Here is a 542,067-nt window from a genome sequence, read left to right as displayed (position 1 = left end):
TAGCAATCCAGGCCTTCCTAAAGAAGGAAGAAAGGTCTCAGATACACAACCTAACCTTACACCTTAAAGAGCTGGAAAAAGAACAGCAACTAAAACCCAAAACCAGCAGAAGACAGGAAATAATAAAGATTAGAGCAGAAATTAATGCTATTGAAACAACAACAAAAAAAAAAACCACAAACCAACAAACAAACAAACAAACAAAAAACCCAGAACAGATCAGTGAAACCAGAAGCTGGTTCTTTGAAAGAATTAACAAAATTGATAAACCAATAGCCAGTTTGATCAAAAAGAAAATGGAAAGTCTTTGTGCAGGCATATTTCCACACTTGTTCTTGGGTAAATACCTAAGAGTAGGATTGCTAGGTTATAAGATAAGTATATATTTAGCTTTATAAGACACTGCCAAGCTTTCCCAAGTGTTCATACCATGTCACAATCTCACCTACAATGTATTAAAGTTCTAGTTTGCTTTACTCTTTTTATAATTTTTTAAGGCTTATTTATTTATTTATTTATTTATTTTTTAATTTTTTTCAACGTTTATTTATTTTTGGGACAGAAAGAGACAGAGCATGAACGGGGGAGGGTCAGAGAGAGAGAGGGAGACACAGAATCGGAAACAGGCTCCAGGCTCTGAGCCATCATGAGCCATCAGCCCAGAGCCTGACGCGGGGCTCGAACTCACGGACCGTGAGATCGTGACCTGGCTGAAGTCGGACGCTTAACCGACTGCGCCACCCAGGTGCCCCAAAAGCTTATTTATTTTGAGAGAGAGAGAGCACAGGCAGAGGAGGGGCAGAGAGAGAAGAGGGCTTTATTCTTTTTAACAGCCAAAATGTAATTGCTGGAGAAAAAGCAATAAAGCAACTGTAGAAAAATGTTAACAATTGGCAAACTTGGATAAAGAGTATATAGATGTTCATTTTACTATTCTTTCCATTTTTCTTTATTTTTTACTTTTCATTTTTAGAGAGAGAGTGCATGAGCAGGAGAGAGGGGCAGAGGGAGAGAGAATCTCAAACAGGCTCCACGCTCAGTGCAGAGCCTGACGTGGGGCTCAATCCCACAGCCCAGAGATTATGACCTGAGCTGAAAGCAAGAGTCAGATGCTCAAACTAGTCAGTCAGAGAAAGACAAATATCATATGACTTCACTCATATGAGGACTTTAAGATACAAAACAGATGAATGTAAGGGAAGGGAAGCAAAAATAATATAAAAACAGGGAGGGGGACAAAAACATAAAAGACTCTTAAATGTAGAGAACAAACAGAGGGTTACTGGAGGGGTTGTGGGAGGGGGGATGGGCTAAATGGGTAAGGGGCATTAAGGAATCTACTCCTGAAATCATTGTTGCACTACATGCTAACTAACTTGGATGTAAATTTACAAAATACATTAAATAAAAATTGTTTAAAAATGTAAAAGCGTACCTTCTTCATTAAGGCTGGCAGAGCTGGAGTCCCAGCTTTCCCATGAATTAGCTGTGTTATTTTGTGTCAGTGACACAATAATCTCTGGGCTTCAGTTTCCCCATTGATAAAACCAAGTTAGTAATGTACTTAATCCATAGGATTATAATGAGGATTAAATAAAATAATCCTTTAAAACAGAAAAAAAAGTCAGATGGTCAATCAACTGACCCACCCAGGAACTCCCCCATTTTTCTTTAAATAAAGATTTTTTTTTTTTTTTCAAAATAAAAAGCTGGGAGAAAGACTAAATTGGATATTATATGGAGCTGGATTGATTCTTAAATTTATCTGTCAGGGTAAATTTGTAAGGAGAGCAAGACAATTTTGAAAAAGAATACTAAAGGGGAATAGGTCCTACCAAATATCAAAACTACCTCTAAAGCTATGGTAATTTGAACATATTTTATTGTCATGCACAAAAACTTTTCAGATAAACTATACAGACAGTCTAGAAAAAGGTTCATGTGTCTGTGGATATCTAGTTTACAATAAAAGTGGCATTTTAAAATCAGAATGGGTTTGGGGCACCTGGGTGGCTCAGTCAGTTAAGTGACTGACCTCGGCTCAGGTCATGATCTCATATCTTTTGGGTTAGAGCCCTGCATTGGGCTCTGTGCTGACAGCTCAGAGCCTGGAGCATGCTTCAGATTCTGTCTCCCTCTCTCTGCCCCTTCCCCACTTGCACTCTCTCTCTCTCTCTCAAAAATAAATAGACATTAAAAAAATGTTTTAAATCAAAATGGGTTAATATATGATGATGGGACTTGACTTTTTATTTAAAAAGTTGAGTCCTATTCCATCCCATTTACAAGTGTGAATTCAGGAAATACTAGAAGTAAATATATTAGAAAAATTGTATGTGATTTTATTTATTTTTTTGAAGTTTATTTATTTTCAGAGAGAGAGACAGAGACAGAGAGGGAGAGAGAATCCCAAGCAGGCTCCACTCCGTCAGCACAGAGCCCAACTCGGGGCTTGATCCCACCAACCATGAGATCATGACCTGAGCTGAAGCCAAGAGTGGGTCATTTAACTGACTGAGTCACCCAGGCACTCCTGAGTCATATGTGATTTTATAAATAAATCCAGGGGTGGGGGACACCTGGGTGGCTCAGTCGGTTAAGTGTCCAACTTCAGCTCAGGTCATGATCTCACAGTTCATGGGTTCGAGCCCCTTGATGGGCTCTGTGCTGACAGCTCAGAGCCTGGAGCCTGCTTCGGATTCTGTGTCTCTCCTTCTCTCTGCCCTTCCCCCAGTTGTTCTCTGTCTCTCTCTCTCAAAAATAAACATTTTCAAAAAATTGACTAGTATATTAAAATCATAATCAGTTAATCAAATCAATCAATCTGGGGTAGGCATGACATTCCTAAGCAAGAAGTAAATCCAAAAGCAATAAAGAAAAGTATTGATGTATTTTGCTACATAAAAATTTTTTTAAATTATTTTTTTAAATTTTTTATTTTAGAAAGAGACAGAGAGGGAGAGCAGGTACACTACTGGGAGAGAGGGGTAGAGGGACAGAGAGAGAAAACCTTAAGAAAGCTCCATGCTCAGTGCAGAGCCAGATGTGAGGCTCGATCCCACCACTCTGGGACCTTGACCTGAGCTGAAATTAAGAGTTGGACATTCAACTGACTGAGCCACCCAGGTGTCCCCCCAAATTTAAAAATTCTTTAGAGTTAAAAATAACATAAGGGCAACGGGGTGGCTCAGTTGGTTGAGGCTTTGACTCTTGATTTCAGCTCAGGTCATGACCTCATGGTGGGTGGGATAGAGCCCCACATCAGCATCTCAGCATCTGACCACATGGAACCTGCTTGGGATTCTCTCTCCCTCTCTCTGCTCCTCCGCCACCTGCACCCTCTCTCTCACTCTCTCTCCCAAAATAAAAAAAAATAATAAACACACACACAAATTTTTAAGTTTAAAAACAACATAAACAGTATATCTGTCCATGTGGGTACTCAGTAATTTGTCTTGCATAGTTTCCCATAGTATAGATTTTACAGATTGCATCCCCATAGTATCATTTAATATGATTTTCTTTACCTTGCATATGCTTTATTATTTTTTAGAAGTTTATTTATTTATTTATTTTTGAGAGAGGGAGCAAGCACAAGTAGGGGAGGGGCAGAGAGAGAGGGAGACACAGAATCTGAAGCAGGCTCCAGGCTCCGAGCTGTCAGCACAGAGCCCGACGCCAGGCTCAAACCCATGAACTGTGGGATCATGACCTGAACTGAAGTTGGATGCTCAACTGACTGAGCCACCCAGGCGCCCCTATCTTGCATTTGCTTTACATTGATAGTTACATCTAAAGCCTTGACCAGATTGAGATTTGATTTTTTTTTTAAAGCCAGACTACTTTACCAATGATGTTGCATACTTCTATCACAAGGAACATTATCTTCTTGTCTCTTTTTTTTTTTTAAGTTTATATATTTATTTTGAGAGAGAGAGAATGAGTAGGGGTGGGGTAGAGAGAGAGAGAGGGGGACAGAGGATCCGAAGTGGGCTCTGTGCTGAGAGCACGATGTGGGGCTCTAACTCACAAACCGTGAGACCATGACCTGAGCTGAAGTCGGCCGCTCAACCGACTGAGCCACCAGATGCCTCTTGTCTCTCCCCCCCTCTCTCTCTGTTTTTGCAGTGTTATCAGTTCTTTTTTTTTTTTTTTTTTAATTAAAAAAATTTTTTTCAGGGATGCCCGGGTGACTCAGTCAGTTAAGTGTCCAAATTCGGCTCAGGTCATGATCTCACAGTTTGTGAGTTTGAGCCCCACATGGGGCTCTGTGCTGACACCTCAGAACCTGGAGACAACTTCAGATTCTGTGTCTCCCTCTCTCTCTGCCCCTCCCCTGCTTACGCTCTCTTTCTCTCTCAAAAATAAATAAACATTAAAAAATATTTATTTGGGGGGCGCCTGGGTGGCTCAGTCGGTTAAGCAGCCGACTTCGGCTCAGGTCATGATCTCTCAGTCCGTGGGTTCGAGCCCTGTGTCGGGCTCTGTGCTGACAGCTCAGAGCCTGGAGCCTGTTTCGGATTCTGTGTCTCCCTCTCTCTGCCCCTCCCCTGTTCATGCTCTGTCTCTCCCTGTCTCAAAAATAAATAAAACATTAAAAAAAATTTATTTTTGATGGGGCACCTGGGTGGCTCAGTTGGTTAAGTGTCTGACTTCGGCTCAGGTCATGATCTCACAGTTTGTGAGTTCGAGCCCCATATCAGGCTCTGTGCTGACAGCTCAGAGCCTGGAGTCCGCTTCAGATTCTGTGTCTCCCTTTCTCTCTAACCCTCCCCCGCTGGCGTTCTCTCTCTCCCCAAAATAAATAAACATGAAAAAAAATTTTTTAAGTATTATTTTTGAGAAAGGGAGAAAGAGAGTAAGTGGGGGAGGGGCAGAAAGAGAAGGAGACACAGAATCAAGAGCAGGCTCCAGGCTGACAGCACAGAGCCCACACAGGGCTTGAACCCACAAACTCTGAGATCATGACCCGAGCCTAAGTCAGACACTTAACCACTGAGCCACCCAGGTGCCCCTGCAATGTTATCAGTTCTTGATGGTCTTTTCCTAGATCCATTAATTCATTAGGGGTTACCAGCTGGTGATGTTTAATTTCTATTGTTTTACTTTCTAGAAATTATTTCTACTCTGTTTATTACTTATATTAGGAGAAACTTCCTTTTATCACCTATTCAGTTCACTGAGATATTCAATTTATATAGGAAAAGCATAGCAAATTTTTTTTTTTTTACCAGTTTTCAAAATAATGAGCTGATTTCCTACCAGCCTTCAAAGGTCACCAATAGAATGGGTTTTTTAGTATCACTATGAATAATGTATCTAATCCTATTTGATATTTAAATTCATTGTAGCTATTACTCTTAATGACGTTCAAATGGCATAACTTTTGGCCAGTCTGAGTTTATGTTGGCTTCTGAGTCCTATTGACACACAGTTGTCTTTGTTGACTTCTTTGCTCCCTGATATGACAAGATATTTTAAGCTCATCTTCTACAATTCCTGCCCCAAACTGGAATCAGCCGTCACCAAAGAGTCCAGTATATTTTTAACAAGAAATAATAATTAAAAACAATAATCTAGGTGCTTGTTGGTCCTGGATTTTTTCATGGGACTTAGGTCTTTTCAGGTGACAGAGCTAGAAAATATTTTAAAAAAAGATAAGAGACGCCTGGGTGGGTCATTTGTTAAGCGTCTGACTTGATCTCTTGACATCATCAATCTTACATAAGTATCTCCTTATTTTTATTTTAGAGAGAGAGACAGCATGGACTTGGGATAGAGGCAGAGGGAGACAGAATCTCCCCTTTTTTCAGTAAAAGTTTTAAAAAAAGAAAACTTGGGGCGCCTGGGTGGCTCAGTCGGTTAAGCGGCCGACTTTGGCTCAGGTCACGATCTCGCGGTCCGTGAGTTCGAGCCCCGCGTCGGGCTCTGTGCTGACAGCTCAGAGCCTGGAGCCTGTTTCAGATTCTGTGTCTCCCTCTCTCTCTGCCCCTCCCCTGTTCATGCTCTGTCTCTCTCTGTCTCAAAAATAAATAAACGTTAAAAAAAATTTTTTTTAAAAGAAAACTTGGTCTTTTTACTTAATGCCTCATGAGACAGAGTTTTTAATTTTTTTATTTTTATTTTATTTATTTATTTCCACATTTATTTATTTATAATTTAATTCCAAGTTAGTTAACATACAGTGTAATAATGTTTTCAGGACTGGAATTTAGTGATTAATCACTTACATATAACACCCAGTGCTCATCCCAGCAAGTGTCCTCGTTAATGCCAATCACCTATTTAGCCCATCCCCCCACCAAACACCCCTCCAGCAACACTCACTTTGTTCTCTGTATTTAAGAACCTCTTATGGTTTATCTTCCTCTTTGTTTTTATATTATTTTTGCTCCCCTTCCCTTATGTTCATCTGTTTTGGATCTTAAAAAAATTTTTTTTAACATTTATTTATTTTTGAGAGACAGAGAGAGACAGAGCATGAGCAGGGGAGGGGCAGAGAAAGAAGGAGACACAGAAACTGAAGCAGGCTCCAGGCCCTGAGTAAGCTGTCAGCACAGAGCCCAATGGGGGGCTCGAACCCCTGAACCGTGAGATCATGACCTGAGCCGAAGTCAGATGCTCAACCGACTGAGCCACCCAGGTGCCCTGTTTTGTATCTTAAAATCCACATGAGTGAAGTTATATGACATTTGTCTTTCTCTGACTGATTTATTTCACTAAGCATAATACACTCTAGTTCCATCCATGTTGTTGCAAATGGCAAGATTTCATTCTTTTTGAGCACTGAGTAATGTTCCAGTGTGTGTGTGTGTGTGTGTGTGTGTGTGTGTGTGTGTGTACACACATCTTCTTATCCATTCATCAGTCAGTGGACATTTGGGCTTTTTCCATAATTTGGCTATTGTCGATAGTACTGCTATAAACATTGGGGTGCATGTGCCCCTTTGAGTCAGCAATCCTGTATCCTTTGATCCAAAGTAGTGAAATTGCTGAATTGTAGGGTAATTCTGTTTTTTTTTTTTTTTAATTTTTAAACATTTACTCATTTTTGAGAGACAGACTGTGAGTGGGGGAGGGGCAGAGAGAGAGGGAGACACAGAATCTGAAGCAGGCTCCAGGCTCTGAGCTGTCAGCACAGAACCTGATTCAGGGCTTGAACCCATGAACCATGAGATCATGACCTGAGCTGAAGTCAGATGCTTAACTGACTGAGCCACCCAGGCGCCCCTCTATTTTTAATTTTTTGAGGAACCTCCATACTGTTTTCCAGAGTGGTTGGACTCTGATATGTGCTACAATATGAATAAACCTTGAAGACAGTGTTCTAAGTGAAATAAGCCAGTCACAAAAAGACAAATATTGTATGATTCCACCTATATGAGGTACCTAGAGTAGTGAAAATAATAGAGACAGAAGTTAGAATGGAGGTTGCCAGAGACTGGGGGCGAGGGTAGGGATGAGAAGTTACTGTTTAATGGGTATAAAGTTTCAGTTTTATGAGATAAAGAGTTCTGGAGAACTCTTTATGAATGGAATTATGAATGGTAGTGATGGTTGCACAATATGAATGTCCTTAATACCGCTGAACTGTACACTTAAAAATGGTTAACATGGGGGCGCCTGGGTGGCTCGGTCGGTTAAGCATCTGACTTCAGCTCAGGTCATGATCTCACGGTTCATGGGTTCAAGCCCCGCGTTGGGCTCTGTGCTGACAGCTCGGAGCCTGGAGCCTGTTTCAGATTCTGTGTCTCCCTCTCTCTGATCCTCCCCCGTTCATGCTCTGTCTCTCTCTGTCTCAAAAATAAATAAACGTTAAAAAAAAAAAAATTTAAAAATGGTTAAGGTGGTAAATCTCATCATGTGTATTTTACAAGAAAAATTGGAAAAAAATATAGAGCAATACATAGAATAGTTATTACCATTTTATTAACATTTTGAAACACAAACACATTAGATCTTTTATAATAGGAAAAAATGAAAATTATTAATGAAAAAAATGGAGAAATTAAGGCATTCCCAGATAAACAAAAGCTGAAGTTCTACAAGTAGAACTTCTTGTCTACAAGTAGACAAAGAAATGCCTTATAAGAAATTTCAAACTGAAGGCCACCTGGGTGGCTCATATGGTTAAGTGACCGGCTCTTGATTTTGGCTCAGGTCATGATCTCGTGGTTTGTGAGTTCAAGCCCCACATTGGCCTCTGTGCTGACAGTGCAGAGCCTGCTTGGAATTCTCTCTCCCCCACCCCTCTCTGCCCCTCCTGTGTGTGCCCCCTCTCTCTCTCAAAATAAGTAAAACAAACTTAAAAAAAAAAAAAAGAAATTTCAGACTGAAATAAAAGTACACTAGAAATACAGAGAAATAAAGAACAATAGTAATTGTAACTACATATAGGTAAATATAAAATTCAGTATTGTCTTTTTGATTTGTAACTTTTTTTTCCTAGACAATTTAAAAGACAAATGCATAAGACAATAATTATAAATCTATGTTAATGGACACACAATGCATACCAATGTCAGCACAAAGCCTGCTTTGGATCCTCTCTCTCTCCCTCCCTCTGCCCATTCCCCTCTCGCTCTCTCTCTCTCTCTCTCTCTCAAAAAATAAATAAAAACAGTAAAATAATAACAATAATAATAAAGGCTTTAAAAAAAGAAAAACATTATGCTAAGTGAAAGAAGCAAAAAACAAAAGACTACATTAAATTTATATGAAATTCTATTTATTTGAGTCCTTTCTCTTTTTTCTTGATAAGTCTGGCTAGACGTTTATCTATTTTATTTTATTTTATTTTTTCAGAGAACCAGCTCCTGGCTTTACTGACCTGTTCTATTATGTTTTTAGCTTCTGTATCATTTCTTTCTGCCCTAATTTTATATGAAATTCTAAAACACACACACACACAAAATCAGTGGAGAAAGTAGGTCAGTGATTGCACAGAGCTAGCTAAGTGTTAGGTAAGGGGATTGATTACAGTAGGGTAAAGGTAACTTTTCATGGTGATGGAGCTATTTTATATCTTAGTTGTGGTGATAGTCAAATGACTATATACAATTGCCAAAACTTATTAAATTGCACAGTTAAAATGGATGAATCTTATTTTACAAAAATTATGCCAAATTTACAAATAAATGTGGGGAGAATCTAAAGACAAACCAAAAACCAGAAAAACAAACAAAAAAAACACACACACACACAAAAAAAAGGTAAGAGTTAGGCAATTTAGTAAGAACTGAATAGCTCTCCAAGATCCAATACTAGTATTTGGTATGCTAGTATTTGTACAAGGGGGGAATGTCTGTCTGTGTCTGTAATTGCATTGAATACCTCTTGAAGTCTAAGGAAAGAATTATCAAGAGGGCTGTCTATGGGAAGGTGAACTGAGTGGTTAGCAGAAGTGGTGGGCCTTTTTACTTTTTTGGAATTTTTTCTGGGTGTATATATTACCTGGTGGAGAAATAAATAGCTAAAATAGAGGCACCTGGCTGGCTTACTAGGTAGAGCCTGTGACTCTTGATCTCAGAGTCATGAGCCCTGTGTTGAGTGTAGAGCTTACTTAAAATACAAACAAACAGGGGCACTTGGGCGGCTCAGTCAGTTAAGTGGCCGACTTCCAATCAGGTCATGATCTCACGGTTTGTGGGTTCGAGCCCCCTCTTGGGCTCTGTGCTGACAGCTCAGAGCCTGGAGCCTGTTTGGGATTCTGTGTCTCCCTCTCTCTCTGACCCTCCCCCACTCACACTCTGTCTCTGTCTCTCAAAAATAATAAATAAACGTTAAAAAAATTAAACAAACAAAAACAGGTATAGAAATAAACTGAATTTAGACTCAGAATTTTTTAGAGAGAAATATGACTATTTTTTTTAATGTTTATTTTGAGAGACACAGAGATAGAAAGCGGGAAACACAGAATCTGAAGCAGGCTCTAGGCTCTAAGCTGTCAGCACAGAGCCGGACGCGGGGCTCAAACTCATGAGCTGTGAGATCATGACCTGAGCTGAAGTCGGATGCTCATCCGACTGAGCCACCTAGGCGCCCCAAAATATGACTATGTTTTAAAAACATAATTTATTGTCAAGTTAGCTCACATACAGTGTATACAGTGTGCTCTTGGTTTTTGGAGTAGATTCCTGTGATTCATCACTTACATACAACACCCAGTACTCATCCCAACAAGTGCGCTCCCCAAAGCCCATCACCCATTTCCCCTCCCCTGCCATCAACCCTCATCTGAAGTGGGTCATACCAGTTAAATGAGCATATTGATATTTTTAAAATAGAATTGTAACAACAACAACAACTAACATTTACTGAGTCTTGCTTTGTGCCAGGCATTGGCTGAGAATTTAATGACAACTTGGAGCGCTTGGGTGGCTCCGTTGGTTAAGTGTCTGACTTCGGCTCAGGTCACAGTCTCGAGGTTTGTGAGTTCAAGCCCAGTGTTGAGCTCTGTGCTGACTGCTCAGAGCCTGGAGCCTGCTTTGGATTCTGTGTCTCCCTCTCCCTCTGCCCCTTCCCCCGCTCATGCCCAGTCTCTCTCTCTCTTAAAAATACATAAGCATTAAAAAATTTAAAAAAAAAAAGAACTTAATGACAACTTGAGGCATACAGAGCTAAGTAATGTGTCTGAGATAATACAGCCAATAAGAAGCTTTGAATGTCTGAAGGATACCTGGATCCTTACACCATGGAAGAGAATAAGATGGAGTAAGTACGTGCTTCTTGTGGGAGCAAAGCAGGTGTGACAAGAAAGAAAGTTTACTATACTGGTCCACAAAGGGCCTTGGTCTGAAAGGCTGAGCTGAAACAACTAGCATCCCTCAGAGGATGGGTCCAGTGGCTCAAGATCTAAGGGTCATGTTGTGGAAGTTACATCTCAATCATAATTCTCCATGTTGAATCAAAGATAAATAAGCCAGGCAGGCAGGACATTAAGGGTTTTCAGTATGAGCCAGGAAAATCTGAAGTGTGGGGGCAACACCTTGATCTCATATGCTTGGCCACCTACCAGGGATATAGATCTAATGTGTGCCTTTCAGCATCTGGAAGAGCCAGGATGGATGAGAGGCATTCAGGGAAAAGAGGAAAAGTGGGGAAATAGTTGGGGGGGGGTATAAGTAGTGTAGGTTCTGTGACAGAGAAATCTCCCCCATGTCGTCCTATACATGGCTTCAGGGACAAAATGGACACAAGAGGACAACTACTGAAAGTAACAGGGTGTTGCTTGATTAACCCTGAGGTCTGGCTATCTCCAGATTGTTTGATTGGGAGCTTAAGCCATTGCAAGCCAGGGTTTGCCTCCTGACACTTCACCTAATTGATTGGACCTTTTCCTGGGATCATTTCCAAACCTGTATTTCCACTGCTTCTTTGAGACCTCACTTTTTTGATTCCTCTGTGGAAATCAACCAACACTCTCCAATTTCTCCCCTGCATATCTGAGAGCCTGGAAAAATGTCAGTTCTGTCCCCAAGACAGGGATATAGTACATTAGTACTATCTGGATTAGTGCATTGAGTAGCTACTTCCAAACACCTTAGAACTTGAGTCGACAGCTGGACTATCAGTTGGTATGAGCCTGAGTCTTGGGTGTTTTTTTCTAGACTGTGTCATCCTGCCTCCCCCAACTTATTAGAACTTTTCTGAGAGCCAGCACCATGTCTGTCCCACCATCCAAACTATCAAAACCTCAAGGTTCTACCTCCAAATATATTCATTTCTCTGTCTATTACATCCAACCTTATCTAAGGCAGGAAACTGATAACACACTCAAATCGGGCAATTCTAGGAAAGTTTAATAAAGGAACTATTAAACTAATAAACTGGTGTACAGAAATACAAGTAGTAGCCACTTTTTCCCTAAAATAAATGGGAGAAGAAAGCCATTACTAGAATACAGAGACACACAGAGCTGTGTGGAGAGGGCTGACAGGAGCTGTGACCTGTCATCAATGGCTACTGGTACCCACAGCAACATGCAGATGGGAATGCTCCCACCCTCTGATCTCTCGACAAGTTCAACCAGAAGCCAGAGAGCCTAGTGACCAGTTAATCAGTCAACATAGGTCCACTTCCTGGATTACAGAGTAGGATAGAGAAGAATAGAGTGAACCTGGAAGGGTAAACAGAACACCATCTTTTAACCTGGACTCCTGCAGTAATCCTAACCTGTAGCCTGATTTCTTCACAGGTGTCAAAGCAGTCTTTTTTTTTTTTTTTTTTTAACGTGACGAAATATATGTAAGATTAAAACTGCCATTTTAACTTTTAAAGTTTAGTTCAGTGGCATTAGTTACATTAACAATGTTCTGTAACCATCACCATTATCTGTTTCCAAAACTTTTTTATAACTGCAAACAGAAACTACACCCATTAAGCAATAATTTCCCATTCCTCTCACCCCTAAGCCCCTCATAACTTCTAATGTAATTTCCATCTCTGGGAATTTGCCGATGTCAGATATTTCATGTAAGTGGAATCATACAATATTTATCCTTTTATGTCTGGCTTCTTTCAATTAGCATAATGTTTATAGGTTTATCCATAGTATATCATGCATCCGAGCTTCGTTCTTTTCTATGGTTGATTAATATTATATTCCATTGTATGCATATACCACATTTTGTTTCTCCATTCATCTGTTGATGGGCACTTTAGCTGTTTCAACCTTTTGACTATTGTGGATAATGCTACAATGAACATTAGCATACATGTATTTGCTTAAGTCCCTATTTCCAATTATTCTGGGTATATATGTAAGAGTGAAATTTCTGAGTCATATAGTAATTCTATGTTTAACTTTTTGAGGAACCCCAATGCAGACTTAAAAATATAGATTGATACCATTTCCCTCCTTAAAACCCTGTAATGCTTCTCAGTTTAAACTTATTATAAAGTGACAATAGGGGTACCTGTATGGCTCAGTCGGTTGAGCGTCCCACTTTGGCTCAGGTCATGATTTCCTGGTTTGTGGGTTCGAGCCCCAATCAAGTTTACTGCATCAGCACAGAGCCTGCTTCAAATCCTCTGACTCTCCCTTTCTCTGCCCCTCCCCTGCTCATGCTCTTTATCTCTCCCTCTCTCAAATATAAATAAACATTAAAAACATTATTAAAAAAATAAAGTTACAATAATCAAGGCAGTGTGGTACTGGCCTAAGGACAGACATAGAATAAATTGAGAGCCAGACATAAACCCATACATTCATGGGCAAGAGGAGGCATACTTCTGTCTGCCAGCTCTTTTCGCTGACCTTTACTCCCCTAAGATTACCATTGATGAGGCCAGAGATGTCCTCTTCTGAATCTGAGAGTGTGGAAGAGGGCACAGCAGCTGGCAGGGAGAAGAGAGAGGAGCTACTGATAAATAAAACCTGAACAATTTTGCTTAAAAAAATAGAAAAATATGAATCAATAAAAACAGATCCAAAAGTAATAATGGTGACGGAACCAAAGAAGGACATAAAAGCAGTGATTATAAAAATGCTAAGTTCAAAAAGGTAGGGGAAAACATGGCCACAATGATTTTAAAAAAGAAAGATATATCTGAAAGGGAAAATACACTGGATGGAATAAATGCAGATGCTGAAGAAAAGATTAGTAATCTGAAGAAACATAATAGAAATTAACCAAAATAGGGGTGCCTGGGTGGCGCAGTCGGTTAAGCGTCCGACTTCAGCCAGGTCACGATCTCGCGGTCCGTGAGTTCGAGCCCCGCGTCGGGCTCTGGGCTGATGGCTCAGAGCCTGGAGCCTGCTTCCAATTCTGTGTCTCTCTCTCTCTCTCTGTGCCCCTCCCCCGTTCATGCTGTGTCTCTCTGTGTCCCAAAAATAAATAAACGTTGAAAAAAAAAATTAAAAAAAAAAAAAAAGAAATTAACCAAGATAAAGTACAAAGACAAAAAAGAATGAAAAGGTGAACAGAGCACCACTTTTGTATGGAATATTACACAGACTGGTATAGGTATAATATCCCATAAGGATCCCATAAGGAAAGAAGATGGGCGAGGAGAAGTTTAGAAAAAATATTTGAAGACAAAATGGCCAGAGAATCCAAATTTGCTGAAAGTTACAAACCTACAGATTCAAGAAACTCAATGAATACTAAGTTTAATAAACCTAAGGAAAACCACACCAAGTCACTTTGTAATGAAAATGCTAAAACCAGTGATAAAGAGAAAATATTAAAAGCAGCCAGAGAAAAAAGACATATTACTTACAGAAAAAAAAAACAAAAAAAACAGAATAACAATAAACTTCTTATCAGAAACTATGAAAACCAAAAGACAGAAGAAAAATATCTCTAGAGTACTGAAAGACAAAAATCTGTTACCTACAATCTTCACCCAGCAAAATTATTATTTGAAGGTGAAGGCACAATTCCTTAAAATGTTAAATATAGAATAACCATATGACTCAGCAATTCCCTCTTTGGTATAAACTCCAAAGAACTGAAAACAGATTCAAATAGGTACTTCTAGGCAAATAGCCTTTTGGCAATAGCCAAAAGGCCAAAACAACCCCAATATCCATCAACAGATGAATAGTAAACAAAATGTGCTATAAACATATAATGAGATATTATTCAGCCATACAAAGGAATAAAGTTCTTTCTCTCTTTTTTTTTTTTTTGTAGTTTTTAAATTTTTTTTTTCTTTTTTAAGGAATGAGGTTCTGATACCTGCTACAACAGGGATGAACCTCGTAAACATTATGCTAAGTGGAAGAAGCCAGACACAAAAGGATAAATATTGTATGATTCCACTTAGATGAAATACCTAAAATTGGCAAATTCATTGAGATACAAAGTTGATTAGAGGTTACTAAGGACCAAGAGCAGAGGGTAATGGAGAGTTATTGCTTAATAGGTAGAATTTGTTTGGGGTCATGAACAAGCTTTGGAGATAGTGGTGATGGTTGTAAAACCACTGTGAATATGATTCATGCCACTGAATTGTACACTTAAAACTGTTAAAATGGAATACTTTGTGTTATGTATATTTTACCACAGTAACAAAATGAAGGCAAAAGGAACTATTTTTTTAGATAAACAAAAGATGAGAAAAGTCATCACTCAATCTTGATGAAAGAGAAAATTCATGCTCTACAAGAAATGTTAAAGGAAATTCTCCAGGGAGAAGGAAACAATACCATGTGGAAATTTGGACCTACACAACAGAATGTAGAGTGCCAGAAGTAGTAGATATACTGGTAAATGTAAAAGACATTTCTTTAATCTTTAATCTTTTCAAAAGACAATTGGCTCTAGAAAGCAAAACTGACAACAATGGGGTTTAGAGCACATGCAAAAGCAAAATGATGACCACGATAGGACAAAGGATGAGAGGGAAAAAATGAATATACATGTCTGTACTGTTCTTCTACTACATATGTAGTGATGTCTATTAGTTGAAGGTAGAAGATAATTCCAGAGCAATAACTAAAGAAATAATGGTATAACTAATACACCAATAATGGAGACAAAATGGAATTATGAAAAATAGTCAATCCAAAGGAAAGCAGGGAGACAAGAACAAAGCAACAGAGGATATGGGACAATATGAATTTTTTTTTTTTTTTTTTTTAGAAAGAGAGAGAGTGCAAACAGGGAGAGGGGCAGAGGTCGGGGAGAGAGAGAGAGAGAGAGAGAGGAAGGGAGGGAGAGAATCTTAAGCAGGCCCCACGCTCAGGACGGATCACAATTTGGGGCTTGATCCCATGACCCTGGGATCATGACCTGAGCCGAAATCAAGAGTTCAACGCTCAACCTACTGAGCCACCTAGGCACTCCGTTTGGCTTTTTAGTTGTGCTTTCTTTTATTACACTTCTAGTGATTACTGCAGAGATTATAATATGCATCACTCACTACACAAGCTTATCTCTATTTCCCCTACTTTGATATTCAATCCTAGCAGTTTGATGTATATCCTGCTACATCTTTTTTCCTTACTGTATTCATTTTAACAGCTGGGTCATATTCCATTGTATGTATAATATATTATCTTAAGATTATATTTTTAAGTAATCTCTGCACTCAACAAGAGGTTTGAACTTGAAACTCTGAAATCAAGAGTCACATGTTCAGGGTGCCTGGGAGGCTCAGTCAGTTAAGCATCTGACTCTTGATTTTTGGATCAGATCATGATCTCACAGTTCATGAATTCGAGCCTTGCATCAGGCTCTGTGCTGGCAGGGCAGAGCCTGCTTGGGATTCTTTCTCTCTCTCCCTCTCTGTCTCTCCCTCCCCTGCTTGCGCTCTCTTTCTCTCTCTCAAAATAAATAAATAAACATCTAGAAAATTTTTAAAGAAAAAAAAAAGTCACATGTTCTACCGAGTGAGCCAGCCAGGAGCCCCTGCAATATTGCTGAAACAAACCACAATTCAAAAATTTTTGAAACATGACTTTTGGCATTTACTAAGACATCTGCATACAGAAAGAAGTGAGAGGAGCTTCTACCAGTTAGAATCCGGGTAGTATTTCACCTCAGTTCTTAACACATTGGTTTTATGGGTTCTCTTATACAGGAGTCAACTCAAGACCTGCTGCCTTCCCAATTTTTGCAGAAACCATTTTGGAATCTACAGGCAAAGAAGGCCCTTGTCCACACAATAAACAAATTTCAAAATATTGAAAAGGTTGTATCTACTTTGAAAATGGCAGGGGGTACTAATACTAATTAAGATAAAATATATGTTTGAAAAATGCTCCAAATATACATTTTGAAAACAAGTGGAGTCACAGTAAGCAAGGCAAAGTATACATCTGAAAGGAGATTCAAATATTTATTTGAAAACAAAGGGAGTAGTAGTCGTACTGTACTCAGAGTGTTTAACCTTTTGGATATGTGACTTAGAGTTCCTTTGATTAAGGAACTGGTAGATTTCCCTCACCAGAGACTGATATAGCCATAGGTTCCCCACCATCCACTTATGAGTCACATTTAGAACAACACCCAAATCTCCAAGCTTTGATTCCAGGATCTCCCTCTATTGTTATTTCTCTAAGGGTCCTTAGAGGTGGGGGTGGAGATATTTATTATTGAGACCATCAGAACAGCTGCCAACAGCTCTGCAAGCCATCAGCTTTCATTTCTACTGCTATTGAGGTCTGCTGGCTATTGCTCTGCTGGCTGCTGTCACCCTGTTGCCCACATTGCTGCCAATTAATCATGACAGAGCTTAGGCTGCTGCTGACCTTTTCTTTTCTTCAGTGTCATGGCTGCCTGCCTGGCCACTACCTCAGCAGCTGCAGTTGCAGCCAACCATTAGTGTTCAAAGTTCTCTGGACAAAGGGATCGTTCCTCTTTCACAACCAGAGGGGATTCTCACTGCAGAGATGTCGAGCTCCTAAGACTCAGGTCATTCCTTGACACTATAGATCCCTCCTTCACTGAACAGACTTTCTGAGAGACTATCAGCAAGTGGTCAGGATCCCTGACCATCAGAGGCCCATAAAGTTTAGAAACACCAGTAAAGAGACATATCATCAAGGACATCTTGAATCATAAAATAAAAATACTATTATCTAGGGGCACCTGGGTGGCTCAGTCAGTTGCATGTCCAACTCTTTTTTTTTTTTTTTTTTTTTTAGCTTATTTATTTATTTTAGAGAGACACAGAAATCAGGGGAGGGGCAGAGAGAGAAGGAACCCCAAACAGGCTCCACACTGCCAACACAGAATCTGACACAAGGCTCAAACTCACGAATCATGGGATCATGACCTGAGCCAAAATCAAGAGCTGGATGTTTAACCGACGGAATCACCAGGCACCCGTGAGTGTCCGACTCTCGATCTTGGCTCAGGTCATGATCCCAGGGTCATGGGATCAAGCCCCATGTCAGGCTTCACACTGAGCATGGAACCTGCTTGATTCTCTCTCTCCTTTTGCCCCTCTCCCCCACCTGCACTCTCTCTCTCTCTGTTTCTCTCTCTCAAAAAAACAAAACTATTATCTATGTTTCCAGACTTTGTGGATATTCTGTATACAGACTAGAACAACTGCTCTCAACAAAATCCAAGTATGCTGTTTGGTCCAACCCACTCCAGCAGATTCTAGCTAATGGTCTGATCTTTCAAGGTTTCCAATGATTCTGACATTTTCAGAAACCCTTAGGCCATATGGTAGCACACATTTTTAATTCTATTTTTTTTAACGTTTATTTATTTTTGAGACAGAGAGAGACAGAGCATGAATGGGGGAGGGTCAGAGAGAGGGAGACACAATCTGAAACAGGCTCCAGGCTCTGAGCTGTCAGCACAGAGCCCGACACGGGGCTCGAATTCATGGACTGCGAGATCATGACCCGAGCCGAAGTCAGCCGCTCAACCTACAGAGCCACCCAGGCGTCCCACACATTTTGAATTCTAAATATGGGCCAAGTTCCAGTTTTTGCCTCACATGGACTCCTAGGCCTCCTCCATACCTGTTTCAGTGTGTCAATACATGACCCTTTAAAGTGCTATAGTATTGGGGTGCCTGGGTGGCTCAGTCGGTTAAGCGTCCAACTTCGGCTCAGGTCATGATCTTACAGTTGCTGAGTTCAGCCCCGCATAGGACTCTGCGCTGACAGCTAGGAGCCTGGAGCCTGCTTCGGATTCTGTGTCTGCGTCTCTCTCTAACCCTCTCCCACTCGTGCTCTGTCTCTCTCTCTCTCAAAACTAAATAATAAACATTAAAAATTTTTAAAAAATTAAAAAAATGAAGCGCTATAGTAATGTTGAGAGCTGGTCTGCAGTAAGCACACTCTAGGGGGCAGTGTTGTATCGCTACACTCCAGCCTCATAGTGTCTCGTCTTTAACCCAGCCAAAATATTATTGTATTATTATTATACACATAAGTAAACTAATACTAATTAACAATAAACATTGTTTTAAAGATTGGCTTGAAAACCCTTCAGAAGCATTAAACACTGGAAATATTACAATGTTCCTTCCTATCCCTGTATAAAAAATAAAAATAAAAATAATACCAATGCTAAATTAAGTGTAAGAAATTCCAGCAAAGTTGATTTTTCTCGATGATTTACTCAATGCCATTTTAGAATACCAACTCTCAAGGGGTGTCCAACTGGCTCAGTCAGCAAAGCATGCGACTCTCGATCTCAGGGTTGTGGGTTCAAGCCCCATATTGGGTGTAGAGATTATTTAAAATAAAATCTTTTAAAAATGGAATACCAAATATCAAATTATTTCAAGAAAGATTTTATTTTTCTACTCTTACTCTGTTGGTATGCTAAGTAAGTACTTAGTGTCCCCTCTGTCAGTGTTGACTCTTGTAAATGTATAATTTTCCACTTGTGTAATTCTCTAGAATACCTCTCCCTAAAAATAGAATTATTCAAAGGGCATAAAATTTAAAATTTCAAAAAATATTGCCAAATTGTCCTCCTTGAGAAGTGCACCAATTTGGGGGCGCCTGGGTGGCTCAGTCAGTTAAGTGTCCGACTTTGGCTCAGGTCATAATCTCAAGGTCTGTGGGTTTGAGCCCCACATCAGGCTCTATGCTGACAGCTCAGAGCTTGGAGCCTCCTTCAGACTCTGTGTCTCCCTCTCTCTCTGCCCCTCCCCTGCTTGCGCTGTCTCTCTCTCAAAACTAAATATTAAAAAAAAAAAAAAAAGTGCACCAATTTGTACATTTACCAACGATACGTAAAAATGCCTATTTCCTCACTCCCTTACTGGATTTCATTAATCTTCTATGTCTTTGCCAAATATTAGATAAACATGACCTCTGTCATAGGTGTCAATTTATATTATTTAAGCATTAGTGTAGTTGACCTTCTTTCTATATTGGCTACTTTAATCTCATTTTCTGCAATCTATTCATGTCTTTCACCCAATTTTTTATAGGGTTATTTTCTTTTTAAGATGTCTTTGTGTAATAGGGAAATTGCTCTTTGTCATATTTTGCACATAATCTTCTCATATGTCTTCTTCTCTCTTTTGAGTTTTTCCCCCTAGAAAGATGTGCTACATTTTTCTGTAGTAAAATCTTTTTCCTTCTCATGGCTTATGGGTTTGCTTAGAAAGGTTTTTTGCCATTCTAATATTATGAAAAGTATTTCAGGTTTTATATCTAAACCTTAGCTCCATCTGAGGTGGTTTTGAGGGGTGTTTTGGGGGGTAATCCTTTTTTTTTTTCTTTTTTGGGTGAAAAAAAAGTGAGGTGGTCCTTCGTACTTCACTGGTAGTTCTGTAAGATGGTGCAGCCACTTTGAAAAACAGTCTGGCAGTTCCTCAGTATGTTAAACAGAGAGTTACAATATGACCCAGCAATCTCACTCCTAAGTATATTACCACGATAAATGAAAACTTAACAATCTGATATGATCCAGCTACAGCACATCACTGCATAAATTATGAGGAATTACAAGAAAAAGAAAATATTCGCTATCTTAATTGTGGTAATGGTTTCACAGGTGTAAACATTTGTCAAACCTCATAAAATTTACACCTAAAATACATGCAGTTCAAGGTGCCTGGGTGGTTCAGTCAGTTGGGCATCCAACTTCGGCTCAGGTCATGATCTCATGGTTCATGAGTTTGAGCCCCACATCAGGCTCTATGCTGACAGCCAGGAGCCTGGAGCTTGCTTCTGACTCTTTTTCTCCCTCTCCTTCTCTGCCCCTCCCCCACTTGTGCTCTGTCTCTGTCTCTCAAAAACAAATAAGCATTAAAAAATTTTTTTAAATATGCGCAGTTCATTTTACGTCAATTATACCTTAATAAAACTGTGGGGAAAAGATAACTATTTAAAGCAAAGTGATAAGAATGTATTTTTGGTTTTATAATGTGTTGAAGTAAAATGTATGACAACAATAACAAAGAATGGAGTGTGAAAAATGGAAGGCTTTTATGTTACACATAAAGTGTTATACTGTTTAAAGGTAGACAGTGATCAGTTAAAGATGCATACTATATTGCTAGAACAAACATAAAAGTACAATGCAGAGCCATAACAAATAAGCCAATAGTGGAAGATAAAATGGAATAACAAAAAGAAGAAAAACAGATGCAGAAAACAGAAAATACAGTCAAATAATAGTTTTAACCTAATAATTCCATTAAATATAAATGGTCTAAACACTTCAGTTAAAAGGCAGATATTATCAGACTAGATTTTAAAAAACAAGGCTATGCTGCTTTTGAGAAATCGACTTTAAATATAAAGACAGAAGTGAAAAGTAAAAGGATGGAAAGAGGTAATACTATTCAAATGCTAGTAAGAAAAAAGTTAGAATGGCTATACTGATATCAGAAAAGGCAGACTTCAGAACAAGCAATATTATCAAAGATAATGAGGCCTATTTCACAAACCATCTTAAATGTGTAGGTACCCAAGAAGTGAGCTTCAAAATACATGAAGAAAAAGCTAAGAGAACAGAAAGAAAAAAAAAAATAGACAAACCCATCATCACAGTTATTTTTTTTAAGTTTATTTATTTATTTTGAGAGAGACAGAGTACAAGCAGGGGAAGGGCAGAGAGAGAAGGACAGAGGATCTGAAGCAGGCTCTGTGCTAACAGCAGAGATCCCGATGTGGGGCTCAAATCATGAACTGCGAGATCATGACTTGTGCCAAAGTCAGATGATTAACTGATTGAGCCACCCAGGTGCCCCTCAATAGTTATTTCAATATGCCTCTCTTGGTAATTTAACAAGTAGACAGTAAATCAGCAAAGATGTAGAAGACTTAAACAATCCTATCAACCAACTCTTTTCAAATGCACATGCAACAGTCGCCAAGACAGACCATATGCTGGGCCATAACACAATCTCTATAAATATAGAAGGACTGAAAAATCAAAATCAGGTAAACTATACACCTAAACAAGGAAAACAAATAATAAAGCTCTTAGAAGATAATATAGAATATCTTTATTACCTCAGAATAAAGAAATTTTCTTGAAAAAACAAAAAGCACTAATTTTAAAAGAAAATATTAATAAATATATCAGTTAGAAGTCCAACAAGAACTGATGACACACTCATATTAAAATGGTCTGAGGGGCACCTGGGTGGCTCAGTTGGTTGAGTGACCAACTCTTGATTTTGACTGGGGTCATGATCTCACAATTCATGAGACAAAGCCATGTGTTGGGCTCTGTACTGGCATCGTGGAGCCTGCTTGGGATTCTCTCTCCCCTAGTTCTCTGCTCTCCCCCCACCTCAAAATAAATAAACACTTAAAAATAAAAAATAAAATAAAATAAAATAAAAATAAAATGGTATCAGAAAAGGTCCTTTATATTTAAAAAGATTACTTAAAGTAGTGTGGGTATAGGAGAATTTAAGACAGTGCTTTGACTGGGAGCTACAGGCAGCAGGATGTTACCACACTTGGGCAAAAGCAGTGAGCGTAAGGAGCAGATTCATGTTCCCTGAGGAAAAAGTATGCAGAAGAGACTGCCTGAAGGAAAGCAGTGATTTTTCATTTAGGACAAAGGAAGTTGGGGGTAGGAGAAATAAATACCTATTCTCATTTTCCACCTTCTTATGATATCCTGCTGGAACACTCCATTGGACCAAACTGAAACAGAAGCCAAAGGGCACAGAGCCCAATGATGTCGTTCCTAAAGGTCAACCTCCCCAGGCAGAGAGCCAGTGGAGAAAGGTGGAAAGTGTATATGGAGGGGCAAATGGAAGATTTTGACTAGTAAGAAAAAAAGTAAGCTTTCTGTTAGACAAAAAATACAATAAAGAAAGTACAGCAAGACACAGAACTGGACAGGATAGTTACGCAGTATAAAAACAACAAAGGAATTGTATCCAAAATACATAAAGAACCTCTACAAATCAGTAAGAGACAGACAATGCAATTTTTAAAAATGGGCAAAAGATTAAGCAGACACCTTCAGAAGAGGAAATCCAAACACTCAGGTGAATTTGAAAAGGTGTTCAACTTCATTAGTGGTCAGGAAAATCCAAATTAAAATTACAATAAGATAACATTCTATCCAGAAGCTGGGGCTGGGGCTTGATTTAATAACTTACCTAGAGGGGAGAATGTGGAACAAGAACACTCCTGAGCTGCTGGCAGTAGTGTAAATTAGTAAATATCTTTGGAAAACTGGCATTATCTAGAAGATTGAAGATGCACTTTACGACCAGCACTTTCCCTTCTGGTTTTAAACTCAAGAGAACTCTCACACATGTACACCAGTAGACATTTATAAGACTGTTCAGAGCAGCACTGCATTGGATTGACAGGCAGCCTGAATGCCTGTCAATAAGTGACTAAACAAGTGAATTAATAAAGAAATGTAAGTATCCAGGGGACTATTATATACACATCAGTGAAATAAGCAAGTCACAGGAGAATAGAGTATGGTACATTTACATGAAAGTTTTAAGTGTGTAAAAAAGACTATATATTCTTTAGAGATTGATATATATCAATATATACCTCTGTGTCAGGCGTTAACCCTTTATTTGCTGGATTATGGGACAGTCTGGGAGAGGTGGTGTGTGTGTGTGTGTGTGTGTGTGTCCCTAGATAAGGATATATCGAGAGCTCTAGAGAGGTAGTGAGTTGCCCAAAGTTACCTGTGAGTCCAAGACAGGGAGGAGCTAGAATCTAGGACTCCATGGTCCTGCTCCAATGCCCTTCTTACCACATTGCTGTCTCAAAACTATTCATTGATGAGCTTCAATTTTGTATCCTCAGCCCTGACCCCTCCACCAAGCTCTAGTAGCATAAATTTTCACTGACTTCTCAACTTTTTCACTTAGATGTGTCAAAAAAAAAAAAAAAAAAAAAAACTTCAAATTAACATATCCCCAAAAAAACTTTTCCATTTTTTCCTATCCCAATGAATAGTGCCACCATTCATCCAGTTCTTGGGAAAAAAATGTCTAAAGAGCCACTCATTCCGCATAGACCTTTCAGATTGGGGTCTCCATCATGCTCCCTCTCACCAAAAGGCCTTTACATATGCTATTCCCTTTAACTGGAAAACATATCCAGCCTTACTCATGCTACACTTCCACCTTCACCTAATTAACTCTCACCATCAAACCTTGACTGAAACATCACTTCCTCAGTAAAGATTTCTATTACTGTGTTGATACAGTTTATACCTCCTTATGTCAATCTAATTAATTGTTCTCCCTTTTACTCTCAAAAGCATCCCAGTTTAAATGATAAATTACACGGTCACCCTACCTGTGAGGAAGTCCCACCACCGCATGGGTCAGCTGTCCGTTGCATGGTCTCATAGCTCTTTGCACACTGCCTTCATTAGGTTTATATTTATACATTTACTTGTGATGATTAATATCTTTGCCCCTCATGAGCCTGGGTAACCTTTGGTCACTGGGACTGTGTCTTGTTTTTTTGTTCATTCGTCATCGTGTCCTCATCATCTCTCACACAGGATAATACATTATGTGCTTGGCACGTAGTAAGCACTCATAATTGCTGAATGGATGAATTTCTATGTCTGCAAGGTTAATTTATTGAAATATTCTGTACTCTACCCACCTTTCAACCCACTCACAAGGTGAAAGCCTGGCATTTGTTCTCCTCAATTCTGAGCTCCATAAGAGGATTATGCTAGGAGAGAAGGAGAGACAGGGGAGACAGAGGAAGAGTGCCAGGGCATCTGAGTTCTCAGGCCTAGGAAGGACATAGGTCTGCAGTTTCCATAAGCAGTGGGGACCTGTAGCTAGCATCCCTTTTGAAAACCTGAGGGGAAGGTTGAGGGCTTCACAGTGAACATCAGGGTTCCTTTATAAGCCATGTTGCCTGCTGCTAGCTTTAAGGTTAACAGGTAATCTCTCATAGATAACCAGAATGGACTAGAGACCAGAGAGCCTCCCCTCCCCACTCTCCAGAACCAAAGGTCTTCAAATGAGGGCCTGTCTCATTAATTTCTGTATCCAAAGGTTGACAGCAGGTCCTGAGTCTGTTGAATATAACTGGAATAAGGATACCAAGCTTCAGCTAATCTAGTCCAGCAGCCAACAGTAGGCAAGAGCCCCATCTACTGGCCTCTTTAGTAGCTGCAGACAGTTTAAGCAGACTCTGCAGGGAGCAGGGGATGAGAGCTCAGGGATCTGTCGGAACTTGGCTTTCCTGGCAGTTGTGCTAGCGCCAGGAGCATTGCACTGAACTGTACCCATCCCCTAACATACACGGGTGGGCCAAATAAAGTACTAACTCCTGATCTGGGTACAAAAAACCATTGCTGTTGAACCCTCCATCAGACTTAGCATTATCTACCCCCTACCTCCCACATACCCTACACTTGCTCCATCCTAAAGTCCCTCTTCTCCCACTAGAAAAATTTCTTCTTAGGACGCCTGGGTGGCTCAGTCAGCTAAGCGTCCAACTCTTGATTTCAACTCAGGTCATGATCTTGAGGTTCGTGGGATCAAGCCCCACATCGGGCTCCGTGCGGACAGTGCAGAGTCTGCTTGGGGCTCTCTCTCTCTCTCCCCCTCTCCCCTGCTCACACTCTTTCTCTTTCAAGAACAAACCATAAAAAAATTTTCTTCTTTCTTACATGGCATGTGCCTTCCTTGCATCTGGCAAACTGCTACTCTCCTCAGAATCCTGGGCCAACGCCAGCAAAATCTTTCCTTGCTTGTCCCCTTTGGGGTGCTACTCTGGCCCTTGGTGACAGGACTCAGCATGGTGTGCAGAACTGTTCCTATATCCAACTTCCCCCTTTAGACACTGAGCTCTAGAAGTATTCTATGGCTAGTAAAACATAGATACTCAAACAATGCTGAATACAGGTAGATATTCAGAAACACAGAGATCTGGATTCTTAATGTGCCACAAGTTGCAGTTTTATCAACCCTAAGCAAATCACCTGATACTCAGCTGTTTCCTAGTGGTTCTCAACTAGGGGAAATTTTGTTTCCCAGGGGACATCTGGCACTATCAGGACCATTTTTGGTTGTCCAAAGTGGGAGATGCTACTGACATTTAGTGGGTAGAAGCCAGGGATGTTGCTACACATATTACAAAGCACAGGATGTTCCTTCACAACGAAGAATTATCTGGTCCAAAACGGTAAAGGTGCTGAAGCTGAAAAACCTTGATCTAACAAGGTTGGGTTGCAGTAAGGGTATAACCTGTAAAGCACAAACCTCAAGTTGTTGGAAAGTCTCCTACCTTTTGGCTATATGAAGTAAGTACACTGTAGAGGGGTGTAAACCATCACGTGTGTGATTCACTGAATTTATGGATTTCAGCAACAGCGAAAGAACACATTAGCACTGGGTGGGAATTCTAGATCCTTCACAAAACTAAGGTTTCTAAGAAATAGGACCAATTCTGCATATCAGTATTTGGCATCATGAATGAAGATACTAAACAGACAAACATCAAAGAACAACAAAAAAACATTGCCTGGATATAACCAATAACCTAAGAAATGATCCAAGACTTTGTTCAAATGGTATGTTGCACATCACAAAGACACCAAAGAATATCATTCCCCAAATACCCTTTTATTGTGCAAGTGGCAGTCACAGAGTCCTTACAATGTGCCAGGGACTGTGCTAGGGTGCTTCAGTTAAATCCTCAGTCCTTACAACAGTCCTCTAGGGTCATCAGATGTTATAGATGAGATAAGAAAATACTCTCATTTTAAATATGAGAAAGTAGGGGTGCCTGGGTGGCTCAGTCAGTTGAGCGTCCGACTTCGGCCCAGGTCACGATCTCACAGTTTGTGGGTTCAAGCCCCACGTCGGGCTCTGTGCTGACAGCTTAGAGCCTGCAGCCTGCTTCGGATTCTGTGTCTCCCTCTCTCTCTGCCCCTCCCCAGCTCATGCTCGCACTCTGTCTCTGTCAAAAATAAACTTAAAAAAAAAAATTAAACATGAGAAAGTAGACTCAGAGAGGTTAAGCAGTCTTTCTTGTAAATGCTGTGTTAGACAATTTGCTAAACTGCCTCATTTGTGTTACACGTTAGCTGTACACACATACACACACACATCAGGTTGAGATTTGCACGGCCCTAAGGGGAAAGGGCCCTAAGTTAAAAGAGCAAACAAGGCTAGGAAGGGCTGTATTTACAAAACGCAAAATAAATAAACCACAAATTTAAACAGTAAACAATAAGCTGGGGCACATGGCTGGCTCAGTCAGAAGAACATGCAACTCCTGATCTCAGGGTCATGAGTTCAAGCCCCATGCTAGTATAGAAAATACTTAAATCAATAAAAACTTTAAAAAAAACCAATATACTTATAAATTATTCATCTATTTTAAGGAGAAAAATTAATGGATATATATTATATTATATTTTAAGATGAAAATACTTGAAAAAAATGTTTAATCTGTGATTAAGGGCCACTAACTTTAATATATCAAGGGCACTTACAAATCATTAAGAAAAAGATAAATAATCCAATTAAAACAGGAAATAGGGTTGGTCACACTTCATAGAAAAAAAATACAAATGACTAAATGTGTAAGACGAATGCAAACTAAGTAATGGAACAAATAAATAAAATGTGGCATATACATGTAATGAAGTATCATGCAGCTTTGAAAAAAATCCTGTCATATGCTACAACATGGATAAACCTTGAGCACATTATACTAAGTGAAATAAGCCAGTCACAAAAAGAAAAATACTGAGGCACCTGGGTGGCTCAGTCGGTTGAATATCTAACTTCAGCTCAGGTCATGATCTCATGGTTCGTGAGTTCGAGCCCCAGTTCAGGCTCTGTGCTGACAGCTTAGAGCCTAGAACCTGCTTTAGATTCTGTGTTTTTGTCTCTCTCTGCCCGTCCCCTGCTCATGATCTGTTTCTCTCTCTCTCAAAGGTAAACACTTTTAAAAATTTTTTTAAAAAAAGAAAAAAAATACTGTATGATCCCACCCCTATGAATTATCTAAAGTAGTCAAAATCATAGAAGGTAGAAAAATGGTTACCAAAGGTTGCAAGAAATTAGTGTTTAATAGCTATAATTTCGGTTTTGCAAGATGAGTAAGTTCTAGACATCTGTTGCACAACAATATCAATATATTGAACACTACTAACTATTCACTTAAAAATGGTTAAGAGTGGGGGCACCTGGGTGGCTCAGTCAATGCGCATCCAACTTCAGCTCAGGTCACAGTCTCACAGCTTATGAGTTCGAGCCCCATGTCGGACTCTGTGCTGATAGCTCAGAGCCTGGAGCCTGCTTCAGATTCTGTGTCTCCCTCTCCCTCTGCCCTTTCCCCACGTGTGCCTTCTCTCTCCCTCCCTCTCTCTCAAGAATGAATAAACACTTAAAAAAGGTTAAGACTGGAGGCTAGCATTACCCTGATATCAAAACCAGACAAACACTACCAAAAAAAGGAAATTACAGGCTAATACCCCTGATGAACATAGATGTAAAAATCTTCAACAACATATCAGCAAACTGAATTCAGGAATACATTAAAAGGATCATATATCACGATCAATTGGGATTATTCCAGGATTGCAAAAATCATTCAATATCTGCAAAGCAATGAACATGATACAAATTAAAGACATGAAGAATAAAAATCATACGATCATCTCCATAGATTCACAAAAATCATTTGAAAAAATTCAACATCAATTTATGATAAAAATTCTCCCCAAAGTGGGTAAAATGGGAATATACCTAAAATAATAAAGGTCATATACGACAAATCAACAGCTAACATACTCAACGGTGAAAGGCTGAAAGTTTTTTCTCTAAGATCAGGAACTAGACAGTAATGTCCAGTCTTGCCACTTTTATTCAACATAGTACTGGAAGTCCAAGCTACAGCAATCAGAAAAGAAAACGATATAAAAGGCAACTATCATTAAGAAAAAGTAAAACTGTCACTATTTGCAGATGATATGATATTATATATAGAAAATCCTGAAGCCATCCAAGAAACTATTGGAACTAATAACTGAATTCAGTAAGTTGTAGAATACAAAATTAATACACAGAAATCTGTTGTATGTCTATACACTAATAACCAACACCCAGACAGAGAATTAGAAAACAATCCCATTTACTACCAAAAAGAATAAACTACCCAGGAATAAATTTAATTGAGGAGGTGAAAGATATGTACTCTGAAAACTGTTAAGACATTGATGAAAGAAACTGAAGATGACACAAATAAATGGAAAGATATACCATCTCATGGACTGGAAGAATACTTAAAATGTCCACACTACACAAAGCAATCTACAGATTCCAAAGCAATCCCAAAACACCAACAACAGGTTGTAGAGATTATTTCTTAAAAAGTCTTTTAAAAAAACACATTGGCAGTTGGGTGGATCAGTCAGTTAAGCGTCATACTTCACCTCAGGTCATGCTCTCATGGTTCATGAGTTCAAGCTTGACATTCGAGCTCTGAGCTGACAGTGTGGAGCTTGCATGGGATTCTCTATCCCTCTCTCTCTGGCCCTTCACTCACTCGCACCCATCCTCTCAAAAACGACACACACACACACACACACACACACACACACACACACACACCAATATTTTTCACAGAAATAGAACAAATAATAAATAATCCTGGCTCAGTCGGTTAAGCATCTGACTTCGTCATGATTCAGGTCATGCTCTCATGGTTCGTGAGTTCAAGTCCCATGTCAGGTTCTGTGCTGACAGCTCAGAGCCTGGAGCCTACTTCAGATTCTTTGTCTTCCCTCTCTCTGCCCCTCCCCTGCTCATGCTCTTTCTCTGTCTCTCAAAAATGAATAAACGTTAGAAAAAAAAAATTTTTTTTAAAGAACAATCTTAAAATTTGTATGAAACCACAAAAGACCCTGAGCAGCCAAAGCAATCTTGAAAAAGAAAAACAAAGTTTGGAAGTAACACACTCCCAGATTCCAAAGCTACAATAATCAAAATAGTACAGCACTGGCACGAAAACAAATACATAGATCAATGGAAGAGAACAGAGATCCCAGAAATAAACCCACATTTCTATGGCCAATTAGCCTATGACAAAGGAGATGAGAATAGAAAATGAGGAAGAGACAGTCTCTTCAATAAATGGTGCTGGGAAAACTGAACAGCTACATGCAAAAGAATGAAACTGGGCCACTTTCTTATGCTATATACAAAAATAAACTCTTAGTGGATTAAAAACCTAAATGTAGGGGCACATGGGTGGTCAGTCGGTTAAGCATCTGACTTTGGCTCAGGTCATAATCTCATGGTTGGTGGGTTTGAGCCCCACATTGGGCTCTGTGCTGACAGCTCAGAGCCTGGAGCCTGCTTCAGATTCTGTGTCTCCCTCTCTCTCTGCCCCTCCCTTGCTTGCGCTCTCTCTCTCTCTCTCCAAAAAAAACATAAAAAACATTAAAAAAAAAAAAAAAACCACAAAACTAAATGTAAAACCTGAGACTATATAACTCCTGAAAGAAAACACAGGCAATAAATTCTTGGACTTTGGTCTTAACAATATAGATTCTTAAAAATTTTTTACATTTATTTATTTATTTTTGAGAGACAGAGCACAAGTGGGGAGGGGCAGAGAGAGAGAGAGAGAGACAGACAGACAGACAGACAGACAGAATCCGAAGCAGGCTCCAGGCTCTGAGCTCTGAGCACAGAGCCCAACGCAGGGCTTGAACTCACAAACCGTGAGATCATGACCTGAGCCGAAGTTGGACGCTTAACCGATGGAGCCACCCAGGCGACCCTGGTCTTAACAATATTCTTATGGGGGCTTGGTCTCCTCAGGCAAGAGCAACAAAAGGAAGGAAGGAAGGAAGGAAGGAAGGAAGGAAGGAAGGAAGGAAGGAAGGAAAGAGGAGGGAGGGAAGGAAGGGAGAAAGAAAGAAAAGAAAGAGGGAAAGAAAGAGAGAAGGAGTGAGAGAGGGAGAAAGAAAGAGAGAGAGGGAGAAAGGAAGGAAGGGAGGGAGTGAGAGAGGGAGAAAGAAAGAAAGAAAGAAAGAAAGAAAGAAAGAAAGAAAGAAAGAAAGAAAGAAAGAAAGAAAAAGAAAGAAGACCTAAAAAGCTTTTGCACAGCAAAGAAAACCATCAACAAAACAAAAAGGCAACCTACTGAATGGGAGAAGATATTTGCAAATGATAAGCTCAGTAAGGCGTTAATATCTAAAACATATAAAGAACTCATACAGCTCAACACCAAAAAAATCAAACAAATGGGCAGAGGACCTGAACAGATATTCTTTCAAAAAAGACATACAAAGGGCCAACAGACACATGAAGATGCTCAACATCACTCATCAGGGAAATGCAAATCAAAACCACAATGAGGGATCACTCCACACTTGTCCAAATGGCTAGTATCAAAAATAACAACTGTTGAGGCGCCTGGGTGGCTCAGTCAGTTAAGTGTGACTCTTGATTTAGGCTCAGATCATGATTTCATGGTTTGTGGGTTCCAGCCCCATGTTGAAGCAGTATGGAGCCTGCTTGAAATTCTGTCTCCCTCTCTCTCCCCTTCCCCTGTTCTATTACTCTCTCTCAAAAATAAATAAACATTAAAAAAAAAAAAAAAAAAAACTGTTGGCGAGGATATGGAGAAGAGGGCACCCTCATGTACTGTTGATGGGAAGGTAATTAATTGGTGTAGCCACTATGGAAAACAGCATGGAGGTTCCTCAAAATATTCAAAACAGAAATTCCAGGGGCACCTGGCTGGCTGTCAGAAGAGCATGCGGCTCTTGATCTCAGGGTCAGGAGTTTGAGTCCCACATTGGGTGGAAAGAAAGATCACTCAGAAATAAAAAAAAAATTTTAAGTGGCACCTGAGTGTCTCAGTCAGTTAAATACCCAACTCTTGATCACAATCTCACGGTTTGTGAGTTTGAGCCCTGCATCAAGCTCTGAGCCAACGCTCAGGTCACAATCTCACGGTTTGTGAGTTTGAGCCCTGCATCAAGCTCTGAGCCAACAGCACGGAGCCTGCTTGGAATTTTCTCCCCTCTCTGCTCTTACCCCACTTGTGCATGCTCTCTCTCTCTCTCTCAAGGCAAATAGATAAATTTCAAAAAAAAAAATTTTTTTTTTTTCATAAATCTGGGGTGCCTGGGTGGCTCAGTCAGTTAAGTGTCTGACTCTTGGTTTTGGCTCAGGTCATGATCTCACAGGTCTCATGGGTTCAAGCCCTGCATCGGGTTCTGTGCTAGCAGCACAGAGCCTGCTTGGGATTCTCTGTCTCCCTCTCTCTCTATCCCTTCTCCACTTGCTCTGTCTCTCTCAAAATAAAATAAACTTAAAAAAAATAAATCCTAAAAAATAAAATCTAATATAGAAATTCCATTATGATCCAGCAATTCCACTTCTGGTATTTATGAAAACAAGAACACTAATTCAAAAGGATACATGCACCCCATGTTTACTGCAAAAGTTACAATAGCCAAGATAGGAAACAACCTATGTGTTCACTGACTAATGGATAAAGATGTAGCGTGTGTGTATATACACAATATGTGTATATACACTCAGTTGTAAGAAAAGAATATGATCTTGCTATTTGCAACAACATGGATTGACCTAGAGGATATTATGCTAAGTGAAATAAGTCACAGAGAGAAAGACAAACACTGTATGATTTCACTCACATGTAGAATCTAAAAAACAAGCAAGAAAACAGGAAGACTCAAAAATACAGGGAACACTGGTGGCTGCCAGAATGAAGAGGAGTGGGGAGATGGGTGAAATAGGAAGGGGATTAAGTGGTACAAGCTTCCAGTTACAAGAATGTAAAGTATAGCATAAGGAATATAGCCAATAATACTATAATAAATGTATGGTGACAAATGGTAACTAGAGTTGTGATCATTTCATAATGTATACAAATATAATGCATATAAACATCGAATCTCTATGTTGTACACCTGAAACTAATATTGTATGTTAACTATACTTCAATTAAAAAAAACAATTAAGGGGCGCCCAAATGGCTCAGTTGGTTAAGCGTCTGGCTCTTGATTTCAGCTTAAGTCACGGTCTTGCAGTTTGTGGCATTGAGCCCTGCGCCCAGCTCAGCTCTGGAGTGAGCAGCCTGCTTGGGATTCTCTCTTCTGCCCCTCCTGTGTGTGCACATGCTCTCTCATAATAAATAAAAGCTTAAAATATATGTGTGTGTATACACACACACACACATTATTCGTGTAGAGCAGCAGGTGCCATGGCTGGCCACAAATGTGGCAAGAAATCCCTGAAGCAGAAGAAGGTGCAGGAGATGGGAGGAAGATAAGGTTTGGAAGCAAAAACACAAAGAGAAGAAAACTTGAGCTAAAAGTGCAAGCTGTGGGGAAAGGCCTCCTGGCCATAGGTGGAATTAAGAAATGTGGCAAGAAGTAAGCTCTTCCTTGTGCCTGAGGCAATGGTGATCCTTAATTCCATTTCTGTCTTTCCTGTCATAGCATCTGTTGCTATCTATAGTTAGAATGAAGAGTTGTCTTAGATCCTGTTATACATTTAAGAATAAACTCTTGTAGGGGTGCCTGGGTGGCTCAGTCAATTGAGCCTTTGACTCTTGATTTCAACTCAGGTCATGATCCCAGGGTTGTGGGATCAAGCCCTGCAACCCTGTATCCAGCTCCACAATTAGCGTGGAGCTTGCTTAAGATTCTCTCTCCCACCCTCTCCCCTCTCCCTGGCTTGTGCACACTCTCTAAAATAGAATAAAACAGGGGCGCCTGGGTGGCTCAGTCGGTTAAATGTCCAAATTTGGCTCAGGTCATTATCTCATAGCTCGTGGGTTCAAGCCCCACATTGGGCTCTGTGCTGACAACTGAAGAGCCTGGAGTATGCTTTGGGTTGTGTCTCCCTCTCTTTCTGCCCTCACTCTGCTCGGGCTCTTTCTCTTAAAAATAAAATAAACATTAAAAAAAAATTTCTTTTTAATAGAATAAAATAAACTCTTGTAATATCCACTGTGTAGGGTCTCTGACTGGCTCAGTCCATTGAGCATGTGGCTGTTGATCTTGGGGTCATGAATTCAAGTCCCACTTTGTGGGTAGAGTTTACTTTAAAAAAAAAAAAAAAAAAAGGCACCTGGTGGCTCAGATGGTTAAGCATCTAACATTGGCTCAGAACATGATCTCCTCATGGTTCATGAGTTCAAGTCCCGCATTGGGTGAGCATGAACCCTCACTTCAGGTGAACACAGCCTGCTGTGGGTAAACAAGAGCCCTACTTCAGTTGAGCCCAGCTTCTCTCTCCCTCAAACAAACAAACAAAAACTACTGCGGGTCTATCTGTAATAGCAAAATACTGAAAAAATCTAAACATCTACCAGTAAGTTACCGGTTTGAATAGCATTCTATTTCCATACAATGGAGTACCATGCAGTCATTAAAAATGAGCTGTTATGAAATGAACTCCAAAGTTATGAAACACTGCATATAGCAAGCTACCCCATTTGTGTAAGGGAACAAATGAGTGGATACACGTAACAGTACATTCAGAGAAACTATGGAGAAGACACAGAATCAAGTCCCAAGAACTAGGGCTAAGAGGGAAATTTAAACTTCACTTTATGCTATTAGATATAACAAGCATATTTGAAAATGGATGCATGAGAGGAATGAAAAAATACCAATTCTTTTAAACAGCTTAGAGTAGTGGTTTTCAATCTCAGCCGCTCATTAGCATCACCTATGAGTTTTAAAGAATATTCTAACACCCAGGCCCCACCAGAAAGCACCAGGATCTCACTCAGCTAGTCTGGGATAAGCCCTTGAGTATCACTGTTAAAAGTCCCCAGATGATTCCAATTTTTAGCCACTGTTATGAAATCACAGATTTAGACCAGGAGTTAGCAAACTTTGTCCAGAGGACCAAATAGTAAATATCATAGGTTTTGTGGGCCATATAGAGTCAGCCTCATATTCTTTCAAGCACTTATAAAATATAAAAATCATTCTTAGCACCTAAACATTACCAAAAAAGGCCATGGGCTGAACTCACCCATAGACCATTTTGCCAACCCCCTATTAGACTATGCATAGCCTGGGCTATCTTGCCTGGAAAAGGCACCATGACACAAGGTATGGACAAAAGTGAACAATAAAAGTCACTGCCAAGAAGGTTCTACAATGAAGTCACAAGTCTTCATTCCAGCCCTCTAACTGGCCCCCAAATTCTGGTTTGAGTAGGTGGGAGGGCTCTGGACTCAATAAAAAACTCCCAAGACACATTATAAACCAGCCAGTTTATTATTTTGTAGTAAGATGTGTAACTTTTACCATGCAGACTGATGTACCTATGTCAGCATGAACAGTGTATGTTCTTCCTAGAGGCAGTTACAGGGAAAACCAAGTAATTATCAAGTTACTTGGCAAGTGTGGAATCCAAACAAGGGGAGGCTAAACTTAAAACCTACACCTCCCTCATCCACGAAGCTAGAGCACACTTTCCCACCAAAGGAACAGCTCAGACTCGTTTGCTGTTGTCTCTTTCCTCCCCATCCTGCTCTGGCTAATAAGCACGGTCATCTCCAACAGCTTTACAATAAGCTAGCTTGGCCTCAGGAGTCTTCTTTCTGCTCACTGGTTTTTATCATTCTCTCCACTGTTACTGACAGTTAAGGTTCTGCAAGGGGCACATCAATTGCTCCCATGTTCCAACTACAAGACACCATAATCTTGTTAGGATGCGTACCAACCAACCCCACCCCACGTAAGTCTTACCACCTAATATGCTTTTTAAAGGTTCATCCTAGTTCCATTAGCACATACACAGGTTACCTATAAATTCACCTGACTAATGTAACCTAATTCCTACTGAAGACTGAGAATTTTAATTATAGCTTTTATTCTTTCATTTTGATCAGATTTCCAACCATGTAGGAGTTAATGAAATCAATTTTGTGTCACCACTGTTACCAAGACAGAAATACCAAGTGATGTGTACTTTTCAGATTAAATTAATGTCATTTTGTTCTGTAAAATGTAAAAACCAAGACGCACTCCTCAACTTAGTACCATTAAGGGTCATCAAAAAAAGCCTTTGAACAATAGAAAAGTTTTATGTTTTCAAATTGAAAAACTAAACATGTATTGCAAACATTAGGTAATGTTAAAATTACAGAAAACAAAATATTCAGACTAACCCCACAGCATTCACACTACAACAGAACTGTGTCTGCCAACAAAAGTGAATTTTACCCCAAAAAGTAGTTAAGTCCATGCTCGCTGAAAACATCAGTCCTAGACCCCATGAATGGAGATGAACTACACACTGCATGCTTACCAAACATATACACATTAATCATTCTTAACTGCCTCTTCCCAGAGCACTGAGGGGTAGGACGGATGAAATGTGGACCCGTGTACTCACACTGGCAGAATTCTTCAATTATAAAAACTCGTACATGTGGCCCTCACTATGTTTTAGGCAATAGCTAAGATTTTATCTGTGGGAACCCACCTCTGAAAATCACAACAAAAATCTATAGGAAATGATTTAATATAAAATATACAAATTTCTCAGTATGAGGACTTCCACAGAACAGGGAGAAGGGAATGACAACCAAAAAAAAATTTTTTTTTTCTTAAAAAAAAAAAAAAAAAAAAAAAAAAAAAAAACACTCCTCTTATGTTGTCCTTACTACTCAACACTCAAAAACAAATCTGTACAAAACTACGGACACAGAAAAGGACCAGAGAAGTTGTGACAATGCAGTCTTCGGACCTATTCTAAACTGCTGTCCTCACCAAGACCCTTCCTTAAGAGAGCTGATGGTTCCCAGGTCCACTGGGGAAAGCAAGTGGTCTCCAATCATCATCCTACTTCGCCACAAATGGCCCCAGGTCATTCGCTGTCAAACTTAATGGAATTGACCTGGACAGAGATGGAGCCTCCCCGGTAGCTGCCACGTTTCTTCTTGGTTTTTTCATGCCGAAACGATTTGCCTTTGGTGAACTTCAGAACTTGATTGGCTCGCTCCCCCCAGTCTCCAGCTGCACCCCGCTGGTAAGCAGAGAGAAGTGGTTAATACACAGAAGGACAATAACAAGGCCCTGTTACTTTCTTCTCTTTGCTCAAGGCAACCTGAACCCAGAGAGCTTCCCACCAACCTAAACCAAAATGCTGTCCTCTCTTCCACCCATTCCCCTCAAGAATAGCCAACACCTGCACCCCCCTCACCTTGGCATCAAAAGAGTTGTCTGCCACTCGAGCATCTACCTCGATTTCCTCCTCCCTGATCCTTCGGAATGGTGATGATGCCCTTTTTTCTCCCTGGAGAAGAATGAAGTAAGAAACTAAACATGTTCTGTCATGTAACAGAAAAGCCCTCCTCAGCTACACATAGGAGCATTTAGGGCAGGCCAGGCCTACCCTAAATGATGTTGAGTTGTCAAGATGATCCCAGATTTTTCTTTCTACTTTTTAAAAGCGGACTCCTGAGAAAGAAAATAAGATAACTTACTTTCTTCCTTTTTGGAAACGTGTTGGGGGTCTGGGGCTTTATCTTCTTGGCTTGAGGAGTCTCTGCCTCCTTGGCAGCCTCATTCTGCTTCCGCTTCTTTCCTGAACCTACAAAACAGCCAGACTCAGGAGACCAGTTTCCTATTCCTCCTCCCAAGTTCCCACGCACTTAATGCATACAACTGGAAGCATGATCGTAGGCCTCCTCTCCCTGTCCCATCCCCCAAAAGTATATCCCACCCAATTCTTTGGATATGGACCTGGCTTAGAAACTGTGGTTGTCTTTTTCTTTTCTTCTTCCTCATTGCTGTCCTTGTCTGCTTTTCCATTCTGGGTAGTCAGTGCAGAGGTCCCATTGGTCTTCAGCGCTTGTGGTCTTATATTGCCTTTGCCCTTAGGCTTCTCCTCCTCCTCCTCCTCCTCCTCACTGGAATCATCAGAGGAAGAGCTGCTACTCGCAGCCTTTGCTTTCTTTGCGGCGACTGGCTTGGAAAAGACTACCACTCCCGCTGTCTTCTGTGGCTTCTTTTTAACTGGGGATTTTGATATCTTCTCTTCCTTCTCTTCCTCACTGCTAGAGCTGTCTGAATCAGAGCTGCTGTCCCTACCACCCTGAGAGGACTGTTTGGCAGCCGGAGATGGAGCTGTTTTGGCCATTGCCTTTGACTTGGGGGTGGCCACAGTCTTCTTCATCTTCTCCTCTTCACTAGAACTGCTCTCCTCCTCACTGGAGCTGCTATCAGCCTTTCTGGTCAGAGGCTTCTGGACATTGCCTGCAGCTTGCTTGGGAGCTGTGGCTGATTTAGCTGCAGGTTGCTTGGGAGTGGCAGCTGGCTTACTTGGGAGATTCTTGGTGGTACCAGTTGACTTGGCAGGAGCTTCATTCTCAGAACTGTCAGAGTCTAGACAGAGAAGACAGAATAAACAAGTCAAATGGAAGGGAGCCCCTGGAGTCCCCACTGCCCTGATGGCCTCCATATGCTTCACCTGAGCTGTCTGAAGAGCTCTCTGATGCCTTCTTTGCTGGAGCTGGTTTAATGGTTGCTTTAGAGATGACTGTCTTAGCTGGGGGTTTCTTTTCTTCTTCAGAACTCGAATCTGGAGAGAACCTATGGCATTAGGCTGGGACCGGAGTCCCGACCCAATCAAAAGCAATAAAAAGAAGGATGCAAAGACCCACACAGCCCTGTTTGTCCTGCTTCAGCAAAAAGCAAAAGAGACAGAGGTATTTTTGTCTTCCATATTCCTCATGTAGCTTCCCAGACCCAGTCTCCACAGGTGGGGACTCACCAGACTCATCACTGCTGTCCTCACTGCTCTCTACAGGCTCTTTCTTCTCTGCAGCTTTCTTGGGAGCCTGGGTTCCCAGGGACTTCTTGGATAGGGCAGCAGAAGGTGGGGGGACTGAACTATAGGGACCTGTTTAAGAAAGACAGTGTCATGGTTTTAATGTACATATAATAATTCTTTGATTCTGCTCCCTTCTAGAAATGGAGCTTAATTCCTCTTCCTTTGAGTGTGGGCTAAAATTAGTGAGTCATTTCTAACCAAAAGAATATGGCAGAGATGATGGCATATCGTTTCTGCATCTGGGTTGTAAAAAGCAATGCAGATTTCTCTGGGAGAAGCGAGCTGTCATGTCAAACAGTTCTAAGGAGAGGTCCATGTGGTGACTGCAGAAATCCTCCTGCAGTTGGATCTGGTCACAGTCATGCAGCTTGAATCCCCATGTCCAGTTACCTGGTTTTTTCTTTATGGGTTTTTTCTGCTCCTCCTCCTCTTCACTTGAGGAGTCCTCGCTACTGGAACTCTTTTGGGTAGGGGTGGCTGCTGCTTTCACTGGAGCCTTGACCACAACTTGCTTTTTAGGTACAGTCTGCATTATACAGAGAAAGTCAGTTACCACAGGAAAATGCTGGTCCAACCAATCCTGCCAGGAAATGGAGAAACCCCCACCCCCGTGCCCAGTCCTCTGGTAGAAGTTATGGCCCAAACCTTCTTAGGTATGGCTGCTGCCTCCTCCTCCTCTGAGTCATCACTACTGCTGCTGCTGCTGCTGCTGCTGCTGCTGCTCTTACTGCTGGCTGCTTTGCCATTGGCTATTTTAGGTGCCACCCGAGCTGGTGTACCTAAGAAGGAAAAGAAAAGCGTTAAGAAGTATCAAGCCTGGGGGTGCCTGGGTGGCTCAGTCGGTTGGGTGTCAGACTTCAGCTCAGGTCATGATCTCACGGTGCGTGAGTTCGAGCCCCACATCAGGCTCTGTGCTGACAGCTCAGAGCCTGGAACCTGCTTCGGATTCTGTGTCTCCCTCTCTCTCTGCCCCTTCCCTCCTCATGCTATCTCAAAAATAAATAAAACCATTAAAAAAAAAGAAGAAGTATCAAGCCTGTAAGGGACCATAGAAACCTGTAGCTCAGAACTTAGGAGTCTACCAGTCCTCCTGCCTTTAGAGCAGGCATGAGGGGGACTGCTGTGGCTAACTATCAAAGGATGACTTTCCTGACTAATTTCAAGAATAAAACTATCTTTAAGATAATGATATAATGTAAATAATTCAAATATGCTCTATGAGATCTTTCATTCCAACTTCCATTCAGAGAAGCTCCTATAAATCATAACCTGTCACCATGAGAGAACTACAGAAGTTTAAACTCTCACATGCCCTATGGAGTGAATGCACAGGAGAAATAACGGTAGTGAAAAGGACAAAGGATAGAGATAGAAATGGTCATTACAGAATGGGATCTATGAGAATATAAATTGTCTATGAAATCGACAAGAATGGCAAATGGATACCATTCTTAAAAAGTTTTCCTTACTGTAAGCTATCTCTAATACCTAACTCCTAATTATGTAATCTTCACTTATTAATAAAAAGCTTCTTAAAAAAAGGACACTAATTTTATACGTAACTGTAAACTTTATCAGAAATCTTGTTTTGTACATGTTAAGCTGAACATAATTTTTGGATAATGTTTAAACATTACTTTTCATACTTGAAATAAACATTTATTAAAAAAAAAAAAAGACACTAATCAATACCTCTAGTTCAACAACCACTACCATTTCACTCCTGTGCTGAATGAACAATTTTGAAAACATGCTTATTTTTTAATTTTTTTTTTATGCTTATTTATTTTTGAGAATGACAGGGAGCGCAAGTGGGGAAGGGGAAGAGAGAGAGGAGGAACAGAAGATCTGAGGCTCATGCTGACAGCAGTGAGCCCAATGTGGGGCTCGAACTCATGAACCATGAGGTCATGACCTGAGCTGAAGTCGGACACTTAACCAACTGAGCCACTCGGGTGCCCCCTGAATAAGCAATTTTAATACCAGTCCCCACAGCAACCCCAGACTGGGCTTTTGGGAACAGTAATAGTACCTGATTTGGCTGAGGCTTTAGCTTGAGCCTTAGCTGCCACAGGTGTTGTCTTTGGCTTCTGGTTCTTTGGTGCCTCATCTTCTGAGCTTGAGTCTGAATCAGAATCAGAGCTCTTGGCCTTCTTAGAAGGAGCTTTGACTGCCTTGGGTTGGGGCTTAACTCCCTTCTGTGAGAAAACACACAATAAGGGGGAGAATCAGCAAACTTCTGGTACCCAAAGTACATCCTAAGGTAGAAACCATCCTAGACTATTTTTTAGGGGCTAACTAACAGAACAATAAAAGCAAGGGGGGGGCGCCTGGGTGGCTCAGTCGGCTAAGCGTCCGACTTCAGCTCAGGTCACGATCTCACAGTTCGTGGGTTCAAGCCCCGCGTCGGGCTCTGTGCTGACAGCTCAGAGCCTGGAGCCTGTTTCAGATTCTGTGTCTCCCTCTCTCTCTGACCCTCCCCCGTTCATGCTCTATCTCTCTCTGTCTCAAAAATAAATAAACGTTAAAAAAAAAAAAATTAAAAGCAAGGGGAAGTTAAACAAGAAAGCATCTGGGAGTGGCTGGCTGGTTTAGTTGGTAGAGCATGCAACTCTTGATCTCAGGATCATGGGTTCGAGCACCATGTGTGGTACAGAGTTTACTTAGAGAAAGACAGAAACAGAAAAAAAAGAAAGCAAGCAAGCAAGCATCTGAAAAGAGCACCAAACTCTTCATAAGAAACAAAAATATCAGCCCTGTCCCTGCCATTCCCTGCTTAGAGCTCCCAACACCTACCTACAAAACAGATTCTTACTCTTGGGAGTCTTAGTATCCCAGAGAAACCTAATATCACCTGGGAAAACAAAACGGGTTCCTCTAGATTAAGAGTACAATTTCAACCTCACATATCCTTTCCAAACTTCATACTTCTATCATCTCTCTCAAAGTCCTCAGGTTTTCTTCTCCATGGTCATTTGTTACATACCACTGCCATCCCTTGGTTCCAAGCAAAAGCCAGGATTTCAGGTTTTTTCTAATTCCTTAAGCAACCTCTTTCCTCCCCCAAGTTGCAAACCTGAACAGGCTTTTTCTTCTTGTCCTCCTCCTCCTCATCACTGGATTCTTCACTGCTGCTGCTCTCTGTTGCTTCAGCTGAAGCCTTTCCACCATGCTGAGGCAGACTGGCCCGCTTGGCAGGTACAACTGAACAAAAGCACAGACCCCAGTGAAAATCAGCCATGGGTACTGGCAGGCTACAAATCCCTTTCTGGGAACCACTAACCCCAACTACCTGCCCACCCTTACCAGCTTTCTTAGCTGGAGGCCCTTGGGTTTCTTCCTCCTCACTGCTGTCCTCACTGCTGTCACTGGATGAAGTCTTCTTCTTAGCCTTCTTAGTCACTGGTCCGTTTACCTGTAACTTCCGCTTTGGGGCCTTGGTGGACCTGCTGAAGTAGAAGAGGCTAACCTTTGAGGGCTCAGGACCTTCTCACACCAAGGAACACAGCCCAACCCCTTGGGGGGAAAAATAGCCACAGTGGTACAGGGAAGACTTACTTGAGCCAGAAGCTGTAGATGTCCAAGAGGGAAGAGGCGTTGGCGTCCTGTTGGGTCTAGAGAAGAAAAAAAGAAAGCTCAATAAGAAAATTTTATCCTGGTTGTTCTAGGGGAAATTAGATCTTATTTTATTCTCTCATTAAAAGTAGCCAGTTTTATATCTGCTACATTTGCTGTAAATGTTACACCTTTGGAAGACTTCTCCGACTTGCTTAAATTAAGAGAACAATAGCCTGTTTATGTACTCCCCCAATTTTTGACATCAAAAGCTTGGGTTACTCCTGTATATAGTTTTTGGCACCATCTATTCCCAGTCAGTCCTATTTATCACAGTTCTTAAGAAAATGTGCATTCCCTTTATTTTAGCAATGCATTGCCTAGAAATGTATCCCTACCCATGAAACAAGAACACAAACATTAATACGAGAGAGTTTTTGCTGCAATGTGGTTTATAATACCAAATCACTGGAACCCAGCTTCCAAAACTGGTTAAAAAGCTAAGCTATATACTCAATACAAAATTCCATTCGCTATTAATTACACTGATATAGATTATTAGTTGATGCAATAAAAAAAACATAATGGCAAGACATTACAGTATCAATAAGAGTATAGGCTCAGAATCAGACGAGTACAGGTATGAAACTCACCTCTATCTGTTACTACTGTGTGACTCTGAGCAGATTATTTAATCTTTCTGAGACTGTTTTCTTCACTATAACATGAAGATAATACTATACATCTTATTAACTGGTTTAGACAATTAGAGATAGCATACGTAAAGGACTTAGTATCTGGAAACACCATGTAGCACTTAGTAAGCCATCCAACAAGGATTAGTTTTTGTCACATAAAAGAATCCTGATTCTCAAAGGCCCAATTCCACCCAGCCCCTTGTGGAAACATTTTCTGCAGCCTCCCTACCTAACAGTCAATCCAAAAACTGTTCCAATATGAGGGGTGCCTGGGTGGCTCAGTCAGTTAAGCATCGGACTTCAGCTCAGGTCATGATCTCACAGTCTGTGAGTCCAAGCCCTGCATCAGGCTCTGTGCTGACAGCTCAAAGCCTGGAGTCTGCTTCAGATTCTTTGTCTTCCTCTCTCTCTGCCCCTCCCCCACGCTCTCACACTCTCCCAAAAATAAACACTAAAAAAATAAAATAAAATAAATTTTTTAAAAGTTCCAATATGAAAGCAGTTGTAGGAGATCACATGGCAGGCTGTCCCAGCTTAAAGAAGTCATTTCTAAAGCTGATTTGGTTCTGTTCTTGTGCAGCCTGATTCTGCCACAAAGAAACCTATCTTATTAGTCAAAGGCTAAGAACACTATCAAAGACTACTACACTCTACTCTCATGTTTGCTCTTCTTGAAAGGGAGATTCCAGGGGCGCCTGGGTGGCGCAGTCGGTTAAGCGTCCGACTTCAGCCAGGTCACGATCTCGCAGTCCGTGAGTTTGAGCCCCGCGTCGGGCTCTGGGCTGATGGCTCAGAGCCTGGAGCCTGTTTCCGATTCTGTGTCTCCCTCTCTCTCTGACCCTCCCCCGTTCATGCTCTGTCTCTCTCTGTCCCAAAAATAAATAAAAAAAAAAAAAAAAAAAAAAAAAAAAAGGGAGATTCCAAACCTTTCACCTCCCTAGCCACCTTCTCTTTACATGTGTTTAAAACATCCTTAATTAATATAACCATCATAACAGCTTTCGCTCATTGATGCTTCCTGAGCATCAGGCACCTAGATTGTCACTTCATATTTATCATGTTACTAAAATTCACAAAAATCCTATAAAGTGGATGATGACATTCCCCATAGGAATAGAAACAGAATCAGAGAGATTGGGCAAGCTGCTCAGGTTATACATCCTAAAAAGTGACAGAGCCTGGTCCCAAATCTAAATGTGCCTGATTCCACAAGTCGAAGATCCAAGACCACTGCTTGCTAGGGCTTTGATGCTCAGTTCTGCTTCAATATACCTTAAAGCAGAACCATGCCTCTACTCTCATTTTTTTCTTTACTAACGAAAAATCCCATCCTTCATTTATATATAAAAGCAATTTTATCGAGTCCCGGGTAAATTCTACTGAGAGTTATGGTCAAGTCACGCTTTGCATCAGCCAGCGTAAAACCCAAAGGAGAAACCAAGAGCCTCCAATGCCTCCGGTAGGACACCACGCTCCCTCCTCGCCGCACTCCGCCAGCCACGTGACCTGGGCCACGAGGATCCCACGCTGCTGTCGTTGCACCGCTCACCAGAAAAAAGCAACAAGACTCTGCGCTATCTACTGAGACCTCGTGGGAGACCAGGTGCGGAGACTCTAGGCTCTAGGCTCACCGCCAGGAGCTCAGCACAAAGGGTCCGCAGATACTGCACTGGCAGACCCCAGAGATCTCCGTACCCGGAAACCTGAACCTGTCAGGGCCCGAAGCCCTGTGGTCATCCCACCCCAGCCTTTGCCCCAAGCCCGCACTCACAGCGCCTGTTGCCTTGGCGAATTTATTGGCCACCTCCGACAGCTGGTTATCGCGCAAAAAGCCGAGCACGAGCGGATACAGGTCGCTGGGAACCACGCGGCGCAAGCCGGCGTCCGCCATCCTCCGGGCAATACGCGTCACTACCGTTGCTGACGCGCACAACTCAGGAACTCGGGAACCCGGCGGAACGACGGCGGATCCGTTGTGACGTCATCGCGCGGCGCGGGGGCACAGCGGAAGGGGCGGGCACCCCCCACAGGCAGTTCCGCCTCCACTTTGGAGGCAGGATCGAGGCGAAATCTGTAAGGTCTTCCGGTGCCACAAGCGTCGCCATCTTGGTAAGGGCGGAGCCCTTCGTCCGCCACCTTGTGAAGGCGGAGCCCTGACGTCACGTGTCCCGCCCTCGGTAGTGGCGGGAAATCTCCAGCCTTCCCGCGCTCTGCTAGAGCCACTTTTTTTCAGAGCTGCGGTTTCCGGAGCCGCAGCTGGGATTCGCATTCCAGAGTGAGCAGGGAGGCTTGAGCGGTCCTTGGACTCTCTAGACTAGGGTCACAGGATCTCCCAATCACTACCGTTCGCACGGCCAGAGAATTCCCACCCTTCATCTTCCCTGTCTCCACTAAGCAGAAGAGGCCGTTAGATACCACCCCAGCCCCTGTACTCCCACCTCAAATACAGAGGATCCTTCATTTTATCCATGGTAATAGAGGGACGACTCCCCAAAAATGCCCCTACCTCATGATTTGCCCATGAGACAACCCCTTCCTCTCTTACATATTCATTCAGCATTAGGTCAGCTCCATGAAATGGTAAAGCCATTGCACCAACCCTGAGCAATACAGCAGCAGCAATCTCTTCAAATCTATAATCCTGGAAATAATCCTCCTACCTCCAGAGTCACAGTTCACACCTGAACTCTCCCTGTGGGAGAACTAGAAAATCCTCCCAAGTGTCTGTCATGATATTCAAAAATCAATGCCCAGGCCTGCCAAGTTAATTCCAAGTTTTATCACATTTCAGTTCACATTAGCAGACATCAATCCCTTTACCCACTACCCTTTGACTACTTCCCATTAATAAACCTTCTGAAGGGTAAGGACCCACTTTCTCAGGAGACCCACGTCTCCTTTGCTTTTCTCAAAATAGGCACTCTGCTAATAGATATAACTCCTACAACTCCCTCTTTCCCAGAGGTCTGTCCACATGCATGTGTTCTTCTGAGTACCTCTTGTGTACCAAGCGTTGTGCTCAAGCTAAAATGGTACATGTACACAGAAGTTTCTGTTTAGAGATCCTTCATTTGGAACAACTGCAAACTTCCTCCAGGTTCTTGATGGTGAAATTCCTTCCTTGAGACTGCAGCATCAGCATCCCTTTGTTTGAAATGCAGAATCTCAGGCTTCACCCCAGAAGTCAGAATCTGCATTCTGAAGAGATCCCTTTTAAAGTTTGAGAAACACTGCCCTAGAAGACTGATTTCACAGACAACACAACCTGAGGAGACAAGTATCAAGTCCAATAGGATTTTGCATCAAACCAAAGAGGGGTCCTAGGAACTAAATGGAGGTAAGCATGTCCCTGATTGTATTCAGATTGGAAAAGTGAGTATGTCTGGCACTAGCACCATTGAAAGAAGCACAACAGCACTTGGAAATTGTTTGTAGTTCGTGTTTATTGGTCTGCATAGTGCCTTAGAACTTCCAAACACAGGGGAACCCCTCAGCCCCATCTTAACATAGGAATGAGTTAACTTGTTTCAATGCCTGTTATAAAAAAACAAATAACCCTTCAAAAATCTGATTTAACACATTTTTTATTTCACTTTTTTCCATTTCTTTATAAAACAGTCATCTCACTAGCAGCTCTCTCCCCTAAATTGGGGGAGGGGAGGGTGGTCGAGGTTGGACACCTCCAAAGAAAGAGGGAAGGGGGAGAAGGGCCCAGGGTTACCTCCTGAGGTTCTTCTGGGCCTGTTTCAACAATGTGTCAAAGTCAAGAGAATCAAATTTGCTCTTTACAGGAGCAGGGTCAAAGTCTTCCCGGTTGGAGTCTATAAAAATAGAGACAGACATCAAGGTCTCTGACAATACTTCCCAATCACAGGGTCCTCAAATGGCCAGCCTCCTCCCACCCCAATAATGGATGGAATAACATCAATCACCCTGGTTTTAAGTAAATAAGACTAAAGAGCCCCCATTTCTCCTCTCATCCCACCCCCTTTGTGTTCTTTGTGTGTCACATAGAGACAAGTCTACCTAGCTCCACTCTCAAAAGGTTGGAAACCCTTCTGGGGACAATATGAAGTATACCAAAGCCTCGGGGTCTCCTCCACTCACCAAGATCAGAATAGCTTCTCTTGCAGAACTGCCTGCGGCCCCCAAAGCAGAGATCAAAGGGCTGCTCATCTGCCTGCCTTAGCTTGTGGCCACTCTCGATGGCTGCAAATGCCTCTTCAGCATAGCGGTAAGTGACGAAGCCGTAGTTGTCACTGGTAAGGAAGGTGAGGCAGAGGCTGGGATGGCTATTTAGGCACTTGCCAAGGAGAAGAGATACTTCCCAGGGTAGAGAGAGACTCGGGTAGTTCTTCTTCCCCAAATGGCCAACCCTCTGACTAGGAGTGAAGGTGTCATCCTACATTGCCTAACACACCAGAGGAAGGAAGGGGGAAAGACAAAGCAGCATCAAGGCAGACAAATGGGGTGGAAAGGACATTCTGACCTATAGGTCCAACCTTACCCTTGGACACGGAAGTGGATAGTGCACTCCTCAATCTCTCCAAAAACAGAGAACCTCTGTTTCAATTCTGACCGAGTCATGCGGCCAGGTATCTTCCCAATGAAGACCACTCTTCTCTCCTCCTATGTTGAGACAAGGAAAATTGACACACCATGAGCCAAGGCCACTGCTGCAGAAGGCTCTCCAAGCTCATGGCTCAGGGGCAACCCCCATCCTCCCAGGACCTATTCCTCTACTCACTATTGCACGCTCCTTCTGCAGCACTCTCTGCCTTTGGTAATGGTCATGTGAACGATAAGAGCTGTACCTGACATGAAAAGAAGGTGCCATCAGCCCTCCAGACATTAGACAAGTCTCAGAACTCTCAAATTTGGGATTTGCATCCCAGATACACAGACTCCCTGATCACACACTCACCTCCGCCTCCTGTCACTTCTCCGGCGGGGGGATGGGGAGCGGGACCGGCTTCGGGAACTGGATGACGAAGATGAGGAAGATGAAGAAGATGAGGAGGAGGACGAGGAAGAGCATCTTCGGGAACGTCCAGAAGAACTGCAACTGGACCTAGAGAATAAAGAGGCACGCAGGAATGCTGGGAGTGGTGTAGATATATTCTGCTTACCTCACCTTGGCCCCAACCTTGCCTCCCTGTCCGGAAGCTCAGGACCAAAGGCAAAGCAGAGGAAAAGAGATCTAGAAGAACTCCACAGATGACCAAACTGAGCCCTCATGAATTTTAGGCGTATTTGGAATGTTTTAGAGTGTTCTCACATAGATCATAGTTATTTTCAACTATGCAATTAACAACAAAAACATTTAACAAGTCAAAGAAAAATAAATGGAGACTTGGGAATAAAGGGCTGGGCCCTAGGTCTAGCTGGGGATGCCAGGCCTGGGTCTCTGGGTTCCTGCTCCCCTAACATGTCTCATAGCAGTACTGTGACCAGTATGTAAAAAGGAGGTGACTTGCTAGACATGGAGTAGAGGTCATTTCTTAAGAGGTCATTCTGGCTCAGGGGCACCTGGGTGGCTCAGACGGTTAAGCGTCCCACTTCAGCCAGGTCATGATCTCACGGTTAGTGAGGATGAGCGCCACATTGGGCTCTGTGCTGACAGCTCAGAGCCTGGAACCTGCTTTGGATTCTGTGTCTCCCTCTCTGCCCCTCCCCCACTCGTGCTCTGTCTTGCTATCAGAAAATGAATAAACATTAAAAAAATTTTTTTAAAAAAGAGATTATTCTGGTTTAAAAACAAAAAATTATGGGGCGCCTGGGTGGCGCAGTCGGTTAAGCGTCCGACTTCAGCCAGGTCACGATCTCGCGGTCCGTGAGTTCGAGCCCCGCGTCGGGCTCTGGGCTGATGGCTCAGAGCCTGGAGCCTGCTTCTGATTCTGTGTCTCCCTCTCTCTCTGCCCCTCCCCCGTTCATGCTCTGTCTCTCTCTGTCCCAAAAATAAATAAACGTTGGAAAAAACAAAAAAAAAACAACAAAAAAAAAACCAAAAAATTATTCATGGATTAAGTAGGAAAATCTTGGTCTTTAACTGAGAAAAAGGTATTGCCAGAAAACGTATGAGACCACAGTGACAACCAAAGGAACTGCCCAGACTCTTTCCTGGACAGATGATTAGAAGAACTGCCATTAACAAGCTACTTATCCCACCTTCCAACATCCCACAAGAAAAGAGCAGAAGTGAGAACTAGTAAAGTATGTAAAGGATCAAACACGGGCGAGACGCAAGCCTAATGGTCTCCCCAAGGCAGGGGTCAAGGAAGCAGCAGACCTCGGTGATCCCCAAACTCAAACAGGGTATAGAAGCTAAATTCTCACAGCTTGCCTCCTTCAATAATCCAGGAAAGGGGGAGAAGACAAAAGCCAAGGACAGAAGTAGAAGCCTTAATGCCTGAAAGCATCAAGCTCAATGTGCAAAAGCTTTCTAAGTAAACCAGAGGAGAGCCCATGGACTTCCTAAATGAAGAGGACCTAACAGGCCATCAGAGCTCACCTTCGCCACCTCTTGTGTGGGGGGGAGAGGGACCGGGACCGGGACCGGGATGAGGAAGACGACGATGAGGATGAGGAGGAAGATGCTTCGCTGGTCCGGTTGGACCCAGAGCTGATAGAACGGCTGCTGCGGCCACGGCAGCCCTGCCAGCCCCGGCTTGGGGGGCTGGCCGACCTGCAGGCTTTTCGGTAACAGCGCACCGACCGCTGCTTGGCTGAGGGCTCAGGGGGAGTCCTAGTGTTCATGTCATTCCGGCAAGGTGAGGCCTCAGGGGAGAGCAAGGCGGATGGGGCAAGGCAAGTTGCTGGGGCATCTGCCTGCTCACTGCTAGTCCTGTGATCAAGTGGCTCCTGGGAGGCAGCTGTGCGTGGGGGCAGGGGGGCGGCCAGGCCCAGGGACAAGACGGGTTTGATGGTGATGTCCTGATGGCGTTTGACGTTCCATCGGGAGCCCACCTCTGGAATGACTAAGGCAGGCGTCTTTTTGGGGGGAGTCCTGCTCCGGACACAATAGTCATGGTCCCCAGAGCCCACATGGACTGGACTAGGGCCATGGACCCCTTCTTGGAGGCAGGCTGCAGCTGGATGTTTGGCCTCTGTAACTCCTTCAGGCTTCAGGGTTCCCTCCTGGGCGGTGGACTTAGGAGATTTGGCTTTGGCCAGCAGTGAAACAGCAGCCAGGGGCTTCCATAATTGGTGGGGAGGGGTGGCTGGTGGGGTGAGCCCTGTGAGGGGAGGGAGGATGGAGATAGCAGGATGAGATCGGATTCTACACTTCCAGGGGCTCCAGAGACCCCCACCTCATGTCACAAAGTACACCAAAGGTCAACAGCCCAACTTCTCCCACTATTGCAACTATTCCTTCCCCCAAGTTCCCCATCTTGGGGACCAAGCAATATAAACCCAGACAGCTAGCGTCCTCCTGAACCCCTCAGCCTCTCACTGCCCAAACCTAGTTAGTGACCAGCTCCTTTATGGTCTACCTCTCCATTCTTAGACCCAGCCCTCCCCCTACACTGCCTGGGCTGCATCTGCCCGGACTCCTGTAATCACCTTCCAATGATCTCCTGCCTGGGGCTTCATGCCCATCCACCTGTTTTCTACATTCCTGCTACAGGGAACACCCCATAACCAATTGCTTCTTCAATGCAAAGATAAAGTCCAAACAGCTTAACACGGCATTCAAAGTTCCCTTCATCTGACTTCCTACTTAACACTTCAGCTTTATCTCTTGCTTTAGTTCTGCCCACCACCCTCATCAGCCACTACACTCCAGTCAAACCAAACAACTCGTAATTCCCCAAAACATACCAGGCTGGTTTCATTTCTTCAGTTCTCCAGCAGCTCCATCTCCCTAGAATGCCCCATCCCCTAAATCTAATTGGTATTAGTGATCTTCTCAAACCTCTGCCTCAGGGATAACACCAACTGTACATGACCCTCCCCTGACTGACCCATTTCAGATCCCACTATAAACCACAAAGGCTCCTTTAACATACGATCTCTGATACTCAACATGCTCGTTTATACATCTGCTCCCTGGACTGTGAGAATCTCAAGGATGAGGATCAGATCTCTGTATTCCCAACAACTACACACACCCAGTGCAGGGCAGACTCTACAAACATTCGCTGCATAAACTAATCAAAGGCAGAATTCCCCACCCTGAACCCACCTGCCACGTTGGCCAGTTCTGGGGCTTGTAACCGGTCTAGGGGCCTCTTCTCCTGGGGAGTGTCAACGTTGCTGGCGGGGGAAAAGGGAAAGCCTGGTTCATTGCCTCCTCAACATCTTGTATATGTTTTCCTCATAAAGCAACGGGAGAGGGGTGTGTGCAGAGAAGAATAGGATACACAAACTGCCCCTATCGTTCTCCTCCAGCACAAATGCGATCTTACTGACTGAATGTAGTTTGGGTCTCAGCTCAGCTCTGTCCAATTCTAGGAGGCAGGCTGGCTATGACCTTAAATACCCCCCACCTCCTTTAAGCCAGGAGACTTGCCTGCCTAGCTCAAACCAACCCAAAATCAACATGGATGGGAATATGCTTGGCAGAACAGGATAGGGTACTATGAACATGAAAAATGAAAAAAGGCCTCTCAGTGCTGGAAGACTGAGGAACAACGAGGTCCAGGGTACTTCGTCCAAGGAGTCAGGAGAGCCCTAGCCACCAACATCTTACCCCACTTGATCTTTTATCATCACTAGTGTTGAGCAAGCTTAACACTTGATAAAAGGAAGGAAAGAAATCCCCAAAGGCACAATTTGCCAGAAGACAAAAGGCAACTCCAGGACATTTGGAATCCTAGACTGGAATCAGCCAGAGGATGGTACACACCCTCCTCCCTACCACCCAAGACAGTGCCCAGTAGTGATGAGCTGAGGAGGGAAGGGGGAAACAGGGAAAGACTCTAAAGCTGACTAAAAGCCCTGTAACAGAGGCATCCAGTTGACGGTCCTGAAGCACCGGCCGGCTGCTGACCAACAGCTGTAGGGTAACTCACTCATATGTCTCCATACTCACCCTGAGTTTCCTACAGCCAAGCTGTCAGCAGGAGCCGGGGGAGGGCACTCCTTTTTGGCTGCAAAGAAACCAAATTAGTTAAAAGGCCAACCAGATGTTCCAGATTGAGGAGGCACAGAAGGGCTGGCTTTGAGACCCAAAAAAGAAAAATCCACTTTGTGTACATATGTCACTGGACTCTCCCCAGAGAGATCCATTCTCTTCTAGTAGGTACCCAGGTACTATTTTTAATCATGTTGCTGCTCAGAAATATCTGTTAACTTCCCAGTGAATCTGAGATAGAGTCCAAACTTCTAAGACTAGCGTTCAAGGTTCTATATGACCTAACTTCCAGTCTTGGTCTATTCTGGTTCTACACTTATACCATATTACATTTTTCCTTGTATTGTAAATAACTTGTTACTAACTCAGGGGACATTTATGTAATTTTCCTCCCCTGTTAGACCATAAGCTCCTTGGGGCGCCTGGGTGACGCAGTCGGTTAGGCGTCCGACTTCAGCCAGGTCACGATCTTGCGTTCCGTGAGTTCGAGCCCCGCGTCGGGCTCTGGGCTGATGGCTCAGAGCCTGGAGCCTGTTTCCGATTCTGTGTCTCCCTCTCTCTCTGCCCCTCCCCCGTTCATGCTCTGTCTCTCCCTGTCCCAAAAATGAATAAACGTTGAAAAAAAAAAAAAATTTAAAAAAGACCATAAGCTCCTTACAAACAGGACATAGTATCCTCCAGAGCACCTAGATCCTTGCTTTGTACTGAGTAAGCTCAGCTATCCACTGTCTTCCAAACATACAATCCTTATACTTCTGCCTTTATTCACTACACGCGCATCCTGTATTTCAGAGCCCAGCCTAAGAGCCAGTTTTCTAGAAAAATGTCCCCAACCAACCAACCCACGGGGACCTCCACATCCAACTACTCTTTATAATTCTTGCCATGCTTACTGCCACCTGTCCCTGGCTTAGACTGTATTGTCCATGAACCTGGTCTTCCCCTTGCAATCAGGTTGAAACTACTTCTCTGGGACTGAGACCGCCCCTCCACCGTTCCCTTCCTTCCACCTAAGCAACTACAGGGCTGGGCCCAAATAAAGCATCAATAAAAAGGGGTTACAGCATAGCTACCTAGGTGCCCTCACCTTCAGATTTCTCAAACTGCTCCAGCAGACTGGACAGGTCCGATGCCTCAATTCCTGTGGAAGTACACAACACAGGATTGGAATCCAGCCCCTATCGACTGAGTGCCCAGGTGCTGGAATTCCCAAGTCATCTCCCAAATCAATTCCCTTGATGCTGTCCCTAACCACTGTACTAAGCAAACCAAGGCAGCAACACAAAGCAGAAATCAAACAAACCCAGAGCTGTGTCTCTCAAGAACCCTCCAAAAAAACAAAGAACCCTCCAAACAAATCTGACAAAGACCAGTCCCTATGAGAGTGGTTTATCGTGTTCTATGGAGGACACTCCCCATCCAACCCCCATGCCTTTCACATCAACTAAACCATGTGGCACTTACCAATCTCACTGATGAAAGCCTGTACCACGTCCTCAGGGCCTTGAGTCCGTGGGGTAGGCAGGAAGGAGAGTTTCCTTAGACGGGCTGGGTGGACAGCAGGCACCTTAGTTACAGTGCTCTGCTTTGGTGTGGGTGTAGGAACAACCTTGGTAACAGGAGAGGGGGGCTTCTCCCTGGGCCTTGTCTCCTGGATCTCAGGCTTTAACCTCTCTGATGCAGGCTCCTCAACATCCACACTCTCAGCAGACAAACACAGTGGAGCCTTAATCTGGGGGCTTTGCATTGGGGAGGACACCTTATGTTTCAGATGAGGAGACACAGGCACTGACTTGACTTCCACCTTGGTGGGCTCCACCTTGGTGGGCTCTATCTGCAAAGGTCCCTGGCCAGTTGACCCAAGACTGAGAGGAGGAGCCATTGGCACAGAAAGTACACTTTCAGGAGGGCCAGCTGGGATGCCACTGGGCTCCACCTTGGGTGGGGGAGCAGCTCTCCCAACAGATGCCAGAGGCAAAGGAGGTGGTGGCATAGAAGGCCAGAATGGAGGGTGTTGCAGCCCTGGGCCCCATCCCAAGGGCCCATAGGCACAGCTGGAGCTGTAAGGTGGGACTGGGGCTGGAGGGGGTACCCAAGGCACATTGCAAGTGGGGGGCACAGCATAGGTGCCAGGAGTACCAGATACTAGGGGCACTGTTGGTGGCGGGGGGAGGCATGGATAGCCAGAAGGGGACACAGGGGGATAACAAGGCCAGGGTGGCACAGGAGCATAATGAGTATAGGGATCAGGTGGCACTGGTCCCATAGACATTGGAAGACTGGGAGGCTGCAAGGGAGGTGGGGGCAGACTAGGGATCCCTTGCCCACCTGTAGGAAGGGGCATCATGGGAGTCATGCCTAGCCCACCTGGGGGAAAAGGCAAAGCAGTGGGCATTGTGGAGGGCATGGACTGCACAGTAGGAGGTGGAGGTCTTGCTGGTAGTGGCATCTCTTGGGATGGCACCTGTTCAGTGGGAGTTGAGGCCACAGGTTTGCTTGCAGGTGGCTCAGGACTAGGAGAAGCAGGGCTGGGACCCATAGGCACAAAGCAAGCCTCAGGAGGAACCTCAGGGCTTCTCTGCAAAGTTGTCTTCTTGGCTGGGGCTGGTGGGATGACAAGACAAGGGATGTCTGCCAGCCCTGTGGGGGTCTCTGGGAGACTAGGCCACTTCCCAGCTGGGGGCTGGGGACTCCTCTCTTCTGCATCTGCTTGGCGCTGCTGCCTTCGTCGCCGGTACTCTGATAGGCTAAGAGGCCGAGGTCTGGCTTCCTGGGTTGTGGCACTGGTACTACTTTCTACCTTCAAAGGACCCACAACCTCCCGGACTTCAGGGATGATGGCCTTTAGGGGGTCCAAGGACTCTGACTCCAGAAGTAACTGGGGAGCTGGACTCCCCTGGACTGAAGACACTGCACCACGTCTGGGATCAGATGGCCTAGATTTAACTAGCACAGGATCAACTGGAGCCAGGTCACTGGGAACAGAGTCAACTGGTGCTGAGTCGGCTGGGACAGGGTCACCTGGTGGCAAGTCATCTGAGATGGGAACAACCACTGTAGGGTCAATTTCTGCTGAGTCAGCCAGGACTGGGTCAGCTGGGAGAGGGTCAACCAGCTCTGAGTTGGCTGAAGCAAAGTCAACCAATGCAGGATCAACAGGTACAGGGTCAGCTTGAACAGGGTTGACTGCAGTGGGATCAGTTTCAACAGAGTCAAGTGGCATGGGGTCAGCTGGAGCAGAATCAACCAGTGAGAGAGCAGTTGGAACAGGGTTAGCGTGGATGCTGTCTACCAGGTTGGAATAAAGGTCTAGAGGATCTTCTTTAGCAGCACTAGCTTGTCCAGCACTACTCTCCAAGTTCCCAGAGCTAGGTTTCTCCAAGGCAGCTGCCCAGGCCCGAGCCCAAGCCCGGGGCTTCCCTCTACTACGGGGAGGTGCGACCTCTCTTTTAAGTTCCTCCTGAGGCAAATTTCCTGCCTGTGAGGTTATCTCTGTGGCCACAGTAGATTGCCCACGAGAAGATGACCTCAGCCTCCTGGCATAGCCTTCTGTACCGGCTGCTGGCTGCTCTTTGCTCTTCTTCCTCCTGCCCTTTCGAGCTCTCTGGGAACTCAGCATTGTGTTGGCTGGTGGGTTCTGAGACTCCTTGGGCATCATTGGTTCCATGACCTCCTTGGGCTCTAACAAGCAGACTGACTCCAGCTTTTCCTCTGACAACCCCTCTTTCTGAGGGCAGAGGTTTTCCTTGGGCACAGCAGCCTCTGTCTCTGACTCTAGTGTAGGCATGAGTAGCTTCAAAGCTGGACTGGCCTCTAGTGAGTCATCCAGAAGCACAGGCTGGGGTCCGGTAGGAATCTTCCGTACCACAACTGGGATCTCCAGGTCATTGCCAGCTGTGGCTGCCTGGCCCACAATCTCTAGCACCACACAATCCTCAGGCAGTGTCAAATCATCCGGCTGCTCCTGAAGCTCATCCTCGAGTGATGTCAGGTGGGTGAGGTTGGGCAAGCAGTATGGATGCATGGCCCGCACCAGCTCACTCAAGGAGGAGATGCTCTCGTCGCCAGCTGCCTGCACTGCCATCTCTGCTGCTGCTGTTTTATCTTCCTCCTCCGGGCAGGCCAGGTGCATAGGGAAGTCTGGAATACTGCTCACGGAGTTGTCGAGCTCCCCAGCAAGCATCTGGCCACTAAAGCTGGCCACCTCCTCCTCTTCTTCCCCATCGCTACGCTGCTGGGGAGGAGGGGATTGGCCCCAGCGGGCTCTTGATCTTGAGGGTCTCCAGCTAGGAAGCTTAGGGAAGGAAGTCTCTAAGAAGGAGGGTGGGGAGAAGTCCCAAGGGGGATCTGAGAGGGACATCTCAACCTGCAGAGAGAAAAGAAGCTACAGATGTTTTCGCCAAGGATATATTTTTCCAGGCCTGTCCCCACATACTTCTCCCTTCTGGGAGTCTCCGAGGCTCCCTAGGTCAGGCTTACCCCACTAACTCTATTACTGCCTGTGCTGGGCCCCAGTGGGTCAACTGGGGTGATGAGGTCACGTTCTGGAGGTGTCCGGGAGAGGGTGAGCAGCTTGTGCAGCTGACAGGGAGAAAAAGACCTGAGATGAGTTTGTGCTTCACAACTATATAAGTAGGCCCACAGTCATGGTTCTAACATTTGCACCAACCACATACCCTCTTCCCCTGGTCCCACACTCACAGAGGAGCCCTCCCGAGGTGACACAAGCAGTTCTGAGTCAGGAATGCTGTCAAACGGAGACAGGTTCTCGGAATCTGCATTGTCCAAGATCTCTGTCAGAGCTGTGAGCAGTGACACTTCATTCTGGTCCTCCAAAGATAACCTGCTCTGCTCCAGAAAGACAAAAGGAAGGTCCTACCATTATTCCTAATGGTCTACTGGCCACGCAGAATGACTGCAAGCCAAGAGAATCAGCCTCTCAGGCTCAGTTCAGCTCAATTTGCTAGAGTGCCAGGAGGCATGGGCTCTAATCTCATTCATTACCATCTCCCACCCCTCTAATGCCAACAGAGGCCTGTCAGAATTGATACTTAGGCTTATGTTTCACATACTCCCTCCACCCCTAGATGTGGGATGCTTAGCAGACAACCCTCGGCTAGGCTGGAATTGAACTCAAAACACAGATGGGAACCCCCCTGGACATGTAAGTTGGGGGCCCATGCAGGACTACAGTCCAAGCCTGCCAGGGCATGTTCACATGGGATTTAATCTGGCAGCTTGTAGCCCAATTCTCCTGGAGAAATGAGAAACACACTTCAAGGACTCAGTTTGGGTATCCAGGAGCCAAGATCCTGGGAAAGCAGAGCCACCGGGCCATAGCCTCCAATGCAAAGCTCCCACCTGAAGACCTCCAAACGCAGTCCCAGCTCACCTCCCCAAGGCTCCCAAAATCTTCAATAAGGGAGATGAGGGAGGCATCCATGTAGCTCTGCATGGTCCCCAGCAGTGTCTCATCCTGCAGTATTAGCTCCTCCATCTCCAGGTCCTTGTCCCTCAGACAGGGGCCAAGCCGAGACAGACTGACAAAACCAGAATCGTCCCCTTCCTCATGCAGCAGCACCTGAGGCAAACAGGACAGTCAGAAGGGTGTAAAGTCTGCAGAGCACGGGGCACCTAGGGCAGCTGAATGATATGCTCTGTAAACCAGGTGCCCAAGCTTCCACCAATGGCCCCAGACTCAGCAGGAGCCCCAACAAAGCCAAACCTCTGGACTTGCTGGGCAGAGAGAAGTACAACCCACGAAACAAAGCCCCAGTCAGGATGGCAGTGTTCATGGATCTTCTGGGCAAAAAAAAAAAAAAAAAGTCTGGACTCCATCCAGAAACAGTTGGAGCCACTGAAGATCACTAAACCAGGGAGTAAAAACATCAGAAAGAACAAGATTTTTCAGAAGAGTCAAACAGTCTGAGGGGTACACTAAAAGAGTGGTGGTCAGCAAACAGGCAATTTCAGCTCCAACCACCTTCCCTCTCCCAAATCCTGCCTAGGCCTCTCTTCTCTGCTTAGCTCAAACCCTACCTTCTTCAAGATAACTCAGGCTTCCCCAATCCATGCTGATCTCTCCTCACACCCCTGAATTCATTCAGGTTTCTGTACCAGTGGCAATCATATCTTGTCCCCTCTCTACCCCATGATAGTCCTAGCATCATTACTAAAACTAAGTTCTAAGTTCCTTTGGGGCAAAATAACCCTTTGTACGATACTAGCCTATATCCTTCTTTGATCTTGGAAGGGTTTAAACTGTTCTTATACTTCCTAATTATTCGTGATGCCTAGCACCATGTCTTATACACAGCTGTGATTCACACTTAATTCACACTTTTATTTTGAAGGCCCTACAGTGTGCCACTGAACCTCTCAATGGTAGTCCCAAAGGAAAAGTCTCCTCCCTACTCCTACCATGTGAGAGCAGAAGAAGAGAAAGCTTGATTCCTTGAGTCAGTACATGGAAAAGCCGCACCCCACTACTTGCCTGGGAACCAGCAACATCTTCAGCCTTGTCAGGCAGGGAGCCACCCGCCCAGGCCTGTCAAGAGTGTGGGTGTGGGCAGAGCCAGAAGTAGCTGGAATGGGACTGGCAAGGCCAGAGGCCAAAGCCAGGGGTATCTCCACTATAGGAAACAGATGATGGAAAGACTGAATAGAAACAAATACAAGCCTCCCTCTCCCACTCAGCAAAGGGAAACTCTGCACCTCTTTCAAGAGAAAACAAAAAACAAAAACACAGGTGTGACTATACCCTCTAAACCCACCCCCCTAACCAAGCTGAGGAGTTCAAATGCCCAGAGAGGAAAGGCTAGATACACTTTAGGAGACCAAGTCCAGAGAGGAAGTGAAAGGTGGCAGGTTTTAGGTACTAACTCCTCCCAGACCTTCACAATCCTATAATTACAACCAGCAGCTGAATAGCACCTGGCTCAGCAAACACTCCTCCTGGGTGAGCAAGGAGACTGCATCTCAACTTGCCCTGCCACCTACCTGACCCAGCCACCAGGCCAGAATCTTTAAGACAATGCCCAGCTCTGGGAACCACTCACCACCTCCATCAGGCAGGTACTGGAGCCCTAGTCAGAGACACCCCTCTCTTCACCTGACAGCACCTATCCCTCAATCCTCACACAGCACAGCTCCCAGATACCAAGATCATCTAGCAGAGAAACCCATCTGGCTTTCTCACATCCAGTCTTGTCCCTACAGGGTTCAAAAACAACTACAAGTTATTAAGAATACACATCTGAGGGGCGCCTGGGTGGCGCAGTCGGTTGAGCGTCCAACTTCAGCCGGGTCACGATCTCGCGGTCCGTGAGTTCGAGCCCCGCGTCAGGCTCTGGGCTGATGGCTCGGAGCCTGGAGCCTGTTTCCGATTCTGTGTCTCCCTCTCTCTCTGCCCCTCCCCCGTTCATGCTCTCTCTCTGTCCCAAAAATAAATAAACGTTGAAAAAAAAAATTAAAAAAAAAAAAAAAGAATACACATCTGATTACTTTGAGACTCTTCCTAAACCCTTCCAATAGCAACTTACTGCTCTTAGCATTAGGTTTAAACTCCTTAATATGTCTTACAGGGGTCCTGATCTTCCCTACTAGGCTCTTCTCCAGTATGTCCTCTCTTACTACTGTGCCTCTCTCTCTATGCATCAGCCATACAGGTTTCTGTTTCTTTAATAAGCCATATTGAAGCCTCCCACTTCAAGGCCTTTCCATACTATTTCCTCTGATGAAAACTTCCCTCCCTCACCTCAACTTAAAATATCCCTTCCCAGACTTCACAATATAGATTACTACTGCTGGTTATATAATCTCAAATATGCTGCACTTTTCCTTTTGTGCCACTTATCATTTATTTATTGCCTGTCTATCACGATAAAACTGGACGATACTGGAGAACACGGACCATGTGTGGTTTTACCACAGCATCCCTTGTGTCTGAATACAGTATCTCAATAAATAGTTGGTTGACTAACTAGCTTTCACATGCCCATCTTTTGGGAGGAGGACGTAAGGGAAGAGATATACATAATCTCTCCATGAGACCATCTCCAACCACCAATAACCATCTAATTTGGACTACAGCTGGATCGTGGATCCTTCCTGCCTCTCCTCCAAAAGGTGGGCAGCTCCCAAGCTACGTCCCCAGAATCATGGGCCCGAACTGGTCGGCTGGAACTGACATTACCTGGTAGCCTGCGGCCCAATTCCCACCTAAAACCAAAACAAAAAAACCCAAAAGCTTTCAAGGACTCAGCTTAATTGCTTAAGAGAGATAATCTTTCAGACTGAGTCCAGCCCACTGGCAACTTTTAAGAAGCCCTCTGCAGAGGAGTGTGATAACACTTTCTCAGTATGGAGAACTGAAGGCCAAGCCAATAGAATCTGACAGAAAGAAACCACCTTTGTCCAATAAATGTTCAACTAGTGGTGAATAGCTCTCAAACGGCCTCTAACTTTTCCTCATCCCCAGCAAAATTCCAAAGAGCCTTAAATACAGACCACCTCAATTTTTTGTGTGTCAATAAAAGAAGCAGGCCTTAGCCGCCGCCTCAAAAGAGACGCTGGAGGAAAAAGTGGGGGAAGGAGAAAGGATTCTCTTTACCTTACTTAGGCTTATCCCATGTATATGTTGACACTCCCCATGCCCCTTGTATCAGGAATGAAGCAGGTCCGAAAGCAACCAAAACGCCAGTGTCCATGACTCACAACCCACCACAAGCCGGTCAGACAGAAGCCGCCACAAGCTTACTTCACAGCCCTTCAACCTCAGCCTTCTACACTGCCCAACACACTCTAACATCCACAGGGAACTGACTCCCCGTACATCTGGAGAGTCCTTCACCATGCCCTGTCGAGAGGCGCCGTGGACCAATGCACGAGAAAAAAAACTCCTCCAAGGCTCTGCGCAAAGTTTACTCTAGCAGCCCCTACCTTCCTTCCCAGCCAGGGGCCCCCCCAGCCCCGCCGGAGATGGCGGGACGGGCTGAGACACACCCAGTTCCCAGCAGTGCGGCTCCAACGCCGATACGAGATGCCGGGCAGCCTGGAGCGGGAGCCACGTGGACATCCCCTCCCCGCCCCCACGTGGACCCGAGGGCCACCCCCCCACCAGAAGCCCAACCCACGTGGGTGCCAGGGCCGCCTAGAGGGGGAGGGGAAGCCGACAAGTTCTCCCGGGAAAATTGCTCCCCCCCCAACCCCACGTGGCTCCGAAAAGGCATTGCGGCGCGGTGCTAGGGGCACCCCCACTCGGCATCCTTAGAGGAAGGTCTTAGTCCACGATTCCAAGTCCGAATCCCTGACCCCCCCACCACGGGCCGTTTCCAACACCCGACTATGCCCCTCCAGCATTCCGGAGGAATGGCCATGGGGACCCCGCCTCTGCCTGCATCCCTCCAGCAAACAGCCCAGGTCCATTCAGCCCAACCTGTCTTCCGCAGCCACCCGCATAGCCTCCCGAGCGCTTCCTCCCTTTCCTGTGGCGTCCACGTGTCATCGCCCGGCACACGCTGCTTTGCTGCCAGCCGCGGGCCGCCAGCCAGCCTCTCACCTGCTCCCCACCACTCACAGCGCCCACAGTCCCATACGGCGCTTGGCTTCGACTCCCCCAACTGCTGCCGCGCACTCCACCCCCGGGGTCGGGTCCGGGGCCCCCACTTGGTGACGGCGCGACTCCGTCTCTCCGTCCCCGGCGCGCCGCCATCTTGGCCCCTGAACACTCAGCGCAGCTCTGGTCGCCGGCACCGCCTCGCCCAGCAGATTGTGGGAAAGGAACTACAATTCCCGGAAGACCCTGCAAGACTGCGGATCCCAAAAGGCCTTGCGGCAAGACCCACTCGCACCTGGGAAGAGGGCCCTGGCCTCGCAAGGGAGCCTGGGAGTAGTAGTTGCTTTAAGGGGAGCCCAGCGGCACGTGCTACAGACATACTGTCATGCTTAATTTTGTGTTCCGCTGGGGGGAACCTAGTTGGGGAGCGCGAGGTAATAAGAGGAGAGTTACCATTTGCGCATCTCTTTATTGTCCTAATTTGTCCAACTGTCGGAACGCCCTCTTTATCTGACGTTCTATAATGCGGTACTTTCCTTTCCCCTTAGACCAAGTGGGCCTGTGTTTTGAAACAGCACCCTCTAGTGGGCACCCGCACTCCCGGAACTAACCTTCACCTAATCTGCGCCACTCCTGCTAGTTTAATCTTTTTTTTTTTTTTCTGGTTTCATTAGGAAATGAAATAATTAACACACATCACTGTATAACTTTAAGGCATATGTTATATGATTGTTTGATTTACATGTACTGTGATTACCACCATACGTTCAGCTAACCCATCTTCGTATATAGATAAAATAAAAAAATTTTCCCCTTGTGATGAGATTTCCCTTTTAACAGCTTTCCTATATACCATACAGCAGTGTTGGTTATGTAATGTTGCATATTACATACCTACTACTAATAACTGGAAGTTTGTAGAGTTTAATCTTAAAACACCGCGTTCGAGGGATCTCCTTAGGGCTTCTCAGAAACCCACACTGGCACCTCATTGCCAAATGTATTTCCCGCTGCTGCACTTTATCTTGCTGTCCTCCAAAGACAACTGGTGTTCTCCTACCTTTGTTTTTCTGTTTGGAATATTCGAACTTGGAAATATCTTTCATGCCCTCTTTTATCTAGGAAAGCTTTTTTGATCATTGCAATCAACCATGGTCCCTCTGTATATTTTCTACAGTCCATCACTATCCCTGCTATTCATTCGTCATTTCAAAAATTTTTCTTATTGTTTTCTTTTTAAAAAAAAGTTTTCTACTCAAGTTTAAAAATAATTTCAAATAGTGCAAAACTATATATAAAATTATATTAAAAATGACACTTGGCAAATTCCAGTTCTGCTCCCCAGATTTGACCCTTGTTGCTTTTGGTGTGTATTCATCCACACTTTTTCTATGCATGTAAAAATATATATGGACGCACACTGATCTTTTTTTGTTGTTGTTCAAAAATGTGACCCTTATGGGGCACTAGGGTGGATCAGTCGGTTGTGTCTGACTTTGGCTCAGGTCATGATCTCAGGATTCCTGAGTTTGAGCCCCATGTCAGGCTCTGTGCTGACAGACTGGAGCCTGAAGCCTGCTTCGGATTCTGTGTCTCCCTTTCTCTCTGCCCCTCTGCCGCTTGCACTCTTCTCTCTCTCTCCCTCTCAAAAATAAATAAACATTAAAAAAAAAAAAAGTGACATTTCTGGGAGCACCTGGGTAGCTTAGTCATTAAGCATCTGACTTCGACTCAGGTCATGATCTCACGGTTCCTGAGTTCAAGCCCCATATGGGCCTCCCTGGGGACAGTGCAGAGCCTGCTGGAGATTCCCTCTCTTTCCCTCTCCCTCCTTGCCCTGCCCCTGCTCATTCTCTCTCTCTCTCTCAAAAATAAATAAAAATAAACATTAAAATGGGAATGCAAGCTGGTGCAACCACTCTGGAAAACAGTATGGAGTTTCCTCAAAAAACTAAAAATAGAACTACCCTAGGACCCAGCAATTGCACTACTGGGCATTTATCCACGGGATACAGGTGTGCTGTTTTGAAGGGACACATGCACCCCCATGTTTATAGCAGCACTATCAACAATAGCCAAAGTATGGAAAGAGCCCAAATGTCCATTGATGGATAAATGGATAAAGAAGATGTGGTATATATATGCAATGGAGTATTCGGCAATCAAAAAGAATGAAATCTTGCCATTTGCAACTACATGGATGGAACTGGAAGGTATTATACTAAGTGAAATTAGTCAGAGAAAGACAAAAATCATATTACTTCACTCATGTGAGGACTTTAAGAGACAAAACAGATGAACATAAGGGAAGGGAAACAAAAATAATACAAAAACAGGGAGGAGGACAAAACAGAAGAGACTCATAAATATGGGGAACAAACGGGGTTACTGGAGGGGTTGTGGGAGGGGGGATGGGCTAAATGGGTAAGGGGCACTAAGGAATCTACTCCTGAAATCATTGTTGCACTATATGCTAACTAATTTGGATGTAAATTTTTAAAAATAAAAAATAAAATTAAAAAAATAATAATAAACATTAAAAAAAAAAAATGTGACCATTCCAGGGGCACCTGACTGGCTCAGTCAGTAGAGCATATGACCCTTGGTCTCAGGGTTGAAAGTTTGAGCCCCACACTGGGTGTAGAGATTACTTAAAAATTAGGGGCGCCTGGGTGGCGCAGTCGGTTAAGCGTCTGACTTCAGCCAGGTCACGATCTCGCGGTCCGTGAGTTCGAGCCCCGCGTCGGGCTCTGGGCTGATGGCTCAGAGCCTGGAGCCTGTTTCCGATTCTGTGTCTCCCTCTCTCTCTGCCCCTCCCCTGTTCATGCTCTGTCTCTCTCTGTCCCAAAAATAAATAAACGTTGAAAAATTAAAGAAAAAATCTCGGGGCACCTGGGTGGCCCAGTTGGTTAAACCTCTAACTTCGACACAGGTCATGATCTCAGGGTTCGTGGGTTCAAGCTCTGTGTAAGGCTCTGTGCTGACAGCTCAAAGCCTGGAGCCTGCTTTAGATTCTGTGTCTCCCTCTCTCTCTCCCCCTCCCCTGTTCACACTCTCTCTCTCACTCTCTCTCTCTGTCTCTCAAAAGTAAATAAACATTAAAAACAATTTTCTTAATTAAAGAATAAATCTTTACAAAAAATGTGACCATTACATACATATGGTTCTACAACTTGCTTTTTTTCATATAACACTATAATAGTCTTTACTGAGATCTTACTTACTGATACTTTAGTAAGTATCCATTCTATTATATGACTATACTAATATTTAAGTTACTTCCAATTGTTTACTATTAAAAATTAATTTTTTTAAATTTAAATCTTAGTTAATGTACAGTGCAATATTGGTTTCAGGAGTAGAATTCAGTGATTCATCACTTATATACAACACCCAGAGCTCGTTACAAGTGTCCTCCTTTGTACCCATCACCCATGTAGCACATCTCCCACCCACCTCCCTCCATCAACCCATAGTTTGTTCTCTATCATTAAGAGTCTCTTGGGGCGCCTGGGTGGCTCAGTCGGTTGAGCGTCCGACTTCGGCTCAGGTCGCGATCTCACTGTCAGTGAGTTCGAGCCCCGCGTCGGGCTCTGGGCTGATGGCTCAGAGCCTGGAGCCTGCTTCCATTCTGTGTCTCCCCCTCTCTCTGCCCCTCCCCCATTCATGCTCTGTCTCTCTCTGTCTCAAAAATAAATAAAACGTTAAAAAAAAATTAAAAAAAAAAAAAAGAGTCTCTTGTGGTTTAGGGCACTGGGGTGGTTCAGTTGGTTAAGCATCCAACTCTTGGTTTGGGCTCAGGTCATGATCTCACAGTTCATGGGATCGAACCCTGAGATGGGCTCTGCACTGACAAGGGTGGAACCTGCTTGGGATTCTCTCTCTCTCTCTCTCTCTCTCTCCCTCTCTCTCTCTCTCTCTCTCTCTCTCTCTCTGCCTCTCCCCACTCGCACTCTCTCTTTCCCTCTCAAAATAAATAAACATTAAAAAAAATCATTAAAAAAAAGAGTCTCTTGTGGTTTATTTCCCTCTCTTCCCTCACTTCCCAATGTTCATCTGTTTTGTTTCTTAAATGCCACATACGAGTGAAGTCATATGGTATTTGCCTTTCTCTGACTGACTTATTTCGCTTAGTATAATACATTCTAGCTTCATCCATGTCATTGCAAATGGCAACATTTAATTATTTTTAATGACTAATAATTATATATATGTGTGTGTGTATATATACATGTGTGTGTGTGTGTGTGTGTGACATCTTCTTTATCCATTCATCAGTCAATGGACTTTTGGAAAAAAGTGAACAGGTGTACCTGGGTGGCTCAGTCAGTTAAGCATCCAACTTCAGCTCAGGTCATGATCTCAAAGTTCGTGAGTTCGAGCCCCGCATTGGGCTCTCCACTGTCAGTGTGGAGCCCACTTCAGATCCTCTGTCCCACTCTCTCTCTGCCCCTCCCCTGCTTGCATGTGCTCTCTCTCTCTCTCACACACAAATAAATAATAAAACATTTTTTAAAAAGTTATAGTGAACATTCTGGTACATGTTTACATGTATCTTTGCACTTTTTTACACTCTTCCTATGGGATAGTTTCCTTGAAATAAGATTGCTGAATTAAAGGAGGTATACATTTGCAATTTCAGTGGATAGTGCCAAACTGCCTTTTAGGAAGGCTGCATCAATATACATTCTCACACACACACACACACACACACACACACACACACACACAAAATTCATGAGAGGGGAGGCCTCTGTTATAGGCTTTATTTTTTTTTAAGTTTATTTATTTATTTTGAGAGAGACAGAGAGAGAGGGAGAGAGAGAGAGAGAGATTGAGCATGAGTGGGGAGGGGCAGAGAGAGAGAGAGGGAGAGAAAGAGAATCCTAAGCAGGTTCTGAGCCGTCAACACAGAGCCCATTGTGGGGCTTGAACTCATGAACCGTGAGATCATGGCCTGGGCCCAAACCAAGAGTCGGACACTTAACCCACTGAGCCACCCGAGTGCCCTTCCCATATAGGCTTTAAAAGCCATAAATTCATGGGGTGCTGATTTTGGCTTAGGTCATGATCTCATGGTTTGTGAGTTTGAACCCTACATGGGCTGTCTGCTGTAGGCACAGAGCTTACTTTGGATCCTCTGTCCCTCTTTTGCTCTGCCCCTTCCCCACAATCTCTCCCTCTCTCTCTCTCTCTCCCCCTTCCCTCCCTCAAAAATAAACATTTTTAAAAGCCATAAACTCAGAAACTGAATCTTTTCACATTTTTTTTCATAAAATAGTCAAATGAGGGCAACAATAAATTTTATTTGCAATAAATCTGGGAATAATTTGCCTATAAGAAATTATTAACAACCAATACAGGATGGTACAATTCTTCCCCTATGGAAGAAACATATTCTAAGAGATGCCCTGCACATACTGGCCATTTGGGCTCTAATTATGGTTATTACTTCGGTGATTGGGCTTTGGGAAGAAGATTAATGTTAAAGCAGAAAGTTGTGCCATTTTTGCTTTTTTTACCATCTAATGAAACAATCTATTCACATAAGTATGATGTCTGCGTGGAATCTACTAAAAAAATAAGTATGTCTTTGGATCTCCAATGACACCTAGACAGGCGTGTCATGGTTGATTCCTTGGCAGGTACATTTCTAAGAGCCATAAAAAACCTCAGGGGCACCTGGCTGGCTCAGTTGATAGGGCATACATAGGACCCTTGATCTTGGGGTTGTGTGCTCAACGAGCCCCATGCTGGAGGTATAGACAGTACTTCAAAAAATTTTGTTTATAAATTAAAAAAAAAAAAAAGGAAAACCTCAGAAACATAAGCCATCAAACTCTGGGCACCTCCAATCATGTATCCTTGCCTGACTCCATGCTCACCAAAGACTCACCTGGTAATAGTAACTGACTTCCCATATCATTTTCTATGTTGAGAAAGCGTGTTGATCAAGTGAGACAAAATGTCCAGTTTGCATGACGTATTTTTCAGTGAGAATTAACAAATCAGCACTCTGGTTTATTTATTATTGAGTGCCTACTATGTGCCAAGCACTGTTTTAGGCACTGGAGATACAGCAAGACAAAACAGACCAAATAAACAAAAACAAAAACCCTCCCTAGTGGTGCTCAAGTTCTACTGGGGAGATAATCTGCAAGTAAATAAAGAATCAAAATAATATCGGCCATAAATGCTATTAGAAAATAAACAAGTTGGAGAGTGTAAACGGTAGTTGGAAACAATTTCATATGGTGTGAACAGGTAAGGCCTCCGAGGAGACGTTTGAAGTAAGACCAGAAGCACAGGGAGGACCTAGCAATTCAAAGAGTATATGTTGGGGCAGCTGGGTGGCTCAGTTAAGTGTCTAACTCTTAATTTTGGCTCAGATCATGATCTCACAGTTCTTGAGATCTAGCCCCACAATGGGCTCTGCATTGAGCAAGGAGCCTACATGGGATTCTTTCCCCCGCCCCACCGCCCCTCCCCTGCTTGCACTCTCTCTGTCTCTCTCAAAATAAATAAATAAACTTATAAAAATAAATAAAAGCAAAGAGCAGCAAAAAGAACAGTCAGTGCATAGGTTCTGAAGTGGAAATCCATTTGTTGTGTTCAAAAGGAAGACCAGTTTAACTAAAGTATTCCAGAGAAGAATGAGAGTAGTACCTAGAAAGTGTTTCATGTGTATTTAATTTGTATGATTCAGTCTCCTGAAACTGATGTATCCTGATTCAGTGCCTAAATTGGATCTCTAGGTCTGCAACATTGAAGACCAGACCTCGTATGATCAGAAACCCTCACATGGCTCCCAATAATCTCTACCTCTTATTATTCGCACTCTTATTAGCCCCACCCCCAAATCATAGTAGGCAGGGTTTATCTATGTGACCAATAACACAAAGCAGACATGATGATGTATCACCTCTGAGATTAGGTTACAAAAAGACTGAGGCTTTCAAGCCAGGGGCTCTTGTCTGTCTCCCTCTCTTTCTCTTTCTCTCATCTCTTACTCTAGTAAAACTAATGTGCCATGTTGTGCCTATGGAGAGCCCACATGGCAAAAAATTAAAGCTTCTGTCCAACAGCCGTCGAAGAACTGAGGCCTGCCAACAACCATCGCAGTGAACTTGGAAGCAGATTCTCCAGCCCCAGTCAAACCTTGCAGACCTGGACAACAGCTTAACTTATCTTGTGAGAACCCCTAAGTCGAAACACCAACTAAGCCACTTCTGTGTTCCTGACCCTCAGACACTGAGTGAAATAATAAAAGTCTATTGCCTTAAAATGTTAAACGTGAGGGTAACTTGTTACACAGCATTAGATAATTAATATACCTGGCTTGCAGATATTCTGCTAGGGAGCCACAACCCTTCAGGCACTATCTCTTTTAGCACTTAAGTTTTAGTCCCCCAAACCCAGTTTTGAGGAATGGTTTACACTCTTTAGCTTGCTGTCACATATCACCTATCATTGAATCCTTGCAATATCCCCAGAAGAATTAGAAAAGCAAAGATTAGGGGCACTGAGGTGGCTCAGTTGGTCAAGCGTTGGACTTCAGCTCAGGTCACGATCTCACAGTTTGTGAGTTTGAGCCCCGCATCAGGCTCTGTGCTGACAGCTCAGAGCCTGGAGTCTGCATCAGATTCTGTGTGTATGTGTGTCTCTCTCTGCCCTTTTCCTGCTTGTGCTCTGTCTTTCTCTCTCTCAAAAATAAATAAACATCGGGGCACCTGGGTGGCTCAGTCGGTTAGGCAGCCGAAGTTGGCTCAGGTCATGATCTCGCGGTCCGTGAGTTCGAGCCCCGCGTCAGGCTCTGTGTTGACAGCTCTGAGCCTGGAGCCTGTTTCGGATTCTGTGTCTCCCTCTCTCTCTGACCCTCCCCCATTCATGCTCTGTCACTCTCTGTCTCAAAAATAAATAAACGTTAAAAATAAATAAATAAATAAACATTAAACAAAAAAATTAAAAAAAAATTTTTTTTTTCAACGTTTATTTATTTTTGGGACAGAGAGAGACAGAGCATGAACGGGGAAGGGGCAGAGAGAGAGGGAGACACAGAATCGGAAACAGGCTCCAGGCTCTGAGCCATCAGCCCAGAGCCTGACGTGGGGCTCGAACTCACGGACCGCGAGATCGTGACCTGGCTGAAGTCGGACGCTTAACCGACTGTGCCACCCAGGCGCCCCAAAACATTAAACAAAAAATTTAAGAAAAGCAAAGATTACTATCCCCCTTCTACTGAGGAAGAAATGGAGGCTAAGGAAGGGTTGATTCATTTTCATAGAGACACACAGTGAGCCAATTATTGTTTTCTTTGACTCATTGGTTCCATCACTGTACTAAGCAGTTGCTTATGGAAAGAGAAATGAATGAATAAGTTTCATCCACTTGGTGGGAATGCTCTAAAGGCCAGGGGCCCTTTTAGGAAAAAAAAAAAAAAATTCCCAAATACTGGCATGCATAAGAATCACCAGAGAAACTTCTTTAAAATGCAGACTCTCGTAGGGGCACCTGGGTGGTTAAGCACAGAGCCTGATGTAGGGCCCCAACTCAAGAACCTCAAAATCATGACCTGAGCCAAAATCGAGAGTTGGGTGCTTAACTGACTGAACCACCCAAGTGCCCTAAGAGTTTACTTTTAAGTAGTCTCTACACCCAAATTGACCTTATAATCCCCAAATCAAGAGTTGTATACTCTAATGACTGAGGCAGCTAGGCGCCCCTTCCTGAGAGTTTTTTGCACCCTTTAAGAAACTCCTTTGGCAGAGAAAGAAGTGGTGGTTGTACACGGTGATGGTGATAATGATGGTAAATGGAGAATAGGGAAAGGAGTCATGTGTTGGGGCAGGGGAAGATAAATCCTGTCAAAATTCTTACAATCATTCAACAAAGTTATAGGACACATAGTAGGTTCTAGGCACTGTGTTAGATGCTAGGGCTATAGTCATCAATAAGATATATATCATCTACCATCTCAGTGGAAAAAGAAAATTCATCCTTGAAATAGAGTGATGCCAATAATATTTGTGGATGTTTCAGGAGTAAAGAAATGTGGGAGAAAATAGAGTAGGCCGAGGTCTGTTAGAAATAAGCCCGTCGACCCAATCAAAGAAGGGACACAGAGACTCAGAACACAGTGAAGAGGGGCTTTAATCAACATTCTTGCACGAGTGGGTGTCTGATGGACAGGCACATTCAGGGCAGTTACAGCAGACAATTTATCTCCTAGCATGCAAGTCCTTTCCCTGGTTCCTCATTGGCTGAGTACTACAGAGGTTACAGCCTAACCCAGACGTCACCTATGCCGATGTAAGGCAAAAAGTAGTCTGGAACAAATGTGCATTCCCTGAGGTCACACAGAGACTTTCAGTCCCTCCTCCTTTTGGCGCATGCTCATTGCAAAGCCCATGAAAATAAGCCAGGGAAATGGAGAGGGGAAGAAAAACCAAGCAGTGAAGTGTTTAAGGGTTTGGGACTCCATCGTGGGGGGGAGGAGGGGGGTTTCATATGTATTTCCAACAGGTGGCAAACCTATTAATTAGACAGCACAGTTTTTATTTGGTATTTCTGAAAATGAATCATCTCCTTTACTTCTCACAGGTCAAGGTCAGGAGAGGGAGTTGCGTGGAACAGGTTCTAGGAGCCAGAAGAAGCAGAAGCCCACCTCTCTCTGGGAACAAGCTTACCCAGTTGCTTCTGCTGCTTGTCTCTCTGTGGGGCTCCTCTCCCCCTTTCCTCACCTCACCTCTCTCCTCAGTACCTTCTACTTCACTTCATCCCCTGTGTCTATAGTTCATCTTGCACTAATGACTGGTATTAAAAAACACTGGAATGCTACTGAATTGTTCACTTTAAAATGATTAATTTGTATCATGTAATTTCACCTCAAAAAAAAAAAAAAAAAAAAAAAGCTAGGTGCTCATATTCATCCATCCAAATCAGCTAAGCCTGCCATCCTCCAGGATATGTCATTAAATTAAAGACCTTCCACAGCTATAACTTCTCTTCCTATTTTTGCCTTCACCACAGTTCCCAAAGCTGCTCCAAAGATGTTCTCTCCTTCCCCAGGTCTGGTCCATACTAGAAGACAGGAGGAAGAGCACTAGGTCGAGTACTTGTTGACTGTGTGACCTTGCACAAGATACTTAACCTACCTAAGCTTGGTTCCTCAAGGACTTAAACCATTTACTTTAATCACTCATTCAAAAGCACGGAGATGATATTTCCTTAAAGAAAACAGGGCCACTAGATCAGCTGGGATGGGAGTGGGAGGGGTTCCTTCCCAGGGGAGGTGAAGCTAGAAACTGAGGTTTAAAGGAGGCATTAATTAATTAGTAGGCAAAGAAGAGGGAGACGAGTGTTTTACAGACAAGTTCAAATTTATAAATCTGAATTTCAGTTTTCTTGCTCGTTCAATGGAGGTAATAACATCTTCCTCCAAAGGTCGTTATGAAAAGTAAATGAGATCTCAGGTTTGTGAAAAACTTAGCATGGTGCCTGTTACACTGTATGCTCAACAAATGCTATTTTTGCTTCTTCCTTGACTTCCAACTTGCATTGTGTAATCTAGAAGGGAACCTCAGATTCAGAGGAGGCAAAGTCCCCTATAGGGTGGGTTGCAAGCCCCTTTGTCCACCCAAGTGATTGGTGATCACCTTGGAATCTGGTTAAGCTAGTTGTTTGGAATGAGTGGCCTCAGGGGTAAGTGGTCACAGGATTGGGGGAAGGCAACTTCATGGACAGTAGAGAATGAAAGGGGTCAAAGCAGACAGCCCCTCTTCTCCACACTAGCTCTAATCCTTCAGCCAATCCAGACCACTATTGACACTCTTGAAATAACAGAAAACCTCATAGAAAGTAGGAAGGGGCTAACATACACTGAGAACTGACTACACGGCTGGCATGAGGCTAGGTGACTGGGCATACATGTCTAGTGATTCTCACCAAGCTGCAGGTACCAATTACAGAGGTTAAAGCCAGAGCTCAGAGTAGGGAAGTCAGTTGTCTCAGGTCATTTGCTCTGTAATTCAAATCTAGGTATCCCAAATTCCAGGCATGGGTTCTGTTGCTTTTGGTTCTCCTTAATCCTTCTAGTGCTGACCTCTGCCTGGGGCAATGTGAGGAGGAAGTGGACAGAGGCAGGGGATGCTGCCAAACAAAATACCTGTATAAGTATGGATGGCTTCAGTCAGGTCCCCCTGCAGCCCCTGAGGTAAGGGAATACACAGCGTGGATGAGAATGCTGGAGTTAAGAGTGTGGCTGTGCTCCCAGCTCCCTTGCCCCATCTTCTCCTAAGCATATGGAGGGGGTCCAAGCATCTCTGGGTAGGCTGTCTTTTCAATCCCCAGACTATGCATCTGTCTGTCCATCATTTCGTGCTCCCTCAGCAAAAGCAAAGATAGAGAGAAGGGGTCTCACACTTAAACCTTCACATCTTGACAGCTGGTCAAGCCAGCTGTGCAAACTTTGGGCAGGAGTGGGGGCCATCAAGCCCCCCCCCGCCCCCGCCAAGTAATGAAGAGGAGGGGGACCCCCTACCCAGTCTGGGCCACATGCCCTAGAGAGGGGACACCAGCCCAGGTCCAGAGTGTCTACTCCTTGGAGCCAACCTTGAAACTTAAGCTGGCAGCTGGGGACCCCCCAGAAGGGATAGGGGCCAGCTCTTTCTTCCAGACAGCTCCCTTCCCCTCCCTCTTCCCTGCTAATAGGTATTTCCTGTTTATGAGGCAGCTAAGGCTGCGCTTTTGGGAAGGGATGGTGATGGAGGCTCTCCCCGCCCCCCTCTCCTTCCTAGGGCTGGGCTGGGGAGTCCTTGAGGAGTGCCTGAAGGTTGGGAGGCTCCTCCCTGGGGAAGGAGTGTTCCTCACATTGACCATCCAGATCATCTTTCCTCCTACCCCCTACCAACCCCGCAGCCCCTACGGGTAGGGGGCACTAGAGGGGTCTGCTTCCTGTTGTCTCCAGTCTCGAGGCCCTCAAAGGAGAGAAGCTTGCATGCGAGGGGGAGTTGGGGAAGGCCGAGACTGGATGGAAAAAGGGGGAAGGGAGGAGAGCGTTTTGACTGATGAGTCAGAGCCCGCAAGGGGGAAGGATGGCCTGCAGATTACCCCCTCCCCAGACCAACCTGACGGTCATTCCACTGCCCTCCTCCCCCCAGCAAAACGCAGATCTCAGCCCTAGGGCAGGGGAGGGCGGGGATCATACTTAATTAACCCTTTTGGTTCTAGTTCTAACTGGTTTAGCAGGCAAGGGAGGGGTGGTTAATTTAGGGAGGAGGTGAGTTGGGTTGCTACAGGAATTAGGATAGTGCTTTCCCCGCCCAGGTTGGGGTGGGGGGGCACATGATAAAGGCCCTCCGGAATAAGACGGTAATCTCAGTAGAGAGCTTGGGCGGGGGTCGGCAGTCCCTTTTCCCTCCCAGAGCGTGGCCGGGGTGGAGGGAGAGCTACACCTCAGGCCCACCCTGGCTCCGCCTCCCCCAGTCCCAGCTCCCGCTCCCGCTCCGGCTCAGCTACGCTCCCAACTCGGAGGCACCCGGAGGACGGACACCGAGTGTGAGGCTTTGCCTCTCATTCCTCCCACCGCCCTCCCCCTCTGGGGTCTCTGCCTCCGTCTCCTTTTTTAAAAGCTGCGTCACATGCATGCCGTTCCCCGAACGCTCCCGGCCCCTTGCCGCCCGCCCGCCGCGCGGCGCACGCACGTCGTCGCTCGCTGCGCGCTCGCCCGGGTCACTTTGACACGGCTCTCCCCTCCCACTAGCAGGCAATTAGCATATTAATAAAGCCCAGCCCAGCCAGGCTGGGGCTGGAGAGCGGGCGCCTACGAGAGCTAGTGCGCGAGCGAACGCGGGAGGGAGAGGGGGGCGAGCGGCGGCGGCGTTGGCGGCGGGGAGGGCGGCGGGAGCGCACAGACACGCACACGCACACGCGCACACACGGACACACACTCCGGGGACGCACACCCGCGCGCGCACACGCAGAGGCAGCTCGCCTTCCTGCCTGGCTTCCTTCCTGTCTGCTCCGCGCCTGACAGGCCCCTCGCTGCAGCCAGGGGCCGCCCGCACCGGGCCGAGGCCGGGCCGGGCCGGCGGCGAGGGCAGCGGGGCCGCGGGCGGCGGCGGCGGCTCATGCCCGGCCTGTCCCCGAGCGGGGCGGGCACCGTGACTCGGCTGGGCCCCCAGCGGCGGGCGATGTGAAGATGTCAGTGGGCTGTGCCTGTCCTGGTGAGTGGGGCGCGCGATCGCCCGGCCCCTCCCTCCTTAGCCCTCTCGGCAGATCCCTCACCCCTTGTTTGGCATGAACTTGTGTGGGGGGCGTCGATGGCACGGCGGAGGTCGGGGGCTCTGAGGGGTATAGCGGGCCTTAGTCCGGGGGAGGGTTCTCCCCAACTGCAAATGCGCAGCAGCATAGAGGCAGGGGAGGGGGTGCTAGTGGAGGGGGGGAGAGAAAGAGAGCGAGAGAGTGTGAGTGTGTGTGTGTGTGTGTGTGTGTGTGTGTGTGTGTGTTTTGGTGGGGGAGGCTAATTGAGGAGGGGTTTGGGGGGCTGAAATTCCCAGAATTCCAGGGTGTTAGCCAATCAGAAGTGAGTTTGGACTTTTGACCCCCCCCCCTCAGGTCACCATAGAGTTTTGATTGGCTGGTTTGGGTTGCCCCCCCCTTCTTGCTGCCTATTCGCTTTTACATATCCTGTGATACCCCCCTCAGGGCTCTTTCTGAGGACTGTTTTTGGGAGGAGGGATTGGTTGGGGCCCATCTTGCTCCCCTCCAAATTTTCCTGCCTGTTGCCAGGGAAGGTTAGCCCTCCTGAGGGACGTGAGGTACTCTGGGGAGGGGGGGGGGGGGCTCAGATAATTGGGCCCTCAGGTCTGGCGTCTCCACCGTAGTGGGAGGGGGAAATGTGGCAGCTTCAGCAAGTTAGGAAATAAAGTGGTTTGTGGGAATTGAGGGGAGCAGTACTTGACCTCAAAGTGAGAACTTGGGACAGGACTTAGGCCCAGATCCCCATCTCCCCAAAACGTTTACCAGCTCTTGCTCGTGACGGCCTGGGTCTGAGTTCTTTCCTGGGGAAGGAGAAGGTTGTACCTCACTGCCAGGAGAAAAGAGGGAGGCTATGTGACTGGAGAGGTGGTCTTCAGAGGGCCCCCAAACACTGTCTATCCCCATTCTCAGGACTCTGGGTTCTTGCTTTATGTTCAGGACCCCCTCTTGTCCCAGGCTGGAGTTAGCTTTATTCTGAAAGTCAGGTGTCCCAGGATCTAGCCTGGTTTGGATCCTTTGCTTCTCCACATGCCTTTTCTCTGGGAGCCCCATACTCCACAACTGAACCCTTGCCACACACACGCACACACATGCGCGCGCGCGCGCGCGCACACACACACACACACACACACACACACACACACACACACCCGTCCCCAAGGGAAGCTGCCAGTGCGGAAGCTTCCTTGAAAATCATGTGACACAGGCCAAGCTGGGCTGGGCACACATTTAAAGTGCCTGCTGAGGCTGATGTTTAAGGGGCATGGGGCCCAGAGGTAGGGCTAGTAGAGTCTGAGGATCCTGGAGTATCTGGGTGTGGGAACCCCAGACTCCTGCTTGTAGAGGGTGGGGAGGGGAGGAAAGGGAAGAGCTTGCCAAGCTGGAATCCTGCCTGGCACCATCATTCCTTCTCATACCAGCTTGGTGTGGATGTTTGTATGTGTATTTTCTTTATAATTGCCCTATGCTGGGTACCCCTTCAGATCCTTCCATGCTCGGAGTCCTCCTCATGGCCTTCATCCTCCATCACCACACATAAACATAGCAGAAACTAAGGCTGTGAACAAGCTAGAGGCCTGAATCTTAAATTTTGATTCTTAGTTCCTACAAATGGTGGGTAGGAGATGGGTATGGAAGGGTTGTCAGGTTGGAGGTAGATAAGAGGTTGTTCCTGAAGTTGGGGCAGGGTGCCTGGGTCCAGTAGGAGAAAGGATAAAGTTTCTCCCTCATTTTCTTTGGGAGCAGCATGGGGACAGGAAGAGGACCCATGCACAGAGATGTGTGTGAGGAGGGACAGCTTCAATCAGTGCCTCAAAACACATGTTCCTTTTGTGTGTCTGGGTGGCGTGGCTAGAGGAGAGGGGGCAAAAGATGGTTAAGAGTGGGGTCTTTTTTCCTTAATATGAAGAAGTCTTATGGGTTAATGCCACTGAGAATGGATGGAGGTTAGACTTCAAGGAGAACCAAATGGGGAGGGGACTGAGAGTGGCCTGGGGGTGGGGAATGTTAGGAGTTAGAGTGAGGGAGGGGACCAGACTGGATGGATGGGTGGGAGCACATGGTTGAATACAAGGGCATCCTGGCAGCATGTACAGTACAGGCCCAAAGATCCACCCCCCAACTTGAGCAGGCCTGGGGTGGGGGCCGAGGCGCCCTGGCAGGCCGCCTGCCTGCTGCCTGCCTGCCTGTCTGAGTCTCTCCTTTGTGCTCTGCTGTCTCCCGGCTCCTCCTCCTCCCCCAGCCCAGCAGAGACAGCACATGCCCCACACATGTGACTGAAGGAAGCCAGAGCATACGCAGACCCACACACATGCACACACGGAAGGAAACACCACAAGATACACACACAGACACACACACACACACACACACACACACACACACACACACACACACATATATATATACCCCCAGCTCCCATAGTGCTCCTGGGGTAGGTAATAGCTCCTGAAGCTTTGGTCAGGAGCAGGGAGAACCTCTGCTAAGGGGCATCACCCAGGCACGGCAGGTTGCTGAGGGGACCAGGGCCTGTCTGGGGCAGCGTGTGGCTCAGAAGGGTTAAGGCAGGGAGGAGTAGGGGGAGGGGAGGAGGCAGCAGTGGTGGCGGCTGGGAGCCAGGAGAGGAGGATGGCAGAGCGCCAGGCCAACGGGAGGCCGGGCACAGACAAAGGAAGGGGGGCAGGCACACTGGAGGCCTGGGTCAGGGAGCCCCAGGGGCCCGGGCAGGGGGCAGTGCTGGTACCTTATCCTGTGGGTTAGGGCAGGCTGCTGCCCTTCAGAGTTCCCACCTCCAGGAGAGGTACTCTTCCTCTTCGCTCTTTCATCACCTTTGTTATTCTTTGCTGCTCTGCTTTCTCCCCACTGCCCCCCAACCCCTCCCCTCCCTGCTCCACCAATTTTAGGGCCATCTAACTCAGACTTGCTTTCTTTAGTTGCACCTCTTCTGCTCCTGTGCAAATGGGGGAATTAAGTCAGAAATGAGAGAGGAGCAGCCTTGCTAGAAAAGGGGAACCAGAAGAAGGGCCCCGTTTTGAATGATGTGCCAGAGTCTTGATACATCTTGGTATTTAGGGGCCCTTCCTTCTGAAATTTGAGGAGACAAACTGGGGGTTCTGAGCTCTAGACTGGGGGCAGAAGCCCGAGCACACGCCCATCCCTCTTTCCCGGGTAGACAGTCATTTGGGGCCTGGAGTGGCCATTCCTTGGAGGGGGAAGGGAGTAGGAATGGTTGCAGTGCCCCAGGGCTGGGCTTGTATGAGTGGGGTTAGAAGTCCAGGGTTCCAGCTCAGGCTCTCCTGTCTCACTATAATCTGTTCGAGTGAGCATAATATTTGGCCCTGTATTCAGTAAGAATCTCTTGAGGTATGGCCTACGAATGAACTTTGGAAAGTTTAAAGGCATGAAACAAACAACAGGAATTGTCCCGTAAGTGGAGGATAAGTGTAGTCATCCTAGAGTTGTGCTGTTAATTTGGGACTCAGTGGAATATTTCAGTTCCCGGTGGTTTCAATTCTGGGCAGAATGTTGCAGGGTCTGGCTGAATGTTATAGATTTCAGTATGTTTGTGAAAGCTGGAGCGTATCATATGGCTAGACTGTGATGGAGAATGGTGTGCAGGTTTCAGGGAGGGTGGTTTATGGGGTTAGTCTCTGGGTAACAAATGGCCAGGGTGTGCACATAATAGTCTGTCACAGGTTCTGGAGGTATAATGCAGTTTGGGTGTGTGTATTGGGGTCCAAGGGCATGTGTCACAGGTCCCAGTGGGTAAAGAAGTCAAAGTATGTCATAGGCTATGTGTGTGTCCTGGGTTTGGGTTTATCTTGCATTTGAGGTATGTCGCAGGTTGAAGTGTGTATTAGGGACTGATTTATGTAAAAGTAAAATGAGTTTTTTACGTGAGGAGAATGTTCACAGAGCCAGATGCAATATTATTGCACAACCAGTGTGTCTATCATGAGAAACCTTGTCATGGGGCTGTGTGAATGTGGTTGGCGCCGCAAGGTGGGGCATAGGGAACAGAGACTCAAATTGCAAAGAAGTAGGAAGGCTGTATGGCTGCACCCCGTCGTGTGTTGTGTGCTGTGGTGTGTGTGTGTGTTTCCTTTTTCCTATGTGTCCGGGTAGTAGACCTGGACCACTACCCAAGTTTTAGAAACACCTCCTCTCTTGGGAATTCCCCCCCCTTGCATTGGAGAACATGCTTTACTTCAGTAACCACATACCTTTTTTTTCCCCTGGGATGGTGGGAGGATTCAGCAGCAGACTAGGCCCTTTCTGGGGACCCTTGGATGGGCAAATTTGCCTTCCCCAGTTCTGACAGTGCCTCTTTCCCCTGCACCCACCCGACTCTTATGGTGGGGGTTAGGGAAGGGGGCTAGGAACTTAGCTGGGTTGAGGGCAGGGAGCCTGGAGTGCCCCCCTCCCTGCAATCACTGTTTACAGGTTGAAGCAGAGTGTGGCTCTGTCAAAAATAACCCCTTGGAGGTTTCCCCCAGCTGCTCTGGGATTTCACCAGGGGCTGAAGCCCAGGGTGGCAGCTCAGGCCAACCTTCAACCCCAGAGATCACAGGGGAGAGGAAGAGAGATTTGGGGGACATTGGGGAAGCAGTTTGAAGATACTGGGAGTCTCCAGGGAGGAGAGCACTCTTCTCCATCCCTGTCAGTGGCTCCAGCTCTCCTGCTCATCCCTGAGCACCAAGCTTGGGGCTGGGATGGGGGCATTTCAATTCCTGGCCCCACACACCTCCCCTCCATCCAGGTCTCTCCCCAGGCCCAATCTGTTCTGTCTCCATCTCTCCCTCCCATCTCTCTCGGTCTCTGTCTCTCTTTTGTTTTTCTCAGCAGTCCTCCCTGCCTGCCTCCGTCTCTCCCTCCCTCCCTCTCTCTCCCTCTTCCTCTTTCCTCGCAGGGAGGGGGCGGGGCCAGTGGGGGCAGCTCCACCCTCCGCCCGCCCTGGGGCCTCATTCTGAGAGAGGCTCGGAGAGCGGAGAGCGAGCGGGGAGGGAGGGCTAGAAAGGGAGAAAAGGCAGGGAGCCGGCGGGCGCTGCGTGTGTCTGTGCGTGTGCAAGTGTGAGTGAGTGTGAGTGCTGGGCCCTGTCTCTCCTGGTGCCCTGGCGGAGGGGCCTGGTGGCCTGGGGAGGGCGGGCGGGCTGCTTGGAGGCAGAGGCAGCGAGAGGCGGCGGCGGGGAGAGCCGAAGAGGAGGAGGAGGAGAGAGGAAAGAGCGGAGCAGCCATTGTTGAGGGAAACCTTGCAAACAAAGAAGGCTCCGGACTCCCCGCGGCCCCCCGCCCCCCAGGCCGGCCCCCTGGCCCCTAGCCCCCGGCCCAGTGGCCATTGTAACTTTCCCCCGGGGCTGTGGCCGCCGCGGGGCGGGCCGAGGCTGTGTGTGCGAGTCTTTGTGCGGCCCGCGGAGTGGAGCTCTCAGCCAGGCCTGCCTGTCCCACTTGGGACATGAGCGGCTGAAGTTGGCCCCCTCAGCCCTCACCCCTGCCAGGGCTCCGCTGGGCTTCCAGCTGCTCCCCGCACCTCTCTTGGCCCCCTCAGTTCTCCCAGGTAAGTCTGGGCACCATGCAAGCCTGTTGGGGGTGGGCAGAAGATCCTGGGTCTGGCCCAGGCCTGGTATGCTTGCTGGGGCAGAGGTGCCCCAGCTCAGAGAGGCCAGGACTCTCAGGCTTGCTGACCTGTGGTCAGCCCCCAAAGGAAGGGGGCCTGCCCTCAGGTCAGGCTGGTTACCATGGAAATGCTCAGCTGGAGGTGCCCCCCTCAGCCCCAGGATGCAGCTTCCATCCTGAGAAACTTTACTAGTTCTGGGCTCTTCCTCTCTTCTCCCTCCTTCTAAGGGCTCCCAGATTGCTTGGGGATGGGGGGGGGGTGTATGTGTGACTCCGAGGCTGATGACACATCCCCTTCACCCCCACCCCCACCTTGCTCTCTCTACCCCTGTTGCTGGGGACAGGCAGTAACAGGGACAGATGGTCTGGGTGATGTTCCCTCCCCTTCTCTTCTCACTCCCAAGCCCTTGTGCTGGGGCTACTGGGAGTTGCTATGGCTCTGGAGAGATGCTGAGTTTGTGTCCATTCACTGGAGGTATAAATAGAGGCCTCAGAGCTTCAGGCTTTAGCTCTTCAGAGCTGTTCCCCAGCCCCAGGCAATGTTTGTCAGGTCTCTGGTGAGAGAAATTGAAGCTCTGAAACTTTTTTCAGAATCAGAGAGGAACCCAGGTGTGCTTCCTCCCTTCTGAGGGTCCTGAGCTGACACATTTCTTCAGATAGCCCTGAGACTGTGGGGCAGGGCCAGTGATGCCTTTAGGGAAAGGATGGCTTCCTTAGGGGGCAAGGGCAAGGTCTGGTAATCTAGACTCTTGGGTTCATTGACTAGACCCAGCCTCTGGTAGACTTTGGGAGTTTGGGCTTCCTATGTGGCCTTAGTATACCTGTCTGTGGAGTGGGGAGACTTGGAGCTGGGTGGCACTGTCTCTTTCCTAAGGATACAGGCTCCTCATTCAGTCCAAACTGGCATGTGAAGGTTGTGTGTGCTGTGCTGGGAGCATGTGGATGTGGCCTGCGAGAGAGCATGAACGGGGCAAGGGCCTGTTGCAGTCACCCTGATCCTGCCTGGGGCTGCTGGGTTCCAGCTCTTGGTAGGCATGTTGGAACGAGCTGAGGGTGGAAGCCTGCTAGGCAGGATGAGGCACACGCGTGTGCAGGCACACACAAGCTTTGAGTCTTGGCACCTTCAGGAACTGTGTAGCGTAAGCCCCTCTGGGACCCTCCGTTTGCCCATATTGTGAGGAGGGGGCCCTGGAGAGATAATTAAATGATGTGTGTTGGCACAGGGTCTTCCTTTGTCTCTTTCCCCTAAGGAACAAAATAGATTTTGTATTTAATTTGGGGAGGGGGCTTAGATACGGCCAATATGGCTGCCCTTCCAAATGCAAACAAGTTTTGGGGTGGCTAGGAAGCACCTATGACTGGGTTTAGAACCTTTGGTGCTGTGTCTCAGTTTCCCTTCCTATCTGGTTGGGAGGGGGAAAATAGAATTGTAGGGGTGCCTGGCTCGTACCCAACTATGAATGTAATACTTCTTCTAGTCAGGAAATAGTATACCAGGAACAGTGTGCTGCTCATTGAGGTGGAGAGGTGACACATGTGCACATACACAGAGACACGTGAGCAGAGACCCCTGTCTAGTTACCACTTGCCTCCTAGACTAAGCCCCCTGGAGCCTAGATTTCCTCCTTCCGAGACCTAGGTTTGTAAGTAGAGTGGAATCCATTGGAGGTCTGTCTATCTCCCTCCCCCACTGCAAGTCTCAGAAGTGAGAGGAGGTTGAGGCTTTGGGTTTCTGGTTTGGAGACAATACTAGACCCATGGTAGCTGTGGGGGAGGGGGCTGGGCTGATAAGGGAGTGGCCGTTGGTGGGGGAGGCAGAAGGCCCAACTGGTTATCTGGTGGGAGGCACCCAGCAGGCACCCACTCCCCTTTATCTTTCTATTCCCTGCCCTCCTGAGACCCTGGGGGTGGAGGAGGGGCAGGGAGTTGGCAAAATCCCGGTTCCGGTTCCGTTCCCCAAGCTTGGTCTCCAGAGGGCATTAGAGGGGTGGAAATACTATAGGATATGGGAATCAGATCTGGGCTCAAGTCCTAGCTCTGCCAATTGCTACCTCTGTGATCTTGGCAAGTCCCCTCGAGCTTACCGTTGCCTCATCTGTAAAATGGGGATTTTATAGTTGACCCTGCTACCTCACAAGGTTGTTGTGATGAGTGAACAATACTAGGTGGATGTAAAGGGAATTTATCAAAATTAAATTGTAATGTTTGGATATTCATTTATTCTATGGAGTTGACATTTCTTTGCTGCTTCAATTCTATCATCCAGGGCTCAGCACATGAAGAAATGGGGTCTTGGGTATTAGGGCTGAGTACATCTAGTTTCATAATAAAATAAAATTGGAGGCAGATTTAGAAGCAGAGGTAGGTGTTCCATAGGGTAGTCCCCCTCCCCTAGTCCACCCACTCTGGGTGCTCTGGAAGACCAGTCCCTTTCCACACAATCTAGTAGACTTCCAGGAAAGCTCCCTGGGACTCAGGGCACCACTTCTCTTTTTCCCTTCTAGGTTGTTCCTCAAAGTCATTCAAGCTGTACTCGCCGAAGGAGCCCCCGAACGGCAACGCCTTCCCTCCTTTCCATCCCGGCACCATGCTAGATCGGGATGTGGGGTGAGTCTTATCTACTTCCCATCCCTTCTCCAGATGGGATCCTGCCTGAAAGGGGGAGGGAGTGACACCCCCAATAATTCCTGTCTTCCACTCCCATTCTCATAGCCTCTTCCCTTACACAGCCCAACTCCCATGTACCCGCCTACATATCTGGAGCCTGGGATTGGGTAAGTGGAGTCCAGTGAGGAGGGAGGTGCTTTCCATTACATGGGGGAAGGCAGAAGTGGGGGTGGGGTGGAGTGGGGAGACCCTCTTTCTACTGACCTCCTTTCTTCACTTTTCCCAGGAGGCACACACCATATGGCAACCAAACTGATTACAGAATATTCGAGCTTAACAAACGGCTTCAAAACTGGACAGAGGTATGGCTAGGGGAAAGCGGCTGGGAAGGGGGAGGGCCATCTGGGAACCCCTGGGATGTCTTCTGACATACACACACAAACACCTCTCCCTGTGCTCCTTAGGAGTGTGACAATCTCTGGTGGGATGCTTTCACAACTGAGTTCTTTGAGGATGATGCCATGTTAACCATCACTTTCTGCCTGGAGGATGGACCAAAGAGATATAGTGAGTGGCCTTTGGGGGTCCTGCTGGTTCTGCTATGAGAGCATATACTTCCTATGTCCTTCTAAGGACTGGGAGTAGGTATTTGTCTCCGGGGATCTGTCTTGGCAGTTATGGCATCTGCCTGACCCTCTTACAAGTCCTTCTGTTCTAATGAGTTTGTCCCATCTCTACAGCCATTGGCCGGACCTTGATCCCACGCTATTTCCGCAGCATCTTTGAAGGGGGTGCTACGGAACTGTACTATGTGCTTAAGCACCCCAAGGAGGCATTCCACAGCAACTTTGTGTCCCTTGACTGTGACCAAGGCAGCATGGTGACGCAGCATGGCAAACCCATGTTCACCCAGGTCAGCAACCCAGCTGGATGTGGAATACTGAAGCACCTGGGTTTGATTCCCCTCCTTGCTCCCAAAATGTACTCAACTGTTCCCTAGGGAGGCAAAAGGGGAAGTGGCAAGACCAGAAGGGAGGGGCAGGCATGGTGCAACATCCATCAGATGCTTACTAAGTTTGTACATGACAGTTTTCTGGGCTGCAGGGGCACACCAGTGAATGAGAGCCTGCCCTCATAGAGTTTATAGCAGATGAGTGTATCACTAGCTACTTGGGAAGAGGACAAGGGTCTGTTAAGCATTTCTACTTTGTGTGTGTATGTGTGTAAGAGCCAGGGGTGTGACAGGTAGATGAGGGAATGGTCTTTGTCAGTTATGCACCCAGATTTATGTGCAAGTGGCAGAAGTGTGTTCAGTGGGAGAGTTGTGAGCAAACGGGAGAGCAGGTATATTTTCAGGCACGTGGGGAGAGGGCAGAGATGTGACAAGCTTGTCTCCAGGTGTGTGTGGAGGGCCGGTTGTACCTAGAGTTCATGTTTGACGACATGATGCGGATAAAGACGTGGCACTTCAGCATCCGGCAGCACCGAGAGCTCATCCCCCGCAGCATCCTTGCCATGCATGTGAGTTGTGGGCAGGACCCAAAATGCGAGGGTGAGGGCAGGCAGTGGGAAGAATGGATGGAATAAGGTCTGCCATTTCCTGACAGTGACCTCAGACAGAGGGTTAGAGTATCTCCATCTGAAAAATGGGTTTCATAACAGCCCCTCTTCTCTCTCTGGAGTGTCATGAGGCTCAGTGATAGGGCAGGTGAGCAGATGCAGCCCAGGTTCTAGTCTTTTTCTCCCCATCTAGGCCCAGGACCCCCAGATGTTGGATCAGCTCTCCAAAAATATCACCCGGTGTGGGTTGTCCAATTCCACTCTCAACTACCTCCGAGTGAGTCCTTGATCACCCAGTTTCTGCCCCATCCCATTTGGAGTCCGCTCCATGTCTCTCTCCTGACAAGCCACCTCCTCATCTCCCCCCAGCTCTGTGTGATACTCGAGCCCATGCAGGAGCTCATGTCCCGCCACAAGACCTACAGCCTCAGCCCCCGTGACTGCCTCAAGACCTGCCTTTTCCAGAAGTGGCAGCGCATGGTAGCGCCCCCCGGTGAGTGCCTTGCACCTGCACCTGCTCTAACCAGGATCTGATGAAGCACCCCAACGCTCTCTCTCTGTCTCCTCATGAAGCCCCTTTCTCACTCCTGGGTCTGCAAGATTGGGATCAGGGTAGGCTCAGGCTCCTTAGGAGCCAGAATGGGGAACAAGGGACCCAGGGCCTTGCCCTTCCTGAGTCTCCTTTTCCTTGGCACAGCGGAGCCCGCGCGGCAGCAGCCCAGCAAACGGCGGAAACGAAAGATGTCAGGGGGCAGCACCATGAGCTCGGGGGGTGGCAACACCAACAACAGCAACAGCAAGAAGAAAAGCCCAGCCAGCACCTTCGCCCTCTCCAGCCAGGTACCTGTAAGCATCTCGGCTTTCTTCTCTCTTCTGGGCTGCCCTACTGCTGACCCCTGACCCTTGACCCTGTCCCAGCCTGAGCTCACTAGCAGGCATAGAAGCAAAAACAGTTTTTCCTGGTGTAATGTGCCAGCATGAGCTGGCTCCTGTCACTGATGAGAGTCCTTGTCAGTCAAATGCCATGGTTGTGATCACAGACTCAGACAGAACATAGGACATAAAGGGACAGAGACAGCCATGAGAACATTTGGGTGTTCAGGATAGACAGCTTAGGGGCACACATACCATCAGAGACCCACACACTCACACTGACAGAGGGACACATAAATTTGAACGTGTGCGAATCTAGAATACACATATGTACATGCACACGCTTTCCCCATTGGTGTTTTTCTTTTTTTTTTCTTTTGATCTGCTCCCTCCCTATTATATGTGGACAGAAGTTTAGGAGCCCCCTGAAGTTTGGGGGAGATGAACTAGGGAGCTAGGGGAGTAGATTGACTTCTAGAATCTAGTACGTGTGGGTCAAAGCCTGTGATGCTCTGCAGTCCTTCAGTGGGAAGGATTCCAGGGGCTGAGGGTGTCAGAGGATTTGGGGTTTTAAACTTGGGTATGAGAAGGGGTTGGGGGTGTTGAGTTTCCTGGGTGGGTATTGGGGCTCTGGGGGTATCTGCTGCCCTGGGCCGGGCGAGCCCCTGCCCCGATTATGTTTGGGGACCTCCGCCACTCTCAGGATGTGATGGTGGTGGGGGAGCCCACCCTGATGGGCGGGGAGTTCGGGGACGAGGACGAGAGGCTCATCACCCGGCTGGAGAACACCCAGTTTGACGCGGCCAACGGCATTGACGACGAGGACAGCTTTAACAACTCCCCCGCCCTGGGCGCCAACAGCCCCTGGAACAGCAAGCCTCCATCCAGCCAAGAAAGCAAATCGGAGAACCCCACGTCACAGGCCTCCCAGTAAAGGTCTTTCCATGGCCACCCAGCGCTCTGCCTGCCTGCCCCACCCCTCGCAGCCCCAGGGAGCAGAAGACAGAATGAAGAGACTGAGCATCTAAAATGGGCAGCCTCCATCCACCCACTTCAGGGAGGAACTGGACTCGCTGGGGGCAGGTGCCAAGATTTGCCCCCCAGTGGCCCTGGGCTGGGCCTGGCCTCTGCAGAGCCTTTTTGGGGGAAGGGGGTACTCATGTGGATGCCTACATGGACCCTGGGCCTCTGAGAAATGTCCTGATCACCCCCCAGGGCATTTACATCCATCCTCACCCCAGGTTCTGGGTTCCCAATCCTCCTGACTTCACCCCCTTCAAGCCAGGGTTGTCTATTCCACAGCCCTTAGGGACTTAAAATTATGGGGCTTGGTTGAGTGCCCCTTTCCTAAACCTTCCCCTAGGTGGCTGGTAGTAGAGGGGTAAACCTCTGGCTCCTCCCTGCAGCCACCCATCCCAGCTCCCAAGTTTTTTAAAAAATAATATTATTAAAAATGTAAGTTTAAAAAAAAAAGTCACACATGTACCCCCTCTTCCCCTTATTAAAAGTCCAGCTACCTCCCTACTCCAGGCAAATCCGGGGCTTAGGGCCCACGTGGAGGTGAGTGTGGGGTGTGGGGGGGTATGCATTAACATTTTATACAGTTTGAGAGCTTCAGACCAAGGAGATACTTTGCCATCTCTCTTCCCTTTTCCTCTGGGTGACTGGAGTTGGGGAAGGCATGCCTTGGGGTAGGGGGCCTTTGATGGCCTCACCTTTGTGACAACCCCCTGCTGTTGTCTCTGTCTTCCCATCCTCCAGGACTCTGGCCTGCCCTCCTAGTGCTTGTGACTCCCTCCCAGCCCCAACCCCCTCCCCCATGGTGTGTATATTCTTTACAAGTCCTCCACTAGAGCAGCTGTCTTGGATGGGGGGAAGGGAGGCTCCCTCCCTTAGGAAGTGTGGAGGGAAGGGAGCAACCTTGTTTGTTGCTGTTTTTTTGTTTTGTCTCAGTTGGGCAGGCATGGGATGGAGGGGGAGGGGCTCGTCCACTCTCTCCAGCACTCTCTTTCCCCAACTCCTCAAACTGTGTATCTGGTCCTCCCCTGTCCTCCACAGAGGGGAAGGAGCCACTGAGGATGGCCCAGCTCTAAGCCCACCTGGGAGCAATAGACCTGTGTCCCCCAGCTGAAGTAAAGGTCTTCATCTCCAATATCCCTTCCATCCTTTTCCTCATAGAAGGGAGTGGGGAAGCAGCCAGGATCCTCAGCTCTATTTCACAGTTGGACACACGGATGCTCTGGGCCCAGGGTGAGGCCAGGAGCAGGGTCCCGTGGGTCTGGGCCCAGCTCTGTGGCTTCGCTGCCTTTTCCTGTGGCCAGTTCCAGAAGTGTTAGCACCACCTCTCTCCCCACTCTTCCTTCTGGATTCTCGGGTCCCCCACACCCAGTTTCCTTAACTCCAGCTGCCACTGTTGGAAGGGTATTGTGTCAGGAGCTGAGGGGTGGGGTGGGGAAGATGGATGTCCCACCCCAACACCCCAAATGTAATGCCTTTTTTTTTTTTTTTTTTTTTTTTTTTTTTTTTTTTTTTTGGGCCATTTGAGTCATGTATGGTACCGATCAATAAAGAGACTTTTTGGTTTGAGAGTGTCTTGGTTGGTCATTGCTGCCTAATAACCACTAAGTTCCAGGCAGTCTTTTCTCCCTCCTTCATGCAGTCCCTTAGGGACCATGACTGGTCCCTAAGACCAGTCATTGGAAAGGAGGTAGGAATTAAGCTTGTGGATCCCCCTTCAGTCTCATCTCACAATGCCCCTCACTCTTCCACCGTTGCTCCTCCTGTCCCAGGCTGGCCCTGTCTCCCTCAAAAGTTGACTTTTCCGCCCTCTGGGGCTGTTGTTCCTTGCCCCTAACTGTCCTGGCTGCCAGACAGGTGGCCCTGAGGCAGGGTATCTGGGATAGAAGGCCTTGGATCAGGCTTTTGGAGGGGGAGGGATCCTTGCGGAGGAGGGTGCTTGGGTTTGAGGAGCTTTGGGTGGTTAGAATGACTGGGAGACTTGGTCCTATTTTTGATAGATTCTTGCCCCTATCCAGCCTCCAGCCTCCTGCTCCTATCGGGCCCAGCCCAGCTGAGCTGTCTGAACTAGGATTCCCTGATGTTAGGTCTTGGGTGGGGAAGTAAGAGTAGCTTGATTGATTGTACCCTTGCTGACTTTGGGTGGGGACACAGGAGGATGCCTGAAAACGGTTGCTAGGAGGCAGCCTGAAGTTCCTTAGGTGGAAGGAAGAATAGGGTGCTTTCCAGATTCCTTTCCAGGTGTTTACTCCCCCCGCCCCAAGTCCCCTCCTCTCCCACCATTTAAGAAGATTGGCAAGATAGGGAAACCCTGCTGTGGATTGGGGACAGGATCTTAGCACCTACCAAATCCCCCTATCCAGACTCCCATTTTCATCCCAGGGAGGGGAATCGGGCCTTTCAGACTATTCCCCCACTAAATTCTCTGGATTTGAAGCAAGTCCTCATAGATGTGTACCTCTACCCTCACCTCCCCAGCTGGCAGGAAGAAACCAGAGGAAAGGACTATATGGCCCATTCCACCCCTTTCCAATCCATATGGTTACCTTGGCCCTGCCCTGCTGCCAGCCCAGCTCCTCATTGCCCATTGCCTTAGGACCCCAAAGGCTTGCATTTGTGCACATGCCCACTTCACTCCTCTGCAGGCCTGACCTGATGGAAGGACATTGACCAGCCAGCTGCTACCACCAACTTACCCTGGGAGTGCTAGGTAACACCGACCTGTGGTGTGTCTGCTTTTGTAACTAGGTGTACATCTGGCTTTCTTGCCTGAGTGTGTGCCAGGGTATGTATGTGACTGGGCTGGGAGAGGGCTTGGATATGGGTGTGTAAGGAAGCATTGCATGTGTGAATATGTATGTCGGCTTGTCTATGCATTTGTTTGTGGGATGTGTCTTGGTGGATTCATTAATTCAGCTAATATTCATTGAGCCCTCTCTAGGTGCAAGGCCAAACTTTAGGTACTAGAGAGATGGTGCTGAACAAAGCAGAAAGGCGTGACTACTGGGTGTGAATGAGAGGCTACAAGTACATAAATAAGAATATGTTGTTAAATGTGTGGCTTGGCGGTATTGTGTTGGGTTATGGGGTTGCTGGGCCAGGAATTGTGTGACAAGGTTCATATCCTGTATGTGTGGCGTGTGTGGGTGTGTGGGTGTTTGTGTTTTGGAAGAGGCAGTGTTCTAGCGAAAAGGTAGATTGTCAGGCCTGGACTCTGCCCTGCTTGGGGGAAGGGAGTGAGTCAGAGAGACAGGGGAACCCACTTTTTAAACTCAGGAAGCATAGCGGCCAGCGACTTCCTCTAGAGCCCCAGATCTGGCTCCTCCCTGTTTGCCTCAGCAGCCCCTCTGGGGAAGACCTTGGTCTGGAGGAATTGCTAGGGTTGGGGAAGGAAAAGGCCCTTTAAGGCCCAGCCTCAGGTCCCAGCATGATCCTGAAAAATTTGTTTCAGCCCAGCTGTGTACTCCAGCCAGCCCCAATGCAGACACAGGCCCTCAACCCTGAGACCCCCTAGCTCAGCCTGAGCCCAGCTTCCTCCCCATGTTTCCTATTCTAACTCAATCCAACCTGACCTCCAGCCCCTTTGTTAGGAGTTCCAGCACAATCTCCAGTACCTCTTTTATACTCTTAGCCCAGTCCAGCCTGACCTCTAACCCCTTCCCCAAAGGTAAGATTCCAGCCCAGCCAGCCCTGTCTGGTTCCATCTAACCCCAGATCCCTTCCCATAAAGTGAAAAGCTCTTAAACTGTTCCCCTAGGGCCTTCCCTAACCTTTATTTCACAAAATAGGGCCTTATCTTAGGGACTGTAGAAGTTCAGGTGAGGGTACAGGATTGGAACTACAGCCTGGATGAAGAAGGGATGAGCAGGGAAAGTAGGCAAAGGAATTACAAAAAGTGCTGAGAATGGCCCAGGAGTGTTCTGGGCCAGGCTGAAAGGAAAGGGATATGTAAGAAGTTTTGATTCAGCAGCCTCCTAGTTCCAAGCTGAACTTCAAAGATGCTGGGTTTGACCACTGATGGTCCCAGCTCCCCAGTATCCAGAATATTTACAACTCTCTACCATGTGGCCACAGTCTCATCTCTCAGGACTCAATTCTGAGGCTCCTCCCCACCTCCCAACCCCACCCTGAGGTCTTTGACAAAGCAGAACAGGAAATGAGTGGAAGCCTACTCACCTGCAGTTCTTAGACTGGGGAGTGGGGGAAGCTGGATAGGAATGGAAGCTGCCCCACATCTCTAGGTTCCTACTCCAGCCTTGGGAATGGTCCATTTTCCCACCAATTCCGGGACCCTTTTCCTGAAGTAGCCAAACCCTGGATTACTCCCCTCCCTGCTGCCCCACCGGCTCACTTCTGCAGGAGGAGAACCTAGAGACTGTCTCTGGAGAAAAGACCCCACAGAGAGGATTGAGGTAGAAGAATCTTTTCCCCATTGCTCCCAAACAAGTAAGTCTGTCTGGAGAAGGTAAGCATAATTTCTCCCCTTTTCCTTTAAAGATGTCAGATGCACAGAGTTAGATTAATCATGACTTTGGTTCATGACACATTCTTTTCATTTCTTCATGCACAAGACACATTTATTTATTTAGAACACTGTCCTCAAAACTCATCACACGAAAGTGAAGACCTTGGCAATAACTGAAATCTGTGGTCCATCCCCATCCCACTCCTCTCCCCTCCCATCATTCTGTCATTCTTTTATCCTTTTTATATATTTATCTTCACTATACGTACAGATTTCCCCCACTATCTGAAAGTAGAGCATTCCTATGAAACCTGTAACATGAAATGGTGTAAAGCAAAGAAGAAATTACCATTAATTTATATGGAAAAAATTTTGAGCATTCCCAGACTCAGAAAATAAGACTCACACTCAGGCTTTTCTGATACCCCAGGACACATCTTGCTAAGGCACGCACAAAATAGAGATAAAGCACAAATGCTCAGACACAGTTCAAACCTGTGGAGGTTTGGTGCAGAGAAGCTGAGTGTCCTGAGTTCCCAGGAACTGAGCTTCTTGGTGGGGCCACTCTTGTTGCTCTGGGTGTGTGTTGCCTCTGTAATGGCTTACTGCAAAACAAACGCTGAACTCTCTTTTTTCCTTTTTTCATAAAAGTGAAAATCTTCTTCAGATTTTTTTCTGTTATTGAAAATAGGTCCTAATGTAGGTCTTTCATAAAAGCGAAGTGGTATAACATGAACTTTTTTTTTTTAACATGAACTTTTGAAAATCGGGCAATACTTGTATTCCTAAAACTTTTTTTTTTTAATGTTAGGTTTTTTTTTTTAACTTATTATAAAGAAATACTGCTATATATAATTTTTGGCAGCTTATTATTTTTACATAGTATTATATTGTAAGGTTCCTATTATGTATTGCTGCGGTTCGTCTTGAGGTCTGTGTAATATTCTATGGTAGGACTATACCACAGGTCTTCATTCTTCTGTCACTGGACATTTGGGTTGTTTCTAGGATTTTACTATCATGAAGAGCACTTCTATGAATGTTTTTGTTCCTATTTTCTTTTTTTTTTTTTAATTTTTTCTAATATTTATTCATTTTTGAGAGAGAGAGAGAGAGAGAGCACAAGCAGGGGAGGGGCAGAGAGAGAGGGAGACACAGAGTCTGAAACAGACTCCAGGCTCTGGGCTGTCAGCACAGAGCCCGACATGGGGCCTGAACCCACGAACCATGAGATTATGACCTGAGCTGAAGTCCAGATGCCCAACCAACTGAGCCACCCAGGTGCCCCTATTTTCTATTGTACATGTGAAGAATTTTTCCTGGTTATATATTTAGATATGATCTCTGCAAACTCCTGTTTGCAACTCTGAAGCCCATGTCTGAGTGCTTTCACTATGGCAGAGGGTCTAAGGTTAACTTGGATTAAAGTTCAAGTATGTGTTGAGTACCTGCTATATAAACCACTTTGTCTATTTCTTCATTCAGCAGCCAAGATGCTGTTGAGCATCTACAACATGCCGGGAACTAGAGATAGAACAGTGAACAAGACAACTTAGCACATACAGTTGAGCGAGGAAACATTTTTAAAAAATTTTTAAATATTTATTTATTTATTTTTTAATGTTTATTTATTTTTGAGACAGAGAGAGACAGAGCATGAATGGGGGAGGGGCAGAGAGAGAGGGAGACACAGAATCGGAAGCAGGCTCCAGGCTCTGAGCCATCAGCCCAGAGCCTGACGCGGGGCTCGAACTCATGAACAGTGAGATCGTGACCTGAGCTGAAGTCGGACGCTCAACCGACTGAGCCACCCAGGTGCCCCATTATTTATTTATTTTTGAGAGAGAGATTGACAGAGCATGAGCAGGGGAGAGGCAAAGAGAGAGAGGGAGACATAGAATCCGAAGCAGGCTCCAGGCTCTGAGCTGCCAGCGCAGAGGCTGACACGGGCCTCGAACTCACAAATCGCGAGATCGTGACCTGAGCGAAGTCGGATGCTTAACCAACTGAACCACCCAAGCACCCTGAGTGAGGAAACATATTAAACAAAAGTTCACATATATATGCAGTTACAATTTATGATATAACTGAACAGAGCAGGATAAATACATAATAGGGAGGCCTGATTTAAACTGGTGTGTTAGGGAAGTCTCCAAATTCTATCAGCTAATACATGAAGGAGGAGGAAGACTTCACCAGGTGAAGAGCGTAGGGAAGAGGATTTCAGAGGAAACAGGTTCTGATGCTGAAAGTGCTTGGCAGGTTGGAAGAATAGAACACCAGTGGGTTCTGAGTCTAGTTAGCAAGGGGAAATGGTCACAAGAGAGAGGCTAAGGCCATATGGGACAATACCGTGGTGTCCACGACAATGATGACGACGACAGCGACGACGACAATGATAGCAGTTAACGTCCATTCTGTACCAGGTATCGTGAGAAATCCCTTCTATCAGTGATCTCATTAAAAGCTAACCACAATTTTGTGTTTAGGCACTGTTGTTATCTCCCATTAACAGGAGAACTCTAAGAGCCAGAAACTAAGGGGGCAAACTAAGGGCCAGGAGAAGCCAATGAACTTGCCCAAGATCATAGAGTCAGCAAGGATTTTGAATTTCATCTAAATGTAATGGGAAGTGAATGTAAATGTCAGTGAAGGTCAGTAAAGCAGGTCATAATTAAGACCTGGTCCCTGCCCTCCAGAAACTCCCAGAGCAGGGGAAAGTTAGACCTTGCCATAATATGAGTAAAAAGCCCACATCAGGGAGCAGCATTACTAACCTACAAAGTGCTATAAAGACCTATAAGGAGAGAAATTTGTTTTGACCTAAGAGATCTGGAAAGACTTCTTGCTAAAGGCGAAATTGGTTGTGATTGTTGAAGGGAGGTGGACCTGTGGCAGGTGATTTTGGTGAGGACCTACAGACATTCTAAATTGAGGGAAGATACTGAAGCAGGAGGGTCTAGGGAGAAGACAACTAAGCAAGTTAAGTAGGTCTGTAGCAGCAAAGGAGGCACTCTGGCTGTTTGCAGTGTCGAGAAAAGGAATAGTGTGTACTTTGAGGGATGGCAGAGAAGGCATCAGCAAGACTGCCCTCCAAGTCTTCTTAAATTGTAGAGAGTTTTGAATGACAGGCTGAGAAGTTTGACTTAATTTTATTGGAGTGGGAAGCCACCAACAGTTTTTGAGCAGAGAAGTGACCTAGTTAGATCTATTTTTTAAAAAGATTAGTTTTGGCATGGTGTATAGGACTAGAGAAGGGGAACCACTTAGGAGGCAATGAAGTCCATACAACTTAGAAACTTAGCTAGCAACTTAGAAAACCAAAACGAAAAGATCCCAACTTATCATAAAATTAAAGATTAAATAATTAAATGCAAGCAAATAAAATTAGAAGAAAATAGATGAAATGGTATTCATTAGCCTTCTAAGAGTATGTGTGGGGAGGATAAACTTGCAAGTTTAAATACCACAGAAATCAGAAAGGAAAAGAGTGAATTTCACCTCAGTATAAAAAAGAAAAAACAAATGGACTCAAGAGCAATCAATTACAAATTTTTTAATTTATTAAAAAAATTTTTTTAATGTTTATTTTTGAGAGAGAGAGACAGACAGACAGACAGAGCACAAGAGGGGGAGGGGCAGAGAGAGAAGGAGATGCAAAATCCCAAGCAGGCTCCAGGCTCTGAGCTGTCAGCACAGAGCCTGACGTGGAGCTCAAACTCAAGCTGTGAGATCATGACCTGAGCCAAAGTCGTACACTTAACTGACTGAGCCACCCAGGCGCCCCTGATTTATTTTTTTAAATAAACTCTACCACCAATATGGGGCCTGAACTCATGACCCCGAGACCAAGAGTCCAATGCTCCACTGACTGAGCCAGTCTGGCATCCTAAGAGTGATCAATTTGACTACATACAGACTAAATTTACAACTTTGGTATGTGTGTGTATAAATAAAAAAAGCAAACTAGATTCCTTTCTCCCCCTCCTCCATGCAAAAAAAGCAGATACTCTGGAAAATCTATATTTATGCACTATTATACAAATTATACATATTTATGCATATTATGCAAACATGATGAGTTATAACTTTTTGTATAACTAATTAATGCAAAATAAGTTAAAGAAAAAGAGACTTCTCAATAGATAAGTAGGTAAAGGACAATTTCAGAGGAGGAAGTATGAAGACTAAACCTCGTAGAAATATAGTAGAGACAGGATGCCTGCCTGAGTGGCTCGGTTGGTTGAGCATCCATTCTTGATTTTGGCTCAGGTCATGATCTCAGGGTCTTGGGATCCAGCCCTGTGTCAGTCTCCACACTGAGTGTGGAGCCCGCTTAAGATTCTCTCTCTCTCTCTCTCTCTCTCTCTCTCTCTCTCTCTCTCTCTTTGGGACGCCTGGGTGGTTCAGTTAAGTGTCTAACTCTGGATTTCGGCTCAGGTCACAATCTCATGGTTTATAAGTTCGGGCTCTGCTCTGACAGTATGGAGTCTGCTTGGGATGCTCTCTCCCCCTCTCTCTCTGCCCTTCCCTCCCTCTCTCTCTCTCAAAACAAATAAATAAGCTTAAAAATAAATATAGTACGGGCACCTGGCTGGCCTAGTCAGAAGAGCATGTGACTCTTGATCTCTGGGTCATGAATTCAAGCGCCACATAGAGTGTAGAGATTACTTAAATAAGTAAAATTAAAAAAAAGAAGAAGAAATATAGCAATCAAATAAATGTGTATTAAAATAATATGGCTCTTTTTTGTCTATTAAACTAATGAAGGTGTTTTTCCTGGTACATTAAAACAAAGTATATCTGTGTCTATATAGATATATATGTATATAACAGCTTTATTGAGACATAATTTAAAAAATTTTTTTCAATTTTTTTTTTACATTTATTTATTTTTGAGAGACAGAGAGACAGAGCACAAGTGAGGGAGGGGCAGAGAAAGAGAAGGAGACACAGAATCCGAAGCAGGCTCCAGGCTCTGAGCTGTCAGCACAGAGCCCAATGTGGGGCTGGAACTCACAAATCATGAGATCATGACTTGAGCTGAAGTCGGACTCCTAACCGACTGAGCTGTCCAGGTGCCCCTAAAAATATTTTTAATGTTTATTTATTTTTGAGACAGAGAGCATGAGCGAGGGAGAAGCAGAGAGAGAGGGAGACACAGAATCTGAAGCAGGTTCCAGGCTCTGAGCTGTCAGCACAGAGCCAGACGCAGGGCTTGAACTCATCAACTGCAAGATCATGACCTGAGCTGAAGTCAGACACTTAACCAACTGAGTCACCCAGGCACCCTATTTTCTGTTTTTTAATTTTTTTTTTCAATGTTTATTTATTTTTGGGACAGAGAGAGACAGAGCATGAACGGGGGAGGGGCAGAGAGAGAGGGAGACACAGAATCGGAAACAGGCTCCAGGCTCTGAGCCATCAGCCCAGAGCCTGACACGGGGCTCGAACACACGGACCGCGAGATCGTGACCTGGCTGAAGTCGGACGCTTAACCGACTGCGCCACCCAGGCGCCCCTATTTTCTGTTTTTTAAATGTTTATTTATTTTTGAGAGAGAGAGAATATGCACAAGTGGGGGAGGTGCAGAGAGGGGGGGCAGAGGATTTGAAGTAGGCTCCTCACTGACAGCAGAGAGCCCAACATGGGGTTCGAATTCACGAACTGTGAGATCATGACCTGAGCTGAAGTTGGACACTCAGCCAACTGAGCCACCCAGGCACCCCACAATTCACCGATTTAAAGTGTGTAATTCAGGGGCGCCTGGGTGGCTCAGTTGATTAAGTGTCCAACTCTTGATTTTGACTCAGGTCGTGATCTCATGGGTTCATGAGGTTGAGCCCCGCATTGGGCTCTGTGCTAACAGCCTGGAGCCTGCTTGCCATTCTCTCTCTCTCCCTCTCTCTCTGCCCCTCTCCTGCTCATGCTCTCTCGCTTTCAAAATAAATAAATAAACTTTAAAGTGTATAATTCAGTGGATTTTAGTATATTCATAGTGTTGTACAACCAGCACCACAGCGATATTTTAAAACATCTTCATCACTCCAAAAAGAAAACCATACCCATTAGTAGTCACTCAACATATCCTGCCCACTGTTCCAGCTGCAGGCAACTACTGATCTACTTTATGTCTTTATAAATTTGCCTATTCTGGATGTGTCGTATAAATGAAATTATACAATATATAGTCTTTTGTGACTAGCCTCCATCACTTAGCATGTTTTCAAGATTCACCCATATTGTAGCATGTACCAGAATTCCATTTCTTATTATTGCTGAGTAATATTCCATTGTATGGATATACTACATTTTATTTATCCATTTATCAGCTGATGGACATTTGGGTTGTTTTCACTTTTTGGCTACTATGAATAATGTTGCTGTGAACATCCATGTACATATATTTGTGTAGACACATATTTTGATTTCTCTTGAGCGTATACCTAGGAGTGGAATTGCTGGGTCGTATGGTAAGTCTATGTTTAACCTTTGAGTACCTGCCAGATTGCTTTCCGAAGTGGCTGTGCCATTTTACATTCCCATCAGCAATGTATGAAAGCTCAAATTTCTCTATCTTCTCCTCAACACTTGTTAATTTTGTCTTTTTTTTTTTTTTTTTTCAACGTTTATTTATTTTTGGGACAGAGAGAGACAGAGCATGAACGGGGGAGGGGCAGAGAGAGAGGGAGACACAGAATCGGAAACAGGCTCCAGGCTCTGAGCCATCAGCCCAGAGCCCGATGCGGGGCTCGAACTCACGGACCGCGAGATCGTGACCTGGCTGAAGTTGGACGCCTAACCGACTGCGCCACCCAGGCGCCCCAATTTTGTCTTTTTAATTATAGCCATCCTGGAGTGTGCTCAGTGGTATCTTACTGTACTTTTGATTTGCATTTCCCTGGGTGACTGATGATGCATCTATCTTGTCATTGTTGCTAGCCATAGGTACATCTTCTTTGGAGAAATATCTATTCATACCTTTTGCCCATTTTTAATTGAGTTGTTTTTCTATTGTTGAGTTTTAAGAGTTCTTTATATAGTCTGGTCACAAATCTTTTTCAAGATATATGATTTACAAATATTTTCTCCCATTCTGGGGGTTGTCTTTTCACTTTTTTTTTCTCAATATTTTTCTTTATTTTTGGGAGAGCACAAGCGTGGGGGACGGCAGACAGAGGGGGACAGAGGATCAGAAGCAGGCTCTGCGCTGACAGGCTGACAGCAGACAGCCAGACACGGGGCTCAAACTCATGAACTGCAAGATCATGATCTGAGCTGAAGTCAGATGCTCAACAGGCTGAGCCACCCAGGTGCCCCTCGCTTTTTTGAGGGTGTCTTTTGAAGCACAAGTTGTATACCTTGATGAAATCCAAATGATCATTTTTTGTTTACTGTTTTTGGTGTGCTTGGTAAACTTTGTATTGAAGTATAACATACAGAAAAGTACACATATCATACATGTACAATTTGACAATCTTCTCAAACTGCACACACTCTGTAACCAGCGCTGAGAGCGAGAAGTAGAACATTACCAACACCCCAGAAGTCTTCCTCATGACCCTTCTCTTCCAAGGGTAACCACTATACTGATTGTTAACCTCATGACTGGTTTTGCCTGTTTTTAAAGTACATAAATGGGATCATACGAAAGAAGCAAAGATGTTCAACAGTCTTAATGCTGGGAAAGATGTGAAGAGACTAGAATATCATACACTTTGAGTGAGCTAATCTCCCAGAAAAGCAACTTGTGTTAATGTGCACATCATTTGACCCATTAATTCCATTTCTGGGAACCACAGCATCACTTGTAATACAGAAAATTGGGAAACTTCAGACAGTGATGGGTAGGAGAATGGCTTGGTTAACTCAGACATCCTAATAGTGGAATGCGACACAGCCATCAGAATTATGTTTACCAAGAGGTTAAAAGAATGTGAAAAAAAAAACCCACTTATGATAAATGTTAACTGAAAAAGTAGGATAAAAACTAGTGGCTATAATTATGTAAAAAGGCCTATGCCTTGGAAAAACACATGGGAAGAATGTACAATGGTCGTAATAAGATGATTGGATTCTTTATTTAAAAAAATATTTTTTAATGTTTATTTATTTTGAGAGAGAGAGAGCACAAGCAGTAGAGGGGGAGAGAGAGAATCCCAAGCAGGTTCCGTGTTGTCAGCCACCCAGGCACCCCACATGAACCAGGAGATCATGACCTAAGCCAAAATCAAGAGTTAGACACTTAACTGACTGAGATACCCAGGCACCCCAAGATGATTGGATTCTAACTGAATTTTTCTTCTCTTTGCTATTTTCAAATTTCCTTTAATGTACTCATGCTACCTTTCTAACAACACTAACCACAAAAGAGACAGACTCCTGGTGGGAAGTAACAAAGACCTGATTAGAGCTGAATTAGGGCACCTGTGGTAGGACTGGGGCAAGAAGGAGGAGAATAGATACAGTGTGGCTGCTCACTAAATATGGGGAGTGATGAGTGGGAAGGATGGAAGGCAACTGTTGAGGTTTGGAGAAACTGAGAGGACACAGGTGTCAGGAAGTAAAACAGGGATCCTTGGAGTAAACACACCACAGTGGTTCAGAGCATGGGCTTTTGCTATAGATGCCTCTGTTTTGGATCCTTGCCCATCCACTTATAGGTAACCGAACTGAACAGGTTATTTAACCTCTTGGAGCCTGTTTCCTCATGTCTAAAATGGGCATCATAACAGCACCTCTTAGAGGATTGTTAGGGGGATGAATTGACAAGAGAGTTTAGAAAATACCTGGTACACAGTAAGCTTTCAATAAAGATGAGCCATTTGATATGCCCAGAAGTCTGGGAGATTGGGGGTGAGGATGGGTGGGTAGTGGCTAGGACTTCTCTGTCCCCATCACCCGTCAGATCAGACATAGTCCCTCCACTTTCCCTCTCCCAGCTAGCTCATTGCCTGGAGGTTGCCCTAGAGGATGCTTCGAGGCCCACAGAAGTGGGAATGGATGGGACCCTGAAATGGGACACGTGGGAGGACTGGAGTAGAGGATAGTAGAGTTGGGAACTAGGAAATTGTGAATTACATTGGATAGTCTAGCAACAAAGCAGCAGGGTTCTGGAGCACCCCACTATCCCATGTCAGGGCATTAGGATGCTTTCTGGATGGTGTAAGGAAGGAGCACTGGGCAGACTGTCCCCTCTTTCCTCAACAGGTGCTGGCTAATTGGGTCCATTCTGCCTCATCACTCTGCCTCCTCCCCCACCTAGACCTAAACTTGCTGACAGCATAAAAAACAAGGACAGCCAGTGGGACATCTACAGGAAGATAAAGGGAGCTCTGGCCTCCAGAGGCCTCCCCTGCCACCGCCCTTCCCTGCCCTGCACACACAGGACGTAGGACTATGAGGAGCTACCCAGATGTCTGGCTGAAGGCTCAGACCACATTCCCTCCTATCTTTCTCCCAGGTCTTGAAATCTGAGGCTGGCTACATAACTGGGCCTGGCATTTGCCTTCATCTCCAGTCTGGTGCTCTTCCTATCTGATTTCAGCTTGTCTGGCTGCTCTGTGAGTTCTGCAGGCCTGTTTGTTCTATCAGTCCAGTTCCCAGCACCACCTGTCTGCCTGCTTCCTGGTGGCCATGACCATACTCCTTTTGTTTGTTGCCCTTCCCTTACCCAATGTCCACCTCTCCTATCCAAAAGCTGGTCCCTGAGGCCAGAAGCCACCTCTGGTCTCCTCAGATCCCATCCTAACCCGTGACTCTGCCATACCTTGTGCAGTTTGCTCCTCACTTTGACTATCTGGGCCTCATTCCTCCAAGAACCACCCACTTTCATTACCCAGAGCTCCCCAAACTCAACTCCTGCCCATACCCTGGTTCTTCTCATTTGCCCGTGACCCTTTTCCATTTTCCTTCATCCCTGACTCCCCATCTCCACCCTTCCCCTCCTAACTCCCTCACCTCCACCTATCTTCTACCCCATTCTCCTCTCCTGATTCTCTGAACCTGTCTGCATTATGACCTGGCCTTGAGTTCTCTTCCCCTTGTCCTCCTGCCTTATCTCCCCAGGGGCTAGAACATCTGCAGCTTCATAAGCAATAGGCAGCTGCATGAGGTCATTTCCTACGGTGGCTACTCCCTCAGAAATAACATGTAAAACCTTCCCTCCTCCCCAAGTCCATCCTCCAGACTCAACTCTCCCTCTCCCTCCATCCCTGAGAGTTTCCCTTGGTGTCCCAGACTCAGATCCCATCCCCATTCCAGAATCCCAGCCTCCTGGAGAGCCTCATCACACTCAGATTCCAGGCATCACAGTCACAGATGTAAGACCCCAGCCCATCCAATCTCATTTCTCTGTCCCTTTCCCTAGGGATCATTTTTGGTCAGGGAAACGCTTTCCCTCAAACTTCTCCTTATTCTTGGTATCCTGATCTTACTCCTTTTACCTCCTAGGACATGGGTATAAACACTTTCTATGGATGGGATCTCATCAGAAAAGTCCAATACAACCTACTAGGCAAAGTGGAGGCAGCCTGCAGTGGAACTAGGAGGGTTGAGGAGTTCTAGTGGTGTGCTATCATCCTGTCGCCCCGAGACTTCAGGTCCTTGCTGGGGGATCAACATTAGATTGCCCTCCATGGTCATCTTCATTAAGTGTTTTTTTGTTTTATTTTGTTTTGTTTTGTTTTGTTTGTTTTTCAACCCCACCAAGCAATTCTATGACACCAGCTGGGTGTCCTACAGTTCAACTCAATTCTGATGCCATCTCGCTGAAGATAGTATCAGATCCCACAGGTTAAGGGTTTGGTCCCACAAGACTGCCCCCCACTTCAGACACCAGGCAAAAGTCTAGGTTGTTAACCTGTGCTCCTGATGGACTGGCTATACTTAATGTATTTTATTTTATCTTAAAATAAGCTCTTCACCCAGCATGGGACTTGAACTCATAACCCTGAGATCAAGAGTTGTATGCTCTGTGGACTGAGCCAGCCAGGCCCTCCCATCCTTTTTTTTTTTTTTTTAATACCTAGAAGACTAAATATAAATTGGATATTCCCATGATCCTCTCTCCAGTTTGACTAATTTGCTAGAGTGGCACACAGGAAACCAGTTTACTTACTAGATTACCAGTTTATTGCAAAGGATATTAAAGGATATGAATGAACAGCCAGATAAAGAGACACATAGGACAAAGTCCAGAATAGTCTGGAACACAAGAACTCTGTCCCTGTGGAGTTTGGAGTACATCACCTTCCTGGCACAAAGATGCATTCCAGTTCACCAAACTAAAAGTAATGGAGGCTTCATTACTGAGGTGTGATTGATTCAATCATTGTCCATTGGTGACTGATTCAACCTCCAGTTCCTCATACTCCCCTAATGGTGGTGGTGGTGGTGGGGGAGGGGGGGGGGGAGACCGAAAGTGCCAACCTCCAGTCACTTGGCTGGTTCCCCTGGCAACCAGCCCTCAGCCTTAGGTACTTTCCAGAAGTCACCGCATTAACATAAACTCAGGTGTAGTTGAAAGAGGTTTGTTATGAATCTCAAGACACATTTACTGCTCTTTATCACTTAGGAAATTCCAAGAGTTTTAGGAGCTCTGTGCCAGAAATGGGGACAAAGACCAACTATATATTTCTTTTTATATATTAGATTATCAGAGCATCAAAAGCTGGTGCTGGAATCCTTGTTTGAGCTGATTGAAAATGAGAGGGATGGGTTTGGGGAGTGGCTGTGAGTGGGTGAGCGACCCAAAGCAGACTCAGGAAAAAGAAGGCCCACACTGGTGACAGTCAGGACACCCTAGCTGGAAGAACAAATGCTTGGGAGGGAGGCATAGCTATTAGGTTTGAATCTTGCTTTAACTACAATGGAGCTGCACCATGGGCTTTAACTGAGGGCCAGTACAGCTATGTGCACTGAGCAGAGAGCCATTCCATTTTATTTTAAATGAATTAATTAAAAATGTTTTCATTTATTTTTGAAAGAACGCTTGAGTGGGGGAGGGGCAGAGAGACAGGGGGACAGAGGATCCAAAGTGGGTGCTGCCCTCACAGCAGTGAGCCCAATGAGGGGCTCACACTCACGAACTCATGAACTGTGAGATCATGACCTGAACTGAAGTTGGATGCTCAACCAACTGAGCCACCCAGGCACCCCATGAGCCATTCCATTTTAAATAACTGGCAGGGCGAGAAGGAAGATGGCATCATACTAAGTGTGAGTTCATCGATTCAAGCATTTTCCACACAATATGGACCCTAAAAGCAAGCCAAATTCCAAATCTGGTGCTTAAGCTTTGAAGCAGCAATTGGTTCCAAACTAGCTGAGGGGGACTTATTGAGAGGTTGGCTTTGTTTTATGGATGATTTAAGGAATTTTCATGTTTTAACCATACTCAGTTTTTGACCAATACATTGACTTTAGAACGTAACCCCTTTGTATGATACAATTCTGCTGTACTTTGTGAACTTTTCTCAGTCACTTAACCTCCAAGCCTCAGTTTCCTTCTGTGTAAAACAGAGTTAGAGAAACTGACCTTAGAGATCCCTGAGTTTCCTAACTATGAGTACCCTCCAAGTGCTATGTATAGAATTTACAATTTACAGTAGTTTTTGCCACATTCATTCTCTCTTTTAATCCTCAAAACTATCCTATAAGGCAGATACCATTACTTTTCCTATTTTGTGACTGAGGAAGTTGAGGCTCAGAGAGGTTATAAAAGTTATTTAGGGTTACACACACAGGCAATAGGTGGTGAAGACAGGATTAAATCCCTGTGAGTCTCCACAAGGAGACTCCAGGGAATCTCCAGGTACACTTCAAACAGTTCAGAGTGCATGAAAGGGTAGAGGAATGCCACAAATCTGAGTGGGCAGGCAGGCTCTCTTGAAGGTCAGGTCTAATTAAAATGGAGGGATGTAATTTTACATGTACCTGTTTTGGTTTACATATCTCAATGCTCTTAGTCTTTTGTTCATACACCTTAGGGACTTCTTCCCCAAGTCCAAAGTTAAAATTCTGCTGCTAGGGCATTCCACTCATGGCTGGGGGATCCTATCCTGGAGCTGAAAGGGGTTACCCACATCCCTGGGGGAAGAGGAAGGGCACTGGCCTAAAGCCTGCAGACCTGTCTCCTTTATAGTCCTGGCTCTTGCTTATTATCCAGGGATCCAGCTTGCCAGTTTGCAGCTTAGTTTTCTCATCTGTAATGTGGGCACCATAACCCCTGTCCTGTGGGCTTTAGATGTTAGGGACATGAGATGAAGTGACTGATAGGGAGGTCCTTTGACGTGTGAAATGCTCTCCCATTGTGTGTGTGTGTGTGTGTGTGTGTGTGTGTGTGTGTGTGTGTGTGTGTTTGCGCACTGGGAAGGGTGGAAGTTATCCAAGGAGTCCCCAGGATTGTGGCCTCAGCTTGGCCTGGCAGAGCAGTGCCTTCCTGGGCGGAGGTCAAAGCCAGGTCCTTTTCCCACGGTCAACACCAAAGCCTGGGTCCTCTTTGTTGTTCCTGGCTCCTCTCCTAGCAACCAAAGTTTCAAAGAAGGTTCTGCAGAGCAATGGGGACCTTGTCTCTTAGCTTCCTAAGAAGAGGGACCAGTTGGACTAAGAGTTCAGATCCTGGGCAGCAGCATTAGACCACCTTGGGCAAGTGCAGGGAGCAGCTCTGCCAGCAAGTCAAGTTCATGGCCTAAGGCTTGACCTCAGCCTTAGCCTGGTGAGGAGTCTCCTGCAATTATCTCCCTTTCTTGCTGTCATGACTCTGACACAAAAAGGATAGCCTCCACCCAAATTATACACCTCATCCTTAGGGAGACCTGATCTCATCCTTTGGATGTATATTAACTTTCTAGAGTTGCTGTAACAAATTAACTGTAAACTTTGTTGCTTAAAACAACAGGAATTTATTCTCTCACAGTTCTAGAGGCCAGAAGTTCAAAATCAAGGTGTCCACAGGGTTGGTTTGTTCTGGAGGCTCTAAGGGAGAATCTGTCCCATGCCTCTTTCCTAGCTTCTGGTGGCTGGGAACAATCCTTGGTGTCCTTTGGCTTGTAGACCTATTACTCTGATCTCCGCATTTGTCTTCACATAGGCTTCTCCTTCTCTATCTCTGTGGTTTCTCCTTTTTGTCTTAGGAGCCTACTTCCTCTTGGATTTAGGGCCTATCCTGGCCTAGGATGATCTCTTTTTGAGATCCTTACCTTAATTACATCTGCAAGGACACTTATTCCAAATAAGATCACATTCCGAGGTTCTCAATAGATGTATCTTTTGGGGACCAGGGTTCGACACAATGCAAGTGCCTCCAATTTAATTTCTCTGAAAGGAGAAATCTGTCTCTACTTTAAGAAGCTCCTTTATGATGGTAAAGACCTTTAATTCCCAGCCTGGTCCCCACAGAGCCTTTAAATTGAAACAGGTGCACAAATGCTGGTGGGCAGGGAAGGGTCAGCATCAGCGGAATCCAGACTGCTGTTCTCTATAGAACAGAATGAAGGCATTGTGTCCAGTTCATGTCAGGATTTGGAGCGGGGAGGGCAGAGGAGTTTCGGCCTCAAAGGCTAGTGAGGCAAGCAGGGTGCCTGGTTCCAGTTTTGCCCACTCCCGTTTGTCTTCTGCTAGCTCCCAGATGTTAATGAACTAATATCATTGTTAAACACTTTTTTGAAAATGAACCCCCATATGATCATAAAGTGGGACTGAGAGGTGTTTCACTATGCTAGGGAAGCCATCAGGGTGAAGCCCCCAGAAGGGTCCCTTTTTTGAATCCTAAGCTAGCTCTCTAAGCTCTGTATTCTCTTTTCTTGCAAGGGCCTAACAATTCAGATTCTCTCTCTCTCTCTCTCTCTCTCTCTCTCTCTCTCTCTCTCTCTCTCTCAGGATTCTCTTCCTGAACCAGGAGCCATGCAAGGCTTGTTCATCCTTCATGCCCACTTTCTTCCCTCCTACATGCTGGAAGAGCCTCAGCCTGCCGACTGTCTACCCATTCTCCAGGCTTCTCAAGCCTCTAGAGCGGACGCTGAGTGGGGCACCACACTCATTGCTTCCCCTGTTAACATCTCTCTAAAGACAATTGCATGGCATCTTCCTTCTAAATGTTGTATGGTTGATCCTGTGGGGAAAAAGACCCAATGCTACCAAGTTACCAGTCTGGGGAAGGTTTGAAACTTTCAGAAACCTGGAGAACTTCTCTAGCCCTGGTCCACAGAATGAAAGGGCAGCCAGCAGCCTGGCTCTGTCTCCTCTCCTCTTAGGTCGGCTTGAAGATATCGACCAGGGCAACCACTCAGTTTTCTCCTTACCTCTGAGATGGCTGAAACTGAGCATCTCCCAATTGTTATTCTCACCTCTGTTTCCTCAGTCTCATGCAGGAACAGCCCCCTTAGGGAAAGATTTTTAAAAGAGCCACTAAGCACAAGGGATCTCATTCTGAGGAGGTCCTAGTAGGGTCAACTCCTAATTCCCCCTTTCCTAGAATTAGTCATGTGGATTTGGAATCGGAGAAACTTGGAATACCGTTAGGGGACCCACAGTTTCTCTGTAGCATCCCAGAAATAGTGGACAAGGAGGCACAGACTTCGTGGCAGATGTGGAATGGGCTACCCCCCCTCCGGCTCCAGATCCTACTGTTGTACCACCACCCCATTTGTGAATACCCAGCTGGGGGATATTGGGACATCAACAGAGTTTATTATACAGAGGATTTACTGCATTCAATTTTGAAGAATTTCAGGGCGCTGGTGGAATCAGTGGGTTTGACCATCAGTATACACAAGCTTAAAATCCATGACTTTGAGAGACTGAGGAATGATGTGAGTGAGATATGTAAGGAACGGAAAGGGGTGGCCAGGGCTTGACAGGGTGGTGATGGGGAATAGAAGCTGGGGGACAGAGCTGGGAAGGACAGAGCAGACTTAGGACTGAGAGTTGCTCTCCTTTTGCTATCTTGATGGCTCCTTGGCTGTCCCCACCCACATGACCCCTTGAGCTCTGCTTCCAAAATACTGTTCACAGGAGAAGAAATGGATTGACCACAGATTCTCTTCCTGGCTTTCGCTCATGCCGAGCACAGGAACCCTGTTTGAGTTAAGGGTCTGACTGCTGATAATTAAGCGGATGATGGACAAGACTAACAGGAACAACACATATGGAATCAAGAGCCTACTCCTACCTTCAGTTAAACTTATCATTAAAACAAAACATACAACCCCTCAAGGTCTCAGAAATATCTAGGGTCACCTGAGAAGGTGCTGCATTCTGCAAGGAAAAACTTTTATTGGAGAAGCCACAAAATTCTAGGAAATCCAACCCATGTTTGCCACGCTGTCTGAGTGTCCTCTAGTTTGATCCCTTTTGGCCATACACTTCCAAACTTTCTACTTTGGAGCCATTCCATCTCCTCTTCTGAAGCAGCCCTTCCCTTATACCCTGTAAAGGCCACCTTATGTCCTTCCCTTTCCCAACATTTACATGGGAGACCTACTTGCTGGGGAACTCTCTAGGGCCTGATCAGTATAATAGATGGGGAAAGTGGGTCACTGATGTATCCTTTCTCCCTCTGCTAAGCTCCTCACAAATTTTGTATCCCACACTAACCCTCCACTATCCCTAAAGGGGTCATGAGAACAGTGAGCCAATCTAGGTAGTGATGAGTAGTCACTTGATTTGGACAATGGTCCCCTTTGGACAATGATTTCAGTTACATCCAGGTCAGTGTCCTGGGCCAAGGCCAGCACACTGACCTGGCTCTGGATCCTGTCTGCCCCTCTAACTCCTCTCAGCCTTTCATTCCTTTCCCCCACTGTAGCCTTCCAATCCCAGCATCAAGGCTCTGTCCACCTCTGCTCGGGAAACCCTGTCCTTTCATTTCAAGGCTCCAGGCTGCTCCTGGAGCCAGCATAGGGCTGTTTCTGGAGGCAATGTCCACTTCTCCCCATTTTTCCTCACTACAAACCAAAGATAATAGAGACTTTGGGATCACTTCATGTCACTTTGGAATCAGGTTGCTGAAGTCTGAAGACCTGAGACTTATGAAAGACCTGGGCAGTCTGCTCCTCCAGAACCTTCAGCTGAGTTGGGGGGTGGGGGGCAGGATGAGGTGGGCCATCCTCATTGGAGAAGGTCACCCTCTCATTCCCCTTCCCTGGCTCATCCCAGCTCCTCCCTTTTTCCTTTATTTACTAGATAATGGAAAACTCAGAGATCAGACCTAGACCAGCTGTCTTGCTGGCTCTACACTTTGGTAATAATTCTGGCAAGAGGCTCCAAGAGACGCCCCTAACTGCCCCTTCCTCAATCCTCACACCATTCACACTGAGAGCTTCCTCTGCTCCCCAGAGTAAGTGCATTTCCCTGCCTCTCCCAGGCCTCTCTCCCCATTCACATCTGTCTGTTTCCTGGTCCAATCCCATCCTCCAGTCCCATCCTCTTGCTCATCTCTCTGACTGTCTCTCCTTATCTTTGTTCTTGCTCCAAAGCAGAGACTTCAGAGCCAGACCCAGGCCTTCCCTCTGGCAATTAGAGGAAAAGCTGTTCCTGTTCCAAGACTTCTACCTACAACTGGTGAGTGACTCTGGCCACTTAGCCATGATCTCACGGCCTGATTCAGCCACCTTCCCCACCTGAATTTTTGTTACTGACAGAGATGGGGACCCATGGGGGTAACAATGTAAGTAAGCACAGTATGCAATTCACACCATCTATTAGCTATGAAATTGTGATTCTTGAAAAAGTTTTTATTTGGGGAGATTCACCTCCATTTCACATTTTGTGCATAAAGTAAAACTATTGATTTTGAATAAGGCCTGACATCTTATTCCTATATTTCAAATTCATATAAAATATAACCTTACTGTGCTTTCCCAGGAAACTCTGCTGTGTCTTCAACTTCCTCCCCAGTTGGACTAAATTATCCAGGTCAGGCTGGCAGTGGTCCAATCCTAGAGAGGAAGCATTCTGGCAACTCAGGACCTCTTCTGAATGATACTATCCTATTACAAGTCCAAGGTAGTCCTTTCTCCTTCCATGATTTTGCTCCCTGAATTCTACCCTGATCTTCTCGTCCTTCTCCTTCTTAATTTACCACCTCCAGAGGCTTCCTTAGTCCTTAGTCAATAAATGGGCAAGCGTGTGCATGTTTGAAGGTAATGAGGAGGAGATGGCGATGATAAGAGTAACCACCAGGGGGAGCCTGTGCCTAAGAAGACACTTGACTAGAGGCATAAGGGGGCCACTCAGGACTTTTCTTCCCTTTTTTCCAGAGCAGTAAAGCTGCCAGGCATTCCAGCTTGAGGGGCCGGGGGTGGGGGGTGAAGGGGCTCCCTATGGACCTGGGGGTCCAGAGCTGCCCCCTTCTCATTCTCTGACTCCCTCTCTTTCCCTGACCACGCAGAGAATTGTGAACCAAATTCTGGTACATCTGCACATTTCCTAAGGACAAGTTCCCTGATGGCCATGTTCAATGTGGGAATTAATCCTCAGTTGTTGTTGTTGTTGTTTTTTTTACCTCACCCTACAACCCCCACTAGTCCCTGCCACCCATCCCTCCCTGAAAACCTCACTGACCCAGGCTTTCCCACTACCTTCCTTTCTTGGTTTAGGGATCAGGGGGCCCTGGGTAGTACAGTGACGTCCATTCCTTCCACCTTCACCCCAATTCCCAAGATAGGCCTGGTTCAGTGACTCCCCCCACCCCCACCCCACACGGCCCTAAGTAGTCTTATTCTTCCTTCAGATCCAGCTGACCTATTTCCATCAATTTCATGTCTGGGTCAACCAAACAGTGAGTCTGGCCTATGGGAAGAAGGGAAGAAAGTCAGAGAATCCCTAAAGCCTATAAACTAATCCCTTCTCACCCTAGGCCATAGGGACCAGTCAGTTCCTGCATCTATAATCAAAGTTACTATGCCCCTGGTACTGTGATGCATGCTGAGGATACAAAAATACAAATAACCATGGTCTTGGCCTTCTAGGAACTTATATACTAATCAGGGAGACAAACAAATAACTAGGAAATCACAAGATAGTTTGATAAATGCTGTTTTAGAAGTATGTACCAAGAACTGTGGGGGAACAGGAGAAGGTGCAACTAAACCTATCAGGGGTAAGTAGAGAAGTCTTAGGAGATGGGGTGACATTCGAAGCATATGTTAAAGGGTTTAGGCGAGGCAGAGAAGAGAGTGAAAAACTTGGTAAGCACGAGACAGAGTGAAGGGGAATTTGGTGAGTTCAAGGAACTACAAATAGTTCAAAGCATAATATATTCTTCAGAGAGTGGGAGGAGGAAATGACTGGAGAGAAGGCTGGAAGGAGAGGCAGGGCCAGTTGTGAAGAAAGAGATGTGTTTGGCCTTTACATCGAATATTGAGCTTGATTAGATTTGCTTGTTATAGTACTCTGGACAAGCAAGGTTAGATTTGAGGAGACAGGGACACCACCTTGAAACCCACTGTTTTTTTTTGTTTTTTTTTATTTTAAGTTTATTTATTTATTTTGAGAGAGAGAGAGGCGGAGAGAGAGGGAAAGGTAGAATCCCAAGCAAGCTCCACGCTGTCAGTGCAGAGCCCAACAACTCAGGGCTCGAACTCACCAATAGTAAGATTGTGACCTAAGCTGAAACCAAGAGTTGGACGCCTAACCAAGTGAGCCACCCAAGTGCCCCTGGAACCCACTGTTAACAGTCTCAGTGACAGGTGGCCAGGACCAGGCCTAGGGCTAGACTAGTATATGGAAGGAAAGCTGGAGTGGTTTGGACACTGGCTCACCCTAGACATGAGGTCCAATTTCCTACAGGTCACATGGAGAAGGAGGGGTGGGGCTCTGGTCTCTGGCTTTTGTTGGCTGGAGAAGACGACGGTCGCTCTAGTCCTGTGGTCCGTCATTGGTGGCATAGAACCTGTAGTCTGTGTTCAAACAGTGGATCCCCTGGTGAGGGAGGGGAGGTATGGGGCTGGGGCTGGGAATATGGGTAGACAGTAGGGAGATGAACAAGGGATTGGTCCCCATACATAAACAGATAGAGGAGCCTGAGGCTTTGCTTTCTTTCCTTTGCCCAGACTGCATTCTGGTCTTGCCTACCTTTACCTTCACCTTCAATCTTTCTAGGGGCTACTGCCAAGTGAATGTCAGAGACCTCCAAAGGTGAGGCATCCCTGTGGAAATGCTCCTACCCTTGGTTTAGGGTCCTCTCCCTCACCTACCCAGGGACCTCAGGCCCTCCTGCCTCCTCCTGTCTAGGGGCTATGGACCTGGGACCTTGTCCACTGCTCAAAACCTTTAGCCCTAGAACTACCCTCTTTACCTAGATGCCCAAGATCAAAGACTTCACTCTTAGATCTCCCATTTCCCCATGTCCCAACATCCTGTTCAGGGATCTTCTCTATCTCTGGCCCTAGAACACTCCCTACCCACCAAAGACCTCAGACTTGGGATCTCCGTGTACCTATTCAGAGTCCTCTTACTCAGGAAGACCACACTGGGTCGTCTCTCTGATGACCTTCTCACACACTCCACCAGAACCCACACGATGATATCTACATCCCTAAGCTATTCTCCAAAGTCCTGACACATGGTTTGGGATCACTTGCCCCTCCTACACTGGAGGTAGGACATAAACAAAGACAACAGCAAATAAGTGCCCAGTCTATAAGAGCAGGTGAAATTTTCCATCTAAGCCTACTTTTCCCCTAGGAGTTTCCAGGCCGGGTAGTTCCCTACCTGAAGGCTCTTCTTGTGGGTGGCCCTGAGGAACTTCCTTGAGTCATACAACTCCAATGAAAAATCTGGTCCCCTTTTTCTGTCCATACCCCCAGGGGCCTACTAAGTATAATTCCTTCTCCGCTGAGCATGGATACCCAAGCCAAATCTTAAGCTGAGAAGAAACAACCATGAGTCAGCAGGATTGTGAATACAAAACAGATTCCCGCTTTTGTCCATTTCCAGCTTCTCTCTGGGGATCCAGAATGGGTCCAGCCTCAAAACGTAGAAGAGGAGGAGGAGCCCCTCCCAAGCAGGAAGGGGCTGAAGTAGAGGCCAAGGATGACCAGTCCCCAGTTCTGGGCCTTTGGGAAGAGCAGTGGCTTAAGGGCCAGTAGCTTGAGTCCTGATGTTGGTAGACAACCTTGCTTGAGGGTTAGGACAAAGGCCATCCAAGTCCTTGGATGAGGCAAAGGTATTATTCCTAGGCTTTAATGAGGCTGAGGAGCCATCTCAGGACTTGGCCATGCAGATGCGTCACCTCAGGACCTCCATGAAGCTGAAGAGTATCAGTAGCCCTGGATAAGCCTGAGGGGCTGACCCCTTCCCAGAGAGACTGGGGAATTGCCCTTAATCCCATATGAGCCTAAGAGCAGAATCTAAGCTGTAGGTCTCAGTTGAGGACAAAGCTGATGGCAGTCCTTACCTTGGTCCCAAGCCTTGGACAAGGGATGGCTGGGGGCCCAGGAATGATGGTGAGTAAGCACCCAGCACCCAGGGGCCTACCCTAAGCCCAGAACCAGGCTGAGGGGTCACTTGGGTTCAAGTGGGGTTGGGGCAAAGACCTCTAGGGAGGTGGTCTTACTGACTAAATACAGATAACAGATATCTGTGCTGGAGATGCTCTTGTTTCTCTGCTTAGGGAGTCAGCAGCAATGTGGGGCCCTCCAAGCAACCCCACTTCAATGCCTCTTGTTACTAGGCCAAAGGGCTCTGCAGGTAACTCTGTTGTCTGTGGCAAATCTTCCCCTCAACCAGGGGCTGCTCCAGGAATCCTGGGGGAGACAGGCATGGGCCCAGAGCCCATCACAGTTCCTACTTGGTTTCAGAAATCTTGGGGAAAGAAAGGGCACAGTTCTGCAGATCCCCGTCCTCACAACAGGTGAGAGAGCTAGCATTGAGCCAAAAATGAGAAGTGCATTCAAGCCCAAGCAGGTAGCAGCTACTGGATTGTATGGTGAGGTGATTCAAGTCTTAGAGTTGTTACTTTCTAGTTGACTGACCTTGGTCAAGTAATCTTTCTAAACCTTTATTTTTTCACTTGTAAAATGGGGTTACTATTAGTACTTTTCTGATGAGGTTATTAGAAGCATTAAATGAGGGACTTTTAAAATGTTTATTTATGTTGAGAGAGTGAAAGAGGGAGAAAGAAAGTGAGCAGGGGAGGGGCAGAGAGAGGGAGAGAGAGAATCCCAAGCAGGCTTCATGCTGTCAGTGCAGAGCCTGACCTGGGGCTCGATATCAGGAATTGTGAGACTATGACCTGGACTAAAATCAAGAGTCAGATGCTAAACTGACTGAGCCACCCAGATGCCCCAAATGAGGGACATTTTAAAGACCAATAGAGTGCCTGGCATATATTAAGTACTCATAAATGTTAATTACTTCCATTAATGGAAGTGACCAGTTTAGCCAACAAATTCAAATTCAACCACTCCATTACCCACAGCCCTCAGCTATTCAAAAACACACAAATTGTGTGTATATTTCTAGAGTGTTTTCCAACACCAACAACAAATTCTCTGTGGACTCCAATTGGGTGTCCTACATGTCAATTCAATTCTGACACTAACTACCTGGAGTTAGCACAGAACCCACAGATTAAGGGCTTAGTCTCATAAGACTGCCCCCCCCTTCAAATGCCAGTTACAAGTCACTGGTACTTTCCATGCTATAAATTGGTTTGACAATTTGCTAGAATGGCTCACAGAATTCAGGGCAATACTTTAATTACGTTTACTAGTTTATTACAAAGGATACAACTCAGGGGTGCCTGGATGGCTGAGTTGGTTAAGCATCTGACTTTGGCTCAGGTCACGATCTCATGTTTTGTGGGTTCAAGCCCCATGTCCGGCTCTGTGCTAACAGCTCAGAGCCTGGAGCCTGCTTTGGATTCTGTGTCTCCCTTTGTCTCTGCCCCTCCCCCACTCATGCTCTGTCTCTGCCTCTCAAAAATAAATAAACATGAAAAAAAAAAAGAATAAAACCCCCCAAAACGCAAAGGATATAACTTAGGAATAGCCAGATGGAAGAGATGCATAGGGCAAAGTACAGGGTGGGAGTATGTGTGTGCAGCTCCCAAGCCCTCTCTGAGTAAGTCACCCTCCCAGCACCTTAATGTGCTTTACCAAATTTCCTCATTCAGGATTTTTATGGATTTCAATCTCTAGCCCCACTCCTCTCCCAGGATGTTGGAGATGGGGCTGAAAGTGCCAACCCTCTCATCACTTGGGTCTTTCAGGTGACCAGTCCCATCCTTAGGCTGGGTATCCCCACCCTTAATTACCTCATTAGCATATGTGCAGGTGTGATCTAAAAAGGCTCCTTGTGAATAACAAAAGACTCCTATCACTTAGGAAATTCCAAGGGTCTTAGACGCTTAGACAATATTTAATACATATATATATTACGTATATATTTTTTAATTGTTCCAGAAGAGAAGAGTATTATTGCACACAGAACTCCCACCCTGGTCCCTGCCAACTCCTAGGCACCTTCCCGACTGCTGTGTCCTAGAAATAATTTTTAGCCTGTGTCAGTCACACAGAGGCCCTGTCCAGATGGTGCCCAGGCCTCCAAGACTGGGTGGTCTGATGTCTGGAGGGTAGTCATGGGTCCCCGAGGTGGGGTGGGGGGTGGAGTGCCCGGGTCGCATAGGATGTCCTCATACAGGCTTAGAACCGGGCCCAAGGGCCGTCCTTGAGCCCCAGTCTGCTCCAGCAGGGCTCTGAGCAACCCCACAGTGAGAGGGGGCTCTGTCCCAGGCTTAGGGAATGGGGTGGGGGGCTCCAACTCATCTGGGAGGTGTGTCCGTATTAGAAGCAGGAGCTCTGCTGGAGTTAGGTCTGGTGGGCATAGGCGGCGAAGGTGGGGGAGATAAGCATCAAGTCGGCGGTGCCGGGCAAATTCGGCCAACAGCAGTTTGAAGATCTCGCTTCGAAGCAGGGGGCTGGAGGGGCCAAGGGCCAGGCCTGCCTCCAGGGCCCGCTGCCACTGCTCCTTTTGCACCAGCTGGCCCACAGCTTGGAGCACAGCTTTGGGCCGCCCACTGCCCAAGAGCAGCTCCAGCTCCAGGGCCTCAGACCTGGTCTCCTCCTCACCCAGTACTGCCAGGGCTCGGCGATACAGGGGCAACCCTGGACCCCCTGCTCCCCAGCCCGGCCCACCCTGCTGCTGTGCCAACTCCACAAAGGGTGGCAGCCATCGAGGCTCCAGCCGGCAGAGGCACTGGCACAGGAGTTCAAAGAGGGGCAGTATCCCATTGGGGGGTTCCTTTCCAGCTGAAGTACCCCCCAGTACCTTCTTCCACACATCAGGGGGAGCATGGGACCTCAGCCTGCCATTCCCATCTGGCTGGAGCTGCAGGGCTCTGAGGACTGCACCCCAGGCTGCTGTAGGAAGGGCTTGGAAAACAGTGTTGAGCTGGACCAGCTGGTCTCCCATCAACTCGGTCCTCAGCAAACGTGCCACTTCGTGCTCTGCCAGCTCAGTCCAGCCAGCCTCCTCATCATCCCCAGCCACCAGGTGGGCTTTGAGCTGATCTAAGGCCCGGTAATCTCGAAGCTCAGCCCTCAGTGTGGTCACTAGTGTAGATGGGGACACATGTCCCTGGAGAATGGAGGCCAGGGCCTGAGGCGCCCGGAATGTGCTGTTGTGTTTCAGTTCCTCTGGGGTAAGCTGGGCACCCCGTAGGCTCCGCCGCTGGTAGTACTCGCAGGCCTCCTCAAACACCAGGTCTTCAGCTGAAGGCACTTCAAGGCCCTGTGGGGCTTCCCAGCCTACTCGAAACAAACCCAAGGCTGAAAGCAAACGAAGACCCCCTCGGGTCTCCAACTCTTCCTCATCCTCCATGCCAGGGGCTGGGGGTGCCAGTAAATGTACTCGGTCTGTACTTAGGACCTTTCTCTCCAGCAGCTGCCCGCTGCCCATGTCCAGCAGTTCCAACGTGGAGCCCAGCACACAGGCCAGAGTACCATGAAATGTTCCCAGTGCTGCAGACCCTGCCAGGCCTACAGGTGCCTCCTGCAGCGTGCCTACAGTCCGGGTACCACCATGGGTCTGCACCAGGCTCACAGTGCCCCTGAAGTCAAGCAATAGCAGGCCCTGGGGAGTTGGGGCCCAGGTATGTACAGTCAATGGCTTCATGGGGGACAGCAGCCCAGGAAGGCCTCGGAGCAGTGTCCGGAAGTCCCATGTGTCCCCTCGTACGGGATTCAGGCTCTTACAGTGGGAGAGGCCAAGACATGGGGCAACCACCATCACCTTGCCCTTGCCTGGGCTCCAAGTGAGCAGAATATGACCCACACCAGGCCAGGTGGTGGCAGTGGGCACCAGGAAGAGGTCCTTGCGGGAGGCCAGCAGCCCAAAAGAGGGGCAGTGGTGCAGCAAGACATGTGTGCGGCCCAGGTTGGTGCCGCCCTCTCCGTTGGGCTCCAGGGTTCGGAAGCACACGCAATGGCTGAAAGCAGCAGGCGGTCCCAGCTGGCCCTCCGCGCCAGCCTGACGCTCCTCGCACCACACCAGGCGGCCTCGGAGCACCGCCACGGCCACCACACAGGCTCCACCGGCTGGACACAGCTCGGTACTCCTCAGCAGCCGCCAGCCAGGCCCCACCCCGGCGCCCCACACCTCGGCTAGGCCACTCTCCCACACCAGGACCAGCGCCGGTCGCGCCGGCCACGGCAGGAAGAAGGCGTCTAGCGGTGAGGGGTGGCCAGCGGGCCAGGCACGCTCCAGCTCCGCGTCGGAGCCACGCACCGCCACCAGCAGCTGTGGGCACGGAGCCCCCGGGGATCGGAGGAGCAGCAGGTGGCGGCCGTCTGGGCTGCAGCGGACTTTTACGGCTGGGTCCGCGGCCAGCAACTCCCGGAGCCGGGCCGCGCCGCTAAAGTGGCTGAGATCCGAAAGCTGGCGCAGAGTCCCCATACGCTTCATGGTGCCGCCGGTGCCGGAGCACGCCCGGGCCTGGCCGCCCCGTGGGGCGAGGCTCGGCGCTCGCTCGGTCCGGGTTCCCGGGGGAGACAGAGCCGGGCTGAGACTTCCGTCCCCCGTCGATGAGGTGGGCAGACGCCAGGCCTGAGAGGCGGCTCCACACCGCCCCACCAGGCTAACTCATGGCTCCGCCCCGTTCACGCCCCGGCGGCGCGACCCCGCCCGCCAGGGGAGGAGCCACGGGAATCTCGCGGGAGGGGGCGGGGGGGTGGGGAATGAGGCTACAGAGCACCCAAGGGTCTCAGTGCGTCCGTCCGTCCTTGTCAGCCCTACGCAAGCTCGTTGAGTCGGGATGTAGGCCCAATGCCCCAGGCCCCAAGAAGCCAAGAGCTTTACTCAGGAATCTCCCAGTCTGAGCCCTGAAGTGAACATGTCATACTCCCAAGGCTTTTCTTCCCCCCCAAGCCTCTCTCTCACCCCCAACTCCTTAATTCAGTTAGTCATGAAATTTTTATTGAGCACCTACTAAGTGCCCAGCTGACTAGATAGCCTTGAACCAAACAAAACTCCAACCTCACGGAATTGACAATCTAGTGGAAAATAATAACAGTTTAATACTTCTATGGCACTTGCTGTGTAACTCCCCCACCAACTCCCACCCAGCAACAAGCCCCTAGCACAGATACGGAAAATGAAGCACAGAGAGATTAAGGAAACTGACCAAGCTCTCACAGCTATTCACTGGGTAGAGGTAAAGGTGGGATTTCAACCACAAGCAATCTGAATCCTGAGTCCTTGCACCATACCTCTTTACTGTATCAACAATTTATCACCCAAACTAAGAATTTGCTAAAAATCAAAATTAAAATATACTTAAAAAAATTTTTTTAATGTTTAATTTTGAGAGAGAGACCGAGCATGAGTGGGGGAGGGGCAGAGCTAGAGGGAGACACAGAACCCCAAGCAGGTTCCAGGCTCTGAGCTGTCAGCACAGAGTCGTAGGCGGGGCTCCACCTCACAAACCAGGTCATGAGATCATGACCTGAACTGAAGTTGGACGCTTAATTGACCGAGCCACCCAGACGCCCCAAAACATACTTTAGAGGCACCGAGTGTATGTAATTTCTCTAGCAACACCTACACATTGATATGCAGGGGTCCTTTCCACCCCTGACTGCCTTCTCAGATGATGTGGTATTCCCCCTGCCTCCAAGTCCAGTCCCTCCTCATGAGTCTGCTTCTCCCTCCTTCCCCCAACAACTTCAGTGAGAATTTGCATCAGCTTCATTCTGTCCTCTTGCTCTCAGCATAGAAACACTCTCCAGTCTGCCCTTAGAACTCACTCTTTCATCCTCGTCTCCCCACTACCACTACCACAGTGGCTTCCTCTCCTTTTCCCTTCAATCAAGTTTCTTGCAAAGATCCTCTAGCATTTGCTGCCTCCACTCTCTCTCCTTCTATTCATTCCTCAAACCACTACTTATCTGAAGTAGATTTTCCTGATGTCTTCAAGGATATTTTTATTTCCTTTTCTAAGAAGCTTGACAACCTCTTTGATAGTCCCTCCTGTGATTTCCATGGCATCTTTCTCCTGTTATTTTCCTCTTTTTTAGATAGTACTTGGTTCATCAATAATTGTTGGTATTTAAATTCTATTATGGGCCTGATCTCTCTCTCTCTCTTTTTTCTCTCTCATTCTTTCTTTTTGTTGTCCTCTTCTTAGCCCATTCCTTTCTCATGGTTTGAACAATTACTACTAAGTTAATGGCTCAAAAATATTTATCTACAGTAGATATGTCTGCTAAGCTGCAGTAAAGGGTACCCACATGTCTACTAAATATCTCTGGTTGAATGTCTCACGGCATTTCAATCTCAACATGTCCTAAACATCACCTTCCTCCCCAATTTGTCCTCCTCCATTTGTTTCTAGTTGTTACAGGATTTATTTCATCTTTGTATCCTCACTTTTAGACATGAGCCTGGCACCGAGAAAGACTTCAATAGATGTTTGGTGAAGGAATGAATAAGCTTGAGTGGCCACATGTCTGTGTGTGTGATATCACTGAGGAAACTTTTGGCTAAGAGTTACAGAATAGTTACAGAAATAGGCCCTCTTAAGAAAAGAAATTTATTCGAACATAAAGGAGGAGAAGGCTTGGAAAATGAGCAGGAAGCAAGATACTCTTTGAAGGCCGAGAAATAGGAAGCACGACTGTTTTTCAGCAGGAATCATCTGGCCAGGGTATACTTGTTATGAATAAATTTTGACCATCCCTTCATTTTTGCATCTTTTGGCCAAGAGTCAAAACCTTGGAGGCTGCACCTAGTGGTCAAAGTCAGGTCATATGAACTCACTTACTTTGGCTGCTCAAGGTCTGGTTTTCTACCAAGAATATACCCAAAGGAAGAGGCCCTCAGAATATGAGAGGAAGGGTTCAAGGCTGGATAATCAAAACAATATGACATAGGCCTTTTACTATCCCTGTTTTTCAGATAGGAAACAAAGGTTTATTTATTTATTTAAGTATATTTATTTTTAGTAATTGCTACACTCAATGTAGGGTTTGAACTCACCACCCAAGATCAAGAGTCTCATGCTCTTCCGACTGAGCCAGCCAGGCACCCTGTAACTAAGGTTTAAAGAGCTCAAGTAATTGTCCAAAGACATACAGCAAATAGGTAGCAGTTTTAGGATTCATTCTCACAGTATTCCAGAGGTTGTGCTCTTACCTACTCAGTGTATGGCCTTCTAAACTTAACCCTTGTCTGAATCTGTATTTAATTAACTTCTTTGACATAGGCATGGACAGTGTATTATGTTGCTTCACCTTTATACCCTCTCCTCTAAGACTTGGCCCCATCTTCACCTTCCCCCAGGAAGCCTCCAGAGATTGACATGGAATTTTCCCTTCTCTGAATTTTCAGGGCATTTACAACTTGAGCCTTCCTAAGGCTGCCCTTGATAACTCACTGTCTGATTATTTATTTATTTATTTATTTATTTATTTATTTATTTATTTATTTAAAATGCTTATTTTTGAGAGAGCACAAGCAGGAGAAGGGCAGAGAAAGAGGGAGAGAGAGAGAATCCCAAGCAGGTTCTGTGTTATCAGCAGGCAGCCCAAAGCAAGGCTTGATCCTGGGAACCTTGAGATCATGACCTGAGCTGAAAGGAAGAGTCAGATGCTTAACCCACTGAGCCACCCAGGTGCCCCAGCAGCCTATCTTTTTTTAAATTTTCCATTTTGTACAGAGAAAATTGAGACTCAGAGGAGTTACTTGCCCAGTTAACCCATGTTACTTTGAACACACTAGGCACAAAATACTGTTTGTTGAATGGATTTGTTTCCAATTTTTCATTTACAAACTTGCCATAAACATCTTGGAACATATATCTTTATTCCTATAAATGGAATCGCCGAGTTCAGAGTCCGCTGTATTTAAAAAGTATGTATGTATATTTCTCCCATATTTGAAAATCTGCTATTGCAGCTTGTATCCAGTAGACTCTCAATAGATGTTTCTTTGGCTAATTTATTTCTCGCGGTGCATTTCGGGAGTTGTAGTCTTTGCGATGATTGCTGGGAACCATGGTCTGAGCCAGGCTCAGGAAACGGGCGTGGACGTACCTATCACACAGCGGGCTTTAGGACCCGGCGGGGCACCGTGGGCCGGGGGAAGGGTCGGGGGAGGTCGGGAGCGCGTCCGTGAGCCGAGAGTAACAGCGGCGTCGGTGGCGTCGGGAGCTAGCGGGTCCGGTGGCGGCGCGGGTGGTGGAGGAGGAGCCCGGGGCTCGGTAAGCGGCGCCGGCCCGGGCCGGTCCCCGAACCTGACCAACCCCTGCAGCTCCTGTCGGACTAGGCCTTGGCCCCGAGGCGGCTCTGGGGGCGGGGCCTGCGCTCGCCTTGGGGACGAAGGTGGTGGCGGGGGGCGGGTGGGAGGGGGAGGGCAGCTGCTGAGGCGGGCCGAGTTTGCGTGCGGCTAGGAGGCTGGGCCCGGGCGGCGGAGGGGGCTGGAAGCGGCTCGCTCCTCCAGCGGCTGGTCCCTCGGACCTTCCGGTGCCGGTCACGGCCCTCCCACTCCCTGCTGGGTCCTCCTAGCTGCCGAGATGCTGACCTTTGACCCGAGCGTGGGGCTGATCCTGTCGCCTCAAGCTGCCTCCAGAGCCTCTCCCACTCAGCTTGTCCCCACTCGAGGGAGGCCTTCTGCCCAGCCCAGCCTGGCCCTGGGATGAGGGCCCTTGGACAGGACCTCTGAGAAGGGTTAGAGGCAGGCCCGGTTGTCCTGGAAGGCCCCTCATCCTGCCCCTTTTTTCAGTCTCTGACGGGCTGCAGACCACCTTACACCCAGAATCAATGAAGCGACCGTGTTTTCTCAGGGTTACTTGGTGCAAGCCTGGGAGATGAACCTGTTCCCAGGCAGGCGTGGGGAAGAAATAAATAGAGGAAAAGAAGCAGGTTCTCTGAGGAAGGAGAGCTATCAGAAGCCAGGGAATGCTGCCTTTGGAGACTGGGGAAGTGCGAACTTGGGCCAGACTGAAAAATGTTTCTGGATCATCAGACCTTCCCCTTTTCTTTCTCTCCAGAAAAAGTTTTGAGCTTAGTGAGGACGGGTTCTTTGCTATTCTGAGTTCCCAGTGACTTTGTAAACCAGGACAAGTATGGTTTGTGTTTCTGTCTTAAGCACAAGTTAATGGAATTATTTTGGGTGTGTCTTCAGCTGGATTTGTGTGCACAGTACTTTCCTAGGGGAAAGTTTTTGGGATATCAAGTCTATCAGTCTAGGGAAAGGTGGAACCTTCTTGTTAGGATTGTAAAGGGGGGATTCCCACTCTTCTTAGTCAATTGGGAAGCGTTTATGACTTTTTTTTTTTTTTTTTAAATAGGCTCCAGGCCCAGCTCAGAGCCAAAGCTGGGGCTTGAACTCAGGACCCTGAGATTGAGACCTGAGCTGAAACCAAGAGTCTGACCCTTAACTATCTGAGCCACCCAGGTGCCCCAAAACTATTTCATTGGATGTTTAGGCATTATAATTCACTCATTCGTTCAACATTTGTGTAATAGAATTTTTAAAAACCTTTGAAAACTCAAAGCAGTTGTGACAGTTGGAATCTCACATAGAGTCAAGTTCAGAAATCATAAAACTTGGGGAAAACAGCCAATCACAAATTGGTCCAGGATATATGAAGGTGAACTGTTTATTCAACACACATTTATTGAGTAGATACTATGTAACTGGCACTGTGGTTAGAAATAGGAGTATCTTTTCTCAAGGACATCAGAGAAACATTCATATGAAAATTATAGTGCACTGTTACATATCCATATAAAGAAATTTATACAGTGTGAAGGGAATATTGCCATTGTGTGGGAGAGTCAAGGATATTTTTGCAAGGAGGAGTTACTTTAGTTGGGTTTTGAAGGATGAGTAGGAGCTTGTACAAATAAGGTGTTCCAGTTCAAGAGCACAGCATGCACAAAGGCATGGTGAAAGTGTGACGACAAGAAATAACATGATGTTTAAGTATTAGAAATTTGCCCTAAGCAGGATGTTTGGTGGGGAACTTGCCATGAGGTAAGACTGAAAGGAAAGTAGAGAGCCATTGGAGTTATTTATGTTAGGGAGTGACAGATGTATGAATTAAAGTAATGAGAAATGTGTCAGTGAACTAGTTACCTAGAGTCTGAATAATGTGTGGCGTTGGGAACGAAGAGGAGAGGTATGGATTTTACAAATATTTCTGAGATATGCAACATAACTTAGTGACTAGGGAGAGAGTAGGCTAAGGTTTATAATTTGAGAGATTGGGTGAATGGGAATTTCACTGACCAGGATGTGGATTAGAAAAAGTAGAGCAAATTTTTAAGGGTTGGGGTGACTATGGAAACAGGTATAGGGGGGATATCTGGTTTGTTGAGATCAAGTTGTTTGTGGGGTGTGCACATGGAAGTGTTAGGAGACAGCTGGAAGTAAGGAGGCCTGGCGAGCTTAATATCTTGGCCATAGCTCTCTGTAGGTGAGGCCATATATGAAAAAATCCTGGGGAAAATGATGTCTATTTTGTTTGTTGATAAGGAAGAATTGGAATCTGCACCTCTTCCATTCAGCAGTGAGCTTCTCAAGGCAGGTACCATAACTTAGTAATTTTGGGTCCCCTTTTTGTCTCATACTTTACCTGTGCCATTATAAGGTCTTGATAAATGTTAGTTATTAAGCCAGCAAGAAATCCATTTACTTAGTAAGGTTGCAGTTACCTGTGAGTTTTAAGAAGATTATGAGAGTCTGTCTTAGAATTTTCGTTTTATACTTAGGTGGTATTCATGAGGCTTGTATGGTTGAACAGGAAAGGAAATGAAGAAGATATGAGTGACATGCTGCTTGAGGAGGTTCAGGGCTTGAACAGGAGATGGACAGTATTAATTTACAGGAGGCTCCAGCTCATTGAGAAGAGGTTCTTACAATGAATTCTCATTCTGGGAGATGTCAGAAAAATGTGATTTTCAGTCAAAGTTTCCCGAAAGCCTGTCAGTTTGGAGTTGGGTCCTCCTTATGAAGGTGCAAGCGTGTTCCTTCTTGTATAAAATAATTTGAAAGGGAACCTGAGGTAGTCATGTTTATTTAAACCTCTTCATCTGTATTATTAGTTTGTGCAAGTAGGCAGACTCAGTAAATTCATTTGGGACCAGACTGAATTCTCTTCTGTGAAGCTACTTCACCTCTAGTGGATGCAGACAGTGGCTGATACCTAGAGTAAGGATTGGGAAATTCCTGTTTTTGCCATTTGCTGCTTAGTCTTAGGAAAGTCCCTGAATTACTTCTACTTTCCTTTTCTTTTCTTTTAAACATTTTTTTAAATGTTCACTTCACTTATTTTTGAGGGAGAGACAGGGCGCAAGTGGGTGAGGGGCAGAGAAAGAGGGAAACACAGAATCTGAAGCAGGCTCCAGGCTCTGAGCTGTCAGCACAGAGCCCGATGTGGGGTTTGAACTCCCAAACTGCAAGATCATGACCTGAGCCGAAGTCAGATGCTCAACTGACTGAGCCACCCAGGCGCCCCCACCCCTTTATTTATGTATGTATGTATGTATGTATTTTTGTGAGAGAGAGAGAGAGCACGCGCTTGAGAGAGCACGCGTGAGCAGGGGAGGGGCAGGAGAGAGGGAGACACAATCTGAAGTAGGCTTCAGGCTCTGAACGGTCAGCATCGAGCTCAGTGCGGGGCTTGAACTCACCAACGGTGAGATCGTGACCTGAGCCGAAGTTGGTCGCTTAACTGACTGAGCCACCCGGGCACCCCTATTTTCTGCTTTCAAGTGTAAGCTAAACACTCATTCTGAGGTGAGCCCTGTAGAGCACATGCAAGATGTGAATGCTGCCCCATAGTGGCTCATGTACCTACTGAATCAGGCTGGTTCTTTCCTAGTAGAAAATAGGGATGATGCTTGTCAGACAATGTCCTGACTTGACTGACTTTTCTTGGATAAGGTGGGAACGTTGATGTTATGGATATCCGTTTGGAGTTTCCGCAGAACTTTAACTGAATCTGGATTTTGAGTATTCCGTTAGTCAACACCTGATTTTTTGCACTACTGGGATATTCTGCTAGGACAAAGCACTACCAGAGAAGGATTTAGTGTCTTTACCACTTTCTATAGCTGTTTTACTTTGGCAAGTGAAATCTTCATTGTAAAATTATGGTAATTAAGTACCTGCTACAATAGTACCTATCTACTTTAAAGGATTAAATAAAGTATATTTAAAGCACTTAGAACAGTGCCAACTATATAGTCAGTATTCAGTAGTGTTATTTATCATATATCACCTTGATTGGAAGGCTGTGCTCTGAAAGATTGGAGGAATGAGTGATGAGTTCCCTCCCCAGGACTTCATAAAAGAAAAGTGATAGCCTGAAGGGATGGTGGCCTATCCCTTAGCTCTCCATGAAGAGAATTCAAAGAGGTGGCTTCATGAGTGCAGACCTCACTCTGTTTTTATTTTGGAGATAAGAGAGACTTGGAGTGACTAGCACTAAAAATCCATTAAAATGGAAAGGCATTATATGCTTCAGAGACAGTCTGTGGGGTGGAATTGGGGGAACCAGTGTCCCATGCTATGAGAGAAGCTGTGGTGAGGAACCACGTGGAACAGTAGGATGTGAATCCAGCAAGTGAACTAAATCCTCGGTCCTTCAGAAAGAGGCATGTTAGGAACTGGTTTGAGAAGGTAAGGGTTGGAGTTTGGAAGTAGAAATCCTCTACATTTTCTTAAATGTTTATAGGGCTAGTATTTACCTTCAAGGAGTGTGGTATGCCTGTCGGAAGAATTTAGGGAGCAGATAACTTCTGCCTAAGGATTAGACACACACACATATACATACGCATACACACACATGTATACCCATGCTTCTGGAGAAATTGTGGACTTTTAGGAGAGCCAGGGCAGGAGACTATATTTCTGGTTTTATAAACATACTGCTTCTTGTGTATTGAGTGAATGGCCAGTGATCAGACAATGATAATATTTGAGTCAGCTAGCCACAGCTTCTGGGGAGACAGGATTTTTATCTCCTTCACTTGAAGCATTTTAGATTACTGTAGTCAGTGTGTCTTGTAGTGATCTATCATAGATGGACAAACTGGGGCTGAGGTCCTAAGGGAGGGGATGCCATTGGTGAGTTAGTGTGGGGAGAATGAGCTGGGAGTAGGTGAGGGCTGCTCCAGTGCCTTTTCTAGAGGTGACAAGTTTTATTCATCCTCTCAGAATGGTCCTATGTTTAGGTGTTTCTTTCAAAGCATTTGATGAGTTTCAACGCTTTGATGAGTACTTCTCAAACTTTAGTGAGTATCAGAATTACTTGGGATAAAGTTTTTCAACCTTGTTAACTTTCACATATTGAGCCAGATAATCCTTTGTTGTGGGGACTGTCCAGTGCGTTGTAGAATGTTAGCTTTCCCCTACCTAGTAGATGATAGTAGTATCTCCTTTCCCATTTGTGACAGACAAAAAATGTTTCCAGTCACTAATTTCCCCTGGAAGGCAAAATTGCCACAGTTGAGAACCACTGACCTGGGGTGATTATTAAAAATGTAGACCCCTAGTGTCAACTGTACAAAAAAAAAAAAAAAAAAAAAAAAACTAGACCCCTAGTCCATATCTTGAAAAGTCTGTTTCAGTAGTGGGAAAAGGGAGCTTAGGGATCTACATTTTTAGGAGGCACCTCAGGAGGTTCTGAAACAAGTGGTCACAGCTCAGTGGTAGCAAAGTATAATCGTTCCTAAGCTGAGAGCTGTATAGATTTATACTTGACTTGCTCTGCATTTCATCTTTCTGTCTTACCTTACTGTATCTTTCCGTTCATTATCAAATTTTGGTGGAGAATTATCCTTAGAGCACTGACTAAGCTCAATTAAAATTTTATCGGGGCGCCTGGGTGGCTCATTCAGTTACGTGTCCCAACTTCAGCTCAGGTCATGATCTTGCAGCTTGTGAGTTTGAGCCCCGAATTGAGCTCTGTGCTGACAGCCCAGAGCCTGGAGCCTGCTACCAATTCTGTGCCTCCCTCTTTCTCTCTCTGACCCTTTCCCGCTTGTGCTCGCTCTCTCTCTCTCTCTCTCTCTCTCTCTCAAAAATAAACATTAAAAAAGTTATTATCAATTAAATCTTTTTGTGGATATTACTGAGTTTCAGCTGTTTTTTTTTTTTTTGTTTTCTATTACCATATTGGATACATCTATCAACTTTACTAGACAGATTCCTTTCCAGTGTTTTCTTCCAAGTTTTTCTACCATTCCATTCATTTGTATGTCTTTTTCACTTTACCATTATCAATATTTATATACAATATTTATATATATATATATGCATGTGTCAGACACATGCATATGTATCTTTTACTACTTACGGTGGCACTTCTACCCATTGGCAAACTAGAGTGTTGAAACTCAAGATATCTGGACATCCTAAAGTTTGTTCATTGAGAACTGGCCTGGAACCTCATCTCAGTTTCTCTGCAGATCCTCAGCTTTGTTTATATATAGGTTACACCACTTCTGCCCACTCTTCTGTCTTTTGAGAGACAGGGTAGCATAGTGTTTAAGAGCAGGGATTCTAACATGTGGCTGAGTTTGAGTCCCTACTCTCACACTGGCAAGGTTTTTTTTGTTATTTTGTTTGTTTGTTTGTTTTTGTAACCATTTTATGCTTTAGTTTTCTTATGGTAAAGTTCCAGGATCATAGGTCTGTGAGGATAAAACCAATTAATGTATACAAAGTGCTTATAACAGTGCCTGGTGCATAGTAAATGTTAAGCAAATGTTAATGTTTTGGTTGTTATTTTTGATTAGTGTCCTGAGTGTGCAAGTTGGGGTCCCTGCTAGTTCTAGTGTTTTGCATGGGTGCTGTTAATTTTCATATATGTATGATCGCAGACTTTTTAAAAAATTATTATATGTTTATTTTTAAAAAATATTTTTTAAAGTTTTTTAAAAATTTATTTTGAGAGAGAGAGAGAGAGAGAGAGTGCAAGTGCGTGGGGGAGGAGCAGAGAGAGAGAGAGAGAGAGAGAGAGAGAATTCCAAGCAGGCTCTGTGCTGTCAGTGCAGAGCCTAATGTGGGGCTCCATCCCACAATTGTGAGATCATGACCTGAACTAAAGTCAAGAGTTGGGGGCATTTAACTGACTGAGCCAGCCAGGGGCCCCCAGACTTTTTTTTTTTTTTTTTTTTTTAAGCTCAAGGAATAGCTTACGTAATGGAAAGTGTACGACTTGATGATTTTCTTTCTTTTCTTTGTGTGACCTCCACTCTGATCAAGATAGAGCACATTTTCAGCACCTGAGTAGGCTTCCTTGTGCCACTTCCTCCCACTCATCTCCCCACCAGAGGTAACCACTATTCTGACCTCTGTCACCATGGATTAATTTTGCTGTCTTTGAACTTCATATAAATAGAATCATTTGTTTGTACTCTTTTCTTTCAGAGGTTTTTATTCAACATCTGTGAAAGTGATCAATATTTTTTCAGTAATTTGTTCTTTTAAATTTCTGGGTAGTACCCTGTTCTACAAATAAATTATAATCTTCCCATTCTGCTCATGGACATTTGAATTCTTTTTTATGTATGGAAAAAACTCACAAAAACACAAAATACCCACTTCAGAAACCTTTCAACATTTCAAAAAAGAAATGTTTATTATAATCTAGGCATTTTGGCTCTTCTGTTCCTCGAACACGCCAAGTATGTTCAAATCTTGGAGACTTTGCATTTGCCATTCCCTCTATGCCTTTCCCTCTAACACTTTTGCCAAGACTTTCATGTGGCTGTTTCCTTCCTGTTATTTTAGTTCCAGCCCACATATTATTTGTCATAGAGGCCTTTAATCTCTCAGTCTAATGTAGTCCCCCTATATAGTTTGTCTTCAAGGTACTTATCACTTGTTTGTTATCTTTTCCCCACTCTAGAATGAAAACTCTGAAAGCAGAAATCTTGTCTGTCATGTTCACTTCTGTATCCCTAGTGCTTGGTACCAAAAAGATGCTCAATAGATATTTGTAGAATGAATGAATGCCTGATCTGTGCATATGTTTTCTCTTTCTAGAAGATGGGCACATTGGTTTTTATTCATTTTTTTTTTTTCTCCTTTCCTTTTTCCTTTTCTCTCTCCTTTTTCTTTTCTTATGTACTGGTTGAAATGTTTTAGGATGTTTACCTCAGCATCTACCTATAGGTGGTGTTTTGGAGCTTCACTCACCAGTGAAGAGAGGGTGATACTTGCTAGCAGTCCATTACCAGTATGAACCTAGAACCCCAGTCCAGTAAATTTGGAAGCCTATAGAGAACTGTTCCATGGCCTCCCCCCGGCCCCCGGGTTTATTGAATTGAGATATAATTGATATATTATTGAGATTATAATTAATATATAACATCGATATATAATTTTAAAGTGCACAATGTGGTGATTGGATACACATATACATTGTGAAATGATTGCCATGATGAGGTTAATTAAAACATTCATGCATGAGGCACCTGGGTGGCCCAGTCAGTTGAGCGTCTGACTTCAGCTCAGGTTATGATTTCATGGCTCGTGAGTTCTAGCTCTGCGTTGGGCTCTGTGCTGCGAGCACAGAGCCTGGAGCCTGCTTCAGTTTCTGTGTCTCCATCTCTCTCTGCCCCTCTGCTGCTGCTGCTGCTGCTGCTGCTCTCTCTCTCTCTCTCTCAAAAGTAAATAAACATTAAAATTAAAAAAAAAACACCATTCATCTATCATCTCACATAGGCATATTCATGTTGTTGCAAATGGCAGGATTTCCTTCTTTTTTTGTAGCTGAATGATATTCCATTTTATGTGTATACCACATTTTCTTTATCCATTCATTTATTGATAAGACTCTTAGGTTGTTTCCGTAGCTTGACTATTGTGAATAATGCTGCAGTGAACATGGGGATGCCGGTATCTCTTTAATGAGACAGTGATTTCATTTCCTTTGGATATATACACAGAAGTGCGATTGCTGGATCATATCATAGTTTTATTTTTAATATTTTGAGGAACCTCTATACTGTTTTCTGTAGTGGCTGCACTGATTTACATTCCCAACACTGTACAGAGGTTCCCTTTTCTGAACACACTTGCCAGTGCTGCTTTTTACAGATTGGCAAATTGAAGCCCAGGGAAGGAAAGGAAATTAAAGTTTATAGAATGAGTGTATAAGAATTGGGGCTAAAACTCAAGACGTTTTGCTGCTTTTTAGTATTTTTTTTAACTTTTTTTTAATGTTTATTTTTGAGAGAGAGAGAGTGTGACAGAATGGGAGTGGGGTAGAGTGCCTTTCTCTCAGGCAGAGAAAGAGGGAGACACAGAATCTGAAGCAGGCTCCAGGCTCCGAGCTGTCAGCACAGAGCCCGACGTGGGGCTCGAACTCACCAACTGCAAGATTATGACCAAGCCGAAGTCGGATGCCCATGCCCCAACCGACTGAGCCACCCAGGCATCCCAAGATGTTTTGCTTTTAGATTTTTTCCAGTTTTATTGAAAAATAACTGACATACATCAGTATAAAAGGTGTAACAGCATGATGGTTTAAAAAAATTTTTTTTTTAATCTTTATTTATTTTTGAAAGACGGAATGTGAGCAGGGGAGGAGCAGAGAGAGAGAGGGAGACACAGAATCCAAAGCAGGCTCCAGGCTCTGAGCTGTCAGTATAGAGCCCAACACGGGGCTCGAACTCATGAACTGTGAGATCATGACCTGAGCTGAAGTTAGACACTCAACCCTCAACCGACTGAGCCACCCAGGCACCCCTGTGGTTTTATTTACATATATTGTGAATTGATTACCTCGGGTTTCATTAGCCTGTGTCATCTCATGTAGATACAATACCAAGACTTTTGATAGATTAACTCTGGAAACTCTCTGGAAATTAGAGTGAATTTCTTTTAAATTAATTTTCTGCTACTAGAGTTGGCATGTATTGTGCTCAAGAAGACAGTAAAGTCAATGAATAACTAACTTGCTTAGTGTAACTAGCATTTCTTGTTTATTAGGCATTGGCAGAGTTTGGCTTTAGGTTTTAAAATCTTGATATTTGGTTGTTTTACCCTGAAGGGATATGAAGTGATGTGCATTTAAGACAGTCGTGGCTGGATTGCCTTAAGATAGAATTCTTAAAAAGTTGTATGACTTGAGTCTTTCAGAGAGAAGTTGTTCTGTGGGTCATGGGATTGGCAGTCCCTGAGGTTTAGTAATAAAAGCCTTCATTGATATACCATTTACTGTTGGGTTGGGGGATTTGAAACCATTCCTAAGTTTGATGGTAAGTGAAATTAGGATTGATATGTTGCCTTATTCTTTTTTATATTTTGCCTATTATATTTTATTTCTGAGAAACTGTGTTAAAGCCTAAGATGGCATTTCTGTGGGATTACAGTGGCTTTGCTGTATTTACTGCTTTGCCAGAAGGATTTAAAAGCCCGGATCAACAGAGGTCATAGTGTAGTCGCAGAATGCTTTTTTTCCTTCCTCATGATGCCATAGCATTTTCTTTGTACTTTTACTCTGTTTCGCATGATTCGCCTAGTGCTGTGGGGTTATCATGTGTCTGATGTGTCTGTCTCTGCCAATTGATTGAAAGATCCTAGAGGATCAGCTCTGTAGTTTCATTTTTGTAACCCCATAGTGCCTAAATTAGTGTCTTAACCACATTTAGATTTTTTTTTTTTTAAGTTTATTTTGAGAGAGAGAAAAAACGCGAGTCAGGGAGGGGTAGAGAGGGAGAGGGAGGGAGAATCCAAGACAGGCTCCACGCTGTTAGCACAGAGCTTGACGTGGAGCTTGAATCCATGAATGGTGAGATCTTGACCTGAGCTGAAGTTGGATGCTTAACCGACTGAGCCACCCACGTGCCCCTAGGTGTTTCTTATGTGTTTGTGGTATTTCAGTGATGCTGAGAGAATTATTCAATGATATGTCTAGTCGAGGGCCTTGTTTTACTTGTAAGGAAACTGGGAAAACACAGTGACTTGCTCCATGTCATCTAGGTGGTTGGAACCTAGCGTTCCAGTCTCAGTTTTGCTGGTTGGTTGGTCCATAATGCCTTGCTGCTCCTTAGCTGCTACTGGTTTTCTACAAACAGGAGGGGTTTTCTACAAAGGGGAGAAAAACCCTGAGAAGACATAAATAAATTACACTCACATTACGGATGTGTTCTACCAGTCAGATATTTTACTTTCAAATTTAAGAGCAGAGGCTTAATTTCTGAAATCCACCCCCCCCCCCCCAAAACTTTGTAATACAGAGTTCTACACTTCTCTCAGTCCTCAACCCTAGAAGCATTTTTTTCTATGTTCCATGGGTTAGAAGTGCTGGCAGGAGAAGGAGACTCTGTTGTCAGTTTCCAGTCACATTTCAGGCACCTTGGGTGGTAAATTCCAATGGTCTGTGATGGTGACAGAGAGTAATGAGACAAGGCTCTTGGCTGAATTTCCCCCCTGCTCCAAATGAGGAAGAGTGATGAAAAGAATTTAACTTCTTAGGAAATCTGGTACTTTGGATGGAATTGTTTTTCTCTCCTCTCCTATTCCCTTTTGCTTATTAGAAAGTATTGATTCTGAAATAGAGAAAGTGAGTTTATTAGATTTGGGGTGGACATTGATTAGCTGTAACCCAATTATAAATCCTCAGAGGGGCATGTTTGTAAACAGGTGCTTCTCACACCCAGGAACTAGTGGTTCCTGCTATTCCCGCTAATCAACTGGTTGAAGCTGAACACATGAAAGGTCTATATCTACTAAGTTTAGAATTGCATTGCTTTTGATTTATTTTAATAGGATCTTGCTGATTTCCAATTTATTTTCCCCCGATAAGGACATCTTCCTCTTGACAACCTATTTAAAAGACACAAGAATATTTTGAATAGAGGCTGTATTTCATGCTTTAAGGTAAAGCCATGATCAATATAGTATAAATTGCCCCAAAGAATCTTCTCTCTCTCTCTCTTTTTTGGTTGTTGTTGTTGTTAGTTTTTTTTCCTTCAGTTTTCTCTGGACCATAGTGCTTATAAAAAAAGGATAAGATGTGCCAAAGATGCTGGATATCTAGTTGGGGAAATTTTCTGTGCTTTGTGTTTTTTGTGCTCAAAGGTAAATCTCCTTTTTGGCTATATATATTAGAGAAAGGCCATGTCTGAGATACAGTCTTTTAGGTGTTGGATGCATCTCTTCCTTAAATAAAATTTTGATTTTGATTTGAAACATAGCACATATTTTCCAAAAGTCACTGAACAAAATTAATTTTGTTCTGCTGCTTTGGGTTTGTCTGGAAGTAAAATCAGCCTCCTTGCTACTGCCCACACTTGCCATTGGATGAGATTAAGTTTCACAACTAGAGCCTAGAATTTAAGAGAGAGACAGGAATTTTGTCAACAGTAGAAAGAATCTGGGAAGTGAGGGGAAATGTGTAAATCCACAGTGGAGACCTGTGGGATTTCAAGTTCTCCCTTGTAAAAACTTGAAATTCCTTTAAACAAGATGGGGAAATTGGGCGTGATTCATGGAATTGCTTCTATAAAAGAATTGAAAAATACTTTGAAGTTTGATCTGTAATAGTGTTATATATATAATTAGATTTGACAGAAGTAGATTGTTATATTTGGTTATTTTGAAATCAGATTTAATTTTTGTCCTTATAACTGCTAGTTTCTGCCTTGGGTCTCTTTCCAGAGGAATTTCTGAAGACAGTCAAGTGCAGTGTGATTTATGAGGCAGTGAAGGCCAAGTACTTTGCAGTGCTGAGGACTTACTTACTTTGGGGAAATCAATGGAGCACATCAGTCTGCAGCACACTTCCTGCCTTAATGGTCCTGAGCTCAATCAATACTTGTAATTTAACTTCACCATCAGTCTGTGGGCAATGTGTGCTTTGTAGCCTTCCTTCCATCAACCTCAAATATATGGCCAGATCTATTCTAGTTGGAGCTAGTTACACTTTCTTTCCTGGTTTTGGATCTGGTGTAAGCCTTGTCCACTGGCAGGTTTTAAAGATGTAAAATGTGTTTTGCTGTAGGCCAAGCAATGATTTAAGCCTTGAAATTACCTGGTCAGGGGATGGGGTGTTGGACAGATGCACAAGATCTATTACATGGTTTATCATTTTTTTCTTTTTCTTAGAAAAGTTCCCATTGAGAGCTTTTCAACAGACCATCCAGCATCTTGGAGAGCATTTGAGCACTGACTGTGGCTTTCTTTTCACAGATTCTCTAACCATGGCACAGGTGGAGAAAAGAGGGGGTTTGCTCCGGAAATCTTCAGCTTCCAAAAAACCACTGAAGGAAAAAGTGGTGCTGATGTATGATGAGATCTTCATGGTAAGGCCTGGAGCTCTGACAATTCTGCACAGATTGACTCCTTACTTTCTTGTACCAAAATGAGAAATAAGCTCACCTCTGCCTGCTACCTTCTAGTTCTTTAGAGGGAGAATGAAGGCGAGGATGAGAGTGAGCTCTCTCCTGGTGGAGATTATGATCATGTATTAATTTATATGTATTGTTGTTATGTTGTTCTTACAGATTGTTGCCATGAGCCGGGTAAAACAATTGAAAGGAGGGAGGAAACCTCGGGAACCTTTTTTTTCTGAATATCTTTTTTTTTTTTTTTTAATGTTTATTTATTTTGAGAGAGAGAGTGTGTGAGTGGGGGAGGACCAGAGAGAGGGAGAGGGAGAATCCAAAGAAGGCTCCACGCTGTCAGTGTAGAGCCTGATGCGGGGCCTGAACCCACAAACCATGAGATCGTGACCTGAGCTGAAATCAAGAGTCAGACGCTTAACCGACTGAGCCACCCAGGCACCCATTTTTTCTGAATATCTTTAAGAAACTTGTCACCCGCATGACCCAACTTACGGACTCTTCTATCCTAAATATTCCTTGAAGTTCCTTTTGGTCCTAGAATTCTATGATTCTAAAAGATGAACTGTTCTTTCTTTCTCAATCTCTCTCTCAAAATGAATAAACTTAAAAAAAAAAAGATGAACTGTTACATTTCATCTCAAGTACCTAGTGGATGGAACAATTGCTTAGTCTCTCTCATTCTCCAACTCTATAAGATAACTGATGAATTATTAGTGATTAGGTGGGAGATTTCTTTGGGTCTTCATAACTGCTGATTGACCATGATCCAAGCCTTTGTTTTAAAATTTACCCTGTCAGGGAAGGTGAGAGTAAATTAGATACTCTGCAGGGGTACTTACCTTCTGAAATTCTGATCATAGCTAGCATATGTAAAACAGAATAATACTTCTAAAAAGAGTTACTAAGTATTGAATTTTGACTATGTGCCTGGCATTATTCTAAGTGCATTACTAAGTTCATTATCTCTAATTCTGACAAGAATGCTGCAAGAGTGCTGTTTTCACATATGCCATGTAAAAGAGCATTTCACAGATGAGGAAACTAGGGGTCACAGCTGGAAGGTGATGGAGCCATGGTTTGAACCCTAGTGTTTGACTCTAGGGCCCTTACTTATTCAACTTTGTCACATGGCCCAGAATAAATAATGTGATCAAGTAAAACATCTAACTCTTGGGAAACCTTAGAGACAGTTTGATATGCAGAAAATTAATACAGAACTGCGCAGATCAGCACAGTATGGAGCAAATGAGTGGGTACTTGGGTCCTGTTAGGGCTCTCTCTATATGAAGTAAGGTTGGCATACATAGAATTGTTGATTGCGTGAGCTTTGAGGATGGGAAGTGCCAACACCATGAGTAGTCTGAGTTTCATGTATAGATAGCAAAATGACATCACAGAAGTGTGAGAGGCAGAGTGTGACCCCTCCTAGGAGAAGGGGATGGAAAGAAATCACTAAATGAGGACCTTATGAGAAGGCCAGAAATGTTGCTTCTCTGTGTCATTCTTAGTTAAAAATCCAGAAGAGATTCCTAGTATAGTATTTTCTTAATAGATCAAGAGTTCGTAACTAATGAAGATATTAGTTGGTAGTAATTTTAAAAGGTCAACTTATGGGTGATAGTGGGCGATTGATCTGCTGGTTTTTTGTCATTAGTTTTCCTTTAAAGTTGAGGTTCTCTTTTTCTTATTTTGCTCCTGAACCAGAAGCCTCTGACTCTTCAGAACTTCTGTTTGAAAATTATTGCTAAGAAATTTTGGATTTTAGCACTATACTTTTGTTAACCTTTTGGACCAATTTGAATTAAGGAAGACCATATTACAAGCTCTATACAGTGGACTAACTGCATACAGGAGGGCAAGTAGAAGCAGTCAGCACAAGATGTTGTAAAACCATGCAGTATTGCTGATGTGATTCAGGTTCTGGCTCCTGTATGGGTGTAAGTAACTTAACTTTGTGGACCCTCTTTTCTAAAAGGAGGATACAGATAGTATCTACTATACCTGGCTCTCTGCGCCATTGTGTTTCATTTATGTGAAAGGGCTTTGCAGAACATACAGATGCGATAGGGACATCATAATGTGACTATCTTAATCAGTTGGTTAGGTTTACTTCTTGCTAGAAGAGAAAGATTTGGGGGGAGATTCTTTGAGCCATTATTTAACTTCTGGCACACAAATATATATCTATGCACAGTATCTTCCATTTGGGGGAAAAAAACCTCCAAAACTGTTGTTCCCTATTATAGCAGTTTAGAATGACCAAGCATTTTCAAAGTTAATTTTGAAAGATAAGGTTGATTATGTGTAAGTGACCCTTTCAGATGTGTTCTTAATGCTTTGGTGTTAGCTGGGGACATTGAACTGCTTATTTTCTGATTTCAGACAGAGGACCCCAGTAAGTGCAGTCCACGATTTTGGGAGGAGCTCTTCCTTATGAAGGTAAACTTGATGGTATCTCTGGATTTTCCCACTAATGAAATTGCCTTCTCCTGTGTTCTACATGCGACACTAAAATGCACTCACATTAAATACAGTACACTGAAAACGTTACTAAAAATAATATCCCTGTTGTTCCCTTGGTAGGTGAATTTAGAGTACCTAGAAGGCAAGCTGGAATCTCTTGATGGTGAGGAATTAATGAAGATCAAGGACAATATTAATTGCTTATTTCAACACTGTATCCAAGCTCTGGGAGAGGAACATCCAATTCGAGTTGTCAATGCACTACAGGTATACAGCTGGGTGACTGGGGAAGTCCTGTTTAATAGGGGAAAGGAGTTATAATACATCTGTTGGGACCTGAGGAACCTAAAATTGCGCTTAGGTATGAAGTTTTTTTTTCCCTTTAAATAATAAACATCTGTGCCATGTTTGTTGAGCCAGCTTCCTGGCTAAACAAATTGACACTTACACTAGTCATCTTGTTCATTGTATGATTTGATCTAAAGCCAAGACAGATGGACAGAATTCTTGATTATTTGAGGAAAGGAAGAGATAGAGGGGAAACTATGAGGTAGGGATAGTTAGTCTAGCAAAAATCAGAAGAGATTTAAAAAAAAATTTTTTTTTAATTTTCGAGAGAGCGAGAGAGCATGAACGGGGGGGAGGGGTAGGGAGAGAGAAAGAGAGAGAGAGAGAGAGAGAGAGAGAATTTTAAGCAGGCTCCACACTCAGCACAGAGCCTGATGAGGGGCTTGACCTCATGACCCTGGGATCACAACCTGAGCCAAAATCAAGGTCGGACACTCAACCGACTGAGCCACCCAGGCACCCCCAGAAGAGATTATTCTTAAAACAGTATTTTCTCACTAGATCAGGAGTTCTTAATTTGAGGTTCCAGAGGGTCCTTGACTCCCTGAAGTTATATGTAATATTTTAGGTGTATGTGGCTATTTTTTTCTGAAAAGAGAGCTTTCATCAGATTCTCAAAAGGGTCTGTAACTCAGAAAACATTAAGAATCATTGTTCTCAATGCTGAGTCACATATTCATGGGAAAGATGCACTGAATAATTATTTCTTGAATGACTGTTATGTGCCAAGCATTGGGATAATGGGGATACATTACAGGTTTCTTGAGACCAAAGACTTTGTTAGTTTCATTCAGTACTTTGTTCCTAGTGTATAGCACAGTGCCTGGCAAGTAGGACTTTAGAAGTAAATTTTTATTGAATGAATCATGGGCAAAATTTCTAAGTTTATAGTCCAGTAACTCTGGTGCATCTTAGATCAGGCTGAGTAGCTAGGGCAGTGATTGACAAGCTTAGAATATGAAGAATCCATGACAACATAAAGGATTTTATTGGAAATTTTGATATTATTTTTTTATTTTAGAGAAAGAGAGCATGCAGGTGGAGGAGAGAGGCAGAGTGAGAGAAAGAGAATCTTAAGCAGTCTCCCTACTAAGCACAGAGCCCGATGTGGGGCTCAATCCCATGACCCTGGGATCATGACCTGAGCTGAAATCAAGAGTTGGACGCTCAACCAACTGAGACACCCAGGCACCCCTGGAACTTTTGATAGATTGGGTTTAAGTTTCTAACTTCCTAGTTGGGCAAATCACTTTGTGAGCCCCAGTTTTCTCATCTGTAGATTGTAGAAATTACCTGTTGAGCTGATGTCCCAGAAAGAAGGACCATGTTTACCCTGTAGTTGTGTTAACAAAGTTAACAGTAGATTCTGCATTTTGGGTATTGCAGTTGTAGGGGTTCACTGAAAGCTGAAATGAAAGTTGGAAATTGTACTTCCTATAATTGCAGTAGCTCACTATGGAGGCATGAATGGTAAACTGTTTTTAGTTCAGTGGAAGTAAATTGACATTAAGTCACTTGGTAACCCATAAAAATATAGTATATTATTAAAATGGCTGATACTTGTTGAGCTTTAAAAAGTTTCAGGCACTATTCTTAGAGCATTAATAAAGTTCCAGGGACTATTCCAAGTGTTTTAATTCTCATAGTTCTCACAACATCCCTATGAGATGGGTGCTATTATTGTCATTCCCATTTTATAGATGAGAAAACTGAGGCACTGAAAAGTTAACTAACTTGTCCAGGTTTACACAGCTAGTCAGTAGTGAATGGAGATTATAATGAATTTAAGATTTTTTTTTCATGTTTATTTATTTATTTTGAAAGAGAGAGCAAGCGAGCGAGCACGAGCAGGGGAGTGGCAGAGAGAGAGAGAGAGGGAGAGAATCCCAAGCAGGCTTCACGCTGTCAGCGCAGAGCTCAACGCGGGGCTCGATCTCACGAACTGCAAGATCATGACCTGAGCCGAAATCAAGAGCCAGTCGCTCAACTGACAGAGCCTCCCAGGCGCCCCATGAATTTAAGATTTGAAGCAACTGGTTGTTATCATATGGACCAAAATAAGTTTTGTAGTTATTAAAAAATACTAAGAATTATAAACTAAAATGTAAATATGGTAATGAATTTTAAGTAAAGGAAAAAAGCTCCACCAATCCCATGACTCAAGCTCAAGAACTGTTGTTATTTTTGAATTCACCTTCCAGTCTTTGTCTGCAATGCAATTTTTGAAAAGAGGATGACTAAAAAACAACAACAAAAAAGATGGCAACAATTTCAAGTGCTGTTCCTCTTTTAATGTCTGGATTTTGCACGTAGTAAGACTCCGACTGTTTTGAAGCTTAGAGTGATAGAGCAATTGAATGTCAGCTGTGTAAGGAGGAGGTTCTGAGGTGGCAATGTGAGGCGACAGATCCGGTGCCCTTCACGTTTTGAGACTTCCTTTCTACAAAAGAATTCTTTCTCTAATCTCTGCAGACCTTGTGTGCACTCATTCGAGGAGTCCATCAAAAGAATAAATCTACCTCTGGGTTTGACATCATCAACATGCTGATGGGCTTTGACAAGGCAGAGTTGTGCATGAAGGTGAGGCGTAAGTTGTAGATGTGCTTGTGGATGGCTGCTTCTGACAGCTGTTTGCGGATACCATCTGCAGACAGTTAATGTACTAGACGATTTGCACTCAGGTGGATAGAAATGGTTGAATTTGTTCTTGAATTTGGATATTTTTGTTTTACAAATTTGTTTATCTGAATAGAGGAAAATTTGAAATTCAAATTTGAAGTATCCTTCCCCTGCAAGGTAAAGACTGAGCAGTTTATTTTATGATTTGTATCATGTGCTCATACGTTCGTAAAAACACTTATGAACTCAAATAATATATAACAAGGGTAATGTAATATACAGGGGTAACTTTAGTTCTAAACTTAAGTTTTCTTATTTACATAATGGCTTTACCAGAATTTTTATTTCTACTGTTTGACACTTTTAAAGTAATAGCTTTATTGATAGATAGTTCACATATACAATGCACCCTTTCAAAGTATGTAATTCAGTGGTTTTTTTAAGATTTTATATTTAAGTAATCTCTATATCCAACACCATGGGGCTCAAACTCACAACCCTGAGATCAAGAGTCACGTGCTTTACTGACTGAGCCAGCCAGGCTCCCCTCATTGAGTGGTTTTTAGTATATTCACTGTTAATTTTGGAACATTTTTATCACTCCAAAAAGAATACATGTTCCCATTAGCAGTCATTCTCCATTCCCCCTTCTCTCTAGCCCCTGGCAACCATTAATCTGCTTTATGTCTTTATTGGTTTACCTATTCTGGACATCTCATCTAAATGGAATCATATGTGGTCTTCTGTGTCTAGCTTCTTGCACTTAGCATAATGTTTTCAGGGTCCACCCGTGTTGTGGCATGTGTCAGTGCTTCATTCCTTTTTATGGCTGATACTTCATTTTATGAATGTACCACATCAAATTTATTCATTCATCAGTTGATAGACATGTGGGATATTTCAGTATTTTGGCTATTATCAATAATGCTGCTGTGAACATTCATGAACAAGATTTTGCGTGGATGTATGTTTTCAATTCTCTTGGGTATATACATAGGAGGAGAATTGTTGGGTCATATGGTAACTCTATGTTTAATATTTCAAGGAGCTTCCAAACTGTTTTCCAAAGTTAGTATACCATTTTACATTTCCATCAGCAGTGTATAAGCATTCCAGTTTTTCCACATCCTTGTCAACAATTGTTTTTGTCTCTCATATATATATGTGTATATATATATATGTATATATATATTTTTTTGGGGGGGTAGAAATATTTATTCAAATCCTTTGCCCATTTCTAGATTGAGTTATTTGTTTTATATTGTTGAGTTGTAGGAATTCTTTATATATTTTGGATAGAAGTCCCTTATCAGATATCTGATTTGTAATGTTTGACACTATCTTGAGTGAATGTTGTTTATAATATGAACTTTGAAGAACTAGTCTTCTGTCATTCTCTGAATTTGAAATAATCTATGTGACAAAGAATCCTTATAGCGATCAGGTTATTTTTTACAAGTTATGAACATATAGTTGTAAGTACATGAAGACTTAGTACTTGGAGTCAGTTTTCCAAGCCTCTACTGCTCCTATGTATATATCATGGTAAAATCTCAGATCTCGCTCTCATTCTTGTAGTTCTCACTATTGTCTATATGCTGCCGATTACTAAGTCTCTATTGTTAGTCTTAACATCCCCTCATGAGGCTCAGAGTTGTATACTCTGTAAGCAGTTGCTGAATTTACCCACTCATACATCCCTAAAGTACCTCTTGCTTGACATCTACAAAATGGAACTCCTTATTTTCCTTTCATCTGTTCTTCCCCATTCATTCCCTGTTAGAATGGGCTCTCCTGTCATCTCAGTCACCCAAGCCAAAAGCTGGAGTCATCCTTGACTCTTCCTCTCATCTTTCATATCCAGATGATCACCATGTTCATCTAATTTTGCCTCAGTTCATATTTTTCATACCTGTCTTTGCTTTTTTTCCCCTACTGCCAGTGTCCCCATTATCTCTCACCAGAACCATTTCAGTGATGCCTTCATTCATTCTTTTGACAAATGTTGGTTAGGCTCCAGTGTGCCAGGCACAGGGGATACACAGGCAAATAAGACATGGCAGCTTCTTCAGAAAATTGCTAGATTAGTCCTCATTTGTCTCCCTCCCTTCAGGCTTACCACTTTAAATCTGTCATCCACACTGATACCACAGTGATGTATCTTACACTCAAATCTCTGCTGCTTAAAACCCTTCATTAGTTTCCCATCAATAACAGGATAAAGACCAAACTCCCTAGTTAGCTTTATATAGCTTTCATGACCTGCTCCCTATTTATTTCTCTAGTCTCTCTCACCACTGTGTTTCCCTCTGTACTTTCATAATAATAAACTACTTGTGTTCCAACTCCACACCCAGGGCCATTTCATTCCTCATGTGTCTTTGATCATGCTATTGCCTGTCTAGAATTCTTTTCCTCATCAAGTTTTAATTAACTCCTACTGATTTTCCAAAATATAACCCACCCCTTAGGAGTCTTGGAATAGGTGACTTCTGAGATAATTCCCCTTTTCCATGTATATTTCTGTCATAGTAACCATTAAATTAAAACTGCTTATTTTTCTCTTCCAGTAGACTAAAAATGCCTTGAGAGCAGAGGCCATTATCTAATTTTTCTTCTTGAATTCTTTGAAAGCACAGTATTTAGCATATAGTAGACCTTCACCATATATTTGTTGAATTGAAGTAACTAATTTTGAACCTTCACTTGAGCTTTCAGCATGCTAAATCCTATTCTTCATTCATTCTCCTCCTTCATTTAACGTAAAATATTTCTTTTCTTATTCCTTCTGTTGTAGTGTGTGAGGGTTTCATCTTTTGATTACATTGGGTCTGAGAGCTGGTTGTTAGTACAAGTGATATACTCCAGTCACATTGTCTAGTAGAATCGACCAAGGTGGACACAGCTAGTTTTGTTGGATAGTGTATACGGCCAGTGATGGCTAGTAGTGATATTGTCTCTTTGTTGTTTATTCAGCGTGCCTCCATCAAATGACATATTTTATCAGATAGTGAAACTTATCTATAGTTATTTGACCATTATTAATCTTTTTTAACCATTATTGGTCTTTACCCACTTTTTTTAACCACTTATTTTTTCCTAATGTAATTGAATTAATTTAATTGATTAGTTTATTGTTTTTAATTTATTATTCAACCACTGTTATTAGCCTTTAAAAAATTTACTTCTATTAAACATTTAAAAAAAATTTTAGATTATTTTTGAGAGAGAGAGAGAGAGTGTGTGTGTGTGTGTGTGTGTGCAGGCAGGAGAGGGGCAGAGAAAGAGAGGGAGACAGAATCCGAAGCAGGCTCCAGGCTCTGAGCTGTCAGCACAGAACCCAACACAGGGCTCAAACCCATCTACCATGAGATCATGACCTGAGCCAAAGCTGGACGCTTAACCACTGAGCCACTCAGGCACCCTTACTTCATTCTATTCTAAAGGTCGTGAGAATGATAGGTTGCAAACATTCCTTTGATGAAGTAGTGAATTCTTTATTATTCTGTGCTGTTGTTCTAAAGCATTTTTCCCCAAATAGCTACACTTTGAAGTCTTACTTTTCTTTGTCTGATTTTGCAAGGCCTAGGCCTGAAGGAGTGATATGGTTGCTTCATTGAATGTTGTACACATTACCCTGTGTAACATAAACCCAGAGTTGGACAGAGACACAGTAGAGACGTTACTTGGTATGTTTTAATACTTAATGGATCTCTTTCTCAGAACTTGATGGAGAGTTTGGATTCATTGCTTTGTGCAGAAGGTTCTGAAAGTCTGAAGAGTTTATGTCTGAAACTTCTCCTTTGCTTAGTGACCGTAAGTGACCCATTTATACGTTTCTCTATCAAGGGTATTACAGTAGGAGCAAGCTTATTTGAATGCTTGAGCCCAAAGTTAGAAAGGAAAAGAGGAAAAAAAAATTCTCTGCTGGGGCATCATATCACTCCATTGCGTGTGAATGTGTAGAAGGAAGTTAGATGAATGGGCTTTCACTTCCTGGAAGCTGCTCTTTGCAACCATTGGCATTTTTAGCCTATGGGATACATGATATTTCTCACTTTAGAGGTACTAACCCTGCAGAATTCTTGTCTTCTGAATTGTCAGATTTGCTCTTCTCATCAGGTCTCATTTGGAAACAGTTTTTGTGATTCTGAATAGTTATTTGTTCTGATTTTGACATAACTGGAAGCTGGCCCGTACCTTCTAGTGGGAGGAGGGCGGGGTGTTGTTCATTTACATCAAGTAATTCCTTTTCCCTGCCATCACTCAAAGTCTTCTGGATCATAAACTTCTTTCTGTGCATTTGAGGAATGAACCCCCCCCCCCCCAAACTGAAGTAAATGCTTAAGTGAGGGTGTGAGAGAAACAGTACATTCAGAGATTCGGGAAGTTTTAATTTGCTCATTTCTTACCCTTCTAGTGTCTGACTATTAAGGCTCTGGCAGCTTCAGAGGTGCTTATTAAAAGTCTACTAAGTGTCTAGTAGAATGTTTTAACATTTCGGATTCTCTTAGATAGTGGGGGAGGAGTTATACTTGAGATAGTAGAGTGCCTCAGTAATAGCCTTTTAAAAAAATATTTATCTTAGAGAGAGAGAGAACCAACGTGGGAGGGGCAGAGGGAGGGGAGGACAGAGGATCTGAAACAGGCTCTGTGCTGACAGCAGTGAGCAATGTGGAGCTTGAACCCCTGAATCATAAGATCATGACCTGAGCCAAAGTCAGATGCTTAACCGACTGAGCCACGCAGGCACCCCTAAAAAGCCTTTTATTGCATTTAGGTGACAGATAACATCAGCCAGAACACTATCCTAGAGTATGTGATGATCAACAGCATATTTGAAGCAATTTTACAGGTAGGTCATTCCCCCCATCCTCTCTTTCTCTTTTGGGTAAACCGCCTCCTCAAATCTTCTCTGTCAGCATTCCTAGGAACTAGGAGTTAGCACTCATGCATTTCTGGTTCATGTTACAGATACTCTCCCACCCACCAAGTCGCAGGGAGCACGGGTATGATGCTGTTGTCCTCTTGGCTTTGTTGGTGAATTACAGAAAATATGAGGTGAGTGGACCCCTTAATGGACACTTAAAATCTTTCTATAATCTTCCTAAGTGTGGCCACTCCTAGAGGACTTTAACACAGAAGACATGTTCTTGGTAAATGGTATATAGATTAACTTTGATTAACCAAATTCTAAAGCTTCTATATTAAATGCTTGGGGCAGAGGGTATAGCCATTTAAAGGAATCTCGTGGTACAACTTCTAATAAAGTGAGTGAATATCCCTTAATATAGTGGTTCCCAAACCTAGTTTATCATTGGAATCACCTAGGAACTTTTCAAAAAGAAGTAATTTCTGGGCTTTACTCTGGACACACTGTATCCAAATCTCTTGGAGGTAGGAACTGGGAATCTGTTGTTGTTGTTGTTGTTGTTCGTGGTGGTGGTGGTTGTTATTTATTCTTCTGTTGAGTATGATGATTAGCCAGGATTGGGAACCACTGACCTAACACATCTGTTTTGAAAGATTGGACTTTTGTATGTTGGATTTCCTTAATGCGGTCCACTTGTGTAAGTGTCACTGTTGGTCTGGGAACTCTTTTTGATTTTAATGGAGAATTGAAGACAGAGCCTTACTCATGTCAGTTCTGGAATTCTCTTTGTTCCTGAGTTAATCAGGGACAGATTTATAAGTTTTTGAGATGAAGAGCAGAACTCAGAGATTTGTATTTGATTTTATGCCTCTACTTGATTCTTCTTAAAAGGGAGAACACACAGAAAAGGAAGGTGGGGCTCACTGAAGACCAGGGGCCTCACTGGGGATTGCTTTGGAGGGATAGGGAGCATTTGGCACTGGGCTCTGGACACTAGGGGTTGCACCCAGAATCCAGGAGCTGCCTTGAGGTAACCTGACTTTCTTCACTTAGCGAGTAGCAGTGCTATGAGAAATGAGCCAGCTGGGAGGCTTTTCGTTTGTGAGCTTCTGGATCCTCAGTCAATGATTTTCTTTTAAAATTTTTTTTCTTGTAATTTAATTTTTAAAAATGTTAATTTTTAATTTATTTTTAATGTTTATTTTTGAGAGAAAGAGAGAGGGAGAGAGAGAGAGCACAACTGGGGGAGGGGCAGAGAGAGAGGGAGACACAGAATCTGAAGCAGGCTCCAGGCCCTGAGCTATCAGCACAGAGCCCAACACGCGGCTCAAATCCACGGACCACGAGATCATGACTTGAGCTGAAGTCGGATGCCCAACTGACTGAGCCACCAAGGTGCCCCTTAAATGTTTGTTTATTTTTTAGAGAGAGAGTGTATGTATGGGAGAAGGGGAGAGGGGCAGAGGAGAGAGAATCTTAAGCAGGCTTCATGCTCAGTTCAGCACGGAGACTGAGGTGGGGCTTGATCTCATGATTGGGAGATCATGATCTGAGCCGAAATCAAGAGTCAGACACAACTGACTGAGCCACCCAGGCACCCTTAAAATTTTTTATTTTTAAGTAGTCTCTACCCCAGCGTGGGGCTCAAACTCACAACACTGAGATCAAGAGTCACATGCTTCATCAACTGAGCCAGCCATGTGCCCACTTAGTGATTTCTGAGATGGTTCTTAGTCAAGTCAAGAGTGATGGGTAACAAAATCTGGAGCTTATTCTTATAAGGAGAAATATGGAAGAAGGGGAGGCTATGAGAAAGGAATACTTAAAGAGGGACTGGAATATGTGGAGCAATGTTACTGTGTTAGGGATCCCAGGAGTTGATTGCTTTAATTTTCTTGGAGTAACTTACAAATGGTGTGTGGAGCTACTAATAAATATGTAATGTGTCACCAACACCTGTTTTACTGGTGATCTGGAGAGGTTGGCATGGTAGCCATTTTGATCTCTGTCATGTGTAAAAGCCACTGTGGCCTTATTACAATAGCAAGAGAAGTAACTGAGGAAAAATGCTGGAGATAGTTAATGAAAGTTGAGTTGTACGTTATAGGAAAGCGCCCTCATCAGTAATGAATATTTTCTGAACATTCTGCTGGATGCAGGCCAATCTGAGGCAATGGCTTGGTTTCTCTAAATGTGAACTGAACCCTGGTTCAGCCCAGTAGGGCTCTTTGAAATGTCAGCCTGAAAAATTAGACAGGGACAAGGAACTAGAGAAAATCATATTTCTGGAGTGAGGTATGCATCTCTAGTCTGTCAGAAGCCTCAGAAGAATTAGTATAGTAGGCAAGGGCAAGCTAGTGGGCATAATTTATCTGGGCTTTGCAGCTTTTGATAGAAGTCACTCACCAGAAACCATTAAGGAAACCTAGTGACCATGGAGCAGGAAGGTTTTTGACAGGCACATGAGGAATTCCAGATGAACATAGCAAAACCAAAAGCTGGTAAAATTTTATGCAAACTAGTATGAGAGGATGCATGCTGGGGAGGACAGATTCTAGCTACCACCACAATCCATCCCATGATGGATAGGGAAAGTTGCAACCTTTTAGCAAGGTGCAGAGGGCTCCAGGGAGACTGGGCACCCACCTAAACGCAGAGAAGGCAGATAAGGTTGTTGGACTTAAGGAATGGAAGTGATGGAAAAGACATCATGTAGTAAATGTAAATAATTCTTCTTCACCTGAAATAGTGCATTCCATTTTTGTTATTTCATCTAAGGGGATAGAAGAGGCCCCCTCCCCCACCCCCGAGCCCCGCAAAAGCCAATGAAAAATGATGGGTATGGTTTAGATCAAATAAAGGCAGAACCCTATTAGAGTGATCCTGTATAGGCTCACAGAGTTTGTAATTCTGTCTTGTGGATGAGAAGTAGATTGCTTTCAGTTTAAAAAACGTGACCAGCACAACAGGCATATAGTGTTAAGGAAAATCAGTATCTGGTAGAATAGAAATTTTCACAGCATTAAGATCCTGGCCTTCTCGGTTTGCCCAGTCTCCTGTAATGACGTGACTCAGTCCCCAGTTGGACATCATGTTTCCCAGAAATTACAAACTTGTTTATTGTCCAGTTGCAAATTGATCCTTCTCGTTTTCTTTTTTTTCTTAAAGAGTTTTCCTTCAAACATGATAAAAATGTTGAAGAAGCAAATACATAGTTACCGATCATGTAGCCATCACCGTATGCTAGATACTATGCTAAGGATTTTACATGTCTTAATTAATTTTTAAGTCTTATGGCAACCCTGAGAAAGAAAATATTGTCCCCATTTTGAAGATGAGGAAGTTGAGCTTAGGTTAATAAAGGTGCCTAACTTGTCACAATTAGTAAGTAGAGGAGCTAGAACCCAAACCTTTGCTTTTAGCCACCTTCCCTTTTCCTCAACTGCTAAAGATAGGTTGTTCTTGGTAATCAGATGATCTTTATTATTACCTAAAACTGGACTTTTGGGACGGTGAGTGACAAGGACGTTTTAAAGATTATGCCAAGAAACAGTGGCCTGCTCCTTCTAGTGTTGTTCTCTTCATTGTGGCATCTCTAAGTCAGCCTACTGCCAATTTCTTTTCCAAGGACCCACTTGCATTGGACCTTGTCTGACATCTGCAGCATCAGCAGGATTTGACTACTGGTTATAGGAAGCAGTGTAGAGAGCCTTCCTCTTTCAGATCAAGTGGCAAATGGAGTGGATTTTACCTCCTTGGGTTGTGTTGTAGAAAATATTGTAAACATTTGGGCTCTTAAGAAAGTAAAGCTGTCTCTTTTTCTATTCCCAGTTGACATTCAAAAGATACCCTCAGAAACTTGATTAAATAAAGTCTATGTGGGGGGTTTCCAAGTTTCTCAGTGATGAGTTTTTTTTGGGTGCTGTAGAAACTACCAATATTGTTCTTTGCTTCCCTTGGGTTAAAATTGGTGGCTGATCTAGGTGAGGTCTTTCCTTACATCCCTTGTGTGGGATGTTTTTAAGGTGAGCAGGTCATTGGTTTTCATTCCACTGGTAGGATATGGCCCAACTGCATAATGAGTTTAAATATATGTCCATTTCCATATGCTGCCCAGCTGAGATTGGGTCTGGGAAAACTCAAGAAATCTTCCAATGTTGTAAGTGATGGGACAATCATTAAATCCCAGTGTTCTGACCAGATTGTAGTTTGGGTAATTACATCTTTTTTTTTTCAGTTCCCCTGCAGTGTTATTTGGGTATCAGATCCATAAATGGCCTCTCTGGCTGTTAAGCAGCTGCCACTTTCCACCCCCAAGGTGGCTTTGTTTTACGGGTGGGTGAATCAGTCCTTGCATATAGTTTGTGGAATGGTTAGGGAGCCTTTGGGATGTTAACAACTTATACATCTGTGCCTTATGGCAAAGAAGCTTTTATGTTCCCCCAAGACTGCTGTCCCTATGGACTCAGATTATTGGTAGGATAGGACGAAATAAGTTTTGTGGAGTGTTCACTTCTTAGAAATAAATAAGATGGAAAGATGGGAGAAGTGGCAGACATAGGCCTGGACCAATCCAGCCTAGAGGAAAATGCAAGTAGAACAGAACTGGGGTGTGTGTGTGTGTGTGTGTGTGTGTGTGTGTGTGGTGATTGCCCATGCACACTGAGAGATTTACTGGAAATGGGGGGAGTCAGTTGGCAGAATGGGTTTGATCTGGGTATTAGGAGCATCACTATAGAGAGAGGGCCTTATAGAACCATTTTTGTTAACACTTTGTTAAATAACTAATGGGTTATTAACTAAGTCAACTCACCTTGAATCTCTTCTCTTATTTAACAGTCTGTGAATCCTTATATTGTGAAGCTGTCTATCGTGGATGATGAGGCTACGCTCAATGTGAGTATCTAGATCCTTGTATGTTGTTTTTTTTTTTTTTTTAATTTTTTTTTTTTCAACGTTTATTTATTTTTGGGACAGAGAGAGACAGAGCATGAACAGGGGAGGGGCAGAGAGAGAGGGAGACACAGAAGGGAAACAGGCTCCAGGCTCCGAGCCATCAGCCCAGAGCCCGACGCGGGGCTCGAACTCATGGACCGCGAGATCGTGACCTGGCTGAAGTCGGACGCTTAACCGACTGCGCCACCCAGGCGCCCCCCTTGTATGTTGTTTTAAGTACTTATGTTTGTTTAAGTACTTGATATTTAGAACAGAGAGCAGAGAGCTATTGTGTTAATTTCATCTGGCTATAAAGAGGGAATCGGTCTTTTCCTTTTAGAGCATCAGTGTGACTATTTTATTGTCTTTAATCTTCTCATCATGGAAGGAAGGTATGAAGAGACGTTTGTTTGCTAATCATGATGAAATGGTTGGTTATGTTTCATGTTACAGTGTGCTGAGGTTGATGATCCTATAGAGTCAGTAAGTTACATTCCCAAGAATAAGAAGGCTTAGATGATATATCAAATCACCACGATGTATATACTTTAGATATGTTACAATTTTGTATGTCAGTAAAGATGAAATAAAAAAAAAAAAAAGACACGGCGAGGCTTAGAAGACTAACTGATGGGAGATCCCTTCTTGTAGAACTAGCTAGATGGCATTTGCAGTCCAACTTGGTGAAGCTGAAGCATGGAGGATGGTCTCTGTATCTGTTACATATGTCCTTGAAAGTTTGGGATCGAATATCTGATCTCTGACTAAGGGAGGAAGAAGATGACCAGGTGTCAGGCATATTGCCCTCTTCATTCTTCTAATTTATCTTATGAAAAAAAAAGCACACATGATTCATCCCATGGTCTTACTTGATCTTTGTGTCATGTTTATTAGCGGGTTCTAAAGGGAAAGTGGATAAGAAGATGGATGCATCCTCCTGGTACCTTCCTGTTTTCCTGTGGCCTGAAAGAGAGTGGCTTGTCTCTAAGCACCTTCATTTAGCGTGAGACTCATTGTCGCTCTTACTGTGACTGTTTTAGAGACATGAGAGCTTTTTGTTTGAAGATTCTAACTTTGTCTTATCTTTTGAGGTGAAAATGATCCCAGTGAAATTGTCAGTGATCTGGGCTGGTCTGTTTTGTGCCCCCCACCCCCTTGTTACTCTATTAAAGTAACATTAAGATAGTTAGATCAGGAAAATCTGGACCCCAGGACTGTATTTAGTGTTTTCCCTGGCCTGGCATCACCACCAGCCCCTTATTTCACCTGTGCTATCCTTTTTCTTTCTAGGGAATGGGACTTGTGATTGCCCAGGCTTTATCTGAGTATAATAGGTAAGTCCACTGTTCCAGAAGGGAAGGGTCTAATTTTCGTTTGAATTGGTTGAGTAGAAAGCAGGTTTGCTCCAGTGCTTGGGTGAATTTCCCTTACCTATCCTAGAAGAGTATTCTTAGATTTAGCTTCTGGTAGACATATTTGCTCTAAGCTCAGCTTGATGGCCTTAGCAAAGGTTGTTTCTTTTTTCTTTCTTTCTTTCTTTCTTTCTTTCTTTCTTTCTTTCTTTCTTTCTTTCTTTCTTTCTTTCCTTCCTTCCTTCCTTCCTTCCTTCCTTCCTTCCTTCCTTCTCTCTTTCTTTCTTTCTCTCTTTCTCTTTCCCTCCCTCCTTCCCTCCCTCCCTCCCTTCCTTCCTTCCTTCCTTCCTTCCCTCCCTCCCTCCCTCCCTCCCTCCCTCCCTCCCTTCCTTCCTTCCTTCCTTCCTTCCTTCCTTCTTTTTGAGAGACAGAGCATGAGCAAGGGAGGGGCAGAGTGGGAAAGAGAGAGAATCCCAAGCAGGCTCTGCACTTCAGTCCAGAGCCTGACATGGGGCTCAAACTCACAAACCATGAGATCGTGACCTGAGTTGAGACCCAACACTCAGACGCTTAACTGACGAAGCACCCAGGTGCCCCAGCAGGAGTTGTTTCTAATACCAGGGGGAAAGTGGCCACCAGGTTAGTGTCATCTTTTATTTAAGCAATTAGACACTTTTTTTTTTTTTTGCAACCTTTGGTATTTTATTGCAGGGTATTTTAACTTGTTTTCCAGCCACAAGCAGGCTCTTCCATTTAGCGCGATGTATCATACAAGTCATTTTCTATGTAAAAAAGGTTGCGAAGCACCACTTTTTTGTACACTTAAAAAATAAATAAAAGGAGAAAACATATTGAATTAGCTCTAGTTTGGTGGATACTTCTTTTTCATCAGGAATCAACCGCAGCTTCCCAGAGTCCCTGTCTTTTCTGAGGGCTCTCTTCATTGATGCTTGTTTTCCCTTTTGCTTTGGATGAAGAAGGATCTGGTATTCAGTGAATGGAAACCAGAAGTGTTCCTAATCCTGGCAAGGGCCAGGCAGTATCTTTCTTGTTCCTCTCCAGACTTTGCTCACACACAATTGGATGTGGAATTTCAAATCTGCCCCATCTCCACAAATAGTTTAGCTCACAGATTTCCCTCCTCTTCCTTCAAAAACAAACAAGATTTTCACTCTACAGCCTTAAAGTAATTTCACTGTTAACACTTTTCAAGTAATAGTCTGTTTGGGAAATAACTGGATCAGCCATATGTTAGAGCAGTTTCACACGTTTGCAGCTTGCTTTCTGCCTCTCTCCCAAAGTAGCCAGGCATTTTGATACATTCCGCCTCAAGAGTAGAGGCATGCATGCCTCTTAGCTTGCAGGGGAGACTGGAGTGGCTACATTGTCATAATGCTTTTGTTTTCTGGAGTCACTGAATTCAAAGAGTGCCCTGTTCTGATTATCTAGAATGCCAAGGATGGAGACATACTTGATAAATAATACTAAAGTTGAATTTAGTTATTTTTGTTCAGGCAATATAAAGACAAGGAAGAAGAACACCAGAGTGGTTTTTTCTCTGCTTTAACAAATATGGTAAGTCCGACTTGTTTTTTCGGTCTTGCTCAGCAGTCTTAAGGCATCTGCAGGGGTAGACAAATCTGTACTTAGAAGTTCAAATGTTTGAGATGATGGCATGATGAGGGGAGAGTGGCTCAGAGCAGAGTTTTGAATGTTTATCTTTGAGAGAGAGAGAGAGAGAGAGAGAGAGAGAGAGAGGGAGGGAGAGAGAGAGGGCGGGTGCAAGCAGGGGGAGGGGCAGAAAAAGGAAAGAGAGAGAATCTTAAGCAGGCTCTAAGCTGTCAGTGAGAAGCCTGTTGCGGGGCTTTATCCCATGAACCATGACATCATGACCTTAGTGGAAATCAAGAGTTGGATGCTTAACCAACTGAGCCACCCAGAAGTCCCAAAGAACAGATATTTTTGAGAGCTGTATCTCTTTTATTGATTCCTAAATCCAAGTGAGATAAGGAAAAGAGAGCTCCGATTGCTCTGGGATTGATTTTTTTCAAATTAATTAATTCAGTTTTATAAAAGCTAAAAAAGAGTACACATTAAGCCAGACTTTTACTTCCTGAAGAGCTGGCTATGTTTGAGGACTGACCCTACAGAATATTGAATAGGAGAGTTTAGATCTGAGCCCAGCCCCGAGTGCCCCTTGGCTGTCTGCTGTGGCCACTTTGATCCCTCATAGCTGGTCCTGGAATTGAGGGATTGATGTAGTGGATTTGACCCACTTATCTAAAGATTTAATGGACTGAGAGGTCCATAGTTTAGGAAAGTTACTGGTCCATTTTGCAAGACTTCTGAATAAGGTTTCTCAACCTTGGCACCATAGTCATTTTGGGCCAGGTAACCTGGGACTAATATTTATTTTATTTTATTTTATTTTATTTTATTTTATTTATTTTATTTTATTTTATTTTATTTTATTTTATTTTATTTTATTTTATTTTATTTATTTTATTTTATTTTTTAATTTACATCCGAGTTAGCATATAGTGCAACAATGATTTCAGGAGTAGATAATCCTTAATGCCCCTTACCCATGTAGCCCATCCCCCTCTCCCACAACCCCTATAGCAACCCTCTGTTCTCCGTATTTAAGAGTCTCTTATGTTTTTGTCCCCCTCCCTGTTTTTATATTATTTTTGCTTCCCTTCCCTTATGTTCATCTGTTTTGTATCTTAAAGTACTCATGTGAGTGAAGTCATATGATATTTGTCTTTCTCTGACTAATTTTGCTTAGCATAATACCCTCTAGTTCTATCCACATAATTGCGAATGGCTGGGACTAATTTTGTTTAAAAAAATTTTTTTTTTACATTTATTTATTTATTTTTGAGAGACAGAATGAGACTTATAGCACAAGGCGGGGGAGGGGGCAGAGAGAGAAGGAGACACAGAATCTGAAGCAGGCTCCAGGCTCCGAGCAGTGCTCAGCACAGAGCCCGACACAGGGCTCAAACCCATGAACCATGAGATCATGACCTGAGCCGAAGTTGGTCACTTAACCTACTGAGCCACCCAGGTGCTCCTGCTGGGACTAATTTTTAAGAGATAAATCTAGAAGGTCTTAGAATCTAGGCAGATTTAGAAAGTCTTTCTTCTTGGACATTAGTATTCAAGTGATCAGCTGTCAGGCAAGACAGTTTTTGAGTTCACTGCAAAAAATAATCATCCATCTATCCCCGAAAAGGCAGCTTTTTCCCCTCAATGCCTGTCATCTTCCCTTCTTCTTTCTTAGAGTCTACTCTCAGAAAAGGATCTGATAAGCTCTTTAACTTTGAAGCATAAGTGAATAAAGTTTCTCAGAGGTCAGAGCAATATGAGCACTGTGTTGGTATTTGGTTAAATGAATTGGATATAATTATACTGCTCCCAGGGATCCTGGCCTTTTAGCCAGGAAGGAAAAGTTTTGTATGAAACAAAGGAAGTTTGAGCTGCATAGTTTGGGAGCATCAGTAGGCAGATGGAAAAGTATTTTTAGAGGGATGGGCATCTTTCTCAGTGCCTCTGATATCACACAGATTGGAGATAGCCTACTCCATTTACTTCTTTGGCTGCCCTGCCTACAACACAGACTAAAGATTTTATGATCTGAAAGTGGGTCTCACATAGACATTTCTGGTCTGAAACCCAAATATTCCTCCGAAGATGGCTCTATGTTGGATGAAATCAGTGTGCTTTCTGTGGTGTTCTTTATAAGTTAGTTTCTGACTTCAAATAAGCAACTTTTGGGAAAGATGCAGAGTGACAAGGAGGTCTAGGTTACCATTTACTTGCTGTCAGCGGTTACTGAACTTACACATTGAAGAGGAGAGCTGGACCAAAGTCCTGATTGTTCTGTTTTAAGGCCCCTTAAGGAAAGACAATTTAGTGGAGTTCTTGTGATTCTTTGAAGATCTTTAAAGTGGGCTGGTTTTCGTCTGTAGGATGGGTGGGCCAGTTCCCTGTTCCCTCAGGCTGCAAGCAGCTTGTCCTTTCACTGATTTAAAGGCTTCACCGGCACAGAGCCCCTTTCACATTTCCCTGCTATAAATCTGCAATTCCTCTTTCCTTCCACAGGTGGGCAGCATGTTCATAGCAGATGCTCATGAGAAAATCTCAGTACAGTAAGTGGCTGACATTCTTGTGCGGTGACTTGAACTCTAGTGTGGGCTATCTGGCTGGATAGGAGTGTGAAACGTTACCTCTTGTTAATCTTCTATGGATTCAAACTTTTATGGTGATTTATCAGATGTTTCTTGGGTTGTAAACAATAATGGACCCTTAGAAACCACTCCTTTGGACATGTCTGTTGAGCTCTAAGAAGCTGAAAAATGGTTCTCAGCTGTGTCTGGAATGAAATGAAGGGGGGCTAGGTGTCTGAGCCAGTTAAGGACTTAACTGAATTGGGGTAGAAAAATGAGAAGGAAAGTAGGGAATGAAGTGAATAAGAACTAGTCCTAAGGAATTAAAATTAAAGCCCTGACTCCTTGCCTATATACCCTTTACATAAACCCAACAAGGAAATAAAGGGAACATTAGAAACTCAAAGGGATTGATAATGAGGAACTTGGGTGAAATTTTATCTTGTTGGTCATAGTGTTTTAACTCTTCCACTATAAGAGCCTCTCCAGTTTGTTCTCTTTGTTTTCTTTCTTTAGAACCAATGAGGCCATCCTTCTGGCACTTTATGAAGCTGTTCATTTAAATCGCAACTTCATCACAGTGTTAGCCCAGGTTGGTTATATTAAAAACTCCAATCCTTCTTCTCCCTGAATTTCATACAGATTCACTCCATTGAAAAGCCTCGCTGGCTCTGCCCGTTTAACCCCTGCTTTGTATTGGTAAGTGGTAGTAACAAAGAGTTGCATTAGTTGCCTCTGTATCGGGTTGTCCTCAATTATGTATGTTTCCATCTAGGGCTGAAGCGGGTCTGATAGTATGCAAAGTCAATGGTTTTGACCAGTCTACTAATTCATTTGACCAGTTTACTGATTCTGTTAACCCAGACAAGTTGAGATTACTTCATTTTGCTCACTGGCAATTCCCATATGGATTTTCATGTCAGGCTTTCTGCTTCCTAAACCACTGTGGAATTGCAACTAGAGATAAAAGAGGCCAAGTCACTTGTCTTATTTCACCAATTTCCCGAGTACAAAAGTAAAAAGTATCGTATCTAGCATAAGGCTAGCTGTTAGGAGAAAAAATGGTCTATGCGTATCGAAAGCAGGAAGTCACAGGATCCTGAGTGCTAGGTCACTTCCTAGCTTGGGATGTCTTCGGTAGTTGGTAGAGAGGGACTAAAACAGGCCAGGAGCTCAAGTGCTGGCCATGAAAGCTGTCTTTAAAAATTGATAAAGTGTTTGTATCTTAGAGTCAGAATGTTTAAAATATGTATGCAGGTTTCTTTTAAAAGAACGTTTGTTTATGTTTATGCTTTTTTCTGTCTCACAGGGCAGATGTGTATGGATGGAATCACTGATTGAGTTTTATTTAACAACAACAACAAAATGAGGCCATGCTTAAAAAGTAGTGTGCTGGTTTAGGCTCTGCCTATGAGGACACTTATTATTTATCAAGACTGAGAACATGAGAGATTTTATCCACCATTCTCATTATGTTTGTCTGTTGTCTGGTGTCTGTCACTGATGTTAAAGGAGGGATGAGGAAGGTGAAAGGCTGGAAAAGCTGTTGGGGAGGAGAAGGGAATAGCTGCCACTCAGCTTAATTCTCAAGAGCTAATGTGACAGAGGTGGCTAAGGAAGGTCAGGGACAGAGGAGTCATCTGTTTGGGTCCCAGTGGATGTCTCCCCCATGTCTCTGCTTCCACACTGTACACTCTTATTGGTTGTGGAACAGGGAGACTGCTGTCTGCTAGCTCTTTTTATAACACCTCTTATCCACTTGCTTCGCCTGTACTTATTCGTCAACTGTGTGGTCATCAAGACGGTCTATGTATGTGTTTTAGGTTGATCTGAGGAGAGGAGTCCTTTCCCAGGTTCAGTTAGGACTGTAGATGCCCTCTTTTTGGTAGAATAATCTCAGGTATTTGTTTACCCCAGTTTTATATTTGCATGGTTCTGCAGAAAACTTATGTAATGGGAACTTAGTTGCTTAAAGAAAACTTGCCCACAGAGCTTCTTATTAGAATTTAGCAAGCATCAACAGGAATCACTTTCTCACGGGAACTCAATGCAGAAGCAGTCCCTCCTCAGTGAGCATTCCATCTAATTATGACGCCAGGAATACCAGAAAGACTGTTGTGGGGAGGCTACTCAGAACTAGGTTATGTCTTTTCTTACCTGCTTCTGTTCTCTTTCAGAGTCATCCAGAGATGGGCTTGGTGACAACCCCTGTCAGTCCTGCTCCGACAACCCCAGCCACACCACTTGGGACCACACCACCCTCCTCTGATGGTAAACCCACCACCTCATGTTTTCTTGATTAATACGATCTTGAATCTTTCAGGGTGAGTGTAGCTGTGTTGAACAAAGAACACAGTTGTTAATTCTTTCACTTAAGAAATTGTCTGAGGTGATATCCTTTAGGACTTCTGAAGCTCCAATGGAAATTTTGGAAAAGACAGTCAGGTGCTTTTCTCTGTGTTAGAAGCCTGTCCTCAGGAAATGGTTGTAGAATCATGGAGTGCTAGATCTGAAAGGGACCTCTGAGGTCAGTGATGCCTGTCTTGCCAAACTCTCAGGATACTTGTGAGGCTCTGATGAGATACTTTATGAAGGTCTCTCTGAAATAAATGTAAGATAGTAATGTTATCTCATGTTACCATTGGTCAAATGAGGGAATTGAGGCCAGAGAAATAAATGGTTCACCTACTGTTAGTGAGAGTTGAGACTAAGATCCAGGACATGGGTCAGGGCAGGGACCATGTCTGTTTTGTTCACTATTGTCTGACCAGTGTAGTGCGTGGCATGGTCACTGCTTAGTAAATATTACATGCATGAGTTGAGTACATGCATGAGAAAGTGAACCCTAAGATATTACATACTGATATGTGTCTGCCAGCACTCACAGGGGGAAAATATCAAGCTTTGAGTGTATTATAATTGGAATTTGGTGGGTATTTAAGACTTCTACCCCTAACCCCCCCCCCCCCCCCCCACCCCACGCATGCACACAAATTTCCACTCTATAGATTTTATGGCTGGAACTTAAGAAAAAGGTAGCAGGAAAGAAGTTATGAATTTTGCCCAATAAGCTTTGTTGTCACCTGAGTGTGTTTGATAGAGTACATTAACCTAAAAATAATCTTTGTTTAATACTTGATGTTTTACCTGAAATGTTTACTGAATTTTGGGTAAAGAAATATAGGAAATCCAACTTTGATCCTTTCTCTGTGCCTCTCTACTGTCTGTACAAGAAATGATCTTGTTTGATCTGCCTTTTCTCCTTGAAATTTTCATATAGCACCTGTGGCAGTAGCATTTCAAGGTAGTAAAAGTGGTGTTGGTACAGAAGAGTGTCAGGAAGGTGCCATTCGTACTCAGGTCTATGGTAGCAAGTTGGATCTGTTTGGAACTGAAAGCCAAATTCCAAAATATCTTAGTGAGAAGGAGCAAGTAGTAAGGATTGCTTACTTGTCTTTGCTTTTTCAGGTCACTGAATAATCCAATGGAAATACTGTTCTTTCTCTTTAAGGACGAAGCCTGCCTGGTTACCATGGATATCAAAAGCCATATATATATATATATATATATATATATATATATATATATCCATATCCATATATCTGAATTCCATGTGATGTTGGGGTTTGGATGCTTCAGAGAACTGCCTTTCAAACTGTTCATTGTGAACATTCCACCCACACACTTGATTATGCAATGGCAGGATTTGTGCTTACTTACCTACAACCAGTTGAGCTTTTATTTTTTCTAGTGGGAAGATGGAGTCAGCCCACTTTCAAATGACTGTCTCCCTTGTCAGAGGCTGCTGGGAAGAATTATGAAGCCAAAGATCAAGGAATAACTCTTCCTTAAGAAGGGGATTTTAATTTATGAGGGATTTTATTCTATTTCTTCTATTTTGTCCTTTTTCCTCTCTCCTAACTCATTTCCTATCTATAGGGATCCTAAGCGTTATAACCTTGTTTCCAGGTTTTTGTCTTTAATTATGTATAGTGGTGCTCAGTGGCCCAGTTATATTTAAAGGTATGTCACTGAAGCCATTATTTTTAAAAGCCAGGAGTTTAGATGTAACATTTGTTCCCAGCTCAGACTTGACATTTGACAACTCAGCCTTGGCATGAGAGGACTTTCTGGTAAACTAAAAATACATATACTTCTATATTTCTGCATATTACATAAGACATTTTTCCAGTTACTGCTGTGTGTGAGTGGGGAAAAAAGTCCCACTTACCAGTTAGATTCCTCTTTGTATTGGACAAAGGAATGATTATGGGCTCTGAGCTTCAAAATAGGCTTGTAGTAGTAGTCTCAGGTCATTAACCCATAACGTGAATTAAGACCTTTTAGTATTTGAACATAAAAATATATTTGTCTTTTATTAGTTTTGGGAGGCTGAACTGTGGGAAAACAGCCAAGGATTGGACATGCTAATTTCTTCTCATAAGGCTTTCTGTTGTGCTTGTTGTGTGTTATGGAACCATTATATGCAAATGTTTCCCATTGTTAATAAATGTTCTCAGCATACATCATAATAACTCCAGAAGGATCCACTATGGTTGTGAATACATATTATGAGTAATATCCCAAACTCAGCTGAGTCTTCACAGGTGAAAATACTGCAGAAAGCTATAGATTTTCTAGCTTGTCTGAGCCATCATGAGCCTCCTTTTGCTTTTATATTATGTCTTAGTGTAAAAACAGTTAACAAGATGTCTAAGTCTAATTTAAAGTCTTAGAAACTTGATATATCTGCATTTAGACTGTTCTGGGGCCATCTGACTGGCTCAGTTGATAGAGCATGAGACTCTTGATCTCAGGGTTGTGAGTTCAAGCCCCACATTGGATGTGGAGCCTACTTTAAAAAAAAACAAAAACAGAAAGACGATTCTGTGTGGGTTAGCCCTGGTTTGGTCCCTCATTGTTCATTACAACTGTGGCTCAGAGAGTGGGGACAAGGGGTAATTTCTCTTGGAAATAATAAGTAGCTGGGTGTATAAAACTCAGTTTCCAGGCTATCCCAATCAATAGTGTCCACCTGTTTTCAGTATTTCAGTATTCTTTTTCAGGTTCCGTTTCGGGGGCCGGGGCAGGGGAAGAGATTAAGGAGTAGAATTTGCATGTAATTCTGTCTTAACTTTTTTCCCTTCCATCTTGGGTATTTCTAGCCTAAAGTCTTATTCTTAAAACTGAGCAAGATTTCTCCTTATTAGGAATGAATTGTCATTTATTTTAAGCAGGAGACTCATCAAAGCAAGGCTCATTTATATTCAATACAGAGATCTTTCCCTTAGGTACAAATCAGAGTGCCTTTAAGAAGGGCCCTGAACACTTTTGTGTTACTTGACGCTAAAAGCAGAATCAAAAGACCCTTTTTAGGATGTTGGGAGAAAAGCACTGTTCCCGGAGACCTGCTCTCCTATATTACAGGAAAGGTATTGGTCTTGGGACCAATCATGGGAGTAGGAAGGGCTCTAGAGGCCTAGGAACAGTAGCTAAGGGTTTAATGCGAAGCACTTGGTCCTCCCTCTTTTGTGGAAAAAGTTTATTTGGTGATTTTTTGTCTGCTAGCAAATTGGCTATGTAAGTAGAAGTCTTAGAATATGTTATAGGCTAAATACATTTCATCTGTTCTATTCCAGTTATAAGTTCTGTGGAACTCCCACTGGATGCAGATGTACAGACCAGTAATCTACTCATAACCTTCTTAAAGTACAGCTCGATTGTCATGCAGGACACCAAAGGTAAGGCAGGCTACTTTGGGGGCTCAGGAAGCAGGAGGTGTGGCAGGCAGCTACTTAGCTAGAATCAAGGAGCAGCATTAATACTTTGAAACTTTGGATGAACTGTTGGGGCCTCCTGTACAGGGTGATGGTCCTGATTACTGGAAAACAGTGATTTCTCACTGCCAGATGGCAATTAGGTGGTGTTGGGAAAACCTGGAGCTGGAGGGGGAGTACTTCAAAAATATGAACAGGAAAAAAAAATTGGTCTTTACAAAAACTAGCAAGTGATTTTAGCAGATTTTGGTAAGTAGATGCAAAGTCTATTGTGTGGGAAGGGGAGGGATTAGCATGCATCAGGGACTTCCCTTTTGAGGACAAGAATTGGAAGCATCAGCTTGTGGTGAGAATTCGTGGACTATTGTACTGAGTACCGTAGGAAGAGGTGAGATTGAGGAGGACAGTGTTCCTTAACACTTAAAACAGAAGTGTCCTTACCCATCTAGAGATGTAGAGTGGAAGCAGGAGGGGAGTGGCTGTTGGAAAAGTTTGAGTTTGTTGTCTCTGGTCTCCTGTTCTTCATCTGTTACATCTATAGTCTTTTAACTGGTAGTAGGGAAGGGTAATAGTTGGGCTAGGCGTGAGAGGGGATTGGGAGGAAACCCAGCAGATTCTATCCAGTATGTATCTCAGTCCGCTCTGAGTGGAGTGGCAGAGATGGTTGGTGGGCCTCTGAGACTCAGCAGGTGAGATCTGGCAGGCCAGGATAACAAGACTTTTGTGTATTTATGTTTCCTGGGGCCCTGGCTTCTCCTTTGTGGAGGGAGATAACCTCTTCCTTTCTCTAGAAATGTCATAGCAACCACAGAAAAGACTGTATAGATGGGACCCTGCAAATGAACTTGTAGCTTTGCTTGCTATGTAACAGTGAACTGAGGCCCGTGGAACTTACTTTCAGCTCTAATGATTTTATAAACTTCTTTGTCCTGGTCACTTTGTCGTACGTAAAATAGAAGGCAAAGTTGAGGGCAGATTAATGGTAGCATCGTGGTCTCAGGCTGTCTCTCTGAACTCAGGCTGGGATTGGTCTTTGCCAACAGTCAGCCTAAATATGGCAAGGGGCAGTGTTAGGTATGATGGAGAATTAATGTCAAATATGGCTCCTGTGAGACTGAGGGAGTGAGGAACAGAAGAAGAAAAATGTCTCCTGTGCTACATTGGCCCAGCTCTTGCTATCTGTTAATCCCCTGACCTTCTGTATGCCCTGACTGATAGGATGTCATTATGATTTTAGGAGCAATAGAAGCAACTTTGTCTTGGCTCTGCTCTGTCCCCCTATCCAGATATTAGCTCTTTCTTCTTTATTATATATTATTTGATACCTATAAAAAGATACTTCTTATATGTATGAATATTAAATTATGAGGCTTATAGTAAGCATAACAAATAGCACAAGTTGTGAAGCATAATAAAACAAACATATATAAACCTGCTACTCAACCTGAAGAAATCATGCTTTTGAAGCTACCTGTGTGTCCTCTACCCAGTTGTTCCTCTCCTCTCCATTCTCCAAAATTTTATCATTCCTTTGATTCAGCTCTGCTTTCAAAGCCTTTTTCTCCTGAGGTTCTTCTAATTTGGGGTATTGTTACCTTGAAGGAGTATCTGATTAATCTTAAAAATAGACATTAGGTGGGGCATGCCAGGGTGGCTCAGTCAGTTGAGCATCCAACTCTTGATTTCGGCTCAGGTCATGATCCCAGGGTTGTGGGATCGAGCCCCACCTTGGGGTCTGCACTGGGCATGGAGCGTGCTTAAGATTCTGTCTCTCCCTCTGCCCCTCCCAATCGCCCTCTGCCCCCTGCCACCTTCCTTTGCCTCTCCCCTGCTCGTGCACGTGTGCTCTTGCTCTCTAAGATAAAAATAGACAGTAGGCAAAAATATTAAAAATATATATGTATATCTAAAATGTATATGTGTATATATGTATATCTATGCAGACTTTAAAGTTGATTCACCAAAATTTTACCAGTTAGGACAAATGGGTGGGGTGATTAAACTTGTTTTTTGTTGTCCTTTTTTTGTGCTTTTCTGAGTTAAAAAAGTTTATAATGAAATATGCCTTCGTTTTGTATTCAGAAACACTTTTTTTTTTCTTAAGTGGAGAGATAGCTGCAGGCTTTTTTTACAGGAGTTGCTTATCAGCTTTTGAGGAAAGGGAGGATAGTGCCAGAGAAATTGCAGATAAGTAGAAGAGTCTCATGAATCTAGTTTTGCACAGGCGGGGGCATTTCTCTTCTGGCTGCCTAGGAACTCTGATGTAAGCTCTGGGGAATGTCAGGTAAGTATTATTACTGTATTTGCATTGTCTATGAGAAGAGATGAATGTATTTCTGGACTATAACCCCCATTATGCCTTCTAATTGTCAGGTTTTAGTTGATTTTATCTTTGAGGCAGTAGCAGGTTAATGTCAGGGTGAGTTCTCTTAGCTCATTTCTATAGCACTGTAATCTGTTAATAGATATTCTCTCGGAATGGACTTCAATCCAGGTCCTGTTAAAGCTAATTTGAGACATCATAAACCATTTGTCCTTTTTGAATATTCTGGCATGAACCCTCTTTTTGCTTCCATTTCACCTCCTCACCCACAAAGATCTTGGAAAGTAAATAAGCTTTCATGGTTCTGGTAATTGGCAGTGACGGAGTAGCTCTTTCTTGGTCATTTGTGTGGGCCTAGAGCCCTGCTGTTGAGGTTACCTTCTTTTCTATTTTTATTTTTATTTTTATTTTTTTAATTTTATTTTTTTAACATTTATTTTTGAGACAGAGAGAGACAGAGCATGAACAGGGGAGGCACAGAGAGAGAGGGAGACACAGAATCTGAAACAGGCTCCAGGCTCTGAGCTGTCAGCACAGAGCCCGACGCGGGGCTCGAACTCATGGACCGTGAGATCATGACCTGAGCCGAAGTTGGACGCTTAACCGACCGAGCCACCCAGGCGCCCCGGTTACCTTCTTTTTTAATAACTAGAATGTGGGTCCTGGGAGACCAGGGACCTTTGTTTAGTTCAGTGCTGTATCTGTAATGCCTAGCACAGTGCCTGCCACATAGTAGGTACTAAGTAAATATTTGTAGAATGAATAACTTTGGCAGGAAGGAAAGAAAAATGATGAAGAGTTCACAGCTTTTCTGGTCATAAATAGTGTGCACAGTACAAGGAAAGGCATGGGGTGGACCCTGTTCTTCAAGTAATTTGTTTCTGATTCCACTGCCAGTTTGCTATGAACAGTTATAAAACCTTTCCAGATTTTGTGGGAGGCGGATATAGATGGTGGTGCTTCTAGCTGGTAGATGGGAGGGGTGGGGAAAGGACCTGACTATTTAGAAGCAAAGGGTTGATATGGAAACAAAGGGCATGGCCCTAATGTGGGCCATGACAGTAGGAGCCATTATATTAAGTAGATGGCTCTCAGGAAGGTGGTTAGTGGTCCATCAGACTGCCAGAATATTTTAGAAAAAAAATCTTCTGGAGGAATTCTTTTGCCAGGTAGAAAAGCAAGAATTATGCAAGTAGAGCCTTGATTTTCATTCAGGAATTTTGTGAAAGAGGGGGAAAGTAGAAATGTTCATTTTGATGATACATATCTTTTTCTGTATAGAAACATGGTTTGGATGATATGGAGAGAAGGGTTTATTTTTTCTTTACAGATGAGCACCGACTTCACAGTGGCAAACTCTGTTTGATTATACTTACGTGTATTGCAGAGGTAGGTGCTGCTAGCCTTCTGATAGTAGCCCATCTCTTACAGGGTGCTTTTTTCTGCCCTTTTCTTGTTCCTTTAGGTTCCTAAAGCTTGGAAGGGAAACTCTTTCCTCTTTGTTTGTCTCCCTACATTCCTCCCACTAGAATGTAAGCTCTGAGGGGCGCCTGGGTTGCTCACTTGGTTAAGCCTCTAACTCTTGGTTTCGGCTCAGGTCACGATCTCACGTTTTTTGAGTTTGAGCCCCATGTCAGGCTCTGTGCTGGCAGTGCAGAGCCTGCTTGGGATCTTCTGTCTCTCCCTCTCTTTCTGTCACTTCTCTCCTCGTGCTCTCTCTCTCTCACTCACTCACTCAAAATAAATAAATAAAGTTAAAAAAAAAGGAATGTAAACTCTGATACCAAGTACTTTGTCTCCTTCACCAGTGTGTTCTCAGTATTCTCAGCATCTAGCATGTAATAGAGGCTCAATTAGTATATACTGGATTAATTAATAATGAGTGGTGTTATAACTTCGGTAATTTCAGACTAGAAGATGTGAGCTCTTAAGAGTTTTTTTTTTTTAATGTTTATTCATTTTTGAGAGAGAGAGTGAGTGAGCGAACATGAGTGGGAGAGGGGCAGAGAGCGATGGAGACGCAGAAACCAAAGCAGGCTCCAGGCTCTGAGCTGTCAACATAAAGCCCCATGTGGGGCTCGAACTGATGAACTTGTGAGAAGTTGGACACTTAACCAACTGAGCCATCCAGGTGACCCCCCTTTTTAAAATTTTTTTTAATGTTTATTCATTTTTGACAGAGCATGAGTGGGGGTTGGGGCAGAGAGAGAAGGAGAGCGAGCTCTTAAAGAGTTTTAAATAATAGACTTAAGCCTCTGTAGAAAAAATGATAATGCCCCTTTGAAGCTGTCCATGTTGGGTTTTTTGCATTTAGCAAAATGAGAAAAGGAGCCCAGGGTGCCTCGGTGGCTCAGTTGGTTAAGCGTTCGACTCTTGCTTCGGCTCAAGTCATGATCTCATGATTCGTGAGTTCGAGCCCCACGTCTAGCTCTGAGCTGACAATGAGGAGCCTGCTTGGGATCCTCTCTCTCTGCCCACCCCACTCTCCCCACCACTTGCTCTCTCTCTCAAAAAAAAAAAAAACTTAAAAAAAAAATGGAGCTCAAGTTTCCTGTGGGGAGTTGGTGGAGAGAAAAGCCAAAGAGAGGAATTAGAACCTGAGTAAAGTTGGGCTGATTGCAGTTTGGTGAAGAACAAGAACCCAAGGGTAAAAATAAAAGGTGCTTTATAAGGAGGCTCTTTTGGTTGGATTAATTAGGCCTGAACTCACCCTGCATCTTGGTGGCAACAAAGGTGTAAAAAAAAAAACCACAGGACCCAAATGGTTTCACTTAGGCTGATCCCTGGTTATGGGCAGGACTTGAGTCAATTTAGAGCTAAATTTTCTCTTCAGTTTCCTCCTTTACTATTCCTTATTTTCATCTTTTCTCTCTTAAGAAAAATAGTAAAGGTGGTCCACATGGAGTAAAGATCTTGCTCAGTTTTTCCCTTTTTATATTCTCTGTGAAAAGGTGACCTACTTTTCACCAGGTTATGGGTTGCTGGTTATAGAAGAGCTGCTTGTTATTATTATTATTATTTTTAGGTTTTATTTACTTAAGTAATCTTGGGGTACCTGGGTGGCTTAGTCGGACGAGCATGTCCGACTCTTGATTCCGGCTCAAGTCATGATTCCAGGTCTTGAAATTGAGCCCTGAGTTGGGCTCCATGCTGAGTGTGGAGCTTGCTTAAGATTCTCTTTCTCTCTCTCTCTCTCTCTCTCTCTTCCTATGCCCCCTTCCCTGGCTTGTGCTCTTTCTCTCTCAGTCTCTCCATCCAGCATGAGGCTGGAACTCATGACCCAAGATCAAGAGTCGCATGTTCTTCTGACTGAGCCAGCCAGGTGCCGCTACAAGAGCTACTTATTAGCAGTGGGCTGGTTGTAATTGCTTTTCAGAAATCTTTCTATCTTTAAAGGAGTTGTTTTTCACAAATTGTAACAGTTCTTAGTAATTGGAGTCTGTCAGATCTTCAAAAACAGTGTTGGGAAAGGGCCAAGGGATATTTATTACTGATCCACGGGTGAGAAGTTTTTGATTTTCCATCAGTCTTGAGCAAGGCCAGAGATAGACAGGGTCTTCCCTGCTGCCTTGCTGCCAGCATAGCAGTTTTCTCCTGTTGTGCCAAGCCCATTCCCAGTGGAGTACAGACCTTTCTTCCTAATCGTGGCTCCTCATGTGGAGTCTGCACATGTATCCTGCAGCCCTGATGAAAACCTTCAAGCTGTCACAAATAGAGCAGGCTCCTTGGGCAGATGGAAAGGAAGAGAAAATAAGAAAACAGATTCCTCTCAGCATTCGCCTCAAGTCCCTGTGCCTTAATTTTTATTGTTTGTAATTTGCTGAGAGATTTTTGACCAGTTAGAGACACATTGTGGAATTATATCTAAGGAAAGTCTCCTGGCTTAAGTAGAGTTTGACATTAAGATTCTAGGCTCATCTCATTAGCTCTTCAACTGGTCCTTGAAAGTAGTAGTTCTTGAAGTCCAAGGATTTATAGCAAGTGTGATAGATTATAAACTGAGTTTCCTAAATATAGCTCTCATTCCTTACTTTTTCTCCTTATTTCTATTTTTTAAGGATCAGTATGCCAATGCATTTTTGCATGACGACAATATGAACTTTCGAGTAAACTTACATAGAATGGTAGGTGTGATTTTGTTTCTTGTTTTTCTTAGAGGAAATTTTTGGTGTGTTGGCAGGATTTGGGAGGATGAAATTGATCCTACTTAGAACAAATGTGGGTGGAATGTTGTACTAAAGAACTTTTGCTTAACTGCTGTTCAACAGGCCCATGCCTGTTGTTGGAATTTTTTTTTTTTTTTTTGCATGTCATGGAGCTCTTTCTTACTCAAGAGAGGATGAAAAGATCCACAACCATATTCTCATGGCAGTAATATTAGAATGTATTAGTAGAAGTATCAGAAATCAGTAGCTTTCCACAAGGAGAAGGGTCTAAGCCTTTCATTTGCAAAATGCCCTGTGACCTTTGATAGTTAAGACCACATGCTGCTATATTTATCTGAGAGGTGGGGGAAATTGAATTTGGAAGATCAGGGAATTTCTTAGAACTTGGAGATATGTTTAAAAATATCATGTTGAGGTTTACATTTCAAACTTAACTTTTGTTTTTTGCAACTGCTACTGTTGCTGCCTCTACACAGTTACCTGCTCCTCTTCTTTTTCTTAATTATTTTATCAAAGAAAAGATACCAGTATGTCTCTTTTGTTCTTAGTAATGTCCCTTGTGTAGATAAAATCAAGGTAAAAACAACAGCTTTCCCATTGTAGTATGCTTCAGTGTCCATTGGGGCTGTTGTCTTGCTGTGAATTGTGTTTTTGTCACAGGCCTGCATTGATAACTGAGAAGCATTTATAAGTCCTCCCTGCCCCACCCCACCCCCATCACTAGAAAAAGAAAGAAAAGGTAGCATGTCAGTAGAGTGATTTTATTTGCATGAAGAACATGATGATGAGCCATTGGATGTCAGTTCATGTGTCCACTAATTTCATTTCTTTTTTGTGTGCAGCCTATGAGACACAGGAAGAAGGCAGCAGACAAGAACCTTCCCTGCCGTCCCTTAGTATGTGCAGTACTGGGTGAGTCTTATCAAAATTGGCATTTTCCTGAGCCAGTGACGGATTTTCATGATTAAGAGGAGGGATAGATCCTGGTTGATGTGCTTCTCCCTCAGAGAAGTTACTAGTTACGTTTCTTCTCTGATGTAAGAAACCATGTTTGTTGTTCAGTTTGGTAAAACAACTCCGGTGACTAGATTGCTCAATTAAAGCGTTCTCTTGTTCAAAGAGAAAGATCTTTCCAGGGAGATAAATGGGTAAGTCTAAGCCTGGTACATGATTTAAATTTGTAAAATGTTTTATTCCTGATCAAGATTTCAAATTCTTCACTCTCTTCTTGGTTCATATTGATGTGTCAGCTGGCCAGGAGGCTTGAGGTTCAAGGTTCAGCTATATAAAAATTTCCTTTGAGTAAATTAAGCTGAGATGAGGCTGACAGAGCTGACAGTAGGGGGTTGTAACTTAGGGAATTTTGTCTGCCCAGAATTCTGCATTTTCCTCAGGGGAATAATATGAACTCTTAATCCCATTTCACTTGGATTTTCAGCCCTAGTTCCTAAATCTACCTGATTTTAGAAACAGTAATTAAGACTATATAATAAGCCTCCATTGACCCAAAGCCCCACAGACCATTTCAGTCAATATCTGTCAAACTGAGTGTGATTGTGAGATGAGATAGACTGACATCTCTTTAAAGTGGAGTCTCGAGTTGTACAAATGCGATCCATAATTTCTTCTCTACTTGCCTCATTGCTCGGTTCTCAGAATATGATTTCCCTCTGGCATTTTGCTTTAGTGCCATGGTACAAAATATCTGTGCAGTGAAATCTCCTGTGTACGTGAATTTATTGGCAGGTCAAGGTATCCTTCTGGAAGTAGGAGAGTGAGCTAATTGTTACTTTACAAGTGGCAGGTAGTGCAAGTGTTGTGAAAAGTGCCTTATATAAAATAAATTTCAGTGTATGTGAATAAAGACGTGGTTAGCGGTTGCCATTCAGCATGAGAGCAAGGTATACTCAGGTTTTTTTCCCAACTCAAAGGCATGGAATGCATTTCATTCTGATTCATCTAATTGTTATCCTTTTCCCATTCAGACCTGATGGTAGAGTTTATTGTAACACACATGATGAAGGAGTTTCCTATGGATCTGTATGTGTAAGTATCATGGTTTGCTTAATGTGTACAAATCTATTTTATAGAATTGAGTGATAGGAAATTTATAGTCACATTTCTATATACTTTGCTTCAGGAAAAACACACTTGTGTATGAGTGTCAGGGAGCATTTTATGGCCTGGATTTATACATCTTTCCAGAAGGGAGAAACTGTACAAACCACAGTTTGGATTCTGCACATATCTTCATTATCCCTTTAGGCACACTGCATGGAGAACAAGGTTGATGCACTGAAGTAGTGATCATGGGTGGCTGCTGTAATCCAAAGATACAGAATACCAGCAGGCCACTTAGTCATCCCTAGGCATTGGCATGAAAGTAGTCAGAAGTAGTTAGGATGTAGGAAAAGGCCAGAGAGATAGAGCTTCTTAGCCTACATTGTCCTCAGCAGCCTAGTCAGAACCATGTTAGCTAGGTAAATTACGTATGTAGTGTCCTGGTTGGGAGATTCCTGCCTCCTGAGATCAGATTGTTTATCCCATTTCTTTAAACCAACACAACTAGAGGCAACTGAAAATCATCCTATTTTAATAAAGTTTAAGCCTTTAGGCTTTCTCTCTCATTTGATGTTTCTTCATTCTTCCTTAGTGCCCAAGAACAGCTGTGCTACATTAGTGTGATCCCAAATATGTATATTATCTTTTTTCCTTAAAAAGTATCTAAATTGAGGGGTGCCTGGGTGGCTCAGTTGGTTAAGTGACTGACTTTGGCTCAGGTCATAATCTCACGGTTCATGAGTTCGAGCCCTGCTGTGCTGACAGCTCAGAGCCTGAAGCCTGCTTCAGATTCTGTGTTTCCCTCTTCTCTCTTCCCCTCTCTTGCTCGTGCTTTTTCTCTTTTAAAAAGTAAATAAACATTAAAAAAAAAATCTAAATTGAGTCTGACAACAGAATCAGTACTTCCATTTTTTTCAGGAGGAGAGTTGTTTCGTGAACAGCAAGGTCAGTGTACCTCACTCCAGTGCCAGGCCTGGGATCTAGGAGGTATAAAGGATTTTACTCTGAATAGAGTAGGCCTCCAGCTCTTTAGACCGTAGGTCATTTCATGTAGTCTTGGCTTCTTAGGTCTAAATTAATGCTACAAATTTCACGTTTAGGTTAAGTAGGTTGCAGTTTGCATTTTTCTATTTGCATTTTCTTTTGAAAATGAGGAAAGAAAGTGAGCCTGATTCTTTATTTTAATTGAAAGACCATGGAAGCTGCTTTTTTTTTTTTTTTTTAATGCTGATTAGTTTTTGGCTCATTTTAGGTGTATCTCTGAACCTTAGTACCTTAGGGGTCAGATTTATTATACTGCAACTTTATTTGTTACTTGATTATCTTATGTTCTAGTTTTAGGATATGCTATTTACTTTGTAGTTTATTATTATAGTTGTTGTTTTTTCATTTTCCAGGTAAGGAAACTTAGACTCCAGAGATGCAGTGCTTCGCTCAGGGTTATTCTGTTAGTAAGCACCACTGCCTTTTCCTGAAGCCAGCTTTTCTTACTGTAAATTCTAGGCTATTGCTATCCCTTCTCTGGTGTATTAGTTACCCATTGCTGTGTACAAATGACCCCAAACCTAGTGGTTTAAAACAAATATTTGTTATCTCAGTATCTGTGGCTCAGGAATCCAGGAGCAGCTTAGCTGGGTAGTTTTGGCATAAGGTTTCTTACAAGGCTGCAAAGTGTTAGCTGGGCCTGTAGACATCCAAGACTCTAATGGGGCTTGAGAATTTGCTTCCAAGCTCACTTACATGGTTGGTGGCAAACCTCAGTTCCTTGCCATGTGGCCCTCTCAATAGGGTTGCTTGCCATGGCAGTTGGCCTCCCCCAACGCTAGTAATCCAAGAGAGAAGAGTCTAGGATGGAAGCCATAGTGTCTTTTATAACCTGATCTCAAATGACCCACCATTTCTATTGGGCACATAGACCAACCCTTTTACAGTGTGGGAAGGGACTACACAAGGATATGAATATGCCAGGAGGTGGGGACCACTGGGGCCATCTTGCAGGCCGACTACCATAGTCACACACCCAGTAAGTTGCATCACCAGGATTCAGACTCCAGTCTCTCCGACCCCAGAGACTGTACTCTTAACTACTACTGTGATAAGTGACAAAGGGAAGATTTGTACAGGGTGACTAATGCTGACTGGGGCATCAGAGAAGATAACAGAGAAGGTTGCATTTGACCTGAGTCATGAAGAAACAGTGGGAGTTTTCTATGTGGAGGAGTCAGGGAGGGACACACCAAGCAGGGTACCAGCATGTTCAGAGGCTTGAAAGTGTGGCATGTTTGGAGAGTAGAAAGTAATTCAGGATGATTAGAGTGTAGAGTGCTTGGAGGAAGCATAGGAGAGTAGAAAGATGGCTGCCTAAGTGGCTGATGGTGGACAGTTGAAGGCGGGATGACATAAGATTGGGTGTTCAGTATGTAGAATTACAGGTATGTAGCTGTCTACCCAAATCCTCACATCCCAGCCAATGACCCTGGTCTACATAAATATTTTAATTCCCTCCCTGCCCACCCCTCCCCCCACCCCCGTTTCTAACTTTTTTGGTATTGCCTTGCTTTCTCAGTTGCTTTTTCCACCTGTTCCCTAATTGAATGTCCTGAGGTTAGGGAAGATGGAGAAGATAATGAGGCATCAAGCTGACAGCGGCTGGGCAGAAGGTCACACCCTCAGGCTGAATTCACTTTCTTCATTACTACCCGTGGGCATATTTCCAGATCTCCCCACCCCCTCCTCCAGCCCTCTTCCCAGCTTTTGGCATTTGGAGCATCAAGTCCTTTTTAGGTGAACTTCTCTGCTCCCAGCTGGGCATCAGGCCAGGTTGCTGTTCTCACTTCTCATTATGTACTGCTTTTCAGCATCGTACAGCAGAGTGAGAAATTGAAAGCAAAATGAATTTCTACCATTTCAGATAAGTTTATAATCCTCCTGGTAAAATATGAAGAAATAGAGAGTGTGGAAAGCCTTAATACTCCAAACCAGAATCTGGGTCAAAAATGAAACAATTTCACATCTGTGTATGAATGCTGTAGGTGAAGTAATAATGGAGAAAGGTACTTATAAAAAAGGAGAGAGAGAGAGAGAAAAGGCAAGTCTTGCCTGGAGCAGTAGGAGGTGGGGAAACTTAACCAATTAATTTCATTCCTGACTGTATTTCTTGATTCTTGCTGCCAGCCCCACTGCTGCCACAGGATTTGGGAGGGAGGAGAAGTAGTCTCTGAGGAGAATATGTTTCCTTTAAGCTTCTCTTACATGCAGGACTTTCTCAGTAAGAGATTCTCAAACCTGGGGGGAGGCTCTGGAAGAAAGTAGAGACGTCAGTGGACCCCACAAGAAGACTTCAGGCTAGAGTGGAACTGTCTCATGTTGAAACAGGAAACAAAATGCCCCAGAGAAGCAGTACATTTAGAGTAATTCAGCCAGTATTTTTAAAGCTGTAACAGTTGTGAAAATTTTCATTCTGTTTGGTAAGTAGTGTAAGTTATTGAGACCACCAGGCTGGTGTTGTCACCTGTTGGGTGGCTGCAGAAGCAGGAGCAGAGCTCAGGAACAGTGTCATAGCCTTTGAACCAGAGGGTGGTGGCAGAAGTGGGGGCACAGGTAGTGTCTCCCTGCTGCTCTGCAGGGGCTCCATGTTGGGTGGCATTGTCAACAGAGCCGAGGTTCAGGCTGTCCAGATCCCGGGCCATGTGAGAGGTGCTGGTGTGCAGGAATGTACTCTGCATGGTTGATCCTTTCTCTGGCTGATTAATATTCCATTGTATGGATGTGTGGCATCATTTTATTTATCCATTCATCAGTGGATAGACATTTGTGTTGTTTATATCTTTGGCTATTATGAATAATGCTACCACCAACATTCACTTACAAATTTTGTTTTTAAATGTTTATTTTGAGAGAGAGCATGTGCGTGTGCACACAAGCAGGTGAGGAGGAGAGAGAGAAAGAGAGAGAAGAGAATCCCAAGCAGACTCCACGCTCAGCACAGATCCTGACATAGGGCTCAATTCCACGACTGTGAGATCATGACCTGAGCCGAAATCAAGAGTTGGATGCTTAACTGACTGAGCCACCAAGTCGGCACTGCCCATCTTTCTTATTAAGGGCGTTATTATTTTTTCTTATCAATTTGTATAAACATACACATTAAGCGTAGTAATGCTTTGGTATCTTTTGCTACAAGTATAATTTCCCATACGGTTTGGCTTTAATGTAATTAAAAAAATCACACAAGGTATTCATTTTCAGGAAGTAAATTTCATGAGTATTCAACTTTGTACTTTCCTCCATGGCTTTTTATGCTTTCAAAACCGTCCCCCAGTCAGAGATGAAAAAACATTTTTTGTTAGGCTTATAATGTTTATTTAAAAAAAAATTTTTTTAACGTTTATTTATTTATTATTGAGAGACAGAGAGACACAGAGCGTGAGCAGGGGAGGGGTAGAGAGAGGGGGAGACAGAGAATCTGAAGCAGGCTCCAGGCTCTGAGCTGTCAGCACAGAACCCGACGCTGGGCTCGAACTCACAAACTGCGAGATCATGACCTGAGCCGAAGTCGGTCGCTCAACCAATTGAGCCACCCAGGTGCCCCTAGGTTTATAATGTTTAAAAATGTCTTTCCTATTTGCTGCCTATTTGGAGGTACTCCCCCAAACATATATGTTACTGTGATGTGAGTAATATTGAATATTCCATTGATGTAGAATTGTATCATCCAGTAGAAGTTTTAGTGATGATAGAAAAGTTCTGTATATTTGTGCTGTCCAGTGTTGTTGCCGCCAGCCTCATGTGGCTGTTGAGTGTTTGATAATGTGGTTAGTGCAAGTGAAGAATGAATTTTTAATTTAACTCTTAATGTAAATACAATTTAATTATGAATTAAGCCAAAATTTAATTTAAAATTTAAAAACAAATTTAAATAGATCTGAAGACTTAAGGTCTTTAATTTTTTATTTTTGTATCCTGTGTTTGCAACATCGAATGGAGTGGTCTAATTCTGCTTCACTGATAAATGCTTTCCTCTGGGGAAGGATAACTTAAGGGAATGGTATCCATAATGCCTAATGAATGGCTGACCTATATGTGATTATAGCCCCCTTTTCCTAGTGATAAAGGGAATTAGCACAAGCACCGTGCGCGGGTGGCTGGGGGAGAACAGTTTAAAAGATAAAGTGTCTTTCTTTGACATGGTACAAATTCATATCCAGCATCTTTAGTGCCCTTAGCAAAGCTGTCTTGCCAAAGTAAAGGGTATCTGCGATGAGTTGCATCAGACTCTTAGGCTTATCCCAGTTTTCCTCTGTTACAGACGCTGCATTCAGGTAGTACATAAACTACTTTGCTACCAGAAGAAGTGTAGAGTACGCCTGCATTACACCTGGCGGGAACTCTGGTCAGGTAACTTTCTCTTCTGAATTCATCTTCTTTCTCTATATTTTTTATGAGCCTCTAGGGCTAGGCACAGATGAATTTTTTTTTTTTTTTAACTTTTTAGTTTGTTTAGGATGCTTCTAATCGAGACCTGGGAATGCCACATATCTGTTCCATACTTTCTCTCAAATTCCTTCTCCCCCATTTTTTTTTTTTTTAATTAGCCGGTAGAAACAATTGAATATATCTGAGTTCTAATGATTCTTGCTTTGAGTAAGAGTGAGGTAGGAGGAGTCCGTACAAACTTGGATTCTCCCTCCATTCCATGTGGTAGCAGCATATGGACTATAGGGAGTCTTCTGTGTTTCCTCAAGATGAGTAATCTCAGGAGGAATGTCATAGGGAGAGGGGGCGGGGAGGGGGTGGAGAGATGGGGGGAATCCTGTTCTTTGTGTTACATCTGGCGTTATTACTGTTTACAGACAGTGTCATTTGTACCACTCCCCCTGTGCCAGAGACAAAAACAGCAAATTACAGTGTTTACTTTTATCTTTGTATCCATTTGGTAGCCCAGTAAAGTCACAGCCACCCCTGCTGGCGGGAAGTGGTCCTTCTCTAAGGGTACAATTAATGCTGGCTTGCCACCCCTTTCTTTTGTGTAACTAAATTGGAGGTTTCAGGAAAGCAGAGGAGACATGCTCCCCGAGGCATTTGCTTGCTGATAGGTCCTGTGACTTTTGTGACCTGATGGTACAATAAAGTCTTTTTCAGATGATTGCAGTGGGTGAATGGTTGCCCCACCCATGAGAGCTTCTCTGTATTCTCAACAGAGGAGGGTGTGTTAGTGTCAGAGCGTTTATGAGAAACAGGCCAGTAACTCCTCCCCCTCCCATGGAATTCATCTCACTTGTTGTGACACATGGTTTCCTCCCAACCCAATTTGGCTTTCTAAATTTAGTCCTCTATAATGGGAAGTAGAGATCTTTAATTAATGGATTAGCAAGTTCTTTGCAGTTATTGCCAATGTTGGTGAAGGGTGAACAGGAGAAAAACACTAAGTGGCAATAATGGCATTTTCGTATTTTAGGAGAAAAGAGTATGATTGTGTGAAAGTTTGAGATTGAGGGAATATCAGACGGTCTAAAGAGATCAAAAGAGATTGAAATGACTAAAAGGCGGTAGAATCTCCTGGGTAGAAACAATTCTTTTTAATATACAGGAGTATTGTGGTTGCCTATAGGATAGTTATATGACTGTTAGGTTCTAAAAAGTTAGGTTTAAAGAGAAAACACAAAAACGATACAAATCCATGGATGTTGGTACAGTTGTAGGACTTACAACGAGTACAAATGGCTTATGTCTGTAACTGGGGTTAAATTACCCATTGTAACATTAACGAGTTGGTGGCAATAGTTTTTGCCTGCTTTTGATTCTTTCCTGGTTTGATTTTCTCTTTTTCTGCTTTATTTTTTATCCTAGCCGTCCTGTCTCTGGTCCTTGGGATCTCTCTGGCTTTTCTCCCATCCTCATCACCTGTGGTCTTCTTCCTCATTGTTCGTTGCATTGCCTTTTCCATGTTGCCTTTTACTGTTCACCCTAGTCTGTCTTCCTGGGGCCCGGGGCCTTCCATTACTCTCTTTCCTCCACCTTGTATCCTGTCCTTTGTGCCACTGCTGTCATACATTCTACTTGTACAGATGCTGTAAACCCCAAAATACATTGCCATCCTCTTTGTTTAAAGAGGTAATTATTAGGGCACCTGTGTGGCTCAGTCGGTTAAACGTCTGACTCTTAGTTTTGGCTCTGGCTCAAGTCATGATCTCATAGTTCGTGAGTCCGAGCCCGCATCAGGCTCTGTGCTGACACTGTGGAGCCTGATTGAGATACTCTGTCTCCCTCTCTCTGTGCCCTTCCCCCACTTGACTGTGCACTCTTTCTCTCGAAAGTAAATAAACAAACATTAAAAAAAGAGGCAGCTATCTTTTAAAGAGATTAAAAATGTCTTTTATACTTATCTTTTCTTGACCTTAGCATTTCCCCATTCTGGCTAGGAAATTGTGAGGCAGGAGACCACTTTTATTCTGTGTTGGTCAGTGACTTTAAGTCTTTGAGTACTTTGTCACGTGCAGCTCTGGTCCCAATTATGTGCTATCCCAGGACTGATTGATTGGCATTCTGTGGTCCTTGATAGGTTCAGAGGAGATGTTTATGAGGGTCATTGTAGTAATGCTTGGACGACTTCTTGTTCCTGAGGCCTAGGCACTTGTACTAGAGTTCTCTGCCAAATGAGGTTAGGTCCTTTTCCTATAGAGACTGGGTGAGCCTCCTGGAACCCTGGCTCCGTGTGTTCGTACACGGAGTGTACAGTGAGATGGAGAGCAGCAGGTGTTAAGGAAAGTTGCAAAATACTACACTAAATCTGAGGCATCAGAGCCCATAATAATGTATAATATTGCAATCAGTGAATATAAATGTGGCTGTGGTGGATCCACCCACTCCTTGGCTGGCAGTACCCCTCATATGTTGGTATGCCCATGCTTTACTCTTTCTTTGCCTTCTAGGTTTAGGGATTTGCTAGAGATGTTTGAACCTCACGCTGGAAAATATGCTGATGTGTATAGATGCTTGACATACATGTGCTGCAAACTTTAATTGAATTTCATTTGTAAGTAAAACTGATAAGACATGTGTTGTTAGATTGGACACACAGAAGCCTTTGGGTGTCTCGGAAGCAGTTGGCTAGGGCCCAAATGCCTTTTGTCGTTTGGAATGTGGGTGTGTAGTATCACTGTGCTTAGAATGGTGATTTTATCCCTATGCCGTTTGACTATAGTCAGTTGCTCTTTGTTATTGGGGAGGTGGCCAGAGGTCCCCTTCCAGATACCCATGTGGAATTCCTAGGCTTGGTCTTGTTGACAAGAAGGCAGCAGTATTAGTTGGGGGTTTGATCCTGCCTGATATGTTGGTTTTGCATATATAAGCCCTGACCTACTCCGTGCTGCCATTGTCTATTTATATGGTGCCTGTCACCATGGTATTTGAGTATGTGGGGAAATATATTTAGGCTAACTTCAAATAGAATAGGGAAAGGGATAAGTCCTGCCTCTCTCATTGCCCTCTTTTTAGCAATCACTATTTTTCCCTAAGTTACGGAAAGTTCAAAAGCTCTTCCTTCTCTGACCTCTAGACTGCCTAGATCTCCTATTTTAGGTAAAAGATTAGGTCTTAAATCTATTCTCTATAGGGATAGAAAACTAGGTTTTATGATCAGATTCTAGGAGATAGATCTTTACCTTTGAGAATATAATGAAAAATGACCTTTGTGTCCAGAAAAATGCCCATTTGTACATATGTATTTTGCATATAATTTTAGAGAATTCATGGCCCCCCTGAAGCCATCCATGATCCTTTGCTAAGAATCCCTGTCTTGGGGTGCCTGAGTAGCTCATTCAGTTAAGCAGCAGACTCTTGGTCATGATCTCACAGTTTGTGAGTGCGAGCCCTGCCTTGGGCTCTGCTTGGGATTCTCCCTCTCTCTCTGTCTCCCTACTCCCCCCCCACCCCCAGCTGCTAGCGCACTCCCTTTTCTCTCTCTCTCAAAATAAACAAACATTAAAAAAAAAAAATTGAATCTCGGTCTTAATTTTAGGTTGCATGGCCTCCTAATTAATTCCGTTTTCACAGAACATCTTACTATCTGGTTTAATATTTTTCATTTACCGATCATACTGTATTCCTCCTGGGAACTTTACCTTTACAGTCTCCTCTCTGAACTTCTTAGGCTAAAGAGCACATTGGTCACTATGTCTTAGTTTCTGTGTCTTCCTACGGCACTTTGGGTTTCTATTTTAGCATACTGTATTGTTTTGCTGTGTTCGCATAAGTCTGTATAATGATTTATTTAAATATCTTTCTTTCCTCTTAAAGTTCCTATAGTGCAAGGCCTGTGTTTTTATCATTGCTTTATCCTGAGCACACTACTTGGCTTATAATAGGCGTTCAGAAAACATTTGAATGAATAAATAAATGGGTAAGTGGACATGTGGAATTTCCATAATTGATGAATCAACATTCTCTTAAAGTAGCGTGGTGTTATGTCTCTGCCTGAAAACAACAACAACAATGATAACAATAATAGAACCCAGTAGGATGTTTGTTGTCATGTTTCTGTTGAGCTGATTTCATCACCTTTTTATTTGAATTGTTGATGTGACAGGGAGTGGTGGGTGATTTCACTTTCCTTTGTCTGTTTCTTCCTTACCTACAGATACATGGATTGCTTTTAACTAAGTAAAAATGGAAACTTTGTTGGTTTCTAAGCCATTAACCAAAGAATGAGCAGAATGTTTAGAGAGAAGCATGTAGTTGTTAGAGAGGAAAAGACCTGAACAGAGCTTCATGGGTGGAGTCAGCTTTTTTCACTTCCTCTGCAGGCAGAAGGGGCAGTGGGGAGGCAGTCTGCATTTAAACAGTGTAGCTTTCCATAGTCCTAAAACACAGGTCGATTTAAAGGCAGATTTATACTGACATTTTATACTCGACATTTATCTATGGATCACAGTCCTTCTTACCCTTTCACTTTGCCACATCCCTGGTGATGTCATTATTTTTATCACCATTTGTTGGGGAAGGGAGTGGAGGTGTAGAAGGCTAAGTGCCTTGCTAAGGATCATGGAACCAGATACTAAGCAGAGTCATGATTAGAACTTAGAGTTCCTGACTCCTATGCTCAGATGCAGATCACTAGGCAACATTTGCCTCCCTGCAGGAAGAAAGGCCCCTAAAGCCCCCAAAACAATCTGTTCAGCTTCACTGTGCTAAATAGCATCCAGAGCATTCACAGCTTTGTGAAAAAGAGAGAAATTGTACATGGCCTGACCTTTTAGATACCTACTGGGAGATACGGAAAACCCAGAGAGTGTCACAGCTTTGTGGATCCAGCTGGCTTTCTCATCGCTGGCAGAAGCCTGTGACTTCATGGTTAGGTATACCTTGAGACTGGGAATTGAGAGGCTTTTGTTGGAAGCTTGTTATATTGTAGGTGTTGTCATACAGGACTGAAAATTTTCAAGAGAAAGACTGACCTGAGCCTTAGGTAGATCTGTGCATTCTTGTATAAGTATAACTTTGACAGCTTGTCAGCCCTTCCTGATTTGGGGAAACTATCCTTTGAACTTTTAATTATCAGCTTTTTTTTTTTTCTTGTTTAGTTTCTTTTTTAAACTTTCAATTTAAAAAAAAATTAATTTTGATATAATTATAGAGTCAGGAAGTTGCAAAAATAGTATAGCGAGTTCTCGCACCCTTCACCCAGCTTCCTCCAATGGTGACATCTTATATAACTCTACAATATTGCCTCTTTTAGATTTGAAGAAGGTGTAGGGAGGAGGGAAGGACAAGCAGTAAACAGCTAGAGTAGATGGGAAGAGGAATTTTGGCAGCTGCTGTTGCTATTTTGTTTTTAAAATTGCTTTTTAAATTGTTCTTCCTCTTTCCCCCAAATTTTCTCTGATGTAGGAGAAGATGTTACAAGATGTATTCTAGGCTTGATGTGCCTAATTAAGAGTGCTCTAGCTTCCATGTGCAAAAAGATGGAGGCTTCTTTCTTCTGTGGATAATCAATTCCTCTTAGAATGTTTTAATACAGGGTTATTAGAACGCATTTTTCTGTTTCCATAATTTGGTTACGAAAGATTCTGTACAGCAGCGTAGAAAGCCCCAGGACTGAAAAAGAATGCCAGGAAACTCTTTTTTTCCTTCAAATCACCACATTTGGCTAAATCTGAAATTTATACTATTTTGACTCTTTCTTTCATCCCCTCAGAAACTTGGCAGAAGCAAAAGATAAGAATTTCTAACAGGTTTAGCCTGTTAGAGGGAGAAAAAGATTCCCACCAGAAAGCCCCTAAAAAGAGTGAGAAATCTCTGTTCTTTTCTCTGCACATGAAGTCACTTCCTATCCAGAGAAATGTCAACTCTTACAGGCCCATTAGCATCTTGTCAACTAAAAGAGACAGAGGAAGGAGTAGCTGTGCTTTTGTTGCTTTGCCTGTACTAGTTCTAAAGGAACATATCATTTGGTTTCATGAGGTGCCATTGTTTCTAGATCTCCAGTGAGCAGGATAGGTCTGTGACTGGTTTCTGTCATTTTGGCAGGTAAAGTTCTTGGTTCCACATCACATGCCCCCACTGAGACACGGTCTCACTGACTATTAGATTTCTTAAAGGGTGATGATTTTGGCTACCTTTCAGCTAGGCAGTGTTGGAAAAAATAAGCAGGTGGTATAGGACCCTAGAAGGCAGTGGCTTCTGAGCAAGGTTACAGGCGGCTGCACAGGAATGAGGTGGACGGGATCCTGCATTTCCCAGAGTCTGAGTTCCATCTGGGAACTTTCACCTAAGGGCTCATTTTCATGGTAAAGAAGAGGGTGTGTGGTACCTGGAAGAATTGCAGTGTCTCCAAGTAAACGGAGACTTGGAGATAGTTGAGAACCTTATTTTCCCTTCTAAGCAGACTACACACTTCAACAGCAAGGAAAATGTAAGATAGAACCTAATTTCCACTTCCAGAAAAGATTTGTAGGGGTGCCTGGCTGGCTTAGTCAGAAGAGCATGCCACTGTTGATCTCAGGGTCACGAGGGTGGAGATCTTGGGGTCCTGAGTAGAGCTTACTTAAATAAAAGTTTAAAAAAATGATAAAGAGAGGATTTGTTCTTTTTTCCAGTTCATCTGGAGGACTGTGGAGTCTTCAGCTGTGCAGCCTATTGATGTACTTTTTTTTTCTTATTGTGGTAAAGTCACATAATACTTACCATCTTAACTTTTTAAATGTACAGTTCAGTGATGCTAAATGTTCACATTGTTGTGCAGCCATCACCACCATCTATTCCCATAACTCTTTTCATCTTGTAAAACGAAAACTCTATGCCTATTAAACCAGAACTCTCCATTCTTTCCTTTGCCAGCCCCTGGCAACCAGCATTCTACTTTTTGTCTTTATGATTTTGATTACACTAAGCACCCCAACTAAGTGAAATCCTACAGTGTTTGTCTTTTTGTGACTGGCTTATTTCACTTACTGTAATGTCCTCAGGTTTAAGAAATCAGATTCTCCCTCAGACTTGGCATTTTTAGTTGTTACTATTTTTGTTTATTATTTTTATTTTTATTTTTGTAGGTTGCTTCTGCCCAGGATCAGCCCGAGTATAAACGTTATGTCTTCTTCACTCTCTTCTGAGACTTTTCTTGGGCGTGTGCAGTCACTTTTTAATTTTCCCTGTATATGCAGTTGTTTTACTTTTTTAAGTTTATTTATTTATTTTGAGAGCGTGAGCGAGAGAGAGCATAAGCGGGAGAGGAGCAGGGAGAGAGGGAGTGAGAGAATCCCATCAGGCTACATGCTGAGCCTGATATGGGGCTCAGTCCCCTGAACCAAACCGTGACCCCCATGTGCCCCTATGTGATTGTTTTTGAATGTTCTAGTCTTTAATGTCTGGCTCCCAAAAGGAGAAAGACAAAGAAATGAAGGTGGAGAAAAAAGGGGCACTTGGCCCTTTAAATCTTGTGGATGTAATTTATCTGCATGGGGCAGGGCTTGCCCATCAGTGAGGGGAGGTACAACAATAATGGCTGCCTGCTTTCTCTGCATCTCTGTAATCAGAAGCAACAATCAGCTATCAGAGCACAGATCCCCAGTATTTGGAGGACAGGGTCCTTTTTGCCCACCTTAGCTCCTATAGACTGCTGCAGGACCAAGTGCATAGCTGCTTGCCACATGGCTAGTGGGGAGCAAGTGGGGGATGGACAGCTGCTTCTGTGCTAAGAGCTCAGATTGCCCAAAATTAACCAAAACTTACCATCCAGGTCTTCCCCAGAAGTTGCCAACTTCTAACAGACTTCAGAGTTCCACAGTAGTTAACATCAGACAAATTCTGCTACTGCAGTTACTGTCTAGGTAGGGAGAGAGTTTCCTGGTACTTTCTACTGTGCTGTCTTCCCAGAGTCCTCCCACTGGATATACTAACTTTTGTGTTCTGTTCACCTGGAGCGGCTTATAATGCACAACCAAAAACATTTCATTCTCTTGTTTGATTCATTGGTCTCTTTTAGTGAGGTGCTTGGGTTTGCAGCCAGACAGATGCCAATATTCTGAGAGGCCACCTGGTGTATCTTAAAATTATTCTGTTGGTAGGTATTGGCTTCTAAGTCCTTCCGGTGCCACTTTGCTCATTGACAGTGAGCCTGCTGATTCTTGGCAGTGTCCTTGGGTAATCGGTGATTTTGTCCAGAGATGGTGGAATTGGCTAGAGTTTATAGTGCCTCTGGGGTTTTGGAGGCAGTGGCTTGTTACACTAGTGCTATTTCTAGCCTGTCCTTGGAGTTCCTCTGCCTTTCTTCTAAGCAAGTGAGATGCTAATATTGCTCTTTTATCAGTCACTGTGAAATTACCCATTTCCCCAAATGAACCTCGTTTGATTTGGATCTGTGGAGTCTCATCCTAACTCCAGGCCAGGCCAGAAAATAAGGGCCTCGTTGAGTCTTGTCTTTGCTTTCTATCTCTTTTTTTCTCATAGTATGTTTAAGCTATTCAAACAGGCAGAGAGCTCTCTGACCTGATTCTTTTGAGACATTTATTTGTACTTTGCTAGAGGCTCTCTCCTTCCTGTTTTTAATATTATTTAACTCTCATTCACTTGGTTTTGTGATTAAACCTCCCCTCTGCTTCTCTGAGGCAGGCATCTGAGCTACCACTTAATTGTGTCTTCCTATAGTTGGCTTGTTCTCCCCACCTGGTTTACCTTAATGTGGGGGACAGGTTGTAGTCCTGGAGAAGTTCCCGTATCCATTATTCATTCTACTCTTCTACATGACAACACAGTTTGCTGCTACTCTCTCCTTGAATTCAAAGCAGTTTAGGGAAAAATCTGGGCAAGTCCTCATTATGTGGGGTACATTAATGTTAGGAGCAGCTCTGCAAACCAGGTTCCTTGTGGGGTGGGAGAGGCCTGTGTACAGTGGCAGGATTCTCAGGTGGATAGTCCCAGAACCTGTACACTCTCCTATATTCCACATGTGTCTCATACAGAAGTCAGAACTTCAGTGCACTGTTGCCATACTTGATGCACAAGACTCCCCAAGGGAGGGAGCTTGGGCCAAAACTAAGTGTGAGACTGACAGGCCCCTCTAGTAGAGTTAAAAGAGGCAGCAGTTGCAGCCAATTTGTAGTTCCTGAAAAAGAGCCCAGAAACAAAGTTTTCAAAGTGCCTGGTGGAAAAGACTTTCCAATGAAGAAACAAGTGTGTATGGAGCACCCATTTCCCTACAGCTAAAACATATAGGATGTGTAATATAATACCTCAAGTATTTCACTGACGTAACTTCTCTATTTTTCCACTCTGTGTAGGTTAAGAGTTTTTGGAGCCAGGTATCTGGATCCTCCTTTTGTAGTGTTAGCAAAGATTAGGAGTCTAATCCAGGATTCTTGAGGATTTCCTAGAATATTGTTGGTACTTAAGTGCATTGGTAGCTTTGATTGTGAACTTTGATCATTATTCTGGAGACTGCCATAGTGTTATCTTGAAGGCTACTCAGGATTCATTTTGACTTTTCATTCCTGCCCAAGAGTCCATGGTTCTCTGTTGATTGTGTATATTTGGCTCTTTTTCTTTAACCCATCAAAGAGGAAACATCTTTGCATGCTTGGCTGGGTACTCCATACTATATATATGTATTGTGATGTAAAGTGTAGCTGGTCCCTTATGCTGAGTACATAGAAAGTTTGGATGGGTGTTTGTAGGGCTCATGCTTATGTTGGTGGAAAGAAAAACATTGACCTTTTATTTGCTTTTAATTAGTAAAACATACATAACATAAAATTTACCATTTTTAAGTGTATGATTCAGTAGCATTAAGTACATTCACATCATTGTTGCAAACATCTCCACCTTCCATCTCCAGAATTTTTTTCATCTTCCCAAACTGAAACTCTCTGTACCCATTAAATAATAACTCTATATTTCTCCCTCCCCCACTCCTGGCAACCACCATTCTACCTTCTGTCTCCGTAAATTGCCCAACCTGGGTACCTCATATAAATTGAATCATTTAGTATTTATCTTTTTGTGACTGACTTTTTTCACTTTGCATCCAAAAGCTGTGCCCTTCTGTTTTGTGGGGATGAGCAGCCATTGCTCTTCAAATGGGCAAAACTATTTACACAGTGTTGAGTTATTATAACGTGGGCCCTTCTTCTTTGGAAATATCTTAGACTAAGGGTCAAGTCTTTGGTAAGGAAGAGTGGTGTAGTCTCTTCTCCCCCTTCAAAAACTATTTATTTAAAAAATGGAAACGTGGGGGCACCTGGGTGACTCAGTTGGTTGAGTATCTGACTCTTGGTTTCAGCTCAGGTCATGATTTCATGGTTCACGGGTTCAAGCCCCACGTTGGGCTCTGCGCTGACAGCACGGAGCCTGCTTGGGATTCTGTCTTCCTCTCTTTCTGCCCCTCCCCTGCTGTCCCTCTCTCTCTCAAAATAAATAAATAAAAACCTTAAAAAGATGGAAACATGATAAACTAAAAGGTTAGATTTTTTTAAAGTACATCCTGCCCCTCTTATCTCCACAATGACTACAACATGTACTTGATACCAAACTCTTACAAAGACTAATTAACAACGCTATGTTTATACAACCAACCCCTTATCTTTTATAGTTATCTTAACTCTTCTCTCTATGTACTGCTACTTCTGTGACTGTCTGTGGAACAGTTTGGCTGGTCATGTGCCCAGACGACACCAAGTAGACAAGTGGATAGATATAAAGGGCAGTTTTCTAAAAATATGTGTATGTGTGTGAAGAGTGGTGAACCAGGAGCCAGCCAGCATGAGCTCTGTGCTACTTATGTGTTGGCACTGAGATCCCGAGTGCCAGTTCTCTACTGTCCTTGAACCTGTCCCTGGCTGACATCAAGCTATTCTCTTCTTTGGTCTGCAGTTAAAACCTGTGCATAACTCTATACCATAACAGCTTATGAATAAGCCTGGCTGCTAATTATTTATACCAGTGTTTTTGTTTTGTTTCTGTTCTGATTTTGCATAAAGAAAGGGGATCTTGGCTCCCTTTAAAATCCAGATCCAATCACATTCCATGTTCAGTATTTAATTTTAAAGGGGGCAGAGCTGAGTGAGGAGTGAGGGGTATAGGCACAGTTTTAGTTGACAGTGATGTTTCTCCCTTTCCTCTCTCTCTTTCTCCTTCCCCTTCCGTCCCCCTGCATGCTGGCTTCCTTCCTTCTTTCCGTCTTTCCATCCCTTCCTTCCTTTCTTTCTTTCTTTCTTTCTTTCTTTCTTTCTTTCTTTCTTTCTTTCTTTCTTTCTTTCTTTTTCAAGATACTACAAAGGAAGCAGAAACAGAGAAGAGGGGATAGAGGTGTGTGAGAGGTGAGCTGTAGAGAACAATGAGAGCAGATACAGAGGTCCTGCTAAGGCGTTTGATGCTGAGAGAAGCTGCTTGGGAGTCTTAGTGTTGCAAATGGACAGTAGAGAGGTAATAATGAGGTATTAAACACCTGTACTCTAGTAAGTAGCTCAGGACCAAGAGAAAAAGTGGACCAAAAATGTGAAAATAACCTGGAATAGCGAGTAGGTAGAGAAAGTTATAAACCAGAGTCTAGAGAAGTGTTGGGAACAGTGTAGTCAGCAAATCTAAGGACACCATTTATAAGTAAGTGTCTTTTCCTTTAACATAAAACTCCATTTGGAGTTTATTTAATCCACCTTTATTTAATTTTAATGGAATGGCAGAAAGAACACTAAACCGCAGACCAGGTTTTAGTCCCAGCTTAGTCACTAGCTCCTTGGGGTGGGTGGGTGGGGAGGGGAGGAAGTGTTTTCTTATCCAAAAACAAGGGAACTGGATTCATGATCTCCAGGGTCCTTTCTAGTTCCAAAAATCAACTATATTGAAAGCTCACAGGGGCGCCTGGGCAGCTCAGTTGATTAAGCGTCTGACTTCAGCTCAGGTCATGATCTCACAGTCTGTGAGTTCGAGCCCCGCGTCAGGCTCTGGGCTGACAGCTTGGGAGTCTGGAGCCTGCTTCAGATTCTGTGTCTCCCTTTCTCTCTGCCCCTCCCCTGCTCATGCTCTGTCTCTCTCTGTCTCAAAAATAAAAAAAAAAAAAAAAAAAAAAAAAAAAGAAACCTCACAGACTTAGAACTCCCACCACATCAGGTCGGAGGATAGCACACCATGTGTGTGTTGTAGGGGACACCACACAGTTGACAGAGTGAGTGCAAAGTCAGGGCGATGATGAAGGAGAAAGAAAGCACTATTCCACGGGAGGTTGGGGCATTCCCTCTTGAGGAATTGTGGTCCCTGATGTCAGAGGTTTGTGGGAGCCAATTTTAAGGTTGCTTTGTTCATTTTCTCTGCCTATTAAATTTCCTCTAGAGAATGACTACTTCCAGGTGAGAAGACCCTGGCCATTTTGGGATGTGGGGGCAGGTCAGGGTCTGCTTGAATTATCAGGAGTAGAATGCGGGTTCTCCCTGGTGCTGACAGTATCGCAGTGCTGGATTCTCCTTCTCAGTGCTGTTTGGCTCCACTGATGTCTGTGGTAGTTGGGACACAGGGTGCCTCTTGGTCTGTGGCAGAATTGCTCTCTTCCTCCCCTTGTATTTATCACTTTGTCATCCCTGGCTCTGAATCCCAGAGATCAAGACTAGCTGTAGTCCAGCAGAGAAGCAATAAATCATTGTTTCCACTTCCTTTTCTCCAGGTTTTCTGCCCCTTAATTACCACATAACCACTGCTGAGGCTGCATCTTTTTGCTGTGTTGTTGGGGACAAAAGTCCTCGTTGATTGGATGTGTGCAAAAGCTGCTTTGTTTCTCTCCAACCATTATGTTTTGTAGAGTGCCAGGTGCTCTACCCATCCTTTTCTCTTGTCTCTTGTGAATTTATAGAGTCTGATTGTCAGGTGATTTATCCATTAACAGGGCTTGTCCGAGCTCTGGGGGTAGGGAGTGGTGTGGGCAATCCTTAAATAACTCAGCAAGATGATCTTCATTGAAGATAGATGTTTGGGCTAGCTTAGTCATTTTTATGTGGATTTCAGCTAGCCCCCTTCATTCTCTGAGCTCCTGGTAGGAGTTAAGCAGGTTGTGTGACCTAGAATGGGCTCCCATGGAGCTTTTTTTGGGTCTAGTCCAACAGATTGCTTGTTAACAGACAACATCAAAAGGGCCACCTGCCTGTCATTTGCCTTTCCATTATGAAATCTCCGAGAACTGGAGTCAGCGTAAGGGTGAAGAGTTCATAAATGAGGATGCCTATCACCTTCATCTCTAGCAAGGCTTTTTTGCTATTTGAGGGGAATATTCAGGCTTTAGAAACAGAACGTAGACAGGCTCTTGTACTTTTCCTTGCCTGCTGTTTCTTTACTGTACCTGTGATTTCAGAGGTTGAGAGTAAGGGGTGTTGTGTGGCAGGTGGCAAGTGTCTGGAGAGTCTTACTCCTACTCATCATTGCCTGCTGTTTCAAATCAAAGCTAACATCTTTTCTCGAGGGGTAGTAAACTTCACACAAAGCTCAGACAGCATGGGAGAATAGACTTCTTTGCTGGCAAAGAAGCAGGTATGGTCTTAGAAAAGGAGAGGTCAAGCCTTTTTTTATATCTGTGGGAGTAGAGAGGCTTGAGGGGGAGAAGACAGAAGGACCGCCGATTGCTTGCAGCTGCTGAGCTCCTTCTGTAAGGTTTCCCATCAAGTAGGGGAGGTAGGTACAGGGACACTAGTCATGATGGGCACAGAAGTAGGATTTATTTTGTGATTACGGGTGAAAAAGTACAAGGCGACTGGTGATTTATGCTTAATATTTATTTGCAAAAATGTCTTTATACCTACATGTTAAGCTAGAGACTTAACAGTCAGTCTTTTAGCTGAGGTTGCTTGGGTTTTAATCCTCATTAAGAATTACCAGACAGAAAGAGGACCTTTTAGGTAAATGTTGTCATGGTTGAGAGAGGACAGAGCAAGTTGTACTTTTGTTTGAATAGTTAAGGGCTTTTTTTTTTCTCTTCACGAGCTGTTTTCCTGTCTAGAGCTGAAGTCCAATATCGTTGGCATTTCTGGTGACCGGTTAGAATTGAAAGATGTCCCTCTTAACCATGGTGTTTGAAACAAATGTATAACTAAAACTTAGTGATGTGACATTCTAGCCACGTAGGGTGAGAGGGGGATCTTCATTTTAATCTATAAATTGAGCAAATGTGGTAAGTAAATCTGGAATACTAAGATGTCCTTTTTATAGTCAGATTTGCAAGCTTACTTGCTATTTAAGAAGTTGCACGAAGAGGTGGGACTGTGGGTCTCCTTGAGACGTGGCAGCTCCAGAGCAGAGTACACACTGCGGTGCCCGGAGTCACAGCAGGACAGGCCTTTAGAAAGTTTCCTTCCCTTTGAGTTTTAGTTGAAAGGAGGGCAACCAAAACTGTAACCAATGGAGGCATTATACTTCCAGAACAATCTCCAGGAGAAGTATTGCAAGCAACAGTGGTAGCTGTTAGATCCGGTTCTAAAGGGAAGGCTGGAGAGATTCAACTAGTTAGAGATCCAACTAGGAAGTTGGAGACCAAGTTCTTTCAGAATGTGGAGGCACTAAAGTAGTTCTAGATGACAAGGATTATTTCTTATTTAGAGATGGTAACATTCTTGGAAAGTATGTAGACTGAAAAAAATCATTTTTGAAACGGCATCAAGTGAAGCTGCCATTACAGTAAAGTTGTTAAATATTTCGTCATGTAAATAATTTTCATGTTTCTGTTTTATAATAAATTAATGGTATCCAAAAAAAAAAGTGGCACAAAGAAGTTGATTTTTAGAAACCTTCTATGGGCAGATAAGCAGATATGTGCTTGGGAAGATCAGTGCTTGCTTCACATATATCTCCCTTACCTGCTTTTATTTATTTCATTAAAGTTTATTTATTTATTTTGAGAGAGTATGTGTGTATGAGCAGGTGAGAGGCAGAGAGAGGAGAGAGAAAATCAAAAGCAGGCTCTGTGCTGTCAGCATAGAGCCTGACAAGGGGTTTGATTTCATGAATCATGAGATCATGACCTGAACAGAAACCGAGATTCAGATGCTTAACCAACTGAGCCACCCAAGCACCCCTACCTTACCTGTTTTTAAAAAGTTCTTGGTAGCTGTGACTTACTCATTCTAGACCTATTTGGATTTCTTAGAATTAAGTGTATTTTCATTGCTTTCATTTAACTTTATTGATTATTCTTTGAATAGCTTGTTGATTTTTTTTTTTTTTAAGCCTTGATAAATTTGCTGAAGTTCCTTATGTCAAATGAGACCGTACTTTTGGCCAAACACAACATTTTTACATTAGCCCTTATGGTGAGTAACAAAAAATATTTCTTAAGGGGAATGGGAGATACGGGCTTCTAGTTATGGAAAGATTAAGTCATGGAGATAAAAGGTACAGTATAGGGAATATAGTTGTTGGTGTTGTAATAGTGTTACATGGTGACAGGTGGTCACTACACTTGCAGTGAGCACAGCACAATGTATAGACTTGTTGAATCCCTGTATTATACACCTGAAACTAATGTAATGTGTGTCAACTGTACTTAAATTAAAAAAAATTTTTTTTCCTTTTTTCTGAAGCCACATCCTAAAATCGAGATGGGCCAGTTTGAAATAGGAGCTGGTATTATGGGGACTGAGCCACTGGCGGAGCCAGGCCTTTATTTTCCTTTTGGATTAGACTTTCTAGACTGGTGCTCCCCACTCTTCCCACTCTCACCTATGTCTTTGGAAAACTTGAGACTCTTTTTCATGAGAGTGTATTGTCTGGCAGGGGCAGGTATGGGTCAGTCTCTGTGAGCCTTGGTCCCAGGTGAGAGACTACTAGACTGCTGTAGTCTCTGTGTTGGTACAGAGCAAAGCCTGGAGAGGTGTCCCAGCCAGATGAGTGGTTCCATCATGGCTGTACTTGGTTTCAGAGGAACATTACATATTCCTGTTTATCAGACTAGTTATTTGGGGTAGAAGGAGGGCATTGTGCCTTTTGACTATCTTTTTAGGATATTATCCAGTGTGTTCATAAATGTTTAATATGTGGGCGGGGAGGAAGCCCTGATTTTTGTAGCATTTGTGGATTTCTATGGTAAAACTACTCTCACCATGGCCAGTTTCAAGCTAACTATGTGACATTGTTGAATGCAGAGTTGGGGAGATGATCAATAATATACCATTCTATGATATTCCTACCACACAGGTATAAGAGTTGTAAATGAATCTCAAGAACATAATACTAAAAGATAGAAAGTAATTAGGAAGTTGTGAGTTTGAGTATTACCTTCATTTTAATATAATTTATTGAAATGTAAGTTTATATGTTAATTTTTAATAATGGCTTTGTTAAACAACCAGCTCACAAAATTTCTGAAAATGTAACAGTCAGTTCTTGTTCTTACGAGCCAGTAAGAACTGACTACAGCATATTACTGATAATACCATTCTGGTCTTCATAGCTTGATGCCTGTGTATGGGCTTTTGCTTCTTTTTTAGATTGTGAACCTGTTTAATATGTTTATCACATACGGCGACACATTCCTGCCCACTCCCAGCAGCTATGATGAACTCTACTACGAGATTATCCGCATGCACCAGAGCTTTGACAACCTCTACTCTATGGGTAAGCTGTCTTTTCTTTTTGTTCTCCTCTCTCTGTCAGCCGTGGTTTTTGGCATGTAAGAGGAAAAAAAACTATCAAAGATTTTCTTCCGGTTGCTTGGTGCCCTGCTTGGCATAGAAATACAGAAGTCTTCTCTTCTCAGTAAATAGGAAGTTGTATGTGCAGTTCTTTGCTTTTAGGCACTCAAGGCTGATTGCAGTAGAAAGCTGGTTAGCAGCCCTGTAGCCCTTATGTTTATGAGAGAGAGAGAGGGAGAGAGAATAGGGAGGCCTGTGGATTTAGTGACTGTTAGTGAGATGGGAGTGAAAGAGTGGGTGGAAATTGACAGCATAAATAGAAGGGCTTGAATCCCAAAGGAACATTGTGTGATTTGAGAAGGTACAGGATTTTAAAGAGTTTTAATGTACCTATGTATTTTTAGCATAACATACAAGAGGAAGTGGGCATTAGATAAAAATCGCTCTTGCAAACCTTTTGGTGATTGGCTCAATGAAAATTTACTCTGCGGCCATAGTAAATGTAACTTATTTCTGAAAGAGGACTTGTATCCCTGTCAATTTGAGTGAAGAGTCTAGTCAGACCTACCTGGAGTTGGAAGGGTTAGGAAAGGTTTCTATAGATTGCACAGAAGCAGAAAGCCCTTCACTAAAGCTATTTATTTTTTTTTTATTTTTATTTTTTTTATTTTATTTTTTTTTTTCAACGTTTATTTATTTTTGGGACAGAGAGAGACAGAGCATGAACGGGGGAGGGGCAGAGAGAGAGGGAGACACAGAATCGGAAACAGGCTCCAGGCTCTGAGCCGTCAGCCCAGAGCCTGACGCGGGGCTCAAACTCACGGACCGCGAGATCGTGACCTGGCTGAAGTCGGACGCTCAACCGACTGCGCCACCCAGGCGCCCCACTAAAGCTATTTAAAAAAAACCCAAAAACCTAATTTACTAGCTTTATTAAGGTAGAATTGATATATAATAAACTGCACGTGTTGAAAGTATACAATATTTGATGAGTTTTGACATACATATATGTACCTGAAGCTATCACTACAATCAAGATAATGAACATATCTGGGGCACCTGGATGGCTTAGGCGGTTAAACGTCCAACTTTGGTTCAGGTCATGATCTTGCGGTTCATGAGTTTGAGCCCTGCATCGGGCCCTGTGCTGACAGCTCAGAGCCTGGAGCCTGCTTTATATTCTGTGTCTCCCTTTTTCTCTGCCCCTTCCCCTCTTGCACTCTATGTCTGTCTCTCTCTCAAAAAATAAACATTAAAAAAAAGAAAAAAGGAAAAAACAAGATAATGAACATATCTGTCATTTACCAAAAGTTTCCCTATATCCCTGTATGTCCCTCCTGCCACCTCTTACCACCCTTATCCCTTGCTTTCTGTCTCTGCAACCACCGATCTGCTTCCTGTCACTACAGATTGGTTTGCTTTATCCCTTTTGTTGAGACTATTTGTGAAAACTCTCATATCTTGAGAAAACTAGAGGGGATTTGGAACAAGTACTAGGAGAAAGAGTAGAAGCAAACAGTAGAAAAGAAGGATTGCCCAGGAGGAGCAAAATTTTTTGTAATATATTTTATTTTTTAGAGCAGTAGAGGAAAACTTTTGAGAGGCATGTATAGCTTTGCTGTGATGTCTTTGGCACTGGAAGTAAGGCCTTGTATCAGTAGGATGTTTTCAACTGCAAGTATCAAAAACTGACTTAAACTACCTTAAACAATAGGAAGATTATTTCACCTGGCAAGAATTCTAAGGAATGACAACTCCAGAAAGGTGTGATCCATTGCTCAGTGTTTGCAAGGACCAGGTGTTTTCTGTTTCTCCTCTCTTATTCTCAGAATAACAGCTTTAGCATCAGGTCAGTTCCCCTGAGGATAGCAAGTTCCAGTTGTCGCATCAAGACACATGGTCTCTTTTTTTTTTTTTTTTTTTAAGGAGCTATTAAGTGTTCTATGAGAACCCTCTAGCAGACTTCCTATTGTCAAATGTGCTCAGTGTTCCTTGTGCGTCCGTCCAGCTTTATCTATATCCTTGTTTTCAAGAATTTGGAGTTTTCTGAGGGTGAAAAGCTGCCCCAGAGGTCTTAGCAACCATTAATAGATGAATAAAGATGTCTTTCATGGGGCGCCTGGGTGGCGCAGTCGGTTGAGCGTCTGACTTCAGCCAGGTCAAGATCTCGCAGTCCATGAGTTCGAGCCCCGCGTCAGGCTCTGGGCTGATGGCTCAGAGCCTGGAGCCTGTTTCCGATTCTGTGTCTCCCTCTCTCTCTGCCCCTCCCCCGTTCATGCTGTCTCTCTCTGTCCCAAAAATAAATAAACGTTGAAAAAAAAATTAAAAAAAAAAAAAAGATGTCTTTCAGTGAGGAAAGGAAGGAGAGTTGGAGTGAGGGAGATATTTTATAGAAGCCTGACATACCTACTCAGCTGGGCCATGTGCACAGTCAAATGAGGTAAGCCTTTGTAGCTACAGCAGCAAGATAAGAGGAGATATCTGGGCATGCTCACATCTGACAAGGGAATTAAAATGTTAACCAGGTGAGCGCAAATAGGAAAATGAGAAATTTCACTAAGTGAAATACAACAAACAGAGCATGTTTCAGTGCTTTCCATTTTGTGTAAAGTATGATGAAAAAACATTTAGTTTTTTAAGTCAGGTTTTTAAAGGTATACTTCCATATATAGTAAAATGCACCCTTTTTAATGTATAGTTCTGAGTTTTGACAACTGTGTGGAAGTATAATTATCACAAAAAAATGAAGATGTGAAAGAGTGTCATCATCCCAGAAAGTTATCTTGTGCTCTTGTGAGGTCAGCTCCTTCACTCATCCTAAACCTGTAGTAGCCACTAACCTGTTCCCTGACCCCAGAGTTTTGTGGAGTTTTTTGTTTTTTGTTTTTTTTTTTCATAGTTTGGCTCTTTCAAAAAAACCCCAAAGATGAGGTCATATAGTCTTTTGGGTCTGGCTTCTTTTACACAGTAATTCATTTGAAATTCATCTATGTTGATGCATATATCAGTAGTTTATTCCTTTTTATCATAGAATAAATCCCATTGTAAGACTATGCCAGCTTGATTTATCCATTTCTAGGTTGAAGGACATTGAGAGGTTCCAGATTTTAGCGATTATGAATAAAGCTCCTGTGAACATTATTGTACAGGGTTTTATATGAACATAAGCTTTTATTTCACTTGGTGACATACCTCTGAATGGATTTTTGGCTTTCATGGTTAAGTATATGTTTCTTTTTTTTTTTTTTTTTTTTTAATTTTTTTTTCAACGTTTATTTATTTTTGGGACAGAGAGAGACAGAGCATGAACAGGGGAGGGGCAGAGAGAGAGGGAGACACAGAATCGGAAACAGGCTCCAGGCTCTGAGCCATCAGCCCAGAGCCCGATGCGGGGCTCGAACTCACGGACCGCGAGATCGTGACCTGGCTGAAGTCGGACGCTTAACCGACTGCGCCACCCAGGCACCCCTCTTTTTTTTTTTTAAATGGGGTGCTCAACCCAGTTGGTTGGGCATCCTGACTTTTTTTTTTTAATTTTTTAATTTTTATTTGTTTTTGAGAGAGAGACAGAGTGCAAGCAGGGGAGGGGCATAGAGAGGGAGACACAGAATCCGAAGCAGGCTCCAGACTCTGAGCTGTCAGCACAGAGCCCAACACAGGGCTCGCTCACGAGCAGTGAGATCATGACCTGAGCTGGAGTTGGACACTCCACCGACTGAGCCACCCAGGCCCCAAGTATATGTTTCTTATAAAGAAAACACCAAACTGTTTTCCAGAGAGATGACCTATTTTACATTCCCCTCAGCAATATGCAAGAGTTACAGTCGTTCCATATCCTAATCAGTACTGGTTTGTGTGTTTGGTTGGTTGTTTTTGGCTTCTTACAGGTGTGTGGCAATATCTCTTTATGATTTTAATTTGCGTTTCCCTAATGAATAATGAGGTTGATCATCTTTCCTGTTTCTTTTTGCCATATTCTTTAGTTTTGAAGATCTTTTGTCCATTTAAAAAAACATTGCATACCCATGTTCATAGCAGCACTAGTCACCATAGTCAAGAGATAAAAGCAACCCAGACATCCATTAATGGATGAATGGATAAATAAAATGTGGCATATACATTTAATGGAATACTGTGCACCCTTATAAAGGAAAGAAATCTGTTACATTCTACAGTGTGGATGAGCATTGAGAACATCATGCTAAGTGAAACCAGCCAGTCACAAAAGGACAATACTGTATGCTTCCACTTATGTGAGATATCTAAGGTAGTCAAATTCATAGATACAGAAAGTAGAGGGGCACCTGGGTGGCTCAGTCGGTTGAGCATCTGACTCTGGATCTAGGCTCAGGTCATGATCTCACGATTCGTGGGTTCAAGCCCCACATTGGGCTCTGTGCTGACAGCACAGAGCCTGCTTGAAATTCTCTCTCTCTCCCTCCCTCTCTCTACCCTTCTTCCTCCCACGTTCTTTCTCTGTGTTTCAAAATAAATAAGTAAACTTGAAAAAAAAAAAAAAAAAAGAATGGTGGTTACCAAGGGATGGGTGAGGGTGCAAAAGGAGTTGTTTAATAGGTATAGAGCTTCAGTTCTTCAAGATAAAAAGGTTCTGGAGACCTGTTTTGTAACAATGTAAGTATACTTAACACTATTGAACAATACACTTAAAAATAGTTAAGATGGTAAGTTTTATGATATGTGTTTTCTTAACACACACACACACACACACACTAAACCCTAGACTTTATTTGGATTCTAATTTTTCCTCTAATGTCCCTTTTGCATTCCAGGATTCCATCCATGTTACATTTAGTCCTAATGTCTCTTTAGTCTCTTCTTGTCTGATAGTTTCTTGGTGTTTCCTTGTTTTTCATGACCTTGACAGTTTTGAGGAGAATCTTCCTCAGTTTAGGTTTGTCTCATGATTTACTCAGGGTTGGACTGGGGTTCTAGGTTTTGAGGAAGAATGCCACAAAGTCAGAGTGGTTTTTTCATTACATTTGGGTGTATATTATCAACATGACTTATCACTGGTGATATTAACCTTTATCACTTGGTTAGGGTAGTGTTTGCAAAGTTTCTCTGGTGCATAGTTGTGGTTTTTCCTCCCTTTCTGTACTCTTTTCTTTGGAAGCAAGTCAGTAAATGCAGTTAGCACTACAGTTGGTATTAGCTGTGGGGAGGTTAAGCTCCACCTCCTTGAGGGGAGAGAGTATCTCCATAAATTATTTAGAGTTCTTTAAAAAAATTTTTTTTGATGTTTTTTTTATTTTTGAGAGAAGGAGAGAGTGCAAGTGGGGAAGGGGTAGAGAGAGAGGGAGACCCAGAATCTGAAGCAGGCTCCAGGCTCTGAGCTGTCAGCACAGAACCCGAGGCCAGGCTCAAACTTGTGAACCATGAGATTGTGACCTGGGCCGAAGTCGAATGCTTAACCGACTCAGCCACCTAGGTGCCCCTAGAGTTCTTCTATAAGGAGAATTGGTTGTTTTTTTATTTTTGAGATGTGAGATTTCTTTGTATATTTTGCCTACTAGTCCTTTATCACTTATGTGGGTTTTATTTATTTATTAAAAAAAATTTTATATATAATTTATTGTCAAGTTAGTTAACATACATTGTATGTATACAATGTGCTCTTGCCTTCAGGAGTACATTCCCATGATTCATCACTTGCATAAAACACCCAGTGCTCATCCCAACAAGTGCCCTCCTCAATGCCCATCACCCATTTGCCCTCCCCCCCACCCCCACTCCCTTCCACCCTCAGTTTGTTCTCTGTATTTAAAAGTCTCCTATGGTTTGCATCCCTCTCTGTTTGTAACTATATATATTTTTTTTCTTTCCCTTCCCCCATGGTCTTTGTTAAGTTTCTCAACTTCTCCATATGAGGGAAAACATATGATACCTGTCTTTCTCTGGCTGAATTATTTCACTTAGCATAATACCCTCCAGTTCCATCCACATTGCAAATGGCAAGATTTCATTCTTTTTCATTGCCAAGTAGTATTCCTGTGTGTGTGTGTGTGTGTGTGTGTGTGTGTGTGTGTGTGTGTGTGTGTTTGTGTATCACATCTCCTTATTCATTTACCAGTTGCTGGATGCTTGGTCTCTTTCCATAATTTGACTATTGTTGATAGTGCTGCTGTAAACCTCGGGGTATATGTGCCCCTTTGAATTAGCACTCCTGTATCCTTTGGATAAATTCCTATTAGTGCTATTGCTGGGTCATAGGGTAATTCAATCTTTAATTTTTTAGGACCTCCACACTGTTTTCCAGAGTGGCTGTACCAGTTGCATTCCCACCAGCAATGCAAGAGGGTTTCCCTTTCTTCATATCCTTGCCAATATCTGTTGTTCCTGAGTTGTTAATTTTAGCCACTCTGACTGGTGTGAGGTGGTATCTCAATGTAGTTTTGATGTATATTTCCCTGATGATGAGCAGTGTTGAGCATCTTTTCATGTGTCTGTTAGCCATTTGGATGTCTTCTATGGAAGAATATCTATTCATATCTTCTGCCCATTTCTTCACTGGATTATTCATTTTTCAGGTGTTGAGTTTGGTAAGTTCTTTATAGATTTTTGATACTAACCCTTTATCAGATATGTCATTTGCAAATATCTTCTCCTTTCTGTCAGTTGCCTTTTAGTTTTGTTGACTGTTTCCTTTGCTGTGCAGAAGCTTTTTATCTTGATGAGGTCCCAATAGTTCATTTTTGCTTTTATTTCCCTTGCTTTTGGAAACATGTCAAGTAAGAAATTGCTGCAGCCGAGGTCAAAGAAGTTTTTGCCTTTTTTCTCCTCTAGGATTTTGATGGCTTCCTTTCTTACGTTTAGGTCTTTCATCCATTTTAAGTTTATTTTTGTGTATGATGTAAGAAAGTGGTCCAGGTTCATTTTTCTGCTTGTCCAGTTTTCCCACTACCTTTTGGTGAAGAGATTGTCTTTTTTCCATTGGATATTCTTTCCTGCTTTGTCAAAGATTAGTTGGCCATACGTTTGTAGGTCCATTTCTGGGTTCCCTATTCTGTTCTATTGATCTATCTGTTTTTGTGCCAGTACCATACTGTCTTGATGATTACAGCTTTGTAGTACAGCTTGAAGTCTGGAATTGTGATGCTTCCAGATTGTGTTTTCTTTTTCAGGACTGCTTTGGCTATTTGGCGTCTTTTCTGGTTCCATACAAATTTTAGGATTGTTTGTTCTAGCTCTGTGAAGAATGCTGGTGTTATTTTGATAGGGATTTCATTGAATATGTATCTTGCTTTGGGTAGTATCAACATTTTAGCAATATTTGTTCTTCCAATCAATACTGCCTATATTTTCTTTTAGGAGTTTTATGGTTTTGGGTGTTCCATTTTGGTCTTGAATCCATTTTGAGTTTATTGTGTATGGTGTAAGAAAATGGTCCAGTTTCTTTCTTTCTTTCTTTCTTTCTTTCTTTCTTTCTTTCTTTCTTTCTTTCTTTCTTCCTTCCTTCCTTCCTTCCTTCCTTCCTTCCTTGCTTTCTTTCTTTTCTTTCTTTCTTTTTTACATTTAGCTATCCAGTTTTCCCAACACCGTTTATTAAAGAGACTGTCTCTTCTCCATTGTATATTTTGCCTCCATTGTCATAGATTAATTGACCATATAGACGTCAATTTATTTCTGAGTTCTCTACTCTGTTTCATTGATCTGTGTCTCTGTTTTGTGCTAGTACCATGCTGTTTTCGTCACTGTAGCTTTGTAGTAAAAGTTGAAATCTGGGGGGCAGGATACCTCCAGGTTTGCTCTTCTTTCTCAAGATTGCTTTGGCTATTCAGGGTCTTTAGTGGTTCCATACAAATTTTATGATTATTTGTTCTATTTCTGTGAAAAATGCTGTTGGTATTTGGATAGGGATTGCATTGAATCTGTAGATGGCTTTGGGTAGTATGGGCATTTTAATAGATTTAATTCTTCCAGTCCATGAGCATGGTATATCTTTCCATTTATTTGTGTCCTCTTCAGTTTCTTTCATCAGTGTCTTAGAGTTCTTAGAGTACAGGTCTTTTACCTCCTAAGTTAAATTTATTCCTAGGTATTTTATTCTTTTTGATGCAATTGTAAATGAGATTGTTTTCTTAATTTCTATTTCTGATTGTTAGTTATTAGTGTATGAAAACACAGCATATTTCTGTATATTAATTTTGTATCTTGCTACTATACTGAACTTATGTATTGGTTCTAGTAGTTTTTTGGTGGAGTCTTTAGTGTTTCTGTATATAGTATCATGTCTCTGCAAATAGTGATAGCTTTACTTCTTCCTTCCCAATTTAGATGCCTCTTCTGTATTTTTTAAATATGCCATTAATCTCAGTAATCTTAGTTCATTTTTTCCAGTGTAGTTTGCATTCCACAAGGTTTATTTCTTCCTTAAAAGTTCTGTTTGGACTTCTTTTTAATATGTCCATTACTTTCCTCATTGTATTTGTATTTTCCTCAATTTTCCTGAGAATATGGAGCATATTTACAATAGTTGTTTTAGTGTCCTTTTCTGCTAATTCTGCTATTTTTCTTCATGTTTAGATCTATTTCTATTAACTGATTTTTCTCTTTATGGTTTATGTTTTTCTGTTTCTTTGAATGCCCGGTCATTTTAAAATTGGATTTTGAACATTGTGATTTTAATGTTATGAGTGCTAGATTTTGTGACATATTTTTATATAATGTTAACCTTTGTTTTAGAATGGGCTTGTTTTGGGGCGCCTGAATGGCTCAGTCAGTTAAGCGTGCGACCTCAGCTCAGGTCATGATCTCATGGTTCATGGGTTTGAGCCCTGCGTCGGCCTCTGCGCTGACATCTTGGAGCCTGGAGCTTTCTTCAGATTCTGTGTCTCCTTCTTTCTCTTGACCCTCCCCCACTCATGCTCTGTCTCTCTCCATCTCTCAAAAATGAATAAACGTTAAAAAAAATTTAGAGTGGGGTTGCGTTATGTGGAATCAGTTTTATCCTTTTAGGTTTGCATTTAAGGGTTGTCAGGGGAGGTTGAGAGCAATCTTTCATATGGACTAATTTGGCTCCATTACTAATGCAGTACTCATCTGCAGATTCTGTCTGACAACCCATGTATGAGTGGTGGTAAGACAAATTATTTTATTTGTGGTACCCTCCATGAGCTTTACAATTTCTTTTTCTTTCCACTGGTTCTTTGTGCCCAGCCTTGAGTATTTTCCTCTTCCATGTATGTGGATCAATATTCAGTTAAAGGTGTAAGAGGACCCTTCTGTAGACCTCCAGAGCTCTCTGTCAAACTCCCTCTTCTATAGTACTCTCACCCACAAATTCTAGGTGTCTTGGCCTCTCCAAATGTTGATCTCTATGTCCTCAGCTTGGCATGACTTATGGATTCTGTTTAGGTTCCTCCTCCCTGCCCCACAGGCTAGAAAACTTCTTCATGCAGGAAGCTGGGGTAATAGTGGGGCTCACCTTGTTGTTGTTTTTTTTCTTCAGGGATCACAGTTCTGTATGCCTGTTGTCCAGTGTCTGGTGATTGTTGTTTCATATATTTCATCTACTGTTCTGTTATTTAAGGTAGGAGGATAGATTACGTCTTGTTCTCCTGTCATGCTAGAAGAGGAAGGCTCACTGAAACATTTTTGATAAAAGCACACACTTAATATTCCTATGATAGTTTTCTGCAGTGAAGTCCACTGAATAGGAAGGCCCTCCACAGGAGCTGCTCTGAACCGTGAATGAATGATGCCATATTTTGAACTTTTTTTTTTATTAAAAAAGATTATTACAAATACTTAAGAAAAAGCAAGATGGAAAAACTAAAAACTTTTACAATCTCTTTTTTCTACTACTACCATTGTTTTCATAGTTACGTATTAGCCTACATGTATGCATAGTTTTACATAGTTGTAATCATGTTATCCTTCTATTTTATGTTTTTTAAAACTATATGTCATAAAATATTTTCCTTCTTTTGTAGTTCTCTTAAGTCTTTCTCTCTTTTTTTTGTATAGTGTGGGTTTAGTTTATTTATTCTTTTCATGGAAATTATGGTTGTTTCCAGTTTTTACTATTACTTAACGTCTCTTTTTAAAATGGCTGTGTAATATGTTATTTTTGTGAACCATAATTTACAACATAAATGATTACCTTAGCTTGAGGCTTTTAGGGCATTTTGAAATAATTTTGTGTTTAAATTTGGTAACCTAGAAAAGAATATAAAAGCCTATGGCATTTCCAAAGGAAACGCATTGATGATGTCATCTGGCACTTGTTCACTAAGGAACAGCGCTGACAGAATGTTACAGAGAAATAATCCATGTACAGAGTTAAATACCTCTCTGAAATAAAGAGCGGAAGATTCAGCTCAGTTCCATATATGTTTTGGTCCCCACCATCAGAGAATCTGTGATCTAGTAGAGGATCTCGTGAAAAACAAAGCTATCTCATTAGTTCCACAGTTGAGTTGGAAGAGATACGTCTGACTTGCTGAAACAGTTGTGTTCATTACATGAATAAATTTGCATGTACACTGGGTAAAACTGGATTTCAGACTGAGGAGCTTTAACTTGGAACTATACCAACTTCCCCTGCACTAAATCTTGTAAATTAGAAAATCAGTGTTCTGATAATATGTTTTATTAAGGCTTCCATATTCTCTTTCATAAAATTGCATGAATTTATAAAAATGAGTATTGCTGGAACAGATGCAGAGCAGCAAGATGAGTTTCCTTTCCCTGCTACAGCCATAGGCCTTCCCTCCGATAGAGCTGCTGCTCTCCTTGCTGGAATCTTGGGCAGGAGTAGGTAGTGATGGTACTCAGGTATCAAGTTCCTGTGCTGGGGCGCCTGGGTGGCTCAGTTGGTTGAGCATCTGACCAGCTTAGGTCATGATCTCATGATTCGTGAGTTTGAGCCCTGCATCAGTCTTGCTGAAGCACACAGTCTGCTTTGGATCTTCTGTCCCCCCTTCTCTGCCCCTTCCCCACTTGTGCTCTCTCTCTCAAAAATAAATAAATCTTTAAAAAAAAAAAAAAAACAAAGTTCCTGGGCAAATTGATTACATATTTCTTAATGTTTGTTAGGCTCCTCTTTCCTTCTTTTGGGAAAATCTCAGATATATTCATTCATTTGTTTGGGAGGCAGTTTATTTAAATAATAATAGCTAATACTTATAACATTTACTATGTGCCAGGCACTGATCTAAGGCTTTATATATATTAACTTATTTAATTTTCACAAAAATCCTTCCCTGTAAGGATTGCTATAATTGTCTCATAAATGGCAGGGGCTGGAACTGGACTTTTGACAGTTAGCTTCAGGGTTAATACTCATAACCACTCACTATACACACATGCCCTAGAGTCATACCCTCTGGGTTTGAACTCTAGCGTGGTTACATACAAGTGAATGTACTTAGATCAATTGGCTCCTCTGAGTCTCCGTTTTCCTCATCTCTTTGCTATATTGCATATAACCTAAGTTGGTTCACTTCTTGACACATAGTAAACTTTAGCTCTTATTAGCTATTCCTTCATTAAACACATGTACGTGGAGTGCCCACCATGTGCTTGCTCTTTCAAGGTGCAGTTGTGCTGGTTTGTCTCTTTTCTTTCTTTTTTTTTTTTTTTTTTAATTTTTTTTTAACGTTTTTTATTTATTTTTGAGACAGAGAGAGACAGAGCATGAACGGGGGAGGGGCAGAGAGAGAGGGAGACACAGAATCGGAAGCAGGCTCCAGGCTCTGAGCCATCAGCCCAGAGCCCGACGCGGGGCTCGAACTCACGGACCGTGAGATCGTGACCTGAGCTGAAGTCGGACGCTCAACCGACTGAGCCTCTGTCTCTTTTCTAAAATTATATCAGTACTGTACTGTATGGTCCTGAAGTTCAGCATGATAGAGGATATTCTATATTTCCATTGTCTTTCCTCCTATTGGTAAGTGTGGAAAAGAGATAGAATCTGGTCAGAAAGGGAAGAATATTCCTGTTGATTCATGTTGCAGGTCACACAGTTAAATCAGAAGAGCTAAGACAGGTTACGTCTTTTTTTTTATTTTTTTATTTTTTATTTTGGATGTTTATTTATTTTTGAGAGAGAGAGAGAGAGAGAGAGAGAGCATGAGCAGTGGAGGGTCAGAGAGAGTTCTGGCTCCAGGATCTGAGCTGTCAACACAGAGCCCAACGCGGGGCTTGAACTCCTGAACGGTGAGATCATGACCTGAGCTGAAGTCAGACACTTAACCAACTGAGCCACCCAGGCGCCCCAAACAGGTTACTCCTTGATTGAAACATGACCATCCTCTATCTAGCAAGATTATTTGTTCTGTTTGACCCAGCTTAGACCTTTGGGAGAAAGATATGTTTGGAGCAGGAGGGGATACTTAATCAGCCAGCCACTTCCACTGAATCAGCCCCAGCAAATACGGAAATGATAACTGTGGCAGCCAGGTTAGCCTCATATTACCACCTCAGTGTATATTTTAAACGAATGTAAAAACCAAGTATGGAAACCTGTTAGTAGGGAGTAGATGGAGGGGAACCCAGTGTAGAAGAGGAGTATTTTGATAGAAAGTGAAAAAAATTTAGAGAAGAAAAAAATCCTGGTGAAGATAGTTGAGAATAAGCCCTTATATTTTTCTCTGAGATGAGGATGTTTTAATCAGAACCTTGGTATAGGCTCCGTTTGGTTATTCTAATAGTATTCTTCTGAGATGTGTCTTTATCCCTCATATTTGTATTTTGTACCAGGAATCTGACAGATCTTTGTTCTTTTCTTCCTTACAGTTCTGAGGCTTTCTACCAATGCAGGCCAATGGAAAGAAGCAGCTAGCAAGGTGACGCATGCATTGGTTAATATCAGGTAAGGAATGAGAATTTACCCCTCTCAGAGCTCCTTGGCTCATCTTGAGGTTTATTGTACCTTTCTGAGTGGAGTGTGTTGAACACCACTGCTATTTTAAACCCTGATGCCTGTAGGAGTGGAAGAAATGTCGTACTTGATCAAGAAAAGCAGGAATGCGTGAGACTTTCATATTGTCATATTGAAATAACTCACAGTGCTGTACTATGAATTTTCTTACCAAGAGACGGTTGCAAGCCCTTTTCAAGCATCGCTGTTGCCAAAGTGTTTTCTGTGTATAGGCCATTTTCTCTGAAAAATTTTTTCTGCCATCCTCCGTGAGTTCAGTGAATGACTCATGGGGATCTGGAACTTTGACGTTTTGCTTTACATGGCTCTTTCTATTTGTGGTAAACAGAGGCAAATGGAGCTCATGGGGCTAAGTTATTTTAGTTTCCTTATGAAACAGCAAGGCAATTACAGAGTGCTATATGTATTGGGTAAAACTGATTCAGGCATGGAGTTTGGTTTAGGGTCTTGAGGAAATACCACATACTCATAGGAGTGAGCTGTTTGTAAATGGAGAGAATGTGCTTTCAGTATCATGAAATCTCAAGCTCACTTTCCTTACATTCCTCGCTCCCTTTGTGCCTATCATTTCCCATTTTCTCAACATTTATTAAATTGTTCTTGCAAACAATTGAAAAATTAACACTGAGTAGAAGAGGCAAACCCAACAGATGGGGAAACTTGATTTAGCTCCAGATGTAAGCCTTGCCAGACATTCCCAGCAATAGTAATGCACGTCTACAACTTGGTATAAATTCTTATATGTGACAGAGCTGGGATTTAGTGTTTATTTCTGTATCTTTCTTTTCTATTCTTTTTTCCTCTCTCTCTCTTTCCCTTTTTTAAAGGTAAAATGTCCCTTAGTGATTTACAGCAGTATTTGGCACGTCTGGGAACAAAAGGAAAAGTGTGAAATGTGTGTGTTGGGAGAGCTGGAATGAGGGGGCATGGGGGTGAGATGTGCTAACAAGATTGCACTGAAGGTTGATCTGCCTTACCTGACCCCAGAGACATTTTGCCGCAAACACAGTTTTATAAATCTCACAAATACATATCCGTACCTAGCAAATAAACCAGATACTGTAGTGAGGGCTTATGATAAATGTGATTTTCTATAAGAATCAGGAATTACAAACTGCCTTCCCCCAAATATCCCTTTGTGACCCAAGGGCAGTATGACAAATGTGGGTGTTTGAAAGAAGCTCCAGATTCTGGGCTAGAGTATGAAGTTCATACCAGTATAATTTATGTTGTGTTTATTTATTCATGTATTTACTTAGGCTTTCCAGGCAGCTCCTTTTCATCTGGGACCTGTTTCCTTGATCACATTCCTTTATGCTTGCTTTATCTTCTACTTTGTTGCTTTCCCTTTCAGTGGCTTCTGGCTTGGCCACTGTCCTTATTCTTCCCAAGGGCCGTCAAATAGCTGATTGAAGCTTTTGGCCTGTGCTTTTCTGAATAGCCCAGAAAGCATTGGGCTGAACTTTGAGCAGATGCCTATAACCATGACCTCTTTCTTTTCTTTGCAAGTGTCTGTCAGGCCTATACCTTGACTTTCATTCCTCACATTTCCTTGATGAACTTGCTGCAGAGAATAGTTACATCATTTTCACTGTTGCTAATGTATTTCACTTGGGAGTATATGTCAGAAGTATCAAGGATCCAGTCATTTTTCTCAAGAGAATACAGGAAAAATGCGTTTGGATGTCACTTATCACTAAGGCCAGATAAGGGCAAAATACCGGTGATGCTAAGCCAGCTAAAGTTTACTTTTTTTTCTTTCTGACATTTATTTTCACTTACCAAGTGCTAAACTTTGTGCTCTTTTATATACTGTCTTCTTCTTCGATATTCAAACTCTAAAGAGTATATTACAAACTTTTAAAAATACACTTTTTCCAATGAGGAAACTGAGTCTCAAAGATATTGTGAATTGCAGAAAGTCCCACAGTTGTTATTTGGCAAAGCTGAGAATCATAGGTCCTTTAACTCCCAAGCCCAGGACTCAGGGCTCTTTCTTCTGGAAGTTCTTTATGTTTAAGAAATCCCTGCACCCAACTTGGGGCTCGATCTCCCAATCCTGAGATCAAGAGCCATACACTCCACCAACAGAGCCGGCCTGGCGCTCCAGGGCTCTTTCTTCTGTACGGTAATGGTCCTATAGAGTTGCCATGGAGGTAAACAGAAAACTCAGTATGATGTATTGAAAGGAGCATGGAAATTTGAATTAGAGAAACTGGATTTAAAATTTTTGTGGCTACCACTTGGGGCACCTGGGTCCGACTTCAGCGTCCGACTTCAGCCAGGTCACGATCTCGCGGTCCGTGAGTTCGAGCCCCGCGTCAGGCTCTGGGCTGATGGCTCAGAGCCTGGAGCCTGTTTCCGATTCTGTGTCTCCCTCTCTCTCTGCCCCTCCCCCGTTCATGCTTTGTCTCTCTCTGTCCCAAAAATAAATAAACGTTGAAAAAAAAAAAATTTAAAAATTTTTGTGGCTACCACTTAATGTGTGACCTTGAGCAAGTTACTTATCTTCTCTGGACCTCTTTCTACTATCTGCAAAATGGAGGTCACGTTTCACAGGGAAATAGTTGTGAGAATTATATAATGTATGTGAGAGCACTTTGTCAACTCTTAAGATACTGGCCATTTCACTTAGCATAATATATTTAAGATTCTTCTCCGTTGTAGCAAGTGTCAGAATTTCCTTCCTTTTTAAGGCCGAATAATATTCCAATTGCATGTATATGCCACGTTTTGTTTATCCATTCATCCACTGATGAAATCCCAAGTGGGTTGCTTCCACCTTTTAGTTGTTTGTACATGGGTGTACAGTCCCTCCAGTCCCTGCTTTCACTTCTTCTGGGAATATATCTAGGGGTGGAATTGGTGGATCATGTGATAATTCTGTGTTTAATTTTTTGAGGAATTGCATACTGTTTTTAGGTCTAGCATTTTGAGCCTTCCTTAGAATGTTTCCTAAGTGTGTCTTCATTTGTCCCTTGTATAAAAAGTTAAGATGTTAACAACCTTAAAAGATGTTTTGCTTTTTTTTTTGTGGGCAGACTTTTTTTTTGAGTTTATTATTATTATTTTTTAATGTTTATTTTTTACAGAGAGAGAGAGAGAGAGTGAGACAGAGCATGAGCAGGGGAGGGGCAGAGACACAGGGAGACTCAGAATTGGAAGCAGGCTCCAGGCTCCGAGCTGTCAGCACAGAGCCCAATCTGGGGCTCGAACTCACGGACTGCGAGATCATGACCTGAGCCGAAGTTGGACTCTTAACCAACTGAGCCACCCAGGCGCCCCTTAAGTTTATTTTTTTAAGAGAGAGCATGTGCATGGACGTCCGCATGCAAGTGAGGGAGGGGTAGAGAGAGAGGGAGAAAGAATCCCAAGCAGGCTCCGTGCTATCAGCATGGAGCCCAACACGTGTCAGAAAATTGGCCCCTTGGGTCTCCCAGGGATACTGTGGGATGTTTAACTATTGGCCACCAAGTTTATTATCAAGGGTATATAAAGGCTTAGCAGTAAAACTATGATAGTGTGCAACATTTACTTCTGTTGTCATAAAGATTGTTCGTGCTGATCCCATACCTGGAAGGGATTTCTAAGGAAGAGTGAATGAACTCTTAGCCACCTCTCCCGTAGTATGTTCTTTGATAACCAGGGGAAGGGTTTGGGCTGCATGTGAAATTTTCAGACATCTAACAGTTGAGAGGGTCTCAAACAGGTTTGGCGGTTGATGACAACTACAAGTTATGTCTTTGAGATCTTCTGGAATGCAATACATCTAACAGCAACATTAACATAGTATCTTACCAGCAGGTGAAAAGCAAGGCTGCAGACTTTTCTGTTCTTTGGAGTTTAGATTGTGACAGTGAAAATTAAAATTGCCTCCACATGCTTGGAGGCCTAAATTTGCTCAAGTGTCAGTCTGTTTGCTTTTCACTTGTCTTTCGTGGCTTAGTCATGCTAGTTCTTTAATTGTCAGAGTTATTTGTGTTTAAACAATTTGTCTCTCTCTTCCTGTTTGATCCTTCAGAGAGATTCTTAAAATGCAGCTGCTTAGAAACTGCTATTTTTTGAATTGAATTATAGTTGACATACAATGTTATATCAGTTTCAGGTATACGACATAGTGATTTGACAGTTCTGTTCATGGTGCAGGGCTCACCATGATAAGTGTAGTTACTGTCTGTTACCATACAAAGCTATTATAGTATTATTGATTGTATTGCCTGTGCTGTACTTTTCATCCTCGTGACTTACTTATTTTATAACTGGACATTTGTACCTTTTAATCTCCTTCACCTATACCATCAATCCCCAACCCCACCCATCTGGCAACCACCAGTGTATTGTCTGTATTTATTAGTCTATTTTTGTTTATTTGCTGTTTTGGTTTTGTTTTTTAGATTTCATATGTAAGTGAAATCATATGGTATTTGTCTTTCTCTGACTTATTTCACTTAGCATAATATCCTCTAGGTTCATCTATGTTGTTGCCAATGACAAGATTTCATTCTTTTTTATGGCTGAGTAATATTCCATTGTGTGAGAGTATATTTGTATATATACCACAAATTTATCCCTTTATCTCTTGAAGGACACTTAGGTTGCTTCTGTATCTTGGCCAACGTAAATAATGCTGCAGGAAACATAGGAGTGCATATATCTTTTCAAATTAGTATTTTTGAGAAACTACTGATTTTATTAGAACACCTGAGGTCATTAACATACAGAGCCCTGTGTTTGTTCCTTTCCATGGGCAGGTTGTTCTTTGCTTTGCCTCAAGAAAATAAAATATTATTGCTCCATCTTTAAAATACCACTTTGAAAAGAAAATCCACTTTGTATAATTGTTACTTCAAATGCCTTCACGCATCAGCTGGGCCACAAAGGAAAAATACTCTGAGGGGCCACGTACAGGACTGGAAGGAAGGCATTTGGGAAGTTCTGCTTGGAGACACCTATGCTAAATATTTCTTGCCACCACTTAGCAGATTACCCCAGTGAGGTCATATACTTTAGGATGAGGTCTGCTGACTATTAACCTAATTAGCCAAAAGAGAAAAAGAAAAATGTGAGACTAAAATCTGACCTTCATCTAACCAACTTTCAAGGTAAGTAATTTGAAGCCCTTTAATGAATCTATTCAAGTTAACATCTTAATGCTTTTCACTTAATTAGCATTTTATTAGCACCAAGTTCACAATCCTATTCTCTGGTTGCTCACAGAAATAGTGGCTGAATCACTGCAAATAGGTTTTTCTTCTGATCTGTAATTTTCTTAAGGTGGATAAAGTTTTAACTCTATGATTAATATATTAAATTTTTCTTTTATTTGGAATGCATTAACCTAAAGTTTAGTTTTTCTTTGATGATGACCTTTTATCCATTAGGCTTCCAGGACTGGCAAGAATGACTTTTTAATTTTTTTTTTTTTAATGTTTATTTATTTTTGAGACAGAGACAGACAGAGCATGAATGGGGGAGGGTCAGAGAGAGAGGGAGACACAGGATCTGAAGCAGGCTCCAGGCTCTGAGCTGTCAGCACAGAGCCCGACGCGGGGCTCGAACTCAAGAACCGTGAGATCATGACCTGAACTGAAGTCGGAGGCTCAACCGACTGAGCCACCCAGGCACCCCAAGAATGACTTTTTAGATATTACTGTGGTTAGTAACAAGCTTGGGGTTTGGAATGAGAATTTATTGCATTTCTTTGTAAGTCTCATAATTGTTCACCTTGTGAGTTTGCCTCTCGTCCCTCTGTTTGCTCCATGATCTTTTTGTTTCGATGCTGAAGCCGTCCTCCCCCTACTTCCTGCTTATGTGCTTATGTAGCTGTTTTCCTTCACCCTAAAAAATGTTCCCTCCAAAAAAAAAAAAAAAAAAAAAAAAAAGGAGGAGGAGGAGGAAAGCTTTAAATGTACACTCTGCTAGGGAGGCTAGGGAACAAGAATAGCTCTCAGCAGTCTCTAGATAGGGGGGTTCATTGAGCATAACACCCTTTGGAGCAGGCTGCATATAGAATTCTGAATGTCATGGGAAAAAAGCCCTCAGGCAGTAATCAGGGAGAGCACATTCACTGTTGATGTCCAGAGTTAGGGTTGGAAAGGGAATGTAAGGTCTCGCTCAGCCAGGCAGAGTCCCCCCAAATCCTCTTGCCCATGACCCTGTTTGAGCTACAGAATTTGCCTTAGTCACAGTTCTTTTATCAGAAAGGGTACTGATGAGTTGAGGGGAAGAACGGTTTGACACAAAGCACTTCAGCTGAAGGATGCAAGTTAGTCTAATGAAAAGTATATATGGACCGAAGCAATCAAATGATAGGAGCAGAGGCACTGGGCTGATGACTCTTGAGTAGCAAGAAGTACATGAAAATAAGCTTCTAGTCCAGTTGTCTGCTCAGAAGTGGCAGACCGGCAGGCTTACATTATCGCCTGGGTTAGAATTTATCAGTAATGACCTTTCTTGTGTTAATCAGACCCTGCTGATCCCCCATTACAGAGAATGAAAAGCATTATGCAGATTAAAACAAAGCACCAAAATGAGGCTGCTATAATATCGTTTCCCCAGTGACTGGGAGTATTACATATTATTCTAATAGTTGCTGTTCCCTAATCTCTTAAGACTACAGCTAGAAATAAAAAACCCAACACTGAATCCCATGTGGTTAATCATCTGTTTTGCCCTAACTTGGTTTGTGTTGCCAAGTGAGGTTTTGCATTAGGTCATAGCTGGGCTTGGTGAACCGCAATGCAGTAAGGAAGTCTTTGTTGAGCAGATTCAGATATTTGTAACGAAATATTAAGATTACTATTTGGGGCTGCTGTGATTTTAGGTAAGTGCGACTTTAGTGTGTCAAACCCCTCCTTACCTCAATGTGAAATTTCTTTGGGGTCTTTTTCCACTTTGCCTTTTTAAAGGAAAATTTCAAGAAAATATACATAACATAAAATTTACCATTTTAACTATTTTTAAGTCTATGTTTCTGTGGCATTAAGTAAGCCCACATTGTTGTGCCACTATCACTATGAGCCATCTCTTTCATATTCTTCAATTGAAACTGAAACAGTAACTCGTTCCCTCCTCCCCTCAGCCCCTGGCAGTCACCATTCTGCTTTCTGTGTCTATGAGTTTGACTACTATAGGAACTTTATATAAGAGAAATTAAGCAATATTTGCACTTTTATAACCAACTTATTTTACTTAGCATAATGTCCTCAAGGTTCTGTGTTGTGTTATGTATCAGAATATCCTTTTTTCCTTTTTTTTCTTAAGTTATCTCTGTACTCAATGTGGGGCTCAAACTCAAAACCCTAAGATCAAGAGTCACATGCTCCACTGACTGAGCCAGCCAGGAGCTCCTCCTTCCTATTTTTTTTAAGGACTGAATAATATTCCATTGTATGTATACCACATTTTATTTACCCACTTATCCATTGATGCACCCTTTGCTTCTACTCTTTGGCCATTGTGAATAATGCTTTTATGAACATTGGTGTACAATTATTTGAGAACCTGCTTTTTCTTCTTTTTTTAGTGTTTAGGTTTATTTTATTGTTTTTAAAGTTTATTTACTTATTTTGAAAAAGAGAGCAGGGGAGGGGCAGAGAGAGAGAGAGAGAGAATCCCAAGCAGGTTCCATGCTGTCAGCACAGAGCTTTACACAGGGCTTGAACTCACAAACTGTGAGACCATGAAATCAAGAGTCTGAGGCTTTAACTGACTAAGCCTACCCGGTGCCCTAGCTTTTTCTTCTTTTCTTCTACCCAGAAGTAGAATTGCTGATCTATGGTAATTTAATTTTGGGGGGAATCACCATAACGCTTTTCTACAGTAGCTGCACCATTTTACATTCCCACCAACAATGCCTAAGGGTTCCAATTTCTCCATATCATCGCCAACCCTTATTGTTTTCTATTATTATTATTATTATTATTATTAATTTTTTTTAATATTTATTGGGTTACCTGGGTGGCTTAGCCCGTTAGACATCTGACCCTTGATTTCATCTTGGCTCAGGCCATGATCTCATGGTTCATGGGTTTGGGCCCCACTTTAGGCTCTACGCTGGCAGTGGATCCTGATTGGGTTCTGTCGCTCCCTCTCTCTGCCCCTCCCCCTCTTGTGCGCGCGCGCGTGTGTGTGTGTGTGTGTGTGTGTGTGTGTGTGTGCGCGCGCGCGCGCTCTCTCTCTCTCTTTCAGAATAAATCAACTTAAAAAAAATTGATTTATTTTGTGAGAGAGTGTGCGTGTGCACACATGCACCCATGCACACACATGTTGGGGGAGGGGTAGAGAGGGGGGAGAGGGAGAGTGGGTGAGTGAACAAGGGAGCATGAAATGGGGAGGGACGGAGGGAGAGGAGACTGTCAGTCTGTCCTTTCTGTGGGGCCCGGTGTGGGGCTGAATCCCACAAATCCTGAGATCATGACCTGAGCTGAAATCAAGAGTTGAATGCCTAATCAACTGAGCAATGCAGATGCTCGTGTATTTTTTTTTTTAATGTTTGTTTGTTTTTGAGAGAGAGAGAGAGAGACAGCGACTGAGTGTAAGTGGGCAAGGGGCAGAGAGAGAGGGAGACAGAATCCAAAGCAGGCTCCAGGCTCTGAGCTGTCAGCATAGAGCCCGACGCTGGGCTCAAACACACAAACTGTGGGATCATGACCTGAGCTGAAGTCAGGGCTTAATCGACTGAGCCACCCAGGAACCCTGGCCCTCTATTTTTTGATAATAGCTTTCCTAATGGATGTGAAGTAGTATCGAATTGCAGTTTTGGCTTGCATTTCCCTAATGACTAGTAGTATTGGTGATCTTTACATGTGCTTATAGGCTATTTGTCTATCTTCTTTGGAGAAATGTCTATTCCTATCCTTTACCAATTTTTAAATTGGGTTGTTTGGGTTTTTTGTTGTTGAGTTTTAGGAATTCTTTATATATTCTGGATACCAATCTCTTATGAGGTATATGGTTTGCAAATATTTTTTTCCCATGGATTGCCTTTTCATTCTGTTGATCATGTCCTTTGATGCACAAAAGTTTTTAATTTTGATGAAGTCCAGCTGATCGTTTTTTTCTTTTGTTGACCATGCTTTTGGTGTTATATCCAAGCAATCATAGCTAATTCAAGTCCTGCAGCTTTCCCATGTTTCCTTCTAAGAGTTTTATAGTTTTAGCTGTTACATTTAGGTCTTTGATACATTTTGAGGGAAGTTTTGTATATGGTGCAAGGTAAGGGTCCAACTTCATTTTTTTGCATGTGGGTATGGAGTCTACCCAGCACCCACTTTGCTTTTTTGATATAACACAGTTATGATTTCTTAATTTGAATCAGGCTGAATTAACTTGTAAGCACAGAAATGGAGACTCCACATTTTTTTCTGTATGCATCTGTTGTGTTTTGTGTTTTAGGTTTGCTCATTCCTCTGCTTGTTTAGAGATGGCATAACATAGTGATCAAGAGCAGGGTCTCTTAAGAGTTAAGTTGTGTGAGTTTGAGTCTAAGCTCTACCACTTACTTTGGACAAATTCTTTAACCACTCTTTGCTCTTCCTCATGGAATGGGGGTCATTGTTGAGATGATTAAATGACAATATATGTAAAGCACTTGGAATAGTGCCTAGCATACCATCAGTGCTATATAAGTGTTCATTGTTATCATCTTCTTAAAAAGTTGTTCTTAAGGTGCAAGTCTGGAGGTCTTACCAACCTTGGTTCTAATGATCTGCATGAGACTTCATTCTAGACAAGCAACCCCCTTCCCTATCCAACTGTATTCATTTCTCTTGGCTTTACTCATGTGGACTTAGAAGGGACCAGAAATATAGAATGATACCATTTACAACCTGACATCAGGGGCCCCATTGGAACTTAGGTTGTCAGTCTGTATCTTGGCATCATCATTGGGAAAATAGTTTGGACAGGGAGAGTTTATGTTTTCCCTTACTTCTAGCCCTTTGAGGAGATATTTCACCAAGAAACTTTGGCTTTACTATTTTAACACTTCCTTCTTCCCATTAATGTGGTTAAAGAGAATGTGCCCAAAAGGAATATGCTTATAACTGCAAAGATACTAATCAATGTGTTCTAATGTCTGATTGGAGGGATTATAGATATTTTAATTTTTTCTTACATTTTAATTTATTAAAAACATTTGGCTGTGGATTTTTTTTTTTAGATGCCCTTTATTTGTAAGTTGACAAAATTCCCTTTTTATTGAGTGGTTGTTTTTTTTTTTTTTTTTTTTTTTTTTTTTGTCATAAAAAGGTATTGGGTTTTGTCAGATGCTTTTTCTGTGTCTATTGAGATGATTTGTTTCTTATTCTATTGATACAACTATATATGTTGATTTTCACATGTTAAACCAGCCTTGCATTCCTGGGATAAAGTCCACTTGGTTAAGGTGTATAATTCTTTTTATATGTTGTTGGATTCAGATTGGTAGTATTTGCTGCATTTTTGTACCCACATTCGTCAGAGAGATTGTTCTGTAGTTCTCTTTCCTTGTGGTCTTTGTCTGGTTTTGACACCAGGGTAATGGTGGCCTCATAGAATGAGTTGGGGAAATGGTCCCTCTCTTCAGTTTTTTTTAGAAGATTTTAAAGGATTTAGAGATTCTTTAAATCTTTGGTATAGTTCATCCATGAAGCCATCAGAGCCTGGACTTGTATTCACAGGTAGTTTTTTAAAAATAGTAATTAAATCTTTTTGCTTGTTTTATAGGTATGTTCAGATTGCCTGTTTCTTTTTGAGTTAGTTTCAATAATTTTGGTTTTTTTTCTTGTTTTTTGAAAAATATTTTAATGTTTATTTATTGATTTTGAGAGAGAGAGAAAGAGTTGAGCAGGAGAGGGGCAGAGAGAGAATCCCGTGCAGATTCTGCAGTGTCAGCACAGAGCCCAATGTGGGTTTCAAACTCAAAAACTGTGACATCATGACCTGAGCGGAAATCAAGAGTCAGTTCTTTAACCGACTGAGCCACCCAGGCGCTCCTAGTTTCCGTATTTGTGTCTTCCTAAGAATTTGTCCATTTCATCTAAGTTGTCTAATTTATTGGCATACAGTTGTTTATAATGGTACTTTATAATACTTTAGTGTTTCTGTAAGGTGAGTAGTAATATTCTTTCATTTCTGATTCTAGGAATTTGAATTTCTTCTCTTTTATCATTCTAACTAAAAGGTTTGTCACTTTTGTTGATCTTTTCAAAGAACCAGCTTTTGGTTTTATTGGTTTTCTTTTTTGTTTTTCTATTCCTTATTTCATTAATTTCTACTCTTTATTATTTTCGTCCTTCTGCTTATTTTAGGCTTAAACGTCATAAAAAAAAACCCTCAATGTTACATTAGTTTCAGGTGTACAGTATAATGATTGACAAGTCTATACAACACGTCTATATGTTATGCTCAAATTTTACATGGTAGAAATAATATAGGGTGGGGATGCCTGGGTAGCTCAGTTGGTTAAGCATCTGACTCTTGATTTCAGCTTGGGTTATGAACTCAGGGTCATAGGATTGAGCTCCCCATTGAACTCTGTGCTGAGTGTGGAGCCTGCTTGAGGCTCTCTCTCTCCATACCTCTCTGCCTTTCCCTCATGTTCTCTCTCTCTTTCAAAATAAATAAATTAAAAAAAATAATACAAGGTATATTCTCTGACCACAATAGAATGAAATTAAAAGTCAACAACAAAAAGAAATTTGATCAGAGGATATATCTTGTATTATTTCTGTCATTTAAAATTTTTGAGGTTTATTTTATGGCCTAGCATATTATCTATCCTAGAAAATGTTCCGTATGTCCTTGAGGAAAATATCTATTCTGCTGTTGTTGAGTGTACTCTTTTCTAGATGTCTGTTAGGTTTAACTGATTTTTAGTGGTGGTCAAGTTTTCTGTTTCTTTGTTGATCTTCTGTCTAGTTGTTCTAGCCATTATTAAGGAATGGGTATTAAAGTCCCCCAATTTTTATTAGGTTTTTATTTTATTTTATTTATAACTAACACATAACATTATTTACTTCACTGAAAGCCTTATGGTACATACCAGGTTTAATAGAATTGACCTCAGTTTTGTTCACACTGACTCCAGTGAGTTGTATTTGGGTTTTCTGTGCTTGAGACTGCTTGATTTCTGCTGTTGCTGTTGGTTTGTTTTCTTTCAGGATCAAGGTGGGTACTTTCATATAAAATCTTATTTTTAGTTCCTTCTCTGGCAATTCTTTTCTCAATTTTTAGCCTTGCATAATTATACTTAAAATGGAACCAGCTTCCTAAAGCCACCAAGATAAATCTTCCTACTCCAACATCACATGATCTTCTAATTCTACTAAAATGCCCAAGGCCAGCCACAGAAGATCCTAATGAACCATACAATATTGAATCCCATGCACAGGGAATGTGTTCCACATCTAAAATTCCTAGTTAAAGGGCTTCCGCTTTGCTGGTTTGCCAGGCAGTGGTGTGGCGGCCCTGGGCTCTAGTACCCAATTTTTATTGTTGAATTGCCTCAGCTTTTATTTCTGTCATGACATACCTTTTTTCATTCTTTTACTTTCAACCTATTTGTATCTTTGAATCTAAAATGTGTCTCTGGTGGATAGCATATAGTTGGATCTTGTTTACTTTAGTCTGACAGTCTCTGCCTTTTGATTGGGTTATTTATTCCACTCACATTTAGTGTTGTTGTTGATATAATTGAACTATGTCTGCCATTTCATTTCTAGTTTGCTGTGTGTTTCATGAATTTGTGTTCCTCTGTACCTTTATTTTTATTTTTTTAAATGTTTGTTTATATTTGAGGGAGAGAGAGAGAGTGAAAGTGTGAGTGGGGGAGGGGCAGAGAGAGAGGGAGACACAGAATCCGAATCAGGCTCCAGGCTCTGAGCTGTCAGCTGTCAGCACAGAGCCTGACGCAGGACTCCAACTCGTGAGCTGTGAGATCATGACCAGAGCCAAAGTCCAGCGCTTAACTGACTGAGCCACCCAGGTGCCCCAACTTTTTTTTTTAATTAAAAAAAACTTTTATTTTAGAGAGAGCATGAGTGGGGGAGGGGCGGGGGGGAGAGAGAGAGAGAGAGAGAGAGAGAGAGAGAGAAAGAGAGAATTCTAAGCAGGCTCCATCCCATGGCCCTAGGATTATGACTTGAGCCAAAATTAAGAGTTGGACACTCAACAAACTGAGCCACCCATGTGCCTTTTCTCTGCACCTTCTTAACTGCCTTCTTTTGCATTAAGTAAATATTTTTCAGTGTAGCACTTTGATTCTTTAATGATTTTTTTTCACTGTTTCTTTTAGTTACTTCGTTAGTGGTTGCTGTAGGGTTTACCATATACATAAACATCTTAACTTATTGGAATCACAAACTGTTTAGATTATACTAAATTCCAGTGAGATACAGAAACATAACTCTTCCGTAGCTCTAAATAACATACACATGCAACACTCACTTCAGTGAACTTTATTTGCCAAAAGCACACTAAAAAGGAGAATTTCATGTATTTCCTGAGGAAGTAAGGATGCATTAGAAACAGGACCCTAATTTTATTTACTTTATCACGTCTGGAGCTAAGACTAGGTGAGAATGGGGAAATAGTCTGTTTAGAGTTTAGATACATCTTGTTAAGAGATTCTGTCACAGGTGGGTGTTAAACACAGCATTCTAGATCCTGCTCCATTCTTCGGTGAGCTGATAGCCTACGGCTCAAAATATATTGAGCTCATTGTCTCTTGATGCTTGCATGTTGAGCTTTGTAACAAATAGAGTATGGTGCAAAAGGAATAGCACTAATTGGTATATGTAATTTTGAGAGAAGGACACAGTAGTTTGATGTGGAATGGATGAAGGTGTGTTCATTTATGTCTGGAGTCAGTGTTGATTTGTGGAAAATCATCTTGTCCTGTGCTCCATCTTTTGCATCTCATTTTCTCCCACCAAGGTAGGGGCTGCTAATTGTGGCCTGTTTTTATTCACTCAGATAAGGGACTATTTCTGGCATATGACTCCTAGGAGAAAAGAAGCCAACCTTGAGCTCAGCCCTCTGTCCTGAATCAAGCTCTTGGACTGTAAAACAGGACCTCCTTAGTGGGCCCCAGGTGCATGCTCTGAGAGTGTCAATTGAGGCCTCCCAGGTGTGGGGCCTCAACTTTTGTCAACACTGGGTTTTATAGGAATGTGAATAGCCAACTTAAGGAACCTTGTAAATGGTGAGTTAGTTGGAAGAGATCTTATACATATCTGGTGACCTTATTTTGAATGCTCTTTTGGAAAACAATTAGTCTTTTTGCTTGTTAATTACATTGATTTTTTCTCTTTCTTTTTTTTCTTCTTTTTTAAAAAAGTTTATTTATTTTGAGAGAGAGAGAGAGAGAGAGGGAGAGAGAGAAGGGTAGAGAAAGGGAGAGACAGAATCCCAAGCAGGCTTTGCTCTATTAGCGCAGAGCCTGACATGGGGCTTGAACCCACAAACCTTGAGATCATGACTTGAGCTGAGATTGAAAACTGGATTCTTAACAGATGAGCCACCCAGGCACCACGATATTTTCCTTCCTTCCTTCCTTCCTTCCTTCCTTCCTTCCTTCCTTCCTTCCTTCCTTCCTTCCTTCCTTCATGTTTATTTAATTTTGAGAGAGAGAGACAGAGAGTGCGAGCTGCAGAGCGGCAGAGAGGGAAGGAGACAGAGGAGCCAAAGCACGTTTCAAACTGTCAGCACAGAGCCTGACATGGGGGTCAAACCCACAAACTGTGAGATCATGACCTAGCTGACGTTGGATACTTAACTGACTGAGCCACCCAAGTGACCCTATTTTTCTCTTTCTTAATGAATTATGGCAAGTACTTAACTTGAACATTTTGGAGGTGGTTTGGAGGGACTGTTTTTGTGACTGAGCCAGTGATACTAGAGTAGCTGTTTCTGGGTGACTAGAGGTAATTAAGAGTCCTGGGCCTTGAGGGAAGTTGAAAGGGCTTGATTCTGAGCAGACAGTTGTAGGTGAAATTGGCAGTTTCTTCCAGAGTGTTCTAGCCCTTGGTCCCAGGTGTGTGAGTGAATGGCCCCCACGTGGTAGGAGAACAAATTCTCTCCTCTTTTTAGGTCCACAGTCCTTCAACATTCTGTTTCTCTAAATGTGTTTATACACGGCAAAGTCCTGTTGTTTGTGCTTGTGCCACCGGTAATTGATTGGATCTGCTTTCCTGTAATTCTGTGGTGTGGTAAATTAACTTTAGGTTTTTAAACTTAGCATTAACTTTTTTATGGCTCTCGGAGATGAGCCATCTGACATATGTCCTTTATTCTGCTAGTCTTTTAATCAGCAGATCCTACCCTGTGCCTTTTCCAGTTTCTTATTACGTAAGCATCAAAAACCTGGGAAGAGAGAGATTCAGAGAGAGAAAGAATGAGTAAGCGAAAGGGTGGTGTATTTGTGTGAGATAGACTTGAGATCCTTTCTTTAGAAGCCTCTGGTCTTAGGAACATTTCTTTATTCTTCTGTTTCTGTCACTGCTTCCTTGTCTTTACATCTGTTTCTAAATGCTAGGAGTTGAGAACCAGAGGGGCAGTCAAGATGACCTAGAATTATTGCTGTTTTAGTAGGTGAGAAAGAAAGGTATTTCCAGTTGATTCATTAGATAATTGGGTCAGAAGGTTGGGAAGGGGCTAGAGTCTATAGCAGTCCAAAGCCTATCTGTCACTCCTGGGCCTTTGCTCTTTCCCAGCCAGCTCTTCTCCTTCTCTGGCTCTCTGGAGATGGCCTGCTTCTGCTGGTACAACTGTCCTTGGTCCTTTAGGGATGTGCTGCTCCCTAATTGTCATTGATCCCAAGGTAAGACAAAAAGTTTCATTTTCACTTGAGAAAAGGTTGATTTTTTTTTTTTTCTTCTTGAAAAGGAACTCTCACTAAGTAGGAAGTATAGACACTTAATCATGACTTAGTTCACAAATGCTGGGGTTTTTAAAAATTTTTTTTAATGTTTTTATTTATTTTTGAGAGAGAGAAAGACAGAATACTAGTGAGGGAGGGACAGAGAGAGAGGGAGACACAGAATCCAAAGCAAACTCCAGACTCTGAGCTGTCAGCACAGAGCCCAACACAGGGTTTGAACTCATGAACCGTGAGATCATGACCTGGGCCGAAGTCAGATGTTTGACTGAGCCACCCAGGTGCTCCTCACAAATGCTGGTTTCTAATTGTAACTTCTATAAATCCTAGCCACAAATGGGATCAATAGGCATAATTTAGATCCTTAATTCCTTTCCTTTTTCCATCCAACATCTAGGGCAGTTAAAAAAGTCTTTTAAAATTGTGGGCAGTTCTTTACCTTATCCCTTAATTTTCTCTCTCCATTTTTCTTTCCGAAAAATTGGGCTGGAACTCTGGTCATATAACTCAGATATTCTAACTCCATAGAACACAGTAGATTGTTAATCTGTTAGTGGGTTCTAGAACCTATTACAATTGGGTAACAATATATCATCCTGGTCAGCAAACCCAACAGGCTTCTCTTCAGTAGGTGAAATTTTAGTTTTCTTTGGATTATTGTGAACAAAAAGAGGAGTGTTTTGGGCTCCGTAGGAGCGTGATCACTCTAATTAAATTCTCAGATTTATACCAGATACCGCATACCATACTTCGTCTTTTCTATGGGACTTTGATCTTACAGATTAGCGGTGCCAGGATCACAGAACCTTAAAAGCTAAAAGAACTGAAGAGGCCATCTACTCTGGTCTGCTTCCCAAAGCAGAAATCTCACTTATTGGGGTCACAGCCTGCCTCTCCTTGAATACTTAGTGAAAATAGTGCTTAATACTTTAGGATATAGACTATTCAGTTTTTTAAATAATGAGAATCGTAGGGCATCTGGCTGGCTCAGTTGGTGGAGCATGTGACTTGTGATCTTGGGGTTGTAAGTTTGAGTCCAACTTTGGGTGTAGAGATCACTTAAAAAAACAAAATCTTTGTAAAAATGATGAGAATCTTTTCCTCATGTTGGAATCTTCCTCTTTATAACCTGAACCTTTAGATGTAACACCAAAAAATGTACTCTGTCTTCTATATATTAACTTCTTCAAAGGGCTAAGATGTATACTACTGCCTTTCTGTACTATCCTTTCTTCCTTCAGTTGTTATTCATTTGCCATGGTTTTTAAAATATCTGGCATACTGTGACTGTCCTTTAGATATATATTTAAAAAAATTTTTTTTACATTTATTTATCTTTTGAGAGACATAGAGCACAAGTTGGGGAGGGGCAGAGAGAGAAGGAGACACAGAATCCAAAGCTGGCTCCAGGCTCTGAGCTGTCAGCACAGAGCCCGACGCGGGGCTCGAACTCACAAACCGTGAGATCATGACCTGAGCCGAAGTCAGACGCTTAACCGACTGAGCCACCCAGGCGCCCCGATAGTGAAAATCTTAAACAGGCTCCACGCCCATCTCAGACAGTGAGATCATGACCTGAGCCGAAATCAAGAGTTGGACATTTAACCAACTGAGCCACCCAGGCACCCCGAACTTTTCTTTAACCTAAATGAAACTCTTTATCCTTACTATATTGTTTTAACTTTATTTATTTTGAGAGAGCGAGAGCAAGCAGGGAAGGGGCAGAGAGAGAGAGACAATCCCAAGCAGGCTCTCTGCTGTCAGCACAGAGCCCAACACAGGGCTGAGCCCACGAACTACAAGATCATGACCTGAGCCAAAATCAGGAGTCAGACACTTAATCAGCTGAGCCACCCAGGCGCTCCACTCTTTATCCTTATTAAATATATCTTGTTCATTGCAGCTCATCATTCTAGTTTATCAGGATATTTTTTGAGTCCTGATGATGTCATTCTGTGTATTGGTTTTCTTTTGCAGCTTTGTATCATCAGCACATTTGATAACTATGCCTTCTAAATTTTTGTCCAGATGCTTTGATCTAATCCTGACTCTGCTACTGATTTGGTGGATGATTTGGGAATATTTTCTCTCCTTTTTGGGTTTTGGCTTGCTGCTATTATATAAAATGGCCTCAAAAACTGGGGGAAAAAAAAAAAAAACCTCCTTAAGAATCAACTGCAAAGCTCTTTGTAAAGAATAAATTTGTGAAGAAAAAACTGTGGGTGGGGAATCATCAGCCAGGGCCAGACTAGAAAAATAAAATCCTTTTATAGAAAAAATCAGAGACAACAATCTTCATAGAATGGTTCAAGTCTTCCTCTGTCCTCCTACTCTCCCAAAACCCCAAGAGGGAATTTACCAGTTGAAATAAATTAAAAAATAATAACATAAAAAAGAAAAAAAAAGAAGGAAAAAAAGATTGTTGCAAGTGTTAGTTCTTATTATATTGAGAAATTAAAACCTAACAGAGAACATTGAAGAGGCGGTTTGGAGTGAGGGTAGGTGGGAGAGCTTTACTGAGAAAGAAGATGCTCTTTACTGTTTTCTCTTTTAATTAGTAGTAAGCTTGGTGGTCACAGTAAAGGCTCTTCTGAGTTGGGGTCCATAGGGAGAGAAGGAAACTCACTGCTGCCTGCTATTTCTCCTCTAAACAAGCCTTGCCTTGTGCATTGCCTTTCCCCTGGGTTCTTAAAGAAGGTGTGTGATCATCTAAAACTGAAACTGAGGCAGCGTTTTAAGCAGGCAATTAATGACATGGTAAGAATTTTTAGCTTCAGTACATTAATTGTTAAATGAATTGTGTCTGCATTTTACTGTCATTTTACTGTGATATCAGCCTAATTACATATATAGTGTTACAGAGTGGAAGATAATAATAAGCAGAATTATGCACTCAGTGATCAGACTTCAGGAATTTCTAACACTGAAGAAAGATTTTCTTCTTAAACTGTCTCTTGCTGTTCTTTTTATGTGTAGGTTTTGATTAATTTTACCTCGATTATACATGTATCCCTGGGGCCCAGATATTGTGCATGCTCTAGCAAAGTGGGCTTCTATTGTAAGAGGTTTAATGAGATTTTTTGTTCTAATTGGTTTCCATATAATTTCTTTTAAAACCAATAACATGTGAGGGGGATGTCAAACACAGGGTGCAAAATGTATTTTCACTGCCCTGAACACCAAAAAACATTAATTTCTCTCTCATTTGACATTATTTTCATATAATGAAAATTCTCGATCTCAAGGAAGTTCCAGAGACAGTGGTTCTCATTGATCTCCCCTTTCCTTTATTCATGTTGGTGACATCCGTGAAAAGGCAGCAGGATTGCTTACCTGTAGTTGGAACTCAGTCTGGGTAGAAGGGAGTGAAAGATTTCTGACTAGGGTTTTGACTGTGCATCATCTTCCTTATGGGATAATTTTCTAACTGGGATTCAGATAGGGATGGATTAAAGACTGTTCCTTTGCCCATTTAATCGGAATTAATTTCCTGCTTGAAAAATGTGAACTATTTGATAAGTTCTAAAAAGTACTATATTAATGTGTATTTGTAATAAAGCTTGATCCTAAAATGAATATCTGTGAGCCACTCACGCCAATCGATAGAATGTTACCAACTCACTGAAAACCTTTCTATTTTAATTATACATATAGTAAAATGTGCAAAATCGTAGGTGTGTAATTGGACAGCTTTTTACGTATGTATATACCTCTGTAATACATCCAGTTCAAGACCTAGAGCCTTCCCATTGCTCCAGAAAGTGCCTCGTGACTCTCCTTTTCCCCAGAATTGTGCACTTTTCTGACTTCTTTCACCATAAATTAGTTTTTCCTGTTTTTGAATTTCATGTAAACAGAATCATATAGAAGATCCTCTTTTGTGACTCTCTTCTCACACTCAATAAGTTTTTGAAATTCATCCACTCTGTTGTGTATATTATTTCATTCCTTTTTAAAAAATATAAACATTTTAATTATTTTTTTAAGTTTTATTTATTGAAGTAATCTCTGCACCCAACATAGGGCTCAAACTCACAACCCTGAGATCAAGAGTCGCTTGCTCAAGCCAGCCAGGGCTCCCCAAATTTAAACAGTTTTGAACACTGGTAAAAAAAAGATATAAAATTTACAATCTTAAGTGTTTTTAGGTATACAGTTTAGTAGCATTAAGTGTTTTCACATTGTTCTACAATAGATCTCTAAGGCTTTTTCATCTACTCTATACCCATTTAAAAAACAGCCCCCCCCCCATTTCCCCTCCTCCATGTCCCTGGCAACCACCATTCTACTTTCCGTTTCTATGAATTTGACTACTTTAGATATCTCATATATATGGAATCAACACAGTATTTGTCTTTTTGTGACTGATTTATTTCACTTAGCATAATGACCTCAAAGTTCATTCATGTTGGATCATATGAAAGGATTCTCTTCCTTTTTAAGGCTAAATAACATTCCATTGTATGTATAAACTGCATTCTGTTTATTTATCTGTTGGTGGACATTTGGGTTGTTTCCCCATTTTGGCTGTTATGAATAATGCTGCGATGAACATGGGTGTGCAAAGATCTAGTATATGTAGTTCATTCCTTTTTATTGCTGAGTAGTATTTTATTTTGTAAATATAACACAGTTTATTCTCCCCATTTCTTTATCAGTTGGATTCTCTAACCTTCTAGTCTTGTTATCTTCTGTGCCTCTTTCTTTCTCTTGCTCTTTCCTGTGTTCATTCCCTTCACTGGCTCCCTTAATACCTGCAGAATAAAATTTAATCTCTGTAGCATGGCATACAGGTCCATTCTTTTTAAAAAAATGTTTTTAAGTTTATTTGTTTTTGAGAGCGAGAGAGCAAGCAAGCACAAGTGGGGGGGGGGTGGGCAGAGAGAGAGAGAGAGAGAGAGAGAACCCAAAGCGGGCTCCAGGCTCTGAGCTGTCAGCACAGAACCCACGAACTGCAAGATCATGACCTGAGCTGAAGTCAATGCTCAATTGACTGAGCCACCCAGGCACCCCATAGTTCCATTCTTAATATGCTTTCTGGACTCTGTGTCCTCACCACAGCTATGCCAGACCACATAGAGTTCTCTGGACAAAACAATGACACTTATAGTTGTCTGGACAAACAGTTTCCTACTCCAGGCCCTACACACACACACACACACACACACGTTTCCTCCCTGCCTTAGATGTCCTTCCCCAGCTTGTCAGCTTACCTCCTGAAATAGTACACGTTGATCATTGCTTTTAGAGCCAGGTCTATCCATACTACAGTAATAACTATTTGTGTATCTTTTTTACTAGGCTGTGAGCTCTTTGAAGGCAGGCAGCATCCATGTCTAACTCCATAACACAGTGCCTGTGTTCATTGAATATCTGTTGAACATAGATCTATAAACAGAGTTCTGGTTTTTTAGACAAGTGGGTATTCAGGATACTGGCTGGGCCTGATGTGGAATGGGCTGGCAATAATATTAATTCCTTTACTGTTGGGCCGATGAATATTAATTCATTTACTGTTGGGAGGGAACTCAGAACAATCCAGAGACCACATTTCAGAGAATCACTGAACAAAAGTGCCAGTCAGACTCTCCAAAAGAGAAATGGACTGAAGGCCAGAGTGAAAGAGTTCAGAAACAGGTCACAGGTGCAAGCCAGGGATAATAGAGCAAAAAGGTTTGGAGAGGAGGGTAAGGATTAAAATCTAGAGGAAAATGCCCTAGGCCAAATAGGGTGTCTACAACAGCTTTTCTCAAGTTGTGAGCATAGTCAGGGTGAAGTGTGAAAAGCATGACTTTCTCTGTACAGTTGAATAAGTGTTGAATGTTTCATGGGATCCATCATTGGAGGTCAAGCAGGTCAGTAAAGAGAAAACCACTTTGATACAGCCAGCAGATGCCTGGGACTCTGTCACATGCTTTAACTTATAAGAGTTTGCTTAAAAAAAAAAAAGAGAGAAAGAGAGCCCTTCAAGACTAGTAAATAAAGAAAAAAAAAAGCTAGAAATGGGAATATTAAGGGAAAGACTTAAAGTGCCGTGAGTTTCCTTTGCAAAGAAAAGGGCAGTTCTTCTGGTCTCAAAAATGGCCAAGCAGAGAGGGTGGCTGGGAAGGAGGAGATAAGAAGATAACTTTCTTATACCTTCTTAGCTAGTGTATATCACTTTGTCTTTGAAAATTGAAGGCATTCAGAATTATCAGCCTGTTGGTATTCTTCAGACTGGTGAAGCTGTTGGGGCCTAGGGAAAATGGGTCATTGTTTAAAGAAGGAATGAAGAAAGGGAGAGGAGAGAAGGATGGAGTAAAGGTTTCTTTGAGCTAAGTTTCACTGCAGTGATACGTGCATCCCCCTCTACCCTTTGCTTATTCTGAAATCAGAAGCTCTCCTTGCCCCTGTTGTCAATTATTGAGGATCTTCTCCTTGGGTTTTGGTAATATCTGTGACCCACAATTGTCACTCCTAGTGCTGTTTTCTTTTCATGAGCCATTTAGCAATTATTTATGGATTTCACTAAACTGACCTAGATTTAGAACTCTTGTGGTTAAGACCTCCATGCCTATTGACCTGAACCTCAGCCCCATAACCCTTGGCTCTTTGGGTGTTCAAGGGACTGTAATTTGATTTGAAAAGCTCGGTGTTCTTTTTCTTCAGAAATCAGTGTTCTACTAAGGCTGACAATTCATTGTCTCCTGGATAATTTTGAGTCAGGATAACAAATTAGAGTTTGGGATACATTACAGATGATAAATGCGACTTCCTTAAAGGGAAATCCATTTGTTTTGCTTAGTGTTTCTGTGATTAATTACTTGCCAGATTAAATTGCTCCATAAAAATGCATAGTATTTTATTCGATTGCTCTTCATGGTGATTAATTAGGCCATACTGTTGCTTTGTGTGTTAATTATGCTGACATTTTTTTTTTTCCTCTTCTCTAGTTTAATTAATACAGCATATACTTGAAAGATTGTTTTTGGGATGGGATACTATCTTAGGAAGAACGAAGCCCTGTGTAGCTTTTAGGCTGGTATTAAAGAGTAAGACCTCAAATTTTGTGTGCTGTCTACCGATCCTTGTCTGTATCTGTGACTTGCAGAAAGTGCACTAACTGCAAACGAGTCAGGAAGAGCTCTGCTTGGTTTCCCTGTAATTATTAAAGGTGATATACTGAAGGTTCTTGGCTCAATTGAAAAGCGATTAAGAATATAGAGGAGAAGCTACTGATGCAATGTGTGGTGTAAAACAAGTGTAAAGCTAAATGCTAGTGTGTGGGGGTAGAAAGAGTTTGTTCCCTAGGCTGCTGCAGGGGGCCAGTAAGGAAATCAGGCATATTTAACATTTTTATTAATGATCCAGGGCTGAAAGTATAAACACTGTTAATAAAGTTTGTAAGTGATCCTGATTTGGAGATATTTCCTGCACCCAGGAGGGCGGAGAAATGATACAGATGGACCCGGAAGAGAAGCATCACAGTTATTCTATTGGGAAAATGCATATCTGCTTTGTAGAAATGACATGCGTAGAACCAGGCAGGTTTTTTTTTTTTTTAATTTTTTTTAATGTTTATTTATTTTTGAGACAGAGAGACACAGCATGAGCAGGGAAGGGGCAGAGAGAGTGGGAGACACAGAATGTGAAGCAGGCTCCAGGCTCTGAGCTGTCAGCACAGAGCCCGACGCGGTCAGATCATGACCTGAGCCGAAGTCGGACGCTTAACCGACTGAGCCACCCAGGCGCCCCCAGGTTTTTTTTTTTTAAGTTTTATTTATTTTGAGAGAGAGAAAGCATGGGCGATGCACATGAACTAGTGGGGAGGCGGGGCAGAGAGAGAGGAGGGGAGAGAGAATCCCAAGCAGCCTCTGCTCTGTTGCTGTCACTGCAGAGCCCGATGCAGGCTGTGTCTCATGAACCATGAGATCATGACCTGAGCCAAAATCAAGAGCTGAGCCACTCGGGTGCCCCCAGGGAGATGGTTTCAAAAGTAGATCTTCCAGCAGTCCACTCCTAGGTACTTACCCAAGTGAAATGAAAACTTGGATTGAACACGTTTGCAGTGGCTTTATCCACACATTCTCTGGACACTGGAAACGACCCAAATGACCCTCTACTGGGGATTAAATAAATAAACTTGTCTACCCATATAATGAAATACTACTTAGCAATAAAAAGGAAAGAACTACTGATACATACAGCAACGTGTATGAATTCAGTTGCTTTATACAGTATGAAAGAAACTTGACTCAAAAGGCTACATAGCAGAGCCCTGGCTGGCTCAGTCAGTGAAGCTTGGGACTCTGGATCTCAGGGTTGTGAGCCTGAGATCATTTGAGCCCCATATTGGGTGTAGAGATTAGTTGAAAATAAAATCTTAAAAAAAGAAAAAAAGTCTACATGGTGTATGATTCCATATATATGACTTTCTGGAAATGGCAAAATTGTAGGGACAGAATTCAGATCAGCCAGGGGCTAGGGTTGGGACCAAGGGCACAGAGGAACTTTTTGGGTAATGAAATTGTTCTGTATCTTGATTGTGGTGTTTGATTACATGACTGTATGCATTTTTCAAGACTTGTAGATCAGACATTAAAAAGGGTAAATTTTACTGTATGCAAATTATACCTTAGTTTAAAAATTAGAAAAAAAAGAAAGGGCACCTGGGTGGCTTAGTCGGTTAAGTGTAGGACTTCAACTCAGGTCATGATCTTGCAGTTCGGGCTCAGAGCCTGGAGCCTGCAGCCTGCCTGCTTCAGATTCCGTGCCTCCCTCTCTCTCTTCCCCCTCCCCCGCTCATGCTTGTTCTCTCTCTGTCTCTCTGTCTCTCTCTCAAAAGTAGATAAATATTAAAAAAAATTGTTTTTAATTAGAAAAAAGATGTCTTCACAAGGAAGGGTAGGAAACTTAGCTTTTGACCATTGCTGCCATACTTTTCATGTGGCAACTTATTGAAAACAATTTGAGTAACAGGAGCTACAATTAGAGGACTTGGATTTTCTTCATGTTGCTTCCAAATTCCAAGAGTTTTTATTCATTTTTGAGTGGAAGCAGAGGGAGGGTGGGTTGTGGTGGTTTTCCTTGGATGTTAGCATAATTAAACATGTGCCCTGATAAGATTGTTTTGAAAAAGAAATCATAGATAAGGAGCTCTTGGACCTTGTTGATAGCCATGAGACATAGACAAGAGGATCATTTGCCCAATTTATGAGTTGAATCCAATTATTTGAGGTTGTGTGGATTTAGTTTTAGGTTTTGTTTACTTGCTCTGTCTGGGCCCTCCCACTGTGGGATTGTTATTAGACCTACATAGTGCCCAGAGATATTTCTGTCCCAGAGCTAATCTCCGAGACGACTTCCACGCCTCTCTGCTTTTGGACTGGAGCAAGAAGCTTTGTCATGCTATGAGTTTTGTAAAGCAGGTTTGTACAATGTCAGGGACCCAGGGATAGGTGAACCACAAATGCTGAGCCATTGCTGATAATTGCTATGCCTCTTTCCTCTCTTTCCCCCATGTCTCCAGTGATCTGAACTGTGTTTATCGTGCTTGCTTCTCATGTCCAACTTGGAGCACCTCCCTGAATGCCAGACTATTTGATAATCTATTCACTGTCCCTAAAAATAGTCCAGTGGGGGAAATTATATAGTGGCAGAAATTATATGGTGGTAGACTTATTGCGCTACTTATAGCAATAATACTCAGTACAGCTATGTGGCTGCAGCTTAGTGTGCTAACATGCTGACTACCCCTGAGCCGATGTGTGGCCATCATTCTGGCCGAGAGCAGGCAGATTACATTTAGCAAGCTGCTGATTCCCGGAGTGACTTGTTGAGCCAACATCACTGGGTCTTTCAGTGTTTTCAGCTAAATGATTTTCAGCACTGGACCTGAAGGGGCTGCTGTGCTCCCCAACCAAGACTGCATCTGTGGAAAACCTCATATTGATTTGTATCCCTATTTTTTAAAATCTGTCCCTTCTTCTCCTCCTAGTGTGATAAATAATGCAGATACTCTAGATGAAGTCTGCTATTGGAGCAGAACTCTAATCATATTGCTTAGGGTTGAAATAAACTAATTTAATCAGAAATAGGACTTTCTCAAATCACCATCTATATCAAGTAGCATATTCTTATTCTGACTTGGCATGTTCACCAGTACTTGCAGGGTGTAGCATGTAGCGATTTAAAAAGTTGTAACCTCGTAAAAAAGGAAAGCTTTTAGTAGGGAAAGAAATAATAAGACAACATATACAATTTTTGACTGGATAAATGAAACCTTATGAGATAAAGCTTATGGCAGCAGTGTATCATGCCTTAATACTGCATTTTTATGCCCTTTCTGTCCAAAAGGGACTTAAGGGGTAATTTACTGACGGTACAATAGATACACAGCACTCCATCCAGGTGGGAAATGCAGGTCTGTTTTGGCCAACTCTTAATTAGTCCGTGATAACTTATAATGTGTTTCCTGTGAACCATCTCTGTGCCTTTACCTCCTGACCTGCATTAATAGATAGTACCACATGACAAAACTTCATAGGGGGGATAGCATGGCAGTTAAGACTCTGGAAGAACATCTGAAGGCCCAGGTACAATCATGTTGTACCTGAGATAGAATGTGACCAGGGTAGCTGTGTTTCATTTGAAAAGCTCCAAGAGATGACAGACTACTGCTTACCATCCATTATTTGCTTCTGGAGAGTTTCTGAAGCATTCCCTCTCTCCTGTGCAGTCATGAAGGTCACTCCAGGAAGGAAGAGGCCACTCTCAGCACTAAACCAAACAGGAGTATTGAGCACATTTACCCACTAGAGTCTAGGGGCCATTGACTTTGGTCGAGACTGATGTTCTTCCTTCTGTCTGATCTTTCAAGCAAGGGCTTTATCCTAGATAAAAGAAACCCCTTTCCCCACCTCTTGAGTACGCTTCCAGAAATAATATTTACATGTAGAAGTATGTTCTGTTTTGGGATTTTTGTTTGTTTATAGTCATTTGGGAAATACAAAATCTGACATCTAACCCTGATTCAAAATTCTCAGCATACTAGCAAGTGAAGAGAACTTCCTTAACCTGATAAAGAACATCTATGAAAAACCTAGAGCAATCATACTTTTTTTTTTAATTTATTTTTTTTTTAACTTACATCCAAGTTAGCGTATAGGCCAACAATGATTTCAGGAGTAGATTCCTTAATGCCCCTTATCCATTTAGCCCATCCCTCCTCCCACGACCCCTGCAGTAACCCTCTGTTTGTTTTTCATATTTAAGAGTCTCTTATGTTTTGTCCCCCTCACTGTTTTTGTATTATTTTTGCTTCCCTTCCTTTATGTTCATCTGTTTTGTATCTTAAACTCCTCATATGAGCAAAGTCATATGATATTTGTCTTTCTCTGACTAATTTCGCTTAGCATAATACCCTCTAGTTCCATCCACGTAGCTGCAAATGGCCAGATTTCATTCTTTGTTATTGCCGAGTAATACTCCATTGTGTGTATGTGTATGTATATATATATATATATATATATATATATATATATATATATATATATATATACCACATCTTCTTTATCCATTCATCCATTGATGGACATTTGGGCTCTTTCCATACTTTGGCTATTGTTGATAGTATTGCTATAAACATTGGGGTGCATGTGTCCCTTCGAAACAGCATTCCCTTGGATAAATACCTAGTAGTGCAATTGCTGGGTCATAGGGTAGTTCTGTTTTTCATTTTTTGAGGAACCTCCATACTGTTTTCCAACGTGGCTGCACCAGTTTGCATTCCTATCAGCAATGCATGAGAGATCCTCTTTCTCTGCTTCCTTGCCAACATCTTTTGTTTCCTGAATTGTTAATGTTAGCCATTCTGATAAGTATGAGGTGGTATCTCATTGTGGTTTTGACTTACATTTCCCTGATGATGAGTGACGTTGAACATTTTTTCATGTGTCGGTTGGCCATCTGCATGTCTCTTTTGGAGAAGTGTCTATTCATGTCTTTTACCCATTTCTTCACTGGATTATTTGTTTTTTGGGTGTTGAGTTTGATAAGTTCTTTATAGGTTTTGGATACTAACCCTTTATCTGATACGTTGTTTGCAAATTTGGATACTAACCCTTTATCTGATATGTCTCCCATTCCATTGGTTGCCTTTTAGTTTTGCTGATTGTTTCCTTTGCTGAAGCTTTTTATTTTGATGAGGTCCCAATAGTTCATTTTTGCTTTTGTTTCCCTTGCCTCTGGAGATGTGTTAAGTAAGCAGTTGCTGCGGCCAAGGTCAAAGAGGTTTTTGCCTGCGTTCTCCTTGAAGATTTTGATGGCTTCCTGTCTTACATTTAGGTCTTTCATCCATTTTGAGTTTATTTTTGTGTATGGTGTAAGAAAGCGGTCCAGGTTCATCTTCCTCCATGTTGTGCAGTTTTCCCAGCACCGCTTGCTGAAGAGACTGTCTTTATTCCATTGGATATTCTTTCCTGCTTTGTCAAAGATTAGTTAGCCATATGTTTGTGGGTCCATTTCTGGGTTCTCTATTGTGTTCCATTGATCTGAGTGTCTGTTTTTGTGCCAGTACCATACTGTCTTGATGATTACAGCTTTGTAATACAGCTTGAAGTCTGGTGTAGCGATCATACTTAATGGTGAAAGACTGAATGCTTTTTGCCTAAGATTAGGAACCAAGTGGGGCTGTCTGCTCTCACTACCTCTATTCATCATTGTGTTGGAGGTTCTAGCCAGAAAAAGAAACATAAGGCATTTAGATTGGAAAGAAAGAGATAAATTGTCTTCACTCTGCGGCCACATGTCTGTCCAAGTAGAAAACCTGATGGACTTTACAAAAAGCTGCTAGAAGGGGTACCTGGGTGGCTCAGGCAGCTAAGCGTCCAACTTCAGCTCACATCATGATCTCACGGTTCATGGGTTCGAGCCCCACATCGGGCTTTGTGCTAATAGCTGAGAGCCTGGAGCCTTCTTTGGATTCTGTGTCTCCCTCTCTCTCTGCCCCTCTTCCACTCATGCTCTGTCTCTCATAAATAAACGTTAAAAAAAAAAAAAAAAACACCTGCTAAAATGAGTGGGTTTAGTGAGGTTGTTTTCCCTTGGTAGTAAATTCCAGAGATGATGCTCAGTTCAGTTTTTTTTTTTTTTAACATTTTCTTTTCTTTTCTTTTCTTTTCTTTTCTTTTCTTTTCTTTTCTTTTCTTTTCTTTTCTTTTCTTTTCTTTTAATGTTTATTTATTTTTGAGAGAGAGCAGCAGAGAGCAAGAGAGACAGAGAATCCAAAGCAGGCTCCGTGCTGTTGCACAGAGCCCAGTACAGCGCTTGAACTCACGAACCCAACGAACCATGAGATCATGACCTGAGCCAAAGTCGGACGCTTAACTGACTAAGCCACCCAGGTGCCCCTCAGTTCAGTTTTAATTCTTCCTGTTAGTATCAGCAGCAATCTATCAAATACATCATTTCTTTATTCACTAAAGACTAAACATTTTGAAGGGAATTTCAACCTTTAGTGTTTTTAATTTTCCAGGACCCCATTATTATAATGATTTTTTTTTTTTTAATTTAAATTCCAGTTAGTTAACATATAGTGTGATACTGGTTTCAGGAGTAGAATTTAGTGATTCATCACTTACATGTAACACCCAGTGCTCATCCCAACAAGTACCCTCCTTAATGCCCATTAACCATTTAGCCCATCCCCCTACCCATCTCCCTTCCAGCAACCTCAGTTTGTTCTCTATAAGAGTCTCTTATGGTTTGCCTCTCTCTCTGTTTTTATCTTCTTTTTCATTCACCAGATATCATATGATATTTGTCTTTCTCTGACTGATTTATTTCACTTAGCACAATATACTCTGGTTCCATCTATGTTGTTGCAGATTGCAAGATTTCATTCTTTTTGATCACTGAGTAATATTCCAGTGTGTGTGTGTGTGTGTGTGTGTGTGTGTGTGTGTACCATATCGTCTTTTTTAAATTAATTTATTTTTAAATTTACATCCAAGTTAGCATATAGTGCACCAGTGATTTCAGTAGTAGATTCAGTGATTCATCCCCTATGTATAACATGCAGTGCTCATCCCAACAAGTGTCTTCCTTAATGCCCTTTACCCATTTAGCTCATCCCCCCTCTTGCAACCCCTCCAGCAACCCTCTGTTTGTTCTCTATATTTAAGAGTCTCTTATGTTTTGTCTTCCTCCCTGTTTTTATATTATTTTTGCTTCCTTTCCCTTATGTTCATCTGTTTTGTATCTTAGCTTCCTCATATAAATGAAGTCATATGATACTTGTTTTTCTCTGATTAATTTTGCTTAGCATCATAGTCTCTAGTTCCATCCACATAGTTGCATATGTCAAGATTTCATTCTTTTTGATTGCTGAGTAATACTCATTGTGTGTAGATACCACATCTTCTTTATCCATTCATCTGTCAATGGACATTTGGGCTCTTTTCATACTTTGGCTATTGTCGATAATGCTGCTGTAAACATTGGAGTGCATGTGCCCCTTTGAAACTGCACATCTGTATCCCTTGGATAAATACCTAGTAGTTCAGTTGCTGGGTCATAGGGTAGTTCTATTTTTAATTTTTTGAGGAACCTCCATACTGTTTTCCAGAGTGGCTGCACCAGTTTGCATTCCCACCAGCAGTGCAAAAGAGATCCTCTTTCTCCACATCCTCACCAACATCTGTTAAGCCATACCTTCTTTATCCATTCATCAGTCAATGGAATCTGGGCTCTTTCATAATTTGGCTATTTTTGATAACACTGCTATAAACATTGGGGCGCATGTTACCCCTCCAATCAACATTTTTGTATCCTTTGGATAAATGCCTAGTACTGCAATTATTGGGTCATAGGGTAGTTCCATTTTTAATTTTTTGAGGAACCTTCATACTGTTTTCCAGAGTGGCTGCCTTCCCTGTAATGATTTAAAAAAAAAAATTTTTTTTTAACATTTATTTATTTTTGAGAGACAGAGCGTGAGCAGGGGAGGGACAGAGAGAGAAGGAGACAGAATCTGAAGCAGGCTCCAGGCTCTGGGCAAGCTGTCAGCACAGAGCCTGACTCAGGGCTAGAACCCACAAACCATGAGATCATGACCTGAGCCGAAATTGGTTGCTCAACCAACTGAGCCACCCAGGTGCCCATCCCTGTAATGATTTTTTACATTGAAGTATAGACCACAGAAAGAGCCAGCAGACCAGTAAGATGGGAAACATTTGCAGCAAGGTCTACCCAGCTTGTCCAGTATAAGTATATTATAAGCTGTGTATAGCTTTATTTTCCAACAGGTGAAATTAATTTTAATAATGTTGTTTACCCAGCATACCCCAAAATTATTGTTGCAACCTATAATTAATATAAAAAATGGTTACTGAGATATTTTGTACTCTCGGCATATTTTATATATTTAAAGTCTTTGAAGTTAGGTAGGTATTTTACACTTACACTTCAATTTAGATGATATATTTTCATTGGAAATATTTGACCTATATTTAGATTTCATAGAATTTAAATTTGAAAAAGTAAGAGTCATATACCCAAGTTGTTCCATACATACCTAAAAGTTTTCCAATAACTGTATTGAGTACCTAAAAATCATTCCCCTTTAACATTTGCATCCACATTGATAAATCTGGTTCATCTTTTTTAGAATTTATTTAACTTCTAAGCTACATCTGTCCAGATTAAGGAAACTTGCTAACTCTGTGTTAATATCAAAATCAAAGAGGTATGGCATAAATCGTTAAGGAAATTGTACATTTATCAGTATCAACAAAGCATTTTCCAAAATTTTCTTGTAGTGTGTGAAGCTGGTTAGTGCTGTCAGTTACAATTAGAATCCACTCCGTATAGAGGTACCTGGGTGGCTCAGTCAGTTAAGGATCCTAGTCTTTGTTTTGGTTCAGGTGATGGTCTCATGGTTCGTGGCTCCATGCTGAAAGTGTGGGGTCTGCTTGGGATTCTTTCTCCCTCTCTCTCTGCCCCTTCCCCGCTTGCATGTGCATGCATGCATGCATGTCCTCTCTCTCTCAAAATAAATAAATAAACTTAAAAAAAAATCCATATTGATTCACATTAGAAAAATGTGTTAATGATATTATGGAAAGCTTCAATTTTAATGTAAATACCTGGCCAGGTAGGTCACACAATAAGCTTTTCCTTTTCTTGAAGTTTCAATTTTAACTCATTAATTAAAAGAAAAGTTTTGGGAGCACCTGAGTGACTTAGTTGGTTAAGCGTCTGACTTTAGCTCAGGTCATGATCTCATGGTTCATGGGTTCAAGCCCTGCACGGGGCTCTGTGCTGACAGCTGGGAGCCTGGAGCCTGCTTCGGAATCTGTGTCTCCCTCTCTCTCTGCCCCTCCTCCACTTACGCTCTGTCTCTCTTTGTCTCTCAAAAATGAATAAACATTAAAAAAATTTTTTTTTAGTTTTTAATTATTGAATACTTGAAGGCATTCCTTTAAGAAGATTTTGAGTTGAAAATAACAGTATAGTAAATTTTTTTGTAAACCTTCACCTGAACCAATGAGCACTGGCAAAGAATTCGTGATCATTACATTGTCTTTAAATTCTCTCAGCTGTACCATAAACTGGTAATGTTCATAGTTTTTGCAGATATATACTAAATGATTTTAGTACTGTATCCATGACATTTACAGAATCTGGTTTAGAAAACTGAACACATATTTTTAATTTGTACCATACAGTAGAATGAAGCAGAGGGGAAATTTCAGTTTTGTTTAAAAATGACAGTAGGGGCGCCTGCATGGCTCAGTTGATTGAGTGTCTGACTCTCGATTTCAACTCAGGTCATGATCTCGTGGTGGTAGGATAGAGCCCAGAATCAGGCTCTGCACTGGCAGTGTGGAACCTGCTTGGGATTCTCTCTCTCTCTCTGTCTCTCTCTCTCTCTGCATCTCCCCTGGTCACATTCTATAAATAAATAAACAGACAAACTTTTTTTAAAAAAAGACCATAAATGCTGGACTTTTGACCTATGTAGCTGGAGCACCATACATGTGATAGAATTTTTTTTTAATATAGTCAGATTTGGGGTGCCTGCCTGGCTTAGTCGGTGGAGCATGTGACTCTTGATCTCAGGGTTGTAGGTTTGAGCCCCATGTTTGGTGTAAAGATTACTTTAAAAATCTTAAAAAAAAAAAATTTAGTCCAATTCTTCATTGACAGATGTAGAAGATAAAAAATATCCATGACATGAGTTCAGGTTTTCAGTCTGCAAATTGACAAAATTTCTTTGTATGTTTGCAAGTCTTTTGAGACAAAGTATACCCAGAGTATTAATTGAGCAATATCATCCAAATCTAAAGAAAAGTACTTGTATTTTTTTTTCTTGTTAATACTTGTCATTTACATTTGAATCACCTGACCCTTGATATCATTAGAAATGTCTTATATGCTACAGGCAAATTGATGGTTTAATTTGAAGATCTTTCACTTTTTATCAAGTGGTTCTTTTTTTAGTCTTTTCCTCATAATTTTCTGAGAGAATATCCATAGCTGAAATAGTAATTTCTTTTACCATACTTCTGTCTAAAAAATGGTATAGTGACCAAAGATACAAGCTCAAATCCTATTAAAAATCATTAAAATTTTTTGTTGGATATTTATTTATTTATTTAAGATGTTTATTTATTTTTGAGAGAGAGAGAGTGAGAGTGGGGAGAGGCAGAAAGAGAGGGAGACAGTATCTGAAGTGGGCTCTGCACTGACAGCAGAGAGCCTGACATGGGACTCAAACCCACAAACCATGAGATCGTGACCTAAGTCAAAGTCAGACACCTAACCGACTAAGCCACCCAGATGCCCCTTTTGTTGGAAATTCTGATTTCAGACAACCTATTTTGTTGATTCATTAGTTATTACATGTATATGTGTATCTATATATATATATACACATATATATGTATATATATATACACACACACACATATGTGTGTGTGTATGTATGTATGTATGTATGGTTTTTTTTAAAGATTTTATTTTATTTTATTTTTTTCTTTATTTTTTTCAATATCTGAAGTTTATTGTTTAAAGCAGTCTTTCCACCCAACATGGGGCTTGAACTCACAACCCTTAGATCAAGAGTCACATGCTCTACCAACTGAGCCATCCAGGAGCCCCTATTCATTCATTTTTACTGTTCTAATGATAAGAAGAAATTTCTTACTCACTTTATATACATTTGCCAACATTTCTTAATAGTGTTTCCTTCATTATCTTGAAAAGGGTTTTTACACAACAAACAGGTTTTTCATTTTGCCTTGCTGAAGCAAATTGCATTTGCTGTTGATCATGAAACTAGCAATATACCTTTTTCCAGTCTCTCTCTCTTTTTTTTTAGTGTTCCAGCGCAGTACTGTCATTTGTATCTCCACTCAATTCTGAATCAGTAGTATGCCTTCACTTTATTTTATTATTTTATTTATTTTTTAAAACTGTTCATTTATTTTGAGAAAGAGAGAGTGTGAGCAGGGGCGGGGCAGAGAGAGGAGGAAAGCGAGGATCCCAAGGAGGCTCCACAGTGCCAGCCCAGAGCCTGACATGGGGCTCGAACCCACAAACTGTGAGATCATGACCTGAGCTGAAATCCAGAGTCTGTTGTTTAATCGACTAAGGCATGCAGGCGCCCCTGCCTTCGTTTTAAACTTAAAAATCTGTTCCTGTTTACTTCTTAAAACTAGAAATATAATCTAATTATAATTTCAAAAAAATAAATATATTACTCTAATTGCCAATTCTGATTTTATGGTATCACTGTAACTCCGTGGTTCTCAACTGTTATGATTTTGCCTTCCATGGGATATTTGGCATGTTTTAGTATTCACAACTTGGGGAAGTAGGGGAGTGCTTACTAGTGTCTGGTAAGTAGAGACCAGAGATGCTGCTCAACATTCTACAGTGCTCAGGACAGTCCCCCACAACAAATTACCCAGCCCCAAATATCAGTAGTGCTTAGGTAAAGGAACTCTGCTGTAACTCATGCTGTCTGCATAAAGTAAATAAATACATGACATTGTGAAATCCATACATAGTAAGTCATTTGAACTGAATCAATCCATTGACATCAACCAGATTGGTAATGTGGTTTTTTTTTAAAACTGTTTTTATTATTATTTTTTAGAGAAAGAGTGCAGAGCATGTGTGCACACAAGTGAGCAGGGAAGGGGCAGAGGGAAAGGGAAAGAGAAAATCTCAAGCATGCTACATGGCCAGTGCAGAGCCTGGTGTGGGGCTTGATCCCACGACCATGAGATCATGACCTGAGCTGAAATCAGGAATCAGACATTTAACCAACTGGGCTACCCAGGCACCCTGTTAATGAGTTTATTTGTAGTACTAGAAACAGCACACATGCACTTTAATAACAGTAATATTTTATACAATACAATGGTTAAAGTGAAATGTAGTCCTTCCTAAACAACGTTGTATTTAATGGAATAATATTTTATCCTGCTTTAGTTTTTTTTTTTCCTTTTAAAGTAATTAAAATAAAAATTCAGTTCCTCAGTTGCATTAACCACATTTCAAGTGCTAAATAGCTACATCTGAATCTTTGAGAACAGTCCTAGACATGATGGGTTGACTAACACTCATCCTCAGACTGTAGGGCAAGGAGTGGGGACACTTGACTCCTTACTCACCTTAGGGTTTGAAATGTATGTGGCATTTTAACCTGGCTTCTGTAGCCACTCTGTAGCTCTACTTTCTTTGTAAAAATAGACCAACATTGAACATTGTTTTATTAGAATATAACTCCAGGTTTTCAATCCTGCATTTTCCAAGTCAGTTATTGCTGAAAAACAAGGCTGATACTAGTGGTATAACAGATTGCCAACTGTTCCTGTATCCTATAGATGAAACTACTGGTCCACAACTATTATCCCATTTCCTGAGCTTCTATTTACACTTTGTGAAATCAGGCAGAGAATGAAGTATTCATCATAACTTCTTACTAAATACTTCCTTCTTGCTTGAAAAGCACTTCCCCATAGATCGGGAAGAGCAAGGAGTTCAAAACAGAGCAAATTATAGAAATGCTCAAGTGTATCTGAGTAGGATACACTCAAAGGAGCTAAACCTTTTCTTCTTTGTCAAACAGGATGTCAGGTTGTCTCCCCTTTGGTAATAACATTTAAAGCACAGCTTGGTAGCTCTTTGAGGTCTAATGTTATGAAGCTGTCTTCTTTCATCCCTGCTTGTTCTACCTTAAGCTGAAGGGTTTAGTCTAGACAGGTGGAAATTCAGATATAGAATTAATTTAAGGGGAGGGTACCTACCTTGTATCATGGGGCATATAAATTGACTTTTTTTCCTGGAATAGAGAAACCAGTGTTAAGTAGTAGAGAAAGTGCTGTTCTCTTTATTTATTTATTTATTTTTCTTAACCTTTTTGAGCCTGGATATCTGATTTATGGTAGCTCCTTGGGTAAACAAGCTTCATAGTTTTTACTACCAGCATGGTCTTGCCTCTTGAACTTCATACCCTACCCAGAGATTTCACAAATACCTCAAACTTGACATTCCAAAGAATATGCCTTATTGTCTTCCCTCCACAATTTAAGAGCCATCTCCTACATTTATCATCTCAATGGTATCATCATCTGGTCATTTGCCTAAAGTAAAAATCTTGGGTGTCTGGGTGGCTTAGTCAGTTAAGCGTCCCACTGGAGCTCAGGTCATGATCTCATGGTTTGTGAGTTCGAGCCCTGCGTCGGGCTCTGTGCTGATAGCTTGGAGCCTGTAGCTTGCTTCAGATTCTGTGTCTCCCTCTCTCTCTCTGCCCCTGCCCCGCTCACGCTCTGTCTCTCTCTTAAAAATAAACATTAAAAAAAATTTTAAGTAAAAATATTAAGTTGGCTTTAGTGTCTTCTCTCTCTTTCACCTGGTCAGTAGGTTCTTTCACCTTTACCTCCTAAATATTTCTCAAGTAAATTCATCTCCATTTATACAACCACCATTTTAGGTCAAGTCCTCATAACAAGAGCATCCTAACTATTCTCTCTGCTCCTAGTCTTTCCCTCATAGCAGCCACTATTCATTTTATTCATTCAGTAGACTTGAATTTCAGAAGTGCATATCTTGACACTGCTCTTGGGAGTGTATATTGGTACCATCACTTTGAAGGCAGTTTGATAATATCTGGTAAAGTCCAACTTACCCAAACCTTATGACACAGTAATTTCATTCCTAGATATTGTTCCTTGAGGAACTTTCCCAAATGATCTCAAGGGTATATAAATAAAAACACTTATTATTATTTTGTTTTGAGAAAGAGCTTGAGCAGGGGAGGGGAGGGAGAGGGAAAGAGACAATCTCAAGCAGGCTCCATGCCCAGCACGGATCCCATCGTGGGGCTCGACCTCACCACTGTGAGATCATGATCTGAGCCAAAATCCAGAGTCAGACGTTTAACTGACTGAACCAGACTCAGGCTCCCCTATTAAGTACTTTTTTAATACCATGAAAATTGGGAGCCACCTACATTTCATTTCCATCAACAGAATGGATTGTGGTATATTTACACAATTAAATATTATACAACACTGAGAATGGATTAGAGCTTCCCAAAGGAATAAAAATCTCAAATATAATATTGAATAAAAAAGTAAATTGCAGCATGTATGATAATATGCACATAATGTTTAAAAACACAAAAAAATATGTTATTTAGAGACACATTCATATTTAGTAAAAGAGTAAAGCAGTGTATAAGAATGATAAGTACCAAAATCAGCTGAGTGTTTACCTCTGGGAAGAGAGAGACCATATACAATGAAGAGGTACATGGAAGTTTTGAAAGGTAATTATAATGCTTTTTAAGTTGGATATAGGGTACACAAACATTCACTATATTCTTTTCTGCACCTTTTTAAATATCTGAAATATTTTATTAGAAAAAACCACCAGATTAAAAAAAATTTTTTTAGTGTTTATTTTTGAAGGAGAGAGAGACAGAGTCGGGGGGGTGGGGAGGTGCAGAGAGAGAGGGAGACACAGAATCTGAAGTAGGCTGCAGGTTCTGAGCTGTCAGCACAGAGTCTGACGTAGGACTTGAACTTAACGAACCGTGAGATCACGACCTGAGCCGAAGTCGGATGCTTAACCAACTAAGCCACCCGGGTGCCTATGAAAAATCACCAGATTTTATATCTTATGTGATTCCCCATCATTGATAGGGATCAGATCATGTCCAAACTCCTTCACATGACACCTTGACCCTAGCCTACCTTTCTGGCTCTGTTTACTATCACTGTCCCATGTATCTTAAGATCTGGCCAAATTAGACATAGTCACAGAGTCTCAAATTTCATACCTCTGTGCCTTTGCACAGTGCCTGTGCTTTTACCTAGAATGTCTTCCCATTCTTCTTTTTATCTAACAAAATCTTATTTATGCTTCAAAACTAAGCCTAGACGTCACCTTCCTTGAAAGCTTCCGGATTCTTTGAGGCTGAATGATTCATACCTGCATTGCCACAGGACTTTGTACATTTATTTCTCAGAGCAGTTATCACACTATGGTAAGGCCGTTAACATGTATGTCCATCACTAGATGGTGAGCTCCTAAGACAGAGACCATGCTTTTCTTCTATAATCTCTGCCCCTAGCAAAGTACAGTATGGTACAATAAATATTGGTTGAGTGAGTGAAGGGATGCCTGGAATGAATGGTTCCATCTTCCAAGGACTTATATTGCCACCATTGTCTCCCAGAATTATCAGCTGACCTGAGGGTCCTAAGCTAGGAAGTGGATATTGAGATGCCTAAGAAGTGCTTGTAAGGCTGTCCCTCTGATTGTGCTCCCCAGTTGCATCTGTGTAGCCCCGTTATAAAAGCCTGCTTCAGATCCTAATAGACAACAGGAAATACAGTCTTACCAGCCCCTGAACTGACCTGGTATAGCCAGGAAGTATGTTTTGAATTGTTGCCAAGAGAGATGGACCCCTTTCTCAATGATGAGCTGAATTGTTTATCCCAACACCATAGAATTTACTGACTTCTAGTTCCCTCCAGGGTAACAATAGGACAGCCAAAAGGTTTTAATTATATGAAATGGGGCTTTGAGACAACTAAAGCCACTTTGAAATGAATTATTGATAGCATTATGCATTGTTTTTCTTCCTTTTTTTTTTTTAAGTAACAAGTCAAGGCAATTAATGCTATTTTTATGTTGCAGATTCACTGAATTTTAAAGATGATTTTAAGGATGCCTTAAAAAATCCTCTCACTGACTGAGTGATGGGCTGCTGTTCTTTATGTAAAACAGAGGACCTGCTGAAGGAATCTGTGTGTTCTGATGCTGTTTCACATGCCACTGTTTGGATGCCTGCTGCCCTTGGCAGTAAGGTGTTTTTTCAAGCTCTTCATAAGGCTAAAAGTTCTCTTGTGTGTTTCTTACAGAGGACCTTCCCAAATGTATATTAATGTCTTATAAGCCAAAAGAGAGCTGAGGAAGCTGCTATAATTAACAGGCAGCTGCAAAGCAGAGCCATTTAGTCCCTTCAGTATGGTTTGGTGGAGATGAGAGAATAGAGGCTTCAGTGTGGCTTTAAGTGAAGCAGCTGCATCACCAGCTGGAGACTGACACCCTGTCGAGGGTGGGCACACGCAGCTGAGATCCATTCACTCCCACGTGACACTGAAAGGCCTGCCTTCAGCTTAGTTGCTTTGTGTTTACATTTAATTTAGTGAAGAGGAGGTACAGAGCCTGCCATAGCCCATTGCCATGAGCGTCTTTGAGTCAGCACTGAGCAAAAACTGTGCAAACAGGACCCTGGCAGACAAAGGTCTCATGACTTTCACAAAGATATCCTGCTGGAAAAGATGTAAAACACGGCCCTAGGAAAAGAATCTATAACTTTTCTCTTTGGTGTACTGGAAAAAATTGGCTGGATATTTTTTTTTTTTTTTTTTTTGGCTGGATATTTTTTGAATGCATGAACGTAATGTAACTTATCTAGTAAGGTTTCTCTAGTCTGATTTAGTAAAAATTGGGTATGAGTCTCTGATCCTATAAGAAAATGTACCAGGATCTTCTCACCTTTACCTGCCTGATTAAATTAATATTTCAAGGCTCCCTTCATGCACCATCTCCTTTAAGATGCCTTTCCTAAGCCCCCAAGTTGGGCAGAATATCCCTCCTCAGTGCTCCCATGAGACATTTTGTTTGCTCTTTGTCTGTCTAGCCCTTAGCACATTGTAATTAAATTATCTGTCTGTAGTATGTGTCTTCCCACTAGTCCGTAAATCCCTTGCTATCTGGAATCAAATTTCATTCACCTCCCCCACTGCCTAGCATAGCATCTGCATGTAGTGGGTATTTAACTGTTTGTCAAACAAACTGAACTACTGAGTCACAGACTATGCTAGCAGACCCTTAGCTTCAGATACTATAGACTTTTCTTCTAGGGACAGAGTGGTCCTTCACTATGTGGGAAAGCAGTCAGTTTGACAGCTAAGGGAGGAGTAAATAGAATTTTCTTTCTCAAATGGTGCATGTATGGGGTACCTGAATGGCTCAGTTCATTGAGTGTGTGACTCTTGATTTTGGCTCAGGCCATGATCTCATGGTTCATGAGTTTGAGCCCTGCATAGGGCTCTGTGCTGATAGTGCAGAGCCTGCTTGGGATTCTGTCTCACTCCCTCTCTCTCTGCCTCCTCCCCCCCCTCCCGCCAAGATAAATAAATAAACTTTAAAGAAAAAAGTAATAAAAATTAAAAAATGAAATGTTGCGTATAGGGTAAACAAAATTCTCATCACTTTAAAAAAATTTTTTTTGTGACATTAATTTACTTTTTGAGAGACACAGACACAGAGTGTGAGCAGAGGAGGGGCAGAGAGAGAGAGGGAGACACAGAATCCGAGGCACGCTCCAGGCTTCGAGCTGTCAGCACAGAGTCCGACACGGGGCCCGAGCCCACAAAATGTGAGGTTATGACCTGAGCCGAAGTTGGAGGCTTAACCGACTGAGCCACCCAGGTGCCCCTCTAAAAAAAATTTTTTTTTTTCAATGTTTATTTATTTTTGGGACAGAGAGAGACAGAACATGAACGGGGGAGGGTCAGAGAGAGAGGGAGACACAGAATCGGAAACAGGCTCCAGGCTCTGAGCCATCAGCCCAGAGCCCGACGCGGGGCTCGAACTCATGGACCGCGAGATCGTGACCTGGCTGAAGTCGGACGCTTAACCGACTGCGCCACCCAGGCGCCCCTCAGGTGCCCCTCTAATCACTTTCAAACTAAAATTCTCCTTTTGGTAGCGTCACCTTTTCAGGAGGGGAAAAATCTTAGCACTATTTCTGGTGTATTAGAGAGAAAGCAGCTAATAACTTCTTTGTGAACATAAAACAATTATACCCAGCCTCCTGTAGAGACAATCTGCCAGAGCCAACCGCCTCACCCTCTCCACGCGGGCTTCATTTTCTTACTCTGGAATTTCATAGACTCTCCCCCAAAGACCGTCAACTCATTGCACTATTATGATGAATGTTTGGAGCTGGCTCTCACCCTGGCTCTCACTGCTTTACTAGCTATTACTGGAGGTGCTGTCAAAGAATCAGGCCCCAAATTTATCCTCCCATTAAGTCCTCTCCTGGGTAGCGCTGCTTGGGTCTGGGTAGTAGTCCTCTAGTCTCCCCTCCTCCTCCTGCCTCCCACTGCCTTTGAATGTAAGGAAGCCACAGGCCCTGTTGCAAACAAAGAGCTGTGGTAGAAAGTAAGGTTGCAAATAATTTTTTACCACAGCTCTTTGTTTGCTCTTGTCCTGGGCCTAGAGAGAAGCTCAAACCTGGGAGTGCCTGCTCAGGTGCTTTGAGATCTCCATCAATTTCAGTTCAAGCCCGTTACATCTCGTTTCCTCAGTTGGCTGGTCATACCTGTCTCCCAGCAATGTCTTTCAGACCTCCTCTCCATAATGAATTAGAGATTTATTGGTTTCTGAACACAGGAGCCTTACCTACTTAGCTGTCCACTCTTATCCACTCCTTTTGAGTGACAGACATATGGCCTTTGATGAGTTTTGAAAATGTTATATGGTTTTTGAATTTGTCCTCACAGGTACTTTTAGGAGCCTTCTTCCCATGAGGTTTCTGTTGAAGAGAAGCTATCTGGGTCTCTGACATAGGAGGCTGCATTTAGTCAGCTTGGGGGCTTTCGTTTTGACTCTCACAATTATTTGCAGAAAGAAATAGGGCTAAAAGATGTACCAGGTGCCATTTGTAAATCTTAGGATAATTGGTAAATACTCATTTCCTCTAGCAAACAGTGAATTTTGTTCAGTAACAGATCCTGATTAGGTTGTTGAGAAAATCTGGCTCTTTACCTATGGAGTTAACTCAGAGTAAAGCTGATTTTAAGGCTGCCGTTAACATTGCAAAAGCAGCGTTCCTTAGTAGCATTCCTTTTCCTGTGGAGAAAGTATTTTGCAGTGACATTTTAACTTTTTCTCTTTTCATTGAGAGAGATACTGTCAACTTCACTTAAGAAGAACGGCTGAATACTTTGAGCAGCTTGTTTATTCTTCTCTTCTTGATTTATTAAACGATCTCATTCTCCTTACCTTACAACCGGACTGCTACCCAGCTCCCTTGCTTTCTCTCATACCTGTCCTCTCTCTCAGGGCTTCTCTCTTGAGCCAGTCCCATCTCCTGCCCCGACTCTTCACACCCCTGCTTCTTAATGGGAAACCACTTGTGCTAGGGCCTCTCTGAAGGCAACTTAAGTCACTGCCAGAGCCAGTGAAAGCAGCCTGCTTTTTCAGCCAAAAAAGGCAAAGCTCTCCTTCACAGTGGGCAGGCAAACAGACAGGGCCAAGTAACATGGTGTTTAAGTGGTTAGCACCTGCAGGCTCAGAGCTGACAGTGCACCGTAATAAGATTCATCTCTGTTCACTTAACTGATGTGGGCTTTATGGTAAATGTTCGCTTGCTTAATTACTTTGGCAGACTTGCTGATTGCCTTTCCTGAGGAGTTCTAAAAGGTCCCCCTGGGATGGAAAATAAACCTCTTTCCATGTCTTTTAATTTCATTCTTTACTTGGAGTACTTGAAAACCAGTATGTGATCCATATGGCCACCATCCCCTCTCTCCTGTGCACAAACATCAGGACCACTCCTTTCTAGTATGGTGTCCATATGGCCCACACTGGACCACTCAGAAATCTTGACAGCCTTCTTCCTCCTCTGTCCGCATGAGATCCCCGATCCTCCTTCCCCGTCACTGAGGTCTATGCACGACTCTTCTTAGTTAGGGTTCCATGTGTGTCTTTTTCTCTAATTATGGGATCCACAGAAAATTTCCCTCTCTCTTCTGTCTAGCATGTGATCCACGAAAACAATTTCCCTCTGTTTTTTGATGCGATAGGAAAAGAAGCTTAAGTTAGTCAATTGCTGATTTTTTTTTTTTCTTTGTCTTCCTGCTCCCTCCTCCCCTGTGCTTAAAATTAAAAGTTAAATATCTTTTGAGGCACCTGGCTGGCTCAGTGGGTGGAGCATGTGACTTGATCTCAGAGTCGTGAGTTTAGGCCCTATGTTGGGTGTAGAGATTAGTTAAAAATAAAATCTTTAAAAAGAAAAGCTAAATATCTTGTAATTGATTAATTGGGCTAATGGAAATGATGTGTAATTAAAATATTTCAGGTTTTTGGCTCATGCCAGGTTTTTAAAAGTTCTTGAGTCACGTTCAAGGGATTGGAACTTTCACCGTTAATTAACATTAGATCACTTCTTGGAGTTTTAAGCTGATTCCCACTGCCTCAGAAGCCTTCCCAGGTACATATTAGGATTTTCTTATGTCCTGAAGTGAGATAGAAAATCTAATAGACCCTTTCACATGGCCTATTTTGTTTCCTTATATTTACTAGATGTTTCTGAGAATGTAGAGGGGCCTTGCCTCTCAACATAGGAAATCCAGGGCTAAAGTATTTGTAACTTCTATCAAGGGTTTGCATTCTGTATCCCCAGGAACTCTGCCAGCAACTCCTGGCCTGCAGCTAGAGACAGTATAAAGGAATATGAAGCACAGAGTAATGGGATCTGAGCAGAGATTAGCTAATCTTGTAGGTGTTCTATCCCTCAGAAAGTTTTGGAGCCTGTGTTCATTTATTGAGAGAAAGGTTTAATAAACAGTAGACATTCCTAAGGGGAATGGATTAAGTGATGTCTTTTATGGAAATGTAGATGGTTCATTTTACTTTTGTGGTTCCTTGAACTCCTATGGTTCGTTCTTCTCCATTTACATTCATTGTGATTGTAGAAACTGGAAAAATGTCAGGCTGGTATCTAAAGCAGGAAAGAATTCCATTCCTCTCTTACAGCAGAGCTAGAGGAGATAATTTAGCCAAAGTGTACAGCCCATGGCATCTTACTTGGCTTAAATCTATGGTTTGGGGCCACAGTAAGTAGAAATTAGCTCATTTTTCAAGCAAAGTAGCTATAACCAATTGCTTAATTTCCAGCAGGTGATGAGGTGGAAATCTACATTGGGTAAAGTCATGCATCAAGGTAGAAAGCCCAAACTGCCAAAATGCATAGTCATGCACACAGCTTCAGAAAATGAGGCAGCTGCCCCTCAGGCCACGTGCACATACATTTCATACACATTAACTCTTTCTTGTTTCCCTCCAGTTAATGAATTGTGAATGTTCACTTGTTCAGTGCAGAGGCTGGATGAAAATGTAGTCCAGTAGGTGAATAACTTACCTTGTATGTCACTTGTTTTTCACCTAGAAATCAAAAGAAATGTTGACCCAAATCATTCCCTAAGTTGAAATATCAGGATTACTATGCTGTAGTCAATGATACACATTTCTTGTTCCACTCCCTTCAACTAATAAACTTGTGTACACAAATAAGTCAAGTTCTCCTTAGTAATTAAGAGGGCCAGTTTACGTAGTTGGATCACTGGGTAAAGTAAGCAACTCGGTGCAGTGACCAGTAGTAGCTCATCCTTCTTGGTGGTTGCCAAAATGCCTTCTTTGGCAAGGTTGAAATGAACCCACGTTTGTGTCTCTGGTCCTGAAAAGAATGGCCCCAGGAACAGCGGTATAAGAAAGGGGATAGACATGAAAGGGTTAAAGCCTAGTACATAGGAGATGAGTTAAAGGAACACTCTAAAGGGTCAGTTGCTGAAGTTTAGACTATATAGTTTCAAAGTGAAAAGGTTAGCAGGTATTCTTACTTTAGATTTTATTTTGCTTAATGTTAATCAGCAGAGTCTCTGAGGCTTGTAATGCACTGCTGTTAACAGGCATCAAGGGAAATTGAGTTTTTTTGTTGCTGTTGAACAGGATGGGCTGAAGATTCGTTGACTCCATGAAGAAGGAAGCTTATTACTGCATGAAATGGGAGTATGGGAGACAATTCTGAAGGTGAAAAGAAATGATAGTTTAAAATTAAATATCTCAGGGTGCTTGGCTGACTCAGTTAGAGGAGTGTATGACACTTGATCTCTCAGTTGGAGGAGTGTATGACACTTGAGGTTGTGAGTTCGAGCCCCACCTTGGGTAGAGATTACTTAAAAATAAATAAACTTAAAAAAAATTAAATAACTCAACCTCAGATGAACTATTTTATCTGCTGCCTCATACTATTCAGTCCTACCTTTACCCCTTCTCAGAAGCCAGCCTTTTACCTATACGAAGATTTCCCAGGTAGAAGCAATTATAAATACAGTTTTCTTGTCTTTAATCCCAGATATCTGAGAATATGCTCTGTAGTATAGATCACTGCACTGCTCTTTTAGGTCTAGGTAAGGGGAAGCTACTTGTGGGGGAAAAAAAATTTTCCCTTTAGGTCAGGCTAGATGTTATATAGGAAAACACAGAGGAAAACTTTGGAAAGGAAATCCAACCAAATGGAGAAACTGGTACTAGAGAGTATGGTCTCTTGCCCAAGGTCATACAACCTAGAAGTGGAAGAACCAGGATGTTTAACTTGGGTCTACTGCCTCTAAAGCCTTGCTTTTCATTTTATATATACCATGTTGTTCATAGAAGCAGTGGTATTTTAACTGGGCCGTCAAGGGAAAAATAAGACTTACGCTTTTTAGGCGTAAAGAAAAATAGCATTCCCTGTGAAGAAAACCATGTAAGTAAAAGCATGACATCCAGATGTACATGTTTAGCAAGTATTTGAAAATACAAGACTATAGTTCTTATGATGTTGAGGCTTGAGATCCAAATTTATTTTTATCAGGCTTCAGATATGCACCCATGTTCAGACTCTTTAATATATATCTAGTAGCCTTATAGGAATAATTTTAGAGTGAAACTTCTAAGAATATTCTCAGTGTGTACCATCTTGAGTATACCAGTTATGTTTCCTCCTTCCTTGGAATGAGAGCTACGGAAACTTTTCCTGTAAGCAACCTTTGTCTGTTTTTCTCCTTTCTGCTTGAAGGATTTACATAGCAGCTTTTAGAGCTAGGCTGCTTGCTTCAAATATCTCAGTAAGGAAACAGTCACCATGTTCTGGGCTTCTGGTTGAAACTGTGATTTATCTATTGTTTCATAAAAGACCCTCAGATGCTGTGGGAGATAGCTGGGATTGTGAGAATTTGCATCTTTGGAGGATTTGCTTTAGATTCCCTCTGGATATGAGAAAGAATCTACATATTCTCTTAAGCTACATTGCCTTCATGGTTAAGGTAACATTCCTGTGCATTTCTTGAGTAAGCTGGGCATTAACTATGTGTCTCAGCCATCATCCACCCAGTACTAGGGAAAAGAAAGCTGCTTTGCAGAGTCATGAGTCAGAGAGAATAAGTTAAAAATGGAGCAAGAAATCCCTAGCCAGTTTGTGGCTCAGCCTTGCTGTTCCATCTGTCCGCTTCCTTTTGCTTCAGTTTGTATAAGTGACCCCTGTCTTTGGCAGTCAGAAGTTGGCAATTGCATTAGAGGGTGGCCCAGATTCTTGCCTTTAAAGGTGCTTTGAGTGCAGAGCTATCTCTCTCTGGCTGACTTTAGCAATTTCCCATTACTATGACACTGTCTCTTTTGCCTTTCCTCTTTGGGACTTCCTAATTCAGTGGCATTAGGAGACCCAGTAACAGAGTATAACACACTCCCCTGCTCCTTTCCTACTCCGCTACCCCAGACAAAAACCTAGGCTTACTTTCAGAAGATATTAGATTACTTTAATAAGGATTGCCAGAAAGCTTTTCTCTGGCCTCCCGGTATGATTTAAGAGGAAGAGAAAGGTTTACTGTCTTCAGTGATGACTTTTGTTCCTTCTTTGAAGGACAGCTGTTCATGTCCAAGTCACCTTTTCTCTTGGGATGGGCATAAAACATTGTTATTGTTATTTTCATACTTTTTGAGAGTAGCTGGTGATCACAGACCTCCTTACTTGTGGTAAGACTGAACAAAAACCTTCTTAGACTTTGATTTATTCATTCACTTTTAAAAATTGAATCTCCCAGTACACCAGGCATTTTGCTAAAGTTTGGAAATATAGTGGTGAGTAACATAAATTTGGTCCCTGCTCTCATAAAGCATTTAGTTCCAGTTTGAATAAAGCTGGGGGTTTGGTTAGAAATTATATTCCCTTTCCCCACAAAGTTCTACTTCCAGATTTCTTTCCCTTTCCTTGGGCCTTATTTCTTTAAATCTTCTTCCTAGTCCTGGATGGATGGCTGTCTCTGAGTAATGTGGGCAGCTCCAGCCATTAAAAAAAAAAAAAAGTGTTCAAGAGTGTTGAGAATAAGAGAGCCTTCCTTCTTCCCTACCAGTATACCCCCAAAGTTTTATTCCAGGGAATTTTTTGTTCAGTAGCCAAAAGTTGACATCATTTGCGAGATGCAGGCCTTTTAATCTAAAGTTATCGAGGGGTGCCTGGGTGGCTCAATCAGTTGAGCGTCCAACTTCTGCTCAGGTCATCTCATGGTTCGTGAGTTCAAGCCCTGTGTCGGGCTTTGTGCTGACGGCTCAGAGCCTGGAGCCTGCTTCAGATTCTGTGTCTCCCTCCCTCTCTCTGCCCCTCTCCTCCCTCTCTCTCTCAAAAATAAATAAACTTTTGGGGCGCCTGGGTGGCGCAGTCGGTTAAGCGTCCGACTTCAGCCAGGTCACTATCTCGCGGTCCGTGAGTTCGAGCCCCGCGTCAGGCTCTGGGCTGATGGCTCAGAGCCTGGAGCCTGTTTCCGATTCTGTGTCTCCCTCTCTCTCTGCCCCTCCCCCGTTCATGCTCTGTCTCTCTCTGTCCCAAAAATAAATAAACGTTGAAAAAAAAAAAATAAATAAATAAATAAACTTTTAAAACTTAAGAATAAAATAAAGATCTCAAGCATATTACCAGGAGTTGAACTCTTCTTATCTCTCAGGAGAGTTGGTCCTCTCTTGCACATGTGACTTCCACTGCCAGTCTCACTCACATCTCTGCTACTTCATGTGGCACTGCACCCACCACAGAGGCTTCTACAGAAGTTCCTCAAACTCTCTCTGCTTTGTAATGTGCAGACTAGTCAGTGACCCAGTGAGCTCCTTTTCCTCTTGCCACCAGCACTAGCGTATGTGAGCTCTAGGAAAGTTATCTTGGTGAGTGAAACACCTTGGGATCTGTGAATTCTGTGTAGACTTGGTTCCTGGGGAAAGCGGCTTACTTAAGAACTGCTGGAGTCAAGGTGGTCTTAATCCTAAAAACAACTTTATTCATATGTGTTACAACTCACCCATTAACATATATGACTCATTATTTTAAAATTTATCATCAGTTTGTACAGCTATCCCTACAATCTAATTTTAGAATATTTTGTTCCTACCACAAAGGTACTCCATACCCATTAGCAGACGGCCCCCATTCTTCCTCTAACCCTACCCTCAGCCCAAAATAACCACTAATTTATTTTCTGTCTTCATAAACTTGCCTCTTCTGTACCTTTCCTATAAATGGAATCATACAGGGGTACCTGGGTGGCTCAGTTGGTTAGACATCCGACTCTTGCTCTTGGCTCAGGTCATGATCTTGTGGTTGTGAGATCAAGCCCTGCATCAGGCTCTGCGCTGGCAGCACAGAGCCTGCTTGGGGTTCTCTCTCTCCTTCTCTCTCTGCCCCTCCCCTGCTCGCGTGCATGCACTCTCTCTGTCTCTAAATAAATGAATAAGCTTTGAAGGAAAAATATTAAAAAGAAAAAAAGGAATCCTACAATATGTGGCCTTTTGTGTCTGGCTTCTTTCATTTAACATAATGTTTCTAAGGTTAGTCCATGTTGTAGCATTGATCAGTACTTCATTCCTTTTTATGGCTGAATAATATTCTATTACAGCTATACCACATTTTGTTTATCCATTCTTCAGTTAATGGACATCTGGGTTGTTTCTGTGTTTTGGCTATTATGAATAATGCTACTGTGAACATTTGTGTACAAATTTTTGTGTAGACATAATGTCTTCATTCTTGTCAGTATAGAGAATGGGTCATATGGTAATTCTATGCATTAATATTTGAGGAACTGCCAAACCACTAAAGTAGCTGTACCGTTTTACAATCCCACCGGCAATATATGAGAGTTCTAATTTTTTCATGTCCTTGCCAACACTTATTACTGGTTTTTTGATTATTGCCATTTTAGTTGGTGTGAAATGGTATTTCATTGAGGTTTCTTGCCAGATGTATGATTTGCCAATATTTTCTCCCATCCTATGAGTTGTCTTTTCACTTTCTTGATGGTTTCATGTATGGCACAAAAATTTTTAAACTTGAGCTAGTTTTTCTTTTTTCACTTCCACTTTTGGTATCCTAAGAAATCATTGCTTAACCCAAGGTCACAAAGATTTATGTGTTCTTCTAAGGTTTTTATGGTTTTTAGATCATACATTTAGATCTGTGATCCTTTCTATGTTAATTTTTGTATTCGGTGTGGAGTTGGGGGCCAACTTCAGTCTTTTGCATGTAGATATCCAGTTTTGCTAGCACTATTTCTTGAATAGACTATTCTTTTCCCATTTGTCTTGCCACTATGTCAAAGGGACATCTTTTTTGGTCATCTTTGTCATATGTTATTTTTTTCATAATGGCTATGCTTTCTCATTCTTTGCCCACTCAAACCTTCCTCTTCATGCTCCTTTTCTTCCTTTCAAGTCCTCTTTTCTAAAATACTTTTCAGCATATGGGGCGCCTGGGTGACTTAGTCAGTTAAGCGTCTGACTTCGGCTCAGGTCATGATCTCACTGTCCGTGAGTTCAAACCCCGCGTTGACAGCTCAGAGCCTGGAGCCTGCTTCAGATTCTGTGTCTCCCTCTCTCTCTGACCCTCCCCCATTCATGCTCAGCCTCTCTCTGTCTCAAAAATAAATAAACATTAAAAAAATTTTTTTTAAATACTTTTCAGCATAAAAACTTTTAGCTGACATAAGATTGGTTTTGTTTAAATACCTGAAAGGCTGCGATTAGATGAAAATCAATCTCAAGATGCAAATGAAAGGAAAAATGAACATCTCTTTCTTGGCCATGTATGGCCTAACCTACTATTTTTTCAGACACTGTATGTCTTCAGTCTGTGTGTGCCTTCTCCTGTGTGTGCCTTCTCTATGGTACAGGCCACTCATACACCCCTCAAAAGATCTTTCTTTATTGAAGTCTGTATTTCTCACTTAGTAAAGGCTAAAGGGCCCAGCCCACTCTGCCTGGGAAACTGGTAACCCATGTAGCTACATGTGTGGCTTTTGTGACTGGAACTTTGTCACACAGGAACCTCAGGATCCTCTTCTAGAAGAGAAGGAAATAATAACCCACAATATGAAAGCTTCAGAGAGAGGAAGTAACCTGCAGAATGAGAAGCAGACCTTATCTACTCTACTACTTTGCTAAAGACTGACTCTGGCTTGCAGTCTGCTTTGCCCGAATGCCAGGGCCCAGTGGAGAGTAGAATATCCATGTACAGTCTTCTCAATGGCCATAACAAAATATCATAGACCAGGTAGCTTAAAAAGCAGATGTTTGTTTTCTCACAGTTCTGGAGGCCAAAAGTACCAGATCAAGGTTCCGCAAGGGTCAGTTTCTGGTGAGGACTTTTTTCCTGGTTTGCTCACAGCTGCTTTCTGCCTTGTGCCTTTACATGGTGGAGGGAGGCAGAGAGGGAAGAAGAAGGAGACAGAGAGAAATTGCCATATCTTCTTTCTGGAACACTCAAATTTTAGACTTAAGCGTTAGACAATTGCTATCTGTTAGGTTTGGGTCAGTAAAATGAGAAAGCTACTGTTAGAATGTATCAGAAGACTCCCCCCCTCCCCCCCCGCCACCTCCCCACCAAAAAATGTTCAGAGGAGATAGTATTAAATCCCTTTGGAGATGATACTGGTGGGAAGGGAAGCCTAAAGAAAAGAGAGGCTCCTCACTTATAAATGTAGTACCTCATCTTTCTCCCACTGAGAGCTACTCAGGCATAAATCCTATTCTAGGACCTGGCCAGGTGGGGCAGTGTGGAATCACAACCCAGGTGAGCCCTAGTAGGCTGCAAACTTGCTGGAGAAGGAGAAGCTAAGTATTTCAGTTACTGCAGAGGCATGTGTCACTCAGTGTGGGCGGACTTAGCCTGGTTTCAGTGTTTTGTCATCTCTTTGCTATCTCAGAAGAAATTTCCATTTCAGCAGTATGAAGTCCTGAGAACTTTAATAGGAAGCTTCCAAGCCCTCTCTGAAATTCCTTGCTAAAGAGCCTGGAAAGAGAACAGCCAGTGCCAGACTATTTTTCTTGCCTCTTAGGCTTAGTGCCCTGCGCCTGGCATCTCCAGTAGATCAGATTAGTACTCAGATTTTACAGGTAACTGTCTCAAAGAGACAGCAAGAAAAGTAAAGCAGAGATATGTACTCTATGCCCTTTGTGGTTACTGGCTTGGAGACTGCTAACTGAATTTACACTGTTCCACCTCTCAGGTTTTTTGTTTGTTTAAGTTTTTATTTATTTACTTCGAGAGAGAGAGTGAGTGAGCAAGACAGGGGCAGAGAGAGAATCCCAAGCAGGCTCCATGCTGTCAGTGCAGAACCTGATGTGGCACTCAACTCATGAACCATGAGATCATGGCCTGAGCCTAAGTCAGGCACTTAACTGGTTGAGCCATCCAGGTTCCCCTTCTCTCAGGTTTCTAAATAGTCCCTCCCCATGCCTGGTGAGAGGCTTCAATTGCCTGCTGAGATCTGAGGCTCTGGGATGGAGGTGTCATGGGGAGGTTGGAGGATGATCTTATCCTCATTCCAAATTTCCAGAGTGGCATATCTGTCATACCCTCAGGATGTATTTGCTCAGACAATATCAGCACATATGCCCTGATGATATAGACCATGCATAGACCCAGCTGACACTTGACGGGTATAACTTTGGGAAGAGAAGGAAATAAGTATACATTTTGAGAATGCCTTCCAGGTTTTTCATTTCTCTCCCTCATTCCCTTTCTCTTCCCTTCCTCCCACTTCCCCTCCATCCCTTTCCTCCCCTGTCTTCTTCTTCTTTCTTTCCCTTTCTCCTTTCACTTTTCCTTCTTTTCTTTTTCCTTACTTTCTTTCCTAGTGAGAGAATTCCTTAGGTAGAAAAGGAACAGAATTACAGCATCCCCATCAGTTTCATTCCCAGGGATTATTTCATTGTCCAGACTTTACCAGCTTCATTGGGCTGCCAGCTGGGCTCCCATGGCTGCTACTCTCCCACCCAGACGGACACTAGGATACTTTGGAGTTCTCTGTTCTCCAAACCTAGGCAAACAAAAACAAACGACCCTAGTTAGTTCAGTTGAGTCAGGATTTTTTTAAACATTTTTTCAAAAAAATTTTACTGAGAAATTTAAGGAAAACCCGAAAAAAAAAGACCACTATAAAACCGTGAAATGAATGTATTTACAGAGTTCAAATTCTTTTTCCTAAAATAACTGAGATTTAACAGTAGATTGATTTGGTTACCGTGTTTTATTTTCTTAATCCTTGTTTTATTTTCTTAATCCTAGCTCTTGGATGCTAGACCCTATGATCACACTCTACACTGGATTAACTTTAACTTGGTACTGCTGCTAGGTTTGGTGGGATTCTCAGTTCTTCTCTAAACCTCCTCCCTTGTCTTTTCATTGCATTTAGGCTCCTGGTTTTCCTTTTCTGCTCCTGGACTGTTGTCATCCCTGCCAATATCCTCAAAATTTCACCTTCTGGATGAGAAAATTATTTGACCCCTACTTGGTCCAGATTCTTTCCCACTTTGGATTTAGACCAAGCTACAACCTTAACTTGCACATAACATCTCTACCCTTTTTGGTAGTCTCTGGAAAAACAAGTTACCAGAATTTTACTCTGTTCCTGACCCATTACTGTCCTGTTTGATGTATTCATTCACTGAATATTTATTGAGTACCAGCTGTGTGCCAGGCACTGTGGTAGATGTTTGACATTGCTTTATTATATAAATGTTACAAGAATCCTCTTAAGATTTAGTCACTCTTTCGACAAACATTTATTTTATGCCTACAATGTACTATTCCTGGGTACTGTACTAAGTGCTAAGGTAGGTGTTATTCCCACTTTTTTTCCTCTGAGACATATAGCATCCCAAAAACCCAAAATAACAAATGGCCAAACCATGATTTTTCTTATTTAAGCTTTGGCTTATACTTTCATTATCCATATTAGATTAAATGGTTCAAGAATTTTATACTATCAGTAAATTATATTAAAAGAATATATTGATTTCAATTGTGCTACCATACATTCACTTGCATGTGCAGGTGCACATGCACACAAATTTTAATAAAGTTTTTATTTTGGAATAATTTTAGAATTATAGAAAAAGTACAAAGATAATACATAGAGTTCTTACATGCTCCTTAACCAGGTTTCCTGCATCTTCCATTACCATGGTACATTTATTCAACACTAAGAAACTGGCAATGGTACATTACTGTTAACTAAGCTCCGTATTTTATTTGGATTTCACCAGTTTATCCATTAATGTTCTCTTTCTGTTCCAGGGTCCAGTTTAGGGTATCATGTTACATTTAGTTGTCATGTCTCCTCAAGATCCTCTGGTCTGTGATGATTCCTCAAGTATAGTTTTTCGTGACCTTGACAGTCTTAAGGAGTACTGGCCAGGTATTCTGTAGAATGCCCCCAGCCTGGTTTTGTCTCATGTTTTTCTCATGATTAGATTGAGGTTATGGATTTTGGAAGTATATAACAGAAGCAAAGTGCCCTTCTCAAAAGATCATACCAAAGGTTACGTGAATACCAGATTCATGCCACATGAATGTTCACCGTCTTCACTTGGCTAATAATACAGTATTTTCCAAGATTCTTTACTGTAAAGTTACCATTTTCCTCTCTTACTACTCTATTTTATTCTTTGGAAATAAGTCACTAAGTCTAGCCTACTCTCAGTGGGAATGGGAACCTAACTCCACCTCCTAAAGGGGAGAGTATCCACACATACTATTTGAAATTGTTCTGTTAGAAAGATTTGTCTCGGGTCATGATCCCAGGGTTGTGGGATCGAACCCTGTGTCGGGCTCTATGCTAAGTGTGGAGCCTGCTTAAGATTCTCTCTCTGTGTCTCTCTCCCTCCCCCTCTTCTCCTGCCCCTCTCCCCTGCTCATGCTCTCTCTCTAAAAGAAAAGAAGAAAGAAAGATTCATCTCTTCCCATTTATTTAATCATTTTTGTATCAATTTGGAATTATGCTAAACTCTGATCTGAAACCTGTGCTTTTTCTGCCACACGAGATAAGAAGTGACAAGGACCTGTATATACACCGAAGTATTGGTTTCATGGAACTTTATTTATTTCAGATGGCAGACTTTTTTTTTTTTTTTTTTTTTTTTTTTTTTTTTTTTTTAAGAGAGAGCACTCATGGGAGAGAGAGGGGCAGGGGGAGAGAATCTTAAGCAAACTCCATGCTCAGTGTGGAGCCCCATATGGGGCCCCAATGTGGGTCGTAATCCCACAACCCTGGGATCATGACTTGAGCTGAAATCAAGAGTCGGACACTCAACCGACTGAGCCTCCCAGGCGCCCCCAGATTTCAGAGATTTTTAAGAACTATATTTGATAAGACTTGGTGACCTTGAATGTGAGGGTGATGGAAAGGAAGTGTTTGAAAATGACACTCAGATTTTGAATGGCTGGAAATAACATTGTGGTTTGAAATCATTAACTAACAAGTATGAAGGTTGGTTCTAGGCTTTGATAAAGCTCAGCTTCTTCAGAGATTGTATTTAGCCTACATGTTGGTCCAGCTTTACCAAGTGCCCTGTTCTCCTAAGTCAGAGCAGAGAAAACTACTTTTATTTCTGACTGAAACATCAGGGCCCCCTAGTGGAGAGCCCCCTGGGTCTTGTTTCTTGCCTGAAGGAGGCTTGGTTTTGTTTTTTGTTTGGTTATGAGATTTTCCCCCTGGTTCATTTGCAGAACAGAGACACTTGATTCTCCTCTTTATCTAATAAATTGTAAACACTTCTCATTTCAGAGTTATCCGTTCCCCACCATGTGACCTCATGGTCAGTAAAAAAAAAGATAGTTACTCTCTGACAATCACTCCCATGTACTCACACTCTAAACCAGAGGGTACTTGGTACTTATTTTTAACTTATTTATCTGCTTCTTCCATCTGATGCCATATTAATGTTAATTCTTTTTTTCAGGGCCATCATCAATCACTTTAACCCCAAAATTGAATCCTATGCTGCTGTGAATCACATATCCCAACTGTCAGAGGAGCAGGTAAGCCACAACCCTCCCCAGAGTTGGTGGCAGGGATCAAGCAGTTGTCCTCTCTTTGATAGCAGAGGTATTCTGTGACTGATCCTCTGGTGGCAGGAGCCAGGCTGCTAAGAGCAATTAGTAAGGGATTTGTTGATAGTACTTTAAATAGAGTGCTGGCTTCTGCTTTTGTGCCATGTAAGGGGTTCATTAATTGTATAGAAGATATGTAGGTGAAAATTCGGTGAATTATTATTTTAGAGTGGGTGATAGGCATTTCTTTTTTTAATTTTAGGCAGAGAGTCATTTTTATTTTTAAAAATAAGAAATGAGAACTTAGAAATGGATAAAACTGCCAATTAGAAAAACCCTGAGTTCAGCTTAATTTGATGCTATTTGGCTTGTTAAAATATGAGCCCTCATTGGGGCAGATTTTCCTTAGTAATTGAGTTCTATTTGCCTTGAGCAGTTATTTCTGAGCAGGTTTTTCTGTGGTATGGACTGAGTTGGAGATGCAGATAGCATTATGTGTTTGTTTTCCTTGAGTCTGGCCTGATTTCCCCTTCTCCCTAAGTGCCTGCACTCGGCACTGCATTATATAAAAGTACAGATGGGGCTTTAGCGTGGCATGGGATTGAACTTGATGTTTCAGAATGAGACTCTTGAGTTCTGTTTTTAAAAGCACCAACTGAGACATCCCATTTACACAATCTCCTTTCTTTCCTACCTGACTCCCCAGCTGGAGGGCCGGGGTAGTCATGAGTCGAGAGTAAAGGTATAAGTTCCAAACCAATAAAATATGCTCTCCCTTTTTTGCCAGTATATCGGTGAAACCCTTCTCTGAATCTTTTGCTAGCAGAGCCAACCAGCAGTGGTATGAGCGAGTGTTCCAGTGTTCCTAAAAGCTATTCAGCCAGCTCAGTGAGGCACCAGGCAAGCCTTTTCCCTAACAGGCCTCTCAGTATTCTCACCAGTGGCTCTTTCCTCAGCCAGATGGATAGGACTCTATTAGTCTGTTGTTCCCTTTGACATATTTGTTCTCTTTTGTGAGGCCAGCTGTGAGAATCCATCCTCTTATTTAAACTGCTTTTGTAAATAGCTTTCATTTTCTTTTTTCCCCAAGTCCTGTTCTTTGATGCCACTGCTTTCTGTGAGGTACTTCAAGATGCTACCTTTTCCCTGTTGGACCAGTTCAGATTGGTTTTACTATATCATTTTTATGCAAAAGAATTCAACATCCTGAGTTTTGTATAATAAGAGAAAGGGTGACTTTCCTACCACAGTGAGCTCTGGTTAGTCTAAAAGCTTTAAAAAAAAAAAAAAGAAAAGAAAAGAAAAAAGGAAGGCACATTTTCCCTGTCAGCCACGTGCAGTATTCATTCCCCAGCAGCTTGGGAAGGTCAGGCTGAAATCTTTCTACAGCAGTAGCAGCCACAGACCAATAATAAAAATCCATTCTGGCGCACGAGGCAATCTGGAAAAGGATGATTAGCAAGCACGTGTCCTCACCCTCCTCCAACTTCTCTCAAAGTTAAATGAAGTGATGAAAGTGCCTCTCAGAAAGAGTCCACAAGCCAGAGATGAGGTGATTTCTGTGGGGAGGGAGAGTACACAGTCCTATTCAAGAATGGAGAAGAGATAATGGCTCTGAAAGATTTACTTAGTGAGCAAGTAATTACATGCCTGCCGTTTGCAAGGTGTGGTGCTGTGTAGTGAGGATCCATGGTGAATAATCTGAGTGTAGTCCTTGCTGTCACAGAGTTTTGTACACTAGCTCTCTTAGCAATCCTTTTCACTTTGGGAGTGGGGGAAGGGTGTTGCTATTCTAGGACCCTTTTCAAAACTGCCCTTAAAATAGCTGTTGCTTCTCTTCCCTAGCTGACTTTGAAGGGCTCTAAATGACAGCATTAGGGTGCACTTGGTTTTATTCTTAGCACTATCAGATTAGAAGTATTTGACCGCCTTGTTAATCTCCAACATGTGTTGGAGCACTTCTCCCCCTCCACTTCTGAACATAAATGCCTACTATCACTTAATGTTAAGTGTATTCACAGCTTCCCAAAGAGCTGGCTATGGGATCCATTTGGGCCCTGTAGTTGTTAGCAGCAAACTAAGTAGAGAGAAAAAAATCAGGAACTTAATCCCCAAGTAGATTCTAAAGCACTCCTAGGGGCCACCTGGGTGGCTCAGTCGGTTGGGCGACCGACTTCAGCTCAGGTCATCATCTTATGGTTTGTGAGTTCGAGCCCCACATCAGGCTCTTTGCTGACAGCTCAGAGCCTGGAGCCTGCTTCAGATTCTGTCTCTCCCTCTCTCTCTTCTTCTCCCCCCTTGTGTTCTATCAAAAATAAATAAACATTAAGTAAGTAAGTAAATAAATAAAGTACCCCTAAAAAAAAAAAAAAAAAAGAAACCCTGAAGACTATGGATAGGTGTTAACTGGAATTTATAGCACTTAGTAAAACAGCAGACAAGAGAAGGCTCTTTGCTAGATCTGCCTGCCCAGCCTGCCGTTTTCTTCTGGCAAGAGATTTGTGAATTTTTGAGTTCCGACAGCACCCAGACACATTCCAGCCTCTGTTTGAGGCATTTCAAAGTGATATTTGTAAATTCATTATTGCTTACTGAACAAAGCCCATTCTCTTACACTGGAGCTTCTTTTCAAATTTCCAGAAGATACATGACATTTTTCTGTTACTTCTCATTGGCTTCATGGAGGGCCGAGCTTTTTAATCAGTCAATACCCTCAGTGTGACAGAATAGTTGTTCATTATCTAGTGTAATAAACTGCATGCATTGTTATAACTTTATACACATGTCACATTTGTCCAAGGTTGATGGTGAAGCTTGTTCATTTTGACTCCTTTTTGTGTATATGATAAAATATACGTAAAATTTACCATTTTAACCATTTTTAAGTGTAGAGCTCAGTGGCACTAAGTACATTCACATCTTTGTGCAGCCATCACCACCATCCACCTCCAGAACTTTTTCATCATTTCATACTGAAACCCCATGCCCATTAAACATCATCTGCCCGTTTCTCCTCCCCCCACCCCTGTACCACTGTTTTACTTTCTCTCTCTCTATATATATATGTCCTTTTTTTTTTTTTAATATCTGTTTATTTCTGGGAGAGCTCAAACGCGGAAAGAGTAGAGAGAGGGGGACAGGGGATCCAAAGCGGGTTCTGCGCTGACAGGCTGACAGTAGCGAGCCCAATGTGGAGCTCAGACTCAGACCACGAGATCATGACCTGAGCCGAAGTAAGACGCTCAACCAACTGAGCCACCCAGGTGCCCCGGTTTTTTTTTTTTTTTTTTCTTAAAGAGGGTCCATTTTGGGGTGTCTGGCTGGCTCAGTTGGTGGAATGTGTGACTCTTGATCTTGGGGATTATAGGTTCGAGCCCCATGTGTAGAGATTACTTTTAAAAGTTTTTTTTTTTTTTTAATTAAATCTTTAAAAAAAAAAAAAGTCCATCTTTCTTAAAATTTTTAACCAGTCTTTGACACCTCCCCACCGTCCTCCAAATTTTAAGAATCACTGGCATAGTTCCTTTAGTAGTAAGTACCTTATACTTTACTTGTTCCTGATGCCATCAGACCTTTGAAAATGCCCATTGAGGATCTTGAGCTCTTTTTAAGCTATTCAGTATTTGTTTTGGTTTACAAATGCTGTGACATGTTGATTTATATCAGCTCTGATTTCCTAATAGACGAGAGGAAGGACTTCATGGTAGGATTTTACGGAAGATTCTCTAGAGCTCTGAATATCTAGAGTATGTAGTCACAATTTAGGATTCAAGTCAAAACCTTCTCTGAGTGCCTGATTCCTTAAGCTTTTAGTCACATTCATGACCAATTTTGTGACTTTGAAATATCCCATGGGAAAGCAAATAAATGGTTGGCCCACCCTTGCTTTCTTCAGCCTTCATTCACCTATCAGTATTTTAGCATTTAGCACCTGCTTTGTGCTTCAGATTATGCTAGGCATTTGAGGAATAGAGAAGTATGATAAAGGGCCTTTGTTCTCAAAGGATGGAATAAGTTCAAGAGATGGCTTAACACAGCTTATCGATAGCTGACCAGTACTAGCAGTGGGATCTGTGAACTCCTGTTAGAGGAAGACCTTTGCAGGTTGTGGTGGTCAGGAAAGGCCATTTGGAGGAGAGAAGAATTGAGTTGAGCCTTGAAAGAGCAGGGATAGGAATTGGGTCAATAGAGAGGCATAGATTGTAAAATGTACTCAAAGCGAGGACCTGAAAAGGACAGAAAGAAAGGAGAAGAGTACCAGAGTTTCTGTAACCCTTGTCCTTGGATCACAGGATATCCAGAGGCTGGATGACTTAGAAATATAATTCTGGGGGCGCCTGGGTGGCGCAGTCGGTTAAGCGTCTGACTTCAGCCAGGTCACGATCTTGCGGTCCGTGAGTTCGAGCCCCGCATCAGGCTCTGGGCTGATGGCTCAGAGCCTGGAGCCTGTTTCCGATTCTGTGTCTCCCTCTCTCTCTGCCCTTCCCCCGTTCATGCTCTGTCTCTCTCTGTCCCAAAAATAAAATAAAAACGTTGAAAAAAAAATTAAAAAAAAAAAAAAAAGAAATATAATTCTGTCATTTCAGTTGTCATCACAGACCCCATAACCCACAATGTACTGACTCTCCTCCCTGACCTAATTGTACTGCCTTTGATTCAATTCATAAGTGTTAATCAAAGGCCTAGTATGAGCCAGCCTCAGTGCTAGGCATGTGATAAGGCCTAATGAGCAAACCAAGCTTTTAAAAAAAATGTTAGTGGGGCGCCTGGGTGGCGCAGTCGGTTGAGCGTCCGGGTGGCGCAGTCGGTTGAGCGTCCGACTTCAGCCAGGTCACGATCTCGCGGTCCGTGAGTTCGAGCCCCGCGTCGGGCTCTGGGCTGATGGCTCAGAGCCTGGAGCCTGTTTCCGATTCTGTGTCTCCCTCTCTCTCTGCCCCTCCCCCATTCATGCTCTGTCTCTCTCTGTCCCAAAAAAAATAAATAAACGTTGAAAAAAAAAATGTTAGTAAAAAGTACATAACAAAATTTACCATCTTAACCATTTAAGTGTACAGTACACCAGTGTTGATATGTGTGCATCATTGCACTGTTGATCTCTAGAACTTTTTCATCTTGCAAAACGAAACCCCTATCCATTGAACAACTTCCTTTCCCACCTCCTCCTCACCCCTGGCAACCACTATTCTACTTTGTTTTTCCGAGTGGGCAAACCTTTCTTGAAGCTGGTGTTCCTTTCATCCAAGTGGCTGAGGAGACTACCAGACATTTCTCTACAGGGAGACTTAGCAATTTCCCAGGAGGATAAGCAAGGTGGTCTGCTGGCATCCCCATATGTCACAGGACCATAGGACAATGTAACTAGATTCTTAAGTTTTCTACTTTCGGAATTTTATGGAGTTTTACCTCCCATTATCTCTTTAAGTCTCCACTCTCACCGTGGGCTTTGGATTTTGGACTCAGAGGAGGCACGAATAATATTGTATATTGCAAGAGGTATCTTTAAAAGTATCGTGACAAAGCAAAGAATATAACTTATTTATAGGATTAGATTAAAGTAAATTAGGGAAAAGAGATGCTTCACATCTGAAGGTTACATTGGAAGCTAGTATACCTATTAGTAATCTTTCTAAACCTTTTTGATTTTCTCCTGATCCTAAGATAAGAGCCACTACAAATAAATGCTAGGCATTGAGAAATCCTAGTGAAATCTTGGGGTTGCCGGCGGGGGCTCAGTCGGTTGAGCATCGACCTTGGCTCAGGTCATGATCTCACGGTTTATGTATGAGCCAGCTCTAGCACATTACTAGTTGTTGAGGAGCATTGGGAGAAGCAGGCTGTAAAGTTGTGAGGCAGGACTTTCTGAGCAGGGAGTGAGTGTAGCTCACTTTCCCCATGAGAGCCACTGATAGAAAGTTCTCCCTGGGACAGTTGAGATCTCTGAGTATTCCACTCTGAGAGTCCCTGTGATGTTTTTTCATCTTAGAGTAGGGCCTTAACCACCATGGAAAGCAGCCTTGACAGAGACACCTGCTGGAGACCTAAGGTTTAGGATTCCTATGATGATAGCCATGACTCAGTTTCCTGTTGTTTTTCCACAACAGCCTGTAGTTTTGCACTGCCTCTCTATAATCCTGAGTGATGGTTGCTGTGTGAACTCTTATTGAGTGCAAACATGGGACACAGCATTGGCTGTCAGAGACCCTGCCTTCCTTGTTGCCTTTGCTTAGACTCCAGCTGAATGTTGACCTGTTTGGCAGAAAAAAAAGTTCAATATGAGTTGTTTGTTAACTGGATTCACTAAAACAGGAAAGACAGAGTCAGTGGAAGAAGGATTTTCTTACAAGCTGCTTAACCTCGGAAATCAACTTTATGTTATATAGGGCATCTTAAGAAGGTCCAGATAAGAGGATAAGCTGATGATGTGCTGCCAGGATGGCCGTGGTCTCACTTGGACCAGGAGGTGGGCTTCACTGCCAGAGAAAGGGGAGTCCTCTTGGATTTTAAGAGGACACAAATAGATAAAAGGAAAGGAAAAGCTAGTAGTTCGTGAGCTGGGCACTTTTATATAGGTTATTTGCTTCATGGTTGTATCAACTATTTGGGATAGGTACAGCTATCTTATAGATGAGGATGCTAATGAGGCTAAGTAATTTGTCCATGGTCACACAGCTGTTAGTGCAAAGCCATAATGTGAACATAAGTCTGTCTGACACTGAAGTCTGAGCTCCTTCCACTTCATCAGGCCAAGGCATGTGTGACAGCTTGAGCTTGCCAGGTATTCTGAAGGAAGGTGGAGGGAGAAGCAGAGACAGTGCAGGTAATAGGGCTCATTCCTGGGGGGCGGGGGGTGGGGGGGAAAGGCCCTGGTTTGGGAAGAGACCGTTCAGTTGAGGAAGGAAAGTACTGAACAGGGGCCTGGAGAGTTTGCCTGTCAGCCAGACAGCAATGCCTGAGTAGAGGCTTCTGGCACAGTATGATAACTTTATAAATGAGGAAAGAGTCTCTTTATTCCATCAAGCATGTCAGCAAAGTTACTGTGAGAAATAAAGCTTTTCCACAGACCAAAGGCGACTTATTTTGTAATAGACAATATATTTATATGGGTCAAAATCTAAAAGCATACTGAATTTTAATTGTTTTTAAAGTGGTAGTTCCGTTTTGTTAAAACAACAACAAAACAAAGACTCTCAAAATTAATGTCCCACAGCCAAGCTAGATGAATGCAGAGGTCACTGGTGAAGAGCTCAGCTTATTATTCATCTCTGCCACTGACAGCATTTTCTCCAATTAAATATGAATTGTGAAATGTGCATTACATGAACTTCTGGTCTTCCTCAGTCAGGCTTCACTGCCACTGAAGCTTCATTGGCAGCGAATAGAGGAATAGTGTTGGAGCTTGTAGGAATTGCAGTATTTGTCGGCTTTTCCAGAGGTTACAGGGGACAGCAGCCCTTGCTTTCTTGGTTTAATCTAAGAAGGATCCTTTATTCCAATTATTAAATGAGAGTGTACAAGTAAGACTTCCCCCTTTGGTTTGTTTTTTGGTCACCTCTTTCCTCCCAAATAGATCTTCCAGGAACTTTTATTTCCACTGCAACCCTTTCCTCAGGAGGTAGCTCAAAACTCTATAAGGTGTGCTAGAAAGAGCACGGTTTGCCACTGTGGTAACATCAGAGGCCCCAAGTGTTGCCATGCAAATTTACCTCTTCCGAGTTGTGCTAACGGGAAATGTTTTTGCTGGGTACCATAACAGTACTTTGACTTTTCGCAGTGATAACTGCACAAAGGAGGTTGCAGTCTTAAAAATGACCCACTCAACTAGAAGGGAAACTGTGGTTAGCTCACAACTAGGATTTCTGGTAAAGAATTCTGTCTTTTAGGGAGGGATAGATCCGTGAGTCCTGGCAGGGAGGCAGAGACCCCATGTCACAGTGCTCGTGAGTTAGGAGCAGAGATGATGTTTTCTCTCTCCCTCCGTGATATGTTTCCAAAGAAAGACACCTCAGGTGGGGAGGACAGAGACACTTGCCTCTTGGGTTGAGCGGGGAGGAGTGGCCTGCCTATAATAAGCCACAGAGAAGGAGAACGCCTGATGCAATATTTGTGTGTCATGATTCCCCCACCTTCATTTCCTTGGCTGCCTCTTAGTGTGATTGCGTGCCTTGCTTGTGGAGGGAAAGGGCCTGGGCACTGGGCACACTGGATCTGTAATTAGTGCAAAGAAAAGCGTTACAAGGGCTGTCTAGGGCTTCAGCCAAATAAAGTCAGGGAGGTGGGGGCAACTGCCCAGGGAAATTAAAGAAAGTCACTGTCACCACTCCTTTAACCAGCTGATGGCCTCTCACTAATCACCACTGTGAGGTTCATTATCTGATCCACCTTGCTGAAGGGCAGAGCCAGTCTGTCAGATCAATAAATCTCAGGGTAGTGGAAAGCCCTTTGGTAGCAGGCTTGAAAGACATGGACGGACTGGGAGAATTGGCCGACTTATATTGGTTTTGAAATTGAGTTTAATCCTGAAGTATAGGAGACGAAAATAGAAAAAAAGGGGAAATAAACTTCTATTAGAAAAAAACTTCTACGTATTATATGCAAGGTAGCTGTATAGAGGAAACAGTTACCTTTTAAAAAGGCATCATCTTTTTTAGCCTAAGAGATTTGTTCACCTTTTGGATCCTTGTTTCCAAACAATTATATTGGATAATTGTGCCCTGGAGAGATAGCCAGGTTATCCTGGATAGAAAGTCACTGTAAGCACACAGTAGAGGGAGAAGTGCTCACTCAATAGAGTCTGTGATTTTTGTTACCAGGCTGTTATTTGTTCTAGTTCCTGGGCTGTTGGCTTGTTTTCTTTTTTTCAGCCACTTTGAGCTAAAGTGTTTTAAAAAACAACCAATCCTTGCCTCTCAAGGAAACCCTCAAGAACCTCCTTTGGTCTAAGAATTCTCTGACTTTGAGTGTCTTTGGTTAGAGCAATAAGACCAGGAATATGTGCCCTAGCCTCAAGTTCCCCAGAGTAATTTCCTTCGGTGCAACAAGTATAGAAGTATCTGCTATGTGCCAAGCCAGGGGCTGTAAAAATGCAAAGATTGTGCCTGCCTTGAAGACTTCACAATGTAAGAATCAGCATCACTACTTCTTGGTTAGACCTTTGCCTGTGTAGACCTCACTCAGCTGACGTATGCGGCATGCTTGCAGCAGCCCCACTTGATCCTGTATAAACCTAAGGACAGATAAAACCTCCCTGGTCTCCTTGTACCCTAGAGAAATATTGCCTCAGAAATCCATAAATGGTTGGCCAGTGACCCTTATTTAGAATGAGTTTCCACAAGGAGAGCCATGATCATTTCATATCTTTATCCTTGCCTCAGTTTCACTAAAAAGGCAAAAATCAGAACCTTCATTAGATTGGTAAAGACAGGAAGGACCCTATAAACCCCCAAGCTTGGCAAATTATTGAGTTTGTCAGAAGGTCCAGGTAAGTACAGCCACTTATAAAAACCTCATGTAGCTAGTGTCCGCTTGAAAAGTATTCCAGACACTGTTGATTGCCACCTAGAGCCCGTCTGTCTGTCTGTCTGTCTATCTGTCTATCTGTCTATTCTTTTTATTTTGTAGAGGGGAAGAGCATAGAGAAGGGGCAGAAAGAGGGAGAGAGAGAATCCTAGGCAAACTCCACATACAGCACAGAGCCCGACACAGGGCCCCTGAAATCATGACTTGAGCCAAAATCAAGAGTCAGAAATCAAGAGTTGAAATCAAGCCACACAGGTGCCCTTGCCCAGAGTCCATTGAATTTGTCAGGGAGGATTTCAAGGAGTGGAGGAGTGGAAAGGAGGAGCACAATGAGGAGAATCCTTGGCATTGTCAAAATACTGAGAATTCCTAACTTAGTTACTTGCCATCAGTCTGAATCATTCTTGCCCCAACCAAAAATGGAATAGTAATACCAAAAAAAGACATAAGCTTACTGCCATAGTTGTACATCTTTTTTTTTTAATTAAATTTTTTTAAGAGAAAGAGAGCATACAAATGGGAGAGAAGGGCAGAAGAGGGAGAGAGAGAGAAAGAGAGAGGGAGAATCTTAAGCAGGCTCCACCCTCAGTGTGGAGCCTGATGTGGGGCTCGATCCCACAACCCTAGGATCATGACCTGAGCTGAAATCAAGAGTTGGGCCCTCAACCAACTGAGCCACCCAGGTGCCCCCATCTTTTTTGTTTTTAATCTAGTCATGATTTACTGAATTTTTAAAAACTTTATTGAGGTATACTTGACATAATATATATCATGCAAATACATATATCCACTATCCACCCCCCCCCCCACCCCCACAACATGTAGAACATTTCCATCCCTGCAAAAAGTTCTCCTTTGTGGTCAGTCTTAACCATGAGTCTGGGCCCTAATCAACCACCAGTGTCTTTTCTGTGTGTTCTTTTGTGCCTGAGATTCATCTATATTATGACACTCTTAGGTATTTACTGAAAGAGAAATGAAAATATGTCCACTCAAAGACTTGTACACAAGTGTTTATAGTAGCATTATTCATAATAACTAAAAACTAGAAACAACCTAAATGTCCATTAGCAACTGAATAGATTAAAAAATGTGATACATCCATATAATGGAGTATTACTCCTCCATAAAACAGAATAAAGTACTGATACATGCTGCAATATGGATGACTCTTGAAAACATATGCTAAGTGAAAGAAGCCACACACAAAGACCCAAAGGATTCCATTTATTTGAAATGTCCAGAATAGACACATCTATAAAGACAGAAAATACATTAGTGGTTACCCATGGCTAGGGTTGGGAAACAGAATGGGGAATGGCTGCTAATGGGTACAAGGTTTTTTGAAGGGCTGATGAAAATGTTCTAAGTTTAGATCATAGTGATAGTTGTACAACCATGTGAATACATTAAAAGTATTAAGGGGCGCCTGGGTGACTCAGTCGTTTGATTATCCGACTTCGGCTCAGGTCATGATCTCGCTGTTCGTGAGTTCGAGCCCTGTGTTGGGCTCTGTGCTCACAGCTCAGAGCCTGGAGCCTGCTTTGGATTCTGTGTCTCCCTCTCTCTCTGCCCCTCCCCTGCTCATGCCCTGTCTCTATCTCTCTCTCAAAAATAAATAAACATTAAAAAAAATTTTAAGCATTGAACTGTATATTTTAAATGAGTTAATTTTAGGGGCGCCTGGGTGGCTCAGTCGGCTAAGCGTCCGACTTCAGCTCAGGTCATGATCTTGCGGTCCGTGAGTTCGAGCCCCGCGTCGGGCTCTGTGCTGACCGCTCAGAGCCTGGAGCCTGTTTCGGATTCTGTGTCTCCCTCTCTCTCTGACGCTTCCCCGTTCATGCTCTGTCTCTCTCTGTCTCAAAAATAAATAAACGTTAAAAAAATTTTTTTAAATAAATAAATAAGTTAATTTTATGGTATATAAATTATATCTCAGTAAAGATCTTTTTTAAAAAATGCCAAACTGTTCTCAAAAATGTACCATTTTTCATTCCAACTGACAATGAGTACGAGTTTTAGCCACTCCATATTCTTGTCACACTTGGAATTGTCTTTTTAATTTTACTTATTCTATGGGTATGCAGTGTTCTCATTATACTACATACATTACAATTTAAAAAATTAGTATTATGTTTTGCCTTGTCACATGCAAGATGTGTCACATCCAAAATGGGTCACCAGCAGCTCTCCTAGAGCCATTTGAGGAAATTTGGCCAGGGTTCTCGTTCTGTTCAAACCCACATGGTCTGATCCAGAAACACAGCCTCGATATGTGCCGGCTGTATTTTCATCAGTGCACAAAGGATATAGGCTTCATTAAGTTGGATTAAGTGAACTTCCTTGAATGGGTCATCCAAGATACCTACCTGATGGTGGATATCTAAGAGACCTAGCTTAATGCTAACTCATTTTACATAAAATAAAAATACTTCAGTTATGGTTCTTAAAAAAAATAACTTACTATCAATTTTATTTTGCATTATGACAAGTGATGTTGAGCAGTTGTCATTTGCTTACTGGCCGTTATATATCTTTTGTGAAGTGTCCAGACTATTTGCTTATTTAAAAAATCGGTGGGTGCCTCGGTGGCCCAGTTAGTTAAAGTGTCAGACTCTTGATTTTGGCTCAAGTCATGATCCCACACGGTTAGTGAGATCGAGCCTGCCTGGTGTGAGTCTGTGCACTGACAGCACAGAGCCTGCTTGGGATTCTCTCCCCCCTCTCCATCCCTCCCCCACTGTGCACACACTCTCTTTCTCAAAGTAAATAAATACTTGAATTTGAAAATCCGTTCATTTGTCTTGTGTGTGTTATTTAAGAGTTTTTGTGTATTCTGGATGCAAGTTCTTTGTCATATATATTTATTGCGAATATTTTCTTCTAGTCTATGGCTTGCCTTTTGCATTGTCTTAATGATGTTTTTTGAAGTCCAGACATTTTAATGAAGACCTATCTATATCTATTTAGTTAGTTAGTACTTAAAGTTTCTTTATTTTGAGAGAGAGAGAGAATGAGAGAGCAAACACAAGCAGGAGAGTGGCAGGGAGAGAGGGAGAAAGAGAATCCCAAGTACTGGGATCCACACTGTGAGCACAGAGCCTGATGTAGGGCTCAAACACGCCAAGTATGAGATCGTGACCTGAGCCAAAATCAAGAGTTGGATGCTTAACTTACTGAGCCACCCAGGCTCCCCTAATAACAACTAATTTTAATTGAATTCAACATTCATGAAGATAAATTTATTAATCTTTTTGTAATGATTTGTGCTTCTGTGTTTTATTTAGTAAATCTTTGCCTACTCCTAGCTGTGAAATTTTTCACCTGTATTTTCCTCTGTAAGTTTTATACTTCTAGCTTTCACATTTAGTTCCACGATCCATTTCACGTTATTTTTTTTTTTTTAAATAATCTCTGTGTTCAATGTGGGGCTCAAACTCAAGACCCCAAAATCAAGAGTCACATGCTCTACTGACTGAGACAGCCAGGCACTCCTCTGCCTTTTTTTTACATTGATTCTTTTGTATGGTGTGTGATGAGTAAATGTTCATTCTACCCCCCTCCACCCCCTACCTCACATATCCAGTTGTTCCACCGTTGTTGTTGAAAAGACTGTTCTCTCTCCTATTGAAGTGCCTTGGCACATTTGTAAAAAATCAATTGACCATATATATTTGGGTTCTGTTCCTTTGGTCTGCATGTCTAAATTTATGCCCTATATTGTTTAGATTATTGTAAGTCTGTAGTAAATCTTAAAGTCGGGTAATATTAGTCCTTTAATTTTGTTCTTTTTAAAACTTGTTTTGTGCTTGCTTTGGCAGCACACATGCTAAAATTGGAACGATACAGAGAAGATTAGCACAGCCCCTCCGCAAAGATGACATGCAAATTCAGCACGCATTCCATATTTTTACTAGAAAAAAAGTTGTTTGGGATATTCTAGGGTCCTTTGCCCTTCCATTTAAAGATGAGCTTGTCGGGGCACCTGGGTGGCTCAGTCGGTTGAGTGTCTGACATGACATGGTCATGATCTCACAGCTCGTGAGTTCGAGCCCCGCGTCGGGCTCTGTGCTGGCAGCTCAGAGCCTGGAGCCTGCTTCGAATTCTGTGTCTCCCTCTCTCTCTGCTCCTCCCCGGCTCATGCTCTGTCTCTCTCTCCTTCAAAAATAAAAACATTAAAAAAAAAAAAAAAAAAAAAGATGAGCTTGTTCATTTCTACAGAAAAAGCCTGCTAAAATTTTGATTGGAACTGCATTGACTCTAGAACCCCAAGATCAAGAGTTGTATTCTCTACCTCCAGCCAGCCAGGCGCCCCTGGATTTTCTCTTTATTCTGATATAGAATTACAGTGATTGATTTTTAATACTAACTTAACCTTACATTCCTGGGATAAACCCCTCTTGATCATGATAATAGTATTTATTTTATGTGTTACAGAATTTGAATTGCTAATATTCTGTAGATTATTTTTGCATCAGTGTTTATGAGGGATGTTAGTTCCATAGTTTTCTTGTGATGTCTTTGTCTGGTTTTAATACTAGAGTAATGTTACCCTATAAAATAAGTTGAGGTGTAGCAGGATTCTCTCACAGAGAGTTGTGACACTGAGGCTTTTCTTTCCAGTAAGTAACTTTATTCCTGCTGGCACTGCTCAGTTGGGTTCCTACCTGAAGAACTGAGCCCCGAATGTCACGTGGCATAGTTTTTAATGTATTTTTTACTTTTCTTAATGTATTTTTTACTTTTTTATCTCCCATATATGGTAACATACGATTAAGTGGTCTCATGTTACAAGGTCATGTTTGCGTTATCATGGGATGTTATCATGTTTGCGTATAACCAGGTTGCCTTGAGGGTTTTTTTTTTTTCCTTTTCCTTTTCTTCTTTTTTTTTCAATAGGGAGGAGACCCTACCACAGGAGCATATTCCTTCCTTTCTCTATTTTTATTTTATTTTCATTTTACTTTTATTTTATTTTATTTTATTTTATTTTATTTTATTTTATTTTATTTTTTCTTTCTCCATTTTTTAAAAAAGAGTTTGTGTAGGGAAAAAAAAAGTTTATGTAGGATTGGTATTATTTCTTGCTTAATGATTAATAGAATTAACCATTGAGGGCATCCAGGCCTACAGTTTTCCTTGTGAAGAATTTTTTTTTTTAATTAAAAAAAATTTTTTTAATGTTTATTCAATTTTTGAGAGTGAGAGAGACAGAGTGCAAGTTGGGGAGGGGCAGAGAGAGAGAGGGAGACACAGAATCTGAAGCAAACTTCAGGCTCAACCTGTCAGCATAGAGACCATTGTGGGGCTCAAACTCCCGAACCATGAGATCATGACCTGAGCTAAAGTTCAGTGCCCCAAGTGCCCCAAGAATGTTTTTGTCAAGTTTATTTATTTATTTTGAGAAAGAGAGCAGGGGAGGGGCAGAGAGAGAGGGAGAGAGAGAGAGAATCCCAAGCAGGCTCCACGCTGTCAGCACAGACCCCGATGTGGAGCTCTACCCCATGAACCAAGAGACCATGACCTGAGCCGAAATTAAGAGTCAGATGTTCAACTGACTGAGGCACCCTAGGCACCCCTGTGAGAAGAATTTTTTACCTAAAATTTTATTATGAAAAATTTCAAACATATAGTAAAGATGAAAAATTATATAGCAAATACTGATAAAACCACCTAGATTCTGTCATTTACCATATTTTTTCACATATCTGATCCATAGGATGGCGCTCCATCAATCTATTTTATTTTTTTATGCGTTTCAAAGTAAAATTGCGTATATCAGTATACTTCTGTGGGAAGCATTTTAATTAATTCAGCTTTTTAAATAGACTTAGGAATAGTCAAGTCTCCTACTTGTTCTTGGGCCAGTTTTAGTAATTTGTGTCTTCAGGAATATGGATTGTTAAATTTATTGGTAAAATTTGTTCATGTATATCCTTTTTTCTTTTTTTTTTTAATGTTTATTTTATTTATTTTTGAGAGAGACAGTGAGAGCATCCAAGTGGGGAAGGAGCAGAGAGAGGGAGACAGAGAATACCAAGCAGGCTCCATGTTGTCAGTGCAGAGCCCAATGTGGGGCTGAAACTCCCGAACCATGAGTTCATGACCCAAGCTGAGATCAAGAGTCAATGCTTAACCACCTGAGCCACCCAGGCGCCCCTATCCTTTTTTCTTTTAAATGCCTGTAAGATTTATCATTCATAATGAATAATGTGTATGTTTCCTCTCTTATTCCTGACCAGTCTGGCTGTAGGTTTATCAATTTTATTAATCTTTCCAGAGAATTAGTTTTTAGTTTCATTCATTTTCTGTTATTTTTGTGTTTTCTATTTCTTTGATTTATATGATTATCTTTGTTATTTCCTTCTGTTTGCTTTGGTTTAATTTGCTCTTCTTTTTCTAATTTCTTAAGGTAGAAACTTAGATAACTAATTTTAATTCTTTTTTTTTTTTTAAGTTTATTTATTTTGAGAGATAGTGTGAGCGGGGAGGGACAGAAAGAGAGGGAGAAACCCATGCAGGCTCCTCACTGACAGTGCACAGACCATGCAGGGCTTGAGCTCATGAAACTGTGAGATCGTTACATGAGCTGAAACCAAGAGTCAGATGCTTAACCAACTGAGCCACCCAGGCACCCATCTTATTTTCTAATATAAAAATTTAGTGCTATAAATTTCCCCTCTGTTAGCAACATCCTACAAATGTTGGTTAGTTGTGTTTTCATTTTCATTCACTTCACAGTATTTTCTCATATCTTTAGTGATATTTAGAAATATGTTGTTTTGGGAGACCTAGGTGGCTCAGTTGGTTGAGCGTCTGACTTCAGCTCAGTCATGATCTTACAGTTCATGAGTTCAAGCCCGGCATCATGCTCCATGCTGACACTGTGGAGTCTGCTTGGGTTTCTCTGTCACCTTCTCTCTCTGCCCCTCCTCCACTCATGCTGTTTCTCTCTCAAAACAAATAAAAATAAATTAAATAAAAAAATAGATGGGGCGCCTGGGTGGCGCAGTCGGTTAAGCGTCCGACTTCAGCCAGGTCACTATCTCGCGGTCCGTGAGTTCGAGCCCCGCGTCAGGCTCTGGGCTGATGGCTCAGAGCCTGGAGCCTGTTTCCGATTCTGTGTCTCCCTCTCTCTCTGCCCCTCCCCCGTTCATGCTCTGTCTCTCTCTGTCCCAAAAATAAATAAACGTTGAAAAAAAAATTAAAAAAAAAAATAGAAATGTGTTGTTTTGTTTCTATTATTTGGGGATTTTTTTTTTTAATGTTCTTTTATTTTTGATAGAGAGAGAGAGAGAGAGACAGGGCACAAGAGCCGGGAAGGGGCAGAGAAGGGAGGGAGACAGAGGATCCAAAATGGGTTCTGCACTGACAGCAGAGTCTGATGCAGGACTCAAACTCACAAACTGTGAGATTATGACCTGAGCCAAAGTCAGACACTTAACCAACTGAGCCACCCAAGTGCCCCTATTTGGGGATTTTTTTTTTAATTAAAAAAAAATTTTTTTTAATGTTTATTTATTTTTGAGACAGGGACAGATTGTGAGCTGGGAGGGGCAGAGAGAGAGGGAGACACAGAATCTAAACAGGCTCCAGGCTCCAAGGCATCAGCACAGAGTCCGACATGGGGCCCGAACTCACAAACCATAAGATCGTGACCTGTGACCTGAGCCGAAGTAGGAGGCTTAACCGACTGAGCTACTCAGGCGCCCCAGGGGATTTTTTTCTTTTTAATGTTTATTTATTTTTTAGAGAGAGAGACAGAGAGCCAGTGGGGGAGGGACAGAGAGAAAGGGTAACAGAGGATCTGAAATGGGTTCTGTGCTGACAGCAGAGAGCCTGATGCGGGGTTTGAAATTGCAAACTGGGAGATCATGACCTGAACCGAAGTCAGATGCTTAACTCACTGAACCACCCAGGTGCTCCTGGGGATGTTTGTTGTTTTTTTTTTTAATTTTTATTTATTTTGAGAGAGAGAGAGAGTACACATGCACACGAGTAGGGAAAGGGCAGAGAGAGAAAATCCCAAGCGGGCTCCATGCTCAGTGGGGAGCCAGATTTGGTGCTCTATCTCATGGCCTTGAGATCACAACCTGAACCATAATAACCAAGAGTCGGTCCCTTAACCGACTGAGCTACCCAGGTTCCCCTTGGGGATTTTCCAGATAAATTTCTGTTACTGATTTCTTATTTTTAATATACTTTTTTTAATGTTTATTTTTGAGAGACAGAGACAGAGTGTGAACAGGGCAGGGTTAGAGAGGGAGGGAGACACAGAATCTGAAGCAGTCATCACAGCTCTGAGCTGTCATCACAGCTCTGAGCTGTCATCACAGAGCCAGATGCAGGGCTCAAACTGACTGACTTCAAGATTATGACCTGAGCCAAAGTCGGTTGCTCAACCCACTGAGCCCCCCGGGTGCCCCTCTGTTATTAATTTCTTACTTAATTCTTTGGTAGACAGAAAATATACTCCATGTGATTGATTTCAGTCCTTCCAAATTTATTGAGATTTGTTTTATGGTCTAGCATATGCTCTATATTGTTGAATGTTCCTGTGTGCATTTTTTTATTTTTGAGAGAGATTGTGCACATGTCGGGGAGAGGGGCAGAGGGAGAGAGACAGAGAGAGAGAGAGAATCTTAAGCAGTCTCTATGTTCAGCACAGAGCCAGATTCGGGGCTTGATCTCACAACCCTGGAATCATGACTTGAGCTGAAATCAAGAGTTAGGTACTCAACCTACTGAGCCACTCAGGCTCCCCAATTCTGTGTGCATTTTAAAAGAATGTATACTTTGCTGTTATTGAATAGAATGTTCTATAAATGACTTTAGGTCAGTTTGGTTGGTAATTTTTAAACCTTTGTCCTCACTGATTTTCAGTCTAATTGTTTTATCAGTTATGAGGAGTATTGAAACTTAACAGCTGTAATAGTAGACTTTTCTATTTCTTCCTTTAGTTCTGTCAGTTATGCTTCATCCAGAATTTTGAAACTGTCTTATTAGGTATGTATGTATGTATATATACATACATATATACATATATATATATATATATATATATATATATATATATATATATATAATTGTCTCTGTAATTAACTGACCCCTTTATCATTACAAAATTTGTCTCTTCACTCCTGATAATATTCCTTTTGAAGTCTCCTTTTTCAGATGTTAGTATAGCAATTCTACTTTAATTAGTGTCTTCAGAAGCATATTTTTGTCCATCTTTTCACTTTTCAACCTATCTGTGTCTTTATATTTTAGGTGAATTTATTTTATTTTATTTTAAGTTTATTATTTTAAGAGAGATCAAGAATCCCAGCCAGGCCCTGAACTGAGGGTACGGAGCCTGATGTGGGGCTTGAACTCATGGAACTGTGAGATCATGACCTGAGCTGAACTTAAGTGAATTTCTTTTATTTAAAAAAAATTTTTTTTAAGTTTCTTTATTTTTGAGAGAGAGAGAGAGAGAGAGAAGAGAGAGGGGGAAACAGAGTGTGAGTGGCAGAGGGGCAGAGAGAGAGGGAGACACAGAATCCAAAGCAGGCTCCAGGCTCTGAGCTGTTAGCACAGAGCCTGACACGGGGCTTGAACTCATGAACTGGAGATCATGACCTGAGCTAAAGCTGGATGCTTAACTGACTGAACCACCCAGGTGCCTTTAGGTGAATTTCTTTTAGACAACCCATAGTTGGGTCTTAATTTTATGTCTAGTCTGACAATCTTTGTCTTTTAATTGAAGTGTTACACTTAATTTATATGTCAATATAGCTATGTTAAAACCTCCTGTATTGGTTTTTTTTTTTCTTCTTTTTCTCCCACCTGTTCTTTATTCGTTTTTTTATGTTCTGCCTTCTTTTGGATTAACTGGATATCTTTTAGTATTACATTTTATGTCCACTATTGACTTTTTTAGCTATACCTCTTCATTTTATTTTTTTAGTGGTTGCTTTTTAACCTATCACAATTTACCTTCAAAATAATGTCCTATGATTTCATGTAACATGTAATAACCTTGCAATCATGTATTTCTATTTGTCCCCTCCTGTCCTTTGTACTAGTGTTGTCATACATTTTTCTTCTAGGTTTTATACATTTCACAATACATTGCTGTTATTATTTAAGAAAAAAAAATTTAACGTTAATTTATTTTTGAGAGACAGAGAGAGAGGGAGGGGCAGAGAGAGAGGGAGACACAGAGTCCGAAGCAGGCTTCGGGCTCCAAGCTGTCAGCATAGAACCCAACGTGGGGTTCGAACTCACAGACCACAAGTTCATGACCTAAACTGAAGTCGGATGCGTAACTGACTAAAACACCCAGGTGCCCCTATTATTAATTTTATTTAAACAGAAGAAAACCAAGTTTAACGGTGGACATTAAGTATATGGGGGAGCCCACACAGACATAGAAATTCCCACATTACTATTATTTTTTGCTTTAAAGAGTCAGTTATCTTTTTCCTCATTTTTTAAAAATGTTTATTTTTGAGGCAGAGAGAGACAGAGCATGAATGGGGGAGGGTCAGAGAGAGAGGGAGACACAGAATCTGAAGCAGGCTCCAGGCTCTGAGCTGTCAGCACAGAGCCCAATGCGGGGCTCGAACTCACAGACCGTGAGATCCATGACCAGAGCTGAAGTCGGATGCTCAGCTGATGGAGCCACCCAGGCTCCCCTCTTTTTCCTCATTTTTAAATGTAGATAAAAATATTTTATGTTTATCAATGTGTTTACCATTCCTTCATTCCTATTTATAGATCCAGATAATGTAACTTTCCTTCTGCCAAAAGGACTTCTTTTAACATCTCTTGTAGTGCAGGACTGTTGGCAATACATTCCCTCATATTGTTTGCTTGAAAAGGTCTTTATTTCACCCTCATTTCTGAAGGATGTGTTCTGGATATAGCATTCTAGGTTAACAGTAAATTTTGGGGAGGCACAGATAGCATTTTATTGTTTTCTGGTTTGTATAGGGTTTCTGACAAGAAATGTGAATTCTTTTTTTTTTCTTCTGTATCTATTTTCCCCCCTCTGCCTGCTTTTAATATTCTCTCACACGAATTTTCAGTGGTTTTATTATGGTGTGCATTATATCTTCCATTTTGCTCCTTATTATGTTTGTGGATGTTCTAAAATACTTGAACATATTTATAATAGCTCTTTAAATGTCCTTGTTTTTAATTCTGGTATCTCATTTCTGGGTCTGTTTATTTTGGCTATGAGTCACATTTTCCTGTTTTTTTACATTTCTGGCAATTTTTTATTGGATACTGGGCATTGTGAATGTTAGGTAGTTGAGTGCTAGATTTTGTTGTCTTTATTAAACAGTGTTGGACTTTGTTCAGGAAGACGGGTAAATTCTTTCTGGAATAGCATGATCCACTTGAAACTTCCTTTTTTTTGGTCATGATCTCCACCTACCCTGCCTCCCCAGTTTTATTGAGATACAGTTGCTGTGCACTACTTATAAGTTTTAAGGTTATAGCTTAATGACATGACTTACATATATTATGAAATGATTACCACAGTAAGTTTAGTCAACATCCATCTCATATAGGTGCCTAAGAAAGGGCAAAAACGTTTTTTTTTCCTTGTGACGAAAACTCTTAGGATTCACTCTTAACAACTTTCAAATATGCCATACAGCCATGTCAACTATAGTCAACATATTGTACATCACCAGTACTTATTTATTTCATAACTGGAAGTTTGTACCTTTTGACCAAACTCATACATGGAACTTCTTTTTTTTTTTTTTTCCAACATTTATTTATTTTTGGGACAGAGAGAGACAGAGTGGAACTTCTTTTTAATCTTCCTTTGAATAGGTTCAGAATAGCCTTTACTCCAGGGCTAGTTTAGTTCTACTACTGAGGTGTGACTGCTCTGGGGTCTCCCTGAATGCCCTAGGTGTTCCACAGGTGCTTTTCATTCTGGTCGGTCAAAATTCAAACACCTCTCAGTGGTGCAAGCTTACGGATTCTCAGTCTTTTTTTATTCTGATCTGATTGAATTTTACCCTATACACGCGATCCTTAGTATTAGCAACAGATTCAGTGGGAACACTATGCAAATTTCTGAAGCTCTTTTCTTTGCCTCATTGCCTCCTCTGGTAGTCCACCTACAAGTTCTAGTCGCCTCTCCCTCCTGAAATCCAGTGTGTCTGTTTAGCCTAGCAAGACCTTCATGCTCACCTTAATCTCTCCACATACCTGTCCTACACTGCCTGTTATCCAGTGTCTGAAGAGTTATATCTTTCACAGTTCTCAGTTACTCCATCGTAACTGGAAGTGGAAGTCCTGAACTACTTTCAAAAATTACAATATACCCAGAGTTACTCAGCTGATTTTTTAAAATTTCACTCACTTTTCAGAGAACCTTCCCTTGCATTAACTATTCATATATATTGTCCCATTTTACTTCATTCTCCTCCTTCCTCCTCTATCAGTCACTGGAGGGGAGAGTCTTGAATAGATATTGGAAACAATATATATAGTAAGCATTTTAATATTATCTTTAATACAATACACTAAAAGTTATCTCTTCCCTTTCCCCATTTTTCCCTTCTATTCTTGGGCCCAGATCCCAGCCTTACACTGATCATTTACACAGGCTCACCCTCAAATCTCTCAAAACAGCATGGAGAATTGAAACATGAAGCTCTTGTGTAGCTGGTATTTTGTCCTTTTAACTGGGTGCTTGATCACTCTGTTCCTTTTTGGCCATGTTTAGATGGACAAGCTTTGTCTTGTATAAGAAAAGGTTAAGCAGGCAGTGTCTGAAGGAAGTAAACCCTGTCCTCTCTGGGTACCAGTTAGTCTTGGAGCCCCTGAACCTAATTGTTTCTTCTCATCTTCTGAGGTGCAAATCTCTTAGTTACTGTATGCAAAGAAGTGCCAAAAATAACTCAGCAAGACTTTGAACCTGGCTATTCAAAGATCACAGTGTGTATCTGCCTAGATTGTTTTGGACAGTTATCTAATGAGTACGCTGCACAGTTGAGCTGAATTTGTGCAGTTGAAATCCATTGCTAAATTGAACACACCTCGAAAGGACATTCTAGAATGGATCAAACCTGATTTCTGAGAAATTGAAATTGTAGATTGTATGATTGGGAAGTAAAGTGACACTCTTTCCTACCCTTTTAACCTTTGGCCCATCTTTTGTGCAGGACTTATTTTCTCAGCATCAAGGTTGAACCTGAGCAGTCTGTCCCTCACGTGATGGGACCTGACGGAGCCTAAGCTGTCAGTGCCAGTCACAGACCTATCAGAGCTAATGGCCCTTGCTGCGGCTGCTGTCTCAGGGGCCCTACTACACTGGTGGACAATCTTGTACTTAGAGTTAACTGGTGGCAGTGATATAAAGTGGAGGAAGTGGTAGACAAAATAGAAGAGATCTTGGATAACTTATTTTCCCTCTTTTAAAAGGTGTGACACTGTTTCAACCGGGCCACTCAATCTCTGCTCAGATATGTAGCTGATTCCAAATCACACTTAGCACTGCTGGCTCCACCCAGTATGCGCTTATGTCTGTGGATGTGTCCTTCCACTGTGGTTTATCTTGAGTCCCCATTTTGCTTATTAGCTCCTTAAAGGCAGGACTCAGCTCTGAGGGCTTTAGAAACCCTATGCGAATACTGAGAAGAGTGCTGGGTGTACTGTGATGGCCTGACTCTGATCTTACCATGTGACCTTGAGAAATTCCTTTCCTTTTTGGTTGGGCCTGAGTGCTACTAAATTAGTCCACAGGCATGTTGAATGTTTCACTGCTTCTTAGAACTCTGTTAGGCATTGTGGAAAATCTATAATGTAACCCTGGGTCTCTTCCTTCAGGGTGCTAAGAATTCTGCTGTGACACAGTTTCCATAAGAAATCAGTGGTGCTAGTAGCATGTTTGCTTCTCCAGGAGAGGGCCTGCCACCCTACCTGTCTGCACCTACTAATGCATGAACTCTAAAGCAGTGTGTTCTTTCCACCATAGGAAATCCCTCTTTGAGGAGCCTGTAGAAGACACATCCCTTCCAGAAAGCGGGGGAGGAAAGAGTTTGCTAATTTATGGCAAGCCTTGGAATTTCAGGTTCTAAAAAGCAGTTATTTGTGGAGTTACATTAAAATGAAAGAGAATAATAATAATGAAGCACTTTCTGTGTATCAAGAAGTATGCTTGGCGCTTTGTATCTTTTGCCTTATTCAATCTGCACAACTAGCTCTCTCTAAAGAACATTATTATAACCCCCATTTTACAGTTGAGGAAACTGAAACTCACCCAGCTCTACCCTGCTAGTAAGTGGTAGACCTAGGATGAGTCCAGGCAGGCTGACTCTAGAGCCATACTCTTTTAAATTAACATACAGTGTTATGTTAGTTTCAGGTGTATAATATAGTGATCCAACAATTCCATACATTACTCAGTGCTCATCAAGATAAGGACACTCTTTGGGGCGCCTGGGTGGCTCAGTTGGTTAAGTGCCTGACTTCGGCTTAGGTCACGATCTTGTGGTTTGTGGGTTCAAGCCCCGCGTCAGGCTCTGTGCTGCTGACAGCTCAGAGCCTGGAGCCTGTTTCAGATTCTGTGTCTCCCTCTCTTTCCGCCTCTCCCCTGCTCATGCTCTGGCTCTCTCTCTCTCTCAAAAATAAACATTTAAATATGACAATAATAAATAATAATAAAAAGATAAGTGCACTCTTTAATCTCCTTCACCTGTTTCACCCATCTGCCACCTCCCCTCTGATAACCACTAGTTTGTTCTCTCTAGTTAAGAGTCTGTTTTGTGGTTTGTCTCTTTTCTTTTTTTCCTTTATTTGTTTCTTGTTTTGTTTCTTAAATTCCACATATGAGTGAAATAGAGCCATACTTCTAACTATGTTATTTTAAAAATTATTAGCTGTTGGTTGAAACTCTTTTTCAGGGCCTAAGCACAACTAGATCCAGTAGTGACCCACCAAGGTCTTTACTTGGAGAACATCTATGCAGTGCTTCTTGCTTAGCTAGCCTTGATTTTGAAGACTAAATGTGGATTATGGAGGAGGAAGAATTGTCTTTTTGCTTCTTTATTATCAGAATTCCAATTCCATGCAGTCTAACACCTGAGCAGAGCACCACTTAACTGTAAGAGTGCCTCTGTGGGTTGTCCTTACACTGGTGAAATTGCAAGGTTAGGGACAGACTTTTATTGCTTCTGGGAGAAGAGAGTGTTGTCCCTCATTGGGAGACATGTCATCAGTTCTGGGGAAAGTCTGGTTTGGAGAAAGTAGGGGAAGGATGGGAGGCTAGATTAGCTCCTTCCAGAGAAAAATGAAGGATGTGACCTCCGATTTCTTTTCAGTCTCTTGCCAAAATTTACAGAGCATTACAGCCCTATGACAAATTCAGAAAAGGGAGTTAGGCAATGCCTTGAGTCAGTCATTCTCATTTTTCGAGAAAAGGGTATCTTCCGTTGAGTTTGAGGAAATTTACAGAAGGAGAAAGGTTTCAGCCTGCCTGGCTGAGAAGTACTGTGTTTGACTGTGTTGTTCTTCCGTAGACAATGAGAGGGAGAGCTCAGTCTGCATCTATCATAAAAATTGCCTGCAGGGGGCCTGGGTGGCTCAGTTGGTTAGGTGCCCAACTCTTGATTTTAGCTCAGGTCATGATCTCACAATTGGTTGTGGGATCGAGTCCCCCTCTCCCCACCCCATCGGGCTCAGTGCTGAGCGTGGAGCCTACTTGGGATTCTCTCTCTCTGCCCTTCCCCTGCTAGTGCGAGCACATGCATGTGTTCTCTCTCTCTCTCTCTCTCAAAATAAATAAATAAAACTAAAAGAAAAAACTGTCTGCAGCTACTTGGCAGTTGCTCTCCGCTCTAGCAGCTCATTTGCCGCTGAGTGTTGTTGAAGACCTACTCTGCTCAGCACCATTTCTTTAGAGATAAGACATTACAGTGGAGCAGGGAACAGTTTAGAGAGGTGGCATGGAGAGCAAACCTTTTTATTCAGACCTTCTTGGTTCTCTGAGCACCAAGATAGGTTTGTCCCAAGTCTGGAGCCATTGTGAAGGATGAACTTCATTTCCCAGTGGCTTGTGGTTCTTTCATTACTTCTCCATCATCAGCTCATATAACAAGCAGTACCTGGTCAACTCCCTCTAACCGATGGGAGAGAGAAGCAAAGGCAATATGCAGGCTTATGGGTGGTGATGCTCATGTTTGTGGCTTCAGAGCTTGGATCTCTCAAGCTGTCTTTTCCTGCTTTGTGGGGGAAAAAAAATGGAGACAAAAAAAATCATATTCTCTAACTAGTGAATAAACATCTGAAATAGAGGAAATGGCCAGAGTCCAGTGGGAGAGGTAGATGGAGATTATCATGAAAATCCTCTAAAAAGCCTTTATCATCTTTCATCCTTATAATTACTTTATCTGTTTCAAATCGTCCAGAGATTATCACCCAGAGATTAATTTTCCTGTGATTAGGGGGTTTGGCAGGGTTAAAGCAGAAGACATGGAAGTGGGAACAGAGTGGTTACGGTCTCAGAGAATGGAAGGTTGACCTTGAGGTATGAGCATTCATTGTAGAATGTATTATGGGATGCCTGGCTGGCTCAGTCAGTGGAGCCTGCAACTCTTGATCTTGGGGTCATGAGTTCAACCCCCATGTTGGATATAGAGTTTACTTTAAAAAAAAAAGGTCACACGGTAGGAGGCATTCATCTCCAGCCACCCCAAGCCTGGAGGCCACCTGACGGCTGCTGCCAAAGAAGCCCAGTGAAAAGGCCCCTGGGTAATCCAACTCTTGATTTTGACTCAGGTCATGATCTCGTGGTTTGTGAATTTGAGTCCTGCATTGGGCTCCACTCTGTCAGCTTGGGATTCTTTCTCTCTCTCTCTTCCCCTCCCCTGCTTGTGCTCGTGCTCTCTCTCTCTCAAAATAAATAGATAAACTTTACAAAAAATAATAAAGATGTCCAGTTGAAGATTAAAGACCTTTGTATTTCAAGCTTCTCAATGAGTACTAAGTAATTAAAATAGCAACCAAATCTCGATTTTGCTGATAATGAGTTTGGAGTGGTCTGTACAGTTTTGGTGGTGGTTGACACCCAACTACAACAAGGCTGAGCAGGATCTTTGGCTTCTATTGGTGGAAATTGACATGCCCTGGAGCCCTGAGGGACCTGGTAATAATGAAAATTTAAACATCAAGCCAAGCTTTTCTCCAGGTTACAGCTCTCCACAGATCATGCTTCCCACTTCTTAGGAGTGAGCTTTGAATTCCTTGAATGCTCTCTGAAAGATTAAGTTTAGCCTGTAAACTAAGGAATGTGCCTCAGGTTAAACTAGCCTGCCAATACAGGAAGAACATTGGATTGGGAGTCAGAAAATTCTGTTGTCTAATCCCTGCTTTGTGTTTTTGGATAACTTACAATCTTTCTCGACATCTGTTTCTTCATCTGTGAAATGAGGGCCATGGATTAGGTAGGTGATTTCAAAGGTTCCTTCCAGAACTGTTATTTCTATGGTTCTGTCACCATGGTAACATTGGCAAAGAGAGGTAAGGTTGCCTTCCGTATCACTATTCTTACATATTAATGATGATGCCAGACCTCCCAGCTGCCCTTTAGCCACCGCATTCATCTTATTTAAATACATCAACTATTTTTTCTTTTTTTTAATTTTTTTCAAGTTTATTTATTTTGAGAGAGAGAGAGAGAGAGCGCGCGCACATACATGAGAGTACAAGCAGTAGAGGGGCAGAGAGAGAGAGAGAGAGAGAGAGAGAGAGAGAATCCCAAGCAGCTTTGTGCTGTGAGCACAGAGCAGGGCTTGATCCTACTAACCATGAGATCATGACCTGAGCTGAGATCAGGAGTCTGACGCTTAACTGACTGAGCCACCCAGATACCCCTACATCAAGTATTTTCTATTTCCATTTCTTGTTTTGTTTCCGTCTCAGTAGCCTTCATTTTTCTATTGGTGAGATCCTATCATTTATATTTTTGTGTTTATTTTATATATTATCTCTAATCTTCATAATATTCTAAGAAAATAGTATGATGATGACTATTTTAAGATGAAGAACCTAAAGCTTAGGTCAAGGTCCTATAAGTACTAAATGATGATGCCAAGATTTGACCCTAGGTTTCTGTAATTCTGTAGCCTCTTTCTTCAACAAAACAAAACAAAACACCTTTTTTTTTTAAGCTTATTTATTTTGAGAGAGAGCATAGGAGGGGCAGAGAGAGAGGGAGAGAGAATCCCAAGCAGTCTCCACACTGTCAGAGCAAAGCCCTGTGCAGGGCTGAAACTCAACAAATGGTGAGATCATGACCTGAGCCGAAATCGAGCATCAGATACTTACCTGACTGAGCCACCCAGGCACCCTTCTGTAGCCTCTTTCTGTTATATCCCACTGCAATCTTGATAGGTTCCATGTTTATTTTCTATTCTATAAAAAGTCTCTAAGTTTCTCTATTTGGAGAGAATAGTTTCTCTGTTCTCTATTTGTGGTTTCATCCTCATTTGGCAGCCTGGCTTTAGGGAAGGCCTGCATGTTGCCCTGGCTGGAAGTGGGCTGGTGGCAGCCTTACATACTCTCCCCAAATAGGTTATACTGTAGATGTCAGTTCAGATTGAGAAAGCAGTGAATACAAGTTTGCTGTCAGGTCATATCCTATTACTTAGTTGTCTGCTAATTCTCCTTCTGGGAATTCAGTCCATCAGAGATTTGAGACTAAGCAATTTTTCAGGCACAAGGCAAAGCCCTCTGACATCTAGATAGGATAGCCATTTGCAAGAACTTTTCCATTGGTGGTTCTCCTTTGCTGCTGTCTTTAGGCCAGAAGTTATTTCCCATTTCAAAGGCTCTGCTAAAAATATGGGGCACAGGCTACTGAATAGTCTTTAGGGAATGCCTATTGTACATGCTTGGAGAAGGGGTGTGTATGTATGTCTAAAACCTCATCAATTTTGAACTAACTTTGTGCACTGGGATCTCTCTCCTTCCTGATCCTGATATGGCCAAGAGCTTCACAACCTGTGTTATGCAAAACTGGCCTCTGTGGGCATCTCTGCTCAGTTTTTCTTTAGTATAACCTGTATCCCCTTGCACCACACCAGGACTGTTAAGCAGTGGATACTGGACATTCTCTGACTTTTGGCTGATACATTACCTGTTACACTCAGGATAGTGGGGTCATTATGGAAAGCCTGCTTCATATGGAATAGAGAAATTAGGTTTCTTCTTCACCAGAATCTGAATAAAGATGTGCAAGGCCCTAGCTCCTGGTTTATGGTTAGAACTATCTGGGGATAAGAACTACCAAATGCCTATTGTCACCAGAAATAACTTCATTGTAAAATTAGTAAGCACTTACTGACTATTCCTTATGTGCAAGACACTGGACAGTCATCTCATGTCATCCGTATATGAGCTTTATACAGTTATAGTATAGATAGGATAAGAAAACTGAGGCTCAAAGAGATTAAGTGATGTGCATCAGTTTACATAGCTTGCTAGTGGTTGATCTGGGACCAAAATGTCTCTCCGACCTTAAAGCCTATGTCAGGTGCTTTTCCTCCAGAGACTCCAGGGGAGGGGTTTAGGTTCACACCCCAGTCCCCAATCTGTTCTTCTCTCACCTGAGGCAAAGTGTTTCAAGGTAAAGAAGAGGGCATAGAATCTTTGAAACTGAGGCCGTTTGTGTCTTCCACTTAAATCCAGAAGATGTTTCTTTGTGGTGAAGAATTATTTATGCACATAGGCTCTTTGGGTTAGTTCAAAATAGGTAAGTACTTCCTGGGCTGTGAAGACAGTTATTCTGGAGTCCCAGGAGCTGTCTAGGTAGCTGTATAGCTACTGGGATGATAGTGTTTCTATCAGTTTTATGTTACGTTCAGGAATCAAAATGTTTATTCCATGTCCTTTTAGGAAGGTGAGTTCAAATTCTATTTTATAGAGAGAGACGGGTTGAGGCTCATTAGGTAAATTGAGATCCATAGTAAGAGTGAGATTCCCAGTTCAGTTCTCTATCTGTTAGGTCCCTTGCTAGCACCCAGGCTCCTGTCTACTGAGGGCCATATGTGGGGGTGTAAGGACTCCTTAGAGAACATGTGGCTTATCAGTGCTTTTCTGACTTTGAACCTGCCTGGAGCTAAAGTGGTGGACATGGTTCTAGGAAGCCCACAAGCCCAGCAGCTGATGAAAGAAAGTGGGCTTGCACTTGGGAAATAGACTGTTACCTGATGGATTTGGGAGAGACCTCAGCCTAGGAGGTACCTTTGGAATGGCCAGGAGCCAGAGACTGAAGCTGCAAATTGTAAAACCTAAGGTCTTTAGACAGAAGCAGTCTGGGAGATTGTCTTCTGCCTCATTGCTGCCCTCTGCCACGTCCCAGGCCAGTGTGGAGTGTGAGGCCCAAATGGGACATGTTCCTAATGTCTGAAGCTCCAGAAAGCGAAGTTGCAGAATAGGAAGTAGCCCTAATGTTCCAAAGTCCCAAATGGACTGGAGTCCAGACTTGAAGTTAGAATATCTTCTTCTCTTGGAAATCTAAGAGAGGTGATGAGGGCAGGAGATGGCAGAGGCTGGGTGCACTGAAGGGCAGCTTGCCTTGAATAAAAAAGAAAGAAAGGCTGGGGCGCCTGGGTGGCGCAGTCGGTTAAGCGTCCGACTTCAGCCAGGTCACGATCTCGCGGTCCGTGAGTCCGAGCCCCACGTCGGGCTCTGGGCTGATGGCTCAGAGCCTGGAGCCTGTTTCCGATTCTGTGTCTCCCTCTCTCTCTGCCCCTCCCCCGTTCATTCTCTGTCTCTCTCTGTCCCCAAAAAAATAAATAAACGTTGGAAAATAAATAAATAAATAAATAAATAAATAAAAGAAAGGAAGTAAGGTCTGGACAAGAGGAGAGCTGAGATCATGCACGGAGTCCAGCCAGGCCTTTGGTTTCCTTCCAAGGAGCTGATAGCTCCAAGGCCTTCTCTGTTTTGCCTTCCTTTAAGAAACAGAACTGAGTTCTTCTGCCAAAAGCCAACTTTGTTGGGAATGAAAAATATCTGTTTTTAGACCTTCCACTTGGCCATGGCAAGGGAGAAAGCCCAGGGATCAAGGCAGCATTGCCTGAGGCCTGAGGCTCTCAGGATGTAGCATCTCTGACAGGCTGCACCTTCTCAAAATTCGCTTTAGCATAGTATTTGTCTTACCTGATACCCCTTAGGGAAGACTGAGCCCAGGATACTGGCTCATAGGCATTGCTGAGGCTGCCCAGAGTTCAGGGTTAGAGAAAGCATGTAATACTCTGTTCTGCCTGGTTCCTGGGGGCCCAGTTCCCTCTTGGAGTTTTGCTTTTTACGGGGTTTTGAGCCATTCACTTCTGAGCCAAGACCTTGTCTATAGATATTTTAGCTACAAGCACAGCCCACATGCATGAGAGGGCTGGATTACTTTGTGAGTGACAGCCATTGCTGAGTACTGGTCCTCCTGCTGACAGAGCTGATAAATGGAATTAGAAGCAAAGGAGCCAGCCCCTACTAGGGTATGTGGGACACAGCCAGGCAGAGTGACCTTGAGGAGCTGGGTGTCAGGAGGAAAGGACACTGAGCCTGGAGCCTAGGCTAGACGTTTGCCCTAGCTGTCCCTCCCCCCACCAAACTTGAGGACACAAGCCCTCCTTGTGTTCTCCATCTGTACTCTCCCCTCGGAATTTGTTGGCAGGCAGAAGTGTTTTCTACCAAGTGACATGTGCCCTGGCACAAGATTGAATTGGTGAGAACTGCCCAGAGGTACTTTTGTCCCCCTCAGGAGGCCATCCTCAGTCCCTCTGTCCAGTCCTGATTCTAGCTTATTCTCTTCACCCTGCCCTACCTTCTGTTAGAATTAAGTCTTGGGGCACCAGCGTGGCTCAGTTGGTTAAGCATCCGACTTTTGATCTAAGCTCAGATCATGATCTCACTGTTTGGGAGATCAAGCCCCAAGTTGGGCTCTGTGTTGACAACACAGAGCCTGCTTAGGATTCTCTCTTTCTCTGTGTGTCTCTCTCTCTGTCTCTCTCTCAAAATAAGTAAGTAAGTAAGTAAGTAATAAAAAGAATTAAGCCTCACTCATTCCTCCCAAGCTCCTTACTGAGCTGGGAGCTCTTCATGATGTCATAGACTTCTGTCAGGTCAAGTTGCAAAATAGCTACCACCCAGATTACCACAGTGAACAGTCATTCCATCTCCTGGTCTCTCATTTCTGCCCAGCTCCTTTCTAACTTAAATGGTGTGCCCTTCCCCCTGGTTGTCCTTGGCTTTGATTCATGGTCTTATCAACTGAAGTCCTACCAGAACTTCCTTTGGAAGCACTGAGATCCAAGGTTCCTGGAGTCCGTGGAGGTCTGAATCCACCCCACCCCCATAGAAAGTAAGAGAAAGGGGAGAGACCCCTCATCAGAACAAAACATGCGCTTAGCTCTAGCTTAGTCAAGAAAGTGTCCCCTACATCACAAGGCTGGGAGGCCCAAAAGTTCGATCCAGGCAGTGGATAGGAAGACAGTTGGCACTGAGAGATGAAAACAAGCGGCAGATGGTGCTGAGGAACATCCCGGGACTGAAGAAATGTGGTTCCCAGAAAGGGAAAAGGAAGGAGATATTGGCAAAATCTTACTCAGCAACTGTGACAGCCTAGCCAAAGAAAGCTGCAGGATATGGCTGAGAACACATTTATGGTTTGGGGATGTTGCTGAGCTCAGACACTCACTCTTCTGTCACCTCTTCTCGAGCTTTTACCATACCCAGAGTAAACAGCCCTGGTGTCCAGGCTGGATGGGTCAGGAAAAGCCAGGAATAGAAGAGGTTAGAAAATGGTCCCAGAAACCTGAGGAATTGCTCTGTGACCAGGCTTTTTTTCTGGGTAATAAGTAGTAAGCATGGTCTCTTGGAGGTGTCGCCCCAGCTTGAATCCAACCCAGCAGGGCAGCAAGAGGGGCCTGGGGACCAAGTGACCTAGGGTTTGAATGGCCTAAACCCTGCCTGGCCTTTGACCTCCTGCAGGTGCTGGAGGTAGTACGAGCCAACTATGACACGCTCACACTGAAGCTGCAGGATGGCCTGGACCAGTATGAGCGCTATTCGGAGCAGCACAAGGAAGCTGCCTTCTTCAAGGAGCTGGTGAGTCTGCCCCGCCTCCACCTCTGCCTGTGTCTCCTGAGGGCCCTTTCCCAGCCGGCGCGTTGTACTGTGCAGGTGGGCATCTAAGGAAACAACCACAGTTTGCCAAAGGCTGATGAAATAAGACTTGAGGAGTCTGCTGGGATTGGGTGTGCGAACTGTCTCCTGAAGCAGCCCAGGACCAGGCAGTGAGAGAAGATATTCCCCAGGGTACTGGTGCCAGGCGGGGAAGTGTGAGAAGCCTGAGGCAGCATTGCCCATCTCTCTTCTGCAGCCATGGAGACGGCCCTTGCACAGCTCCAGCTGGGCCTGGGGTTTGACGTGTGTTCCCAGTGGCAGCTCTGGCTCATTACCCCGTATCCTGTCTTCCAGCAGCTAATGAGAGTCATTGATTCTTCTCCTCCTTATGCAATCACTTCTTCCTAAATTCCTAACTGGCTCCTGGTCTGAGTGCCCTCCTGATCTAGTTCTCCAGTCTTCACTCCTCACCCCACGCCCCCCTTTCCCATCACTCAGCCTCCTGCAGCCCCTACCCCTGGCCACCTGGAGTCAGTGAGCATTTGCTCTGCCTCCTACTAGTCTCCCAGTCAGCCCTGCCACAGAACTGGGCTCTCCCCGTTGATGGTCTCTCTGCTGCCCTGTGCTTAGAGCTGCTCTCAGGAAAAGCGAAGCCTGCCAATCTCAATCCCGCCCCCCGCCCCGCCCCCCCGGCCCCTCCAGCCTGGGTGTACACGAATGTCGAATGTCGTGGCTGCGAGTTGAGACCAGAGCACGCTATACTTCCTTCCCATAGCCTCAGCCCTCCCACTGCCGGGACAGAACTCACTTCAGCCCAGCTTTTACTTCCCTATGCCAAGTTTATGATGAAGGTGCTGGGTTGTAGATTATCTGTCTTATGCTGAACACAGCCCTGCTCTGACCCTGACATGAGATTCCTGAGACTTTGGACTTCCCCAGGGTGAGGGAGATCTGCTCTGGAAGTGAGTGAGTTGGGAGCAGGGAAACAATTGATATAAAGAGATAGCAGAGTCGAGTATGTTTATGGGGTCAAGTATATTTATGGCAAGTCTTTAAGTTGTTGTGGGGGGATTACTGGGGGCCCAGACTTCACAAAGAGAGTAAGTAATTGGAGAGGAAAAGATTGTGGAGGAGTTAGGGGAGCTCTCTTGGTACTAGCCTCTACCTGACTCAGTTCTCCTTATATCTCTACCTCTAGCACCAGGGAGCAAAGAGGGTCTGGTTGGGCTTGGAGGTAATGAGCTTGAGCTGCCCGCTTTTTGCCGTGCTGCCCTTGCCTCTGCCTCCTGCCTGATGACTTCATTATGTTTCCCATAGCTAAGCAGAAATTGAAGGAAAGCTCCCTGGTCTTTGGGGCCCAGGATAGATACACATGCTTTTTCTCCTCCTTCTCCCACTTTGTCTCTTAAACAACATTCACTTCTGTTGCCCATGAACAGCACTCCTTCCAGAGTGTGCTGGATTCCTCCCAGAACCCAGTCAGAGTAGAGAGTTTGGCCCTTTGACCCCTTCTCCACAGTCCTTTCCCCCACTGACAGAGGCAACACTTCCTGCAAGGCTCTCCATCTATGGGGAGAAAGCATGAAGGGAGTAGTGGGGACACAACAGGGATATGCCCCAGACTTCCCTTTAAAGCAGGGGGCTTCTCTGTGGTATGGAAAGAGTTCTGGACTCAGAGTTGAGAAACCCGGGTCCTGCTTCCAAGCCTGGGACTCGCAAGCTGTATGACCTGCTCCTCGTCGTTGGCCTCTGGATCGTACTCCTGCCCTCTATGCCAGACAGGGACTGTGTCTCCAGGTGTTCTTTCCAACCCAGGAAAGTAGATAAATACAGAGAGAGGGTGAGGAGATCAGAAATGCATTCCCTGGCCTCATTTTCTCCTCCTCTATCAGACCACTGACCAGACCAGTCTCCCACTGCATGGCCGAGGCAAGGACAAAGGCCTGCCCTCACCCTCCTTCCCTGTCTGTGCTTACTTCTGCCTCTTCAGGTGCCCACGTGTACTCTTCTCACATCTGCCTCTCAGCCCTGCTTTTCTTCCGCTTATCAGCTTATCACTGAACTATTTGCTCACTTGCCTGCAGGGATGATAGCTGTTAAGGGTTCATTTCCTAAGAGAGAAACTCCTAGCATTGCATCTCGGCCTTGTCCCTCAGGCACTGCCCTCTGTTGTTTGTAACCAACTCTCTCCTTGTTTTCTCTCTGCCTGTGCCCTCTTACCTTCCCCCACCCTTTCCCAGGTTCGATCCATTAGCACCAACGTCAGGAGAAATCTGGCCTTCCACACACTCAGCCAGGAAGTCCTGCTCAAGGAGTTCTCCACTATCTCCTGAGGCCACACGAATCTGAGCAGCTGCTGACTGCCCTTACCCATGAGGCTCCCAGGCTGGAGGGGGACTGAGGGGAGAGGGGCCGTCCCCTAGGTTGGAGAATTACACAGATACCGAGTTCTCTCGGTGAAGGCCATGCTTCAGTGGAGCTTGGACAGCAGGGGCCAGGAGGGGCAAACCAGGGATAATCGAATCTTATTTGGGGAGGGATTGGGGGGCACAGGGAGAAGCCTTCAAGAATGTGGGGACTTCTAGCATGGGCTCCCTGGACAACCCCTCACATTTTCAATTGAGATTACAAGTTGTGGCTGCTGACTGATTTTCAGGGGTTGTTGGGGCAAGTCTTAGGGTGAGGCCAGCATCCTGAGGATCAGTGGCTGTCCGAGGCTTCTGAAAACAGACTAACTCTCAGATGTAGATGGAGCCAGTTCTGCTTTCTTTGGGCCTGGAACTGAGCTGAGCTTGAAATCTGTGTCCCCTGCCCCTGATGGTGCACTGTCCAGTCGTGAGGACCCTTAGCTCAGCTCAAGGTAGGGTGGGAATTGAGGACCTTTTTCTACCTTCTCCATCTGGGAGACTGGAGATTAGAATCTGCCCAATGCCCTGCTGTCCAGCCACCACTTTCTGGATTTGATTCTTGGCACCAAGAGTGCCTGTTAGCTTTCCCCTGCCTTCCAACCCGTTGACTCCTCAGCACTATAGGGTCACAACCTGAGCTTTTAATTTTCAATCTGGTTTAAACTGTCTTTAGGGTGTGTGTGTGAAATAAACATTGACAGGTTTTCTGGAGCCCTCAGGTGCCTACTTTGCTGGTTCCCTTTCCAGCAGCCTCCCCACCTCCCCAGTCACCTTCTCCTCTGGGAGCCTCTCCTGCCTCTGCTGAGCTCCCCTCCACGTGTTCCACCCCCTCACCCGGCTGTTGTTTACATCCAGCCTGCCTAAGAATTTCCTCTAGGGAGGAATCTGTTCCTGCTGTGGTCTGGTGCCTGGAAGGGAGAGAACTTGCTGGGGGGGCAGGGTGCCCTCCATCTGAAAGGGGCCAGGTGCGCATCATGGAGACGCCATTCTATCTATTCTGGGCGGAGCCACAGGCCAGTCTCCTGGCCTTTGGGAAGTTGGCCCATGGTTCCTCCTCTGGACAGACTCCATGGAACTTCTGTAGGCTTTCCCTACCCCACAGCTGCCTTCAAAGTAGCTGCTGGTCTGAGATTCCCCTCCCCCCCCTCCCACCTTCTAAAGCACTTTCTAAAGCTCTCAGGCTGGCAGGACACAAGCACCATAAGAAGACTCTGGGAGTAAGGGCATGAAACCAGCAGTGAGAGCAGGTCTGGGACCTCCCTGGCTGCTATTCCACTTAGCTTCAAATCTCTTTAGGATACTTGCCTTCCCTGGGCACAGAGTTCTGGCTCCAACATTGAGCAGATGTGCACTAGTTCCAGAGGATCCACCAGCATGCTGCCATGTATAGATGCAGATTCCTAAGAGATCAGGGGCTGGGTCATCTGATCACTAGATGGGTAGCTCAGCCTGGGGCATTTAGTGTTCTCCACAGTGATAAACCCCAGAGGAGCTGGAGCTGGAAGCTGGTAGCGAGTTGGAGTTATTAAAAATTGATTTGTATGGGAGTCTTTTTAGTGTCTTTTGTTTGTTTTTCTTCATCTCTGTTAACTCAGAACTCATTTCCCAAAGACGGGGTTAAGGCGATCTCCCAGGTGCTGCTCCCATTTGGCTAGGGGACCCTTACCTATCCTCACTCTCCTCCTAAGTCTCCTGGCTCTAGTAGAAGCCACTTAGGTTCAGACAGGTGTAGCCTCCCTTGCCTTCACTGCTTATGGATTCCTTGCCTATGAAATGAACAAGGGCATGAAGCAGTAGTGAAGGACTCCTTGCCTTCCATTGTAGAAGCCCATCTCTTGGCCCATTTACCAATACCTGTTCTAAGAACTCCAAATGGGAATCCCATCATCTCCTAGAATTCAACCACAAAAGGAGCTGCCCATGTCTGTCCATGCCCCAGCAGCTATGCTGTGTCCTCCAGAGGACCCTCCGGAGCAGGAGAGGGCTAGAAGCAGGGCATTGCTCCCAAAGACCATCCTTCTTTTAGCTGCTTATCCCCCTCTCACGCCTGAACTCCTACCACAATTCCTGCTGAGTTAATTGAATCAAGTGCTTGGAAATTAAATCCGATTGAAGACATTAAACGTGCTGGGGTCACTTTAGCTGAAGCTTTCAGTCTCAGTAGGTCATCCCTCCAGAGGAGCCATTGGGCAGAGAGGAGGATACACGGGACACTGCCACCACACCACCCAGACCCACTAGACACTGTCCCTTCTTCCTTCTGGTGGGTTGGGGGCTCTTGGGCTAGGAGTCCAGTAAAGAGCCTGGAAAAGGTCAAATAGGCTTAGTCACTCAGTTCCTGGAAGCTGGAGGCAGCCCAGCTCTGTGATGGCCCCCGGCTTCAGAAAAGGAGCTTATCCTTCTAAGGGAAGGGAGCCTAATAACAAAGGCATTTCTTATCCACGCTGTATCCTCACCTGGGTCCCCACACCCTTCAGTCACTCTTCAAATCTGGAAAACAGAAGGAATCTAGGACAGGTGACAAGAGAAGGGCAGCAAAGTTGGAAGGGGGGGGAGGGGGAGGAACAAAAGAACCAGAAGTCTTGAAAAACCGGCCTGTTTTCCTGTTCTTTCCAGTGGGCCAATGGGGGTCATTAGATCCCAGAAGAAGGCACCCTCACAGTGAATGGGGCCCAGAGACAGGGTTCTGCAGTGGGTGAGGGTTGGGGTCTTTATGTGAAACCTTTAACCTGAGATGAGCCTGATAGAGGCTGGGTTGACCTTTGCTTTTCGTCCCTAACCCCCTCCGAGCAAAGCGGGCACTGGCAGGGGTCCACAGAGACCCTTACATGGGAGGAGAACATAAAAAATAGGGGCTGACGTGGAGACTGACCCGGACAGGGCACTTACAGACTTCCCCTGGCCCGTACTGATGGTGGGGGAAAGAGTGCCTGAAGGTTGGAGCAGGGGTTTCCTCACAGCGGGGCCTTTCGGGCCCTACTCCATCTTCCACCATCAGGACCCACAGCTCCAGGTTTAGGGGGTAATGTTGCTGGAGAACCAGTCTCCCTCCCCGCCCTTCCCAGCTCACCCTTTCACCGGGATCCTCCCCCAAGCTGCTAAGAGGAGGGGGCGGGGGTAGGGGGAGCCAATCCCGGCAGCGCCAAAGGGGGGAGGCGGCGGTGACAGCCGCGGGGAGGGGGCGGGAGGAGAGAGGCGGCTTGGCTCCCGCTCTGTGCTTAGCTCGGCTCTGCCTCCGGCTCTGCGCTCACCTACTGCCCAAGCCTCCCGCTCCTGCCCCAGGACCCCAGGCGGGACCCCAGCCCATTCCAGACTCAGCCCCAGCCCAGGCAGCGTGCAACGCCGCCAGGGGGCGCAGTGTGAGCACCCTATCTTGGCTACCCGGCGCCCCCTCCCACGGCCCAAGCGGGACGGGACGGGGGCGCCGGGGGCCATGCGGGGCCAGGGCCGGAAGGAGAGTTTGTCCGATTCCCGAGACCTGGACGGATCCTATGACCAGCTCACAGGTGAGTCAGGGACTCAGGGGTTGCAGGAGGGAGGGTAGATTCCAACCCCAGACCCTATCTGACCCTGGCCAGGCCCTTGCTCACACTCTGCCCCATTCCCAGGCACCCTCCAGGCTGTTCTGGGCAGCAGGACACTGGGGGTTCAAAGCCTTGGGTCCCCTGGGGGTTGGGGGGGGACTAGCGGGCAGGTGGGGAGAAGCAGCAGGTGTGGGCGTGTGTGACACAAAGCTAGGAGAGTGTCTGGAGTGGGAGGTGTTACGTGCGTGAGCGCCTGTCATTCTTTGTGTGTGTCTGTGTGTGTATATGTGTGTGCCTGCACGCACGGTCTCCTTCAGCTGGTTGCCATGTGCCCTAGGCTTGGTGACAGGGTGAGTGTGATTTTGTTGGCTGTGCGATTGTATGATCTTATCAAATGTTTGAGTGACGTTGTGTTAGGACCCTGTATAAATGAAGTTGTTTTGACCATGTGCCTCTGTTTTATGTGCAATTCTGTGCTTGGAGTGTGCGATTCTGTGTGAGACTATCAGAATGGTCAGGACTTCACTTCATGGTGTATGTCTCTTTGTAAGACTTATGACTCTGAACCTCCTGGGGCAAGCATTTGTTAAAGTAGATTGTATTATGCTTTGTGATTGTGAGACTATGCACATTATATTTGGCCTTTCGTGCTGATTGTGTACTTTCATGTGGCAATATCTGCGAGTGTCTATGATGTGTCTTACCCTTGCTGCCTCTCTGGGTTCCCGGTGCAGAAGGAGGCCTTTACTGCCCACCACTTTCCCCGCAATTTTTTCACAAACTGACCAGGTGGACCCAAGGAGAGACTTCAGTGTCCAGCTGCCCAGCCTGGCTCCCAGGAAGAGCACCTGGCCCTTGAGGGGAGGCTTTGGTTAGTGTTTGGTCACCGCCCTGCCCCCTGCAAAAGTACTCAGATCATTCTTTCAACTGAAGCTCCTTAAACCTTCAACAACCCTCCCAGAACTTCACCCAGTCTTGAAGGAAAACACCCCCTCTTGCTTCCACTCCAGACCCAGAGTTAGAAGCTCTTGACCTGGAAGGTGCCGTGTAGCCTCCCCAAACCACTTTGCTGCCCAGGCATGCTCTCTCTCCCACAGTGGGGAGTACATCTGTGCCCGCACATATTCCTGGGTTTGGTAGGCAGACCCACGTGTTTGTGTGGGGGCCTGTGTCACCTTGTGTACATTTCCATGTGTGTGTGTGTTTTCTGTCTCATTGTACAGCCTGCCCAGGAACTCCAACAGTGAAAGGGAGGAGGGAGACTGTCTCCTTGTCAGAAACAAGCTGGGAAGGTGGAAGGAGCCCATGATCCTTGTCTGTCCAGAGGGGAGTGAGGTTAACACTTGGGGGTGGGGAAGAGAACTAGGATCTAATGCCTTGAGAAAGGGTCTCCCCTACTCATTGACCCTGGGGAAATCCTAGTTCCTATGCTGAGACTCCTAGAAGGGAGGGCCCTTCCTCTCAAGTAGGCTCCAGGTGTGCCCTAGATGTGGCTCCCCCTGGGATGGAATCCAAAGGTCCAGCTCTGCTTTGAACTGTGTTCTCACCAACTCAGGATCCTTGCTAGTAGTAAGGCCCCAGGGCACTCATTAGCATCACATTAGTCAGTGTTTGCTTCTGCTTTAATTGATTCTCTCTTTTAGTGGAATCATCCCCTCCCCACTTGGCTGTTTAAATCAGAGATTGAGTGAAGGTGGGGAAGCACTTGTATTGGAAGGTGCAGGAATGGGCGTTCTATTACTTTTGGTCTCTGGGTCTTAGTTTTCTCATCTCTAAAATGGAGAATACTACTTCCTGCCTGCCTACCTCGCGAGGAAAAATAGGTCAAATGTTGACAAGCATCAAGAATGGTGTTCTTCAGCAGCAGCAACCTCGATCTAGAGAGCTCCACACAGGACTTGGAAAATAGAAACAGCACTACCAGGAGATCTCCTTTCAGAGGAGGGCTTGTCTTACAGCAAGAGACAAGAGGCTGGGACGCTCTGAAACGCGTGAGGGGAAGCCAAAAGGGGAGTCGTTGTCCGCGGTGCTGAAGAGCGGTCGGGGCGGAGGTACCTTGGGGCCACGCTTGTGCCCAAAGTTCCTTCCCTGTGCAGTCGGGATTCCTGGGATGGACATGGGGGTAGTCTTTGGCTCCTATCTTTCTGGTCCATCAGGCTGACAGAGAGGGAGTCTTTAAGTCATACCTCAGGGCATCCTGGGTACCCCCGATACTTTTCTTCCCCACTCCCGCGGACTCAAAAGCTGGGGGAGATTTTTGGGGGTGGGGAGAATTTGAGCCCCAAGCCGACCCAGATCTACCCCCTGTGGTCTTCCAAGCCTGGCAGGTCTGTTTGGAAGTGCAGCATGGTGCGAAAAGGCAGCAATCCGTGGCAGTCCTGTCCAAGCCCGAGGCAAAGAAAGGACTGGGGACAGTGAGGAGACAGCTGGAATCTGGCCAAGGCCTGAACTCGGGTCCCTCTGGCCATAAAATATCTTTCCCAAGTCTAGGGCGCCCTCGTGTGGTCTTAGAGCAGCCATGCTTGCGTAGTTGATTCGGAAAGGGGATGTCGCGGCCAAATCTAGTGGCAAAATTTGTACGGAGTTCGAACGTGACTTTTGTCTCATAAATGTAGAATTTTCAGCCAAAAAGACAGGATCCCAGTAGGAGGAGTGGAACTAAGTCTCTCCTGTAGGCTGTCCCGGTGGTTTGAAGGCGTCACTGGGTCCTGGAAGAGTTTATTTTGGGTACAACCCGATGGAGATGAGTCCTGGAAAGGGTCAGGGCTGAGACTGAGGGGAGGGGAGCTTCTCCTTCATGCATTTGGCCGGCAACCAACATATGATGGTAGAATCTGGGAACCCACTGGAGCAAGACAAAGGGACACAAAACAGAAAGTTATGAGAGAAAGGGATTCGGAGCCGCCTCTTCTTTGCCATCCCAATACGCGGTCCAGTTCCTCCTCCTTCCTCCAGCTCTCTCTCCCATTGGTCCAGGAAGTATGGAAGTGTGGGAAGTTGCCATGACAACTATGTCCTCTTACTTCCCCCCCACCCCCCCACTTGCTTCTCAGTGCCAAATTGGTAGGAGGAGGTTGCTACCGGCAGAGAAGAAAGGGCTGAAGAGGGGCAGTAAAGTATCAGGTTCATTATCCCCTTCCCCATCTCCTTTTTCAAAACCTGTGGGTGCCTCCCCACCAGAATATCAGAAAATATTCCCGGTGCTGGCTGTGAGGACTCCTCCCATTCCAACCCCCACCCCCACCCCCACCCCCGCCCCGCCCCGCCCAGTCTAGAAACTTTGAGGACGGGAGCTTCAGCTGGTGGGGATAGGGGAAGTTCCCCTCCTGCGGCCCGGAGGAAACAGGAAGCAGAAGAAGACTCCGTTGTCCGAGATTCTGGTTCTGGTCCTGCGGGTCCGGCCCTCCCGCGCCGCCCACGCAGGGCCCACTCGGGTGGAGGCGGAGACCTGACTGCCCCGGGCCTTGGGGGAGGAGCTTGGCCAGTGCACTCTCAGCCGAACCATGAACCGATGCCCCCGCAGGTGCCGGAGCCCGTTGGGGCAAGCAGCACGATCCCTCTACCAGCTAGTGACTGGGTCGCTGTCGCCAGGTATGAGGAAGGGAGGAAGGGCCTGGACCCTTCAAAAAAAGTGAGTGAAGTGGGATAAGAGCCTTACAGAGGTGGGGAAGGGAAGGGCCCTTCACAGAGATGGAGGGAGCTGGATCCCTCAATGGAAAGCGTTTAAAGGGCAAGATCCCTGACAAAGTAGAGCTAGGAATAGTCTCCTACAGAGAAGGTGGAAGATAGGGGTCTTCAAAGAGGAAAGGGTAGGGGGCATCATGGTCCTTCACGATAGTGGAGGATGAGGGAGGATGAGGCAGGACTTCTCACTGAGGGCAGAGGAGGGGGCCTCAAGCAAGTGGATGTAAAGGGATAAAAGGAGGAAACTTGCAGGGGAGCAGGGAAAGGGCTTATTGAATTGCTTAATTTAATGGGATCTTAAGATGACTGGGGTCAGCGTCCAAAAGGAAAAAATGCCGAGGCGGGACTGGACCAACATGAACTCAGCTAGTGAGTTCATGAATGATGGGATGAATAGACTTGTGTGGCATAAGGACTGTATGTCACCGTTTTGTCTGTCCCTGGGAGTTTGTATGAACCGAGTTATACATTACTGGGGTTGTGATCACTGGAACTGTGCATGCTTGGGGTTGCATATCCTGGGATTCTATGACACTGAAATGGCATGTGCCTGGAGTTCTACGCTTTAGAGTTGGGTAGGGGGTTCCTGAGTCACACTAAGTTAGTTGTATAGTCTTCACAAGCTTGTACCTTGGTGTGGGATGTGTGGAGTTTATGACATGTGGATTGTGAATATCATATCATGGCACTGCTGAGATTTACACACACTTCCACTTGAGATTCCTTAAGGCTGCCTGGGCAAGGCCCACAGAACCTCGTATCACCTCACTACCTGGCCTGGAGAGACCAAAACAGCCTCACCCCATGGCATTCTGGGATCTGTAGTTCTCTGGCTCTCTCCATGGTATCCTCTTGAGCCCTGGAGTATAGGCTGGCCTCTCCTTGCCATGTGTTCCCAGGAAGGCAGGGAGATGGGGCTAAGCCAGAGCCATGCTTGGAAGTCTCTTGGGGAGCCTGTGTCCCTCAAGCCCCCTTCTTGGACCTGTCTCCAGTGACAGATGGCTGGAGCCCGGCAGGACCAGCTCTCAATCATAGCAGGCATGACTTCCAGGCCCCAAAATAGCCCCAAGGCCTAGGGAAGTCATTAATCACCTAGTGCAACTGGGGGCTGCTGTGTCTTCTGGCAGGGCTGGGGATGGAGTGGGGCTGGGGGACCGAGAGAAGAGCTCTGCGGTCTTCACTGGCTGGGGTCTTCACTGGGGGATCATGGACAGATGAAAGTGGGACAGCTACATAGGGTGGGTCCCCTCATAAAGCAGTATTATTCCAGGTTCCAAGGGTGAGAGACAGACAACTAAATGATAGGAGTATCTCTGCAGTGAGGTTTGAGGGATTTAGGGAGGGCCTACCTAATGTTTTAAGATAGTGTACCTTTGAGCTCTCACTCTGCCTAAAGTGCTTCCATTAAGACTTCACTCCCTTGAGTGAAGAGCTAAGTGACACCAGGATGCTTAGGGAGGACAGATCTGGACAAGTCTCTCATAGGGCCCCGGGACTTGAGAGGTTGCTGAGTGGGGAGAAGGGAGAGCCTGGAAAACAACTCACTGTTTCACTTCTTACAGACCCTCCCACCAGAGGCCTGTTAGGACCTTGAGTCCCTGTGAGGCTGGGTCGAGGTCTCTGAAGGTTAAGGGTGGGGATGAGAGAGAGAAGAGGAGGGTCTAGAGACAGGGCAATTGGGTGCAAGGTTGTCAGTCTCTCCATCTGTGAATCAGCATCAGAGAGCCAGAGATGTGGCTGTGCTGCCTCTTTCCTTCCAGATAGTTTGGCTTGGTGTTCAAGGCTCCATGGAATCTGACCATTGGTCTTATCGCTTATGGTTCCCCTGGCACTAACTAAGCTACAGTCATCCAAGGTTCCTTGGCATCCCCACACGCATTGGAAGGGCAGACTGGTAGATCATTGGTCCTGGTTCAAGTCTTGATCCATCCTTCACCATCTGTTTTATCTTGGGAAAATTATTTCCCTGAGCCTCAATTCTTTCATCTGCAAAATGGGCATACTGCTACTCACTCTGACCATGTCAGCTGTAAACACAGGAGTAATATTTTCATTTTTCAGTTTTATTATAAGGCCTAAGTGAGACGATATACGTAAAGTATCCAGGACACAAAATGTGCTCACTAAATGCTGACCCCTTTGTTAGGGTAGACTGTTGACATTTCGCCATCTTTTTTTTTTTTTTTGAGACAGAACATAAGCAGGGGACGGGTGGGGGTGGGACAGAGAATTTGAAGTGGGCTCTATGCTGACAGCAGCAAGCCCAATGTGGGGCTCAAACTCATGAGAGATCATGAGATCATGACCTGAGCCGAAGTTGGACACTCAACCAACTAAGCCACCCGGGTGCCCTGCCATCTTTTAAGAACCAGCTCAAAAAATAACCTCTCCAAGTTTTTCCTGGCCTTCCAGTTAGAGAGCTTTTACAGTTAAATGAGCTTTTTGTTTGTTTTGTCATTAGGGAAATGCATTTTAAAGTTTATTTTTGAGACAGACAGAGACAGCATGAGTGGGAGAGGGGCAGAGAGAGAGAGAGAGAGAGAGAGAGAGAGAATCCCGAGCGGGCTCCACACAGTCAGCATAGAGCTCAATGCAGGGCTTGAACTCACAAAACTGTGATATCATGACCTGAGCCAAAACCAAGAGTTGGATGCTTAACCAAATGAGCCACCCAGGTGCTCCTAAATGAGCTTTTATAGCTCATTTCATGGCCTGCCTGTAACAGTTCCTACCACATAGTAAGCACATAAATATTTTATGAATGAATAGAAGCCTTAAGGTTCTCTTAGTGGGCTTTCTCTCCCTGCCCAATAGAAGCCCCTGTTTAGTTCACCTTTGTTCCACAAGCACCAGATCAGAGCCTGTCATTCGATTTATGTAAGTCCAATTTTAACCGACTGAGCCACCCAGGAGCTCCTATATAAATCCAATTTTTAAACTCTTTGCCCTTTAGGAGCTTGGAATCTAGTTGAGGAAACAGGACTGATCCAGAAAGATCTGGGTTCAAATATGCAACCTCTCATCTTAGCTAGGTGACCTCGAGCAAATCCCTTTCTCTCAAATCCCTTTATTTGGGCCTCCTTTACCTCATCAATGAAATGGGCACAATACTATTCACTCTACCTACTTCATGGAGTTGTCATGAGAAGCCATCAAGATAACAATGTTTGTGGAAATGCTTTGTTAATTGAGAGCTATAGAAATGTAAGGGGCGCAGGAGATGTCATGTTGTTAATAATGGTAGAAAACACTTCCACAGTTACTCTGTGCCAGGAATTATTCTAACAGCTTTCCGTGTATTAATTCATTTACTCCTTCCAGCAACCATATGAGGTGGGAAACAGAGGCACATAGAGGTTAAGAACTTGCCCAGTTAATTATAACTGACAAATCCGGGATTTGAACCCAGGGAATCTGGCACCCTGGCCCGCACTATTACATACCATGCTATGCTGTCTCCTTTTACTTTTCCCATTTAATAACATTACAGAATTAGGTGCTAAGTTTTGAGGGCCCAACAGTGAGTTCACTAGAAATTCTGCTGAGGCCTGGAAGTCCTGTTCGGTGAGAACTGTAGAACAGAAGAACAGAAAGGAGGGCATTCATAACAGGAGCAAAGGTACAGAAATGGCACCTGGTTTGATGTGTTTGGGGGACAGCGAAGAGGCCAAAATGGTTGGAAAGGGTATCTGCTGATGAGGGTAGAGGGAATTAAATGCCAGTTGTGGAATTTGGACAGTAATAGGGAGATATTTGCTGGTTTCATCTGTTTATCTGTAACTTGTAGGGTATGAGAAACCAAAAGCAGTCCCCAAGTTGACTTCTTCCTGGAGGAGGGGGTGGAGTGGCAAGCAGAGGACCAAGCCTGCCAGTGGCATACCCTTCTTCCCATCCTTTCCACACCTTCCCAGGTTGTTGTGGGGTGGGGTAAGGGTTAGGGAAGGGTTAGATACCGAGTAAGATGGATGCCTGACCCCCAGTGGTGGCCATGTGGAACTGCAGAGCAGTGATCCTCAAATGAAGTGGCAGGGACAGCCTGACAGGGGGACTCCTACACCACTATTGGGCTGAGACACGTTCATCCCAGAGCTGGACTAAGGAGAGGGCTCCCTCTGGAGTCAGTCTCCCTAAACGAGGCCTCCTGAGTGGGCAAGCTGTCTAACAAGAGCCAGCGTAGTGTGATGGTTTAGAGCACAAGCTCAGGGTGAGATTGGGTTAAAACTGACACTCTGACACTTACTGATCTTGGTGATTTTCTTAACCTCCTTTTGCCTTAGTTTCACTCCCTGTAATGTGGGGATAATGGTACTTCCTTCATAGGTGTACTGTGAAAATTAAATATGATCATGTCTGGGGTCACCTGGCTCGCTCAGCCAGTGGAGCGTGTGACTCTTGATCTCTGGGTTATAGGTTCGAGCCCCACGTTGGGTGTAGATACTACTTAAAAAATAAAATCTTAAAAACTGTGACCGTGTCTGTAAGCACATAGCATATTATCTAGCACACAGTGAGTGCTCAATCAATGTCAGCCAGCTGTGGCAGTAGTTGTCTTCTGGTTCACTGGCTCTGCAGGCCTCTCCCCACCCCTACACATGTGCACACCCACACCCACACACAGACACACAGCCAGCAGCAGCAGCAACAGCAGCAATGGGAAGGAGCTGGGAAGATGGGGGAGGGGCTCCAGGAAAGCTCTAGGGGGTGAGGGTGGATGGCTCCCTTGGAGGATTCAGATTTCCCTCCTACTCTCCATCATTCTTCTCCATCAGCCCAGTAACAGTTCAGGAGCAGGCAAGGCTTTGGCAGATCCTGGCTGAGAGGAAGGGAGGAGCTCAGTCTCTCCTCTTCCAAAGAACTTGAATCTGTGGATCCCAAAGGCAGCCACAATAAGTCCCCTCCCCAGAGGGTCATGATAAGGCTAAGCAGCCTTTTTCCTGCCCCGGCTATTGGACCTAATCCTCCCTCCCTTGGGCCTCAGTTTCCCTGTCCGTGGGCTGTGGAAAGAGAGTGCTTCCCGCCTCACTGTCTCTATGACAACCGCGATCGATGTTGGTGGTGTCCTCCTGACTGGAGAGGTCACTGCCTTCTCCCGGCTTATATTCTCATACAGCTCCGTGCAGATACAATTATGCAATCACCGTAGACCCATACTCCTAATTATAGGACACAGCTATACTACCAGTCTTCAGACCTCTATCCCGCAGCCCTGCTGAAACCCATACACTTCACGCCCCCCACACACTCAGACATACGCCAGTGCACTCACACACACATACTATGGACACCCAGGTCACTTACTCCCATACACAAGACACACACCTAATAGACACATACGCAGTCATACATAAGAGGCACACATAAGAGGAGACACATATAAGAGGAGAAACACACACACAGAGACACACATAAGAGGAGAAACACATACTCTCTATATAGTCAGACACGGGAATACACACAAGAAAATGCCCAGACACTTATAATTTCTGACTCATATATCTATTCCTTATACACATGTAGCTCATAGTCTCTCTCTCTCTCTCTCTCTCTCTCTCACACACACACACACACACACACTGCCCTTCCCTGCCCTCTCCCTAAGCACAGCTCCTCCCTCTACCCCCTCCCTTTGGCACAGAGTAGCCACAAGGTGTCTGGGGGAAGCTGTCCTCAGGGACAGAGGCAGGTCGCTGCCTTCCTCTTACGGCCTGGCCTGTTTTGTCCCATATCCTTCACGCCAAAGGCTCCTGAGGAGATGCCGGTCTGTAGGCTGAAGTGGCCCCGCGAAGAGGAAAAGGCTGTGACTGGGAGGCTTGCGGGGCAGAGGCGGGGTGTGGGGGCGGGAGAGGGAGGAGATCCTGGGAGGGGAGGGGGAGGGAGGCTGCAGGCGGTCCTCTTACTCCGGCCCGGGGAGCCTGAGGGGGAGGCGGTGTGAGGAGGGCTTCCAGTGTGTCTGACCCTCAGCTGGTGGGGGCCATGCCCCAGGCCCACCATGAACCTGGAAGGGCTGGAGATGGTTGCTGTGCTCGTGGTCCTCGCTCTGTTTGTCAAGGTCCTGGAGCAGTTTGGCCTTTTCGAGCCTGTCTCCTTGGAAGGTAACCCAGGTGTCTGGGTGTGTCTGGGCTGCTGGCCTGAGCGGCGCTGGGGAGGGGCTTACTCTGATTTTATGACTGGGGTCAGGGGTGAGCATGTTAGCGATGGGACAGGGCATCTAGGGGAGGTGAGGAGGGGTGCTTGGGGGACAGGACATCTGAGAGAGGTAAAGAGGGAAATTCAAGGAGTGGGTGGGGGGAAGAGTGTCTGAGGGAGGTGAGGAGGGGATCTGGGGGCTGGATGTCTGAGGGAAGTGAAGAGAGAGGGCCGGGGGCTAGGGTGTTTGGGGGGGGTGGTGAGAGAAGCACAGCATGGGAGGACTAACGTATGGAGATGAGGGGAATCCATTCGGAGCATGAGGAGAGGTCTGGAGACAGGCAGGGCTATCTAGAGTAGAGGAAGGAGGTTCCAGGGATCCTGAGATAACATCAGACTTCTGGGGTATCCCTTTGGGGCCAGGGACCCACAATGGCCCTGAAGATGCATGTGACTCTCCACACCTCCATCCTTGCAGGTGTAGGTTACAGAGTGTAGTGTATGTGGACTCTGTGTGAGGGATACAGGGGGCGTGACTGTGTGTTCCTCTATGTGAAAAAGGATAAAGTGTGTGACTGTATGAACCTTTGCATGTGACAAGGATGTGATTTAATGTGTAGAGGGACCGGGTATGTGGCTTTGTGAGATGTGGATATGACTGCCTGAGGGGGACTGGTTGTGCAGTTGGGCCTCTTTGGGTACTGGATTGTGTGTGTGGCTGTTCCCAGAGTTCCCTGAGAAAATACCAGCTCCATAGTCAAGGCTTGGGATGGGGGTGGGTTCTGGAGGGGTAGGAGTGGGAACACTGGGAATGAGACATTTATAATCAGCTCTGGCAAGAGGGTGAGGGGTGGAACAGATCAGGGACCTTGCTTCCCAAGCCCCCTTGCCACTCCCAGTTTCTCTCAGGATCTTCAAGGCCTAGGCATTGGGAATTCTCCACCCCACCCCAAAGTCTAGTGGGGAGAATGATATTGGAGGTAGAGAGGAGAGCAGGTTCTGCCTCCCCCAGAGAGGTTTGGCCTCTCCCTCCTCTTCACACCAATAACTGTGCAGCTCTATAGCATGGCTGTTCTCCAGTTCCACAAGGGACAGGAAAGTAGGCAAGAACCATGATAGGAGGGCTATAGGGTAGACACCAGGGAGAACTGCAAAGATGTGAAGAGAACTGGAAACGTGGAAGGGCCAATGAATTGCCTACTCAGGGGTTCAGTAAGAGCAGGAAACCCCTAACCCACCCTCCATCCTTTGCTACATTTATCGGAGTGGAGTGGGGAGCAGGGGCTCATCCAATCCTGAAAAGATGAAGTCAGTTTGGCTCTGACTTGCCATCCCCTTTAGACTATTTGATGGGAAGAGGGTCATCCAGGAAACCCAGGTGTCCTGTAGGCTGAAGGCAGAGGAGAATGATTCCTGGGAGGATCAGGGAGGGAAGTGGATGTGTGAACAGCTGGAGGTTGGGAGAGGCGGGGGTGGGGGTGGTGTCGTGTTCCCCCCCCCCCCCCCCTTCCCAGTCCAGCTGCGACTACACCACCGGAGGCCCCAGGCACAATCCGGCTTCGGGAAACCGAAGTCCGGGCTAATGGAGCCCTGGGCGGGGGGCCAGGCCGCCATCGATCCCGACTCGGCCCACCCTCCTACCTCTCCCTCCCGTCTCCCTCCTACCTCTCCGTAGCTCTGAGGGGGAGGGGGAGAAAGGGCGTATTGGAGGGGAAGGCATGGACTTCAATTACCCTCTGGGAGCAGAGCCTTTTCCTGAAGGGCGGAGCCTGCCTGAGGGGAGGCGGGGCCTGCGTGGGATGTCGGGTGCCTTAGGAACCTACAACCCAAGGAAATTGGGCCCCTCCAGGAATGGACTGAGGCCAGCTGCAAGCAGTGTGCTAGGTCTCTGTGAGCTCTGGCTCTGGAGTCTGGAGGTGGGTGCAGCCAGGAGACAGGCACAAGAACGTGGAGTCTCTCCCTAGGGTGCAATTAGCCCTGTAGGACAGGGGTGTAAATAAGGGGAAGTGAGAGGGACTGTGGTCATCGGCTCTGGATAGCCCCACATTACACCAAAATGCTCATCTGGAAGGTCTGTTATTGCTTCAAAGTTTGCTATCATGTCACCTTCAAAGAGCAAGCCATACGAAAGGACTGGGAGGGGACACACTTTTAGAGTGGGTGAATTAGCTGATGAGGAACTCTGTTCCCCTGACAGGGAGATTCTAAGTGCCCTGAAATGAGGGGTTATAGGAAGGAAAGGTAGGCAGAACAAACATGGGTTCTATTGGTGAGGTGCAGTCTTAGGTATCTGGGGTGCCATGGGTACCTAAGTCACAATATATGATTATATGTCCTGGTGACCTTGATATGTGTCATGTTATAGTGGCACAGTGTTTGTAGTGTCCTTAACACACCGTGTCATGCTGTCCCATGTATTCTTGTATGATTTGTTCATGCTGCATGGAAAATGGCCAATGTGGGTCTTCATATGTATGTGTCATGTTTTTCCTAGGCCACATCTGTATATGTTTGTATTAAGGAGTACTGTGTCAAAGTGTGTGTGTGTGTGTGTGTGTGTGTGTGTGTGTACCTGTGTGTGTGTGCATGTGTTGGGGCCTGCTTAATTAGGCCATTGTGGGGGGTGCCTGGCTGGCTCAGTTGAAAAAGTGTGTGACCCTTGATCTCAGGGTTGTGAATTCAAGCCCCATATTGGGTATAGAGATTAAATAAATAAAACTTTAAAAAATTAGGCCATTGGTTTTGAGTGTGTTCCTGGGTATCAAGCTGTCGCTGTATGGCATCCATCACTGTGATTTATCATTCTGTGTGTCACTATACACGTTTGTCACTGTGTGTGTGAGAGAGAGACAGAGACAGGTGTTCCTACTTAGGCAGTCCTTGGGTTGGACATCACCCTCAGAGGTCCAGCTATAACACTGGAGCCAAGGGCGCTGGGTCAGCAGGCACCAAGGCCAATGCCATCTCCCCTCGGTGGCCTCACGGTCCCCGGCTGTGTCCCATTATGCAAGGTGTCTGGAGTGGACTTTATATGCCTGTGAACCCCACTGGGCTTCCCTAACCCAGCCCCAGCTACTCTCACCATTCTCCTCCTCCGGTCCTCTCCCAACACCCGCTTCCCATCAGGTTGATTTGTGATGGTGGGGAGGGGATCGGAGGGACAGTGGGGGTTAATGTGCCTTCCTGGGGTCTTCTCTCTTCCCAGGCCACCCTCCAGGGCCCACTAAAAAAGCGCTGAAGCAGCGGTTCCTCAAGCTGCTGCCTTGCTGCGGGCCCCAAGCCCTGCCCTCAGTCAGTGAAAGCAAGTGCCTCTCCTGTGCTTCCGGGGGCGGGTTGTTTGTGTTGGGGTGTGACCTGTGTGACCGGCGCGGGCCAGCTAGTGTGAGTGTGTGTGTGTGTGTGGGCGTGACCAATGTGGCTTGGGGAGTGGGGGTGGGCGCTGGTTGGCCCGAGTGTGAGGAGGGTGTAGCTATAGAACCCGGAGCCTGTGGAATGTGTGGGCGTGGCCAGTTTGGGGGGCGGGGCCCAAGTGCCTGTGGGCCTCACTGGTCTGCAAAAACGAGTGAGCCCCGGGTGTTTGGGCGTGGCCAGTGTGGCAGGGCTGAGACCTGAGACTGTGTGGGTATGGCCAATGTGGCCGGGCGAAACCAGACTGCTGCGAGGTCTGTCGTGGCTTAACTAGGTTAGTATCTGCGGCTGTGGCCGCCCACCCTGCCCTGGGCATGTTTTGGGCCTCGAGATGCAAGTTTCCCTTGCCCTGAATGGATGGATGCAGGTGCAGAGGATGGAGCCCGCCTTCCTCCAGGTGCCAGGATACTTGGGCTTTCTAGTCCCAGCCTGGTCCCCAGTTGAGTGGCCTCGCTTTCTCTCCAGGCCTGTTTCCTCAGTTGAGCCTTGCCCGTCTCAAGGGATCATACTGAATTTTGCAAGCCACAGAGGCCCACTTTGTAGTTACATTTTGAGAGTGTCATTGTGTTTGATTCCACATGGGGCTAGCTTCAGGAAAAGGACAGGCGTGAGTCCCCCAAGCATATGTGTGTAGGGTCTGTTTCGTGTGTGTTTGTGCTTGTTCGTTATGTGTGCCACTGTGCACGGGGCTGGGGTGTGTGCACTGTAACACGCAGGTCTGTGAGATTTGCTGTTGAGTGTGAGGGGCGAGGTGTGTGTCTGCAGTTGGCCGGGTCTTCCACTTTCTCGGTGACAGTTCGCTCCCTTCAGCATTAGCAGTCCCAGCCTCCCTCCGCCCCCACAGACCCCGCCCGCTGGACCCAGGTGACTTACTGTCCTGGTGGGGGCGGTGGCGGGTGCCTTGGAGAGCGTGGGGTGGGGGCACTTGCCTGGGGACTGGATGTTGGGAGCTGGGGCAGGACTGAGATGGGGCCAGGGATGTGGCCTTGGCTAAGGTTTACTGGGAGCAGGGTAGGGGTGGGTCTGGATGGGCTTGGCTGGGGCTGGGCGGGGCATGGCTGGGGCATGGCTGGAGCATGGCTGGGATAGGTGTCCTTGGCTGGAGAAAAGGATCTGGGCGGGGCAAGTGTGGGGCTCCATGGATCTGAGTGGGTCAGGGAAGGTCCGGAGCCTGGACCCTCAGATGCTTCCTCTTGAACCCTTTTTTTCTACTCTTCCCTTTCTGGGACGAAGATGGGGCTGGGGGGCCTTCTCCTTCAACCAGGGATCAAGGGCCCAGGGCAGAGATGAGTCGGACCCCTGGCTGTGGGGCCAGGCCTGCCCATGGGCCCGGACAACTGATAGACTTGGAAGCTGACCAGCGTCTTCTCTCCTTGCCTTGATGTCCTCGGACCGGGGTCCAAGGGAACTGGCAGGCTGGTCTCTGGCGTTGGAGATGGGGAGGATGGTTTTGAAGCGGGGTCCTGGAGGCTGGGCCTGAGGCGCGGCTGTCCCCTCCCCCCTCGTCCCCTCCCACCCCTCCCCGCAGACAGCGTGGAGGATGAGTTTGAATTGTCCACCGTGTGTCACCGGCCAGAGGGTCTGGAGCAGCTGCAGGAGCAAACCAAGTTCACACGCAAGGAGTTGCAGGTCCTGTACCGAGGGTTCAAGAATGTGAGTACAGAGCCAGGCCAGGCAGGGCGAGGGGTGGGGCAAGGGGGCGGGGCCTATCCGAAACTTCCCCGAAGGATTGGCCTGGATGCTTATAGGGGTAAGAGAAGGAAGGGGAGGCGGAGCGGCCCCTCGTCCCCGCTGACCAAACTTCTAGCAGGAAGCTCTAGCAGATTTGAGACGAGGCGGAGCCTGTAGACTGGCCGTCTGGTTAGTTCTGTTTTTTTAAACTTGTGCACTGAAGAGAAGTCTTGCCTTCCTTAAGAGAACTACATGGTGAGCTCCCTGGAGACAGGAAGATTTTCCTTCTCTGGGAGTCTCTGGCATAGAGTAGGTGGTGGTGAGTGGAAGGGGGTTTTGTTTCTGCTCTCAGTCTGGTTTCTAACCCCCCCTTCCGCCCCCCAGGAATGTCCCAGCGGAATTGTCAACGAGGAGAACTTCAAGCAGATTTACTCTCAGTTCTTTCCTCAAGGAGGTGAGGGGACAAGGCCTGAGAGGAAGCAGCTGTCCATCTCTAGGCTGAGTTGGGGAGAGGGTTCTGGAGGGGCTGGGAATGCCAAATGATAAAGAGGGGTGTGGGGTAGGAAGTCCTCTCCTGTCTGAAAGCAAAACTTATCCACGCTTACCCTACAGACTCCAGCACATATGCCACTTTCCTCTTCAATGCCTTTGACACCAACCATGATGGCTCTGTCAGTTTCGAGGTGAGCTGGAGGAGGTGGGTCAGGGAGGCCTGTTCCCTGGAGCATCAGGGCCAAGATCCACAGGCCAAACCCAGAGAGGGGATTGGGTTAAGGGTATCTGAAGAACCAGTTCCCTCCTCTCTCCTTCCCAGGACTTCGTGGCTGGTTTGTCGGTGATTCTTCGGGGAACCATAGATGACAGGCTAAACTGGGCCTTCAATCTGTATGACCTCAACAAGGATGGCTGCATCACCAAGGAGGTGTGGGGAGACTGAAGAGTTGGAGAGCTTCTATGTGTGAGGGGAGGTTCAAAGAGCCCTTAAGGAGGAAAATGTGACCCACACGTGCATCACCAGCAAGGGGTGAGGTCTGCCCTAGGCTCTAGTCTTCCTGGTTTGGAGGCTGGAGGCTCTGAGGAGGGATCCTTTTCTCTCTTGCCTAACAGGAAATGCTTGATATCATGAAATCCATCTATGATATGATGGGCAAGTATACGTATCCTGCGCTCCGAGAGGAGGCCCCAAGGGAGCACGTGGAGAGCTTCTTCCAGGTGCCTGGGACTGGGTAGGCTGGAGGGTCCTGGAGTCAAGGGAAGGAGGCAAGGTCCCAGCAGAGAACTTACCTGAGTTCTGCCTGCCTCTCTCCTGTCATCCCTTCTCTTCTCTCTGACTATCTTTTTGCAGAAGATGGACAGGAACAAGGATGGCGTGGTGACCATTGAGGAATTCATTGAGTCCTGCCAGAAGGTACAAGTCCCTGCGCTCCATACTTCCCTGGTCTGGACTCAGGGTCCAATTCAGTGATGTAGGAGAAAGCTCCTTTGGGCAGATTATCATCTCCCTAACTTGCCCACACTCCTGAGTCCTATTCCTTCACAACTCAGGGAGGCCTGCCCCTCCCTTACAAGTCTCTCTGGGTGTCTCCTTCCTTGCTGCCTCTGTCTCTGAATGTTCCCATTTCAGAATGAATGTCGCTCTCTGTGTCTCTGATAAGCTCTTTTTATTTCTCTCTCTCTCCAATCTGCTTCTCTCACATCATGGCTACAGGACGAGAACATCATGAGGTCCATGCAACTCTTTGACAATGTCATCTAGCTCCCCAGGAGAGGGGGTCAGTTGTCCTGGGGGGACCATGCTCTAGCTCTAGTCCAGGTGGAACTCACCCTTCTCTTCCCAGGTCTGTCCTCATTCTAGCCCTGCCCTGGGGGCTGTAGGAATCCAAGAGCCTGGGGATTCAGTGGTCCAGACTGCTGGAGCTAAAGGGGCCAGGGAGTGGGCAGAGTGTACCTGTGGAGTGTTCCCAACTCCCAACAGCTCCCACCCCCTTCCTGCCTAACACTCAGTGCTGAGGGTGCCCCTGCTAATAGGAAATAAGTGGTTCTCCACCTTCCATCCCTACTCTAGAAACTACAACACTAGACAAAATGTCTCCTGCTATGGTGCTTCCCCTATCTCTGATCTCATATGCATTGCCTCTAAGATTTCCTTCTCAGAGAGGCTACTCTGTCAATGGCACTGACTAGCCTGTTAGACCAGGGCCTTTGAGAGCCTTGTAGAGGGGGACAAGAATGTAAAGGCAGAAATCTTAGGCCTGAGCTGGGTGTTTAGGTCACAGGTGGCTGGGATAGAGTGCAGAAAGGCCTGGAGATTGTAACACCTCAGGCATGCCAGACTATAGGTCTAAGCTCCATAGGTCTGCCACCCCAGGCTATCATAACATGAGTTTCTAGGCTCTCCAGAAGACTCTGTCTCCTAGGAAATGCCCCAGAAATTTCCATACTCTCCTCAGTATCCCAGGAGAGCTTAGGATCTTGCTGTCTGGCTCATCCCTGGAATTCCTTCCTTTCCTTCCTTTCTGTTTGTGTGGGTGGTAGCAGCAGCAGGGGAATATGGGTGGGAGACGTCCCAGCTGATACCTGCCAAAGTTTCAGCCTACCCTCTCTGATGGCTGCCACTTAAGTTTTTATTTGCCATTTATTCTAGACTTGGAGGCATGGAGTGAGTCAGTGGATGCCTTAGAAGAAAGGGGAAGGAGGGAGGCATGTATAACATCTGAAACCAGTGTGGGGGCATTCACTAGAATCTTTGGTCTACCCAGGCTCTATTCTAACCCCCCACATAACCTCCACAGTTCCTACTTAGGGTGTCCTCTTGTTCTATTCAGTCTACCCAGAGATGCCCCTGAACACACCTAGAAGGCAGGGACCACTCTTGCCATGCTGCCACCCTTTAATATACTTGCTCGTTCCATTTAGCTCACTCTCCCAGTCAGTCAGGATCTGAGGGTTAGGGCCCTAAGGGGGGCCCCTTTCCCATCAGAACACTGTTGACTGCTTTGCATTTTTGGCTCCTCTGTATATTTTGTAAAATAAAAAATATACCAGATCCAATAAAACACAATGGCTATGCACAGGCTGCTGTCTCTGCCTTTTTGTCCCTCCCACTCCACACATACCTCACAACCCCAACCCCTGTACCTGTAGTCTTTTAGGTCCCAAAGAAAGTACCTCTCTTTCCCATAGCATGGCCAACCCTTGGCAGAAAATTGAGATACAGGTTCTGGAAGTGTTGGAAACCCACCTGACCTCAGAGAGGTCCCCATGTGAATCTCTCTCCCATCTCCTTAGAGGAGACAAGAGACAGGATATTAATGTCGTGAAGACTATGCCAAGCCAGCTGTCTTTTGGCTAGACATTCTTACAAGTGGAATCAAGAATTTCTAATTTACAGGGGTGCCTGGGTGCCTCAGTCAGTTAAGCATCTGACTCTTGATTTCGGCTCAAGTCATGATCTTGGGGTTCGTGAGATCAAACCCCATGTCAGGCTCTGTGCTGACAGTGCAGAGGCTGCTTGGGATTCTCTCTCTCCCTGTCCCTCTCCTGTTCACGCTCTCTCTCTCTCTCAAAATAAATAAACTGAAAAAAAAAAAAGAATTTCTAATTTACAGACATCTTAGTTAATATCAAAATGACTTTTCTTTTAAATTTTTTATTTTTTAAACATTTTAAAGTTTTTATTTATTTTGAGAGAGAGAGAGAGAATGAGCAAGCAGGGGAGAGGCAGAGAGAGGGAGAGAGAGAATCCCAAGCAGGCTCTGGACTGTCAGTGTGGAGCTCGATGTGAGGCTGGATCCCACAAACTGTGAGATCATGACCTGAGATGAAATCAAGAGTTGGATACTTAACTGACTGAGCCACCTAGGTGCCCGTCAGTGTGCTTTCTTTTGAGGGGGGATTCCCTTTAGTTTCTAATGAAAGTTCCTTTGTGTAAACATCCTAACCTTGCCTCCAATATGGACATATGTTTGTGTTTATACTCCAGCCAAGAATGATGAGGAACCATATGGGGTGGACCCAGGTCACCATGGAGCAAGTGACACAGAGGGAGTAGAGACTTCTTGTGTGGAATGGTGGCCTTGCTCTGTTTCTGGAGAGGGGCCACCAGTGGTAGGTTCCACCTATCCTTTCGCTGGGGCACCAGTATGTGGTGACTAAGCTTCACCTTCCATAGAAGGGGGATCAGGCCTTCTCTTCCATCACTGTACACATTGACAAGGTAAAGGGAGGAGTATGGTGTTCAAGAAAGGGAAACTTACTTCCAGAATCCCATCATTTTGTCATCTGTGTTTCCTGCTCACATTCTCCCTCAACTATTTGCTCCATAAGTCCTTGGATTTCTTTGGGTCACAGCCCCTCCAAAAGATCTGATAAAAGTTGTGGGCCTACTTCCAGAAGAAAAAAAAAAACAACATGTACACTTTTCCACACATTTTTGTATCCCTGAAGTCCGACCATGGACCTGAAGTTAAGAACCTATGGTCTAGCCTTCCATTATACAGGAAAGGAAAAAGGCCCAAAGAGGGGAGAGGACATGCTCAAGGTCACCTAGTGAGTTTATAGGAGGATTGAGACTAGACCCAGTCTCCCAAGTCTCTGTCCAAGGTGGCTTTGGGATATAGTAAAGCTTTGGAATATAGTAAAGATTTGGATGCTATCCACATCACACACAGTCTAAACAAAGCGACACTGTGACAGGCTCTCATGGGACCCTACACTTTTCCTTCATGGCACTTCTCAGTTTGTTACCATATATTTATTTGAGTGATTATTTGTCTTATTTGATAGAAACTCCTGAGGGCTCCTTGAGAGCCTGGACTAGGTTTTCTTGCCCCACTGATGATCCTATCCTTGAGGCCTAGCATATAATAGGTATTCAACAATTGTGTAAATGATTGTATGATTGGATGAATGAGTATGGTGAGTGTGTGTATATATCTCGCTTAGGTATAGAGATGGTCTCTATGTTTTAGGGTAGATTCAAGTGTTTTTAAAAAATTTTTTTTAATGTTTTATTTTTTATATTTGAGAGACAGAGACAGAGAGCGAGTAGGGGAGGGGCAGAGAGACAGAGATGGAATCTGAAGCAGGCTCCAGGGTCCGAGCTGTCAGCACAGAGCTTGATGCCGGCCTTGAACTCATGAACCATGAGATCATGACTTGACTTCACCGACTGAGACATCCAGGTGCCCCAGGTAGATTCAAGTTTAAAGGAAGCTGAAGTCTGTGGTTGAGTGAGGTGAGAAGTGTCCCAGAGCCAAGACACATAAATGGGTTCAGAAAAAAAATCAGTAGGTTGGCAGTCTGGTCTTTTTTTTTTTCCCGGCCACTGGTTGGATTCTGAATGTTGTCAACTGCTCCATCTCAAAACGCTCCTTTCATGGGGCACCTGGGTGGTTCAGTTGGTTAAAGTCTGACTTCCGGCTCAGGTCATGATCTTGTGGTTTGTGTGTTTGAGTCCCGCATTGGGCTCTGTGCTGACAGCTCAGATTCTGGAGCCTGCTTTGGATTCTGTGTGTCTCTCTCTCTCTTTGTCCCTCCCCCACTCATGCTCTCTCTCTGTCTCAAGAATAAATAAATAAATAAAAAACCACTTCTTTCATGCCTTCCAGTATTTCATACTCTCCTGATTTTCCTCTTACCTTTTTGGCCACTGCTTCTTAGCACTCTCTTGCAAACTCATCCTTCTCAACTGGAATTCTAAACGTTGAGCCCCATAGCTCAGACCTGAGTCTCTTCTCCAAATCACATCCAGTCCCATGGCTTTAAATGCCATTTATATGCAGATAACTCCTAAGTTTATATCCCCAGGATTCTCTTCTGAGCTTCAAGACCCATATCTTCAACTGCCTACTTGACATATTCATATGGACCTGTAATGATCAAACTTAACATGTTCAAAATAGAACTTTGATTCATGTTTTCTCAGTCTTCCCCAGCTCAATAAATGATGCCATCTACCTAGTTGCTCAGGTTAAAATTTAGTAGTCTTGGGGCACCTGGTGGCTCAGTTGGTTAAGCGTCTGACTTTGGCTCAGGTTGTGATCTCACGGTTCGTGTTTGAGCCCCGCGTCGAGCTGTGTGCTGACAGCTCAGAGCCTGGAGCCTGCTGTGGATTCTGTGTGTGTGTGTCTCTCTCTGTCCCTCCCCTGCTCGCGTTCTGTCTCTCTATCTTGCTCAAAAATAAACATCAAAAATATTTTAAGAAGTAATAAAATTTAGTAGTCTTCATTTCTTCCTCTTCCTCTACTCCTTTATTTTTTTATTTTTTAAAAGTAATCTCTATGTCCAACATGGCACTCGAACTCTCACAACTCCCAGGCTCTACCAACTGAGGCAGGTGCCCCCTCCCTCTATTCTACTGCCACCACCAAAGATGCACCACAGCTCTACGTTTCCACGGCTATTCCCTAGGCCAAGCCACTATCATGATTCACTCATAGATTGCTACTTACTCTTCTATCTGGAGTAGCCTTTCCTTGCTGTGGTTACTCTATCACATCATTAGATTTCCTCCCTTTATAGCACTTATTACAAATTGAGTCCCTATGTACTGAATTTGCTGTTGTGTGTTTCTCTAACCAGAATTTAAACTGAGTGCAGAATTTAAACTGAGAATTTAAAATGAATGAATGTATCTCATTCATTCCAGAGGTATTTACCATAGGCCTACGAACCTCTGGTTCCTGTTGTAGGTACTAGAGGGTAGAGGTGTGTAGCAAGAACTTCCCTTCAAGTTTGAGAGGTGCAGATCTGGAAAGTGGATCTTGCCTGGGCCATGGACCCCAGAGTCAGAACAGTAGATGAAACTGTGGCTGACTTGATAGCAGTTGCCACCGCATGAGGCAAAGGGGAAAGTGTCATGAGACCAAGGGCTGGGGTCAGCTGGAATGATAACCCCAGATCCTCCAAGGATATCTAAGAAAATGTTTGCCTGTAACCCCCATCTCAATGCTCTAGGACTAAAAAGAAGAGGGACTATGAGAGCTAAGTTGGGCTACCGCTGAAGGAGTTGAATATGAGACCAAAATGTAAAACGGACGATACTAAGTAAGTCTTCATGATCAGAATGAGCGTGAGCTGCTCATTTCACACACTTCACAAGCTGAGACAGATCTCTTAACCGTCGTAAATGTAAACAGCGCCTACTGACAGGGCTACAGGGAACTCTGAGCACAAACAACAGCAAGAGGACCTAAGCCCATCTAGGGCTCAGGGAAGGATTCCTTAAGGAAATGATATTTATGCTAAGGCCCAAGGGATCTCAGTTCTCCCTTAAACACAGTTCACACTCTCCATTCCCAAAGATGCCAGGCCTTTTCAACCCTTGCTACACTTGTACTCTGTTCCATAAGCCTGGAGTGCTCTCTTTCTTTGCTTCTCCCCTACTCTAGCTCCTACTCATCCTTTACGTTCCAGCTCAAAAAGCGAAACCATGGCTGTCACCTCTCTCCAAAGGAGGATTAAGTCAGTCCCTCCTCTGGGGTCCCGTAACATTTGGGCACACCGTGCGGGCATTGTGTATGTACTTGCTTGTCTCCATCGCCATACTGTGAGCTCATAGTGACCCAAGAGCCCAGCAAGTGGCAAGCTCAATCAGTGTCTGCTGAACGAAGGAATGAACGAAAGACTTAATTTTTAAAGGGATTAGCGCCAAGCTGGGGGTTGGGGAAAATGATTCAAGGCAGAGGGGTGAGCTGAGCTCCTTGGAATGTTATCTTCACAGAACCGATCCTGGGTCAGGGTGATGTAATGAGCCAACCTATTAGAAGAATCTCAATAGAAAATAGGTCAGTTTCTTCGTATCTCTTTAAGAACTAGAGGCTTCTTTCCCGCGCTTGCGCATTGAAAGAGTAAACACCTCTCTTTTTCATCCCCCTTCCCCATTGCCTCAACCGGTTGCAGCCTCCTCCCATACTCCCCTTCTTCAGAAGGGGTAATGGTCCGTTCCAGGGAGCCTGCCTTGTCCTAGAGGGTGGTGAGCACAAATGGTACATTCCATCGCCCTCATTATCTTCCGCTTTTCGCTTCTCCTCTGTTCTATTTCCCCCTATCGAATGAAGCGCAATAGGCTGGCCCAAAAGAAGGCGGGGGAGTCGGGCTGAGGTGACCGGTCTGAGCCGGTCTCCGGCGCAGGCGCAGTGCGGATAAACAGGAAGCGGGCGGTAGAAGCAGCGGTGGTGGAGACCTAGGGGCTTTGAGGGGGAACAGCGGAAGAGCTAAGATTATCGGGAGGCAGCAGAAGCTAACTGCGACCAAGAAAAGGAGGTTTGGCTATCTGCCTCCAGAGAACGAGAGGTCGCGGCCTCGCCCTCCGCTTGGGCTTCCGGCTCCCCAGCTTAGGCTGAGGCAGCGGCTGACAAAGGGCTCGCGCCGGTGCCGCCGCCCTTCTCATCCGGGCATTCGGGTCCCTGCGGAAGGGAGGGGGAAGGGCAGAGGGGGAGGGGAAGGAGCACGAAGGGCGCGCGCTTGGAGCCGAGGCCCTTTCCAGGGCTCCGGGCCGGCGGCCCAACGGACGGAGGCCGAGGAGGACCTGCAGAGGTGGCGGCGGCCGGGGGCAGGAGGATGGTGCAGAAGGAGAGCCAGGCGGCGCTGGAGGAGCGGGAGAGCGAGCTGAACTCCAACCCTGCTGCTTCCGCGGGGGCATCGTTGGAGCCGCCAGCAGCTCCGGCCCCCGGAGAAGACAACCCAACCGGGGCCGGGGGAGCAGCGGTGGCTGGGGCGGCAGGAGGAGCTCGGAGGTTCCTATGTGGCGTAGTGGAAGGTGAGCGCTCTGGCGCGGGCTGGGCGAGAACGTCCTCCTTCCCGTTCCGTCCCAGTAACATTCTCTGCTCGTGTGGGGGATACTTTAGGAGGCTCTAAAAAGGTGTCACTCTTTGGGCCCTGAAACTTGATCCTGTTTTGGAGAGGGGAGAGGCGAGATGATGGGCAAGTCTTCTCTCACGTTATTATGCAGAGTTGAATTCCCCTGTGGCTATTAACATGCCTGACCCCACCCGCCTTGGGCTGGAGCCAGGCCTGGCTCCTGCGGAGGCGGTAGTAAGGAGCCTAGTGTTAGGCTCTGAGTTACAAGTCTTTGTACCTTGGGATCTTGTTCCATAGGGTGGTCTATGTTCAAATGGAAAAACGTGTATAGTCCTGCTGTCCTCACCCGTGGGAGGAAAAAATAACATCCACACGGATGTGCTTGTTGTACTCCGGGAGCGAAGAGAAGCACAGTGGAGCTATGATTTTACAAATTCCCGATTGCTTAGATTTTTTTTTTTTTTTTTTTTTTTTTGTAGTCAGTCCCTGCCCCCCACCCTTTGAAGATTCTCTTGCAGCCTACAAAATTGTCCTTTGCCAGCTGCTGTGCTTTGGCTCTACGAGATGAAGCTTTGACTTAGAGAGTATCAGGGGTACAGAATTTTAATTTAGGAGCTGCAGAAGAGGTTTAAAATGTTTTTTTGACTTTCTCACTTCCCATTTAAAAAGAATGCAGGATTTATTTAATTATTTAATTTGATTATTTATTTTTGTCGTTGGGGAAAATGACCTGAAGATTGTATCGCAGTTTATGAATATAGTGAATATTCGACCAAGTATTCTGTGGAAGCATGAGTCAGTTGCCTTATTGCTGTTTCCTTGAGTACAGCATATATTTTAATTTTCTGAAGTCTTTTGGCCTAGAGTTTCGTAGTTTGCTTTATTAGTTCTTTCCTGTATGTAATGGGATGCATGGGAGTAACACTGTATAAGAATTAGTTGTTACAAAAGACCAAAAAGGTATGGAGAAGTAGAAGGGTTTTCCCTATACGTTGAGAGTTTCAGCTTTTCTAGTGTTGTCAGCCTACAAAGAGTGTTTATTTGAAGGGTGGGTCGTGGTTGTGGTATTTTAGATAAATTAATTGGAGGAGAAAACAGACTACTATGTAGCTACAGTAAGGAGTGAAACAGTTCTGCAGAGTTAAAGGTCTTGTAGAATTTGGGGGGAAGACAGAATGGAAAGCTACTTATATATTTGGAGTCCATGTTTGTGGAAACATGATTGCTCTGTGTGACTTAATCTGTTGGTGTATTTAATTGGGCTTGTTTGCGTGCATGGAGATTCTAGAAAAAGTCTATTTTGTCATCAGAGATTTTTGGGTGGAGCGTTGAAGAGTGCTGGAGGATTTAGAAATTTTAGAGCTAGACGAGAGTGAGGCTAAAGAAATTTTGTTACATCTTCAGTAATTATGGAGAAAAGCTTGTGGTTTAAGTTGGTTTGTTTTTTCAGAATAGTATTGAAAGGGAACTACTCAGAGAATAGAGTTGTCTGTTATCTATTGTCCCTCGTCCCTCCATATCTCTCTGTATTTTTTTGGTGACTGAGCACCTGATTTTTTTTTTAAGTACTCCTAAGTTGGTATTCCTAAAATGAATGAAGAAAGGAAATAACGTAGGGATTGGCAGGATTCCTTTTTAAAAATTTTCTTTCCCTCACAAATCTTTGTTGGTTGTAACTTGCATAATAGCACTGCTTCCTCTTTGTGGTGCCAGTTAACCAAAACCGTGAACCTGACTCAGAGCAAAGTTAGGGCTTCTGAAGATAAAAATGTTTCTTTTATATATTGAAGCAACTCTAAAGGAGTGTTTAATGCCTATTCCTTGGAGAGAAAAATGATAATGCTAAATGTTGTAGGAAAGCAGTAAAGACGTATAAAATTTACCTAATGTTTAAAAAAAATTTTTTAATTCTTTAAATGTTTATTTGAGAGAGAAAGCGTGCGTGGGGGAGGGGCAGAGAGAGGAGGAGACACACAATCTGAAGCACGCTTCAGGCTCTGAGCTGTCAGCACAGGGTGGTTTGAAACCACGAACCAGGAGATCATGACCTGAGCCAGAGTCTGATGCTTAACCCACTAAGCCATCTAAGTGCCCCTAAATTACTTGTAAGAAGGTAACTGAATTATTGATGGAAAGTGCTGTAGTTTCATACATAGTATGCAATGAATTTTTGTTTTGTTGTCTTTGTTCATGTTTGCTGTGCAGAGTAACCATCGTGTCTAGAGACGAGCTTAATACGTTACAGAAATGTCAGTTTTAGGTAGTCTTAAGTAGACTGTGTGTTTTTTCTGCGTGTGTGTGTGTGTGAGAGAGAGAGAGAATAGCATTTTATGTTCATAATATGTTAACCATCTTCATGGTACTCCTGAGGGGCTGTTCTTCTCTCTCTCTCTTTTTTTTTTTTTTAATTTTTTTTTAATGTTTATTTTTGAGACAGAGACAGAGCATGAGCAGGGGAGGGGCAGAGAGAGAGGGAGACACAGAATCCGAAGCAGCTCCAGGCTCTGAGCTGTCAGCACAGAGCCTGACGCGGGGCTTGAACTCACAGACCGCGAGATCATGACCTGAGCCACCCAGGCGCCCCTGTCCTTCTCTCTTGCAGGTGATTAGACCGAGACGGGTGGAAAATAAAGGTTAGGCAAGCTATAAGGTGTGATTCGCACACAGTGGAGCTGCAAGTACCAGTTTGGTGCTTATATCAGGACTGAAGTCATTCCTCTGCTGGTTTGTTTCCTGCATTATGCACTACTAGTGATTTACCTCCCTTCTGGGACAGTGGAGCAAGTCACATTCTTGCATTTCCAGTTGTTCAAACCTTTGCTCTGGAATTGAGACGACTCAAGAGTTTCCTTTTTGGGCCAGTTCCACTGTTGAGTTTGCTGTGAATATAGTTTAAGGCATTTTTGGTCCCTTTTATTGTATCAGGAACTTTAAAAAAAAATAAGGCGATCATAAAATTGGTTCAATCAGATTCTTTCCTAATTCTGTTCCTGTTTTTTTCCCTACTTTTTTTTTAAATCTCCCACTCTAAAGGCAATTCAGTTCCTCTCTCAAGTAGTAATTGTTATTATTAGTGGTTTGGGATTACTTTGCTTCCCCTTCCTCTATTGTAAGATTGAGATCTTTTAAAAAGTTAGGTTTAGGGGTACCTGGGTAGCTCAGTCTGCTCAGGTCATGATCTCAGGGTTTGGTTGGTGTGTTTGAGCCCAGTGCAGGCTCTGTGCTGACAGCTCGGAGCCTGGAACCTGCTTGGGATCCTCAGTCTCCCTTTCTCTCTGCCTCTGTCTCTCAAAAATAAACATTGAAAAAAAAAAAAAAAGAAAGTTAGGTTTAGGGGTACCTGGCTGGCCCAGTCAGAGCATCTAACTCTTGATCTCTGGGTCATAAGTTCCATCATGGCATTGGGTGTGGAGATTATTTTTAAAAAGTTTTTTTAAAGTTAGGTTTTGGGATGCCTGTCTCCCTCTCTCTGTGCCCCTCCTCTGCTCATGTTCTGTCTCTCTCAAAAATAAACATTAAAAAAATTTTTTTTAAATATTGCATAAGTAATAAGTGTTAATGGTAGAAAAATAAGAAAATATACCTAAATAAAAGGGGAATAAAAGTCATTTTCTAATATCACTATCCAGAGACACCTTAATGAGGTTTTTTTTCCCAAAGACATCTTAATATTTTACTAAATATCCTTTGGATATATTGTACACACTTTTTTTCAGAATGGGATTATATTGTATGTTTTGTAATCTGCTTTTGTCAATAAATTGTTTACCACATTTTGAAACTTGAAAATAATTTCGTTCTTACTTTGAATCTAGGATTTTATGGAAGACCTTGGGTTATGGAACAGAGAAAAGAACTCTTTAGAAGGTAAATTTTTTACTTTGTGAAGTAGTCTTAAACCATCAATATTTCCTTTTATTTGAAGATAAACTAACACTGAATAGGCCATATGAATTTTGATGATTTCTCAGTTGCAGAAGTTATTTGACCTTGGTCTTTTACCTTTCCTTCACCTAGGCCAGGGGTTTTCAAAGTTTCTGGGGAAGCTGAATAGGTTTTGGGCTTTATCTGTGTCATTCAGAGCTATTGTTTTTATTTAAGACTTTAATTTGTTGGCATTCCTTATAATATTTAATTTTTTACAATTCCGCTAGATTACAAAAAGGTTAAAAGCTGTTGTCCCAGAATATTATTAGCTTTTTAAGAGATGGAGATGCTCCAAAGAAAGGAAAAATTTGGGATTTACAGCCTTTACGTGTTGCCTATTTATACATACGTAATTTTCTTTCTCCTTAAGGCTCCAGAAATGGGAATTAAATACATACTTGTATGCCCCAAAAGATGACTACAAACATAGGATGTTTTGGCGAGAGATGTATTCAGTGGAAGAAGCTGGTAATCTTTTTCTTTTTAATCCATAAATTCAGAATATGGGAAGAAAAGAGCTGTAATGTACATTATAAGAATTTTATTAAATATTTCATTTTCTCTTTGTAGGTCGTTTCCATTTTTATTATCTGGTAAATTCTGTGTGAGTTAGTGTAGATTGAAAGAAGTACTCATGTTGGCCGGCCATGGTGTGATTCATGGTTATGGCAGTCTGACTCCCACCTGTTCTGTAATCATAAATTATACTGTTTAACTTCTGTCAGTGGTCTAAACAGTGGGCCATTGAACAAAGAGGTACTAAAGCAGGACTAGGCCTGGGGCAGGGCAAGTGAGATGCCTGCCTTGGGTACAAGGTTTAAGTAAGGGACTCCAAAAAAAATCAGTGATGAAGATAAATAGTATCTTATGCAAGTTTTAAACCAAGATTAATGCAAAAAAAAAAAAAAAAAAAATCCATGAGCAAGATACCAAAATTTTAAGTAAAGACAGGATCAGTATTACTGGTCCTTTTGCTTCAGACTCAAGAATGGCTTGGTCTTGATCACTTGATTACTTGGTTTTGTCTTTATTTAAAATAAAGACCTCACCCTAGTCTAGGCTTATACTGAAGTGAAAAGCCATCACAAACTATCCTTGTTATGTGTGTTCTTAATGTTAAGTTAAATACATAAATACATAGTAAATACATAGTAAATAGAGTAGGACATAACAGAACCTCCTTATAAATTAGACAAGTGGTGCTTTTCTTTGGGGACTTACAAACGGGGAAACATTTCATACTTGGAATTAAAATGGTACACATACGTAGCTAATAAGATAACTTGGTTATAGAGTGCAGCCAAAACACTGAAAGCAGAAAGTTTTCTTAAATTACAAAGAAGCAATTAAAATGTATCCCATCTCCATCTAGTGTTTTTGTTTACTACTCTATATAATTTAAGTGTGTGTTCAACCTAATTATTTTTTGGGTGCTGGTAATGAAATTTTATGTGATCAATAATCAAAATATAGTCAAATGACTATCTTGAGATACCACTGAAAGTTATGTAAAGATAGGTCTACTGGTGTATAGAATAGAATTTAGTTTTACTTAGGAAAATTGTCACATTTTTAAAACTTCAGATTTGTAATGAGTATTTTCTGTAGTTATAAAGACAAGGATTGTTAAGGCTGTCACTTAACCCTGGTTGTTAAGAACACATTTTTCTTTTCTTCCAAATTATAAAGTAGTTATATGTAGATTTTTTTATATAAGAATTGCTGTTCAGAGACTGCAAAAAATAAAAACCATACATCTCAAACAATGTAGGAAATAAAAATGGCTTATATTCAATAAGAGAAGTAATGCTTAATTCAATATTTCTGAGAAATGGCAATGAAAGAAAGAGAATGCTTTATTGATTTTAGGGTGACATTAAGCCACATGAGGTTTGTGGCATTTTGTATGACTTACCACATTGGACATGACCAACATGTAAAATTTCAGGGATTTTTCCTTTCTTGACCTATCGTAAATTGGAGAAAATGACCTCTTGTCTTTAGTTGAAAGGTGAAGGTTCTTTTAGTTTTCTGTGCTGCATTCTAAAAACGTGGACTCTCTTCTTCAGAGCAACTTATGACACTCATCTCTGCTGCACGAGAATATGAGATAGAGTTCATCTATGCTATCTCACCTGGATTGGATATTACCTTTTCTAACCCCAAGGAAGTATCTACATTGAAACGCAAACTGGACCAGGTAGCTTTACTTTTTCATTATTTCCCCCTGATTCGGTATACTGGAAACAAAGTTTTCTGAGTTGCTTTTTTTTTTTTTTTTTTTTAATTTTTTTTTTTTCAACGTTTATTTATTTTTGGGACAGAGAGAGACAGAGCATGAACAGGGGAGGGGCAGAGAGAGAGGGAGACACAGAATCGGAAACAGGCTCCAGGCTCTGAGCCATCAGCCCAGAGCCCGACGCGGGGCTCGAACTCACGGACCGCGAGATCGTGACCCGGCTGAAGTCGGACGCCTAACCAACTGCGCCACCCAGGCGCCCCCTGAGTTGCTTTTAATGATGTTAAAAGGACACCAAATTTATACTTCTTTGCTTCTGTACAATTTTTTTACCTTCATGCTTTTGATAGAGGATATTTTCTAACATGAGTCAAGAGAGCTTTACTGGAGGTATCAGTGCTTCTCAGACTTTGGTTTGCGTAAGAACTGCTATAGAAGAAATGCTTAGAAGTGATGCTTAAAAAGTTGCTAATAGGGTTCATTTCCAGAGATTCTTAAACTGACTTGGGGTGGAAATACAGACTTGGGAGTGGGGACTTACTTTAGAATTCAGGTTGTCCAGGGGTGCCTGCGTGCCTGTGGTCATGATCTCACAGTTGTGAGATTGAGCCCTGAGTCAGGCTCCGCAGTTGGCCTAATCCTTCTTAAGATTCTCTCTCTCTCTTTCCCTCCGTCCCTCCCCTGTGCATGTGATATCGCTCTTTCCCTTTCTTTCTCAAAAAAAAGAAAAAAAAAATTAAAAAAAATTCAGGTTGTCCAGAATCGCATTTTGAGAAGCTCTGTATATTATTGGGTACTTGACTGAATTTGTGATTGAGGTTAATAGAAACAGGGTGTTACCTGTTAGATGTAAGTGCCTTTACATGTAATATGTTAATATGGACAAGAGGTATAATCCAGTCTCCATATGGTTGACTGGTTTCCAAAGATCAGAAGGAAAACAGACTAGGTAAACAAGTAAGCTATTGGTAAGCCTGATTGGAATCTAAATTCTGCATAACATAAAAGCCACACATTTTTTCTGGTAAAGTAAATTTGCTGATACATAATACATACATATGTTTGCATGTTTCTTTAGGCAAAGGTTTATATTATTGATGCCATTAAGATGGTAAAAAATTTAATAAGGAGGTTTAATTTCCATGAATATGCTTTTTAAGAGGTTATCTCCCTATCTGATCAAATACTATGTTCCTTCTGATTCATGGACTAGTTAGGTTTATGTGCAGAGATTAATTAAGATCAATGTGTCTTTGGGACTAGAACAAGCGTAGGTTTTTCATCTCTTGAGTTCACTTACTATTTCTGTTTTTCTGTCTGTCTGGTCTTCTATAATCAGCAGCCAGGGAGGTAGGGATAGACCATATCGTTGAAGCTTTGTTGGAACATACTGCATTCAAACTCAAATGAAAAATGGGTTCCAACTTGTCTAGCTGTTTAACATAGAAAATGTAAAAAAAATTGGTGTGGCTTTGAACATTCTACTAAGAAAAATGTTTCACTTTCAGATAGAGCTATTAAGTGTCTACATTAATATTTTTAATCCTATTTTTTATGTAAGCTCTGTGCCCAGTGTGGAGCTTGAAGTCATGACCCTGAGATCAAGAGTTGCATGTTTTACGGACTGATCCAGCCAGGCGTTTATTTACTTAAAAAGAGCTGCTAAATCATCTTTTTTTCCCCCCCCTGCTTTTCCTAGGTTTCTCAGTTTGGGTGCAGGTCATTTGCCTTGCTTTTTGATGATATTGACCATAATATGTGTGCAGCAGACAAAGAGGTATTCAGTTCTTTTGCTCATGCCCAGGTCTCCATTACAAATGAAATTTATCAATACCTAGGAGAGCCAGAAACTTTCCTCTTCTGTCCCACAGGTATTGTATATAATAGCTTTATATTTAACTAGACTTCTTGAAATACATCATTTTCAAAGAACTATATACGGCCTTTATTGTGTTGTCCCCTCTCCCTTTGGTGTATAAAAGTAGGAATTCTTTTTCTAGAAGACATTTCTCAAGGTCCTACACTTGAGAAATTTTAGGGACTAATAAATGGCAACTGAACAGGCAAAAGATTTCATGTATTTTTTAGTACTGGAAGTGTATGAACTTTACATTTTCAGGATTAAAGGAAGGATAGTATTATCAAATGTAAAACTAGAAAACAAATTTACATTGCTTTTAACTTAGTCACTTCTCATTTCCTCCTACTTGTTCCTTTTTTCTGCCTATGCATATCTGTATCTTTTTTCACTCCTCCTACTTCCATCTGGGCTCTTCTGGAATTCCAGGACTCAGCATAGAAAACTTGCTAAATAACGCCCCCCCCCCCCCGCCCCACTTTTCCTCTCTCACCTTGCCTCCCTGGTTCCTTCCATTGATAATGTATTAGCCTGTCTTAGTTGCCTCTCAAAATTAGGCTTATAAGGAATTTCCCCTTGACTTCTTTTTCAGGAAGAGATAAATAAATTTGTTCTAAGAAATTTTGTCTAAATTATTTAACTTTGTGTATATGTCTGAGAATCCTGTGAGCCATGAACCTTATCTCTGAGGTCTGATATAACAGGAGTACTCAAATAATGTTTAATAAGATTATATTGGGAATTACTTAATTCACTGCAAATTAATATTTGTTATTTTTTAATGTTTTCTTAAATGTTTACTTATTGTTTTAAATTTAAAATTATGCTTTATTATTTTTTAATTTACATCAAGTTAGTTAGCATATCGTGCAAATAATGATTTCAGGAGTAGAATCCAGTGATTCATCCCCTACATATAACACCCAGTACTCATTCCAACAAGTGTCTTCCTTAATGCCCCTTGCCCATTTAGCCCACCTCCCTACCTACAACGCCTCCAGCAACCCTCAGTTTGTTCTCTGTATTTAAGAATCTCTTATGTTTTGTCCCCCTCCCTGTTTTTATATTATTTTTGCTTCCCTTCCCTTATATTCATCTGTTTCGTATCTTAAATTCCACGTATGAGTGAAGTCATATGGTATTTTTCTCTAATTTCGCTTAGCATAATACATTCTAGTTCCATCCACGTTGTTGCAAGTGGTAAGATTTCATTTTTGATTGCCAAGTAATACTCCATTGTATGTATGTATGTATGTATGTATGTATGTATGTATGTATGTATGTATGTTTATGTATGCCACTTTATCCATTCATCTGTCGATGGACATTTGGGCTCTTTCTATACTTTGGCTGTTGTTAATAGCGCTGCTATAAACATTGGGGTGCATGTACCCCTTCGAAACAGCACATCTGTATCCTTTGGATAAATACCTAGTAGTGTAATTGCTGAGTTGTAGGGTAGTTATATTTTTAATTTTGGGGGGAACCTCCATACTGTATTCCAGAGTGGCTGCACCAGTTTGCATTCCCACCAGCAGTGCAAAAGGGTTCCTCTCTCTCCACATCCTCACCAACATCTGTTGTTGCCTAAGTTAATTTTAGCCATTCTGACAGGTGTGAAGTGCTATCTCATTGTGGTTTTGATTTCTGTTTCCCTGATCATGAGTGGTGGTGAGCATTTTTTTCAAGTGTCTGTTTATCTGGGTGTCTTCTTTGGAAGAGTGTCTATTCATGTCTTTTGCCCATTTCTTCTTCACTGGATTGTTTGTTTTTTGGGTGTTGAGTTTGTTAAGTTCTTTATAGAGTTTGGATACTAACTCTTTATTTGATATGTCATTTGCAAATATCTTTTCCCATTCCATTGGTTCCCTTTTAGTTTTGCTGATTGTTTTCTTTGCAGTGCAGAAGCTGCAAATTACTATTTAGTTGCAGTTGAGTCTTAATAACGTGGCGCATAATACTGCATTTTGTCTGTTATGATATTGTCAATTCATTTTGTTTGGCCTCTAATTGTAAGAGAAATGTAGCCAATTCAAAGTATGTAGAAAATACTAAACATTCTAATTATTTCTTTAGTAAACTTGTATTTCTAATGACTGTAGGATCATAAGGATTGATATGTATTATTGGGGGAAGAGTATCAGATTTTATGAATTGATTCTTATTTTTCTTTATTTTTAATTGATTCTTTAATGAACTATCCACTTGAGTTTAATTCCTTTGAGATACGACTTGGAAGCTCTTTATCATTTGTATGAAAAGAATTTAGAATTGGTAGACATTTTTTCCCCCCATTTAAAAACTCGTGACCATTTCACTCCTAACTATTTTACTTAATTTTCCTTTTTACATTCAGAATATTGTGGCACTTTCTGTTACCCAAATGTGTCTCAGTCTCCTTATTTAAGGACTGTGGGTGAAAAGCTTCTCCCTGGAATTGAGGTGCTTTGGACAGGTAAGTCTTTAAGATTTATACAGTAAAACTTTAGTTAACTAGAACTTAGAAATTGGTTTTTCTGGTTAATTGGATACTTTTTGAAAACAACTTTAACCAGAAAACTTTGTTGTTAAAATTCCCTTTTATGAAGTATACATTCTTTATTTAGTATAAAAAATATCTTTAAGGATTTTGCAGTGAATCTGAGTATCAGTTGCTGATAAATAATAGATGTGTAGGGAACTGGGCTAAAGAGTATTGATCTCAGCCATAGGGGGAGAGTGTTTTATAAAATGAAAGCTATCCTGCCGAATTGACAGTTATTAATCAACAAGCTGTATTATAATGGAAAAATAAATTGTTTACATGAAATTTTTTTTTATGTTTGTTTATTTTTGAGACACGGACAGAGGTGAGCAGGGGAGGGACAGAGAGAGAGAGACAGAGACAGAATCTGAAGCAGACTCCAGGCTCTGAGCTGTCAGCACAGAGTCCAGTGTGGGGCTGGAACTCCTGAACCTTGAGATCATGACCTGAGTCAAAGTCGGATGCTTAACTAACTGAGCCCCTCGGGCACCCCAACAATTTGTTCCTTATAACATATCAGTTTGAGGAAGCCTGCCCAAACCTTAAATATCCGTATCTTTTTACTACTAATTCCATTTCTAGAAATCTGACCTGAGGAAATATTGGGGAGGGGTTGGGTAAAACTGAACACTCAAAAAGACATGTTGCTGTGTTACTTTGAAAAGAAAAATTGTCAGAAAGTACATAAATAACAAAATAACAATAAAAAATTGAATTCAGTATATTTTGAAGAATCATGTTTGAGGGTCTTTTAACAAATGGTTGTCATTATTTCTAGGTCCCAAAGTTGTTTCTAAAGAAATTCCAGTGGAGTCTATTGAAGAGGTTTCTAAGATTATTAAGAGAGCTCCAGTAATCTGGGATAACATTCATGCTAATGATTATGATCAGAAGAGACTGTTTCTGGGCCCATACAAAGGAAGATCCACAGAACTCATCCCACGGTTAAAAGGAGTCCTTACTAATCCAAATTGTGAATTTGAAGCCAACTATGTTGCTATCCACACCCTTGCCACTTGGTACAAATCAAACATGAATGGAGTGAGAAAAGATGTAGTGATGAGTAAGTAGACTGCTTAATTCTTGACCTTGCGGGGAGACCTGGGGTTAACTAGAGCTATTGTCAAGTGCAGGTTTGTCATCATAATTTAAGAGATTTTTTGAAGTATGTTGTTTAGTCCTATGAGTGAGGTGTATATGTGAGAGAAGGAGGGATCAGAGGGCTGAGTGGCTTTGGACAAACTACTTAATAACTTCTTGGCCTCAGTTCTTTGCTCCCCCCACCCCCTCCACCCCCAGTTCTTTACTTTTAAAATGTGACTTTGAAATCGGAGCACTAGACAAAGTAGTTTTTTAGTGTTCCTGTTATTCCTGGAATTATTCCCAATCAATTTATGTTTTCTGGTGATTTTTATTAAATGGGGTATTTTAGATCACTAGCTGTTACCTGAATTACTTCATATATCATTTAGATTTCAGCTTATATTAATGGAACGTATTCTGTGTTGTCATTTTAGACATTGGCTTACTGATTTTTTATTCATGAAAAATTCCCAGTTGAGTTTCTAAGTAAGAATGCTGGCTAGGTGTTTATTCATTATATTTAAACAGTAAGATTTGGCAAGTGCACCTTCCTGGCACTAAAGATGCAAAGAATAAAGTAGTCCCCGCTTTTGAAGAACATGGTCTGGTTTTAGATAAAGCATATAGGTGACTGCTGTTGTTTGATAAATGCTGAGGAAATTGTTTACAAAGTGCTGTGGGAACACAGAGGAGGGAATGATTATTTCTGCTAAGCAAAAGTGCTAAGAAACCATTTCTTAGAGGAGAGGATACTTACGAGTATCACAGTATGAGTAGAGGTGCCGGGCATGAAAGGGTTGGTGGACGAGAGATAAAAGCGCTGGACATTGAAAATTTGAAGTTATCTGAATTTGGGCTCATTTGGGGGTATGGGAATGTCACATCATGGTACTTGGGTGTGGTGTGGTATGTAGTCATATAGTTGCGTTCTCTTTCTCAGTTCTGTACTCCTTCCAGTTCTGTTTATTGGATTAATGCCTCCCTTTAAGGCTCAATCATTGTGGACCACCCCCTTGAATTAAAAAAAAAACCAACAAAATATAGTCTCAGTTCCCTCTGGGTACGTGGCATCTACCTCCTACCACTTTTAAGGCAGAGCATGAAGCACATTGAGTGGTAGCCAAACTGGGCCATGTGCAGGGAAATATGAAGGAAAGCTAAGAGTAGAAGGTTTTGGATACTAAGCCAGAGTTCAGACTTCATTTTCTCTAACACTATGCTGGTTTAGAGTTTCATTATGTGCTTATTTATTATCTGTGCTTAATATGTGGGTTCTCTATTGGTTTTTCTCTTTCCCCCTCAATATACTTACTAATTTGCTTGTATGTTTTCGTAATGATTTTCCCATTAATTTATAAGCCCCTCAAGGGTAGGGAATGTTATCTTTATGGAAATCATATGCCTTCAACTTCACATTCCCAACGATTGGCACTCTGAACATTTATGACTGACTTTTCCAGTGATTCTAAAATTAGTGGCTTTAAAAATTTTTTATTTTCAAAATTTATTTATTTGATTTTTTTTAGAGAGAGAATGCAAATGGGGGAGAGGGGCAGAGGGAGAGAGAGAGAATGATGCATCTTAAGCAGACTCCATGCTCAGTGCAAAGCCTGAGGCTGGGCTCAATCCCACGACCCTGGGATCATGATTGGAGCTGAAATCGAGTCAGATCCTCAACCAACTGAGCCACCCAGAAGCCCCTGAAATTAGTGTTTTGTATTTCATTTGCGATTTTACATTAAGCAATGCATTTACAATTTTTTTTGGGTGGGGGGTATTTATTTTCAGAGAGGGAGCGTGTGATGTCAGAGGGGCAGAGAGAGAGAGAGAGAGAGGGAGAAAGAATATCCCAAGTAGGCTCCACACTGTCAGTGCAGAGCCCGATGTAGGGCTTGAACTCAGGAACCATGAGATGATGACCTGAGCCGAAGTCTAGACCCTTAACCAACCGAGCCACCCAGGTGCCCCTACATTTAGCAATGCATTTAGATGACTTATAGGTGAAGTGGTTCACTTAAGGGTCTTGGTTGTGTTTGCGTTTTTATGTTTAAGGTTTGTTCATGTTCCTGTTCCTTGTTTCTCTAGTTGTACTGTAACAACTGGTGTTTTGCATTTGTTCCTCTCACTTGTCAGGAGGCTTTTGTAATCAAAACTGTTTTTTGTGTTTCTGTTTTTTTTTTTTTTTTTTGCAGCTGACAGTGAAGACAGTACTGTATCGATCCAGATAAAGTTAGAAAATGAAGGCAGTGATGAAGATATTGAAACTGATGTGCTCTATAGTCCACAGATGGCTCTAAAGTTAGCTTTAACAGAGTGGTTGCAGGAGTTTGGTGTACCTCATCAGTATAGCAGTGAGTTTGGCCCTTTGTTGTAAGGGGGTTTGGGTCACATGGTTGAATCGTAAAGTAAAGAACATTTTGATGTTCCTACCATAGGCCCGCAAAACAAAGTAAAATTTGGGAAGGGATCTAGAGAAAGAAGGTTTTTAAAATCTTAACTTTTGGTCTGAGGTAGCTTTTATCATGATGGAATGCTAATTTGTTTTAAAAATGTTTTTTTTGGAATAATTATTTTTACATCTGGATCTTCAGAAGAGAAGATAATACATGTTGGCATATTTAGGGGATGTTATTTGTTTCTTTCCTCTTCTCTTCCCTCCCTACCTCCCTGGGGTTTAGAGGGATTGCACTTTTCTCAGGGCTTAATATTTGGAATCTCAAATTGAGGTTAGAGATACAATAAGAAAACATTTCTCTAGATCTGATTTGTTCTGTTTCTAATTCTGATTATCTTTGTGGCAATTTGTTTTTGTAGGTAGGCAAGTTGCACACAGTGGAGCTAAAGCAAGTGTAGTTGATGGGACTCCCTTAGTTGCAGCACCCTCTTTAAATGCCACAACTGTAGTCACAACAGTTTATCAGGAGCCCATTATGAGCCAGGGAGCAGCCTTGAGTGGTGAACCTACAGCTCTGACCAAGGAAGAAGAAAAGAAACAGCCAGATGAGGAACCCATGGACATGGTAGTAGAAAAACAAGAAGAAACAGACCACAAGAATGACAATCAAATACTCACTGAAATTGTTGAAGCTAAAATGGCTGAGGAATTGAAACCAATGGACACAGATAAGGAGAGCATAGCTGAATCAAAATCCCCAGAGATGTCTATGCAGGAAGATTGCATTAGTGATATTGCCCCCATGCAGACTGATGAACAGACAAACAAGGAACAGTTTGTGCCAGGTCCCAATGAAAAGCCTCTGTATACTGTGGAACCAGTGACTTTGGAGGATTTGCAGTTGCTTGCTGACCTATTCTACCTTCCTTATGAGCATGGACCCAAAGGAGCGCAGATGTTACGGGAATTCCAGTGGCTTCGAGCAAATAGCAGTGTTGTCAGTGTCAATTGCAAAGGAAAAGACTCTGAAAAAGTGAGTATGCTTGATTTATATCTGCTTCTCTAGCCTGGGTGCATCCCCATGCTGATGATACGACATCTTAAATGAATATATTGGTAACTAGCAGAAAATTGACCACATCTTAGAATATGCTTTGAAAGTGGTTTTGGATTCCGGTACATAGAGTTCCATAGTTTGACCTTATAGTGAAAAATGAAGGAAAGGCACAGTTGATTATTTCAGAAATACTTGTCAGTTTGGGGAGACACAGACTGTTACTGCTTGTCTAAAGAGTTTAAGCCCACATTTGCAACTATGTGGATGGAACTGGAGGGTATTTATTATGCTAAGTGAAATTAGAGAAAGACAAAAGTCATATGACTTCACTCATGAGGACTTTAAGAGACAAAACAGATGAACATAAGGGAAGGGAAACAAAAATAATATAAAAACAGGGAGGAGGGCAAAACAGAAGAGACTCATAAATATGGAGGACAAACTGAGGGTTAGTGGAGGGGTTGTGGGGGGGTGGTGGGCTAAATGGGTAAGGAGCATTAAGGAATCTACTCCTGAAATAATTGTTTCACTATATGCTACCTAATTTGGATGTATATTTTAAAAAATAAATAAATAAATAAAGAGTTTAAGCCCAGTGATCCTTTAATGTTTAGGATAAATTGCAGGGACCTGAAAATATAAGCAGTTTATTTTGTTATGCTTGCAGTTTTTGAGTCATATTTTTATTGATCCTCAATAGATTGAAGAATGGCGGTCACGAGCAGCCAAGTTTGAGGAGATGTGTGGACTGGTGATGGGAATGTTCACTCGACTCTCCAATTGTGCCAACAGGACAATCCTTTATGACATGTACTCCTATGTTTGGGATATCAAGAGTATAATGTCTATGGTGAAGTCTTTTGTACAGTGGTTAGGTAGGTATACCAGGAATAATCTCTTTTCCTCAGATATATTGTCCCTTAAAAATGAAGAAAAAAAAAGATTATCCCACAGGGAGAAAAATATTTAGGGAATTGGTGAAATTCCAACTGTGTTTAAATTCTTTGCTTAGATTTCTTTCAAAGGTACAGCCGTTGTTGGCTGACTTGAGGTGCAAGTCTCAGTAAATACATCAAGCACATTGATTTTTCTCCCTTGGGCTAATTCAACATAAATATCTTGAAAATGTGTTAGAAAGTACTGACTTTAACTTGCTCTGACTGAATGCTTCCTGGATGGAATCCTGTATACCACTTTTATCCGATTTGGAGATGAGACACTATGAATTGTGACTGTGTAAGCTCTCTGCTGCTTGCTGGGTCTTGATAACGTTAATGCTGTGTTTAACAGAACAATTGCTGAAATGACCTAAAGGGCCTGGCAAGAGGAAGCCATCCTCCCAGCCCTGTGCGCATGCGAGCTTTAGTGATAAGGCTATTCTGGTGCTACTTGGTATTATTTCACATGGCTTTTTCTTTATTCCTCTACCAAGTAATTGGTTTTAGCAGGGGATGAAAATTGCAATCCCTTAAAAACTCCTTCATTAAATGAACTTATGTATGTTTCTTTTGAAAATTGATTTTTCTGGAAAATCTCAAACTTGGTAAAAAGCACCAGCATGGCCAAGTTTCTCCAGGGACCTCATTTCATTTCCAGGTTTTCAATCCAGCTATAAGGAATATGTAATGGATGTACATACAGCACACAGCAGGCAGCAAGGCTGACTGACATGTCATAGTTTTCATAGTAGTCACAAACACTGTGATGGGTTACCTGGTCTTGTTTGTGAAATAGATATGTGAAATACTGTGAGCTGAGATTAAAGAGTAGTAACAGTGAGATTTCTCACTTTCTGCCTACATACTTTTGGACTCTTAAATATTAATGATAGCTTTCCTGGGACACAGCTAATTATCAGCCAAATGTAGAGTCTCTGTTAATTTGAAAATATAGAACTTTGGGTTTCTGTATATATATGTATAGCCCAACAGATAGAAGAATTTTTTTTACGTTTATTTTATTTTGAGAGCAAGCATGTACGCACTTGTGTGCACAAGGACAGGAGACAGGCAGAGAGAGAGGGAGAGAGAAAATCTTAAGCAGGCTCTGCACTGTCAGCACGCAGCCCAATGTGCAGGGTTCGAACTCATGAATGTGAGATCATGACCTGAGCTGAAACCAAGAGTTGGACCCTTAACTGACTGAGCCATCCAGGCACCCCTAGAAGAGAGAATTTTGACCTATTGTTAAAAGGCTCCAAGACACCTCTTTTCTGTGATAGATATCTGCCTTTAGGCTCAGGAAATACCTCTACATTGGTTATTGGATGACAGCATTTGCTTTCCAGGCTTCTGGCCAAGGGGTTATAATTTCTCACAGGGATTTAATCTTAAGTTTCCAACCTGAAATCTGGTTTCTTGGGCTTGGGAAAGTATCATTTAAAACATTTGATACTCCTCTTGTAATTCAAGAATTATTAAAAATTTAATTTTTGATTATGTACAGTATTTGTTTACTCTCAGATTTTACTTCTGTACTGTGCAATTACAGGAGCAGCTTTCCCAAATTGTGTAGGTAGCTATTGTACATCTCAAGTTCAGAGCATCTTAGAAATTTTAAATAATTATCTTGGCATGCACATAGCTTTACAAAAAGCTCACGACAAGTAGAGTATTTTCATGGATCTGTAGTGATATCAGGGAGTTACTGCTTAGAGCCCTTTGTTTTCCTCCTCTCTCCAGTCCAGCTGGCATTCAGTCCTTTAAAGAATGTGGCTATGCAGTACTTTTGATTACTAACGACTTCTATTATCTTCTTCCCCATTGTGTACAGATGGGAGAATCCTCAGCACAAGTGTCTACTACTATTGGATGGACAGCGGCAGATGTTCACAGCGCGTCATGATTAATTAGTTTAAATTGAAAGGTCTATCTGTGAGGTAGCTCAGTTTTAAGGGCAGTAGGCATGAACTGAAGTCACGTTTGCGCAGCGACTGAGGCATTAACCATGTTTTCATTTATACAGCTCTTCGTACATGCAGCTTTTTATTGTAATAGTTGGAAGTGCTAGTTATGTTGTAGTCTCAAAGTGGGGGGTAGGGGAAATTGGCTGATCTTAAAGTTTGAGAGTATAGTTTTTTCCTGCAGTGTAAATTTACACTGAGCTATGGAATGGGGCAGGTTCTCTTAGCCTAAATTTTGACCCTATTTCATATTTATTTTACAAATCTACATATTATGTATGTTTTCTTAAAATACCCCTACCCCTAAAAAATGACAAACTTGGATATAATCTCTTAATGGGCCTGAATTGTGAACAAAAAAATTGGTTTGCTTTGGGACTGTCTGACTAGCACACTATATATTGTACTGATGAGACTGTTAACTTGAACAGGAGGTAGAATGCTGTCTTCCAATGGAAAAGAACTATATTGCGCTGCTTTATCTTGTCAGAAGACTAGGCAGGTGATTTTGATTTGGCCTCCAAATATTTGCTTTTAACTATTTCTTGTTAGCTTCCTTTATTGCCTCTGAAGTTGGTTACGTGGTGATCTTAATGCTGACTTCTGGACCTCAAACCCTGTTACTCCATGCCTGTGTTCAGTGCACTGCAAAAATTATAATTGTCAATCAGAGGAGCCAGATACTACCATACTTTTAAGAAAAGTATGTCTTAGCTGTGGATAAATTAGGAGCATCAGTCGACTCTCCTTAGTGCTCAGAATTTGTCCGACTACCGTTACTATTAGCCAAGTCTAAATTGGATCGTCCTTGTTAGAAAAAATAAAGTTTTCATTGTGTTTTGATGTCAACTTACTGAACAGTTTCTTTTGTTTATTCCGTTGACCTTAGTTTTCTGACAAGATTAATCCTCCCCTTCCCCTTTTTCCCTTCCTGTACCCTTCCTCATAATGTAAAATGTGACTTCAGACAGGTTTAATTCCTTCATGGGCTGTGATAATAAAATGTCTCATTATCTGTCTCATTCATTTCACTTTCATAATTACTGTGATTTTACTACAGAGCAAACAGCTGGCTTGATTTTTATAGCTGTATCTAGGGAATATTACAAATTTGACCCAGACAAACTTGAGACTGGCTTTTCTTCCAATAATTAAAGAGTAGAACTCTTAAAGTGATTATTCATGAATCAAAGGAAGAAACATCAGTATTGAAATTCTATCACAAATTTAAAAAAACTATTATCACAGCCTTGTCCTGAAACCCTGGATTATTATTGTTAGAGAGTTATTTCCACAAAGTGTTTGTTAGTTTGTTGGACGTTTGAGACCCCAGGAAATCCCCTTTCTCGTAACGTTCTCCGCTTGGATCTGATCTCAACAGGGTGTCGTAGTCATTCTTCAGCACAGTTCTTAATTGGAGACCAAGAACCCTGGGCCTTTAGAGGTGGTCTAGCAGGAGAGTTCCAGGTATCAATATGAATTCACAACTGAATTGACATTTTCTTTGTTTTATGAGAAACCTTATGTTGCGCATCAGATGGCTGGAAGGATTGGTCTGCCGAAGGCTTTCTAGTCCCAAATTCAATTTAGTTACATAGCTGGATTTTAAATCAAATTTTCCTCCTCTTTCACAGTAATTTCTGAAGGAGATGCTGCCAATTCCCCCCGCGCCTGCGAAGCGCAGCGGCTCTAGGTATACACTTCACATTGTTTCTTTGCAGGTCGCACACCATTTTAATCTGCGCCCGCAATGCACAATGCGCGCATGCTTGTCTGCCAGTGGAAACTCCATGAGCAAAAAGGATGAATAATTATGCAAGTGAATGGTGAAAGGGCTTTTGGATACTTTCCCGATTATTTTACAAATAAAACTTACATTTGAAAGAACAGTCTGTTAATGAAAATTTGAACAAAATAAGAAACTTTTTTGGATTGGAATTTGTTCATGGACTTTTCAGGTGCTCTACTTTTCTCCCCCCAACAGGTGCTCTGCTGCGCACAGCAAACTGAAGCGCATTGCTTTGGGGATAAAGCGTCTCCTGGACAGATAACCCTCTTCAGACCAAACCTCTCCTCCTGACATTCTGTTCTGCCATCTTTTAGTACAGAGATGGTCTATATGAGATTGGTTTAAAAAAAGTAGATTTGTGATACTGGAATAGATTTTTTATTTTTTATTTATTTTTTTACTATAAGTTTAAATCCCCATTAATATGCCACTAAAGCTATGTAACTCCGTTTGGGTAATTTCTATTCAGAAGCACCCCCTTTCCCCAGCAAAGAGGTGTTTGTTTTAGTAAAGCATAGTACACCCCTCTTCTTTAGGTCTGCCTGCAGTAGCCAGTTAATGTTAAGTTGGTAATCTGCAGTGCACACCCATTTAAAGAAATGGATCTCTTCCCAACACTAATCCATCTCCTTTTGTTTCTTCCCACAGCGTTTGCTGCCAATTGATGGGGCAAATGATCTCTTTTTTCAACCACCCCCACTGACTCCTACCTCCAAAGTTTATACTATCAGACCATATTTTCCTAAAGATGAGGTAATTGTCTACCTACCAACTTGGTATATGGTTATGGTGCTCACAAGTTTCCTTTGAACTCCCTTGTTAAGAGAATCTGTTCGGTACTTTCAAATAGGAACTTTAGGTGGAGAAAGTTAACTGAAACATTGAACACGTGAGGGTTAATATTTAAGGGAGAATCTAATAAGGAGGTTAGACTCATAAACATTTTGAGCTAAGTCCCTTAAGTCCTCCTTTATGAAAATCAGCTGAAAGGTATTAGGGTGTGTCCAAGTGGTATGGTCCTTGGCTGATTTTCTCTAATATATTAGTATTTTATAATTCCCAGTTGTGAAGTATCTACCGGCTGTTGACAGTCAGCTACAGGAAACAGCAAGCCTGTTTAAAGACCATTAACACGTTTAAAAATTTTTGGATGTATACAAAACTGAGAGGCTCAGCAGCATAGTTTGCAGCATTTTGAATCTACTTCTTAACTGCCTAAAACCATCTCCTTTGAAACAATTCTCAGTGTTTGCTATACCATGCTGTTTTCTACTGATTTTACAAGTATGATTCAATGAATAAATATTAAAGCAGAGGGGATATTTATGACAGGCCAGGCATTTTGTTACTCTGTCCTAGAAGTCCAGTCTGACTCACTGAGTCCTATTGTTAATTTCTGTTGCGATTTTTCTTGATGTGTTGCTTAACTAGATTATATTTTCAGGCTTCCGTGTACAAGATTTGCAGAGAAATGTATGACGATGGAGTGGGTTTACCTTTTCAAAGTCAGCCTGACCTTATTGGAGACAAGTATGTGATGAAGTGTTTGGATTTGTTGGATTTGGGAGTAACATTTCATAGCCACGTTTATCAGGTTAAGGGGAGGTGATGACTAGAAATAAAGTTTTCTAGAAATCCCACTTTAGTTACAATTAAATGTGAATATTTACATGTGTGTATTTTTTGGTTTTTTTCTTACACCGAATGTAGTTTCTGTAGGTTGCCATTCAAGTACGTTAAGGCCTTAACGTCACTGAAGTCTAAAATTTGGGGTTAAAAACTCATTCTGCCCTCTTTTCTTCTGAGCAGGTTAGTAGGAGGGCTGCTTTCCCTTAGCCTGGATTACTGTTTTGTCCTAGAAGACGAAGATGGCATATGTGGTTATGCCTTGGGCACTGTAGATGTGACCCCCTTCATTAAAAAATGTAAAATTTCCTGGATCCCTTTCATGCAGGAGAAGTATACCAAGCCAAATGGTGACAAAGAACTCTCCGAGGCTGAGGTAATAGCAGGTTTAGAATTATACTACAGTAGTTTTAAAGTACTTACTAAGGTAAAGTAAGCAGAGATATCTTAAAATTTCAGTACTTTCAATAGGCGCTTGGGTGGCTCAGTCAATTGAGTGTCCAGCTCTTGATTTCAGCTCAGGTCATGGTCCCAAAGTCGTGGGATCCAGCCCCTTGTCAGGCTCCACACTGAGTATGGAGCCTGCTTAAGATTCTCTCTATCCCTCTGTTCCTCCTCCAGTTTTGTATGTGTGTGCTCTCTCATGCTGTCAAAAAATGTCATTGCTTTCTAAATTCTCTACAGAAAAGAATTCTTACTTTTTTTTTTTTTTTAATTTTTCAGTTTTATTTATTTTGAGAGCACAAGTGGGAGCGGGGCAGAGGGAAGGAGAGACAGAATCCCAAGCAGGTTCTGTGCTATCCGCAGAGCCCTGTGTGAGGCTCGAACTCCCGAACTGTGAGATCGTGACCTGAGCCGAGATCGAGTCAAATGCTTAACTGACTATGCCACCGAGGCACCCCTTTTATTAGTTATTATTATTATTATTATTTTTTTGATGTTTATTTTTGAAAGAGAGAGTGAGTGTGAGCAGGGGAGGGACAGAGAGAGAGGGAGACACAGAATCCGAAGCAGGCTCCAGGCTCTGAGCTGTCAGCACAAAGCCCAGTGCAGGACTTGAACTCACGAGCCGTGAGATCGTGACCTGAGCCAAAGTTGGACGTTTAACCAACTGAGCTACCCAGGCACCCCATTACTTATTCTTAAGCGTGACATATTCCACTGTTTCCTCAGCATTAGGAGTTTTTTTTTATTTGGAAACATTGTTCTAATACTTCTCAAGTAAAAACAGAATATAGACAACTAAAGAACCTTTTTTTTTTTCCTACCCTGTTGTGAAGTACCAAACTTAAATGGTCTCTTCTTTGGGTACTCAGGGCAAGTTAATTAAAATCTTTCGTTTGCGGGGCGCCTGGGTGGCTCAGTCGGTTAAGCGCCGACTTCGGCTCAGGTCACGATCTCGCGGTCCGCGAGTTCGAGCCCCGCATCAGGCTCTGGGCTGATGGCTCAGAGCCTGGAGCCTGCTTCCGATTCTGTGTCTCCCTCTCTCTCTGCCCCTCCCCCGTTCATGCTGTGTCTCTCTCTGTCTCAAAAATAAATAAACGTAAAAAAAAAAAATTAAAAAAAAAAAATCTTTCATTTGCTTGGTTGTAGGGGGCTCACTTGCCTTCTCAGTAATGTATTTCTCATTGTAATAAAAAAAATAATAGAGGTGAGCTGCCCTGAGAGTCTGTTTGCAGATAGGAGTACTTCTTGTCATATGTCTGCCCTGTCCCAACTTCAGTGAATTTTTCGTATATAATTTATGATTATTTTGATCTATGCATCAGCATGTGCATTTTATTTTAGCATATGCATTTAAAAAAACAGTTCCTTCTTGATAATGTTTATGCCCAATAAATACTTGTAGAGATATATTTGGACTCTTTCATTTGTGACATGGCTTTTTTCTTCCATGTTGTTCCTTTTAGCCTTTTCTGAAATTCTTCTCTCTCCCATACCAGTTTACTTATATTCTCTCTAGAGTTTATTCCTATTTTTTACCTTCTCCTCTAGCCAGATGGCTGTGTAATAAGAGGCTGATGTGGAGTAGCCTCACTTACTTGTAATTACATAGATATTAACTACAGTGTGCTGGTGATTGAGCTGTTGATGCATTACTGTTTTATATTTGACAATTACAGTTTTCAGCATAGGAACATACAAAGAATGACCAGTGGGTCTACTGTAACCTCTTTTACATTCACATTTTTGTGTAAGCAATACAAACTTAATTTTTTTTTAAAATTTTGAATATTTTTAGATTTAACAAAGATAATACAAAATTCCTCTGTTACCCCTCACCCATTTTTTACATTTGTCCAAGTCTTAAGAAATCAGCTTTGGTGCAGTACTATAAACTCCACACTTTATTCACTTGTTTTTCCATTAATGTCCTTTTCTGTTCCAGGATCGAATTCAGAATACCACATTACATTCAGACAAATGGTTTTAAAAGTGAAAATGCTTCAGCTAGAATTATAAGCTAATTAATTCTTTATGTGATAAGTACATAATGACTGGAAGAGTTACTGAATGTTGCTTTCCTTTTCCTATTGCTGGTTTCTGTAGTTGGGATATAGATGTATAATGAGTTACTGAAAATCAAGAGATTCTTTCAAATTTTTACAGAAAATAATGTTGAGTTTCCATGAAGAGCAGGAAGTGTTGCCAGAAACCTTCCTTGCCAACTTCCCTTCTCTGATAAAGATGGATATTCATAAAAAAGTAACTGACCCGAGTGTAGCCAAAAGCATGATGGCTTGCCTCCTGTCTTCACTGAAGGCTAATGGTGAGTACATATTCGTGTAGTTGCTGGTGTTTGGGCTAGGTGGAGACAGGATAGAAAGAAATGAATTACACTGAACTCGCATTCCCTTCCCCACCATGTATGGTTTGGCTTCTGAATAATTAGTGGTATAAGAATTGCATGTATATTAATCATTGGAAAATGTTGATCTTTTATACTATGAATGCTTATTTTGAGCCCCATTTAAATGAGAAGTGAATACATGAGGTTAAATTTATTTTGCCAGGAGATTCACTGTGATAATTGGAAATTAAATGAACCCTCAAAAGGAGCTTCATTTAGGAATACACAGTTGATGGGCTCCTGGGTGGCTCTGTCAGTTAAGCGTCCAACTCTTGATCTCAGCTCAGGTCTTGATCCTAGGATTGTGAATTCAAGCCCAGTGCTGGGCTCCACACTGGGTATGAAGCCTACTTTAAAAAAAAAAAAAGGAATACAGAGTTGCCTTTTTTTTTTTTTAATTTTTTTTTTTCAACGTTTATTTATTTTTGGGACAGAGAGAGACAGAGCATGAATGGGGGAGGGGCAGAGAGAGAGGGAGACACAGAATCGGAAACAGGCTCCAGGCTCTGAGCCATCAGCCCAGAGCCTGACTCGGGGCTCGAACTCACGGACCGCGATATCGTGACCTCGCTGAAGTCGGACGCTTAACCGACTGCGCCACCCAGGCGTCCCAGAGTTGCCTTTTTTTAAAAGTTTATTTTGAGAGAGCATACAAGTGAGCGGGTTAGGGGTAGAGAGAGAGAGAGAGAGAGGGAGAGAGGATCCCAAGCAGGCTCCGTACTCTTCAGTGTGGAGACCGACCTGGGGCTGTATGTCAAAAACTGAGATTATCACCTGAGCTGAAATAGAGTTGGACGCTTCACCGACTAAGCCACACAGGTGCCCCAAGTTGACAAATTGTTTTGAATGTTCTCTAAACTCAGGCTACAGAAATAATTTTGCTTTATATTCGTGGTATGAAAATTTTTTCTGTAAATGTCTAGGTAATAAATACACTCCAGTGGCCACATACAGATTTTAATTACATATTCTTTTTTAAATTAAGTTCCATACATTAATTTTTTTTGAAAAAAATTTTTAGAGAGTCAGAGTGTGAGCAGGGGAGGAGCGGTGGGGGGGGGGTGGGTGAGACACAGAATCCAAAGCAGGCTCCAGGCTCTGAGGTATCAGCACAGACCCCCATGCGGGGCTCAAACCCACGAACTGTGAGATCGTGACCTGAGCCGAAGTCAGACACACTCAGCTGACTGAGCCACCCAGGTGCCCCCCACCATACATTAATTTTTTTAATGTTTGTTTATTTAGAGGGAGAGTGCAAGCATGGGGGTGGGGCAGAGAGAGAGGGAGAGAGAATCCAAAGCAGTATCCGTGTTGTCAGTACAGAGCTTGACTCAGGGCTTGAACTCAGAAACAGATCATGACCTGAGCTCAGATCAAGAGCCAGATGCTCAACCGACTGAGTCACCCAGGTGCTCCTAATTTATTTTTTTTTTTAAGGTAAGCTCTATGCCCATTGTGGGGCTTAAACTAACGACCCTAAGATCAAGAGTCGCATGCTGTACGTAGTGAGCCAACCAGTTGCTCCTACATACTTTTTTTTTTTTTACACAGCCTTTAAAAAATGTAAAAAACTATTTTTAGCCCTTGGCCGGTACAAAAATGGGCAGCTTGTTTGAGACCTCTTTAGAGGGTTGTTGTTACTTGGGAGTGCACTTAACTGTTACATCTTTGTATCATTTGAGTCAGTGGTATCCCTCTTGTGGAATAATTTAAACAACTCTTTGAAAATAGTATAATTCTTAGTGTTGTGCTTAGAACTGAATCATGCAGGTATAGGAGGTATGTCTTAGAATGTACAACATATTTTGGTTATATTGGCTTGTGACACAAACTGGAATGGCCTTTGCCCTGTGGGCTCTTCAAAGGTACTTTGTATTAAAACATTAAACAGAGGTATTTTTTGCATTGAGGTTTCTTACATCCTCTTCCCCAAAAGATTTTCTGGGGAAGAGTTTCACTGAATTTTTTTTTATTTGCCAGTAATATTTTATTTTTATTTTTATTTTTATGATTTTATTATTTATTATAATACTTATTATTTTTATTTATTTTTTTAATTTAATTTTTTTATTTTTTAAAATTTACATCCAAATTAGGTAGCATATAGTGAAATAATGATTTCAGGAGTAGATACCCATTTAGCCCATCCCCCCTCCCACAACACCTCCAGTATCCCTAAGTTTGTTCTCCATATTTATGAGTCTCTTTTGTCCCCCTCCCTGTTTTTATATTATTTTTGTTTCCCTTCCCTTATGTTCATCTGTTTTGTCTCTTAAAGTCCTCATATGAGTGTAGTCATATGATTTTTGTCTTTCTCTGACTGGCTAATTTCACTTAGCATAATACCCTCCAGTTCCATCCACGTAGTTGCAAATGGCTTCACTGAGTTTTTTTAATGGAGGTATTTTTGAGAATTAAGAACTGTATATATTTAAGGTGTACAGTTTGATGATTTGAAATAATTGTAATTACCACATTCAAGCTAGTTAACATATCCGTCATTTAAGATAGTTGCCGCTGCAGTATTCAGTATTGATGAATACTAATATTCATTGAATATTCATATGAATTTTAAAAATTGTGGTATGAAATTTAGGGACTGGTATAGATAAGCTCCTACTGTCACCTATTTGAAATATATTAAAGATTCATGACAACTCCTATCCGTAATTCCAGTTGACATTTACATTTTGAATATTTGTTTTATTTCTAGGCTCCCGGGGGGCTTTCTGTGAAGTGAGACCAGATGATAAAAGAATTCTGGAATTTTACAGCAAGTTAGGCTGTTTTGAAATTGCAAAAATGGAAGGATTTCCAAAGGATGTGGTTATACTTGGTCGGAGCCTGTGAAATTTGTTGGCACTATGAACTGTCCGAAAGTCTCTGAACTTCACTTGGTCGGTGGTGGTTGGGGTCTTCATACAGTTCAGCCTCTGGAATGGCAAAATTAATCAGCCAATTTGGATTGGAAATGAAGACTATGTAAAACTCACCCATCACACTTTGAGATTACTCACTGGTTGGAAGGTTGTATTGATGCAAATCCTGTCTGAAACAGATGTGGGCCTCCTTTGTGGGGCTTGTGTTAGGTGCCAAGACCTCTTATATGGGCTTATAGGGAGGGGGTCTTCAATAAATGTAGTCAGCACTGTGTTCTGCATCCAGCGTGGTTGCATTTCTCACCTAAGAGTAATTAGAATCATTTGTCATCCTCCTTGATTTATTGGATGAAAAATGTCTTTCATTCTTTGGAGACATGGCAGAGATGAGAAAGATTTAGTGGGTTTCAGAGGCTTCAGGGTAGAGATTCCAAGTGGGATGGTTGTGGCATAGTTTAAGCTGAGTAAATGATTTTAATTTGGGGCAGTTTTTCTGCTCTTTGTAAAGCCATGGCCAGTTGTCTCTTGTAGTGACCATTGGTTCAGGCATGTTGTGCTTTGTAGGGACAAATGTGCATTTGTTTGTGGCAAAAGCCTAAAAATGGCAGACTTGTAAATTTTTTTGTATATAAACTAGCTGTAACCTGAGTATCCTTTGTGTTCACTGTTTTTGTAATTTTTTTCCTTTTGAAAATGAAAGGGTGTGTGGTTTAGGATGGCACTTTGAATAATGTAAATCAGTGGAAGATGGATTTTCTTTACTTTTGTCTTTTTTTTTTTTTTTTTTTTTAAAGAAGTTTTATTGTTTTTAAAGTGCCTCCCACCTAGGGCTAGGCCATGACCACTTTGGGTATGAGAGTCTAATTTCATGGGACTCAGTCTTGCAAAGTGCAGTCACTTCTGGAAATTAACCTCAATGCAGGTCAGCATGTGAAATGTTAGTTTTGACATCAAGTAGGGTTCAGGGACTTACTGGTCCCATTTGCCCGGAGATCAGTTGTCCTTTAATTTCAAGATCTGTTACAACTGGTTTTATTAAATCAGAGTCTTTAATTGCATGTTTGTATCTAATTTTTTTTAAAAAAATGAGCACACTTTAACCAATGACTTAAGGTTACCCTTTTCTTTTTCCTTTAACCAGATTCTGAAAGCTTCATGTATTTTAATTTAGATTTGGTGTTTTTAGGGGTTCTGAGCATGAGGTTAACAGGTAATCTCTGCAGGATTCATTTTTTTCATCATGGATTCCTAACAGTATTTTGTTATCTTGCTTCCCTGCAGTTTTGTTATCAGCTGTTTTACTTTGAGCTGAGGTGGGAGGGGCAAGGAAAAGGCATCTTCCTTCAGGAAGAAATTCCATCAGTTTGGGCTTTGAATCTTAAAGCATTGTGCCTAGTGGTACCTAGTGACTTTCAACCAGGGCCTGTGAGTGGGCACTGAGTTGGTAAGATGAATGGAGAGGAGAAAGGAGGCCTCTTTATTTTCAGGGTAGAAACCTTTAACTGATAGAAGACCTAAGAAGGCTAAGGGGAAGGGAAGAGCTCTACAAGATGCTGTATAAAACAGTTTAAGGTCACTTAGTTTTCTCTTTAAGTACATTTTGTACTCTAGTGGACAATTCTAGCATTTATTTGGAGGATTTCAGTGTCAATCTATGGAATCAGGATTTTTAGCAAGTTTGCTTGTGGTTTTATCTTGGCTTATAATAATCATTTTGGCTGGTCTGGTCACAGATGCTAACCATGAAACAGATGTCCAGGCCTGTACCTTCATCATTCTAGGATGGTAAAGTGCTATGCTCTCTTCTATGGTTACGAATATTTATTAAGGTTGGAATGACATTTCATTGATTGTTCAGATCACAGCTCAGTTCCTGTAGAAAACGAACTGTAAAACTATCTGAAGACCATGCAAGAGGCAAAATAAAACTTGAAGTGAATGTGTGTGGTGGTGTACTGTGTAAACCTACTTCCTGTTTCTGCTCTGTACCTTTTCTCATGCCTTTCATGTCTCATAAGCATCTTCCATAGCCGTTCACGTTGGGGGATGCACCTTCCTATTCCCGTCTCCAGTAAAAGACTTCCTTCCAGATTTTCTTCATGGCAAGGTAAAAAAGGAAGACTAGTTCTTGGCCAAGCCACCCTCCTCCCACAGTTACATCCTGGGTGGGAGTTAGGGCCGCTAGTTTGAATGCGTTCCCTCCCATCTAGTAGGATAAGGAACACACTTTGCCTGATTGGTCAAAAGGTGAGAGGTGGGGGTGGGGGAGTTGCCCAAATTATGGGACATACTACTCTTAACGTGGAAGGGTGTTCTGGGCTGTAATTATAAGCTTCAAAGTACTTTTGCCAGAAGTAGCCGCTAGCTGCACATTGAAGCTAACATCCTTTCCTAGCAAGCGCCGGCCTCCAACCAGCATATTAAGCTCAATAAAGAGAAGCCTTCTAGATAGTGAACTTCTCTGGTCGTTAAGAGCAGGAAGCATAGACGCGTATTGGAAAGAGGGCCGAGTGGTTCCATGGTTCCAGTAGAAAATAAACCCGTGGGCAAAAAGTCTTCCTTCAGGAGCCTCGGCTCTCTTGGAGGAAAGGCAAGGCAAGTAGCGTATTTCCTTTGCTTTTGTGAGGAAAACGCTGCCTTGAAACTCGCCTTTACTAGGGGAATTGGAAAGGTTTCCGTTTTTGTATCTATTCTCCCTTTGACGAAAACTTGCCCTGGATTGGGGGAGTGGAGACAGCAGAGGGTGCGAGGAGCTAGAGAAAATGGAGGCAGGAGCCGCCCTCAGAGAGCCGTGGTCACGGAAGTGCGGAAGGTCATTAACATTAAGAAAGCCATGCTTCTCTGACCCTTCCATGCAGTCCCGACACACAGGTTTGACCAGAGGCCACCGGCCCCCGGGGGAGAAAGCCCTAGGTCCGGTCGCGCCTCGTCCCTCCTCTCTCAAGTGCCAGCGGCTCCTTTAATGGGCGGGGCCGGAACACGCTGCGAGTCCCTCGCTTTATACGTGTCGGGGGGCGGAGCTTCCAGACGGCCCTAGCAGCATGGCCGCCGGCGCCGCCGCCGCTTTAGCGTTCCTGAGTCAGGAGAGCCGAGTCCGGGCTGGGGGGGTCGGGGGTCTGCGGGTCCCGGCTCCGGTCACTATGGACAGTTTTTTCTTCGGTATTGAGGAAAGGAGGGGATGAGGGTGGTGCTAGGGCGGTCAGGGGCAGAACAGGAATGCAGATGAGTACACGACGTGGGTTGAGGCGGAGGGGGCCCCGTGCGCGGCAGACCAAGCGGGAGGGGGTGGCGCGACCGCTGTCCCAGATGTGCCGGGCGGAGCCCAGGACAGAGCGCCCCTGGTGTTCTTGAGAAGTGGGTGCGTAAATGGCCGGTCACACCATGGCTGCACGTGACAGAGGTTTGGTGGAACGCCCCCCACGCACACTCAGGCACGTTCACACTGTTCCCTCTTCCAGGCTGTGAGCTCTCCGGCCACACCCGCTCTTTCACCTTCAAGGTAGAGGAAGAGGATGAATCGGAGCATGTGCTGGCGTTGACCATGGTGAGGGGCGGGGAAAGGTGGTGGTGGTGAATCGCTGGACCTGAGCAGGCAACTCGGGGGGCCTCCAACCGCCCCCCGCCTCAATCCCTTTACTGGGAGTTCCCTCCTCTGCCTAACTCCCACATGGGCAGCTTTCCTGGCTGAGTGATCCAGGGACCACTGGGGTGGGGCAAATTATAGGGTCGATGCCTCCACAAGGATTGTGGTGTCAATCCTTGCTTGGGGAGACCCCAGGGTTCTGTGTACTCTTCCCAGCTCTGCCTCACCGAGGGGGCCAAAGATGAGTGTAATGTGGTAGAAGTCGTGGCCAGGAATCATGACCATCAGGAGATTGCAGTCCCTGTGGCCAATCTCAAGTTGTCCTGCCAACCCATGGTGAGTTCTCAGGCATATGTTGAGGTGGTGGTGGCGGTGCTGGTGGTGGTGGTAGTGATAGTGGTGGTTGTTAGGAATTGAGGACCCAAGGGCACAAGATGGGATGGGCCAGGCCTTCATCCTTGTCTTTCTTCCAGCTCAGTTTGGATGACTTCCAGCTCCAGCCACCTGTAACCTTCCGCCTGAAGTCAGGTTCTGGCCCTGTGCGCATCACTGGGAGGCACCAGATTGGTGAGAGTCTTTTCCTTTGTCTAGTGGGTTCTGCCATTGAGTTTCTCTTCCCACCGCCGCCCTCTACACTCCTGCCCCATCCTATCCTTATCTCCTAGTGGAGCTTCCATACAGACTATGTGTGATGTATCCTCCACTTTTTGTCCTACTTAAGCCTACCTCCTGCATGAAACCTGTCTCAGCTTCTCCACCTGCACTAACGTGGCCTTTGGCTCTTTGTCATCTCTCATTTAGTATCTGAGGTTCTTCCCACCTAGACCATAAGCTCTGGGAGATCAGGATCCCTGGCACCACAGGGCATGAATAAATGACATGTGGTATGAAGGGGGTCTGGCTTTAACCTCCTCCTCTTTTACTGCTTATGTATCCACCAGTTACTATAAGCAATGACGTTTCTGAGGAAGAAGAGAGTGAAGAAGGGAGTGAGGAGGAGGAAGCTGAGTTGTGCCCCATCCTACCTGCCAAGAAGCAGAGGGGCAGGCCCTAGCCTTGGTGAGTGGGGAGAGGGGTGTCCAGCAAGGTCTGGGATGGGGCAGGAGGAGCACGTGAACACGGCCTTGATGTTGACCCCTTGTTTGCTCTCCCTCAGGTCAGCTAGCTGCCTGCTACGTGTGCCATGCACTATGTTCCTGTACAAGTTTCAAGAAATTTAAATGTGTCTTCTCCGTTGAAGAGGAGGGATGGATGGGTGGGTGGGTGGGGTCTTGGGCTGGTGCTTGGAGAGAGGGTGGTCCTATTCTTCATAAGGGCCCTGGTGTTTCTCTAATCTTATGCCATATCTGGGGCTTCCCTTTTCTCCAGGAGTGGGAGGAACTCTGAACTTCTCTCCTGACCCTCTCTCCCCACTTGCCTGTGAGATTGGAGGTCAGCATCTGAAGCTCAGGACTACACATTTTTAATACTTTTTACATTTTTGGATAAAGGCTGTAATAAAGTGATGTGGAGGTTTTTTTGCAACTCATTTGTGTGGCTTCTTTACCTGCTGGGTTGGCATTCCCCTAGGGGCCACCAGGTGGCACTGTGGCAGCACCGAGGGTGGCCCTGGGCCTGGGGAGGGTGAGGAAATGTGGGATCCTGCTATCCCTAGGACCCCAGGGGCCAGGCAAGGCCTGGGCCCCAACTGCCTTACTAAAAGAGGACCTCCCAACACCAAGCCCATTCTCAGTCCCTACAGGTGGGGGAGGGCCATCCCAGGAGGTTATCAGCATCCAAACAAGGGGCCTGGGCCTCTGTCAGCACTCAGGCTGATGGGCAGGGGGCAGATAAAGGGGCTTAAGCAGTCCAAGGAATGTGCATCCCTAGCCCCATGAGGGGGCTCAGGCCCTGAGAGGGCCTGTGAGGGGAAAGGCAGAGGCTAGTCTTTGCTCCTCCTTCCAGTCTTGCAGGCTGTCTCTGAGCTGGTCTGGGCCCTTAGAAACCTGATTCCAGGGGCCAGATGGAGGGGACTGGCCAGATTGGGTGACAGGGAAACCAGAATCCGGGTGGCCTGGCATATGGGGGCAGAGAGGGTCCCCTGGGATTCAACCTCCTGGGCTAAGGGGTTCCTGACCCCCAGCCCACCGCCTGGTGTGGGGAATCTCTGGTGCCTGTAATCAGGTGTTCTGGGGTGTGGGTGCTGCTATGCCAGGAAGAGAAAGGGAAGTACCTGGTGTGAGCATTAGTGTGTATGTGACCAACTCTGAGGTCAGCAGTTCAGCAGCTGTGTTGATGTGGGAGGGGGGCAGTATTTCAATGTCCCACAAACAAACAAACAAACAAACAAACAAAAGGTTAACTCCTGAGACAGCCTGGGGCCAGACATGCTGAGGATGGACAGAGTACAGTGCCTGGTGGGATGGTGGGGCCAGGCCCACTCCCTCCCACACTGGCTGCTGGGCAAATGAGTGAACAAGTGGGAGGGATCTCTAGATAACCCGACGGGGCTGGTATTGGGGCAGGTAAGGTAAACTTTGGAGAGAGTGTCCCACAACACGGAAAAGTATCCCTGCTTCAACACATCCTTGGAGTAGGTTTCCCCACCCCTCCTGGTGAGAAGCTGAGGTTCAAGCTCTAACCTCCCTTTTTCTTCAAGTTAAGGATAAAAGAAGATGATTTCTCTCTGGGTTGCAGTGGTCAGGGTCGTAGGCCCCTTTCTCCTCTCCAGGACGACTGAGGTGCTTCCATCAGGAACCAGCGTAGCATGGTGGGGGAAGTCAAGCTCGAGACCATTCACCTTTCTGTGGTCGTGAGGGAGGGGGCATGCAGCTGGCGCCCTCTGGTGGGCGAGGTTGAAACCACCTGTGGCCGTGCGGCTCCCCACGCCTCCTCGCAAGGGGCTAGGTGAGTGGTTTGGGCCGCCTAAGTTTAGGCAGAAAGCGAGGAGTAAGTCACTGAGGCTGACTTCACTCGTTCTTTGACTGATTCGCTAGAAGAGGTCCTGTTAGAGCCCTTCCCTTCCTTCTCTCACCTATAACCTCCAGAGTCCTCAGCATGTGCTTGGTTGGAGACTCAGGAGACCGGCTGAGCGCAGAGAAGTCATCTCTGGGGGCAGCCTCCCCAGTCAACTCCTCTACCCCCTGCGCGTGGCCCCGTCCCGATACTTACCCCCTGCGAAGCTAGTGAGCGCTCATTGTAAGCCTTGACTGTTTCCTGCGTGGGTCTCCGTGCAGCCCAGGCCGGCGCCTAGCACGCTCCTGCCCGCAGTGGGGACCCAATCCACACCTTCCCCCTTCTTCCAGGAGTTTCCTGGCCCAAAAGGGCGCCCCGCGGACAGAGTTGGGGATTGTTTTTTCTCCCTCCCCGCTCCCGCCTCTCCTCGATGCCCCTTCTGCCAGCTCAGCGCACAGTAGGAGCACTGTCAATTCACTTTGGCCTCGGAGCGCCGAGGGATGAAGGCGTACATCCGCGGTTTGCAGACCGCTGGAGGATGGGCAGCCTTGTTATTTGGGGTGCGAGGGGAGACGACTCCCTGGCGGGGTCCGAAGTGCTTAACGCAGTCTCCGCGATTTGCATTTGAACAGTCGGTCGCTTTGAACGCCGGGCGCAAGAGGCGCGAGTAGGAGCAAACTTCAATCCAGGCAGCCCGCGCCGGCTGGTGTGGATTTGAGGGGCCCAGGGTGGGCCTGGGGCGAGGGATGCGTTTGGAAAGAGGCTGAAGGTGTGTGTTTGGGTCCCCGCGAGGGCGTGTTTGCGGAGAGGGGCTGTTTGTGTTGGCAAGGAGTGTGTGTTTGTGTTTGCAGGAGGCGAGGGTGTGTGTGTGTGTGTGTGTGTGTGTGTGTGTATGTTTGTGTTTGCGGAGTGTGGGGGCGGCCAGGAAAGGTGGCCCGGCTGTCACTCAGCGATCAGGTTGACAGGCGCTCCCTCATCAGGGCCAAGGAGCTCTGATTGCAGATTCGAGGAAACAAAATAGCAATTGTAATTACGGGGCTTTGATAAGATAAAGGAAGGAGCGAGCTGGCCGGGAAGCGAGCAAGCGAGTGAGGGAGGGGCAGAGCGGCCTGCTGGGGCCCCGGCAGAATATTTGCATCTGTCACTCAAAGGGCTGATGGAGCAGTACCTGGCACCCAATGTGAGGGTGTCCCCATCTGCTCCCCTTCCCACCCCTGCCCCAAGCCATAGACTTTTGGGGAGATGCGAAGAATCTCCCAAACTGATGAGCGTTCTAGTTTGGGAGAAAGTTGTCCAAATGCAAAGGAATTCTTTCCTATAGAGAGGCCCCTTGATAGAGGTTAAAGTGTAGTACTAAAACCTTGACCTACCACTTTAAGGTCCTAGAATGCCCATCTCCTCTGGGGGAGGGAGGAGAGTGAGCTAAGATCATTGAAGTTCAGCTCAAGGCCTTCAGAACCTTCTGGGAGCTCCAGAACCAGAGTTGGATCCTGAGTCAGATACTCTGGCCTCTATCCAGAGAAGGGCAGGTGCCCAGAGTGACTCTGGTTGTGGCTCCAAGACTATGCACACTAAGGGTGGACTGGACTGCCATGACCCCTGCCTGAGTGCTGCTCCATGCTGTTCTCATCAGACTATTTTCAGAGGGCTGGGTCCCTGGTAGGGAGAAGGCCCTTCCCACCCTCTGCTCTCCATCTCTCCATTCACTTGTTCATTCATGCATGTGCTCACGTGCACACACACACACCCCATTTTCAAGGACCTACTGTGTGCAGGGCATGAAGTTAAAATGGTGAGCATCCCGCCTGTTTGAAGCAGTGCATCTGGGGAGGTAGACACTCAGCAAGTGGCCTGCAGGGCTCTAAGGCAGAAGAGCATAGTAAGGAAAAGGGCTGGTTTGGGCTGTCACCTGTCTCCCTTCTAATGGGCTCACCTCTTAGTTGAGAGGAGACAGTGCCAGTCCAGCCTTTAGCAAATACAAGTGCTCAATAAATAGTGGTGATTATAATCTGTTGGGGGGGGGGTAGTGGGGAGAGAAAAGCAAGTCTTCCTGGGGAAGCCACTCATGAGCTGAGGTCTAAATGCTCGGCCAGTTTCTTCATTATTCATTTATCAAATACCAACTGCAGAACAACCTTGCCCAGCTCTGTGCCATGAGCTGCAAGTTCTGGTCTAAAAGACATGATCCTTGTCTGGAGGTCTGTGTGTGCAAGAACTGGCAGAGTGAGCAGACTCCTGGAGGTGGGTAACACGTAGGCTCAAGGAGTCTCCTTCTCTGAGGGAGGATGAGGTCTTGGGACAAGTTTTCCTATCTGTGCATTGCTCAGTGTTATTATGGCTGGGAAGTGGGAAAAGGTGGGGTACAGGGACAGGTGGGGCACAGAGAAAGGGGAGGTAGGTAGAACTTGCTGCGTACTGCTTCTGGCCTAATGGCTTCCTGGCACCACCCCAACCCCTCCAGTCCAACCCCAAGGACATAAGGTGGGGGCAGTGGGGCAGGGGAGGTCATAGGTGGATGCAGCAGCTGCGTAGGGCATCAGTGGTTCCACCTGCTCCTCAGAAGTATCTGTCCCAGGGCATCTCTGCCCACCCAAGCTGCTCCTAAGGAAGCACCATGGCTCAGGGGTTCCAGAAGCCCCTTGGGGGAAGCAATGAGGGGCTGGGAGAAGCTTAGACAAGTCCCTACCTCCTTTGGTTTCCCCTCTCCCTGCACCGAGCCCCTCACATTTGACACAAAACACCAGTCCATGTCTAGTACACAGTAGGTGTGTAAATGCCTAAGTGCACAAATAATGAGACCTTGAGAGGGAAAGGCTAGGCGGCCTGGATCTAAGTCTCTTCCCCAGGAAAAGCTGGGGTCAGAAGTTATTTTTGCTCCCCTCCGCCTGCGGCTCTGGGAGAGCAGCAGCAACTATGGGTCCTTCCAGGGATCTCTGGGCTCCTCTCCCACGTAGGTGGCTACTTCAGGCTAGTGTATGTGGGACGGAGGCAGGGGTGATGGTGATAATGGGGGAGGGGACTCTTCTCGCTCTCAGGGTCTTCTTGGAGACCAGACGAGACAGGAGAGACCAGAAACCGGCAGGAAGGGTTACTCAGCAGAAAGCTGGTGGGAGGTCGGGTCGCCGTCGCACACGCGCGCACTACCCGAGAGCCGAGCGCACAGCCATTCACTCCCACGTCAGAGGCCACTTCCAGGGGGCACACGTGGCCGAAGCACACAGTAGGTGGCTCAGTGACCTGTCGCCTAGACTGAGGCGTAAAGCCAACGGGGCTCACCGTGGAGACCCGGCACTTTCCCACCCCGGCGCACCCCGCGGTCCGGGAAACCCCAGCCCGAGGCGTCCCCCATCCCCACGGGTCCTGACCCCCAGGGCGCGCGAGGGGGTCAGGCCCGGGATGGGGGGAGGCGCCCCCCGCCGGCCGCCCCCGCCCCTCCCGTGGTCCCCAGACCCCTCCCCTAGCCCGGACCCCCAATCCCAGACCCGCCGGCCGCCCCGCCCCGGTCCGCCCCGCCCCCGCCCCGGGCTGCGTCCGGGCCCCAGCTCCCAGCCGGGGGCTGCGGGCTCCGGCCGCCCGCCCCGCGCTCCCCCCTCGCGCCCGGTGCGGCGCCCCCCGCCCTCACCCCTCCCCCTCCCTTCCCACCTACCCACCCACCCTGCCGGCCCGTTACCCTCCCGCCCGCTCCGGCTCCTGAGCAGCCAGCGGCCACCGGCTCCGGCAGCGGCGGCAGAGCGACTCGGCGCGGCGCGGCACGGCGTGGCGCGGCGAGCTCGACATTCCACGGGACCCGCAGAGCCGCGGCCGGACCGCCGCCCGCCTCCCGCGCCCCAGCCTTGGTCGGCCGCCGCCGCCCTCGGCTCGTCCCTCGCGGCCGCCCGCGGGCCGGCGTGATCCCGCCGGGGCTCTCGGTGCTCCCCGGGCCGCGCGCCATGGGCAGCCCCCGCTCGGCGCTGAGCTGCCTGTGAGTACGGCCGCCGCCCCCGCGTCCCCGCCCGGCCCGCGCCGCCGCGCCCTCTCCGCTCACCCCGCGCCCTCTCTCTCTCCCGCCCGCTTTTGTCTCCCACAGGCTGTTGCACTTGCTGGTTCTCTGCCTCCAAGCCCAGGTAAGGCGCACTGCGAGGCGGCGGGGCCCGGGCGGGCCGGCGGGGGCCGCCGATTGGCAAGTTCGGGCAGGGGCCCTTGGACCAAGCCTGCGGCCAGCGCTGCAGGGCTGGAAGGAACCTTAGAAACCCAGCCCCGAACTTCCCCGAGGAGGGAGCTAGGGAACAGAGAGGGAGCGCCCTGCCTCAGGTCACACAGCTAGTGTGCAGTGAGACTCGAACGCAAGGTTTCGGAGTCCAGCGCCGTCTCCGGTGCATTCTAGCCAGGTTGGGGTGGATGGGGGGAACTCTAGGGCCAGCCACACCTGGCTGCCGAGTAAGGGGGGGAGCTGGGGCCCGGGAGCGTTCGTTGTCAGAAGTCCCGGTGACTGCCGCAGGGACTCTTCCGCGGCTCTCTGGGGACACTTGTGGCGGGTCTGGCCGAAAGATCAGGTGCCTAGGCTCTCTGCGCTCTCAACATTTGCTCCGTAAATTTGTCTTTATAAATGTCAGGGGTCGGGCAGCGCTGGCTCCCTACTTACAAGCGCCCTGCTTTTCTAGGAAGGCGGGGTGGGGGGGGGGCGGGGTGAGGGGGGCTGCGCTGGTCAGGGAGCTTGCTTCCCTGTGCGGAACTGGCCGGGAGTCCCAGGGTGTTTCCCAACAGGTAGGTCCAGATCGTTCCGGGCTAGTCGATGTTAGGCTGAGGCTGCCCTATTTTCCTGGGTGGGGTGTCGTGGCCTGAGCTGGCATGTTGGGGGATCCCCCAGCCCCTGCCGGCTGCCTGGGGCAGTGGAGGGGCGTGCAGGGCGATGGGGGCCACTTGGGCCCCTGGGCAGAGTAGCATTATAATGGCGTGTTGTGTATTTTTCAATTTCCTAAAGGTAACTGTTCAGTCCTCACCTAATTTTACACAGCATGTGAGGGAGCAGAGCCTGGTGACGGATCAGCTCAGCCGCCGCCTTATCCGGACCTACCAGCTCTACAGCCGCACCAGCGGGAAGCACGTGCAGGTCCTGGCCAACAAGCGCATCAACGCCATGGCAGAGGACGGGGACCCCTTCGGTAAGGCCACCGGCACTGGGCAGGGTAAAGGTAGCTTGTAGAACATACCCCCCCCCCCCTTTCCCTGGCTGGCCTGCTGTGACTGGACCTGCCAGCCCCATCTGCACCGGCAGGAGGCTTATAGGCTCCCCAGCTCAGAAGGGAAGGAGTTAAGGCCAAAAAAAAAAAAAAAAAAAAAGCATCTTGGGGTCAGCTGGAGAAAAGAGGGCCAGCGAAGGGACCTCAGGGAGTACTTGGCCCACAGGTGCCCCTTCCCTGCCCAGCAGATGAATGAATCCAGGAGTCTCCCTTTCCACCTCCCCCATTCACACACCCCTCCCCAGCTGCAGGTGGAGGCAGAGGGTTCAGCGGGAGGGGGCCTCAGGTTTAAGGGAAGCTCTTGAAAGAGGATATGTCGCCAGGGCCCACAAAAGGAGAGAGTTGGGAAAGAGAAGGGAGCAAAATCCCCCCAAAACTTACAACTTGGAGGGGGTATGCCATGAACCTTTAAATATTTTGATCAGAAGGGCCAATGGCACATGGGGACTAGGCTTGGGAAGGGGCCCTCTCCACTCCACTGACCCAGGAACCCAGGTGGTGGTCAGAGCTGGGCTCCTGGCTGTCCGTGGGGTGGTGAGTCCAGGGAGCTACTGCGGGTCAGAGAGACTGAGGACTGATTGATTTCTAAAACATTCAATATTCCTGCCTTGAAACAAGGCCAATTTCTAGAGTGCTGGATGTACCAAGAGAAAAGCAAGCCCTCTGGGCGGCTGGTGTTGTTTTTAGAGAGCGATTATTGTGAGTTTAAAAACCTTTAAATAATGACCAAGTTAAACAAGCATGAAAGGAGAGGGGAAGACTCTATTAAAATGTAATAAAAAGGTGAGGCATTTTAAGAGCTAAGAAGAAAAATGAAGAATGATATAAAACAGAAAAAGAACGAGCCTTTTTTCAGATGTGGAGTTTGAAAGGAGTTGCAAGTCTGTAAATGTTAAAAAAGAGGTTCAAGATTGTTCTCTATGAATCTCTGGAGAGACCCCCGCGTCTGGCAGAGCGATTAAAACTCTTCTTACTTTCACCTTTTTTAACATTTCCTGAATACTTTCTCCTCTTCTCGAGCCAGTTTGGGGGATCGAGTATGTCTCACTGCATTTTTTCTGCATCGACGTAGCTGACTTCCCTTCAAAGCTGGAGAAGGAGACATAATTTTCCCGGGATAAATCTGTCACTGGGGTGGAAGAATAGGTTTGAAAATGTTAAGCTTTCCAAAAGCCCGGTCGGGAAAGCCGCTGTAAACTTGCAGCCCCAGCTCCCCAGATCCATCCAGGAAGGGGAGTGGGGGCTCTCCGTGGTGGGGGTGGGGGGCGGCCTGCCCGGTGGCCGGGCTCCCCCGCTGCGCTGGCAGGGCCAGCCTGCCGTCCCTTTGTCCCTCTGTCCCTCCGAACTGGCTGCTTGCTTCTCCTCTTAGCTTCCAAGGAAAGGGAATGAATGCTTAGCTCCTCCTGGGTTTGCTCCACTGGTGCAAATGGTCCAGCATCCTTGGGTTTTGGGGACGGAAGAAGAGGCTAAGCTGGCCGTGGGTGAACTCATCTTCAGACATCAGAAGTCTCATGCCCACTTCTGTCCTTACAAATGTAGGAAGCTTTCCAGGTTCCCTGGTCCCTGCCTGCCAGGCAGGGGTGGGAACTGGAGGGCCCAAGAGCAGAGAGGCTTAGGGTGTATAGCCAGCACAGTATGAGTCTGGGGGAGAATAGCAGAGAGGTCCTAGTTGCTTCCTTATGGGTCCCAGGAAGGAACCGAGGGATTGTTCCATCCCTGTCTGCCCCATTTGGCCAGAGTCCTCTTGCCCCTTCTCCAGCCAGTGTCCTTCCTGGCCCTTAACAGCAGCCACTCCTTGCTCTGGAAGGCAGATCAGGAGAGGGATGAGCAGACCGGCTGGGTCCAAGAGGAGGTGGGTGGGAGGGGAGGTGACAGCTGCATTTCCCTGGCTGACTTGGAGCCAGACTGGGGAGTTGGCCACTGGGTCCCCGCTCTGTGCTTATGTGAAGGGGTGGGGTAGTCACAGGCTGGGCAATGAGGGCTGCCTCACTGACCTTTAGTCAGTTTAGTTTTGAGGACAAATAAGGTGCTGCCTTGTTAGGGCAGGCTGGGAGGCAGCTCTGGGAGTCCCAGAACTGCCTTCTCAAGCAGGGAAAATTCTGGGCTCCGCAGTAGAGAGGATAGGAGACCCAGCCTCTTCTGTCCTATCCCCAGCAGCTAAGTCAGCCCTCATTCCCTTCTTGGGGACAGCCTCAAAGGGAGGAGTTACGCAAAGAGTAGACAGGGACCAGGACTTCTGTGGCAAGTTGGCTGTCTAAGGGGAGGGGGCAGGGGAAGAAGGCACAGAATTCAGCTCCCTGTCTCAGGGCTTTCCAGACGGAGAGGCAAGCATGCCTGCTTTTCTCCCCTCCTCACCCGCAGTAAGTGTTTGGTCACTGGGGTGAGAAGCCCAGCTGTGATGGAGGTTGAAAGAGAAAAGACTATTTGAGTCATTGATTTCTGGACACTGGGGCTGGGGACAGTGGTGACTGGGAAGCGTGGAGAAGAGCAGAATCCTCCCAGCTGGAGTCTGAGGTTCTGGGAGAGCAGCTGGCTATGTATGGGCCGTGTGTGCAGGGAGAGCGGTCATCTTCTCAGCAGAGCAGGGGTGGGGTGAGGGGGTTGTGAAGGCTGTGAGTTAGAACCTGAGGGGCCAGAAACAGGAGAGATGCTTTAATGTTTGGCCTCCCAGCTGATGTCACTGTTGTACCCCCAGAAGTTTGTAGTGATATGTGAGGCATGGACACATAATATTTTGACTTTGAAGGATCCCCCGAGATCTTTGAGTAGAGTGGAGCTCTAGTCATGAAGCCTTGACATAAAAGTCAATACTATCTGGTTCTAAAAGAGAGTCTTTTCAGTTTGATGGCCCCAAGATCTCTCTGCAGAACCGTTTGTACTCCATGATCTTATCCACTCCCTTATGTAAATCCAAGTGAGGGGCCTGGGGCCCAGAAAGGAGACTTGATCTTTCGCAAAGTTGCACAGCATATTGGCAGCTGGTCTGGGGCCGGAGCCCACATCTTGGGTACCTGCTCTTGGAGCAGTTGCTGGGGGGATGTGACAGGTCTGTGGGTCAGCTGGGGTGACGATGTGGTACAGTGGGGGTCAGGGAGCTTCCAATAACCATCCCCCCACCTTCCCTGACAGCAAAGCTCATTGTGGAGACAGATACCTTTGGCAGCCGGGTTCGAGTCCGAGGAGCTGAGACAGGCCTCTACATCTGCATGAATAAGAAGGGGAAGCTGATTGCCAAGGTGAGGCCCCAGAAGGAAGGGAGGGCCCCCCCAGGGCCTGGGGAGTAGCTGGGCTGGCAGAGCCAGATCCCAACAAGGTGGGCAGAGAGACCCAGGGCCACCTTGGGGTTACCTAATGATTGTGGGGGGGGGGGAGGTGAGAGAGAAGGAAACTGCTTGAGAGATGAAAAGCTATAAAGGCAAAGGAGGAAGAAGGAAGGCTAGGGTAGGGGCTGGCGGGGGGGTTGGTAAATTCCATATATCTTTTTAACAAATCGCCAAATTGCTTTGCTATTATGTCCAATTACATGGTACCAGCATTTGGAATGTTCAGTAAGCCGCAGGCCCAGCCCCTCGGCCTAGCTCTGAAATGGCCCCATTAGTCACGGCTCTTCTCCAGCCTCGAGTTCCCTGCTTCCTGGGCTTCTGGGGATTGGGGCTCCGAGTCTCCCCGCAGGTCTCCCCTCCCCCATGGGGTGGCTGCCCTGGAGCCCCTGGGGTCCTGAGGGGCTGAGGGGGGGCAGCTGGGGAAACTGGTGCCAGCAGCTCGGCCAGACTGGTGGGCAGGAGGCCAGGGCAGGCAGGGTCTGGGCCCCCTCTCTGCCCCTCTGTGTTGGGGCCCAGCCCCTCCGGAGACAACCATGTGTCACTGCTGCCCAGGAGGACAGGAAGTTGCCGGGTGGGCTGCGGCTTGTGAGGGATTAGAGAGCGGGTGCCCGGGCGGGGGTGGGGCTGCAGCTCGTGCCCACCCTGCCATCTGCTGGGGTGCCCACCTGCTGTCTGGGGCCGCCTGCCCTCTGCCTCTGCTGGGGGGGAGCTCCGGGCAGAGCCCAGTAACGCCGCGTCTGCCCCCTCCCCACCCCCCACCTGCAGAGCAACGGCAAGGGCAAGGATTGTGTCTTCACGGAGATCGTGCTGGAGAACAACTACACGGCCCTGCAGAACGCCAAGTACGAAGGCTGGTACATGGCCTTCACCCGCAAGGGCCGGCCGCGCAAGGGCTCCAAGACGCGGCAGCACCAGCGCGAGGTCCACTTCATGAAGCGGCTGCCCCGAGGCCACCACACCACGGAGCAGAGCCTGCGCTTCGAGTTCCTCAACTACCCGCCGTTCACGCGCAGCCTGCGCGGCAGCCAGAGGACTTGGGCCCCCGAGCCCCGGTAGGCGCCGCCGGCCCCTCCCCGCCGCCGCGCGGAGCGGCTCATCTTGCGCGAGCACAGAGAACCTCCAGCGAGGTCTGCGCTGCTGAAGGCTGGGGAGGAGCTGGGGGAGCCCCGGGTGCTAGCTGTTGATAATTGTTTGCTGTTGGGCTTTTTGTTGTTGTTTTGTTTTGTTTTGTTTTTTTAAACAAAAGAGAGGCTCTATTTTTGTATTCCACTTGGCTGTGGTGTCTGTCTTCTTAACTTTCAGGAAGGCCCGGGCAGCGGCCTAGACTGGGATTCTGGCGGGGGTTCACCCAGAGTGGGGGGGCTTTTCTAGCCCAGCAGAGGTGCTCCTGAACCCCAGCACCTGTAGGACAAGCTGGCCAGGCGGCCAGTGACTCTACCTCACCCCTCAGGTGTGGGGAGGGAGGGGAGGGTGGGGACCTAGGGCAGGTCTTTTAAGGGTGGGTGTCAGTGGGGGGGGGGTGGTGTGTGTTAGTTGTTATTAAATGACTGGAATATTTATTTAACTTGGGTATTAAAAACGTGTGTTGGAGAGTAAGTCCTGCCAGTGGTCAGCTTCCACCCCCTCCCCCAGCTGCCCTGGCAGATGAGAGATGAGGCAAATCAGGCCCCAGTTCTGACTGTAGCTTCCTTCCAGCCTGACTTAGGTCCCGCGCCCGCATCATTGTCACAGAGGTGCTCTCCGGATAGGACAGAAGCAGGGAAGGGGGCAAGAAGAGGCACTTGCTTAGCTGGTCCTGGGAGCTCTCGTACATGGACCTCCTAGCTCTTAACAGGAGTCACTACCATCACTTCCCCCGCCACCTCTGGGGCAGAAATGATGGCTCTGCTAGGACCAGAACTGCGTTCATGGATTCCGTGAGTTGTTAAAAAGTGCCTCTGTGTGTGTGCCTAGGTCTGTGTGGGAGACAGGTTGGAGATGCCAGAGCTGGCTCTTTCTGAGGAGCAGGCTCCAGAGAATGAAAGAAAAGAGCAGTTGCCAGGGCCCAAGGTGGAGGGTACGTTGGAGGGGAGACCACCAAGACTGGTGTTGACAGTCACAACGTGGAGCAAGTGTTGACTTTTGAGGATTCTGGTTCGAGAGCTGAGAGCAGAAGGTGCTGAGCTCAGGTGCTGCCAAAGGGCCCAGAGACCACGGTCGTGGGAGGAGAGCAGACCCTGGAGAGACGGGGCCTAGGGGGAGAGGAACTGGGCCGGACCGGAGGGGAAAATTCATGGGGGCAGAGCAGGATGCAGACTCTGGCCTGGAGGACCGGACAGCAGCTCATTGGTCAGGAGGACTGGCCTGAGAGGGAAGACAGCTGTGGAAGGAGGAGGACCAGGCCGTGCCATGGCAGTGACAGAGCAGGTCATGGTGCGGACACGGGGGCTGGCCTGCAGTGGGCGGAGAGGTGTGTGTGTGTGTGTGTGTGTGTGTGTGTGTGGACTTGTGAGATGGGCATCATGCCACATCGAGGGAGAGTCCAAGCCCAGAGGCGGCAGGTCTCCTGAGGGCAGAGCTCACCCAGTCTTCATGACTGAGGCCTCCCATTCTGGCTGTTTCTGCTGCCTTCTTTGACAGTGCCCTTGGACTGGTCCCATGGTCCAGTCATTGGCCCAATCCAGAAACCTCTTCCCTCTGGGCCTCTGTTCCTTGGCACTTCCATTGGGTGGGGGGAGGGCACCCCAAGGCTTCCTAACCACGTGGGCCTCTCGGAGTTGAAGCTGCAAGTTCCAGTGCCAGGCCATCCAGGTGGACCAGGAGTTCGAGGGCCTTGGGGTAGAGAGGTTGGGGATGCCCTGGGCTCTGTCCGTGCCACCTTGTCTGGCTTGCTATGGGGGCGAGAGGCTCTGGATAGAGTAGGTGTCTTCTGGCGCATAGACACCTGGGATGTGGGGAGGGGCTCTAGACATCTCTCTTCCTGCTCCCCCAGTTCTTAGTGCCTCCTCCTCTGCTCCATCCCCTCCCCTCCCCCTTTAATTAATTCTGGGTGAGCAGCCTGGCTTTATTGTGCAAGGAACTAGGGTCTCACTGTGGGAAAAGTCACACCTTCTGAGCAGCTTCTGATGCCATGCAAATGAAGAGACCGTCCAGGAAACGCTTTCATCTGCACGGCCGCCTGTCCAGCCCCCAGCCCAGTAATTGCCCACATTTCATTTGTTTGAGAGCAATTCCTGGGGGCAGCCATAGGGTAGGAGGGAGTCTGGGGTGGGGGTGGGATGTCAGGCTCTCCCTGCCTGGGATCCTGGCCACAAAGTTGGGCCAGGCTGGGCCAAGGCTGGTCACTGGCTAGGCCAAAGCCACTCCTGAAGCCCCCAGGCTGGGGATGCCCGAGTACTCCAGGGTGTTAGGTGAAGTGTGCCGTGGTTGCTGGAGGGAGAAGAGGTGAGCTGTCCAGAGAGCCAAACCTGCCTTACAGAGAGGCGAGAGATGACTGGGGGTGGGGGATGGAGGGGTGTAGAGGTGGACAGGAGGTGGGGATATGCTCCTTGAGGCTTCCTGGGCCTTTGGGAAGGGGTTGACTTCCAGCAGGAGCCCAGGCCAGGGACCCATGGGAGTGGAGCCCAGAGTGGTGCGGCTAGGCTGGGCTGGAGCACCCACCACCTTGTTTATCTTTGCCCTGCTGCCTCCACAGAGCCCTCGCTAATGGGGTTTTACAGCCCACTCAAGCTGCAACTGGCCAAGAATCAATCATTACCGGCACTTAGTGGTTTGATAGTTAACAGCCTGAACTGAAGCCAAACTGGTTGTTAACTGTGATAACAACTGATTTCAAGGGGTTATTGCCGGCCCAATATGCTCAGTCCATTTATTTCGGGGAAAACAAGCAGGGAGCTGTTGCAAGGCCCAGAAAAGGGAGGAGAACTGGGCTCTTCTCGGCCAAAAGGTCTGCTGCTCTTAGAGTGGGTGCTGGCTGTGAGGGCCCTGGGGCCTGCCTGAGGTCTGCACCAGGCTTGACCTCCCAGGACTCACTCAGGACCTGTGTGCAGGCCCAGGTGACCCACACAGAAGGCCCTCTCCAGTCCTTTCTCCTTAGTTCTTACCTCATCCCGATCCCTCCTCTCCTTTTTTTTTTTTTTTAATAGAAGTACTGTCCATGAGACCCTCACAGGGACCAACTCCCCATGAGGAGGAGGCAAGCCTAGTGGGCAGGCCTCCACTTGTCCCCACCCAGCAGGTGGGGCTGGACCCGCTCACCCATTTCTCTCTTACCCAAGCCTCCCAGAACCCTGCCAACTCCAAACCAGAACCTTACCTTTCATTTCAAGGTCAGCGAAGACTCCACCCAAGCCTGGATGAGAAAGCATGAGTGAGGGCTCTCTCCTCGGGGTTCTGTCCAACCCTACCTTCTCCTCCAGTCTCATGGCCAAGCATCATTCTAGAATGCTGCCACAGCAAAGGACCTCAGGAGTTCCCCCATCATCTATAGACAGACAACATAGGGCCTGAAAACCACATAACAAGGGTCAAAGCCAGTACTAGAAACCAGGTATCAATTTCCAGACCCAGGCTGCCTCTTGAGGATTGTAGGTCTTTTCCTAATTCCATTCATTCATTCATTCATTCATTCGATATTTATTCAGTGTCTATTGGGGGCTAGGCTCCATTGTGGGTAGAGGGACAAGCAGGAAAGGAGACAAAAGCCCCTGTCCTTAAGGAGCTCATATTCTAGCAGGGTAGGGGGACAGAACAGAGAGTATATAGTATAGGAGACACTGAGAGCCATATGGGGGAAAATGCAGAGAAGGAAATGAGTGTGAAAGGTAGGGTAGGGGAGTAGCAATTTTAAATAGGGTGCTCAGAGAAGGCCTCATTCAAATCTTAATGTTTGAGCAGACACCTGACCAAGGTAAGGCATTCAGGCACTGGGGAGGTGGGGGAGGGGCCATCCAGGGGCCATCCGGGTGGAGGGAACAGCAGGTGCAAATATTTCTGCATTAGGGGAGGAGGAAAGAGGCCAGTGAAGTTGGGGCAAAGTAGGGAGGATATGGGTGTGTGTGGTGGGGAGGGGGCATGGAGAAGGCTAGAAGCTGAGGTGAGGCCAGAGAAATGGAAGGGGTGGTAGTGGAGGGCCGATGACCACGTGGGGCCGTTGAAAAGACTTTAGTTTTGATTCTGAATGAGACAGAAGACCATCGCGGGGGTGGGGGGGTGGTGTGAACAATAGGGTGACAGGCTCCGAATGAAGTTTTAACAAGATGACTTTGCAGCTATGCAGAGGACAGACAGCTTGGGGGCAAGGGAGACCAGTTATGAAGTCACCGCAGTAATTTAGGTGAGAGAGGATAGCGGACTGGAGGCAGGGAGAAGGGATTGGGATTTGGGGCAGTTTTTGCAAGTGGGGATGACAAGATTTGCTGATGGGTTTAAATGTGGGCTGTGAGAGAGATGGGTTGAGGGGTTTCCAGGGTTTTTGGTCTGAACCACTGAAAGGATGGAGGGGCCATTTGCTGACACAGAGAAGATTCCAGAAGGGGCAGATTTTGAGGGGAAGAGCAGTTTGGTTTTGGATATGTTACATCTCTGCTGACTAAGTAAACACTCAAATGGAGATGAGTCTGGAGAGCGGGGGAGACGTCTAGTGTGAAGATACAACCTTGGGAGTATTCAGCACCCAGGTGTTTTTTAAAGCAGGAGATGGAATGGGTTCCTCCGGGGGGTGAGCAGAGCTAGAGAAGAGAGGAGCCCCAAGCCTGACCCTGGCACACTCCAAACATGGAGAGGTCAGGGGGTGGGGGGAGTCAGCCGAGGAGATCGAGCATGTGTGGCCCATGAGGCTGGTGGAAAGAAAACCAAGACGGTGTGGTGTCCTGATGATGTAGCACAAAGATAATGTCTGGGCCCGAAGCTTTAAGTGCCCTACCCCCGACCGACCCCAGGGCTGAGAGGGAGTAGCCAACAATAGGGTGGTTTCACCTGGGAATTTCCTGGGCTCTTCTGTCAGCCTCCCCCTGCCTCTCATCCTGCTGCCTTTACTCCAGAACCTAACTCAACTCCAGTCCGCCTACTCTTTGACTTCTCTACCCGACCACCCTGCTCTAAGCCGTCACTAGCTCTTGTCTGACTTATGGGAATCAGCCCCTAACCGCTCTCCCTGGTTCCTCTCATATCCCCTGAGTATGCTTTCTGTGCTCAGCAGCCAGAATTTCCAAAACACAAATCTGATCGTGTTACTCCACCTTATCTAGAATTGAACTCAGATTCCTTTCCATGGCCCGCACAGTCGCCTGCACGCTCTGGCCCCCTGCTGCCTATATAACCTTAGGGCTTAACCACTTTCCCTCTTCCCCGTGGCACTTGGGCCACACCTCCTTCCAGCTTTTCAAGCGAGCCACACTCTCATCTGCCCCAGAGCCTTTGCACATGTTGTTCCCTCTGCTTGCAGTGCCTTTCCTCTAGATCTTGCAGGGCTGACTGCTCATTCTGTAGATCTCTGCTGTCACTCTCTGCTTTATTTATTACCCTTATCACTATCTGATATTATCTTTTTAAAGAAGTTTTTATGTATTTATGTATGTATGTATTTAGAGAGAACACTAGCAGGGGAGGGACAGAGAGAGAGAGAGAGGGAGAGAGAGAATCCCAAATAGGCTCCTCGCTGCCAGTGTGGAGCCCGATGAGAAACTCAATCTCACGAACTGTGAGATCATGACCTGAGCCAAAATCAAGAGTCAGACGCTTAGCCGACTGAGCCACCTGGGTGCCCCTGATATTATCTTGTTTTTCATATACTTGCTTTTGTTCTGTCTGTCCCTCCCAAGAGAGCAGAGACTTTGAATTGCTTACTATCCAGTGCCAGAACCAGTGCCTGGCACGTCGTGGGTTTTTGGTAAATGTTGGTGGAAGCGATCAACTGATAGAATGAGAGCAGACTGAGGGGCCATTGAGTGGACACGGGAGCTTGGGGGTCCTCTGTATCCAGAGCTGAGTCAGTCTTGAGATGCCTGAAGGTCAGGGAGATTTGAGGATGGTCCTATGATAGATGATCCTTGGAGCTCATCCTGACATGCACGGTCTTATTAAAAGGAGGTCCGGGGCGCCTGGGTGGCGCAGTCGGTTAAGCGTCCGACTTCAACCAGGTCACGATCTCGCGGTCCGTGAGTTCGAGCCCCGCGTCAGGCTATGGGCTGATGGCTCAGAGCCTGGAGCCTGTTTCCGATTCTGTGTCTCCCTCTCTCTCTGCCCCTCCCCCGTTCATGCTTTGTCTCTCTCTGTCCCAAAAATAAATAAACGTTGAAAAAAAAATTAAAAAAAAAAAAAAAGGAGGTCCAAGGCTGTCTGAGCCAGGCTCACTCCCAATTTTCTCAAGCTGCAGTACCTGTTTCCAAAGCCTGGACAAATGAGCATCTAAGCAGGGCCTGTTGGGATGGACATATCAGAACCTCCCCCAAATTCTGCTTCCTTCCCTGCCACTGACTTTCCACAGCAACCAGAGGACTTCAAAGGAGAGTGAAGGGGAATTAAGAGCCAGAGAGCAGAGAAGAGCGGAGGAGTAAGTGGTAGCAAGACAGATGGGGAGCTGGCAGGAACTCCGGAGGACCCCCAAGTCCCATGGAACTGTGGAGGGTGGTGCCAGTAAGGTGCTTTTGGTTGCCCTGCTTCCCCATCTGGATCTCTTGCTGACCCTCAAGAACTAACTGTCCATCTGGGCAGGCCGCAGAGCTGACCCTCATGCGTGGGCTCCTCCTACTGGCTGGCAAATGCTAAGAAGGGCTCGGGCTCGGTCCTGCAGTCCGTCACTGCCCCCCCCCCCAACCCAAACCCCGCCAACCTCACCCCCTGCAACCCCTCTCTCAGTGAAGCAAGCTCAGGCCGCTGAATCAGTCTGGGAGCTGTGTTTCTTCTCCCTTCCTTCCTTGGCGGTGGTTGGAGGGAGCACGTGGTGAAGAGGAGAGTCAGGCATTCTCTTATGCCAACCAAGGTCTGAAGCTTTGGCACTGGGGGATTAAGTCCCCCAGTCGTGAAGAATCAGCTGGGCTCTAGTTTGGGGCCTGGCTGGAGGTACTCAGAACAGGGGGCCAGAACTGGATTCTGCTTTGAGGAGGCAAAGAGGAGCCTGGACAGAGCTCTCCGTGGTTTGCAGCCTTCCACTACCTTGGGTCCAGAGAACCAGAAAATGCCTGGGCCCAGGGCCTGGGAGTGGCAGAATGGCAAGCCCTCGAGGAGCCGGGGCACCAGGCCCTGAGACCAAAGCCAACTGCCTGGAGAACCAGCCAGTGACTTTCAAGAGTGGGAGTGGCCAGGGCCAACACCAAATTCCAGCTGTCCCTGTCTGCCCACAGGCACACAGCTTCCAAACACTTGGGCTCAAAACCTCTGCCTTCTTGGCCTCCTCCTTGTTTCCAGTCTCCGACATTTAACATTTCAACTTGACAAACATCACCAACTCTTGCTAAATCTTTCCTCACAGAGCAATTCCCCCTGTCCCATCACAACCTATGCTGGGTTACTGCACGCCCTCCTGCCTCACTGTCCTGCCTAGTCTCTCCCTGGGCTTTCTGCGCACCCTCCCCTCCCTGCCTCCCGCAGCTCTCAGGAATGAAGAACAAGCCCATAAAACATTCATCATGGGTAATACACCATGTAGGACCTGCCCGATCTCAGTTCCGATAGGAGAGGCTGGGTCAGTAGGATGCTGGGTCTTTGGCTTCCGAGGGTTTGGGCTGACTTCTCCATCTTGGGCTCAAGTTCCAGCCCCTTCCATTAAGCCAGGCCTGATCCTCTCTGGTGGGGGAGGGTGGGGTTCTGGGTAGAGGTGCTAGCATCCCTGGGGATGGAGAGGTGGCTTCGAAGGGTGCTCCTAAGTGAGGCATGACTGGTAGCTGGAAGACGAGATGAGCTGTGACCAAAAGCCAGAGGTTTGTGCTGAGAGGGACAAGGGGAACAGGGTCAGAGCCTAAGCGTCCGGTAAGACAGGATTGTGCACCGGTGTGAAGAAGGGAGGGAACAGCATCCGGGGCAGGTCTCTGTGTGGGGGCACTTCCATCACACCTGGGGGGCAGGTAGAGAGAAGGGAAAAGGAATCTTCTCTTACTCTCCCAACACCCCTGGAATTTGTTCTGACACTGATGTACCCATCCCTCCCCCTCCCAGCCAGGCCTAACCAAATCGGAGAAGGAATTCAGAAAAATGGCTACAGCAGCAGCAACCAGAAATCAGATGCGGCGGCTCAGTGTGACGTTAGGAGTTAGGGCTTTAGAGTCAGACAGAACTAATCCTGAATCCTGGCTCTGGTGCTCCCTAACTGTATAAACTGTAAGTCACCTCACTTCTCTAAGCCTCAACTTCCTCACCTGCAAAATGGGCCACATACTCCCCTTTACAGAGTTGTCATGCGGGTGAGGGTTTACGGAGCTGGTGAGCTGTCTAGCAGATTGCCTTAACTACGGTTCCTAACGAGTGGTGGCTACTGTGGGGAGGGACTCTGGGAAAAGCATTGGGCCGGCGGAGTGAGGTCCCCGCAAGCCTGGGTTTGTCCAGTGATGTCATCCAGGAGGCACCATGAAGACAGGAGAAAGGCAGAGTCTCCAGGGAGGCTATTTTCCTGGGAAAACATCTCTAGCAACTCAAAGGCCCAAGATAGCCAGGAAGCCCGAGATGAGGGACAAGACCCTTCATGCACAGAAGGCTTAACCTTGTCTGCTCCCACTCACTTATCCAGGTGGACATGCCAGCTAAAGGCCTGAGCCCCTGAAGGCCTGGGATTGCTGAGAGGGAAGGTGTGGTGGTGTCCCGCAAGGGGGATGGTCTTCCAGCTCAGTCCTAGAGGCCAGTGTGTGTCTTAACCACCCTGCTGCCCAGACCTGGCCTTGCCTCCCCTCTCCCAACCCCCAAAGCAGGGGCTGGGGAGACAGTTGTCTGCACTGTCTGGAGTTGGAAGAATGGAAGGAAGGAGGAGCAGAGAGAACGGGGAGAATCCATATTCGAGGCTTCACCTCTTTCCTCCCAGCCAATGCCAAGCCTTTCCTCTCCCGGGGGCCTTGCACTGATTCGTGCCAAGCTTCCCGGGCACCCACTCTGTGCCAGCCATTGAAGCAAGTATTATGAAGCAACGGTGAGCAAGTTAGACTCCCGAGTCCTGAAGCTTCCTTTCCAGTGCAGATGGCCACGGTTCGCCCGTCAGTGCCGATGAAGTGTGGGAAAGGCTGAAGCAGAGGAGGAGCACGGGGTGTGTGAGGAAAGAGAGGTCCAGGGCCGAGGGGGGCACACTGCTCAGACGTGAGGCCATGCTGGCTTAGAGGCAGCCGGGTGGGAGCAGGGACCCTGGGCTGCTCCCGGTGGAGTTCAGCTCAGCTCAGTCCCGACTCGGTTCAGTGCACACTGAGGGCAGAGTTGCTGGAGATGAAGGGGTAGACAAGGCGAGGTCCCGCCTTCAGGCTGCACCCCTTGCCTTGGAGTTCACAGACAAGGAAACCCCCTGCCGCCATACCGCGTGGCGTGGGCAATGCGTGGGTTAGCGCCGCGTACCCCGCTTGACTGGATCATGAAAGCGACCCCGGAGAAGATGAATCAAGAGGAGCAGCTGTGGAATCCTCAGGGAAATTCTTCTTCCCTGAACCTTCATTTCCTCATCTAGAAGGTAAAAGGTTTGAACCAGATTATTTGTTTCAGGGGGAAAAAAAAAAAAAAAAAGTTGAGCAGCAGAACCTAATTTCCTGAGGAAACCCTGCGTAGAAGTCTATTTCATAAACTAGACGCAGACAATATTTGCTTGGGTCAGCGCAGGGATTGGCATCCTCTCAATTTCGTCCTTCGAGTCTGACATTTCAACTGGGGCAGGTGGGGAAGGCGCTGGAGGGTCTGAGTCCTTCAGGGTTCTCTCAGGCACCCAGGGGACGATGCTGGCAGGGACCCCCCAGAGAGGCAGGGCTGGGTGGGCTGCAGGCCTGCTGTCCAGGGCCGCCCCCTGGGCCCCGCCGCGGGGGAAGGTGCCTCCAAGAGGAGCGGCGAAACCCACTCCCTCCTCAGAGCACCTGGACCAGCGAGGCTGTTCCCACAGCCTCTCAGAGAGGCTCCCGTCTCTTCCTGCACTGACCACTCACACCCAGGGATTATCCCAACCAGAAACTTCCATTCGGAACAAAGCTCCCAGGAATGAAACCCGAGCTACCACTGAGAGGCTCCCAGGCTAACTGGGAAGTGGCTGGGAAAGGGAGGGAAAACTTGCAAAGCAGTGGGAGCCTCAGGGAGGCCGTGAAACCTGAAGACAAACGACCAGCCAGCGGACTGGTGCTCTGGAGCTGCCACTGCCCTTCTGCAGAACCAGAGGTCAGGGCTGAGCCGAGTGGGAAAGCGAGGGGGAAGTGCACCCCCAGGCTGCGCGAGGGGAGAGTAATTGGTGCACCTGTGGCTAGGGCCAATATCCCCTGCGAGGCCCTCAGGGCTGGCCTGCAGTCACTCAAGCTGCCCCTCCCTTCCCCTCTTCCCCCCACCCCCTCCCAGCTGCTTCCACTTACTCCAGTGGGCCGCCGGATGGGTCCGCCACAGGGCTGCCAGCACACCCAAGGCACGGGAGGGTCATAGCCACGGTTACCATTTGTCAAGCACCCAGCAGGTGCCAGGAGGGCCGCATATGTTATTTCTAAGCCTCGCGACAGCCCTGCAAGGTGGGCGCTACTGGCCCCATTTCACAGATGGGGAGACTCAGGCTAAAAACATAAGCAATTTGTTCCAAGTGATAGAGCTGTTTAGTGGTTGACCTAGGATCTGAGCCCAGGGCTTTTGGACTCTGAAGTCTTAGAGCAACTTCTGCCACACCACACTCCGCAGTCATGAACTTCCTCATCAGAGCCCAAGAACCCTAGTTATTTCAAAAATAAACTCTTCTTCAGGTCATGGTACGAGACAAAGGTAGTGCTGTGAGTCGTCCTCTCTCTAGCTTGGATCCCGTGACCATGTGAAAGTGATTCGCTTCTCTGGGGTTGACGCCTCCTCATTTGTAAAATAGGACGCATAAGAGTGCCTACTTAGAGGTGGGGGGGCCAAGGGTAACACATACAAAGTATTTAGAAAGTGCTGGGCACAGAGGAAGCGCTCAATAAATGCTATTATTGTTATTCGAAGAAGTCCTTGTCCCCTTTGCCTAGACAGCCCTGAGGAACAAGCCTTGCACCCAGCCTGGTGGATTATCTGAAGCCCAACCCCCTCCCTCCAGGTTAGAAGGCACCTCAGGTATTCTGGGAGCCAACAGGGAAACGTCTGTTCCTACCTCCCAGCTCCACGACCTCCGGTGGGGGAGTCCCCAGGTCTTCCACGCAAATAAGCCGCTTAGCTGAGCTACTCCTACTAGTCTGCCCTGGTGTGGTTCTGAAGGCTGACTTCGAGTCCCAATCCAGCAGAACGCTCCGTTTCGGAGAATCCTTGGAAGTAAGCCAACCTAGGCAAAGGTAAGGCAGTTGGGCTGAGTCCCAGAGTCTGGGACATTGTTTAGGTGTGGGACCCCCTGTGGTCCTGCGGAGTGGGAGGCAGCTTTGGACTCCCAGAAGGAGTACCTTTGCCATGCTAAGGCCAGGAGCTTAGCCAGAGGCTGACGACTATCCCCCTGACGACTATCCCCTGGGGCCGGCACCCGGGGCACCGAGGACTGGTTCTTCCCCCGCAGGTAGAGGGAGACCCTGGCTGGTCCCTGCTCAATTCCTCAACACCTGGGCATCTCAAGGCCTGGCTTCTGGCTGCCATTAGTGACTGGGGCTCAGGCTAAGAAGTCAACTTTTGTGATGCCGATGCTCGAGCCTGTGCAGTCAGCAGAAGGTGGCAACTGAGAATGCCTGGTGGGCTGTGTAGATGGTACCTTCTGGCTTGGGCACCGACTCTAGGGGCTTAAAAATGATTCTCTCCACTGCCATGTACCAAGCCCTGGGCTCCACTCCACTTCTCATTCACGGAGAGAGCAGTGGTTTTGTTCCTGTTCCCAGGGAGTTTACACTCTCGTAAGAGAAACTATATATACAAATGACGGTTGGATGTCAAATAGGCAACTACAAATGGGTGTGCTTTCCAATTTTATTCCAAGTATTCAGTGCGGTTGAGTCTGATAGCATCATTACCTTTTAAACGTAAGAAAATCAAGGCATAAAGGCAATATCAATATCGATTCTGAGTCCATACTCATAAATGTTTTAAGCTAAGTGCTTAAGTATCAAGACCACAGTGTGTGTGTGTGTGTGTGTGTGTGTGTGTGTGTGCATGTGTGTGTGTCTGTAGTATGTTCACGTAAATATTCTTTAGTGAGTGCTTTATGTTTCCGGCACTGTGTTTACATACTTTATTTCAATTATTCCTTCTATCGACCTAACGACTCTCTGGCGTTCATTCCAGATTTACAGAGGAGGACATGAGGATTCGGCAGGGTAAAAGAATGTCTCTGAGCCACACAGCTGGCACATGGCTGAGCCAGGATTGGAAGCCAGATCTGTAGACTCTAGTCTTTCCACTCTGCAAAGCACACCCATGACTAATAATGCAGAACAGAATGAAATGGAAAAAGTGAACTAAACAGGTACCAGCATGGTGCTAGGGAATTTCTAAGAGGGAAGAGTTCCCACCTGGTGGGAGGGAGGAAGCCCTGAGGAACAGAGACCCCCTGGCCCAAGGTCACACGGCCGGCACTCGGCACTCGTCAGGAGTTAGAGGGAACATTCCAGTGTCTAGACTCCAAGGTCAGTACCCGTTTTGAATACTGCCGACGACAAAAACTTTGAGGGGAATTCACCTCAGTCCTGTTCTGCTAAGGAAAAGAATTCTCTTTTTTGCAAGCCCCTCAGAACCTGTGTGAAATTTGGCTGAAGTCAAATCTCGTAGAAGAGCGGAGGGAAACAGGCCTGTCTCCTGGGGCCAGAGTGGCAGCCGTACTTCCCGCCTTTCTGGTGGGTCAGGATCACCTTCCCTGCCCCAAAGATTGGGACTCGTTTTGCACTCTTTCCACTACAGAGCAGCCAGAACAAAAATTTCTAAACCAAGCCAAGGACTGTTTCCAGTCACCTGCATGCTAAAAAGTCCCCACTCTTGCCCGATGGCCACTGGCTAAAATTCAAATTCCTCAGCCAGGCACACGAGGCCCTTCCCAATTTGGCCACAAGTTCCCAAGCTTCTCTCCTTCCACGTTGGTGGGAGAATCTAGCAATAACAGATCTTTTTACCGTTTCTCAAATACTTCATGCCCTTCCATGCATTTGCCTTTTCGCATACTGTTTACCTAGGCGAACTCCTACATACCCTTCAAAACCTGAAATTGTCTCTTCCCCATTGTGTCTCCCGGGCAATCCTGCGTGGCGTGGTCTCATACATTATTCTGTGTATAACACTGTTATAACTACTTATTGAGGATGATAATTCTTCATGTGGTTTTGGAATATACTAGGTGCTTCATTAGTTTTGGTGAATGAATGAATGAATGAATGAAGTCCCATCTGCTTGCCTTAGTGCTCGGTCTTGCCATTATGGGGCAGACAAGAGGGCAGCAGGCATGCTCTGAGGAGACTTGACCAACAATCTCCAGAGTTTGGGACCCTTTGAAGACCAGAGGCGGTGTTAGAAAGGACAGTAATAACACTAGCTGGCGTTATTTAGTGTTCACTATCTACCAGGGACCATGCGAAGTCCTTGATATGCCTCATGTCATTTCACCCTCATGACACTACGCTGCGGTAGCTGTTATCCCTGTGAGGATCTTATCCCCTAAATGAGTGGTCATTCTCATTTTACAGCCAGAGAAACTGAAGGACCATTCTCCTTCCAGTTACGTAGCCAGGATTTAAATCCAGATCTGCTGGCCTTTAAAACCCAAGTTCTTAACTTTGAAGCTTTTCTGCCTCTGACCCCTCCAGGTGTGAACTTCTACTGTATTAAGGGGAACTGACTCCCATCGTTCCTCCTGCCTAGTGAGAAACACCACTGGAATGTGGGTTCTGAGCTGCATGGCATAGGGACTGGGGTTACACAGACGGCTGTAAGGGATCAGAAGTTCCAGCCCGATGTTTGTGCCGAGACTGTGACACGCACCCTTGAGGGGGGGTCACTAATCATTTACTTATGACTGCTCCCGCTACTGGCCGAGGCTGACAGCTAAAGCAAAAAATTAGAAAACAAAACAAAACAAAAAAACGATTTAGGATTGATTGGAGTTTCCCTCTTCAAGTTATAGGCACTTTGTTAGAAAAATAAAACCCCCTGATGGAAGCCCGAAAGGACTTCACTTCGAGGACTGAATGTGGGTTCTAGTCTGGCTTTTGTTACTAACCAGCTGTGTGACCTTGGTCAAGGGGTTTAACCTTATAAGCCCTCATGAGTGGGCAGAAAAATGGGCAAGAAACACAATGTACTTAGGAAGGAAGGATCCAGTGACAACCAGAGAGTGGGAGTCTGAGCTGGAGTACAGGTCACCCGTGGGAAAGAAGCTCCAGACCCCTAGTGGTGGTACCCCAATGTGTGCTGGACGTGAGAGACCACTGAACGGCGGGGACCATGGTGAATGGGGGAGGAAAACCAAAGACAAAGAAGACATTCCTCTTTCCTCCAGTGGGGTCAGAAGTAGGCCCCATCACAGTCTGTCTGGAAAGCCAAGCAGTGGGTGGGCGTCTAGAAAGTCCCAGCTTCAGGAAGGGCTAACTTTCGCTTTCTTTGGGCCTCCTGGTACCCAGTATATTCTTCTATCTCAAATGCACTTCCTTTGACTTGAATGCCGCCCTTCTCGGTAGAAAGTGACCTCCTGGAGGGAAAGAAATTTGACTTCTTCATCTATGTTCCTCAGCCCCTATCCTGACTGCCTGGCGTCATAGGTACCTCGTAGCTGATTAGTGAATGAACGGATGAATGGATAAATCTCAGGTGAGGAGGAAGAGGTGCGATGTCACAGAGCAAACTTTTAAAGCTCATTACAAAAGAGGAGGTACAGGGGCGCCTGGGTGGCGCAGTCGGTTAAGCGTCCGACTTCAGCCAGGTCACGATCTCGCGGTCCGTGAGTTCGAGCCCCGCATCAGGCTCTGGGCTGATGGCTCAGAGCCTGGAGCCTGTTTCCGATTCTGTGTCTCCCTCTCTCTCTGCCCCTCCCCCGTTCATGCTCTGTCCTAAAAATAAATAAACGTTGAAAAAAAAATTAAAAAAAAAATAAAGTGTACAATTCAGTGGTTTGCAGTATATTGACAAAGATGTGCAATCATCACCACAATCTAATTCCAGAACATTTTCATCATCCCCGTTAGCAGTCACTCTCCGTACCCTCCCTCCTCTCAGACCCTGGAAACTACTAATCTCCTTTCCCCATGGATTTACCTTTTCTAGACGTTTCACATGTCTGGATTCATATGCTATGTGGTCTTTTGTGTCAGCTTCTTTTACTTAGCATAATGTTTTCAAGGTGCATCCATGTTGTTACATGAATTAGTACTTGGGCGATAAATTATTTGGTCACCATACGTATAGCTGTTAATATTGTAGCTATTGCACCGTGGATGTTCCCTGGGGGCCAAAGAGGAACTGAGGTGGAGGAGCCAGGCTAAGATTCTCTTGCTGGAGGAGACGTTCGTTTGACTCAAGGCAAAGAAACACCGACGGGGGACAAGGCAGAGACTGAACCTCATTTAGGATTTTAGATTCTTGAGTTGGCATTTTCATGGGCTTTGAGGTCCTTGATTCCCTGATAGTAGTCACAGAGAAACGGTAACAGTCTAATCTGTTGCCAGCTTTTTGGACAAAAGCGGAACTTAATGAATTAAAAGATGAACCGGGGGAGAAATGAACAACAGGCCCCAGATTGGTGTGCTTGCTCAGCCCCTGGGTGACCGCAAACCGGGCCCTCCATTTCTAGTGTCTGTAAAATGATTGCAGCGACAATAAGGAAAACCCCAAAGCTATTAGGTTTTAAGACATTTCCCAGAATCTTCTGGTGTTTTCAGGGCTGTTCTGTAGATGTATAATGCTAAGATGCACACACTCGGGGCAGGCTGGGCCTGTGGAAAGGTACACATAGCTCACAACTGCGCATGGTTTTGAGTACTCCTGCCATCTGGGTGGCTGATGTGCTAAACAGGCCAGAATGGTTTGGGTATCCCTCATACTGTTTTAATGGCACAGGGTTAAAGCTGAGGGAATGCTATGGATGTTTCTTTGGAGACATATCTACCTGTCTCATTTCTTCTAATGCATTGAGTTTCTAGGGCCAATGGCCAATTTTAATACAATTCTGTCCCTCCTGCAATACCCCACTCAAGACCCTACACGTGTAGGGACCCCATGTATACTAGAAGGAAAGGAAGGGAAAACTAAGCAGGTAACGTTTGTTAGCGTGTGGAAGTATTCCCTCATCTTTGGGGGACCAATGGGCAATCTGCCCAAGATTTGGGGGTCAAGGTGAGGGGACCCATAGTTCCACCTGAGATGCCAATCTGAAACCACCTCGAGGGGCCACTAGTCTACATACCAGGAGGCAGGCCCCAGAGCAGCAGGGGCTGAGAGTTGGCAGAGGCGGGGAGGCTGTCCTCAGGGGAAAACTGAGGAGGGCAGGGCATGCTAGCCAGGCCTGCTGCGCTGAAAGCAGCAGACGGGTAATTTCCAAATGACCATTTCAAAGGAAGGTTGAATTTCTCCAAGATAAGAGGGAGAGCAGAGAGCATGCCTATATCTCTAACCCCCTGAGCTTGCGGCCGTGATAACAGCTGTGGGGTTGGAAACCTAATGCTGATGAAAGAGTTAAAGAGTGGCTGCGGGCAGCTATCGGTGACACCGCTAGGAATTGAGCATGCTCCTGGAGCGCGGCTGGGGACTGGTGTTACTCCATGAATAGAGGCCACTCTCAGGGAGTTTTTCCTGGAACAGAATGGGGTCAGGGAGCCGCTTGGGGAACAATGGTTGCCACCGACTAGCTGAATTTCTTACAATCACACACCATACCCCCTGATCAAATAGCTCCTTTGTCCGGCTGATATAAAAACATGTCATACAATGATGATTTGGAAGAATGACACGGGTTTGCCTTTCACAGAGATCAGAAGGGCTTGTTGTGCAGCAGGGGGAAAAACATCAGAGTCAAGGAAAACCCGGAGAATAAAAGGAGCAAATGGAAACAGACAGCAACAATAAGAAAGGGCCGGGTTGCTCGAAAGGCAGACAAGGGCTTGGTTACCAGCAGGGAGACCAAGCACTCAGGCAGCTCCAGGGAAGGAAGAGCCCACTGGCTGCGCGTAGCCAGCTTCACAGCGCCCCCTTGAAACTCTTGGGAAACTCAAAAGAATTCAAGAAATACAACTTGGAGGAAGGGGCCGTCCAAGGTGGCTGGTGAATGCAGAGGGACCTGAGAGGTTATCCTGCCATGCCATTATTTTACAGATGGGGGGAACAGATCTGGGGAGGGATGGTGGCTTTGCCATTTCCTCGGGTTGTCTGGACCCAGGGCTGGTCACACAGCTGCTTCTCCTGTTTCCCTGACTGTGAAGATGGAAATACGGGAGCTTCTCAGGCATCCTCTGTTCAGGGAGTGGAAGAGAGGAGCTTTAGGGATTGAACTGGGACTCCTGCCTGAACCAATGATCCCTTATATCATGGAACTCATGCAAGGCACTGCATTTCTTTGTGACTCTGTTTCCCTGTCTATAAAGTGAGGGTGCTCTTGAAGTCAGCCCGCCATTAGTTCAGCCATTATTTGTTAAATGCCTTCTGTGCATTTCACTCTAGATGAGGGCACTAGAGAGAGAAGGAATGGAATGGAGAACCTCATTAAAAGATAAGCCGCAGTCACTGGACCTGGTTAGGCAAATGCTGTCTAGATAGACTGTGTGGACACCAAACACTGCCTCTCAGCTGAGACCTGTAATTGAGGTGGGCAGGTTTCCTGTCTGTTTCAGGTAGGTCAGCCTGAGACTTTGTTGTTCAAAGAGAGAAGGCTCATATAGCAAAGATTCCTGCAGCTCCCAGCCATCAAGTAGGTTTACAAAGAAAATGACAATTGTCAATGTCACTAATTAACATTCATCTTTAGTGCAGCAACTGTAAGTGGATCTGAAGCCTTTATATTAGATTTCTCTAGAACTATGTGGGGTTAAAAAGCAGGAGTATTTTGTGTTAATATATTCTCTTTCATTCCCAGATCCTGAAATCCTTTACCAACAGATAGCTAGTTCTCAATGCTACTCCTGTGGAGAATGTGGCAAGTGCCACTCTCCCCATTCCCCAGCTGGGAGGCCTGGGTCACAGAAGGATTCTGACCCCTGCAGTGGGGGATGGAAACCAAGATTGTCACCCTCTCATTCACTGTTCCGGCTTTGGACTACGGAGCAAGGCACTGGAAAGCAAAACTTGAGGCTAAAGCAACAGTGGACCTGGCACACCTCTATTACAGAAAAACAGAGATGCTCTTTTGAATTTAAAAAATTCATTGGATTTGTTTAAATAGATAATACACATACATGGTTCTTCAGAAGGCACAAAAGAGTAAGTCTCGCCCCAATGCACACCATTCCTTATCCCGGAGAAGACCGGTTACCAGGTTCTTAAGAGCTGTTCTATGTACTTATAAACATATACAAAAAATATTTTTCCTTTATCACATATTAGGTATATATTATATATATATAATATATATAACACTGCAATACAGTATATATGTTATATATATATATATATATATATACACTGCACATACAGTATAAAAATGAATATGAAATTAACAGATAATCAGATAATGATTCATTAACAGATAATGATCATTGGGAGGGCTAGAGGAATGCAAAGGTTGTCACAGGGTCCGTGGGAGAATGCTCAGCACTCTCAAGCCGAGCTGCTGGCTCTCTGGGCCCTACTTTGGAAAAAGCTACGCATAAGACCAGAGTCGGGTGCATGAGTTCCTCTGAGCTTCTTAAAGAAAAACTACCCCAAAATGTGGGGACTTGTGGTCTCACAGTGATTTTTCCACGTGAAAAAAAAAAAAAAAAAGGGAAAGTTAGCTCAAGTTAAAAAATAAAAGGTCAGGGGCATCCGTCCCCAGAGTGTTCTCCTAGCCGAGTCTCCTCCCTCAGGGAGGAACGGGGAGGCCTTTCATGTGATGCGTTCCATGTGGGTTTCAGAGCTAATATTTTGAGTGCTCATTGTGTATCAGGCTCTTAAACAGTGATCAGCACTTTTTACAAGTTATGTCGCTCAATTCTCATCACTTTATCATCTCCATTGTACCTCTGAGGAAATGGAGGTTTAACTAATAAATGGCAGAGCTAAAACAACTTGACCTTAAGTCTGTGTTCTACCTTCCAACTTACTCCCATGGGTTCTTACCAATGTCTGTACCTGAAGAATCAAATCAAAGCCAAACTCCTCAGCTGGGATTTGAAGACCCTTTACCATCTGCACAGAGTCCTTTCCTCAGTTTCTCTCTTCTCACTCCTTGTCATGTACTGCTTGCTTGAGCCACACCAGATCACTCGCTGTTACCAGGTCTTGTAGGTATCCAGGCCTTCCCTCAGGCCATTCCCTCCACATGGAATCTTCTCTCCGCTCTGCCTGGCAAACTGCCAGTGTGAGTTTTCTAAAACTCAATCTGTCTTACTTCACTGTTTGAAACCTCTCTGTGTCTCCTCACCACCTAATGTGATCAAGACCAAGTATCTTAACTTCAAACAGAGGATCTTCCTATTCTGGGTCCCACTGATCTCCAGGCCCCCTTCCCCCGCTTCCACTTCCTACTTAATGCTCCACGCCCGGGATCTGCTTATAGTTCCCTAAACATTTTGGGCACTCTGTTTCAGGTCTTTGCATAGGAGATATTCTTCCCACCTTCTCCTTTACTTGGCTAATTCCTACTTGTCCTTCTGATCATTGCTTGGGCTACACCGCCTCAGAGGTCCTTTTTCCTCTCCTTCCAGGAAATCTGTCCCCTCCCCCACCCCAGTATATACGTTTTAAAATATCTTTCTCTATACTGAGTACCTCAAGGTCACTGAACAAATTAATGTCTGGTTCCTCAGAGCCTCGCACGGGGCCCGGCACCCATGCCGTCTCAAGAAGTAAGTGATGAATGGGAGAACTGGTGAATGGATGGATGGAAAAGCTAGAATTTAGAGTCCCTGAGTGGGACCTAGGTACACAGTCTGACCTCAGACCCTTCCTTTTTTGCCAGCTGCTGCCTGATAGTCTTGCACTTCTATTATTTGGAACCTCTTCACTGCAACATGACCTTGTTTATGTGAGTTTACCTCTTTGAGACTCAGTTTCCTCAAATGTAACATAAGAAGGTAGGAGCATATGATCCCTACTGTCCCTTCCAGATCAAATGTTATGTGAATCCATGCTGTTTGCAGAGAAGGAATTTTCCAAGCACTGTGCGCCTGTGTGTGGGGAGACTACCAATGCTGCCGGTGGTTGCAAGAGATTTTCAGAGACTAGCTTGAACTCTTTAATCGGGGGTTGGCAAACTATGGCCCATGGGCTGAATCTCTTTCACTGCCTGATTTTGTAGGGCTCACAAACTAAGAATGTTTTTTACGTTTTCAAGTGACTGGGGAAAAAAATAAAGAGAAGAAGAGTATTTTATGACATGTGAAAGGTATGTGGGATTCAAATTTCAGCATCCATAAATTAAGTTGCATTGGAATACAGCTTTGCTTGTTTGTTTACGCGTTGTCCTTAGCTGTTTTCATCCTACAACAGCAGAGTCGAGTAGTTGCTACAGAGATTGTATGGCCCTCAAGTCTGAAAATATTTACCATCTGTCCTTTTACAGAAAACATTTGCCAACCCCTGTGCTGATTAAGAACTCTCAGTGGCTACCCACTAATCTATAACAGCTCTGTCCAATAGAAATATGATGGGAATCGCATATGTAATTTAAAATTTTCTAGTAGCCAAGTTATTTTGCTTGATTTTTTATTATTACCTTTTTCTACTTGAGAGAGAGCATGGGTGCATGTTCAAGTAGGGGAGAGGGGAAGAGGGGGAGAGAGAGAGAATCCCAAGCAGGCTCCATGCTCGACAACACTGGGCTCATGACCTGAGCCAAAATCAAGAGTTGCATGCTCAACTGACTGAGCTGCCTAGGTGCCCCTAACAAAGTTATTTTAGAAAGTAAGACTAATAATTTATTTAACCCAATATAAAAAATATTCTCATTTCAACATGCGATCAATAGAAAAGTTAATGAAATTTTACATTCCTTTTTTTTCATACTAAGTTTTCAAAATCTGGTGTGTATTTTCTACCCACAGTACATCTCAATTTGGACTAGCCACATTTTAAGTGCTCAGTAGCTGCATATGGCTAGTGGCTACTCTAATAGTTTAGAGCTATATGATCATGTTTAAACTCTGACATGAAGTTCTAGGTCCTGTGTTCTTTGGTCTTAGTTTTACTCTTCACTACTTCTTTAAATACCAACCACACAGATCCATTCTATGCCCCTTAAGTTGGACACAATCTTTTTCACCTCCGTTTCTTTGCTCACTCCTTCCTTCCTTCCCTTCTTCACAGCTTCCTTCTCTCCCTGCCTCCCTCTCTCCCTCACCTCCCTTTCTTTCCTTCTTTCTTTCACAGCTTTATTGAGGTAGAATTTCACATTCTATACAATTCATCGAAATGTACAATTCAATAGTTTTCAGTGTATTCTGAGTTGTGCACCATCACCACAATCAATGTGGTGGTTCCAAATCAATGTTTTGGAACATTTTATCTCCCTAAAAAGAAACTCCATTCCCTTTAGCAGTCGTCCTCAGCCCCCAAATGCTCCCCCAGCCCCCCAAACCACTGATCTGTTTTCTGTCTCTGAATTTTGCTGGACGTTTTATACAAATGGAATTACACAATGTATAGTATTTTGTGACTGGCTTCTTTCACTTAACATAATGTTCTCAAAGTTCATCCTTGTTGTAGCATGTAACAGTGCTTCATTCCTTTTTATTGCTGAGTAATATTCCATCGTTCCTGCCTCTGTGCTACGTTCCCTTCCTCCAAGACCTTCCCTTCAAGAGATTGAACCCTAGAGCACCAACAAAAACGCATGAAGGGAAAGAAAAACCTGCCCTTATTAGTTTACAATGTTTCAAACTTTTTTAAAAAACATTCATTTATTTTTGAGAGACAGAGAGAGAAAGAGCATGAGCAGGGAAGGGGCAGAGAGAGAAAGAGAGACACAGAATCCAAAGTAGGCTCCCGGCTCTGAGCTGTCAGCACAGAGCCCAACGTGGGGCTTGAACTTACAAACCATGAGATCATGACCTGAGCTAAAGTCGGACGCTTAACCGACTAAGCCAACTAGGCACCCCTTAGTCTAAAATGTTTAAGATCAAACACAGGATATGTTCAGATTAAACAAAAATTAATGTTTTTATTTATTTTTGAGGGAGAGAGAGAGGCAGAGACAGAGCACGAGCAGGGGAGAGGCAGAGAGAGAGAGAGAGAGAAGAGAGAGAGACATTCTCCAGGCTTTGAGCTGTCAGCACAGACGTGGGGCTGGAACTCATGAACTATTAGATCATGACCTGAGCTGAAGTTGGATGCTTAACTGACTGAGCCACCCAGGCGCCCTGGATCTGTTCAGATCTTTAGAGGAAAAAAGGAGATAAAGACTTTTTGAAATCATTACCTTAGTAACAAAATCTTTCTCTCTCTCTCTCTCTCTCTCTCTTTTTAACCAAAAAACCCACAAACCACAACATGGTCTGAAGGGTAGATTTCAGATCAAACTGTTGATGACTCTTGAATAGTATACTGGGTGAGCCCATTCGGTGCACTAATAACGAACATGGCAACCCAGCTGCAGCTTAGAGACCCCCACAGCACAGGTCAGAAGGAGTCTGACCTCACTTCCAACTTGCCTCCATCAGACTCTCTTGCTGAGTTGACTAGCCAGTTGCCAGGTCAATAGGCAAGGATCCCCAGGCTCCACGCTTTCACAGCAAGAGAAAACAAAGCATAAATACCTACCAAACTCCAACCCTTGTTCCTTCAGCTTTTAGGATTATGCTCCAGGTGATTTTGACTCTTCCAGGACCACCTTCATCCCCTCCCCGCCTTCCTCTGGCTTAAGCCCATGCTCAGTCATGGTTCCATCTTTTCTTCTTCTCTCCTTCCCTGTTACTGCCCCTTCACCCTTCTCTTTCCTCCTCACATCCCATCCCTTAAAAAAAATTTTTTTTAATCTTTATTTATTTTTGAGAGAGAGAGAGAGAGAGAGAGACAGACAGACAGAGTGACAGCAGAGGAGGAACAGAGAGAGAGGGAGATGCAGAATCCAAAGCAGGCTCCAGGCTCCAAGCTGTCAGCACAGAGGCAGATGCGGGGCTCGATCCCACGAACCTTGAGATCATGACCTCAGCCGAAGTCTGACCCTTAACCGACTGAGCCATCCAGGTGCCCCAACCCCATCCCTTTTTAGTCTCTTCTCCTTTTTTCTCCCTCCCATTTGCAAACTCTTCACTTCTTTTCCATATCAGCTCTCTCCTTCCATCACCTCCCTGCGCTTTTCCTCTTCCCGTCTTTTCTCTCATGGTATCCTGTGTTAAGTGCATGCAGTTGGAGCGTCCTTGGGCTCTTCTCACAGCAGACAGCCAAGGATCTAGGAGTCAGATCTGAGGATGAAATTCAGCTCCATCACTTAACGACCGTGGCACTATGAGCTAGGTTACTAGGCCTCCCTTACAGGATTAAACGTTAAGTAATCACTCCTATCCTTTTCTTTAAAAAAAAAAATTTTTTTTTAACGTTTTATTTATTTTTGAGACAGAGAGAGACAGAGCATGAACGGGGGAGGGGCAGAGAGAGGGGGAGACACAGAATGGAAGCAGGCTCCAGGCTCTGAGCCATCAGCCCAGAGCCCGACGCAGGGCTCGAACTCACTGACAGTGAGATCGCGACCTGAGCCGAAGTCGGACGCTCAACCGACTGAGCCACCCAGGCGCCCCACTCCTATCCTTTTCAATTGCGCACTGGAGAGGAGAGTAGGAGACCCCTGCCCACAGGTCACCGAAGCACCAGTCACCTCTGTGATCTTTCCTTCGTACCTTCCCCTCCTCCCCGCACTCCAAGACGCATCCTTTCTCTCTACTTGCAGAGGCTGCCTCTACCCTGTCGCCCTGTCTTTGCTCACCTCCCACCCTTTTCCCAGCTCTACTCTTCTGTTCCCTTCCGATCTTCCCAACTCTTTTCCGGCCTCGCCTCAAGCAAGAGCCTCACTGCGCAGGCTCTGCCTGCACTGCGCCAAGTCCTGCCGCGTGCCCCTCAGGGTCCAGGGGCCTCCTAGCAATAGAAAGACCGGGCTCACCGGAACGCCTTCTGATTGGTCGGGCCTCTCGGGATTCCCTAGCGCCATCGCCTGTTTTCGCGCAGGCGCGCGCCCGTACCCTGGCACCGCCCTTTGAGGCCTGGGGCCGGTACTTTGCGATGTCGGTGAGCTCCGTTTGTTTTAAAACTTCTCCTACTCCTTCTCCTCTTCGTTAAGGTTTCCGTGTTATTCTAGTCACTGGTACTTGCTAAAGAAACTTGAAAGTACATAAAAGTGAAAACAGGCATTTTCTTCCATTGCCATGCTGCTGCTCCCTGATCTCAGTGTCTGGGTGGGAATGTGAGCTACGTATGCGTTATTGTTAAAAGGATGGAATCCTGCTGTAACGGTAATAGAAGTGATGATGATAGATAAAATGTGTTGATGTTTCCTATGTGTGCCATGCGAAGTGCTGCTTACACTTATCTACTACCATTATTCTCAATTACAGGTGAGAAACTGGCCTTACAACAAGGCTAAGTAATTTGCCCTAGATCTTGCAGTTAATAAAGAAGTAGTAGAGCCAGGATTTGAATCCAAGTTTGACTCCAGGGCTCTGGGCAGCCTCTCCCCCGTGTGGGGTGGTTTTTACACGCAGTGTTGGGCACCTGGCTGGCTCAGTCGGTTAAGCGTCCAACTCTTGGTTTGGGTTCAGGTATGGGTTCAGGTAATGATCTCTGGGTTCATGAGTTCGAGCCCTGCACGGGGCTTTGTGCTGTCAGCAAGGAGCTTGCTTGGGAATCTCTCTCTCTCCCTCTCCCTCTGCCCCTCCCCACCACAAAATAAATAAATAAACTTTACATGCAGTGTCTATTCTCCCTCTGACTTGGGAACAGTTGCTGTAGATGTTAACTCTCCTATTATGGCCTCTGTGCAAAGTCCCCTGTTGGCATATTTAGGAGAAGGGAAATGCCAAGTGAGGACTGGGTTAACTCACTTGGAAAAGGCCCATCGGGCCTGATGGAGAGCCAGATATCCTAACCTGTCCCCAGGAATACCAAGGGCTGGACCACAAGTGGCTATCCCTGAGGGTGAGCAGTTCTCCCTGGGAAATAGTGACCTTGTAGCCACAGCTGCAAATGCCTCAAAATAATAACAGTGACTATCTAAAGGGCATGGGATAGATGCCAGGCAATTTATAGACATTATTTCAGGCAGCCCTCACACTAACTCTGCAAGGTGGGTGAAATGATTGCCCCAAATCGGAGTGGTTAGGATTCAAACCCAGGCGTGTCTTATGTTAGAATCTGTGATATTTCCATCGTGCCCTTTGCGTTTCTGTAAAAATGTAACAGTCACTAAGAGTGAGCCTCTGTTAGGTGCCAGGTACTCAGCTGGGATTTGTCCATTAGTATCTCACTGAGTCTGTATAGTAATCCTTTCAGAAAGTTAAGATGATTTCCGTCTACAGATGAGGAAGCTGAAGTTCAGCAAAGTTCCATAACTTACCCAAGATTATATAGCCTGTTGGAAGGAGAAACAATATTCACACCCTGATTGATTCATTCCTAAACTTATGCCCGCCTCCCCCCCCTCCCCCCCTGCTTGCTGCACCATTCCAGGGCAGAGTTTTTATCTGAATTGAGGGTTCAGGCAAGAGCTGGGCTCAGACTGGGCAGGTACTTGTTTAGGGAACAGGTGAGAGCTCAGATCTGTCTGAAATTTCTTCAGGGCCCCAGGTTCTTCCTGTGACATCCACTATGGGATGAACCAGAGCAAGGCCATGAGAGGAGACAGCCGTTCCTCTTTCTGGGAGGGGGTCACAAAGAAACTGAGATGTTTCCACTGTTGTGCTTTAGTCCCCTGGTCCTGTGCATTTAGGTCCTGCTGTACCTTTGGTTCTCTTGATTTTGTTAAAAAATTTTTAAGTTTATTTATTTATTTTGAGAGAGAGAGAGTGAAAGCAGGGGAGGGACAGAGAGAGAGAGAGAGAGGATTCCAAGCAGGTTCAGCACCACCAGCTCAGAGACGTGGGGCTCGATCTCATGAACTGTGACATCATGGCCTGAGCTGAGATCAAGATTTGGACGCTCAAATGACTGAGCCACCCAGGTGCCCCTCTCTTGATTTTGTTTAAAAGAAAAATATCCCATGTCAGAGATGCACAGGGTTGGAAAGAACTTTGAAGGAGAGTTATCAGTACAACCTTCCATCTGATGCTCCTCTACGCCCCAGTTTCTTCCTCTGTTTCTCAGGATTTCACAACGTGTTGGGTAGGAGAGGTAAAATAATGGAGGTGGTAACATTGGAACCGGGATGAATAGTTTTTGGTTCTGAGCGAGTGAGCTATCTATCTATCTATCTATCTATTTATTTATTTATTTTTAAGAAGGCTCCGTGCCCAGCGTGGAGCCCAGTGTGGGGCCTGAACTCACAACCCCGAGATCAAGACCCAAGCTGAGATCAAGAGTCAGATGCTTAACCGAATGAGCCACTCAGGCACTCCAGTTCTAAGCACTTTAAATCAGCAATTTTCAAAGCATGGCCTGGGGACCTCTGTGAGTCCCCAAGATCCTTTCAGGGGTCAAACTATTTTCATAATAATATTATACTAAGATACTGTTTTTTTCACTCTCATTCTCTCACACATATATAGTGGAATTTTCCAGAAGCTACAGAATGTGAAGCTTCTGGAAAAGCTTCATTCATTGCATTCAGGTTGTTGCATTTATTGCAACAGATTGAATGAAGAAGAAAATAATGAGAATCATGTCACCTATGAAGCCAGAAATAAGATTTGCTACAATTCAAAACAACCTACTCCTCTTTGTAATTCATCTTTCCCTCTACCCCATCCCCAGGCAAACGCTGGTCTGCTTTCTATCACCATAGATGGGTTTGCATTTTCTATAATTTTATGTACAGGGATTCATACAGTGCTCTTTCTTTCACTCTGCAGAGTGATTTTGAGATTCATCCATGTTATTGTGTTGGGGATGAGATCTGAACTCTGGTCCTGGGATTTATTAAGTGCGTGACTTTGGGGACATTACTTGTCTCTTCTTTTTTATTTAAAAAAAGTTTTTTTAATGTTTATTTATTTTTGAGAGAGCGAGAGAGACAGAGATTGAGAGATGGAGACATGGAATCCGAAGCAGGCTCCAGGCTCTGAGCTGTCAGCACAGAGCCTGACCTGGGGCTCAAACCCACGAACTGTGAGATCATGACCTGAGCCAAAGTCGGACACTTAACTGACTAAGCCACCCAGGCGCCCCTTTTCTCTGCTTCAGAGAGGAAACAGTAAATAACTCCTATCTTATGTAGTTGGGAAGATAAAATGAGTCAATGTAAGTAAATAAAATACTTAGCTCAGTTCCTGGTACTTACTGGGTGCTTGATAAATAGTAGTTATTTTTTAATATAAGTTTGAGATAGGAATTAAGCAGGGTAACTAGTACAGCATGGGGATGGGGAGAATCTTGTTTAGACTAATTTGATTCATAGCTCAGGTTTAACTATTTGTTAAATGTTTCTCACTTGCACACCCCGAACCTTTGCACATGCCAACCTAACCAGGAAATTTTTCTTCAGTGAGGGCTGGGGACATGGAAACTTGTAGCTTTGAAAGTCCTGCCAATTTGGAGTTACCCTGTTGGAAAAAAACAAAATCCCACTAGGCAGCTTTGAAAATGGAAAAGGTGTATTCTTTCTTCATCCTCGTTGATTCCAAGTCCAACTGGCCAGGTTTACTCAAACTCGGAATGCAAACTCCATGTCTGGGATGGGGTGGACTTCAGAAGGTTCTTGGCCAGAGGAAGAGGGAGATTGAGGTTTTCTGTGTGACTCGTTGCAGCTGAGCCTGGGGTGGGAGAGAAGCCATCAAACTGAGGCATTTCTCCGAGAATCCGTGCGGGATCCCCTGCTTCTCTGCCTTTCTAAGCGCTGAGGGCCATGGAGACCCGTTATAATCATGTTGTGTTTGCTACTGGCAACCGAAGCTTCTGGTATCCTCATGCGGTGGGGAGGTAACTGCGTTTTCCTAAGCCTGAAGACACAGTCTCAGAGGAAAAGAACACAAAGAGGACAAGAGAAGAGAGAAGGAGAGAGGAGGGAGGGCGAGAGAGCGTTGAATTGATCGCTGTCTGTTCAGGTCTAGCTGGAAAACACAATGAAGTGAAAAGACTTCTTGGTTGGTGTGCTTTTCTTCATTTTTTTTTCCCAGGGTTTGGAGTGGGGAGGGAGGGATGGGAAACCAGAAAGGAAGAGGTGGAGGATTGGCGGGGCCCCGAGCAGAAGCGGCACGGCCCCTCGGGGCTGGGGAGGGGAAAGTAACTTGGGGATTCTGGGACCCTCTTGGGTCACCCCCTTGCTGGCCAATCCCTTCCTTCCACACGAGACCGTGGCTCATGCTGCCAGTAGTGCATTTGGAACGAGGAAAAGCCAAGTAGCTGAAGCCTGCCTATCCATCCCTGCCCTAGAAAAAAAAAAAAACACCACGTAATTTTTCTTCCAGTTGAGTGTGGGATGGTGTCGATGTTGGTTTTATTTTTTTCCAGTATAGAGTATTGGCAAACTTTCATTGCGTTCTTACTTTGGGCTCAGCACCATTCTACGTGCTTTATAGGCGTTATCTCAACGAATTCTTCCAACAGCTTTGAGAGGTGTGGGTCCTATTATCGTCTCCATTTTACAGAGTGAGCAACTTCCGTTGCTTAGAAAGGGAACTGGTAAGCGGCAGAAGCAGGCTTGGTCCACAGGTCTGCTGAACGCGGCGCCTGCGCCCTCAAGTAGTGCACTGTGTGTAGATTCAGTCCCTGAGGTAGCTCACAGGTTACTGTTACTTGGAGGGAAGAAGACTGGATCTGGGAAGGAGGGAGGTAGACAGTCATGTGTGAGAGCAACTACAACACGATGTGTGACGGGCCATACTAGCAAGTTGGAGGCCACGGAAGAGAATGCTTATACCTGCTACAGGCCTGGGATGATGGGCTTAAGTCTTTTTACTTCATCTTTTTTTTTTTTTTAACGTGACTTTTTTTTTTTCTTAAATCCAAGTTAGTTAACATGTAGTGTTAAGGTGACTTTTTAAAACGTCAAAAGGCTCAACAGAGCCTGCTGCCTGGCCTCACACTGAGCTCTGCCACTTACTAAGCGCTGCGACTGTGGCTAAGTTACTTGCCCTCTCTGAGACTCGAGTTCTTTATCTGTAACATGAGGATACATTCATTCAACAAACGTTTCCTGAGAACCGTTTTGTGTCAGGCCGTGTTCTAGGCAATAGAGATATTGGTGAATAACATAGACGTGGCCCTGTACTCTCAGAGCTTCCATTCCAGTGGGGATAAGAGTTGTACCTACCTCATGGAGCTGATGAGTCTGTAACATCCAGCTCTTCACTCCTACCTTTTCTTACCTCAACTCAAGCTGTGTTTGCTCCATTTCTAGAGAAGTCTTCCCTGACCTACCTGACCAGCTCAGTTTCCCTGGGACTGTGGACCCATCCTTTGTAACGCTTAGTTGCAAGTTGTAAGTTGTTTGATTCTTTGACCAAAGTCTATAAATTCCTTGAGGGCAGGCACAATGTCTGGTTTCTTGTTTTATTTTGTTTTTTACTCAGCAGTCACTGGTTCATATTAGGCTTTCATCAAATACTTGTGAATGAGTAACAAATGAGATAATGCATGTAAAGGACTTGGTGTGGCCTTGGCACAGTCAGCGCTCAATGAAATACTATCTTCTGTTATAACTTGACATTTATCCTTCTTGATTCGAAAACTGAAATAAGCCCCACTCACACCTACCAGCCTTTGACATCTACTGCTGTGTAATGGACTCTGCTGTGCTGGTCAATACTTAACTGCCATTGCCCCTTTCTTTCTTGTTGGCAGACCCTGGATGTTGTGTGATTGTTTACCCTTCCCCCCAGACTAATAAGTGGCACAACTAGGATTTGAATCTAAGCAGTGGGCTCCATAGACTGAGCTTTTAACTTAAAAGAGGTCAGAGACTGGTAAATATTTGCAAATCATATATCTGATAAGGCGTTACTATCTGACATATAGAGAACTTCTATAACTTCTACAACTCAATAGCAATAAAAAACGACCCAGTAAAAAACTGGGGAAAGGACTTGAATAGACAGCTTTCCAAAGATCTGCAAATGGCCAATAAGCACATGAAAGATGCTCAATGTTACTAATTGTTAGGGAAAAGCAAATCAAAACCACAGTAGGATACTACCTTACAACTCTTAGGATGGATACTATATAAAAACACCTAAAACCCCCCAAACGAGGAAATAACAAGTGTTGGTGTGGACGTGAAGAAATTGGAGCCCTTGTGCATTGTGGGTGGGAATGCAAAATGGTGCAGCTAACATGGAAAACAGTATGGCAGTTCCTCAAAAAAAAAAAAAAAAAAAAAAAAAGACTTACCATTTGATCCAACAATTCTCCTTCTGGGTATATACCCATAAGAATTGGATCCAGGGTCTCAAGAAGATATTTATACACCCACATTCATAGCAGCATTATTTGCAATAGCCAAAAGATGGAAGAACCAAGTGTGGTATATACTTTTAATGGAATGTTGTTAGCCTTAAAAAGGAAGGGAATTCTGGGGCGCCTGGGTGGCTCAGTCGGTTAAACGGCCGACTTTGGCTCAGGTCATGATCTCGCGGTCCGTGAGTTCGAGCCCCGTGTCGGGCTCTGTGCTGACAGCTCAGAGCCTGGAGCCTGTTTCAGATTCTGTGTCTCCCTCTCTCTGACCCTCCTCCGTTCATGCTCTGTCTCTCTCTGTCTCAAAAATAAATAAACGTTAAAAAAAAAAAGGAAGGGAATTCTGACACATGCTACAATATGGATGAACCTTGAGGACATTATGCTGAGCGAAATAAGCCAAACACAGAAGGACAAACATTGTATGATTCCACTTATATGAGATATCTAGAGTAGTCAAATACATAGAGACAGAAATTAGAATGCTGATTGCCAGGGGCTGGGGGAAAGAAGAATGGGGAGTTATTGCTTAATAGGTATAGAGTTTCAGATTTGTAAGATGAAGAGTTAAGTGGATGGATGGTGGTATTGGTATCACAACAATGAGAATGAATTTAATGCCACTCTCTGTACAATTGAAAATGGCGAAGATGGTCAATTTTATGTTATGTGTGTTCTAGCACAATTTTTAAAAACTTGATGATCAACACTTTTTTTTCAGTTCAAAAATGTCACAAGTTAGTATGGAATTATATTTTAATATAGCTAGCATATGTATGTATATATGTATATAAAGTCACATATTAAAAATAAAAGTAAAAAGGACTTTATTAATCTCGTCATCCCAGGCCTGCAGGCCCACCAGTCATGACCGATCTCATTGGTCTTACTGGTGACTTGTATATCTGTGGATATGTGGTCTGATTCTGGCCAGTGGGATATGAGGGCATGTCTGCTGGTGGGCTTTTGAGAAGTTTCTGCATTGATAAAAAGGAGATGCACAGGAGGGTAGATGCACAATGATGACATCACTGAATTTTAAATTAAACAACCCTGGGCCCTCCTTCCTCCAGACTTCTTATAGGAGATTATAAAGGTTCTTTATTGCTCAAGCCATTTTGAGTTGGCATGTGGCCAAAGACATCCTAACAGATACAGAGTATCATAAAATCAGGACTAGGCCTCTCTGGCCCTCGGAGTGCTTTTCCTCTGTGAAGCTTCCCCAAGTCAGAGTAAATTGTATTTTCCTCTCCCAAGAAAGCACTGTTGTGTTGACCACAAAAAGTCTACAGGATTCCCTGTTTGAGGCTGGGAGTTTGTGGCAGCTGTGGCGGCATACCATTCCAATCTCCCTTCAAAGAAGAACTTGCCATGTGGCTGCCCTTCTGGGCCACGCCCATGCTCTTCATAGGCAACCCTTGCTAATGACTGAACGTGGTGGGGGTGCTGGGGCCTGGCCATTTCTGCCCATGTAGGACTCCTCTTAACCAGCAGCCTTTCCTCCAGAATCTTTTCTTGCCCAATCTGGCTTCTCTTTTATCTTTCCAGGCTTTACCACCATCCCCACCCCCTCAGCTGGCTTGCACACCTCACTGTGTCTCAGCACCCACTTCCTGGAGGACCCAACTGACACAGAGTTGAATATAATAATTACTCCTTTTGAGAGATTTGTGCAGCCTGGTCTGAAAATAGTAGGCCTGCTTGTTCCTTCTTGTCGTTCTGTATCGTTCTAAACATATTCCTAGTACCTTGAATAATAGACCAGCAGACACTCAGCCATTGGGCAAATGTTAAGTGCCTATTCATGCTTGCACTGTCCCGGAGGCCTTGCATTCTTTATCTCATTTAATCCTCAAGGAAGTCCTAGGAGATGGGCATAAGTAGCCTTATTTAGCAGATGAATAAAACCGAGTCTTGTAGTGTTCGGTGATGCATCCAAGGTCACTTTATTTGGATCTGGTTGTCACCCCCGCAGAGAGCACTGCTTTCCTGTCTAAAATACCTCCCCACTTCCATTGTTCTCTACTCCTCTGCCCCACTTTACCGCTCTTGACTTTACCAGTTTATGTGTTTATTGTCTGTCTGTCTCTCTGAAAGGGAACCTTCCCAGGGCAGTGGTCCTGTCTTACTTACTGCTGTATCCTCAGAACCTAGAACAGTGTCTGGCTCTGAGCAGTGTTCAGCTAGTCATCGAATGGATGCATAAGGGAAACTAAGCTCATCTTTAGGTCATGTTTATATTCAGTGTTTTAAATAAGAATACACCCTATTTGAATAATACTATGGTTTATGAAGTGTTTCCACTGCTCTCTCCTTTGGTCCTCACGGAAGTCTTTGAAGTAGGACTGACACTGTTGTTCCCTTTGCAGGGTCTTCTCATGCATGGTAGTTAAATAATTATATAATTATTTTATGACTGGCTCCCCTGCTAGCTGAGGCTCCATGAGGACAGGGCCTTGCTGTGCCTGTCTATGTCATATGCCTCTGTGCCTGACATACTGTGGTGCTCATTATATACATATGTGAATATGAATATGCATGTGTATATATATATATATATACATGTATATGTCTAAAATTTCCACTCAATAGATGGGCAATCAAAACCCTGTGTTCACAATCCTAGGTTGTGGGCCGGAAAACTTTTTTGTTTGTTACCCACAGTGGGAAATTTAGTGTTCATCATGACCCCAGGAAACACACATCCACACAAATATGCAATAGTGCCTATACTTAGTGTAGACTAAGCACTGATATTTTTCTCCTCTATTCAACTTGACTTCATTAGAAAATGTGTAGTTCCTACATTTATTTCATAGATAATGCACTTGATCTTAGCCAAAAGGCTGAGAAGTGATTCCCATTGATTTCATGACCAACTAATGTCTGAACAACCTTGGCGTAAGTGATTTGCTCAAGGTCACCTGGCTAGCAGAGTAGTAGGATCACGAAATAATCCAGTATTCTTGCACCTACTCTACTCTGGTGGATTTCTTGCCCCTTGTGTCTGTTTTGATAACCAAAGAACAAATTTATTCTTCTACTTGTCAGCCACAATTAAGGCAATGCCAGTCTCACCATCCGTAGGCATTTCAATTTAGTTCGTCCAGATACCTTGGCTCTCTGCAATGCAGCTGTCCAGGAGGTTCTTCCTAGAAACTCTAAAGGGAAAGATTTAGCCCTAATGGGTGGCACCCCTATACTTGCTGGAATTCTCATCCAAATTACACCAAACATTAACATATGGACAAAGGCACATGGCATATTAAATGATTTACTGGGGTCAAAGATCAAGTCAATGGCAGGTCTATAGTTAACCTGCCACACATCCTCAGAATCTTCTGGCCGACACGAGGAAGCCTGGGCTAGGCAGGGCGGTCGGCCTGGACCTGGTCAGCCGTCAGCCAGTTAATCTACAACGGCACCTTCTTTTCCTACCAGAGGGAGGTTTGACTTGAACTCCTGGGAGACTTGCCTTCTTGGAATCTAGATTTCTCTGCTTCAGAGTCTAGTTTAGCTGGTGTTGGACGCAGAAGCCTAGAGAAAGCTGAAACTTGTTTATTTGTTCTTTTATTCCTGGATTTATAATTTGACCTAATATACTGTATGTCTGTACATGTGTTGATCTCAAAAAATGTTTGAGCTTGCCTGCTTCTCAGGCCATGTTGGCAGGCAGCTGTTAAAGCCATCAGCGATGTTTGCTTCCAGTTACAAAAGAAAACATTCTCTATTTGGGGTTATGTTGTTGTTTTTTTTCTTTCCTGATTTAAAAGGGGAAATATGTTTCCCAGTAGAGATGTGGGGCTGCCCCACCCCCTTCCAGAGCTAAGAACAACTAAGAAACCTTTTCGGCACACCTGGTTCACCATCTTTCTAATATTCATGCTCTTTTTCTCTCCCCGTGGAAGAATTCTTAGGGGATTTGGTTTGAAATTATTTGAGCAACTGGGCAGGTTTCTTGCCCTTCCTTGTGGGGATAGAGTTTATGGTTCAACATCTCCCTCAAACTCTGGTGTGTTTTTAGCTACGCAAGAGTCAGGTTATGTCTCACTATCAGGTGCGGCGATTGCTGCTGACGGGACCAAGAAAACATGCGTCATTCTAACCTCTGCCCAGAACCTTTGAAGGAATGCAAAAACCCTGACCTTGCTTTGGAGAGACCATCTGGGGAAGACTTCATTTCCCCAAATATATATGAGATTGAGAGTTCCTTTGGGTGGGAAGTAGGGAAAACCATATGGCAAATGTGGGGCTTGCATATGCAAATATTTGCTTCAGAGAAAATGATTTAACGTGGTAAGTACACTCCCGAAAGACTGACCTGTACCCTGGGGAAGCACACGGAAGGAGTTGGAGGTAAAGAGGAACGAAGAACAGAGAAGCCAGACGACAGCTGGGAAACTGGACCCAAGGCAGCGAGACTTGCTCAGGGTTGGAGATGCCTTTGGAAGTGGCAGACCAAAGCTCAGTAACCAGCTGGGAGCAAGAGCGGTGGGGAGGTTTGAAAATGAGGAATGGAAACCTCTGGGGAAAGTGTGGCTGCCTAAACAAAAAAGGCTTCGAGGAAAAAAAAAAAAAAAAGAAGAACCCAACAAACAACAGTGCCTCAGAGGAATCCGGCAATGGTCAGAATCACAGGACAGCTTGGACTTCAAGCTGAAGGTGACATCTGGGCCACTACATGGAAGGTCTCAGGAACCCCAGGACTTCTGACTAAAGGACATAGTCAAGTTGAAACTGCTTATCGCCTGAACACATGACTCTGAGAAAGAAGACTTTGAAATGGTATCTTTTTCAAAATTTCAGATTCCAGTTGTTTATTGCTGGGCTATGCAAGCAATTGACTTTTGTATACTGACCTTCTCACACAGACTCTCTTTCCATTTATCTAGGCCTTTTATTTCTTTCATTGGTGTTGTATAGTTTTCTAGATGTAGACCCTGTTCATGATTGGTTAGATTTATAGCTGGTATTTGGTTTTTTTGGATGCTATTGTAAATGTTCTTTTTAACATTTCAAATCTGAATTGCTCATTGCTGGTCTTCAGGAGAGCACAAGAAACTAGAAATTTCTCTTCTTAACTTCCATTTTGAGCTCGTTCCCAAAGACACTCTGAGTGAGGGAAGGCTGGGGCAGGATGGGTCAGTAATCACAGCTGTCCCCTCCCCCCCTCCCCCCTCTTCCTCACTCTATAAATATTTGTTTATTCATTTGAATAGCAGCTAGGGAGGGAGGAGGTGCTGTTGAGGAACAAGGGACAATGTCTAAGTCTCAAGGTTAAGATCTTTGGAGGAGCAGTGTTTGAACTCTTAGTGTTTGAGACAGAATGGTGGGTGTGGGAAAACCGGTGGCTACAGCAGTGTGAGAAAGGGAGAGAGGGCTTCACCAGGCTATGTGAGTAAAGATGAAGGCATATTATGCCTGGGGTCCCATGTGACAGTCTACCAAAGAGCATGTGAATTGAGATCTAACTCCTGCTTTTGGCCCAGAGTAATTAGAGCATAATCAAGCCATTGCTGTGCTCATGTCCATGCCAGTGTTTATCTCAGAAAACAAGATGGAGAATGTGAACAGTCCCTGTAAAACTAGGGGTTTGTTGAGGATGTGAGTCTTACTGGTTGGGAGAAAGTGGGGCTCGTGGTGGAAACTGAGTTGAGAAAAACATGAGAAGACTCTCTAGCCACCCCTCCTCTTTGCATCCCCCAGTGCCTAGCAAGGTACATGGAGAATGGTTCTCAAATCAATGTATATTGAACAATTCTGGAGGCAGCTCAGCCAATTGACTTTAGTGCCCAAGTGTCCAAGGTGGGATAAGGAAGAAAGAGGAACTTGCTGAAAGAGTTTAAGCAACTATTACCAACAGAATCTGGGGTAACAGTTAAGTCAAGATTTATGTGGCTTCCAGGGTTTTTGTTTTGTTTTGTTTTTACTGGGATAACAGGTAGATTAACACTCTAGACGCTAAGTTGTTGCTCACTCAGTGACAGAGGTAGCTGAGAGACACGGATCTGCTTTGGGTTGCAGGTGAACCACAGATGGTTCATATCTTCCCTAAAATCTAAAGAATGTCCGCTGAGCTGTCAGCCGATGAGATGCATAACTGGGGACGCTGCTGGTGTGCTGGAGGACTGTGTAGTGCTAGGATCTCTTAGCATCGCTTCTAATCAGGATCACCTATGATGTCCTGGAGCTGTTGTTAACAAGTTGTGCCCTTTGCTGGAGGAGCCCTAATTCATGGAGGGTGACTGCAGGAACTTCTGGGAGCCAGAGCCAAGGCCTTGGAGCAGAAGCCCTGAGCCTTGAGGGGTGTGGGCAGAAGGTCACTTAAGAAGATCAGAAGGGGGGCGCCTGGGTGGCGCAGTCGGTTAAGTGTCCGACTTCAGCCAGGTCACGATCTCACGGTCTGTGAGTTCGAGCCCCGCGTTGGGCTCTGGGCTGATGGCTCAGAGCCTGGAGCCTGTTTCCAATTCTGTGTCTCCCTCTCTCTCTGCCCCTCCCCCGTTCATGCTCTGTCTCTCTCTGTCCCAAAAATAAATAAACGAAAAAAAAAATTATAAAAAAAAAAAAAAAAAGAAGATCAGAAGGATAGTGGGGAACCATTTCAAAGAGAGATGCTCTGAGTTGCCATTAATTAAGGTATAGTGGAAAAGATGCCTTCCCATCAAAGCCCAGCTTTCCTTCTGGGTCCCAAGGAGATAATTTACACAGGTTCTTACCTGGAACGTTTCACTGAGAACTGGCATATCATGTGCATTTCTTCCATGCCTCTGCAAACAATAAAGAAGTTAGCCAAGAACACCACCATTTTTTTCTTAGGCAAGGGCCTAAAATTCCATGATAATACTATTTCACAGAGGGACCAATATTCATTAACAGTTAAATATGGAGAGACGGGGTTGCCTGGGTGGCTCATTCGGTTGAACATCTGACTCTTGGTTTTGGTTCAGGTCATGATCTCACAGTTGTGATATTGAGCCCCATGTCAGGCTCTGCGCTGGCAGCATGGAGACTGCCTGGGATTCTCTCTCTCTCTCTCTCTCTCCCTCTCTCTCTCTCTCTGTGCCTCTTCCCCACTCGTGTGTGTGTGCGCGTGTGTGTGCTCTCTCTCAAAATAAATAAATAAACTTAAGCAAAATAAGTATACAGAGAGGTTTTATTATGTGAGGCCAAGAGCATGAGCTTTGCAATCAGTAGATCTGTGTTTAGTTTTAGTTTTGCCGTACACTAGCTTTGTGGCTTTGGGACAAATCGCTTGACCTCTCTGAATCTCTAAGACATAGGGATAATAATAACAAGAATATCCATTCTGTTGACTTTATAGGCTAATGTTGTATGCAAGGAAGTGCTCTACATTAATTATGATTATTATTGGGGCAAAATTGGAATCTGTGCTCCCTGAAAATTGGGTCAGGGGAGAATCCATTTAGAAGGACTGACATGGACATACTGATACAGGGAGGTCATGAAGGTCAGGGGAAGTGAAAAGGGTCAGTCAAAAAATATTTATTTACCATCTACTGTGTGTAAAATGTTCTTGATGCAGAGGGAGAAAAGTGGGGTAGGGAGGAAGGGGTGGGTAGTAGGCATGGTTTTTGTCCTTTGACAGGCTATCTGGAGAAGAAGGACATGGTGAGAAGTGGGGCCAATACCAGCCAGTCTAGACTACTGCCAATTGAATAGTCTAGCTGGAGAGTGCTAAGGATTTTCAGGGGAGAGCTTTCAAGGGGGCCAAAACATGAGTTTGTTTTGATGACTGGGTGGGATTCATATGAGGGGGAATTTTTCTAGAAAGAGAACAGGTAGGAGCAAAAGCTCAGAGTCCAGGAAAAACAAGACATTCATGTCACCTATCAAACACTCATTACACACTCTGCATTGTATGAACTTCTTTTACATGCTGTTGTCCAGTTTAACATATACACGATCATACAGCAAATGAGGCTTTGTCCTCCCCATTTTGCAGATGAGAAACTGAGGCTCAACAAGGTCAAGTATTTCACCCAAGGTCACCTACTAAAGAAATGGCAGAGCCAGCGTTCAAATCCAGATTGTCTCACTCTTTTTTTTTTTAACGTTTACTCATTTTTTGAGAGAGAGAGAGAGAGAGAGAGAGAGAGAAACAGAGTGTGAGTAGGGGAGGAGCAGAGAGAGAGGGAGACACAGAATCTGAAGCAGACTCCAGGCTCTGAGCTGTCAGCACAGAGCATGACGCAGGGCTTGAACCCATGAACCGCCAGATCATGACCTGAGCTGAACTCGGATGCTTAACTGACTGAGCCACCCAGACGCCCCCAGATTGTCTCACTCCTAAGTCCAAAGGTCTTTCCACATGGTGAACCACTTGGGGTAGCAAATAGTCAGTCTGGGTGGAATGGAAGAATTCGTGCTGGGGCAATAAGGATGGAGAGAGGTCCTGGGAAACCAGAGTATTGAGTGCCAGGCAAAGAGCTTTAGATTGACTACAAAGCCTATGGGTGGCAGAGGTCTCTGAGTAGCAGAGTGACATAACTAAAGTTTGCCCAAGGCTCTGGGGGCCTAGGCTGTGCCAACTACTAACTGGGCGGTTCAGGAGGGAGAAAGCTACCACCTTGTCATGCATTCCTGGGTGATTCCTCCTCTTGAACTTACTTTCTCCGGTGTGTTAGTCCTGGGTACTCTTAAACACTTCTGCAACTGCCACCCCAGAGAGAGCATCATATTTCAGTAAGGAGCAGAGTCAAAGAGATTCAGATCGGTCCTGGATCCAGTGGTGGACTCCAGTGATGAAAGTGCTCACACACAGACTCTTGTAGCACCCGAGTACCACTGAGCCAAGCCTTCCAAGTGAGAGGCTTCTACGTTCTTTTTCTAAGCAGAAGGTTTCGATGTAGGTCAATGGTGAAAGGCGAATTGCTGGAGGGCTAACAGACAATACCCACTCTTTACACTGTGTGAGCGAATTTCTCAACTGATTAAGTAGTAGTTTGCTTGGGGTCTTTAAGTGTGTAGCAGTGTGGCAATTCTTTCTGTCCTCCAATCCCTCTTTTTAATTGAATTTTAAATTGGATGTTGATCTTCAAAGCTTAAAAAAGTATATGCTCTATGACTGTTAGGAATTTATAAGCAACTTTAAAACAAAGTCAAGAATGTGAATATGGAGCACTCTCTATAATACCAAAAACTTGGGAACACTTCAGTTTCCAGGAATAGGGAATTGGTTGAGTAAATTAAGGTACATCTTACTCAGTGGAAGGCTAGGAAGGCATTAAAATGATATTGTTGAAGGATATTTAATGGTATAGGAAAATGTCAGGGTTATATTAAGCTACAGTTGAGGCCAGCTTTTAATTTTTAAAAGTACATAATCACTTCACACCTATTAGGATGGCTATGATTAACAAACAAATAAACAAACCAGAAAACAAACATTGGTGAGATGTGGAGGAATTGGAACCCTAATGCACTGCTGGTGGGAATACAAAATGGTGCAGCCAAATGTGGGAAACAGTATGGAGGCCTCTCCAAAAATTAAATATAGATTTGATCCTGCAATCCCACTTTTGGGTATATACACGAAAGAACTGAAAGCAGGGACTCACACAGCTATTTGTACACAAGTGTTTATGGCAGCATTGTTTGTAACAGCCAAAAGGTGGAAATAAACTAAGTGTCCACTGATGGCTGAATGAATACACAAAATGTGCTGTATACATACAGTGGAAATCTCCAGCCTTTAAAAGAAATGAAATTCTGACCTATGCTACAACACAGATGAACCTTGAAGACGTTATATGCTAAGTGAAATAAACCAGATACAAAAGGACAGATACTGTATGGTTCCACTTATATGAGGGACCTGAGTAGTCAATACATAGGGACAGAAAGTAGAACAGTGGTTGCCAGAGGCTGGGGGAGGGGGAAATGGGGACAGAGTTCCAGTTTGGGAGATGGAAAAGTTCTGGAGATGGATGGTGGTGATGATTGCACAACAATTTGAATGTAGTTAACGGCATTGAACTGCACACTTAAAAATGGTTAAGATAGTAAATTTTACTGTATGTATATAGTACCACAATAAAACAATTTTTAGAAAATTATATATACAAAAGAGTATATGGAAGGCTGGGTAGCAGATTAAAGGTGATTTTATTTATTTTCTTTTTAGTTATTTTCTATTTGGTTTTTAAAATCATTTAAAAATTATTTTTAAGTACATGAGGATTACATACATACATCTTCTTGTAAAAAAGTAAAATATACAGATATAGTTAAAGTCCCCTTAGATCACCTCCCTCAATCCCATATGTACATGTACCTGACGTGTATATAGGATTGTTTCATACATATCATTTTTGTAATATAATTTGTCAACTTTTGTTTTCACTCACCATCATTCGTAGATATGTTTCCATGTCATTCCTTTCCAGTTTCACTTTTTTATTTTTTATTTTGACTTTTTAATAATTTTATATTATTTACTTATTTTTAATTTAATTTTTCATTTTTTTAAATAACTTGGATTTTTTAAAGTTTATTTACTTTGAGAGAGAGAGACAGAGAGTGCGAGGGAAGGGAATAAAGAGAGAGGGAGACAGAGAATCTCAAGCAGGCTCTGTGCTGTCAGCACAAAGCCCGATGTGGGGCTCGAATTCATGAACCGTGACATCATGAATTGAAACCAAGAGCTGGAGACTTAACCGACTGAGCCACCCAGGCGCCCCATTTATTTTTTTTCTTTTAGAGAGAGCACACACATGAGCTGGGAAGAGGGACAGAATGTGTGTGTGTGTGGGGAGAGAGAGAGAGAGAGAGAGAGAGAGAATGAATGAATGAGAATCCCAAGCAAGCTTCATGCTCAGTGTGGAGCCTGATGCGGGGCTAAGTCCCACAACCCTGAGACCATGACCTGAGCGAAAATCAAGAGTTGGATGCTTAACTGACTGAGCCACCCAGGTGCCCCCAGTTTCACACTTTTAAGTGGTTAGATATTATTCCAGAGGTGGGCATGTTATAGTTTACTTAGCTGGTTGCCCATTGATGGATATTTAGGTTGTTTAATTGCAGTTTTTTGCTATTATAAGCAATTTCGGGTAAACACAATTTATGTCTTTTTAATTGACTCTAATAAAGTGTGTTACATTTATAAAGAGAAAGAGTATTTTAAAATATTAAAAATATCTTTTAATTTGAGCTGGAACGAAGGCAGTGACTTTAATTCAGTGTGTGTCCCCATCTTCCTACCTAGAGGCCAGGGTGGCCCAAGACACACATATGCTCTTTCACTGTTAATGTGTTGGGAAACTTGGCCTCCATTATTTTTTTCTCACAAAATTCAGAATAGTATAAATCCATGAGCTCCCCAACTTTCAGGATCCATGTGAAAACCATTATGACCAATGGCTGCTACAGATAAGCCCTGAACTACATCTAAAACCTCAAAGCAGAGGAACTGAGGCTCGGGGACAGACTTGTCAGCCCACAGAGGGGAGGAAGTGATGCTAGATATGGCCACCCCTGTGGCACATCAGAATTCTCCAATGGAACTGAGATCATTTGATTCCTTGGATGTGCAACCATATTAGCTCCTATAACCACCGGATCTTCAACTCCTACCCTTATACTTGGGATGCTGGAGACGATGGGATCGATGAGGAAATCAGCAATTGCCAGCACCCTTCACTTAGCACCTTGTCATCTTTAACTGAAGTTGCAACTGAGTGTAAAATAAGTAAAGTTCTCGCATTTGCTAAAATAAGTTACAATGAAAAGACTCTCCAGTTTAAAAAAAAAAAAAGGAAAAGAAAAAACCTCCCCTCCCTTTAGTCTCCCCTCCAGTCTCTAATCTCATCTGTGAAAAAGAACTGTACTTTACTGTCCACAAAACAGTTCATTTTCAAAGTGAGAGAAGAATTGCTCTGTGAGGAGAGCCATCAGTAACTGGGGTTCATGAATTCCTGCTTGTTTATAGAAAGCAGTGGCTGAGGATAGACACTTTGAAACCACCTGTGAAAGAATTAAAGACCAAGGGGGGCAAAACCCCCATCACAAACAGAATCTCACTGATCAAGTGTGAAAGAAAAGGAAGAAAGAAAAAGCCAAGTAGATCTTTGCAGGCAACCACTAGATGGACACAGAATTCAAAAACATTCTTTAGTGAGATCAAGGATGGCAGGCTTTGAAGCCTGGAGGGCTGGCGAGTCTCAGCACCGGCCTGGCCGTGGCAATCCCCGCACCGACGCGCCCACAGTCTTGCACTTGCTGGAGTGAAGCATTTAAATTGGAACAATGTCAAATTTCACAGCTATCTTATGTCCAGTGACCTTACGGGACCCCGAGGGAAAGACAGATAAAAAATGATTGTTCTCAACACGTTCCTGAAAGCGAAGAAGTCACACAGGCAACCTTGAGAAACAACTTTTCAAAATGAAAACACCCACAAACTCTTGCTTGCGGGGTGGCAAGCAAATTGTGCTTATTTATCTATTCATTTATTTATTCTCTTTACTGAGGACTCACAGTGTGTCACCCTTTTTACAGAACACCTGCAGAGATCAAGTTCCATCACCATGGCACGTAAATTTGCGAGGATGATGTTATTGTGGGAGAAGAGAAGATAACAACTCTTCTGAATTATTTAATCAATCTGGAACAGGTTTTATTGTTGTTGTAAAGGAAGTGAGACATAACTTGTGTCTGACTAAGAAAACGAAAAAAACAGAAGAGGACAAAGATGAGATCTCAAACCTCTGCTGTGTGTTTAGGTAACAATTTCAATGACTGTTCACATCCCCTAACTATGCCTAAGTGAATCATCTTAGCTTAATGGGATTTTTTCCCTTTAAAAGAAATAAATGTTATAGATGTTGCTAAAATTTTCTTTAACCACGACCCCCAATCTCATTTCCCACCTTCCTTCCCAAAGGCAGCCACCAGCATGAGTTTAAGATTGATAATTCTGTTCTCTTTTTTGTACTTTTCTATACATACATATGTTCCCTCAAGAGTTAAGATACTGTTTTTTTGTGTTAACTTTTCTCATGAATGGCATCATACTGTGTGTATTGCTTCGAATTTATTTATTTTGCAATTGCACTCAACTTTACGTTTTCCCCACCTATCCAGATATGTGTGTCGTTCCTTCTGGGGACTTAATGTTTTAAAGGAAGAAAGCAAAGAGGAAGAAAAGTTTATTCACACTGGAACAGTTACATGTACCTATATGTTTCTGCCTGTCTCTGATTAGGAGACCAAAGTCAGGAGGACTTCTTGGAGGAAGGGTGGCCTAAATTCAGTTTTTAGAATAGATCAAAAAAATGCTACATGACAAAGAATGTCACAGGGCATTTTAGAGATACCCTTTAAAATAATTTCCTAAACTAGTAATTGTGAGGTTTACTGCATGATTATTATCTTTCCTTCACTATTTGGAATATAGGTCCTATTATTATTATTATTTTGGTTTGGTTTGTTTTTTTCACATTTTGGCTAGATGGAGATTTCACTGGGAAAGTAGGTTTTACAAGGGATGCTCTACTAATCAGGTCAAGATTTGCTAAAACCAGACAACTCCAGAAACTCTACAAAACACTATCGTCTAAATCCAACAGGTGGATACACGTACCAATTACAAATGAAAGAATCTTTGATCACCGGAGTCGTTGGTGTGTGCTGAGTAAAATCCATCCCAAATCCAAATATATTTGTAGTGTGAAATGAAGATATGGAGGTCACGAGTGAGTACTGCTTATGTTAGTAGTTTTAATTTTACCTTGTCGGAGCCCCTGTGTACAAAATTTGAGAAAGCAAGACCTTGATTTGCTCAGGTTTCCCCGAGGAGGGGCTGCAGAATCCTTGAAGCATGATTTGAAAAAGATGGATAAGATATTCCACCCAAAATTCAACATCACCTTTAATCTTGCCCTCTCCTCCTCTAATCCCTAGGTAATGTTTTGTGCTTCTTTTGCAGGAAAGCAATTTTGTTAATCACTTTAGCACCAATTCTTGCATCCCTGGCAATACTCAGAACTGCCTCCATCCAAGTCTTTGATGTGGGAAAGAAACACACACACTCTTTCACATGTAATCTGAAAACAATTCACCTCTTGCCAATGAATGCACAGCACTCCACTTTAATAGAGAGCAAGTTCTGTGGAGGTTTCTAATCCTTTCTGCCAAAGAAGAGAAGAGAGAGAATCACTCAGGTAGCCCAACCTCATTCAGGAGTTAAAATCACTTGGAATGTTTTGTGGTGTGTTGGGGGCTTTTTAAAAAATATCACTTGCTGAAGATTACGGCTCTCAGGGGAAATCAAAACAACTCAAGATCAAAAAAAATAAATAAAAAATAAAAATAAAAAAGAGTCCCCATCCCCAACTCAAACAGGATATTCTTCTCAACTCAGATAACTCTTGATCTAAGTGTATTACAAGAAACCTGCTTTAATCCCTCAAAGCAATGGTGTTATAGATAAGTAGCGGTAACTGAGGTGGCTTAAATTCCAGAAATGTACAAAAGATTTGGTTGGAAACAAAACTAAAGAAGAAAGCAAGCTCAATCTGCATTGCTGTGACTTAAGAGGTAAATTTAGGGCAGTAAAAATGCAAAGAATGACCCGTAAAAAAGAAATAGCCATAAAGTCCAGAATTGTCCTAATGGTCCCACAGGCTGCTTTCAGCATGTGTTTGAATGTGTGTGTGCTTTAGGGGTGTGTTTGTGGAAGTATTTTAAGAAAGTGAAATTGTTTTACTGATTTCAGGATCTGACAGAGTTCATTTGAGAATTTCTTTATACATTTTACTGTGATATAACAACATTCTGAAACTATTTCACAAATGATTTTCTTTCTCTTTATGTTTTCTTTCTCTTTATATTTTTGGTTGAACTCCAGTATTTTCTTCCTATTTAGTCCCTTTTCTTTGACGTATCACTGCTCACTTAAATGCAATGGGATGGACTTTATGGTTTTTCCTTCTGTCAGTAATTAACCATATTTTCACAGTCTGGGTATTCGTTTTGATCTATCTTCTGACATCCCAGTGAACAGATTGCACATTCCCCCTCCCGCTTGTCAACTATAGCTCTCTATTGCAAAATAATGGCAATTTCTTTCATTATGGCCTCTCCCATTTGCCCAAAACATGCTTGAAAATGCTCTTTCACTTTTTTAAGAGTGCCCCCTTGTTAGAGGTAAAGCTTGTTATTTGATAGATGATACATACAAATAGTTAATAGTTAAAAATTCAAAAGGTATAAAATAGCATGGCACCCAGTTCCCCTTCTTAGAAGCAGACCTTGGTGCTAGGTTTTTGTGTATCTCTCCAGAGATCTTTGGCGTGTATCTCTCCAGAGATCTTTGGCGTACAGAAGTCAAAGCACACACATGTAGTTTCCCCTGCAAATGGCAATGCATGATATACACTCTTCTGTAGCTTGCTTTTCCCCTTAATGTATATTAGAGATCGTTCTATAGCAGTGCGCATGGTCTTCCTCATCCTTTCTCACAGTTGCTTAGTATCCTATTCTACAGGTGTTCCATGGTTTATTTAAACAGTTTGGAATACATTTGTTCCAAACGCTTCTATTCTCTAATCGTGGCTTCTTTCCTCACAGGTTGTGTCTGTGACTCTATCCTAGGTACCGTAAATAAGTGACTGAATTGTAACCCGGAGGGGTCTTGAACAAGTTTTACAATTTTGTTTTCTAAACATTTAAAAACTGAAAAAATTACCCAAAGGGATATGGGTTTATAGTTTTCAAAAAAACAAACAGACAAACAAACAAGCAGAATTATGGCAGTTATGTGGTGCCAAGACTTTGAATTATTTTTTGAATTATTTCCTCTCAGTGTCATCATGGATCCCGCCTGGACTGTGTCATGACCTACCTGCTTAAAAATTTAAAATTCCATTTTTCATTGACTTTCCTATATGGGTTAACCTAGGATTCTGTATTGAGAATTTCCTTCCAGCAGCTGGTATTAACTTTAATTCCCTTAACCTACGAAATATTATTAAACATTTTCGTATATACTTTTAATTGAAAACCAATTTGACATGCTATCTCATACATGACTTCAGGGAAATTGGAACTTCTAGTTGACCTCAGTTCTTTGGGGAGGGCAAAGCAAGCTATGGGGCCTGACTGTTGCAACTCTTTTCCTATTGTTGAGTCGTCTAAGAGATGAAGATCTTGGGAGGTTATAGATTAGATCCCCTGGGTTGTGCCACACCTCCACTGAGACTGGTCATGCTGACGGCATGCATGAGAACCTGGGCAAAAATTTCTCTCCGCATATTGGGGCCTCCATGGCATTTGGAGTCTCATGCCCTTGTCAAGTGAGGATTTGAACTCTTAGCTCTGCCTTGCCGGAGCTGATATCCATGTGAGTATTGTTTGCTTCTACTGTCCGACCTCGTTCAATTTCAGTTTTTTTCATCTGTCCATTTGGTTCCTAATTTATGAGCTTCTATTGCACATGTAAAGTTTAGCCTCTCTTTGCTCGCTGTTTCACCGGCAGACTCCTCTGGCAGAAAGCCTGTCATCTGTTGTAAAGGGGAGCTGGTGTTGACTCGAAGCAACAGAGTTGGTGGTCTAGTAGCCATTGTCCTGTGTTAGGAGCAGGTGGTCTCACTAAGCTCCATGTGTTTGGAAACTTCTCTGACCAGTGTTTGTGCCGCTCAAGGAAGAAGAGCTCAATCTGTACTCCTTGTTTCCAGGTCAATCTACTGAACCTGGGAAAATCCCCAGGGGCTAGCTTGGCCCTCTTCCTGCTTTTCTCGCCATGGTGGATTTTAAATGTAGGGGATTTTCCTCATTCATCTCTGCATTTGTGTTTGAAACAGCTGCTATAGAAAGGAGAAAAGGCACATTATATAGAATACATAATTTTTAAGAAGCAGTGACACAGGTTTTCAAAGAACAGTACGTTGGTACAAAGGTCATAACTGCTGTTTAGTAGCATATGAGTATGGGTGTGTATATATGCATTTTTTTTTTTTTTACTAAAGTAAAAGCCAAAAAAATTAAAGAAGACCTATCCTTATTCCATTCACATCCAAACTTTATTCATATTTAGCAACTGAACACAACCCACCATCTGTTCAAAATAATGCAATTGAATGGTACTCCAGAAAAGTTACTTTTTGTGTTTTTCTCATTTTCAACAGACCCCAAACCTAGGACAAGGTAAATAAATTATATCCTGTGGTTTCATTCAGTGTAATGAATGTCTCAGATGAAAAAATTTGCTTGATGTTAGGTGTTCTTAAATAGAAATAATTATAGAATCAGATATAAGAATTTTATTTTAACTTTTCTTTAAAATTAAAAAAAAATGTTTATTTATTTTTGAGAGACAGAGAGACAGAGCATGAACAGGCAAGGGGCAGAGGAGAGGGAGACACAGAATCCGAACCAGGCTCCAGGCTCTGAGCTGTCAGCACAGAGCCCCACGTGGGGCTCAAACTCACAGACCGTGAGATCATGACCTGAGTCAAAGTCAGACTGAGCCACCCAGGCACGCCAAGAATTTTATATTTGACCTGGCACTTTCTTCTAGAAGTACTGAAGATACTTAAGTTAATTTTTTCTAGAGCTTAACTATCACTCTTTTACTGGAAGAGAACTCCTAAGATCATGTTTGTATGTATTCTATCTTAATGATGACCTTATTTTTATTTGTCTGTGTATGTTTGTATGCATATGTGTTTGTAAGTATATATTTATTAAAAATATCCCTAGTTGATCATGAAAATTTCACAAGATTTTTGTGGTTTCCTTCATCTTCAAGGTTTATATCTTCCATCTTCCACTTTTGCCAAATGAGTCTTCCTGCTGACAGAGATCAGAAAAATCACAAGTTCTGATGCCATGTGGCAACACAGGAATTTATCTTATCCTAATGCCGATGGTATACTCTCTATTTCATTCTAAATATCTTTGAACATCACCTATTGACATGAAGAAGGCTATCTCAGACAAACTAATGGTAGCATGACTTAACTGGCAAATCTGAAAATCTGTTTTCTCTTCTCCATAGTTACGTTTTATATTTGTATCCTGCTAAGCCCTTTACTTACTCTTCAACCCGCCATTGACACGGAGTCCTTATATTTTATATATATCTGTGTAGATTTATATTTTACTTATTTTATTATTTAAACAGTTTAAAAAATTTTTCTTTTTAAATCTTTATTTTTGAGAGAGAGAGACAGAGCACGAGGGGAGGAGGAACAGAGAGAGAGGGAGACACAGAATCTGAAGCAGGCTCCAGGCTCTGAGCTGTCAGCCCAGAGGCTGATGTGGGGCTTGATCTCACGAACAGAGAGTTCACGACCTGAGCTGAAGTTGGATGCTTAACCCACTGAACCACTCAGGTGCCCCTTATTTATTACGTTTGAGAGAGAGAGGGAGGGTGTGTGAGTGGGAGAGAGGGGCAGAGGGAAGGAGAGAGAGAGAGAGAGAGAGAGAGAGAGAAAGAGAGAGAGAAAGAAAGAGAGAAAGAGAGAGAATCTTAAGCAGGCTCTATCCTTAATGTGGAGCCCCACAGGGCTCCATCTCATGACCCTGGGATCATGACCTGAGCTGAAATCAAGGGTTGGACACTCAACCAATTGAGCCACCCAGGTGCCCCCTACATTCTATATATTTCAATTCATATATATCATTTCTATAAAAATTGGTGCTTGCCAATGTCTATTTTCTCGCAATGTAAACTCAGGACAGTATCTTGGAATGACATCTTTTCTTCTGGAAAATGAATCCTGGTACAGCTATTAATTTGGGTGACTAGAGGTTTTTGTTTGAGATAACCTATGGGACATTAGTTTTTCTTTTTTTTTAAACAAAGTTTATTTATTTTGAGAGAGGGAGAGCATGCAAGCAGGGAAGGGGCAGAGAGAGAGGCGGGGGCGGGGGGGTGGATCCCAAGTAGGCTCTGATGTCAGTGCAGAGCCCTGCACGGGGCTTGAACTCCCAAACTGTGAGATCATGACCTAAGCAAAAATGAAGAGTCAGATGCTTAACCAAGTGAGCCACCTAGGCGCCCCTAGTTTTTCTTTTTCTCTCTTTCTTTCTTTCTTTCTTTCTTTCTTTCTTTCTTTCTTTCTTTCTTTCTTCCTCCCTTCCTTCCTTCCTTCCTTCCTTCCTTCCTTCCTTCCTTCCTTCCTTCCTTTCTTTCTCTCTCTCTCTCTCTCTCTCTTTCTTTCTTTCTTTTTTGCATTTGTGGTGACAGGATAGCATTTCCTATCACGAGTCTCTATAACTCAGGAAACACACTGTCTTCACATGCATTATGATTTTTGCAAAGATTTTCTGTAAGAGTCACAAAAGGCTAAAATGAACTAAAAAAAAAAAAAACCCATTTTATATTGCAGAACAGATTTAGATTTACAAAAAAATTGTGATGCCAGTAGAGAGAGTTCCCGTATGTTCCCATTATCAACATCTTACGGTAGTGTTATGCATTTGTAACAATTAATGGGCTGATCAGAATTCCTTAGTTTTTATCTAATGTCCTCTTTTTTTTTCTCTCCAGGATAGCACATTACATCTAGTTGTCATGTCTCCTTTGGCTCCTCCTGGCTGTGACAATCTCTTGGACATCCCTTATTTTTGATGGTCTTGACATTTTTGAGGAGCACTGGTCAGGTATTTTGTAGAACGTCTGTCAATTGGAATTTGTCTGATTTTTTTTTTTCATTATTAGACTGGGATTATAGGTTTTGGGGAGGAAGGCCACAGAGGTAAAGTACCATTTTCATCAAGATATATCAAGGGTAACTACTATCAACATGACTGATCACTGTTGATGTTGACCTTGATCACCTGGCTGAAATAGTGTTTGTCAGCTTTCTCCACTGTAAAGTTACTCTCCCCTGCCTTTCCATATTGTACTCTTTAGAAGGATTCCCTATGTGCAGCCCTCACTTTAGGAGTGGGTGTGGGTTAGAGTTACGCTTTGCCTTGGTGAAGGTGAAGTATAACACAAATTATTAGGAATTCTTCTGCATGAGTGATGTGTAAAATGAACTTTAGTATTAAAATGAACTAATATTAAAATATTAAAATGGGGGCGCCTGGGTGGCTCAGTAGGTTAAGCATCTAACTTCCGCTGAGGTCATGATCTCGCAGTTTCTGAGTTCAAGCCTTGTGTCGGGCTCTGTGCTGACAGCTCAGTGCCTGGACCCCGCTTTGGATTCTGTGCTCTCTTTCTACCCTTCTCTCACTCACTTACTCACTCACTCTCTCTCAAAACTAAGTAAACATTAAAAAAATTTCTAAAAATATTAAATGAACTAATTTAATTATTTCTTACATTTAGGTATAAACTAGGATTTTTAAAAAACTGATTATTTCTATAATACATGTTCACTGCAGAAAACTTAGAAGATGCAGAAAAGTGTAAAGCAACAGCAAAAAGAACTATCCATGATTCTGCCTCTCATAGGCATCCATTTCTAACATTTGGTCATATTTCCTTTTGTTTTTTTTTCCATAAAGTAACTATTTAAAATTTTTTTTAAAATGTTTATTTATTTTTGAAGGAGAGAGAGACAAAGCATGAGCGGGGGAGGGGCAGAGAGAGAGGGGGACGCAGATTCCGAAATGGGCTCCAGGCTCTGAGCTGTCAGCACAGAGCCCAATGTGAGGGTTGAACTCACGAACCTCAAGATCATGACCTGAGCCGGAGTCAGATGCTTAACCAACTGGCGCCCCTATTTTTAAACAGTGCTTTAAATTGTTTCATATGAAATAAAAACATTTTATCTTTGAATATGACAAAGACAGTGGATTCATAAAAAAAAACAGAAGATCTTGGTGGTGTGTCTAACATGATAGCAGAATACAAACCTACCAACATGATATATGATTCATAAAAACAAAAATTTAGGCTCCACTCTTCTATTTATGAGATGTTCACATGTTTCTAGATATAGTATTCACTGTTAGGCCTCTTATTTCTAATACTCTAATTTGTCCTTTTACTTGTACATGATACACATTTTTAAGTGGAGTAAATAAAGTTTAATGAAACTTAGGTGGCTAGTTAAAAACTCTGGCAATAATCTAGGCTTCAAATCCCCAACTTTCTTTTTGCACGATGTGTTTGGACTCATGACAATGTGATTGTTCTTTTTGAGAGACTTTGTTGATTTTGTAAAGGTGATATGTGCTTCTTATTAAAAAATCAAGAACTACAAAAAAGTACAAAGTAAAATCCAAAGATTCTATTACCTAGAAATAACCATTATTTTTCCAAAAAACTTTTTGACACATAATGTTACATTAATTTTGGGGGTACAACATACCGATTTGACTTCTTTGTATGTTGTGCTATGCTCACACAATTGTTGCTACCATCTGTCATCATACAGCACTATTCCAATGCCATTGGCTATATTCTCTATGCTGTGCCTTTTATTCCTGCGACTTACTCACCGCATTCCTGTGTCTCCCACTCTCCTTCACCCATTTTGCCCAACTCCCTCCCCACCCCCCTCTGGCAACTACCAGTTTGTTCTCTGTATTTATAGGTCTGATTCTACTTTTTGTTTATTCATTTGTTTTTCAGATTTCAGAGTGAAATCATATGGTATTTGTCTTCCTCAGTCTTATTTCACTTAGCATAATACCCTCTAGGTCCACCCATGGTGTTGCAAATGGTATCATCTCATCCTTTTTTATGACTACATAATATTCCTCTGTGTGTGTGTGTGTTTGTATGTGTGTGTGTGTGTGTGTGTGTGTGTGTGTACATACACCACATCTTCCTTATTCCTTCATCTATTTATGGACACTCAGGTTGTTTCCATATCTTGGCTACTGTAAATAATGGTGAAATAAACATAGGGATACATATATCTTTTCAAATTAGTGTTTTGTTTCCTTTGGGTAAATACCCAGTAGTGGAATTACTAGATCATATGGCATAGAAATAACCATTATTAACATCACTTCACAAAATCTGTTTGCAAATTCACAAATAAGGATAAATTTACAAAAAAGGCTCCTGTAATATATGCCATATATACATCATTACTTATATTTAACAGAAGAAAATGAAGCAAATTATTAAACTTTGGTTAAATGTTCTTTTTGCAGGATAGATTAGTTCCTACAAATCCCTTTGAAGTTTTGCAAAAAGACTATGAATATCACTAAGAGGTTGTTGGTCCACATAGTTAACTCTTAAAAAATAACCGAGGGGTGCCTGGGTGGCTCAGTTGGTTAAGCATCCTACTCTTGATTTTGGCTCAGGTGATGATCTCACAGTTTTGTGGGTTCATGCCCCACATCAGGCTCTATGCTGACCCTGCAGAGCCTGCTTGAGATTCTCTCTCTCTCTGCCCCTCCACTTCTTGTGCTCTCTCTCTCAAAATAAATACACTTAAAAAAATTATTTAAATAAAAAAATAATGAAGATATGAAAGGAGCTACTTTAATGCTTAGAAGCAGTTTTTACTTAGAAACCAGAACTGCTTGATGGTCAGAGGTAAAGTATAATATTATTAAGTGTGTCTTTATCAGTTGCAAGGATCTTAGAGGACCCTGAATTCAATGCCTTATTTCATTTTCTGCTGTGTATGGCATAGGCATGGTTCAGAGTATAGCTTTGGGGGTAGACTGGCACTTAGGAACCATGTGACCACCGGCCTCAGTCTCATCTCCTGCAAAAAACTGGGTTCATAGCATCTTCCTCATGTGACTGTTGATAGGAATAAGACAATACACGGAAAGCTCTTATAATAGTGCTTGATAAATAGTGTTTAATAAATATAAGCTCTTATTATACAGGAATAATGGTGAGCATCTGAGCCAGTGTTTGACATTGAAAACTGTCATTCACAAAATAATCTCTTTCTCTCTAATTCATCTCAGATTAATTTCCCTGTTAAATTTGCCCACTCCTAAAGTTAAAGATTGGGGCTCTGAGTGTTTCACCAGTGGGTACATGGGCTCCTGTCTGAAACTGCTACCTATGTGTACGAGAATGGACAGAACACATAATTCTAGTGTTTTTACAAACCTAAGCATACGTTATGTTCTACCTATCACAGCAATAATTGCTACTCTGCACATCACTTACATTGACATACACAAAGAGATTTATATCTTAAAAATCCTCTTTATTTTTTTTTATTTTTTAGAGAGAGCGAGAGAGCAAGAGCGAGAGAGAGGGAGCATGCACACATAGGGGCACAGAGAGAGAGAGAGAGAGAGAGAGAGAGAGAGAGAATCCCAAATAGGCTCCACACTCATTTACTTTCTTTATAAACCCATCTTTCAGCCATAGTTGATTTTTTAAAAAGTATTCAGTACCCCCCGCACCGCCCCAAAATGTTGAGAGTAAAACATCTAGCTACCTCTCTGAGCTAAGTCTATAGTTTTTTGTTTTTTTGTTTCTTGTTTTTTTATGCTCAGGATTTTAGGGGTACACATTACCACCACGTAACAGATTATATGCCCATTTCCCATTTTGGCTTTGCCTTTCTCCATACTGAGTAACTTTGGCTTTTATGTATGTATGTATGTATGTATGGTAAATTATTACACCATAAATTCCAGTTCAAACAGCTCACTTGATCTCTAGCTTGGATGTGAAAGAGGGTGACTTAATATTTTTAAGTGATAGTTTAATTTCTCCATCAATAAAGGTAACATAGGGTGAAGAGTAAGTTACGTTTGTGTGAGGGTGGATTTTAACACTGACTTGATTTATGTTGGGTTAATGAAATAATTTTTTGTGCCTTTAATACTCCCATAAAAACTAGGTCATGTGGAAAAACTCTCAGCTTTACAGAGGAATGGTTAAAAAATAGTTAAAGAGTAAGAAGTTACAAACACGTCTAACACAATTCTGAACACAAAATGTAGGAACCATATGCTATATTCATCTGGGTCTTCCTTCCACAGTGGCTCACAGTACACAAATGTAGCAAAATCAACAAATGTTGAGTTGATGTCATTACCTCAATTTGCAGCATTCCTACCTCAATAGCCTTCTAACCTGTGAATAAATAAATTTCTCTATAATGATCTTTAAGAGATGGTCTAAATTCCTTAGTTGTACTGAAACGTCATATCAAATATTTCTTTTATGAAGTAAACCACTGGTTGGAGTTTGGGAATCTTTTCAACACAAAGCCTTTGTTGTATTTTTTTTTTTTTTTTTGTAAGGGTATTTTTTTGTAACAGGATTTGACCTGTAACTATTATTGAGAATTTTCTTAGAGGAGTTCAAAGCATTTTACAGGGATCATCTCATTTATCCCTCGAAAGTAAGGCAGAGGCATTATCTCCACTATAAACTGAGAACACTAAAAGGCCAAGATAGGTGGGGTTTTTTGTTGTTGTTTTGCTAAGATCAAAAAGTAATTCTAGGGCAGAGCCAGATTCCGGTCTGACCTTGTTACATGATGCTTCTGCAGCACCATAATGCAATGTAGTAGCTTTCCTAGGTCTCCCTTGGCTATCCTAGGTATTGAATAATTGAATGATTTCTCATTCATTCTTGCTCCCTGAAAATGGGTCTTAAGACGTAAATACAAAATGAAACAGGATTTGGGGTACAGGATATACAGGGATAGTCATCTTCCTCCCTCTCAAATCTTGGCTGCCTAGCCCAGTGCTGTGCTATAGAAAAACAATTGCGGGGGGGGGGGTGCACTTGGGTGGCTTGGTTGGTTAAGCCTCCATCTTTGGCTCAGGTCATGATCTCATAGTTTGTGGGTTCGAGCCCCCTCTGTGTGGACAACTCAGAGCCTGGAGCCTGTTTCGGATTCTGTGTCTCCCTCTTACTCTGCTCTCTCCCTGCTCGTGCTCTGCCTCTCTCTCCTTCAAAAATAAATAAACATTAAAAAAATTTTTTTAAAAAGAGGAAAGAAAAACAATTGGGGCCACAAATGCAAGTCACATGCATAATTTTAAGTTACCTAGTAGTTACATTAAAATACATTTTATTTACCCAATGTGTCAAAAATGTCATCAGTTCAACATGTAATATAAAAGTATCGAGATAATTCATTCTTGTTCTAGAAGTCTTCAAAATCTGGTGTCTATTTCATACACCACACCTCAATTTGGACTAGCCATATTTTAAATGCCCAATAGCCTCACGTGACTAGCGTGGGTCATGTCAGAGAGCATTTCTAGACTTTAGTTGGTTTTTCTTAGCTCTACCTTCAGATTGGTGCCCTTGTGAATGGAATTCACCCACAAGAGTGGGTGGTGTGGGGGAAGGACTCCTGGGTGACCTTGGCAGAATCCACTTGCACTTTCATGGTGACTAGTAAGAAGCCCTAGCTTTGCCATTTCCTGATAACATGGCTGGGGAGTTATGGCCTCAGGATCTAAAATCCCAACTCACTATCAGGACCCGGTTCCTACCCTGCAGGAGGACCAGGACTAAGGAAAGTGCCAAGTTCCAGGGCTACGGTTTCACGGGGCAGGGGCAGGGGCAGTGGCAGGTAGCCTGTGGAAAGGAGGCATCGCTCAAGGAAGAGGATGGCTCCCAGGGAGCCAGGGATGGCCACCCAAATGGATGCTTCTTGAGGGCAGAGGCTCCAAACAGGCAGATTCGTGGAAGGCGGAAGCTCTTCTTGGGGCCTTCGCTGGCCCTTGGAGGGCCTCACATGCTAGACGAGTGGATGCATGTGCTTCCACCCAGCGCTCCCGGCGGCCAGGCCGATGGGGGAGGGGGTCTGCTCCCTGGGCCGGCCCGCACCCCGCAGCGGCTCCACGGGCCCGCGGGTGTGAGGGGCGGGTCCAGGCCTCGGCCCGCGCCGCCCCCATGTGACCCGGTCCGACATGGTGTCGCCTCCTCCCGGGGCGGCTGCGGCGGCGGCTCCGGGTCGGCTCTGCGTCGGGCCGGGCCCGCGGCCGCTCATGGGCAGCCAGGGCCACCCGGGGCCGCCCGGGAACTGCGGGCCCGGCGAGGGCGAGGGTGGGGAGGCGAGGAAACTGCAGGAAGGGAGGGTCGCGAGGGGGAAGCGAAGGAAGGGGAAGGGGAAGGGAAAAGCGGGAGCGGGGCGAGGCGGAAGAGGAAGCGGGGCGGAAGGGAATCCGGGGCCGCAGAAGGCGAAGGAGGCAGCGGGGCTGGGGGCCGAGGCGGGAGCTAGCGCAGGCCCGGGGGAGGAAGGAGAGGGCTGCGGAAGCGTGGAGGAAAGGGAGAGAAGGATCGTACGCGGAGATGCGGGGAGCGCAGGGGCGGGGAAGGAGGCCAGAGGAAGAGGTGATGGCAAGAAGGAGGAATGGAGGGTCAGGCCTGGGCGGCGGGAGGACGCCAGGCCGGGGAGAGCACAGGGACGAGGGAGTCAGGCTTGGGGCTGCATCGCGGGGGCTGGGGCGGCGGGGGAGGCCATGGCGGCGGCGACCGAGGAGGAGGCGGCGGCCCGGGAGCCGGCCGGCCGCCCCGCTGCGGGGCCCGCGCTCTTGCGCCTGCCGGAGGAGCTGCTGCTGCTCATCTGCTCCTACCTGGACATGCGGGCCCTCGGCCGCCTGGCGCAGGTGTGCCGCTGGCTGCGGCGCTTCACCAGCTGCGACCTGCTCTGGCGCCGGATAGCCCGGGCCTCGCTCAACTCCGGCTTCACGCGGCTCGGCACCGACCTGTAAGCGCCCGCTCGCCCGCCCGCTCCCCGCCCCGGGCCGGCCGGCGTCCCGGGAAAGGGCGGGGCGCCGCGGCCTGGTCGGCCGGGGCTGTGTCGCACCCCGAACGCCGCCCGAGGCCCGGACCCGGCCTGTGCCCGGACCCCTCCCCAAGAGCCCCTCTCCTGTCGGAGGCCCCCATCCGAGAAGCCTCCCGTGAGCATCCCTCAGTCGGCACCCTCCCTGGGCGGCTTCTCACAATTAGCCCGTCTTAAGCACTGCCTTCAGCTTGTAATCGTGTCTTCCCTCGCAGAGGGTGACTGTCCTGGTTCCTCAGCTCCCCACGAGCCGGGCTGGCCTGAGGCTTCGCACGCCTCCTCTGGTCCAGGTGTAGGACCCATGTCCGCCATGTGGTCTGTCAGAACGTTTTTGTGGACGGACGTTCATCCGCTCACCCTCTTCTGAAGGTTGTTGGGCTGCAGGGCTCGGATGGAATCGAATGTGGAGAAAAGGGCTCAGACCTGAAAAGGCCCCTGGTCCAAGTGTCACCCATAGTTTATGGCTTGATACAGGCAGAACACACAAAAAGGGGTGCCTGCTTATGGCAGGGGACTGGATTAGGTGTAGGTGGTATACGAAGGTTTGTTTGGTATTGCGTTTTGACCTGTTTTGGGTGGGATCTGAGACCTGTGCATGGAAAACTTTGAACCACCTGAGCTATTAAGTAGGAAGGGAAGAAAATATATAGCATTGGGTGAGTAAAAGCTTTCAGACTGCACCTAACTGCATCCAGTATGGGTTTCCAAAACGGTAATTATGAAACAGTATAACAACATTAAAGAAAGTTTTTAAAACATAAAGAGCTGTAATCCCACCACCTTAGACAACTACTCATGATTTAAAATGACTTTTCAGTTGCATAACCCCCCGCCCATCCCTCAGTTGCTGTCTTACTGATCCTGACAAAATAGGTGCATAATAAATGTTTGTGGACTCTACCAAAACGGAGATTAAAAACATTCCTCTAATATTAAACTTTCATGATGTGTCCAGCTTTTTGCTATTATAGATAATGAATAAAGCATTTTTGGGTGATAGCTTTACTGACATATGTTACATACCATACATATGTCGCTCAAGATTGGCTTCAGTGGATCAAAGGTTATGGTTTGTAAAATTGTACCAAGTTACAGCGGCACCAGCAAAGAAGGATTAACCAATTTCATGTGAAAAATTAAAAACTCTGCTATTTTAGTGGGCATACGATGGTGTCTCAAAGTTTTGTTGTTTTATGATTTTGCTTTTTTTTTTTTAACCACTGACCCCAATGAATATTTTCCCATGTGTTTGTTTCACCTGTGAGATTGTCTGTACCTAGTCTTTGCCCATTTATTATTGGGGTCTTGATGTTTTTCTCATAAATTTGGAATCCTGTGGGTCATAGATCCTAGGCTCTCATCTGTCATCTTTGATGCAAATATTTTCCCCAGTCCTTTTTACTTTACTATCTTTGTGTATAGAAGTTTTACACTTCAGTATATCAGAATCTTTCAGTCTTTTGTGATTTTTTTTTCTTCTTTTACCCCAAAGCTGAGAAATTTACAATTTTTCCACAGACCAGATAAATCATTTTGATATTCTGCTGGTTTTCTTATAATTTGATTTTTTAAAATAGTTAACACTTCCATCAATATCAGTTTTGTTTAGGGGCAAGGGTGAATTCAACTTTTTTTTTTTTTTTCTCCCGAAACAACTGCCTAGTTGTTACTATACTTTTTGTTAAATAATTCTCCTTCCCTTTGTTTTAGAAAGCTTATGTTGCCAATTATTAAGTGTGTGTGTGTGTGTGTGTGTGTGTGTACATCTGAACTCCATTTTATTCCACAGATATATTTTTCCATCTCATACTATTGTAATATTGTTGCTTTTTGATAGAGTCTAATATCTGTTAAGCTTATATTATCCTTGTTGGATTTTTAAAAACTTGTTTGTTTGTTTGTTTATTTATTTATTTTGAGAGAGAGAGTGAGAGAGAGAAAGAGCACTCAGGGCAGGGGCAGAGAGGGAGAGAGAATCCCTAGCAGGCTCCATGCTGTCAGCACAGAGCCTGATGTGGGGCTCAAACTCACCAACTATGAGATCATGACCTGAGCTGAAATCAAGAGTCAGACACCTAACTGAAATAGCCACCCAGCCACCCCTCCTTGTTGGATTTTTTTTTTTTTTAATGTGTGCCATGTCTCCACTCCCAGCCAACTCCCCAGCAAAAAAATTCTGTGCCTCTTCAAAAGTTTCTGTGGTTTTCAGTGTAAAGTTCCTATATATCTATTGTTAAATTTATTCCTAAGTATTCTTAAATGTGTTATGCATTTTTTTTTTTTTTTTTTTTTTTTTTGTGAGTGCAGTCTCTTTTCCAGTATGTTTTCCAACTGGGTATTATTAATGATGTACAAGATTACTATAATCTTTTGTAAATTTTGAACCTGATCATTTTGCTTAACTTTTATTCTAGTATGATTTTGTCTGGCTATCCAGTTGTCAAATTGGTTATCTAGTATGATGATAATGATTCTTTGGGATTTTTTGGCATGTGGCCTTGTACCTTTGTTTCTTATAAGAAAAATTCTTTCGGGGTACCTGGGTGGCTCAGTCAGTTAAGCGTCCGCCTTTGGCTCAGGTCATGATCTCACTGTTCGTAGGTTTGGGCCCTGTGTCAGGCTCTGTGCGGACAGCCTGGAGCCTGCTTCAGATTCTGTGTCTCCCTCTCTCTTTGCCCCTCCCCTTCTCTCTCTCTCTCTCTCTCTCTCTCTCTCAAAAATAAATGAACATTTAAAAATATTAAAAAAAAAAGAATTCTTTCAAAAAGTTATCAGTTGACCTTTAAGGGAACCCAAGCCAGCTAAGGCAAAGCTTAGCTTTTTTTCCTTAGAGAGATTAAATGAATGAATGAAAGAATTGATGTTCAGTTCTCTTTCTTTTTCAAATGGTCTAAAGAGAGATTATGAGAATGAGTGTTCATTCTGTAAGCACTAACAACAAAATGAAATGAGTTTATAGTATAAATTGCTTTGAGACTGTCAAGTAATATGGCTTTATTATTTATTAGCCATGTGTGTTTTGATTTCTTGCCTGTGTCCTGGGATGAGGTATCTCCGACATTCTAGGGAAGTTGTTTTACCACAGACTTGATAAAGAGCAGGGTCACCGCTCGTGTTTTCTGAGTTGAGGGAAGAAGTTATGCGGGTTACAGCAGGTGGAGAGAATGTTTACCAGTGTGGTCTGTTTCTGGACAGCTGCAGAGGCGTGATAAGCCACCAAGAGAGGTGGTTGTCATCCCTGGAGGGAGACAGCACACAGCCCAGTCCTCGTAGGGCATCAGGGAGCCTGGGCCCAAAGTATAAAGAGACTATGGCTGCTTGGATAGTGGCAGGACTATAGTTGATGGTTTGGGCTAATTAACTGCAGACTGGACAGTGGGATATTTTTATGAGCATAGCACGAAACTTCATTTTCTCAAATGTTACACAAACTCACCGGCCTGAGTTTTATCATCACTAAGAACAGGAATGACCTACCCAGTAAAATGAGGCTTAAACGTACTCATGTGTAAGCACGAGCAGTGTTCGGCACACAGTAGGCACTCGAGAAACTGTAGTAAAATGGAACTTTTTACTTGCCTGGTTTCTCCTCTCATCAGTCTGTATATAGCAAAAGTGGAGATGGTTTGAAGTGGCGGTGCTGCTTACAGACAGGAGGTGGGGGGAAACACACACACACACACACACACACACACACACACACACACACAGCTTAGTTTCTCTCACCTGTCCGGAATGTTTTTGGAAGCATGACAGCACAACCTGTGGGCCTAGGGTCTGCACTCCCTGCTGGAGAGCCTCTTGATGGTCAGAAACACAAACTGCTAAGGTTTACTGACCTTCCGGCCCAGGGCAAGTCCCATTCAGTTTGGCTGTTCCTAACCTGATCATAGCTTTGTTGAGTAAGATGAACTGCTTTGGTTCCTTGTGATTTGTTAATGGTCTTATATTTGTGCTTGAAGGCATTCTGGCCACTTTAAAACCACAAACAAATAATTTGCTTCCCTTTAGGCCTCTTGCCCAAACAGTGAACATGGGTAGGGATCCTGAGCTTTTTAAAAAAAAGTGAGCACAAAGACAGTTTGAGTCAGTCATCTGGTTTAAAATCAGTTTTGTTTGAAGGTTTTATGAAGCCTGGGGGAATAGAAAGATCTTCAATATAAAAATAAAGGAAATGTTTCATATAGGAATCTTTTAAATTTTCCCTGAAGAGTAGGAGGAAAACTAACTTAGTTTAGTCTTCACGAACAAAACAGTGAAATTTAACCCTGTCAGTTTATAATGAAGGTTGAAAGCAAGAAGTAGACAGACTATATGACAGGTGGACGAGCAGAGGTACTGTCTGCAACTTCGAATGGTGAAAATGTTAACGAGCCGAGAACAGAAAGAATAAAGTATACCTGTGTATGTACATCTGTGGGGGTTTTAAAAATACTTTTGCCAATCTTATCTTAATTCCTCCCAAATTAAGTCCAGTATGTTTTCAAACTTGAATTGCATTTTAAATATCCTTTGAGCAATGCCTGGGTGCTCTCTTGCATTTGCTTGTGGTAGAATTGCCTAGAATGAACAATAGGTGTTTAGGAAGTAAGGCTCTGAGGCGTTTGCCCTGGCATGTATATTCATTCCTCAGCCGGGGTCTTGCAGGCTTGGAGCTCTTTGAGGCTGGGGAACGGGGTATCTATTTCAGTGATGATTAACGTCCAGAGTGGGGAGATGGACACAGATAAGCAGAGTGTGTTTGTTTGTTTTAAAATGATTGCACCTAAGAGCATTTTTTTGGCCCAGAAAGCATAAAGTTTCCTTTCCTAACTCTGACCTGGAGAAGGCATTGCTGCCTGGTTACATTTAAGGTCTAAACAGTGATTTTCAGAAAACAATTAGCAACTTAAAATAGCTTAGGCTTTCTCCTTCACCTTTCTGCCTTGCCTAGGAAGGGGCGTCCCTTACTTGTTCTCTAGTTGACTGAAAAGTTTCATAGGTGGATGTATTTAACTGTAGTTGTTTTGAAAAGGCCTTATTTTTGATGGTTTTGTTGAGTCAGTAAAAGTCGAGTTCAGTTTACGTGCTTTTTAAAATAAATAAAACAATACACCTGTGGAAGCAGGCCTAGTACAGTTAGCATCTCCAAATGCAAACTGGAAGAATGGAAGGTCTTTTCCTCCAAGACCTTGAGAATATAGAGCTGCTTGTATCCTTTACAGTCTTGTAAAACTGGAATAGTAGGGGATGAATTTTCTAGCGTTCAAGGCAGAAACACAGGGAAACCCGAAGTCTTCACCGTTTCTAAGATGAGCAGTTCCTGTTGGAATGCAATCTCAGAAAATATTTCAATACACCATACTTTGAATTTTCTGTGTCTGGTACCTTCACCTTAGGTAAAGGTTGTGAGCTGCTGAAATCAAACTGACAATGAGGTTACTGAGGAAGCATACAGGTCTTTGAAAAAAAATATTTTGGAGTGTTTGGTGTAAAATTACCTTTGTGTGACAACCTTAACTCTGGGTTGACCCTGGCATTGGATTAGTTCTGTTTACGAGTCATAACGATAGAACAGGGAGTATTTAGGCAGACTCTTCTTAAGACCAGTACATTTTGAAAATTTAAGATGAGGTCAACTGTTTGAAAAAATGAGGACAAAGCCAAGTATTGAATTTTCAGTGAAAATTGGCATATCCTTCACTTTGATCCACAGGAACACATTTTTGCTAAGTTCCAGAATTTATCTCAGGTGCATCAACCATCAGGTGAGGATGAGAATCCAAAGATTTGGTTGTCCTTTCTGTTCAGCAGTCTTGTTTAGATTTGAACAGCATTCAGATGGAACTCTGAAACAAGATGGTTGTACTAATTAAGAATATGTTCATGAATCCTGAATCATGTGAATGCCTGAGCTATATCTAAAGCTGAGGATGAGACTATCTGGAGAAAGAATTTACCTCTTGTTAGAATTTAGCTGCCTTGTCTCAACTTTGAGTCAGTTCTTCATTATATCCAAACCATCCACATTGCCCTCCCTGGAAGTCTGGGCCACCCAATGGGCCTGCCCCTCTTTAGCCCACAATTAATTGCCAGTACATTCTTTCTTCTTCTCCTTCTTTTTTGGTATTTGACATGAGCTCAAATTGCTGAGAAAGGTGACAACTGTGAAATGAAGACAGGGCTTAGAGACACCTTAAAAAATACATGCAAAGGCCACTAAATGACAAGAGCAGACTGCCAGGCTCTTTCAAAACATCACCACGTCTGTTGACTTTCCATTCCTTGTCTGCAGCACAAAATTGGAGGTCAAAGAATCATAGGAGTTAGAGATGGAAAAGACATTTGGGGTCAGCCAGTTCATCCCTCCGCCTTCTTCTGCCCCTGATTCCAAATCATTCCTTACATTATATTTTCTCCTCCAGCTCTTGTACAGTTTTCACGGTCTTCACTCAACCCCGGCTGTCACCTTTGGGGAATGATGCTGGAGGCTCCATCCAGTTTCTCCTCGGCAGAGAGAGATATTGCCTCTGCCCCCAGTTGACATTCATGAACTTCTTTGTTGGTGGTCTCAGCTGAGAGGCCGAAGACTAACTGGAAGTCTCTCTGCTGCCTGGTGTTGGGGCTTTTCTAACAGAACCGAAGCACATTTAGTGTGTGATGATGTGGGGGTAGGGCAAAAGGGCTGGGATACAGTGTAGTCATTGCTGAATTTGTTCCTAGACTTTTGTTTTGCAAGGCTCTTGACCTGAAAGGAGGGGTGTGTGTGTGTACAAGGCATGTGGTATTGGGGAGGTGAACAGAGACAAGGAAATTACACCGAATTGGCATTTGGTAAAAATCCAAACTTGGAAATTGGTGGGTTAAGCAAACAAATAAAGGATACTAGTCCTGTGAAGTAGAGAATTATTTCAAGAAAATGCCTGTTAGGGAAGAAACAGAGTGGTGGCTGACTGTAGCAGTTTCAGCTTATAGTCAAGTTGAGGGGATCAGATGGGTGGAGGCAAGTATTTTTGACTAGGGGACACTGTGGCGTTTGGGGTCTCGGCTTTAAGAAAGTAGAGAAAGAGAGGTCTTATGTTCACTGGCTGCATGGTTTGGCAGGGGGAATGGTCATTTTTAGAGGCAGCTTAGGAAGGTTACCCCCAGCTCCCCATCTTGTTCTAGCAGCTGTTGGGAGCAGTCCGAAGGGGGTATTATATTTCTTCTGGTAACTCTGCCAAGAATGAGAGGAAATCCACAATCTGTGGGCTTTTTGGGGGGAATGGGGATGGGGTGGCAGGTGATGGGACAGGGAAATTAAATTGTTTTATAGTAAATATGTTGAGATACTTTTCCTGGAAAGCTTTTTCACCAAAAAGAATGGTATTTCCCCCGTTCACTAGCTCGTAATGGGTTCTTTCCCTGCAGAGAAAGGGAAATAGTCCTCTTCCAGTACATCTTTTTCTTTCTTTCCTGTAGCTCCAGCTTTGACCTCCCATGTTGCTTTGAATTATTTTTTTTCAGGAAGTCCATAATTGAAAAGGTGGGTCGAGAGTCAGATACGGGTGCTGTGTGTGCATTAAGAGGGGCCTCTGTCTAGAAGTGAGTTACTAAAGAAGAACCTCTCATTTATCCATTATCTTGGCTGTAGTTTGACTTTATCATAATGGCCTAGAAACTAGAGATGTAAAAACTTGCTGGGTGGCGTCTGGTTCATGTTCTTTCCATCCCTTCATCCAGGCTGGAAGGGCACCAGGGATTTTCAAGCCTGGCTACTTGGGCTGGGAACCTGTTTTAGTGATTAATATGGAACACAGTTGCAAGATTAAAAACAATAAAAAACAACCCCGAGAAGCAGAGCAGTGTAATTATTCCTTACATTTCAGATGGAGAGCCCAGGGAAAAGTCATTCTCAAGGTATGAGAACAAAGTCCACTTGTGAAGCTGCTAGTGCCTAATTCATGACTCACTGAGAGGACGGCCTGTTCACAAAAAATAGTGGCATCTTTCTTGCTGTTGTTTTTTTCTCAGAAACTGCTAGGTCAGCCTTTCTGAAAGTTGTGCCGCGGGATTCTTGAAAAACTGATTCTGTGATGAAATGAGTGCAGGAAATGCTGTGCTCCACATCCCTTCTCTTAGGGGTTCACAGTGCCCACTGGTAGATTAAAGGCACTGAGAAGTCCTGTGATAGAGAGACCTGTTTAATTTTGTTTCGGTCAGTGTTGTCTAAAGCGTTTTGATCATAAAATTTTCCTACCTGCTTAATATCTCTTAACATCTTGCAGAGCATACATGGTCAAATACAGAACTTGACCAATAGTAGGAGGAAATGAATGTGAGTGTGAACACATTCCTAAATCCTCTGCTCAGGGTTATGAATTACTGTTATGCCTAGTGCTTCTGAAACTTCTTTGGACAGCTTTGACATGTGGTACCACATTAAGGTAATTTATCTGCTCAAGTTCCTTCCTTCAAGCCTCTCTAGCATAAGAATTTGGGGGCTCTGGTTGCATTCCTAAAGGTGTGGTATATTATACATTTTACGAAGGGCCTTTGGAGCTAGAAGGTAGCATGTCCAGGCTCCTGAAAAGCTACGGGTATTGTTGAGAGTGTGACTTACCAAAGGGAGAATGGTACTTTTGAGAACTAACGTAAGCAATGCCTCAGCAGTGTCTATCAGAATACCAATCACGCTAGGCCCAGGGTTCTCCCCTTTTGTGTCCAAGACATTTGTATGCTGTGAGAATTTTTGGTAGTACGTTAAAGGATTAAAAGGTAATTTTTTTTATAAAACGAGTTTTAGAAAGTTGAAAAACCTGTGCATTTACTTATTTACCATCTGGTGCGTTACTGTTTGAGTGAACTGTTTACTGCCCTGACCTTGTTCTCTTATATCCTTTGAGGTGAAGTTCATATACATTCCTCCAAACACACAGTCTTCATCTTATTTGCAGCAGATGGGGTCATGGGCCACGTTGTGGCTCAGTGGTTGGTCTGACAGCAATCTTCATGAAAGTGTGGATCTTTCGTTGAATGAAAGTGAATTCTGTAAATTAAAGTTTGATAGCAGTTATTCAGGGTTGCTGGTATACCACTGCTCTGCAGTGTGCTGGTTGGGATGTACCTTTAGAAGTGCTAAGAGGTTAAGACTTGATCCTGTAGAATTTATGACCGTATTGGCCCAACAAGACATACAGCTGAAAAAAGTTAACAGTGCCTCAGTTTAGGGTATTGGGGGTTCAGTCTGGGGGTTCACACGAGGGGGAGAGGACAGTTTCCAGGACTCAGGGAAGTAGAGGTGTAAGCTGGTGCCCAGAAGAAGGAGGCAAGCGTTTGGCAGGGACAAGGTAGGCTGGTGCCGGCAATATAGGAGAAGGTGTGGGTGTAGGAACGAATGTAGTAGAGGTGGACTTGGCTGGAGTTCACTTGTATGGTGTGGGACAATGGGAGGTGAGGTTGAATGAGTAAGGTGAGTTGACATTTGGAGGCCTTTCAAGGGGCTGGTGGGGTCTGCTCTGCTTTCCTCGTGCATGGTCCCGTCCTCATTGTAGGGAACAATCTCACTCCACCCTGGGTGTCGGGGCTGTTCCCCTGTTTCCTGGCCAGAAGGGTAACCGATTTACTACAATATAATGATTTTTCTTTGATTTTTTAAAAATCTTAATGATAGACCTCTGTGTTCGAGGCCATTGGAGGATTTAGTCTAACGCAAGTATAAATGAAGAGCCAGAAGTTTCTTGTCTTGGGCTGTTTAAATTCTTGTACACTGCCAGATGTACTACCATCCTTGCCCCCAGTGTTAGCATGCTATCCTGGGTGTTACCATTTTAAAGGGACCCCTCAGGAGTCTTGGCAGCAGATTAACTGCCCCCTCCCCAGCTGTGATCTGTTGGCAAGACTGTAACAAGTGATGTTTGTACAACCAAAGATGATATACTGTGGCTTAAGAAGAATAAAGTGGACTATGTTTTTCGAAAGAAAGAAAAAGAGAAAGAAAGAAGGAAGGAAGGAAAGAAAGAGAAAGAAAGAAAGAAAGAAAGAAAGAAAGAAAGAAAGAAAGAAAGAAAGAAAGAAAGAAAAAGACAGACTTGTATATTAAAGCCAAATTCTTAGTATTGGTAGAAGAACTTGTAGGTATAGGCAATACAGCAGGCAAAAAATCTTCCTGGAAAGCAAAATCAAATAAATCAAGAGACAGTGTTAAAAGTGCAAGCCCTGAGCATCATTTTGCACAGCCCTGTCTCCCCTCCTGAGCCCAGTGCACCCCGAGATGGCCTTGCTCTACATTTGTGGACAGGTCCCCTTCTCTCCCCAATTCCCAAATCAGCAGGTAGTTGTGCTTACGGAAGTCGTGTCAGTCATGAGGGCGGCAGCATCCACGGCGTCTCAAAGGGAACCAAACTGCAGGATGGGGCAGGGAGGGAAACTGAGTTGTGATCCAGGAGTTTACTGATCTTCGAGACCGTGCAGGTTTAAGACCTCTCTGATATCCCCACACTTCCCCCTCCCTCACCCCAAGGCATTTTTATTCAGACTAGGTTTATTTATTTGCTTTGAGTTTGGGGTGTGAAGGAGGAGAGGTGAGATGAAAGTGGACTCCAGATAACTGCCTAGATTAATTTCTGTCCCTCTGGACTCAACTTGTTGCCAAGATTTTAAGGGGCCTGATAGCTTACCATGGGTGCATGTTGTGTTGTTTTTGTTTAAAATAGGTCATGCGCCCAGGAATGCAGTCAAACTATAATGGTGCCTGCCGGAAATCTGAGAGGGAGGGGGCACAAGTGGGAAATGAGCCTGAGGCAAGAGAAGGAGGGCTGGGAAAATGGAAGTTCCACCAGGCCCACAGGCCGGTTAGAGATTCCCCTGAGTGTTAACAGCCCCGTGAGAGGTTTATTTACAGGGCACTAATCGTTTTGGGGGGAGCACCCCCACTTTACACTAGCAAGTGTGTTGGAGAAACTGCCAACCAGAGAGCATTTCAAAGAGGGGAACAAGGGTCCTTCTAGAATTCCAAGGGGCACCTGCTCTTGTCTTCTCAGGCACATCTGCTGCCTAGTTCCGCCGACCCCTTTGACTGGACTGTGACAGGTCCCACAGGGAGGGAGGGGTACCTGTTTTCAGAGGAAGATTTTTTTTATTCCTTCTGATTTCTCAGGTGCTAATAAGAATATACATATGATCCTGCCACCAGCTAGGGAAACTAACCATCAAAGATGATGGAATGGACAAAAGGGTTGAAAAAGCTGAGTTGTTAAGCGGCTTTCAACAAAGTGGTACTATTTCTCAAGTCAAAGCCAAAAGGAGTGGCTTAAAAAAGTCAAAATTTGATTTGAAGAGCCAGAGCCAAGTACTGTGATTATGGCTTTCGTTGTGGGAGAGGACATCTGCACCTGCCGTTTGGTAGCAGCTTCTAAAGTTCAACTTTGAAAGTTTCTTGCTGCTGTGATCAGGCCCCCAGGGCAGTGCTTTGACCCTTAGTAAAGTGTCACTAAATGGTAGTTAAGTGACTAGAGAGAGAAGTGTTGTCCTTAACCCAGTTCAGGAAATATATTGATTCTTTCCTCCTTGCCTCCTTCCTGCTATGATCCAGAATATTCAAGTTTTGGTTTCACTTCCACGTATTAAATTAGACCTAACTCAAGAGGAGAGGTTAACTACAAAGGATGTCTTCTTTTATATCTGGGAAGGATTTGCAGATAAGATTTGACAGGGAATCTAATCTTTCTCGTTAAGAGTTAAGTTCTTTTGGTCCATCCTATTAACTGTCTTTTACTTTCCTTAGTTCTTCATCCACCTGGTGGTGTGGGTTGCTCTCTAGCAATGTGAAACCAGGGACTGAATTCACCCAATGGGCAAATTCAGTAATACATTTTAGCTTTAACGTGTGTATACCCAAACCCTAATCATTCAGCCTGAAAGAGGACTAATGTTTGACATTAGAAGAACAATTTCTAATAGTTGTAATTAAATTATTTAGAAGAAAAATAAATGATTATTGAATTAGCTTCAGGGAAGACACCATTAATCGATATTAACTACTACATATACTTATATTTAAAGAATTGACCAACTGTACTTTGTTTTAGTTGTCATTTTAAAACCACAATTGTAAAAAAAATAAATAAAACAACAATTGTAAGAAATACTATCCTCATTTCTTGGGGGAAGATATTGACCATTAGAGAAGTTAGGTAACCAGAATTTTATAATTAGTAACAGGCAGAACTGGGATTTAGATCTTAGTTTCCTAAGTGTGCCTTTTGAGGTTTTCCCACAACTTCATTTATTCTACTCTTTAGTTAAAGGTAAATTGAGAGACCTAACTATCAACAATTATGTGAGAGACAGATACAGAAATATATTATGTGATATATATATATATGTGTGTGTATATATATATATATACATATATATATACATATATATACATATATATATAATCACTCCAAAGTACCATCTATTTACCTCTTCTGACATGTTGTTTATAGAGACATAATTTTCTGTAGTGTCTCTTCACCTCTACCTTTATAAATTTGCTTAGCTTTAAAATTACCATTGCTTGCTATAGTCATTTCCAAAATGTTTTGCAGTCCCCACATTTGTCATTTCTAGCGGCAATATATTCCATTGCATTAGTATACTGGTCTCCCCCACAGACAAACATTTGGGCTATTTCCAGGTTTTAGCTCAAATATATAGCCACAACTATAAATATCTTTGTAAAAATATATTTTTCTTTTGAGTTATTTCTTTGTGATTTAGTGCTCAAAGCGGGAATGCTGGGTCAGAAGCTGTCATTTAACAATTTTTCTCGACAGAATTCCTTTCTGAAAGACTGTACCAGTGTGCTACTAGCAATATATAACCAAACCCAAACCTTTCTATCAAACCAAAGCCAGTTTCTGGTTTTTCCATGTAATAATAAATGTGCGGTGGCACTTTAATAATTAGTTTAATATGCGTGTATGTGTTAATGTTGTGGGATGTTTCCCCAGTGTTTCGTCACATGGACACCATGTGATTGTTCTTACCTGCTGTTGGGTATGGATGACAGCGTATTAGGGACAGGATGTAATTCCAGTAAGTCTCTATCTGCCCCTTAAAAGTTTTAGAGGTACAACTTGTACCTATAGTATTAATTGTTAATATTCCCATAATCTGTTGTTTTCATTTTAAACTCTTTAACCTTCTGCTCAGCATGCATGTATGTATTTATTTTTTAACATTTATTCATTTTTGAGAGACAGACAGCATGAGTGGGGGAGGGGCAGAGAGAGAACGGGGGGGAGACAGAATCCGAAGCAGGTCCCGGGCTCTGAACTGTTGGCACAGAGCCCGACGCTGGGCTTGAACTCACGAACTGCCAGATCATGACCCGAGCTGAAGTCGGACGCTTAACCAACTGAGCCACCCAGGCACCCCAGTGTTTATTTTTTTAAGTTTATTTATTTATTTTGAGAGAATGAGGGGGGAGGGAGGGGGAGAGAGAGAGAGAGAGAGAGAGAGAAAGAGAACGTGAGCAAGGGAGGGGCAGAGAGAGGGAGAGAGAGAATCCCAAGCAGGCTCTGGGCTGTCAGACACTCACAAATGATGAGATCATGACCTGAGCCAAAATCAAGAGTCAGACGCTTAACCCACTGAGCCACCCAGGTGCCCCACTTGGGATAGTATTTAAAATTTAAACACTTTAGGGGCACCTGGGTGGCCCAGTTGGTTAAGCTTCCAAGTTCGCTCAGGTCATGATGTCACAGTTCGTGGGTTCAAGCCTCTCATCATGAGGCTCTGAGCTGACATCTGAGAGCCTGGAGCCTGCTTCAGATTCTCTCTCTCTCTCTCTCTCTCTCTCTCTCTCTCTCTGACCCTCCTCTGTTCACGCTCTGTCTCTCTCTCAAAAAATAATAAGTAAATAATAAAATAAGTAAATACAAATAAAATTTAAACACTTTAAAATCTTCCAGTTAAAAAACTTTTATTATTTTTTATTAATTTTTTTTTTAATGTTTATTCTTGAGAGAGAGAGAGAGAGTGCGTGAGCAAGGGAGGGGCAGAGAGAGAGAGGGAGACACAGAATCCAAAGCAGGCTTCAGACTCTGAGCTGTCAGCACAGAGCCTGATGTGGGGCTGGAACCCATGAATGGTGAGATCATGACCTGAGCCAAAGTTGGAAGTTTAACCAACTGAAACACACAGGAGCCCTGAAAAGCTATTTTAAATTCACTTTCATTTTTCAAGGATTTATTATATTATTTATGAGATGTAAGAATCTAAATCAGTTTTTTTAATCTATTGATTTCCAGTTTTATCACCAGCATTATTATTTTAATGGGTATTTTCTTGTTCACCAAAATATTACATTGTAGAAAAATTGGAAAATATGTAAAAACGCAAAGAAAATAAAACACCCAAAGTTGGCTACCCACAGTTAACTATTTTAGAGTATATACTTCCCATGTTCTTTCTAGGCATGTATATTCCTCCTCCTTCTTTCTCATAAGGTTGGGAACATGGTATACAAACCCAATAGCACTGATGAAGTAGAGATTTCTTTCCTTACTTTAAAACTTTACTTTGGTTGTTATATATTGATTTATATCAGTTTGGGTCATTTCTGGGTTTCTGTATTTAAATTGCAGTATCAGCCAGTTTGCTTATTGCTTATTTCCAATGTCGTCTTTTTTTTTTCTCCCCGACGTCTTCTAATTGGATAGAATACAGGAAGTACAATTGCTTTATCAACAAATGCTTATTGATACTTACTATGCATAAAGCATTAGGTAAATGAAAACAGTTCCTGGCACATCATAAACACCACATTAAATGTTTGTTAAATAAATTATCTTTGGAATTAGGATCCAGAGAGACTGAAACATTCTAAATCATTTTTTAAATAGCGTTCAGTGGGATTAACTAAACTGTATTTACTATGTTGAAGGATTTTCCATAGCAAGGTCTGAAATAAAAATATCCGGGCACCTGGGTGGCTCAGTAGTTTGGGCGTCTGACTCTTGGTTTGGGCTCAGGTCATGGTCTCACAGTTCCTCTGTTCGAGCCCCATGTTGGGCTCTACGCTGGCAGCGTGGAGCCTGCTTGGGATTCTCACACCTAAATAGAGATATAAGGATATTTATAACAGCAGTATTTATAATAGCTAAAGTCTGGAAGCCCTTTAAATGTGAATCAGTAAAGGACTGGTCAAATGATGATTGAGTTACACAATAGAATTCTATGCAGCTGTTAAAGAGACTGAGATGGATCTTAATGTACTGATATGGAATGCTTCCTGAAATGTATTGTTAAGTGAAGAAAGCAATGAGTAAAATAGTGTACTATTTAAAAAAAAAATTTTTTTTTACGTTTATTTATTTTTGAGAGAGAGAGAGACAGAGCATGAATGGGGGAGGGTCAGAGAGAGAGGGAGACACAGAATCTGAAACAGGCTCCAGGCTCTGAGCGATCAGCACAGAGCCCGACGCGGAGCTTGAACTCACGGACTGCGAGATCATGACCTGAGCCGAAGTCGGACGCCCAACCGACTGAGCCACCCAGGCGCCCCATGTACTATTTTTTTAAATTAAAAACTGGGTATATGTATAAATACATACCAATATAAATGCATCTACGGTATCTATCAGTCTATTGGCATTTTTTTTTACCTTGTGGATGTATCATTTTGTTAATCAAAAACACTTAGTTTATACAAATGAACAAATGAGATGAGATCAGGAGGTAGATAGAGTATTATTTATCCAGAAACGGATTAGGTATCTTCTCTTTCTGCCTACCAAAATTATCCTTTTTAATCTGTATTTGTCATAATCTTGTAAGCAGGACTTCACGGCTGCCTTTTGGTAAAGGGTAGTCAGTGTGAAGGCATAGCAGAGACGGGAGGAAATGCATGTTTCTCTCTTCTTTTCTCCATAGACCTGGTAGTTACCACTCCGTGTCCCAAGCAATGTACCCTGTACTGTCCAGTGGAGCAGGCCAAGGAAACACAGGGGAGCTGTGGGGGCCTAAAATGAAATTTTCTTTTAAAAAAATGCTTGTTTGTTTAGAGAGTGAGGGAGGGGCAGAAAGAGAGAGAGAGAGAGAGAGAGAGTCCCAAACAGGCTGCATGCTGCCAGTGCAGAGCCCCACATAGGGCTTGATCCCACGAACCATGAGATCATGACCTGAACTGAAATCAAGAGTCAGACACTTAAGTGACTGAGCTACCCAGGCGCCCCTAAAATGAAATTTTCAAATTCTTGCCCACAATTTCAGAATTCTGTCCCAAAGTGTACTTTCAGAGTGGCTTCGAGCTCTTCTCCCTACCCCCCCTACCACTCCAACCCAGTCACAGACTACACCATTCCTACGCTAGTGTGCTCTCGTATTCCTTACTGCTCTATTTTCCTCACCCAGAAAGTACTACTGACACCCCTAACATTTTCTTAAATGAAAAATTTAAAACAGCAAAGATGAATGAATTATTCCACAGACACTTATATGCCCACGGCCTAGATTCTACAATGAACATTTTAGTGTATTTGTGTTATCATGCATTTCAAAGTGAGTTGCAGATATCAGTACATTCCACCTGTAAACACTACAGTATGCATGCATACAATTGACTGGTATATATATTAGTTTATGGGTTTATATACAGGGGCTCCTGGGTGGCTCAGTCGGTTAAGTGTTTGACTTCGGGTCAGGTCATGGTCTCATGTTTCATAAGTTCAAGTTCCACATCGGGCTCCATGCTGACAGTGCAGAGCGTGACAGTGTGGAGCCTGCTTGGATTCTCTCTTTCCCTCTCTCTCTGCCACTCCCCTGTTCACGTGCTCTCTTTCTCTCTCTCTCAAAATAAATAAATAAACTTAATATTATATACAGCAAAATGCTCAAACTTTAATCTTAAGTGTATCATTTGGGGCATTTTTTTTTCCATTTGATGCATTTTTCGACAAATGCCTATACACCTGTGTAACCCAAACCCCTTTAAGATTTAGACACAGAATGTTGCTCCAGAAAGTTTCTACATGTTTCTTCCCAGTCAGTCCCCTTCCCAGTGGTAGGGTTCCCAGTGGTAATCACTATTCTGATTCTTCCACCATAGATTAGTTATCCTTCTTAATAATGCTTCACAATATCCTTCACATAATAATAATCCTTCTCAATATCCTTCACATAAATGGAATCATACAACATGAACTCTTTTGTGTAAGGTTGCTTTCATTCAGCTTTTGAGATTCACCCACATTACTGTGTATATCAATAGTACTTTCCTTTTTATTGCTGAGTAGCATTCCATTGTATGAATATACATCATGGGGTGTTTGGCCATTCTTCTGATGGCTGCCTGGGCTGTTTTCAACTTTGGGCTCTTACTACTAAAGTTCCTGTGAACATTCTTGTGCAAGTCTTTTTGTAGGTGTATGCTTTCTCCTGGGTATTTGCTAGGTCATAGAGTAGGTATATGTTTGGACTTATAATAAACTGTCAGACATTTTTCCATGATGGCTCTACCATTTTGCTTTGCCACCAAGATTGTAGGAGAGTTCCTTACTGGCCTTCAAAAAATATATATGCATATATATATATTTATGTGTGTGTGTGTATAATTATATATACATATATAAATGCATATACAATACATACATATACATATGTATACAGTTATACATATGTATTTATAATTTCTTAGTATTTTCTGGATATAAGCCCTTTGTCAGATATATATTTTGTGAACACTTTCCCCCAGAATGTGGTGTGCATACTCATTGTGGTAAGCAAAAATTTTAAATTTTGATAAAGTCTCATTCATTAGAGTTTTCTTGTATGCTATTGCTTTCTGTGTCTTAGGAGACCTTTTCCCAGGCCCCAAGTTGCAGAAATATTTTGATATATTTTCCTCTATCAGCTTTATAGTTTTAGATTTCACGTTTAAATCCATTTTGAATTAATTTTTCTGTATGGTGTGAGGTAGGAGTCAGAGTTTACTTTTTTCCTTATGGATAGCCAGTAGTTCCAGCACTGTTATCCTTTCTCTATTAGATCGCTTTGGCATCACTATAGACACTGTAAAGGACAGGCTCTTCTCCTTGGCTTTCTTGGTTATCCCAGTGTGGAGAGAGAAAAGTTAATCCTTTCTCATATCCTAACCCTGTCACTTATATCTAGATATATTCCAGATACTCCCAAGTTCTACCTCATAAGCCTATGGAATTTTCTCTGGTTGGCAATGAGTTGTAGTGACTGGATTATCTGTTCTGTCTGCACACAGGATGGCCAATGTCCCAGTGAAGGAACGGGTGAAGGTGTCTCAGAACTGGAGGTTGGGGCGCTGCCGAGAGGGGATTCTGCTGAAGTGGAGATGCAGGTAAGTAGCCTCTTGATTCTTTTTTTTAAATTTAATGTTTATTCATGTTTAAAAGAGAGAGCGTGAGTGGGGGAAGGGCGGGGGGCGGGGACAGAGGATCCAAAGTGGGCTCTGTCTGCGCTGACAGCAGAGAGCCTGATGCAGGGCTCGAACTCATGACCTGTGAGATCATGACCTGAGCCAAAGTCAGATGCTCAACCGAGTGAGCCACCCAGGTACTCCTTGACTCTTTCAAAGCTACCTGGGACAGAAAAGCATGCTGGGAAGTAAAATATCTGGTCTTAGCTAGAGTGTAAATGTGCCTGTCTTGGGTGGTGTGGCACTGGTGATCCTTTAAACATCACAAAGGAGGCATCAGAGGGACAATTTTTTTCACATTGGTAAAAATTGCCATCAAATGTGCTTTATTTAAACAAATTCCACACGTTTATGACTATAAAAATAACAAATGTTTATTGTAGAGATTTGAAAAAATAGAAAAGTTTAAAGAAGAAAATAAAACTTATGTATAATGCAACCACTCAGAGGTAACCCCTATTAACTTACCTCATCAAAAGAGTTAAATGAAGCCAGTATTTCAACCCATCTTGTTTTATAATTATTTTTCTTTAAATCTACTCTACAGAGTTATGCTTCACTCCTGGTGTCTGTTAGCCCTCTCCCCTACTTTATTAAGAAGGCAAAATAGGATCTAAAGGCTTGGCTGTAGATGTTACGGGAGATAGAACTCAGAACTGCTAGGAAATTTAGACAGTGGCTTTGGACTGCTAATGCCACAAATCTTATGCTTCATTGATGCTACATTATTTCATAGTTATCATCTGACTCCCTGCCAAGCAAGTGCTCCTCGATGATTGGTCGGAATGGTTAAGGAGCATCATGGTTCCTCATTCCAGGTTGACCTGTGCTTGTACTGAGAGATACTGATGGGCTTCTTCATCGGATGACCCCTTCTCTCTTGCTTGTGTCCAGTTCCTGCTGTTTTCATGGCTGGTGGTGGCTGTGAATTATGTGGGGGTACTGGTCGTGGTGGTGACTGTAGAGAAACTACTAGGGAGAAAGACGGATTTTTAGGATGAAAAACTGTACTCTCTGCTTCCCGCTTTTGCCTTTTAATATCAGAAAGTAGAGTTTATTTCTCTATCAAGGTTTTGTCCATGACGTCTTTTTTGGGGCTGGTTTCAAAGCAGTTTGGCAAATAAACACACAAAGCAGTTACCAGGCTGCCCCGGGATTCTCCACCGTTCACCTGGCATGAACCTGGTTTCTTGTCCTCGGCAAATGGCTGTTTACCAGATGGCTCTAAACACATGCATTCCAACCCCTTCTGTTTGCTCCCCACTTGAGTGTGCCACAAACTCGTGCAAGGGGATGTTGAAGAGGGAAGTGCATAATGAGTGAGAATGTAGGCATCGCTACCTACTCAACACATGTTCTATATAATATATGCACACACTTGTAAAAACCTCCTGAGCAGAAACTCAGCTACTACAAAGTCCAAGCTGCATTTAATGGCCCGTCAAGTCAATTTGCAGAACTTTTCCACATTCCCATGACGCTTGTATTAAGGAGTCTGGGGAAGAAACACAGCCCAGTTTGCTCAGACAGGCTTGGCAGTGGGAGATGGTGTCTCTGTAAATGGGGATGAATCAGCCGTCCCTACGCCTTGCTTGGGACCTGGTAGCTCCAGAACTCCTCCATAGAGTAGGACAGGCTGCTGGGATGTCTGCCTTGGGGAAGGGGCTTAGTCCCCACCAGAGAGCCTGGGGTCTGGCAGAGTCTTCTTTCTTCTTGAGGCTCACTCTGTGCCATGGGACTGGCCTGTGGCTTCTAAGCTTTCTTCCTTTTGCTGGATTGTGGAGGGAATCTTTAACTACTTGTGGATTTCTCTTATCAGCTGCCTGGGAGAGCTGACTATTTCTCCATTACCCCCAAACTGTAGCGGACTGCTGCGAAGCCGTTTTTCCATTGCCCCACTTACCCTCTAATACCGAAACGTAGATATCCCCTGTGTGGAGCTGGATATGTAACCAGTACATTAGCATCCTTTCCTAAATGGCTTTATTCCTTTCACTTATAAATGGCCCCTTTGCTCTAGCGGGATAAGGGAATGGGGCTTCTCAGGGCTCACTCTTCTCTTTTCTCCATCTGCTCTGTTGGGAAAGAGGTATGTAGGGGAGTCTTGGAACCTCGAAACTTATCACTTAACACTTCAAATCAGTGAGGATGTGTAATGAAAGAAAATCACTTTCTCTGGGTAGAAGATTTGTTTTTGACCCTGTCCAATGCCCCAGTCATTATAGTCGCTGAGCTCTGCCTACCCAAAAGAAATCTAAGTTGCCAGTAATTCAGGTCTTAAGCATTTTCCCATTAAAAGTGATATTTAATTGGTCGTTTAATTCTGACTCTGTTTTAGAAAGTCCAGAGAAGATTAGGTTACTACAAAGCTCAGTCTCTCTAGTTGTCTGAGGGTAGCCTACGGGGAGGTAATTTTAAAGGAGAGGAGGGGGGTAAAGTGCAGGTTATTCTCGCTATGTTGAGAATCGGTCAGCCTCTCTAAAGATTGGAGTCAACTTTTCATGCTGTATCTTGATGATCTTTAAGTTGTGTTTTATATCTCTGCAGTCAGATGCCCTGGATGCAGCTAGAAGGTGATTCTCTGTACATATCCCAGGCTAATTTCATCCTGGCCTATCAGTTCCGCCCAGATGGTGCCAGCTTGAACCGTCGGCCCCTGGGAGTCTTTGCTGGGCATGATGAGGACGTTTGCCACTTTGTGCTGGCCAACTCGCATATTATCAGTGCAGGAGGGTAAGTGCCACAGAGTTCTCCTCCTTCTTCCTTAGCATTCTTCAGGGAACTTCTGCCTGCCTGCCTCTCACTTTTCTGTCTCAACTCCAAAGGGATGAGGAGGGAGACCATAAGAAGAGGGAGTGTTTTGTTTTGTTTTTTTTTTTTCCATTTGAAGCAGAGAGATTTACCAAAGGCACTTAATAGGGTTAGCCAGAGAAGGAAAACAGGAAGAGCCTTTAATGAAAAGTGAAGCTGGTTTTGATACTCTCGAGGGGGAAATTTGTTTTGTCTCTCAGCTCTGTTCAGCCCCAAGTGTACTGAGGAAGTAAAGTTATCTCGAAGCTCAGCACCTTATTTTGAGCTGAGTTGCCTAAAACTTAGCAGATTTGGACATCACTAGAGACTCGGGCTGCTTCCGTAGCTTTGTTCTCTTCCGACAGAGAGAATAATTGGCTATTGGGGATGGGCTCCTTATTTCTCTCCTAGAGATGGGAAGATTGGTGTTCATAAGATTCATAGCACCTTCACTGTCAAGTACTCGGCTCATGAACAGGAGGTGAACTGTGTGGATTGCAGAGGGGGCATCATCGTGAGCGGCTCCAGGGACAGGACGGCCAAGGTGAGTGGTGTCCCCCTTAGGTACTGTTATTCCCTCCTGTCTATAGGGAGTGGGGTGGGAGAGGGTGGATAGGGCCTTGAGTCTTGGGATTGGCTGAGGGCATTGGGTGGGGGCAGCAGGGGGACAACACGATAAAGGACTCACTTATGTGCCTCTGGCATGCGGCTGGCCATGCCAGGCTACATCCCTGCCAGCTGGCCTGAGAAAGGAGTGGACAGTGGCTGGGAAGCTTGCCACTCACTTGAAATGTGGCGTGAACTCAAAAACAGAGGGCCTGGCCAGCTTTTCCTCCCTGAGCTGAATTTCCTCAAGTTTGTGGGTTGAGTTCTGACCCCAATATTTTATTTTAAAATCTCCCTCCTTTTGCTTGCTTTCTGTTTAGGGAGGTTAATTTTTCACCACCTTGTTTATAAGCAATCAGGCTGATAATTAAAATGTGTTTTTACTGCTTCTCTGGAGAGTGATGTGGTCAGTAAGCAGTAGAAAGACGAGGAGAGAAAGGCGTTTTTGGTGCGTCATTGCCAAACTGCCTGGTCTACGGTCAGACATCTGCCAAGGCAAAACAGAATGAGGTTGAGAAGTAGTGTGACCTCTGCTTTATGGACTCCACTCACCCACGTTTGGGTCAAACAGGCCTCCACCCATGACACAGAGAAGAACTTCTGTCTCCATCCCTGTGTCCCGCAGCCCCAGGCAGGGCCCGCATATGCCTGGTCCTGTGGGGCTGCTGTGGGAACTCTGCTGACAATTAAGCTGAGGTGCAGAAGGCCTGGTAGTATCTTACTCACCTGTTTCCTCTCAGCATCTGGAGATCATAGCGCCAACAGGAGCAAAATGCCTGTTCGTGTCAGCAAACGGGCCTCTGAGACACCTAGGGAGGGTCTCAGGAGAGGGCAGTGGCACTTTTTATTCACTAGCTTTTCTGACTCCACGTACCCTCTGGTGATTACTCCTTCCTATAAACATGCCACCAATTGATATAAAAAGAAGGGCTACGTATGTTCCTTTCTATTTACGGAAGCTTCTCCTCCCTTGGCTATTTTCTTCCTAACACTTTGCATTCTGTCAGAGAGATATGCACACCAGCACAGGAAGCCTGAGAAAAATCCAGAAAACCTTTGAACCAACTCGGAAACTGAAGTTCCTATTGCCTGTTTCCCATTCCGTCCACCCTATCCTTACTTCAGGGTTCCGATTGGTCGCTGTCGTTTTACCATTCCTTGAAAAGACACTGGCCTTAATTTGCTGTACTCCTCAGAAATCAATTTGCATAAAAATCTTTTTGACACATGTGGCCTAAATATTCCCATCTCCTGGCATCTTCCTGTCATGGCTTCGAGCTTCCCCTGGCTCCTCCTTCTCAGTGATGTCTCTTCTAGTCTCTTCTCTGTGGTCTGATACCCAGAGCAGCATAAACTAAGCTTTATGACCACAGGTAGCAATTCAGGGGGATGGGCTGCTATTCTAGTCAGGGGACAGCATCTTTATTTGGGATATTGGATTTGTTTCATGTTTGAAGTACTAACGCAACCCCGTTTAGTGGATTCGGTTTTTTTTTAAGCGTTAAAACAGGTGCTTTCTAAATTCTAAAATTGTCACTGCAGCACATCGTATTCCTTTTGAGGATTTCTTTTAAGACAGTGACAGAATTCTCCCCCCGGGTTCTTCACCTCCAGAAAACTGGTCGGCTATCTACGGGCTCCCTGGTGACTTCTGGGCCCGCTCATCTTTTCAGACTTCTGGATGCTGCTTCTGTTCCCACTATGTGGTTGTCTTTGCCTCTAGCCGCCTTCGTCTTCCTGACCCATTTCCACACTACCCACAGCCAGTCTTTTCTAGCCAGGTTTCCATGGCTTTTCGGTGGCTTCTGCAGTTCTGTAGCTGCTTCTAATATGCCCAAACCTATGCAAGAACTTAGGCAAACTCATGTTTGCCTGTAAAGATCTATAGCCTGTTTGTTGGGAGTTCCCCCAAATAGCTACTGTGTTTTAGGAAAGAGATTGTTTCATTGGGGTGAAAGGAACTAAAACGTTTTCTTCGTAAGACTTCTGAGTTCTGAGTTAGCGATTGCTGATTCTTCCTCTCCCTGCCCCTCCCCGCCCCTGCCAACCCTACTTTCAAGCTTATTGAGACTCTGTTTGGATTGCCCCTCTGGGCTTTAGTGAGGCCAGCCCCATCCTGAGATGTGATAGGAATGTAGGAATGTTCTTCGTGGGCCTGGGCTGGTTCTGACCATTCTTTCATTGCCTCCTTATTTCTCTGTTCTTTCATTCATTCTTTTAAGTGCCAACTGTATGCAAGGCTTAGTGTACAAGGCAGTAGGGTTTTTCAAAGGTAAGGAAGAGACTGCCCCTCTTTTTAAGGGGAGCTGAAACATGCGTGCAGTGGCTGTGAAGCTGAGCGCAAGTGGCCAGGACTGTCAAGTGTAAGCCTCTAGGGCCAGAGAGTTCAGGGGTGGAGAGATCACATCTGCCTTGAAAGGGGAGAATTTATGAAGGAGGGAACATTTGAACTTGGGTTTGTTTTTTCTTTTTCTTCTTTTAGTTATTTTTCAACGCATAGGTTTGCTTGTTTGTTTTGTAACTGTATACAGTGTAACCAGGCACAATGCTAAGCCCTTTACATTTGTTCATTTTCTCCTTTTATCCTTTAGGTTAATTTTATCCCTACATAATTATGCTTGTAATATATTGTGGATAGCCAATATACCCTACTGTATCTATTTTATAAAGTTTCCTATTATTATTACAAATTATTTGTGTCATCTTTAATGGCTTAATAAGTAATAAGAACCACGATTGTTGGGTGCCTAATACCTTCCAAACACTGTGCTATTACTGTGCCAGGTGCTTTATACATATCTTGACATTTCTGTAGCCCTCAAAAGATAGGTATTATTTCCCATTCTACACACGAGGAAACTGAGGCTACGAAGTCCTGAAATATCCCTAAGATCAGAGAGGATAAGTAACAACTGGGTTCAAACCCAGATGGGTCTGATTCCAAAGCCCATGCGTGCTCTTTCTGCAACCATAGGCTGCAGGGAATATTTTTACCACACAGGCTTCTCTTTGTTTTAGAATTATTTTCTTAGGATAGAATCTCAGCAAGAGAATTACTGAGTGTAAGGCTTCGGTCATTTTAAGGGTCCTGATACATATTGTCAACTGCTTCTTAAAAGGACTATGTAAATGCCCACCTCCACTGAGATATGTCTTTTCCAGGGAAGGGTTTGTTTTGGATTTGACCACTGAGGGTGAAAGTGTGATCAGCCTATTGTTGTCAACTCCTGTCCCTCAGGCATCATGACACTCGGGTTTGTGGCTTTCCCAACGTGCGCTCAGAATTGGCAACATGCCTCCCGGAGGCCAGGAACCTTGTTCTGTGGTTTGTACGGTGTTGGAATCCACCAGCCCGTCCTGGGGGGAGGGGGTGGCACTGGTGAGTCCAGGACTGGAGTTGTCCCCATAGATGTTGTAATCAGAGTCCTTAGTGTCTCCTCACCTTCCAACCCGCCTCCTGGGGAGTTCGCATCTGAGGAAAGGCAAACCACTCTTCCAGGCCTGGACTATCTGAAAGAAGACAGTAGAACCGCCTCTAGTTACTAGCAAAGGGGCCTGATTGTAGATCCAGAAGAGTAAGCCAGAATCATGGCACTCCAGGAAAGTCGTGGTATTCACTTTTGTTTTCTGCCCCTCCTTGTTCAGAATCTTCTTAAGTTTATTTTCTTTTCCCTGTGTTGGAAGTAACTCATATATACCTTTTATACATACACAAGATCGAAAACACTTTCTCCTTTTATGGGGAAGACATGTCATGTGACCCCAAGAAGGCAAGACCACCCCCACTCCATCACCTGCCCCTTAAATTCAAGGAATGTTTCCTGAAAGTTCTTCCATCTAAGGTCCTGACTGGCTTTTGTGTGTTCCCCTTATAGCACGGCAGGGACCTTGAGAGGTCATTGATCCATCTGGCTGCCCAAGGATCCCTCCTTGGCTGCTGTCTGGGACAGCCCTGTACATTTGAGGCTTCCTTTCTGTTTGGTTAGAGGCTTATTTCCCTGACTGTGTCATCTAGGGTTGGGTGAGGTGAGGGGGGCCTTGTGCTTAATGGGAGATTTCTAAATGCACTGGCTGCTGAGAGGGCTCCCTGAGTGTTGATTAGAGTTAAGCCCGGAGTGGCTGCTAATGTACATTCCTGACTGATAGGGACCAGATAATGTGCTCCAAGCAATATTTTTAACCTGTAGGAGATATGGAAGCTTAAAAGAGTTAAGCTTTTCTGCTACTTTTGGTGACACTAGGTGCTAAATTCCCTGCCGACATGAATAGCACTGGATCCTGGGCATTATCAACAAACAAACAAGAACATACCACCTTCGTGCCTTGAAGCCTCTCTTCTTCCTCCGTTCTCCCCTTCTCCTGTGTCTTCCTTTTTGCTCCTCTCTTAATTCTGCTGTAATTCTGTCTTTGTTCCCCCATACTGTGCCTTGATCATCCTCCTTCTCCCTACCTCCCAAAGGAAAATCTGGGTGAGAGATAGGAAAGAGGAAAACCCACCAGCACGAGGAGGTTGTTGAGAGAGGCAAGCCGCACCTGCTCACCCGGCTTCGTCACGTCTCAGCTGGAGTGTGGAGCTCCTGATTCCCTGCTATAAAATTGGGTGGTGAAGAGAGCTCTCAAGTGGATGTTGAGGAGGGCGGTTCTGCCTGGGAGTCAGGTAGGCGAGCCGGAGGCTGGGGAAGCCCCTCGGCTCATACGTTGAGCTCTGTGTCTGCAGGACAGAGAGGATTCTCCACTTCCCCACCGCCCTGGGGATGCTCACCCCACGTCCCAATCCCAGGCGATGCTGACGAGAGCATCTCTTCTGCTGTTTCCAGGTATGGCCTTTGGCATCAGGCCGGCTGGGGCAGTGCTTACACACCATCCAGACCGAAGACCGAGTCTGGTCCATTGCTATCAGCCCATTACTCAGGTAAGGGAGACGTTTTTGGATATGGTTTTGTCCTGTATAATAATGCTTTTATTTTATGAGGTTGGGTGGGCTAGAAAGCTCGTCCACCTGTATATTCTAGGTTGCTTTAAGCCTGTCTCCTGGAGATTTTGAAAATCCTCCAGAGACCTAAGGTGTGTAGCTCACATCATATATGTGTGAGGTGGAGACAACATCCCAGGGGCTAACTTCCTGGGCGTCTACCCCAGAAACGGTGAAGGAAAAGATACTGTTAAAATGTAACTGACTCCAGTTGTTACAAGAGTGCCCCTTCTGGAGCATATGCTCTCTGGAGTCGCTTCCAAAGCAGAGGCCTGTTAGCACTCCTGGGAAGTGACCACACCGGCCAACCTGCTCTCACAACCCACATCTGTGGTTTGTTCCCCTTGGAAAATGTCTTCTAGAGTATCGCTTACAGAGCTGAGTCATCCGGAGAGGCGTGGGGCCCATGTCCAATTGGGCCCTCATCCAGAGACACGTATGCGGGGTAGATTGAGCATCATAGCAGACATGCCAAATTTTTGGTGGTAGCCTTACCTTCCCCCTTGGCCTGTCTGTATTTCTGTGGCTTCACCTCTAAGTGAGTGAGCTTTGCATCCTGACTTCTGCTTTCCAGGCTTTCTTGAACCAAGGCAGAGTCTCTCTCCTCCCCAGCAGGGTACGTAGACTCTATCCTGCACCTGCTCCGTCAGATGGTTTGTTTTTCTAGGGTCTTCCCCCTCACTGCCTTCGTCCCTCACTCCCCACCTAACGAGCAGTGGGAAAGCTGGGGGGCTGCCACTCTCCTGCCCTGGGTTTTAGTCTGTCGCTCGTTTTATGAGAGAGTGGGTTCCCCACCTTGCTTAGCCCCCTTCAGCCTCCTTCTCCTTACTCCACGGAGCCTGCACCCCTCCTCCTGCCCCCTTCTGCAACTCCCTTTCAAATTTTTTTTCTTTCTAAAGAATTAGAGCCGATTAGCCACGTCATTAATTCTTCAATTTGACGGCTGATATAGCAGGACCTGAAACACACTGCTGACCCCAGAGAATGGAGACCCCGTTCCTTAGCATATTGACGATGAGAGAAGTTAATTAAAATTCCACAGAGCGGAGGTGTCGGCTAACCTATAAACCTGTCGCTGTTCAGAACAAATCATTCTAGCAATCCTAGGAAAGCGGGAAGGCAAGACCAGCAGGGAGTAGAGAGGCCTAAGTGTGTGGGAGCGGAGGGCGGAGAACAGAGCCGTTGAGCACTGTCCTCTCTGCAGTTTCTTTCCACTGCTGCCCGTTTGAAAGCCAGTTGGTCAGGCTTGGGGGCCTGTGGGCTGGGTATGTGTGAGGACTGAAGGGACCTGTGGGAGGTGGCAGATGGGCTGGTGACTGTCCTGTGGACTTCTGCTGGCTTTGGACTAGGGAGAGCTGGGGTGGGGCCGGTAGTAGAGGGGAAACCCTTCAGGGCTGGAGATTTAGGCCAAAGAACACGGCCAGGCCCTCTGAGCACCCCATCCCTTAGTCCTCTACTCCGGCCACCTCTCTGGAATGTGGTAGGCTACCCTTTCACAGTAGAGCACGTGTTGAAGCACGTGTTCACTTTAACAGTTAAAGATCGTGTCTGTGAAAGAGGTTGAGGACAGAGTCTAGCCCGTCATTAAGAAGCATTTTCGAATACAGTAAACGGAGTTTTGTTTTGGCCACAACCTGCAGACTGGCTTTGAGGAAGGACTTAGCTTTCTCACAGTACTAGCATTAATCTACCACAGCCCACACTACTAGCTGCTGCTGAGCATTCGCCATTCGCCCTGTGCCAGGACCTTTGCCGAGTCCTTGATATGCTTCATCTTCAGTGAAAACCCAGGTCTTTTGTTTTCTCATTCTCCTTCAGAGGCTTCTTGTCCTCTTGGTGTCCTGCCTTGGCCCTAGGGTGACGCTCACTCACTACCGACTGGACCATAGTTGTTTGAGATGACCTCTTCCCCAGCTTGACTCTTTGAAAATAGTTTGCACTTGGCGCTCTGTCTTTACTAGAGGGCCATGGTATATGCTGCTATTCTCTCTACCCCATTTTCTTTTACCCTGAAAAGTACTGGGATAGGGATGTTTCATCCTATTATTAGATCCATTTCTTCTCCCTGCGTCCATGAGTTTGAACCTTTCAATGAGCTCATCCATTTTCCCAGTCTGGGGAGACACTGCCTCCTAGCCTCGGGGTCTGTGCTGGAACACTGGGGTTCTGCTTTGCCACCACCAGCAGGGTAGCCTCGGGAAGCCATGCCCTTCTCTGAGCCTGTTTCCCCAACTATTAAATGAGAATACAGTTTCCTTTATAGGCTTTACTAGATTATTGTGAAGATGACCTGAAATAATGAGTAAGAAAATGCTCTGCAAAGCCAGAAGGGCTATCTCCTTATGGCAACCAGAATCTCTCCTCTTGGGGACAGCCTTTGTTTCAAGGCTTTAGTTGCTGTTTCTCACATCTCCAGCTTTGCCGGGGGCTTCTCCTGGCCCTCCTGGAGTTCCCCTCCTCCTCAGCAGTCTTCTTGAGGTAGGAACTCTGCAGGAATCTCTTTCCTTCCCCCCCCCCCCATAGTGTTTCTGTCCTCACTGTCTTCTCTTCCCCTCCCTGCCACCTTCTCTGTTGAGTATGGTCGTTGGTATGTATGAGTATGGTCACAAGTGTGGCCACTAATAGGATGTGACCATGAACTTCTCACGAAGAACATGAGTGGAGGTGGGCAGCAGCTGTCCTCTAGGTCAGGTGTCCCTGGGTTACCCGACGACTTCCCAGTCTCTCACTGCTCCCTTGTACCTCTCTTTAGAAGGCACCTGAATGGTTAGGAGACCTGCCGCATCCCTTTTCTCAATCTGTTTCTTCTGTTGAAAACCATTTGTGAGAGCTTTGCGTCGTATTTATCTAGATGCTGGGGCTGGCTGCCTTCTTTCCTTATGTGTGTGCTTAGACACTTGTAGCAGGAAGCAGGAAACCTCAAGCCTCCGGCTTTATTTGAGGTGCTCCTGCTGGGAGAAAGCAGGTATTCCGTCCCATGTCCAAATGTCACCTTTCCTTCCTTCCATGACCTTGAGTTCTTGATCTGTAAACAGCCATGGAGGGTGATATTTAATACCAGATATGTGCTTAGAGCTGTGTTTAGGTACTCAAAGCCACAGAAGGAAAACCAGTAGTCTCCACAGGAGGGTGGCAGACAAGGACCTTTTTCTCTACCTCTTGTGTGCCCTCCTACCCGTCTTCTTGCCCTGACGCCAATAATCCTGTTTTTAAGATTCATGACTTACAGGTGAAGCCCTCCTGTAGCGGAGGCCCAGCCTGGAGCTTTTGATGAGTGAGAGAAGGGCTGTGGGAGGCTCACCTGCGGTGGGAGGGTATATGTCTGGGTATGACTGTGGATCTCACAAACAACCTCCCCAGGTCACGTTGGATGCTGAGCACTTTTCCATGAGTAACACAGAAACGCAGAGTTTTAAAAATGTGCAGTAAGTTTTGTTGCCACTTAAAAATTATTTCCAAAAGGAAACTATTTCCAGCTGAATAAAGTTGGCAAACACTCAAGAGTGAGGAAATACAGAACTGTTGAAGACTCCATTTCCTTCCCTCTGACTTTCTATCCCTTCCTTCCTTCTTTCCTTCCTTCCTCACTCCCTGTGTAATGACTGAACTTGGTATGTGGAAGCTCCTGTGAGGATCCTACTCTGTTGGGGGGGGTGGGTGAAATGGGCGTGTTGCTGTAATGGCTCCCAGCTGATACTAAGTGCTCAAAACTCAGCCATCTCCGGTTGAGGGGGAAGGGGGTACCACCACCACCACGCCCCTCCCCCGCAGAGGGAGAAATTGAGGCCCAGGGAAGGCGGACTCCGGGCACACGTGGCATGGGGCAGAAGAGGTGGCAGTTGGTGCTCAGGCCTCCAGCCTGTGGCCCGTCCTGTGGTGCGGAGGGATGGCCACAAGGCAGGCCCCAGGTCGCTGCTGTGCCTTCATCCACCAGCACGGTGGATGGAAGTTGTGGCCCTTGAAAGGCTCTTGGGGCCTGAAGAACATTCTCTCTTCCTCGAGGCCCGAGTTGAGGTGGAAGGGTGGGGGAAGGCCCTACGTCCTCGAGGCCTGGGCTCAATCAGGCAGCCGTGAGTGCTTGTACCATCCCAGGGGTGTGAGGGCTCGTCGAACTTTGGTTTGCACAGCGGGGGTGGGACCCTAGTGGTGAAAGGAATCCGGAGACCCACTTGTCCTGTTTGCCTGCTAGGGGAAGAGTAAGGAGCCCACAGCTCCCCCTTCCTCTGCAGACACCATCTTTGTTGCCCTCCAGGAGAAAGGAGGTGTTGCGCAGAATCCTTTCCCCATCTCCCAACAACACTTGCTATGGTGTGAGTGAGTGTGGTCAGGAAGGCTTCCCAGGACACTTGGGTTTTAATCCCTTCTCTCGTGTTTCTGTCATTGGGGGAAATATATGAGTGGTATAGGTGTAGAAAATTGACTTTGCTGTGTTATTAAATATACAATATAATTTTGTGTAACTTTGCTCACTGTGGTGGCCTGTTTGTTTTTTGGGGGAATAGTCCAAGTCGGCATGAAATGTACCGATTCAAATTTGTAAAGTGAGTCGAGGCCTCTGGGGGGTTTTGATGGAGGAGCGGCCCCCTCTTGCTTCATTTCTCCCAGAGGTGAGGCAGAGTCTGGAAGGAAAGCAATCACTGTGTACTGTTCGGGGAGAGGGTGGGTTTCTGGGGAGAGCAGGGTGTTTGTTCCAGTGGCTACAGAGTTTACTGTGTGTTGTGTGTGTGGTAAACGCATATTCACCAGCCTGTTGAAATACACCTTTCTTTAGTGAAAAGTAATTGCATCTGGCGTTTTCTCTGACCGAGAGGTTTGAAAGATTGGAAAAAGAGACAGCCAACTTTCAGTTTGGATTCTTTTGGTTGCCAGTGGCTCAGCAATCCTTTGGCCCTAGACTTCATAACAGAGCTTTTAGGGGAAGATGAGTCAAAAGTAAAGGTTGTCTCTCTGAATTTTGCCTTTTCTGGTTGGCGATGGAGAGCTGGGTTGTGAAGAGGATTCCTAATCTTGGTAACCTGAAGAAAGACTCTGATGGCTGGCTGACTGTCTTGCTTTACGTTGTGGCTTGGCCTGTGGCCGACTTGATCTTTCCATCCTGCCTTCCCAGGACCGGGGCAGGGGGAAGCTTCCTCTGGGGCCTGTCAAGGAAAAAGAGACCTTCCCTAAGCAAGGAACGGCTCAGTGTCCTCCTTTGCCAGGCTCGGAGCACACAAGAGGGAGCCTCCTGCATGTGGTGGTCCTGGATGAGAGAGTCAGAGGCACAAAGACACCAGGGAGGGGCCAGGGGCTGGCTGGAAGAGGAGGTGTGACACCTGGAGAAAGGAGGAAGCTCTGGGTAATCCTTGATGGGTCCCCTGGTCCAGCCTGAAATGACTGTAAGTTGGAAAAGGATCAGTGTAGGGATCCAGTTGAATCGGAGTCTAGTCCTGCTGAATCTCTAGGGTGGCGGGTGCCGCACAGAGTTCACTGCCTGTGCCGAGCCAAGCCTCTCTGGCGGGTGCGAGTGTATCCATCAGTAGCAAAGACGAGATGCCACAGGGGTGGGTTTCTCTTCCTCAAGACCCTGGATTTCTGCCACTACCCAGGGCAGGACGGGCACAGGGAGGCTCATGTGCTGAGCTGCTGGCCTGAGACCAGCAACCCAAGCAGCCCTGGCTGGCCCGGGACCCGTGTGTGGGAGCCACTGCTTCCCTGGCCAGCAAGGTTGGCTCAGTTGTCAAGAGCTGACTTAAATAAAACACCACAAATAGAAACAGAGGCTACTGCAGAAGATGGGATACTACAGGTGCAGAGTCGTGCATTGAGACCCTACCTGTCCTGACAGGGATACATTTCCGTCCCTCAGTCTCTGTTAACTTCTTTGTTTCTCCATCTCTCTGTCTCTGTCCCTTTCCCTCCCTATCTCTCTCTCTCTCTCTCTCTCTCTCTCTCTCTGTCTACATACCTAAGCACTGTTATGTGCTGGACCCTGGGGAAGCGACAGTGAACTACACAGCACTGTGTGACCTCAGCTGGGGGCACAGCACATCAGAGGGGCAGGTCTTCCTCCCTTTCTCCCGCTGCCTGCCCCTTCTGGCTCGGGTCCCCGCCTGCACCGCTGTTTCTTCTAGTCCTCCCTCATCAGGAAGAGACCATGTCCTCTCCCTGCCTCAGCCGCAGCTGACTTCTCCGGGCTGTGCGCGCAGCGTGCCTGTGTTTTTTCCGCCTTTGATCACTGTTCTGCCAACAGATAATTTAGCAATCACATCCCAAGGTGGAAGCACGGAGTTAATGTTAAAATTAGTTGTTTTTTTTTTTTTTTTTTTTAATACTCTTTAAACTTTAGTGGGTGATGAGGCAGAGAGGGAGGCGGGAGGGTGAAGGGGAGCCATAAATTCTGTAGCTGGTGTAGCTGTTCTCTGAGCAGCCGGGAAGCCTCTGATGTCTCCACAGCACTTTCATTAACATTTAAATTAAGGGTTTGTTTTCCAGTCTGTTTTATAGGCTGGGACCTTTCATGGCCTGTCACATGCACCCCCTCCTCCTCCGTTTCCCCCCCCCCCCCCCCGCAAGTGTGTAATTGTAGCCACTGCTCTATCCTAACTGGGCTGCAGCCGGAGTTCAAAGGGAATTCCTGGAGATGGAGCTCTGGAGGAACAAGGTGTAACAGTCAGGATGTGGGTGTTCCTTCTGAGCTGAAGGTGCTGTGGAGGAGCTCTTTCTCCTCTGGTCTGACCTGTGCTTTCTTCTGCTCTTTCAGGGGACACACTTCAATCTGACCCTGACCCCTCCCTCCCCTTCCTTCCCTGGGGCCACAGGGTGTGTGGGAAAGGGTGCACCCATAAGTGCTTTCTCCTTCTATCACAAGTTAGGGCCTGGGACAGATGGTTCTAAGATACAGATCTTCATGCTTATCTTCCTCCTTTTGATGTGTGTGTGTGTGTGTGTGTGTGTGTGTGTGTGTGTGTGTGTCTGTGTGTGTGTATGTGTGTGCGGGCGCGCATGCCCGCGCGTCCAGAATACTTCTCCTCAGAGAAGCAACAATATAAAAGAGATTGCCATCTGAGAAGAATTTATAATAGAGCCCTTTGCTCCTAAAAAGTGCATTCTAGCACAGACGGATACCGTATGTAGTTGTTAGCTCTGAGTGTACACATTTGAAATAGCTTACTGATTTAGGAGACCGTCTGAGACCTGTTCTCCAAGGTTTTGGCATTCAGAGGAAGGAAGCTCTTCTACACCCTCAACGGAGTGAGTTTTTTTTTTTCTTAATTTTTTTTTTTAATGTTTGGTTATTTTTGAGAGAAGGAGACAGAGTGTGAGTGGGGGAGGGGCAGAGACAGAGAGACACAGAGGGAGACGCAGAGGGAGACACAGAGGGAGACAGAGAGGGAGACACAGAATCCGAAGCAGGCTCCAGGCTCTGAGCTGAACGCACAGAGCCCGTTTTGGGGCTCGAACCCACAAACTGAGATCATGACCCGAGCTGAAGTCAATGCTTAACCGACTGAGCCACCCAGGTGCGGCCAGAGTGAGTGGTTTCTAAGCTTCCTTTCATACTGGTATATCTGGTAGCATTTGGGGGTGTTTTGAAAAGACATCCCTGCTCTGGTCTCTGTCCTCCCTATCAGCATCCTGTTGATGTGTAGATGATGAGAATGTGTCCCAAACACCCCAAAGCATCTCCTTAGTTCATAGCTGCTGCTCGCCAGCTGGAGTCCCTCTCTAGACAGTGTCAAGAGGGGCATTGGGTGTCTTTCCTTCTGTTCAGAGGCTGAGAATCCTCTTTCCCTTGGAGCCCTGACCTTATTGCTTGAGTCGCCGTATCTTTGCTCCTTCCTTCATGAATCCACTCAAACCATCCGTGACTTATTTGCAGGATTCAAGATAGTTGAGTGTCTTGTCCTCCTGTTCCAGGTAACCTCGTCAACAGGTGGACACTCTCATGCCTGGAGTCCTGCCCAAGAGGAGTGCGGGAGGAGCAGGGGCGACCCCTGTGCAGGTGCTGCTGGGCTCAGATTGCAGGCTGGTGTCCGGGCCCCGCCTGGTGGTGATTAATCTGGGACACGGGCCGGCAGAGGCCCAGCCAGGGCAGCTTTGGTCCCTCACTGTGAAGACCTTTGGCTCGGACACTGAACTGATCTCTGTAGCCTGCTTCGGCTTGAGTTTGATCTGTCAAGGCTAAAGAGGAACCTGATGGTGGGGCGGAAACTTCCAGCCCTGTCTGACTTATGGCACTGATCCGTTCCAATGGCCCTGTCATGATAATACTCGTATATTTAAGAAGATTTCCCCACCTGTTAGCTGTAACACTCAGATCAGTCAAAAGAGGCACCTTCATGAAATCTCTGTGCTTTTAGTTTCTTAGGCCAATGGTACTTGTAAGCAGATTAGGGGGTGGGGTAGGGTTTGTACTGGGCCCAGGTGAAAAAGGCATTGATGGGATGTGGCCGGATCAGTAGCATAATGTATGTTTGTGTACTGGGGGAGGAGGGTCATGTCAGGGGGAAGGACCACCCCATCCTCCTGTAAGTAGGTGGCTCTCAGGCCATTTGGGGCAGATTTTGGTATTCAGTTTGGAGTCAAGTCTTAAGTTCCTTGTTTTCCTTTTCATTTTAAACCACATTTTTTGAAAAGGTGTCCCTCTCTCCCTCACCACCTTTCCATCTACCAGAGTCCTGGTTCCTGGGCTCTCCAGCTGGCAGTCCACAGTATCCGCTATATTTCCTTCCTTCTCCGAGTTCAGGACAGTCCCACATGGCCCTACTTGGTTGTGGGATTAAGACCCACCCGAGAACAGGATTTCTACTGCTCATGACCGTTATTGTGTGTCAGTTCCTTTATTCTAGTACTTCCATTGGGGGGTTAGGAGCTGGGGACCTAAGAACTGGGACATTTTCCTCACACCATCAGAAAAAGAAGAGACCCCGACATATATGGCAGCAGTGGAATATGTTGCCACCACTGATCTGAGGAACGGCCTGTAAAGATGCTTAGAAGGCCTGTGTTGACTCTGACTCTAAATTTGCTGTGCTGACTAGAGCTTTTACATATGACAACACTAACGGATGCTTTATGCCTCAGCAAGCCAACCGATATATTCAGCTCTTCCTTCAGATGGACACTGAGGGAACTTTGGCAGTGTGGACTCGACATCTAATCCTTGTGTCTCTCTAGCGGTTTCTTGAACAGGATTCTCTCAAAGTTTCAGATTGTGAACTTTTGGGGTTTTCTTTCCTGTCTTGTGTAAGAGTGCTATGCCTGTGTGCTACTGATGAAACCCCCACGCCCCTGGGGTGCCCTGTTAAGCTGACTCCTCAAGATCCTTGCCCTCTTTCCCACTTGTTAATGCTCCTTTTTCTGACCAGGGCACTTTCGTAAGGGGTAGTTTGTGACCTGGTCTGTGGTACCTTGTCGGATTGGCTTGGCTCAGACCGAAGGTGCTGGCAAGAGAGGGAAAAGTGGAGGAAGGAGGAGGGAGGTGGGAGGGGAGTATGTGCATGAAGAAGCCATGGTAATTGCAAAGGGAATATTAGTCCAAAAGCTGCTGGCCCAGGAAATTGCTTTCTGCAGAAGCTTTCCTTTTTCATAGTTTCCAATGCAAATTTAAAACATGAATGGTGCACAAAAAAGTACAGGGGGGGCAGATGGAGTGCCAGTTGGATGTGATAACATCCAAAATCTTGAGCAGAGTCTTAATTGCAAAAGAGAATCTCAAGTCAGGAGAGAGAAACTTGGAGGAGATTAAAATAATTATAAATCCTATTTTGCTATGACCCGCTCCCCTCCCCAAACAGGTACACATACATATATCCTTTCCATGTTCTTGTGTTCAGACCCGTCTGTTCTTGCTCAGCTTATGCTGCTGTCTCCAACTCTGCTCCTTCCTACAGCCAAGTCCTAATCCAGCTTTTAGAGCAATGGTCATGGTGGTCATGGTATAGTATTTGGTTTTCACAGCAGGTTGGAAACAGCAGCCCCATTTAAAGTTGGTGCACTTCAGACAACGTGCACACTGTTCCTGGGGACTGGAGCCGTGGAAATGTGCGGGCTGAAGAACCCGCATCTTGAAGGCAGGAGCTTGCTTACTTTGAGAAGGCGTTAAAGCCAAGGCTCTTCAGCTTCTGCTTTCTCTGGCCCTCTTCACACTGTGAGTACACTTGACGAAGTATAACGTGGGGTCCCTGGGGTTAGTAAGCTTGATGAAGTATAATGTGCGGTCACTGGGCCTTTTTTCTCTCTTGATTTCCTATGCTTCATCTGTCCCATCTAGAGAGGTGTGGCTTTCTGCTTCTAGGCTGGAGACACTTAATGTCTAGTTGCTTCTGGATACTTTGGCGATGGTGGAGGTGGGGATAGGCAGGGAATGAGCATGACTTTCATTATGCTGGCAGAGCAATTAATTGGTCAGGTGGGAAGCTTCAGACTGGCTTTTTTCTAGGAGCTGAGCTAGACAGGAAGTCACAGAGAGGCCAGAGGCAAGAGCTTTTCAAGTACAAATATGCCCCAGTAGTAGAGACACTGCAACTTTGAGGTTGCTTCCCCTCCTTTCTGTGTGGCTCTCTTGCACATGTTACAAACACTGGCTGAACAGATAGGGAAGGAAAAGTTGAGCTCTGTTGGGTAAAGTGAAATGTACCCTTTCTGCTGTGGCCACCGTGAGTGTTCCTCTGTCCCTTCATCATTGATTAGAGGATTTTGAAAGAGAGATTAGCTTGTCTTGCCCTGGGTCAGTCCTGTGGTACCTGGGCAAAACTCTGGAGTCTCAGGAGCACAGTCCCCCTATAGGATGCTTCTAGATTTAATCAGCCACCGCTTAGCACGTGCTCCTCACCCTGAACTTGCTGCACCGTAGCCTTCAGAGGCTATGGAGAGGATCCAGCTCAGAGCATGTGACCTCCTGTCTATTTCCTAAGGACTCTCATGCAGGTGCTTCTTTTCCTCCTGTTAACTTTCTGCCTGTTGCGGTCATATCTTTAGCTGTCCTGGCCAAGTCTGGGCCCCTTCTTACTTAGGCTTAAATAGGAGATCAAGTGAGGGATTGGGCTAGGGTCCTATGGTGAATGACCCAAGAGAAGGGTCAGCTGGACATGGGTGAGATCTGTTACATATGGCCAAGAGAGAGGGACACATGAGTTAATGTGTTTGAAACACCCTACTTTCCCAGCCAGCTTGAATCTCCTTAATATCCAGGGTGAGCTGTGGTTGAGAATAAAAATAAAAAATTAGCAGGAAAAAAAATACAGATTATTCAAAGGATTCTTCCACTTGTTAGAGGTCTGTGGCCAGGAAAATCCTTTGCAGGCGGGTAAGGGTGGATCCAGGAATAAGAGGGAAAGTTAGAGTTTTAAAACTTCATTAGTTTGGCAGTGACTGCCCAAATAAAACCATGAAAACCTTTTGACACACAAATTCCACATCTAGGAATTTATCCTAAGGCAACAGCCAGACAAGTGTGCAAGATGCATGTGTAAAGACTAACATTAAGGACACATAAATGTCCATTAATAGGGGTCTGGTTAAGTATCTTACGGTACATTCACTCAATAGAAGACCACGTAGCCATTGAAAGGATGATATAGATATGTTTATTGACCCCAAAAGATGTCATGACCTATTATTAAATGAAAACAAGGTCACAAAATAATATAATAGTTATTTGACTAGGTCTTCAGACTAATTTCTTATGTAATGGATTTGTGCTGACATTTTTTTTTCTGGCATTAAGTTTTTTATAATGAGCAAAAACGTAAAGTGCATTTAAATGTCAATTTCAGTATCCGGCATCTATAGACAGAATCTTTTTTTTTCTTTATATAGTTATTTAAATTAAGGGTGCATAGACCTACATTTAGTTTTTTATTTTAAACAGCCATATTGGGGCACCTGGGTGGCTCAGTCGGTTAAGCATCCGACTTCAACTCGGGTCATGATCTCGTGGTTCGTGGGTTCGAGCCCTGCGTCGGGCTCTGTGCTGACAGCTCAGAGCCTGGAGCCTGCTTCGGATTCTATGTCTCCCTCTCTGTCTGCCCCTTCCCCGCTTGTGTGCACAGGTGCACGCTCTCTCTCAAATTAATACAGCTTTTTTTTTTTTGAAAGTTTTAAGTATAACTTACATGCCATAAAATTTGTCCATTTTAACATCCAATCGAAGTATACAATTCCATGATTTTGGTCAATATACAGAGTTGTACACCCATCACCACAGTTCAGGTTAGAATATTTCCATCACCCTGCGAAGATCCTTCTTTACATTTGCAGCATTAAACATGGTTTCATGCTTGGGACCTTTTGTGGGGAAAGAAGCTAAAATATTGGAATTTTTAAAAAAAGTAGTATATCAGAACTGTATTTCTGTGTAATGCACATCTCTGAGTGCCTGCCTTATGGATGTTTCGAGAATGCTGCTGTGTACAAGGTCACATGGGAAGCATGAAGCCCAAGAGACCTTTTTTACTACCCAGGAGCTTATAGTCCAGTAGGAACAACAGCGTGTGTACTCAGACAACAATTTATTCCTGGGTACATGCAGTGTGAGTGCCATCATCTGCCAGGATTATTAACAGGAAATTGGGGAAAGCAGTAGTAGTCTTCTAGTTGAACTAGGGGAGCTTTCTGGGTGGCATGGAATTTGAAGTGGGACTTAAGGGTGGCTCTGTTTACACTGCAGACGGGAACTTGAGGCACCAGACTAGTGGAGCAAAGGGAGGGTAAGGAATGGGGAAGCTCAGTGTAAGCTTGGGGGTTCAGAGCAGACCAATCTGGCTGGCTGGGTGGCTTGGGGTTTGTAAAGGAGTGGTGGGCAGTGAGTCTGGAGGGAACATTTGGGGTGCGGTTTGGGGGGCTTCGAGGAGCAGTCTGACTTTAACCTGAAGATGGAAGGTCACCCTTGGAAGACTTGTGACCAGATTAAAGCAGTTACAGGATTAATGTGGTTGAACGGTACATAGGATTCTTTGGATGGGGAGAGACTGAGGCTCTTTGGATACTTTTCCAGGAGTATGGTTTGTAAGCGATGAGTCTGGGCTCGAAGGGAGAGTAGGAAGACAGCCTTGGATTTAGGAAGAGCTCAGTGGTCACAACTGCACGCGGTGGAGAGGGAAGGGACCCACATGAGTTCCTCTCTGAGCCTGCCTGATAAATGAAGGCCTGGTTTGTTTTTTTTTTAATTTTTAATGTTTATTTTTGAGAGACAGAGAGAGACAGAGCATGAGCAGGGGAGGGGCAGAGAGAGAGGGAGACACAGAATCTGAAGCAGGCTCCAGGCTCTGAGCTGTCAGCACAGAGCCCGATGGGGCTTGAACTCACAAACTGTCCCATCATGACCTGAGCTGAAGTCAGACACCTAACCGACTGAGCCACCCAGGCGCCCCAGGAAGGCCTGGTTTTGACCAAACTGAGTTCTGTCTTAGACATGTGGGTCTGAGGCAGTAATGGGACAAGTCAGGTAGCTGTGGCCAGCGACAGCCAGGGATGGTGGCCTTGGAGCTCAGACATGGGCTGGAGACGTGGAAGGCATCAGCATGGAGACAACAGCTGAAATACCACGAGGGATTAGCACCAAAGGAAAGCTCAGAAATCAAGACAGCTGGGCCAGGAGAAACCAAGAGGCCAAAGGTACCATCAGAGAGGCAGGAAAAGTAGGAGCTGAGAGAGTCGCACATTCGGTAAAAGTGGGTGGTGGACAACTTACGTACATTAATTGATCCTCCCCATTTGATGTGGTAGACAAGATACGTAGGGTAAAAGTGCACAGCCTTGATATTGATGCACAGAGATTTGCAAGCATTTTCTTTTCCTTGCTGGATTGAAGCACTTCGTACTTTTCAAAGCACAGTAAATACCAAGTTTTGTTTTCTCTCAAGTTCTATCCTCTGGCTCTTGTTCTGTTCTCTGTTGTTCTACCCCATGGATGTTTTCCTTGAGGGTGGCCTACTGTGGGCTTGGTAATTTTCCCCTCAGCTCACAGAACCACCCAGCCCCAGTTGGGTTTTGGAGGGTCAGCAGCTGAGCTAGAGGACCTAAGTGACAAAGTGAGGGGGTGTCCTTTCTGGTTTTCTCCCATGTTGTTTGCCCCATGTATAATGGTGTTCAGGGCAGAGACAGAGGCTGATTGAGGAGAAAGTAAGAAGCCAGCCGACTACTTTGCCATTTGGAGCAATCTGGCATCAGGGCCGCCGGGGCTGCCCAGGTTCTGGGCTTGCTTGGGCAACTCTGCCTGTCTGAAATCTTTTTCTTTCAAGGGAATTAAATAGAAACTTTCAAATCCTCCTCAAGTTCTTTGGGGGTAGTAATTCCATGGGGCTTGTCATTTGTGTTTGAAGCTAGTGGTGAGGAGGGCGGAGTGAGGAGAAGCGAGGGGGTGGAGATGGGAAGCAGAGAAGGAATCAGAGAGAGAAATTTTATTGAGGGAGAGTTTGCTGGGTTTATGGGAGGGAATCTCTCCCCTCCTCCCCATTCGGATTTGAAAGGGCCGGTGAATCTTTGATTAGGTGCAGGTCAAAAGAATTTACACATTGTGACCTTAATAACTAGAGGTGATTGGCAGGCGGGCTGTGGGGAGGGGGCCGCGGGTCCCTTTCATCTCACTTAGCACAGAGGAGAGACAATGGGCCCGCCGATTTTCCTTGTTGTCCCTTGTTTGAAAAGGTCTGGTGTCTCTACTAGGTACCTGTGACACGGGGGTCTTGATTGGGGTCTCATAAAGGCCCCTGTCAGTATGTCCAAAGGCCAAGAGTACAAAAGCAAGCAGTGGGTGGGGGTCTCAGCTGACCACTGAAGAAGGGAGGGGAGGGCCTGGGAGGCAGTGGAGGGAGAAGCAACCCCCGAGGGGAGCCCTTATAGAAGGAGGGGAGGAGGGGGGCAGAGAAGGGCCATTTTTGTCCCTAACTCATCAAGCACATCTGCAGAATTGTCCAGGCTGCTGCCTCCCGGTTTCAAAAGAAAAAAATGATCGTTTGATAAACCGTCCCTGATTCACCACTTTCTCACAAGGGTGGGAGACCCAGCCCTGACCTCTGTATGATTTCACATCAGGACCAGGCTTTCTTTCCCCCACCCCCAAATTGCTAGAGAAACTTTGAAATGTATCCTGTGGCTTTCTCTCTCCCTTCTTCAAGCCCCCCACCCCCATTTCCCACCCTCTCCACCCCACTGGCCTCTGTTTTCTCCCTGGGCGCTCCGGAGTGTAGGCGAGTAATTAGTCCCCTCTTTCTGGGGCACAATGAAGCCAGGGTGTTTGGCGGGCCCCTTCCCACCGCTCACAGAGCCGGGGGCCTGGGGGGAAGGACCAGGTGGCATGTGCAGTGTGTTCCAGGCCTGTACAATCGCTGGGGCACAGGGCCGGGGGCTCAGGGACTAGTGTGCTCCTGCTTCTCGAAGGAATGTGCAGAGGCGCATGCATTAATGGTCCCCACACAATGCTCGCTTTTTTTTTTTTTTTTTCTAGGCAGAGGCATCTTCCCTGTGAAAAGGTTGCCGGGCTTCGGAGCCCAGGCGGGAGCTTTGGCCACCGTGATGGCGTTATTTCCCACCCTGCGCTTAGTGGCTTGGAGCTAACATGGGAGACCAACAGGCCGCGTCTCCCGAGAGCCCGATCTTTGTATCTGATGTGTGCTCCCCCTCTGCCCTGTCAGTTTTGTGTGTTCACGGAGTGTTGATTTTAATGCGGGCCTGTGTCGGGCCGAGAGGCCAGGCTGGGGGGGCCGCAGGTCTTTGTCTTGCAGGGGCTCTTCTTCTTGGAGGGTCTTCGGCCCTGGAGGCAAGTGGCAGATTTGAGAGGTAGGGTGAGATGCCAACTCTAGCTGGCAGAGGGTCCCCCCATCCATGCGTCTGTCACAGACCACCGTGGGGTGCCTAGAAAACAAGAGCACCTTGGGATGTTTGGGCACACGCTTGCCTGCCCCCCCCCCCCCCGCCCCTTGAGGGGGGCAGTTAGTTCTACCATGTAGGGCTGCCAGCTTGAAACGAGTTACACCCCCCTTGTGACTGAGTCTGGCAGAAGCACAGATTGTGAGCCTTGGGGAGTCAGGGCGGGGCCATGTCTGCAGGGATTTGGGGAGGTGGGGGCAGGCAGGGGGCACGCTGGGAGAGCACAAGTCTGCCGTGGACGACTACCTAGCGATTGATAAGGGTCAGGAGCGAACAGGACCAGCCAGAAAAGAGGCAAAGTGTCTGGGGGAACATCTGCAAATCTCAAATGTTCCTCTCCAGCACTGGAGGGAGGAGTCCTGAGAACCTTGGGACAGGATGGGAGGCATTTTCCCCAGTGAGGAGAACTGGGGCCCCTCATAGGTACAACCACTGGGGACTGTCTGACAGGATGTCTTCTGTCTTTACCATTTACCTCACTGCATCAGGGGTTGGGGGAAAGGGTCTTTACCCGTTCTGAGCTCCTGGTATTGCTGAGAGGCAAGATGTGTACACATGCCTCTGGGAGAGGAGGCTCTGGGAGCATCAGCCTTGATGTGGCCTGCTCTCCTTCTGGGGAAGGGGAAGCGCAGGGGTACCTCTGAGTCGAGGAGCCAGTGACGGAGGACATGCCCCAACCCCCACCATGGCCAGCCCATGGCCCTGGCATCTGATGTGGCGCTAGAGGCCTTCCACTGAGGAATTGGGGCTTTTAGAAAGGGACTGTGTCCTCACTTTCCATGCAGATCAGAAGGCAGAGATGTGGGCTGGCCCCTGAGATGAGGTGGCCCTGGGGAGGCCTCCCGCCCAGGTTCCCTGAGCACAGCGTCTCCTCTGTGCTGCTGTTGGCGCCCTTCAGACTGTCCCGGGGACTGGTGCCAGTGCCACTGCCAGACCTGACGAGGGGAAAGAAGCTGGAACTCCAAGGCCTTCGAGGGGCCTGAGTCCCAGAGGGGCCACCAGTAAGGGGCAGCTCCTACTTTGGGCCACCATGTGGCAGAGAACATTTCTTTCAGGGAGAAATAGGCACTCCCGGCAATACCCACCCCTTCCTTTTTCCTTTTACTGTTCTTTCCCTTTAACTTTTCCAAACGCTGTTTCTCCCCTCCCTTCTCTTCCATTTTGTGGACAGCTCCTAAAGAGCCTAAAAGAGACAGAGCTGATGTGAATGGGTGTGATAACGGAGGGAAGGGGTGTCAGGGATGGTCAGGCTGGGACTCCAAGGTTGTAGGAAATACCATCCCCTCTCCCTGCCTCCCCAGGCTTTCCTGCCAGTGCCTGGCCAGGAGGGTACAACAGATCATAACCTTTAAATGCAAACTCGATGGAGGAAAGAGGTAGAAACATGGAAACAAATTAGATCTATCTATAGGGGGTGTTCAGCTGGAGAAAATGAGCATTTCTTACTAACTGGAGTGCAGGGCATTTCATTATGAAGTTTCATTACAAGAGGGGGACGAGTGCAGTAGGCCTCTCTGGGGATCCCCAGGCAGCTTTTCTCCCTTTAAAAGTATAATTGGGTTGAGGTTGGGGGAAGAGGCAGGAATTGCTCTTGGTGACTTCGTGGAGTACCCAGGGATTTAAAGCCAAGTTTGGAGCAAGGTAGAAGGGAGAGGTAGATGGCAGGAAGGTGCTTAGAGGCCTCCCTCGTTCTGTGACCGTAAAGAAGTGAAAAGGCCCTGGTAGAACTGACTGAGAAATTTGGAATGATCAGAAAAATGTTGATTAGAAATCCTGCCTTCCTGGGAGACCTGATACTTGACTATTTTAACTTTTGAATTAGAAGTCCAGAACAGTGGAATTCTGATGCGGTGGTCTTACACCGCTGTTTCCAGGATGCACAAGACTGTCCCCTTTGCTGCCAGGGAAGGGCTGGGGCAGGCTGGCCTTCCACTGGGCCTGGTGGAGTGCATGTGCTTCTGTCCAGGCAGGAGGCAGCTGGTTCTGTCCATGGGGGATTACCTGACTCCGTCAGGTGAGCTTGGCTTTGCAGTTCTGACACCTTTTCCCTGCTGCTGCCCCTGCTGCCCCAGGGCTCCTGTCCAGAGGATGATCCATCCCAAAAGAACCCCGGTCTGGACTACTGGCTCAAAGAAGTGACTAGTCTAGGTTTTGCCTCGTCACTTAGATTATCTTGTGTTCAGTGTTCTCAGGGAAGCTGAGAGAAGATCCCATTTTGTCACGGGAGTTTTCTCCTTGGCTGGCGTACCAAGAGCAGAAGTACAAAAATCTCATTTATCATGACTGCATGAAAGGCCTGGAGGTTTCGCTTTCTCCCAAACCATCCTTTGCTTTTGCCATGAGTCTCTGCTTAGCTCGGCTTCCCTGAGGTTCCTGGGACTTGAGTACATAACCTGTTTTCCTGGAACTGATAGACCTAATTCCTAATGGAGGCCCGATCCCTTCATTCAGAGGCTTGGGACCTCTCTGCCTTTCGGGTGAACCTAAGACTTTGGAGCTCGCTGAGCACCTGTAGGAGGTGCTATTTCCCTCTCCTGCCCCCCCCCCCACCCTTTCTGCCCCTCCCACAGAGGGAAAGGTATCCCTCTGTGCACTTTCCACTTCCCAAAAAGGAGGAGAAGGGATGATTGGAGGAAGCGGTTGGCACCTTATCGCCATTAGCTGAGTGAGAGGTAGCCAGCGCTGATTTTTTTTATTGGCAGGCACAACTCTGTGCCCTTGCGTTCCCAGCTCTGTGTGTGTCTGTCACCTGTCTCTGAGTCTGTGTGTCTGAAAGGGTGCGTCAGGATGGCAGGCAGATTCCTTGGTCTCTGGGTGTGTTTCCTGGCCATGCGAGAACAACCTCTCCTGAAGTGATACCTGTGGGATCCTCTGCCTTTTGCTCTCATTGCTTTTTGTTGATGTCACTGCTTCTCCTGGGACCCCATTGCCTCAAAAAGGCACCTCAGCATAAGTGATTCTTATGTGGATTCTTAAAGCCACTGGCTTCCTCTGTTTTCTTTCCCCTGGAGCCTGGAGGAGGGGCTGGGAGGGTCAGTGAGTTTCTGGCAGTCACCTTGTATCCTGAAGCTCCATCCTCCCTCTAGCTTATCTTTTGCCCAGGCTTCTTGAAGTTCTTCTGTGAATTCTCCTATTGGTGGCAGCGACCAAGGAAATGCTTTCTGGAAGGAGCTGTGTGCTTCTCAAGCATGTCACAGCAGGTGGTTGTGAGCGCGTGGGAGAACGCAGAACCTGCACAGAGAAGGCGGCGGGAGCTGTCCGGTTGGCAGAGGGCCGAGGCCTGGGCAGGTTGCAACCGACCGGAGGCTTCTGAGCAGTTTATCATCAGGGTGGAAACTCCTTGGCTTTTCAATGGAGGGAGCGGAATGCTGGGGGGGGGGGGGGGGGAGAGGCTGGTTTTCTCTAGAGACCTTTGACTTGAGGGTATTTCCAGTCAGCAGCTAACAGGGTTCGGTACTTGGCACGGGCACAGTGTAGCAATGAAAGCCTCAAGTGAGGGGGCCACCCAGCCAGTCATTTAGGAGCCCACACTACTGTCAACTGTGTCTGCAAACTTGTGATGCTGCCTTTCATTCTTCTAGAAGATTGGTATCCCATCCCAAGTGGCTTAGTGAGAAAGACAGGAAACTTCTAATCAAAGCAGCTTCTTGGTATCCTAATGTTTTTCCCAAAAGAAAAATCCATGCTTTTTATAGTTTGTGATTCCAAAAATGCATGACAAAAACACACCACCAGAAAATCCCTGTCTCAAAGCAAGCAGTAGGGGTGTGGCGTGAGTGGGTTGGGCTAAACCTGAGGAAGTAGGTGGGCTGTGAAGGCAGCTGCTTCGGGAAGGGCTCCCGGGGCCGGTGTCTCCTGAGAGGCGAGGTGAAAACCTCTCCTAGGCCAGACAGCCATGAGAATAGTCCTTCCCCTAACGCTCTAAGGAGGCTGGGCCAGGGAAGGTCTAGAGTCCGCGTTTGGAGGCCCAGTGGAAAGGAACTAACAGAGGCCGAATGACCTGTCGGTGAGACTCCAATCCTAGAGATAAGAAGGAAACAGGTTAGGGTCACTGGCATCTCCTGCACACATTGTAGGGGCCTTGCCTAAGCCTGTGGCCAGGAGGGTGTGATTCTTGGGAACAAGTGGGTTCTGGCAGCCCCTGGTGTCAGGCCTCTGTTTGAAAGCCATGCATGTTTGTGACTGGCAGGACAGCATGGCTCTGTGTGGACCCAGGGGGTTTTGTGGTGGGACTGAGGCCATACTGTACCTCCTCCCTAAGCACCCCCAACCAAGAGGTAAAAAACGCCCCTCGAGACCTCTTGGGACCCAATGCTAGATCCACTGGGACTCGAAGTCTCAGAAGAGGGATGATAATGCTAGGTGTGGTGGGATCGCTGTTGGCTGTTAATGATCTGAATCCTGGGTTTGAAATTAATTGGATTGCAGAAGCAACTTCCTTTTATTATTTTTTCAAACCAACTAAATACCCCAAAACCAAAATTTAAAACCCCCGAACCTTTCATCCTTTTCCCTTTCCCTGTGGCTTTATTTGCTGGGTAGTGAAAAGTGCTTTCCCCAGCCTCCTTTGGGTTGCTATGCTGAACAAAGTGAGAAACCCGGGGAAGGAGGAAGCTGGTGCCAAAAGGGCTGGCCGCTGCCTCCCCAACTCTGCGTCCCCTGGCCTGCCCCAGCCGCCTCACCGTCTGGGCCGTAGCCCAGGCAAGCAAAGGCGCCTTGACCAACAACAAGCCCCAGCTTTGTTGCGCCTGTGGGGGAACTGCTTTCTGGAGCCCAGGGATCTCCTCTGAGAACCACCTGTGCCTCCCAGCCTCCTGCCTGGCCTGGGCCTTCTGGCACAGGGGCCCCCGCATTCCAGCCAGCAGGCTGATGGTAGAATGAGGGGCGGGAGAGGATGAAGGGGACTGTGGTCAGTTTGAGGGGGCACAAATTCCAGTCTGTCCCTTTAGGGCTCCTGGTTGGCTCAAGATCTCCTGTGGCCCTGGCCAGGTTAAATTTGTCCTGTCTGTCAACAGCATTGACAGCAACTTTCTGAAGTAGTCTGCAGAATAGGGATAGGGAATCCACAGTCTCTCGTCTTACCTAGTTCTTGGTGCTTTGGGAGGGGAGTGACGGAGTTTCCCCTTACAGGCCATTTCTTGTTCAGGAGTCCTTAGTGCACTCTCTTGCCCAGCCAGTGATGATAATGATGCCAGCTAAATGTGCTGGACACTTTATAGCTCATTGAACCCCCCAGACTGTTACTATCACCAGCGTCAGTTTACAAAGAAGGAAACGAGGCCCAAGAGAGCTTAATTAACATGCCCAAGTCAAATCTGGTAATCGAGGCAATCAGGGTTTGAGCTCTGGCATCAGATTGCAGAGTTCATACTTTTGTTTAAGAAAGTTTATTTGTTTGTTTTTGAGAGAGAGAGGGAATGTGAGCGGGCGAGGGGCAGAGAGAAGACTGGGAGAGAGAGAGAATCCTAAGTAGGCTCCGCGCTGTCCACAGAGCCTGACAAGGGGCTCGATCTCACGAACCATGAGATCATGACCTGAGCTAATATCAGGAGACTGACACTCAACCAACAGAGCCACCCAGGCGCTCCCAGAGCTCATGACTTTTAACTACTCTGCTACACTGTCTGCCTTCGCAGCCCGTGGGGATCTCACTCACATTTGGAATTAGAACTTGTTGATGGTCTTGAATTGCTTCTAATTTTTTTTTGTAATGTTAATTGAAGACCTCACTCTCTGGCCAGACCTTAAGCTGCCTAAAGGCAGGCAGGCCCGTGTGAGTTGTTTTTCCTGAACACCCTGGCACCTGTAGCACAGGGCTGGCTTAGGTGCCTTCAGGTGCTTGTTGAAGGAACGAGGCTTCCTGTTGCTGCCTCCAGTTCAGGAATTGCCCAGGCGAGGCATTGTTTGATGAAAGGGCCGGTGAGTCCCAGAGCAAGAGCTCCCCTCTGTGGGGAGAGGGGGGCCCATGTAGGTGGGGCACAGGACGGGGGAACGTGCAGGAGAAGATGGCAAGACAGAATCGAGGCCAGATGTGGCTGGGGCCAAGCCAGCTGTTCTGAGCAACAAGGTCGCTTGTCCTCTGCTGTTGGTCTGGACTGCTCCCAGAGGGAAGAGGCTCTTTGAGGAGTGGTGGGGTGTAATGGGAAGGTCTGCGTTCATGTCTCTGAACTCTGGGTGTTTGGACTAACCACCCTTTACTTTGTAGACTCTTCTGTAGAGAATCACTTTGAACCTTTGCTGCAGGGCCTGAGGGGGGGAATACTAGTTCCTACCAGCCCAGGCCAGTGGAGGAGCAGGGTGACCATAGCATGACACTGTAATAGCACTGGGGGCTAGATCTTGATGTTGGATAAACACGCACAACATCTGACCCGACCATACCCTATAAGCCATCTGCTAAACTGTCCCAACTGCCCCCAGCTGTGGCTGCCCCTGAACAGAGTTCACCTGGGCTCTCAGACTCCATTATGTATGGCGACGGTGGTCAATGCCGGCATGCTCTGCATTGGGAGTGCAGCCGGGAGGCAGGGCTGCACAGAAAGGTGTGTGCTGTGGGTGGTTCAGCCTCGTTCGTCTTCACCGGTTCCGGGTCCCACTGGGTTGCAGTATTAGTAGTGGAGTAGAGTCCTGGAGAGGATCTGCTTCCGGGGTGTGCAGGCAGGGCTCTGAAGTCTGAGTCCAAGGCAGAACGTTTAGAGGCCACAGGGACAGGGCTCCCCCTATCCCCTACTTCTTCTTAAATGAATAGCCCTCCCACCCGCTGCCCCATTTCCTGTTTTATAAATCTATCAGAGATGCTACTTCACACGTTTTCTGTTGCTTTTTTAAAAAAGGTAGCAAACCTTGTTCTGTTCCCTCCTTTTACAGACAAGAAATGTGAGGTCCCGGGAGGTTGCAGGCTTGCTGGAGGTGAGCCGGCCTGTGAGCAGCCAAGCTGGCACTGAACGCTGGCCTCCCGCGTCCCAGCTCCTGGACCTTCCCACGTGCCACAGCGATGCCTGCCTTGGTGCCTGCCCTGGCCTGTGTTCTGGGCATTCTCACCTGGCAACAGCCTCACCTCCTCATTGTCTCTCTCACCCAGGCACAGCTCATCTGTCAACCAGCCTTTCTGTTTCTGGTTCTCATTTTTTCACTCTTTCAAGAACTGCTTCTTTCTCTCCTGGCTCCTGATCAAGGCTTTCTGAAGGGCTGGTCATCAGAGGCCTGCAGGCCTTGCTGCTGCTGGCCGGGTGGTCATTTCCACTGCTGGAGCCCACATTTCTGGCCTTGGGACACCTCAGCGCTGACCCCAGATAAGCCCTGGGCTGCCTTCATTTTGTGCCTCTCTAGCCTCAGAGCCAGCCCCGAGCAGAGGGGCTATGCTTCCTCTGCTTAGCTGGGTGGTAGGGGCTGCTGTGGCAGCACCAATAGACCTAAGTGTCTGAGGAGCCATGAGTCCCCCTGTCTTGGCCCCAGGAGAGTCTCTTTCCCTAAAGCTCCCCTACTCAGAGGTGTCCATGAAGGCCCAAACTGAAATGTGAGCTCCAGCCCCGGGCCCTTTGGAGACAGACAGACAGACACAGCACTGTAGCCCTCCGGCCTCCCTCATTCCTGCCCAGCTCAGTCTACCACCCTTTCCCTGTTCTTTGCATCATAAACACAGGTCCTTGGTGCTAGGTAAAGGCCAACAGTATCGTCTTGCTTGCCTCCACCTCCTAGAAAGCTATCTGGGGCCACTGGCTCTGACTGGAAGACTCAGATTGGGTAGGTGATGGTGTAGGTCCCTCATCCAGGCCCCAGTCCCAGCTGCCCCCACCAGCTCTGGTCTAGCTCACCATGGGGCCCGATTCAGAGGCCTCTTTTGTTTGACTTGCACAGAGCAGCCTGGCTCACCATTCCCACATGCCGAAGTTTCCCTACCATTCACTGGGAAGGCTGAAAAGCCCTCAGCTAATTGCGTTGGGCTGAAAATTACCACTTCCCTGTGTTCCCCTGCTGCTGAGGACATTTGTGTCACTGCTGTATTTAGGGGGAACAAAGGCCCCCTGTGGGGAGAGCCCAGGTACGAATGTGGGATGGGGGTAGTAATTGCAGTCTCTCCAGGTGAAAGCCCCTGTTAAACTTCAGTAAGTCAATTAGGCTTTGGGGTGGGGGGAGGGCAGAGACCCCCATGATAAACTGTTCCCACCAAGCAATTAAAGAAAATCATTTTAGCTTTGAGGAGAGAAACTGCTTATTAGAAATTTTGTGGGACCCCCCCTTCCCTATCCCTGCCCCCACCTTGGGATGAAACAACAAAACGCCTTCCTCAATAGAAGTGTCTCTCCTCCTCCTACTCATTGTGTGGCCTGAAAGCGCTTACCGTGGGAGGGCAGAGGGAGGAACACAGGCCAAAGGGGGGAGAAAAATGGCAGGGGCTTAACACCTGGGCTGGCTAAAAATCACAACTGCCCCACAAGACTGGGTAGAGACTCCTGCAGGCACAGTGCTTACCCAGGTTGTGTGGCGGGGTATAGTGTGTGGGACAGGAATGTGTCCATGGACCTGCTCTCCTGTCCTCGTCAGGAGTGGAAACATCAAGTAGTGGCAGTGGGGGGATCTGTGTATGTGTGTGGCACCGTGGGTGCCCCCTTACCAAAGGGAGCAAACACAGGCTGTGTGTGTGTATGTGTGTGCTTACGTGTTCCTTCTCAGCAAAGGGTGGCAAGGCTAAGACAACCCAGCTGGGCATGCACCTCTCCCCAAGGCTGTGACTGGGCCCATGTTCTCTCTCCTCCCAGGAGCCAAATACCAGCACCTGGGAGTTGAGCCATAGCATAGCTTTCCGCCCTGGACAGTAGGCAACTGAGGGCTGAATGGCTAGCAGCCATCTGCTGGCCCTGGGCTAGGGATGGGCTGGGGGGAGTGATGGATAGACATGCTAATCACCGTGTTCTTCCCCATGTTGCTTGGGTGGGGGCCGGGAGAGGTGTGGAGACTCAGCAGGAAAGAAATCAGTGGCTTGGCACATGCTTTCTTGGTATCTAACTTGGCTGATGTAGCTTATGGCGGAAGTCTCCAGTTGGCAACCTCCCCCACCCCCGATTTCTGATGAGAAACACAAGGTAGAAAGACCAGGTGATCTCATCTGGGGAAGATGGTGGGGAGGGCGGTAGACTTTTGAAGTTGATAATTTGGTGATTTACAGGTGCGGATACACGTGTGTAGCCACAGATCACAGGTAGCATAGGTACCACATGCTGCCCTGCCCCACATCTTGGTACTTCAAGGAGGGCCTGGTGGCGCTGATGGTGGGCATGGCATGGAGTCAGGTACTGCCCTGGCTTCGGCGCTTCCCTGTGGCTCATGATTATTATTATTGGAACATGATTCCAATGTTCCAAAGAGGTGAAATTAAACATCGTGGGGTTGACTTTTCCCAGAAAACAAATATGCCAAGTTATTTGCCTACCAAGGGGCCTTAGGAGGTAGAATTTGGTGCCTACAGGCTGGCAGTGGGGAGGTGAGGGCTGTTGACAGAGTCCTGAGCAGGAGCGTGGAGGTGAGGTTTTATGGAGAACAAGGGCTGGTTAGATTTTGGGGGTCTTGGGGAGGGTGTGGAAGAGCTCGGAGAGCAGAAGGAATGGGGGGCTGCTCACTGTGATGGGCTCCACATGGTGGCTGCCTGTAAGGAGATGCATCTTCAGAGGAACATGAAGCTCAAATACACGTCCTGTTTCGCTTCAGATTTTTTGTATGTATGTATAGGTATGTACAAGCCCACACACAGGTGTCTATTTACATAATCTATAGTGATGTGTTTGTAGAGTTTTTACATAACCGATGATCTCGTTTATTATTTTACGCTCCAGAATGTGGTTTTCCGTGATTGGGCCTTGATTTCTTCATACCTACTTTCCGATTTATGACTTTACATGGCTTTCTGACCTAGGTCCAGGTTCATTAAAGAGAGTGTGAGGTTTTTTGGGGACTGCTTGAGGTATGCATGCCGTTGTTTTATTTCTGGTCTTAGTTGTTTTTTTTGTTTTTTTTTTTCAACGTTTATTTATTTTTGGGACAGAGAGAGACAGCATGAACGGGGGAGGAGCAGAGAGAGAGGGAGACACAGAATCGGAAACAGGCTCCAGGCTCTGAGCCATCAGCCCAGAGCCTGACGCGGGGCTCAAACTCACGGACCGCGAGATCGTGACCTGGCTGAAGTCGGACGCTTAACCGACTGCGCCACCCAGGCGCCCCTCTGGTCTTAGTTTTTGAAGAAAAAGAAACTTTGCCCGCTATGTGTGCATTTCCCGCTTGGTTCCTCCACTGTTTTGTGTGTCACTCAAAGGGGTCCAGCAGTGGGATATTTGAGTTTGCTCATCCGGCTGGAGTTTTTTCCACTGGGTTTGGGGGCCGTTAGTTTTGAGTCGGGGTGTGGGGGGGTGGGAATGATAAAAGGAGCTGCAGCAAAGGTGTTGCTTGGGGTTATAAAGTTTTACGTGTGTGTGTGTATTTTCAAATGTTTAATTCTGAAAACTCTCAAACACAAAGAGAAAATAGTAGAATTAATTTCCACGTCCTTATCTCCATCTTACCAATTGTTCTAGATGCTTCTTTAATTCAGGTCAGATGGGTGCTGGGATCACATCTCTAAATGGCCACCCCTGAGGGAGCTGGCACTCCAGGGGTCCCAGGCGCTGTCCTGTCAGAGGTGTCTTCTGGCAGAAATTGTGCTCTCCTTGGATAATCCAGTTCCTCAAGCACACCTTTATTATCTGTTTTGTTTTTTGTTTGGTTTTTAGTAAGTTCTACGTACAACATGGGGTTTGAACTCATGACCCGTAGGTCAAGAGCAGCAGGCTCTATTTGACTGAGCCAGCCAGGCACCCTTATTATGTGCTCTTGTCCAGCCTGCCTCCCTCCCCGTTGCTGGGAGGGGGAGAGTAGATTTTTTTCCCTGGCCCTCTCCTCGGACCTTGGGGGAAGAGAGCGCTTCAGCCCCTGTTGAAGTTGCTGGCCAGCCTGTGCTGCCCTGTTTCATCTGCTCTCCTCGTAGACACACCAGCTCTTGATTTCGCGGCTGAGGTGTCCTCAGCCAGGCCTCAAGGTGTCCAGTAGGTGTCTGGCAAAGCCTGTTGCGCATCTGTCAGTGAAGAGCATTCAAATGGGGGAGAAGCTGGCAGCTACGGAACAGAGGCTATGGCAGGGTCAGGACCGATTGGTTGTAAGCAACAGAAATCAAATCCACGCTAACTTGAATAAAACTGGGAATGTTTGGTTCATGAAATCTAAGGGTAAGGCTGAACAGCCAAGCCCCAGGGGAGCACAGATACAGGGGATTCAGGAGTAGCTAGACCCAGGGGCCACAGTGCTGCCAGAACTTTATCCTTTTGGGGTGCTTGGCTTTGTTTCTTCCCGGACTTCCACTCCTTTCTTCTCCCTAGCTTACCAGCTTATTCTGGAGGCTGCCAAGAGCCCCTGAATTTAACGACTCCTAGTTTAAGTTCATGGTGAGTGACTGGCTTCCAAAAATCCCAGCTCAGAGACTCCTTGGCCCAGCTTGGGTTAGTTGCCTGCCCCTTGATCCGTTAAGGGTGGCTGAGGAGGGAGAGTGTGTAAGAACATGGGAAGTCACTCAGGAGTCATACGTGTGGAAGGAGGTTGTAGGGCTGACAAACAATAGGTGTCTACTATTTTCATAAAGGCCAAACTATGCTGTGACATCCAGCCCCGAAGTGTCTGTGTGAATGGCATCAGTATGTGGGTAGTGACTGAGCTCACAGCCTTGGCTACCGGCTCTTAAAGTCAGAATATGGAGAGAACTGTCAAATTGGAGCCTCTTACCTCCTCTTCCTCACATTATTACTGGTCTTCTGATGAGCGATTCCTCCTTTCTAGCTGTTAATGGTGTCCTTACAAAAACCGCTTTCCTAAAGTGACCTGCACAGGAGGAAGGACCTGGCTACAGACACATGAGGTTGGACACATGAACAGTGAGCGGCTCAGCCAATGGGGCAGAGAGAGTCTAGAGCCAGGTCCTGGGATGGCATAGGCCTGACCTGGCCAAGCCTCCTCCAGACAGAAACAACTAGCAGGAGGCCCAAATGACCCTCAAGGAGTACAGTTTACCTCACGGAATAGAATGGAAGACGGACTCCTGCCTTTTCCCTCCATAGTGCCATTGTCAAGAGGGCAGGGAATCTTGGGGAGGAGCAAAGTTCAGGTCAACATGCCTGGTGCTGCTAGCTAATCTGGGAACAGGGAGGTTCCTTGGAACTTCACTTTCCTGGAAAGCCCTGTAGTGGAAGTCTTGCAGGAAGGGACCTTGGTACCCTTACTTTTCTACTGTCTCTCGCTCTGATTATTCCACTTCCCACATAATGTAAGCCTCAGTCTGTATGGCAAAAGAGAGGACTCTGGGGCCCTTGTCTCCTGTCACGGGGAAGGAATGTATGAGTTACTGGTTGGCTTTGCACACCAAGGTCTGCTCCTGGCCCTCCTCTGTAAGGGAGCCCTTCTTTCTTGAGGGAGAGTCTCTGCCTGCTGTGCACACAGACACCTCGTCCTCTCCTTTCCTCTTGTCATGAGTCCTACTTCTGAAGCCTTGCTGTGCATAATTTATGATGCATAGCAGGCCCTACTGACCTGTCGATCTGCATGACACCCCCTTCCTTCTCCTCAACTCCACCCACCCCTGCCTGGTAGCCTTCAGGGTAATGGCGGAACGTGCCACAGCAATCAGACAAGGTTGAGGAGTTTAGAGTTTCACCTCTCCTTCTCCTATCTTGTATGTATGTATTTGAGTGGGGGAGGGGCAGAGAGAGAGGGAACGGAGGATCAAAGCAGGCTCTGAGCTCAGCACAGAGCCCGATGCAGGGCTTGAACCCATGAACTGCAAGATCATGACCTGAGCCGAAGTCAGACACTCCGCTGACTGAGCCACCCAAGTGCCCCACTCCTGTCTCGTTTTGATGAAAGGCAAGAGGTCCAGGGATGTGGTTGGTGGCAGTGAATCCACAGGTCGACATTAACACCCTCTGCCTCTCTGGTTTTAGTTTGCTGGATGTCACTGTGGGACTCTTTCATTGGTGGGCCATTAGGGCCTCTCTTTAAGCCTTGCTAGAGTTATGAGGCCACTGGATGAGGAAAGGCCACGCGGTCCTGTGGTGGGTTGTGTGTATGGGCTCCCCTGACCTTTGTTTCATCAGAAAGAACCTGAGAAGGTCTTAATTGTGCTTTGATGTTTGTCACATGAAAAAGACTGCCTCCCATTCGTGCTTGTGGAACATTGAGAATAAAAATAAGATCCAGGTCAATTTCTTAGGGACTCCATTGCTGGGCCTAAATATGACAGTGGGTTGGGGATAGAAGGTCTTAGGATCATAGGATCATAGGACCTGACCTCTTCTTCTCTGTTGGTGTTGTAAACACTTAATGCGCCTGCCAATATCTGGATTAGCTCTGAGTTTCAAGGGCCTTCTATGGCTTGTTAATGTGGGTATGTTTAGAAAGAATCACATTTTAAAATAAACGTGTTGAGTTTATGTCCGGCGTATCTGTGCAGTCTCCGGGCAAGCTCTGCTCTCCTGTCTGTGGAGCTCCTGTTCATCCTAATGGTTCTCATCGTCCTCCCACCTCATGCCCCTCTTCAAATGCCAGCCACTTACGTTCCTCAGCAAACCCGAACAAACACCAGATCTGGTCTGGCCTCAGTCTCCCCCATGATCACCAGACCATGTGGGCCACCCATGTCCAGAAGAAGGCATTAGCAGCCTGGTAGCCCAGGCCTTGGGCCTAACCACTACCTTGATGCCAAAATGGGCCGCCTAAAAGGAAAAGGTGATTTGTTTTGAAATTGGACATCTATTGTGTGCTTTAGGCTTAGCTGGTCATAGCAGCAACAGTTATTTGAGTACCCACTCCATGCAGGGCACTGCTGGGGGGTCAGCCATGGCCTTGGCCTCTGATGGGCCCCCAGTGGAGTGCAGAAGCTTGTCATTGACTTCTTTATAGAGAGAGTGGTCAGGATGCAGGAGTTTAGAGGAAAGGTTCTATAAGAGCAGGAGTGAACTTATGAAATTCTCATAGGCAAACTGTTCCCAGGCCTTAACTGCTCAGAAGGCCTCCAGGTGAAAGGTCTGGGTCAGAGGGTGCCAGCCAGGTCCGGGATGGGGCCAAGAGACACTGACTGCAGTTTGTGGCAAATGCGGAGTTGCTCAGAATTCAGTGTGCCACCGATAGACCTCCCATCTTCCAGGCAACTTGAAAATGAATATTCTTACTACCATCTTCCTTTTAGTTTCTCATTTTCTCTTTTGTTTTGTTTTTACATAAGTAATAGAGAAATATGTTCCGGTTGTAAAAAGTTCAAACACTAAAATACATAAAACCTAAAATAAAAAGTCCGCTTCGGTTTCCAGCAGCCCATTTCCGCCCCCCCCCCCCACTCCTTTTTATAGGAAGTCTGGTATGTGTCACTCCACATCTTTTATTTGAAGCAAATAGATCATATAATTTAATGGTATATGTATGTATGTGTGTATGGGCACACGCACATCGAGTTTTACTTTGTTTTGGGCTCATCATGCATTTGTTCTACAACTTGAATTCTTCCTCTGTCCATGTGGTTCACCGGGCCTTTGCTGGGAGAACACACAACTTTAGCACATTCTCACGGCTGCATTCTAGTTCACACTAATATGCGTGCCCCATAGCACATCCTGCTATTGATGGACGCTTGGGTGGTTCCTCGTGGTTTGTTATAAACAATGCCTGAGACAACACCTGTGTACTTGCCTGTTTGTGCATATGGTTAGGGGTTTTTCTAGGAAAGATCTTCAGAAAGACTTGCTGGGTTGAGGGGTAAGTGCATTTAGAAGTTCTTAGATGCCGTCAAATTGCCCTCCAGTTAGGACAGTGTTGGTATATAGATACCCACGAACGATGGGTACAAGTACCTATTTCCTCTTAGACTTGTCTGTAGTAGGTAAGAAGAGGTTTTTGTTGTTGTTTTTAATTTTTTTTTAATGTTTATTTATTTTTGAGACAGAGAGAGACAGAGCATGAACGGGGGAGGGTCAGAGAGAGGGGGAGACACAGAATCTGAAACAGGCTCCAGGCTCTGAGCTGTCAGCACACAGCCCGACACGGGGCTTGAACTCACGGACCGCGAGATCATGACCTGAGCTGAAGTCGGCCGCTTAACCGACTGAGCCACCCAGGCGCCCCATGTTGTTGTTGTTTTTAAAGAAAATTTTTGCTTCTCTCTTGGGTAAAAAATTACCTCATTTGGGGAGTGGTTATAGAAGAGTGACTATAGTACGAGCTGGACTCGGGCCCACCCGGCTGGGGTCAAGTTATGAGCCCCCCACATGCTAGTAGTGTGACCTTGGTGCATCATGGATCCCCTCTGTTCTTTAATTTTCTGACCTGTGAAACGGGAATGGTACTGGTAGTTCTTATCTCATAATAACAGTGAAAAAAACTTTTTCAAAAAGATACTTTTTCTTATGGAAAATTTCAAAATATACAGAAGTACAATAATTTCCAACTCTTGGCCACTCCTGCTTCTTCAGTACTCCCCACACTCTCCCTTCCTTAGTTTTCTGAAGCAAACATCAAGCATAGAAATACATATTTCGATGTGTATTCTGAAAGATGGTGATGCTTTAAAAATTTAATTCCTATTATTTTATCTGGAAAACTATTGTCAAATACATAGGAATGTTTTAAGGGTTAAATGAACAAATATATACATATAATGTGCTTGGAACAGTACCCGGTCCTCAGTGAATGGCAGGAAGTGCTCTCTAAGTGTATATAGCAACGTTTGTTACTGGTCTAACTCGTAATTCTTTGGTTACTCGGAGGTTTAACATTATGTCATGTTTTCTTGGCCATGTGTATTTTTTCCATAAATAATTTCTTTTTTTTTTTTTCAATGTTTATTTATTTTTTGGGGGACAGAGAGAGACAGAGCATGAACGGGGGAGGGGCAGAGAGAGAGAGGGAGACACAGAATCGGAAACAGGCTCCAGGCTCTGAGCCATCAGCCCAGAGCCTGACGCGGGGCTCGAACTCACAGACCGCGAGATCGTGACCTGGCTGAAGTCGGACGCTCAACCGACTGCGCCACCCAGGCGCCCCTTCCATAAATAATTTCTTAAAGATTTTTGCTCATTAATCTACCTGTTCTGGTGATTTATAAGATTTCTTTATATGTTCTGGGTATGAACATTTTGACTGTTATGAATACTTGGTAATTCCTTTCAGCTGATGTTTACAGCATCTTCTGTCGTGTGGACGTTTGGCTGTTTGGGGAGGAGTTCTGTCATCTTTACCTTTACGGTTTCATCTGAAGAATGTCTTTCCCACTCCAAGATGGTAAAAGTATCTTCCTACCTTTCCTTGTGATACTTCTATGGTCTTTCATGTAGTTTTGAAAAATGTTTTTCTCCTTCATCCGAGTGGAATTGAGGTCTGTTCTGAGGTAGTGCTCTCGTTTTTTTTGTTGTTGTTATTTTTAATGTTTACTTATTTTTGAGAGAGAGAAAGCATGTGTAAGAGCAGGGGACAGGTAGAGAGAGAGAGAGGGAGAGAGAGAATCCCAAGCAGGCTCTGTACTGTCAGCACGAAGCCCAATGTGGGACTCGATTTCCTGAACTGTGAGATTATGACCTGAGCAGAAATCAAGAGTTGGACGCATCTCCAACTGAACCAGCCGGGTGCCCCGAGTTTAGTATTGTTTCCAAACGTGTATCCTGTGGTGTCTCTACCCTTTAATGACTGGTTCACACTTAATCTGCTGCCTTTAAAAGTCACGTTTAGGATTTTCTAATTCCTTACGAATATATAGGTATGGCTTTGGATTCTTTATTCTAATCCATTGATCTATTTGTTCTAGCACAAACATCATACCGCAGCTTTAGAGTACGTTTGGTACCTGGTAGAACAACTTTCTTCTTGGGGCGCCTGGCTGGCTCAGTCAGTGGCTCATGCGACTCTTGATCTCAGGGTTGTGGGTCTGAGCTCCGCATTGAGTGTAGAGGTTACTTAAGAATAAAATCTTTTAAAAAACCCCCAAACTTCTATTGTTCTTGTAAAAATATTTCTTGGTTATTCTTGTACATTTCCACTTCCAGATGAATTTTAGAATCAATTGATTAAAAAATCTTGTTTGGATGGGACTATAGTGAATTTATGGATTAATTAAGGGAGAAGTAACAGTTTTATAATCTTGACACTTCCTATCCAGGAACACCGTAGATCTTTCTACTTTATTCAGCAATTCTATGTCCTTTAGTAAACCTTGATAGTTTTGTTTTGTTTTTGTTTTTTCATATGGGCCTGTCTTGTCTTTCGTTGGTGGTGTTTTTTGTTAGGTTTATCCTTGGCTATTTTACGGTTTTCTAATTTTTGTGTGAATCGATTTCTGGTTACGTTTTGGTTGGTGATGGCTGGTATGTAATAATAGCGAACATCTGTAAACATTGTAATGTTTACAACAAGTCTATGCCTAGGTATCTTAATCATTTCTATTTAACAACATTTTTTTAACACTTTTGTTTATTTTTGAGAGATAGAAACAGAGTGTGAGTGGGAAAGGGGCAGAGAGAGGGGGAGACACAGAATCCAAAGCAGGCTCCAGGCTCTGAGCTGTCAGCACAGAGCCTGACATGGGGCTCGAACCCACAAACCGTGAGATCATGACCTGAGTTGAAGTTGGATGCTTAACCAACTGAGCCACCCAGGCGCCCCTAATTGTATCTATTTTACAGAGAAAGAAACTGGGTTTTAGAGAGGTAAAATACTATCCAAGATCACATACTAATGAGGTGGTAGAACCAGGACCCCTAAGGCCACACTCCATTTCCCTATTGCACAGGGCATGCTAACCCTAGTATTCGTTGTGATAACTTAAAAAATTTTTTTTAAAATGTTTGTCTATTTTTGAGAGAGTCGGAGTGCAAGTGGGGGAGGTGCAGAGAGAGAGGGAGACACAGAATCTGAAGCAGGATTCAGGCTTTGAGCTGTCAGCACAGAGCCTGCCGCGGGGCTCGAACTCATGACCTGTGAGATCATGACCTGAGCCGAAGTCAGACACTTAACCAACTGAGCCGCCCAGGCACCCCCGTTGTGATAACTTTTAGTTCAGTCTTTTGGATTTTCTCAGACAGTTATATTGTCTCCAAATAATGGCCATCTTGATCTCTTCTTTTCCAATGCCTCTTGTCAGACACACAGCGGTGTATTATGTTGTTGTTTCTCAGTAAGTCTGACCCAGCCGACTTTTCCTTTTGCGCTGGAGCACATTGCCGTTTCTTCCTCTCACGATCAGATGGGGCAGCTCTTGTGTTTAGAGGCCGTGCAGATGGAAAGTAGAGCATAGAAGCTCTTCTCCCTGCAGCCCCCAGCACATCTTGTTAAACTCAGATTGTACAGTGAGTTCTTGTTTTTGGTATCCTTAATTTTTCCTCTGTCGTTAATTCTGTCCTTCCATTGTTCGCGTTTCTAAGTCTACTTATTGAGTGGAGTGAGTTCCTTTTCTGTCACCTGGGCCAGGATCATACATCCTTGGTCAGACTGAGCTTTTACCATTGGCGGCAAGTTTTTGAATAAAATTTAATATGAAAGATGGGAGGCATTTCCCAGCTGTTGGACCGCACTCATCCATGGCGCAGCGGCAAACTTGCTTTGTTGGAGTTTGTTAGAGTGGCAGTGGGAGTGTGAACACTGGAGCCCAGCCTCTGGGTGCTCTGTCTAGAACCTGACCTTCTAGGTGGCCACTGGCACCATCCTGACCCGATGCACGTGAGCTCAGAGAGGTTTGGGGTGTGTGTGTGTGTGTGTGTGTGTGTGTGTGTGTGTGTGTGTGTGACTGAGGGGGGTGTTCCAGGCCTCTGCCAGCTGCGGGAGTCAGGAGTTGGTCTTGCTCCCTGTTCACCAGTACCTAGTTGGGATAAAGAGGCCAGGGGAGGCCCTCACTTCTGATCTGGGCTTCCTGACTAACCTTGGGCTACTGGTCAGTCCCAAAGCTTCAGTCCGAGGTGTGTCAGGGCCACCATGGCTGACACCTGCTCTAGCAGGAGGCTCACTGTTGGGTCCACCTGTTCTTGGCCATGGGACTGTAGACAGGAGTGTCTGGTTATGTTGTGTTTTCCCTTACAAGGCATAAATAATGTTTTTCCCTGTAAAAAGTGGCACCTGCTTATTAAAGAAGATTGGAAAATAAAATTTTTTGCAGAGAGCCCAGCGTGGTGGGGGCTCGATCCCACGACCCTGGGATCGTGACCTGAGCCAAAACCAAGAGTCTGATGCTCAACGAACTGAGCCATCCAGGCACCCCTGAAAAATCAAATTTAAAAGAAAGAATTGCTAATTACTGCCCAGACATAATCACTTTCAGTGTCTTAGTATGTTTCTTTCCATGCTTTCCTTTTCTATGTCCAGGCTTTCAAAAAATAGTTGTACGAGGCTGTTTGTTCTCGACTTTTTTTCTTCTAATAATATCCTAAGACTGTTGCTTGTACTTTGGGAGCATTATTTTAGATGCCTGTGTAATATTCCATTAAGTCGATGAGCCATCATTTATTTAACACATTTTTGGTCTTGACCCCTTGAAGGCCTCCTTTCTTTGTTAACCCATTTTGGTTCAATCATCCACGAAGCTGGCTAAAGTTATTTTGAATTTATATTTTCTGTCTGCACCATTTCTTTGAGGTGACTGTATGCCAGTTGCTCTGTGAAGTGGATCTTCTTTTTCTTTGCTTTAAACTTCACTCCTTCAAGCTTCGGCTAGGCACCTCGGTCTCCTTATCCTTTGGTTTGATGAACAACGTTGTATTTCCCTCCCCCTCCCCGACCGTACAGCTTTAGTTTCGGGCGCCCCCCAGCCTTCATGGGCAGGCGCTGCCGTGGATGGTAGGCCCCACAGAGGGCTCCTGCTCCATCACTGATGTGACCCTCAGCTTTCTGGTCTGCGTTCAGGAAGACATGTCCCCAACTGCAGTGTGGGATGTTTGCTGGAGAGAAAACAAGATTTCTTGGCCTCTTTTTTTTTTTTTTTTTTCCTTCCCAGACACATATATTTCCCTTCCCCTTGGGTGGCCTGGGGTGCCCTGTGGGCTGGACCTTGGGAACTGGCTGCCTTATACTTTCACCTACCTTAGCCTGTGTCTGTCCCCTTCTCGACTTCTGTTGACCTCCCCCTCCCTCACCATGCTGTCCCTGCACTACTGCTCCTGGCCTCCCCTCAGCGAGTGAGTTTGTGTGACCTTCGCACTGCATTCAAGCTTCGGGACTTAGCCGCCGTAATGATGTCAGTGGCACAGGTTAGCAGATGGCGGCCGCAGCAATGAGACCTGACATGTTCTAATGACTCCCTCCTTTCCACCCTTGCCGGCCAAGCCGGTGGAGGGGCAGGGGTTTCCTTGAGGCATTTTAGGAGGGGGCCAAGGGAAATCGGGGGCCCCCAGGTGCCGATGAGGCCTGTGACCTTTGCTGCTATAATATCAGTGTTTCACAAGCAGGGCGGTTCGGGAGCCCACTTGCAGCCCATCAAAAATTGATTTAATTGCAATTTTTCCTCCAATTAGGAGCAGTGGAGCCTGACTAATTGGAGTAATAGAGAGTAATAAGGCTCAGATAAAAAGCCTTCCTCGGCGGCCTTTGTATCTCGTGTCAGTGCCTGTCAGAGGTCAGAGAGCTTGCATATTCTATTAGGCAGCCCGGCCTTCATTTGTACAAATTAGTTTACCCAACAGTAATTAAAATGCCAATGCGGGTTGAAGAGAACTGAATACACTTGATGGGCATGTTGGTGAATGATGTGACAGCTCTGGTGGCCTCCCTTGCCAAAGTGTGTCAGCCCCGGCTCGGAGGCGGCTGGGGCCTGGGCCAGCTGGGTGGCTCCAGGCCAGCCGCGGGGCACAGCTGCTAAGCACGCCACTTGTGCTGCCTCCTCAGAGCCACTCAGACTCTCCTTTCTTCTCCCGGGCGGGGCCATTTGTTCGGTTGTCCATTTGTTCACTCAACAAGGGTTGGAGTTTTCAGTGTGTGTCAGGCACTGTACGAGGTGCTGGGGAGAGAACGTACTGGGCAAGGGTAGGTTCAAATTCCAGCCCTACTAGTTCTCCCTGTGGGAGCCAGAGCAGGGTGCCTCAGTTTTCCCATCTGTAAAATAGGGAAAGTGGTACCTGTGCAGAGTTACAATGATTAGATGGGATGATGTTTGTGAAACCCTTCCTCAGAACCTGGCACATAGTAAGTGTTCAATAAATGACTAACGTAATTAAGAGGGCCTGAATGAAGGCAGAGGCAGCAGGACTCTGTCTGTTTTTCACCCTGCTCATGCCTGAATAATTTTCCTTCCTCCCTTTCTCCTCTCATCTTTTTCTTGTTATTTTCTGTTCCTCAACTTGAGCACCAGAACCCCTAATTCTCCTGGCGTCTCTCTCTGATGTGGGGCTCCCACGTCTGCTTCTTGGGCCTGATGATGATCTGTGTGGTGCCAGGTTTGCTTGAGCTCAGACCAGGGGGCCAGGAAGGTAGGTTGGGAACCTGGACAAGGTCTGGGGCAAGATGAGAAATTGGAGAGGGCTAGCTTCTGATCAGGGCTTTCTCATCCAAAAAGAGCAGAGTTTATAGAGTCAGAATGCCTCTTAGACCCTCAAGCTGAGAGCATGGGTGTGTACTTGTGCAAGAGGGTGTGTGTGTGTGTGTGTGTGTGTGTGTGTTGATATTAATTTGTAGGTACTGTTGGTACTTCTCATCTATTATCTGGTTGCGGTGCTTATGAGGGATTCCACTGCCAACCAACGATGTATGACTGTGTCGTGTGTCATTCAGTCCAGTGATTTGGGAATTATTTCTTTAAGAAGCAGAGGGACCCCCTTCATAGCCCACATGATTAGCTTCCCCAGCCTGGTTGGCTGTGAGCTTAGAAGGCCCTTGCAGTCTGGTGCCACAGACTTGTACCGAGTACCTCTTTCGGGCCAGGTGCTGTGCTGCGCACCAGAGGACACAGGAGTCCCCAGATGGTCCATGATCTCAAAGGGAAGATGGGGAAATAACCCCCCAAATACCCTTTGTCCCAAGGACAAGATCAAGTATGGTAGGGACCTGGAGGAAGGGTGGTCATGTCACCTGAGGAGCCAGCAGCTTCTGCCTCTGTCTATTCACAGGTTTGCCGTCCCCATCCCTAGGATACCCCCGAGAAAGAGAGGGAGTGAGGGCAAAAGCCATTTGCATTTTCTTTTCTTTCTGGGGAGAGCTGGCTTTTTCAGTGACCGCAGACTCTAAGTGGAGATTGTAGCAAAGACCTTTTAATGGGTCAGACTCTGAGTCATCGCTTCGGAGGCGCCCCTGGCGGGGTGGTACCCGTGTTCGCCGAGGGCATCTCCGAGCATTCCAGGAGAACCTTTGGCCCGCGTGGCACAGGGCCCGGCACAGGGAGGGCATGGGGAGATCTGGTGCAGGACGACGGCAGGCTGGCACGCGTGGCGTGGGATGGCACTACGTGTGGGTGAGACGGCGTGGTGGAGGCCGAGCTCGTGGGGGCGGGAGGCCTCCTGGGGTGCACATCCCCCACCCCACCGGCCTCCATTTGGAGCACCTTTTCTGGTGGGGCTCCCAGGAAGCGGGCAAGTATGCCGAAGGAGTTCCTGAAAACTCGTAGAAGTTTGGCCGTCACTTCATTTCCCTTTCTGTGCAGTGGGAATAATCGCTTCTATTGGGAACTTTCTGTGTCATGTGAGGCATCCTTTGGGTGTCCTGGGACAGTGAGTTCCATCTCCTTCCACCCCTGCACCAGGTGTGTCCTGTATTCGGGCAGGCCTTTTAATCTTCTGACCTTGAACGTGGCTGGTCTGTGGCTCTTGCCTTCTGCTTTCTCAAGCCCACGGGAGCTGAGGGGTGAGGTGGGGAGCAAGAGTGGCCGCGTATAGGGAGGAACAGTGCGAGGTGTGCGGTGCTGTGCCCGCAGCCAGCTTCACCCCGAGTCCTGGCGGTCCCCATGGTCGGGGTGTGCATCCTGGTGTGTGTGCCCAGCAGGACCTGGCTCCAAAGCTGCTTGACCGTTGCTTACAGGGTCTGTACTGAGTGTTCAATTTGATTATTCTCTTAGGTCCTCGTACGTGCTGGGGGGGGGGGGTCTCTCTCCTACCCCCTCCTCCTCCCTGCACTGCATAGTTGGGCAAGGGAAGGGGGCAGCTTTTGGAAAGAAACGTTTCTGGGCGTCGTGTCCAGACAATCATGAAAGGCCTTCGTGGGCTACGAAGGTGAGAGGCAGTCCTCCTGGTGGGAGATAGACCCGGCTGGTGACAGGGGGGCAGGAATGGAGGACTGGAGTCCCTGGAGCAGGTGTTGGCAGCCCCGCCCCAGCCTTCTGGGAGGTGCTCCAGATGCCTCCTCCCATCTCCCTCCCTCTCGACGTACTTGCTCACTGAGTCACACCTGTGGCCCATCCAAGGCCTCCTTGAGAGATGTCGGCGTCCGTGCTGGCGCGCCTCACCTGGCCCGCGCTCCTCGAAAGCCTGAAGAGCCCAATTGCCTGCTTGAATGCTTTCCAAGTGGCTATTATGTTTCCAACCCAAGGTAATTGGCTTTACCAGTTATTAATGGATTACCCTCGAGAGAAAAATGTTGAGGGGAGGGAGGTGAGGACAGCACCTCCTGGCTTTGTAGCTTGGGGCTTCAGTGTCCAGTGGCCGCTTTCCAGGCTGGGAGTCACTTGGGGCATGATGGAGTGGCTGTTTTGGCACACTATTCCGGGTGAGCGGTTGCTGGCACTCTAGTGGGTCGAGAGGAGGCTGGGATGATGGAGCATGTCCCTAAGAAACTCTTGGCTTGAGGCATGGAAGCCCCAGGGTGGCTCGTGTGGCCTTTTTAATCAGCCTGGAGTCAAAAAGCAGACACCTGCTCTGCCATTTTTATTGTAAATTGGTGGGTCTGCCAATGCCTGCCCCGATCTCTCCCCCATCGGCGACCGGCAGGCTGCTTCCCTCAGCCAAAGCCCCTGGCTTCTTCAGAGCCCTCTCTACAGAAATCTGTCCCCCCACTGACCCGCTTGGGACGAGAGAGCCACAGGTGCTGGGCAGAGCCAGGGAGGATGGGCTGCTGCCCCACACGGCTAAGGTGTCATTAATCTGTCTGCTCCCCCCACCCTCCAGCTCTAGACATGTAGGGACCTGCCCTTCCCTGCCCCAGGGCTCCCGAGTGACACAATCATTTTTGACTCTCTTGCTCATGGTTAGGTTTTTTTAGCCAGGCTTCCCGCAGGCTTCCCTCCCTCACCCCCACCAGCAAGTCCCCCACAAAGGTGGGGTCTGGCACGTAGGTCCCAGTTCCAGTCCCGGTGCTCCGGCCGGCCTGGCTCACCGTGCGGAACCTGCCCGCCAGCCTGGGGCCTCCACCTAAAATGAAACTCTGCAGATGGCACGTGTTGAACTTTCTAGGGGTTTAAGAGATCCTCTGGGAAATGGGGTGTGTCCTTGTCCTCTAAACTGCCTGCCTGCCTGCCGTCCCACTCCACGGCAGCCCCAGCAGCCTGGGCCTCCACTCTCTCTGCACCCTCACATCCCAGCACGTTACCCATCTCGTCTTCTCATGTGTAACTCGCTTTTGATGGTTCCCTCTGGTCAGTGTGGTGCCATCGTACCCGCCCTGCGCTTGCACATTACAGGTGCCCCCAGCTCTTAAAACTGCCAGTCGTGCCCCCCACTGCCCTTACCTCTGACCAGGGCATCCCCTTCTGGCACCCAGCAGCCTGTTCCCAGGAGACCCATTTCTGCAGCCCGGCAAGCGTGCTCTGTCTTGACCTGAGGGCTGCACGTCTGGAGAAGTGCTTTCCTGGTGGGCAGAGACCACGAGACCCTTCTGAGTGGCGAGCTCAGCCGTCCTGAAACCTGGGGGCCCCTGGGAGGTCGTAGCCCTCAGCGCTCTTCCGGTCGTCTCCCTGCGGCCTCGGCCTCGGCCTCTCCGATGGCCCCGCAGCCATTTCTCTCATCCTGTCTCACCTCCGTGATCCCCCTTCTGCCACAGGCTCTGACATGCCAGCCCTGACTCCACTCTCCTTTTGTTTGGCAGCTCTTTTGTGACAGGGACGGCCTGTTGTGGGCACTTCTCACCCCTAAGAATCTGGGACCTCAACAGGTAAGAGATTCCTGAGCCACCACGGCTTCCTATGGGGTGCGGCTAGAGCAGCCAGGGAGGCAAAGCAGAGAGCTGGCTGGGCCAGCCCGGGCTCCAGTGGGCCACCGAGTGGTCCAGGGGGAGGCTGGGAAGAACCCAGCGGCCCGACTCACTGGCAGCCTGCAAGGTGCGTGCTCTCTCCTGGCGTCGTTAGAGTTAGCCTGAGGAGATTGTTGGAGGTAGTTTATAATAGGTCAGTAATTCCACTTAGAAATCAGGGTAACAACAATTTGGATTTACGATACTTTTTCTCTGAGGAGTGCCCGATTATGTGGCTACATAAAATCCCATCTATCCTTGGAGATGATTTTTCTAAAATAAAGAACTTTGGGAAGCGGCCTACAGAGCCTTGAAAAGAATTACACAGAACAGTTAAAATACGTCCAGGTTTTATTCACAACTCTCTGCCTTGGTAAGCTTGACACGTTCCCATCAGATTGTCTACCATTCTGTTGGATTTTTTAAAGCTTTTTATTTTGAAATAGAGATTCATAGGAAGTTCCAAAAATAGGACAGCAAGGTACCTGTGTTATGTTAGATAATATAATAAATATAAATTTGATATCAATTATTTATAAGTAATTTCTATATTATATTATATTATATTATATTATATTATATTATATTATAATCAGAACCAGGAAATTGACATTGGTATAATCCACAGACCTTTATTCAGATTGCACTCATTTCTGTGTGTGTGTGTGTGTGTGTGTGTGTGTGTGTGGTTCTTTGCAATTTTATCCCATGTGTAGATTCACGTAACTACTACAACAGTTAGGATACAGAACTGGCGGATTCCCCACTTGCCCACGTACAGCCACACCATCTTCCTCCCCTGCCCTCTTAAACTCCCTCGTCTCTAACCTCTCGCAGCCACTTACATGTTTTCCACCTCTTTACTTCTGGCAGCTTGGAGGTGTTATATAAGTGGAATACCTTTTGTGATTTGGTCCCCACCCCCGTTAACCCAGCATAGTTCTCATGAGAGCCATAGCACTCGTCCTATGTATCAATGGCGCCTTCCTTTTTATTGCTCAGTAGTATTCCCTGGTGTGGACGCCCCAAAGTTCTCTCCCACTGAACAGCATTCATCCACTGAAGGACATTTGGGTTGTGTTCAATTTTTTGACTATTGCAAATTAAGCTCTCGTGAACATTTGCATATAATCTTTTGTGTGGACACATGTTTTCATTTCTCTGGGATAAATGCCCCAGAGTCCAAGTGCCAGGTCATTTGGTAAGTGTGTGTTTAATTTTTTACCTGTCAAACTATTGTGAATACATTTACCATTTTATAATCCAACTCCAGGGTATGAGAGATGTAGTTTCTTCCCATCCTTGACAGCATTTGGAATTGCCGCTCTTTCTTGTCTTAGCTATTCCAAGAGGTGTGGTATCTTGTGGCTTTAATTTGAATTTCCGTAAGAGCCAATGACATCTTTTCGTGTGTGTATTTGCCTTCTGTATGTTCTCTTTGGTGGAATCTCTGCTCATGTCTTTTGGCGATTTTCTAATTGAACAGTTTGCTTTTTCACTGGTAAGTTTGCGGAGTTCTTTATATATTCTAGAAATGAATCCTTTGTCAGATATGTGGTTTGCCTCTATCTTTAAGTCTGGAGCTTGTCTTTTTATCCTCTTAACAGGATAAAAGACCAAAGTTTTACATTTTGATGGCGTCCAAATTATTTTTTTTTTTTGTCAATTGTGCTTGTGGGGTCAAGTCTAAGACCGTCTGCACCTGGCCCCAGGTCCCGTGCTCTGGTTCAGCACCATGATCTACAGCAGCAGCGAGGATGTTCTGTTCTTGTCTGTCTCCTGCCTCAGTGACTCTAGCATGTCTCCTTTCCTCTCTGTATCCCCAGGAAAGTGGTACCCATCTTTTTGCCCCCTGAAAAATCCAATGTATTGTCAGTCTTTCCAAAAGATTTTTTCTTTTTTAACACGTGAGCTGTTTTAGTTAAATATGGTTTTTTCTACAACATTCTCTTAACGGTCATCCAACCACAGATATAGGAAACTCGCAACTCTCCCAGACACCACATTGCATCTTTGGAGAGCCCTGAGAGTTATCACACCTGTCCTTCATCGAGAGTTCACCTGCTTCCAGGGGCTATGATTCTAGGCAAGAAGCAAGTTGAACCTTGCCTCCGAAGACAGGGCTTTAAATATCTGAAAACTTTGGTCCTGTTTCTCCAGTGTCTTCTCTTTATCAGGCTGAAAGTCTGAGGCCCTTCTGTTGCTTATACACATAGTACATCAGTTAGGGTGCTTTTGGCTGGAAGTATTGAGGGCCTACTTCAAAGTGGCTCCAACAATAAAGAGATTATTATTATCGTAAGTGACAAGGAGTCCCCAGGAGCTGGAAGCTTTGCTGGTTCCAGGATTGACGGGTGCAGTAGCTCAGCGAGAGGCTGAGGGCCCATCTTCTCAGCTTTCCACTTTGCCCCCTCTGTCAACGTGGGTTTTGCCCTTATCCTCAGGCTTGTTCACAAAAGCTCTACCTGCTCATAAGGCAAAATACCCAGAGGGAGAAAGGAAGGAAGAGGACTTGTCCCTGCCTGGGTCTCTTTTTAAGATGGGGAGTCCTTTTATAGGAGCCCCCAAGCAGACTCCTCATATTGAGTGAGCCAAAAGTGTATTCCGTTACTCACCCTGAACCAAACCGTGGCAAGGGAAATGGAATCACCAGTCAAGATTGACCTGGGTCTGGGGAAGAGCCCAGCTTCCCCCACGTGCATAGTGGCAAGGAGGATGGGAGCAGTGGGCACGGAATCAGATTTGGGTCAGCAAGAAAGTAAGTGAGGAGTAGCTGGGAGGGTGACCCTACTGTGTGGGTCTCACACTCGTTTTAGGACCATTCTCACCTGAAAGTTTCTTGCATTTATCTGGTTGGATCCCTCTTGAAATGGGATGTTCGTAACTGAGTACTGAACATGCTGGGTGTGAGATGATGAGTGGCAGGCGCTATCCCCTCCTTATTCTAGATCTTTTGCTTTTGTTAGTGTAGCTGATGGTCACATCATACTGTTGTCGGCACAGCTCAGCTAAAACTTCCAAGGGATCCTTTGTCCTGTAGCCTCTGGGACGTTGGAGCGCCTGCAGTCTGTGAATGTTGTTCCGTGACTCCCCTGCCAAACTCCTGCCACCTGCAAACTTCTTGCTTCTGCGTGGGGCTGAGGCCAAGGAACCCCTCCTCTGGTGTGTGATGGGAGGCTGTGAGGAGCTACGGAGGGCACACAGGCTGTGTGGTCAGACAGACTTGGGTTCTCGAACTAACTCTGCCGCTTCTTAGCTCTGTGATATGGGTGGGGGGCACTCTGGGCCTTGGTTTCCACATCTGTAAATGAGATTTAATGATCTGTACTTAACAGAACTAGTATGAAACCAATTGTTTTATACAAGAGCCTATACGGTGCCTGTCCCCCTCCCTTTCTTTTTCCTCCCCTGCGGGTGCCTTCCATAGTAGTACCTTAGAGTGTATAGACGCTCAGTTTTTTAATTCTCCAAATACCTGTGGCCTTGTGACCACTGGGGGCGGAGTGGTCCTGCTGACCTCATGGCCTAGAGAAGGCCCATGACAGAAAGTAAGGCTGCAGGTCACAACACAGGTGTTTCTGCCGAAAAGTCCGTTTTCGTCCTGTAGCCAGACCTTGTGCCTGGCGACCTCACTGGCCTGCGCTCGGGGTGGCGAACGGGCCGGGGGTGGGGTGGGCGCACCACCGTGGTCCGGCTTTGTGTCAAAAGCCGAGTAACCTTTGAGGGCCTCTTCTGCCTGGGGTTTCCTTGGTGGGGCTACTCCTGGGCACAGATTTATGGCCGGGACGTAGTTCTAAGCCACCAACTCCTTGAACGGCCCTTTCTTATGGGGTTAGTCATCACTAACCCCAAACACTGGGTCTTTACAGAACCCGGGAAGAACCCGAGTGATCACAGGCACAGGACGGCTGCGGCCGGGATTCTGACCGGAGCCAGATGAGAAGCCGCCACTGCATCCCCTGGACAGCCTGTGGCAGGGCCACCCTGGGCACCATGTGGCTTTGCCTTCTCACTGGCACGCAGACGCCCCTCCTCGTCACTGAGAGGAGCCGGCCGCGTTTCCATAGCCCTCTGGTTCCCAGGGGAGCCCGGAGGACTGAGTGGTGCGGGGCTCGGAGGAGAGATGCCCCGGTGGAGGCATCTGCTTTTGGTGGGAGGAAGTGGATGGACAGGGTGACTGTCTGTAGCTGTCTTTCCCAGAGAAGCCCAAGCAGATAATAAAGCCATGTAGAAAATAGGATTAAGGTAATGAACAGGCAGGACAGAGTTTGATCTTTCAATAACGCCAAAGCCTGACTGACAGGCCAATCTGGAAGGTGGGGCAGCACCGCCCGCAGGACTAGGTGGCGGGGCGCTGTGCGGGGCTGGGGGGATTCTTTGCTTTTAACCTGTCACCACTGAAACCTGAGGAGCACCGGGATTTTCTCTTTTATGTGTGTGCTGTGACTTGGGCGGGGGAAGGAGTGCTCCGAGCATCCCCCCTCTGGGGCCGCCCTCAGGATGATGGCGGGGGCTGGGACACAGCTGGGAGGTGGAGGTGCCCTGCTCCGCACGTCTGCTTCCTGCTGCCTCTCAGGTCCCCGCTATCCGGGAGCTTAGGCTGCTTCCCACAGTGCCTGGGGACCCCTTCAGAGTTCCCCGGGCTCCCTCAGCCCTTCCTTTCATCAAGACCCCTCTGGACTCTGTTCTCCCTACGAGTTAGGGAGGGGGAGGTGCGGGCTGGAGCACACGGGCTCGAGGGCAGCCATGGCATACAGCCATCGTCTAGACGGCAAGAAGCTGGACCGTCCCTCTCCTTTCTTCTCTGCCTTTCTTTCTCCTGGAGTTGGGAACCGTGGGCCTGGCCCAAGGACAGGGAATTTCTAACCTGTCTAAACCAGGCAGAGAGAAAGATGGAGTTCTTGACCCAACTTGGAGGTGTCAGAGTGTTCCTGCTTCCAAGGGTAGGTGGTCTTTGGGCCCAGGTGCCGGCTCCAGGGGCTCCATCTTGACAGATAGTGTCAACAGCCTATCCCTGAAGTAACCTTCGCTAGGCCCTGTGATCCCATCAAGGCCTGAGGTACTAGGCCAAAGCCGTCCTGTTTCTGAGCCTGGTACTCTTTGCGTGCATTTGAGCAGAAACCTCGGCTAGGTCCCAGGGAAGGTGTTGTCTGTGCGGGGCGTACCTCACAGCTGCTGAGAGGCCTGGGAGGTCTGCCTGACCTGACATCTTATACACCCCTCCTCCCTAGGCTTGTTCTTGCTATGGGCTGTATGTTTCTGCCAAGGGCATCTGAGCTGGGTCTAGCACCAGGATGGAGAGGCCCGTGATCCCAGACCTGGACATATCCTAGTGGGTCCAGCCATAGCCCTGAGCCAGCCTCAGGACCACCGGGCAGGGAAGGGGCTAGGGGTGGGCTCTGGACCTGGCTACGCCTAGGGTGCTGAGGGTTCGAGTCCTCAGCTAGGCTCTGTGCTGCCCTGTATGCGTGTGATCATGCGTGTGCCCCTGCGCACATCCCTTATCTCTCCTGGCCAGGGTCCTCCCTGGTTCCCCGTTACTCCTCCGTTTCTATCCTAAACCCCCGAACATCCTCTCTCTCACCAAAGGTAGGGCAGGTAGGCTTCTCACACATTCTGACAGGGGCCCTCTATCTTCCCCTGGAGCCTTTGCTCTGGCTGCCACGGTGCCTGGATTACCTACCCCCTCTCTGTCCTGCCTACTCTTCCGTGTAAACAGCACCTCTGCCACAAAGCCCTCCCTGATCCTAGCTCCTGTGGCTGGAGTTGGTAACCCTTCAAGCGCTCCTAGGGCCGCCCTGTCGGTCACCATGTGCCAGGAACTCCTCTTAGGACCCCAGGCTGAGCACAGGAGATGCGCATCAGAGCATCTAGTGGCATTTAGAATGGGGAGGGGGGCCTGGCTGCAGCCCTTTCTAGCTGTCTGCAGAAGGCACCGGTGTCCTGAGCACAGACTGGGCCACTCTGAGGGCACCAGTAGTGCCCATCTGGCCCAGGTGTGGCTTTGTCTCTGCCCCTGCCTCCACCTCCACCCCCCGGGGGGGGGGGGTAGGTGGCCCTCAGTCAGGGTGATTACGGGAACTGCCCTCTTTAAAGTACCTGCCTTCTCCTTTGAAAGTATTACTGACAGATTTTTTCATTTTCTTTTTTCTTTACCTCTTTAAGGAACCCTGTAATTTCTTTCTCTTTCTTTTCTTTCTCCCCCCTTTCCTTTTTCTTTCTTGTCCCCTCTGTCCCCCTGAACTCTTTGAAATTGGCTCTCTGCCTGCTGACACCAAACTGATACTTTGCGTTTCACTTCTCCTTATCCCTTTATGGCAACAGATGTTGAAATTTTGTATCCTTTTATCTGCCCGGCTGCCCCTTCCTGTAATTACGGTCCCCTTGTTAGCAGTACAAAGTGGGCTGCCCGGCTGCCTGGCCTTTGAGCCATTGTGTCTGAACACGTGTGCGCGGGCGGGCGCCGGGGGCTGTGCACGCGCACACACATGCACGCGAGCGGCTGTGTGCTCGGGCAGGGCCCTTCCCTCTCACCTGATGGGGCTGAGGCAGGCGAAGCATCCGTGGGCTTCTCCTGGTCTCTGCCACCCTGTGGTTACATTTGGGACCTATGTGCCTCCTCCATTCCCGCCCTCCCCACCTGAGCGCTGGACGAGGACAGCGCCTCCCTGCCCCTCCCGGAGCTCAGACCAGCTGAGCAGTACCCACCCGAAGGCCACCATGGTCTGGAAGCCAGATCCTGGGCAAATCGGAGTGCCTGCCAGGTGAAAACACAGGCCGGGTGCCCCGGCTCTACCCTGGCCCTTCGCCTCTGCCCTCCTGCTGCTCCTGTCACTCACTGAGGAATCACTCCATACCACAGGCTGAAATGTTCTCTTATCTGTCCTTTTATAAAACTTTCATTTCTCCTCTGGAACTGACTCAGTCACCCCTCATACTGATAGCTGGATACATGACAGACTCCCTCCTTCACTGGGTGGAAAACTCCTTGAGAACAGGGATCGTTCCTTCAAAGTTGGATCTGACATGTCCCCGTAGTTCCTGCTTGGCACAATGCCTTGTATACAGAAGGAGCTCATTAAATGGCTGTTGCTCAAAGAAAGGAAGAGAGAGGGGAGGGTGGGAAGGAGGAAAAGCCTCCCGTTCTCTGAGTGACCGTGTTCAGCCCAGCTTATACCTTCAGGCCCTCTGTCCCCATGGGAGCGGAGATATGGGAAGGTGGACTGTCACTCTCCCATCCTTTCCCTCCCCTGAAAGCCACTGTTGCAGTTTTGGGGCCGCACACCTGGGACAGATGTAGGAACGAGAACCCCCAGGATCTCCAGGGAACATCCCCAGGTACCCAGTGTGTTAACGGTGGCTGTAAAATGGTGTGGGGGTCACAGGCATTCTTAGGTGCAGGCTGGGAGGTGGATGGATACAGCTTCTCATATCTCAAGGCCCTTTAGCACAGGGCTCTCTGTGGGCTGTGTGTGGCTTGTGTTGGGAGCACAGGCAGGGAGGGAGGCAGGTGGAGGATGGGACGAGAGGACTCCGGCTCAGCAGGGCCCAGACTAAGGGGGGGTGGGGGTGGGGGGTGCTCTCCCTGCTGGGACATTGGGGGCCTTCGGGCTCAGCATCTACCTCCAGTGAGCTGTCCCTACAAAGATGGTGGTGGAGGGGTCAGGGTCTTACTAAATTTCCGTCAGGAAGCTCCTCCCTAGGCCCCTTCTTCCCTCTAGACAGAATCGCAGTGCAGCATAGTGGGTTGGGCCAGGGAGCCCTGGTTTCCTCACCTGATCACCCCCCTTCAAGGGTCCCTGGGATGAGGCCACCCTCTGCTTGCTCCTTCTGCCCACTTGGGGTGCTCCCAGGGAATGCTGCACACAGCCTGGCCTCAGGGCCACGTCTCCTTCCGGCTGTCCGCCCCAGGCCTGCCCTCCTTCTTAGGCTCACAGGGGTGGCCCCATCTGTCTTTATCTTTCCCTGGGTGGAGAGAGAATTGCTGGAGTCGGGCTCGGGGGAGGCTGGGGTGTGGAGCCCCCCACCCCAGCGGCTCTTGGAGGCCCAGGCTTTGTGCGCAGGAGTTGGAAGGGAATGAACTTTTTGTCTGGCCCTCTGGAGTGACAGAGCCGGCCCTTGCTCCTGTCTTGGCCCAGGGCTCTGAGGGGCTGTCCTGTTCCCACACAAGTTGTGTGATAGCCAAGGCTCTGCACCCCCCTCCCGCCCCCCACCGTGAGAGGCCGAGAAGCATTCTTGACATTCTTTCCAGAGAAAAGGGGTGAAACGTCTGAATTTGGGGGTCACCATGTTATACAAATTGCAATCTAATCGTTTTTTACAAGAACACACTTGCAGTAAGAAAAGGAGCCCAAGAGGAGGGGCTGAGGAGACAGACAGCTTGTTTTGTCCCCCTTTCCCCCAAAGTTTGGGGCTATTGTCAGGCTGATCTTGCTCCCTTCACAGGCGCTGTTGAGCTAGAGTTTTCTAGTTAAATTGGTCTTAGGGTGGGGGCCACGAAGGGCCCACGGTGCCATTTCTGTTTGTTTTCCCGAATCAAAGCCCCAGCAGGGCTCCTATGGCACTGCTGGGCTGCTATTTGAAGAGACGGGCCATTTCCCAGAGCCTGGTGTGTCAGTTTATGCTCTGAACTTAACCTCACGGGCACTGCACAACAGAGTCTTGAGGGTCCCAGGCCCAGAGGCAAAAGAAATTGTATCTTTTTATTGGGCCATTTAAAGTGTGTGTGGCCATTTCAGAGAATCGGAGAACAGCGCAGCAGCAGAAAGAAACTCCTCCGTCCCTGGCCAGGCTGGGCTGGCCGACTAGGGGCTTTCGGGACTTGTCCTGGCCTCCAGGGGTTGGTGCTCACTCTGGCCCTGGCGTCTCCTCGAGAAAGCAGGGTTCTGTGTTTACTGCAGACACCGGCATGATGCTTTCCAGTGGTGGCTTGAATGCTGGGGCAGGGGGCCCAGGGTGGCAATCTGAACTGGGTATTGATTGCCCTGATGTTTCTGGTCCTGATCCTGCTGACCCTGCCCGGCCCATGGATGCCCACCTTTCTTTCCTTCTAAACCCTGGGACCAGGGGTAGGCAGGCAGAGCCACGCTGGGCTTCAGGCCCCCAGCCCCCACTGCCTTTCATCTTCTGTTTCAAACAAACATGAAATTACTTCTACAGATTAAAGGGGAGAGCTCCTCAGTCATTCCTGAAGGCCTCACTAATGGAAGGGGCAGGGCCCCCAAATCTGGAAGGAGGGAGAACTGTGGAGCAAAACAGCCCCCACCCGGTGTGTACAAATGTCCAGAAGTACCTTCAAAAGAGAGGTGCAGGGGTGGGAGGGCTCTGGCCTGCCCAGGGTGGGTAAATCCTAGCTGGTGGCCCATCTGGGAAGGCAGGCCCTTCCTGGGAGCCAAGGTCAGTGATCCATACGAGACTGGGATCTTTGGGCAGTGGCTTTCTGCCTGATCCCTCTCAGGGTTCCCCAACACAGAGGCTGATGTAGTCCAGACCATAAGAGGAAGACCTCCCTGAGGAGGCTGGGGGCAAGGGTTCTGACTGCCACAGTGCCCTTTGCTGGAGGTCCCCTCGCTGCCCAGGGCTCAAGGGGCAAGGCAAACCGGGCAGAAAGGAACCTGCAGCCTCCTCCTTTATTTGTTCAGCCTCTAGGGAAGATGGTGGCTCCACTGAGAAGAAGGGAGGTTGAGGGTCAGAGTCCGTGTGAGCCGAGAGGCCTGGAGCTGAAGTCCGCTTTCACACACATGGCTGACAGCGTCTGCCTCAGCCCTTTGGTGAACACTGCTTGTGAGACCATGATGTCCTCCCCCCCCACCCCCCCCCCCCAGGGCCTCTTACCTGGGTGTCCCTGGGAAGTGCTCAGGGCCTTGTTTCTCTTGTCATGCATGCAAGGGAGCCTAGCATCTCTTGGGTGAAACTGAGGGATAGGGCCTGGAGGGTGCCCCTCTTCTTCATTCCCCTCTGTCGTTCGGCAGAAACTCACTGCTTCTACCCGTTCCCTAGCCACAGGGATTAGCGGGTGCACTTGATGTTGAGGGGTGGTTGCTAGGGCCAGAAGGCCCCCCTACATGGTTGCTAGGGGTCTGGCATCAGGGCGAGGGGTCTGCCCACTGCCGCGGTCACGGAGGGAATTACACAGTCACAAAGAAATTGTTCTTCTCGGTAATCTGCTCTCGGCCACCGGGAGGGGCGAGGGTGGGGGAGCATGCTGGAGCCCAGCAGGCTGGGGGCTGTGATCACACAGGCGTGCTAGCCGCGGGCTGGGGGCCAGCCGGGCCAGGAACACCAGGGACCAGCCCGCTAAGCTGCTTTCTCAGCGATTTCTCTCCCCAGACACAAAGGTGTTTACTTGTTTTAACATCTCCTGGGACTCCCCTTCTCCCTTTGTGTGGTCTTTATCCCCAATGAGGTTTGAGCCCCAGATTACAGGCGGGAATTAAGGCATTGGACTCAGGCAGCTCAGAACCGCCTGACCTGCAGGATCAAGAAGTATAAAGTAACCGAGTGTGTGTGTGCACGGAAGGGGGGCCGGCCCCTCAGCCAGGCCCATTCTTCCTCCTGAGGAGCGGCAGCCAGGCAGCGAGCAGGTGTGATCAAGGGCTGCTGGGCTGAGGCCTTTAGCTGGGGGAGGGGCAGGCACTGGGACTGGGGTGACAGTGGGCACCCCAGGCATTTCCTCCCTTGGCCCTTTCCTAAGGGAGCCTGATTTTAGCTCAGGAGGGAGAGCTGCATTTCCTCAGGGACTGATGCCACTGGGTTAAAGGCAGATGTGGGGGCTAATAAGGGGAGGGGACGGCCACTCATCCTCTACCCTCCGCTCTCTCCCCAGTGGGCAGCTCATGATGCACCTGGGCAGTGACTTCCCCCCAGGAGCTGGGGTGTTGGATGTCATGTATGAGTCCCCTTCCACACTTCTGTCCTGTGGCTATGACACCTACGTTCGCTACTGGGACCTCCGAGCCAGTGTCCGGTGAGTGTCTAGCAGGAGGTGGGACGCAGTCCCAGCGCTCCCTCTGGGTGAGCCCCCAGGAGAAGGGACAGGTGGAGGCCAGTAGGAGCAGCCAGCCAGGTCAGATCAAGCTGAGACTCCTAGCTTGGCAGCCCTGGCCTGGGAGACCCTAACCTACAGGCCATGATTAAGAGCCTGGGAGTCATCAGCGTTCTCCCTGCCTTAGTTACCTGCTGCCCAAGTCCTGGGACGATGAGGGCATGATCTGGCCTGGGGACCTATACAGAGGAGGCTTTCCCCCATTAAGTCTATTTTTCAAAAGAGTTTGCTGATTCAGCTTCTGTCTCCCAGCCAGAATGGATTTCTAAGACCCTTGGGGAACTGGGGGTAGAGGGCACCCCTGCGCTTCCCTCTGACTGCCTCTTCCTGGACAGAAAGTGCGTCATGGAGTGGGAGGAACCCCACGACAGCACCCTGTACTGCCTGCAGACAGATGGGAACCACCTGCTGGCTACCGGTTCCTCCTACTACGGTGTCGTGCGGCTGTGGGACCGGCGCCAGCGGGCCTGCCTACACGTAAGAGCACTGCCCAGCGTTTGTTCCAGGATGCCAGGACTCCCTGTTAGGGGCTGTGCCTGGGAACCTTGGGGTAGGGCTCTCCCCCTCTCCGCCTCGGGACGCGCTTGCCATTCCTGTATCTTCCCTCCCTGCAGGCCTTCCCCTTGACCTCGACCCCGCTCAGCAGTCCCGTGTACTGCCTGCGCTTCACCACCAAGCATCTCTATGCTGCGCTGTCTTACAACCTCCACGTCCTGGACTTTCAAAACCCGTGACAGGGCCACCCCAGCCTGTGGGGCAGGGAAGCCAGCTACTCAGGGACCTCTCCTGCCTGGAGGGTGCAGTGATACCTCCTCCCCCGCCGTGCCTGTGCTCCTAGACCTATCTTGGGCGACGTAAGGTAAAGGCTGCCGACTCTCAGAAATTTGGCATTACCTCCCAGGACCTAGCTGGAGAGCAGGGATCTGCTGCTTTGAGAGAATGGCTGAACCCGGCCGGCCCTTGCTTCTCTGGTGGCCAGAGCAAGGATCTGGCCTGGATGGGCCCCCCGTGCCCCTCGCCCTTTCTTAGAGCCGTGACAGCTCTGAGGGAGGTGAGGTGCTCCAGCTGGTCCCTTTCTGCCCCTTCGTCGGAAGGAGGGGTGAGGCTGCCACTATCTTGCTCTGGCACCGGCCCCCACCTCCTCACTCAGGCCCCTCCCCTTGACTGAGCTCTTGGGGCTCAGTCCTGGGACACTGTGGCCTGGTCCCACTTTGAAACTGAAGAGGGTTGAGTGAGTGCTGAGCCAGCCCAATTGCAGGCTGGCTGCTGGGACATGCTACAATGTTCATTTTTGTAAAAATAAAGCTTGATTGTTCACAGATCTGGTTCCTCTCTGGCTGGGGAGTCCTGGGAAGCCCCAAAAGAGGGAAGAACACATTCAAACTTAGGGATGGGCATGCTTGGGAAAGGGAAGACCTGTCTCGTGGCTCGTTTCTTTCCTTCAGGAAAACCTCTCAGTACTACTCACCCCTTTGGCCCCAGTGGTGGGGAGGATGTCACCTGTTGGGTATGGCTAGGGGACAGCAGAAGGGCTGTGGGGGAGCTAAACTACCACCCATCAGCACCCTATTCCAACACACACCCACTCTTTGCACTGCTACAACCCTCATTCTGGCCTGTTTCCAAGGTTACTGCATTTTAAAACTTCTCCCTCACTCACCCTTACCTTAGGGAATTCATCTGGGCCACTTCTGCAAGCTAAGGTGGCACAGGGTCTCTTCCAGCCCAGTCTTCCTCTGAGCCCAGCAGCGCCGAGCGGGCATCTTCCCCAACCTGTTTGCGTCAACTCTGAGCTTCCCCCACCTCTGCTCCATCTAAGACTCATGCCTCCCTTTACGTGAAAGGCTTTTAATGGTGGAGGTCCCTAAGGATAGAAGAGAAGGGAATGTCATCGCCAGCACCCTTCTTGGTGACAGGAGCATGGAGAGGTGGACAAGAGGGCAGTCTACCCGCAATGACTCAGAATGACTTTACTTAGGAGATAAGACCATGATGTGGGGGCTAAGAGCGCCCCAAGGCCCAGTTCTCACAGAGGCTGGATAGCTCCTGCAAGGAGCTTTCTTGCACCAGAAAGGCCCAAGCCTCAAAGTCTCATGGGCCAACAGGAAAAGTCTCACCCCCTCCATGCCCCCGAGGTGTAGGCTTGGGGGGAGCTGCTACTGGGTCTTACAGTCCCCATCACTGCTGTGGGCTGTCTTCACTTTCTTTAGCTCCTTCTGAAGCTCTGCCTCAGCCACCAGGATCTCCTTTGGCTTCTGGTACTGTGGACGGAACATAATTCAGTCACATCCCCCCTCGGGGTTGGGGGGACCTGCTCTGATGCCTTTATTTGAAAATGAGGAAACTGATGCCTATAGGGTTGAAGGCTTTGTTCAAGGTCACGTGGCTGGAGAGGAGCCTACCACCAAAACCCCACCCAGTCCTGTGATTTCCACCCCTCCACATCACCCTCTGTCCTCTTCCAGCTATGATTTACAAGCTCAGACCCTCCCTGAGCGCCCCCACCCCACTCTCCCCACACTGAAGTAGAGGTGCCTGTACTCTAACAAGCACACTCCAGGGGTTGGGATGGAACGGGGGGCCCCTATGGGAAGGGAAGTGGGCAGGGGAAAAAAAGGATGCAGGGGCCAAGAAGTCTGAGTGAACCTTACAGAGATGATCAGCGTGCAGTTGGCATGAGCAAAGCTCAGCGAGGACTCATCCAGAGGTAGCTGGTGTCTGTCTAGGTCAGGAATGGAGAATTTCTTGTAGTACCTGTGGAAACACCAAGAGGTCACGGGCACATCTGGCAAGGTGACCCCCAACAACTGGGCAGCAGGCACCTCTGGCGCAGTTTCTACACAGTTCTTCCACAGAGCCACAGAGGAAGGAGGGAAGCCAGTCAGGACACCGGTATGTTAGAGCTTAGTGGCCCTACACAGAAAAGAATGAAAGGCCTCTGGCCAGGCCAGCAGCTTAAAAGCAGGACCCGTCATGGTTCCTTGATCGGACCAGGGATCAGAGTCACCCATGCTTCAGGCTCAGGACTCCCAAACATACGCAGAAGAAGCCTCCTATAATACACAGCTCAGGCAGGGCAGGCCAGGCCTCCTCTGCACCCCAAGAACATGGGAACATGTATGGTAACAAGGGACAGAGTAAGTATATCTAGAGATGTGGCCCAAAGCTGGGGACCAACGGTTGCCATTCACATGGGACTTCCACTGAGAGCCTCAGCTACTTTTTCCTCTTTTGGGGTCTTGAAGGCCCTGCTGGCCTGACTCTAAGAGAGAAGTATATTGACAAAGAGACATCGAAGAGGACAAATCATGTGACTCATCTCAGAAGCTGGATCCCTGGCACTTGGACTACTTTGCTGGCCCTGAGACCCCCCCTCCTCCGTTTTCACACACGGTCCCTATCATCTGCAGGTGTCAGCCCGGAGATTAATGATCCCTTTCAGTAAAAACAAACAAAACCAAAAAACCCAGAGAACAACATCTAGCCCATAATGTGTACAACTGGACTTTGTTTTACAGGAAATTTGACCTTCTTTACTGAAGAGGAAACTCGGGCTCAGAAGGGTGAACTGTCTGGCCTGGCTTCACAGCCAGTGGTCAGTGGAGTCAGGATTAAAGTTCCTCCCTCCTGCATGGGTGCTTATTACACCAGAGCACCTCATCACTAGTAACAGGCCTGTGTGGCCTTTTCCTCAATGGAAGTGTAGCCGAGACCCAGGCAGTGGCTGTCATACCCGTCGCCCAGGCATCACCGCTGCTGCAGTGGCCGTGTGTGCCGGGAAGGGCAGTGCTGCCCACAGGTACAGACAAACAAGTGAGGGGCCTGGAGAGGATGGGGCTTTTAATACTTCCGAGGGGCCTGGCCCTTGTGGTGACAGCTACCCCGAGTCCACTTCAAAAGCCCCGATGCCCCAGGGACTCAGAGAGTTGACATCAATGCGGCACTTCTGTCCTGCTCTCCTGCCCAAATCCCTCAGAGTTTAGCCGAGGCTCTGGGGGCCGGGGTGGGGGGCCCTCCTCCCAGGTCCTCTGCTCCCGCCAAGGTGCTGGGACCCACGGCAGGAAAAGAATGTTTACTTAACGGCTGACAGTTCAAAAGGAGTGGGGGCTGGGGGATCCTAATGGCACCACAAGTTTGCTTTATTTTCCAAAGCTCTGCCCCAGGGAAAGGCGATCCATCTGCCTGCAAACTGGGGTGGAATGCTGCCTCATCCTCTGCCTAGCCAGCCCGGGCTGAGGGCTCTTCCTGGGGCCCTTGGGCTGGCCAGCAAAGGTGGCAGACACTGATAATAGGGAGGAGTCAAAGGTTAAACAGCAGAGATTAGATGAACACAAAGGCTTGTTAGGAAGTGTTAACATCTTCCCTGCAAATATACACAAGAAACAGAACTGGGGGAGCAGCAGCCCAAGCACACGCAGGGCCTGTATAAGGCCTTACTGTGCAGGGCACGGGGACATCCTTTCTGCCCACCTGTCCTGTGCCGGGGGGGGGGGGGGCCGGGGACAGAGGGGCACATTCCCCAGGCTGGGACATCGAGACTGAAAAAAGAAACCCAGGCAGCTTGGCCTCAATGGTGACAATGACAAGATCAAAGGAAACTTGAGGTGCGTGGCTTGCCTCCTCTCTGTCTACCCCCCCACCTTTCACCATGAGGCCAGGGCATGGAGGCAGAGAGGTCTGGAGGCTCAGCTTGGTCTTGAGTCTATTCTAGTGCATTTAGTTTACTGGCTGAGGTTACACAGCTTTCCACAGAGGCCCCTACTGGGCAGTGTTCAAGGAGGTTCAGGGTGTCCGCTTTCTTTCCTCGGGGCAGCCTGCCCCCCTCTCGCCCCCATTCCCTGGCCTTGGGGGTTTGCCTTGAAAGGAACCACACTTGACTTTCTCATCAGTACCTGGACTAGAGAGGGACCCACTGTGCTTCTGGAAAAGTCAGAATGCTCAGCCTCAGGCAGCCCTAGGGAGGGAGCAAACATGTCTCAGGCATCAACTGTGCCCCAGGCCTTAAGCTGTGAGCTGGGGATTTGAGGAGGAAGAAGAAAGAAGGCCCTATCCCTGCCTGAAAGCTAAACCCTTACAGCACAGTGGTTCCTGGGGTTTCAGAGGACACACGACACTCCCTGTTCCCATCTCCCATTACTGTTTTCAGTCTCAGTCACACGATGAAAAGTGACATTTGTAAATGCTTATTCTGGGCCAGAATAAGCCCAGATACACACTGCCCTATACACACTGAATCCTCAAAACAACTCTCTCAGGCTGATCGCTTTTATTATGCTCTTTTACAGAAGAGAAAACTGAGATACGGACAGTTAGGTATCTTGCCAGAGTCACTAAACTGGTACACGAAGAAGCCCTTATTACAGGCGATGATTCCCCAAACCTCCTGACCCTCCCTCTCTCCACATCCTCTCCTCAAAGAAACAGACCCCCTGGGCTAGGTTCCTCGCTCTGTCCAAGGATGGACTCCTCTGGGCCCCAACCACCCTGCAGGTCCTCTGGGCACTGTAACACAGTAGCTCTCCTTTCTGAATGTCAAAAGTGTTCCAAAGACACGGGGAAGCAAAGGCTCTCACGATAGCGCCTGGTCCCAGCCTGTGACCCTAGGCAGGCCCCTTAACTTCTGGGCCCTACTTTCTTCCTGAAAACTCCTTCCTCAAATAAAGGAGCTGAATGAACTTTAGTCACTGAACCAGATGAACTTTAAGTCACTGTCAAAGGACAAGAACAGGACAACTCTACCTCTCTCAACCCTGAGCTGAAAGGATGGCTCCTTCATTTTGGCTATTTCAGAAATGACCTATGGTACCCCACCACTCTCCTACTGTATCCCTTTCCCAATTTCCAGTCCTTTCCCAACCTATTCTCCCTTGCAGGGAACTGAGAGAGGGCACAAGATGCCAGGCCTTTAGGAAGAGACTCTGAAGAGAGGCGGAAAGTAGAAGCAGGCTTTGCTGTGAACAGTCATACGGGCCGTGCCCACAGGCACACAGGCTTCGCCAGGGTGGCCCACAGGAGCCTCAAGCCAGTCCAGCCCTTAGAAAATCAGCAGGCAAACCTTCCTTCTTTCTTAAACATCACAGCTCCAGGCAAACCAGTCATCCCTGCCTGAAGCAGCCCTTCCTATTTTTTTTTTTTTTCAACATTTATTTATTTTTGGGACAGAGAGAGACAGAGCATGAACGGGGGAGGGGCAGAGAGAGAGGGAGACACAGAATCGGAAACAGGCTCCAGGCTCTGAGCCATCAGCCCAGAGCCCGACGCGGGGCTCGAACTCACGGACCGCGAGATCGTGACCTGGCTGAAGTCGGACGCTTAACCGACTGCGCCACCCAGGCGCCCCTGAAGCAGCCCTTCCTAGACTCACGATGCACATTCACCTTACTAAGGCTGTCGGAAGACCTACCAAAGAGAAACTTGTTTGATTCAGTTTCCTGAATTTATTTGACCATGGAATCCCTTTTTTTCTAGTGATGCCTATTAACACCTCCCACCGTGTTAGCATCACCAATGTCCAATCAGCCAAGTCCCAATTCCCAAAGAATTGCTGAAGACATGCTTTGGGCTGGCCACTGTGCTGGAAGTTTGTCTACGTATGATTTCATCAAATTGCCCAAGCAATCTGTGAGGCAGGTAGGAGTATTCTCCCGTGATACATGAGAAAACCTTGCCCAAAATACTATAGTTAGTACGTGGCAGAGACCAGATTTAAGCCAATGTTTTCCCACTCCAGTGCCCTAGTTCATTACACTTATAACTGCCAGCTTCTAGGCTGAGGCTAAGAATCTTCTTTCTGCATAAACACTCTTATCAGGAATAGGCGGTGCCACACTGGGATTCTGGAAAAGCACTTTCTTTCTTCCTTGATTCACCCCTCACTAATACCTGAGGCCAAGGACATGATATACTGGAATCAATTCTTTCCAGAAAAGTGGCCAACCCAGTACTTCAGGGACAAGGCAGGTATGGACAAAGGAACTCTGATTTTTAGTAGGAACTACATTCCTGAATATTAGAACTGGGGCAGGCACAGAACCAGCAGGAGAAAGAAGGCAGCAAATCAGAGAGAAATGCCACAGTGTGGTGGAAACTGCAGATGCCTGGGTGGGCATCCAGACAGTCACCAACTTTCCCTTTGCAAGTCAGTTCATCATGCTGACTTTATAGACGCAGTGATATAATTATTAACGTATAACACAAGAATAAAAATATGTATCCTGCCCAACACCAGACGGTGTGATGATCAAAAAAAAGACTTTTTAAAATTATCTCTTTTTAAAAATTTATTTTTGAGAGAGAGAGAGAGAGAGACAGACAGACAGACAGAAAGAGATCAAGAGTGGGGGAGGGCAGAGATAGAGGGAGACAGAGAATCCCAAGCAGTTTCCGCACAGTCACTGCAGAGCTCGATGAGGGACTCAAACCCAAGAACCATGAGATCAGACCTGAGCCGAAATCAAGCTTAACCAACTGAGCCACCCAGGAGCCCCAGAAAACATATTTTTAAAGTATCCTGAAAAAGCTGAGAGTATCCTGCTCAAAAGAACAGCCACTGAGTCCAATCAGTGGTAGTAAAGATATAAGACACATTACTGCTCCTGGTAGATGAAAATGCCACTAGACTCAAGAAAGAGCCAGTTAAAGATTTAGCAGCCTTTCTCTCCTACCTCGGGCAGAAGGACCTGAGGAAGACTAGTCTGAACCAGGCAGGGCAACTGGACCAGAGGCTCAGTGCAGGCTCCCAAGTGGGCACTCACATACTTCTCTCCCCAACCCCTGCCCCTCTCGGGGCACTACTCCCATCCCACCTGGCCTCACCCATCAGTTCAAAAATGTCTCCCTACTGCCTTGAGCGCAGGAGCGGGCTTCTAGCCATGTTGCTCCTGGCCAACAGCGCCACCTATGGCTGGATCTGTGTAGCAGATGGGACCCAGCGGAACTGCCCGCAGATGAATTTTTTGGTGAGCTAGCTAGCCTCTCCTCTCTCACTCCCGGGTAATCACATTTCTGCCTGATATCTGTATTCGACAGTGACCTCTGGGGGACAAAAGGGAGGCAGCAGCCAGCTCCACAAACTGCTAGGCTGCAGATTCAAGTGCTATCAGAAGCACTTTTGTTCCCAGTTTGGACCCAGGGCCCCTTACGCCAGGGAATGCTTGCTGAAGCATGGAGTTTGTTTTCCTAAAGGCAATTTCTCTGTTGTCTGAAATTGCTAAATTCCACTTTAGGCACCGACTCCCGTTAATGATGAGAACAATAACGGGAACAAACTGCCTTTTATCTGAGGGCTTCAAAGTGCTTTATAAACGCAAACCCTTATTATTATGACTTTATATTTATAGACAAGGCCCACTGCAGGGGCTGCTGGCTGCATGTAGAGCAATAATCTTGAAATTAATTCATTCATCTCCACCCCTTCCCCATCCCCTTAACCCTGCCACAGTGAGAGGGTATGGGGGTCAGAAGCGGAGGGCAGACCCACGGCTGCACTGGGGGAGCCTGGGAGCTTTGCTAGTTCCCCATGGGCCTTACAGACCTGAGGGAGATGGGAGGGGAGGTTGGCACCACACCACCTGAGGAGAAGGACAAAGAGCTGGGTCCTCCTTATGCATGTGAAGCAGTGGATGGATGGATGGTGGCACCAGTGGCCTAAGCTTAGCCTAAACCCATGAGGCGTGCTGGGTGGCTTCACAGTCTGTGGACCAGTAACTGCTAAAACCCTCCAATTTAATGCCCCAAATGTATTTCGTGGGAGTTGTTCCTATACTGCAATCCCTCTGGACCAGGGCAAGACCAACCCATTACAGGGCTCTGCTCCTGTAACCACTCAGAGCTCTGGAAATCTAAACAGCATCAATGCATTTCCAAGATGGTCAACCCAGAAGCAGCCCTGCCTGAATCACATCTCCTTCTTGGCCACCTTCTGTCCCCTCAACCCCACATTTTGCCTACCCGCCCCCCACCCTCCCACCAGAACACACTGAGAAAAACAAAGGGAAGTTGAGTACCCCTTCTACAACAGAATATAAGAGACTTCCAGGAGGCCAAAGTACCTGCCTACTGCCTCTCAATCCCATGAGGGATAAGGTGTGCTGCCCCAGACTAGTCCTTTGAAGTCCTGTAACTGCCACCTCAGATGGGTGTGCCTTCCAAGCCATGGCTCCCTGATAGCCCCGACAGTGATGTCTGTCACCAGGCCAAGTGCACCAAGGATTGGATCCAGCCAGGAGGTCAAGGTTGATAATCTTATAGCAGAACCACCTAAGATCACAAGTTAACAGCCAGGTGATTCCCTCACCCCCTCCTCAACCCCAGTACGTGCCAGGTACCGGACCAGACATTTTTTGCTCAAATTTCCCTGCCCTGATGGAGCTGATTACTTTATTTGAGCTGTTCCTGCAGAAAGGAAGCCCTTCAGCTTTCAGCACCTTCAGGGCTTCAGTGCAGCCCTCCTCCCTCCCTCAGAGCTGGAAGAGGAGGCTGCTCTCCCTCTGGGGTAGGGAGCAGTCGGAGCCCTAACCCAAGGTCAAACCCCTCCCCACCTCGTGCTCATACACAAGGCAGGCTCCTGAGGCCACTTACTTTTTGTTGGTGGTTCTGACAACGATGCAGCGCTCTTTGTGGTCCACACAGACACTGTAGACATCCTTAGGGTAGGGGAGGTTTCGAATCCGCCACTGGAAATTCATCTTGGTGTCCTTGCGCATGAAGATGGGCTGCACAAGACAAATCCAACTCAAAGACGGCTCTTGGAGAGGGTGGGAAGGGATGGCTCCCTGCTCTACCCAGGGCACACAACAGGAGACCCTCCTCTCCTCTCCATAGCTCCCTTCTGATGCTGCCACTGTGTGACATTCTAGGCCTGGAGCCCTCTTCCTGGGATGACCAAACCAAAACCCTTTGGGACTTCATTCAAGCAAACACTTCTAGAGGGCTGCGTGCAGGTGGGTACACTGGAGACAAGAAGGTGAAGACATGGTGTTTGCCTTCAAGAGCCAGCAGCCCACTCCCACCCCAGCCTCCCCAAGACACCTGGCAGATAGACATACATTGGCATTGTTTTCCTTGATGAATTCAGGCCCCAGGCTCCCTGCTCCTGGGAGTGCTGGCTCTCCCACCTCAATCTGCCACTGGCCCAGGGCTCCCAGGGCACTTTTCACACGCCACTTTCTCACTGAGGAGAGAAGGAAGCAACGGGATTACAGGGAAGGAAGGGACCGCTCTTACCCGCTGAATCACTGACATCATATTAGGTAACTGGTAGAGGATAAAAGTGGGCATGACAGGCCTTTACACCAGCTTTGCACACCCAGACAGGACCTCCCAACTACTCAGTAGAGCATGTCAGCTTTGGATAACTTGGAAAGCCCCCATCATGGATACCCAAACTAAAGGGATTGAAACAAAGCTCTGAAAGGAGCTAAGTGGAGTTAAGAATCCTCCAGGTGTGATTTCAAGTAAGGGAGGGATGTGCAGGTTAAGAAAAGAGTAGCTACTGGGGCGCCTGGGTGGCTCGGTCGGTTGAGCGTCCGACTTCGGCTCAGGTCACGATCTTGCGGTCTGTGAGTTCGAGCCCCGCGTCGGGCTCTGGGCTGATGGCTCAGAGCCTGGAGCCTGTTTCCGATTCTGTGTCTCCCTCTCTCTCTGCCCCTCCCCCGTTCATGCTCTGTCTCTCTCTGTCCCAAAAATAAATAAACGTTGAAAAAAAAAAAAATTAAAAAAAAAAAAAAAAGAAAAGAAAAGAGTAGCTACTGGTAACGGGGAACATTTGGATCCCAAGAAGTGTGAGTTGAGACGTACTTTTTCCCTCTACAAATGTGCAAGGGAAAAATTAAGAGGGTGAAAGCTGACAGATTTGTCTCCTGATTCAGAAAGTCCAATATAGAAATTCACTCATTTCAGGTATACCTGGCTTACAACAACAGCCCAAGTTGTATTTAAACAAAATTTTAGGCACGTGCCATATTTTAAATGCATTATTTACAGAAGATCTAATGTGAAATCTTTTGGAGAACAGGATCACCCTTTTATAATGCAATCAATCATTTCTATTTTACCTTGTTTCACAACCCACATATTTACATAAGTGGTTTTTTTTTTTTTTTTTCAAGTAAGGCGCATACGGTATGGAAATCATAAGTGAAAAGACTAGCTTGGTGGACATTACCTGAAGCCCCCTGCCAGGACTTTCAGGAAGCCCACTCATCCATGTCGTCATGGTGTAGCCCCTGAGCCCATCCCTGCAGGGGTGCCTTCCCGAGCTCTAACGCAGGGGCTCCTTCCCTTCCTGCTGCACCGGGGTCCTTGGCCAGCTTAAGTGGTGCTAAAGGCCAGCAGGCTTCCTGAAGCGTCGTATGAACTAAACAACTCAAAAAGTCCCTGGTTTTCTGCCGAAGTTACTCCTGTCTGCTCCTGTTTCTGGACTGGGGGGGTGGTGAGACCTGCCGTCTTGATTCTCAGGATGGGTTTGAGACCTTTTGAGTGGCCGTGCCAAACCCAAACACCCTCCCTGCTCCAAGTAAGGCACGCAAGCTGAACACAAAAGTGTGCTGTAAAATTAGAATTTTCCCTTGAATATGTGCTTTTATAAGGTCTGCTGCATTCTGCAGTGTGATTTTATTACGTCTTAGGGCCAAAAATTCTCCCTAGAAACACATTTCCAAGTTTATAATGAAAATTAATAAGGAAGAGTAAAACTTGGAAATATGCTTTATAGGCAACTTTTTTTTTTTTTTTTTTTCCCCCACAAATACTTCTACTCTCTTAAGTGAATGGGCTGTGACCGGGAGTGTATCCAAATCAATTCATGTAATACATCGCTTAACTGGAAGCCAGCCTTCTGGCTGTCTCACCGTTTTCTTTCTTTGTTTTTTTTTTTAAAGACACCTTGGGATTAAATTCTTTGCTAGAATGTAGAAGAAGGTCTTCGTACTCATTCCTTTATGAGACAAGAGCCAATAAACAGTTTTGGTGGAGTCCTTGTTATTTTCCCCATGTACATGGGCATGAATGCACGCGTGCAAATACACACTTTGTCTCATCTTTCTTGTCCTGTCTTTGTTCCTGAACTCAAGGACAGTTCCTGCGGCAACAGAGGACTGTTTCCACCTGCTGTCACTCTGATTTGATTATATGTTAAACTCAAACTAGTGTGTGCAAGGTAGCTCCCTGGGACGCTGTCCTATCTTCCCAGCTGAGCCAGGGCCAGTCCTTGGAAAGGAGACTGTCAATGACCCTACAGGGTCTGATAGGGAATAGATGAAGGAGGCAGTGCCTGGGGGCTTTTTCCTAAATCAGCAGGAAGCAGGCTGATGTCCTAGACTGCTGAAAGGGAGCCCCATCTTTCAGGTGGGCTGGAAAGTAGAGGTCCTAAAGGCCTCTTTCCCCAAAGCTCCAAGCTTTGGCCCGCTTCCAATATGGATAATTACATTCCCCTTTCCTAAATACTCCCTGCAGCTTAAACTGGATGCAGGATTCTTCTTTTCTGCCCTAAAACACTGCAACATTGCTCTGTGGCTATTAAACAGCTGCCACGTCCCATCCCTGAGGAGGCTGAAGGGAATCGAGTGGGTCATTTATAAAGCCGGTGAAGTGCTTGGGGATGAAAGTGCTCAATATCCTCCAAATGCAGCCTGGGGTGGTTAGGCTGGCGGTCAAATACCAAAGCAGATTAAGCCGGTAATCCAAATGTAATCGCTGGGGGATGGCCTGCCCTTCAGCCTCTGCCCCCCTGGACATGCTGTGTTCTTCTGGGGCTGGTTTGATGTTCCGATCATTGTTATGGGGCCCTTCAGGTTTTTCCTCTATGACTACATACAGCACGCATTGTGCGGGGTGGGAATGAATAGCATTGGGAGGGTTGAAAAAAATATGACACTACTATGCTTATTAACACCGACTGGAAGAACTCTATCCTACACAGATGCGCTATTGGCAAATTACTTTCTGCATTCTTCTAACAGAAAACCAGTTTATCCAATTATCAAATTTGTATAGTTAGCTGGAAAAATGGAAACAATTCCCATTTATGGCTATAATAACCCTGTCCATATTTTACTTCGTGGAGTGCTCAAGCTGATGTTAGTTCAGGCCCTGAGATTGTTTATACTTAAAAATGAATAATAAACAGTATTTTGCAGCTGGCAGGGGTAAGGTGGAGTGGTTGGAGATGGGTAAGAAAAGGATCGGCTGTTCAAAAAGGGCCCAGTGGTTTGAATGGGGTGTTCCTGTGTGTCCATCTCTGTTCTGCTCCTACCAGCCCCTACTCCGGTCATTCCGGGGAAAACAAAATTTAGTAAGAAGAAAAGAAAGCAGGATTAAACATCCTCAACTCCCAATACTATGTTATTGTGGATTAAAGCATGGGCTCTTACCCAGGCAGACTCAGGCTTAAATCCTAACCCAGAAACTAACCAACTATGGAATTCTGAGCAAGGTGCTTAACCTCTTAGAGGCTCCATTTTTTTCTGACTGTAAAAGAGGACAACAGCGCACAGGTGGTCATGAGGGTGATTCAGTATCAACTCACGTAAAGCACTTAGCATGGTGCCCAATAAAAGTTATGGTATTAATACCATTATTAGGTCAACTTCAGCCAAACAATGTTCTCCTCTCAATCTCCATTTCTGCTTCTAAGAAAAAAGGAGTTTGTAGGCCACTGTCTATTCCCTACCCGCCAAGAGGAGAAGTGACAGGTTAACGTGGGATGCTACAGATGAAGGCACCTAAACTTGTTTTTCATTTTAACTTCACCACATCCAAGCACAACTAAGAGGCCTGGGGTTATTTGTTTGCCTGTTTTTATGGCCACAGCAGCTACAGCTGTTTTATTTGCTCTGAGTAGCAGAGAGAGGTGGTGCTGGGGGCTGGGGGAGAGTAACTCCAGCTAGTCTCTGGCCTGGCAATGGTGGTGGTTAGCCCACGTGACCTCTGCTTTCATAAGCTCGCCCCTGTTAGGCATTCCAAGGCTGTCACCCCCTGGGAGCGCTATAAATTACAATGCATTGTAAGGATATTACTACTGTATTGGTTTCCACCAAATCAGTGTCATATGCTAAACACATCAAGATTTTTAATAGCACCAGACTAAACCAATTGGGACTGGAGCCCAAGCAGCTCATAATAAGGAGGGATCAACACTTCACTCTGTGACTGAACATGCGCAGGACACACATTTTAAGACTGGAGACTAAGAAAATGCAAACCAGTGTAATCCATGTTGTCGGTTCTCAACATTTATGAGCTGTCAGAAAAAGGGAAAACGAAATTCCCTTGTCGATACTACCTGTCGATCAGGCCCAGGAAGAAATTAAAGTCAAGAAAATAACCCAACCCATGATTCCGTCACTGGTCTTAGCATTTCAGGTGGAACTTAATAAAGAGACCAACTCCCTCTGCTGACAGCCTCAGGCCCTGGGTCAAAGAAGCAGCTACCTAGCTCTGGGAAGTCAGTTAATGCTGATGTGCATACCTGGGCACAGAGGATGAACAAATCAAATACTTCCCAGAAATCTGAGCTGGAGCCCCTATTCGTGAGCCTAGTCTTAGAGGAAAAGAGTTGCAGGAATGAAAACAACAATGCTGCAAAATCCCCATTTCTACTCCCAACCCCTTTTCATTCAGGCATTCTCCAAGGTAAGGGTCAGATTTCACAGTGCCACCTCTGTGGCCACATGAGTAGCTGCTGCCTCTGATGCTGGCTTGCTCCTGATGTGGCTTCAGAAAACAAACAAACAAAACAACTACAGTTAAAGCCTGCCCTTACTTCTACTCACTCAGCCTATAAAAGGCTCACTTCCGGTTCTGTCTTCCCTATATAGTTCTCACCGACAGTTTCCCTACAGGAGACTTATGCTCTCATTTGTCTGGGGGTCAGGTGGAGTTTACTAGTCCAGCAGACACCCACTCTACCTCTGGTGTCCAGCCCTGACATCACATCATTCTCAGGAACAATCTTGCCTCAGGTTGGAAGTGTTTACCTGTGCTAGGTCACCCCAAGTGTTCTTAAGGGCCCACTGGGAGCCTTTGTCACTTACCAAGTAGCTCGCCTGACTTCTCATCGTATTCTTCGGCCATTTCCTTTCCATCTGGGAACAAATAGTGCACCTTCCTTCTCCCTATGCACAAAGTAGAGAGAGTCGCTTACCCCCAAGCCGCTTCTTGCCTTGCACCTTGCACATCAAGGGATCTACCTGGGAAACACCAACAGCCTTGGGCTTGGACATGAGAAACCCTTCCAGAGCTCCATGAACTCCTTGCCAACCATTGCCCACCATTACTTTAAGACATGTATGGGGATGTATTTCCTTTCCGTGGCTTTCTCTGAACGTGTCTTTGCTCTGCTGTTCCCTCTACCAGCAAAGCTCCATCCTTCTTTTCATCTGTTGAACTCCTCAGCCTTCAAAATCCAACTCAAATGTCACTCCACTGGGAAGTCTTCAGCCACCTTGGCAAAATGCATCACTTCCTTATTTGTTTGTGCCTCCCTAGTATTCTATTCATATCCATAGTGGAGCATTTATCACATAGTATACTTTTTAAAGAAAAGCATCCTGTCTCCCCAGGAACAGTGCCACATTTATCTTTTTCTCCTCAGTTCTTAAAACCAAGCCTATGTGGGGCGCCTGGGTGGCTCAGTTGGTTAAGCGTCTAACTTTGGCTCAGGTCATGATCTCGTGGTTCACGAGTTCGAGCCCCACATCGGGCTCTGTGCTGTCGGCTCGGAGCCTGGAGCCTTCTTCAGATTCTATATCTCCCTCTCTCTCTGACCCTCCCCCGTTCACACTCTGTCTCTCTTTCTCCCTCAAAATAAATAAACATTAAAAAAAATTAAAAACAAACAAACAAACAAAAAAACCCCAAGCCTATGTGCTCAGAATATTTAAGTGGGTTTCCTGACCAAGCACTCCTTCTAGCCATGCCATTGCTCTGCCTTCTACACATCTCTAGGCCATTCCTAGCACACAGCCACATAATGTTAGTCCTTACATGTTTTCTTCATGGCATTTACCTTGGTTATGATTTACATTTGTGTGATTCTTTGATTACTGCCTGTCTCTATCAGATAGGTTTCATCCCTCTTGCCTATGGTTTCCCTAACATCAAGCATAGTACCTGGGATATACCAGGAGCTCAACTAAATATTAATTGAAAGAATAAATGAACACGGATTCAACTTTCATTGAAAGAATGCAAGAATCCATGGGTGCCTGGGTGGCTAAGTCGGTTAAGCATCCAACTTCAGCTCAGGTCATGATCTCGAGGTTCATGAATTTGAGCCCCACATGAGGGCTCTCTGCTGTCAGCAGGGAGCCCACTTCAGATCCTCTGTCTCCTCTCTCTGCCCCTCTCCCACTCACATTCTCATTCTCTCTCTCAAAATAAACAAACATTAAAAAAAAAAAAAAAAAAAAAAAATTCAAGAATCCAGGAGAGTTTCCTAGCCCAACTCTTCCACCTATATAATAGTCATAAGCTGATAGAAGTAGGTTCCTTAGTGAGCCTAATAACAGGGGACAGGTACCCAACCTACACTTGATGAATAGGAGCCCCAGGGACCTTGAGCAGCTAAAGGAGGCACTATCTGATCTACCAAGCCTTTTCCCATCTAATTCACTCCTCTGGACACAGTTCCCTTAAGTCACTCCTAACTTGTATTCTGGGGAAACTCACCCCCAAATTTGCAGAGCCTCTTAGCATGCCCCTAGGTTATAGTGCCCTCAATCATCTGGATGGCTCATAGAGCTGGAAAGGGTTTTCCTGTCAGGAGTGGGGTACAAGGTGCTGCCTGTGAGTAGCTGAGGGTGTGGCCTGACCCTCTTCTCCCCCTGGAGTCCATCTTGAGTCCAGGCAGGGTGCAGTGCTTACTAGTGGCCGGCACTTTACATGTTTCATCGCATTTGATTCTCACAGTGACCCTATGTGCCCCCACTATGTGTTTCATAAATGAGGAAAATTGAGGCATAAGGGTCATACACCTTGTCCAATCTCATAAAGCTGTGAAATGACAGACCTGGACTTAAGCTCATTTGAGGCCAAAATCCATGCTCTAGTAACATACTAGGAAAATGCGCATAGCTTTAAATATTTGTAAGGTTGAACACTGTTCCAAGGGTTTATTGGTCGTTTCTAGTGAATTACCTGTTTAGGTCTTAGCTTATTTTATTGGGGTATTCATCTTTTTTTACTGATCTGATTGAACTTTATATTAACCCTGAATCATATATGTTGCAAATATTCTGTTTCAATTGCCTTTTAACTTTGTTTAAATTTTTTTTTTTAACATTTATTTATTTTTGAGACAGAGAGAGACAGAGCATGAACGGGGGAGGGGCAGAGAGAGAGGGAGACACAGAATCTGAAACAGGCTCCAGGCTCTGAGCCATCAGCCCAGAGCCTGACGCGGGGCTCGAACTCACAGACCGCAAGATCGTGACCTGAGCCGAAGTCGGACGCTCAACCGACCGAGCCACCCAGGCGCCCCTTAACTTTGTTTAAAGTGGGTGTTCCCAGGGGCGCCTGGATGGCTCGGTCGGTTAAGCGTCCGACTTCGGCTCAGGTCATGATCTCATGGTCCGTGGGTTCGAGCCCCGCGTTGGGCTCTGTGCTGACGGCTCAGAGCCTGGAGCCGGTTTCAGGTTCTGTGTCTCCCTCTCTCTCTGCTCCTCCCCTGTTCATGCTCTGTCTCAAAAATAAATAAACGTTAAAAAAATTAAAAAAATAAAATAAAGTGGGTGTTCCCAAACGATTGTTTAATTTTTATTATAGTCAACTATTTTTTTCCTTTGTGGTTACTACCCAGGAGTTGTGCTTAGAATATCCTCCCTTACCCAAAGATTATATGATTATCTGTACTTTTTTGTGATGCTACTAACAAAAAAACAAAATCCTAGATGATGAAATATTTGTTTAGATACTGTCCTATGACCAAAGGAAGTGAAAGCAGATACTCAAACAAGTATTTGTATACCCATGTTCACAGTAGTAATATTCACAATAGCTAAACAAGTGGAAGCAACAAGTGGAAGTGGAATGGGGGAATTCGTTTTTGACAGGTACAGAGTTTCAGTTGAAGAAGATGAAAAAGTTCTAAAGATGGATGGATGGATGACTGTACCATAATATGAATATACTTCATGCCACAGAACTGTATCCTTAAACATGGTTAAAATGGTAAAATCTATGTTATCTGTTTATTTTTTTTTTTTTTGAGACAGAGACACACACACAGCATGGGGGGGCGGGTAGGGGCAGAGAGAGAGAGGGAGACACAGAATCTGAAGCAGCCTCCAGGCTCTGAGCCATCAGCACAGAGCCCAACCGGGGGCTCAAACCCACAAACCGTGAGATCATGACTTAAGCCGAAGTTGGACGCTTAACCAACTGAGCCACCCGGGCGCCCCATATCTAGTTTTTAAAATAAAACCAAAACCACTGCTGTATGAAATAATGTCCAAAATCTTTAGCTCGTCATAGGAGATCTATCACAACATACTCCAATTTATCTAAATTCCCTCTTCATGCCCCACCATTTCTCCTCACTGCTCCTTGAGAAAAGAGCACTTTTATTCACCCTTACATCCTAGCACCTGACAAGGTGTGGGGGGGTTGTTCTGACTGGGTGAGTGCTTCGGCCTCCCTGAATGTTTTGTCATTCCCCTATTAATGAGGCATATACTCTCACACTGCCACACCTTTCTTTACATGTGAGTCATTCCTCATGGTACAGCCATCCCCTCTTCTCCACTTAGCAAACACATATTAATTCTTTAGGACATATTAACATCACCTCTTCTGTCAGGTCTTCTTTCAAAGAAACGATCATTCCCCCCTTTGTGCTCTCATAGCACTTTATAAAAGATTCCAACTTCTATTTAACACACACTCTCATTTGTTTACATTTTTTCCCCTCTCTGCTCTAGTACATACCTCAGCACATAGTAAAAGCCTCCCTAAATGCTGCGTGAATGAACGAGCAAATGAGCAGGTGATGTTAATTTACATGCTTCCCTGATTGGCCTCTGCCTACAGATGTGCGCCTCTACTGGTATCCTAAAAGCTACAAAAATTCAGATCTGATTCATTCTGGCTGCCAACTGGGTCCAGGAAAGGGCTCTGAAGCACTGGGGGTCCTATATCCGCCAATCCTAGGGTGAAAGTCAAGACTCCATACCCCTATGCCCACCTTTTTCAGGCACAGTCCTGGGGCCCTCGCTCTGTTTTCCCTACAGAAAAAAACATTTAGAAGTTCACTTACAAACATATTACAGCTGAAAAGGACCTCAGAGGTAGCCCATCCAGCTCATTTTACAGATAAGGAAAACGAGGTCCAAGCAAGTAAAGAGGCTGTGATTTAACGGCAGAGTGGTAACTAGATCCTAGGTCTCCCGCCTCTTCCTGACGCCAGGCTGCGTTCAGTAACAGAATCCGCGCTGACTGGACGGAGTGGGGAGGGCTAGGGCTGGTCTAAAACACTCTTGGATTTCAGCTTCCTCTTCTACAAAACGGGGTGGAAAATTAACAGCCTCTCGGGCAGCTGCAGGGAGCAAATGCCATAACGAATGTGAAGGAACTTATTTGTTAGTAACAGAATTCAGAGCTGGGCGAAGTGGTGTAGAGGAAACTAGGAGGTGTCCAGAGACGCGTGTTCCAGTCACGTCATCTCTTTGGGCCTCAGTTTCCTCATCTGCCAATGAGGGACTGGGCCTGTCTGGCGGCCGCGGCCCTTCCAGCTCGACCGTCCCAGGCTCTGAGGCCCTTCGCGGAGGTGCCAGCGCGGAGGGCTGGACCCTGGGGAAAAAGGACTAGGGAGCTCCTGAGGGGTCTCGAGTTACCGTCCTGCAGCAGCGCCGTCTTCTCGGCGGTCCGGAGACTCTCCAACCAACCGGTTACCGCCATCTTCCCTGCGCCCAGCCAAGCGCCCCGGCCGCTGCCATGGCAACCATTCCGCCTACAGTCACTTCCGGCTGACCCGGAAGATGTTCTGAGCATTTACCCTTCCCCCCCCCCACCCGCTCCGGCCCCCGACTTCCCACCCACCACGCCCTTCGTCCGCTCTCATTGGCTGCCCTGGTAAGTGGTTTACTCCAGCCCACCCGCGGGGCCTGAAGTTGACCCCACCTGGGACCGAATCACTGCAATGGGCAGGGGTCCTTAGGTCAGGGTGCGGACACTCCAGCCCTCCTCTGGCCTCCAGCTGGGAGTGCCTGGCGCGCGCCAGCTGCGCTCGCGGCGGGTGCCCCACAGCTGCCTGTCGTCTCCACCCCCAGCTGTGAGGCCGCGACTCCTCTAGTCTCGGAAGGCGCCCCACACCTGCTGCTGCCTTGCCCTGTCTCCCCGCACCTGCGGGGCTGAGCACCCCCGTGACGGGAGGTCCGCGACCAGGGCAGGTGTAGGGCGTTCCCCCGCCTCCCTAACACCCTGCTCTCCCAGGGTTTCCTATGCGGGTCTGTGATGGGGTAGAGAAAGATCATGTGGGGTTTATATGCAGATTCCCCCCAGTCCGTCAATCCTCTTGGGAGCCCAAGTAAAGATGTAGCTCCATTTCCTAGCCTAGCATCTCCTGTTGGTAGAGCCCTTTAAAAGTGGGATGCAGCAGGGCAGACACTGTGCTGAATCTTTAGAGCAACCCCTCCGAGGAATATCATTTTGTACCACTCAGAAGTTCCTTAATAGTCCCATCCTTCCCTTTATTTTCCCCAGTACTCTGACATTGAAAGGCTGGTGAGTGCTAGGCTAAACTGCTAAAGTTCAGTTGGGTTTGAGATACCCCAAGGAACTGGGCTACTGCCCCCAAACCCTGGTCATTAGAGACACCACCTCCATAGGCAAAGGGTTGGGTAACCTCAATTCTGGGTTTCCACGTGATAGTTGCCCTGATCAAATCTAAAACCTAAAGGCCAGGATCCGCCCATCCCTCAATGGACCCCAGGGGCATCTTGAAGGCATTTCCCAAGCGGAAGAAAATTCACGCTGATCCATCATCAAAAGCACTTGCAAAGATTCCCAAGCAAGAAGATGGAGAAGCAGGAGGTGAGCAGACTCACCCTCAGAACCCTCATGTACTTGAACCCTTAGGATTCCTATGTTGCTCATGTCTAGACTTGGATATTAGAGCTGATTCTGCCCACCCACGGACTACAGGTTGGTTTGTATCTCCCTTGCACAAGGCTTGGGCCCCAGTCTTTGACAGGCCACTTGCTCTATTAATAGTAGGTGTCTATTGATACTTGTTGAAAGAATAAATAAATGAAGTGATATATAGGATACCTACAATGTGCTAGACACTGTTCTAGATTACATGAGGGAACAGGACATATCAAAATCCTTGCCCCTTACATCAAGTGATGGTCCGTGGGAAAATTAACTGTATGTGGCAGAATTCCCCAGAAGGCTGGCTGTCTAGATGGAAGAAAAATAATTGTTTGGGGGCACAGGACTGTAAAAGGTTCATTCGGATCATATCTGACAGTTATGACATATATGACAGTTATCATATCTGACAATAGGCATCTGGATGTCCCTTACACAGAATGGCTGAGCTCCCTGCGGGCCCATGTTGTGCCCAGTGGCATTGGGCGAGCCCGGGCAGAGCTCTTTGAGAAGCAGATTATCCAGCACGGTGGCCAGATATGCACTGCCCAGGCCCCAGGCGTCACTCACATTGTGGTGGATGAAGGCATGGACTGTGAGCGAGCCCTCCGCCTCCTTCGACTGCCCCGGCTGCCCCAGGGCGCTCAGCTGGTGAAGTCCACCTGGCTAAGCCTGTGCCTGCAGGAGAGGAGGCTGGTGGACACGGCAGGATTCAGCATCTATATCCCTAACAGGTGGGTTGGCTCCAGTCTTTCCTCAGTGTTTTCTGGCAGCATCCTGAGCTCTCCTCTTGGGCTATTCAAAATAACTTTCATTGTCTTAATCGGACACATTAGAAAACCAAGATCTGAAAGTAGAGTATTAGGAGCAGAGGTAGGGCCAGACCTTTGGGATCTTAACTTGCCATCACCATCCCTGCAGGTACCCGGACCAACCACACGTCAGCAAGGCAGACCAAGACTTTTCTGCTCCTCCTGGAGCCCATGAGGCTCTGCTCAGGACAGCCCTCTCTCCTCCCTCTCCTCCCACGAGGCCTGTGTCTCCTCCCCAGAGGGCAGAAGAGGCCCTGAGCACCCAAGCCCAGGTCAGGAGCCTCCCAGCCCTCACAGCTCCCTTCCCCTGGGAACTAGGTCACAGAAACAGGCAGGGCCTCGTGGTGGTTCAGAAAGTCCTAGACCCCTGAAAGAGGAAGGACCTCTTTCTTATGAGGCCATTTGGCTCTTCCCAACATCCACCATGTCTGCATTTGGCCAGGCCACATCTACCACACACCACTGGGAATTCTAGGACTGGGCACTGGGGGAAGCCAGGTGGAACATGGCCCCACACTTAAGGAGGTGCAGGTCTGACTCATTCCTGGGTCTGACTAGGAGGCTCAGCCCCCACCTTTGAGGAGCTCTTTGGGGGGCGTGAACTTATTGTCTCATCTCTTTCCCCCTCAAGCCTGGCTCTGATGATGAAACCAGTGATGGGGAAGAGAACCAGGTTAGCGCAGCTGATCTGGAAGCCCTTATCAGTGGCCACTACCCCACACCCCTTGAGGGAGATGATGAACCAAGCCCAGCCCCTGAGGGCCTGGATAAGTGGGTCTGTGCACAGCCTTCGAGCCAGAAGACAACTAACCACAACCCCCACATCACAGAGAAGCTGGAAGTGCTGGCCAAAGCCTACAATGTTCAGGGAGACAAGTGGAGGGCCCTGGGCTATGCCAAGGCCATCAATGCCCTCAAGAGCTTCCACAAGCCTGTCACCTCCTACCAGGTACCCGAGGGCCAGTACAGGGTATGCGGGGAGATGGGGGGCGTTCTGTTTACTGGCCAGAGGTTGGTGGTGGCACCAGTCACAAGGGGGATTGGGTGGAATGCTTAAGATTTTATGATGTCTGAGACTTCCACAAAAGAAAATGGGGATATGGATGAAAGCAGATTGACAAAATCTTGATAATTACAGAAGTTGCTGACAGGTACTTGGGGGCTCATTATACTGTTCTATTTTGGAATTTTTTCCGTATCAAATAGTTTTTAAAAAGTTTAGACTCCGGAGGCCAACAGACCAGAGTTTGAATTCTGGTTCCCATCATTCGCTGTGTGATTCCAGGCAAGTTACTTAAACCCTTAGAGCAAGGAAAAGGAACTAAGTAAGAAGAGTGAGAAACTCAGGTGTTCCCATGAGGACCAAATGAGATGCTCGCTGTCGTGCAGTAAGGCCCGATACGCAGTCAGACCTCAGTAAATGTCTGCCCTCACTGTTGCGAGGGCAATGGTGACTAGGATCGTCACTACTGCCTTTTCTCTACTTCCTGTGCTCGCCTCCATCCCTCTGAGAACCAAAAGCCAAGTTTCCCAGCCCATTCTATCCTAACTTCTCATCTTCAGTTGTGCCCAGGCTTTACACAGCCATCAGTTGCCAACTAGCCAGGTTGGCCTTCACTCAGATACCTGCTGAAGGAGTCTGCTAGCCTACCACTGGCTCCGCACCTGCCGTCTTCTCATTCTTCTTTTCTACCTCTGCCTCCTCCTCCCCAGGAAGCCTTCAGTATCCCTGGGATTGGAAAGCGGATGGCCGAGAAAATCGTAGAGATCCTGGAAAGCGGGCATCTGCGGAAGCTGGACCATATCAGTGAGAGCGTGCCTGTCTTGGAGCTCTTCTCCAACATCTGGGGAGCTGGAGCTAAGACTGCCCAGATGTGGTACCAGCAGGTACCTGTCCCTGCACCTACTTCAGTTTTGCTCTTTCTCAGAGGTCCTGCCCCACAGTTCTCATACCCTGTACTCTGATGGGAATGAACCCCGACTATAGTGAGACCACTTTTCAAGGGGATTAGGTCTCCTGGCTTCCAGAACTGCCCTGTTGCTTGGTAGCCTTGAGGCATTAATCTGTTGTGTAGGCAGAGATAAGAAGTATGTTTCTCTGTCTCCCAGACCAGCAAGGGCCTTCCTGAGAAGACCAGGACTCAGGGCTGAGTATCCAGATCAATGGTTCCCCAATCTGGCCATGCCCGGAATCCCCCAGACCGATGGATTCATGAACCATTATTTTAGGGTTGTGGCAGGGCTGGATTGGGGTGTGTCTCCCGTGCTCCCTACCTTTCTTGAGTCCCACTGATTAGAGACCCGACCACTCCTGGGGTTGGTCCTACCTCAAACCTTCCTTGGAGTTTGGGGGTGATGGTAGCCTTGTGTATGTGCTCACTCACTGCCTCTCCATGGGTCCTGGCTGCTCACAGCCTCCTCATCTGGCTTCTTTTTTCCAGGGTTTCCGGACCCTAGAAGACATCCGCAGCCAGGCCTCCCTGACTACCCAGCAGACCATTGGCCTGAAGCATTATGATGACTTTCTGGAACGCATACCCAGGGAGGAGGCTGCAGAGATTGAACAGACAGTAAGCAGGTGCCCCAGAGCAGTGAGGAGCCTTGCTATAACCTCATGGCCTGGCTCAAAGTCAGGAACATCTGATCCCTCAGCCGGGAAGTCAGAAGAAGCTGTGGAACAGCAGAGGTTGGGACCAGTGAGGAAAGAGCAAGTTGAGACTGAAGCTGGAGGGGAGGGTGGCTTTGGTAGGGAAGGGCTGCAACACCAGGTCTCTGGATTAGGGTAGAGTGAACATTGGCAGAGATGCTAGAATGATGTTAGGACTGGGTTAACGTTTGGGCTGGATTAGAGGTGGAATATGGTCAGAACTACTTGAGGATATTGGGGTTTGAACTGGGCCAGGTCTGGGTCAGGGCAGAGGTACTTAATGTTTTTTGATTTACAAACTTTTCTGAGAACCCGATGAAAACTATAGACTCTTTTCTCCAAAATTTGTACAAATGTACAAAGTTGTTTTTTTTTTTTTTAATCTCTTTCCAGAGGTAAGGGCCTTCTGAAGGCTCCCCCCCCACCCCCCCCCCCCCACCAACCTGAGACTGGTTCAGGGTGTGGGTTAAAGTTGGTGTAGAAGCACAGTGCCAGTACAGTTAGGTTTGGGGTTAGAGAAAAGCTAGGTTGAGTTGAGGTTAGGCCCGAATTAAGAGTAGGGTTTTCTTAACATTGGATGCTTTTAGTTAAGATTTGTCATTGTCCTAGAAATAAGATTTGGCCAACATTAGGGTTTGGTTTAGCATTGGATTAGAGAGCAAATTCGTATAAAACCTAGATTAGAGAGAGACTAGGGTGTATTTAGGATTAGATACATCATTTGTTCAGTCAGCTTCAGGATTATGGGGTGGTTGCTGTGGGCAAGGTTTGCTACTTTGGAGTCAGATTCTGATCAGGTAGGACTCTGTGGAGACCCTGGCCCACTTTAGTTAAAATTAGCCTCCAGCTCCACTCCAGGCCACTAGGCCACGGGACTATGAGACTGGCGCAAGATAGATGGACAGGCCCTTTTGTCCACCCATCACCAGACCTTGGTGCTAGTAATGACGCCGTCACTCAGCCACGGTGTCCAGGCACAGAGAATGTCCCAGTGAGCTTCCAGCCCCCAACCCATTGGAACAGCAGTGGCTTCCCACCTGGCCTGCTCCCCCCACTTAAGGGCTCCAGCTTTAGGAGTTTTTGATGGGATTACTCATCCTAGGTCTCCTCCCATCCTCTTGGGAGGCTCAAGAAGGGACTGAGAGGATTAGCAGAGCCATGCCTGTCAGGAGAATTGAGGTGTCCTGGCTGGAGTATCCAGGGCCCCAGAAATCTCAGTGTCCTGGGGTAGAGGCGTGGAGGTCATCTGCATATGAAAGGCTTCAGTGTCTCTGGGGTGGAGGCTAATGGGCTTATTCCTCTCAGTGAGGGTTGATCCTTCAGCTGACAGCCCCCTGTCTTGATTCCCTCTGCACCGAGCCAATTCCTCCAAGTAAGGGTGTGAGTATTGGCTCAGAATTGCCTCCCTCTTTGCTTTCTTTCTTTTTCTTTACTATAGGTGCGGTTGCATTTCTAGGCTCCATTTCCCCCCAGGCCTCAGCCTGGGGCACCCCGCTAGCCACCTGATGAAGCCTCAAGCCCCAACTCACACTCTGCTCTAAGCTCCAAATCCATACCAGGCCTTGGAGGGCTTCCAGGCACCTGGCCCTTTGTCCTAAGCAGACATACCCAGGCATAGGGTTTGGGGCCGAGGCCAAGAGAAGGGGTGTCTCTCCGCTTTTAAAGAGCTCCAGGAGGAAAGATCAGTGTCTTTCCTCAGAATCAGAGCATACACCTCTTAGATCCCTCTTCAGGCCGCCTCTGGTGGTATGAGCACGAGGTTTTCTCTTCTGTCCTAGGGAAGCTGGAGAACTGCCATTCCCCAGGGTAGATCTCTGACATCTCCTCCTTTAGTCTTTCCCTCAGGCTCGTGTGATGCGACCAGGGATTGGTTCGGGGCATAAGCCGGAAGTGTGGGCTCCTGGGTCGGGGAAGGCTCTTGTGCTGTCAAGGGGGACGAACTCCTTGCAGGGCTTGAGGCCCACAGGCCCTCCCCCCTGCCCCTCTGCTCTTTCTCAGGTCCGGGAATCAGCTCAGGCCTTCACCCCTGGGCTGCTGTGTGTGGCATGTGGTTCTTACCGACGCGGGAAGGCAACTTGTGGTGATGTGGATGTGCTGCTCACTCACCCGGATGGCCGGTCTCACCAGGGCGTCTTCAGTCGCCTCCTTGACAGCCTCCGGCAGCAAGGTATAAGCTCCATCTCTGGGTGAGCAGGTTGGCTCCAGGCAGGGCGAGGCTAGCCGACCCCCAGGAGGGAGGGCCTCAGAGTTGCAAGCTCTCGGCAGGAAGCAGGGGAAGGTGGCTTCGTGAGAGTGCCACCTCTCCCTTGTGGCCAGAGCCAGTTCAGGGCAGAGATGAAACAGTCCACCACCCCTCCACTTAGTAATAGGTGCTCAATACTGCCCGCAGGTTAATTGCTTGATCTCACCTTTCTGTGACACTGCAGGGGACATGGGGAGGAATGGCCATGCGTGTTTTAAGGAGGCAGGTGCAGAGAGGGCAAGGTTGCCCAGCAAAGAAATTCACGCGCAGGGAATGGAGGACCCAGGGATGAACAGGAGAGACCTGGGAGGACGGGGCAGCCCAAGCCTGGCTCCCTGCCCTCCCAGCAGCCTTCCCATGTTGCGCCAGGGTTCCTGACGGATGACCTGGTGAGCCAGGAGGAGAACGGCCAGCAGCAGAAGTACTTGGGTGTGTGCCAGCTCCCAGGGCCGGGGCGGCGGCACCGACGACTGGACATCATCGTTGTGCCCTACAGCGAGTTTGCCTGCGCCCTGCTCTACTTCACTGGCTCTGCCCACTTCAACCGCTCCATGCGGGCTCTGGCCAAGACCAAGAGCATGAGCTTGTCGGAGCATGCCCTCAGCACCGCTGTGGTCCGGGACAGCCGAGGCCGCAAGGTGGGGCCTGGCCGAGTGCTGCCCACTCCCACTGAGAAGGATGTCTTCAGGCTCTTAGGCCTACCCTACCGAGAGCCAGCCGAGCGGGACTGGTGACCCGTGGCTGGGGGGAAGGGGGACTGCCCCACCTGGCCATCCAGTGCTTGTCTCCAGCCTTAGTGGGCTGAACCTCACTACTTCAACAGCCTGGGCCTGAGGGAAAGGACCAACCTGGCTCCCACGTTCTGTCCAGCCCTCTCCTCAGCAAGAGCAGACTGCTGGCCTTCTGCCTCACCACTGCCTCTGGTGGAGTTCTGGACACGCCCCCCTCCCCCCCCCGCCCCCCGCCTCATTTTAAGCAAGAACAGCTGCTGGTGTGAAGCCAGTTTCCTGTGCTGAAGGCCCAGACACCCCCACTTCCCTGCCCAAGGAGGGTCTCTCTGCTGGGGGCAGGATGGGGGGCTGCAGGGGAGGGGCAAGCAGCTGTAGCTGAGCATCACCTAAGACCCTTTGGAGCAAGAGAACCAGCCGTTTCACATGTCCTCCCTCCCCCTAGCCCGCTTCCTGTGCAGCTGGAGGTGTGGGGACGGGGTGACCAGGCTTGGGGAGGATAGCATTTGAAGGCCCAGGGGCCCAGTAAAGTGCACTTGACATTCAGCCTGCTTGGTGTCTGTGAACTGCTGCAGTCCCTGCCTGCCTTCAATCCGGGCAGGGATGGAGATGGGAGCCAAATGGGAGCCCAGAAAGGCAAGTTAACTGCTCTCCAGAAGGGCTGGCTTAAGTCCACTCCTGAGCTCAGAAGGGGGGCAGAGATGGACAGGTAAAAGGGAGAATTCATGGAGTCAGGCATTAGGAGTGCCTGTCTCCACATTAGCATCTCTTGTGGGCCCTGCCCTAGAACAGGCTATCAGGACATAAACAAAGGTGACAAGACTTACTAGGAACTGGTGACTTGTGCTACCAGCAGTGCTGAGGCAGTCAGACGAGGTTGCGTGGAGGGGAGGGGAAGGCTGGCAGGGAAATAGCCTGCCTGTTTGGGGAAAACTAAAGAGCCTACTCTAGAGACGATGCTGTATGCCAAGGCTGGTGGAGGACTGGGAGTCGGGCTAAGGGGCTCAGTTTGATAGAGGGGATAGGAGCAAGTCCAGCTGGTGGGACCAGGATGGCACTTGGAGGTTGGACCTCGCAGGATGGAGAGTTTGGTGAGGGGAGTGGTGGGGTGGGGAAGAAGGTTTGGACATACCAACTATGAAGAATAATGCGCACAGGGCTGGAGGAGGTGGCTGTGTTGGGAGGAGCAGCAAGGGGCCTGGAGAGGCCTCCTGGCATGGGGGGTTTGGAAGCTGAAGAGATGGGCACAAGCCTGAGTGTGCTGGCTGGGAGGCAGGGCTGGGGGGCAGGTACTAAGTCCTGTGTCTCTGTCAGTAACTTGCAGAGTCTCAGAGCTGGCCTTTGTTGGCCTGATTTCGGTCAGGGGATGCCAGCATCCCGGCATAGGGATCCCGACTCTAGTTCAGAACTCAAGTCCAAGCCCTGGGGCCCCACCTGCACGGGGCATGCTGGGGGAAGGAATCTAAAGCTCATGGAGTCTGGGAACCCTTTTCACAGCTTAGTAGCAACCAGAGACAGCCACGTCAAAGGCCTAGAAGCCTCTGTGAGGGGTGAGTCCCTTGGAGCTTCTATTCCCAGGGAGGTGTGGCTGACTGGGGCCCGGAATGAATAAGCCAGGCAAATTCCTGGCCCCTTAGGCTGCTTCTGGACCCTGCTTGCAAGCTCTGCCAGGTCTACTCTGAACTAGGCCCCCAATGTCTGCCATCATTCCCAGCAAGGGTCAGAGCTGGCAGAAACCCAAAGCCTGGAGTGTCCAGGTCCAAATGTGGAAGTTGCTTCTCTCCTTTTACTTCCCACATAAATGCCCTGGCATCCTGTCCGGGCCCACAGTAATAGGGCCTCCAGGGCTGCAAGAGGGAACCAGTGGGTCACCGGGTGACTTGGCCAATTAACCACTTCCCATACACAGAAAGTCCCCAGAACTACAGAGAAGGATAGTGCTGCCTTCTGTGTCTGAAAACAGAGACCTGGCCCCTCAACCTCCTCCCAAGAGATTCAGAATTCCAAAGATTACCTTCAAACCAAGTCAACTCCTTGTCCCACCTCCTGGCAAGGACAACAGGAAATTGGGAAAGAAAGGAGAGCACCCACACCCTCCAGAGAGACCCATTCTGGAGGTGGTATCCTCTTGGCCACTCAGTCTGACACAGGAGCCTGGGAGAAAAGCTGAGGGAAGTGTTTCTATCTGGAGAAAGGCTGCTCAGTTTGGAGGAGGGGCTGGTTTTCCAAGTCCAAGCTAAGCAAAAAGTGTATTAGAAGGATCCCCAGGTACTTCAGGATCTGAACTTGGTTTCTGGGTAGGCTTGCAGCCCAGTGCCCCATTCTGCCGGAAAGGGAGACTGAATTTTGGAGCCATGGTGGGAACTGGCATCCTTTCTAGCAACTGAGTACCCCAAAACTACCACCCAATCACCATCTGGTCCCAAGGAGGAGGAAAGGGCCCACAAGCCTGCTTCTCACCCCTATCCCAGCTGTCGTCACTCTGTCTCAGAGCCAGAGTTGTCCCTGGCCAGATCACATGTACAGTAGGCAGAATAACGGTCCCCCAAAGATGTCTACATCCTAAAACTTAGAACCTGCGAGTATGTTATCTTACTTGGCAAAAGACATTGCAGATATGATTAAAGTTAAAGATTTTGAGAAGAGATGATCCTGTGGGCCCAATCTAATTATGAGTCCTTAGCAGAAAACCTACACAGAGAGATGTAACAACAGAAGGAAGGTCGGAGAGATGTGATGTTTCCGACTTTGAAGATAGAGGGGCACTAGTCAAGGGATGTGGGCAGCCTCTGGACACTGGAAGAGGTGAGAAGACAGAGTCTACTCTACTCTAGAGCCTCCATAATGGAACACAGACCTGGAAACACCTCAACTTTATTCTGGTGAGACCTGCCTCAGACTCCTTAACAGGAGTGCTGTGTGGTGATAACTGTGTTGTTCAAAGTCACTGAGTATGTGGTGATTTGTTACCGCAACAATATAGAGAGTCAGTAGACTGGGCGTGTCCTGGCCTCTCCCTTTCTAGTGAGTGGAAGGACCTGCCGTGAGGCACAGGAGGCCCCTGCAAGTGCAGCTGGGGTGTGGGGAAGGGTGGGAGCCTCACATGCCTGGAGGTGGGGAGGGTCAGATGGCAGGCAAAGCCCTGGGCCCGAGCCCTCTCCAATTGGCTGCCACCTGCTCAGTGTGGGCCTTCCTTAATTTCCGTTTCCCTCTGACATTTTGTGCCCAAGATACAGATCTCTCTGGGCTGCTCTGTCCCAACCCCACCACGCTGGGAGCCCTATCTTTTCCCAGGGCCTGGGTGGGATGACATTGGCCTTGGTCCCAGACTTGCACTGAAAGTGGAACAAGATAAGGCCAAATTCTCCTCCTGGGTTCTGGATGCTCATGGGGTGGGGTGGGGGGGTACAGGTGTGGGCACAGGGCCAAGAGCCTCCTGGCCTGAAGTGGACATGACAAGGTGGGCAAGTCCAGCCATGTCCTACCCTCCAGGTATCAAGGGCTGGGAATGGAGAACCCAGGCCCTTTGTTTGCTTCTCCAGGATAGTTATGGGATTCCTGTCCCTTTAAATGGGATGGGCTGCCTTTTGCCAGGACTAGGGACCAGAACATGGAGAAGACACTGGCCTCACTCCCTTTCTTCACTCCAACAGGAGAGCCCCTTTCAGCCCCTCCCACCATCTCAGAGATGAGCCTCACATGGAAGCTATAGCTGTTGGGGCACCTGCTGCTACCCAGACTCTGCAGACACTCGGGAGCTACTCTAAGCCTTGGGCTCAGCCACAAGACCTTTAGCCCATGTCCATTCTGCCCTTCATTCCAGGCACCAGCCAGCTAGTTTTCCAGAACCCATGAGCCACTGGGCAGCCCTGCTTCTGAGCCCTGGAACAGGGGGGTCCTCAGGGCCAAAGACCCAAAGCTGACCTGGACTCTGGGCCAGGCTTCATCCTCATTGTCTGAACCGGGGCCTCGACAAGCCCCGGGGGAACACACTGGGGGTCAGTGCAGAAGCTGAGCCCCAGGCTGTTCGACTCCATGTTCATTCGCCTGAGTGTCTAATGTGCATTCTGGGCCCATGTTTGTGTACTACGAGTTCGGGATTTTGTATCTGTATGTGTGTGGGCAGCCCCACGTGTGTGTAGACCTCCCTCCCTAGCACGCCCCCGTGTTGTCAAAGGCTCAGGCAGGGCCTGGGGGCTGGAAGGGCGGTCCGCGGAGTCGCCTGTAGTGCCCGGCAAGGACTGCAGAACGTGATGGGGCCCTGGCTGGCTCTGGACTCTGGGTCCTCGTGTCCGTGGAGGCGGCCGCAGGGCGGGCCGCCTGCGTCAGCCTTGAGCGGCCATCAATAGCGCGCGGTTAATTAATTTGATGGGAACAGCAGGGACCGCCGTTTGCATTTAGTGAAGTTCCAGGAACTTCCAACCTCATCTTCATAATTGGCCTCATAAATTGTAAGAAAGAGAGAGATCAGCAAAGCGGGAGGGAGGAGGGGCTGCCCGTCCGTCCTTATTTAATTTTATTGCTGAAATTCATCTTTTTAGCCTCCTCCGGAATCGGCTCTCCCTGCCGGATTTGCCTAATCATGATAAATTAATATTCATTTCCCCGCCTCTCACCCAGCTCCCGCGCTTGGATGGAGTTGAGCAGGGCTCCTTCCAGCCCCGTGGCCAGGCCTTGGTGGGAGCCTGAGGGGGTGGGGACCCCCGAAAAGAAAGCAGAAAAGAAAGCACAGCCTGGGGAGGCGGGGAGGAGAGCCTGGGAGAAGAGGTGCCTCTGTTACCGTGGGGACTTGGGAGGGGGAGATTCAGGGTGATTGACTGGGACTCTCAGATGAGGGGCTCCTGAGGCCCCCTGCTGGTTCCTGCGCAGGAACAGCCCAGAGTGTCCAGGGTGTGAATGAAGATTGACTCCCCCTGCGAGGTAGGGTTAGGTGGGGGGAGCCGGAAGACTCTGAGAGGCCCCTTTGGAGACCCAGAGGCCTGGAAGAGGGAAGACAGGATGGATTTGGGAGATGGATTTTGAAGGCTAGCTCCAGTTGAGAGGTGGGGGGAGGAGAAGGCTCCGCTGCCCGTCTGACCTGGCCTTGGCCCCACACCCCTGCTGACTAGGTGCAGGCCACCTTGCCCTGGGCAGACTCCAGTGGGACCCGGCCTCTGGTCTCTGACCAGCAGAAGTGGCGCCTCCACTTCCCTACAGCCTAGGCCGGCTGGGCGGCTGGCCCTCTGAAACTGGGTACCTTGGCTGGGCCGTGTGATTGCCCCAGCTACTGCTCTTCCTTGGTGAGGCCCTTTCCCAAACCCTGCAGCAGGGTTGCCTGGAGGGGAATGCAGGCCTGCTCTTCTCAGTGGGGCCCTGGGAGGGCTTTAGATTGTATTCAGCTCCTTGCCCTATTGTACGCATGAGGAAACTGAGAAGCAGAGATGGGTGGTGACTAGCCCAGGGTGTCACGCGGAAGTCAGCGGGGTTGGGACCAGGAGTGAGGGATGCTTTCACCCCCCCTGCAGGCTGGGTGTGGTGGGCAGGATTCTAAGGAAGACCTCAGTGACCTTTACCCTCTCCCTTTTGAGGGTGGGTGGAGCCTTCAATTATGACGAGGTATTATTCCCCGTGGTAATATTACCTTATATGGCAAAAGGGAGATGATCTGGGTGAGCCTTGGCTAAGCCCATGAGACCTTTAAAAGCAGAGTTTTCTCTGGCTAGTAGAAAGGGGCAGTCAAAGAGAGTCCAAGCATGAGGAGTCAACACACCTTTGCTGGCTCTGAAGATGGAGGGGGCTGCGTGCAAGGACCAGGGAGAGTCGTGGAGAAACTTAGAGTAGCCTTCAGCTGACAGCCAGCAAGGAAAGGGGACCTTAGTCCTATAACCACAAGGCACTGAATTCTGCCAACAGTGAGAATGAGCATAGAAGCTGATCTCCCCCCGGGGCGCCTGGGTGGCTCAGTCTGTTGGCATCCGACTTCAGCTCAGGTCACGATCTCATGGTTCATGGGTTCGAGCCCCACGTGGGGCTCTGTGCTGACAGCTCAGAGCCTGGAGCCTGTTATGGATTCTGTGTCTCCCTCTCTCTCTGCTCCTCCCCTGCTCACGCTCTATCTCTCCCTGTCTCAAAAATCAATGAACATTAAAAAAAAAAAAAAAATTAAAAAAAGAAGCTGATCTTCCCCAGAGCTTCCAGGTGAGGACTCGGCCTGGGCCAACACCTTGATTTGGGCTGTGTGGGACTGGAAGCAGGAAATTCAGCTGAGTCTTCCTGGACTTCCAGCCTAAAGAGCTGAGACCATTAATGGATTTTGTTTTTAGGGGCTAAATTTGTAAAAATCTGTTATGCAGCAATAGAAAGCTAATACACAGACTTAGGGGAAGGGTGTCTTAGGAGACTCCTATGATGGGAAGGAGGGAGATAAAGTTGGAAGAGGTCTGGGTCTCTATCCCAATGCCACTTCTCTCCCCCATGTTCCCACATATCAACAATTGACTGGAGCTGCTCCCCAGCTGCCAAAGTCATCACGTCTCCCTATTGCTTTACCTGGGACCCAACCCTTGCAAACATTTAAATTTGTGACTCTTGCAAGGTGGAGCCTGAACCCAGGGTTATGAGGAGCAGGGATTCACCTCTCATAGCAAAGGGTCCTTGACAGGAGGAACTTCTATGGAATTTGCTCAGGCAAAGCCTTCCAAGATGTGGGTAGGGGCAGGCTAATTCAGTGCAATTGCAGACAGAGATTCCCTCCCCATCCCAGAGTTTTTTGGTTTTGTTTTTAATGTTTATTTATTTTTGATAAAGAGAGAGACAGAGTGTGAGTGGGGGAGGAGCAGAGAGGCTCCTCTGCTCCTCGGTTTCCTGAGCTCCTTTCTGGGAGTGGCTGTAGCTGGATCTCACTGGGCTTTCTAATCAATCAATCTCTCTCACTCTCTCTCTCTCTTTTCTCCCTCCCTCCCTCCCTCCCTCCCTCTCTCTCTCTCTCCTTCTCCCACGTATCTAAAGCAAAGAGACCTAAGTTTTCAGTATGTGGAGGGTTCCTAATACTGATGCTGACAGTCATAGCCCATGGCCCTGAAACCTGGAGTTCTGAATCAGCAAATGCCCACTTGCCCTGAGATGGGAGCTCCTGACCTCTAACCTCCAGAACCAGTGGTATGGGGGACATAGACTCTAAGCTCTAACCCTGCTAGAAGCAGGGGTTCTGGCTCTATAGCTCACATATATCCCTATACATTCCTGACACATGGTCCCCACACATGTCCATGCACATACCTGATCTCTGCCTGTCAGCCTCACACATGCCTGATTTGATTCCACATGGGCTCCACACAGGGCTTGATGGGTGCCTAGACTGGTCTGAGACACCACCTTCCCCCAGCTCCAGATTTCCCCTGAGAAATCCTCTCTCATCACTGTGACTTTGGACTCAATGGACTTTGGACTTTGGGAGCACTTTGGGGCCAGTTTGACAAGGGCCTCTGGTCAGACCACCCTACCTACCTGCTAGACCACACACCCATTGGAAAGGAATCACCCCCCTGGCCTGTTCCTCTTCCCCTCAGGCTGCCTAATGGAGAGAAAGCCTGGGACCCTTAGTGTCTGACCTGAGGAGAGAAGGCCTCAGAGGCCATGCCCTTCTTCTCCTTGACGGAGAACAGTCCTGGAGCGCTGGGCAGCTCGTTTCTCACCTAAGGGGCCAAGGACTGCAGCCCCCACCTCAGAGCTTCTGAGAGCCAAGGTTCCCCACCCCCACCTTGAGGGCCTCCCTAGCCTTCCACCACCCAAGTGCGTACAGAAGCTGCAGAATCAAGTAAAGGAGGAAGGTTCCAGGAAGATGCCCTAGAGAAGCCCTACTTGCTGCCCAATCTATACTATGCAACTATGCAGCTTCAGTTTTTACTGTGAAGTACAGACTCAGACCACAGATATTCCTCCAGAGCCTGGCTCCATAGGCAAGAGGAAAGCTCTCTTCTCCATGTTTCAAGTTCTATCTTTCTGGACCTCACTCCCTCTACCCGATAGGAACAGACAATCAAGCCTCTCTGGGATCTGGAAAGGGAAGGGCTACTCCGACGCACAGGGATGGCGAGACACAGGAATGCGCCAGGGGTCATCTTCAGGGACAGGGGGGTCGCCAAAAATGGGTATCATGAGGGCGGAGCCTTGGGGTGGGCTGGGCCGCTACTGCCAGGTGTATAGGGGGAGGGATGGGACAGGTATTGAGGTCGACGGGCGCACTTCCCGGAACAGGCCAGCAGAGGGCGCGCGAGGACCGACGAAGAGGACGGGCGAAGCGGCCCTGCGGTGTGCGAAGGCCGGGATGGGGGTGTGGCAGAGAGTGCGCCAGGTACCGGGAGGAACCGCCTAGTGGAGCTTCTCTCCCAGGTCGGGGAAGGGGAGTAGGAGGTTGGGGCTGGAAGGGTCCGGAATGCGCTGCCGCTCCGCAGCCCCTCCCTCCTCCAGAGGATGCCTTGGGGGATGTGGCTTAGTGCCCCTCCATGGGTGGGTAGACCCTCCCCATCACCCGGCAGGGAGCAGGATCCTGGACTGGTTACCTTAATGTGGTATGCTGGGGACCCTTTTCCCAGACTCACCTCTGGTCCGGATTCTGTGCCTCAGTTTCCCCCTGGGTGAGTTCTGTCCTTGCTACTGGAAGCTATAAACTGCGAGACCAGGTGGGGTGAGATGACCAGTAAGATGGAACCAGTAGCCTCCCCTTCCCTCCCCAACCTTGTAGCTGAGCTTTGAGAGGAAATAGAAAAAGAGGAGAGGAGAAAAGAGCAATGGAGGGAGAGGTGACTCTGGGGAAAGCAAATGGAAGGGGCGAGTGGGGGGGGGAGGGTAGGAGGGTGGCTAGGGTGGGTAGGAAGAGGGGCCTAACCTCTCAGCGGAAGCTCTCCCAGCTCTTGGGCAATCTGTGACTCCTCTGGGCTGTGCTGGGGGCCGAGCTCTCCGCTGCATCCCGGAACCTTCGCTCTGCCTGTAGGCCCCCTCCAGCCGCCATGATTTATAGCTGGGCCAGGCCTAGCGACCTTGGACGGATAACTAATGACGGGTCAATAACGCTACAGAAAACGTGAACTGGTAAGGGAGGAGGGACGAAGCCCATTAGCCGTCATTTTCTCTCTAATCCTGGTGCCTCTCACTGCAGTCTCCTTGCTGGGGTTTTCCCCAGGGCCCCTTGATGGGTCTGAAAGGTGACAGTTAACACAGCTGAAACAGGAAAAGGGGGGGAGGGACCTGAATGTACTAGAGAGACCCAAAATGGGTCATATGAGGGTGAAGGAGACAGGTGCCCTGTCCGGGAAATACTTCCCACTCCCCCTATTCTGTAGACAGGAGTAGGTCACATGTTGGGAAGCTAAAGTTAGCAGGTCAGTTCCTGTCAGGCAGAAGGCAGGGCACCTGCCTTTCTCTCCCAGGGAGAGAAATAGGGAGAAAGTGCAGAAATAGGGAGGGGGTGCCCTCTACTCCACCACCTCCACCTAGCTCCCTCCCCTGGCCCATATCTCTGGAGATGTCCTCTGCCTCCCCTCACTCCAAGCTACCCAAAGTGAGGGTGTTTACTTCAGTCCTGGGGACACCTCATATTCGGCCTGTGTCCCTGCTTGCAGGTGGGCTGGGGAAGCAGGGGCCCATCCATGTCTCAATTCCTAGGTCATCTGGTTCCTTTTTTTTTTTTTTTAATTTTTTATACATTTATTTATTTCTGATAGAGAGACAGAGCACAAGTGAGGGAGGGGCAGAGAGGAGACACAGAATCAGAAGCAGGCTCCAGGCTCCGAGCTGTCAGCACAGAGCCCAACTCGGGGCTCGAACTCACAAACCACGAAATCATACCTGAGCCGAAGTCGGACGCTTAACTGACTGAGCCACCCAGGCACCCCATCTGGTTCCTATTGATAGTGGACCAAAGCCTTCTTTTCCCAGTCTGGCCACTCCCTTCCTCCTATTTGAGGTCACCTGGGTCATCCTCTGGGTCCCCAGTCTATTTTTGACACCTCAGGAACCCCAGACTTGAAAGGAAGGAAGTAATTCTCTCAATACCTGACCTGATAGAAAAATCTCCCCTAATAAACTCTGTTGACATCAAGGTGCCTATATAAATGTTTTTCCACCTTATAGTCCCATTTTGTGGATGAAGAAGTTGGAGCTCAGAAGCATAGTCAGCAGAGAGAGGAACTGAAACTTGAATTCATATCCTCTGGCTCCAAATCAATAGCGTCTCCCCTCCCGGTCACTACAGGATCCTGGGCTCCTGCCCCATCAGCTCATCCTGAACTGCCCTGCTTTGTTTGCAAAGGAGACACCCAGTGAGGAGGCCACTGAGGCAAGGGCATTCTTTTCCCAGAGTAGACACAGGGTAACAGAACAACCCTGGAGGAAGTATTGGGTGGTAGCAATGGGGAATGGGCCTGCATGTACCCCTCATGTTGGGGACCAGACTCCCGGTGGGTGTACATATATGGACTTGTGTGTGCTCGTTCATTCACACTATCACTTATTCCTTCAACAAACAGGTATTGAGTGGCAACCATGTGCGGTGACCTGGGGACATAGGGGCAGCACTGGGGAGCTTATAGTCTAGCGAAGGGAGTACACAGAATAGGTATGTCTGTGGTGTCTGGCAGTAAGTGGATTCCCCGGGGAGCAGAACCAAGCATGAGCAGAGGCAGATGCAAGGCACCAACTTCTGGGGATAGAGACACTAATCATTACCCATTAATTCAGCCCCTCAATCCACATCCAGACTCTCACGTATCAAACTTGCTTCTTATACTGTCTTACTTGATCAGCCTGGCTCCAGCACTGGCTACATAATTTTGGGGCCCCGTGGCCAAATGAAAATTCAGACTCCTTATTATAAAATTATAAAGAATTTCAAGACAGCATTAAACCAAGCACGGGGCCCTTCTAAATGCAGGGCCCACTGGGACTGCACTGTTCATGTGCCTGTAAAATTGTCCCTGGCTGGCCCTTTCCCATTCATTGACCTCTTGGTTTTCTCTCTTTTTTTTGTTTTTCGGTAATCGCTATACTCAACGTGGGGCTCAAACTCAAAATCCAGAGATTGAGAGTCACATTCTCTTCTGACCAGGCCAGCCAGGTGCCCCTGCCCTCCCCTTTTCTATGTCTGGTGCTGACTTAGGCCTCACAGGTCCCTCATGTGGACCTGCCTCGGCCTCCTTGCTGGCCCTCTAGCCTCCAGGCTCTTCCCAACTGCAGCCTCCTGGCTCTTGTCTATGTGATGACAAGTCTCCTCACTTCTCGCTGACACTCACCCAGTGCCATTTGCCTGCACTCCTGGCCCCTTAGACTCCTTGGCCCCAAACACTCCCTACAGGTTCCCATTTTCATACCTTTTTTTTTTTTTTTTTTTTTAAACAGAATTCAATTCCTTTTGAGAAATCATTCTTCCTTTAGCCACCTCCTCCAGGAAGACTTTTCTGATTTTTCTGTTGGAGATCTCACGTCACAACTAAGTACTTGGGTCAAAGCACAAATCATCTTCTGCCTTCATTCATAGCCATTTGTCTGCTGCCTCTCATAGACTTAGAATTCTGGAAGACAGGGATGATGTCATATTCATCATTGTAAATTCCACAGTACCTAGCTGACATGTAGGGGCTCAGTTAATATTTGTTGTTACAGCTGTGTGTGTGTGTGTGTGTGTGTGTGTGTGTGTCTGGAAACCCTGAATTGTGTGTGCAGAGCTTGTATGTAGGGGTTGTGTCCACAAACAAGCATTTCTGCTTATGTGTACACATACCTCCATATCCATGGATGTACAGGCATGTTGGGGGCATACATGTGCACGGAGATAAGTGTTGTTTTTGTAGGTGTGTGTACTAACCACAGGTGCATGGATTTATGTTGGTGGGTATGCACCCAGATTTGGATGGCAGATGTATGCCCATGCATGGCACAAAAACATGCGTCTCTGGTCCTGTGAGGTGGGGGTTGTGCCTGGACAGGAGCTGCAGGTGCACTGTGCAAGGACACAGGCGGCTGGCGCGTGTGCGGACCATGTGTGTGCACAGCTGCGTGTCCTGGCCGCCGGCAGGCCTGCCCAGTGCGCCTAGCGCTCCCGCTGAGCTCGCCGCTTTGTTCCTCCGCCGCGGGCGGCCGCGTGGGCTCCTGGCTCCTAGGCCTGGGCGGCTCGGGCCCTTCGTGATTGGCGGCCAGGCGGGTAGCATGGCTCCCTCCCGGGCGGGCGGAGCCAGATCGGCTCCCGTTACCGGCGCAGGGGGTAAGGGTGGGGGTGGGGGGGGGGCGCCAGGCCATCCATCTTCTGTTATTACAGCGTAATGGGGCTGCTCGGGCGCCCGCCCATTTGTCATCGGCCTCGTTCGCTGATAACGGGCATTTGTCATCACTTTCCTCTGCGCCAATGTCATCAGCGCCGTTGACAGGCGGGGCGGACGCGGGGGGCGGGGGGCGGGCGGGGTGTCGTGTGCATGAGCACAGGCGTGCACACATGCTCGTGGTCCTGCTGGACACACGCTCTTGCACATACAAACGGGCACACGAACCCAAGGGGCACACCGAACCTGGAGGGACACATGCCCCTATGTGTGGATCAAAGCTCCCCAGAGACGGACACACATGCAGACACACACTCAGAACAGCCTCATCTGTCAAGCAGCTATTCCCAGCTGGAGATCCTCTTCCCCAGTTGAGGAGACATGTGCTGGGGGGAGGGGCTGGTTCGTGGTTAATGGCAGCTTGAGTGCAGGTGGCCCTCTGCCAGCTCCCTGTGTGCACATGTGTGACATCAGCCACCAACATTTACTGAGCCCCTTGCAGGCTCTACAGGCTTGTGACTGTGTGTCCTATTGACAGAGTGTGGCAGTGCAGGGACAGCCACATGGTTGCTCTGAGGCCTCCCAGACTTCTCAGACCCAAGGACTTTGGACAAGTCTGCGGGGCTGGATGGTGAGGGTCCTGGGGTGGTGGAGGTGATGTTTGGTGGCGGGATGGTGGATGGTGGGATGATGGGTGGTGGTCCTCATGATGCTTTCCTTCCAACCCTCCAGAGACAGTGTAGCCGGGGAGACACCCTTCCACTCCTGGCTCTACTCAGGCTCTGAGCCTAGGCTGATTTACAGCAAGAGGGATTCAGGAAAGACTTCAGAAAGAACTTCCTGTCTGAAAAGGGTGCGAAGCAGTTTGGGGTAGGCATGGCACTGGTAGCCAAGAGGTGAGTTTGGAAGGGCGAGAACATCTCTTGCCCATATCCTATGCCCCCTGGCTGGCTCAGGTACCAGCTCACCTGGGGCATGGATAATGTGTTCCTGATGCTGCCTTTTGGCATATTCACTTCAGGATGGTGTAGGGGACGCCATTAGCCCTTATCAGGGAGGGAGACATCTCCTTCCCCAATCTTGCTAGTCCCTAGTTGTCTGGCACATATTAGGTGCTCAATAAATAGCTGTTGGATGAAT

The 542,067-nt window shown here is 45.3% G+C and overlaps 12 protein-coding genes, 3 long non-coding RNA genes, 1 other non-coding gene and 2 pseudogenes across 45 annotated transcripts; 11 read left to right on the top strand and 7 right to left on the bottom strand.

Annotated features, from left to right (window-relative positions):
- Window positions 1-35,115: 35,115 nt before the first annotated feature.
- Window positions 35,116-44,954, bottom strand: NOLC1 (nucleolar and coiled-body phosphoprotein 1). Of its 2 annotated transcripts, none has more exons than XM_045438678.1 (13): window positions 44,728-44,954; window positions 42,262-42,317; window positions 42,010-42,152; window positions 41,780-41,907; window positions 40,736-40,901; window positions 39,349-39,482; window positions 39,094-39,229; window positions 38,644-38,772; window positions 38,341-38,451; window positions 37,614-38,255; window positions 37,355-37,461; window positions 37,072-37,164; window positions 35,116-36,894 (listed from the first exon to the last, which is right to left on the bottom strand). In XM_045438678.1, exons 1-13 carry the CDS (start codon window positions 44,845-44,847, stop codon window positions 36,736-36,738), a joined length of 2,124 nt encoding a protein of 707 aa, XP_045294634.1. In that variant the 5' UTR covers window positions 44,848-44,954; the 3' UTR covers window positions 35,116-36,735. The 2 variants fall into 2 exon arrangements, with proteins under 2 accessions (XP_045294634.1, XP_045294635.1); XM_045438679.1 differs by having other exon boundaries at window positions 42,010-42,149; window positions 44,728-44,928.
- Window positions 44,955-46,381: 1,427 nt separating this feature from the next.
- PPRC1 (PPARG related coactivator 1) lies at window positions 46,382-61,800 on the bottom strand. Of its 4 annotated transcripts, none has more exons than XM_045438674.1 (14): window positions 61,592-61,800; window positions 57,425-57,613; window positions 56,734-56,880; window positions 56,512-56,613; window positions 53,497-56,398; window positions 53,120-53,173; window positions 51,991-52,048; window positions 51,142-51,212; window positions 49,468-50,191; window positions 47,881-48,027; window positions 47,704-47,770; window positions 47,464-47,585; window positions 47,064-47,215; window positions 46,382-46,777 (listed from the first exon to the last, which is right to left on the bottom strand). In XM_045438674.1, exons 1-14 carry the CDS (start codon window positions 61,742-61,744, stop codon window positions 46,674-46,676), a joined length of 4,992 nt encoding a protein of 1,663 aa, XP_045294630.1. In that variant the 5' UTR covers window positions 61,745-61,800; the 3' UTR covers window positions 46,382-46,673. The 4 variants fall into 4 exon arrangements, with proteins under 4 accessions (XP_045294630.1, XP_045294631.1, XP_045294632.1 ...); XM_045438675.1 differs by having other exon boundaries at window positions 56,521-56,613; window positions 61,592-61,799; XM_045438676.1 differs by having other exon boundaries at window positions 61,610-61,799.
- A 12,673-nt stretch (window positions 61,801-74,473) lies between these two features.
- LDB1 (LIM domain binding 1) lies at window positions 74,474-88,086 on the top strand. Of its 4 annotated transcripts, none has more exons than XM_045438672.1 (11): window positions 74,474-74,811; window positions 82,963-83,065; window positions 83,188-83,232; window positions 83,352-83,427; window positions 83,530-83,632; window positions 83,806-83,978; window positions 84,464-84,586; window positions 84,819-84,902; window positions 84,995-85,118; window positions 85,323-85,465; window positions 86,202-88,086. In XM_045438672.1, the coding sequence occupies exons 1-11, from the start codon at window positions 74,787-74,789 to the stop codon at window positions 86,430-86,432; spliced, it is 1,230 nt and encodes a 409-aa protein (XP_045294628.1). In that variant the 5' UTR covers window positions 74,474-74,786; the 3' UTR covers window positions 86,433-88,086. The 4 variants fall into 4 exon arrangements, with proteins under 4 accessions (XP_045294628.1, XP_045294625.1, XP_045294626.1 ...); XM_045438669.1 differs by having other exon boundaries at window positions 74,580-74,811; window positions 85,323-85,471; XM_045438670.1 differs by having other exon boundaries at window positions 74,804-74,811; window positions 83,171-83,232; window positions 85,323-85,471.
- Window positions 88,087-114,358: 26,272 nt separating this feature from the next.
- On the bottom strand, window positions 114,359-117,727 carry HPS6 (HPS6 biogenesis of lysosomal organelles complex 2 subunit 3). The gene has a single exon (XM_045438668.1). The coding sequence runs from the start codon at window positions 116,886-116,888 to the stop codon at window positions 114,480-114,482; it is 2,409 nt and encodes an 802-aa protein (XP_045294624.1). The 5' UTR covers window positions 116,889-117,727; the 3' UTR covers window positions 114,359-114,479.
- A 2,760-nt stretch (window positions 117,728-120,487) lies between these two features.
- Window positions 120,488-296,051, top strand: ARMH3 (armadillo like helical domain containing 3). Of its 2 annotated transcripts, none has more exons than XM_045438667.1 (26): window positions 120,488-120,681; window positions 133,635-133,747; window positions 136,172-136,228; window positions 136,373-136,519; window positions 139,073-139,180; window positions 142,943-143,035; window positions 144,000-144,074; window positions 144,194-144,280; window positions 148,932-148,988; window positions 150,318-150,361; window positions 151,894-151,954; window positions 154,487-154,533; window positions 155,068-155,143; window positions 156,729-156,822; window positions 160,191-160,292; window positions 163,982-164,040; window positions 166,710-166,775; window positions 167,660-167,729; window positions 168,803-168,863; window positions 174,187-174,275; window positions 189,570-189,652; window positions 190,829-190,955; window positions 203,732-203,807; window positions 259,354-259,432; window positions 291,962-292,078; window positions 294,337-296,051. In XM_045438667.1, exons 2-26 carry the CDS (start codon window positions 133,646-133,648, stop codon window positions 294,427-294,429), a joined length of 2,070 nt encoding a protein of 689 aa, XP_045294623.1. In that variant the 5' UTR covers window positions 120,488-120,681; window positions 133,635-133,645; the 3' UTR covers window positions 294,430-296,051. The 2 variants fall into 2 exon arrangements, with proteins under 2 accessions (XP_045294623.1, XP_045294622.1); XM_045438666.1 differs by lacking the exon at window positions 120,488-120,681 and adding an exon at window positions 132,255-132,323.
- LOC123577562 lies at window positions 216,034-222,741 on the bottom strand (annotated as a pseudogene).
- LOC123576992 lies at window positions 270,913-271,589 on the top strand (annotated as a pseudogene).
- Window positions 272,766-272,872, top strand: LOC123577640. Its single transcript, XR_006701981.1, has one exon. It is a non-coding gene; the product is annotated as a U6 spliceosomal RNA (small nuclear RNA).
- Window positions 296,052-297,666: 1,615 nt separating the features above from the next.
- Window positions 297,667-315,988, top strand: KCNIP2 (potassium voltage-gated channel interacting protein 2). 6 transcript variants are annotated; one of them, XM_045438662.1, is made up of 10 exons: window positions 297,667-298,010; window positions 311,044-311,139; window positions 312,057-312,110; window positions 312,775-312,899; window positions 313,302-313,371; window positions 313,530-313,600; window positions 313,732-313,839; window positions 314,025-314,143; window positions 314,263-314,325; window positions 314,626-315,988. In XM_045438662.1, the coding sequence occupies exons 1-9, from the start codon at window positions 297,938-297,940 to the stop codon at window positions 314,291-314,293; spliced, it is 747 nt and encodes a 248-aa protein (XP_045294618.1). In that variant the 5' UTR covers window positions 297,667-297,937; the 3' UTR covers window positions 314,294-314,325; window positions 314,626-315,988. The 6 variants fall into 6 exon arrangements, with proteins under 6 accessions (XP_045294618.1, XP_045294617.1, XP_045294620.1 ...); XM_045438660.1 differs by having other exon boundaries at window positions 297,668-298,010; window positions 314,025-314,129; XM_045438661.1 differs by lacking the exon at window positions 312,057-312,110 and having other exon boundaries at window positions 314,025-314,129.
- Window positions 315,989-321,027: 5,039 nt separating this feature from the next.
- Window positions 321,028-350,788, top strand: OGA (O-GlcNAcase). Its single transcript, XM_045438657.1, has 16 exons — window positions 321,028-321,678; window positions 325,535-325,586; window positions 326,017-326,114; window positions 327,716-327,846; window positions 329,585-329,756; window positions 332,100-332,198; window positions 333,046-333,330; window positions 335,543-335,701; window positions 336,165-336,778; window positions 337,503-337,677; window positions 341,086-341,171; window positions 342,142-342,246; window positions 342,938-343,023; window positions 343,303-343,495; window positions 345,730-345,889; window positions 348,684-350,788. Exons 1-16 carry the CDS (start codon window positions 321,480-321,482, stop codon window positions 348,818-348,820), a joined length of 2,751 nt encoding a protein of 916 aa, XP_045294613.1. The 5' UTR covers window positions 321,028-321,479; the 3' UTR covers window positions 348,821-350,788.
- Window positions 350,789-351,861: 1,073 nt separating this feature from the next.
- Window positions 351,862-353,956, top strand: NPM3 (nucleophosmin/nucleoplasmin 3). The gene is made up of 6 exons (XM_045438659.1): window positions 351,862-352,008; window positions 352,308-352,393; window positions 352,649-352,768; window positions 352,906-352,999; window positions 353,374-353,491; window positions 353,589-353,956. Exons 1-5 carry the CDS (start codon window positions 351,891-351,893, stop codon window positions 353,484-353,486), a joined length of 531 nt encoding a protein of 176 aa, XP_045294615.1. The 5' UTR covers window positions 351,862-351,890; the 3' UTR covers window positions 353,487-353,491; window positions 353,589-353,956.
- A 5,293-nt stretch (window positions 353,957-359,249) lies between these two features.
- On the top strand, window positions 359,250-365,177 carry FGF8 (fibroblast growth factor 8). Of its 2 annotated transcripts, none has more exons than XM_045439801.1 (5): window positions 359,250-359,327; window positions 359,433-359,469; window positions 360,360-360,507; window positions 363,715-363,821; window positions 364,674-365,177. In XM_045439801.1, the coding sequence occupies exons 1-5, from the start codon at window positions 359,296-359,298 to the stop codon at window positions 364,962-364,964; spliced, it is 615 nt and encodes a 204-aa protein (XP_045295757.1). In that variant the 5' UTR covers window positions 359,250-359,295; the 3' UTR covers window positions 364,965-365,177. The 2 variants fall into 2 exon arrangements, with proteins under 2 accessions (XP_045295757.1, XP_045295756.1); XM_045439800.1 differs by having other exon boundaries at window positions 360,327-360,507.
- Window positions 361,328-364,681, bottom strand: LOC123577521. The gene is made up of 3 exons (XR_006701893.1): window positions 364,574-364,681; window positions 363,740-363,787; window positions 361,328-361,714 (listed from the first exon to the last, which is right to left on the bottom strand). It is a non-coding gene; the product is annotated as an uncharacterized LOC123577521 (long non-coding RNA).
- Window positions 365,178-408,069: 42,892 nt separating the features above from the next.
- Window positions 408,070-422,180, bottom strand: LOC123576985. The gene is made up of 2 exons (XR_006701674.1): window positions 422,070-422,180; window positions 408,070-412,441 (listed from the first exon to the last, which is right to left on the bottom strand). It is a non-coding gene; the product is annotated as an uncharacterized LOC123576985 (long non-coding RNA).
- FBXW4 (F-box and WD repeat domain containing 4) lies at window positions 421,255-502,440 on the top strand. Of its 10 annotated transcripts, XM_045438640.1 has the most exons (9): window positions 421,273-422,203; window positions 440,502-440,597; window positions 443,223-443,408; window positions 443,877-444,009; window positions 448,889-448,983; window positions 489,934-489,999; window positions 500,903-501,043; window positions 501,457-501,598; window positions 501,736-502,440. In XM_045438640.1, exons 1-9 carry the CDS (start codon window positions 421,404-421,406, stop codon window positions 501,853-501,855), a joined length of 1,779 nt encoding a protein of 592 aa, XP_045294596.1. In that variant the 5' UTR covers window positions 421,273-421,403; the 3' UTR covers window positions 501,856-502,440. The 10 variants fall into 10 exon arrangements, with proteins under 10 accessions (XP_045294602.1, XP_045294601.1, XP_045294597.1 ...); XM_045438646.1 differs by lacking the exons at window positions 448,889-448,983; window positions 501,457-501,598; window positions 501,736-502,440 and adding exons at window positions 497,335-497,415; window positions 499,237-499,345 and having other exon boundaries at window positions 421,255-422,203; window positions 500,903-501,031; XM_045438645.1 differs by lacking the exons at window positions 448,889-448,983; window positions 500,903-501,043; window positions 501,457-501,598; window positions 501,736-502,440 and adding exons at window positions 497,335-497,415; window positions 499,237-499,345; window positions 499,719-499,875 and having other exon boundaries at window positions 421,255-422,203.
- DPCD (deleted in primary ciliary dyskinesia homolog (mouse)) lies at window positions 490,411-521,086 on the bottom strand. 5 transcript variants are annotated; one of them, XR_006701673.1, is made up of 9 exons: window positions 520,951-521,086; window positions 516,154-516,234; window positions 511,168-511,292; window positions 510,701-510,834; window positions 503,773-503,875; window positions 503,292-503,382; window positions 502,788-502,985; window positions 497,853-498,042; window positions 490,411-493,378 (listed from the first exon to the last, which is right to left on the bottom strand). XR_006701673.1 is itself a non-coding variant. In XM_045438656.1 (8 exons), the coding sequence occupies exons 3-8, from the start codon at window positions 516,191-516,193 to the stop codon at window positions 493,314-493,316; spliced, it is 558 nt and encodes a 185-aa protein (XP_045294612.1). In that variant the 5' UTR covers window positions 516,194-516,234; window positions 520,302-520,341; window positions 520,951-521,062; the 3' UTR covers window positions 490,411-493,313. The 5 variants fall into 5 exon arrangements, 3 of the variants coding, with proteins under 3 accessions (XP_045294612.1, XP_045294610.1, XP_045294611.1); XR_006701672.1 differs by lacking the exon at window positions 497,853-498,042; XM_045438656.1 differs by lacking the exons at window positions 497,853-498,042; window positions 502,788-502,985 and adding an exon at window positions 520,302-520,341 and having other exon boundaries at window positions 520,951-521,062.
- LOC123576986 lies at window positions 510,841-513,160 on the top strand. 2 transcript variants are annotated; one of them, XR_006701676.1, is made up of 2 exons: window positions 510,841-511,062; window positions 513,001-513,160. It is a non-coding gene; the product is annotated as an uncharacterized LOC123576986 (long non-coding RNA). The 2 variants fall into 2 exon arrangements; XR_006701675.1 differs by lacking the exon at window positions 513,001-513,160 and adding an exon at window positions 512,230-512,864.
- A 17-nt stretch (window positions 521,087-521,103) lies between the features above and the next one.
- Window positions 521,104-529,183, top strand: POLL (DNA polymerase lambda). Of its 2 annotated transcripts, none has more exons than XM_045438651.1 (9): window positions 521,104-521,188; window positions 522,015-522,148; window positions 522,648-522,942; window positions 523,130-523,292; window positions 523,652-523,969; window positions 524,734-524,907; window positions 525,462-525,590; window positions 527,666-527,834; window positions 528,279-529,183. In XM_045438651.1, the coding sequence occupies exons 2-9, from the start codon at window positions 522,037-522,039 to the stop codon at window positions 528,641-528,643; spliced, it is 1,725 nt and encodes a 574-aa protein (XP_045294607.1). In that variant the 5' UTR covers window positions 521,104-521,188; window positions 522,015-522,036; the 3' UTR covers window positions 528,644-529,183. The 2 variants fall into 2 exon arrangements, with proteins under 2 accessions (XP_045294607.1, XP_045294609.1); XM_045438653.1 differs by having other exon boundaries at window positions 521,131-521,188; window positions 521,987-522,148.
- The last annotated feature ends 12,884 nt before the right edge of the window (window positions 529,184-542,067 follow it).

Source organism: Leopardus geoffroyi, chromosome D2 (assembly GCF_018350155.1).
Source record: "Leopardus geoffroyi isolate Oge1 chromosome D2, O.geoffroyi_Oge1_pat1.0, whole genome shotgun sequence".
In the NCBI taxonomy this organism is placed as follows: domain Eukaryota; kingdom Metazoa; phylum Chordata; class Mammalia; order Carnivora; family Felidae; genus Leopardus; species Leopardus geoffroyi.
The sequence above is the reverse complement of the archived record's forward strand: the minus strand, read 5'-3'. Positions and strand labels throughout refer to the sequence as shown.

Excerpts from the sequence above, each read along its gene's own strand:
- POLL (XM_045438651.1), top strand. The coding sequence starts at position 522,037 with ATGGACCCCAGGGGCATCTTGAAGGCATTTCCCAAGCGGAAGAAAATT. Across the intron at positions 522,149-522,647 it reads AGAAGATGGAGAAGCAGGAG|AATGGCTGAGCTCCCTGCGG; the intron begins GTGAGCAGACTC and ends TCCCTTACACAG. Across the intron at positions 524,908-525,461 it reads CCCAGATGTGGTACCAGCAG|GGTTTCCGGACCCTAGAAGA; the intron begins GTACCTGTCCCT and ends TCTTTTTTCCAG.
- HPS6 (XM_045438668.1), bottom strand. The coding sequence starts at position 116,888 with ATGAAGCGTATGGGGACTCTGCGCCAGCTTTCGGATCTCAGCCACTTT.
- FBXW4 (XM_045438640.1), top strand. The coding sequence starts at position 421,404 with ATGGTGTCGCCTCCTCCCGGGGCGGCTGCGGCGGCGGCTCCGGGTCGG. Across the intron at positions 422,204-440,501 it reads ACGCGGCTCGGCACCGACCT|GATGGCCAATGTCCCAGTGA; the intron begins GTAAGCGCCCGC and ends GTCTGCACACAG. Across the intron at positions 490,000-500,902 it reads AGAATCTGGGACCTCAACAG|TGGGCAGCTCATGATGCACC; the intron begins GTAAGAGATTCC and ends CTCTCTCCCCAG.
- NOLC1 (XM_045438678.1), bottom strand. The coding sequence starts at position 44,847 with ATGGCGGACGCCGGCTTGCGCCGCGTGGTTCCCAGCGACCTGTATCCG. Across the intron at positions 42,318-44,727 it reads TCGCCAAGGCAACAGGCGCT|ACCCAACAGGACGCCAACGC; the intron begins GTGAGTGCGGGC and ends TTTCTTCTCTAG. Across the intron at positions 38,256-38,340 it reads GAGCTCTTCAGACAGCTCAG|ACTCTGACAGTTCTGAGAAT; the intron begins GTGAAGCATATG and ends TTCTCTGTCTAG.
- ARMH3 (XM_045438667.1), top strand. The coding sequence starts at position 133,646 with ATGGCACAGGTGGAGAAAAGAGGGGGTTTGCTCCGGAAATCTTCAGCT. Across the intron at positions 139,181-142,942 it reads AGGCAGAGTTGTGCATGAAG|AACTTGATGGAGAGTTTGGA; the intron begins GTGAGGCGTAAG and ends TCTCTTTCTCAG. Across the intron at positions 155,144-156,728 it reads TCATCACAGTGTTAGCCCAG|AGTCATCCAGAGATGGGCTT; the intron begins GTTGGTTATATT and ends GTTCTCTTTCAG.
- KCNIP2 (XM_045438660.1), top strand. The coding sequence starts at position 297,938 with ATGCGGGGCCAGGGCCGGAAGGAGAGTTTGTCCGATTCCCGAGACCTG. Across the intron at positions 298,011-311,043 it reads ATCCTATGACCAGCTCACAG|GCCACCCTCCAGGGCCCACT; the intron begins GTGAGTCAGGGA and ends CTCTCTTCCCAG. Across the intron at positions 312,900-313,301 it reads TGTACCGAGGGTTCAAGAAT|GAATGTCCCAGCGGAATTGT; the intron begins GTGAGTACAGAG and ends TCCGCCCCCCAG.
- FGF8 (XM_045439800.1), top strand. The coding sequence starts at position 359,296 with ATGGGCAGCCCCCGCTCGGCGCTGAGCTGCCT. Across the intron at positions 359,328-359,432 it reads CGCTCGGCGCTGAGCTGCCT|GCTGTTGCACTTGCTGGTTC; the intron begins GTGAGTACGGCC and ends TGTCTCCCACAG. Across the intron at positions 360,508-363,714 it reads AGAGGACGGGGACCCCTTCG|CAAAGCTCATTGTGGAGACA; the intron begins GTAAGGCCACCG and ends CTTCCCTGACAG.
- LDB1 (XM_045438669.1), top strand. The coding sequence starts at position 74,787 with ATGTCAGTGGGCTGTGCCTGTCCTG. Across the intron at positions 84,587-84,818 it reads GCAGCATCCTTGCCATGCAT|GCCCAGGACCCCCAGATGTT; the intron begins GTGAGTTGTGGG and ends CTCCCCATCTAG. Across the intron at positions 85,472-86,201 it reads CCCTCTCCAGCCAGGTACCT|GATGTGATGGTGGTGGGGGA; the intron begins GTAAGCATCTCG and ends CGCCACTCTCAG.
- DPCD (XM_045438654.1), bottom strand. The coding sequence starts at position 521,014 with ATGGCGGTAACCGGTTGGTTGGAGAGTCTCCGGACCGCCGAGAAGACG. Across the intron at positions 510,835-511,167 it reads TCAAGGAAAACAATGCCAAT|CCCATCTTCATGCGCAAGGA; the intron begins GTATGTCTATCT and ends TGTCTTGTGCAG. Across the intron at positions 493,379-503,291 it reads CCACAGCAGTGATGGGGACT|ATGTGGAAACCAAGGCCCAG; the intron begins GTAAGACCCAGT and ends TCTCATTTACAG.
- PPRC1 (XM_045438674.1), bottom strand. The coding sequence starts at position 61,744 with ATGGCGGCGCGCCGGGGACGGAGAGACGGAGTCGCGCCGTCACCAAGT. Across the intron at positions 56,614-56,733 it reads CACCTCGGGAGGGCTCCTCT|CTGCACAAGCTGCTCACCCT; the intron begins GTGAGTGTGGGA and ends TCTCCCTGTCAG. Across the intron at positions 47,771-47,880 it reads AGAAGTGACAGGAGGCGGAG|GTACAGCTCTTATCGTTCAC; the intron begins GTGAGTGTGTGA and ends TTTTCATGTCAG.
- NPM3 (XM_045438659.1), top strand. The coding sequence starts at position 351,891 with ATGGCCGCCGGCGCCGCCGCCGCTTTAGCGTTCCTGAGTCAGGAGAGC. Across the intron at positions 352,009-352,307 it reads TATGGACAGTTTTTTCTTCG|GCTGTGAGCTCTCCGGCCAC; the intron begins GTATTGAGGAAA and ends TCCCTCTTCCAG. Across the intron at positions 352,394-352,648 it reads ATGTGCTGGCGTTGACCATG|CTCTGCCTCACCGAGGGGGC; the intron begins GTGAGGGGCGGG and ends TACTCTTCCCAG.
- OGA (XM_045438657.1), top strand. The coding sequence starts at position 321,480 with ATGGTGCAGAAGGAGAGCCAGGCGGCGCTGGAGGAGCGGGAGAGCGAG. Across the intron at positions 321,679-325,534 it reads CCTATGTGGCGTAGTGGAAG|GATTTTATGGAAGACCTTGG; the intron begins GTGAGCGCTCTG and ends CTTTGAATCTAG. Across the intron at positions 325,587-326,016 it reads AGAAAAGAACTCTTTAGAAG|GCTCCAGAAATGGGAATTAA; the intron begins GTAAATTTTTTA and ends TTTCTCCTTAAG.